At 46.5% G+C, this 502,737-nt stretch overlaps 1 protein-coding gene across 2 annotated transcripts; it reads left to right on the top strand.

Annotated features, from left to right (window-relative positions):
- The first annotated feature begins 32,125 nt into the window (after positions 1-32,125).
- Positions 32,126-482,434, top strand: MMEL1 (membrane metalloendopeptidase like 1). 2 transcript variants are annotated; one of them, XM_075329400.1, is made up of 23 exons: positions 32,126-32,490; positions 208,401-208,564; positions 348,590-348,625; positions 348,839-349,000; positions 350,657-350,737; positions 361,523-361,618; positions 362,014-362,132; positions 372,257-372,322; positions 392,534-392,668; positions 392,754-392,843; positions 401,007-401,143; positions 411,188-411,281; positions 414,458-414,586; positions 438,978-439,076; positions 452,018-452,101; positions 453,666-453,769; positions 458,770-458,828; positions 465,813-465,932; positions 468,205-468,338; positions 470,002-470,067; positions 470,613-470,708; positions 474,942-475,018; positions 481,924-482,434. In XM_075329400.1, the coding sequence occupies exons 2-23, from the start codon at positions 208,411-208,413 to the stop codon at positions 482,021-482,023; spliced, it is 2,238 nt and encodes a 745-aa protein (XP_075185515.1). In that variant the 5' UTR covers positions 32,126-32,490; positions 208,401-208,410; the 3' UTR covers positions 482,024-482,434. The 2 variants fall into 2 exon arrangements, with proteins under 2 accessions (XP_075185515.1, XP_075185514.1); XM_075329399.1 differs by lacking the exon at positions 32,126-32,490 and adding an exon at positions 207,648-208,126.
- The last annotated feature ends 20,303 nt before the right edge of the window (positions 482,435-502,737 follow it).

Below are 502,737 nucleotides of genomic sequence, written 5' to 3'. Positions count from 1 at the left end.
TCTCCCCCCTCTCTCTCTCTTCTCCCCCCCTCTCTCTCTTCTCCCCCCTCTCTCTCTTATCCCCCCTCTCTCTCTTATCCCCCCTCTCTCTTCTCCCCCCCCTCTCTCTCTTCTCCCCCCCTCTCTCTCTTCTCCCCCCCTCTCTCTCTTCTTCCCCCCTCTCTCTCTTCTCCCCCCCCTCTCTCTCTTCTCCCCCCCTCTCTTTTTCTTCCCCCCTCTCTCTCTTCTCCCCCCTCTCTCTTCTCCCCCCCTCTCTCTTCTCCCCCCTCTCTCTCTTCTCCCCCCCTCTCTCTCTCTTCTACCCCCCTCTCTCTCTTCCCCCCCCTCTCTCTTCTCCCCCCCTCTCTCTTCTCCCCCCTCTCTCTCTTCTCCCCCCCTCGCTCTCTTCTCCCCCCTCGCTCTCTTCTCCCCCCCTCGCTCTATTATCCCCCCCTCGCTCTCTCCCCCCCTCTCTCTTCTCCCCCCCTCTCTCTCTTCTCCCCCCCCCTCTCTCTCTTCTCCCCCCTCGCTCTCTTCTCCCCCCCCTCTCTCTCTTCTCCCCCCCTCTCTCTCTTCTCCCCCCCTCTCTCTTCTCCCCCCCTCGCTCTCTTCCCCCCCTCTCTCTATTCTCTCCCCCTCTCTCTATTCTCTCCCCCTCGCTCTCTTCTCCCCCCTCGCTCTCTTCTCCCCCCCTCTCTCTCTTCTCCCCCCCTTGCTCTCTTCTCCCCCCCTCTCTCTCTTCTCCCCCCCTCGCTCTCTTCTCCCCCCCTCGCTCTCTTCTCCCCCCCTCGCTCTCTTCTCCCCCCCTCGCTCTCTTCTCCCCCCCTCGCTCTCTTCTCCCCCCCTCTCTCTCTTCCCCCCCTCTCTCTCTTCTCCCTCCCTCTCTCTTCTCCCCCTCTCTCTCTTCTCCCCCCCTCTCTCTCTTCTCCCCCCCTCTCTCTCTTCTCCCCCCTCTCTCTCTTCTCCCCCCCTCTCTCTCTTCTCCCCCCTCTCTCTCTTCTCCCCCCCTCTCTTTCTTCTCCCCCCTCTCTCTCTTCTCCCCCCCTCTCTCTCTTCTCCCCCCCTCTCTCTCTTCCCCCTCCTCTCTCTCTCTCCCCCCCTCTCTCTCTTCTCCCTCCCCTCTCTCTCTTCTCCCCCCTCTCTCTCTTCTCCACCCCTCTCTCTCTTCCCCCCCTCTCTCTCTTCTCCCCCCTCTCTCTTTCCCCCCTCTCTCTCCCCCCCTCGCTCTCTTCTCCCCTCCTCTCTCTCTTCTCCCCCCCCTCTCTCTCTTCTCCCCCCTCTCTCTCTTCTTCCCCCCTCTCTCTCTTCTCCCCCCCTCTCTCTCTTCTCCCCCCCTCGCTCTCTTCTCCCCCCCTCGCTCTCTTCTCCCCCCCTCGCTCTCTCTTCTCCCCCCCTCTCTCTCTTCTCCCCCCCTCTCTCTTCTCCCCCTCTCTCTCTTCTCCCCCTCTCTCTCTTCTCCCCCTCTCTCTCTCTTCTCCCCCTCTCTCTCTCTTCTCCCCCCCTCTCTCTCTTCTCCCTTCCTCTCTCTTTCTTCTCCCCCCTCTCTTTCTTCTCCCCCCTCTCTCTCTTCTCCCCCCTCTCTCTCTTCTCCCCCCTCTCTCTCTTCTCCCCCCCTCTCTCTCTTCCCCCCCTCTCTCTCTTCCCCCCCTCTCTCTCTTCCCCCCTCTCTCTCCCCCCCTCTCTCTCTTCTCACCCCCCTCTCTCTCTCTTCTCACCCCCCCTCTCTCTCTTCTCCCCCCCTCTCTTCTCCCCCCCGCTCGCTCTCTTCTCCCCCTCCGCTCGCTCTCTTCTCCCCCTCCGCTCGCTCTCTTTTCCTCGCTCTCTCCTGGCATGGTCAGTACAGAAATCTCTCCATCGTGGAGGGGTGAGAGGGAGTAATAAACATGGAGTCCCTACTGTGTCTGTGTATTTATTTCTAATAAAGTATTTTTCTCTGTGTGATGTCTTTTTTTTTTTTTTAAACCCTTTGTTGGAGATTCTTAATGGCCAGGTTAAACTTGGCCTGACATTAAGAATCTCGGGCTTTATACCAGCTGGTAAAACATAGCTGGTATTAACCCCTTATTACCCAGCGTGCCACCTGCCACCAGGGCCACTGGAAGAGTTGGATACAGCGCCTGAAGATGGCGCTTCTATGAAAGCGCCATTTTCTGGGGCAGCTGTGGACTGCAATTCGCAGTGGGGGGCCCAGAAAGTTTGGGCACCCTGCACTGTGGATTCCAATCCCCAGCTGCCTAGTTGTACCTCGCTGGACTCAAAAATTTGGTGAAGCCCACATCATTTTTTTTTTAATTATTTCATGAAATTCATGAAAAAAAAGGGCTTCTCTATATTTTTGGTTCCCAGCCGGGTACAACTAGGCAGCTGGGGGTTGGGGGCAGCCCGTAGCTGCCTGCTGTACCTGGCTAACATACAAAAATATGGCGAAGCCCACGTCATTTTCTTAAAAACGTTTTCAGGGAAAAACCTTTATAAAAAAAAAAATGCTTCCCTGCATTTCTATTGCCAGTGAAAGTAACACCAAGCAGCGGGGGCTAGCAGCCAGTAGCTGCTTTGGTTACCCTTAGCAATAGAAAATGCAGCGGGAGCTCACAAACAATGTGATTTTTTTGTTTTTTTATTTTTAATGAATTTTTTTTTAAAAAAAATCGGCATGGGCTTCGCCCATCGAGCACCAGAGCATTTTACTGCTCAATTCATCCCAAGTAATCAGATGACTCCAGTGTCGGCCGATTACTTGTTCTGTGTCCCCCTGCATCCATCGCAGCGTGTACGGGTTGTGAGGTCAGCGGAGTGGAGACAGTGACATGCTCTGCTCTGACACATAGTGTGCTGCATGTCACTATCTTTCTCCACTCTGGTACTTTTTGTGCAGGTGACCGGATGCTACATGTCACTAACTGTCTCCACTATGGGACTTGTTGTGCAGGTGAGAGTGTATACAGTTGGTACTATGCAGCAGAAATCACAGAGTGGGGCAGTTAGTGACATGTATCATCCGGTCACCTGCACAACAAGTCCCAGAGTGGATACAGTGACATGCAGCACACTATGTGTCAGAGCAGAGCATGTCACCAACTTGCTCTGCTCTGTCACCTGCGGTGCTGCATGTCACGTTTTTGCCGCGATTTGGTGCCTTTTTTGCTGCGTTTTTGCTCACTGCGTTTTTAATCAGTGCACAATGCCATTAAAGATTGTTGATGAAAAAAAAAAAAGGTCTGATGTCATTTCCTTATTCAAAATGTTCATTGTATGCAGGAGAGCAGACAGCAGCTGCAGAACTACAAGGCTCAGCATCCTCCATTCACTAGTGTATGCAGGAGAGCAGACAGCAGCTGCAGAACTACAAGGCTCAGCATCCTCCATCCAGGACTGTATGCAGTTGTTTACCCAAAAAGAAAAAAAAAAATGACATGGGCTTCGCCATATTTTTGTATGCTAGCCGGGTACAGCAGGCAGGTACGGGCTGCCCCCAACCCCCAGCTGCCTATTTGTACCCAGCTGGGAACCAAAAATATAGAGAAGCTCTTTTTTTTTTAATTATTTCATGAATTTCATGAAATAATTTAAAAAAAAAATGACGTGAGCTCCGCCTAATTTTAGTGTCCAGCCGGGTACAACTAGGCAGCTGGGGATTGGAATCCACAGTGAAGGGTGCCCAAGCTTTCTGGGCACCTCCACTGCGAATTGCAGTCCGCAGCCACCCCAGAAAATGGCGCTTTCATAGAAGCGCCATCTTCTGGAGCTGTATCCAACTCTTCCAGCTGCCCTGATGCCGGGTGGCTAGCTGGGTAATAATGGAGTTAGGGCTAGCTGTATATTATCAGCTAGCCCTAAGCCCGAAATTCATGGTGTCATGCCAATATTAGACATGGCCACCATGAATTTCTAGTAATGATAAAAAAAAAACACAACACACAGAAAAATATTTTTATTAGAAATAAAACACAACACAATTAGTGACTCCATCTTTATTGAAATAAACCCCCCTCCGCAGTAATCCTGGGTTAGGGTCCCGCGCCGTCCAATCAGGATCCAATATCATCTGATCGGTTTGCTGGAAGGCAAAGCGATCAGATGATGTGTCAGGTTAAACTACGTGAATCACATCACACATCAGCTGATTGTATAAAAGCCGATTATACAATCAGCTGAAGCATCAGTGCAAAAAAAAAAAAAATAAATAAATACTCACGTCTGTGCTGATTACCGGTAGCTCCTGCAGCGATCGGATGAGAGTCTGATCCTGGCCCATCACTGCAGGAGCTGCCGGTAATCAGCTGATGAAGTCCCCTGACAGCAGGATCAGCTGATAGCCGGCCGGGCGCGAAAAAGCCGGCGACACCACGAGAATCGATCAGCTGATGCGTCAGGTGACTGCATCAGGTGATCCACCGCCAGGTCCTGCAAGCTTCGTACGTGCCCCGGGGAGACTGCACACAGCCAGAGCGGCGGTACCGAGACAGGGGCTGGAAGCAGGCATGGCACCCGGACCCTGCAGACAGGTGAGTATGACATACACACACACATACACACTGTATATATACACACACACACTGTATATATGCACACACACTGTATATACACACACACTGTATATACGCGCACACACTGTATATACACACTGTATATACGCACACACACTGTATATACGCACACACACTGTATATACGCACACACACTGTATATACACACATACACTGTATATACGCGCACACACACTTTCTTCCCCTGGCTGTGTAGAGCTGCTGCTGTCTGTGTGATTGATCTCAGTGCATCCACAGGGAAGAGGCAGGGAGGAGGGTTTGGGTGGGAGCAGAGTGGGTGTATTAGACACAATGGGTGTGTTAGATAAGCCAGACACCGCCCTAGAGCCACAAAGAATTCTGGGACTTGTAGGAACTGAACACAGGAAGTCAGAGGAGAGATTAACCCCATCAGAGCTGGAGCCAGCAATGAGCATGTGCTGCTAGTGCACAATAAAAGGTAATTTTGCTGAAAAAACATAATAGATGTGTTGAGGGGCACATATTAGCAAGATTTATCAGAAAAAAAAAATCAGTTTTGATAACTGGACAACTTCTTTAATATAATAACCAGACAAGCACAAGTGCAGAGGAATCCTGGACAGGTCAGTAACACATTAATGTGCTCTAACAAAGGAATGAATCCAGATGTGTCTATTGAATGACTCATGACCTAAGAGTATATACCATAATATTTTTCTACACAAGAGTATTAAATTAATTATATAATTGTACACAAGGGGGAATTCTTATATTGGTTATTTTATTTCTTATACATGTGTAGAGTGGTCCGGCATGGTAGTTATGGACGAGGGATTGACTCTGGATGTCCCACCATGCTACATGAATTAGCTGACTTTGTCTGGGTCTGTGAACTTCTATCATGTTGGCTGTGAACCTGTGCAGGCTGCATTCTCCTGCTGACGCCGGCTGGCCGGAGGATGACTCTTTTTCATCAGACCAACAATCCTTATCAGCTACAACTCCACACATCAGGTAACGGGCACTTATCTTTCAGCACGTTTCAATTATTCAAGACATGTTTAGACACAGTCTCAGTTCCCACTGGGTTCTTCCACATATTACTGGTCCTGTGAGTCTCAGCACAACCCAGCCAAACACTACAGTATAGTTCATGATGGTCACCGTCCCTTCCAGTAGCTCCTCATCCAGTCTCCTTCTGGGTCCTATCATGGCTGGAGTAAAACCTTGTGCTCCTGGATGCTTAAAGGAAACTGCTTAGGTAGTCAACTGCGTTCACACCACCAGTAAGTATAACCCATTACCTTGATAGTTAAGGGGCCTGGCCACTAGAGTCTTGTACTTCAGCTCCTATTGCCTTGGTCTTCTCCGTTTGAGGATCAGTCTTTTACTTTAGCACTGTCTTCACGCAGTGTCTGTTATGCGCAATTGGACAGACTCGAGGTCAGAGTTGTGCAGTCCCTAAAGGCCCCTGCTCAAATTGAAACAACCCTAACTGGATGACTCAGATGACCACTCGAAGCATTGCATCTTAAGCAGTCATCGAGGGTTCCACGTAACTCCTTTAGAATCTGGGGGAAGGTGCAAAGTAAAATAAGGTAATCCAAAAGTTATAATCTGTGGAGAGAAACACAAGACAAACAGGCTGTAGTTCCAAGCAGAGTCAACGTCAGACATATCACCAGCGGAAAATGGAAGCTCGGGGAAGCTTTAAGTACATAGTTACACCCATCAGGTGATAGGGCAGACTAAATTATCGTACAGGAAAAACACAGAGACTGTGACTCCATGGAGAGGGAAGCAGCCGACAGCACAGGAGACTACCGAATCAAAGCCAAGGCATGACAGAGTCTCAGTCAACTCTCAAGGTTCATGATATCTCATCTACAGTCTAATTTTTTTCCTTTGCTGCCACAAGCTACCCACTGTATGTGACCTTCACGACCGACTAACTATATGTTCGTCACTTTCGCTCACTAGATCTTCACTCTTCTCAACTGGATGTTCGGATTGTCTGGGTTTGGCCAGACCTTAGTTGAAAGTTTATCAGACACCTCCATTACTGAACCGTAAGGTATAGACTCAAAACACACACACAAAGGTTATTTGATTAAACACTATCTCACACTGCCTCATTCACCAATTTATTAATTATTTTTAAATCCTGGAAGTTCAGATGTAACCCAATGGTCCAAAGGAATACATCGGTGGCGTGGGACATTACTCCATTGCATTACATCAAAACTTCCAGATTTACCTTTTAATTTATAAACTGGTGAATGAGGGAGTATGGGGGAAGTCTTTATTCATCAATTGGATTATGTCGGAACGTTAAGGATTTTTTATTGAAATAAATTGGTGAACAAGGGCGTGTGGGAGAGTGTTAATTCAAATACATGTCCTTGTGTATGTATTTTTTAACTCTATATTTGCCGGGTTAGTAATGGGGGTGTCTGATAATCACTTGTCCATTACAAACTCTTTAGCTTGATGTCAGCTGTCAATTCACAGCTGACATCAACCCCAAAAGTATTACCGCAATTGCCACTGCACCAGGGCAATTGGTAAGAGCAGGCAAAGCACCAGAATTCTCGCATCTCATAAATGTGCCACTTTTAGGGCAGCAGCAGGCTGATATTTTTAGGCAGGAAAGGGCTAAATAGCCATGGATTTTCCCAGCCTGATAATAACAGCCCCTAGCTGTCTGCTTTACCTTGGCTGATTATAAAAATAGGGAGGACCCCATACCATTTTTTAACATTTTGTATTTATTTTTAATTAAATAAATAATTTAAAAAAATGGCAGGAGATTCCCTCTATTTTTGATAACCAGCCAATGTAGAGCTGACAGCTGAACAGCTAAGCATTGCAGCTCCCAGCAGTCTATTTTACCTGTGTTGGTTATTATAAATAGATGGGAGTCCAAGTAATTTTTTAAAAAAAAACAAAACCTTTTTGTTCACAGCCGCGTACAGTGAACGTCCACATGCAATAAACGTTGTTGATTGGCTACACTGCATCATTTCAACAAACTTTCTTAATATATGAACAATACTCAAACTCTGGCTTTTTTTTAAGTCCGTGTTCAAGTCTGAGACCCGGGCACCTGCTATCCGGTGCGAACCCCTGATCTTTATAGTTCTGGTTGAGCAAACCCGAACAGTAGATTTCAGTGTTCATACGAACACAGACTTTATAAAAAATCAGTACTGGAGTTTGGGTGCTTTACACATGTATCAGTATCAGTGTGTTCTGGTACACTTGGTGCTCGACCCAGTCCGATCTGCAGGCAGTGTTTGAATGGCTTGCACTGGGGGTAAAATCATCATTATTGGATGTAGTGTGTACAAAAAAAGAAAAAAATCTCCACCATCCCTACCCCAGGAGTGATCTGTTTATGATGGGCTCTATGTGGGTGGAAAGCCGAACTGCCCAATCAATGACTTCCAATAGGGTTCAGGTCAAGTCCAGGTCCTGAACAGAACTTCATCTAAAGTGGTTGTACCCGTCAAACCCAAACTTCAACAAGTCCATTCATCTCTAATTCTAGTATGTAGTAGAAGGAAAATAGTAGTTATATATGGGACACTATTATAATAGCTAAATTCTTATACAAAGGGGACAGTATTATAGTAGTTATATTCTGATACCTGAGGAGCAATATTATAGTAGTTATATTCTTATACATAGGGAGCAGCATGGTAGTAGTTATATTCTTGTACATAGGGGCAGTATTATAGAAGTTATAGTCTTGTACATAGAGGCAGTATTATAGTAGTTATATTCTTGTACATAGGGAGCAGTATTAAATGGTAGTAATTATATTCTTGTACATAGGAGCAGTATTATAGTAGTTATATTCTCGTACATAGGGGCAGTATTATAGTAGTTATAGTCTTGTACATAGAGGCAGTATTATAGTAGTTATATTCTTGTACATAGAGGCAGTATTATAGTAGTTATATTCTTGTACATAGGGAGCAGTATTAAATGGTAGTAGTTATATTCTTGTACATAGGGGCAGTATTATAGTAGTTATATTCTCGTACATAGGGGCAGTATTATAGTAGTTATAGTCTTGTACATAGAGGCAGTATTATAGTAGTTATATTCTTGTACATAGAGGCAGTATTATAGTAGTTATATTCTTGTACATCGGGACAGTATTATAGTAGTTATATTCTCGTACATAGGAGGCAGTATTATAGTATTATATTCCTGTTCATAGGGGCAGTATTATAGTAGTTATATTCTCGTACATAGGAGGCAGTATTATCTATATATATATAATTGCCTTATTCTGTCTGTCTGTCTGTCTGTCTTGCTCCAAAATTGTGTCGTTACAGTGACAGTGTCGTTACAGTGACAACTGTCGGATTGGCCACTGGGCTCGGCCTGGCGCCGCCCCCCACGGATCGGCCGCTCGCCTCGGCCTGGCCTTGCACCCCGCATGAATTGGCCGCTCGCCCGCTCCAGCGTACACCAGCTCCCGGTACACATGTGCAGGGAGCCGGCATACGCCGACGCCTCGCCCGCTCGGCCCCGCCCCTGGCACACGTTGGCACGCTTGGCCCCACCCCCGGCGGACATAACTTTGCAATGCTGGGATCGTGACGGAGCCGCTGTACGCTGGTAACATGATACACATCGGGTAACTATAGGAAGCGCTTCCCTTAGTTACCCGATGTGTATCATGGTTACCAGCGTACACCGGCTCCCGGTACATATGTGCAGGGAGCCGGCATATGCTGACGCCTTGCCCGCTCGGCCCTGCCCCGGCACACGTTGGCACGCTCGGCTCCGCCTCCGGCGGACATAACCTTGCGATGCTGGGATCGTGATGGAGCCGGTGTACGCTCGTAACCATGATACACATCGGGTAACTATAGGAAGCGCTTCCCTTAGTTACCTGATGAGTATCATGGTTACCAGCGTACACCAGCTCCCGGTACACATGTGCAGGGAGCCTGCATACACTGACGCCTCGCCCGCTCGGCCCCACCTCGGCACACGTTGGCACGCTCCCGGCGGCCCCAGTATAGGGGATGGAGCACGATGGGGGGTGTGCAGCATGGAGGATGGAGCACGATGGGGGGTGCGCAGCATGGCAGATGGAGCACGATGGGGGGTGCGCAGCATGGGGGATGGAGCACGATGGGGGGTGCACAGCATGGGGGATGGAGCCCAATGGGGGGGTGCGCAGCATGGAGGATGGAGCTCGATGGGGGTGTGCAGCATGGAGGATGGAGCACGATGGGGGTGTGCAGCATGGCGAATGGAGCACGATGGGGGGTGCGCAGCATGTCGGATGGAGCACGATGGGGGGGTGCGCAGCATGGCGGATGGAGCACGATGGGGGGTGCACAGCATGGGGGATGGAGCACGATGGGGAGTGTGCAGCATGGGGGATGGAGCACGATGGGGGGTGCGCAGCATGGTGGATGGAGCATGATGGGGGTGCGCAGCATGGGGGATGGAGCATGATGGGGGGTGTGCAGGATGGGGGATGGAGCACAATGGGTGGTGCGCAGCATGGGGGATGGAGCACGATTGGGGGTGCGCAGCATGAGGGAGGGAGCACGATGGGGGGGGTGCGCAGCATGGGGGATGGAGCAAGATGGGGGTGCGCAGCATGGGGGATGGAGCACGATGGAGGGTGCGCAGCGTGGGGGATGGAACATGATGGGAGGTGCTCAGCATGGGGGATGGAACACGATGGGGGGTGCGCAGCATGGGGGATGGAGCACGATGGGGGTGCACACCTCCCCCCAAAACACACACACCGCCACACGCGCACCGCACAACACACCACACACACACTGGGAACCACAAACACTGCCCTACACAGACACCCACACACACACAGACAACGCCGCACACACACAACACCCAACACACAAACACCGCTGCATACACAAATATACGCACATACCACGTGTCACGCTCCCCGGGTCCCCTGCACTGCCCTCCGGCTCACCTGTCACGCTCCCCCGGCTCCCCTGCCTCGCTTCCCGGTTCCTCGGTCCGGTCACCGCCGCTCCCCCGCTCTCCAGCATCCATTGCCGGCGCGTCCCCGGCGTCCTGGTCCCCGCTCCCGGCGCCCGTCGGCTTCTCAGCCCCAGCCCGGCCCTGCTGCTTCCTCCTCGCAGCTTCCTGCTCTGGCTTCTGGCACTCGGGGCCGCGCGCATGCGCATTAGGGCGCGCGCGCGGTCATTGACCCTTTCTTAAAGGGCCAGCGTCCATTAACAGGAAATGATGCAAACAGGTACAGGGTATAAAGGGGTTTAATGTCCAAGGGGGCGGGGCCTGATCTTCGTGTTTCTTAAGCTAGGAGTCAGGTCTCCTTGTGTCTCTGTGATATACTCACATATTTCTCTTGTAGAGCCGTGCCTGCCTCGCCATCCGGTCCTGCCGAATCCCGAACCCCGAACGCTGTCCATCTGCCATCCTGACAGTCCGTACCGTCTCGGATCCCTGCGGTGACCCGTCATCTCGCTCCAAAGGTTCCGGACCCCGCCTGACATCTTCTCGGCTTCCGAACCTGAGCTGCGTCACCCGGACTACCATCAGTGACTCCGTGGTCCCAGGGACTTCTCCGTTATACTCGTGTGCACGGACTGTTCTGCTGCCTATAGTGCTCCAGCTACCGGACCCCTTACCACCATCTAGGAGTTCGGCCCAGTGGATCCACCTCCTGGGTCTGCCCGTCCACCTGGCCCTAACAGTAAGATCAGGCCATGGATCCCGCTGCAGCACTAGCAGCCGTACAGGAGGAACTCCAACGCTAGCGTGAGACTCAGACCCGCATGCTGCAATTCATGTCTTCTGTGGACGCCCGCCTGAACACGCTACAAGTGGCAGTTACGTCTTCAACATCCCGGGCTTCCACTAGTCAATCCACGGCTCCAGCTCCCGTGGCGACTTCTTCAGATACTTCCAGACTTCGTTTGGCCTCACCACCCCGGTACGCCGGAGACCCCAAGACCTGCAGGGGATTCTTAAACCAATGCTCCCTCCATTTCACGCAGCTGCCGCATTTGTTTGCCTCCGACCAAGCCAAGGTCGCCTTCATCATGTCCCATCTAGAGGGTGAGGCACTGGCGTGGATGAACCCCTTGTGGGAGAAGGGGGATCCTGTGACCACGAACATCCAGGAGTTCCTGCAGGCATTCCGTGGCACCTTTGATGAGCCCGGATGCGCCTCCGCGTCTGCTTCGTCTCTTCTCCGGTTACGTCAGGGGACTCTGACGGTGGGTCAATACGCAATCCGGTTTCGTACCTTGGCTTCGGAACTCGGGTGGAACAACGAGGCCCTAACCGCCGCCTTCTGGGAAGGACTCTCGGGGCGAATTAAAGATGAGCTGGCGGGTCGTGACGTACCGACCACCCTGGATGCCTTGATTGCCCTAGCGACTCGAGTGGACATTCGCTTTCAGGAGCGATCCAAGGAAGTGTCCCGTGAGAGACGTCCGGTACGGCATTCCTCTCCTCCGCAGAAGCCCTCCGTACTTCAGTCATCGACAGCTGGGGCCCCCGTCCACGAGCCCATGCAGATCGACCGAGTGCGGCAGTCTGAACAACGTCGAGCAGAGCGGCTCGCCAAGGGTCTCTGCTTTTACTGCGGGGAGGGCACACACCTGCTACGCTCCTGTCCAGAGAGGCCGGGAAACTCCAAAGCCTAGGGTTGGTAGGAGAGGCCACCCTAGGTGCTGGGACTCTCTCAGACCCGGTTACGTGGACTGTGCAAGTGACAACGGGAGAGACGCGGTTCACGGCTGAGGCATACCTCGATTCCGGGGCAGCAGGCAATTTCATCCAGCAGGCCACGGTGGACAAGTACCAGGTGCCTGTTACTCCACTCGACAAGCCCCTAGTGATTGCCTCTGTGGATGGGAGACCCCTCTCTGACACCATCTCGTGGATTACCAGGCCGGTCGAACTGCGTATCGGTGCCCTGCACACCGAGAACATCGCTCTCTACGTCCTCCCACACATGTCCCATCAAATCCTGCTGGGACTTCCCTGGTTGCGGGCACACAAACCATCAGTCAGCTGGGGCACTGGCGAAATCACCCGATGGGGCTCTTCGTGCCATGAGAAGTGTCTGAAGACCATACAACCCATCCGACGACCTCCGGTTCCAGAGAACCTACCGGACTGCCCTCGGCCTATTGGTCCTTCACAGACGTCTTTGATAAAAAGGAATCTGAGGTACTTCCGCCACATCGTCCTTACGATTGTGCCATCGACCTGCTCCCAGGAACAACACCACCTCGAGGACGGATATATCCATTGTCTCCAGCCGAAACAAGGGCCATGTCTACTTACATCACAGAGAGCCTGGCAAGGGGATTCATTCGGAGATCCTCCTCTCCTGCTGGAGCAGGCTTCCTCTTCGTCAAGAAGAAAGAGGGCGACTTACGCCCATGCATAGACTACCGGGGATTGAATCAAATCACCGTAAAAAACAAGTACCCTCTGCCGCTCATCCCCGAATTGTTTGACCGGCTTAGAGGAGCTCGTGTGTTCACCAAGCTGGATCTTCGGGGTGCTTACAATCTGGTACGCATCCGCTCTGGGGACGAATGGAAGACCACGTTCAATACTCGCGATGGGCACTATGAATACTGCGTGATGCCCTTCGGCCTGTGTAACGCCCCAGCCGTCTTTCAAGAACTGGTGAACGACGTTTTCCGGGACCTTCTCTACGTCTGTGTGGTAGTGTATCTGGATGACATCCTTGTCTTCTCTCCGGACCTCCAGACCCACAGAGAGAACGTACAGCTGGTTCTACCAAGACTGAGAGAGAATCGTCTGTACGCCAAGTACGAGAAGTGTGTCTTTGAGCAGTCTTCTCTCCCCTTCCTGGGGTACATCATCTCCGATACCGGACTGCAGATGGATCCAAAGAAGGTCTCCTCCATTCTCAACTGGCCTCCTCCTTCTGGACTGAAGGCAATCCAACGCTTCCTGGGATTCGCCAACTACTACCGCCAGTTCATCCCTCACTTCTCTGCTCTGACTGCTCCTCTCTCTGCTTTGACCAAGAAGGAGGCTAATCCAAAGGACTGGTCACCTGCGGCCGACGCCGCGTTTGGCTCTCTGAAGCGGGCATTTGCCTCCTCTCCTGTACTCCACCGTCCGGAGTTAAACCGCCAGTTCACCTTGGAGGTGGATGCCTCCTCCTCGGGAGCCGGAGCAGTGCTCATGCAGAAGTCCTCCTCCGGGAAGATGGTGACTTGCGGATTCTTCTCCAAGAGCTTCTCAGCGCCTGAACGCAACTACAACCATCGGTGACCGAGAGCTATTGGCAGTCAAACTGGCTCTGGAGGAATGGCGCTACCTTCTGGAAGGAGCAGTGTACCCCGTGATTATTTACACGGACCACAAGAACCTGGAATACCTGCGGTCCGCTCAGCGATTGAACCCACGGCAAGCCAGGTGGTCCTTATTGTTTGCCAGGTTTGATTTCCAGCTCCATTTCCAACCCGCGGACAAGAATGTACGCGCTGATGCCTTGTCCAGGTCTTTCATGCCCATGGAGCAGGAGGAGGAGACTACCCAACCCATCATCTGTCCTAGCAAGATCATTCCGGTGGCCCCTGTCACCCTGGCCCAGATACCGCCCGGGAAGACCTATGTCTCTGAGAACGACAGGCAAAAAGTGTTACACTGGGGTCATGCCTCGAAAACAGCCGGTCATGCTGGTCAGAAGAGAACATGGGGAGCGATTGTACGTCATTACTGGTAGCCATCCCTTCGCACGGACGTCGCTGCTTTTGTCTCTGCCTGCTCCTCTTGTGCCAGGAACAAGACGCCCAAACACCTGCCATATGGCCGTCTTCTGCCTCTGCCGATACCCTCAGTTCCGTGGCAACACATAGCGATGGACTTTATTACGGACTTGCCATTGTCCTCCGGACACACAGTCATATGGGTCGTGGTGGATCGGTTCTCTAAAATGGCTCATTTCGTCCCTATGGCGGGACTGCCCTCTGCTCAGGAACTCGCGGACGCCTATATACATCACATCTTCCGCTTGCATGGCTTTCCATCACACATCGTATCCGACAGAGGAACTCAGTTCACCTCCCGCTTCTGGAGGGCTCTCTGCAAACATCTGGGAGTGACTCTGGACTTTTCTTCTGCCTACCATCCTCAGTCTAATGGCCAAGTGGAGAGGGTCAATCAAATGTTGACCTCCTTCTTACGTCACTATGTCAACGCCCATCACGACGACTGGTCCACGCTTCTTCCTTGGGCTGAATTCTCCCATAACCACCACATCAGTGAGTCGTCCTCCAGCTCTCCCTTCCATGTCGTTTACGGACTTCAGCCCTCCGTCCCATTGCCTGTATCCCCTTCTTCGGATGTCCCTGCTGCTGATACTGTAGCCCGTGACTTTGCAACCATTTGGGACTCTGTCAAGGCGTCCCTTGGGCGTGCTTCCCTGCGGATGAAGAGACACGCAGACAAGAGACGTCTGGACCCTCCGTGTTTCTCTCCTGGAGATCTAGTCTGGCTTGCTTCCAAGTACGTCCGATTGAAGATACCATCCTACAAGCTGGGTCCTCGCTACATCGGGCCGTTTAAAGTCCTCAACAAGATCAATGAGGTCTCCTACAAGCTACAGCTCCCGGCCACGATGAGGATACCCAACTCATTCCACGTCTCCCTGCTCAAGCCGGTTGTCCTTGGTCCCTTCTCCGCTGCTGCCAGTTCGTCTCCTCCTCCTATTGCCGATGACGACATCTATGCGGTAAGGGATATCGTGGCCATGAAGACCGTACGGGGTCGACAGTTCTTCCTGGTGGACTGGGCTGGGTATGGTCCTGAGGATAGGTCCTGGGAGCCCCGGGAGAATGTGGGTACTCCGCTGATCCGTGCCTTCCTGTCCCGCAAGGGGCGTGGGGGGGGGGTACTGTCACGCTCCCCGGGTCCCCTGCGCTGCCCTCCGGCTCACCTGTCACGCTCCCCAGCTCCCCTGCCTCACTTCCCGGTTCCTCGGTCCGGTCACCGCCGCTCCCCGCTCTCCAGCATCCATTGCCGGCGCGTCCCCGGCATCCTGGTCCCCGCTCCCGGCGCCCGTCGGCTTCTCAGCCCCAGCCCGGCCCTGCTGCTTCCTCCTCGCAGCTTCCTGCTCTGGCTTCTGGCACTCGGGCCGCGCGCATGCGCATTAGGGCGCGCGCGCGGTCATTGACCCTTTCTTAAAGGGCCAGCGTCCATTAACAGGAAATGATGCAAACAGGTACAGGGTATAAAGGGGTTTAATGTCCAAGGGGGCGGGGCCTGATCTTCGTGTTTCTTAAGCTAGGAGTCAGGTCTCCTTGTGTCTCTGTGATATACTCACATATCTCTCTTGTAGAGCCGTGCCTGCCTCGCCATCCGGTCCTGCCGAATCCCGAACCCCGAACGCTGTCCATCTGCCATCCTGACAGTCCGTACCGTCTCGGATCCCTGCGGTGACCCGTCATCTCGCTCCAAAGGTTCCGGACCCCGCCTGACATCTTCTCGGCTTCCGAACCTGAGCTGCGTCACCCGGACTACCATCAGTGACTCCGTGGTCCCAGGGACTTCTCCGTTATACTCGTGTGCACGGACTGTTCTGCTGCCTATAGTGCTCCAGCTACCGGACCCCTTACCACCATCTAGGAGTTCGGCCCAGTGGATCCACCTCCTGGGTCTGCCCGTCCACCTGGCCCTAACACCACGCAACACACACACATTGCACAAAACATACCTCCCCCCAAAACACACACACGCACCCCACAGCTACACCCACACAAACCGCGCAACACACACAGCACCACACACACACAATGCTGCAGACACACAGCGCTCCACAAACAACGCAACACATAAACAACACCCCTCTCACACACACCCCACCCAGACAACCCCCAGAACATTTACAGTGCCCTACACAAACACATGGCAACTACACACAACAACATCCATATATATAACAAAAATCATACATTAACTACACAATACGTAAATTCTAGAATACCCGATGTGTTAGAATCGGGCCACCTTCTAGTAGTAGTTATATTCTTGTACATAAGAGCAGTATTATAGTAGTTATATTCTTGTACATAGGGGCAGTATTATAGTAGTTATATTCTTGTACATCAGGGCAGTATTATAGTAGTTATATTCTTGTACATAGAGGCAGTATTATAGTAGTTATATTCTTGTACATAGGGGCAGTATTATAGTAGTTATAGTCTTGTACATAGAGGCAGTATTATAGTAGTTATATTCTTGTACATAGAAGTAGGTATTATTATTATGATCATACTCTTGTACACAGAATTGTATTGGGAAATTATAATACACAGGTGGCAGTAATGTGTAATATATAAAGCTGAGTGTACCTGTGTATGTACAAGTACATCTCAGTAAATTAGAATATCATCAAAAAGTTAATTTATTTCACTTATTGAATACAATAAGTGAAACACATATTATATAGTCATTACACACAGAGTGATCTATTCCTATATATTATATAGAGTCATTACACACAGAGGGATCTATTTCAAGTGTTTATTTCTGTTAATGTTGATGATTATGGCTTACAGCCAATGAAAACCCAAAAGTCATTATCTCACAAAATTAGAATATTATATAAGACCAACTCAAAAAATGATTTTAACTCACAAAAGTTGGTGCCTACTGAAAAGTCTATACAGTAAATGCTTCAATACTTGGTCAGGGTTTTATTTTGCGTGCCATCAATGCGGAGTGGCATGGAGGCGATCAGCCTGTGGCACTGCTGAGGTGTTATGGAAGACCAGGTTGATTTGATAGCAGCCTTCAGCGCATCTGCATTGTTGGGTCTGGTGTCTCTCATCTTCCTCTTGACAATACCCCATAGATTCTCTATGGGGTTTAGGTCAGGTGAGTTTGCTGGCCAATCAAGTACAGTGATACTGTGGTTAGTAAGCCAGGTATTGGTACTTTTGGCAGTGTGGACAGGTGCCAAGTCCTGCTGGAAAATGAAATTTCCATTTCCAAAAAGCTTGTTGGCAGAGGGAAGCATGAAGTGATAAAACACAGTGGAGCTACACCAGCAGATGACATGGCTCCCCAAACCATCACTGATTGTGGAAACTTCACACTAGACCTTAAGCAGCTTGGATTGTGGCCTCTCCACTCTTCCTCCAGACTCTGGGACCTGGATTTACAAATGAAATGCAAAATTTAATCTGAAAACAACACCTTGGACCACTGAGCAACAGTCCAGTTCTTTTTCTCCCTGGCCCAGGTAAGACACTTAGAGGCACTTTGCACACTACGACATCGCAGGTGCGATGTCAGTGGGGTCAAATTGAAAGTGACGCACATCCAGCGTCACAGGCGATATCGTAGTGTGTAAAGCCTTTTTGATACGATTAACGAGCGCAAAATCGGCGTAATCGTATCATCGGTGTAGCGTCAGTCATTTCCATAATTTGGAAATGACCGATGTTACGATGTTGTTCCTCGTTCCAGCGGCATCACACATTGCTATGCATGAAGCCGCAGGAGCGAGGAACATCTCCTACCTGCGTCCTGCGGCTCACGCCAGCTATGCGGAAGGAAGGAGGTGGGCGGGATGTTTACGTCTCGCTCATCTCCACCCCTCCACTTCTATTGGCGCCTGCCGTGTGACGTCGCTATGATGCCGCACGACCCGCCCCCTTAATAAGGAGGCGGTTCGCTGGCCAGAGCAACGTCGCAGGGCAGGTGAGTGCATGTGAAGCTGCCATAGCGATAATGTTCGCTACAGCAGCTATCACCATAATATCGCAGCTGCGACGGCAGCGGGGACTATCGCGCTCGGCATCGCAAGCATCGGCTTGCGATGTCGTAGTGTGCAAATTGCCCCTTACAGTTGTAGCCCATGTCCTGGATACATCTATGTGTGGTTGCTCTTGAAGCACTGACTCTAGCAGCAGTCCACTCCTTGTAAATCTCCACCAAATTTTTGAATGGCCTTTTTTTAATAATCCTATCAAGGCTGTGGTTATCCCGGTTGCTTGTGCACCTTTTTCTACCACACCTTTTCCTTCCACTCAAGTTTCCATTAATATGCTTGGATACAGAACTCTGTGAACAGCCAGCTTCTTTAGCAATGACCTTTTGCGGCTAACCCTCCTTATGGAGGGTGTCAATGACTGCCTTTTAACTGAATAGGATAACTGAAGTGAGCACTAATATATATATTATGAGTGCAAGCCAAAAAATACATACCGTATAAGGATAAGGCTGCACATCAAACTTAGATAATAGTATAATGCCTCAAGCATATGGAAAAATAATAGAAAATACAATGAAAAATGCTACTTGCTAACTTGAACATGTGAATAATGAATTGCATACCTGCCATGAATATTAGGAAAAAGGAGATATTTAGCAATCGCATTGATCAATGTAACTAAGCCCCAAAACCTTGTCAAGGTATATCTCTATATTGGGGTCCCTAGCTCTGTGACCCTAACTGTGTGTCATCTCATTGCAATTAAAAAATGCTGTGGGTGGAGAGGGGTAACTAAGGACTGTCTTATATAGGAGATGGAAAAAAACATGGCCGAAAGGGGCGGAGCTGTGTTTGTCGCGGGCGGGGAGGAGGGTGTCAGCACACTACGCTCACCCCTTCTGCTCGGGTCCGGCGGCTGCTGCTCAGTGGTGGCTCGAGCTGTGGGCCGGATCCCGGGGGTTCTCGAGCGGCACTCATCACCCGTGAGTGAAAGGGGGGTTGTTGGGTGTGGGAATAGTTTATTGTCCGTGACGCCACCCACGGTTGTGGTGATTTCACCACCGCTGCTCAATATGGGGATCCCGGGGATGGTGATGCGGAGCAGCCAGGTGTTGTGTTGCCCCTCCGTGGGTAGGGGTTGGTGATCCCGGGGCCCGGTGATGGAGAGGGAGGTGCAGGGCCTGGTGGGCGCAGGGACGCGGGGGCAGCGCTGTGCCTTGCGGCACTGTGGTACTCACTCAGCCTGAGACGTTGACACAGTTTTACGGTAAACCACACGGCTGGAAAGACGGTTCCCACGGACGGCTGCACTTGCTCTCCCAGTAGGTGACGGTGATGTCCCTCTGACCTGCACCTGATGTTTCTAAGTTGGTAGCGATGGATCCCCACCGGTAACCCGCTCCCCGGCTTCAAGCTGGACCGGAGGAGCTCTACTTTGCCCGCAGACGCTGGCCCTGAGAAACTGGTGCCTTGGCGGTGGCGGTGTTCCTCCTTACTGGTTGGACTGTTGCCTTCAATCGGGACTTGGTTGTTGGGGGATCTACGTCCCCTTCACTGACGGATTCGGCAAATTATGGCGACTCCTAGCCTTGCCGGGGTCCGAGAGGCCCCTGCCCTGGTGCTGACTGTCCTTTGCACGCTGCTCCAGACCGCCGGGTCACTACCCGTCCGCGGTCCTACCAGGAACTCCCGAACAGTCACCCATCTGGACAGTCACCGTCGTTGCTGACCTTGCTGACCCTGTCCTGCACACAGCTGGTTTACTTCAGGCTTTCTTTCTGTCACCACTCTTACTTTCCTCCTTTACCACTTTACTTCCTTCACTTCTACTTGTTTACTCGTCACTCAGCCCTGCCTGGGCTAAACTCCGTTGTTTACTCCTTCATGTCCCTCACTGGACTGCCTGGTTTCTCCCGCCTCCAGAGCTGTGTCCTCCTCGGTGGGCGGAGCCAACCGCCTGGCCCACCCCCTGGTGTGAACATCAGCCTCTGGAGGAAGGCAACAAGGATTTCTGGTTAGCTTTGGTGTTCCTAACTGGGATGTAGGGTGTGGTGGTGTGATGACCTGTGACCCCTGGCTTGCCCAGGGCGTCACATTCCCCCTTAGCAAAATGCAGACCATCCGCGGGCTGCCCGTCCAACACCGGTTTTATTTTTCTGCAAAATATAACATGGTAAACGATAACATATATACATTTTTAATGAATCTTCCCATAACGGGAGGCACATTTCTTTAACGTTGCATAACGGTTTACGGTTACGGTTTCCACTCTCTCCCACCCAAGCAACCTGGCCCTGATGCTGCCCCTAAAGCCCAGGCAGCACCCCTTGACCCACAGTCCAGCACACGGTACCCGAGCAAGACCTGTCCTTCCCCTCCAGAGGTTAGCCACCGGTTCCTTTGGTGGCTGGGCCCCAGCCTGCTCTGCTGAGGGCCCTCCCTCCAACCTGCCTCTCCGGAGGCGGCATTGCGGAAAACGGTAACGGTAAACAACTTATTTACAAGCCACTAACGTTTGTGGTTGCCCTGCAAGTTCACGGGCTTGTCCATGGATAGTTCCCATGCAAACTAACTTTTTAAACGGTCCCCACTGGGACAACGGTGCCGGCTCCGGCCGGTTGCAAATCAAGCAGACAATCGGGTGAAGTACACGGTAATCATTTTCATCATTTTTCAAAACTTTCAAACAAAAACACAACAACTCACACAGACTTCCTGACCCCCCCCCCTCCTTAAAGGACAGTCTCCCTGTACCTAAGTGGGGGGTCTACCTAGGTTGGGACGGGTAGACCTTCGGGGACCGGTGTCAGTGGGGCTATGCAATGGGGCAGAGGGAACAACCGGTTCCCCCTCCCTTCTATCGTGTGGGACAGGCGGAGGCATAGGGGAGCTGGGTACAGGTTCATCCCTGGGCACTGGCAATGGTTCTGGCTCACGGTCGATCGCTTCCACCACTTCTTCATCCACAGGTTGTGGGAACAGTATCACTGGAAGAATCACCGCGCCGTTCTGTGTAGGCCAGTCTACTGGGAAGTCACCCATCACAGTGCGGATCACCTCTTTTGCCTTCTCCGCTGGTGGAGGAACTGGTACTTCAGCCGTTGTCCTCAATGCTGGTGGGCACCTTTTCAGATGGTCTCGGGAAACTGTGGCCAAAGTGCCCCCTTGGTCACGACTGATCTGGTAGGCCTTCCCATCTTCCCACCCTGTGGGTTGTATGACGTATGGGATTGGTTCCCATTGATCATCCAGCTTGTGGGTTTTCCTCTTCCGTTTTAACACCACATCTCCTGGCTGGAAAGGGCCCGCAGACGCTTTCTGATTGAATCGCTGCTCCTGCTGTTCTCGGCTTCGACTTAGATTCTTCTCCACATACTCCTGAATCTGCCGGTATTGTGCTCTCCGCCGAGTTTCCCATTAAGCTGTTGAAGGGAGTGCTTCTGGGGACTCCAACCCGATTTCTAGGTCCACCGGCAGACGGCCGGGACGAGCCCTCATCAGGTATGCTGGGGTGCACTTTGTCGAGCTGGACGGGATATTGTTGTACATATCGACCAAGTCAGGTAGCTTCTCCGGCCACAGGTTCCGCTCTTCCAGCGGTAACGTCTTGAGGAGTCCCAGGACCAAGTGGTTCATCTTCTCACACATGCCGTTGGTCTGGGCATGGTAAGGGGTGGTCCGGATCTTCTTACAGCCGTACAACTGGCAAAACTCATGGAACACCTCCGCTTCAAAAGCCGGGCCTTGGTCAGTAAGCACTTTTTCTGGATATCCGTGCGGACGGCAGAAATAAGCTTGGAACGCTCGAGCAGCAGTTCGGCCAGTTAGATCCTTGACGGGGACAACCACCATGAATCTTGAATAGTGGTCTACGATGGTCAATGCGTAGGCGTACCCACTCCTGCTGGGGGTGAGCTTGACATGGTCTAGAGCGACCAGCTCCAGCGGTTGATGTGTGATGATTGGGTGTAGGGGCGCCCTCTGGCTGGTCTCGTCCTTCCTTCTCAGCGTGCAAGGACCACACTCTTGGCACCAGGCTTCTACCGACTCCCGCATCCCACTCCAGTAGAACCGCTCCCTCAACAGCATCTCCAGCTTCTTCCACCCGAAGTGTCCGGCACCATCATGGTATGCCCGCAGAACAGTAGCCACATCAGCTTGGGGAATAACCAACTGGCAGATTTTCTCATGGGTCTTCGGGTTGATCAGCTCACGGTACAGCTTCCCTTGATGTAGATAGAGCCGTTTCCGTTCTTTCCACAAGCGCTGGGCTTCAGCTGGAGCGGCAGGGTCTATTCCAACCGCACCTTGTTCCACCAGGGTCTTGACGAGGCGGACAGCCGGCGCCTGGTTTTGGGCTTCCTGCCATTCCTGACTGGGCCGTGGGTCCAGATCCACCCGTTGTTGGTATATTTGTACCTTCTCAGTTGGTGGCTGGTGAAATGCAGGCAGCTCAATCTCCTCGAGGTCATCATCCTCACCCCCTTCTTCTGATAAATGGGGCATTCGGGAGAGTGCATCAGCGTTAATGTTGACACGACCAGCTCGGTACTTGATGGTGAAATCGTAGTTGGCTAGCCGGGCCACCCATCGCTGCTCCAAGGCGCCCAGCTTAGCTGTGTCCAGGTGGGTCAACGGATTGTTGTCCGTGAAAGCGGTGAATTTGGCGGCAGCCAAGTAGTGGCGGAACCGCTCGGTGATAGCCCATACCAAGGCCAGGAGCTCGAGCTTGAAGGAGCTGTAGTTCTCGGGGTTCCTTTCAGTTGGCCTAAGCTTCCGGCTAGCATAAGCTATCACTTTCTCCTTCCCATCCTGGACCTGGGACAGGACTGCTCCCAGTCCCACATTGCTGGCGTCCGTATAAAGGATGAATGGGCAGCCATAGTCAGGATATGCTAAGACTTCTTCCCCAGTCAAGGCCGCCTTCAGCTGGCAGAAAGATTCTTCATGCTTTTCCTCCCACACCAGTGGAGCCCCTAGGGGTCTACCACCTTTGGTCTGTCCCACGAGGAGATCTTGCATGGGAGCAGCCATCTTCGTGTAACCTTTGATAAAGCGCCGGTAGTACTCCACCAGACCCAGAAACTGCCTTACTTCCCTCACTGTGGCTGGTCTCGGCCAGCCCTGGATGGCAGTGATCTTCTCAGGGTTGGGGGCGACACCTTCTGCACTTACCACGTGCCCCAGGTATTGCACCCTGGGTTTCAGCAGGTGACACTTAGAAGGCTTCAATTTCATCCCGTATTTGGCAAGGGACGCGAACACCTCGGCCAGGTGCTCCAGATGAGCTTCATACGTCTGGGAGTAAACAATCACGTCATCCAAATACAATAGGACGATCTCGAAATTTAGGTGTCCCAGACAGCACTCCATCAGCCGTTGGAAGGTTCCCGGGGCGTTGCACAGCCCGAACGGCATACTATTGAATTTACAGAGCCCCATCGGAGTGGTGAAGGCGGTTTTCTCCCGGTCCTCCGGTGCCACTGCCACTTGCCAATATCCGCTGGTGAGGTCAAGGGTAGAAAAGTAATTTGCAGTCCTCAGTGCGGCCAAAGACTCTTCAATACGAGGCAGTGGGTAGGCATCCTTATGGGTTATCTGATTAATCTTCCGGTAGTCCACACACATCCGCATGGTACCATCCTTCTTTTTAACCAGTACCAACGGAGCGGCCCAGGGACTACAGCTGTCCCAAATAACCCCTGCCTCCTTCATATTCCTCAACATGTCTTTGGCACACTGGTAATGCGCAGGGGGAATAGGCCTGTACCTCTCTTTGATAGGGGGGTGTTCGCCGGTGGGGATGTGGTGTTGGACCCCTTTGATCCGCCCAAAGTCTAGTGGATGTTTACTGAAAACCTGTTCATACTCCTGCACCACCCTGTACACCCCTGCTTTGTGATGTGTAGGAGTATCGTCAGTACCCACGTGTAGCTGTTGGTGCCACTCCTTTACCACCCCTTGAGGCGGGGAAGTGTTGGTGTTAGGTGGGGAGACTGAGGGACTGGCTTCGTGGATGGTGTGGGGATCCAGGGTAAGCAGCTTGGCAATAGTGGCATACCGGGGAAGCCTGACTTCTTCCTCCCCACAGTTCAACACCCTCACAGGCACTCTCCCCTTCTTTACATCCACCACCACTCTGGCGGCCATTACAGTGGGCCAGTGCTCGGAGGGCATGGGCACCATCATAGCAGGGTAGTCACGCCCCTGAGGCCCTACTGCTGCCCTACACCAAATCATCATTTTGCTCCTAGGGGGCACAGTCAATGGAGCAACATCCATCACTCTCACTCCACCAATCTCCCCTCCTGTTGAGCTTACATGCTGGCGGTACATCAGAGCTCGGATCTCACGCTGCACAACTCTCTGCCGGCTCCCTGCCGCTGTGGCGGCTAGCTGTTGCAATAGGGTCAACACATCAGCCATGCAGTGCTCCATCACATTGGTTCCCAGCACTATCTTTGGATTATGATCACTGGGTTCATTCATGATCACAATCATACCCTGGTGTTGCAGTTCAGCTTGCCCCACTGTCATAGCCACTTGTTTATACCGCACCTGGGTCAATGGAAGTCCATTAGCGGCAATTAGCGTTATACTATTATCTGGGGGTGCCAGCTCGTCTATTGACCAATACCGCTGATACAACGTGTACGGGATGGTGGTTACCTGTGATCCAGTGTCCAAGAGAGCCATCACTGGTATGCCGTCCACAGCCACGGGGATGATGGGGCGGGCCCCGATATATCGGTCCCGCCAGTCCGGGGGGCCACGATGTTCTACTCCTGAGGATTGGCCCGGGGCCCCAGGGGTTGCTCGTTTAACAGGCACTGTCGGAAGTAATTACCCGGCTTACGGCACTTGTAGCAGGTTGGGGGTCTGCTCCTCGGGTTATTAGCACTTCTCCGCTGCATCCAAGGAACATCCTCGGGGCTGTCAGCAAGCTGTATCTGTGCTGGAGGCTGAGATCTGGTCAGAGGTTGCAGTGCAGCAAGGATCTTGGCGAGGTCTCCGTCCATGCGACGGACCTGGGCTGCCAGTTCTTCCACTGTGCTGCTTGGGGCTGTAGGTATTGGAGAGGTTGATAAGGCAGGGGCCGCCACAACGGGGGCCGTCTCGACGGGCCACGGGGCAGGTTCCCGAACTTCTGCAGCTGGGGGCTGTAGTGCTTTAATGGCCCGTTCCTTTAACACAGCAAAGTCCACATCAGGGTGTTCCAGGGCCCACAGCCGGAGTTGTTTACGATCCTCAGGGGACCTCATTCCCTGTGCAAATTGCTCTACTAACATCTTGTTGCTATCCGCCTCATTAATAGGATTCATCCGCTTTAGCGTGCGGAGGGCGGTTTGCAGACGTAAAGCATAGTCCCGAATGCTATCCCCAGCCCGTTGCCGGCACTGGTAAAACTGCATCCTCAGCTCAGCTTCAGTCCGGGTCTCGAAGGCAGTCTGTAGCTTCTCAAAGATGGTGGCTACAGAGAGCCGGTCCCCCTCGGCCCAGGTCTCCGCTTCCTGCTCAGCCGCACCGGTTAACTGGCCTAGCACTATCGCTGCACATTGCTTATCAGTCAGGGGGTACAGCTCTAGCAACGGGCTAAGCTTTTTCCGGAAGGCCTGTAAGGCATCCGGTTTCCCGTCATACTGCGGTAGCCAGGCAGCTCCGGGCGCATAGGGCAAGGAGAACGGCATGACCTGAGCGAGCGCGGGGGCCGCGACACCTCCCGCCGGTACGGCCGGGACCTGGGCAGGCCCATTCCCATCCGCGGGTGCCGCTGCGGCTGCGACCACCGCTCCTCCAGCGGCTCCGTCGGGCGCAGACATCTTGTTTCCGTCCCCCTTAGCTCTTTCCGGCCCCTCCTCTCTCGGGGCGGGGTTTTGGCCTTCGCGCCTCTGCTACTCGAGAAGACGCTCGAGCGGGAACTTTTCGCGCCAAAGATGGCGAGCTCTGAAATTTTTCAGCCGGATACCTCCGGCGATAACAAGGCGCACCTCTACCAAACGGCAGAGCGGTAAGATCCTGTTCGTGACATCAAGTTGTCGCGGGCGGGGAGGAGGGTGTCAGCACACTACGCTCACCCCTTCTGCTCGGGTCCGGCGGCTGCTGCTCAGTGGTGGCTCGAGCTGTGGGCCGGATCCCGGGGATTCTCGAGCGGCACTCCTCGCCCGTGAGTGAAAGGGGGGTTGTTGGGTGTGGGAATAGTTTATTGTCCGTGACGCCACCCACGGTTGTGGTGATTTCACCACCGCTGCTCAATATGGGGATCCCGGGGATGGTGATGCGGAGCAGCCAGGTGTTGTGCTGCCCCTCCGTGGGTAGGGGTTGGTGATCCCGGGGCCCGGTGATGGAGAGGGAGGTGCAGGGCCTGGTGGGCGCAGGGACGCGGGGGCAGCGCTGTGCCTTGTGGCACTGTGGTACTCACTCAGCCTGAGACGTTGACACAGTTTTATGGTAAACCACACGGCTGGAAAGACGGTTCCCACGGACGGCTGCACTTGCTCTCCCAGTAGGTGACGGTGATGTCCCTCTGACCTGCACCTGATGTTTCTAAGTTGGTAGCGATGGATCCCCACCGGTAACCCGCTCCCCGGCTTCAAGCTGGACCGGAGGAGCTCTACTTTGCCCGCAGACGCTGGCACTGAGAAACTGGTGCCTTGGCGGTGGCGGTGTTCCTCCTTACTGGTTGGACTGTTGCCTTCAATCGGGACTTGGTTGTTGGGGGATCTACGTCCCCTTCACTGACGGATTCGGCAAATTATGGCGACTCCTAGCCTTGCCGGGGTCCGAGAGGCCCCTGCCCTGGTGCTGACTGTCCTTTGCACGCTGCTCCAGACCGCCGGGTCACTACCCGTCCGCGGTCCTTCCAGGAACTCCCGAACAGTCACCCCTCTGGACAGTCACCGTCGTTGCTGACCTTGCTGACCCTGTCCTGCACACAGCTGGACTACTTCAGGCTTTCTTTCTGTCACCACTCTTACTTTCCTCCTTTACCACTTTACTTCCTTCACTTCTACTTGTTTACTCGTCACTCAGCCCTGCCTGGGCTAAACTCCGTTGTTTACTCCTTCATGTCCCTCACTGGACTGCCTGGTTTCTCCCGCATCCAGAGCTGTGTCCTCCTCGGTGGGCGGAGCCAACCGCCTGGCCCACCCCCTGGTGTGAACATCAGCCTCTGGAGGAAGGCAACAAGGATTTCTGGTTAGCTTTGGTGTTCCTAACTGGGATGTAGGGTGTGGTGGTGTGATGACCTGTGACCCCTGGCTTGCCCAGGGCGTCACATGTTCACATTCAGAAAAAAAAACAACTATGCAATTCATTATTCACATGTTCAAGTTAGCAAGTAGCATTTTTCATTGTATTTTCCAATATTTTTCCATATGCTTGAGGCATTATACTATTATCTAAGTTTGATGTGCAGCCTTATCCTTATATAGTATGTATTTTTTGGCTTGCACTCAGAATATATATATTAGTGCTCACTTCAGTTATCCTATTCAGTTATATGTAGTTTTTTTTTCTGAATGTGAACACAGCTCCGCCCCTTTCGGCCATGTTTTTTTCCATCTCCTATATAAGAAAGTCCTTGGTTACCCCTCTCCACCCACAGCAGTTTTTAATTGCAATGAGATGACACACAGTTAGGGTCACAGAGCTAGGGACCCCAATATAGAGATATACCTTGACGAGGTTTTGGGGCTCAGTTACATTGATCAATGCGATTGCTAAATATCTCCTTTTTCCTAATATTCATGGCAGGTATGCAATTCATTATTCACATGTTCAAGTTAGCAAGTAGCATTTTTCATTGTATTTTCCAATATTTTTCCATATGCTTGAGGCATTATACTATTATCTAAGTTTGATGTGCAGCCTTAATGACTGCCTTTTAGACATCTGACAAGTCAGCAGTCTTTCCCATGATTATGTGGCCTACTGAACCAGACTAATGGACCATTTAAACACTTAGGAAGCCATTGCAGATGTTTTGTGGTAATTATTCTAATTTTCTGAGATATTGCAAACCTGGAGAGGAGTTTAGAGCTCACTGAGTGGCTCTGGCTGGGGCCAGTGATATGGAGGCAGGTGGAGGTGGGGAAGGTCAGGACCCAGAGGTAGGTAGCTGGGTACAGTTAGAAGACAAGGTAGCAGGAAAAGTGTCAGGGAGCCTAATCAAAATCTGGCACAACTTTGTAAATATGCCTGCTTGGCTGATATTATTAATGCAGGCCCAGGACTAGGATAACCACAGCAGGACGTTGCTCCTAGCAATCAGAAAACAACTGCTGTAGGAAGGAGGGAAATAGGACTGCAGCAAAGGACAGACAGATGTTGGTGGTAGGGGACTCTATAATTAGGTGGACAGATAGGGTCATCTGTCACCGAGACCGTGAATGCTTAACAATGTGTTGTCTGCCCGGTGCTCGGGTTCACAATATTGTGGATTTGATAGAGCAATTGCTGGGTGGGGCTGGGGAAAACCAAGCAGTAATGGTGCACATTGGTACTAATGACAAAGTTAGAGGCAGGAGGAAGGTCCTTAAAAATGATTACAGGGAACTAGGAGAGAAGCTGAAGTCCAGGACCGCCAACATGGTGTTTTCAGAAATACTACTGGTGCCACGAGCGTCACTAGAAAGACAGCGGGAGCTTAGGGAGATAAATATGTTGCTTAGAAATTGATGCAGGAAGGAAGGGTTTGGGTTCATGGAGAACTGGGATGACTTCTCAGTCGGCTACAGGCTCTATGGTAGGGACGGGCTACACCTCAGTGGGGAGGATGCAGACGGATGGAGGAGCTTTTAAACTAGGAACTGGGGAGGGAGGCTAGTGGCACAAATACGAGGATAGATAGAGCAGGTAGAGACAGGGAGATGGTAGGGGTCAATGAAGATTTAGAGGGATAGGGACATGCAAGGAAAGTAAGGTGTCAAGGAGTAAGGAATGTGGAAATAGTATTAAATGTCTACTGGCAAGTGCAAGAAGTCTTCCAAACAAAATGAATGAATTAGAGACTGTTATGTCAACCATGGATTATGATGTGGTGGGCATTACGGAAACCTGGGTGGATGAGAGCCATGACTGAGTGACAAATGTAGAGGGTTATACTACATTCAGGAATGACAGGAAAGACAAAAAAAAGGAGGGAAGGTGTGTATATTTATTAAATCTAACTTAAAATCTGTGTTTAAAGATGACATTGGGGGAGCTGCAACAATGTAGAGACAGTATGGGTAAATATACATGGGGAGGGAATAACGGAAAACTGCTAATTGGAGTTTGGTATAAGCCTCTTAACATCCCTGAACAGGTAGAGGGTGGAATGCTGCAACAAATTGAAAAGGCAGCTAATAATAATAATCAGGTCCTTATTATGGGGAATAACAACTATCCAGACATTTAGTGGAACATAGAATCTTCGGGATCTGCTAAAAGATGCAAGTTCTTATCTACAATTCAAGACAATTACCTTTCCCAGATGGTAGATGAACCAACAAGGGGAAATAATTTGCTAGATCTGGTCCTGTCAAATAGACCGGATACAATTTCAGATGTAGACATACAGAAAGAGACAGAAAGATACACATACACAAAAAGAGACACACACAGAAAGATACACATACACTGAAAGAGACACACACAAACAGATACACACATAGAGACACACACCGAAAGTGACACACACACCGTAAGAGACATACACACCAAAAAAGACACACACACAGAAAGAAACAGTTTAAAAAATTCAAGCAAATCCAAGTGGACAAAAAAGTTTTTTCTTACAAAAAATTCTAAATTTTATTTGTTAATTTGATTAAAAAGCAAGGTAAAAAACTAACAGGGTATCCCACACTGTATTTCATCGATATGCTACACCTTTATCATGGTGTGTATCTGCTAGTGTTCTACCAGCCATTCTACCATCCATTTAAATGTAGTGCTTTTTAATCAAATTAACAAATATAATTTTTAATTTTTTTATAAGAAAAAACTTTTTTGTCCACTTGGATTTGCTGGACTTTTTTTTTAAACTGTTTGACTATTTTGTCCTGGAAGGGTATCCACTCTGCTACATGCGGTTCCACAGGACATAAACGCTACATGAGGGATCTCTACTACTGGTAAGCTGGCCCTTTTTCTTTTTCTACACAGTAAGAGACACACAGACAGAAAGAGACACATACACCACAAGAAACACACACACAGAGGGACACACACAGAGAGAGACACACACAAAGACACACACCGAAAGAGACACACACCAAAAGAGACACACACACAGAAAATGACACACCGAAAGAGACACACACAGAAAGAGACACACCGCAAGAAACACACACAGAGACACAGAGAGAGAGACACACACACAAAGCCACACACCCACACACACACCGAAAGAGACACACATACAGAAAAGGACACACACCCCGAAAGAGACACACACAGAAAGAGACACAAAGAAAGAAACACACAGAAAGAGACCCATACACAGAAAGAGACACACAGAAAGGAACACACACAGAAATAGACACATACAGAAAGAGACATATAAATATACCTGATGAACGCAACAGTGGATTGCTGAAACGCGTAGTGTTAACAGGAGCCCGACGTTAAAGTTTATTCATATAAACCCCTGGCAGCCGCTTTATTAGCGCTCTAAAAGACCAAAGCTTTCTATTTCATATACAGAGAAAGAGACACACACACAGACATTTTTGGGATGTTTGAGGTAATATATTCGCTGTTTTCACAGTTACTCTGGATATTTTTCAGGCGGCCTATAACAACCAATCACTGCTCTGCTTCTATTTTGCTACAGCTCATTAATAGGAGCTCTGATTGGTTGCTGTAGGCAACAAAGGACATTCTTAGTATATGACAGCTTATGTGTGAGTTAATATGATTTTAGTGGAGAGAGGGATAAAGAGATGGACAGAGAGAGATAGACAGAGAGACAGACAGAGATAGGGACAAACAGAGAGAGGCAGAAAAAGAGACAGAGAGACAGACAGAGGGAGAGAGAGAGATAGACAGAGATACAAAAAGAGAGACAGATAGAGACACAGAAAGAGACAGAAAAAGAGACAGAAAGACAGAGCTAGAGAGGGAAACAGAGAGGGGGAGACAAAGAGAGACAGACATGGAAAGAGACAGACCGAGAGGGAGACAGAGAGAGGGAGACAGAGAGAGGGAGACAGACAGAGAGGGAGGGAGGGAGAGGGGGCGAGTGGGAGAGTGCAAGAATGGGAGAGTGCAAGACAGAGAGAGACACTTAGTTACTATCCTGGGTAGCGCCAGGTCCTACAGCTAGTAGTATTATATAAGCTATATTTGTTCCTAGGAATGTAGCTATAAATATGAGTTGCATTCAAACCCTGGTGTCTGACAAGACTGAAAAGCCCTTAGGAAGACAGCTACATTATGGCACATGTTGGGCGAAGGGCTCTGTTTTCACTTTTGTACTAGGGACCAGGAACTTTGAGTTTTCTCCTTGCCTATTTCTACACCTATGATATCACCCCACAATACCTACCGTATATAGACCATAGCGAGGAGAAATTGTTTGGCATAGTCACATGAACACCTAACTGTAGAATGAGTCTGATCTCAGCACCTACTTGTCCTTTTTTAATGACGATCATATGTAACAATGTGGCTAAGGTTAGTTTCCATGGTCTTTTTTGTCCTATATAGAGACAACCAGTTTAGATTTGAAAATATGTGTCGAGAGGTTGTCACTTCCCTTTCCCCACTCAAAAAGCACAGGAGGACTCCCCTTTAAGGGTAAAGGGATTATGAAAACTGTGCCCCATCCTGCGGCATGACGGGAAAGATGTTAATTAATAATCCATACAGCAAATCCTGTCTTGTTGCCAGCAGCAGAGCTACTCTGGATCTGATACAGCCTAGGTATATAACGGCAGGCAATGGTGAGAGCTGTATTGGATCAGCGGGAGTTAATGTAACGATAACCTTGGTTGTGTATTACCAGTGCTGACGATTCATTGGGTGATCGCAGACACCTGAGTGTGATGAGATTGCAAGACCAAGAACGGACAAAAAAATCTAGAGAGTGAATAGGAAGGTTTATAGTCTGAGCACTTTGTGGAAAATCATCTTGCTGGGTAAAGCAATTTCTCATAAGCTGCTGTACAGATCAGCCATTGGTTCCAGCAGAACATGTAAAGATCACAGGTGAATTTTTGCACATCCGCTCAGTACTTGCCGGTGACTGCAGAGAAATTCTTCACATTTATACAGGTGAGATGGGAATAATTAGAACATCATGCTGAGATTGTATATTCATCGGAGGGTGCATATGAGGGTCTGCGTAAAGAACGGACTTAACAGTGTTTTTCCTTTTTATTTTATTTTATAATTTTTGTACATATATTTTCTTTTTTATTTAATCATTTCTCTATACATATTTTTGCTTTTTTTTAATCAGTTATATATAATATATACACATATATGTATGTATATATATATATATATATATATATATATATATATATATATATATATATATATATATATATATATAATATATATAGATATATATATATTTATTTATTTTTTTTATTTTATTTAACAATTTCTGTACATGTATTTTCATTTTTATTTTATTTAACCATTCCTCTATCTACATTTTTATTTTTTAATCATTTATATATATATATATATATATATATATATATATATATATATAATTAAAAAAGAAAAATGTAGATAGAGGAATAGTTAAAATAAAAATGACAATACTTGTACAGAAGTTGTCAAATAAAATAAAAAAGAAAAAATATATATAATTTTTGTACATATATATTTTTCCTTGTTACCTTGTTACTTTATTTAACATTTTATATATATATATATATATATATATATATATATATATATATTTTCTTTTTCATTTTATTCAATCATTTCTGCATATATTTTTCTACTTTTTAAGTTATTTAATCATTTCTGTGTCTATATATATATATATATATATATATGTATATATATATTTGTATGTATTTATTTTAATGTAATTATATTTTTATTTACAAAATAACATTTTTAATTTCCATTACATTCTTATATTAAGATTTCATTGATTTGTAGATATTTTATTTTTTTATAGCATGTTGTAATTAAAAAGTGCAAACATTTTTTTATTTACTTTTTTACAGTTTAGAGTATAAAAAAAACAACTAAATTATTTATTTGTCCACATGCTTCATTTTGTGATTGTTTTTATGACCCATTTAAAGTTTTCATGAATTTTAACTTTGCAGCTGGGTAATTGTGAGGCTTAAAAGTAGTAAAATTGTGATTATGCAGATGTTACAATGGATTAAGGCATTCTTATTAAAAATGTATGTACTTAACAATTTGATTGCATTATATATACATTTCCTTTCTAAGTTGCTGTCAAATAAGAATATTGTAGGAAAGAACATTTTATCATAATTCTGTAAATGTTTATTAATAGTACATAAATTCATTTTGTATTTAATTATGTATTTTCTCCAGACATCTTATTATATGTGTTGCTACAGTTTTTCAGATACATCTGATTGTGAATACTAGAATCCACCTCTCCTTAGGTTTTCATCAATCAAGGTATATACAGTTGAACCAGAAGTTTCCCTCCACTCTCTATAAAGACACATCTGCAGGGTTTTCTCACTATCTGACATGAAATTAGAATAATCCTTTCTAGATCAATTAGAAACCAAAACTTATTTCTATTTGCCAAATACCAGAGTAATGAGAGAGAGAATGTTTTAAGGCATTTCCATTAGTGAAAAAGTCAAAAGTTTACATACATTTCATTAGTATTTGGTGCCATTGCCCTTACACTGTATGACTTGGATGAAATGTTTTAGATTTCCTTTCACAAGCTTCTCACAATAGCTGGTAGAAATTTGGGCCCATTCCTCGTGACAGAACTGGTGTAACTGAGACATGTTTACAAGTCGCCTTGCTCGCATTGGCCTTTTCAGCTTTGCCCATACATTTTCAATAGGATTCAGATCAGGGCTATGTGATGGCCACTCCAAAACATTGACTTTGTTATTCTTAAGCCACTTTGTAACCAGTTTGGCAGTATGCTTTGGGTCATTGTCTATTTGGAAGACCCATTTCCCCCTCAAGCTTTAAATTTCTGGCTGATGTCTTGAGATGTTGCTTCAGTATTGCCACATAATCTTCTTTCCTCATGATGCCATCTATTCTGTGAAGTGCCCCAGTCCCTCCTGCAGCGAAACAGCCACACAACATGATGCTGCCACCCCCGTGTTTCACAGTTGGAATGATGTTCTTAGGCTTCAAAGCTTCTCCCTTTTTCCTCCAAACATAACAATGGTCATTACGGCCAAACAGTTCAATTTTAGTTTTGTCAGACCTCAGGGTATGTCTCCAAAAATTAAGGTCTTTATTCGTGTGTGCACTTTTAAACATTACTCTGGCTTTTAATGTTTCTTTTGGAGTAGGGGCTTCTTTCTGGCAGAGTGGCCTTTCAGCCCATGATGAGACAGTACTCGTTTATTTGTGGATAATGACACAATTCTACCAGCTTCCACCAGCATCTTCACAAGGTTTTTGCTTTTGTTCTTGGGTTGATATGCACATGTCTGAACAAAGCACAATCATCGCTGGTATACAGAACCCATCTGCTTCCTGAGCGGTATAATGGCTGGACACTCCCATCTTGTATGTACTTATGTATAATTATTTGTACAGACAAACAAGGCAACTTCAGGTATCTAGAAATTGCACCCAAGAATGAACCAGATTTGTGCAAGTCCACAAGTCTCTTCCTGAGATCTTGGCTGATTTCTTTTGACTTTCCCATGATGCTACGCAAAGAAGCAGTGTGTTTCAGGTGTGCATTAAAATACATCTACAGGTGTGTCTCTAATTAACTCAGATGTTGCCAATAAACCTATTGTAACTTTCCAAAGACATGACATCATCATATGGGCTGTCCCATATTCTTTAAAGGTATAGTACTAAGTGTATGTAAACTTTTGACTCTACAGAAAGTAATAAAGATGCCTTAAAACATTATCTCTCTTTAATTATTCTGAGATTTGGCAAATATAAATAATTTTTGTTCCTAATTGACCTAAAACGGGTAAGGTTTATTCTGATTTCATGTCAGATTGTGAGAAAAACATGCAGATGTGTCTTTTTAGATAATGTATGTAAACTTCTGGTTTCCACTGTATATCTGTGTTATGTGGCATTTGTTATAAGCATGACCATAAAATATATATTTTTTAATATTTAAATAATAAAAAAAATGCAGCAAGAATTAAACACAAAATGATTGATCTGTAAGAATCAAAAGGTTGGTAATTTTTCAGGTGTCCTAAAACAGAATCCACTTGTTGCAGTAATTTACATAAGAACTTAAGAAACTTTTCAAATACTGAGGGGGAAGAGAATTTAATAAGAGTTATACCTGAAAAGAAATAAGCATGTCTAATTTATGGAAATGTCACTTTTTTTGTAATAATAACAGTTCTCACTATTTTTCTGAAAAGTGGTTGGGGCTTAAAGGGAACTTGTCATGTTGTACAGTTAGGTCCAGAAATATTTGGACAGTGACACAATTTTCGCGAGTTGGGCTCTGCATGCCACCACATTGGATTTGAAATGAAACCTCTACAACAGAATTCAAGTGCAGATTGTAACATTTAATTTGAAGGTTTGAACAAAAATATCTGATAGAAATTGTAGGAATTGTACACATTTCTTTACAAACACTCCACATTTTAGGAGGTCAAAAGTAATTGGACAAATAAACCAAACCCAAACAAAATATTTTTATTTTCAATATTTTGTTGCGAATCCTTTGGAGGCAATCACTGCCTTAAGTCTGGAACCCATGGACATCACCAAACGCTGGGTTTCCTCCTTCTTAATGCTTTGCCAGGCCTTTACAGCCGCAGCCTTCAGGTCTTGCTTGTTTGTGGGTCTTTCCGTCTTAAGTCTGGATTTGAGCAAGTGAAATGCATGCTCAATTGGGTTAAGATCTGGTGATTGACTTGGCCATTGCAGAATGTTCCACTTTTTTGCACTCATGAACTCCTGGGTAGCTTTGGCTGCATGCTTGGGGTCATTGTCCATCTGTACTATGAAGCGCCGTCCGATCAACTTTGCGGCATTTGGCTGAATCTGGGCTGAAAGTATATCCCGGTACACTTCAGAATTCATCCGGCTACTCTTGTCTGCTGTTATGTCATCAATAAACACAAGTGACCCAGTGCCATTGAAAGCCATGCATGCCCATGCCATCACGTTGCCTCCACCATGTTTTACAGAGGATGTGGTGTGCCTTGGATCATGTGCCGTTCCCTTTCTTCTCCAAACTTTTTTCTTCCCATCATTCTGGTACAGGTTGATCTTTGTCTCATCTGTCCATAGAATACTTTTCCAGAACTGAGCTGGCTTCATGAGGTGTTTTTCAGCAAATTTAACTCTGGCCTGTCTATTTTTGGAATTGATGAATGGTTTGCATCTAGATGTGAACCCTTTGTATTTACTTTCATGGAGTCTTCTCTTTACTGTTGACTTAGAGACAGATACACCTACTTCACTGAGAGTGTTCTGGACATCAGTTGATGTTGTGAACAGGTTCTTCTTCACCAAAGAAAGTATGCGTCGATCATCCACCACTGTTGTCATCCGTGGACGCCCAGGCCTTTTTGAGTTCCCAAGCTCACCAGTCAATTCCTTTTTTCTCAGAATGTACCCGACTGTTGATTTTGCTACTCCAAGCATGTCTGCTATCTCTCTGATGGATTTTTTCTTTTTTTTCAGCCTCAGGATGTTCTGCTTCACCTCAATTGAGAGTTCCTTAGACCGCATGTTGTCTGGTCACAGCAACAGCTTCCAAATGCAAAACCACACACCTGTAATCAACCCCAGACCTTTTAACTACTTCATTAATTACAGGTTAATGAGGGAGACGCCTTCAGAGTTAATTGCAGCCCTTAGAGTCCCTTGTCCAATTACTTTTGGTCCCTTGAAAAAGAGGAGGCTATGCATTACAGAGCTATGATTCCTAAACCCTTTCTCCGATTTGGATGTGAAAACTCTCATATTGCAGCTGGGAGTGTGCACTTTCAGCCCATATTATATATATAATTGTATTTCTGAACATGTTTTTGTAAACAGCTAAAATAACAAAACTTGTGTCACTGTCCAAATATTTCTGGACCTAATTGTATATACAGTCTGATATGTGGACAGCACAGTATAGAGGAGAAGCTGAGCAGAATTATATGTAGGTTTGTTGGAAAAGATTCAATATAACTTGTATGTTATTCATGTATGAGTCCAGTGGGCGGTCCTACTAGTGACTGACAGCTCTCTCTCCATGCACAGTGATACAGGGAAGATTCTCAATCACTGACTATGACCACCTACTGAACTCAAATACATGCAAACACCAGGGATTTCACTTAATAAAATGCAAGATTTACTCAATCATATCCTATAAATATAATCTATTAATGTGATCAGCTTCTTGTGCTCAATAACACCCTGCCAGTAGATTAGATACCATTTTAACAGCATTTTCCTTTCAATTGAAAGGGGCCTGAAAAATGTAGCATAATTTATGCCAGGCCACAGTTAACTTATATTTGACTTTCTGTAGCACATCTATTGTAGTATACCTAGAGATTAGAGATGAGTGGATCCAAACAGTAAAGTTCAGGGTTCGTAACGAACACAGACTTTGCAAACAAGTCAGTGTTTGAGTTTGGCGTTCTGGTGCTTTACATAGGCCAACCACTCAAGCGAGCATCGCTGTGCCATGGTACGCTCAAGGCTTGGCCCAGTGCAAGCCACATGTAGCATTTGAATAAATCGCATGGCGGGGGGAGTAAGCCATCGTTATCGAATGTAGTATGTTAGAAAGAAAATGAAAAAACCCTGCCCTCCCTCTCCCAAAAGTGCTCTGTGTTTGGCAGGCTGTATCTGGGCGGAGAGCCAAACTGCCTAATCAGTAACTTCCTTGTGGTTCAGGTCAAGTCCGGGTCCAGAATACAACTTTATCTAAAGTCTGGCTGGACCAAACTTTCATGGGTCCGCTCATCTCTACTAGAGATGGGCAAACCCAAGTGTTCCTCACCTGCTTGCCGCCACACACTCTTGACACTATCCGAACCAAATAAGTTTATTTTGGTCTTAGCAGCTGACAGGACATGATTCCAGTAATCCATGTTGCTAGCCTTCAGCACACTGTTTGTGAGTTTTCTTGTGCATCATCTTTATAAGAGGCTTCCTTTTGGGGTGACAGCCATGCAGACTAATTTGATGCAGTTTGCAGTGTATGGTCTAACAGGCTGATTCCCTCTGACCCTTTTAACAAGTGTGGCAGGCGGGGAGGACGCCGTCGCTGCTGCGCTCTCGCTAACGCTCGGGTCCGGCGCTGCTGCGGCTGCTGCTGCTGCTCGGTGGCTCGAGCGGTGGGCCAGATCCGGGGACTCGAGCGGCGCTCCTCGCCCGTGAGTGAAAGGGGGGGTTGGTTTGGGGAATTTAGTCCGTGAAGCCACCCACGGGTCGTGGTGAAGATAGGCACCACCGCTGCTGATGACGGGGATCCCGGGAGCGATGGTAAGGAGCAGCTGGGATGTTGTTTTCCCCCTCCGTGGGTAGGGGTTGGTGGTCCCAGGGCCCGGTGATGTTGTGACAGGGAGGCAGGGTCGGTGAGGTGAGGTGCAGGGTTGCAGGGATAGCGCGGCGCAGTGCCAGATGGCACAGGTGTACTCACTCAGCAAGAAAGGTACAAAGTCCTCGGTAAACCAAACGGCTGGATGGACGGGTCCCGCAGCGGGCTGCAGTGCTTCTCCTCGGACAGGTGATGGCGGCTGTCTTTCCCTGCACCTTGATGATCTCTTTCTGACTACTATGGATTCCAATGGTAGTCCGCTCCCCTGTGTATGGGTACCGGAGGAGCCCGTTTGCCCGCAGACGCTGGCCCTAGCCTTAGGCGGTAGCTGGATACCCTCACGGTGTGGGCTGTTGCCTTCAATCGGGACGTGTGCTGTTGTGAAACCCCTGGGGTTCCACTTACAATTCAGATCTGACTATTGTCGGCGGCTCCAAGCCTGGTCGGGGTCCGATGGCCCTGCCTGTGTATGCTGGCTTCACTTCGCTCCCCGGTCGGTACCGGCAGGCCGTCGCCCATCCCCGGTCCTACGGTTCCGCGTTGCTCCACCACTCCTGCAGACGGCCACCACCGTCTGCCAACCTTGCTGTCAGTGCCTGGGCCACAAACCCAGACACCCAAGTGCTTGCTCCTCACTCTTCAAACTCCTACACTGTTCTGTCACTTTTCCCGCCTCCAGGCCTGTGAACTCCTCGGTGGGTGGGGCCAACTGCTTGACTCCGCCCCACCTGGTGTGGACATCAGACACTAGAGGGAGGCAACAAGGATTTTATGTTTGGCTGGTGTCCCTGTCTAATGGGGGTGGGGGTGTTTGAGTGTTATCTCTGACGGCCTGGCTAGGCCAGGGCGCCACACAAGCAATGCTGGCAGCACTCATACATCTATTTTGAAAAGACAACCTCTGGATATGACACTGAGCACGTGCACTCAACTTCTTTGGTCAACCATGGTGAGGCCTGTTCTGAGTGGATCCTGTCTTGTTAAATTCCTGTATGGTCTTGGCTACTGTGCTGCAGCTCAGTTTTGGGGTATTAACAATCTTCTTACAGCATAGGCCATATTTATGTGGAACAACAATTCTTCTTTTCAGCTCCTCGGAGAATTCTTTGCCATGAGGAGCCATGTTGAACTTCCAGTGACAAGTATGAGGATTGTGTGAGTGATGACACCAAATGTAACACCCCTGCTCCCCATGTTCACACCTGAGACCTTTTAAGACTAATGAGTCACTTGACATCGGTGAGGGAAAATGGCTGATTGAGCACAATTTGGCCATTTTCACTTAAGGGTGTACTCACATTTGTTGCCAGCAATTTTGACATCAATGGCTGTTTCTTGAGTCATTTAGAGGGCATCAAATTGACACTGTTATACAAGCTGCACACTGACACTGTACATTGTATCCCTGTGTCATATTTTTAGTATTGTCCAATTAAAATATTTACAAAAATGTGAGGGTTGTACTAACTTTTGTGATTATATTGTATGTTTATACACATAGCGCGCACACACACACATACACACAAACACACACACACAGTACTTAGATACAGACATGTATACAGGGAGCATATACAGTACGTATACAAATGTATTGCGAGACTCATGTGGGATTAGTGGATGAGGGCAAGTATATCTCGCCCCGGTATCGGTCTTATGTGACCTAGCCTGGTCACTGGCTACTAATGGATTAATGGGAGGTGAAGAACGGATGTAAAAGGAAGCTGGGAAGTTGGTGGGGGGTCTCCGTCTGCCAACACAGAAAACTTGTCTGTGTAGGAGACACTTGTGAGTGGAGCAGTGCTCGATGTTTGTATGGTTTAGCTGGAAGGGAGAAGCCCTCCAGTCTGTAGTTAGGATATCATCCTGTATAGTTAGCACCGGACAGGCAAGGATTTATATTGTTGTGTTGTTTTATTGTTTGTCACTGCAATAAATATGACCAAGCGTCAGTTACACCTGGGATGCGGCTGTCTGCCTAAGGTGAGTACCGAACTTACGTGCCCTTTGAACCCAGCAAAGGCAATCCCCAAGCGTCTTATCACAGTATACACTGAGCAAGTACACAAACATATGTATACACAGAGCACACACACCTATGTTTTCCACAGCACATACAAAGACAGTAAAAATAAGAAAATACATTCAAGTGGAATTGAGTAATATTTGAATATTACAAAAATTCACATTTGTCAAATTGCAGATTTTTTTTAAATTCCCTTTTGCATGGATTCAGCAAAATACATAAATTAGATACAGTAAAAGTCGTAAACTGAACCGTGAAAGGCCATCAAAATGTTGAAGTAGAAAAAATCCTCATACTCTCTTCATGGCTAACCTCTGTAGCCCTTCTGCTTTTTACATCACCCGTCCGGGCCTCGCCACTTCTTCACATCGTTGCCACTTGCGCTGAAAACCCCTGGCCCCTCATGCTGGGGCCAGAGTTCTGGTTTTCATTAGATGGTCCTGCGCATGCTCTTGTAAAGGTCATGATGCCGTGACGGGAAAAGTCCCAGCATCATTACATAGCGGTGTGCGCTATGACTTTTGTGAGCGCATGCGGGGAAAAACCTTTGGCCTAGTAAGACACAGAAGGCTAGGCTTAACATGAGTGGTGGCGATGTGAAGATGCAACGACAACTGGACGGGTGATGGCTAGAAATGTAGGGGTTGGAGAGGTGGGTGGTGAGTTTAGGTTATTTTCTGGATATTTTTGAGGCTCTGGGGTCTGAAGAGAACCTCAGCCATAATTCAATTCAAGGAAAATAACTTTTCTGCAAATCGAAAAACTCGGGAACACCTGCTCAAAGAGGCAAATTTAAAATTTTGCTTCATCAGCTTAGCTGAGCTCTAATACACACATGTATACATGGGCACAAATACAGTGCCTACAAGTAGTATTCAATCCCCTGCAGATTTAGCAGGTTTGATAAGATGCAAATAAGTTAGAGCGTGGCTGGAGAATTTACAGTCTCACCTCAATAGACAGTGAGCTGTGCCTGTGAAGGAACCACCAGAGGACCCGCTGAGGATGAGGGTTGTAGTCGTGTGTCCTCTGGCTGGTCCAATTCATGAAAAGGGGAAAAGACTGTGGGAATGGTAGTGGAATGCTGACTTTTTTCCTTGTCTTCACATTCACTCTCAGCAACAGAGAGACAGACTCCAGTTTCTCTTTAAACCTCTTTGCTTTATTCTCTTTTGACATATCTTCTGTTTCTAAGGCAGGGCACTGTTCCTTTTCCTACCATATCAGTTTACTTGCTACTCTCACTATTCCGACTGCCAGAGCTTTCCATCAGCCCCCTGGTTTACCTCTCTCCCTGCCAATACGGGTGTTCTGGCCATGCTGACCTCCATTTTCCAGGGGAACCTCAACAACATACTTCTTGCCAGTCCTTAAACAACAGGGCCACCTTCACTCCTTCAGGACCCGACTACTCTCCACTCTGTGTTACTCTGCAGCCTCCTACTTCCTTGTCTCCTTCACTACTCTCTGATCTCCTTCCTTCTCTCAAACTAACTAGTGCCCTCCCCACTCTGCTAAACTCTGCCTTCCCCCTCCTACAAACAACTATGGGAACCCTGTGCCCTCTAGTGGTGAACCACACAAACTACACCCAACCTACCCTTTTATCTAGTCTAGCTCCTGTCACCCCCTTACACCTGTAACCATGCCCTTGCCCCTGTCAGTCAGTGCCGGATTGTGGTTACAGCCATCACTCAATATGCACTGAGCAGTGACTGAAGATTTACTAGTCATGCCTTGATCACTGAAAACCAGAGGCCTCCCAGAGGAATGAAGTTAATTTCCTCATGGTAACCGGGCTTTCTTTGTGCCAGACGGGCAGTTTTACGATGTTTTAACATCAGAGGTTCCCTTTAACATATTGTGTGACTGGTTTTACAACAGCAGTTTGGTTTTCCTCTTACTCTCAAGCCCTTTTATCAGGGCCGCCATTACAATGGTGCAACCTGTGCGGCTAAAAAGGTAATTGGCCCATTTCCACCTCCAAAGCAGGTGGAATTGTGCATTGTGATAAGCTATTGGACTGTTCAGGGCCGATATATTGTTCTTGCACAGGGCCCCTTTTCGGTCTGTGTCCGCCCCTGCCTATAATAGTTGGAATAGCTGCTTTATGGGTGATACACAGCACCACCAACAAATTAACAGCTAAAAACCTAATACTTCATCTGAGAAGGTATTATAGAACTCTACATAAGCTGATATAAATTTGGAATAATTAATTTGAAAAGTAGTGGTTGGAATTAAATGGAAATGCGAAAACATGAACTATTTCTTCAGAAATTCTTAATACATTTTAATATAATCTAAGTAAGGCAAGGCTATTATCAGATTAGGGTTTTCTGCCATCAATCTGCCATGGAATAAGACGAATGTGAAAGGTGTGATTACGTAATTCACACGACTATTATTTTTCTATTGGTGTGATCACGGAGGTGGCAAGAAATGACAAGGTTGTATATGACAGATTTGTAAAATGTGTCGAATATGTAGCAAAAAGGAACATAAAGAAATGGTATCTCTATATAAAATACCCTCATGGTCAAAGGTATAGGAGTGTGTGCACACAGCAACTTTTTCAGGTGGGTGCGCTTCGAAACCCAATTGAAGAAGTGCCAAAAAATGTTCAAAAGAATGATCATAAGCATCTCTATGTAAAAATGATCTGCTGTTCACATTTCCAAAGATGTCAAGTCCAAAGAATTGAGAGGCCCACTCTTCAGGCGTCTTCTACTCTTTACTCTAAAGACTTTCTACACTTTATTATACAAGACAATGGAATGGCTCAAAAACGTCAATGGCCCAAAAAATGATAAAGTGCTCAAGAAGCGACAAAATACCCCAAGAGAAGATACTTAAAGGTCCCACCTTGAATAAACCCTCATGTGCATATGCTTTAACAATGGAGCAGGGCCCCATATATAAGATGATTGTTATGAGGCAGTGCCTTGTAGTCAGAGATAGGGTTAATCGGGGTCTATCAGCAAATTTCTTTTTGAGACTTAGAATTTTACAGTAAAAAAAACTTTATTCTTTATGCAAATTAGCTTGGCAAATAGACATTCCAAAACTAGGCAAGTGCTCTGGCTCTCAACACTTATATCCTGCCCAACTCGTATGCTTTGTTAACGTGTCCAACAAACGTGCAGCACTGAAATTCCTTACGTGTCGCTTGCATTCTGGGGGAAGCGTGGGCATGCTGATTTCCCCTTCTGTTGGCAATGGACTTGCACCACCTCTGGAGTGCACGCTGCAACTGCAAGATTTCAGTGCTGCACACTGGACACTGGAGCCAGTCAACACTGGCATTCATTGAAGATTCGGGAGCCCAGGGCAAAAATCTCCAATAGGCTCTTGGGCCCCATATGCTCCAGGGCCTGGGAGCTGCTGAAACCCCTGCACTCATTATAGTTACTACCCTGCCAGTCCACCCCAAAGAGGAGGGTTTGGACTTGGTTTAATGACACGAGCTAAAGCACTTCCCGGGCATGGTAACACTTACAACCTAATATGCAAAACCATAAAAGTAAAGTTTCTCAACCATTCTAAATACTTCAGCCATATATATTTAACTTTGAAATGCTGTGGCGTCGAGGACCGAGCCGCACAGGATCGAAGCCGGATAGGGATCCACCTGTCTGAATAGTTTTCTGTGCAGCTGGGTTACCACTATTCAGCTATATTTTTCTCTAAAACACCATAACATTCCAGAATGAAACATATATGTCTGAATTCATACAGTCAGTGTCTAAGGATGAGTTCACATGTCCTGTAATCATCAGTTAGATCGAATCTTGTAGAGATCCATTGGCAAAGTGACTTCTGCCAGATCCTGTTATGATTCAGGGACCGAGGAGGATAAAAAAAATGTGGAATCCAAAAAAGGTGACAGAGTGGCTGGAAACTTAACGGACTGCAGACCTAATTCTGACACACAACTAACAGTAGCCGTGAGGCGTGCCTACGATGACCTGGATGCCTCGACACAGCCAGAGAACTAAATATTCTCACAGATAGAAATATAAGAAAGCTAATCTGCCTCGGAGTAGTCCCCAAAGACAGATAAATAGCCCCCCACATATAAAGGCTACGGTGATATAGAAAAATACAATACAAAGCCAGAAAAGACAGATTCAGCAAAGGTCAGTCCCAAACTATCTTTATAGGAAAGGATAGGAAAGAGCAACTGTCTGAAGCCGTAAAAACACTAATATATACCAGCACTTCTGATATGGAAAAATCCTGAGGTCACACAACCTCTTCCCCACTGTACCAGCACTCAGATGTTACTCTGATCCAAAAACACTAATACAGATGAGAGACTGAATTAATACCAAGCTTGATAAACACAAACGTTTCAGAATCATGGAGCTAAGTATACAGACACTCGCAGTAGGGAATGATCCCATTCCACCACAAACTGCACACAGACAAAATAGGAATAATGGATTAGTATCAAAGCAGAGAAAGCAACAAGAAAGTGGAAAACAAACAGCAAAGGTACAGAAACCACTTATCTGAGAGGAGTTCTGGAAGTGAGCAGAGCTGGTTACAGAATGTCCTTAACACACAGGAGCAATTGACCACCGGCAAGTAACCAGAGAAAACTACTCAGTTAAATAGCCCAATCTGACCCTGATTGACAGTCCTCCACAGGTGTGTGGCTTTTGCTCCACACATCAACAGGACCACCAGCCCTGACCACAAGAGGGAGCCCCAAACTGGAAAACATATTCACAACAGGATCCATTTTTTAACATGGGATGTTATGGAGAATGGATCCGTTAACAGCTTTCTATTTATCTTCCATTTGAAACGGATCCTGTAAGAAAAAAAACAGAGCCATTACAAATGCAAGAAAAACAGATGACTAAATAGCAATTTGTTAACGGATCCTTTCTCCATAGACTTCAATGCTAAAAAAAGGACAAAAAAGTTGTTTGAAGAACTTTTTTCTCAACAGATCTCTGCAGAATCCGTTCTAGCAGATGATTACTTGATATGTAAACTCAGCCTTGTACATGCTGCTCATTGTACCAACAACATGCATCAGCTGTGAGGTTCCCTTTAAGGGACCGTGGTATACGCTAAATTGAGTTTCTAGTAATGAGAAGTATAAATTGATTTTCTTCCTGGATGTCTGTGGTGTATATTTTCCTTGCACTCCCTGGTGTTAACAATACACTCCTCAACATTGAGATTACACCATTCAGAAGGACAAGGTGTAAAGCCTGCTTTACACGAGACGACCGATTGTGCGATAGCATGATCGATCGTACCCGCCCCCGTCGTTTTTGCGTCACAGGCAATTAGTTGGCCGTGGCGCACAAACTCGTTTAACCCCTGTCACATGTACTTACCTTCCAGATGACCTCGCTGTGGGCGACGAACGTCCACTTCCTGGAGTAGGAGGGACGTTCGGCGTCACAGCGACGTCACACAGCAGCCAGCCAATAGAAGCGGAGGGGCGGAGATGAGCGGGATGTAAACATGGTGTTACACGGAGCAACGTGTGATGCCACGGAAACGATGAACAACCGCCACCATTTTAATTAAACTATTTTATGAAACCTAGAGACGAGTACACGACTCACGATTTGTGAGCGATACTGCGTCGCTAAGAGGTGTTAGACGAGACGCCATCGTGTACGATGCCAGATGTGCGTCACAAAAACCGTGACCCCGATGATGCATCGCGCGATCAGTCATCTCATGTAAAGCCCGCTTAAGAGTATGCAAATTGAGAAAGTAGTGCATGTTGTGTTAAGATCTGCAAATGGTCAAATTTTCAAGCACCTAGCTCCAATCTCTGGCATGTATGAGAGGCAAAAAAACCTGGTTAAGGGTATGTTCACACTAGTAATGATTCTCTTATGTGAGTCTCATTCATTGTGCTTTGATTCTCTTGTATGTGAGAATTGGGGACCAGGTGTGGTCAAGATGAAGAACTTAATTTCTTCATCTTCTTTCCATAGCCCATGTTTGTGGTAATCGGACTGCACTTGGATGACATCCGAGTGCAGTCTGATGTTTCACATGCACCTATAGATCTGTATGGGTGTGCATGATCCAAACATTGAAGCCACTCGCAGCATAGTGCCATTACTTTTATATTAGTGATGAGCGAGCACTACAATGCTCGGGTGCTCGGTAAATGTAACAAGCAATTGGACGCTTGGACGGGCTAGACTCACATACCAAGCATAATGTAAGTCAATAGGCAACTCAAGCATTTTTCCAGAAGAATGCTAATGTATCTGTAAAAACCAGATGACATATTTATGATCCATTTGCCGTACGTTTTCTTTTTCGCACCCATTGACTTGCATTAGTGAGTCTCAGACATTTTACACAACCATACGCAGCATGATGCGATTTTGTCCTCAGGCCAAAAACGGCTAAGGAAAAAAATCTGAGATCGGCACCGCCTTATTGTTTAACATTGGCTTGAGTGCAACCAATTTCTTATCGGATTGCACTCGGCGTATTTATACGCAGATGTGAGCGAACCCTTTAGGTGAAAATCACCCTTTTGTTGTCTTGTTCTATAACGCCGAGGATCACAAACATTACTAAACCTATTACAGAAAGAGCAGTCACTACACAGCAGTTTTTCATCTACACAGCTCGTATAACCCCTTAATACTACAATGAAAATAACACACAATCTATGAACGCAGTCTCAATCTCTCTCACAAGAGCCATAGATACATAAAAGAGAGATGTCTGCCCGCTCTATTCAGTATCTGTCAGTAAGGTTACCTATCTGCCCTGAGAATAAGCAGAGATGGAAGATGAAAAGAGCTTTGTGTCCGTACACAATGGTGTATTATGCGCTGCTACATATGATACTAGCTGAAGAATATACCAGGTAAAACACCACAATGAGTTCTGCCCCGCAGAACACCCCGCTCCATGCTGCCATTACCTGTCCCTAAACCTTTCACCTTACCCCAAGTCTGAACTCGTGTTTTCTACATTGGATTAGGAGAAAGCCAAAAATGTTTTGTTGGGTATCACCCCATTTCTAGCGCAAGAAGGGGGGAGCATGTAAAAAGTGTTATGATAGCAAAATTGATTTGACTACTGCTGGTTCCCTGGTGAATATAGCTGTATGTTACAATGTTGTACACATGTTGTACTATTGTGTACTGTCCTTATTGAAGTGAATCATGGAGCGTTTTTTGGGTCTCCTAGCATTCGTCCATAAAAAGGGAGAGTTCTTTTGTATCTTGGCTGCGTGGCTCTTTAACACCCTTAGCATTCTCGTATCTAATTGGGTTTTGTGGAGCCGGCTAGCTCAGCTTGGTTTGTTTGTAATTACTGGTTGCTGGTATGGGGCTGGGACAACTGGACTGGGACACCTAGGCTGACCCTCAGACTGGGGACCCTGTGCTGTCCCTTAGCTCAGACGTACACTTGATGGTAGCAAGGTCTGAGTCGCCAGCGTGTCCCTAACTCCTGTCCAAGCCCAGATGTAACTTCCCTCCCCCACCTCCACCTAAAGGAAGAGTCGGGACCATACACACAAACCTCCCAACTACACAAGGACAGGGGAAAAACAAAAGCTCGTGCACACAGCAATCACACAAAAAGGAGCGACTAAATTTGCACAGGGGAAACAACATAAAAGTCAGGAACTAAACAGAAAACTGGGAAACTTCCACACTGCACAATAAGCACAAAAGTGGACTGCTGCAGTCAGCCTCAATACTGCAGCCAACACAGCAAGTAGCAGAGAGGGCTCCTCCAGCTGTTTTCACCTCCAGGCCAAGCTTCCAACAGAATGAGAATAACCAGCACCCTCTGCTGGGGGCAGAAGGTATATATAGGGACTGGGAGTGGTCCCAAACTGGGAACACCTGAGGAGGTTATGAAATGCTTGCTGGCAAGGAATGCAGATATTAACCCTCTCCTTACCAAAGGAAAATGAGTACATTAATATGCAGAGTCTCAAAGCAAAGAGACTCTGGCCCAGCACCTGTTACTAGTCTCTAAAACAGAGAGATGACCGTAACAGTTACAGACCACTTCTAGTGCAGTAGTACCGATGACTAGGGAAAATGTCAACATCCCTGTAAGTGTAAGAGGGTGGCCAAAAGAAGGTACTCATGTTCAATGCTCCATGCCATTTGTAAACCAACATCACTATCTACCGGAGGACCAGGGTCACCAGGAACCAATTTTTAAGAAGCATGTTTCCTCGAGGGAAAAGTTAGAAGGGGTTATCGAGTCAGGTGATAACAGTGGCGCAGTTACAAAATAGAAAAGGCTAGGTCAGCAGCGAGAAGGTGGAGTTGGCGCCAAGATTACCAAGGGAATTTAAAACTATAAATACTAGAAAAAAATGCAATAGGGTCTTACCTACGAAGGATAGGTGGGTGTAATTAATCAGGGTGCTCAACATGTGTGGTTGTGAGAGTCACAACTACTATAATAGCACACAACAGCTGCAGCAGCCCCTCGGGTATGGCCGTCTGAAGAAACGAGGCAATAGGGGTTAATCTGTGCTGCCATAGCAGAAGTCCTGGATCGTGATATAAGTCAACGCATTCCAGAGAATTGATATCTTCTTCATCAGGACAAAATCAATGTAATGTGATTTTGACCTGATGAAGGAGATATCCAATGCGTTCACTTAATAAATCATGATCCAGAACTTTGGTTACTTTGTCATTGCTTTCATGGCAGCATGGATTAGCCCCTTTTTTCCTCATTTTTTAAGATTACCATTGGAGCAGACGAGTGCACAGCTGTGCAGCAGGGATGGCCCTTGTGGTCTTACAAGGAATCAACTAAAAGTGTACGGAGCCCAGAGGAACCCGAAGACCAAATATGGTCGCCAGAGGTACCTGAAGCCTGAATACCATCACCAGAGAAACCCGAAACCCAAATAATGTCACCAGAAGAACTGAAAAACCGAATACCATTGCCAGAGGAACCTGAAGACCGAATACCGTAGCCAGAGGAACCCGAAGACTGAATACCATTGCCAGAGTAACCCGAAGTCTGAATATTGTCACAAGAGGAACCCAAAGTATGAATACCGTTGCCAGAAGAGGACCAGACTACTTGGTCAAACACCTAAGATTGAACATTGAGAACCAGAGACCGAGAAACAATAATTTGTTTAGGAGCAGCATCCAAGTGAGCTGGACCATTACTTCCTGGATTGCAATATGATACTCAGGGGTACTTTGGATGCTGCGACATCGCTAGCCGATGATAGCGATGCCGAGCGCGATAGCCCCCGTCCCCGTCGCACATGCGATATGTAGTGCGAGCTGCTGTAGCGAACATTATCTCTACGGCAGCTTCACACGCACATACCTGGTCGGCGACGTCGCTGTGACTGCCGAAGAATCCCTCCTCCAAGGAGGCGGTGCATTCGGCATCACAGAGACGTCACCACGACGCCACTAAGCGACCGGCCAATAGAAGCGGAGGGGCGGAGATGAGCGGGACGTAAACATCCCGCCCACCTTCTCCCTTCTGCATTGCCGGTGGACGGTGGGCACAGGTAAGCAGATGTTTGTCGGTCCTGCAGCTTCATACACAGCGATGTGTGGAGCTGCAGAAACGACAAACAACATCGTACCTGCGGACGCACCGACATTATGAAAATGAACAATGTGACACAGATCAGCCCTTTTTGACTGTTTCACGCTCCTTCATCTTCTCTCCTAGGCTTTACACGTTGTGACATGGTTACCGGTGCCGGATGTGCGTCACTTTCGATTTGACCCCAACGATAGTATTTTAACAAAACCACCCCGTTTAGTGAACCGTTACCGTAGATAGATTTATGACAGTCAGTTACAAAATATAAAAGGCTGGGCCAGCAGTGAGAAGGCTGAGTTGGTACCAAGATTACCATAAGAGCAAACGTGTTCGCAGCTGCGCAGAAGGACAGGCCTTTGTTGTCTGTGGGGAAATCATCTTGAAGTATGCTGAGTCCAGAGGAACAAGAAGACCAAATACCACCGCCAGGGGGGCCAGAAGTCCAAATATCATCACCAAAGGAACCCGAAGCCCAATACCATCGCGAGAGGAACCCAAAGACTAAATATCATTGCCAGGGGAACCCAAAGACCGAAAACCATCACCAAAGAAACTTGGAGACCCAACAATGAAAACTGTTGAAAGAAGAGGACCAGTCTACGTGGTCAAACACCAAAGATTGAACAGTAAGAACCAAAAACTGAGAAAAAAAACATGTGTTCCAGAGCAGCATCCAAGTGAGCAGGGCTATTACTTCCCGCCTTGACGTACAGTACTAAGAGAAATAGATAATTACTGAAGTTAACTTTTGTGTAGTGTATTGTAACATAACTGGGCCACATTTAGTGAATCGCTACCGTAAATAGATTATGAAAGTCTAAGTTTAGTTGCTTATTATGACACTCCCCTGACGGAAGGACCAGGGTTTAGTTATTGTTAAGAGAACTTGTTTATAATAACTTGCAGTGATTGCATTTACCTAATCAGTGGAGTGTAACTATGAATTGTGCTAACTGTAATTTGATTTATTTGCTTTGAACTTCTATATTGCCCTTTGCTTATCCTTCCCTTCTCCATCTTACCATTCCTGCCTAATAAAAATCTGTTGTTGTCACAACTGAGTCGTCCTGGCTGCGTATTGCATATCTGGCTCGAGGTTTACGTAAACACACATGACTAAAAGTTTGACCTGAGCTCGCAGTGTGCTAATTTGAGTTACTTTGCATTTGTAAATTCTAAGCCTCTGTACCACATATTATAACCATCAAGTCAAGTGCCATGGTTTGTAACCAATAAACTTTGTACATTATCCAGAGTAAAGTTAAAGGAGGGAAACCATTGTTCCCTCTTCATGTCAAAAACGCGCTAAATTTATTTATGCAAAAATATTGTGCCTTTTTGCATAGGCCCGTCACTTTTCTAAAAAATTGGCTGAGTCAGCAAAAATGAGCATAGTCAACCACTGCACAACAGCTTTACAACAATGCCTGCCAGAAAACTCGTAAAAATTAAGCTTGGGACCTATGACTGCAATTTCACAATCTACTACATGGACAGTTCAGGGATATGCAAAATTTGTTAAGAGGGGTGTCTTAATACATTTGGTACACCTTACTCGAACTAACTTTAATTTTAAGACCAGTGCATGAAATGTCAATTGTGATAAATGTTCCCTTAAAGGGAATCTGTTAGCAGGTTTTTCCTATGTAATCTGAACACTGCATGCTGTAGGGGTTAACACACAGATTTCAGTGGTGTGTATCTTACCCCTCTGTGTGCAGTTGTTTGCCTGCAATGTTTTTTTTAGCTTCAGGAGATTATCATTGCTAGTCTAGGTTAGCTAGTCTGACACTCCCCTTCCTGTGATTAGCAACTCACTATCTATAGAAATGTACATGCAGAGCTTGGTGTAGATGTGGGAAGTTTTCTCAGCTCTGTTTCATTGCTAAATCTAAAATCTGATTGTGTAACAATGGCTGCACCTAGTAAACTAAGTGATACATCGTTGAATTCAGGATCTCAGATGAGGTAGCACAAAACTGCTGACAAATTTTGCTTAAATAGTTTATGCCTGAATTGAGTCCATCTGGGTCATTGCTCCATCCTTGTGCAGAGTGCAGACTACTGTGAGACTGTGAGACCTGACATGACTTCAGGCGTGACCATGCAGGCTTTCCCATTATTCCTTGCAGCTATCACATGGTATATTATCGTGAGATACTTCCATAACCTGAATAAAAGCCTAGAAAAAGAATGCAGCATCTATTTTAGGATGATTTGGAATATTACTCCCTTAAGACATATGACAGACTATGCTTGCATGCCTGTCCTGCATCTTTCCCGGCAGATGATGGCTCAAATATTCAGCCATCATCTGCCTCTAACAATGAAGCTCTGTCCATGGCTTTTAACCTGTTAAATGCCCTTGTCAATCTATGTTTTTAATTTTATTAAAAATACAAGTAAGGCGTACTAAACGTGTATTAATAATTAAAATCAAAGAAAATACCTAAAATATTAAAAAACAGTATGTGGGACATCCATTGTCAAAATAATACAAACAAGCACATAATGGCAGTTAAAATGGGAGCTCTGTTTGAGGCATAGAAATCCTAAAAAAAACACTGCAGAGGGGATAATTATTGACACCAACTATCTAGAGCAGAAAGTCAATGGATTTTCAAATTAGACTGTCTCAAAGCACTGGGTTTTAACAGTGAAATTGATCTGCTTGCATTTGATAGGTAATTAATAGGGATGAGCGAATATGTGAGAATACAGTATATTTTTGTATGTGCTTTCTCTCACTGTGAGAATACAATATATATTTTTCTATATGCTTATTCTATAACTAAGTTTTTTCTATATAAGTAACAAGAGACTGTAAGCTTGTGTACACCAAGGTCAGCAGCTGATATAATGAAACAAGGGAACAGAATGAAAATATTGATAAAAATGGCTGGCTGTATCTGGTACATGACAAAGAGTTTGCAAACTATGGAGTTGGAACACAGGAGGGGCTGGAGAGGAAGTCCCAAAAAATGGATAAACATCACTGGCTTTCTGCATATGCTTTTAATATCACCAATGGCATACTTAGGAATTTTACGAAGAGATTAACCCATTACTGTTCTCTATAAAAGGCTTGTAAAAATAAAGCACGTCACTTGTGCACCTGCTCTTACTAAGAGGGGTTTACTGTGTGGTCTGAATTCCTTTGCACTCAGTGACTATTAATCAGAGATTATATCAGACATTCACTGTTAAGAAGAAGATTTCCCGAAAGCTATGGAATTTTTCCTTAACAAATATACTCGGCACTATTTGTTACTCGCACGAATATTAAGGTATTTTCGATATCTATTACTCGTCAGGTACTTTGGTATTTGCCTCGTGAGTTTCTAGGCCCCTCTTTGGGTTTGGCATCTGATTTTCAGCCACTAAACATGCTGGGATTGCTTGTCAATCATAGTAATGCCATAGCCATCTTTGCTACCTGCATTACTGTGATTAAAACAGGAAAATGACACTTACCGAGTTTTCCTTGACTGTCACACTACTTCCTGGTCTGCTCATTAACCCTTATGAATATGCACTGCTTTCCCACCCACCCTCTGTGCCAGCATCTATGATTGATTGCAGTCCTACTTCCCCTACCCACAGTGTGGTAACGTCTGTTATTGGTCGCCCCCACACTATCTGTCTGGGTCAGAAAGTGGAGTGTAAAAATAAATAAATAAATAATTGGAAAATATGATGTAACGTCCCCCTTTATATTGATTCCCAGAGCAGATAAGGCAGATGGTTACAGTTGTGTATGTTATCTTGGCTGTGTATCAAAATATGAGGAACCGCATGCATTTTTTTAAAAATTATTTAAATAAATCATTTTTAAAAATGGCCTACAGTCCCCCCCCCCCCAATTTTGACACCCAGCCAAAATAAATCAGACAGCTGAGGGCTGGTATTCTCAGGCTGGGAGGCCCATGCTAATTAGGTCCTCCCCAGCCTACAAATATTAGCTTGCAGCCATTCCACAGTTGGTGCATACATTACATGCACCAATTGTGGCACTTTACCCAGCTCATCTCGATTGCCCTGATGTAGTGGCAATCGAGGTAATATAAGAAGTTAAAGACAGCATTGATTTGTCAAAAATCACAGCTGCCATCAAGCCATGGGTTGGTAATGGAGAGGTATTTATGAGACCCCCCATTAGCAACCCTATAAGTAAAAAAAAAACTCCACAGACATATAAAAATCCTTTGTTCTAAATAATAAAAAATACCCATACAATCTTTCACCAGTTTATTAACCCCCAAAACACCATCAGAGGTCCGACGCAATGCTCACATTATCTCGGCTCTGCTACATATAGAAGCTGCAGTGATGCAAAACATGACCACTCGCTGCACTCGTTCCACTTTCACTGAGGGCAGCGGGGAGCTCCCAGTGTGACCTCCGGTGAACTGGCTGATGAATTGTCAGATTGGAGCACATAGTGGCACAGCAGTCCGGCAATCTGACAGTCAGATCATCTGCGTTCGCATTCCAGGCTCTCCACTGCCCTCAGTTAAAATTGAACCCGCTGCTCTCACTGAAAGTCGAATCCATTGCTGGATTGCCAAACTGTTGGATAGCGAGACATGGCCGCATGGCAATCTGGCAGCGGGTTCCATTTTTTCACTAAGAGCAATGGATTCAACTTTCAACTAAAGTCACATGTGGTCTCTCATGTTTTGATGCATATCCAAGATAACACACACAGCTGGGAGCTGCAGCCTGTAGTCATCTACTTTACAAGAACTAGATATCAATATATGGGGGACCCCACACCATTTTTTCCAATTATTTCTTTTTACACTCCATTTCGGGGACCCAGACAGCTACTGTGAGGGCACTCAATCACAGATGCCAGCTCAGAGGGCAGGAAGGGGAAGCTGTGAATATTCATGAGATCTAATGAGCGGACCTGGAAGTAGTGTGACAGCTGCAAGGAAACTCAGTAAGTGTAATTTTCGTGCTTTAATCCCAGTAAAACTCTGACAATATTATTGCCAGAAACCAAATGTGAGCTAGAAATGCATGCAGGCATCTTCTCCATGCCGTTCCCATTCAGTTTCAGCACTTTTCCATCTATTTCAGCATTTTTACGGCCCTCCAACTTCCAAGGTTCTCCTGAAAAGAGTACCCACACACTTTTTTTTTTCTGAGTACCCCAACAGAGCCTGGTGCAGAGTGCTCAAACAGATCCTATTTCAGCGTACCCCAACAGAGCCTGGTGCAGAGTACTCACACAGATCCTTTTTCAGAGTCCCCCTCATAGAGCCTGGTGCAGAGTGCCCACACAGATCCTTTTTTCAGAGTACTCTCACATAGCCTGGCGCAGAGTGACGGCACAGAGCCTGTTTTATGAGTATACAGAGAGAGGATTAAGTTGAGTAACTTAGGGTACCTTCACACTTAGCGATGCAGCAGCGATCCGACCAGCGATCTGACCTGGTCAGGATCGCTGCTGCATCGCTACATGGTCGCTGGTGAGCTGTCAAACAGGCAGATCTCACCAGCGACCAGTGAACAGCCCCCAGCCAGCAGCGACGTGCAAGCGACGCTGCGCTTGCACGGAGCTGCCGTCTGGAAGCTGCGGAGACTGGTAACTAAGGTAAACATCGGGTATGGTTACCCGATGTTTACATTAGTTACCAGCGCACAGCTGTGTGTGCAGGGAGCAGGGAGCCGCGCACACTGAGCGCTGGCTCCTTGCTCTCCTACCATAGCTACAGTACACATCGGGTTAATTAACCCGATGTGTAATGCAGCTACATGTGCAGAGAGCAGGGAGCCGCGCACACTGCTTAGCGCTGGCTCCTTGCTCTCCTAGCTGCTGTACACATCGGGTTAATTAACCCGATGTGTACAGCAGCTACATGTGCAGAGAGCCGGAGCCGGCAGCACAGGCAGCGTGAGAGCTGCAGATGCTGGTAACTAAGGTAAATATCGGGTAACCACCTTGGTTACCCGATGTTTATCTTGGATACAGCTTACCTCAGCTGTCAGATGCCGGCTCCTGCTCCCCTGCTCGCTTCATTTGTCGCTCTCTTGCTGTCACACACAGCGATCTGCGTGTCACAGCAGGAGAGCGGCTTTGAAGAAAACGAACCAGGGCTGTGTGTAACGAGCAGCGATCTCGCAGCAGGGGCCAGATCGCTGCTCAGTGTCACACACAGCGAGATTGCTAATGAGGTCACTGCTGCGTCACAAAAACCGTGACTCAGCAGCGATCTCGGCAGCGAGCTCGCTGTGTGTGAAGCACCCCTTAACACTGTCCCTCACTCGAGCAGCGTCCTGTCCCTATGCTAGCCACAACAAAATGGCAGTGCCACCCGTGATCTGGCGATTATACAGGCTGAGTCACGTGGTGCGCCAGCCAATCACACCCATGGAAATTCTCAGCATGGTTGTGATTCCTGCAGACGTCCCCACAGCTAAAAAACTTGTTGATTGGCAGCATCCTTTAAACAAACTTTATTCATCATCCGATCTTCATCCAAACTCAACCATGGACTTCTGGCAGAAGTTCATGTTCGGAGTTGAGCACCTGTCCGGTATGAACCTCGAACTTTACAGTTCAGTTTTTGCTCATTCTTTTTTACGGCTCTCAGAAAGTGGCGACACAAGCAAAGATTTAATTTTTTTTCTACAAACTTCTGATTTTTTTCACCATTTCTATAAAACAAAAACTATGCATATTTGATATCTCCATAATCGTACTGGGCTGGAAGATCATACTGTCAGAATTTTTTTTTTAGAGTACAATGAATATAGTATATAAAAAAAACAAAAAACAATTGCAGATTTGCACTTTTTTTGCTCTTTCACCACACTTATAAATACATTTTAAAACTTGCCCCTCTTTTAATTTATACATCAGACATGTACTCTTTTTTTGTCGGGGCTGGGGCTTGTAATAGTGATTTGTATTGTCAACGGCCTTTATATTTTTTTGTGCCTTTTATTTAATTACTTAATTAATTTACTTTTCAATTTTTTCATACATTATGGACCCTATATAGTCATAAAAGAACTTTAGGAGGCATTTCAAACTTGAAGTAATTCTTTGATTCCCCTGTAAAGAGGGTTGGTATATTAGATCCAGTTACAAGGGAAATATATCCTCCAGCCTGTATAGCAGAGTCTAGGAGCCATCAGCTCCTGCTCCCTATATATACAGAATTCTTTCCATGCTATGTATACAACGATCGGAAAGGCAGTGATGATAATAAACCAGCCAGCTCCTCGCGCCTTCACCTGTACCATCTCAAGCAGCTGTTTTGCTATTCAGTGATATTTTCCAACATCCCTGCACAGTACAATACGGAGTGCTCAAAAGTTTAAAGCCTATAGAAAGTTTGGAAGTAATAAATGCACTAAAAATTGGACATATGAACTTTTGTTTCAGTCATTGACTTTTTTTAATCTTCGTTTTTTTTTTGCCTTGGGGCAGCACAGTAAAAAATAATGATCCGGCACACTCGTCCGTGTAAGTACTATGTGTAGATGCACATTCAGACCTCCAGAGATCTTAAGAGGAGCTTAGAAAGCTTAGAAAGCTTTTCAGTAGATGAAAACTGCCATCCATACAAACATTGCTTATGGTAGAAAATATGGAACAACCTAAAAATGTATTTGAGGGTACTTGTAAAGACATACGGAGGACTGGGGGGGAATTTGACAATGTTTCTTTTCTAGATTTCTGTCCAGCGTTTTTAGAAAAGACAGCAGTCCAACCGCATTAAAAAGGGTCAGCATTACCAATCAATTTGTTCTTTTTTTTCTCTAGACCATAAGTTGAAAGATAAAACACAACCAATAACTTTTTTTAAAGAAATGTTGGAAAACAATAATGAATCAGAAATATCATATATGTCCTATAGCTCAGAATAGGGACATAACGACATTAGCTGCATTTACTACCTGTAATGTATTCATAATAAAAGCCATGATAAACTGCACCAGATTCTCCATCTCTCAAAAAATGACCCAATAAAATAATTTAGTTTTATAAGTACTGGAAAAAGTGACATGTTTTTACTGACTGTCCAGGAATTTACAGATCCCGTTATGCTAATATTTGCTAGCAACGAAAATAAGAATAATTGTCACATGGAGGTCTTTATAATATCTTTATGGAAAAATAGTAAAAACACATAAGAATTGTCTCATGATAGGAAAAACCCCCAGGGGGACATTCCTGGATAAAGCATTCTTAATGCGAAATGCGCGTTGGGTATGCAGGGAAACAGTAGTTCTACTCTTTTGCTGACTCCCCTATGTAGGTAAAGATAGCAATATTTTGTTAATTTTGGGACCTTCTCCATGTCTATCATTTTGGCTATAGATGTTATTGTTTAATATGAATATGACAGACTCGTGTCCTCTATAAGATGTTATATGTATTATGGGATTGACACATGTTCAAACTATTATGTCTTTTTTGAAATAACATCTATTTACAAGCATTGTGATTTACTATATTCGTCCAAAGTTACTATTTTTTCTTACAGACTGTATAGGAGGTTTGGCCAGGTGTTCCCAATACTTACCATCTACCCCCTGGGGGGGTTTCCAATGAGACAATTTTCATGTGTTTTACTATTTTTCAATAAAGATAATATATTTTTTATACAGTTGCATAAGTGTGTGTTTTTTGGTGTTACAAGGCTTTTTTCATTATGTGTCCCCTATATTGAGATTGTGGTTTAGGTGTTTTACATGGAGGTCTTTGAAAGCATCGCCGACTGTCATGGCGGTGTCAGGACCAGGTGAAATTTCAGATTCCTGCACACTCATGGCCCCCTGAGGAGGCCTTACTCAAAACGCGCTTCGGGGCCCATGGTTGACCTTCTCTCTCCCCACTAAGCAGGACAGAATGGGTGAGTGACTTTGTGCTCATTTACTGAGCATTTTTTATATCAGCATTATACAGTGGAACCTTGGTTTATGAGAACAATCCATTTTGGGAGTGTCGTCTAGCAAAGCAAAATTTCCCATAGGAAATAATTGAAACTCAGACAATTTGTTCCAAAACATATGCAATTTGCCATCCTGGTCCCCTATTTTGCCATTCCACGCACGCACAAAAACACACAAACGCACACATATTATGCTCACCTTACCCTCCGTTCCCTTGGCGGCCTCCTGGTTCTTGTAGTCCGCAGGTATGTGTATCCAGAAACCATTGCAATGATACAGGAGCTTCCGCTGTCAGCGTCAACGTCATACGCAGGAGCCGCTTGCCTATGATTGGCCAGCACGCTGACGTCATAGGCATGAGACGCTTGCCTCTGATAGGTCAGCGCGCTGCCTTTGAAATGCACTGACCGGATACACATACTGTACCTGCGGGCTACAAGAAACAGGAGGCCGCCGAGGAAAGGGAGGGTAAGGTGAGCATAATATGTGTGTGTGTTTGTGTGTGTTTGTGCGTGTTTGTGCGGACTGCAAGAGCGAGTCAGAGTGCGGTGAAAGTACGGAACCGGAGTATGTGCAGTGAGTATTTGCTTGTACAGCAAAGATTGCTCGTAAACTGAGTTACAAATTTACAGGAAGCTTTGCTCGTATACCGAAATACTTGGACACCAAGTTACTCATAAACCGAAGTTCCACTGTGCCTGTGTATCATACAGAGTATTTACTTTGGTATATACTAGTGGGGAGTTTTATACTATCTGCTGAGCACTTAACTGGGACACAATTATCTATTTGATTATATGTTGTACCCGGGCCAGCTCATGCTACAGGGTATACCCACATGGATATATATTTCACACTAACTTTAGTTTGACACTTAGTTATTATCTATATGCTATACTGATGTTATGTCACATATATCCAAGTCTTACCTATGCGGTGATGGGGGATGTTTTCTGATGTGCTATTCATCTCGTCTGCACCTGGTACTCTCTCCATACTTTTAATTCTATGTATTTGTATTTTGTATTGTTCAATAAAAATTTGTATTTTTTGAAGATATTTCTATTTCTGTACTCTCTTACTCCATCATTTCTTATCCGATCTATAGATTCCTGTGTGATGCCCTAGACTAGTCAGGTCATCACATGGTACTGCGGAATCTTTATCTCCCAGTGCAGGACTCAACCCCCCATGGTTCTGGGTTCCCATCTTGCAGTACTGCCTCCACCAGCATCTTCAAATCCTAGTCACACCTTGCACCGCACCCTGTAAGGCACACCAGCTGCTAAGCTGGAATAGGGCCGCCCACCTAGGGGTCAGGCAGGGCGGTGGAGGTGACAAGTCAGAACAGTGGTAGCCCTCGAGCAGTGAGGAGCTCGAGGAAGCTGGGAGTTGGAGCTCCCAGGGGAAAAGCAGATTAGGACGCAGACGGTGGTCTGGACCCGGAGGAGTCAGAGACCCGGTCGCGGGAGATTGGGACTGGGTGCCTGGCTAGTCTTGGAGGATAACCAGCAGCCGCAGTTCAAAAGCCGGGCTGGGACAGAAGGCATGTCAGGGTACATGGACCCTATTTCGGAGAGAAGCTTCAAGCAACCCGGCAATTAGCATGCGGAGGACAGGGCCTACATGGATTGTTCCCACGAAGCTCAAAGATTGGGGGCACTAGCGCCACGAGAGGGATAGGGCTTTCCGGGCAAAGCAGCCCACTGAAATCTTAAGTGTGAGCTCCTGAGAGCAAGCTCCACAGCTACTCTTAGTAGGGAGAGGGGCCCGGAAAGCTCCAAGCTGACGGGCCACTTGGACATTCTAAAATACTGTGCCCGGAGGCAGGCCACAGACCATCAGGCAGTGCTGCAGGGGAAGGGACCCGGACAAGCTCCCCCAAGAGGGCAGCGGCACCCAGAGACTTGGTTTACCACGTTGTCAGCGTCTGCTTTCTTTCTGACTGAGTACATTGATCAGCCCCTGCAACCAGCAAGCCTGTGCTCCCCCTGCACTCCATACCACCATCCGCAGTCCCGGGGCCTTTCTTTACCTGTGGAGGATAACATCATCTAGCTGCCCCACTCTATCACCCTGGGTACTCCCAACGGCATCGGTGGTACTCCCTATTACCGCACACCACGAGTGGCGTCACAAATTACCTCCCTTGTAAATAATCCCCCATCATGTTTCGGCGTGACCCTGAGCCCCCAGGTCCGGAGACCCTCAAGCCACGAGTAGTGACACCCAGATCCGAGCGGTTCGACTGCTTCTGTGCCTGCTAACTTCTCTGACGTCTGTGATCAGTGCAGGGTGACTTGGGTGTTGACTCACAGAACTGTAGTTCATAGGCAGGCTAGCAAGAGTTAATATCTGCTGGACTGCTTGTTTATCTTCCTTAGTCACATGCTATGGGAGAGCCAGTCATATTTACTCACCTAATATATATGCTGGCTGGATTCTTGCATTAGTGCCAGCTACAGCTTGACTATGCTGGCTTGGAGAGGTTGAATTATCCAGGCTTACTGGTGCTTGTTGTATTTTTGTTGTGGGTGGTTGTGGTGCTAACCCTCGCTGTCCTTTTGTTGCTGCATTACTTCTCTTGCTTTTCTCTTTGGTTTCTTACTGTTTATTCCTGAAAGTATTCATGTGACTGAGTTTCTGTTATCCCTGTCTGTCTTATCTATGTTTCCAATCAGGAGATTAAGGCTGTGGAAAAGTAGCACAATAGGTTCTTACCAGATATAACAACAAGAAGAATAAAATAGGTAGACTCACCTATAGGGGTTGTGTCAGTCACAACTCCTATAATTGTGTAGTAAAGAGGTGAAGTAGCTGCAGCCCGGAACGATTCAAGTGGATATGTATAAAGGAAACCGGGTGTCTCACCACGCTATCACCAATCAGATGGATTAGATAAAATTATTCCATGTCTTTATTAGATGACCTGAACCTTGCAATCTAATAAAGATATGGAATAATTGTATCTAATCCGTCTGATTGGTGATAGTGCGGCGAGACACCAGGTTTCCTTTATACATATATGCTTATCTATGTTTCCATCACACTCCTGCCACTTTCTTTCCTGGGAGGAGGGGGAACAGATTATCTTTACTCAGGAAAATAGTAAGGCATGGGACTGTGGCATCTCCACCATTAGGGTTAATCCACTGGACAAGGATAATTTAGGGTCCCCTAGCGTGAGGGACAGCATAGGAGCCCCTTGCCCTTGCTATCCCACAGTCACGTCATGACACTAATATTTTTCAGTCATATATTTATGTTTGGGCAATTTGTGTTTTTGGAACATATATAAATAAAAACAGAGCAGAAGTCTCCATTCTTCTAGCCCATGGCTTACATAAGGCTTTCTTAGGCCAAGTATTTATAGCCTGGCTTTGTATCTTCATCTCTTTATCTATGGAGAACGATTACACAACTGATTTTTGGAGCCCATTTCTAATTGCATATCTGAAATCCTATCTCCTGAGCATTTTCATACTTGTTTGCTTTGTGTTGACGGAAGCAAGATCAAACTTGTTCAGTTCCATTGTAAGGCGTAATGTTCTCATTTTATAAGTCAACAAAAAAATCAGAACAAAAAGAATACAGTAACGAGTTTACTAAAGGATTTGGAGCTTTACCTAAGAACTAATATATTTATCATTATGAAGAATCATAGAGTCAAAGAGACAAGGCCTTTGTTTTTGAGAGTCATTAGTTTGGCTCTAGAGAATGACTGGTGGTTGGGTTGAATACAAGTTGCTCTTTACTATGGGAAATATCCATCTCTGTCCACACCTAAAAACTGAGGGACCAATGCAATCAATCAGTCATCAGTCATGATGATATAACCCCGTATTAGATGGCGGTTGTCCAAACGTTGGTTTGGTCAGTCGTTTAGCCAACAGCTGACTCCTCAAACTCTCCCAAATACTGGAGTGCTCACTATGAGAAAGCCACTGCCAAACATCTCTGACGGCAGCTTTTCTCAGGGTGATCAAAAGGAATGACAGTCCAAAATCAGACATGCGGAATCCTAAACTCCCCGGACATTCGTCTACTTCTCACCTCATTGGTTGCTAACAATATATGGAGCCTGGATATAGAGTTGGGGAAAAAAGTATTTAGTCAGCCACTAATTCTGTAAGTTCTCCCACTTAAAAAGATGAGAGAGGCCTGTAATTGACATCATAGGTAGACCACAACTATGAGAGACAAAATGAGAAAACAAATCCAGAAAATCACCTGGTCTGATTTGGCAAGATTTTTTATGAAAATTATGGTGGAAAATAAGTATTTGGTCAATAACAAAAGTTCATCTCACTATTTTGTTTATATCCTTTGTTGGCAATGACAGAGGTCAAACGTTTTCTGTAAGTCTTGACAAGTTTGGCACACATTGTTGGTGGTATGTTGGCCCATTCCTCCATGCAGATCTCCTCTAGAGCAGTGATGTCTTGGGGCTGTTGCTGGGCAATACGGACTTTCAACTCCCTCCAAAGGTTTTCAATGGGTTTGAGATCTCGAGACTAGCTAGGTCACTCCAGGACCTTCATATGCATCTTACAAAGCCACTGGTGGTGCCCTGGTGGTGTGCTTGGTATCATTATCATGCTGAAAGACCCATCCACGTTTCATCTGCAATGCCCTTGCTGATGGAAGGAGGTTTGCACTCAAAATCTCACGATACATGGCCCCATTCATTCTTTCATGTACACGGATCAGTGAAATTGGTCCCTTTGCAGAGAAACAGCCCCAAAGCATGATATTGCCACCCCCATGCTTCACAGTAGGTATGGTGTTCTTTGGATGTAACTCAGCATTCTGTCTCCTCCAAACACGATGAGTTGTGCTTCTACCAAACAGTTCTACTTTGGTTTAATCAGATCATATGGCATTCTCTCAATACTTTTCTGGGTAATCCAAATGCTCTCTAGCAAACTTCAGACGGGCCTGGACATGTAATGTCTTAAGCAGAGAAACATGTCTGGCACTTCAGTATCTGAGTCCCCGGCGGCGTAGTTTGTTATTGATAGTAGCCTTTGTTACAGTGATCCCAGCTCTATGCAGGTCATTCACTAGGTCCCCCGTGTGGTTCAGGGATTTTTGCTCTGTGTTCTTGTGATAATTTTGAGCCCAGGGGGTGAGATCTTGCGTGAAGCCCCAGATCAGTGGAGATTATCAGTGGTCTTGTATGTCTTCCATTTTCTTTTTATTGCTCCCTTTTGATTTCATCACACCAAGCTGCTTGCCTATTGCAGATTCAGTCTTCCCAGCCTGGTGCAGGGCTACAATTTTGTTTCTGGTGTCCTTCGACAGCTCTTTGGTCTTTACCATAGTGGAGTTTGGAGTGTGACTGTTTGAGGTTGTGGACAGGTGTCTTTTATACTGATAACAAGTTCAAACAGGGGCCATTACTACAGGTAATGAGTGGAGGACAGAGGAGCCTCTTAAAGAAGAAGTTACAGGTCTGTGAGAGCCAGAAATCTTGCATGTTTTTAGGTAACTAAATACTTATTTTCCACCATAATTTGCAAAAAAATCTTGCCAAATCAGACAAGGTGATTCTCTGGATTTGTTTTCTCATTTTGTCTCTTATAGTTGTGGCCTACCTATCATGTCAATTACAGGCCTCTCTCATCTGTTTAAGTGGTAGAACTTGCACAAATACTTTTACCCCCCACTGTATATATATATATATATATATATATATATATATATATATATATATATATATATATATATATATATATAAATATATATATATATATATATATATACAGTTAGGTCCAGAAATATTTGGACAGTGACACAATTTTCGCGAGTTGGGCTCTGCATGCCACCACATTGGATTTGAAATGAAACCTCTACAACAGAATTCAAGTGCAGATTGTAATGTTTAATTTGAAGGTTTGAACAAAAATATCTGATAGAAATTGTAGGAATTGTACATATTTCTTTACAAACACTCCACATTTTAGGAGGTCAAAAGTAATTGGACAAATACACCAAACCCAAACAAAATATTTTTATTTTCAATATTTTGTTGCGAATCCTTTGGAGGCAATCACTGCCTTAAGTCTGGAACCCATGGACATCACCAAACGCTGGGTTTCCTCCTTCTTAATACTTTGCCAGGCCTTTACAGCCGCAGCCTTCAGGTCTTGCTTGTTTGTGGGGCTTTCTGTCTTAAGTCTGGATTTGAGCAAGTGAAATGCATGCTCAATTGGGTTAAGATCTGGTGATTGACTTGGCCATTGCAGAATGTTCCACTTTTTTGCACTCATGAACTCCTGGGTAGCTTTGGCTGTATGCTTGGGGTCATTGTCCATCTGTACTATGAAGCGCCGTCCGATCAACTTTGCGGCATTTGGCTGAATCTGGGCTGAAAGTATATCCCGGTACACTTCAGAATTCATCCGGCTACTCTTGTCTGCTGTTATGTCATCAATAAACACAAGTGACCCAGTGCCATTGAAAGCCATGCATGCTCATGCCATCACGTTGCCTCCACCATGTTTTACAGAGGATGTGGTGTGCCTTGGATCATGTGCCGTTCCCTTTCTTCTCCAAACTTTTTTCTTACCATCATTCTGGTGCAGGTTGATCTTTGTCTCATCTGTCCATAGAATACTTTTCCAGAACTGAGCTGGTTTCATGAGGTGTTTTTCAGCAAATTTAACTCTGGCCTGTCTAGTTTTGGAATTGATGAATGGTTTGCATCTAGATGTGAACCCTTTGTATTTACTTTCATGGAGTCTTCTCTTTACTGTTGACTTAGAGACAGATACACCTACTTCACTGAGAGTGTTCTGGACTTCAGTTGATGTTGTGAACGGGTTCTTCTTCACCAAAGAAAGTATGCGGCGATCATCCACCACTGTTGTCATCCGTGGACGCCCAGGCCTTTTTGAGTTCCCAAGCTCACCAGTCAATTCCTTTTTTCTCAGAATGTACCCGACTGTTGATTTTGCTACTCCAAGCATGTCTGCTATCTCTCTGATTGATTTTTTCTTTTTTTTCAGCCTCAGGATGTTCTGCTTCACCTCAATTGAGAGTTCCTTAGACCGCATGTTGTCTGGTCACAGCAACAGCTTCCAAATGCAAAACCACACACCTGTAATCAACCCCAGACCTTTTAACTACTTCATTGATTACAGGTTAATGAGGGAGACACCTTCAGAGTTAATTGCAGCCCTTAGAGTCACTTGTCCAATTACTTTTGGTCCCTTGAAAAAGAGGAGGCTATGCATTACAGAGCTATGATTCCTAAACCCTTTCTCCGATTTGGATGTGAAAACTCTCATATTGCAGCTGGGAGTGTGCACTTTCAGCCCATATTATATATATAATTGTATTTCTGAACATGTTTTTGTAAACAGCTAAAATAACAAAACTTGTGTCACTGTCCAAATATTTCTGGACCTAACTGTATATAGATAGCCTGAGGCATTGTGACCCTTTTTTCATTATCACGAAGCCGGCTGTATATATAAACTCTACATATTAATATTCTATCTCCATCACCCTATGTTTGGCAGACTATTGGTCATACATTCCCATCATACCAGTAAGACGAACACTTACCATAAGGGCGGTAATGCTAGTAGAATAGACAGGTTGTATATAGGGAAATGAGATCCTCTCAGTACAGGATTAGCCCCCTGAAGTACTCTGACAAGTGACACTTGATCTGGTCCACGCTGTGGTCTGTAGTCAAGAGTACTGGAAGGTGTGGAAGGTGAACAGCTCTGTGATAAAGAATCTGGGATTTAGAGGGGCCTTCACCATCTTCTACAATGAGCAAGAGGACCACCCAGTGTATGTGTGATGACTTTGCTGAGTGGTGGGAGATAATGAGAAGTGACCTCAAGCAGTTTATTATATGTGCAGCCAGGAGATGTAGTAATATGGAGTATATGAGGTATTCCGAGCTGAGACAGGTCCTAAGCCGGCTATAGAGCAGGATGAATGGTGCAGAGGAGGTGGATGGCCGGAGAGTCAGCCAGATAAAGCAGCGGATGAGAGAGCTGCAGTACGATTCCCTCAATTCTCAAGGCAGGGCAGTTTTATAGGGGGGGCGTCCATACTCCAAACTGCTTTATTGCCTGTAAGAATAGAGTCAGTAAGAAGCTAAAGATTGGCTTCTTAGGTGAGAATGGGGTGGAGCAGTCAGAGCAGGAGAAAGTCCATAAGATCATTGTTGATTATTATACAGATCTGTATAAAAGGGCTCAGATCAGTAATGATGACATTAAAGCCTATCTGAAGAGTGTGGCTCTGCCGACGTTAGACTCAGTGCAGGCAGATAAAATGGTTGGACCCTTAACTGAGGAGGAAGTGAAGAGGAGCATCAACTCCTTAAAGATCAACAAGAGCACGGGGATGAATGGCCTGACCAGCGAGTTCAATAGAGAATTCAACGACTTATTAGTGCCAGACCTAGTGTAGGTCTTTAATGATTGCCTCTCTGCCGGGAAGCTCATGGAGTCCCAGAATCAATCTATTCTGGTTCTCATGGCAAAGAATGGAAATCTAAAAGATATAAAGAACTGGTATCCATTGTCTTTGCTAAACACAAATTATAAAATCCTGGCCAAGATCTTATATTATCGGCTGAACGAGGTGGCAGGTGAGCTCTTTATCATCAACCAGATGTAAGGTGTGAAGGGTCAGACTATAGAGAACTCATTGCTGCTGGAGAGAAGCTGTGACGTATATTAAGCAGCACAAGTGGATGTGTGCTGCCCCAGGGCTCTGGGGTACTCGGTCCCGGGCCTGGTTTCGCTGGGGAAGTGTCATGGGTGTTATGGCCGGTGCCCGGTTCCGTGACAATGGGGGTCGCTTTAAAAAGGGGGTTATTTACAGGGGAATAATGAGAAAATATTTGGCATGACGTCACTTGCGAGTAGCGGCTATTGAAGTGGAACCACCGCTGCACAGTTCTCACTACTGGGGCTGTTGTTGGTGGCAGCCTGGATGTTGGGCCCTCTGCAAGTAGGACCAGGCCCAAGGGAGTAGGTGTTGGAGTTAAGCACAGTAAGAACGTAGGCCACACAAGGGATTGCAGTGTAACTCGTTTCTTTACTCACAGCGCTGTTATGGCTAGTAACCTGAAGAAGGCTGGTCCTCACCACTGGTTCCCTTAGTCCAAGTGCCGGTGTGGTAACCTGGTGGCTTCTTTCCCCTGCACCTGTCTCTGGTTGGTGTGTTCCCGTGGCTTGGAGCTTCTGGGGTCCCCTCCTGGTTGTCTTTCAGTCTTAGTCCATATGACAGGTAACTTGACCCTGTGGGGTCGGTTCCTCTGGTCCTGTTCCCCAGTTCTCCCGTTGCTACTGCGCCCCGAACTTTACGGTCGGTGAGGTTCTGGATGGTCCCCTCACGTGCAGATTTTATCAGATCTGCCTGGAGCGTTTTCCTGACCAAGGGCTCAGTACTCAGTCGGTGCTATGATTCCAGGAGTACTCCACCGTACTCCACTGGCAACCACACGCCTGGGCCATCAGGTCACCGTTACACTCTGCTGTCAGTCCGGATACGTCAATCTCCTCACTTCCACTTACTGACTCTCTGACTGACTGATTGTCTGCCCCCTTCCCCCCCCGTTGTCGTCTAGTGGACTGTATCGGTTCCACCTCTAGGTGGCCATCCATTGAGTCCAACCCTAGCCTGTATAACAAAGAAAATCCAGCGCGATCCTCAGGGTAGAATAAAAGTCCAAAAATTTGAAAATTTCCATTTAAAATACAGCGGATTGGCAGATAGATAGGATAAGAATATACCTTATAGAACTACGCGTTTCGACACATAGTCTTAGTCTTGACTAAGACTATGTGTCGAAATGCGTAGTTCTATGAGGTATATTCTATGGTTGAGGTGTCACCTGCAGAGTAAAGCAGAGAATGTAAAGTTCTGCGCCTAAGCAGATGAAGCGTCGGTTTGGGTATCTTCCAGAGATGACTGTGTGGCTCTACAGCAGGAGATCGCACCTTCCCCATGTGTGTAACGCATCTGTGAACATTGAGAAGAGCGAGGTGTTGTGGTTGGAGGTGACCAGGATGTTTTCTCTATGCCCTTCAGAAAAGTTAAGGGTCAGATAAAGATTTTGGAGTTCTGCTTGATGCTGTAGATGATGATAAGGTGAACTGGGAGGAGAAGTGGCGGTGTGTGATGATGGGAAGGTGAACTGGGAGGAGAAGCTGGCAGTGTATGAGCAGGACGTGAAGAGGTGGATGCACTGGAGGTTGACATATCAGAAAATCCACCTGCTGAAGACCTTGCTGCTCCCAGTGTCATGTTCACAATGCCACATACATTACTATACAAACTTACCAATGTCTTCTTCCACTTCTTGTGGGGTAGCAGAGTGAATGTGGTAAGGAGAAACATTGTACATCTCCCCTATGAGGGCAACCTCTACGTGCCCAGCCCAGACCTCTTCTTTAATCTTTTGTTTTTTATGAAAAATGTTTCATTCTGTAAGAATTTGGAGAATATGCCATGGTCTTGTTTGTTTAAGAGTCACATCCAGGAGTTTGTGTGGTTCAGTAGGGTACCCCATAAAGTGGATCTCAGGGGGTATAAAGAAAAATGTTTCATGGTACGGTGTTCATGTGATAAGTAAGAGTGTCGCGGGCGGGGAGGGTGCTGCGCTCACCACGCTCGGGTCCGGCGCTGCTGCAATGGCTGCTCGGTGGCTCGAGCGGTGGGCCGGATCCGGGGACTCGAGCGGTGCTCCTCGCCCGTGAGTGAAAGGGGGAAATTTGGTTTGGGGATTTGGTCCGTGACGCCACTCACGGGTTGTGGTGAGGTTGGACACCACTGCTGCTGTTGACGGGGATCCCGGGAGCGATGGCAGGGAGCAGCTGGGATGTTGTTTCCCCCTCCGTGGGTAGGGGTTGGTGGTCCCGGGGCCCGGTGAGGTGACGGGGAGGCAGGGTCGGGCAAGGTGCAGGGGGCGCTTGAACTGCGCAGCGCGGTGCCGGATGGCACGGTAGTACTCACTCAGCCACAAATGGATGCAAGTCTCTGGTAAAACAAACGGCGGGAAGGACGGGTCCCGCAGGCGGCTGCTGTGGTTTCTCCCGGACAGTTGGTTGTGGCTGCCTTTCCCTGCACCTTTTGTGTATCTTCGGTCCCGATGGCTTCCCACCGGTAACCCGCTCCCCAGCATGGATATGTGCCGGAGGAGCCCTTTTGCCCGCAGGCTCTGGCCCTGGGAACTCTAGCTGTGGCGGCAGCTGTATTTCCCTTTTGCTGTTTGGACGGTTGCCTTCAATCGGGTCTTGGCTGTTTAGAATCCCCTGGTATTCCGATCACTAACGGATTTGACCTTATTAACGGCGACTCCAAGCCTGGTCGGGGTCCGCAGGCCCTGCCGGTTTGTGCTGGCTCACTTCGCTCCCCGATTCGGTACCGGCGGGCCACCGCCCGTCCCCGGTCCTACGGTTCCGCGTTGATCTGCCTCTCCTGCAGATGGCCACCACCGTCTGCCAACCTTGCTCTTGGTGCCCGGGCCACTTACCCGGACACAGTCAGTTTGCTCCTCTACTACCACTTTACTCCTCACTCTTTGACCTCCCTAACTCATCTGACTTCCTTTCCCGCCTCCAGGACTGTGAACTCCTCAGTGGGTGGGGCCAACCGCCTGGCTCCACCCCACCTGGTGTGGACATCAGCCCCTGGAGGGAGGCAACAAGGATTTTGTGTCTGACTGATGTGCCTATCTCGGGGTGGGGGTGTTGTGTTGGCGAGCTGGCTAGTCCAGGGCGCCACATTCCCCCTTGGTTAAATGCAGACCGTCTGCGGGCTGCCCGTCCATCACCGGTTTTATTTTTCACTGAAAAGGGTAGAAAAACATATGAAAAACATGCAACAAAGCATTTTTATGGATCTTCCCTTAACGAGAGGCACTGTACTTCAACGTTACAAACGGTAGACATTTTTATTAAAACGGACGGCTTCCGCTCTCCCACCCAAACAACCTGGCCTTGATGCTGCCCCTAAGAAGTGGTCAGCACCCCTTGACCCCAGTCCAGATCCAGGCTACCCGAGCGGGAACGGGTACGGTGTTTCGCACCCTACGGTCACTTCAGGGGACCCCACGTCCATGGGGGACCCCTGACCCCCGGAGGATTGCCACCGGTTACGATAGTGGCAGGCCTGGGCAATCTCTTTCCTCCAGGCCCATCCTCCAAATCAGCCTCTCCGGAGGCGGCAACAGAAACATGCCCAACATATTTACAATTCCACTAGTTTGTGGTTGCCCTGCTAGTTCTCAGGCATGTCCATAAGCAGATTCTTATGCATGGTACAAAGGGTCCCTACGGGGACTACTTGCCGGCAACGGCCGGTTCAATCACAGTCGATAATCAGGTAACATCTTCGGTTGATTACTTTCATCATTCAACAGGTAACGGTACTGGTGGTCCCAACGGGGACAATGGTGCAACGGAGGGACCGCTGCCTTCAATTTAGATCCACAACGCAGGCCGGATGAGGGGGCTGGGCCGGTTCTTGGGCCTCCTGGCCTCCTCTCAACTTGGCATCCAGGGAAAACCAGCCCCTCTCTCCACAGTGCCGTGTGTATGGGACTAAGTCACCTGGGAGCAGGTTGCGGCCCGGGTGGCCCTCTGGTAGATGAGCATTAACGTCCCGGCGGGCCACAAACACCTCGGCCTCCAGGCCCGGCTCAAAAATGAATCCATATCCCTGACGGATATCAAACCTTCTTACTTGCCCCTCGTGGATCGGGCCCCGTACCCGGAAGGTGGCTCTGCGGAGGCTCTCCTTTTCCTGTATGGTGCGGGCTATCAGCTCAGCCTTCCGCTTTTCCCTCTCCGCAATTTCTCGGCCCAGCGGGGTTGATTCCCTGTCCCAGTAAGGGGCTGCTGCTTGCCCCTGCGCGCGGGTCGGGCCCCGCGGGATTTCCACTACACTGCCCACTACGGGCGCCCTCAGTGGAAGATCCCGCGGTGACATGGCCTGGGGCGCTGCCTCACAGCAACGACCCAGCACAGCCTCAGCCGAGGCGTGGGGGATGGGTACAGGGGTCCTCTCCCGCTTGACCTCCGCCTCCTTCTGCACGGGACGGATCACCGGAGTCGAAACGGGACTAGCACGGTTACTTCTGGTGCCACTGGTACGTCTTCACCGACGGGTGATGTCTTCGGGAGCTTCCAGGGAAGCGGCTCGGGGCGGCTACGGGCTTCAGCTGCAGGCTGGTCCGCTTGGGCGGACAGGCAGGGTTCCGCTACCGGTTGCGAGGGTAGCGGGCCTAGTGGCGGGGCAGCAGCAGCCAACATGGGTAGCGGGGGAGGCAGCAGGGCGAGCGGGCCCAGACCGGGCCCCTCAGCCGCAATGATCGATCCCGTAGGAACACAGGGGCGTGGGTCGCTTACCCGCTCTTCCAATTCTTCCTCCACCTCGCATCTACGTATGGCCGCCACCACGTCCGCCATGTCGGCCTCCCACTCCTCCCGGAGGAGCTGCATTCGGACCTGCAGGCGGCTGCTCAGCTGAACGGTCCGGATCTCCACCCACGCTGCGGTACCAGGCGCGGGTGCGGGGACTGCGGGGTTACAGGACGGACGGTGCATACTGGCAGCGGTATCTTCCAGGAACCAAATATGGCCGCAGAGTCCTGGCGTCCCTGCTTTTATAGCCGTGGTTTACATGCGCCCGGACGCCATCCGTCCCCCCTTGGTCTTTTTTCAGCACCTCCTCTTCAAGGGCGGAGCTTCCGCTTTCGCGCCTCCACTGCTCGAGAAGACGCTCGAGCGGGAAAATCTTCGCGCCCAAGATGGAGGCTTCTGAAATTTTTCGGCCGGACACCGCCGGCGGGACACAAGGCGCACCTCTACCAGCCGGTAGAACAGTAAGATCCTGTTCGTGACTCCAAGTTGTCGCGGGCGGGGAGGGCGCTGCGCTCACCACGCTCGGGTCTGGCGCTGCTGCGATGGCTGCTCGGTGGCTCGACCGGTGGGCCGGATCCGGGGACTCGAGCGGCGCTCCTCGCCCGTGAGTGAAAGGGGGTAGTTTGATTTGGGGATTTGGTCCGTGACGCCATCCACGGGTTGTGGTGAGGTTGGACACCACCGCTGCTGGTGACGGGGATCCCGTGATCGATGACAGGGAGCAGCTGGGATGTTGTTTCCCCGTCCGTGGGTAGGGGTTGGTGGTCCCGGGGCCCGGTGAGGTGACGGGGAGGCAGGGTCGGGCAAGGTGCAGGGGGCGCTTGAACTGCACAGCGCAGTGCCGGACAGCACGGTAGTACTCACTCAGCCACAAATGGATGCAAGTCTCTGGTAAAACAAACGGCTGGATGGACGGGTCCCGCAGCCGGCTGCTGTGGTTTCTCCCGGACGGTTGGTGGTGGCTGCCTTTCCCTGCACCTTTTGTGTATCTTCGGTTCCGATGGCTTCCCACCAGTAACCCGCTCCCCACCGTGGATATGTGCTGGAGGAGCCATTTTGCCCGCAGGCTCTGGCCCTGGGAACTCTAACTGTGGCGGCAGCTGTATTTCCCTTTTGCTGTTTGGACGGTTGCCTTCAATCGGGTCTTGGCTGTTTGGAAACCCCTGGGGTTCCGGTCACTAACGGATTTGACCTTATTAACGGCGACTCCAAGCCTGGTCGGGGTCCGCAGGCCCTGCCGGTTTGTGCTGGCTTCACTTCGCTCCCCGATTCGGTACCGGCGGGCCACCGCCCATCCCCGGTCCTACGGTTCTGTGTTGATCTGCCTCTCTTGCAGACGGCCACCACCGTCTGCCAACCTTGCTCTTGGTGCCCGGGCCACGTACCCGGACACAGTCAGTTTGCTCCTCTACTACCACTTTACTCCTCACTCTTTGACCTCCCTAACTCATCTGACTTCCTTTCCCACCTCCAGGACTATGAACTCCTCAGTGGGTGGGGCCAACAGCCTGGCTCCACCCCACCTGGTGTGGACATCAGCCCCTGGAGGGAGGCAACAAGGATTTTGTGTCTGACTGATGTGCCTATCTCGGGGTGGGGGTGTTGTGTTGTAGTACCTGTGACGACCTGGCTAGTCCAGGGCGCCACAAGAGCATTAGATGGAGGATCCTGTATGATGATGTTACACAGCTTGTCATGTCACCTCAGTGTCCGTGTACAACTCAGGATTGTCCCAAGTGTAGATGTGAAACAGGCTGCAAAAACCTTGCTAGAACCCAGAGTTAATCCTCATATGAGGGACTTGACGTGGCTGGGGCTCTATTCCTGTTCTGCTGTGATCCTGCTTCACTCAGCTACAATAGTCCCGATCACTTCCATGGGAGTGATACCAGGTGTCTACTGGCAGTCAAGCCAAACCACAGCAATAAAGGCACTGGTGAACACTCGGTAGAAGTTAGTTAAGTTCCTCACATAACAGGGTAAGCCTATGGTCAAGTGGGTGTATACATATGTGACGCCCTGGCCTATCAGGTCGTCTCAAGGGTGCCGTGCAATCTGCCCTTCTGCATGGTACCCGCTCCTCCTTGGTTACGGGTCTTGTCCCTTTGGTGTTGTTAAGATCAGATTTACACAAATCCTGAGGAACACACTGAACCACACCCACCAAACACCCATTGGGCGGCCTGAGGGGAATAGGGCCACCCAGATGGGAGATGATAGAAGGAGGGCCAGAAGTGTGAGAGTAGTCAGAGAGTGTCAGTGAACCATGAGAGGACAAGGTCACGCTGCGGAGCTGGGCTCCTGTACCCGTCCCAGGTGCCAGACGTTGGCCTGGCCTGGAAGGAGCTGGAACCCCAATCGCAGGGAATAGTGACAGGGGGCACGGTACTGCCACGGAGGGCAGACCGGCGGCCTTGTGCTACAACCGGGCAGGGACCAGGGCACGACGGGGTACGCGGATCCTAGGCTGGGAAGGAGCTTTATGCAGCCCATTAATTCACACAACGAGGACGAAATCTTCACGAACCGTTTTCCACCCGCTCCAAAATTGGGGTACTAGCGCAACGAGGGGGATAGAACTTCCCAAATCCGTTCAGAAAATCCCAAGCGTGAACCCTGAGAGCAAGCTCACCTTGCTAGCCATGCAGGTGAGCGGGACCCGAGTAGTTTCAGGCGAAAGGGATCCACACAGAGGAAAACACAGTGCCAAGGGACAAGGCTTCAGACCAACCAGCAACGACAAAGGGCCACGGACCCAGCGTGCTCACCCAAAGGTTGCAAGACATTCAGGACTTTTGTTTACCCGGTGTCAGTGTCAGCATCTCTGGACTGTGTGAGTACATTGTGCCAATCTTATTCAATCAGGCACTGCAGATCAGTGTTTATTTTCTCAACTGTATTCGGCATAATAGAAAACAAATTGCAGCATGCTGCGACTTGACTGAAATCAGTACAGTGGAAGAAAAAAATTTCATGCCATATTGCCCATCAGTGTGACATCAGATTTTGACAAATACAATACAATTCCTTAAGATAGGAAAATGTAAATGGTCCTGTAAAAGATTAATAACTGCTCTGTTAAAAAAAACAGATTGCACACGGACTGCACCATGATGACAAGTGAGAAAAAATCATCACACATTTCTGGATGAGAATGGGACCACATTTTTATATGCTCGTGGGACCCCAGCCTTATAGTAGTTATATTGTTGTACACAGGTGGCAATATTATAGAAGTTATAATCTTGTACATAGGAGCAGTATTATAGTAGTTATATTCTTGTACGTGGTGGCAGTATTATAGTAGCTATATTCTTGTACATAGGGGCAGTATTATAGTAGTTATATTCTTGTACATAGGGAGCAGTATTATAGTAGTTATATTCTTGTACGTGGTGGCAGTATTATAGTAGCTATATTCTTGTACATAGAAGCAGTATTATAGTAGCTATATTCTTGTATATAGGAGCAGTATTATAGCAGTTATTTTCTTGTTCTAAGGGAGCAGTGTTATAGCGCTAGTAAAAGGGAAAGGGGACACCTTCTCCACTTACCTGCAACTGTAACCTGCACTCCAAGCTAGTCCCTATACAGGTTTCTCACCTGTTGCTGAAAATGAACCTGAAACCCTAAGAGCCCTGGCTAGTGAGTGGACTGGTAAGGGACGCTAGCCCCACCGCTGCACTAAAACAACAAACAACGGAAAGAAAGACAGGGGGAAACACACCAACAGACAGCTGCAGTCAGCACCAAGACTACATCCTACTCAGCAACTTGAAGAGAGGGTTTCACCAGCTCCTTCCAACTCCAGGCCAAGCATCCAAATGACAGTGAATAACCGACACTCTCTACTGGGAGTAAAGGGTATATATAGGGACTGGATGTGGTCCAAACCAGAAACACCTTGAATGGTAATGAGAATGCTTGCTGGCAAAGAATACTGACATTAACCCTCTCCTCTCCAAAGGAAAGGAAACTACATTTAACTACAAGGGTGAACATAGCAATGGCTTTCTGGTCTCAAAAGCAAAGAAACAGCTGTGACACATAGTCACTTATACCCAAGGTCCTGTGACTCGCCCACCCCAGGGCTATGGGACACCCGGTGCCGGGCCGGACTAGTCTGGTGGTAGTCAGTGGTGGCTGGGCCCGGCTCCGTGGCCCTGGTGGGTGTCAGTAGCATATGTGGCTTGATGAATAAAGTTGTGTTCGTGACGCCACCTGTGGTCTGCGGCTATTAAGCCGCCGCTGCTGTGTGAGGCCTCCGGGGTGATGATATAGCAGCAATGGTGGTACTGCTCCCCACAGGTGGAGCGGAGCCCCGGGGACACTGTTAGTGCTTGTGAATGTCTATGCAGCTGAAATAACAGAGACCACTTCAAGGGTGCAGTTCAAGTTCTTTACTCACAGTTCTTGTCACAGCTGTAGGGACCCTTGGACTGCTGGGACCACTGTCAGGGACCTCCGCCGTTTCTGGGTGATTCTGAGAGTGAAAGCCGGTACCCTTCTCTTAGTGTCTCTTTCTTCTGCTGTCTTCCTTAGCCTTGCCTTTGTTAGGATGGACCTGGCTTGGCCTCCACTACAGCCTCCAGGCTGGGGGGTCACCTGTCGGCTGATTACCCCTTTTCTGGAAGTCTGCTATGGGTTCTGGCCCTGGGAGTTTACAACGTTCCCTGGGCCTCGGTTTTTACTGTTTGGAGATCATTTTGCACTCCTCCAGTCTCTAGGGACCGTCCCCTGTTGCAGCTTGATCCCTCCACCGATGCTATTGTGGAACAGGCCACCGTAGCCTACAACTACCCGTGGCGCCTCTAGAACCTCTCCGTGGTACCTCTAGGACTGCCCGTGGTACCTCCAGGACTACCCGTGGCCCTGCGACTCCTTCTGTCTCCTACGTGGTGTCACCTGGACCTCTGGGTCCCAGGATCTTCACCAGGAAGCGTCTCCTTCTGTTTCTCTGCTCCTGTCTGACTTGGAGCTTTCTTTCCTTCTTTCTTGTCTTTCTTTTCTCCTCCTGGCCTGCCTCCAGCAGGCCTCCTCCTCCCTTCCTTTCTCTCGTTCTTCTTCTCCAACTACATGCTCACTCTCTCACTCTCTGAGGTAGACTGACTAAACTTGACCTTCCTCTCTTTGTCTGCTCTCAGATGGCTCCTCCCACCTCCCCAGTTGCTAAGCTGTACCCTATAGGAGCAGGGATGGGTCTTACGGCCCCTCCCAGCCTGCAGCATGGGGGGGTAACTGACACTTTCCCTGGTCCCAGTATGTACCTAACAATGGGTGTAGTGTGGATTTACCAGGGGACCGGAGTTCACTCTCTTCCTCTCCCAGAATGGGGCATCACACCGCTGGATGGGGTGCAATGACCTGTGGCGACGGAAGCCTCAGGGGCGCCACACTCCCCCACAGCAAATCCCAGCACGTCCTTGGGCTGAAAAACAACAAAAACATGTGGAGAAACTGCAAAATTTTTGTTATGCAAAGCAATAAAACAATTAACATTTCTTCCCTTTATGGGAGGCACAAATACTTTAACGCTGCAAACTTCTTATAAAGAAACTATGTGTGCACTTTCAGTTCATTGCACAGTTTGGGCACTTCCCCCATAATTCTGGTAGGGGGCACAATGGGTGCAACTATATACATTTTCGGCTACAACAAGTCCAGTAGCCTGGCAGTTCGTTTCCTTTCAAACAACAATGGGACATAATCAACCAGCCACTAAGTCCAATGGCCTGGTTACATAAGACACATAAGACATCACATTCACCGGGGCCCACATTCCAGTTCAGTGGCCCGGTACACATAAACATGGGGGGTGACATCTTCAAAAAGCACAAGGGGCAGTAAGGCAGGAAAGGGTGTCATCTTCGAAAAGAACATTAGGGCAGAACACAAGGGACATCTTCAAAAAGAATGAGGGGCAGACAGGGGCTATTTACAGTTCAGCATCTCTTCATCTTTACTCACGAGGGTAGATGCGAGGGTCCCACTCCGGCATTGCTCCTGGCAGCAGGTACGCCGACGATATCATCGTCTGGGTCCCCTGGGCGCTGGTCCCTGACCTTCTGCGCTGTTCTGCAGCCTGGATTGGAGTGGGACTGCTTGCAGGTATTGCACGGCGCTGCTGCAGAGGGCTGCTTGTCTGCAGGGGGCTGTTGCTGTGGTCTCTAGGGCCCTGCTTTGGCCGGGCTCCCTGCATCACACACGCCATGGAGATCCTGGTCTGCGTCTCCTGAGTGGCTGTCGCAGGACCTCTGCTCAGTTCTGTGGCCTGGGTCTGCCTTGAGGTGGTGCTGCTGCTAGGGGAGATGCTGCGCTCTTGCACTGTGCGGCGCCACTCTGGCTCTTCTGGGGCCGCTTCTTCCCGCAGGATATGTACATGCAGCGCGTACCAGCCACGGTTCCCCATCAGCCGTGTGTACTCTACGACATCACCCAGCTTTGCATCTCTCCCTGGGTGGCCTCTGGGCAGGTGCTCCTCGATGTCTCTTCGGGCTACAAACACGTCCTTGCCCAGGCCGGGCTCCCTGATGAAGCCCCAGCCACCAGCTTGTCGGAAGTCCACTACTAGGCCCCGTCGCACTGGGCCCTCGGATCCCTTCAGGGCCTTCCTGACCTCTTCTTTGGAGGCCAGATTAGCGGCTTCTCTAGCCCTCCGTTTCTCCTCCCGGAGTTCCCGCTCCCTCTGGTACTCTACCACCAGCCTCCGGCACGTCAGTTCGTTGGCCAGGGGAGTCTCTTTGGGGAGCAGCGGCCGCTGCAGTCCCCCGCTTTCAATGGGCGCTGCGTCCCAATTCACTCCCGGGGATGCCATTCCCAGGAGGCTCACAGGGGGACTCGGCAGGGGGCCCACTAGTTGTTCAGGGTTCACCCCTCCCCAGGCTCCGTCTGGGGGGGTCTCAGGCAGGCCTCCGGTGCCCCACCGGGCGTCCGCGGGGTAGGCTGGGAAGGCCAGGGGGTCAGTGAAGGGGCTAAGCGGGGGCGCGTGGCGGGGCCCTGGGTCCGGACTGGACGGGGTTTCTGGTTGCTCACCCTGCTTCCGCTCCGCGGCATCCATCCACCACTCCAGATCCTCTGGCACCCTCGGCGTTTCTTTCTGCCGGTCCGCTTCCACTTCCACACTACTCAGCCTCCGGGCCAGGACTCGCATTTCCTCTCTCAGCATGTCCAGCTCGGGATCCACTCTTCCGGTCCCTGGTGCACCTTGCTGCAGCTCCTCCGCCATGCTACCGACCTGGGGAATGCTGCCTGGAACACTGCTCGGGTGCTCGACCACGCCACTCGGCTGCTCCCTTTCCCTTCTCGGAGGCGGGGCCAGAGGCTGCACTAGCAACTGGCGCCAGACTGGCGCCCAGCCCATCACGACCGGCATCACTCCGTTTGCGATAAGGTACATTTTCTTTATCTGCTGGTCTGGCATTTAGACTCTCTCTGCCAGCCGGCCAGCTTATCTGGTCGCCATTTCTTCTTCTTCCGCCTTCTATGGCGGGCACCACTTCGCGCTCTTTTCTTGGACAAGGGGGCGGGGCTTCTCTTTGCGCCCTTTCTTCTTGCACGCCCCCCTTCTTCCCGCGCTCAGTGACTTCAATGGCGGCAGTTTCTCACAGTACACACAGGCTATTTCACGATTCTTCAGGCGCACAGTACCCGGTGTGACCGGGCACGAAATCCTGTTCGTGACGCCAAAGTTGACTCGCCCACCCCAGGGCTATGGGACACCCGGTGCCGGGCCGGACTAGTCCGGTGGTAGTCAGTGGTGGCTGGGCCCGGCTCCGTGGCCCTGGTGGGTGTCAGTAGCATATGTGGCTTGATGAATAAAGTTGTGTTCGTGACGCCACCTGTGGTCTGCGGCTATTAAGCCGCCGCTGCTGTGTGAGGCCTCCGGGGTGATGATATAGCAGCAATGGTGGTACTGCTCCCCACAGGTGGAGCGGAGCCCCGGGGACACTGTTAGTGCTTGTGAATGTCTATGCAGCTGAAATAACACAGACCACTTCAAGGGTGCAGTTCAAGTTCTTTACTCACAGTTCTTGTCACAGCTGTAGGGACCCTTGGACTGCTGGGACCACTGTCAGGGACCTCCGCCGTTTCTGGGTGATTCTGAGAGTGAAAGCCGGTACCCTTCTCTTAGTGTCTCTTTCTTCTGCTGTCTTCCTTAGCCTTGCCTTTGTTAGGATGGACCTGGCTTGGCCTCCACTACAGCCTCCAGGCTGGGGGGTCACCTGTCGGCTGATTACCCCTTTTCTGGAAGTCTGCTATGGGTTCTGACCCTGGGAGTTTACAACGTTCCCTGTGCCTCGGTTTTTACTGTTTGGAGATGATTTTGCACTCCTCCAGTCTCTAGGGACCGTCCCCTGTTGCAGCTTGATCCCTCCACCGATGTTATTGTGGAGCAGGCCACCGTAGCCTACAACTACCCGTGGTGCCTCTAGGACCTCTCCGTGGTACCTCTAGGACTGCCCGTGGTACCTCCAGGACTACCCGTGGCCCTGCGACTCCTTCTGTCTCCTACGTGGTGTCACCTGGACCTCTGGGTCCCAGGATCTTCACCAGGAAGCGTCTCCTTCTGTTTCTCTGCTCCTGTCTGACTTGGAGCTTTCTTTCCTTCTTTCTTGTCTTTCTTTTCTCCTCCTGGCCTGCCTCCAGCAGGCCTCCTCCTCCCTTCCTTTCTCTCGTTCTTCTTCTCCAACTACATGCTCACTCTCTCACTCTCTGAGGTAGACTGACTAAACTTGACCTTCCTCTCTTTGTCTGCTCTCAGATGGCTCCTCCCACCTCCCCAGTTGCTAAGCTGTACCCTATAGCAGCAGGGATGGGTCTTACGGCCCCTCCCAGCCTGCAGCATGGGGGGGTAACTGCCACTTTCCCTGGTCCCAGTATGTACCTAACAATGGGTGTAGTGTGGATTTACCAGGGGACCGGAGTTCACTCTCTTCCTCTCCCAGAATGGGGCATCACACCGCTGGATGGGGTGCAATGACCTGTGGCGACGGAAGCCTCAGGGGCGCCACACTTGCAATGCCCTGCACTTGAGGTAAGCAACACAGTGAATCAGAACACTACATTTATAATTGGATGTATTGGCTAATATTCTTATTATTACACCTACTACATATTGGGACAGAATCTTGGAGATGGGAATAATCCTTTAAGTCTAGTGTGGGTAAAGGCCCCTGTAACTTATTACAAACTTTGCACACAGCTTCATAAATTATGGCAAAACACGTATAGCCTATTAGTCTCAATTGCAAAGGAGCTAACCTAGATAAAATCCGCTAAGCAAAAACTTTTCTGGTAAGGGGTTAATTTTCCTATTAATCTAAGCAATAACTTTGCAAAAATCATAACTGTTAAGTGACATAACCAAATCTCCATCTCCATCAGTGAACCACTTAATGTATACATCTGGTAATTGGCAGTAATTGCTGCAGATGTCTAGGGAAAATCACTGGGGTTTCAACAAGATAAGCAGCTAAAGCGCAGTAAAAGCATAAAAGAGGGGGGGCGCTTCACTTCTGATAAACAGCGTGAGAGGCCGGGGTATAGCACAGTGCCAGCAGAACTGAGAAAGCACAAGGTCGTGCTACACAGCTATTCTTCAAATGAAAAGCAGAAATTGACTGAAGACAAATCTTCTCCGCTGGAGAACTGTCTACATGACAAATTATCCTATTTCCCTTGACCATATGAATGTTGCATAGGAGCTAAAGGATTGATGGCGCCTGATGATCGGTACCTGAATTACTGCATGGCCAGTGAATATAGAAAATGCACATCTCAGAAAATAAAGCCCTTTAATGTGACCATCGCGGACCTCATGCAACGTTTTTATGAAGAGATATTGTTTTAAGGGGAAACCATTTTTCTATTGAAATTAGCCATGTTGGAGCACGTTCACACTATTGTCTGGGCTGTATGCAGCTGCAGTGGATTGAGATAACAGGTCTGAAAGTCTTCAGCCTCAATAAGCTAAAAGACAGGAGTGAGCGGTCACCATTTTCCTACTTTTAGTATCTGTGGTGGAATCCTTTCTATCGAGTCTCCTGCAGTGCATTGTTCGGGAGCAGATTCTGCCCATACTTAAGGGTGCTTTACACGGAGCGGCATCGCTAGCGATATCGCTAGCGATGGTGTACCGCCCTGAGAGGGGCCCGGCCACTTCCTCCGCTTGCTCGGGCCGAGCCGCTCGAGGTCCGGGCTCGGGTTGTCGGTGGCACGAGCGCCTCTGGACCGGGGGCCCCGTTGGTCTGTTAGAAGGGAGAGGTAGCGGGGTGGTGGTGGTGGTGTGGGATGAGGCGCGCAGCCGGGGAGGGCCGCGCTGTCGTCCAACGGGTCGTGACGCCTCCCACGGGTCGTGGTGACGGGATGCACCACCGCTGCGGCTGGAGTGAAGGCGGGCCCGTCCGGGATCGGTGTTGCAGCAGCAGCCTAGATGTTAGCCCCTCCGTGGGCAGGGGCGGTGTGTCCCGGGGCCCCGGTACGGTTGGGGACTGGAGCGCTGATGTTGTTGTCGGGGTGCAGGGTGCCGTGCCGCGGTGTAGTGTCGTGCCCTTATAGCACTGGTGTACTCACGATTGATTCACACTCTGAGTCACTGGTAAACCAAACTTCGGATGTGGTCGGTTCCCGCGGCCGGCTGCAGGTGTCCCCTGTGGGGTTGATGGTGGCCCCTTTTCCCGTGCACCTCTGAATGTTGTGTTTCGGCTCCCCTGCCTGAGCAGTGGTAGCCCACTCCCCGGCGTTGAGCTGCCAGAGGAGCCCTCGGTTACCCGCAGGCGCTGTCCCGTCGGGTGTTTGGCCCTTGACGGTGGCACTCACCCGGAATCGGTGGGCTTTTGCCTTCTTTCGGGACTTTGGGTGTGGATGAACCCGTGAGGTCCAGCCAGCAATCAGTCAATTTGCCTATACTCAGTGGCTTCTAAGCTAGGACGGGGTCTGAGTACCCGGTTTCTGGTGCTCCGGTACACGGTTGACTCCCCAGTTCAGGACCGACGGGCTCCAACCCAGGCCCGGTGCGTACGGTTCTGCTGGTTGCTGTACCGGTACTCCTGCAGACGGCCACCACCGTCTGCCTGCCTGACGTTTACAAGGAACCTGCATTACTGCCATGAATATATGAATAAAGAGAAATTTAGCTACTGAATTGATCAATGCAATAGAGCCCCAACACTACGCCAAAGTATTTCTCTACGTTGGGGTCCCAAGCTTGTGTGTGTCCTCTCATGCAGTTAAAAAACTTACCGTGTATGGGAAGCTGAGACCCAGGCTATATATACGATGTGGATTAGCAATAGGTGTGTATGGGGAGGGTTCACAAACGAAAAACTACTAACAAATAAGAAATAACGTTTGGAACTCCATTCTATGTCTGAACTGGGTGCAAAAACCTAAAAAAACATCACTATGGGGAGATAAGGTATGCACACCAGTGACTATGTAAGGGGAATACATGTAATAGCAGAAACTGCTGTGTGAATACTGACATGAAAAATCCAATAGCTATATGCAAGAATGAAATGTGAAAAATGGAACCTGCATTACTGCCATGAATATATGAATAAAGAGAAATTTAGCTACTGAATTGATCAATGCAATACAGCCCCAACACTACGCCAAAGTATTTCTCTACGTTGGGGTCCCTAGCTTGTATATGTCCTCTCATGCAGTTAAAAAACTTACCGTGTATGGGAAGCGGAGACCCAGGCTATATATACGATGTGGATTGGCAATAGGTGTGTATGGGGAGGGTTCACAAACGAAAAACTACTAACATTAAGGAATAACGTTTGGAACTCCATTCTATGTCTGAACTGGGTGCAAAAAACCTAAAAAACATCACTATGGGGAGATAAGGTATGCACACCAGTGACTATGGAAGGGGAATACATGTAATAGCAGAAACTGCTGTGTGAATACTGACATGAAAAATTCAATAGCTATTTGTAAGAATGAAATGTGAAAAATGGAACCTGCATTACTGCCATGAATATATGAATAAAGAGAAATTTAGCTACTGAATTGATCAATGCAATAGAGCCCCAACACTACGCCAAAGTATTTCTCTACGTTGGGGTCCCTAGCTTGTGTGTGTCCTCTCATGCAGTTAAAAAACTTACCGTGTATGGGAAGCTGAGACCCAGGCTATATATACGATGTGGATTGGCAATAGGTGTGGTTGGGGAGGGTTCACAAACGAAAAACTACTAACAAATAAGAAATAACGTTTGGAACTCCATTCTATGTCTGAACTTATTCATATATTCATGGCAGTAATGCAGGTTCCATTTTTCACATTTCATTCTTACATATAGCTATTGGATTTTTCATGTCAGTATTCACACAGCAGTTTCTGCTATTCCATGTATTCCCCTTACATAGTCACTGGTGTGCATACCTTATCTCCCCATAGTGATGTTTTTTTAGGTTTTTGCACCCAGTTCAGACATAGAATGGTGTTCCAAACGTTATTTCTTATTTGTTAGTAGTTTTTCGTTTGTGAACCCTCCCCATACACACCTATTGCCAATCCACATCGTATATATAGCCTGGGTCTCAGCTTCCCATACACGGTAAGTTTTTTAACTGCATGAGAGGACACACACAAGCTAGGGACCCCAACGTAGAGAAATACTTTGGCGTAGTGTTGGGGCTCTATTGCATTGATCAATTCAGTAGCTAAATTTCTCTTTATTCATATATTCATGGCAGTAATGCAGGTTCCATTTTTCACATTTCATTCTTACATATAGCTATTGGATTTTTCATGTCAGTATTCACACAGCAGTTTCTGCTATTCCATGTATTCCCCTTACATAGTCACTGGTGTGCATACCTTATCTCCCCATAGTTATGTTTTTTTTAGGTTTTTGCACCCAGTTCAGACATAGAATGGAGTTCCAAACGTTATTTCTTATTTGTTAGTAGTTTTTCATTTGTGAACCCTCCCCATACACACCTATTGCCAATCCACATCGTATATATAGCCTGGGTCTCAGCTTCCCATACACGGTAAGTTTTTTAACTGCATGAGAGGACACACACAAGCTAGGGACCCCAACGTAGAGAAATACTTTGGCGTAGTGTTGGGGCTCTATTGCATTGATCAATTCAGTAGCTAAATTTCTCTTGATTCATATGTTCATGGCAGTAATGCAGGTTCCATTTTTCACATCTCATTCTTACATATAGCTATTGGATTTTTCATGTCAGTATTCACACAGCAGTTTCTGCTATTTCATGTATTCCCCTTACATAGTCACTGGTGTGCATACCTTATCTCCCCATAGTGATGTTTTTTTAGGTGTTTGCACCCAGTTCAGACATAGAATGGAGTTCCAAACGTTATTTCTTATTTGACGTTTACAAGGGGCCCAGGCTCCTACCCGGGTCCCAGACAGCTTCTTCACTACCACTCACTGTCAACTCAAAACTTATCTGTTTGAACTTTCTGCCCCAGGACAGTAGTCTCCTCGGTAGGCGTGCCTTTTTGCCTGACTCCGCCCACCTGGTGTGCTCTAGTAGCCCTGAGGGAGGCATCAGGTCTCCCTTTCGGGTGACATGTGTGTGACCTCACGGGGGATGGGGTGTGTGTGTATGTGGTTGATGTAATTACCTGTGACCCCTGGGGTCCAGGGCGTCGCAATGGCACCTGCCCCCGTCATTTGTGCACCATGGGCAAATCGCTGCCCGTGGCGCACAATATCGCTTGTCCGTGTCACACGTACAGCCCTCCCTAACGACGTCACTGTGGGCGGTGAACAAGACTCAGGACACAATAGAGAAGACCTCCCGATTCCCTGATGGACCCTAACCCAGGGCTTGTGCACACCTCAGGAACCTTTCTGCAGAACTAACTCTCTTTCTGGCCTGTCTAACTATCTAACCCTCTGCTCTCTGACACTCCTCCCATCCTGACTCTCAAATCCTCAGAAACCAGGAAGTATCTACATTTTGTGCACTAGTGATGGGCAGTCCTGCTCTTTTTGGTGATCTGGTTCCCATGGCTCCGCTCACCATAAAGAGCCATGTCTTCAGATCATTCATTATGATTCATTACGCCAGGTGAACACATATTTAATATCATATTATTGATGCCTAAACCCTGCCCATCCATGGCTAAACCCCGCCCACTTACAATGGGCAAATTAAATTGTTGAGTGGGTAGGGTTTTGTTCAGGTGGGCGGGGTTTTATCCACTGAACACCAGACTTTTATGCCAAGTGAGAGCCATTAAGCAAATTTAGTGACTCTCACTGGTGTGCCGTCTCCTGTCAGTCCCAGCAGGGAGCCAAATCTTTGTGTTGGATCATTCATGACCGACACATCACTATTTTTCATACTAAAACCTTCTTTTACTCTAATATCTATCAGCTAACATTCCTACTTAGCATTCTTACATTATACGGTTATACATTAGTCATATTTGATATACACATTATATACTAAAATACAGTAAAATACAATATGCAATAAAATGCTTAAAACTGTTGGTCACTAGAGCGCGCCGATCGCTTTGTCTCTGCTACATCTCCGGCCGTACATATTAACAGCAGCAATAAAACATCGGCTTTAATATACATTATATGTACATCGTAGGAGTGGGGAGATCTGACCACCTCGTACAGCTGCTCTTATCCATGTTTGATCCTAAGCATTTGACAGAATTGGTGTAGGAATGTCAAACACCGCAAAATATGGGGGAAACTATGTGGAGTGCAAAAAAGTTTCACTAACTACTAATGACAGTTAGTTAGTTACGACCACTAATAACTAACTGTCAGTATACGCGTGGTGGTAACCATGGGTACCTAAGTTCCTGTAATGCCCTGTACATTAGGTAAGTGATATAGTTAATCAGAAGAACTATACTACATCTCTAATTGGAGGTATTTTCTAATATTATTATTATGTGCCGCCTCCGTGCCAGAAGGCGGCGCTGCTCGGGTACGGGCCTTCAGGGGTGGTGGCTTGAGGGTCTCTGGAATAAATGGGGGGACGTGGCTGTACAGGCCAGGCCGTAGTAAGTTCGTGACACTGACTCGCCCACCCCAGGGCTATGGGACACCCGGTGCCAGGCCGGACTAGTCCGGTGGTAGTCAGTGGTGGCTGGGCCCGGCTCCGTGGCCCTGGTGGGTGTCAGTAGAATATGTGGCTTGAATTAAAGTTTGTGTTTGTGACGCCACCTGTGGTATGCGGCTAATAAGCTGCCGCTGCTGTAGGAGGCCTCCGGGGGATGATATGGCAGCAGTGGTGGTACTACTCCCCACAGGTGGAGCAATGCCCCGGGGCACAGTTGGTGCTTGTGAGTGTCTATGCAGATGAAATAACAGAGGCAACTTCAAGGGTACAGTTTCAAGTTCTTTACTCACAATTCTTGTCACAGTCCTGCAGGGACCCTTGGACTGCTGGGACCACTGTCAGGGACCTCCGCCGTTTCTGGGTGATTCTGAGAGTAAAAGCCGGTACCCTTCTCTTAAGTGTCTCTGCCTTCAGCTGTCTTCCTTAGCCTTGCCTTGGTAGGTTGAACCTGGCTTGGCCTCCACAACAGCCTCCAGGCTGGGGAGTCACCTGTCGGCTGATTATCCCTTTTCTAGAGGTACTGCTGTGGGCTGTGGCCCGGGGAGTTTACAACATTCCCTGGGCCTCGGTTTTTACTGTCTGGAGATGATTTTGCACTCCTCCGGTTTCTAGGGACCGTCCCCTGTTGCAGCTTGATCCCTCCACCGATGTTCTTGTGGAACAGGCCACCGCAGCTCTACAGCTACCCGTGGCCCTGGGACCCCTTCTGTTCTCTGCTTGGTGTCACCTGGACCCTCTGAGTCCCAGGATCTTCACCAGGAAGTGTCTCTTTCTTTTCTTAGCTCCTGACTGACTTGGAGCTCTTTTTCCTTTCTCTTCTCCTCCTTGCCTGCCTCCGGCAGGCCTCCTCCTCCTTCCCCACTCTCTCTCTAACTCCTTCTGACTAAACTAGACCTTCCTCTCTGTGTCTGCACTCTTGTGGCTCCTCCCACCTCCCCAGTTGCTCTGTTCTACCCTATAGGAGCAGGTATGGGTCTTACGACCCTTCCCAGCATGCAGCATGGGAGGGTTTTCTGCCACTTTCCCTGGTCCCAGTGTGTTCCTAGCAATGGGTGTAGTGTGGATTTACCAGGGGACCGGAGTTCACTCCCTTCCTCTCCCAGAATGGGGCATCACACCACTGGATGGGGTGCAATGACCTGTGGCGACGGAAGCCTCAGGGGCGCCACACTCCCCCACAGCAAATCCCAGCACGTCCTCGGGCTGAAAAATAACAGAAAATGTGGAGAAACTGCAAAAACATTTTTACACGTTTTTAGAAAGAAAAACAATAAAACATTTCTTCCCTTTATGGGAGGCACATATAAGTAAACGTTGCGAACTTCTTATAAAGAAAACTCTAAGTGTGCACTTCCAGTCCATTGCACGGTTCGGGCACATCCCCCATAATTCTGGTAGGGGGCACAACGGGTGCAACTAATTACATTTTTGGCTACTACAAGTCCAGTAGCCTGGCAGTTGATTTCTCTCAATCAACGAAGTGGTAAATAAAACCAGCCACTAAGTCCAGTGGCCTGGTTACACAGGACACTTTACACATCACATTTACCAGGGACCACATTCCAGTCTAGTGGCCCGGTACACATACACAGGGGGGGTGACTTCTTCAAAAAGTACAAGGGGCAGTAAGGCAGGAAAGGGTGTCATCTTCAAAAAGAACATTAGGGCAGCACAAAAGGGGCATCTTGGCCTAAGGAGCCGTGCCCGCAGACGCTGGCCCATGGGATCTATGGGCCCTGGCGGTGACCTCTTATCCCTAATCGGTGGGCTGTTGTCTTCTATGAGGGACTTTGGGTGTGACAGGACCTCTAGTCCTGGCCTCAATCGGTGAATTAACTAGTCCACTTGGTTCCGGTTTCTGGCTTCAGGGTCCGAGTACCCCCCTTTGTGCTACGGTTTCCGGGTCGGTTCCCCGTGTCGGTAGCGGCGGGCTACAACCCTGTCCCGGTCCACCTCGGTTCCACCGAGCCACCATCTGCCTCCTAGCCAGTGTCACCAGGGCTCCTACCCTGGTACCGTTTGACTTGAACTTCACTGCTGGAGCTACACTTAGCTCCAGCCCACACTCCTCTCCACTCTGAACTTCAAAACCGAACTCAACAACTGTCTATTTCCCGCCTCAGGCTGTCTGGACCCCTGGGTGGGCGTGTCCCAACCGCCTGGTCACGCACACTGATGTGTCTATCTTTCCCTAAAGGGGGTGACTAGGGTTTCTGGTTGACTGTGTGTTGCCTAATAAGGGAACGGTGTAATGCGGGGGCCTAACTGTGACTACCTGGTTTTTGCCAGGGCATCACAATTACACCTGCTACATATAGGAATAGGATCTTGAAGATGGGAATAACCCTTTAAAAACTGTGTTTTAACAAAATGAGAGCATTTATCCATCTTCATCATCACAGCATGTTCTTTACTAGGTGATGGAAACATGGCATATTTTTAAGGTCCAATCCCTTTAAGTATCCCGCCACGTCCTGAATTTACCTTACAAATATGTTATATAACCCCCATAAACCAACAGCATAATAAATACGGCGTGTACTGTGAAAATTCAGAACCTGGCGCTCTACCTAAAAACAGCTCGGAGTATAATTTCCCCAGCTGGAGCCGGTGCAGAGCTCTAAGTCTCTCTACTGGCAGAAATTACTACTTATAGTGTTCGTACAGTACAAGACGTGGCGTAACATCAGCAACATTTGTCAGGAAGAAAGAATCTGTGAACTTGAGAAATTACAATATTAAAGAAATGAATTGGAGAAACAGTAGGAGAAGTTGATGAATTTTCTAAAAATATTTATTACTGTGGTTTTTGGGAGCTGCATTATTTGAGACACTGTAGGAATAACCACTGATCAAGGCATTTAATGACATTCTTAGGAAATATATAGAATTTTTAAAAGAGCTTCACCTTTATGGTAAAATACTATCTGTCAAGTAAATGTAGGTTATTCAGTACATATTATACATACAGGGGGAAATGGTATTGTAAAATTGATGTTCTTTGCATCAGAAAATGACATATCCATAGAAAAATAATTGTGAAATTTATTGCAGTTTTTACATTGGTTGTAGGAGCACGCACATTTGTCTGACATGTCCTACTTTATGCAGCTCCGTTTTTAGCCTTGTGTTGTGTAGACTTAGGGGTACTTTGCACGCTGTGACATCGCTACTGCGATATCGTCAGGGTCAAATCGAAAGTGACGCACATCCGGCGCCGGTAACGACATCACAACGTGTAAAGGCTAGATGCGCCGATAAACGATCGCAAAAGCGTCGAAAATAGGTGATCTGTGTAGCGTCGGTCATTTTCATAATGTCGCATCAATAGGAGATACGATGTTGTTCCTCGTTCCTGCGGCAGCACACATCTCTGTTTGTGAAGCCGCAGGAGCCAGGAACATCTCCTTACCTGCCTCCACCGGCTATGCGGAAGGAAGGAGGTGGGCGGGATGTTAACGGCCCGTTCATCTCCGCCCCTCTGCTTCTATTGGACGCCTGCCGTGTGACGTCACTGTGACGCCGCACGACCCGCCCCCTTAGGAAGGAGGCGGGTTGCCGGCCAGAGCGACGTCGCAGGGCAGGTAAGTGCATGTGAAGCTGCCAAAGCGATAATGTTCGCTACGGCAGCTATCACAAGATATCACATGTGCGACGGGGGCGGGCACTATCGCGCTCGGCATCGCTAGCATCGGCGAGCGATGTTGCAACGTGCAAAGTACCCCTAACAAAGAAGAAACAATCATTTCATTATAATTATTGGGTAGGGTCCGTAGAGTCATCTCATTATCATTAGTGGTCAAAGTCAGCAGTCATCTTATCATTAATAGCCAATCATTTATTATCATTAGTGGGCAGGATCAGTAGAGTCATCTGATTATCATTAAAGGGAAAATTGATTATCATTATCAGGCAGAGTCAGCAGAGTGATTTCTATAATATTAAGTGTCGCGGGCGGAGGAGGGGACGCTGCGCTCACCCACTGCTCGGGTCCAGCTGCTGCTGCTGCTCGGTGGTGGCTCGAGCGGTGGGCCGGATCCCGGGGACTCGAGCGGCGTTCCTCACCCGTGAGTGAAAGGGGGGTGGTGTGTGGTTTGGGGATATTGTCCGTGACGCCACCCACGGTTGTGGTGAAGTTGTGACACCACCGTTGCTCTGGACGGGGATCCCGGGAGCGATGACAGGGAGCAGCTTGGATGTTGGTTCTCCCCTCCGTGGGTAGGGGGGTTGGTTGTCCCGGGGCCCGAGTGAGGGTTGGGGATGACAGGCGGGTTACGGGGCGTGGTGAGGTGCAGGGTCGTGGGGGCAGCGCTGTGCCACTCAGCCAGTAATTTACACGGAGTCTCTAGTCAAACAAACGGCTGGATGGACGGGTCCCACAGACGGCTGCGGTGTTTTTCCCCTGACCCCAGGTTGGTACTGTAAGTCCTTTCCTGCACCTTCCGTACGCTCCTCCTGCGCTCCGGTTTCCAGCTGTCTCCCCGGTTCGGTACCGGTGGGCCACCGCCCAGCCCCGGCTACCTACGGTTCCACCAGACTGTCTTCCCGGCTCTCGCAGACGGCCACTACCATCTGCCTGACTGCTGCACGAGGGCCCTAGGCTCCAACCTAGGCCCCAGTCTGCGTCTGCCTCTCTGCACACCTCCTCTCTCTTCCTCTGCCTGGACTTGTCTGAACTTGCTTTCTGCCTCAGGCTAGCTAAACTCCTCTGTGGGCGTGCCCATCTGCCTGACTCCGCCCACCTGGTGTGTCTGTCTGAACCCGAGGAAGAAATCAGGTCTCACTGGGGATGACTGCTGTGAACTGCTGGGGGTGGGGGTGTGTGTGTGTTGTTACCTGTGGCCCCTGGCTTGTCTAGGGCGCCACATTCCCCCTTAGTAAAATGCAGACCGTCCGCGGGCTGCCCGTCCATCACCGGTTTTATTTTTCACGAACTGAAAAAGAATAAAACATTTTTTTAAACATTTTCACACATGCATTTTTTTTTTTTTTTCATACAACTTCCCTTACGGGAGGCATAACACTTCAACCGTTGCAACAGCAATGAAACACTTTTAATAATGGCAACGGAACGGGTCCTTCAGTCACCCACCCAAATAACCTGGCCCTGATGCTGTCCCTAAGAAGTGGGCAGCACCCCTTGACCCCAGTCCAGGAACGGGCCCAGATTCCCTAATGGGATGGGTGCTTCGCTGCCGTTGCGGCCGGGCGGACTGCCGGAGCCGTCGTCATCAGCGGTGCCGGACGGACGGGACATCTCGCGCAGCGGTGTTCCAGGAACCAAATACTTGCAGAGTCCTGGCGTCCCTGCTTCCACAGCCGCGGTTCACATGCGGCCGGACGCCATCCGCCCCCCCCTTAGTGTCTCTCTGGCACCTCCTCTACAGGGGCGGGGTTTCGGCTTTCGCGCCTCCACTGCTCGAGGAGACGCTCGAGTGGGGACTTTTCGCGCCCAAGATGGTGGCTTCTCAAATTTTTCGGCCGGGCACCTCCGGCGGTCACAAGGCGCACCTCTACCAGACGGCAGAGCGGTAAGATCCTGTTTGTGACGCCAAGTTGTCGCGGGCGGAGGAGGGGACGCTGCGCTCTCCCACTGCTCGGGTCCGGCTGCTGCTACTGCTCAGTGGTGGCGCGAGCGGTGGGCCGGATCCCGGGGACTTGAGCGGCGTTCCTCGCCCGTGAGTGAAAAGGGGGAATTGATTGTGGGGATTTGATATTGTCCGTGACGCCACCCACGGTTGTGGTGAGATTGGTGACACCACCGCTGCTCTGGACGGGGATCCCGGGAGCGATGACAGGGAGCAGCCTGGATGTTAGTTCTCCCCTCCGTGGGTAGGGGGTTGGTTGTCCCGGGGCCCGGTGATGGGGTAGGGATGGATGGCAGATGGGTTACGGGGCCTGGCGAGGTGCAGGGTCGTGGGGGCAGCACTGTGCCGCACGGCACGGTGGTACTCACTCAGCCAGTAATTCACACAGAGTCTCTGGTCAAACAAACGGCTGGATGGACGGGTCCCACAGACGGCTGCGGTGTTTTTCCCCTGACCCCAGGTTGGTACTGTAAGTCCTTTCCTGCACCTTCCGTACGCTCCTCCTGCGCTCCGGTTTCCAGCTGGCTCCCCGGTTCGTTACCGGTGGGCCACCGCCCAGCCCCGGCTACCTACGGTTCCACCAGACTGTCTTCCCGGCTCTCGCAGACGGCCACTACCGTCTGCCTGACTGCTGCACGAGGGCCCCAGGCTCCAACCTAGGCCCCAGTCTGCGTCTGCCTCTCTGCAGACCTCCTCTCTCTTCCTCTGCCTGGACTTGTCTGAACTTGCTTCCTGCCTCAGGCCAGCTAAACTCCTCGGTGGGCGTGCCCATCTGCCTGACTCCGCCCACCTGGTGTGTCTGTCTGAACCCGAGGAAGAAATCAGGTCTCACTGGGGATGAGTGCTGTGAACTGCAGGGGGTTTGGGTGTGTGTGTGTTGTTACCTGTGGCCCCTGGCTTGTCCAGGGCGCCACATAACTGGTTCCTTTACTCACAGCAAGGTCAAAACTGATCACCCGAGAAAGGCTGGTCTTGACCGCTGGTCCCCTTAATCCCAGTGCCGGTTTAGTGACCTGGTGGCTTTTTTCCCCTGCACCTCTCTTTGGTTGGTGGGTCCCCGTGGCTTGGAGCGGCTGGGGGTCTCCTCCTGGTAGTATCTTAATGGTAGTCCGTATGACGGTAGCGTGAACCATGTGAGGTCGGAGTCTCTGGTCCTGTTCCCCATTTCTCCCATTGCTACTGAGTCCCAAACTTCAAGATCAGTGAGGTACTTGATGGTTCCCTCACTGTACAGATTTTATCAGGTCTGCTTGGAGTGTTTGCCTGACCTAGGATTCTGTACCCCATTGGTGCTGTAGTTCCGGGAGTACTCCACCATCAACCAACCTCCTGGGCCCTCAGGTCACTGTCACACTCCTGTCAGTGCATCCGCTCACTTCCTCTCTATGTCACCGACTCCTCAGACTCACTGTCTGACTGTCCACTATCTGCCCCTCCCACCTGGTTGTCTAGTGGACTGGATCAGCTTCACCTCTAAGTGGCTATTCATTGGTCCAACCCTAGTCTGTACCAGTCTATGGGGAATTTGGCGGGTAAAAAACAGGGATTAACAGGAATGTTTTAGTTGTTACCGGACGGCACTGCTCGTCTGGGTCCCTGGGGGTAGGCCCTGCATCCTGGTGGGGATGCAGTACATTGTAGCTCCCTGATGGCTTCAAGGCTGCTACATTTGCAGTCATGTATATACTTATATTTTCTATACTTATATAGCACTATTAATTCCACAGTGCTTTACAGAGGTGATCATCACTATCCCTATTGGAGCTCACAGCCTAAATTCCCTATCAGTATGTATTTGGAGTGTGGGAGGAAACCGGAGAACTCGATGGAACCTACACAAACATGGGCAGAACATACAAACTCCTTGGTGTGATTTGAACCCAGGACCCCAGAGCTGCAAGACTGCAATGCTAACCACTGAGCCAACGTGCCACCCAAATATTCATTACAAAATCGTGCTGAAAGGTTCTCTTCAATTGTTAATTTTTTCTCAATAGAAACGTTGGTAAGTGTGTATAAGATAATCTTTTTCTATGTATAGTCTAGAGCAAAATGGCCATTGATATTACTTGCCTTTTCAGATAATGCCAACCTCTCACTTTTGGGTATAATGAACCCTCACCAGGTAACGTTGTCTCCTCTATGACATAACCAGGCGGGTCCTGACAACTCGCTTTTGTCCGAGCGTTCTTCTTGATATCTACGCTCATATTGTATCTTGCGGTATCTCATCTGTTCTTATCCACTGATGTGTATCAAGTGTATTATAGTAGACCACAAAACGAGAGGCCTTTTTCGAACCAACCTGTGGTGTAACGGATTTGGCCACTAGATGTCAGAACATGTCAAAAATGTCATACTTCATAATTAGCTTCTACATCCATAACAATGACAAAATAAACACTACCAAATACTATAAACACTTTCTGATAAACAACATTGAAAAGATTGAAGACTGGGTCACTTTAAAGAAGTTACAGGAGATATTTCCAGAATGGCTTCTATGGAAAACCACAGACTCGTGATTGCATTACGTGTTTTATGGTTGTCAGGCTTTTTTTTATTGAATTCAATGAGTACATTAAAACAAATAAACAAAATTAAACAAAGAGGAAGTTTAGAATCCTGCAATCCCTTTAGCTACACTGTAGTATAAGTAGTAAAGTGGTTAAAATATTTGGTAAAATCACACATGTAGATGTAAAGGTCATTATCATCACACCCAGATTGAGTTATAACAAGCTCATGTATGATGCAAGCTGAAACAACTAATTACAATAAAACAAAAAAGTATATAGATAATATTGTGGATGGATGAACTGTTCAGATGTTTTTTTAACAGTCCCCAATTAGTGACAGAAAATGTTAAATAATCAAAACACATACACTACAGTTCAAAAGTTTGGGGTCACCCAGACAATTTTGTCTTTTCCATGAAAAATCCTACTTTTATTTATCAAATGAGTTGTATAATGAATAGAAAATATCGTCCAGACAGTGACGAGGTGAGAAATAATGATTTTTACTTGAATTAATAATTTTCTCCTTCACACTTTGCTTTCAGCACAGAATGCTCCTTTGCAGCAATTCCGGCTTTGCAGACTTTGGCATTCTAGCTGTTAATTTGCTGCGGTATTCTGGAGATATTTCACCCCATGCTTCCCCCCTCCCACAAGTTGTATTGACTTGATGGGCATTTTTTGCATCCCATACGGTTAAGCTGCTCCCACAACAGCTCAATAGGGTTGAGATCTGGAGACTGGGCTGGCCACTCCATTACAGATAGAATACCAGCTGCCTGCTTCTTCCTTATATAGTTCATGCATAATTTGGAGGTGTGCTTTTTGTCATTGTCCTGTTGTAGGATGTAATTGGCTCCAATCAAGCGCTGTCCACAGGGTATGGCATGGCGTTTGAAAATGCAGTGATAGCCTTCCTTATTTAAAATCCCTTTACATTGTACAAATCTCCCACTTTACCAGCACCAAAGCAAAACCAGACCATCACATTACCTCCACCATGCTTGACAGATGGCGTCAGGCACTCTTCCAGCAACTTTTCTGTAGTTCTACGTCTCACAAATGTTCTTATGTGTGATCCAAATACTTCAAACTTCGATTCGTCTGTCTATAACACTTTTTTCCAATCTTCCTCTGTCCAATGTCTGTGTTCTTTTGCCCATATTATTTTTTTCCTTTTATTAGCCGTCTCAGATATGGCTTTTTTTTTGCTACTCTGCCCTGAAGGCCAGTATCCCGTAGTCACCTCTTCACTGTAGATGTTGACACTGGCGTTTTGCGGGTACTATTTAATGAAGCTGCCAGTTGAGGACCTGTGAGGCGTCGATTTCTCAAACTAGAATCTCTAATGTACTTGTCTTGTTGCTCAGTTGTGCAACGGGACCTCCCACTTCTCTCTCTACTCTGGTTAGAGCCTGTTTGTGCTCTCCTCTGAAAGGAGTAGTACACACCGATGTAGGAAATGTTCCGTTTCTTGGCAATTTCTCACATGGAATATCCTTCATTTATAAGAACAAGAATACACTGTTGAGTTTCACATGAAAGTTCTCTTTTTCTGGCCATTTTGACAGTTTAATGGAACCTACAAGTGTAATGCTCCACATTCTCAACTAGCTCAAAGGAAGGTCAGTTTTATAGTTTCTCTAATCAGCAAAACTGTTTTCAGCTGTGCTAACATACTTGCACAAAGGTTTTTAAGGGATTTCTAAACATCCATTAGCCTTCTAACACAGTTAGCAAACACAATGTACCATTAGAAAACTGGAGTGGTGGTTGTTGGAAATGGGCCTCTATACACCTATGTAGATATTACATTAAAAACCAGATGTTTGCAGCTAGAATAGTCATTTACCACATTAACAATGTATAGAGTGGATTTCTGTTTAATTTAATGTTAGCTTCATTGAATAAAAATGTGCTTTTATTTCAAAAATAAGGAAGTATCTAAGTGATCCTAAACTTTTGAACTGTAGTGTATATGTTTAATAACAGTTGGGACCTAATACATCTCACGGATGAGGGCTGGTTACGATTGTATTCAATCTACTCTAGACAATCTTCTGTGAGTTACACACAAAAAGCACAAATCTCACTCCTGTCTTTTTTGCTGGCCATACACATGAAATTGTTGTTGGCTGACCATCACTGCTGTTTCTTCTGACTCATCTCAGCCCTTCATTCATGTGTTTTATTGGGGAGAAAGCTGCAACCAGAGAGCTTTGACTGCAACTGATCTCAGAAAACTAAAGGAGTCGGATGTTGACGTTCCAACAGCCGGATCCATCAGTCTCCAAAATTATCTGTTGGGCAGAGTCGGGAGCCCCTGTACACATCACAAAATCAGATGATCAAACTCAGATGGTTTAGATGAATTTCATGTCTGAGGACCTAAAACTCTCCATATATAAGTGCTAAAAGGATATTTTTATACTTGGCAATTATGAGATCCTTATCTGCATACCACACTGGGATCTTCCCTAAGTTTAGTGACACCCATATGTTAATTTAAAAAAACAAACAAGAGATGTAAAAATAATAGAAGTCACATTAGTGGATATCATGAAAAATACAATTTTATTAACACTTGAAAGCCAAACATAGAGAAATGTCACAAATAGTTTAAAACCCTTGAAGAAGCACCATTGAGCTACACACGGAAATCACAGTGGTTCAGTATGATAGGTGACCCCAATAATCCTACACCTCCTGTGAAAAAAGGACCCTGATTTTGCAAAAAATATCAGTACCATATAGCATAAAGTGCAATTATGTAGTGTAACAAAGTACAGTGCCTACAAGTAGTATTCAACCCCCTGCAGATTTAGCAGGTTTACACATTCGGAATTAACTTGGCATTGTGACATTTGGACTGTAGATCAGCCTGGAAGTGTGAAATGCACTGCAGCAAAAAAGAATGTTATTTCTTTTTTTATTTTTTTTTAAACTGTGAAAAGTTTATTCAGAGGGTCATTTATTATTCAACCCCTCAATCCACCAGAATTCTGTTTGGTTCCCCTAAAGTAATAGTATTTCAGGCACAAAGAACAATGAGCTTCACATGTTTGGATTAATTATCTCTTTTTCCAGCCTTTTCTGACTAATTAAGACCCTCCCCAAACTTGTGAACAGCATTCATACTTGGTCAACATGGGAAAGACAAAGGAGCATTCCAAGGCCATCAGAGACAAGATCGTGGAGGGTCACAAGGCTGGTAAGGGGTACAAAACCCTTTCCAAGGAGTTGGGCCTACCTGTCTCCACTGTTGGGAGCATCATCCGGAAGTGGAAGGCTTATGGAACTACTGTTAGCCTTCCACGGCCTGGACAGCCTTTGAAAGTTTCCACCCGTGCCGAGGCCAGGCTTGTCCGAAGAGTCAAGGTTAACCCAAGGACAACAAGGAAGGAGCTCCGGGAAGATCTCATGGCAGTGGGGACATTGGTTTCAGTCAATACCATAAGTAACGTACTCCACCGCAATGGTCTCCGTTCCAGACGAGCCCGTAAGGTACCTTTACTTTCAAAGTGTCATGTCAAGGCTCGTCTACAGTTTGCTCATGATCACTTGGAGGACTCTGAGACAGACTGGTTCAAGGTTCTCTGGTCTGATGAGACCAAGATCGAGATCTTTGGTGCCAACCACACACATGACGTTTGGAGACTGGATGGCACTGCATACGACCCCAAGAATACCATCCCTACAGTCAAGCATGGTGGTGGCAGCATCATGCTGTGGGGCTGTTTCTCAGCCAAGGGGCCTGGCCATCTGGTCCGCATCCATGGGAAGATGGATAGCACGGCCTACCTGGAGATTTTGGCCAAGAACCTTCGCTCCTCCATCAAGGATCTTAAGATGGGTCATCATTTCATCTTCAAACAAGACAACGACCCAAAGCACACAGCCAAGAAAACCAAGGCCTGGTTCAAGAGGGAAAAAAATCAAGGTGTTACAGTGACCTAGTCAGTCTCCTGACCTTAACCCAATTGAAAACTTGTGGAAGGAGCTCAAGATTAAAGTCCACATGAGAAACCCAAAGAACCTAGATAACTTGGAGAAGATCTGCATGGAGGAGTGGGCCAAGATAACTCCAGAGACCTGTGCCGGCCTGATCAGGTCTTATAAAAGACGATTATTAGCTGTAATTGCAAACAAGGGTTATTCCACAAAATATTAAACCTAGGGGTTGAATAATAATTGACCCACACTTTTATGTTGAAAATTTATTAAAATTTAACTGAGCAACATAACTTGTTGGTTTGTAAGATTTATGCAGCTGTTAATAAATCCTGCTCTTGTTTGAAGTTTGCAGGCTCTAACTTATTTGCATCTTATCAAACCTGCTAAATCTGCAGGGGGTTGAATACTACTTGTAGGCACTGTATATGCCAGAGGACTATATACCGTATTTTTCGGACTATAAGACGCACCGGACTATAAGACGCACCCTAGTTTTAGAGGAGGAAAATAGGAAAATAAAATTTTAAGCAAAAAATGTGGTCATGACACATTGTTATGGGGCGAGGATCTGCTGCTGACACTGTTATGGGGGTAATGTCCCCAAATTCTCTACTAAGGTGCCGCATCCTGGTAATGATCCTCCCTGCCTGGTATATACAGTATATGTCCCTCATCCTGCTATATACCGTAATCCTGCCATATGGCCGCATCCTGCTATATACTGGCATGTGGCCGCATCCTGCTATATAACCCATCATGGCATATGGCCCCATCTGGCTCATAATATGCCCCCATCTGGTTCATAATATGCCCCCATCTGGCTCATAATATGCCCCCATCCTGCTCATAATATGCCCCCATCCTACTCATAATATGCCCCCATCCGGCTCATAATATGCCCCCATCCGGGTCATAATATGCCCCCATCCAGCTCATAATATGCCCCCATCCGGGTCATAATATGCCCCCATCCGGCTCATAATATGCCCCCATCCGGCTCATAATATGCCCCCATCTGGCTCATAATATGCCCCCATCTGGCTCATAATATGCCCCCATCTGGCTCATAATATGCCCCCATCCGGCTCATAATATGCCCCCATCCGGCTCATAATATGCCCCCATCCGGCTCATAATATGCCCCCATCCGGCTCATAATATGCCCCCATCCTGGTGTATGGCCGCATCCTGTGGCACATAAAAAAAATAAACGTTCATACTCACCTCACTTTACCTCACTCCCTGCAGCATCGCTCGTCCTCCCGTCTGTGTCAGCGGCAGCGCCGCTGATTGGAGCCGTCCCCATTGCCCTGCTGGATCGCGATCATCTCCTGTGTCTGTGCCAGTGTCCCGGCGGCTGCGTGTGGACACATGCGCACAGCGATGACGTCATCGCTATGCGCGCCGCTAGTCTCCACTCAGCCGCCGGCACAAACACAGGAGATGATCGCGATCCAGCAGGGCAATGGGGACGGCTCCAATCAGCGGCGCTGCCGCTGACACAGACGGGAGGACGAGCGATGCTGCAGGGGAACGGTGAGTACTGTACACTGATTCACTGCTCCCCGCGCTGATGATGATGCACGGGGGGCAGTGAATACAGCCGCACATGATCACTCCAGGCCATAGTTGCCAGGGGTGATCATGCGAGCCGGCTGTTTATCCCCCGCCCATCATCCCGCCCACCTGTCAGCACCGGCTTCAGCACTGAGGGATGATGGGCGGGGGATGGGCGTGCATATTAAATGAGCGGGTCCACGTGGTCACGGCAGGCTGCTACAGCCTGCTCCAGCCTGCTCGTGCCCCCGATGACCCGCTGTACTGCAGCACCCTCATTCCCCGCAGCCACATTCAGACCATAAGACGCACCCCCCACTTTCCCCCAACATTTGGGGGGAAAAAAGTGCGTCTTATGGTCCGAAAAATACGGTATTCTTATCTCCTGTGAACACCCCAGCGCTCAGCTGACCCCCAGCTAGCATGACAACCCATCGGCTTTCCATGATCATGTCACGAGGCCACCGATAAAGGCAGGGAATGTGTCAAAATGATCAGGAAGAGCAGGGAACAGGGCCTTCTACACTGGTGTTCAGACTAGGGGAACCCTAGCTATCCCTTATCTCAGAGTTACCTCTGAAGGTGAGGCTGTCTGTGCCACCTTCCTGACCCTGCTCCTATACCCCCTACCCAAAGGGAGGGCCGGAACAGAACTATGATAAAACCATTAGAGATAGACAAACAGGGGAAACCAAAACTCTATTTCACAGCATGCTCACACAAAGTTATAAAACAATAAGAGGAAAGGAGGAAAATAAGAGCAGGTTGGAAACAACAAGATGACTAGATAATTCCACAAGATTTCCCAGCACCACACAATATAATCACCAGCGGGACTGGAACACACCAGCACACCAATCAACACAGCAATAAACTATAGTCAACATGGGAAGAAAGATTCCACCATCCTAAAAAGGAGGGGTGTATATGTGATAGGTTTCCAACAACATGTGATCCCAGAGGTAACTAGCAGGATAGCAGACCATTAATAAGCACACAGCTGGTCGATGCCCTAACCTGCCTGTGTGACTCAGACACACCAGAGAAACCATAGTGTGGTGTGTCAGAATCTGTGGTGTGAACAGAGTCTGATGTCGATATGACACTCAGCGAGATTTGAGCAAACCTCCATGTGACAGAATGACACGCTTCCCACCGGCGCTCGTTAAGTCCCACTGTCAGAGATTGACAGTGGGATTTAGCTGGTTGACAGGTGCGGGTGGATCTCTGCTAGCTGCACATGTCGGCTAATCATATCAGCCAACATGTGCGGGTAAACATGCGGGCTCGCAGTGCCTTTGATATACCCGTATGTCATAGGAGATAAACAGATTAAAGCTGATATACCAATAATGTAATATCCAATATCAAGAAATAGTGTTTTAGTGCAAGAAATAAATACTCTATAAGGGAAATAAACCCAAAACAAAGTATAGGATCTGTCTATCCTCACGCGTATCACCACGTGATATATGGCTTCCTCAGGGGGTCTATTTGTCAATTTGTGACTGTTGCAGCCTTCATAGAGTTCTCAAAAGCCTCCAAATCACGTCTTCACAATTCTTTCTGTATTACTTATAGGTTTTAGCAGCTAGTGGTCAGGATCTTTATAGATTCTAACAAAAAATAGTTTAATAGTATGTATTATTAAACCCAGTAGTCCTGGTATTTGAGGATCCCAGAGGTTCAATCCCCACCAATCAGGCACTAGGCGCATAAACAAGTTCTAAATGGTTAAAATGGAAGAACCTTAAAACTGATGCTACTATGAATACAAAAAATAGTGTTCTCATTCACTGACAGCAAGAACATTTGATGTAAAAAGTATATTAGGAAGCTCCATAACATGCAAACATTAAACAGTCGGCTTGGCTCCAATAACCCCTGGCTGTCCTGATACTCAGTGATTGCCTTCTGGCCGGAGTCCAGGGAGGATTTTTGCAATCAAACAATAAGAGCGGACAATGGTCTGTAAACACCATAATGATGATCCCGCTCCGGCACAACGTACAGTCACATTGTGAGGATGTCTGAGCGGAGACCCTGAATGCGCTCATTGTTCTCGGAGAATATTGCCAAAACTTACAGAAAGCAATCACACGCCCGTCGTGTTTACATGATCACAAAGCCGATAAAATACGCAAATTATTACACACAAACAAAAAACAAATTCAAGTCAAATGCATCCTCCCCCGCCACAGGGAAGAGCCCTCTGTCAAAAACCTTATTCAGATTCCTTTGTACTTCAATTTCTAGGAAAGCTGGGTGACAACCAAAATGCCGTCTTTATCGCTACCATGCAGGCATCCCCTAGTGATCTCTGACATATAAAATGCAAATTTGGCCATTTTTGCAGTTACTGCTCGATCCTGCACCCCTAGAAAACTGGGTGACAACACCTCACGGAGGGGTAATATCAACCATATTGATATGTAATGACAACCAAACACAACTGTTAAAACATTAATGCTCTCACAAATATCACCATCCAATATACTAAATCTGCTTAAAGTGACTCTATCAGCAATGGTGTAACTAGCGTATATTGGTCAGGCGTATGGGCCCTTGTAGCATCCTAGATCCTATAAACACATGCGTTTTCACCCCCCTGTAATAATATCATCCATCCTGGGCCCCTTCCAGTAATAATGCCCCCTATGCTAGGGTCCATCCTATAGCAAAGTTCCTTTTCTTAGGCCCCATTCTGGTATAATATCCCTTATCATGTGTTATGTTTGCGGGGCGAGTGTCGCGGGCGGAGGGGACGCGCTCGCCACGCTCGGGTCCAGGGCTGCTGCTGCTCGGTGGCTCGAGCGGTGGGCTGGACCCGGGGACTCGAGCAGCGCTCCTCGTCCACGAGTGAAAAGGGGGTGGTTTGTTTTGGGAGATAGTTCGTGACGACACCCACGGGTTGTGGTGATAAAGGGCACCACCGCTGCTGGTGACGGGGATCCCGGGAGCGATGGTAAGGAGCAGCTAGGATGTTGTCCCCTCCGTGGGTAGGGGTTGGTGATCTCGGGGCCCGATGGTGTAGCGGGGAGGCTGGATGGCTGGGATGCAGGGTTGCAGGGGCAGCGCGGCGCAGTGCCGGATTGTACTGGTGTACTCACTCAGATAGTCAATGACAGAGTCTCTGGTAAACCAAACGGCTGGATGGACGGGTCCCGCAGCCGGCTGCAGTGTTTGTGCACTCCCCAGACAGGGTGATGGTGGCTGTCTTTCCCTGCACCTTGTAGAATGTTCTGACCCCTGTGGTTGCCCACCGGTAGTCCGCTCCCCGGCGTATAGGTGCCGGAGGAGCCCGTTTGCCCGCAGGCGCTGGCCCTTGGATCTCTAGCCTATGGCGGTGGCTGTATATCCGCACTGGGTGGACGGTTGCCTTCTGTCGGGTCTTGGTTGTTAGGAAACCCCTGGGGTTCCGGTCACACTCGGATTTGACCGTTGTCGGCGGCTCCAAGCCTAGTCGGGGTCCAATGGCCCTGCCTTTGTGCTTAGCTTCACTCCACTCCCCGGTTCGGTACTGGCGGGCCGCCGCCCGTCCCCGGTCCTATGGTTCTGCAGAGGTCCACTAACTCCTGTAGATGGCCACCACCATCTGCCGACCTTGCTGTCAGTGCCTGGCCTCCAACCTAGACACTTGCAGTTTTTCTTGCTGTCAATTCTCAACTCCAAACTTAACTAACTACTTTTCCCGCCTCCAGACTTGTGAACTCCTCGGTGGGTGGGGCCAACCGCCTGGCTCCGCCCCACCTGGTGTGGACATCAGACCCTGGAGGGAGGCAACAAGGGTTTTTGTTTGACTGGTGTTACTGTCCAGGGGAGGGGGTGTGTATGGTGTTATGTCTGTGACTACCTGGCTAGTCCAGGGCGTCACACGAGCACAGTATTATTGGGTCCACTGGACCAAAAGTACCGTTCACTTGTCTGGGGGAGTGACCTGGACCGACCATCAAGTCTTCACTACTGCCACTGGAGGTGGCAACAGGTACACATGCTGATAAGCATCCATCAGACCTGAGAAGCACTTCCGGGTCAGGGTGAGCTGGTCTTTTAAGAAAAGGGCCGTGGACGCAGGCGCATCCTATGAGTATTCCCAGGAGGCCTGTGAGGTATGTGTAAGCCCTGGGAGAGAGGAGCATTATCCGAGCATGGGGCAGACACCACAGGTGAGAGAACCAACGTCCTTGCCGGCGGAGGGGGTTAGGACAGAGTGGCGATGGCAGTCTGGGCATTACAGTATGTTTTAATGTTCCCTTGTCCTGGTCCCTTTATTTAATAATGTCCCGCATCCTGGGCCCATTCCTATAATAATGTCTTCCATCTTGGACCCCTTCCAGTAATAATGTTCACATCTTGGCACCTTCCAGTAATAATGACCCCCATTCAGGCCCCCATACTAAAATAATGTCCCCCATCCTGGGTCCCTTCTTGATATAATGTCTGATAACCTGGTATAATAGCCTCCATCTTGGACCTCTTTCTGATATGTCCCCCATCCAGGGCCCATTCCTGGCATAACGTATACTATTCTGGTACAATGCCTCCCATTGTGGACCCCTTCATGGTATAATGCCCTCCATCCTGGTCCCCTTCCAGTAATAACATCCTCAATTCTTCTGCAGCACATTTAAAAAAAGAAACAAACGATTATTCTTATATTCCACGCTCCCAGGATATGTGGTGTCCAGAAGGCAGCAGCGTGTCAGTACGGTCAGTCTATCACAACAGAGGCTACACAAGGATGCAGATCCAGGTGAAATAGGTGCTGGCATTGGCGAGCCCCCTTCCCACACGAGCCCGGTTGCGATTGCACCCTCTGCAACTGCGACCATTATACCCTTTTCTGTCAGCATAGAATGACTGTTCAAACCAAGAGAAGATGCTCAATGCATCATGGCAGAGCCAAACAGTTCACTGCACCTTCCCACCTGCTTGTTTTCTCTCCATCTCTATCTCTACCATCTCTTTTTTGGTAGACAGCTCTGGCTTTATAGAGGCAGAAAAAGGCAGAGATAGATAGACAACAAGCCAAAGCAAAGGTAAACTTATATGATTTGCCCTGCCATGATGCTCGAGCGGCTGTACTTGGTTTGTACAGTCATTCTGTGCTGACAAGGTCTCTTTATTTATCAAGCTCTATACTGCTGACTGTCTCAGCTTTCCCAGAAGCTTTGTTTCATTTCTCAGGGTCCTGCGTACCCCTGTGTTCACCCAGCATTCCTGTTGCCAATAGGGACCTGCTCACAGGGGGACCGGTCTGACCTTGGCCAAACTCACACACTCCTCTTCAGGCAGTTATCTTCTTCACTCCAACTTTTCTCTGTCTCTGGGACTTGTTTCCCAAACTCCTCCCAGGGACTAAACCTCTTCTTTAACCCCTTCAGCCCCCAGCCTGTTTTCACCTTAAAGACCCGGCCATTTTTTGCAATTTTGACCAGTGTCACTTTGACAGGTTATAACTCTGGAACACTTCAACGGATCCTGGCGATTCTGAGATTGTTTTTTCGTGACATATTGTACTTCATGTCAGTGGTAAATTTAGGCCGATATGTTTTGCGTTTATTTGTGAAAATTTCGGAAATTTAGCGAAAATTTTGAAAATTTTGCAATTTTCAAAATTTGAAATTTTATGCCCATAAATCTGAGAGATATGTCACACAAAAAAGTTACTAAATAACATTTCCCACATGTCTACTTTACACCAGCGCAATTTTTGAAAAAAAAAAAATTTCCGTTAGGAAGTTAGAAGGGTTCAAAGTTCATCACCAATTTCTCATTTTTCCAACAAAATTTACAAAAAAAAATTGTTTAGGTACCACATCACATTTGGAGTGATTTGAGAAACCTAGGCAACAGAAAATACCCAAAAGTGACCCAATTCTAAAATCTGCACCCCTCACTCTGCTCAAAACCACATCCAAGAAGTTTATTAACCCTTTAGGAGCTTCACAGCAACCAAAGCAATGTAGACGAAAAAATGAAAATTTTACTTTTTTAACACAAAAATGTTACTTTAGCCATAAAAATTAGTATTTTCACAAGGGTATCAGGAAAAATGCATCATAAAATGTATCGTGCATTTTCTCCTGAGTACGCAGATACCCCATATGTGGTGGTAATCAAATGTTTGGGCACACAGCAGGACTCGGAAGGCAAGGAGCGCCATTTGAATTTTTGAGTGCAAAATTAGCTGCACTCATTAGCGGACGCCATGTCGGGTTTGAAGACCCCCTGAGGTGCCTAAACAATGGAGCTCCCCCACAAATGACCCCATTTTGGAAACTAGAGCCCTCAAATATTTTTTCTAGATGTTTGATGTGCACTTTGAACCCCTGGGGGCTTCACAGAAGTTTATAACGTTGAGCCGTGAAAAGAAAAAAAAATTTTTTTACCACAAAACTGTTGCTTCAACCAGGTAGCTTTTTTTATCACAAGGGTATCAGGAAAAAATGCACTATAAAATTTATGGTGCATTTTCTCCTGAGTACGCAGATACCCCATATGTGGTGGAAATCAAATGTTTGGGCGCACGGCAGGACTCGGAAGGCAAGGAGCGCCATTTCACAGCAAAATTGGTTGGAATTATTAGCGGACGCCATGTTTCATTTGGAGACCCCCCTGAAGTGCCTAAACAATGGAGCTCCCCCACAATTGACCCCATTTTGGAAACTAGACCCCTCATGGAATTTATCTAGCTGTTTAGTGAGCACTTTGAACCCCTGGAGGCTTCACAAACGTTTGTAATGTTCAGCCGTGAAAATATTTTATTCTTTTTTTTACCACAAAATTGTTTTTTCAAACAGGTAGCTTTTTTTTCCACAAGGGTATCAGGAAAAAATGCACCATAAAATGTATTGTGCAATTTCTCCTGAGTACGACGATACCTCATATGTGGTGGAAATCAATTGTTTGGGCGTACGGCGGGGCTCAGAAGAGAAGGAGCGCCATTTCACAGTAAAATTGATTGGAATTATTAGCAGACGCCATGTTTCATTTGGAGACCCCCCTGAGGTGCCTAAACAATGGAGCTCCCCCACATGTGATCCCATTTTGGAAACTAGACCCCCCCCCCATACAAAAAAAATTAGTTTGGCGAAATAAAAAATACAGACATCAGTAAAAAAAAAAAAAAAAAAAAAAAAAAAAAAAGGGCGCCTGCCACTAAGACCAGTGCCAAACGTGAGAGCAATGCACGAGTCTCGCATCGCATCATCCACTGCAGTCTGGAAGCGAGCAACTGCGCTGGATAATGCGATGCGAGAGGGCGGGGCGGCAGATGAGAAAGGGCGCAGCGGATGGAAGATGGGAAAGGGCGCAGCGGGTGGAGGAGCGGCAGAGGATGGGAAAGGGCGCAGCGGATGGATGATGGGAAATGGCGCAGCGGATGGATGGGAAATGGCGCAGCGGATGGATGGGAAATGGCGCAGCGGATGGAGAAGCGGCAGAGGATGGGGGGGGGGAAGGCGAGATGGGGATACCTACCTTACAGGATGGATCTAGGCAGCAGGATCACAGCAGACAGAAGAGGCAGCAGATGAAGGAGGGCAACAGATCGAGGAGGGTGAGAGGGGGCAGTAGATGGAAAATGGGAGAGAGCAGGCAGCAGATCGGGGAGGGGGCAGAGTCTGATGCGAGAGAGAGATGGCACATGTAGGGGAAGGGAGGGGGGGCTTGCAGCACATGTAGGGGGAGGGAGGGGGGCTTGCAGCACATGTAGGGGGGAGGGAGGGGGGGCTTGCAGCACATGTAGGGGGGAGGGAGGGGGGCTTGCAGCACATGTAGGGGGAGGGTGGCTGGCTTGCAGCACATGTAGGGGGGAGGGTGGCTTGCAGCACATGTGCTGCAAGCCAGCCACCCTCCCCCCACATGTGCTGCAAGCCAGCCACCCTCCCCCCACGTGGGGGGGAGGGTGGCTTGCAGCACATGGAGGGATAGGTGGTGTGGCGATGGAGAAGGGGCAGCCGATGACGGCGGCGGCGGCCGCCGCCGATCGGGGGGCAGCAGCGGCTGAAAAAGGTGGGTGCGACGACGGCGGGGACAGTGGCGAGCATGGCGGCGGGGACGGCGGTGGATCGGGAGCGGCGGCGGGGACAGCGGTGGAGCGGGAGCATGGCGGCGGGGACGGCGGTGGATCGGGAGCGGCGGCGGGGACAGCGGTGGAGCGGGAGCATGGCGGCGGAGACAGCGGTGCAGCGGGAGCATGGCGGCGGGGACGGCGGTGGATCGGGAGCGGCGGCGGAGACAGCGGTGCAGCGGGAGCATGGCGGCGGGGACGGCGGTGGATCGGGAGCGGCGGCGGGGACAGCGGTGCAGCGGGAGCATGGCGGCGGAGACAGCGGTGCAGCGGGAGCATGGCGGCGGGGACGCCGGTGGATCGGGAGCGGCGGCGGGGACAGCGGTGGAGCGGGGAGCATGGCGGCGGAGACAGCGGTGCAGCGGGAGCATGGCGGCGGGGACGGCGGTGGATCGGGAGCGGCGGCGGGGACAGCGGTGCAGCGGGAGCATGGCGGCGGAGACAGCGGTGCAGCGGGAGCATGGCGGCGGGGGACGGCGGTGGTTCGGGAGCGGCGGCGGGGACAGCGGTGCAGCGGGAGCATGGCGGCGGAGACAGCGGGAGCATGGCGGCGGGGACGGCGGTGGATCGGGAGCGGCGACGGGGACAGCAGTGGAGCGGGAGCATGGCGGCGGAGACAGCGGTGCAGCGGGAGCATGGCGGCGGGGACGGCGGTCGATCGGGAGCGGCGGCGGGGACAGCGGTGCAGCGGGAGCATGGCGGCGGGGACAGCGGTGCATCGGGAGCATGGCGGCGGGGACAGCGGTGAAGCGGCAGCAGCGGCGGGGCGATCGGAGACAGCGGCGGTGAAGCGGGAGCAGCGGCGGGGCGATCGGAGATAGCGGCGGTGAAGCGGGAGCAGCGGCGGGGACAGCGGTGAAGCGGGAGCAGCGGCGGGGCGATCGGGGACAGGGGCGAGCGGCGGGGGCGATCGGGGACAGGGGCGGGGCGGCGGGGGACAACAACTTACCGCTCTCCTCGGCTTCTAGGGACGATCACAGGCCGCAGATCCACATTGATTGGAGAGAGCGGTCACAAGACCGGTCTCTCCAATCAGAGCTGGGGGCGGGTGAAGCATCGATCACCCAGCTCCAGCCAATGGCCAGTGCTACAGTAGCACTGATCAGGGCTGGATTTCAATGTTCCAGCCATTTTCAATGGCTTGAACATTACAGTGGCTGTAATTGGCTGAGCGGCGTTCGTCAGCCAATCACAGCCTCTGTAGGTTCGGGGAGGAGGCACCACCCCTCCTGACGTCAGGCAGAGGTCCCCTCCTTCCGGAATCCACCGTTTAAGTAAATAAATTTCACTCCCCGGGGCTCCGGGACCGCGATTTCGCCAGGACGTACTGAGTACGTCATGGGTCGTTTAGCACCATGTCACCATGACGTACTCAGTACGTCCAAGGTCGTTAAGGGGTTAACCCCTGGTGCCCTTGCTGTGGGATGCGGCCAAGGTACCCGGCTCTTACATCCTAACCAGCAGATTCTGTTACTACCACTTATCAACCTCCTGTTCACCTGTCCATACGTTGCACTAACTCTTGTCTACAACATTCTTATACTGTTCTTACACTTTACACAACATACATTGCTCTAAAGCACACATTATCAATAAACTTAGGGTTCAATAAAACACCATACCCTATCAGCCTCTAGATGGCGTCGGCCACACTTACAACATAACCAGCATTAAATATCGTAAAACATTTTGGTCGAGTTCTTCAGGGGGGAATTTCTTCATACACCAACCACCTCCTTACACCTTCATGGAAGAAAAGCTTCAGCTCATGAACGGTCTTACGATGCTTTACTGTTTGCAGACATAGGACTAATGGTAGTGCTCATCTGTTCTTCTCTAGACAATCATTATTCCAGATATCTCAAACAGTCTGATAAGGGCTTCATTAGACAAAATGCACTTGTACCGCCCCGCTCGCAGCAGCCGAGCTGCTCAGATCCGGTCCTTCTGTGGGTGGCTCGAGGGTCTCCGGACCCGGGGGTCTCGCGGTCACTCCGATCAAACAGGGGGGTCATTGTAGTGGTGGATCTAGGACGTATATGTACAGGCTGAGCCATGTTAAGTTCGTGACGCCACCCACGGTATGTGGTGAGGTTGGACACCACCGCTGCACTTACGGGGCACCCGGTGGAGATGTTATGCAGCAAGTTGTTAACCCCTCCGTGGGCAGGCATGGTGGTCCCGGGACCCCTTTTGGGTTTTAGGTGCAGGGAGATGGGCGACCGCAGGGTGCTGGTGTACTCAGTATTGAAAGAAACACACGAGTCTCTGGTAAGCCAAGGTGATGGTAGTCAGTGCCCGCAGCCGGCTGCGTTCTGGTCCCCCCACCTGGCTGGTAGTCTCTGTCTTTCTCCTGCACCCTTGTAAGATGGTGGACTGCCTGTGCTTGCAACTTCAGGAGTCCGCTCCCGGCTGGATGTGGCCTAAGGAGTCCTTGCCCGCAGATGCTGGCCCGTGGGATCTCTGAGCCTTGGCGGTGGCCTTCTATCCCCCTCGGTGGGCTGTTGTCTTCTAATCGGGACTTTGGGTGGGACAGGACCTCTAGTCCTGGCCTCAATCGGTAAATTAACCGGTTCCAGTCGCTTCTGGTCCCAGCTTCAGGGTCCGAGTACCCCCCGTGTGCTCCGGTTTCCAAGTCGGTTGCCCGGGTCGGTACCGGCGGGCCACTACCCTGTCCCGGTCCACCTCGGTTCCACCGAGCCATCTTCCCGGCTCCTGCAGACGGAGACCACCGTCCGCCTCCTAGCCAAAGGCACCAGGGCTCCTACCCTGATACCTGTCAGTTTACTTCAGGCCTGACACACAGGCCTGACCTCAACTTTCCTTGAACTCTAAAACTGAACTGAACTGTCTACTTTCCCCACCCCGGGCTGTCTAGACTCCTTGGTGGGAGTCTTCCAACCGCCTGGTTCCGCCCCCTGGTGTGTCTATCTAGCCCTGAGGGGTTGACTAGGGTTTTAAAGGTTGGCTGATGTCACCTGTGAGGGAACGGTGTAGTGCAGGGGCCTGTCTGTGACTACCTGGTCCGGCCAGGGCGTCACACACTGATATTTGTACTTCAGTAACCATAGAAAATATCTCACTAAAAACGCTAAAAAACTGAAGTAACTAAGTCAGCGAAAACCCAAATTTGTGTCAGTCTCAAAATGTTTGGCCACAACTCTACATTACTTATCCTGCAGTGACCCTGAGTTTTGTACTTTCTTATAATCCTACAATAGTTTGCGCTATATTATATAAACACATATTGAGGAATACTTCAAATTACTTGCAATCTTTTTGCGTGTATTATATTTCGGAGCTGTGCTCAGAGAACCTTTCCCCAATTTTTCATATTGAACTCGACACCATATAATAGGCTGCAGAGCAGAATAAAACTTGTTTTTCTATTATTTTGCCTCTCTGTTGCAGACGTATTAGAAGATCAAAGTATTTGGCACCTAATGAGTTAACTAAATGGGTATTATTAGATACTTTTCACTGGGAGTGGATTAGATACTTCTCTTTTTACTTTTACTAACAGGTCCCTCTTGTCTCTTCCACCCGAGATCTCGCACATGTGCCGACAGTCCCTGAGGAATGAACAGAATATCATTCTATTAGCATAATCGCATATTATTAGCATATGTATATCTACTATACCCAAAGCTACAAATATATTTATATAAATAGACAGTCATAAAACTAATAATAACTAAGGCTACGTTCACACATCCGGTTTGAGCAGTGCGGCTCAATCCGGCTGTGAAACCTATGCAACGGATGCGGCGAAAACACCGCATCCTTTGTATAAGTTTTTACATGCGGCCCGTCCGTTTTTTCCCGGTTGTGGCACGCTACTGAGCATGCGCAGTGGAAAAAAACGCATGCGGCGGCCGGATGCGTTTTTTTCAGCATCGCGCCGCATCTGGCGTCCATAGGCATGCATTGAAAAATGCGCTGCAGCGGCAGAATGCGGCGCGATGCGGTTTTTTTGCCGGACAAAAAAACGTTGCAAAATACGTTGCCTTCGGCCGCCACTTTCATTAATTTTGCCGCATCCGGAAAAAAATGGATGCAACGCAAAGCCATCAGGCACAATCCGGTAACAATGCAAATCTATGGGGATAAAACGGATGCGGTACCGGATCCGTTTTACCCATTTTTTTCCAGATTGTGCCTGATAGAAAAAACCTGATGTGTGAAAATGGCCTAACTGAAAGGAAATACAATCTAATTCTGGTCATTACCAAAGTATCAAAAATAATAACCCAAAAATAAAAAACAACCTATCCAGCAAAGATATACACAAAGACTCACATATCCCTTTTTTCCACTTAGTATATAAACACACGCACATACAGTTAGGTCCAGAAATATTTGGACAGTGACACAATTTTCGCGAGTTGGGCTCTGCATGCCACCACATTGGATTTGAAATGAAACCTCTACAACAGAATTCAAGTGCAGATTGTAACGTTTAATTTCAAGGTTTGAACAAAAATATCTGATAGAAATTGTAGGAATTGTACACATTTCTTTACAAACACTCCACATTTTAGGAGGTCAAAAGTAATTGGACAAATAAACCAAACCCAAACAAAATATTTTTATTTTCAATATTTTGTTGCGAATCATTTGGAGGCAATCACTGTCTTAAGTCTGGAACCCATGGACATCACCAAACGCTGGGTTTCCTCCTTCTTAATGCTTTGCCAGGCCTTTACAGCCGCAGCCTTCAGGTCTTGCTTGTTTGTGGGTCTTTCCATCTTAAGTCTGGATTTGAGCAAGTGAAATTCATGCTCAATTGGGTTAAGATCTGGTGATTGACTTGGCCATTGCAGAATGTTCCACTTTTTTTGCACTCATGAACTCCTGGGTAGCTTTGGCTGTATGCTTGGGGTCATTGTCCATCTGTACTATGAAGCGCCGTCCGATCAACTTTGCGGCATTTGGCTGAATCTGGGCTGAAAGTATATCCCGGTACACTTCAGAATTCATCCGGCTACTCTTGTCTGCTGTTATGTCATCAATAAACACAAGTGACCCAGTGCCATTGAAAGCCAAGCATGCCCATGCCATCACGTTGCCTCCACCATGTTTTACAGAGGATGTGGTGGGCCTTGGATCATGTGCCGTTCCCTTTCTTCTCCAAACTTTTTTCTTCCCATCATTCTGGTACAGGTTGATCTTTGTCTCATCTGTCCATAGAATACTTTTCCAGAACTGAGCTGGCTTCATGAGGTGTTTTTCAGCAAATTTAACTCTGGCCTGTCTATTTTTGGAATTGATGAATGGTTTGCATCTAGATGTGAACCCTTTGTATTTACTTTCATGGAGTCTTCTCTTTACTGTTGACTTAGAGACAGATACACCTACTTCACTGAGAGTGTTCTGGACTTCAGTTGATGTTGTGAACGGGTTCTTCTTCACCAAAGAAAGTATGCGGCGATCATCCACCACTGTTGTCATCCGTGGACGCCCAGGCCTTTTTGAGTTCCCAAGCTCACCAGTCAATTCCTTTTTTCTCAGAATGTACCCGACTGTTGATTTTGCTACTCCAAGCATGTCTCCTATCTCTCTGATGGATTTTTTCTTTTTTTTCAGCCTCAGGATGTTCTGCTTCACCTCAATTGAGAGTTCCTTAGACCGCATGTTGTCTGGTCACAGCAACAGCTTCCAAATGCAAAACCACACACCTGTAATCAACCCCAGACCTTTTAACTACTTCATTGATTACAGGTTAATGAGGGAGACGCCTTCAGAGTTAATTGCAGCCCTTAGAGTCCCTTGTCCAATTACTTTTGGTCCCTTGAAAAAGAGGAGGCTATGCATTACAGAGCTATGATTCCTAAACCCTTTCTCCGATTTGGATGTGAAAACTCTCATATTGCAGCTGGGAGTGTGCACTTTCAGCCCATATTATATATATAATTGTATTTCTGAACATGTTTTTGTAAACAGCTAAAATAACATAACTTGTGTCACTGTCCAAATATTTCTGGACCTAACTGTATATTCAAGTCCCATTCTAAACTGTTAACTCGCCAAATCCCCAACCCCTGCACTGACCCGAGAGCTTGTGAATAGTCTCAGGCCTCAGTCTACACTGGAGATCAAAATTAGAGAACAATGTACGATCACTTGCTTTTTTCAGAAATAATGTAATCTGCATTGATGAACATTTGAAAGTTTTTTGTAAGGGGTACACCATGCCACTAAAACAGTGTTTTACAAAATATTCAAAGTTTATCAATATAAAACTTTATTTTGCCCAAACATGTGAGGATCATAATTAGAGAACAGCAATGACTGTAGAACAGAGAAAGATTACAACTAAATATCTGAAGGTAACAACAGTCACCAATCAGTAGGACGAGTACAGGCCTTTGATGTGAATGACTTCAGCACATCAGCAGCCACAGGGCATCACTAGTCTATCACACTGCTCTGGTGTGATTTTTGTCCACTCTTCTTCCTGTCTCTTCCACAGTTCTTTGACTGTTATTTGTTTCTTGGCCATAAATTTGTCACCAAGGATTTTCCAGAAGATTTCTATTGGGTTTAGATCAGGACTCTGGGGTGGCCATTTCATTGTTTCAATGTTTTCTGTTTCAAGGAACTGCTTTACCTGTTTTGCTGTGTGACAGCGGACATTGGGACATTGTCCTGCATGAAAATGGCTGGCTGATTGAGTGATAAATACAAGTAAGGAACCACGTGTTGTGAATAAGGTTCTGATACACACTTGTATTCACTCTGCCAGGTAGCTGTACGAGAGGCACAACTCCTGCTGCAGGAATCATCACCCAAACCATAACACTTCCTCCATCACTTTTCACTGACTTCATAACACACTTTGAGTTTAGTCTTTATCCAGGTTGTTACAGAACATAATGTTTCCCATCTGACCCAAATAAATTAAACCACTTCTCCTCTGTCCACACAACATGCTCCTCACCAAAGGTGACTCTAGCCTTTTGATTCTTTTTCCTAATAAAACTTTTGGTCATTGCAGAGTGGTTTTTCAGTCCAAATGCTTTTAAATGTTGTGACACTGTATGAGACAGATCCTTTCACTGTTCAGTGCTGAACTGGCGAACAATTTCAGCTGCAGTGTTGAAACGATTACCCATGAAGGTACTCCGCATTATCCTGTCCTTTCTTGCATTTGTCTTTTGAGGGCAACCAGCCTTCTTGGGGGACTTGAAAGAGTTTGTGTAAAGATGCAATATTCTTGAAATCACATACTTGGAACGACAAACTTCTCTTGTTATGTCTGACAAGGTCACCCCTTTGGCCTTCATATGAACAATCTGCTGCCGGAGGGTTTCAATCACTTTGGAACGGCACACCACTGTTGCAAATTCAGTGCAAACTGGAAATTTAGGCTGACAGTTACATAGAGTTTGTCAGATAATTAAAGGGAACCAATCACCAGGATTTTCGTATATAACCTAAAGCCGGTGCTATACTGGAACTATCAGGCTGATTCTATACATACCTTTAGTGGTCAGCTCAGATGTTTAGATTTTGAAACTCAAGAAAGTAAAGTTTATAAAATCATCAACTTCTTGAGTAACAACAGCTGAGGATCAGATAATATCTGGGGAGGGGGGAATATTCATAGTTATCCCCTCCCCCTGTTATAATTAGCATAAGTATTATACCATCAATTTACTTTCCCTTGCAGGACCTGTGTGAGGTCATACCCATGTGACCAGAAAGGGCGGGGCCTCAGGCAACAAAGCTGATACCAGCTGGGTATGACCTCACCACAGGTCCTGCAAATAAAAGTAAATTGATTGTATAATACTTATGCTAATTCTAACAGAGGGAGGGGATAACTATGAATACCCCCCAGATATTATCTGATCCTCAGCTGCTGTCACTCAAGAAGCTGATGATTTTATAAACTTTACTTTCTTTGGTCTCAAAACCTATACATTCGAGCTGATCACTAAAGATATGTATAGAATCTGCCTGATTAGTGCCAGTGTAGCACTGGCTTTAGGTTTTATGCAAAAATCCTTTTAGATAATTTAGGAAATTAGCACCAGGTGCCAGATTATCACCAATAACTTGCAGTTATCTGAAAATGTTCTCTAAATTTGCTCAATGTTTGTTTTTATTTATCTCATTTACATTTTTATTATGTGCTTTTGAAAAAAAACAATTTATAAAATAAGCTTAAAATACTGCAAGTTTACTCATGTTAGAATATAATCACATAGAACTACACATGACTTTAACATTTAGGAAATTGTGTTATTAAACCAAACAGAAGTGAATATCTAAATGCAGCTAACAAAAAATGTGCACACAATTGTATGCATCTAACAGAGATCAAAAACTGACCAGAAAGACCCATTGTATAGTACAAAATAGTCATTTTATCATAGTCAGAAAAGATCCCAAACAAATTGCCTTACAAACGAGTACACATAGTACCGGGGTGCTCGGATCCGGGGTGGTCGTGGCTTGAGGGGTCCGGACCCAGGCTCGGCACTCACTCCGATCCTTGAAAGGGGATTATTTAAAGGGGAGAAGTTTGTGACGCCACCTGCGGGTTGCGGTAATGGGGGTACCGCCGCTGCTGGAGGGAGTACCGGGACATATGGTGTGGAGCAGCAAGGTGTCAGTCCCTCCGCAGGTAGGGAAGATCCCAGCTTCTGGGGTTTTTGATGGATTATTTGGGAGCACAGGGTGCAGGGGACCAGGGTACTCACTGTGGGTACTCATGGTGCTGGATGAGGATTATAAAGCAAACACTCACACTGAAGATAAACCAAAGTCTCTGTGCATCACAGTAACTACGGGGAGCCTGTCCAGGTGTCCGTTCCCACCGGTGTCACTTGGTAATCTAGAGCCACCTCCATGCACAAGTTAGTTCTCTGTTGTGGCCCCTCGGCTTGAAGCTGTTAGGGCCCCATTCACTATATTTAGTGTAGCTGTGCTCTTGATGGCTGGCACTTGGGATTTTACAGGGCCACTTTATTGGAAAGCCCTATCCCCCGCAGTGTGCTATCGCCTTCAGTCACTGAGCTCTTAGGGAAGTTCACAAAGAGACTCTCCCTCCCAGGTTAATTATCAGGCCGTTGAATCGGCTCCTGACCTAAGGTCCTGTACCTCATCGTGCTCGGTACCGGTCAGTTCTTTTGGGGTTCTGATTCCGACAGTCCTCCTAGACCAGGGGTCTCAAACACGCGGCCCACGGGCCGCATGCAGCCCCTCAGGCTGCTTTGTGCGGCCCCCAGGCCCGTGCCCCTGTTCACTATCACGACCGGTGCAGGGGCCGCAGCCACTGTCTGCGCTTTATGTCAGATGAATGTGTTGCAGGCGCAGCACTCTCGCGCCGGAAACACAATCATGTGACATAAATCACTGACAGTGACAATGCACCTGCCACGATAGTCAACGGGGACACGGGCCTGGGGGCTGCACGAAGCAGAGATGAGGCAGCCGAGGGAACGTGGGACAGGAGAGAAGAATGGTGTTTTTTTTTTATTGTGTGTGTGTGTGTCTGTATGTGTGTGTGTGTGTATGTGAAGCATGGCACATTAACCCCTTAGCGACCTATGACATACTGGGTATGTTATGGCTCCCTGGTACTTAAGGACCCATGACATACCCAGTATGTCATGGCGAAATCGCAGCCCCGGTGGCTGCGATCGCTTTGCAAATACAGTATCTTAGATTCGGGGAGGAGGGGACCTCTGCCTGACCTCAGGAGGGGTGGTGTCTCCTCCCCGGACCTATGGAAGCTGTGATTGGCTGAGCGGCGTTTGTCAGCCACTCACAATCACAGCCAATCACAGCCACTGTAAAGTTTCAGCCATTGAAAATGGCTGAAACATTGAAATCCAGCCATGGTCAGTGCAGCTGTAGCACGGATCATTGGCTGGATCTGGGTGACCTCAGTTTCACCCCCCCAGCTCTGATTGGAGAGACCGGCCTTGTGACCGATCTGTCCAATCACTGTTGATCTGGGGCCAAAGACCGCCCCCTCAGCTTCACTCCGGAGTCTGTGGAAGGTGAGGGGAGTGATCGGTAAGTTATAGCCACTGCCCCCCCCATTACTATAGGATGGGGACAAAGTGCGCACATTACTATGGGATGGGGATACGGCTGGGGACATTACTATAGGATGGGGACATTACTATACAGTAGGATGGGGACATTACTATAGGATGGGGACATTACTATAGGAATGGGACATTACAAGGATGGGCAGTTGGGCACAATACTATTGGATGGTGACATTATTACTATAGAATGGGGACAAGGCTGGGGACATTACTATAGGATGGGGACAAGGTGAGCACATTACTATAGGATAGGCACATTACTATAGGATGGGGACTAGGATGGGCACAGTACTATAGGATAGGGACATTACTACAAGGGGACAAGGATGGGAAACATTACTATAGAATATGGAAAATGCTGGGACATTACTATAGGGTGGGGACAAGGTTGGCACATTACTATATGAAGGGCACATTACTATAGAATGGGGACATTACTATAGGATGGGACAGTACTATAGGATGGGGACATTGCTACAAGGGGACAAGGATGGGGAACATTACTATAAGATGGGGGACAAGGATGGACACATTACTATAGATTGGGGACATTACTATAGGATGGAGACAAGGATGAACACATTAGTACAGGATGGGCACATTACTATAGGATGGGGACAAGGTTGGCACATTACTATAGGATGGGCACATTACTATAGAATGGGGACATTCCTATAGAATGGGGACATTACTATAGGATGGGACAGTACTATAGGATGGGGACATTGCTACAAGGGGGCAAGGATGGGGAACATTACTATAGATTGGGTACATTACTATAGGATGGGGAAAAGGATGAACACATTAGTACAGGGTGGGCACATTATGATAAGATGGGGAAAAGGCTGGGGACATTACTATAGGATGGGGATAAGGATGGGCACATTACTATAACATGGGGACAAGGATGAGGCACATTACTACAAGATGGGGATAAGGATGGGGAACATTACTTTAGGATGGGGACAAGTATGAGCACATTACTGTGGGATGGGGACTAGGATGGGGCACAATACTACAAGGGGACAAGGATGGGCACGTTACAACAAGATGGGCAATATTACTAAAAGATGTTGGTCAAAATTTATATATAGTGCTAATTGTAAGACTATTAGTTACAAGAAAGGAATAAAATTTAAACAAAAATATATATATTTTTTTATATTTAAACAAAGAATGTGCACATTTGCTATAATAAACAAGTGAAAATATTCAAAATCAGTGATCCAAAGGTGTGTAAAAAAAAATAAATTATTATATATGGTACCAATCAAAATGTCACTTTGTCCTGCAAAGAATGCGGCCCCCCAAATTATTTTATTCCTCTGTGCGGCCCATACACCCAGCCGAGTTTGAGACCCCTGTACTATACTATGTCCATCGCACCATTTTTAATGTCACTGCCACCGGTCCCCGACTCCTCGGGTCCCGGACCACCGTCTGCGACCCAACCTCGGTCTAGCTCCCCAGGAGCTACCACTCCAGCTCCTCACTCTTTGAGGGCTCTCACTCGACTGCCTACCTCCTCCCTCTCACCAGTTTACCTGACCTCTAGGTGGGTGGCCCTATTCCGCTTAACTAGCCCAAGACAGGTCATGATGTGAGGTGTGATTAGGATTTAGGATTTGTGGTGCTGATGGTAGTGACACCGGTTTCTTAGGAACCTGGAACCTTGGGGGGTGGATAGGCCCTGCACCCTGGGTAAAGATTGCAGTACCCTGTGGCACCCTGATATACTCAGGGGCGCCACACAGACATTTGTGTACACATTTTTTGTTAGCTGTATTTAAATACTCACTTCTGTTTGGTTTAAAATGATCTCGAGTGGCAGCATGGTTTAATATGGGTCTCATGTTTTTCTAAAGTTTGTATGGTTTAGGAAACTGTGTGTTGATCTCTAATTTTGCTCTCCAGTGTATATCCAATGCCTGCAATCCAGCATCAGTAGGTCACCCAAAGTCAAACAACAAAAACCCATATCCCACCTTTTCTCACAGCTACATCTCACACCTACATCTTTATAGAAATAATGTGTAAATACTAGTGATGAGCGAGCATGCTTGTTACTACTCGGTACTCGCACGAGTATCACTGTACTCGGGCTACTCGGCGGGGACCGAGTAATCTCGCGATACTCGTGCTGTACTCGTGGTCTTCATCCCTGCATGTTGGCGCTCTTTTGAGAGCCAGCCCTCATGCAGGGATTGGCTGGCAGACCACTGCAATGCCACAGCCCTGTTAGTTGTGGAATTGCAGTGATTGGCCGGCCTGCACAGCGTGACCGAGCCTTTATACCGGCGGGCGCGCTGTGCTCTGCTCACAGCTATCCAGACAGTCAGTGCAGGGAGAGGGTCGCTGCTTCAGGGAAAGGTTTGCGGCCCTTTATAGCTATTTCCATAGCAGGGCTGCAAACAGTGTGACCAAAAGTCCTTCTCAGGACTATTTTAGTTGTATACAGGCAGGCAGGGTATAGCCAGGTCGGAGTACAGTAGCAGAGTCCTTCTCAGGACTATTGTTGCTGTATACAGGCAGGGTATAGCCAGGTCGGAATACAGGCTAGTGACCAAAAGAGTCCTTGTCAGGACTATTGTAGCAGTATACAGGCAGGCAGGCAGGCAGGGTATATAGCCATTCCTAGTGGTGACCGTATACCAGCCTTCATCATATCTGGCGCTGGTGTACACAGTCTAAAACAGTCCACATAGTGTCAGAGTTCTCGTCATTAATTTTTGCTCCTAAAACCTGTTAGGTTCTTAGTGCGTCCGTGCTTGCATTTAAAAACCGCACGTGTGTGCCTGTCGGTGGCAGCGTACAGGTGCACTTGTGTGCGTTTCTCCCAAACTATTATATAACGCACAAGTGTAGTGTATAATACACGTCAGTCAGCAGTGGCTGATAGTGTCAGAGTTCTCGTCATTAATGTTTGCTCCTAAAACCTGTTAGGTTCTTAGTGCGTCCGTGCTTGCATTTAAAAACCGCACGTGTGTGCCTGTCGGTGGCAGCGTACAGGTGCACGATTTGAACAAACTTTGATATAACGCCCAAGTCTAGTGAATACACGTCAGCACAGCATTGCAAAATGCGCAAGGGCGTTGGCAAGGAACAAGGAAGTGGACGTGATGGTGGTGCAGGCAGAGGCCGAGGTCGTGGGCAAGCTCTAATTTTTTTTTTTTTTACTAGCAGTCCTACCTTCATTAAGTATTTAAAACATCAATATTTATTAAATTAATTTAAAAGTACAAAATAATCCCACACCGTGAGTGAATACACGCAACAAAAACAAAACAAAAAATCGGACACAATGAGGCCACAAGTGGGGACCCCCTTTTATATACGGAGTTTTTGTGGAAATCTCGGTACTGTTTATCTAGATTAGGGCAACAGGTTTAAATGCACCCTAAATCTGTCTGTCCGCTACCTGTCAATGGAGATATAACTTATGTTACACGCACCCTAAAGTTAAAGAGGTGCCCCCATTCCACGACGGCTAGCCCTTAGTAGCTGCCCCTAAGCTCCCTCACTAGTACAGATACAGGTAGCTTAGATGTTCAAATAATTAGTTCAATAGAGAGGTCACTTATCTTAAATACTCTCGCGGCAGCTTAATACATGAGCACAGTCCGAAAAAGACCTAATGAGGCCACAATTGGAGACCTCCACATTTATAGAACTATCAGTACTGTCTATTCAGATTAAGGTAACGGAGTCTAAATGCCCCCTACCTCAAACTGTCCGCTACCTGTCAATGGAGATATAACTTTCGTTACACGCACCCTAAAGTTAAATAGGTGCCCCCATTCCACGGCGGCTAGCCCTTGGAAGCTGTCCCTAAACTCCCTCACCAATTCAGGTATAGGCAGTTTATAAATATAGATAATTATCCAAGATGGTCACTTATCTTATCTTATGTTCTCATGGCAGCCTTTCCACATAAAGATACAGTCCGCAATATGTCCAAAGAGAACTCGACGCGTTTCCCCCCACTAATATATATTGGGGTTCATCAGGAGTTTCAAGGCACAATCGCCTGTGGAATAAATAGTTCAGTTAAAAGTCTTGTCCAAAAGATACCACTGCGCAGATGGAGGTTCCCCATGCTTTAGTACATACCATTCTGATGTCCAGCTGCATGTATGGCAGCAAATGTCCCTCAAAAGACGGTGCTTGTGGCAGAGCAAGCTGCATCACAGACCAGAGCTCTTAAATACATTCCCTAAAGGCAAGATATGATCCACCTGGGTCCGACCCACCCACTTACCATGGAAACCTGGTTTGTTTATCTGTCAGAAAACCCTGTTCCACCAAAGTTTCAAACTGGGCGCCGATCGGGTGGTGTCACATGATCAGACATGTAGACGCTCGGCCCCGCCCCCTTACGTCATCTGCCACAGTGATGTTATGTCTGGGGTTTTATTATGTTGGCACTCAGCCTAAAAACTTGTAAAGGACCCCCTTTCCTAGCGCTCCATCCACACTTATATTTTATTTTGTCCTAGTGGAGCGCTCTGTATTTAGAAGGAGGAGGCCGGCCGGGTGATGTCACACGGCCAAACACGTGACTACTCAGTCCCGCCTCCCCGTGTCATTCACCATAACCGTACTGTGTTATAAGATGTTTTATACTGGCGTTAAGGCATATGCTGAGTATTATTCACCTCCTCCATTAGCGCTATACTTTTAGTCATATTCTATAAAGCGCTATGTATTTTCACGGAGGGGGCCGGTCGGGTGCTGACATGTGACCAAACATGTGACTGTCCGGTCACGCCCCACTATGTAATCCACCGTAGTTATAATGTGTGATACGTTATTTCACACTGGCGTTAAGCCTAAGCTGAATGCTGTTAAGATCCTCTATTGTCGCTATATCTAAGATCGTGTTTTTTGTTACCATATCATATTAAATACATTATAGCGCTATGAACCGGCCGAGTGATGTCACCTGCCCGGACACGTGACTCCCCCAGTCCCGCCCCATTATGTCATCCATCGTGGATATATTAAATTGTGAGTTGTTTTTTTATTGGCGTTAAGCTCGAACACTGTGCCATTAACCTCCTCCAACTGCACTATATATGTAGTCATCATTATACTATCATAGTGGTGTGCTGTGAGGTTTTATGGGGGAGGCCAGCAAATAATGTACCAGTCCCACCCCATGGGAGGAAGGGGGGGAAAGAGAGGGGGAGGGGGGAAGGAGTTAGGGGAGGGTAGATATTCCAATTTTTTGGGGGGATAAAGGCATCTGGTATTAAAGTTGTTATATAATAGCTTCCCTATCACTTTTTTTGCCCATGTTGTCCCGATTGAAACAAAAAATTATACCACACCATAGTCAATCTCATCTCAAATATTTGATCCATCGGGGCATAAAAAATCGGCATGTCCAGAATAAGGTAAGGGGGAGGGGGGGGGGGGGAAACCGAATAGACAAAGAATCTCCATCTCAAAATTCATTTTACAGAGCAAAGGTATTCCCTGGAACAAGACTTAATCCAAAGAAAATAAGTAGTAAGAGAGTGAATGGATATATCACCCCTATATCATTACTGAGGCCTATCCCTTCACGGGACTATCCTGGCCAGGCGGGTATTATTTTAATGCTATAAGCAGAAAAGGCTATTTCTAAAAAAGGCTTCCTGTACCTACAAAAAGCAGCCAAATGTAAGTTGCTCATTCAGTCCCCTTGGTTGTACACATTCAAATCTATAGATCCATCTGCTTTCTCTTTGTAAGAGCAGCTGGTTCCAATTTCCTTTCCTTTCTGGTTCAGGAACAACCTCAAGGACCCTGAATGCAATAGACTTGTTGTCCCCCCCATGGATTTGTCGAATGTGCCTTGATACCGAGGTGTCTCTGTTGTTTCTTACATCTCCCAGATGTTCTCCCACGCGTTTTCGCAGCTCTCTTTTAGTTTTGCCGACATAATCCAGGGGGCATGTGCAAGTTGCAACATATATGACCCCTTCTGTGCCGCAGTTAGCAAAGTCACGGCTCTCATACCTCAGTCCTGTGGTAGAGCAGACGGTCTGTTTTCCTTGTGATATCCACTTACAAAACTTACAGTGGCCACACTTAAAGGTACCGTCAATTTTTCTGTCCAACCAGGTACCTCCCTGGCTGGGTGCCTTATAGAAGCTGTGAACCAGTCTATCTTGCAAGGATCTCCCTTTCCTGTATGTGATTGTGGGGCGATTACCAATGAAATCCCTCAAATTGGGGTCTGCTCTTAGAATGCCCCAGTGTCTCTCCAAGATCTTATAGATCTCACGATTATGATTGTCAAAGGTGCCTTAACGCCAGTATAAAACATCTTATAACACAGTACGGTTATGGTGAATGACACGGGGAGGCGGGACTGAGTAGTCACGTGTTTGGCCGTGTGACATCACCCGGCCGGCCTCCTCCTTCTAAATACAGAGCGCTCCACTAGGACAAAATAAAATATAAGTGTGGATGGAGCGCTAGGAAAGGGGGTCCTTTACAAGTTTTTAGGCTGAGTGCCAACATAATAAAACCCCAGACATAACATCACTGTGGCAGATGACGTAAGGGGGCGGGGCCGAGCGTCTACATGTCTGATCATGTGACACCACCCGATCGGCGCCCAGTTTGAAACTTTGGTGGAACAGGGTTTTCTGACAGATAAACAAACCAGGTTTCCATGGTAAGTGGGTGGGTCGGACCCAGGTGGATCATATCTTGCCTTTAGGGAATGTATTTAAGAGCTCTGGTCTGTGATGCAGCTTGCTCTGCCACAAGCACCGTCTTTTGAGGGACATTTGCTGCCATACATGCAGCTGGACATCAGAATGGTATGTACTAAAGCATGGGGAACCTCCATCTGCGCAGTGGTATCTTTTGGACAAGACTTTTAACTGAACTATTTATTCCACAGGCGATTGTGCCTTGAAACTCCTGATGAACCCCAATATATATTAGTGGGGGGAAACGCGTCGAGTTCTCTTTGGACATATTGCGGACTGTATCTTTATGTGGAAAGGCTGCCATGAGAACATAAGATAAGATAAGTGACCATCTTGGATAATTATCTATATTTATAAACTGCCTATACCTGAATTGGTGAGGGAGTTTAGGGACAGCTTCCAAGGGCTAGCCGCCGTGGAATGGGGGCACCTATTTAACTTTAGGGTGCGTGTAACGAAAGTTATATCTCCATTGACAGGTAGCGGACAGTTTGAGGTAGGGGGCATTTAGACTCCGTTACCTTAATCTGAATAGACAGTACTGATAGTTCTATAAATGTGGAGGTCTCCAATTGTGGCCTCATTAGGTCTTTTTCGGACTGTGCTCATGTATTAAGCTGCCGCGAGAGTATTTAAGATAAGTGACCTCTCTATTGAACTAATTATTTGAACATCTAAGCTACCTGTATCTGTACTAGTGAGGGAGCTTAGGGGCAGCTACTAAGGGCTAGCCGTCGTGGAATGGGGGCACCTCTTTAACTTTAGGGTGCGTGTAACATAAGTTATATCTCCATTGACAGGTAGCGGACAGACAGATTTAGGGTGCATTTAAACCTGTTGCCCTAATCTAGATAAACAGTACCGAGATTTCCACAAAAACTCCGTATATAAAAGGGGGTCCCCACTTGTGGCCTCATTGTGTCCGATTTTTTGTTTTGTTTTTGTTGCGTGTATTCACTCACGGTGTGGGATTATTTTGTACTTTTAAATTAATTTAATAAATATTGATGTTTTAAATACTTAATGAAGGTAGGACTGCTAGTAAAAATTTGATATACTGCCTCCAAACAAAAAAAAAAAAAATTTTCTAGTTAAAAAAGCTCTAATTTTGCCACAACAAAGGGCCACATCTAGTCGCTCGCACGTCCTGTCCCAAATTCTTGGGGACCGCAGCAGTACACCGCTCTTGAACCAAGACCAGTGTCAACAGGTTGTTAGTTGGATAGCGGATAATGCTTCCAGTCAGATTGGCACCACCACAAACACTCTGTCTTCCACACGGTCAAGTGTCAGTAGCCGTGATACTGCACCGCACATTTCAGAACCTGATCCTCCTTCCTACCACAAGGCTGAGTACACGTCCTCGGACATTAATGATCCCACACTTGGACACTCGGAAGAGCTGTTCCCGTTTCCATTCGCACATTCTGGCCTCTCGCCAGCTCATGTTGAAGTGGGTCATGAGGAGATCGTATGTACAGATGGCCAAATATTTGAGCAGCCACGTTCTCACGAAGTTGGCAACGTGTCTCAACAAGGGGTGGACGATGATGAGACACAATTGTCAGGAAGTCAGGAGGAGGAGCAGGGTGCGGAAGAGGAAGACGACGTGGTGGATGATCCAGTAACTGACCCAACCTGGCAGGAGGATATGCAGAGCGAGGACAGCAGTGCACAGGGGGAGGGAGGCGTAGCATCCCAACAGGCAGTAAGAAGCAGGGTGGTGGCTCCAGGCAGAAGTCAGGCAACCGTTCCCCGGAACAACAACACGACACAAGGTGCCTGTACAAATGTTAGGTCTTCCCGAGTCTGGCAGTTTTTTAAGTTGGCTCCAGATGATTCAAAAAAGGCCATTTGCAACACCTGCCGTGCCAGCATCAGCAGGGGTACCAAAACTAGCAGCCTGACCACCACCAGCATGATCAGGCACATGTCAGCCAAGCACCCGACTTTGTGGGAAGTACAACAGAGTCGAGGAGCAGTGCTTGCTAATGTCACTGCTACGTCTTCGCTGGTTGTGCATGCGAGCCAATCCCCTGTCCATGCTGCCTGCGAACAAGCCTCCTCCGGTCCTGCACCTGCAGTTGCCTACGCAGAAATAACACCATCATCAAGCACGTCCTTGTCCCAGCGTAGCGTTCAGTTATCCATTCAGCAAACCTTTGAACGCAGGCGCAAATACACTGCCAACGCCCCACATGCCACAGTTCTAAATGCTAACATTTCGCGACTGCTTGCGCTGGAAATGTTGCCTTTTAGGCTGGTGGAGACAGAAGCATTCCGCGACCTGATGGCGGCAGCTGTCCCACGTTACTCGGTCCCCAGCCGCCACTATTTCTCCCGGTGTGCCGTCCCCGCGTTGCATAACCACGTGTCACAAAACATCACACGTGCCCTGAACAACGCTGTTTCACCCAAAGTCCACCTATCCACAGACACGTGGACAAGTGCTTGTGGGCAAGGCCGCTACATCTCGTTGACGGCACACTGGGTTAATATTGTGGAAGCTGGGACCCAGTCTGAGCGAGGGACGGAACACGTCCTTCCCACACCAAGGTTTGCAGGCCCTACCTCAGTCAGTGTTTCACCCACACTCTACAGCTCCGGAATGTCATGCTCTTCAGCCTCCTCCTCCTCCTGCGCATCCTCATCCACTGTACCCTCCACACCAGTCCCAAGCTGGAAGCACTGCAGCACTGCCTCGGCGAAGCGGCAACAGGCTGTGCTGAAGCTAATCTGCATAGGTGACAAACCCCACAATGCAGAAGAGCTGTGGACAGCTCTGAAACAGCAGGCAGATCACTGGCTCACACCTCTGAACCTAAAGCCAGGAAAGGTCGTGTGTGACAATGGCCGGAACCTGGTGGCGGCTTTGAGGCGAGGCCAGCTGACACATGTTCCATGCGTGGCCCATGTGCTCAACCTCGTGGTTCAGCGGTTTCTAAAGTCATACCCAGAGCTGTCTGATCTGCTGGTAAAAGTTCGCCGCCTGTCTACACATTTTCTAAAGTCACCTACTGCTTCAGCCGGCCTTGCCGGCTTTCAGCGCAGTTTGAATCTTCCGGCTCACAGACTGGTGTGTGATGTCCCCACGCGTTGGAATTCAACTCTGCACATGTTGGTCAGGATATGTGAGCAGAAGAGGGCAGTTGTTGAGTACCTGCATCACCTAAGCCGTCGGGAAATGGGTCAAACTCCACACATAACACCTGAGGAGGGAGATGGATGTCCGACCTATGTACCATCCCTCAAAACTTTGAGGACTCCACCAAGATGGTGAGTGGTGATGACGCCATTATTAGCGTCACCATACCGCTACTCTGCCTTCTAAAACGGTCTCTGCTCAAAACCAAACATGATGCATTGCAGGCGGAGCGCGATGAGTTGCAGCAAGAAACAGTAGTGGGTGTGGTGATAACACACAGCCCAGCCTCGTCTCATCACAACGTGCAGTGGAGGACTATGACGAGGAGGAGGATGAAGACATGGAGCAAATCTCCGGCCAAATTGAGGATATGACATGCACACCAGTCATATCCTCGGTTCAGCGTGGCTGGCCAGAGGACAGGGTAGATGAGGAGGAGGAGGAGGAGGAGGACAGCATGTTCAGTCAACGTGTTGGTCAGGCTACTGAAGTCCTGGCTGTTAAGAGTCTGGCGCACATGGCTGACTTTATGGTAAGCTGCCTGTCTCGTGACCCTCGCGTTAAGAACATCTTGGCCGACAATCATTACTGGTTGGTAACACTGTTAGACCCACGCTACAAGGAGAACTTTATGTCTCTTATTCCCGAGGCGGAGAGGTCAACCAAAATGCAGCAGTTCCGGAAGGCCATAGTCACGGAAGTAGGCAAAGCATTCCCCTCACAAAACGCTAGCGGCATAGGTCAGGAATCAGTGGACAACCAAGGCGTACAGCCGAGAGAGGCACAAGTCCAATCCGCCAGAGGTAGGGGAACAGTCTTTAAGATGTGGGACAGTTTTCTCAGCCCCTCACGTACCACAGCCCCTGAGGTGCGGGGTAGTGCCACAAGAAATCCTAAGTTTGCCCAGATGCTCAAGGAGTACCTTGCAGATCGAACAACTGTACTCCGACATTCCTCTGTGCCTTACAATTATTGGGTATCCAAGGTGGACACGTGGCATGAATTGGCTCTCTACGCCTTGGAAGTCCTGGCCTGCCCTGCCGCTAGCGTTTTGTCAGAGCGTGTTTTTAGTGCCGCAGGTGGAATCATTACAGATAAACGCACCCGCCTGTCAACTGAAAATGCTGATAGGCTGACTCTGATCAAGATGAACAAGGGTTGGATTGGGCCAGACTTCACCACACCACCAGCAAATGAGAGCGGAATTTAAAGTTTGTAACGGGAATTTGCCATGTACCTCCAGTCACCCATGGGTACACACTTCTGGACTTTGAATAATCGCTGGACTGCTCCTCCTTCTCCTCATGCGCCACCATGATGACCGTTACAAGAGTTAGGCCTTTGTTTCAGGTATACCCCCAGTGGTAAATTTTTTCGCCCATTCTTTGCAGAATGGACATTACAACGACAGGAGACCCGCTCCTTTGCAATGGGAACAATGTTTTGAGGCCCTCATGCACGTCTCTATGCAGGGACAACGTGGAGCCTCACAATGTTTGGCTGCCCTGCCTAAGGGCTATACTATAATACACCCACTTCCTGACAATGGACACTTAATGTTTTGAGGCCCTCATGCACGTCTCTATCCAGGGACAACGTGGAGCCTCCCAATTTTTGGCTGCCCTGCCTAAGGGCTATACTATAATACACCCACTTCCTGACAATGGACACTTAATGTTTTGAGGCCCTCATGCACGTCTCTATGCAGGGACAACGTGGAGCCTCCCAATTTTTGGCTGCCCTGCCAAAGGGCTATACTATAATACACCCACTTCCTGACAATGGACACTTAATGTTTTGAGGCCCTCATGCACGTCTCTATGCAGGGACAACGTGGAGCCTCCCAATTTTTGGCTGCCCTGCCTAAGGGCTATACTACAATAGACCCACTTCCTTACAATGGGCACTTCAGGTTTACAGGCCATCATGCACGTCTGTATGCAGGGGCATTGGTGAACCTCACAATTTTGGACTGCCCTGGCAAAGGAAAATACTACAAAGACTCAGTTTCTCAAAATGGGCACATTAGACTCAGAGGCCTTTATGTACGTCTCTTCTCAGGGACATCGGAGTGCCACACAATGTTTTACGTAAAATCTTTCATGTATTGATCTCAAAAAGTAACATACATTAGCTCTATCTCACTATTGGGTATGTGCCCTTAACATTTCCGCCATGAAAAATCATTTTGGTGTCATTTTGGAAGGTTTTCTGGTGAGTCCGTAAAAATGGCGTAAAACGCGGACAAAATTGTTCACAGCTGTGACTTTTGAGTGATAAATGCTTCAAGGGGTCTTCCCCATGCTGTTGCCATGTCATTTGAGCACTCTTCTGAGACTTTTGTGCCATTTTTAGGGTTTCTACATGCTGCCGGTGGTCATTTCACAAAAATACTCGGGTCTCCCATAGGATAACATTGGGCTCGTTGCTCGGGCCGAGTACATGAGTATCTTGGGAGGCTCGGCCCGAGCTTCGAGCACCCGAGCTTTTTAGTACTCGCTCATCACTAGTAAATACACAACATAAATCAGAAGAGTACCCACATATAAACATACAATAACTATGCCCAACAAAGCTAAAGTTCAGTACCATGCAAATCCTGTATGGATCCATACTGACCAAAACAAAGAAGTATGGTGTCAGCCACAGTCCACCATAAGGAAAAGAAATTACTGTGGTACACTAATAGAAATGCTGTTCTAGGGAAGATAGGCCCTACATGTGCCCAGTGTCTCCATTTCTGCTGTGTCGATTAAAAGCAGTGTGAGTTCCATGTGTGGTACTCAACCACTAGGATAGCTAGAAAAAAGTATTGATCACACTAACTGAAGTTTATTTAATACTTCATACAAAAGCCTTCATGATGAAAGCTTCAAGATGCCTCCTGTGTGGAGAAACTAGTCGCATGCCTTGTTCAGGTGTGATTTTGGCCCATTCTTCCACACAAACACTCTGAAGGTCCCATGACTTAGTGACATGTTCAATAGTTTACATATATATATATATATATAAAGCAGTCTGAGTATATCCTATATGGTGTATACAGTAGTCTCTGTATCTCCTATGTGATGTAAACTGCAGTCTAAATGTATCCTCTGAGATATATACTGCAGTCTCAGGGTATTGTTTCTGATGGATACAGCAGGCATAGTGAATCATATGTGATATATACAGGAATTTTAACGTCTCGTATAAAATATACATACAGCACTCTCAGTGTCTCCTATGTAAGGTATATGAAGTGGTTTCAGTGTATTTTATGTCATGTATACAGCAGTCTGAGTATATCTTGTGTATTGTATATGATGTGTACCGCCCTGCGGGCTTGGCTGTGACCACTGAGCCGCTCGGATCCGTGCTCATACTGCGGGTGGTGGCTTGAGCCTCTCACGGACCCGGGGGTCACGTCGCTCTGCAAGGGAGTTGGCGCTACACGCGGGGACTTGGGTGAGGAGTTCCACGGCCGGAGCCGCGGTGGTTTGGTTTGGATTGTAAGTTCGTGACGCCATCCCCGGGTTGTGGTGAATAGATGGACACCACCGCTGCCGTTAACTAGGCCTCCTGGGGACGGTGTTGCGCAGCTTGGTGTTGACCCCTCCGTGGGTAGGGGAGCGATGGTCCCGGGGGCCCGAGGGAGGTGCTGAGGCGGGGGAGCCGATGATGCGTGCTGGATGCTGGTGCGGTGCAGTGCGCGGCCCGAAGGCACTGGTGTACTCACTCTGACACAACACACTGGAGTCTCTGGTAAACCAAACGGAGTGATGAACGGGGCCCGCAGCCGGCTGCAGCTTCTCCCAGAATAGGTTGGTGGTTTCCGCCTTTCTCCTGCACCTCTGTGTGTAAATATTTGACTCCTATGCCTAGACACCGGTAGTCCGCTCCCCGACTTGTATATGCCGTAGGAGCCCATTTGCCCGCAGACGCTGGCCCTTTGGGTCTCTATGCCTTGGCGATGGCTTTACCCTGTATGGTTGCCTGTTGTCTTCTAACGGGTCTTGTGTGGGATAGGTCCTTAAGTCCACTCCGCAATCAGTTGATTTGACTCGGCCTTGTCGGTTCGGGGCTTCGTCTGGGTCTGTGTACCCCTCCTGGTGCTCCAGTTTCTAATCGATTCCCCGGTTCGGTACTGGCGAGCCACCGCCCGACCCCAGTCCCTACAGTTCCACCGGCTGTAATCCCAGCTCCTGCAGGCGGCCACCACAGTCTGCCTCCTTGCCAATGGTGACTGGGCTCCGACCCAGCCACCTGGTAGTCTCTTGGCAGGCCTGGACACAGGACTGCCCGTGAACTTGACTGCTCTCCACCTCCTCCAGACTACTCTGCACTGTCCACTTAAACTTGTGTCTGTGTTTTCCCGCCTCCAGGCCTGTAAACTCCTCGGTGGGTGGAGCCAACCACCTGGCTCCACCCCCCTGGTGTGGACATCAAACCTGGAGGGTGGTGACAAGGTTTTTAGTTTGACTGATGTCACCTAGTTGGGAGAGGGTGTGGTGTTGTGTGTGACTACCTGGGACGACCTGACTAGTCCAGGGCATCACAGTACCGCCCCCGTGGAAGCAGCCGAGCTGCTTGGATCCGGGTTCGCTGTGGCTTGAGGGTCTCTGGATCCGGGGGTCGTGCGGCCACTCAAATGAAAAGGGGGGTATTTACAGGGGAGTTATAGTTTGTGACGCCACCCGTGGTGTGTGGTAATTAGGAGTACCACCGCTGCTGTTGGGAGTACCCGGGGATGATGGAACGGGGCAGCAAAGTGTTGGAACCCTCCACGGGTAGGAGGATGCCCCGGGACTCCGGTGAAAGGTGGGAAGTGCTGTGGGGATGAAGGGGTCACTCTCATACTCACTCAGTTCATAATCAGACACCGACAACCGGGCAAACCAAGTCTCTGGGCACCGCTGCCGCTGAGGGGAGCTCGTCTGGGTCCCGTCCCCAAGTGGTGCTGCCTGGTGGTCCGTGACCTGCCTCCTGGCACTTAGTTTAGACTTTAATTTGATGGCCCGGTAGCTTGGAACTAGCCGAACCCCACTCCCCACTATGGCTAAGGGAGGGAGCTTGCTCTCAGGGCTCACACTTGGGATTTTCTGGACCGTTTTTGGTTGGAAAGTCCTATCCCCCTCATTGCGCTAATGCCCCGATTTTGGAGCGGGTGGGAATGGATCATGAAGGCTCCGTTCTCCTCAGGTGAATTGTCGGGTTGCCTGAAGCTACTCCCCGACCTAGACTCCGTGTACCCCGTTGTGCCTTCGACCCGGACCAGTGATAGGGCCAGGCTGCTGGCTATCCTCCTCGACGAGCCCGAGTTCCTTGCCACGATCCCCTGCGACTGGGGGTCCGACTCCTTCTAGGCCCAGACCACCGTCTGTAACCTAGTCCGTTACTTGGGGAATCCCACTCCCTACCTCCTCTGAGCTTCTCTCAGCTTGAGGGCTACTTTTTACTCTTCTCTACTCACTGACTCTCCTCAACTCAACTGACTACACTTCCTCACCTCCCCTCCCCAACCCCCCAGGTGGGCGACTCTATTCCTCTCAAGCCGTCCACTGGTGTGTTAGGTGGGTGTGGTGCAGGGTGTCTCTAGGGTTTTGATTCGCTGATGAAGGCAACACCACTTAAGTAGGGACCCAGAACCAAGAGGGAGGCGGAATACTGCACAGGAGGGCAGTTTGTGTGGTACCCTGTGATGACCTGATAGTCCAGGGGCGTCACATTTACACAGTAGTTTCAGTTTATCCTATGTGATGTTTATTCAGAAGCATGTCAGTGTATAACATTTCACGTATATACAGCAGTTTTAGTGTATCCTATATGACGATTACAGCAATCTCAGTGTATTGTGTGTGGTATACACAACAGTCTTAGTGTATATTATGTGATGTATGTCATGGACAGTGGGGGAGGGTCACATGGACATCCCACCGCTGACACCAATTTGTCAGAAACCAGCTGGGGGGGTCACGCAGACATCCCTATGCTCGTTAGTGGACATGTTCATTTCTGTGACGAAACCACACCTCGCAGCCCCACCCTGACATCTCTACTATGTTAGAGCCACGTGATACAACCTCGTCAATTTCGCCAACATGCAATGTTCTGCGCCCCCAAGTGGTACCGTGTTTCCCCGAAAATAAGACGTCCCCCGAAAATAAGACATAGCAGGAGTTTTCAGGGATGCTTTAATATTAGACATCCCCTGAAAATAAGACATAGCTGCGGTCATTAATGAAGTGTCATGCAGCGGTGAAAAAGTTAAAGACACTGCAGGACACTTCATTATAGACAGACCCACTAAAGAAAGAAGAGAGAAGACGCCCCGATCATACTCACCAGACGCCGACCGGGAGCAGGTGAGCGCATCATGGTCCTGCAGCGGAACACACACACACACACACACACACATCAGATCTCTCACACACAGACACACAGACACACAAACACACACACACACACACACACACTACAGATCGCATACACACACTCACCCCATCCAGTGATATTGCTTGCTTCTTGGCGGCGATATTGTGTTGTGATCTTCCAGGACCTTGATCACATGGCCGGAAGCATGTAACATCTCCGGATGTTGTGAGTGTGTGCGCGCGCGATTGCAGTGGTATGTGCGATATCGTGAGTGTGTGTGAGTGTATGCGATCGGATGTGTGCGTGTATGCGATCGGATGTGTGAGTGTCGGCAGGAGGAAGCGTGCAGCACAGCTGCTGTGAGCGCTCCCAGGAGAGCACAGGGAGGAATGATTTGAAAGGGATGTGTGTGTGTGTGTGTATGCTGTCTGATGTGAGTGTCGGCCGGACGCAGGAGAGCACAGCTACTGGGAGATCACCAGGAGCAATGATTTGAAAGGGGTGTGTGTGTGTGTGTGTGTGTGTCTAAATGAGTGTATGCTATCTGATATATGTGTGTGTGTTTGTGTGATCTGAAGCATGTGTGTCGGCCAGACGCAGGGGAGGCATGCAGTACACCTGCTGGGAGATCACAGGAAGATCTGGGAGCCATACAGACGCCTGGGGCTGGTAAGTATGATGATCCTGGGAAGGGGGGTCTGCTTATTGTGGGGGGTAAACTTACCCCAACCATGTCTCCTCAAGAATAAGACACCCCCTGAAAATAAGACATAGTGCTTTTTTCAAGGCAAAAAAAATATAAGACAGTGTCTTATTTTCAGGGAAACAGGGTATGTAAGGTCTTCATGGTGCTGTGTACACTGACACCTGCTGTCCAAGCAGGTACAGGAAGGCATGGTGAGGGAGACTGAGCAGGCCACGCAACCTCTGCCACGTCACCTCACTCGCTCACAACCTCGCAGGCCAAGAGATCCTTTTCACTAGCCCTACTGAAACAGGATTCTGACTGTCCAGTAGTCTACCACCAGTTCCTTGTTAGACATAGGCCATTAGCAGGACTATATTGGCTCCAAAAACCAGTCCAAGCAGCATATAATGTTAAACCAAGCTCACTGACATGGGATTCGGGAATCAAGATAAAAGAACAACCCAGGATTAAAATATATATTTAATCACCTTAAGGGCACATAAGATAATACACTATATACAGTCAGAAATACAGTTATGAGTAAGTTATGGTTGCAAGCAGATACACTGATGGATCAGTTACTTTGTTCCTTAAATTAGACCTGGTGCTGGGTTGGCAATGGGGTGGAGTGTGGAGCCACTGGTTTCCTTGGGCCTTTCCGACACATTACATGACGTGAGCCCTCAGAGAAAAGACACCCTGTAAAAGCAAGCCACCCACTAAGCAGGATCCTTAGGTACCCTGAAACCCTTTAACCCCTATACAAGGATTTGGAAATAATAAAGGGTCCAGGGGTTCACTGCCTAAGATAGGCTGCAGTCCAGAAACAGGGATAGGCGCCAGGCAAAGTCAAAATCAGAACGTCAGCAAGGTACAAAATAGGAAGGCAGGGGGAATGTCCAGAAAAACAGGCCGAGGTCAAACCGAGATGTCAAGCGAGGTACTAAAGAGCAGGCAGGAGGAATGTTGGGAAAACAGGCCAAGGTCAAAACTGGGATGTCAGGCGAGGTACAAAACAGCAGGCAGGAGGGACATCAATAAACAAAGCTGAGTTCATACGAGATATAAAGCAAGATGCACAGTACCAGGAACGATGTGGCTCACAGCAACACAAGACTATAGCTGGCAAAAATCCAAGAATACTGAAGGATATAAAAAGGTTGTTGTGCCTTCCCATAGGCTGGAATAGGAGCTGATACTAGCTGGAAGGCACACACCGCTATAGTCAGCCAGAAGTACTGCAAGTTCCAGCCCAACCAAGCCTGGTGAATGTGCAGCAACTCTGCCCACCAGAGCCACTGGAACTGAATTCTCCCCTATCACCAGCACTGCCTGTAGTGTGAGCAGAGCAGCGCCTGGTGACTGGGGCAGACATCACCGGAGCAGGCCCTGGAGGAGATGTGACACTCCGCCCACCAGAGCCATTGGAACTGGCTTCTCCCCTATCGCCAGTACTGCCTGCAGTATGAGCAGAGCAGCGCCTGGTGACTGGGGCAGATGTCACAAGAGCAGGCCCTGGTGGAGACGTGACACACCCTCAAAATGTTTGCCCTGATTTTTATGAACCTCTGTACCTCCCATGTACCACCCTCTTCTGACCTATGACTAGAATGGACATGGGCTGTACCTTCAGTTTCCATAAAGTTATGAATTGGCACTCAGTTTTCCCAGTATCTCTGCCTCTGCGCTTCCCATGTGGAAGACATGACCATCATCTTTCTAGCTATGATTTGATCTATCCATATCTATGAAACATGATGGGTCTGTTGACTTCCCTCGGAATAATTTTGGGCTGATACATGCCATTATTAATAAAAAAATATGTGTGACAAGTATCTCGCCGCAATGAAGCCAGAAATATGCCTTACCTATCTGTGGGAGCTAAGCGCTCCCCAGTATTGTAACTTTTTTCCCTGTAGCCAGACTGACTGCAAAATGACTTTGAAGCTGTCCTGAATCTTGCAGTTGCCTATCTACTTCAGTAGTTTAATCACTTAGTCAGCAGGGGGCTTGCTCTGGTTAGAGCTTCTTCCTTAGTGTTAATTGGCTTTTGTCACCTGCCATTTGGTCCCCATCCCCAGATCTGGGTGATTTCTTCTTGCTACAGGGCAGCATTTGTGTAAATATGAAAAGTGGCAGTTGATTGTCATGTTTGAATGCCAAATTCCTCACAATATTCCTCACAATGTATATAGAAAGGTCTCAGTGTACCATATGTGTTGTTCACTGATGAGCAAAAGTGTAACAATGTTTTGAAGTTTTGACTTTCAGGCTCCATATCTCACCATCCACTACAGCTTTGAGCATGAGATGAGCTTAATTTCATAGACAATCATCTTGGCTATCTCATACATAAATTTGACTTGCAGCTATTTAGCATATAATTAGTTATGCAGATTCTTGTCATGTCACTCACTGTTACTGTTTCACTCCTAAAAAAATCTAAATGTACATTTTTATTAATTTGTTAGTTTTTTTGTAAATTCACCTTTGGCTTTCATAACTGCCTGAATCCTTCTGGGCTTGCTATCGATCATATTCAAGCATGTATCTACTGAAATCTTATCCCAGGCCTCTTCCACACGTTCCCAATGTTAGTGCATACTGGTTGACTCACTTGGGCATGTATACAGTATTTTCTTCAACTCTACCTACAAGTGTTCGACCGTGTTGAGGTTTGGGCACTGCGTAGCCAATACAGCACCTCTACTTCATTGCCATTGAACCATTTCTTTGTCAATCTTGACGTACATGTCAGGTCATTACCCTGCTTGAACACTATGTTTTCCTTTTCACACCCATAGTACTCCACTGTCCGAAGTACCTCGTCTTGTAGGATACTCACATATAGCTCAGCATTGAGGTCACGATCGATCCTGGTTAAGTATCCAATGCCTTTGGCTGTGAAACATCCCCAAATCAGCAAGCTAATGCCACCAAACTTGACAGTTTCTTCAAATTCTTGATCCATTAGCCCCTTTTTCCTTTGTTTCTTCCGCAGCCACTTACATCCATTAGAGCCTAGTTTACTGATCATCTCATCACTCGAAATCACCTGTTTCCAGTTTTCCACTGTCCACATTTTGTACTGTTTTGCAAACTGTAGCCAATGCTTCTTATGACAATATTGACGTTGAGCCTTCTTCACTAGGGATGAGAGAACCCGAAATGTAAAGTTCGGAGTTTGTTCAGGGCAGGGCTCAAATATGAACACAGGCTTTTATCAAAAAGTCTCTTTCTGAGTTCGTAGTCCAGATGCTGTTCATATGCTAATAAAGTTTGTTAAAATACTGCAATACAGCCAAACAACAAGTTTTATTACATGTGAAAATGTCTGCTGCTGTGAGCAATGAAAAAAAACCCAAAAAAACGTTGCCTCCTGCTTGATTTTGATAACCAGCTTAGGTAAATATCAAACAGTTGGGAGTTGCAACTCTCAGCTGTCGGCTTTACCTTGACTGGTTGTCAAAAATAGAGGGGCCTCACACCATTTTTTTTAAATTATTTAAATAAATAATTTGTAAAAAAAAAAAAAAGTGGTATCTCCTCTATTTTTGATAACCAGCCAAGGTAAAGCAGACAGCTGGGGACTGGTATTTTCAGACTGGCAAGGCCCATGGTTATTTAGCCTTCCAGTCTTTTTGCTTGACCTTGGCTGGTTATCATAAATAGGAGGGATCCTATACCGTTTTTAAAAATGATTTCAATATATAATTTTTTAATAAAGCGGCATGGGATCCCCTCTATTTTTGATAACCAGCCAAGGTAAAGCAGAATGCTGAGGACTGCAGCCGACAGCTCTCTGTTTTAACTGTGCTTGTTATCAAAAATAGGGGGACCCCAGGACCTTTACTGTCTTCTCTACAGAGCTGTGCTCACAAATTTTCTGGTGAAGTCACAGCCTGACTACATTATATTACTCATCTCTAACAAATGATATACCCTAAATGGATGGCGCGAAATTGTAATAATTATAAAATGTTTTTAGAATTATATATAATTTCCAACTATGGAAAACTATGTGGCACTGCTTATAGAAAACAAAAAAACATGTTTGTTATCTTATCCAACTCTTATAAGCTAGCATAAAGATATTTTAATTTGCAGGGATGTTTGTGCAAAATGAATTATTTTAGTTCAACAAGTAAAAAATCATAAAAAAAATTGGCATTAACTGATAATTGGATGTCATTTTCCATCTTACAATAATAGTGATAATGTGATTTTAAATTAAGTTCTTGTCAGAATCATCAATAGAAGATGCGAATCTGTGAAATCAGATTGTCCAAATAACATCGGTAAATCACTTGTCTGGTTAGCTTTCTACAGAAAGGTCACAGAAAATAACTATTTCCATCAGACTTTTCTACTTTATTTTTCTATCAATTTCCAACTTATCCACAACACTTTTTAATTCAACTTTGGATATTTTTTAATAAGCTTCTGTATCTTTCTATTTTGAACATACTCTAGAATATTAAAGGCCACTTTACACGCAACGACATCGCTAATGAGATGTCGTTGGGGTCACGGAATTCATGACGCACATCCAGCCTCGTTAGCGACGTTGTTGCGTGTGAAACGCACGAACGACGGTTAACGATCAAAATTACTTACCTTATCATTGACACGTTGTTCAAATTCCAATTATCATTGCTGTTGCAGGACCCAGGTTGTTCGTCGTGCCTGTGGCAGCACACATCGCTATGTGTGACACCGCAGGAACGAGGAACATCACGGTACCTGCGGCCGCCGGCAATGAGGAAGGAAGAAGGTGGGCGGGATGTTCCGCCCGCTCATCTCCGCCCCTCCGCTTCTATTGGGAGGCCACTTAGTGACGTCACTGTGACGCCGCACGAACCACCCCCTTAGAAAGGAGGCGGTTCGCCGGTCACAGTGACTGCGCCAGGCAGGTAAGTACGTGTGACAGTTCCTAGCGATGTTGTGTGCCACGGTCAACGATTTTCCCGTGACGCACAACTGACGGGGTCAGGTGCTTTCACCAGTGACATCGCTAGCGTTATCGCTGTGTGTAAAGTGTCCTTTAGAAATGACAACTCTGGTTTCCCCCCAAAAAATTTGGATGCTGTGTAAAATGTAAAAAAAACTAAAATGTAATGTTTTGGCAATATGTTATAGATATATTTAATTCACAACAGAAAATAGATCACAGATCAGAATGTGACTATTAGACATTTTGCATTTCATTTAAAAAAAAATAACTAATTTAGAAATCGATGGCAGCAACACGTCACAAAAACTTTGGGAATGGGTTAACAAGAGGCTGGAAAAGTCAGGGGTACTTATGAAAAACTGCTGGACGATTAATTTTCTACTAAGTCACATGATTGCATAAAAAGAGCACGTAAAGGCTGCTTTACATGTTACAATTAATTGTGCGATCGCATTTGCGATCGCACCCGCCCCCATCGTTTGTGCGACATGGGCAATTTGTTGCCCGTGTCGCACAATGTTGTAACCCCCGTCACACGTACTTACCTTCCAAATGACCTCGCTGTTGGAGGCAAACATCCTCTTCCTGAAGGGGTAGGGACATTCGGCGTCACCGCGACGTCACACAGCGGCCGGCCAATCGAAGCAGAGGGGCGGAGATGAGCAGGACATAAACATCCCGCCCACCTCCTTCCTTCCGCATTAGCGGCGGGACGCAGGTAAGCTGTGTTCATCGTTCCTGGGGTGTCACACGGAGCGATGTGTGCTGCCTCGGGAACAATGAACAACCGAACGTTCGATTTTTAGAAAATGAGCGACGTGTCAATGAGCAACGATAAGGTGAGTATTATTGCTCGATCACAGTCGCTGGTACGGTAGCTGTAACATGCTACGATATATCAAACGATGCCGGATGTGCGTCACTTACGATGTGACCCTGGCGACATATTGTTAGATATATCATAGCGTGTAAAGCCCGCTTTAGAGAGGCAGAGTCTCAGAAGCAAAGATAGTCAGAGATTCACCAATCTGATAAGCTGTGTGTAAAATTTGTGGAAGAGTTTCAGAAATATGTTCCTCATTGTAAAATTGTAAATGTTTTGAAAATCCCACCATTAACAGTGAATAATATAATCAAAAGATTCAGAGATTCTGGAGGAATCGATGCCCAAAATGTATAAAGCTAACAGTCAGTATTACATGTTTGTGATCTATGGGCCTACACATGGCGTTGTACTAAAATCAGGCGTGGTTTGGTGGAAATCACTGCATAGGCTCAGAAATCTCCCAGAAATAATGTTCTGTGAGTAAAATTCACCGTACAATCCACAAACACAGTTTAAAGGTTTATCATGCAAAGAAGAAGCCATATATCAACAAAATCCAGAAACACTGCTGTCACACTGTACAAGGGGTACAGTGTGACAGCGTATTCCCCACTAGGTGGTAGCAGAGTAGTGAAGGAGAGACAAAGTAACACTGTAACAGAAAGTCAGCTGAAGTACAGCAGATCAACTTCAGCAGGCAGTTAACAGGCGAACTGTGCCGCCCCGTCGCTGCTCGGGCCCGGACCTTCAGGGGTGGTGGCTCGAGGGTCTCCAGGATCCGGGGGTCTCGCGGACATGCCGAATAAAATGGGGGGATGTAGATGTACAGGCAAGGCCGTAGTAAGTTCGTGACGCCACCCACGGTGTGTGGTGAGGTGGGATACCACCTCTGCTGTTACGGGGCACCCAGGGGAGATGTTGTGCAGCAAGTTGTTAACCCCTCCGTGGGCAGGGATGGTGGCCCCGGGACCCGGTGGCTCTGGTGCAGGGGAGATGACGACCGCAGGGGGTGCTGCTGTACTCACTGTTAGTAAAACACACAAATCTCTAGTAAACCAAGGTGGTGGTGGCCGGTGCCGCGACCGGTTGTGTTCGGGATCCCCCACCCGGCTGGTGGTCTCTATTCTTTTCCTGCACCGTTGTGTAAGGTGGACTTTCCCAGTATAAAACTCAGGAGTCCGCTCCTGGCTGGATGTAGCCTAAGGAGCCGTACCCGCAGACGCTGGCCCGTGGGATCGATGGGCCTTAGCGGTGACCTCTTATCCCTAATCGGTGGGCTGTTGTCTTCTATGAGGGACTTTGGGTCGGACAGGACCTCTAGTCCTGGCCTCAATCGGTTAATTAACCAGTTACACTTGTTTCTGGTTACTGGCTTCAGGGTCCGAGTACCCCCCTTTGTGCTACGGTTTCCGGGTCGTTTCCCCGTGTCGGTACCAGCAGGCTACAACCCTGGCCCGGTCACCTCGGCTCCGCCGAGCCGTCTTCCCATCTCCTGCTGACGGAGATCACCGTCTGCCTCCTAGCCAGTGGCACCAGGGCTCCTACCATGGCACCGCTCAACTTGGACTTGACTGCTGAAGCTACCCCTTGCTCCAGCCTACACTCCTCTCCAAACGGAACTCTAAGGCAAACTGACTTATTTTCCCGCCCCCGGGCTGTCTGGACCCCTGGGTGGGCGTGTCCCAACCACCTGGTCACGCCCACTGGTGTGTCTGTTTGCCCCTAAGGGGGGGTGACTAGGGTTTACTGGTTGGCTGTGTGTTTCCTAATGAGGGAAGGTGTTATGCAGGGGCCTATTTGTGACTACCTGGTTTTGCCAGGGTGTCACAGAACCACCAGGGGCAATACAGTAGTCAAGTAGTCAGGGTCTAGCCAGGAAAGTCAAGTCACAGCAAAGAGAGGATCAAAATCAGGTCAGAAAACAGAACCGAGTTGGAAGCTAGGAGGTCAGCTATGCAGAGGGAAACACAAACAACAGACAGGAGCGGAAGTCAGGGACTTGGACAGATGGACAAAGTGGGGTTGGTGCAGGTCAGGGCATGGTAACAAGGAGTCAGATCAAACAGGAATTCTCACCAGAGCCAGTCACAGGCTGCAGAGCAAAACTATAACCAGTATCAGGATGCAATTGCAGAGACTATATATAGTGTCTCCTGAAACCAGAACGAGGCTGATGGGAGTTAACCCCTGACATGACCAGGCCGGGTCTGGGAAACTCTGGAGCAGAGAATCCTGGTCCTGAATCATGACAGGTGCCATCCTCTCTAGGCCAAAGTTTATTTAAAATGGATGAAGGCTAAATGGAAAACTATTTTGTGATCAACTCAATAAAAAACAAGATTTTTTATGGAACCCACGAATACCATATCTACCAGACTTAAGAGGAAAGGGATTATCCATACCTACATGTCTGACACTATGGGGTTTCATTAGAGCCAATAGCATGGGCAATTAGCACATCTTGAAAGGCGCTATCAATGTTGAGCAAATATAGAAGTTTAAGAATAATGCGGGCTTCACACGGTACGATCTATCGTGTGATTGCACGAGCGATCGTACCCGCCCCCGTCGTTTGTGCGTCACGGGCAATTAGTTGCCCGTGGCGCACAAATTTGTTAAACCCCCGTCACATGTACTTACCTGCTGAGCGACCTCGCTGTGGTCAGCGAACATCCACTTCCTGAAGGGTGAGGGACGTTCGGCGTCACAGCGACGTCACACAGCGGCCGGCCAATAGAAGCGGAGAGGCGGAGATGAGCGGGACGTAAACATCCCGCCCACCTCCTTCCTTCCACATAGCTGACGGGAGCCGCGAGACGCAGGTAAGCTGTGTTCATCATTCCCGGGATGTCACACGGAGCAATGTATGCTGCCCCGGGTACGATGAACAACCGGCGCCATTAATAATAAACAATTTTTTAAAAATAAGCGACGTGTACACGACTCACGATTTGTGAGCGATTCTGCATCGCTCGGAGGTGTCACACGAGATGACGTCGCAAGCGATGGCGGATGTGCGTCACGAAAACCGTGACCCCGACGATGCATCGCGCGATAGCTTGTCTCGTGTGACGCACGCATAACATATTCTCCTATCCAGACAATGGACCCAACTCATCAAAGCTTTAATGTCAGAGTTCTGGCGTAAAAAGCTTTGAAATGTCTTAAAATTTTGTAGCCACTGTAAGCAACTTTAAAATGTTGCAACTTTTTCCATTCTCATGCTATTTTTGCGCAGCTCCAATGAAGTGGACAAATCTTTTACCCATAGAAAACATTTGACACATTTTGAAAAGAGCCAGGACTATTGAGCAGCTAAAATCCAACATCAGACATGAATGGGACAATATTCCTCTTCCTAGCCTCCTGCAATTATTCTTGTCACTTCCCAGACATGTAAAGACTGTTGTAAAAATAAGAAGGGATGCTAGATATGACCCTGGTCCAACTTTTTTGACATGTGTGGCTGACATCAATTTCTAAATGAGTTGTTTCAAATGAAATTCAAACATGTCTAATGTTCAACTTCTGATCTGTGATCTGTGCTCTGTTGTGAATAAAATATGTCTATATGAGATTTTTGAATGTTTGCTGTCTTAAGTTATTTTACATATTACACAGCATTCCAACATTTTTGGAATTTTGGATATACAGTTTGATCCAGAAATATTTGGACAGTGAAATAAGATTTAGCATTTTTTCTGTTAACCAAAACATATTCAAGATACAGTTATATAACCAATATGGGCTTAAAGTGTAGACTCAGCTTTAATTTGAAAGTATTCACATACTAGTTAGGGGTACTTCTCACATAGTGAGATCGCTAGCGAGATCGCTGCTGAGTCACAAGTTTTGTGACGTACCAGTGACCTCATCAGCGATCTCGCTGTGTGTGACACTAAGCAGCGACCTGACCCCTGCTGTGAAATCGCTGATCTTTACATACTGCTCTGGTTCATTTTTTGCTTGTTGCTGTCCCGCTGTGAAGCACATATCGCTGTGTTTGACAGCAGGAGATAACGATCTGAATGTGCAGGGAGCAGGGAGCCGGCTTCTGGCAGATGCAGACGCTGGTAACCAAGGTACATATTGGGTATCCAAGCAAAGCACTTTGCTTAGTAACCCGATGTGTACCATGGTTACCAAACACAGCGTCGTTACACAGGTCGCTGGTGGCTAGTGGCTGATCTCTGATCGCTATGGAGATCTGCCTGATTGACAGCTCACCAGCGACCATGTCTCGACGCTCTAGCGATCCCTGCCAGGTCAGATCGCTGGTGGGATCGCTGGAGCGTCGCTTAAGTATGACAGTACCCTAATGGTCATGTCACACTCAACAACAGCGACGACGACATCACTGCTAAGTCACGATTTTCTGTGACGTAGCAGCGACCTTGCTAGCGATGTCGCTGTGTGTGACATCCAGCAACGACCTGGCCCCTGCTGTGAGGTTGCCGGTTTTGCTAAATGTCCTGGACCATTTTTTGGTCGTTGCTCTCCCGTTGTGAAGCAGACATCGCTGTGTGTGACAGCGAGAGAGCAACAAACTGAATGTGCAGGGAGCAGGGAGCCGGCTTCTGCGGATGCTGGTACACATCGGGTAGCTATAAGCAAAGCGGTTTGCTTATTAACCCGATGTGTACTCTAGCTACGAGTGCAGGGAGCCAGCGCTAAGCGGTGTTTGCTGGTAACCAAGGTAAATATCGGGTAACCAAGCGAAGCACTTTGCTTGGTTACCCAATATTTACCTTAGTTACCAAGCGCAGCATCGCTTCCACACGTCGCTGCTAGCTGGGGGCTGGTCACTGGTGAGATCTGCCTGTTTGACAGCTCACCAGCAACCATGTAATGACGCAGCAGCGATTCTGATAAGGTCAGATCGTTGTCGTGATTGCTGCTGCGTCGCTACGTGTGACCTAGGCTTTAGAGTAAGAGTTTAGGAATTACAGCTCTTTATATTTAGCTGCCTCTTTTTCAGTGGATAAAAAGTAATTAACAGTTGTCTCAAAAACCCTTAAATGGGCTGCATGAGGAATTCACTCTTAATCTATCAATCAATTAAGCAGGTAAAAGGTCTGGAGCTGATACCAGGTTTGGCATTTGAATTTGTTGTAAGCTGAAGCTATAAACCCACAACATGTGGTCAAAGACGCCCTCAATGGAAGAGAAACATCTTCATTAAGTTGAAAAAAAAGAAGCAACCCATCAAAAAGATAGCAGAGAAGTTAGAAGAGAACAAGTCAACAGTTTGTTACATTTTGCAAAAAACAGAGCGCACTGGTGAGCTTGGGAATTAAAAAGACCTGGACGCCCTCGGAAGACAACATTGCTGGATGATCGCTGAAACCTTTCCATGGTGAAAAAAAACCCCTTCTGAACATCCACCCAAGTGAATAACACTGTCCAGGAATTAGGTGTTTCAGTATCTAAGTCTACCATAAAGAGAAGATTTCATGACAATAAATACAACATAATACATCTAAAGAAGCCAGCCCAGTTTTGGAACAGCATTGTTTGGACAGGTGAGCATTGGATCAACAGAATGATGGAAGAAGAACGTATATAGAACTTGGCTCGGAGTGGTGGCCATTGGCAAGTGCTGCATTTTCTGTGCCCCAACACGTTACAGAAAATTGGGATTGCTGTGTCTCTGTGATGTGTTACTACTGTAGATACCTTTGGGCCTGATGCCCTTTGTCCAGCATCCCTCATCTTAAATCCCTGATTGAGGAACAGACAAGTTGGTAAAAACAGAGTTGTCTTTAATTGGCAATAAGCTCAGTTACACAGGGCAGCAGGCGTTGTACTTTAAGGACAATTCTGCATGATACAGAGGTACGTTCATCACGGTTACAGGCGTTGGCACTTTACTAGTTAATGGTATACAGGCAGAACAGATAAGGTGAACTTCTATCTTTGCAGTTCAGGGCCACACTGGTCAATGTGTTTCTCTGAACCTTCAACCTAGACTAATGACTGTGATCCCTGAAAAGGGCCGCTCCTAGTTCTGCTACCCTCTTCACGTGTCCACTGTGGGGCAGATCCTTTCCTCTCTAAAACCCCCCATCTGGCAGACACGAGACTCACTTCCCTTCCAAGTCTCTCTTTAGCAGGTTTCACCCACCCGCCTGTGCGCGGGATTTCTGTTGCCACTTATGGTTTCTTTTTCCTGCTCTTGCTGCCTAGCACTTGTCTGCTCTTTAACGGTATGTGCACACACTGCAGAAGATTTCTGCACATTTCTGCACCTAAAAATTGCACCTTGTGGCTGAAAAATGCAACAAAAATGTATTCATTTTTTGGTGTATTTTGATGCATACTTTCTTTAGTGCGTTTTTGTGCCATGCGTTTTTTAGTTTATTCAATAGCTGGAAGAGCTAAAAAAACACACAATACTGGGTCATTAGTCTTTATTGATGAAGTAACTGAAGACAGAAGCAGTTGGATGAATTCTGAAGTGTACAGGGTGATGGTTTCTGCTCAAATTCAACTAAATGTTCCAGAAAATGAAGTATTTCTCTCAGAAAATTATTGCAATTACACGTTTTATCATACAGTTGTTTGTTTCCTTTGTATCTATTGGAACAACACAAAATAGGCATAGCAGACACAATTTCACACAAAACTTCAAGAATGGCTCTGAAAGACCACAAGCAGAATAATGGCTGCTGTTTATGGAAGCTTGTATTCTATATATTTATTTCACCCTTAAAAGTGTAGCAATTAAAATGACAAGATGTTTAAAATCCATATTGCAATATTATTTCTAGATTGTAATTGTAATATTTGGCTGGTATCTCCATGACACCTTTTTTATTCTTAAAAAAATTGTTATATGTATGGTAATTAACTTTTGCTACATTGGTGTCACTGTCATGTGCACTCAGTCATGCAAAAGCTAAGCTCCATCCAGAAGAGAAAATATATACTGTGTGTGACGACATGGACTCTCATGGGTTAAAATTTTTTAAAATTCAGCCAGACAGGATGATAGATTGTTTATAGACGGGGGATAAAGGGTGCTTTACACGGTAGCGATATCGCTAGCAATTTCTAGCGATAGCAAGCGTGTAAGTACCCGCCCCCGTCGCGCATGCGATTGTTTGTGATCGCTGCCGTAGCGAACATTATCGCTACGCAGCGTCACACATACTTACCTGGTCGGCGGCGTCGCTGTGACTGCCGAACAATCCCTCCTTCAAGGGGAGGGACGTTCGGCATCACAGCGACGTCACCGCAACGTCACTAAGTGGCCGGCCAATGAAAGCGGAGGGGCGGAGCTGAGCGTGATGTAAACATCCCACCCACCTCTTCCTTCTGCATTGCGGCCGGCGGAAGGTAAGGAGACGGTCCTCGCTCATGCGGTGTCACACATAGCGATGTGCGCTGCCACATGAGCGATGAACCACAACGCTAAACAACCCTTACTGATTTTTGAGTTTGGGACGACCTCTCCATGGTGAACGATTTTCACGATTTTTGAGGTCGCCTAAGGTCGCTGGTAAGTATTACACGCTGCAATATTGTTAATGACGCCGGATGTGCGTCACTAACATTGTGACCTCGACGATAAAACATTAACGATATCGTAGCGTGTAAAGCCCCCTTAAGTCCCTCATTGTTTTTACAAGACTCTTGTTGACTCATGTAATTGTGTTGGCCACTGAAAGCCAGACGTATTGTTTCTCCAGACTCTTCCAGTAATCATTGTATTGTAGTTGTGTATTGCTAATGTAATTACCTTAGTAGCCATTATCTAGTCGGTGACTTCCAGACTACATGTATACCCTCAGTTTTTCTGTAGACATCATTTGGATGAACATTGTCCATGCAGCTTGAGATTCATCCAATGGGAGAGGCGATCTTGTCCAACCAATCGATGAGGACGCAGTGTATCCAAGTGGAAGGCTGTGGCTATAAAAGGGATTTCTTTAAGCCACCAGGTTGATGAAGGTTGTTGATGGATGCTGATGGATCCAGTCTAAGCTCTTAGGAGCTGACTAGAGGATCAGGATACCCTGTGGCTTCAATCTAGGGACTCCGGTTCCGAATGGAGACCATATCCACAGCCTAGGGATTTCGACCCCGGCTGCCAGGATTGTATCATCATACCAGGACTACCTAAGGAGGACACTCAGGTTGGGACAGTTCAGTCACCTGTTACAGACTTTGCAGACCTCAGACAGCTTCCTAAATCTGGCATTATTCCTTTCTCGGTGGGTGCCCGCCAAAAGCGGGGTGCTGCTGGATTGGAGTAAATAGCCCTGGAACCTCTGAGGCATTGACATTCTAAATCCCTGGTGAGCCAGCGGAAGGGTGAGACTCTGTTGCCTGTTACATTTGTGTTTTGCTGGTTATGTGTTATGTGCAGTTAATTGTTTGGGGATCCAATAAAGTCTAATTATTGTGGTTCCCTCACCCTGTGTTGTCTAAGTAGTGTTACGCCCACGGTTAAGGAGGCCGACGTTCAGTTAGGATGAGCCCTGGGCCACGCTGTCTTTCTAAAGGCGGCGGGTTTTAGTGGACGAGAGCACCCACTGAGCCCCGTGTCTCCACACTGTTTTTTTCCAAAAGTAAGACACTGTCATACTTTTTTTGGCCCTGAAAAAAGCGCTGGAGCTTATTTTGTGGTAGGGCTTAATCTTGGGGAAACACGGTTGGGTGTAAGTTTAACCCCCAAAAGAAGACCCCCCTTCCCAGGAGAATCATTCTTACCAAACCCCGAACGTCTGAGTGAGTCCCAGGTCCCTTTGTGATCTTCGGCGGGTCCTCTCAGCAGGTATGCTCCACACAATCCTCCTCTGCTTCTTGCAGATACACTCACATATATAAGATCACACAAACACACACACACACTAATACACATACACACACTAATACACATACACACATCAGATCACACACAAACACACATCAGATTGCACACACAATCACACATCAGATCGTACACACATTCACTCACCACATGTGGTGATAACGATTGCTTTTAGCCAGCGGAGAAAAATGGGATGCGGTGCAGCGGAGTGCGGGGACCTGCAGTGGAAGGCATCAATGCGTTCCACTGCTGAGTCCTCCATGCGTTCCACCGCAGGTCCTAGCACTTCACTGCACTGCATCCCAGGTTCCCCTGCCGGCCAGAAGCAATCGGTATTGCTGGATGTCATGAGTGTGTGTGTGATCTGATGTGTGTGATTTGATGTGTGTGCGATCTGATGTGTGTGGATGTGCGTTCCACTGCAGGTCCTTGATGCGTTCCACTGCAGGTCCTCCCATTCGCTGAGTATGATTGCAGGGTCTTCTATCTTCTCTCTTCTTTCTTTTGGGGCATCTTCTTTCTATAATGACATGTCCTGTGTATTCTTTAACTTTTTTATCTGCATAGACACTTCATTATTGAACTGTGACTAGGTCTTATTTTTGGGGTAGGGCTTATATTTAAGCCTTACGCTGATAATGCTGAAAATTCCTGCTAGGCCTTTTTTTTGGGAAAAACAGAGTATCAAATGATAGCCAAAATCAATGCATTATTGTAATGCAAAGCTCCAGGGCAACAGTGCAAAATCTGTAGCCCCCCGTCTACCATGTGACAATAATAATAATAATAATGGCAGCCTTCTTATATGACAGAAGATGCTTCAGTTGCTTCTACCAAAATGTAAGTGGAATATTTTAATACTATTTTCATGGCGTTTTTTTAAGAGAAAAAAATAAATAAAATAGCTTCCTTCTAGGAGCACCTCTGTCATTAAAAATAGAGATACAAGATGGAGTGAAGGAAGGTGCAGTAACGCTGATTACATTATACATTTTCGATCATTCCATGTTGTGTTTGGTTAGATAATTGCAGCCTGTGTTTGCTGCCAGACCTTACACAGTAAGTTATGTTGTTTTTACCTCCCTGACAGTGAGGAAATATAATAAAATTACAGGAATAAGTGACCACACTTGCAATGCTTAATCATGGTGTTATAGATTTGACAACACTCATCTCGGTATTGCAATAGGGTATGGAAACCATTTGTCTTAGCGTTGTGTAGACGTGGAAGAAGTCTTGATTTTTTTTTTACTCACAAGTAGCTATGACTTTTAGTGGCTACGACCCATACAAGTTGCAAAACTTAGCAGTTTTATACATACCAGCAGTGGTGTCCATTCTACAGGTATAGGGGTCAGTTGGTGGATGGTGGACCCTCTGCATTGAGTCTGTAAAGCTCACAGTGTGGTAGTGTAGCACCCAGGGATATGGGGTACTCAGTTCCCGGCAGTGTCTTGGGAATGTCACGGTGATGGCCGTGTTCCGTGCCCTGGGCCCTTTTTGTAATGGGGATATTTACAGGGGATTTGTGAATAAACTTATTTGTGACGTCACTTGCAGTATTGCGGCTAAGTGTAGGGAGCCGCCGCTGCAGGTTTTGCTGGGGCTGATGGAATGTACAGTTCTGATGACTTGGGTCCTCCGCAAGTAGCGTATTACCCCAGCAGACGTATGGTGCTGTGGACGTCGGAAGAAAGAGTCCAGACACGTATTCAGTGCAACTGGTTTACTCACTTTTTGGGTGTTAACTGGTTGCCCGAGGCCGGCTGGTTTTGCCTCCAGGTCCCCGTCGTCCCAGTGCCAGTCTGGCTCTTTGGTACCGTCTTCCCCTGCACCTGTCTCTGGTAAATTAATCCCCATGGTATGGAACACTGGGGGTCCCCGGTTTTTGGTTTGTCCACCTCTGTCCGCCTGACGGTAGCGTGAAGCCTATAGGCTTGGAGTCTCTGGTCCTGTCCCTGGCTCTCTCTTTGCTACTCAGTCTTTGGATTCTTTAGTGTCAGCAAGGTCATTGATGGTCTCCTTTGCTATGCAGGTGTTAAAAGCCTGAAGCACTTTCCTGTCCTAGGGTCTTGTATCCCGTTGGTACGTAGTTCCGGGAGTACTCCACCGTACTCCACCGGCAACTACCTCTCCTGGGTACTAGGTCACCGTCAACTTGAGTAAGAGAGTCACTTCACTTTCAACTTCACACTTCCAGTCACTACTCAACTGACTACTCTCCACAGTCTGACTCTCCCATCTGGTCAATTAGTGGACTGGAGTGGCTCCACCTCTAGGTGGCCATGCATGGTCCCACCCTAGCTAGGTATCATTGTATGGGGGATTGTTGGGTAAAACTGGGATTACCTGGGTTTTTGTTGGCACCGGCACTGGGAATTCTGGGTCCCTAAGGGGGTAGGTCCTGCATCCTGGTGGGGATGCAGAATCTTGTAGCACCTTGATGGTCTCAGAGGCACTACAGTAGAGTCTCAGAATGTAAAAAACATTCTCTATCAATGTCAGTTGCTCCTGAGTCACACCAGAGACTCTTTTACCTTGTTATTGGGGCAAGGGTCTTGATTGATGGCAACTCCACATATCCCCACAGATCCTATTGGCGTCTCCTTGCATCTTTTCTTCATTGCATTGTCATCATCTCCTCATCTTTTGCTTCTTGAGTCAGTCGAGATCCCCAATATTAGAGTTTGTTCCCCCTTCTGCATCCCCTGAAGACTTTTTCTATTTGACTCCGGTGAGACGACATTTTGGATGTGTCTAGTTAAAGAGAGGAACTGCCACCAGATCAAGAGTGGCCAGATTTTGCTCCAGATTTCTTAATGCTACTTCCTTGATTAATCTGTTTTCTTTTTTCTTTAAATCCACCATACGGTTACAGAGATATGGGCCTTTTTATTTGTAGCTCATTGTTATCAAGGAGGCGTGGCTCACAAGTTAATAATGCAAAGCAGAATAATGACACGCCCCCTGAGAACCTATGAGCAACACTCTCTTGGAAAGCCCATATAAGTTAGCAGAAAACAAAAAGACCTATATCTCTGGAACCGTATGGCAAATTTTAAAAATACAAATACCGAATTGCTTAAGGAAGCAGTGGGAATATCATAAGAGCAAAAATTGGCCACTTTTAACCCAGTGCTAAATCCTCTTTAAAGTCTCAACCAATAGAGATACTGTTGAAATGGATCTGAAGTAATGAGTTCATGTAGGAAAATCTTTTGTGTCTGAATTGATGGAGGTGCAGTGGAAAATTGTATCCTCTATAGGGACTAGAATTTTCCTTTCAAGAAGAACCTATCGAAGGTGGTCTTCCAATTTTGCAAATACTAAAAAGTTGTTTACTGAAAAAACTCCAGCAACTGTCTAATATGCTGTGCATTTCAAGTAATCTTAGCATTCAAGGTCTGTTTCCTGTTAGTACAGACCTGATACTTCTCATAAATTAGCAATAGCGGCTCCATGCTGTGGCAAACTTTTAGGGAAAGAAAGAAATTGCAGAGGATTGTCTTGATTTAACCCACAAATTTAATAAGTATTTAACCTGATATGGGCATTTGGCTGTTTTTTCCCTAAACTAACCGATACAACTAGAGATGAGTGAACCGGAGGTTCGGTGTTTGGTGTTCATACAAAGCACAGAGTTTACAAAAGGAGATCAGGTGCTTTACGTTTGCAAACCACTCCCACGAGCATTGCTTTGCTTAGGTACCCTCAGTGCTCAGCCAGTCTCTCTACAAAGAGGTAGGGGTGTTAGCTTATGATAATGGAACAGCACAAATTACTACAAAGAAAACAGATGAATACACAGTAGTAGATACACAAGATAATAATGCAACATTTGTACACTTGGTTTCTTTTAAGACTAAAGAACAGATCTAACATTAACTGAGCCCCAGTCTCTCTTTTGGGGACGCGTCAATGTCACCCCCAAGTTTTGTCAGGACTCCTATCAACCCACAGACTCTAATGAGGCTGTGGTACAACCCACTAAAGCACAAGTCTAATTTTAATGGGCACCTCCCCTCACTGAGTACTCACTCTAATCTTCTTCAAGAAATTATGTCCAGTCCTTGGTGTTCGGTATTCGGTCTTTGATCTTCAGTATTCTGTGTTCAGTATAACCTGGGTCTTCTCCACGGCCAGGTCTCTCAGAGGTATAAATCGAAGGTATCCTCAGCTCACCTGCTACCCGGGCTGCTGGTCCTTGCGGGTGCCTGGGATCCACCGGTGGGTCCCAACCGGTTAAAGGTAATGGAAAGAAGAGAAAAAAGATCCGGCACAACCTCCTCTGAATAAAACGTCCAAGCTTTATTAGCCTAAATAAATTTATTAGGCTAATAAAGCTTGGACGTTTTATTCAGAGGAGGTTGTGCCGGATCTTTTTTCTCTTCTTTCCATTATCTCTCAGAGGTATGCCTACCGTGATAACAGTTATAGGGCTACTCTACTCCTCACACCTCTGCTACTTTACAAGTCTTGGTATCAACTCCTCCCCTCCTTGGCCGAGTTTTTATATTAAACAACTGCACCACAACTGTCACATGTCCCAGCATCTCTTCCAATTTCTTCCATCAAGTAAACACACACTCTATTCCTTAGTTCCAATTTGCCCCTTTCAACCAACAGATGGCGATATTTACTTGCAGATATTTCAAGATGTTAATGGAGTGCATCTTTCATTTCCCACCCTCTTACATATGTGACATTGATAACACTAGTTAACACTTTTGCTCCCCTCAAAACTCAAGGTCTTAGTGCGCCTTTTACCCCACATGACTAATAGTTACCCTACTGGCCGACACTTTGCCCCTCCTTATTTACCATTGTATTTCTTACCTGGATTCAGTGGTTGGGTGTAATAACATCACAGACATGAATTTACTGGCAGGATCGTTGTGACGATGAAAATGTTCTAATGGGATCAGACAGTCTGTTGGAAAATTGAATTTCTTTATGTAAGTTCTGTCTCTTGTCAAAACAAGTTAGCAGAGATCCGATCACTGGAGAGAGGAATTTTTAAATTTTATTTTTAAATCTTATTAGAATTGGAAATTTTGGAGACAGAGCAGTAATTATGGGGAACTTATTTTTCATGTGGCTTTGACTTCCTGTGTAATACTTCCACCAGAGTAAAGCCTTCAACAGCAAAGACAGACAATGGCATCTATTCATCTACAGTATGTGGATATACAGGAACACATTCATTTATGTATGATACTATCCTGCAGGGCAATGCCCAGGGGGTTAGCCACGGCATTGCTTAAAAAATAGTTTGTGATAAAGAACAATAAAAAACATAAAACCTCATTAAAAACAGTTTTGAAATACTCCTTTAATACATTTATTAGTTACATGTACCATATGGACAAAAGTATTGGGACATGTCTTAAATATTGACCTCAGGGGTTTCAGTCGTATAGCAACAAGTGTATAACTTCTGCCCCGTCACCATGTCATCTGCTTTTATGCACAAGTCAAATAACGTCTCGTTCTCCTACAATCACAGACACCAGGGCGGTCCTGTAATAGAAGCCACCAGTGCAACAAGTCCGTTCATGACATTTCTTCCCTCCGAAATCTTCCCCAACACCTCTGAGTGATATTATTGAGAAGTGGAAGAAATCGCAGTAACTCTTCCATGAAATAGACACCACATAACACCACAGAGCAGGGGCCGAGTGCTGAAGGGGTTGTTGGAAGGCCCTGCTCTGTTGCCCATGACTGTACCCAGTGCAAAAAGTCCATACAGATAGGGTTGGTGTGAGAACCCGGGGGGTTACTCCCAGGCTACAGTGGGTCACAGACTAGGAACGAGACCAGACAGGGACTGAGTATGGACTCTTTTTCTTTATAAATGATTAGGGTGTGGGAGATACAACATGATATGACGGTCAGAATTTACCACAAACAAATATACATACACCTGGCACTGGAAACCAGGATCAATGTGCTGGTTCAGCAAAAACTTTCCAATGTCTCATGAACTAATGGAACAATTTACCTGACAGAAAACCTAAACAATGCTTGCACAAAACCTCTAAACTAGTAAGGACTGTAAATCACTGAGTGTACAGCAAGACCTGTCTCTAGACCAGCACAATTATTAACAAACTTAAATATTTCACTATTCCCCCTCGCTCTTTTTCACATGTGCTAAGTAACAGGCAACCCTTGGCCAAATACTTTGTTTACAGCAATGCTGCAGTAGCTCAAGTTCAGTTCTGTGTAACTGGCTGCAGCGTATCTCAACCAATTTGTCGCCAAAACTACTGAGTGTGTACACACTTCCCACAAAAATAGAAAAAAGTATGTGCTGGACCTAAGCTCAGGACTTACGGTACTGAAAGATGGGTCCAGGGGTATCGGATCCAGAGAAGTCCTGGCAGGTTTCAGTACCGCAGAGAGTTCATAAGCGACCGACAGTCACCGGGAAAGATCATCTCAGGAATGGAACAGCAGTCAGGTGGCAGGCCGGTGTTACCCAAAAGGTTGCTCTGGTTACAGTTCTCTCTTTGGTAACTGTCTTTTCTCCATATAGTGTATATTATATATTTTTTTTAAATGTAGCTTCCATAGACATTTTCACAGAGGATTTGTTATACCATAGAGGCAGACCATACTGCTTAGAAGCTGAGGGCCAATTCATGATTGCTTCCATCCTGCAGAAACATATGATCAGACATGTTGAAAGCCAATATGCCTTATCCTTTTCTTCCCCAAGTCAATGAGTTTCTCTTGAGTGTCTTTTTTAGCATTTAAAACATAGCAGTGGAAATAGTCATAAATAAGTATGAATAAGACATAAAATGAAAACAAACAAAAATGATCTGAAAATTAATACAAAATAAAAAATAAGCTTTATAAATATTTTTTAGATCCATAAAAACTGAAATACCAATTTAGGCTTCCAGCCTTCAAAGTCCTTTGGGTACAAGCACACATTCTGTAATTGCAGCAGAAAAATATGGCCTGAAATGTTGGCAAGAAAAAAATCTGCATAAAACAAGAATATTTTTGCCACTTTTTATGTGTTTTTTTTTTTATTCCTTTTTTCCACTAATCATTAGAATGGATAAAAAACACTGCAGAACAGTGGAAAATACTGACATACTAGAGATATGAAACTGCTTAACAGGCGACTATAGTTTACATTTCATTTATTAAATCTCGGGTGTGATCTGAGACCAAGAGAGGGAAAGCTTTAGGCTGGAGTCAGACTTGTGAGTGACTCACGTGTAATACGTGTGTGGCGTCCTGGACAAGCCAGGTCGTCACAGGTACTACACCAACACACCCCACACCCCGGTTAGGCACACCGAAGCCAAACACAAAATCCTTGTTGCCTCCCTCCAGGGGCTGATGTCCACACCAGGGGGTGGGCCAGGCGGTTGGTCCCGCCCACCGAGGAGTTCACAGTCCTGGAGGCGGGAAAAGGAGTCAGTCAGAGTGGCGTTTTGAAGTTAGAGGGAGTGAAGTGGTAGAGGAGCAGTCTGACAGCGTCCGGGTGTGAGGCCTGGACGGAACAGACGGTGGTGACCGTCTGCAGGAGAGGCTGATTGAAGCAAACCGTATGGACCGTGGATGGGCGGTAGCCCGGCAGTACCGGATCGGAGAGTAAAGAGAAGCCAGCACCATCCGGCAGGGCTTACGGACCCCGACCAGGCTAGGAGTCGCCGTAAAACTGGTCAAATCCGTTAGCGAAGGGAACCTCCGGGGTTTCCCAGCAGTCAAGACCGGATTGAAGGCGACAGCTCAAATTGTAAAGGGAAACACAGTCACCGCCAAGGCTACAGTTCCCAGGGCCAGAGCCTGCGGGCAAAAGGGGCTCCTTCAGCACCCATCCAAGCTGGGGAGCGGGTTACCAGTGGGAACCCATTGGAATCGTAAACACAACACAGGTGCAGGGAAAGGCAGTCACCATCAACCTGTCGGGAGGAGAACAACAGCAGCCGTCTGTGGGACACGTCCATCCAGCCGTTTGTTTTACCGGAGACTTTGTATTCGTCATTGGCTGAGTGAGTACCACCGTGCCGTGCGGCACAGTGCTGCCCCCGCGACACTGCACCTCACCAGGCCCCGTAACCCGCCTGCCCTACCTCCATACCCCTCACTGGGCCCCGGGACAATCAACCCCCCTACCTACGGAGGGAAGAACCAACATCCAAGCTGCTCCCTGTTATCGCTCCCGGGATCCCCGTCCAGAGCAGCGGTGGTGTCACAACCTCACCACAACCGTGGGTGGCGTCACGGACAATATCCCTAAACCCAAACCAACCCCTTTTCACTCAAAGGCGAGGAACGCCGCTCGAGTCCCCGGGATCTGGCCCACCGCTCGAGCCACCGACCGAGCGAGCAGCAGCCGGACCCGAGCAGTGGGTGAGCGCAGCGTCCCCTCCTCCGCCCGCGACACGTGCAAGTCTCACATTGCATCACCCAATATAGCTGCACTCTCCGGACAGGAGCAGGTTGGCTGCATGTATTTCTATGCAGCTGAGATGCTCCTGCCCCGAGAGCAGCAGGCTGTGTCGGGTGAAGCAATGCGAGACTCGCGCGTATTACACGTGAGTCACTCGCAAGCATGACTCCAGCCTTAGTCAGATTTTCCGGCTGACCACTCTGACCAGCACTAAAGGGGGCTTTACACGCAGCGATATTGCTAGTGATGCCACTGGTGAAAGCACACCCGCCCCGTCGTTTGTGCGTCAATGGCAAATCGCTGCCCGTGGCACACAATATCGTTAGGAGCCGTCACACGGACTTGTCTAGCGATGTCGCTGTGGCCAGCGAACTGCCTCCTTTCTAAGGGGGCGGTTCGTGCGGCGTCACAGCGGTGTCACTAAGCGGCCGCGCAATAGAAGATGAGGGGCGGAGATGAGCGGCCGTAACATCCCGCCCATCTCCTTCCTTCTTCATTGCCGGCGGCTCCAGGTAAGCAGTAGTTCGTCGTTCCCGAGGTGTCACACATAGCGATGTGTGCTGCCTCAGGAACGACGAACAACCTGCGTCCTCAACAATCAACGATTTTTTTGAATATGAATGACGTGTCAACGATGGACGATATGGTGAGTATTTTCCATTGTTAACGGCTGCTCGGTGTCACACGCAATGACATCGCTAACGATGCTGGATGTGCGTCACGGATTCCGTGACCCAGCGATATATCGTTAGATACGTCGCTGCGTGTAATGGGGCCTTAAAGCGGGCTTTTCATGCTGCGGCATCGCTAGTCGATGCTAGCGATGGCGAGCGTGATAGCACCCGCCCCTATCGTTATACCGATATGTGAAGTTCGCTGCCGTAGCGAACATTATCGCTACAGCAGCGTCACACGTACTTACCTGCTCGGCAACGTCGCTGTGACCGGCGAACCGCCTCCTTTCTAAGGGGGCGGCTCGCTCGGCGTCACAGCGACGTCACTAAGCAGCCGCCCAATCAAAGCGGAGGGGCGGAGATGAGCGGGACGAACATCCTGCCCACCTTCTTCCTTCCTCATTGCTGGTGTGTGGCAGGTAAGGACAGGTTCCTCGTTCCTGCGGCGTCACACGTAGCGATGTGTGCTGCCGCAGGGACGAGGATCAACTTCGCCCAAGCGACAGCAGCGATAATTGGGAGAGGACCCCATGTCAACGAGGAGCGATTTTAGACATTTTTGCAACGATCCAAAATCGCTCCTAGGAGTCACACACAACGAGATCGATACAGCGGCCGGATGTGCGTCACAAAATCCGTGACCCCAACGAGATCGCTGTAGTGATCTCGTAGCGTGTAAAGCCACCCTAAGTCAAGAAGCTCCTCTGATTCTTCAGACAGTAAGTAACTTTATAAACACTTTGCTTGTTTTTTAATGGCTTGCAGGGACTTGATGTTTTTCTTTTCTTCTCAACATCCAACTTTAAACCAGGGAAAAGTGCACTTTGGGAGCTCAGATGACACAGTAAATTGGCTGTTTGGTCACATGTCTGACAAGTCTGAGGTGGAGCTAAGCCATGGTTTACCTTTATGGGCAAACAGCTAATTTTTCAAAATGGTCATGGATATCAATGGAGATAAAAAAAATTATTGAGAGGGAACCTGTCATGTCCTCAAACTCAATTAACCTGCAGATATAGGGTTAGTCTGCAGATTAATAGCATTACAATGTTGTCCTGTCAGCTTACGGAAAGCATGATTACCTGAAGGAAATGATCTTTATTCCTCCCTGATGCCGCCGGCTTACAGTCATAGAAGTGCAGCCGATGCAGGTACAGTTGCTTACATTTACTACTCAAGTATAGTGAGCAATGACTTTAGCGGGTCCTGGCTTACATGCTTCTATGACTGAAAGTCAGCGGCTCCCTGGAAGAATAAAGTTCATTTTCTCCTAGCAGCTGCGTTTTCAGTAAGGCAGCAGGAAAACATTGTAATGCTACTAACATGCAGACTAATCCTACAACTGCAGGTAAACAGCATTTTGGGACATGACAGGTCCCCTTTAACCTCTTTACGACTAGGGGCATTCTGGTACGTCCTTGGTCACCTCCCTTCGGTTACCGCGGGCTCTGGCAGCGAGCATACAGTAACACCTGCGCATGTCTGCTAATCAGATCAGCAGACATGTGTGGCTAACAGATCCACCTATGACTGTTAACCCCTTAGATTGTGCTGTCAAACTATGACAGCGTGATATAAAGGGCCACCGCGGTGATTGCTCTGTTCAATGATGCCATTGGCAGCCCCGTGACACAATTATGGAGCGCCAATGTGTTGCCATGACAGTGTGGTGTCAGATGATGACCCCTGATGCTGTCATGACATAATTCTTGTCAGCGGCGACAGAGATTCAGCACTTACAGGGACACAGCATTTCTGCTGAGCAGAGCGATGCTGCAAAATCACTCTGATCAGGACAAGTGATCAGATAAAGCAGGCATAAAGTCTATTAAAATCAATAAAAAATGTAAGAAAAAGTTTTAAAAAATATGAAAAAATAAAAAAAAAATAAAAGTTTAATCACCCACTTTTCCCCATTGAAAATAAAACAATTAAACAAAAAAGATATGGTACATATGTTTTGGTTTGCCAAGTTCAGAAATGCCTGATCTATCAATATGTAAAATCAATTAATCTGATCAGTAAATGGCGTAGCAAGAAAAAGCTTCCGAACGCCAAAATTATGTTTTTTTTGGTTGCTGCAGCATTGTATTAAAATGTAATAACAGGTGATCAAAACATCGCATCTACACAAAAATGATATAATTACAAATGTGAGCTCAAGATGAAAAAATAAGCCAGCACTGAGCCCCAGATCCTGAAAAATGGGAACGCTACAGCTCTCGGAAAATGGCGATAAATGCACTCTTTTTTTTTTTTACAAATTTCGGAATTTTTTTCCACCACTTAGATAAAAGTAAAACTATACATGTTTGGTATCTATGAACTCGCACTGACCTGGGGAATCATAATGCCAGGTCAGTGTTACCCTATTGTGAACATGTTGAATAAAAAAAACAAAAAAAAAACATTATGGAATTTAACTTTTTCACTATTTCTTCATATATGGATTTTTTTTCCCCATTTTCCGGTACACTATATGGTAAAATTAATGGTGTCATTCAAAAGTACAATTCAGCCCACAAAAAAATAAGCCCTCATATGGCAAGATTGCTGGAAAAAAACTAAAATTAAAAATGGAAAATCGCCCGGGGGTGAAGAGCTTAAACGATGTATGAAAGCTCTACATTTGCAGAGTCCTGTAGGCAGAAGGTAACTGTTTGCAAAGTGTTGACTGATTTCAAGCAACAGGCAGCTGAATTCTGAATGTAGCTCTGGATCTGGTAATGAAAAATTGGTGCAAGATTGGCTTCACCTTTACATGTGGAATTCAATGAGGGTTCCTCAGAGACATGGAATAATCTGTGATTTTGGCAGCACAACAATGATGCTTACATGACTCCATTAGAATAGATAGTGCTGTTGTGTGTGATGATGACAAGAGAAATAATCTACAATTATCTCCAGACTGAGAACATGTAATCTAAACATTAGGATCTTCTTGAGTCTGCGGGAAATAAAATGTGAGAAGAAATAGCTTCAGGGGCACAGAACCGATGTCATATGACTTGATATTATTGACGACTGTGGAACTTGAAAAATTCAGATAATGCCAGTATCAGCAAACTGCGTAGTTTTCCCCAGCTGCCAGACCCCGCCTGACAAGGCCGCATTTTTTGCCGTCAGCAGTAAATCCCACAATTCTTTTTGACTTTTATCACAAATGCAAGCTTGCAGGAAACCTCCGCCTGCTGAGCTGATGTGAATTTTTATTGGTGCAGACTATGAATCAGATCAAATGTTGTGTCAGGATTTAAGGCTCCCACACACATCAAATTAAGGCCTCGTGCACACAGCGAGTATTTGGTGAGTTTTTACCTCAGTATTTGTAGCCAAAACCAGGAGTGGGTAATAAATAAAGAAGTGGTTTCCGTGTTTCTATTATACAGTGGAACCTTGGTTAACGAGAACAATCCGTTTTGGCAGTGTGCTTGTTAACCAAGTTACTCATCTAGCCAAGCAAGATTTCCCATAGGAAATCATTGCAATGCAGACAATTCGTTCCACAACTTGTGCAATCTCCCATTCTGGTCCCCTATTGTGCCATTCCACACATGCACAAACACACACAAACACGCACACACACACATTATGCTCACCTTACCTTCCGTTCCATCACCGGCATCCTGGTTCTTGCAGTTTGCCAGTACAGGATGTGTATTGGGTAACCATCGCGACCGATGCCGGAACGTCCGCTGCCAGAGTGCTGACGTCAAAGGTATGAGCCACCTGCCTCTAATTGGTCAGTGCGCTGCTTTAGAGTAGCGGCTGACAGCGGAAGTTCCTCCCTCGTCGCGATGGTTACCCGATACACATCCTGTAGCGGCGAACTACAAGAACCAGGAGGCCAGCGATGGAACGGAAGGTAAGGTGAGCATAATATGTGTGTGTGCGTGTTTGTGCAGACTGCAAGAGCGGGTTAGAGCGCGGTGGAAGTGCGGAATCGGAAGTGTGTGTAGTGAGTATTTGCTCGTATGGCAAAGCTTGCTCATAAACTGAGTTACAAATTTACAGCAAGCTTTGCTTGTTAAGCGAAATACTCGTGTAACGCCCTGGCCTATCAGATCGTCACAGGGTAATGTGCAATCTGCCCTTATGTGCAATATCCACCTCCTCCTTGGTTATGGGTCCCCAACTAATGGTGTTGCCAACAGCAAAGTCCTAGGTACACTCTGCACCACACCCACCAGACACACCAGTGGACGGCCTGAGTGGAATAGGGTCACCCACTTGGGGGGTTGGTTAAGGGGAGGTCAGGAGTGTCAGAAGTAGGCAGTTCAAGTTAGGGAGTTGAAGGAGGAGGTTGAAGTCAGGAGCCGGGCTCCTTGGAGAAACTAGGTGACAGACGGTGGTCTGGACCTAGTAGGAACAGGACCCCCGGTCGTAGAAGATCGTGGCAAGGGGCATGGAACTGTCGAGGAGGACAGACAGCGGCCTTGCACCCTCACCGGGCTGGGTCCAGGGCACGACAGGGTACGTGGACCCTAGGTCAGGGAGTAGCATCAGGCAACCTGACAATTGACCCGACGAGAACGGAGCCTTCAAGATCCATTCTCCACCAGCCCCAAAATTGGAGTACTAGCACAACGAGGGGGACAGGACTTTCCACATAAACGGCCCAGAGAATCCCAAGCGTGAACCCTGAGAGCAAGCTCCCACAGTTAGCCATACTGGGTAGCGGGACCCTGCTAGTTCCACACTACCGGACCCTGCTAGTTCCACACTACCGGGACCAACTGAGAAGTAACTTAGTTCCAGGAGGAAGGTCATGGATCACCAGGCAACACCATCGGGGACGGGACCCGAACGAGCTCCCCTCAGCGGCAGCGGTGTCCAGAACTTTGGTTTATCCAGTTGTCAGTGTCAGCTTTATGGACTGAGTGAGTACGAAAGTGGCCCCTGCACTCCTCATGGCATTCCGCCAACACTATCTCCAAGTCCCAGGGCATTCCCCCTCCCCGTAGAGGGGCCTAACACCTGGCTGCACCTTTCTATCGCCCCCGGGTACTCCCAACTGCAGCGGTCGTACACAGTTGTGCACTCCTATACTCCCAGACTAGCTGCACTTTAATCTAGTGCAGCGAGAGGAGGGCGAGCCGACGTTGAGCGTGGGCGCCTCAACGCAACCCAGGGTGCCAACCTCTGCAGCAAGGTAGGGAAAAGTGTGAGGGTGTTTGACCAATCCCGCTCTGCACTTCAGCACCTTTTCCTTTTATGTATTATATATTTGTGTGTGATGTTTGTCATATGGGATATCTAATTTTAATCTAATTTAAATAAATGTTCTTTTAAGGGTTTTTTCTACGGTATCGTTGCTCACACCTAGCCAGAATCCTACTCTACACTGATGAGGGGCAATACCCCGAAACAGCTCTCTGTGGATGGATACCTGACCTTGGTATTTCCCTTGACTGGGTCCTTCTCGGAGGGATATCTTACTATTTTCCGTGTCAAGACTCCTAACTAGAGTTGAGCGCGGTTCGTGGTTCGTGGTTCTCCAGTTCTAGGCTCGAGTGATTTTGGGGCATGTTCTAGATCGAACTAGAACTCGAGCTTTTTGCAAAAGCTCGATAGTTCTAGAAACGTTCGAGAACGGTTCTAGCAGCAAAAAAACAGCTAAATCCTAGCTTGGTTTCTGCTGTAATAGTGTAAGTCACTCTGTGAATCACACTATTATGACATTTCAGTGTATAGTGTGCGTGAACAGCGCCTTCAGATCACTGCTGTTTCTATAATGGCGATCGCCATTTTTTTTTTTTTTTTCTTGTCTTCCTTCCCTAAGCGCGCGCGTCTTGTGGGGCGGGCCAGCATGTCAGCCAATCCCAGACACACACGCAGCTAAGTGGACTTTGAGCCAGAGAAGCAACGGCATGTGTGATAGGATGTCCATGTCACATGTCCCTGCATTATAAAACCGGACATTTTCCTCCAGCACGCCATTATCTGCCTTCTGCGTCCTTGGTGTCAGACATCACTGTCGCAGCTCCATCCTCCTGAGTCCTATCGCCGATACAGTTGTATGCGCTGCATACACAGCGTTAGACAGCTTAGGGAGAGCACTTTATAGCAGTCCTTTTAAGGGCTCAAACCGGCAGGGTCAGAGCCATAGGTGACAGGTCCCGAAAACAGCGCCAGCGTCTGTGTAGCCAAGGTCAGGGATTTCCTCCCTGCATTTCACCATTAGGAGGGAATAGAAAGGCAGGCTTCCTTTCCTCTACCCAGAGCCCCACAATCCTGCCACTGTACCCTCCTGTCCTCTGCACACTCCAACTCATTATAACTAAGCCATTATACAAGCAAACACTCAGTGTACCTAGTGGCATCCTAAACGTGGCTATTGGACTTTGCTATAGTCCCACTAGTGCAAAGACATTTGCAGAGCACGTCTGCCTGCATTGCACACTCCAACTTTTTTAAACTAAGCAATTTTACTAGCAAACACTCAGTGTACCTAGTGGCATCCTATACGTGGCTATTGGACTTTGCTATAGTCCCACTAGTGCAAAGACATTTGCAGAGCACGTCTGCCTGCATTGCACACTCCAACTTTTTTAAACTAAGCAATTTTACTAGCAAACACTCAGTGTACCTAGTGGCATCCTATACGTGGCTATTGGACTTTGCTATAGTCCCACTAGTGCAAAGACATTTGCAGAGCACGTCTGCCTGCATTGCACACTCCAACTTTTTTAAACTAAGCCATTATACTAGCAAACACTCAGTGTACCTAGTGGCATCCTAAACGTGGCTATTGGACTTTGCTATAGTCCCACTAGTGCAAAGACATTTGCAGAGCACGTCTGCCTGCATTGCACACTCCAACTTTTTTAAACTAAGCCATTATACTAGCAAACACTCAGTGTACCTAGTGGCATCCTAAACGTGGCTATTGGACTTTGCTATAGTCCCACTAGTGCAAAGACATTTGCAGAGCACGTCTGCCTGCATTGCACACTCCAACTCTTTTTAACTAAGCCATTATACTAGCAAACAGTCAGTGTACCTAGTGGCATCCTAAACGTGGCTATTGGACTTTGCTATAGTCCCACTAGTGCAAAGACATTTGCAGAGCACGTCTGCCTGCATTGCACACTCAAACTTTTTGTAAACTCAGCCATTATACTAGCAAACACTCAGTGTACCTAGTGGCATCCTAAACGTGGCTATTGTACTTTTGTCTATTCACACTATTGGAACGATATTTGCAGCACGTCTGCCTGCATTGCACACTCAAACTTTTTGTAAACTCAGCCATTATACTAGCAAACACTCAGTGTACCTACTGGCATCCTAAACGTGGCTATTGTACTTTTGTCTATTCACACTATTGGAACGATATTTGCAGCACGTCTGCCTGCATTGCACACTCAAACTTTTTTAAACTCAGCCATTATACTAGCAAACACTCAGTGTACCTACTGGCATCCTAAACGTGGCTATTGTACTTTTGTCTATTCACACTATTGGAACGATATTTGCAGCACGTCTGCCTGCATTGCACACTCAAACTTTTTTAAACTCAGCCATTATACTAGCAAACACTCAGTGTACCTAGTGGCATCCTAAACGTGGCTATTGTACTTTTGTCTATTCACACTATTGGAACGATATTTGCAGCACGTCTGCCTGCATTGCACACTCAAACTTTTTTAAACTCAGCCATTGTACTAGCAAACACTCAGTGTACCTAGTGGCATCCTAAACGTGGCTATTGGACTTTTGTCTATTCACACTACTGCAAATCTATGTGCAGCACCTCTGCATGACAACCTCCTGCTCTGTTTTTAATAAGCTATAATGATAGCACAAAATACTGCCATTTAGTGGCATCATAGAACTGGCTGTTGTATTCCATTAGTGCCCCACTGGTGACAAGCTATTTCTAGCACCTCTACATCACACCTGTGAAGCCCCGCATGTGCAGTGTCGATGCATTACCTTCAGGGACTCCACTTGGATGGAACAGTCTGGTCACAGGTAGGAGATCTTCTTTCAGGATTGTCGTGACGCCACTCTCAGAATTGCGGTCAGTGGGGACCGCCACTGCAGATTAAGGGAGGCCTGGGGCTGATGGTGGGTGCAGTCGGTTGTAGTAGCCTCCTGAGAGTGAGGCAAGCCCCAGGGCCCTGTGTAGGTGTGTAGAACCACAAGGCGCAGAATAACTCCACACAAGCAGATTGTCTTTCAGGGGTTTTACTCACAGAAGGTGGCAGAGTGAGTAACCCGGGCGTAGCTGGGATGAACCAGGCTGGAACCAGGTGTCCTTCGGGCTGACTGATGAGGGTGACTACCGACTCGCCTTCCTTAGCCCTTTGCGTTTTGGGGTAACCCCGACTTTTAGTCCCTATGGGGGTCACCCAGGGAAGTTGCTGAAGCCTCTCTCCCCTTCGTTTTGTCCGTTTGCTTGTAGCCTGGACCAGGACACTCCGGCTGCTTGCCTCCTGTGAACTATGGGCCCTAACTGTGGCGACGTGGCTGCGGACTTTTTAGTGTGTTCTTGGGGGTGTAAAGTACCCCCTCAAGCAGGTTTGGCAAGGAAAGGTGGATCTATCCCTGCACTGGGACCTACTACCCGTTTGGGCCTGGTAACTCCCTAGCAGTCTCCTTACTTCCCACTCCGTTGCTCTCTCTTTAGCTGAAGATGGATTTCGGGTAGCACTACTAGGTGACCGTTCTCCCCCGTCGGTAGCCACTGCGCGGACGCTGTCAGACTGCAACAGCCCCAGGGGTCTGCTCCTGACGTCTGCTCCCCCTGAACTGCACACTGAACCGGCTCACTGCTCCTCCTCTCCTGTTCTTGCCTACGCCACCTAGCAACCAGGCTCTCCACCACACCCCTTGAGTGGAGATGGAGGCGTTTTACCCCCTCCACTATTCCAGTGGAGGTGAAGGCTTTGCCCCCTCCTGGGATCCCCAGGGGTCCTCCCAAAGGTACATGTGTGAGACCTGATCACTATGCGCCTGTGTAGTCACACCTCGGTCAGCCTTCTGGATTACCTGTATTGTACTGTCCCCAGCATGGGTGCAGTACTCAGTGGTGCCTGACCAGGTCAGGGGCGCCACATTCCCCCTTAGTTATCACCAGCACGTCCTCGGGCTGCAAGACAACATTTTAAAATGCATAAAACATTAAAACATGGTAAAACATTTAAAACCACCAGGTACCATACATCACCACCCTCCACCCACAAGTCCGTTAACCCACCCAAACCCTTTCAGGAGGCAGGTCACCGGTCCTTTTGGTAACCAGATCTGGGCCATCTACTTCCCCAGACCTTTCCTCCAATCTGCCTCTCCCGTTGGCCGCGCCTTCAGCCACTTCTGGCAGGATGTAGAGGCGGCTTTCAGGGTCTGGTGGTTTCAGGGTATACCTGGCCTGGTGGATCCGCGCCTTCAGCCTCTTCTGGCAGGATGTAGAGGCGGCCTCCACAGTTGGTGCTGACCAGGTACCCTCTTTGTGGTGGAGAGCCAGGCCCCATAAACAGGCATGCTCTCTGGTTGCAGGTAAGCCAAGGCCCCATAATGGACGTGCTCCCTGGTTGCAGACGAGCCAAGCCCCTAAACAGGCTGACTCTGGTGGTGGTACCCTCTGGTGTAACTATTTACACTGCGAGAGTTTGTGGCTATAGCCAGTTCATAGCCTTAAGGTTCATTTCTCACATTAGTTTATGTGGGCACATCTCTTAAACAGTAACGTTGCAAAACTTCAAACTGGTCAAACAGTAACTTCTCTTCTTACTTTACTTTCCTCTACTCCTCCATACCAGGGCTTGGGCCTGTAGGGCTGCGGCACCTGTTGGTTTCTCGATCTCTTTCATCGTCCGTAGTGGTCTCATCAGTGGGTTCTTTGTCTGTTCTTTCTCTATCTCTGTCTTTTCTTTCTTCCTCTGTGTCTGTTTCTTTTTCTTTAGGACATGGCGTAACATCTAGTGCATACCAGCCTCTTTCTCCTTGATGCATTGTAAATTGCACTGTGTCTCCCATCCTTAGGTTTCTTCCAGGATGTCCTCTGGGCAAATGGGCTCTCACGTCTCTTCTATTGACAAAGATGCCGACCTTCATACCAGGTGCAACTATAAAGCCGTATCCTGATTTTAGGCTGAAATCTTCTACTACTCCTCGACAAAGGGGTCCTCTGACCTGGGCTTTGGCCCTTCTCAGGAACCGCTTCTCCTCTAAGTCTCTGGCCGTTATTTCATCTTTCTGTTCTGGAGACGGTGGTGCAGGGGTGAACTTGGATCTGCTACGGCGCCGTGTCTTGCGGACTGGATTCTGCGGGGTACAGCTTACAAGCTCCCAGGTGAGGCTTTTGGGCAGATCTTCTTCAGCGGAGGGTATCGGGTCTTCCTCGTCCCAGCGGGAGTATGGCAACATCTCTGGCTCGGGGTATGAATCCACTGCTGATGGCTCCGGAGTCAGCTCCTCAGCCTTCTGGCCTCCCCTCCCCCTTAGTTCTTCTGAACACTCCTGTCGTGGCAGTGCTGGGGATGGACTTTCATCAGCAGGCCCGGGCGGGGGACTCTTTGGCGTGGCCGCTGCAGGAGTCGCCTTGGGGGTATGCGGAGGGAGCAGATACCGGTCCACCATCTCCTGTGGGAACTTGGCCTCCAGGTCAGCCTTCAGTCTCCAGTATTCGGGGTCCGCACCTATCAGGGACTTCCTAGCAGGGACTTCTTTAGACTGGGGAGCGGTGTCTGCTCTGGCCTTGCAGGCCGGGGCAAACAATGGTACGTCTGTCTTGTCTTGGCGGGCCGCGCCCTGTATGGCGGCGGCCTGGTCTTGGCGGGCCGCGCCCGGCATGGCGGCGGCCTGGTCTTGGCGGGCCGCGCCCTGCATGGCGGCGGCCTGGTCTTGGCGGGCCGCGCCCTGCATGGCGGCGGCCTGAATTGGCGTCGCAGCTGCGATGGGATCTGTGCAGGCTGGGCTGGGCGTCGCTGCAGCGACCGGAGCTTGGCGGGCCGCACCTGGCGTGGCTGCGGCCTGGTTCAGCACCTCGCCTGCGGCGTGGATGAGCGTCGCTGCTGCAGTGGGGTCTTGGCGGGCCGGGCCTAGCAAGGCGGCGGCCTGGGTCAGCGTCACACCCGCGGCATGGATGAGGGTCGCGGTGGCAGCCGGATCTTTGCGGGCCGGACTGGGCGTTGCTGCAGGGACCGGGTCTCGGTGGGCCGAGCAGGGCATCGCTGCGGCGGCCTGGGCTTGGCGGGCTGCACCTGGCGTGGCTGCGGCCTGCTTCAGCGTCGCCGCGCCGAACGCCTCTTCAGGGACCGCGGGCATGGCAGCAGGGATCGGGGCACTCGCGCTGGCAGGGGCAACACTGGACTCACCCATCGTTGGCAGCATCGGGGTCTGAGTCGTCACCGCCCGGTCTGGCACTCGGCGCGCGGCTCTCCCCTCATAGGCCCGAACCGCCGCGGTCATTTCCAGAAACTCCGCACGTCCCTCTCTGATCTGCCTTCCGACCCTGGCCTCCAGTTGATCGCAGAACTCGGCAAGCTCCCGACACCACCAGGCAGTGGAGCCTGGCTCTGGGTCTCTGTGTTCAGACGCCATCTCCTCTAACAGCAGGCTTCTGGCTCCCTTTCTGTCCCGACGTCTCTGAACGCTTCCGCTCTCTTCACTGGCGAGGTCAGGACTCTGCAGGGGATCTCTGGGTAGCCACACCTCTTCGTGGGCGGTAACTTCTCCCAGCGCGGGCTGCTGTTGTTTTTCAGCGCGCTTTTCATGGTGGCAATATGGCGGCGCTTCCAATTTTTCAAGCGGACCGCCCAGGCACATGGTCACCTGTCTGAACAGGTCTAGTCCTTATCCTGTTCGTGACGTCAGATGTGAAGCCCCGCATGTGCAGTGTCGATGCATTACCTTCAGGGACTCCACTTGGATGGAACAGTCTGGTCACAGGTAGGAGATCTTCTTTCAGGATTGTCGTGACGCCACTCTCAGAATTGCGGTCAGTGGGGACCGCCACTGCAGATTAAGGGAGGCCTGGGGCTGATGGTGGGTGCAGTCGGTTGTAGTAGCCTCCTGAGAGTGAGGCAAGCCCCAGGGCCCTGTGTAGGTGTGTAGAACCACAAGGCGCAGAATAACTCCACACAAGCAGATTGTCTTTCAGGGGTTTTACTCACAGAAGGTGGCAGAGTGAGTAACCCGGGCGTAGCTGGGATGAACCAGGCTGGAACCAGGTGTCCTTCGGGCTGACTGATGAGGGTGACTACCGACTCGCCTTCCTTAGCCCTTTGCGTTTTGGGGTAACCCCGACTTTTAGTCCCTATGGGGGTCACCCAGGGAAGTTGCTGAAGCCTCTCTCCCCTTCGTTTTGTCCGTTTGCTTGTAGCCTGGACCAGGACACTCCGGCTGCTTGCCTCCTGTGAACTATGGGCCCTAACTGTGGCGACGTGGCTGCGGACTTTTTAGTGTGTTCTTGGGGGTGTAAAGTACCCCCTCAAGCAGGTTTGGCAAGGAAAGGTGGATCTATCCCTGCACTGGGACCTACTACCCGTTTGGGCCTGGTAACTCCCTAGCAGTCTCCTTACTTCCCACTCCGTGGCTCTCTCTTTAGCTGAAGATGGATTTCGGGTAGCACTACTAGGTGACCGTTCTCCCCCGTCAGTAGCCACTGCGCGGACGCTGTCAGACTGCAACAGCCCCAGGGGTCTGCTCCTGACGTCTGCTCCCCCTGAACTGCACACTGAACCGGCTCACTGCTCCTCCTCTCCTGTTCTTGCCTACGCCACCTAGCAACCAGGCTCTCCACCACACCCCTTGAGTGGAGATGGAGGCGTTTTACCCCCTCCACTATTCCAGTGGAGGTGAAGGCTTTGCCCCCTCCTGGGATCCCCAGGGGTCCTCCCAAAGGTACATGTGTGAGACCTGATCACTATGCGCCTGTGTAGTCACACCTCGGTCAGCCTTCTGGATTACCTGTATTGTACTGTCCCCAGCATGGGTGCAGTACTCAGTGGTGCCTGACCAGGTCAGGGGCGCCACACACCCTCATGCACATTTTGCTACGCTAATGTTATAGCAAACTCATGGAATTCATTGCTGCATTTCATAATTCGGAGGGATAGAAAGTCAGGCTTCCTTTAGATTCACTCTGTGCAGCACTGGTGTTTAGTGGAAAAGTAGATCTAAGATTGCGTACCACATTCTGCAGATACTCCTGTATACGTGCGTCCATTTCTATGGCAGGAATTAGTTCGCCAAATTTTGTCTTGGGGATCTAACAGTGTGGCAACCCAGTATTCAGGATTACTTCAAATTCATACAATCCGAGGGTCATGTAGGTAGTGCAGCAAGAAGGCGCTCATGTGTCTTGTGCATCCAGGAGGACCAAGTCCTTGGTGTGTTGGTGGCAGAGAGGTGAGAATCGTGTATCCTTCCTCTGCCCTCTCCCCACAACCTCGCACAACCGAAATGTGAGCAAGCTCTCACTCATCTGCTGAGTCTTCCATGCCCATCGCCAGTTCGTCCTCCATTTCTTCATGGGCTCCTGCACTTTCATCAACACTTTTTGCTGATACTATGCGCCCTTGTTAATCCCTCTCCCTCACCATGACTGCCGCATAGGTGCCGCTGACCATCTGGACCTCGTAGATCTTGTTATCCCTTCCGCATATGACTCCTCCTGTACTTCCTCCCCTTCCTCTTGTCCCAACACCTGACTCCGAATAATAATTACAGTGTGCTCCATCATGTAGATGACCAGAATTGTCACGCTGAGAATGACATTGCCAGTGCAAAACATCTTCGTCGACATTTGTGAACTGTGTAGCAGGGTGCATAGGTCCTTGATCTGACACCACTCCAGCAGCGTGATCTGCACCACCTCTTGATCAAGTTATCCCAGGATATATGTCATACCGTATTTCAGCAGGGCTCTGCGGTGCTGCCACACACGCTGCAACATGTGCAGATTCCAATTCGTGCGTGTCGGAACATCGCATTTCCGGCGTTTAACAGCCAGACCCTAAGACTTCCGGAGTGATGAAAGTTGTTGAGCTGCTGTGTGCGCACGATGGAAGTGAGCACATAGCGAGCGTGCCCGCTACACAAGGCCATGTAGGCCGTGATGGTGTTTTAAAAATTGCTGGAGAATTCGGTTCAACACGTGAGCCATACAAGGCACGTGTCACATTGCCCTGAGGATGGCCCGCAGCCAGGTTTGCATCATTGCCGCACATGGCTGTTAAGTCACCAACGGAGTCCGCTCCGTCAATTTGTACTCCGGTCGCCAGGTGACAACGTGTTCCTTTCATGAATAGTGCTGATGATGGGAGAGTAGTCGATGCCAGCGGCGCAGGTGGACGCAGGTTATGCTCACCCACTGGGCTGCATTACCTTGACAGATGCAGAATCTCTGGCTGAATGTAGCTGGTGGGTATCTCACAGATGAAATACCATCATTCAGCTACAACCAATGGGAAGACACCACACCCTTTTTTATGCCCATCCTGTCTGCAGACCACTGCCAGACATAGCTATGAACCTCTGGTTAATTTTACCCCCAGTTCAGTTTTAGGATTTTGTGTGCTTGTTACCTGACTACTTTTCCTGCTTGCTGTTTATGTACCTTGTTGGCCGATCCGCATTTCACCTCTGCTTGTTTTCTGATTAAGTCCTGGCCGTCCCATTGTGTTCCTGTTCCTCAATTAATGTTTTGACCCTGCCTGACTACTATTCTCTGGAATAGCGGTGTGACTCACATTTCCCATACATTTCAAAGTAAAACTTTGACCGCCTGATGGCATTGAGCTCTGCTGCCAGCATAGTAAGGAGGTGTGTGGTAGTCCTTGTGCGCAGTTGCAAGGAAGGGTGGCCTGACCACACAGGGTTTGCGCCAAGGTGGAGGACCCACACGAGGTTGAAGAGGCAGAAGCAGTGTATTAACTTCTACATACAGAAGAAGGATTGAAACAACTCGTGGGGACGGCAAGACTTGTACAGCAGACCCTTCTCCATCTCTCACCATAGTTTGCCAGTGCCCAGTCAGTGACATGTAATGACCCTGTCTATGCTTACTGGTCCAAGTATCTGTGTTGAAATGCACCCTGTCGCACACAGATTTTCTCAAGGAAGTGGTGATGTTGTGTGCGACATGCTGGTGTAGCGCGGGCATGCTTTTCTTGGAGAAGCAGTGGTGATTGGGCATCTGGTACTGGGGCACAGCGACAGACATAAGGTCTGTAAAATCCTGTGTGTCCACTAGGCGTAAAGGCAGCATTTCGGTAGCCAACAGCTTACAGAGGGATAGAGTCAACCACTTAGCTTTGTCATGGGTCGCAGTAAGTGGCCTTTTATTTGACCACATCTGAGGGACAGAGATCTGGCTGCTGTCTGTAGACGGTGTTGAGTAGGGTGTCCCTGGAAAAATGCAGGTTTGTGAGGAAAGTGCAGGCGGAGACATGATGTTGCCTTCATCTTGCCTTCAGATCTGTTCATCTTGTATCATTTTTAAAAAACACAGCAAGCAAGGGTTACTCCAAGCGGAGTCTACCTTTTTTCCAAAAATTGGGCACACAGACACCCCATCAGTGGCAGCACTTGTGCCCTAGTTGCAAACAGGATGTTTTGATTTGCATCAAGCACATTCAAAAATACGCCATAATTAACCGTCCCCAGCATGACACCGGGGTAGGTAGATAAAGTCTTTGCTGAACCATGACTTGGTCATCTTGGCTCCTTTTAAAAACAATGTAAGCAAGGGTTACTCAAAGCGGAGCCTCCCTTTTTTCCAAAAATTGGGCCCCACACACACCCACCCATTCAGTGGCAGCAGTTGTGCCATAGTTGTACACTTCACAGCTAGATTTGCATCAAGCACATTCCAAATCCACAAGCATTTACTCTCCCCAGGATGACACAGGGGTTGTAAATTCCTTCTGGATCCATGACTTGTTAATTTGGATGAACGTCAGTCTGTCCACATTGTCACTGGACAGACGCGTGCGCTTATCTGTCAGCACACACCCAGCAGCACTGAAGACACGTTCAGAGACAACGCTGGCAGCTGTACACGACAAAATCTCCAAGGCGTAACTGGATAGCTCTGGCCATTTTTCTAGATTTGAAGCCCAAAATGAGCAAGGCTCTATTTGCAAAGTCATGGCATCGATGTTCATTTGTAGATACTCCTGTATCATCCTCTCCAGCCGTTGACTATGTGTCAGACTTGTTGTCTCTGGTGGCCTTGCAAAGGAGGGTCTAAAAAAATTATGAAAAGATTCCATTAAATTGCTGTTACCAGCACCAGATACGGTCCTACTGGTACGTGTAGACTGTTGAAGATGACGAGACCGTCCCATGTTTGTCAAGTTACAACTGGGAGATTCCCTCCCTGCACCTGCACGGTTGTTTGGTGGAAAAGCCGATCTAAGATCGAGTAACAGCTTCTGCTGATACTCCTGCATAAGTGCGTACCTTTCTATGGCTGGAATTATGTCACAAAATTTGGACTTGTACCGGGGATCTAATAGTGTGGCAAGCCAGTAGTCATCATCACTTCTAATTTTGACAATACGAGGGTCATGTTGGAGGTAGTGCAACAAGAAGGCACTCATGTGTCTTGCGCAGCCATGCGGACCAAGTCCACGCTGTGTTTGTGGCATAGAGGTGCTAACCGTTCTTTCTTCCTCTGACATCTCCCCCCAACCTCTTTCAACTGAAATTTGACCAAGGTCCCCCTCATCTGCTGAGTCTTCCATGTCCATGGACAGTTTGTCCTCCATATCTTCATGTCCTCCTGCACCTTCCTCAACATCTCGCCTGCTACCATGCGCCCTTGTTGATCCCTGTCCCCCATGGTCCCATGCCTGCCGCGTTGGTGATGATGAACGTCTGGAACTTGGTGATGTTGTTGTGTCTTGCGCATATGAATCCTCCTGTAGTTCCTCCCCTTCCTGTTGTCCCACCCCCTGACTCCGAATAGTGTTTAGCGTGTGCTCCAGCATGTAAATGACTGGAATCGTCATGCTGATAATGGCATTGTCAGCGCTAAACATATTCGTCGCCATATCGAAACTGTGCAGAAGGGTGCATAGGTCCTTGATCTGAGACCACTCCATCAGGGTGATCTGCCCCACCTCTGCATCTCGTTGGCCCAGGCTATACGTCATGACGTATTGCACCAGGGCTCTGCGGTGCTGCCACAGTCGCTGTAACATGTGGAGAGTTGAATTCCAGCGTGTCGCCACATCGCATTTCAGGCGATGAACCGCCAGGCCGAAAGACTTCTGGAGCGATGCAAGTCGCTCAGCTGCGGCGCTTGAACGGAGGAAGTGAGCATACAGTTTTCGTGCCCTGTTCAGAAGGCCATCTAGGCCGGGATAGTGTGTTAAAAATTGCTGGACGACAAGGTTCAACACGTGAGCCATACAAGGTACGTGTGTCACCTTGCCCAGGCGAAGGGCCGCACCCAGGTTTGCAGCATTGTCGCACACGGCCTTACCAGGCTGCAGGTTGAGTGGAGACAACCATTTATTAAACTCGGACCGCAGAGCTGACCACAACTCCTCAGCTGTGTGACTCTTATTCCCAAGACATGTCAAGCTAAAGACCGCCTGATGCCGTTGCGCTCTGCTGCCAGCATAGTAATGAGGGGTGCGTGATTCCTTCTGCGCAGTGAGAACGCTGGTGGCCTGACCAGGCAGGCTTGGGGCGGAGGTGGAGGACCCAGATGAGGTGGAGGATGCAGAAGCAGTGGTGGAACTTGGACAGACAGAGGATTGACACACAAGTCGTGGGGACGGCAAGACTTGTGCAGCAGACCCTTCACCATCAATCACCATAGTTACCCAGTGGCCAGTCAGCGACATGTAACGTCCCTGTCCATGCTTACTGGTCCAAGTATCGGTGGTGAAATGCACCCGTTCACACACAGAGTTTCTCAAGGAAGCGGTGATGTTGTGTGTGACATGCTGGTGTAGCGCGGGCACACCTTTCTTAGAGAAGTAGTGGCGACTAGGCATCTGGTACTGGGGCACAGCGACAGACATAAGGTCTCTAAAATCCTGTGTGTCCACTAGGCGGAAAGGCAGCATTTCGGTAGCCAACAGCTTACAGAGGGATAGAGTCAACCTCTTAGCTTTGTCATGGGTCGCAGGAAGTGGCCTTTTATTTGACCACATCTGAGGGACAGAGATCTGGCTGCTGTGTGTAGACGGTGTTGAGTAGGGTGCCCCTTGAAAAATGCAGGTTTGTGAGGAAAGTGCAGGCGGAGACATGATGTTGCCTTCATCCAACGTTGGTGCTATCGATGTTTGAGAGAGCTGTACACAATCACTTGTTTCCCCTTCCAAACCAACTGACGATCTACCAAGCAAACTGCCTGTTGCGGTTACAGTGGTGGAAGTTGTGGGTGGAAAAACAGGTGTGACAGCTGTCCCTACAGTCCTAACAGTCCTAGAAGATGACGAGTGCGCGGATGCACTGGAAGGGGCAGGCGGTGGATGGTTGGCTCCGCTAGGCCGCATTGCAGCACGGTGAGCTTCCCACCAGGCCATATGATGTTTATTCATGTGACGATTCATGGAAGAAGTTGTCAAACTGCTGAGGTTTTGACCTCTAGTAAGATAACCATGCCAAATGTTACAGATCACATAATTTGGGCGATCTTTTTTTATGTCAAAAAAGGACCAGGCTAGGCAAGGCTTAGAGGCCATGCGACCTGTTGATCCACCCCGAATAATGCTCAGAGGCAGAGTGGTGGCTGAGGATGCAGTTGTAGACGTGCTACCAGTGCTCCGACTGTGTCCAGGAAGGCGCAAGGTTACTTCGACGTCGGTTGCATCCTCCTCCACCGCCTCTGTTGACCTCCTCGAGTGTCTGACTGTGGGTTGACAGTAGGTGGGATCTAGAACTTCATCATTAATTGTTGTGTTTGCACTCCCCTCCCCCTCAGACTGAGCATCTTCTTGCCCTGACCGAATATTTAAGTTGTCATCCCAATCGGGTATCTGCGTCTCATCTTCATCAGTATGTTCCTCATTGTCTATAACCACAGTTGTTGGAAAGGCAGCATTTTGGTAGCCAACAGTTTGCAGATGATGAAAGTCAACCTCCAAGCCATGTCATGACCTTCTAAAAGCATGTAAAACACAGCGAGGGGACTCCAACCACAGTCTCCCTCATTGCCACTAACTGGGCCACACACACCCCACTTGACTGGCATCGGTTGACCCCCCCTTTTGAAAAAGAAAAAGATGCTTTGCATGAAGCACTCTCAAAAATACGCGTGCCTTTCCCGTCCCCTGGCTGACCCAGGGGAAGAAAAGTCTTCTGAGAGCCATGACTTGTTCATCTTGGCTCTTTTTTCAAAAGCAAGGGGACTCCAACCACAGTCTCCCTCGTTGCCACTAAGTGGGCCACACACACCCCACTTGACTGGCATCGGTTGACCCCCCCTTTTGAAAAAGAAAAAGATGCTTTGCATGAAGCACTCTCAAAAATACGCGTGCCTTTCCCGTCCCCTGGCTGACCCAGGGGAAGAAAAGTCCTCTGAGAGCCATGACTTGTTCATCTTGGTTCTTTTAGAGACACAGCGAGGGGACTCCAACCACAGTCTCCCTCGTTGCCACTAACTGGGCCACACACACCCCACTTGACTGGCATCGGTTGACCCCCCCTTTTGAAAAAGAAAAAGATGCTTTGCATGAAGCACTCTCAAAAATACGCGTGCCTTTCCCGTCCCCTGGCTGACCCAGGGGAAGAAAAGTCCTCTGAGAGCCATGACTTGTTCATCTTGGTTCTTTTAGAGACACAGCGAGGGGACTCCAACCACAGTCTCCCTCGTTTCCACTAACTGGGCCACACACACCCCACTTGACTGGCATCGGTTGACCCCCCCTTTTGAAAAAGAAAAAGATGCTTTGCATGAAGCACTCTCAAAAATACGCGTGCCTTTCCCGTCCCCTGGCTGACCCAGGGGAAGAAAAGTCCTCTGAGAGCCATGACTTGTTCATCTTGGTTCTTTTAGAGACACAGCGAGGGGACTCCAACCACAGTCTCCCTCGTTGCCACTAACTGGGCCACACACACCCCACTTGACTGGCATCGGTTGACCCCCCCTTTTGAAAAAGAAAAAGATGCTTTGCATGAAGCACTCTCAAAAATACGCGTGCCTTTCCCGTCCCCTGGCTGACCCAGGGGAAGAAAAGTCTTCTGAGAGCCATGACTTGTTCATCTTGGCTCTTTTTTCAAAAGCGAGGGGACGCCAACCACAGTCTCCCTCGTTGCCACTAAGTGGGCCACACACACCCCACTTGACTGGCATCGGTTGACCCCCCCTTTTGAAAAAGAAAAAGATGCTTTGCATGAAGCACTCTCAAAAATACGCGTGCCTTTCCCGTCCCCTGGCTGACCCAGGGGAAGAAAAGTCCTCTGAGAGCCATGACTTGTTCATCTTGGTTATTTTAGAGACACAGCGAGGGGACTCCAACCACAGTCTCCCTCGTTGCCACTAACTGGGCCACACACACCCCACTTGACTGGCATCGGTTGACCCCCCCTTTTGAAAAAGAAAAAGATGCTTTGCATGAAGCACTCTCAAAAATACGCGTGCCTTTCCCGTCCCCTGGCTGACCCAGGGGAAGAAAAGTCTTCTGAGAGCCATGACTTGTTCATCTTGGCTCTTTTTTCAAAAGCGAGGGGACTCCAACCACAGTCTCCCTCGTTGCCACTAAGTGGGCCACACACACCCCACTTGACTGGCATCGGTTGACCCCCCCTTTTGAAAAAGAAAAAGATGCTTTGCATGAAGCACTCTCAAAAATACGCGTGCCTTTCCCGTCCCCTGGCTGACCCAGGGGAAGAAAAGTCTTCTGAGAGCCATGACTTGTTCATCTTGGCTCTTTTTTCAAAAGCAAGGGGACTCCAACCACAGTCTCCCTCGTTGCCACTAAGTGGGCCACACACACCCCACTTGACTGGCATCGGTTGACCCCCCCTTTTGAAAAAGAAAAAGATGCTTTGCATGAAGCACTCTCAAAAATACGCGTGCCTTTCCCGTCCCCTGGCTGACCCAGGGGAAGAAAAGTCCTCTGAGAGCCGTGACTTGTTCATCTTGGTTCTTTTAGAGACACAGCAAGGGGACTCCAACCACAGTCTCCCTCGTTGCCACTAACTGGGCCACACACACCCCACTTGACTGGCATCGGTTGACCCCCCCTTTTGAAAAAGAAAAAGATGCTTTGCATGAAGCACTCTCAAAAATACGCGTGCCTTTCCCGTCCCCTGGCTGACCCAGGGGAAGAAAAGTCCTCTGAGAGCCATGACTTGTTCATCTTGGTTCTTTTAGCGACACAGCGAGGGGACTCCAACCACAGTCTCCCTCGTTTCCACTAACTGGGCCACACACACCCCACTTGACTGGCATCGGTTGAGCCCCCCTTTTGAAAAAGAAAAAGATGCTTTGCATGAAGCACTCTCAAAAATACGCGTGCCTTTCCCGTCCCCTGGCTGACCCAGGGGAAGAAAAGTCTTCTGAGAGCCATGACTTGTTCATCTTGGCTCTTTTTTCAAAAGCGAGGGGACTCCAACCACAGTCTCCCTCGTTGCCACTAAGTGGGCCACACACACCCCACTTGACTGGCATCGGTTGACCCCCCCTTTTGAAAAAGAAAAAGATGCTTTGCATGAAGCACGCTCAAAAATACGCGTGCCTTTCCCGTCCCCTGGCTGACCCAGGGGAAGAAAAGTCCTCTGAGAGCCATGACTTGTTCATCTTGGTTCTTTTAGAGACACAGCGAGGGGACTCCAACCACAGTCTCCCTCGTTTCCACTAACTGGGCCACACACACCCCACTTGACTGGCATCGGTTGACCCCCCCTTTTGAAAAAGAAAAAGATGCTTTGCATGAAGCACTCTCAAAAATACGCGTGCCTTTCCCGTCCCCTGGCTGACCCAGGGGAAGAAAAGTCTTCTGAGAGCCATGACTTGTTCATCTTGGCTCTTTTTTCAAAAGCGAGGGGACTCCAACCACAGTCTCCCTCGTTGCCACTAAGTGGGCCACACACACCCCACTTGACTGGCATCGGTTGACCCCCCCTTTTGAAAAAGAAAAAGATGCTTTGCATGAAGCACTCTCAAAAATACGCGTGCCTTTCCCGTCCCCTGGCTGACCCAGGGGAAGAAAAGTCCTCTGAGAGCCATGACTTGTTCATCTTGGTTCTTTTAGAGACACAGCGAGGGGACTCCAACCACAGTCTCCCTCGTTTCCACTAACTGGGCCACACACACCCCACTTGACTGGCATCGGTTGACCCCCCCTTTTGAAAAAGAAAAAGATGCTTTGCATGAAGCACTCTCAAAAATACGCATGCCTTTCCCGTCCCCTGGCTGACGCAGGGGAAGAAAAGTCCTCTGAGAGCCATGTCCACATTGTCAGTGGACAGACATGTGTGCTTATCTGCCAGCAGACCCCCAGCAGCACTGAAGACAGGTTCCGAGAGAACGCTGGCTGCAGGACACGACAAGATCCCCAAGGCGTACGTGGCGAGCTCAGGCAATTTATCAAGATTGGAAGCCTAAAATGAGCAGGGCTCAAGTTGCACAATAATGGAATCGATGTTTCCTTGCATATACTCATATATCTGTGTGTCCTCCTCTTTTTCCTTGTCCTGCTCTTTTGTTTTCACATGAGTATATGTCCTTGTCACTTTCCCATGTGTTGTGAGTTGTTTGTCACCTTTTGGACACCTTTGAGGGTGTTTTCTAGGTGTTTTTCTGTGTTTGTGATTGCCTGCCATTGTTTCCTATGCAGTTCGAGTTCGGTTCGTCGAACGTTCGACGAGCCGAACTCGAACGGGACCTCCGTTCGGCGAACCGACCTCGAGCCGAACCGGGACCGGTTCGCTCATCTCTACTCCTAACAGAGTCTCCACGGACCTTTTTGATTAAACTGTGTATGACATAATACAGACCAGCACTGATATGTAATAATGTTACAATAAACATAACCTTCTATTAACATATAACATAGGGATTTCATAGACTGTGAAGGAAAGACAGGCACATAGGGTCTTAACTGATAAAAACAATTGTGAAAATTACAAGTTGCACTCACCTATAGATGTTGTGAAAGTCACAACACCTAATGACGCATAATCGCTGGTGGAGACAGCTGCGGACCCGCAATAGTGGAAAAGGCTCTTTATAGGAAACCGGGGATCACCGCCGCGTTTTTCACCAATGACACTTAGTAGAAGATATCTTTGAAGCAGCGCTTTACAACTCAGAGTAAGAAAGAATTTAAGAGTGCTTTATAAAATTAGTTATTTTAATGGTTAATGTTAATGGTTTATTTTTATCAATTAACAAAATGCAAAGTAAATTAACAAAAGGGATATTAAAATCACAATCAATACTTTATACGACCACAATTTGCCTTCAAAACTGCATAAAAGCATTAGTTCTCCCTACATTTGCATATACATTTTTAAGGAATTCAGCAAGATGGTTGGTTAAAATTTCTTGGAGAACTAACCACAGATCTTGTGTATGAGGCTTGTGCTGATCCTTCTGTCTCTTCATTCCAGACAGCCTGGATGATGTGAGATCAGGGATCTATGGGGTCATATCATCACTTCCAGGACTCCTTGTTCTTCTTTGCGCTGAGGTTATTTCTTTATGGCTTTATGTTTGGAGTTGTTTTCCTGCTGCAGAATAAATTTGTAGTCAATCAGACGCCTCCCTTATGGTATTGCATGATGGATAAGTAGCTGTAATATAATACATTCAAGTGGAATTGGATTCCACTCAAATTTACAAAAATCTACATTTATCTACATTTACCAAAATGTGGATTTTGTGTAATTTGCTTGTGCTTAGATTCAGCAAACTGGAGGGCATTTTCAGAAGAGTTAAGGGTACTTTACACGCTGCGATATTGGTACCAATATTGCTAGCGAGCGTACCTGCCCCCGTCGGTTGTGCGTCACGGGCAAATGGCTGCCCGTGGCGCACAACATTGCTTACACCCGTCACACGGACTTACCTTCCCTACGACGTCACTCTGGCCGGTAATCTGCCTCCTTTCTAAGGGGGCGATTCGTGCGGCGTCACAGCGACGTCACACGGCAGCCGTCCAATCGCAGAGGAGGGGCGGAGATGAGCGGCCGTAACATGCCGCCCACCTCCTTCCTCCCTCATTGCCAGTGGACGCAGGTAAGGAGATGTTCGTCGTTCCTGCGGTGTCACACGTAGCAATGTGTTCTGCCGCAGGAACAACTAACAACATCGTACCTGCAGCAGCAACGATATTTGGAAAAAGAGGGACCTATCAACGAGCAACGATTTTTCACGTTTTTGCGTTCGTTGATTGTTGCTCCTTGGTGTCACACGCTGCGATGTCGGTAACGGCGCCGGATGTGCATCACTAACGACGTGAATCCGACGATATATAGTTAGAGATGTCGCAGCGTGTAAAGCACCCTTAAGGCCTCTGCCACACTCACGTGTCTCTGGAACGTGTGTGCCTTTTTTTCCACGTACCGGAGACACGTGCACACGGGGACCTAGGTAATCATAATGATTAGGACACACGTAAGTATTTCGGAACGGAACGTGTGTCCGTTCCGTACTTACGTGTGTCCATTTTTTCAAAACGGCAGCATGTCAGTTTTTTTCCGGGACCACGGGTGTCACACGGCCCGCACCCGTACCACTCGGATGTAGTGTGGATGCGGGTCAGTGTGACACGCGCCGGAGAAAGTCACGTGACATGTTAAAAATTAAATAAACACATACTCACCTCCACGAGTCCTGCTGTCTCTGCCGCGGCTGTCCCCTGCATCCGTCCCCCAGTGAATTTGAACAGCGCTTCTCCTTCACTGGGGGCCGGAAGTAGCGTCAGCGGGGCATGGCCTGGGGCGGAGACTGACATTCAGCACCGCAGACAGCACCGGAAGAAGTAGGTAAGTCGGGGCTTTCCGTTCTCCGTGTGTTATTACGTATAACACACGGAGAACACGTGCGTGCCACAAACACGGCACACACGGATCAAACCACCCCTTTAACACGTACGTGACAAAAATGGTACGTTTTGTCACGTAAGTGTGGCAGAGGCCTAAGGCTGTGTGCCCATGTTGCGTTTTTGCTGTGTGTTTTTTCATGCAGATTTTAATCAATACTGCAAGGAAAAATGCATTCCACCAAAGTCTATGAGAATCCTGACTTGCTGTGCACATGTTGCAAATTTCCATGTCAATGCTTTCTGTATTTTTTTTCTGCAGATATAATCCACTGCAGTGCTCGTGCTCGATCACTACAATGGATTATTGTATATCTGTCAGTGCTGCACTCGCAGTACTAACACTTCGCCTCACACACCATGCATTCGGCATGGTCTGTGAGGCTTTCTGTAGCTCAGTAACCCAGGGTCATCATGGTGATAACCCAGGGTTGCCATGGCAGAGATCGGATACCTGTGATCGCATTACAGGGACCTGGTAGCCAATGAGAGGTAATTGATCCCTCTCCCTGCCTCCTGAATGCTGTGATTGCTCCAGGCAATGAGAACTGGGTCCCGGCTGTAACATCAGTCGAAGACCCGACGGAACTGTTCAAAAACCCCCACGATTGCCATGACTAAAAAAATATGAAAGAAACGCATGGAAAAAAACACGCAAACTCGAAAATCTGCACACAAATCTGCAATGTGGGTGCATACCCTAAAGGTTCATCAAAAAGTTACAACATAAAAAAGTTCCTTATACTTTCTGTACCGCTCACTTCTCCAACCCCTCTGTTAGGCTGAAGTAACACTTGTGTCGCGGGCGGGAGGGTGCGCTGCTCGACCGCGCTTGCGGCTTGGGTCTGGCTGCGGATGCTGCTGCTCGGTGGCTCGAGCGGTGGGCCGGATCCGGGGACTCAAGCGGCGCTCCTCGCCCGTGAGTGAAAGGGGTGGTCTGTTGGGGTTTGAGATGTCGGTTTGTGACGCCACCCACGGTGTGTGGTGAGGTTGGGGCACCACCGCTGCTCTGTACGGGGATCCCGGGAGCGATGACAGGGAGCAGCTGGGATGTTTTCTCTCCCCTCCGTGGGTAGGGGGATTTTGGTAGTCCAGGGGCCCGGAGTTGTTGGCTGTAAGGTGGATTGCGGGGCTTGGCCGGGTGCAGGGTCGCGGGGGCAGCGCAGTGACAGATGGCACGGTGGTGCTTACTCCGCCAGTAACGTACACGGAGTCTCTGGTAAAACAAACGGCTGGATGGACGAGTCCCACAGACGGCTGCGGCGGTCACTCCCGGTAGGTTGGCGGTGACTGTCTCTCCCTGCACCGGTGTTGTGTTCTCGGCCCCGATGGCTTCCCACCGGTAACCCGCTCCCCAGCGGTATATTTGCCGGAGGAGCCCCTTTTGCCCGCAGGCGCAGGCCCTGGGAACTCTAGCTGTGGCGGTAGCTGTATTTCCCTTCACGGTTGACCGGTTGCCTTTAGTCGGGTCTTTACTGCTGTGAAACCCCGGAGGTTCCCGTCGCTGATGGATTTGACGGTGACTCCAAGCCTGGTCGGGGTCCGCAGGCCCTACCGAATGGTGCTGGCCTCTCTTCGCTCCCCGGTCCGGTACCGGCAGGCCACCGCCCGTCCCCGGTCCTTACGGTTGTGCGTCAATCAGCCTCGCCTGCAGACAGTCACCACCGTCTGCCAACCTTGCTGTTTCTGTGCCCGGGCCACGTACCCGGACACGGCCAGTCAGCTCCTCCACTACCACTTCCTCTACTCTCCAAACCAAACTGAACTGAACCCTTTTCCCGCCTCCAGGACTGTGAACTCCTCGGTGGGAGGAGCCAACCGCCTGGCTCCACCCCACCTGGTGTGGACATCAGCCCCTGGAGGGAGGCAACAAGGAATTGTGTCTGACTTTGGTGTTCCTAACCGGGGTGTGGGGTGTGTTGTTGCAGTACCTGTGACGTCCTGGCTTGTCCAGGGCGCCACACTTGTGTATCACTCGCCCGAGTTCAATGTGAGAAAATCTCACACTAGCCTTGAACCAATGTTAATCAATGAGGCAGCTCTGATCTGCGTTTTTTTCTCAGCTCCAATTGGACTGAAGAAAAAAATCACTGTATGCTACGATTGCGCGAGACTCGCCAGTGCAAGTCTATGAATGCAAGAAAAAAAGACAGATTGCACACAGATCACTCATCATACATCTGTGTGCTGTGCAAGCATAAGGAGAGCCTGTGGACGGAAGGGTGCAATAGAGTCTTACCTGGTAGATAGGAGGAGAGGAGGTGAAGGAATGTACTCACCTGTAGGGGTTGTGAAAGGTCACAACACCTATAAGAACATGTAATGCTGGAGATAGCTGCAGCACCAGAGAATCAGGCAGATAGGAACATCAAGGGAGACCAGAGACGGAAATTAAATCATCCAAGTCTTTATTGAGACCGCTAACTATCCTTGTCAGTACTATTTTTGTCCTGAAGAAGGGTGCTGTGACCCCAGAAACACATTGACTTGTACTTAGCGTTCTCAATAAGACTTGGATGTTTTAATTTCCGTCTCTGGCGTGGTGACAAGCGCGGCAAGAAAAAACGGTCTCCTTGATGTTCCTATCTGCTGTGCAAGAAAAACGCATCGAAATACACCCCCCCCAGGAAATTACATCAGATGCCACAGGAAGTGTTGCTTGGAATTGTGTGTGCTGCCAAAAAAATTCATGAGCACACCTACCACGGACTCCAGGCTCATCGTGGCACGGCATATTAATGAGATGCTGATTATGACGCTGCATCGCCTCCTCGTAGTAGCATCTTGGTAGGTCTTGCCAGGATAAAACCCAGTGCAGCAGTACACGCTCAGTAGTGTTCAAAGTCAAATGTGATCACGTTTGGAACGAACAGACAAACTTAACAAAATAGATTTGCAAAGCATGTAGTTGGCGAAACACATCCCAAATGGCTTTACTCCCATTAAGGAGCGTGGGGGACAGCACTTGAATAGTTTTCTTACACGTGGCTTCAAATAAACTATGATTTGCCTTTAAATTGAGGTGAGAAAATCACATCACATACGAATTGTTCACGGACAACATTTTTCCCAAAAAACTGCAGACTCGGATTGCACTCGCATTGCAAATGGATTACCACTCGGACAGCACTTGTACAACTCTTGGCATGAGAATCAAACCAATTTGTCATACACAAATGTGACTCCAGACTTATTCACCGTCCCACGTCCGGTCTTCGTCAGATCATCTGATCCCCACCATGGGCACTGAAACTCCCATGCTTCTTATTCTGAGCCAGGACTTCCAGCTGTAATGGGGTCCAGGAAAGTTCTGCAAATGCCAGTACAAAGTCAGAGTACATGTGAAGGCGTTGTTTCCTTTCGCATGCTTGCCCAGAACCTCAGAAGTTTTGTATCACACAGGTAGAAGACCGGGTTTATGCCGCGCTAAAAACCACTGATGCATGTAAATTAAAATTTAATTAATAAATTTTAATTTACACGCATCAGTGGTTTTTAGCGCGGCATTAACCCGGTCTTCTCTTCTACCTGTGTCATACAAAATTCCTCTCCCAGGGCTGCAGCTAAACCACCAGGCACTCACAGGCTATCATAAGGGGTTGTGACTGGCACAACCTCACCAGGTGAGTGCTTCTCTGTCTTGTCTGTCTACCCTCATACCGGGTAAGACCCTATTGCGCTTTTTACCCCCCTACAGTTTTACAAGAACCTCAGAAGTGGAAGTCCTAGCTTAGTTTGAGAAGCCCCGTGATTTTAGCACTTGCCGGGTGTATCAGAGGATGCAACGAGGACCAGACAGTATTTTCTACATATAACATGCTTTGGGGTCTGGAGAGCCATCATCCAGTCTGTCTGGGATTAGATGATGAGACAGGAAGATTTGTACAAGCCTCATATGTGGCGCCCTTGACAAGTCAGGTCGTCACAGGTACTTCAACAACACACCCCACACCCCGATATAGGCACACCAGTCACACACGGATCCTTGTTGCCTCCCTCCAGGGGCTTGTGTCCACACCGGGTGGGGTGGAGCCAGGCGGTTGGCCCCACCCACTGAGGAGTTCACAGTCCTGGAGGCGGGTAAGGAGGTCAGAACAGAGTAGTTAGGGAAAGTGAAGGAGAAGGAAGTAGTGGTTGAGGAGCAGACTGACCGTGTCCGGGTACGTGGACCGGGCACAGAGAGCAAGGTTGGCAGACGGTGGTGGCCATCTGCAGGAGAGGCCGATCGACGCGGAACCGTAGGACCGGGGACGGGCGGTGACCCGCCGGTACCGAACCAGGGAGCGAAGAGAAGCCAGCACAAACCGGCAGGGCCTGCGGACCCCGACCAGGCTTGGAGTCGCCGGTAAACCGGTCAAATCCGCTAGCGACCGGAACCTCCGGGGTTTCCTAGCAACAAAGACCCGACTGAAGGCCACCGTCCAAACCGAGAAAGGGAAACACAACTACCGCCACAGTTAGAATTCCCAGGGCCAGAGCCTGCGGGCAAAAGGGGCTCCTCCGGCCCATATCCAAGCTGGGGAGCGGGTAACCGGTGGGAAGCCATCGGGACCGAAGATACACAACAGGTGCAGGGAAAGGCAGCCACCACCAACCTACCGGGAGTAACCACAGCAGCCGGCTGCGGGACCCGTCCATCCAGCCGTTTGTTTACCGGAAACTCTGTATCCATCATTGGCTGAGTGAGTACCACCGTGCCGCGCTGCCCCCCGCGACCCTGCACCTCACCAACCCTGCCTCCCCTGTCACCTCACCGGGCCCCGGGACCACCAAATCCCCCTACCCACGGAGGGGAAAGAAACATCTCGGCTGCTCCCTGTCATCACTCCCGGGATCCCCGTCCAGAGCAGCGGTGGTGCCCCAACCTCACCACAAACCGTGGGTGACGTCATGGACCAACTCCCCAAACCCCAAACCACCCCTTTTCACTCACGGGCGAGGAGCGCCGCTCGAGTCCCCGGATCCGGCCCACCACTCGAGCCACCGAGCAGCAGCCGCAGCAGCGCCGGACCCGAGCACCAGCGAGAGCGCATCAGCGGCGGCCTCCTCCCCGCCCGCGACATAACTTGGTGTCTCGAACAGGATCTTACCGTTCTGCCGGCTGGCAGAAGTGCGCCTTGTGTCCCGCCGGTGGTGTCCGGCAGAAAAATTTCAGAAGCCGCCATCTTGGGCGCGAAGATTTTCCCGCTCGAGCGTCTTCTCGAGCAGTGGAGGCGCGAAAGCTGAAGCTCCGCCCCTGAAGAGGAGGTGCTGAGAAAAGACCAAGGGGGGAGGATGGCGTCCGGCCGCATGTAAGCCGTGGCTTTAAAAGCAGGGATGCCAGGACTCTGCGGCCATATTTTGGTTCCTGGAAGACACCGCTGCCAGTATGCACCGTCCGTCCGGTAACACCGCAGTCCCCGCGCCTGCGTCTGGTACTGCGGCGTGGGTGGAAGCCCGGACCGTCCAGCTGAGCAGCCGCCTGCAGGTCCGAATGCAACTCCTTCTGGAGGAGTGGGAAGCCGACATGGCGGATGTGGTGGCGGCTGTACGGAGACGCGAGGAGGAGGAAGATTTGGAGGAGCGGGTAAGCGACCCATGCCCCTGTATTCCTAAGGGATCGGCCGCTGCGGCTGAAGGGCCCGGCCTGCGCTCGCTCACCCTGCTGTCTTCCCTGCTACCTGTGTTAGTCGCTACCGCCCCATCACTAGGCCCGCTACCCGCACAACCGGTAGCGGCACCCTGCCTGTCCGCCCAAGTGGACCGACCTGCAGCCGAAGCCCGTAGCCGCTCTGAACCGCTTCCCTGGAAGTTGCCGAAGCCGTGGCCCGCCGATGAAGATGTACCGGTGGCACTTGCAGTGACCGTGCCTAGTTCCGTTCCGGCACCGGCGGTCCGTTCCGTGCAGGAGGAGGCGGAGGTCAAGCGGGAGAGGACCCCTGTACCCATCCCCCACGCCTCGGCTGAGGCTGCACCGGGTCGTTGCTGTGAGGCAGCACCCAAGGCCATGACACCGCGGGATCTTCCACGGAGGGTGCCAGTAGTGGGCAGTGTGGTGGAAGTCCCGCGGGGCCCGACCCGCGCGCAGGGGCAAGCAGTAGCCCCTTACTGGGACAGGGAACCGACCCCGCTGGGCCGAGAGAGGGAAAAGCTGAAGGCTGAACTGATCACCTGCACCATCAGAGAAAAAGAGAGCCTCCGCAGAGCCACCTTCCGGGTACGGGGCCCGATCCACGAGGGGCAAGTGAGAAGGTTCGATGTCCGTCGGGGGTACGGTTTCATCTACGAGCCGGGCCTGGAGGCCGAAGTCTTTGTGGCCTGATGGGACGTCAATGCTCACCTGCCGGAGGACCACCCGGGCCGTAACCTGCTCCCAGGAGATCTGGTTAATACACGCGGCATTGTGGAGAGAGGGGCTGGTTTGCCCTGGACACCAAACTGAGAGGAGGCCAGGAGGCCCAAGCACCAGCCCAGCCCCCTCCTCCGGCCTGCGTTGTGGATTTGAAGTGAGTCAGCAGTCCCTCCGTTGCACAGTTGTCCCCGTTGGGACCACCAGTTCCGTTAAATGAGTAAATGAATGAAACAACAGAAGTTCACCAGTGATTGAACCGGCCGTTGACGGCAAATTTGTCCCCGTAGGGACCCTTTGCACCGTGCGTAAGGAACTGCTGACGGACAAGCCCGAGAACTTGCAGGGCAACCACAAACTTGTGGAATGTAAATATGTTGGCATAATTCCGTTGCCGCCTCCGAAGCGGAGTAGGCTGGGACCCGGTCACCACCTGGACCGGTGGCCATCCTCCGGGGGTCAGGGGTTCCCCATGGACGTGGGTCCCCTGAAAAGACCGTAGGGTATGAAATACCGTACCCGTACCCGCTCGGCCAGCCTGGATATGGACTGGGGTCAAGGGGTGCTGCCCACTTCTTAGGGGCAGCATCAGGGCCAGGTTGTTTGGGCGGGAGAGAGTGGAAGCAGTATGTTTTAATAAAAATGACTACCGTTAGTAACGTTTAAGTACCATGCCTCCCGTTAAGGGAAGATATATAAAAATATGCTTGTGTTTACATGTTGTTTTTACCTTTTTCAGTTATGAAAATAAAACCAGTGATGGACGGGCAGCCCGCGGACGGTCTGCATTTAACCAAGGGGGAATGTGGCGCCCTGGACAAGCCAGGTCGTCACAGGTACTGCAACAACACACCCCACACCCCGAGATAGGCACACCAGTCACACACGGATCCTTGTTGCCTCCCTCCAGGGGCTGGTGTCCACGCCGGGTGGGGTGGAGCCAGGCGGTTAGCCCCACCCACTGAGGAGTTCACAGTCCTGGAGGCGGGAAAGGAAGTCAGAACAGAGTAGTTAGGGAGAGTGAAGGAGAAGGAAGTAGTGGTTGAGGAGCAGACTGACCGTGTCCGGGTACGTGGACCGGGCACCGAGAGCAAGGTTGGCAGACGATGGTGGCCGTCTGCAGGAGAGGCCGATCGACGCGGAACCGTAGGACCGGGGACGGGCGGTGACCCGTCGGTACCGAACCGGGGAGCGAAGAGAAGCCAGCACAAACCGGCAGGGCCTGCGGACCCCGACCAGGCTTGGAGTCGCCGTTAAACCGGTAAAATCCGCTAGCAACCGGAACCTCCGGGGTTTCCTAGCAACAAAGACCCGACTGAAGGCAACCGTCCAAACCGAGAAAGGGAAACACAACTACTGCCACAGTTAGAATTCCCAGGGCCAGAGCCTGCAGGTAAAAGGGGCTCCTCCGGCCCATATCCAAGCTGGGGAGCGGGTAACCGGTGGGAAGCCATCGGGACCGAAGATACACAACAGGTGCAGGGAAAGGCAGCCACCACCAACCTACCGGGAGTAACCACAGCAGCCGGCTGCGGGACCCGTCCATCCAGCCGTTTGTTTACCGGAGACTCTGTATCCATCATTGGCTGAGTGAGTACCACCGTGCCGTTCGGCACCGCGCTGCCCCCCGCCTGACCCTGCACCTCACCAACCCTGACTCCCCTGTCACCTCACCGGGCCCCGGGACCACCAAATCCCCCTACCCACGGAAGAGAAAGAAACATCTCGGCTGCTCCCTGTCATCACTCCCGGGATCCCCGTCCAGAGCAGCGGTTGTGCCCCAACCTCACCAAAAACCGTTGGTGGCGTCACGGACCAACTCCCCAAACCCCAAACCACCCCTTTTCACTCATGGGCGAGGAGCGCCGCTCGAGTCCCCGGATCCGGCCCACCGCTCGAGCCACCAAGCAGCAGCAGCGCCGGACCCGAGCGCCAGCGAGAGCGCAGCGGCGGCGGCCTCCTCCCCGCCCACGATACATACACAGAAGAACTGTGGTTAGTTCTCCAAGATATTTCAAACAATTTCTCTGTTTCTTCAAAATCTGTGTTCAAATGTAAAAAAAATGTTCGTTTGAAGCTGTTTTGAAGGTGAAGTACACCTTCTCATTTTTTCCATATTTTAATATAACTTTTCATGGGACAACACTGGAGTTATGACCCTGTGATACAATGTACAGTGGTCAGTGTACAGCTAGTATAACAGTGTAATTTTGGTGCACTCTAAATAACTCAACACACAGCTATTAATGTCAAAATCCATGGCAACAAAAGTGGGTACAACTCTAGGTAAAAATCACTAAATTGTACCAACATTGTCAATATTTTGTGTGGCCACCATTATTTTCAAGCACTGCCTTAACTCTCTTCGGCATGGAGTTCACTAGTGCTTCACAGGAGCCATTGGCTCCTCTTCCATCCTCCATGACAACATCACGGAACTGTTGGATGTTAGAGACCTTGCGCCCCTCCACCCCTCATTTGAGCATGCCCCAAAGATACTCAATAAGCTTTAGGTCTAGTGACATGCTTGGCCAGTCCAGCATCATTACCATCAGTTTCTTTAGCAAGGTAGTGGTCGTCTTGGAGGTGTGTTTGGGGTTGTTATGTTGGAATACTGCACTGCGGCCTAGTTTCTGACGGGAGAGGATCATGCCCTGCTTCAGTATGTAATTGTATATGTTAGCATTAGTGATGAGCGAGTACTAAAAAGCTCGGGTGCTCGAGGCTCGGGCCGAGCATCCCAAGATACTCGTGTACTCGGCCCGAGCAACGAGCCCAATGTTATCCTATGGGAGACCCGAGTATTTTTGTGAAATGACCCCCCGGCAGCATGTAGAAACCCTAAAAATGTCACAAAAGTCTCAGAAGAGTGCTCAAATGACATGGCAACAGCATGGGGAAGACCCCTTGAAGCATTTATCACTCAAAAGTCACAGCTGTGAACAATTTTGTCCGCGTTTTACGCCATTTTTACGGACTCACCAGAAAACCTTGCAAAATGATTCCAAAATGATTTTTCATGGCGGAAATGTTAAGGGCACATACCCAATAGTGAGATAGAGCTGGTGTATGTTACTTTTTGAGATTAATACATGAAAGATTTTACATAAACATTGTGTGGCACTCCGATGTCCAAAACGCACGTTTTGTGCTTTTTACAAGCGATGTCGGTCATTTTTTTTTTCATTCTATCTCCCGTCGGTCGGTCTCGCTCTGTCGGTCTCTCTCTGTCTTGTCTGTCCCCCTCTCACAGTCTGTCGGTCATTCTCCCCCCTCTCTCTTACTCACCGTTCGCCGATCACTGCTGCGGCACTGCACGGCATTCACACTGCTCCTGCGGCTTTTCTTCTTTTGAAAAAGCCGGCCGCTCATTAATCAATCTCGTATTCTCTGCTTTCCTGCTTTTCGGCGCTTATGATTGGTTGCAGTGAGACACGCCCCCACTCTGAGTGACAGGTGTCACACTGCACCCAATCACAGCAGCCGGTGTGTGTGTGTATACTGTGCAGTGAAATAAATAATTAAATAATTAAAAAAAACGGCGTGCGGTCCCCCCCAATTTTAATACCAGCCAGATAAAGCCATACGGCTGAAGGCTGGTATTCTCAGGATGGGGAGCGCCACGTTATGGGGAGCCCCCCACCCTAACAATATCAGTCAACAGCCGCCCAGAATTGCCGCATACATTATATGCGACAGTTCTGGGGCTGTACCCGGCTCTTCCCGATTTACCCTGGTGCGTTGGCAAATCGGGGTAATAAGGAGTTATTGGCAGCCCATAGCTGCCAATAAGTCCTAGATTAATCATGTCAGGCGTCTATGAGACACCCTCCATGATTAATCTGTAAATTACAGTTAAAAAACACACACACACGAAAAATCCTTTATTAGAAATAAAAAACAATAACAAAGTCCCTCATTACCAATTTATTAACCCCGACAAACCCTCCATGTCCGGTGTAATCCACGGTCCTCCAGCGTCGCGTCCAGCTCTGCTGCATGGAAGTGACAGGAGCTGCAGAATACACCGCCGCTCCGGTCACCTCCACGCAGCTAATGAGGTGAGTATAGCGATCAGCTGAGCTGTCACTGAGGTTACCTGGATGCAGCGGTGGCCGCGGGTAACCTCAGTGACAGCAGCTGATCGCGCTACTCACTGCCGCTCCGGTCAGCTCCATGCACCAACTGAGGTGAGAAGCGCGATCAGCTGCTGTCACTGAGGTTAATCGCGGCCACCGCTGGATCCAGCGGTGGCCGGGAGTTACCTGACTGACAGCAGCTGATCGCGCTTCTCACCTCAGTTGCTGTGTGAAGCTGACCGGAGCGGCAGTGAGTAGCGTGATCAGCTGCTGTCACTGAGGTTACCCGCGGCCACCGCTGGATCCAGGTAACCTCAGTGACAGCTCAGCTGATCGCTATACTCACCTCATTAGCTGCGTGGAGGTGACCGGAGCAGCGGTGTATTCTGCAGCTCCTGTCACTTCCATGCAGCAGAGCTGGACGCGACGCTGGAGGACCGTGGATTACACCGGACATGGAGGGTTTTGTTGTGGGTAATAAATTGGTGATGAGGGACTTTGTTATTGTTTTTTATTTCTAATAAAGGATTTTTCGGGTGTGTGTGTTTATTTACTGTAATTTACAGATTAATCATGGAGGGTGTCTCATAGACGCCTGACATGATTAATCTAGGACTTATTGGCAGCTATGGGCTGCCAATAACTCCTTATTACCCCGATTTGCCAACGCACCAGGGTAAATCGGGAAGAGCCGGGTACAGTCCCAGAACTGTCGCATATAATGTATGCGGCAATTCTGGGCGGCTGCTGACTGTTATTGTTAGGGTGGGGGGCTCCCCATAACGTGGCGCTCCCCATCCTGAGAATACCAGCCTTCAGCCGTATGGCTTTATCTGGCTGGTATTAAAATTGGGGTGACCGCACGCCGGTTTTTTTAATTATTTATTTATTTATTTTACTGCACAGTATAGACACGCCCACCGGCTGCTGTGATTGGGTGCAGTGTGACACCTGTCACTCAGCGTGGGGGCGTGTCTCACTGCAACCAATCATAGGCGCCTGTGGGCGTGGAAAGCAGGGAATATGAGATGGCTGTGTACAGAGCACAGCGCGCCGGCCGGTATAAAGGCTCGGTCACGCTGTGCAGGCCGGCCAATCACTGCAATTCCACAACTAACAGGGCTGTGGCATTGCAGTGGTCTGCCAGCCAATCCCTGCATGAGGGCTGGCTCTCAAAAGAGCGCCAACATGCAGAAATGAAGACCACGAGTAAAGCACGAGTATCGCGAAATTACTCGGTACCCCGCCGAGTAGCCCGAGTACAGTGATACTCGTGCGAGTACCGAGTAGTAACAAGCATACTCGCTCATCACTAGTTAGCATTCATGAGTTCCCCACAGAACCAACATTTTAAGAGTGCTGCCACAGAGCCTGTTTTCAGAGTTCCCTACTTAGCCAACATTTTAAGAGAGCAGCCGCAAAGCCTTATTGTCAGCACATTGCCTAAAGAAATGCCATGCCAGAGAGCTCCTTCAAGCTGCCTTTGGTCTGCTCAGTGCATCGGTGTGGTAGTCAGTAGCAGCCGACATACTGGCTAGAGGTTGACTGCTATGTTTTTGCGTCCTACTCCTTCTTTTACTGAGCAGCTGGGGCAGCGTGACCACTACCTCTTCCTCCCAACTGCACATGTCACTTGGATGGCCTTCACTACATGTGGGATCTAGGACCTCATCATCCCTCGCATCATCTTCCACTAACTCCTCAACCCTACCCTCCTTGTCAATCTGCACACTGCAAAAAAACGCAGCAATTGGCATCTGTGTTTCATCGTCATCGTCATCAGATATGTGCTTTGGTGGTCCACTGAGCATGTGCACTACACCACCCACATCCTCATTTTCATACAGAAGTGGTGTGTAATGATGAGCAAGCGTGCTTGCCATTGCTCATTACTTGATAGAACATCAAGTTTCTCTAACATGACTGAAGTACCTAGTATAATGTAAGTCAAAACTTGAGCATTCTCAAACTCAGATGCTCAATACTCAATTGAGTAATGAGCCATGGCAAGCATGCTTGTTCATCACTAGTGGTGGAGCATCAGTGCACTCAATCTCTGCCACTTCTGGGCCAGGTGGATGGCACAGGAAACCCAGCAGAATTGATTGCTGCATGATTTGGGGCTCATACAGTTTGGCTCATTTGCTAGGGTAGAAGCCAGATGCCCATGGGCCGCAGGTGCCAACTCTCTGGTTTCAGCAGGGGACTGGGAGTAGGAGAACACAAAGGAACCAGAGGCACTCTCAGCCATCCTATTTAAAACTGCCTCTACTTGTTCTGGCCTCACCATTTGTCCAGTGGTACTCAGGCCTAATGAATTACGCAGAACATCCTGTTGTGTGCGTGTGTAACGTAGCCAGGGGCGGAAGTCATGGGCGAGGGCTACAGTCTTCAACCTGTCCCGGCACGCTACAGACATGGGGAATTGAGTGTATGGTAGAGTGGATGTGGTGGTGGTCCCGGCCATCAGTCGTCCTTTCTGGATTTTGTTCACACTATGCAATGTCACATTCAGAATTACCAGAGATGAGTCTACAATGGTTCAAAAGCTTCAAATGCTTTACTGAGCACACATTTTAAACATTTTTTCATGTTGCTGACAACAGGCTTTGTACTGCACTTCTCAACAGGTATTAAACTTGTAGCACAACCCGGTTCTTCCATTACATCTACCAATGAGGGTGGGGGTGGGCGCTTCATTTCTCCCCTTGCTTTCCAACCATCTGACTCTATGGTAGACTAACTGGCACGGCTCTGTAGAAATGAGACGACTCCTAAAGCCTTGGTCCCGCAGTGTCAGTGGCCCTGTCGGTCAACACTGGCTGCGCCATCTGTCCGCACTACTAAGAGCAGCCTGTTTTGCAAGAGGGTGCTCTCTGGTCTCTCTATTCACCTCACTGAAGCTGTGGAGCTGTAGTCCATTCCGGTCACCTTGACTTCATCCTGCACACTCTTGGCCTATTTTCCTCGACACCACACTCTCCCCTCGTCTACATCTGCTCCTTGCACTTCTCTGTTACTCTTTACACACTCCCTAAAACCAGGAAATACTCAACATTATAAATCTCTCTGTGCCACCACTGCAGCGGTCGAACCGCTCGGATCCGGGAGTGATTACTCGTGGCTCAAGGATCTCCGGACCCAGGGGCTTGGGGCCACTCTTAAATGTAAAAAGGGGGATTTATTTACAGGGGGAGTTAGATAGTTTGTGACGCCACCCGTGGTGTGCGGTAATAGACAATACCGCCCCTGGCGATGGGAGTACCGGGGTTGATGGAATGGGGGCAGCTAGATGATGTTTTCCCTCCATGGATAGGGAAGGCCCCGGGACTCTGGATGAAGGAATGGGGTGCAGAGGTAGCGCAGGCTTGATGGTTGCAGGGGTTAATCAGGTACTCACTCAGCACAGAAGCAGATGCTGACAATGTGGTAAACCAAGTCTCTGGATGCCGCTGCCCTCTTGGGGAGCTCGTCCGGGTCCCGTTCCCTGCAGCAGTGCCTGGTGGTCTGTGGCCTGCCTCCTGGCACAAAATTTTAGAGTGTTCAGGTGGCCTGTCAGCTTGGAGCATTCCGGGCCCCGCTCCCTACTAGGAGAAGCAGAGGAGCTTGCTCTTAGGAGCTCATGCATGGGATTTCAGTGGGCTGCTTTGCTTGGAAAGCCCTATCCCCCTCATTGCGCTAGTGCCCACGATCTCTGAGCTTCATGGGAACAGTCCACATAGGCCCTGTCCTCCGCAGGTTAATTTCCGGGTTGCTTGAAGCTTCTCCCCGACCTAGGGTCCATGTACCCCGACATGCCTTCGGCTCAGCCCGGCTATTGAACTGCGGCTGCTGGCTATCCTCCAAGACTAGCCAAGCACCCAGTCCCAATCTCCCGCGACCAAGTCTTCGACTCCTCCGGGTCCAGACCACCGTCTGCAACCTAGGCTGTTTCTGCCCTGGGAGCTCCAACTCCCAACTTCCACACACTTCGCTCTCCTGGAGCAGACTGACTTGTCAGCTCCCACCTCCCTGCCTGACCACTAGGTGGGCGGCCCTATTCCAGCTTAGCAGTCCACAGGTGTGCCTGACAGGGTGTGGTGCGAGGTATCACTAGGATTTGTAGATGCTGGTGGAGGCAGTACTGCAGATGGGAACCCAGAACCATGGGGGGGTTAAGTCCTGCACTAAGAGTAAATAGCGTGCAGTACCCTGTGACGAGCTGACTAGTCCATTGGTTTCACATTCCCCCTTGGTTAAACGTAGCTCGTCCCCGAGCTACAGGACATCCAGAGGTTTATTTTGTTAACTAGAAAAAGAGAAAGATAACAAGTTTAATAAACAATTTCTCTTCCTTCACAGGGGAGGCATATTACTTAAATGTTACATTTAAACTCTTAGGGGTACTTTGCACACTACGACATCGCAGCTGCGATGTCGGTGGGGTCAAATCGAAAGTGACGCACATCCGGCGTCGCTGTCGATATCGGAGTGTATAAATCGTTTTTGATACGATTAACGAGCGCAAAAGCGTCAAAATCGTATCATCGGTGTAGTGTCGGTCATTTCCATAATTTCGGAAGGACCGATGTTACGATGTTGTTCCTCGTTCCTGCGGCAGCACACATCGCTGTGTGTGAAGCCGCAGGAGCGAGGAACATCTCCTACCTGCGTCCTGTGGCTCACGCCGGCTATGCGGAAGGAAGGAGGTGGGCTGGATGTTTACGTCCCGCTCATCTCCGCCCCTCCGCTTCTATTGGCCGCCTGCCGTGTGACATCGCTGTGACGCCGCACGACCCGCCTCCTTAGTAAGGAGGCGGGTTGCCGGCCATAGTGACGTCGCAGGGCAGGTAAGTCCGTGTGAAGCTGCCGTAGTGATAATGTTCGTTACGGCAGCTATAACACAATATCGTATGTGCGACGGGGGCGGGGATTATCGCGCTCGGCATCGCAAGCATCGGCTTGCGATGTCGTAGTGTGCAAAGTACCCCTTAGAGTTCATTTTTATTGAAGAACCCTGGGAATGCTACCGCTTGTGGTGGTAGTCGGTGGCTCAGCCTACTCCATTGCAGCACCTTCCTACGACAGTCCATTCCCAATGTCCCTCTCCCTTCAACCCGCCACCCAAACAACCTGAAGCCCGCCACTTCCTACTTGGTTCCGTGACAGGATTGAAGTCCTGGAGGCATAAAAGACGACTCTAGTGGGCGCACTGGGCGCAACTATATACAAAAAGCACAAGTTCGTACTGGCCGCTGCCAGTCCCGCAGCCATGGTCCATATTTAACTTTAAATAATTTGGCAGAAAATCAGGTGACTTTCCAGGATGATCAACACTTTCATTCAACATTAGCATTTTCAAAACTTTACTTATCATTTTTCAAGAAAATAACAAACTAAGAAAAACAATAAATAAACCCCACAGAATTAACACTTTAGATAGCTGGGTACCGCTATCATCAGTGTCGGTAATCCACAGTGGAAGCTGGCATGACCTTTTCATCAATCATGACAAGCCTTTTCACATCCAGGAAATACCAGCCCCGCTCTCCACAATGCCGGGTATAAGACACCATGTCTCTCGGTTCCAGATTCCGCCCATGGTGCCCCCTGGGAAGGTGCTCTGCCACATCTCGTTGGGACACAAACACCCCAGCCGTGAGGCCCGCTTCTCGGATGAACCCCCATCCCTGGTTGGGGTCAAACCGCTCTACAAGACCACGGTACCGCGGCCCTCTAACTCGGAAGGTGGCATTCCTCAGACGTTCTTTCTCTTGTTTGGTGCGGGTAGCAATCTCCCGTTGTCGCTGTTCTCGGGTTGTCATTTCCAGGTGCAGCTTTTCATGTTGTCATTCCCAGTAGGGGGCGTCAGCGTCCGGCCTCGCCTCCCTTACTGGTATGGGTCGTAAGTGCACTTCTGCGGCCCCAGCAGTCACCGGGATGCCGTGCGGCGGCGGAGCTGGTATCTCCACAGGCTCCGCCTCCACCTTTTTAGATGAAGAAACCGACTGCTCTGCAGCCGGGGATGTAGAGTCTGGGTGCTCCATATCGGGGTACGGGCCCGGTGATGTGCCCGAGTCTGGTCAGGCCGGTGCTGGGATCACTGGTCAGACCGGTGCTGGGATCACCGCTGTCATGACCTGGTCAGATGGTAGGTTCAGGGGCTCTGCAACTTGCTTTTCACACATGGGGACCGGAGGTTCCATTGCGGTTTGCAGCTAGGCATTCGCCGAGGACGAGGGTGACAGTGGCTGAATGCTTGCAGCGGGCGAGGACAGACCGGATCCCTCAACCGTATAGGCCGGGTCAACCGGGACTGGGTAGCTGCTTACCAGCTCCTCACGTGGCACTTCTATCTCATGGGCTCGCACCGCCATTGCCAGGCTCCTCATCTCTTCCCTCCAATGATCCATAATGAAGAGGAATTGCGTCCGCATCCTCCTGCAGAGTTGCTCTGTTTCCTGTTCTATCCGGGCCGCGGTCCCAGGAGCAGCGCGCTCGGGTGACCAGTCTCGTGCTGCCACCATCTTGCCTCTGCGGTACCCAGGAACGTTATGGCAGAGTCCTGGCGTCCCTGCTTCACTTCCGCAGTTACACCCCATCACGCCCCCTTGGTTTTCGCCAGCCACTGATTTTCGAGCGGGGCACTCTGGAAATTTCCGGTTCCAGACACACTCTCAGGACGAAGAGCGGGGCTTCAACTTTGCGCGCTTTTGGTCTGGAAGATGGCGTTTTGGTGCCAAAGATGGCGGAAACTGTCGGGAATGGAATTTTGACACCGCAGCTTGAATTCTAAGGCGCATGTCACCCAGGTTAGTGGGTCCTATCCGAATCCTGTTCGTGACGTCAAGTTTTTAAGAGATGTGCTGCCCCTGCAGCGGTCAAACCACTCGGATCCGGGGGTGATTACTCGTGGCTCGAGGGTCTCTGGACCCGGGGGTTTGGGGCCACTCTTAAATGTAAAAAGGGGGGTTTATTTACAGGGGGAGTTAGATAGTTTGTGATGCCACCCGTGGTGTGCGGTAACAGAGAGCACCGCCGCTGCCGATGGGAGTACCGGGGTTGATGGAATGGGAGCAGCTAGATGACGTTTTCCCTACATGGGTAGGGAAGATCCCGGGACTCTGGATGGTGGAATGGGGTGCAGGGGGAGCACAGGCTTGCTGGTTGAAGGGGTTAATCAGGTACTAACTCAGCATAGAAGCAGACGCTGATAATGTGGTAAATCAAGTCTTTGGATGCTGCTGCCCTCTTGGGCAGCTCGTCCGGCTTCCGTCCCCTGCAGCAGTGCCTGGTGGTCTGTGGCCTGCCTCCTGGCACAAAATTTTAGAGTGTTCAGGTGGCCCGTCAGCTTGGAGCATTTCGGGCCCCGCTCCCTATTAGGAGTAGCAGAGGAGCTTGCTCTCAGGAGCTCACGCTTGGGATTTCAGTGGGCTGCTTTGATTGGAAAGCCCTCTCCCCCTTGTTGCGCTAGTGCCCCCGATCTCTGAGCTTCGTGGGAACAGTCCATATAGGCCCTGTCCTCCGCAGGTTAATTGCAGAGTTGCTTGAAGCTTCTCTCTGACTAAAGGGTGTTTTACACGAGACGATCTATCATGCGATAGATCGTCGGGGTCACGTTTTTTGTGACGCACATCCAGCATTACTTGCGACGTCGGGATGTGTGACACCTCTGTGCCATGCAGTATCGCTCACAAATCAAAAATCATAAAATGGCGCCGGTTGCTCATCGTTCCCAGTGTAGCACATGCCTCTCCGTGTGACACTCCGGGAATGATGAACAGCAGCTTACCTCCGTCCCGCAGCACCCGCCGGCTATGTGGAAGGAAGGAGGTGGGCAGGATGTTTACATCCCGCTTATCTCCGCCCCTCCGCTTCTATTGGCCGGCTGCTGTGTGACGTCGCTTTGACGCCAAACGTCCCTCCCCCTTCAGGAAGAGGATATTCGCCGCCCACAGCGACGTCACACAGCAGGTAAGTGTATGTGACGGGGGTTAAGGACTTTGTGCGCCACGGGCAACTAATTGCCTATGACGCACAAACGACAGGGGCGGGTATGATCGATCGTGAAATTGCACGATAAATCGTACCGTGTAAAGCAGGCTTAAGGGTCCATGTAGCCCCACGTGCCTTCGGTCCCAGCCCGGCTATTGAACTGCGGCTGCTGGCTATCCTCCAAGACTAGCCAAGCACCCAGTCCCAATCTCCCGCGACTGGGTTTCGACCCCTCCGGGTCCAGACCACCGTCTGCGACCAAGGCTGTTTCTGCCCTGGGAGCTCCAACTCCCAGCTTCCACACACTTCGCTCCCCTGGAGCCGACTGACTTGTCACCTCCCACCTCCCTGCCTGACCACTAGGTGGGCGGCCCTATTGCAGCTTAGCAGCCCACTGGTGTGCCTGACAGGGTGTGGTGCGAGGTGTCACTAGGATTTGTAGATGTTGGTGGAGGCAGTACTGCAGATGGGAACCCAGAACCATGGGGGATTGAGTCCTGCACTAAGAGTAAAAAGCATGCAGTACCCTATCACGAGCTGACTAGTCCAGGGGTGTCACATCTCAACGGGGGCTAATTTCTTCGTTAACCCTGTCAGCTCTGTCACTACCTCAGACCTAAGCTTTCCTCTCCAGCTATGTAGTTCTGGACTAGTGACATCTAGTGGCATCTGGTAGCAGGACACCGCAAATACACACATGAAATCTACATGTCTTACCACTACCACACATATAAATACACATTGTATAATCTTATGCACACAAGGATGTCTTCAGGTGGTGGCAGGTCACGATCCACTCACCTACACATGCACCAAAGGAAGGTGCTTCATTTGGTCGTGTAGCAGGCAGACATAGACCTGTCCTCTCCCTGCAGCAGCTACACTAACACCAGCACCACAGCCATGTGCACTTTCCCTATTTGATTCTCTCCTCATTCTTTTCACCCCAATAAAGTGCACAGTAGAGAAGAGAAAGAGGGAAAAAGCTGATTATTACACTACCTGTATGCAGAGTGCCCCCAAAGAGCCTTTTGTAAAAGTACCCCAGATTCTGGTGCAGATTGGACACACAAAGCCTTTTTAATAGGACCCCCCACAAACCCCTTTTTTTCTTCAGAGTGGACACACAGAACATTTTTTAAGAGTACCCCCACTATGACCTAACACTGTCCCACTCTCAAACAGCATCCTGTCCCTAATGTAGTCAGAGCAAAATGGCAGTGCCACCCGTGACCTGGCATTTATACAGGCCGGGTCACATGGTGCACAGGCCAATCACAGCCATGCCAATACTTTACAAATAAATTAAACTTGCTTTCATCACTAAAATGAACTGTGGGCTACTTCTTCTCTGTCAACACAACATGCTCCTCACAAAAGGTGAGTCTACGCTTTTGATTCTTTCTGCTAATGAGAGGTTTGGTCACTGCAGACTGGGCTTTCAGTCCAAATGCTCTTAAACATTGTGACACTGTATGACGAGACAGATCCTTACCATGTTCAGTGCTGAACTGGTGAGCAATTCCAGCTGCAGTGTTGAAACGATTACCCATGCAGATTCTCTGCATTATCCTGTCCTCTCTTGCATTTATCTTTCAAGGGCGACCAGCCATCTTGGGGGACTTGAAAGAGTTTGTGATGTTGTAAAGATGCAATATTCTCGAAATCACAGACCTGGAACAACCAACTTCTATTGCTATGGCTGATAGGGTTCACACCTTTGCCCTTCATCAGGACAACCTGCTGCCGGAGGGTTTCAGTCACTTTGGAACGGCACACCATTTTTGCAAAGTCAGTGCAAACTGGAAAGTTAGGCTGCCGGTTACATAGGGTTTGTCAGATAATTAAAGGGAACCAATCACCAGGATTTTCGTATATAACCTAAGGCAAGTGCTGTACTAGCACTATCAGGCGGATTCTCTATATACCTTTAGTGGTCAGCTCAGATGTTTAGCTTTTGAAACCCAAGAAAGTAAAGTTTATAAAATCATCAGTTTCTTGAGTGACAGCAGCTGAGGATCAGATAATATCTGGGGAGGGGGGAATATTCATAGTTATCCCCTCCCTCTGTTATAATTAGCATAAGTATTATACAATCAATTTACTTTTACTTGCAGGACCTGTGGGAGGTCATACCCATGTGACCAGAAAGGGTGGGTCCTCAGCCAACAAAGCTGATACCAGCTGATCACATGGGTATGATCTCACCACAGGTCCTGCATATAAAAGTAAATTGATTGTATAATACTTATGCTAATTCTAACAGGGGGAGGGGATAACTATGAATATTCCCCAGATATTATCTGGTCTTCAGCTGCTGTCACTCAAGAAGATAATGATTTTATAAACTCTACTTTCTTAGATTTCAAAACCTATACATCTGAGCTGACCACTAAAGATATGTATAGAATCAGCCTGATAGTGCCAGTGTAGCATTGGCTTTATGTTATATGCGAAAATCCTTTTAGATAATTTAGGAAATTAGCACCAGGTGCCAGATTATCACCAATAACTTGCAGGTATCTGAAAGTGTTCTCTAATTTTGATTCGTGCTCTTTTTCACTTATCTCATTTACATTTTTATTATAGAAGTTTAAAATACTGTGAGTTTTCTCAGGTTAGGATATAATCACATAGGATGACACAATGAACGCAACATTAAGCAAGCTGTGTGTTGTTCTCTAATTTTAATCTCCAGTGTGTGTGTATATATATATATATACATATATATATATATATATATGTGCTGCCCCATGCCAGCGCTGCTCGGATCCGGACCCGCTGTGTGGCTCGAGGGATCCTCCGGACCCGGGGGTCACGCGGACACACCAAATGAAAAGGGGGACGTAGTTGTACGGCCTTGGCCGTATTCGGTTCGTGACGCCACCCACGGTGTGTGGTGAGGTGGGACACCACTACTGCTGTTGTGGGATACCCAGGGGAAGATATAATGGCAGCCGGATGTTAACCCCTCTGCGCGTAGGGATGGTTGCCCCGGGGCCCAGTTTCTCTGTGCAGGGTTTGGCGATGGCAGGGGCTTGTGCGCCCGGATGGACCAGGGGATGTTTGGTTACTCACAAGTAAATGAATCACATGAGTCCTTTGGTAAACCAAAGTGCTGGTGGCCGGCCGCCGCGGCCGGTTGCACTCTGGTCCCCCACCCGGGCTGATGGTCGCCGTCTTCTCCTCTGCACTAGTTGTGGTTGTGTTCTAGACTTCCCGGTATGGAACACGGGAGTCTGCTCCCGGCTTTCTGTGTGCCTGAGGAGCCGTGCCCGCTGACACTGACCCGTGGGATCTATGGGCCCTGGCGGTTGCCCTATCCCTCTCTGTGGTTGGTTGTCTACTTTTGGGACTTTGGTTGGGACAAGACCTATAATCCTGCCCTCAATCGGTTGATTAGCTAGGCCGTTGGTTCCGGTCCTGGCTTCAGAGTCCGAGTACCCCCTCTGTGCATGGTTTCCGGTCGGGTCTCAAACCCTGTCCCAGTCCACCTCGGTTCTGCCGAGCCGTCTTCCCGTCTCCTGCTGACGGAGACCACCGTCTGCCACCTAGCAAAGGTACCCGGCTCTGACCCTGGCACTGTTCAACTTGAACTTTTCCTCCGCTGGAGCTACACCTAGCTCCAGCCTCACTCCTCTCAACTTGAACTTCAAATTTAATCTGTCTGTTTTCCTGCCCCAGACTGTCTAGACCCTCAGGTGGGCGTTTCCTAACTGCCTGGTCCCGCCCACTGGTGTGCCTGTCTTGCCCTGAGGGGGTTGACTAGGGTTTCAGGTCGGCTGAGTGTAACCTAGGTGAGGGATGGTGTTATGCGGGGGCCTATTGTGTGACTAACTGGTTCTGCCAGGGCGTCACACAAATATATATATATATATATATATATATATACTATATATACTATATATATATACACGCATATATATATAGTATATATATATATATATATATATATATATATATATATATATTGGTGTCAAGCCAAATTTGAAGTTGTCTGTGCCCTCCCTCCTGCTTTTTTTCCTGTGTTTTTAACGTCCCTTCCCACCCACTGTAGATGATATAGTTACTCCGAGCCCTGCAGCCGCTCATTGGAACACAGAAGTTTTTCTGAGGAGTTAGCAGGGAGTGAGGAGGGGACCCTTGGCTGTAGCAGCACCAGGGAGACACCATAACATCCTATTGTGACAGAAGACACTGTGGAGCAGGCAGCATGGATCCTGAGTGAAGGGGACAGGATTGCAATGACTATCATTTCCCATACACTAAGCAGATCCCATGGCTATTATTATCATTATAGGGGTCAGTAGATCCCCCCTGCAGAGTCAATGAGGTCTCACGAGGAAGGGCAATCTCTTTGCATGGATATAATCTACAAGCTGCACCAACAACTCCAGCTATAGTATCCAATCCCTGGACTCTGCAATACAAACCAAAGGATAAAAAAGGAAGAAAACAAAACAAAAAAAAAGAATAATAAAAAAATTCTAAAAATTTTCCATTGACTTGGGGGAAATGGAAAATGAAGCATCCAAAACGGTGGACAATCAGATGGAGAAATACATGTAATTATGGGGTGATTGGCACGATGCAGTCGGTGTTGTCGTACGTCTTCATTGTTAACCCTTTCCCCCCCGCTGTGCATTATTCTCTGCTTGCTGTCATTTGGTTGCCTCCCTGCCTCCAGTGTTAATATCTCTGCAGTTCCCTGTGTCTCTCCCTGTTTCTTCCTTCTCTCTTTCCTATGAGCTGCTCAGGCTGTAAACATCAGATTATAAGCTCCGCCGCTTTAATATCTTTTATTTATTTTTTTCTTGATCTTTTTTTTTTTTTTTGAAGTGTTACAATTATGGGGAAATCCGAGAGTCAAATGGACATAGTAGAAAAATCCAATAAATCTGTGAAAAAGTCTTGGAGTGTCGTAGAAATTGGCCTCTCTGTGCTGCTCTTCTTGATGACTTGTGGTCTCATTGCTGTCCTGGTGGTATACACAACTAATAAAGGTAAGAAGATTCCTACTTAATCTCATGTCGTGCTGTGTGATCTGGCAACTCAATGGTTAATGGATTGATATGTTATGTAGCAGAGCCGAACTGGTCACCAGAAGGCTCTGAGGTTAGAGGTTTGCTATCATCCTACGGAGAATCACATCATGGTATCATACTACCACATTCACCATATGTATATATATATATATATATATTTATAAATATTTACTGCATTTACTGCATCACTCAGGCATGATACTATGTATTAAAATAATGTTGACAGTTCACCTGCAGTCCTAAGCAAAAATCCCATAGAGCACCATGAGTGGCAGCAGTACAGCAACCACCACCACTTCACAATATAGCAGCGTTTATTTGGTTTTATAACTCTATTGTACGGTATTTTTTTACTTCTCTTAGAAGAATTTAGGTTTACTTGCAGACCTATGTAAAACTACAGATCGTACATAATGAAGTCAATCTCTTTAAATTGTGATATTCAGCTATATTTACCAATCCTAGCACTGCTACATCTGCCCTCTCAGCTCTGCTACATCAGGCTTTTAAAGCGCAAAGCAAAAGCTAAAAATGTCTTACGATCCATATAGAGATCTAGTAATCCTAACACTGCTACCGAGATTGAAATTGAGGTCTAGATCTGTTAACTCTAGCAATCTTGTCTCTGGAATCTTTGGCAACTTCTTTGGCAATTTCGGCTTCACTATACCTAGCAGCCTTGACGCTCCTAAATGTGACAATCTTAGCTCTGCTACATTTGACAAACTCAGCTCACTTATATTTAAGGTTTTCATATCTGCTACATTTGGCAATCTCAGCTCTGCTACATTTGACTTGACAAACTCAGCTCAGTTATATTTTGCAATTTCAGTTCTGCTATATTTGGCAATCTTAGCTCTGCTATTTTGACAAACTCAGCTTTTTAAATTTCAGTTCTGCTAAATTTGGCAGTCTCAGCTCTGCTACATTTGACAACCTCAGCTCAGTTACATTTAAGTTTTCAGATCTGCTACATTTGGCAGTCTCAGCTCTGCTACATTTGACAAACTCAGCTCAGTTCCATTTAACATTTTCAGATCTGCTACATTTGACAATCTTAGCTCTGCTACATTTGAATAACTTAGTTATATTTAGGATTTTCAGCTCTGCTACATTTGACAAACTCAGCTCAGTTACATTTAAGTTTTCAGATCTGCAACATTTGGCAATCTTAGCTCTGCTACATTTGACAAACTCAGCTCAGTTCTATTAGCAATTTCAGTTCTACTACATTTTGCAGTCTCAGCTCTGCTACATTTGACAAACTTAGCTCAGTTATATTAGCAGTTTCAGTTCTGCTACAATTGGCAATCTTAGCTCGGCTATATTTGACAAACACAGCTCAGTTATATTAGCAATTTCAGTTCTGCTACATTTTGCAGTCTCAGCTCTGCTACATCTGTATATATAGTACCGACATTTTACATTCTATCCCAGTGAAGGTATTATTTGCCCGGACATAGCTCACATTTCCAGCCCTAACATCAATAACCCGCTGCAATTATCGTCAATTCATTAAATCGATACAGTTGGGTTATTGTTCTGAACCGGTCGGGCACTCTCTCCGGAGGCGAAACCGCAGAAGCAATGGGTTAACGGCGGCCTGTCATGCATGATTACCCCGTTAAGAGAGGAGACAGATTGCTTTCTATACAAATCTATAAACCCTGGAATATGTCTTTGCGCTGTGTGAGCAGCAGCCAAGGAAGCGGTATTGATTTCTGAGTGCTGGGGCAATCCGCCATAATAGAAGTGATTATTATTATTAAACCAGCGCTGGTCGCTGGCAGACGCCCTCCATATCTCTACAGGTAGAGCAGAGCTTAGAGCCAGTGTAGTAAAATGATTTGTAAGCTGCGTAACATCCAAAATGAGTTTGTCATATGGCACATGGTGGTATTATGATAAAGGCATCTGTAGTGTCCCACTGATAAAGCTACTATATAATCTCAGCTTGCTGAGCTGCCATGGAGGTGAAAAAACACCACTGTACCATCTACATTTTAAAGTCGGCTCTGCTACATCTGTATATTCTGTATATTCATACTGATGCTATTCACAAATGAACTTGCAGGTAAATACTGTACTCATCTGCAGAACGATCTTACTTAGTTCAATGGCCCCGATTCATCATTGCATGTTTTTGTGAAGTTTTGTATGTTTTGCGCCTTTTTTTTGTTTGCACCTAATTTTTTTGTCTATTTGTGCGGTTTTTTACATCTATTTTATGTGCTCACCTACTGTTTTGGTTTTTTTTTTTGCTCTGTGCACGGAATCTGATCAATTGCAACTTTTTTTAAAAAAAATGTGCAAACTTTGTGTGAACTCCACTCCAGTTCTCTCCCGCCTCTGTTGTTCTTTCGAAAATTACCTTGGCATAGTGTTTGCAACTTTTATCATCAACGTGGGAATTTTGGAGCCAAAAGTAGCAAAACAGTTCAAGACAGCAGAATGTCTGTGCCTGCCTGTAGCTACTCCCTCCTTTCTTCAGTAGAACTTGCAGCAGAATGACTGATTCTGCCTTTAGCTCCTTCATCCTATCTTCAGTAGAACTTGCAGCAGAATGACTGTGTCTGCCTTTAGCTCCTACATCTTTTCTTCAGTAGAACTTTTAGCAGAATGACTGATTCTGCCTTTAGCTCCTCCCTCCTCATTTCAGTAGCTTTTTCAGCAGAATGTCTATGTCTGCCTCTCGCTCCTCTCTCCTTCCTTCAGTAGAACTTGCAGCAGAATGACTTTGTCTGCTTTTAGTTCCTCCATCTTTTCTTCAGTAGAACTTGCAGCAGAATGTCTGTGTCTGCCTCTAGCTCTTCCCTCCTTTCTTCAGTAGAACTTGCAGCAGAATGTATGTCTGCCCCTAGCTCCTGTCTTCATATTTCAGTAGAATTTGCAGCAGAATGAGTGTCTGCCTTTAGCTCCTCCATCTTTTCTTAAGTAGAACTTGCAGCAAAATGACTGTCTGCCTTTAGCTCCTCCCTCCTTTCTTCAGTAGAACTTGCAGCAGAATGTCTGTGTCTGCCTCTAGCTCTTTCCTCCTTTCTTCAGTAAAACTTGCAACAAAATGCAAGTTTGCCTCTAGCTCCTCCCTCCTCATTTCAGAAAAGTTTTCAGCAGAATGTGTCTGCCTCTAGCTTCTCCCTTCTCATTTCAGTAGCTTTTGCAGCAGAATGTCTGTGTCTGCCTCTCGCTCCTATCTCCTTTCTTCAGTAGAACTTGCAGCAGAATGTCTGTCTGCCACTAGCTAGTCCCTTCAAATTTCAGTAGAATTTGCAGAAAAATTTCTGTGTCTTCTAGCTCCTCCCTCCTTATTTCAGAAGAACTTGCAGCAGAATGTCTGTGTCTTCCTTTAGCTCCTCCTCATTTCAGTAGAACTATCAGCAGATTGTCTGTGTCTGCCTCTAGTTCCTCCCTCCTCATTTCAGAAGAACTTGTAGCAGAATGTCTGTGTCTGCCTCTAGCTCCTCCTCATTTCCAAAGAACTTGCAGCAGATTGTCTGTCTCTAGCTCCTCTCTCCTCTTTTCAGTAGAACTTGCAGCAGAATATCTATGTCTGCCTCTAGCTCCTCCCTCCTTATTTCAGAGGAATTTGCAGCAGAAAGTCCATGTCTGCCTCTAGCTCCACCCTCCTTATTTCAGTAACATTTGCAGTAGAATGTCTGTCTACCTTTAGCTCCTCCTTCTTCACTTCAGTAGAACTTTGAGCAGAATGTCCGTCTGCCTATAGCACTTTTCTCCTTATTTCAGTAGCATTTGCAGCAGAATGTCTGTGTCTGCCAGTAGCTCCTCCCTCCTCATTTCAAGAAACCTTGCTGCAAAATGTCTGTCTGCCTATAGCTCCTCCTTTCCCCTCCCCTCTTTAAAGAATCTTATGAGCACCAACTGTCATCTCCTATCTCATTTATGGGAGAATCTGTATTCACCGAATACAGATTGTCCAGATTTTATCCATGAAGTTAGAGTGAAAAATCAATCAGGAGGAGAAAAGATGAAAATTTCTCTGATAAGATGGTTTACAACATTTCTTATTTTCATGTGTACTATTGATTTATGAAATACAAATTAATTAAAAGGTTACTATTTAATATGTGCTGAAATCCATTAGGAATATTTTGCACCCATGGGAGTCTTACATATTTGATCTGTAGGTGTCAGTAGTGAGATTTGTAAGACTTGTGCACGCTCCGAAAAGCATGATGATTTAAAGTGTTATTGATAGTGTCATCCAATAAAATATTTTGTAAAACTTAATTAAACTTAAATTAAACTTAACTTAAATTAACTTGATATAAATTCTGCTTTCTTTAGAGAAAGCATTATATTATGGATCAGACTAAGAAAAGTTAAACTCCCATAGAGGGACTAAGTAAAAAATAAAAGTTCAAAAAAATGTAAATATGTAAAAAAAAATCACAAAATAAAGAACACAAAATAAAAAAAAGATATATATTTATATGAAAACAAAAATAAACAAAAATACACGTTTGATATCGCCATGTCCAGAACGTCCCCATCTATAACTCTATCACACTATTTAACCCCTTCAATAAACAGCTTAAAAAATTAAATAAAAAAAGTGGCAAAACACTGGTTTGTCATCAATACCGTGTAATAAAACGTGATAAAAAAAATTGAACATAAATAAAAATGGTATTGCTGAAAATGTCATCTTGTTCCACAAAAAACAAGCCACCATACAGCTATGTCAGCAGAAAAATAAAAGTTATAGCTCTGAGAATAAGAGGAAGCAAAAACAATTCTTTTTGCAAAAAAATACCGTATTTTTCGCTTTATAAGACGCACCTGATTATAAGATGCACCCCCAAATTTGGTGAAGGAATAGAGAATTTTTTAATAAATGGGGTCCGTCTTATAATGCCAGTGTCCGTCTAACAAATAATATAGGGTATATGTCCCTCATCCTAAAATTAGCCACCTTAATCTGGATATGGCCACCTTATATTGAACACGTCCCCCAGTAAGGCCCACAGGCCCACTGTGGCAGGCCCACAGGCCCACTGTGGTCAGGCCCACTGTGGCCAGGCCTACAGGCCCACTGTGGCCAGGCCCACAGGCCCACTGTGGCAGGCCCAGAGGCCCACTGTTTGCACGCACACAGGCCCACTGTTTGCAGGCACACAGGCCCACTGTTTGCAGGCACACAGGCCCACTGTTTGCAGGCACACAGGCCCGCAGTTTGCAGGCACACAGGCCCACTGTATACAGGCACACAGGCCCACTGTATGCAGGCACACAGGCCCACTGTTTGCAGGCACACAGGCCCACTGTTAGATATCGCCCCAATGTTGCTGCTTTTAGTAAAATAAACTCCTTACCTTCTGCAGCAGTGTCCTGTCTGGTGTCACCCTCCTCGGGGTTGAGCTCCTCCAGTGTCTCCTGCACTTCCTACTTCCTGGTTCTAGTGCAGGTCATGTGATCGGGACAGCAGAGAGAGATATCTCTGCGTGCAAGATCACAGCAGCAGGAGGGAGACCGGGCAGACGCTGGAGGAGGTGAGTAAAGAGTTTATTATTTTACTATGGGCAGCAGCATGGGGGCCATAGCTAACACAGGGGGAGGGGGCATGTGCGATCAAAGGCAAGCAGATAATATGCGCAGCTCCCCCAGCCCATCGCTGCGGTGCAGTTTCAGCACCATGGTGGTGGACAGCGGCTGTGCATATTATAAGAGTGGGTGCAGGAGATCAAAGGCTGCCGCCCGCAGCTTCACAAGCCTCCACCAACCCCCCCCAGCCCCCCCAGCACAGCTCCAGAGCGGCCTCCACCTCCCCTGGACCCTGCAGTATATAATCTGTATATTCGGTTTATAAGACGCACCCCCTACTTTCCCCCAAAATTTGGGGGAACAAAAGTGTGTCTTATAAAGCGAAAAATACGGTAGTTTTTCTAGTGTAAACGCTTTAAAACATAAAAAAAGAGATATAAATGTGGTATTGCTGTAATTGTACTGACCCAAAGAGTAAAGCTGTCATTACTTTTACCAAACAGTGAAAGGTGTAAAAAAAAATTCCCAAAAAACAATTCCTGAATTGCTGTTTCATGTTTATTCTGCCCAAAAATTGGAATCAGCACCGATCCAAAAATGTTATGTGCCTGATAATGGCACCAATAGAAACATCAACTTGTCCCACAAAAAACAGCCCTCAGATAACTCTGCAGAAATCTAAAAAAAATAGCTCACAATATACAGTGCCTACAAGTAGTATTCAACCCCCTGCAGATTTAGCAGGTTTGATAAGATGCAAATAAGTTAGAGCCTGCAAACTTTAAACAAGAGCAGGATTTATTAACAGATGCATAAATCTTACAAACCAACAAGTTATGTTGCTCAGTTAAATTTTAATACATTTTCAACATAAAAGTGTGGGTCAATTATTATTCAACCCCTAGGTTTAATATTATGTGGAATAACCCTTGTTTGCAATTACAGCTAATAATCGTCTTTTATAAGACCTGATCAGGCCGGCACAGGTCTCTGGAGTTATCTTGACCCACTCCTCCATGCAGATCTTCTCCAAGTTATCTAGGTTCTTTGGGTGTCTCATGTGGACTTTAATCTTGAGCTCCTTCCACAAGTTTTCAATTGGGTTAAGGTCAGGAGACTGACTAGGCCACTGCAACACCTTGATTTTTTCCCTCTTGAACCAGGCCTTGGTTTTCTTGGCTGTGTGCTTTGGGTCGTTGTCTTGTTGGAAGATGAAATGACGACCCATCTTAAGATCCTTGATGGAGGAGCGGAGGTTCTTGGCCAAAATCTCCAGGTTGGCCGTGCTATCCATCTTCCCATGGATGCGGATCAGATGGCCAGGCCCCTTGGCTGAGAAACAGCCCCACAGCATGATGCTGCCACCACCATGCTTGACTGTAGGGATGGTATTCTTGGGGTCGTATGCAGTGCCATCCAGTGTCCAAACGTCACGTGTGTGGTTGGCACCAAAGATCTCGATCTTGGTCTCATCAGACCAGAGAACCTTGAACCAGTCTGTCTCAGAGTCCTCCAAGTGATCATGAGCAAACTGTAGACGAGCCTTGACATGACGCTTTGAAAGTAAAGGTACCTTACGGGCTCGTCTGGAACGGAGACCATTGCGGTGGAGTACGTTACTTATTTTATTGACTGAAACCAATGTCCCCACTGCCATGAGATCTTCCCGGAGCTCCTTCCTTGTTGTCCTTGGGTTAGCCTTGACTCTTCGGACAAGCCTGGCCTCGGCACGGGTGGAAACTTTCAAAGGCTGTCCAGGCCGTGGAAGGCTAACAGTAGTTCCATAAGCCTTACACTTCCGGATGATGCTCCCAACAGTGGATACAGGTAGGGCCAACTCCTTGGAAAGGGTTTTGTACCCCTTGCCAGCCTTGTGACCCTCCACGATCTTGTCTCTGATGGCCTTTCAATGCTCCTTTGTCTTTCCCATGTTGACCAAGTATGAGTGCTGTTCACAAGTTTGGGGGAGGGTCTTAATTAGTCAGAAAAGGCTGGAAAAAGAGATAATTAATCCAAACATGTGAAGCTCATTGTTCTTTGTGCCTGAAATACTTCTTAATACTTTAGGGGAACCAAACAGAATTCTTGTGGTTTGAGGGGTTGAATAATAAATGACCCTCTGAATAAACTTTTCACAATTTAAAAAAAAAAAATCAAAAAAGAAATAACATTCTTTTTTGCTGCAGTGCATTTCACACTTCCAGGCTGATCTACAGTCCAAATGTCACAATGCCAAGTTAATTCCGAATGTGTAAACCTGCTAAATCTGCAGGGGGTTGAATACTACTTGTAGGCACTGTATGTTGATGCAAAAAGGTTTTTTTTGTAAAGAAAAAAAGCATTTCTTTGTCGCTCCATTGGGAGACCCAGACAATTGGGTGTATAGCTTCTGCCTCCGGAGACCACACAAAGTATTACACTTTAAAAAGTGTAACCCCTCCCCTCTGCTATACACCCTCCCGTGCATCACGGGCTCCTCAGTTTTTATGCTTTGTGCGAAAGAGGCACACATGCACGCATAGCTCCACATCTTAGTCAGCAGCAGCTGCTGACTAGGTCGGATGGAAGAAAAGAGGGCCCATAACAGGGCCCCCAGCATGCTCCCTTCTCACCCCACTCTGGTCGGCGGTGCGGTTAAGGTTGAGGTACCCATTGCGGGTACACAGGCAGGAGCCACATGCTGTTTTCCTTCCCCATCCCTTAATGGGCTCTGGGTGAAGTGGGATCCTAATCGGCCTCCAGGCACTGGGGCCGTGCTCCCTCCGCAGCCCCTGGGGAATCTGCTGGACAGGAGCTGGGTATCGTCAGGGACAAGGCCCTGCTACTGTGAGGTACTCTGTGTCCCCCTGGGGGACCGCGCATGGAGCGCTTGTGCCATACACACCGCAGCACTGCTGGGTGTGTTAGTGCGCCGGGGACTACTGCGCCGGCCGCGCTTATTTGCCGGCCGCGCTTATAACTTTAGTCCCCGGCTTTTGCGGCCTAGTATCGCATACTCCCGCCCCCAGGCCTGCCAGTCAGGGGAAGGGCGGGACGCTGCACAGGACGTCAGCGCTGAGGGCTGGAGCATACTGTGTATCCTCCTCCCCCCTCATTCAGCACAGTGGGGCATCAGATTCCCGCACTTTCTGGGGCACGCCCACGGCCCCCTCCTCCCCACAGAACGCCGGCAGCCATTCCTGTCAGCACCTCTGACGCTGGAGAGGAGAGACAACACGGTTCTGGGAGGCCCAGGCAGGGAATCTGGTGATCACACAACCACTTTGAGCGGTCGGTAAGCAGCACCTGGGTGCTGGCCCCACTGAGTGCCGAAGTGTACATATATATATATATGCTTATATGCTGTACATTTACACTGTACGGTCGCACTGTTGATTTTTGGCTATATACCCTCCTGCATTGTACTCAGAGGAGACAACAGCATGTCGTCCGCAAAAAGCAAGGGTGCCAAGGCACAGGCTTACTTTGCAACCTGTACCTCATGTGCGGCTATACTACCGGCAGGTTCCACCGATCCTCATTGTGTGCAATGCTCGGCCCCTGTGGCACTTACTCAGCCGGAGCCTCTGCCACTGGTGGCCCAGGTGGAACCACCTATTACCACTGTCCAGGTGACAGGGACGGAGTTTGCAGTATTTGCTGACAAACTGTCTGAGAGTATGGATAAATGGTCTGCTAAGATACTAGAAGCCTTACAGTCCAGACCGGTGACTCAGGCCACGGGCACTGTTGAATCATTGACCCCAAGCCCCCCTCAGTTGGAGCAGCAAAGTGCTCCTGGGGTGACCCATAGGTCCCAGGGTGAGGTCTCTGACACGGACCGCAGTCCCAGGCCGCCTAAGCGGGCTCGCTGGGAAATTCCCTCGACTTCATCACACTGTTCGGGGTCTCAGCAAGAAGACTCTCTGGATGGTAAAGCGGAGGTGGCAGATCAGGATTCTGATCCTGAGGCCGCTCTCAACCTAGATACACCGGAAGGTGACGCCATAGTGAATGACCTTATAGCGACCATCAATCAGGTGTTGGAGCTTTCTCCCCCAGCTCCTCCAATTGAGGAGTCAGCTTCTCAGCAGGAGAAATTCCGTTTCAGGTTTCCCAAGCGTACAATGAGTACGTTTCTGGATCACTCCGACTTCAGAGAGGCAATCCAGAAACACCGAGCTTGTCCAGATAAACGCTTTTCCAAGCACCTTAAAGATACACGTTATCCCTTCCCCCCTGACGTTGTCAAGGGCTGGGCTCAGTGTCCCAAGGTGGATCCTCCAGTCTCCAGACTGGCGGCTAGATCCATAGTTGCAGTGGAAGATGGGGCTTCACTCAAAGATGCCACTGACAGACAGATGGAGCTCTGGTTGAAATCCATCTATGAGGCTATCTGCGCGTCTTTTGCTCCAGCATTTGCAGCCGTATGGGCGCTCCAAGCTATCTCAGCTTGTCACTCGCAGATTAATGCAGTCACACGTACGTCTGCTCCGCAAGTGGTGTCCTTAACCTCTCAGGCGTCGGCGTTTGCGTCCTACGCCATTAATGCTGTCCTGGACTCTGCGAGCCGTACGGCGGTAGCATCCGCCAATTCGGTGGCAGTCTGCAGGGCCATGTGGCTACGTGAATGGAAGGCAGACTCTGCTTCCAAAAAAGTTCTTAACCGGTTTGCCATTTTCTGGCGACCGTCTGTTTGGTGAGCGATTGGATGAAATCATTAAACAATCCAAGGGAAAGGACTCATCCTTACCCCAGTCCAAACCAAACAGACCTCAACCACGGAAGGTACAATCGAGGTTTCGGTCCTTTCGGTCCGCGGGCAGGTCTCAATTCTCCTCGTCCAAAAGGCCTCAGAAGGATCAGAGGAACTCCGATTCATGGCGGTCTAAGTCACGTCCTCAAAAGACCGCCGGAGGAACCGCTTCCAAAGCGGCCTCCTCATGACTTTCGGCCTCCTCACACCGCATCCTCGGTCGGTGGCAGGCTTTCCCGCTTTTGCGACGCCTGGCTGCCACAGGTAAAAGACCGTTGGGTGAGAGACATTCTGTCTCACGGTTACAGGATAGAGTTCAGCTCTCGTCCTCCGACTCGGTTCTTCAGAACATCTCCGCCCCCCGAGCGAGCCGATGCTCTTCTTCAGGCGGTGTGCACTCTGAAGGCAGAAGGAGTGGTCATCCCTGTTCCTTTTCAGCAACAGGGTCACGGTTTTTACTCCAACTTGTTCGTGGTGCCAAAAAAGGACGGACCCTTCCGTCCTGTTCTGGACCTAAAACTGCTCAACAAACATGTAAAAACCAGGCGGTTCCGGATGGAATAGCTCCGCTCCGTCATCGCCTCAATGTCCCAAGGAGATTTCCTAGCATCAATCGACATCAAAGATGCTTATCTCCACGTACCGATTGCTCCAGAGCATCAGCGCTTCCTGCGTTTCGCCATAGGGGACGAACACCTTCAGTTCGTGGCACTGCCTTTCGGCCTGGCGACAGCCCCACGGGTCTTCACCAAGGTCATGGCAACAGTAGTAGCAGTTCTGCACTCTCAGGGACACTCGGTGATCCCTTACTTAGACGATCTGCTTGTCAAGGCACCCTCTCAAGTGGCATGCCAACACAGCCTGAACATTACTCTGGAGACTCTCCAGAGTTTCGGGTGGATCATCAATTTTCCAAAGTCAAATCTGACACCGGCCCAATCACTGACATATCTTGGCATGGATTTTCATACTCTCTCAGCGATAGTGAAGCTTCCGCTGGACAAACAGCGTTCACTACAGACAGGGGTGCAATCTCTCCTTCTAGGCCAGTCACACCCCTTGCGGCGCCTCATGCACTTCCTAGGGAAGATGGTAGCAGCAATGGAGGCAGTTCCTTTTGCGCAGTTTCATCTGCGTCCACTTCAATGGGACATTCTCCGCAAATGGGACAGGAAGTCGACGTCCCTCGACAGGAACGTCTCTCTTTCTTGGGCAGCCAAGGATTCTCTTCAGTGGTGGCTTCTTCCCACTTCGCTGTCGAAGGGGAAATCCTTCCTGCCCCCATCCTGGGCGGTGGTCACGACGGACGCGAGCCTGTCAGGGTGGGGAGCGGTCTTTCTCCACCACAGGGCTCAGGGTACTTGGACTCAGCCAGAGTCCTCCCTTCAGATCGATGTTCTGGAGATAAGGGCAGTGTATCTTGCCCTAAAGGCGTTCCAGCCGTGGCTGGAAGGCAAGCAGTTCCGAATTCAGTCGGACAACTCCACAGCGGTGGCATACATCAACCACCAAAGCGGAACACGCAGTCGGCAAGCCTTCCAGGAAGTCCGGCGGATTCTGCTATGGGTGGAAGCCACAGCCTCCACCATATCCGCAGTTCACATCCCGGGCGTAGAAAACTGGGAAGCAGACTTTCTCAGTCGCCAGGGCATGGACGCAGGGGAATGGTCCCTTCACCCGGACGTGTTTCAGGAGATCTGTTGCCGCTGGGGGATGCCGGACGTCGACCTAATGGCGTCCCGGCACAACCACAAGGTCCCGACATTCATGGCACGGTCTCAAGATCACAGAGCTCTGGCGGCAGACGCTTTAGTTCAGGTTTGGTCGCAGTTTCAACTCCCTTATGGGTTTCCTCCTCTGGCACTGTTGCCCAGAGTGTTACGCAAGATCAGGTCAGACTGTCGCCGCGCCATCCTCGTTGCTCCAGACTGGCCGAGGTGATCGTGGTACCCGGATCTGTGGCACCTCACGGTGGGTCAACCGTGGACTCTCCCACACCGACCAGACTTGCTGCCTTACGGGCCATATGTCCTTCTGAATTCTACGGCTCTAATCCTCACTGTGTGGTGGCTCCTAGCGTCATCAGGGATATCTCCAGATGTCATTGCCACCATGAGACAGGCCAGGAAACCAACGTCCGCCAAGATCTATCACAGGACTTGGAGGATCTTCTTATCCTGGTGCTCTGATCAGGGTTTTACTCCCTGGCCGTTTGCCTTGCCCACTTTCTTTCGCAAAGGGTGGCCTTCCTAGTGGCAGTCACATCACTCAGAAGAGTATCTCAGCTGGCAGCGCTGTCATGCAAAGCCCCCTTCCTGGTGTTTCACCAGGATAGGGTGGTTCTACGTCCGGTCCCGGACTTTCTCCCTAAGGTATCCCCGTTTCGTCTTACCCTCTTTGAGTCCGCATCCAGTTCACCAATGTGAAAAGGATTTGCATTTATTAGATCTGGTGAGAGCACTCCGGCTCTACATTTCTCGCACGGCGCCCTGCGCCGGTCTGATGCGCTCTTGTCCTTATCACGGACCAGAGTAAGGGATTTCAGGTTTTCAAGTCAAACTTGGCTCGGTGAATCAAGGAACCGATTCTTGAAGCCTACCGTTCTTTTGGGCTTCCGATTCCTGCAGGGCTGAAGGCCCATTCTACCAGAGCCGTCGGTGTCCTGGGCATTGCGACACCGGGCTACGGCTCGGCAGGTGCGTCAGGCGGCTACCTGGTCGAGTCTGTACACTCTCACGAAACACTATCAGGTGCATGCCGATGATTCAGCAGACGCCAACCTAGGTAGGCGAGTCCTTCAGGCGGCAGTTGCCCACCTGTAAGAGGGGGCCGTTTTTCGGCTCTTTTTATCGAGGTATTCTTTTACCCACCCAGGGATTGCTTTTGGACATCCCAATTGTCTGGGTCTCCCAATGGAGCGACAAAGAAGAAGGGAATTTTGTTTACTTACCGTAAATTCCTTTTCTTCTAGCTCCTATTGGGAGACCCAGCACCCGCCCCTGTTCCCTTCGGGCTGTTGTTCTTTTGTGTACACATGTTGTTCATGTTGAATTGTTCTTTTGGTTCATGGTTTCAGTTCTCCGAACATCCTTCGGATTGAATTTACCTTAGACCAATTTATAAGTTTCCTCCTTCTTGCTTTTGCACCAAAACTGAGGAGCCCGTGATGCACGGGAGGGTGTATAGCAGAGGGGAGGGGTTACACTTTTTAAAGTGTAATACTTTGTGTGGCCTCCGGAGGCAGAAGCTATACACCCAATTGTCTGGGTCTCCCAATAGGAGCTAGAAGAAAAGGAATTTACGGTAAGTAAACAAAATTCCCTTCTTTTAGCACGTCATCTGAGCCAAGCATAAAAAACTATATAAATCTCGCATCGCTGTAATCGCACCACCTTGAAGAATAAAACCATCTAATCACTTATATTGCAAGATGAACAGTGTAGAAAATAAATAAAAGCAATTCTTGACCTGCTGTTGATTTATTTGTTCTTCCCCCCAAAGATTGCTGTGAGTCTCAGCTCACATTTATCCTGCGCTCTATGTTGAGCTCTGGATGCTCTTATACCAGGGATTATATGAAAATCTTTGATATAAAAGATTCAGATGAAACCCCTGATGGAACATTTCCTATATTGAGGCAGAGGGTGTCATTTTAGACTGTGTCGTTCTATGATCCGGCAGTGTCCATCTTTTCAGTGGTGCATAAAAGTGCGGTCAACCAGTTTTGTGCCCTTCTGAAAAGGACACCACTAAATAGAGGCCAGATGGAATCCAAAGTAACTCTGCTGCCTCACAGTGAATGGATTCCTCGGGGGGTATCATTTAAATCATGTTATTGAGAGATTTAGGCGGGCTTTGCACGCTGCGACATCGGTAACAATGTGTTACCGATACTGCAGCGATAGTCCCACCCCCGTCGCACGTGCAATATCTAGTGAAAGCTGCCGTAGCGATTATTATCGCTACGGCAGTTTCACACGCACATACCTGCCGTGCGACGTCCCTCTGGCCGGCGACCCGCCTCCTTCCTAAGGGGGCGGGTCGTGTGGCGTCACAGCGACGTCACACGGCAGGCGGCCAATTGAAGTGGAGGGGCGGAGATGAGCAGGATGTAAACATCCCGCCCACCTCCGTCCTTCTCATTGCAGCCGGGACGCAGGTAGGAGATGTTCCTCGCTCCTGCGGCTTCATACACAGCGATGTGTGCTGCCGCAGGAGCGAGGAACAACATCGCACCTGTCGCTGCACCGGCATTATGGAAATGTCGGAGGCTGCAGCGATGATACGATAACGACGCTTTTGCGCTCGTTCATCGTATCAAAACGGATTTACACGTTGCGATATCGACTGCGACGCCGGATGTGCGTCACTTTCGATTTGACCCCATCGACATCGCACGTGCAATGTCGCAACGTGCAAAGCCGCCCTTAGGTGGAACACCCAATGAAAGTGCTCAGCGTAGAGTGTTGGATAAATGTGATCATAAATTCTATGTAAAATGTTCCCAATAAAAGCTTTAACTCAATCTACAGAAAAAAAACAAGTTCCCACTCTGGTCCATCATTTGTCAATGGAAATATAAGGTTTTTCACGTTATTGGTAACACAAAGGCTCTGAAAAGGCACTATGGCTCCCCTCAAAAGATATCTTCCAATACCTGAGCTCCAAAATCCAAATGCCCCTCTCCTTCTGATCCCCACAGTATGCCTAAACCACATTTAGAGTCCATGTTTGACATTACTGTAGTGAGAAGAGCCCACTTAATTTACAGGGTGAGTGTCTCCAGAAGCATGAGCTGGGCACAATGTACGGGTACTACAATAAAAACAATAAAATGGGCACTACCATGGCAGATTTGTAATTTTTAATTAGCAACTTCCACTTCATGTTTTTTTCTGGAGAACACCCATGGAGCCAAAATCATCACACACATGGGTGCAGTTTACAAAATTAGGTCACTTGAGTGGGATTCTGCTCTTCTAGCAATGAGGGGTTCTGTATATTGTGTCTGAAATCTATTCTAGTAAAAGATGTCCTCCAAGAGTCGAATAGCACTTATGACGTCCTAGTTTCATCATATTGCTAAGCAGTACTATACTGCCACATGTGGGGTATTGCCACATTTACCAAAAATTGTGTGACACATTTTAGCACCACTGTTACCCATTTCCCCAAGTAAAAATGTCAAATCTTGGTCTTAAACTAAATTTTGTAGTAGAAATGTAATCAGATTTTCTTCACTGCCCAATGGTATAAGATTCTCTGACACACCTATGGTATCAATATGATTACTGTATGCCCAGAAGAATTAATTAAGAGGTGCAGTTTGCAAAATGGGGTCATTGTAGAGGTAATGCTGTTCTGGCACCTCAGGGGCTCTGTCAATGTGACATGGCACCGGAAACCACTACACCAAAATCTGCGGTATAATATGAAGCTTCTTTTCTGCTGCTGCCTCTGATTGGCCGTCAGCTGATCATTGCAGTAGCTGTACACAGAGCTCGGCCCTGTGCAGTGCCCGGGAATCTGTCCTCTGATATAAAGTGCTGCAGCACAGGCAGCGATCAGCAAGGCTGCAAGCAGCATCAGGGGCCGCATGTGTGCCATCCCAGCAGCAGTCAAACTGCTCGGATCCGGGGTTGCTGTGGCTCGTGGGTCTCCGGACCTGGGCTTGCGGCCACTCAAAATGTAAGGGGGGTATGTACAGGGGATGAATGTTCGTGACGCCACCCGTGGTTCGCGGTAAGGGTAGTACCGCCACTGCCGATGGGAGTACCCGGGAGAGATGGAGTGGTGCAGCCAGATGGTGTTCTCTCCACGGTTAGGGGAGACCCCGGGACTCTGAAGATATAGGTTCATTAGCACTGTTGAGGCTATGCGGGCAGGCAGGACGCAGGGAGAGCAGTGTACTCACTCAGGCTGTGCGGAGGTTGGTGCAATCATTAAGCAGACTCTGACACAGGGGTAAACCAAGTCTCTGGGTGCCGCTGCCACTCTGGGGAGCTCGCCCGGGTATCCGTCCCCACTGGTATTGCTTAGTGGTCCGGAGCCTGCCTCCTTACACAATTGTGTAGATGTTCCTGTGTGACCCTTCGGCCTGAAGCTGTCAGGGTCCCGCTCCCTATATTTAAATGGTGGAGCTGTGCTCTCGATGGCTGACACTTGGGATCTTTGCAGGCTGCATAAGCTTGAAAGCCCTATCCTCCTCGTTGTGTTGGCGCCTTCGATCTCTGAGCTCTTGGGGAAAGTTCATAAAGAGACAATCCTCTATAGGTCAATTACCAGGTTGCATGAAGCTACTCCCTGATCTAGGGTCCTGTACCCCGCCATGCTCGATACTGGTCTGGTTACTGGACTTTTCGGTGCCGACCGTTCTCCAAAACGAAATTGGTACACCCTCTTCCAATACCCTGCGACTGGGTCTCCGACTCCTCCGGTCCCAGACCACCGTCTGCGACCCAACCAAGGTCACACAGGGAGCTCCAACTCCCTCAGCTCCTCACTCTCTGAGGGCTACTACTCAACTTCCTCTCACTTTGAGAGCTGACTCTAAACTGACTTCCTCCCTCCCACCAGTCTGCCTGACCCCTAGGAGGGTGGCCCTTTTCCAGCTAGACCACCCACTGGTGTGCCTGACAGGGTGTGGTGTGAGGGGTGGTTAGGATTTGAGTGCTGATGGAAGCAATACCAGTAGTTAGGATCCCAGAACCATGGAGGGTGCGTTCTGCACCATAAAAGACAGGGGTGCAGTTCCCTGTGACATCCTGATAGAGTTAGGGGCGTCACACATGCAGCCTACCAGCAGCGTCTTTGTCACCAATGCTCAGTCATTCAAGCCTACATGTCCGTGAAAAAATCAGACTGCACTCGGATGACACGGGCTGACAGAATGGAGAAAATGGAGAACTTTTTTCTTGTTATTCTCCGCCTCTGTGAAAACAATCCCACTCTGATCAAACTCTGATCAGCATAATCAGATTGTTCTTCTCAAGTGGAGAAACCAGCCTATTATTATTTTTACTCCAAACCATAACAGAGTTCTGCCTTTTTATATTTTGTCTTTTAGATTGAATCATTGATTACATTTTTTATTCCTACCATTATTACTATTATTTATGTATTTTTCCTATTCATTTTCTCATTTTCTTTTTTTTTAATTTAATTTGTATGTTTCTAATAATATCAGCAAAACCCCCAGTGCATTATTAGCAATGGTTAATCCGTGGCTGCACAACATTTGTATTATTTTAGCTTGTTGGAGGGATCATCGGTTCAGCTCCAGCTCCACAGTCATCGCCAGTAACTAAACCTTCTGCATAATAAATAAACCCTGCCAGTCTCTGTTTGTATTACAGAGCATCTTTTAGTGAATTATTAACACCCCAAGGCCTGAATGTTTGGAAAATTATTTTAATTCATTTTCAAAAAAGCCAAAGTTCCAACTAGTAACATAAGAAAAGCCATGAAAAATGAATCACTTTGTAGAAGTCGTCTCTCCCGGCGTGTAACACGACTTAATTATTTATCGCTGCTCTCATAAATATATTATCAGATATTTATATCACAGGACGTTATCACTGATGCAAAGTTTAACCGACATGTGTCTTAAAGGGATTGTCCAGGATCAGAGTTGAGGGCCTAATATTTTTACAGTAACCAGTGCTCATCCTATTCATGGTATATATCTCACACTGCAGTACCAGACTTGGACTATACTCTATGATTGGCACTATTTCTGGAAAAAAAATCTAAAATTTCTTTCAAATCTTAAAAACCCATAACATTTCCCCAAGGCGGGGTCGCGCAGACGCTCAAATGAAAAAGGGGGTATTTACATGAGGTGTATAAAATAAAATAAAGTTCATGACGCCACCCACGGGTCGTGGTAATCTGGCATACCATCGCTTCTGCATTTGGGGAAGCACCCGGGAGCGATGGGATGGCAGCTAATGATGTTAACCCCTCCGTGGGCAGAGGGAAGGTGTCCCTGAGCTTGGTAGTGGAAGGATGGGGACCCGATGGGAGGAGAGGGGCACCACGTACTCACACAGTCCAGGAATTCTGACACTGACAACGGGTAAACCAGTCTTAAATGTCCTGCAGTTTTTGTTGGAGCATGCTGGGTCCGTGCCCTTTTGGCGTTGCTGGTTGGTCTGAAGCCTTGTCCCTTGGCACTGTGTTTACTATTTGTGGATCCCTTTTGCCTGAAACTACTCGAGTCCCGCTCACCCGTGTGGCTAGCGGTGTGAGCATGCTCTCAGGGTTCACGCTTGGGACTTTCTGGACGGTTTTGGGAAGTCCTATCTAGAGATGAGCGAGCCTCTGAAGGCTCGAGTTAGGTTCGGTTTGTCGAACAGAGGCCCCGTTTGAGTTCGGCTCGACGAACCGTTCGACGAACCTCTTGAGCCCCATTGAAAACATTGGGAGGCAAACACAAACACATAAAAACACATTATACATGTACACATACAGTTAATAAACATTGCCATAAGACTTACAGGTCCCCGCCATGCGTCCTGCACTCTGTCTCCCGCCGTTTTTCCTTCCGATAATCGCTGCGTCCTCCCGGTAACCAGCACTGTTGATAGGACCTATCGTGATGTCAAAATAGCATGTGACCAGTCACATGTCTATTATCTCATTGGCTACAGACTGGTCACATGGCTAGACGTCATTGCTAGGTCCTGTCAGTGCATTTCTCCGGTACGCGGTGCTCCTTTGTGCATGTCCGTGTACCGGCGAGATGCTCTGGCACATGGTCGACTCCCCGTTGCTGCATGGGGCGCTCTTTACAGAGTCAGCCCACATGCAAGGACTGGCTGTCACAGCCGGTGAATAGTGGCACCAGGAATCACATGATCGGAGCACCGTTGCTATGGTAACCTGTCTGTCTGCGGTGACGTCACCGCTTACAGCACGCAGCTGCTGTTCACTCACTGAGTGAATAGACTGCTTGGGGCAGCAGCGTCTTCCCCCATGCAGTGCTGTCTGATGTAGCAGAGCTGCATGGGTTGAAGGAGAAAGAAGACAGAAGAGCGGGATGGTGGAGGGCTGACAGGGAGTAATAAACATGGAGTCTCTAATGTGTCTGTGTATTTATTTCTATTAAAGTATTTTTTCTCTCTGTGGTGTCTTTTTTTAACCCTTTATTGGAGATTCTTAATGGCTGGGTCAAACTTGCCTGACATTAAGAATCTCTGGCTTAATACGAGCTAGTAAAACAAAGCTAGTATTAACTCATTATTACCCAGCAAGCCGGCTTCAGGGCAGCTGGAAGAGTTGGATACAGCGCCAGATGATGTCGCTTCTATGAAAGCACCATTTTCTGGGGCGGCTGCGGGCTGCAATTCGCAGCAGATGGGCCCAGAAACCTTGGGCCAACCTGTGCGGCGGATTCCAATCCCCAGCTGCCTAGTTTGTACCTGGCTGGACACAAAAATGGGGTGATGCCTATGTCGATTTTTTTTTAATTATTTCATGAAATTCATGAAATAATTAAAAAAAGGGCTTCCCTATTTTTTTTGTTCCCAGCCGGGTACAAATAGGCAGCTGGGGGTTGGGGGAAGCCGTACCTGCCTTGTGTACCTGGCTAGCATACAAAAATATGGCGAAGCCCACGTCATTTATGCTGAGTATGCTGAGCCTTGTAGTTCTGCAGCTGCTGTCTGCTCTTCTGCATACACTAGTATGTGACATTCAGCCTGGTTCCAGCGTGGTCCACATCGCTCCTGCCTTTCATTACGTCATTTGGATGGACTTTGTCCCTATTTCACCTTAGCAAGTTTTCTGTGAATTATCGCATTTTTTGGTGGCTTACATTCTTAGATAAAACTAACTTTGATGAAAGCACGTTGTTGCTGAAACATCAGTTTGAAGTTTTTTTGAATGTACCACAATAAAACACGATTTTTCTTGGAAAATTCCTTTTGTCTTTTGACTCTGGCGTGTACAGGATTTTCTCTTATTCATCGTGGGGACGTGTCTGACTGCAACCAATCATGGGCACCGGTAGGTGGGGAAAGCACGGAATAACTGATTTTCAAAAGAGGAAAAGACGCCGCAGATTTGTGACAGCTGTGCAGTGAGGCGCCCGTGATAGGTGAGTAGGAAAGAGAGAGGGATTGTGCTGGGGATGCAGGACGCATGCAGACAGCAACGTGTGCACATAGCCTTCCTGTGAAAAGCCACATTTTTGGTGCTCAAACCGTTCTCGAACGTTACTTGAACTGTCGAGCTTTTAGCAAAAGGCTCGAGTTTGTCGAACGTCTCGAACACCCCCCAAAATCACTCGAACATGAAATTGGTGAACCTCGAGCCTCGAACATCACTCATCTCTAGTCCTATCCCCCTCGTTGCGCTAGTACCCCGATTTTGGAGCGGGTGGAGAACGGCTCAGTAAATTACTGGACTGCGTGAAGCTACTTCCCAGCCTAGGGTCTGCGTACCCCGTCGTGCCCTGGCCCCTGCCCAGTTGTACCACAAGGCCGCCAAACTGCCCTCCGTGGCAGTACCATGCCCCTTACCACTACCCCCTGTGACCAGGGTTCCAGCTCTTTCCAGGCCAGGCAGTCGGTTTTTCAGTTTACAGCAACAGGAGTGGGACCCTCAAGTCCACCAGTTCCACTACCGTGTGGCATCCCGACGGCTGTTGTGGCCGCACGAGTCCAGTTAAAGCCAGAACCAGTTAGGGAGCTGAGGCTGGACGCCGACGCCCCCTACTGGGAGCGACACAGCCAAGAGTTACAGCAGGAGATTGTAACCAGAGATCGGCGACAGTGGGAGCTTGCCACCCACAACAGAGCTGAGAAGGAGCAGGTGAGGAGCGCTGCTTCATGGGTCAGAGGGCCACGGTGCCGTGCTCTTGTGGATCGTTTTGACCCCGAGCAAGGATGGGGTTTCATCCGTGAAGCAGGCCTCACAGCGGGGGTATTTGTGTCCCGGTGGGACGTATCCCGCACCTTCCTTGGAAGCACCCTGCACGTAATTTGGAGCCCGAAGAAATGGTCACTTATACCCGACACTGCGGGGAGCGGGGCTGGTATGCCCTGGAGGTGACAAAGCATGTGATGTTTGAGGAAGGGTATGTTTCGGCAGAGGTAGCACGCAGCCGCAAAGAGGCGTGGCTACGGGACACGGCCGTCTACTATTAAAAATGTTGATACTGCAAAAGTTAATGATGCCATAGAATTGTTAGGTATCGGTGCCTTCTTTTGTTGTTTTTCATAGTTTGTTGTTTTCCATATAGAAACTGTTAGAAAATGAGTGCCTTAATGAACCAGTGTTAAATTGAATGGAAAAGTAACCTGATTTTCCTCTAGACTTGCTACAAGTGTACACCCGGGACATGGACTTTGTTATTTTAATAGTTAAGTAAAAATGGACCATGGTCACAGGACTGGCGTGACCAACACAAACTTGTGTCTTGTACATAGTTGCACCTCCTGTGCCCACTAGAGTCATCTGACACATCCTGGGACCTTAACCCGGTCACGGACTCACCTTAGGTTTCCAGGGGGGAACAGGTTGTTTGGGTGGTGGGTTGTTGGAACCGGGACTTTGGGACTGGACTGTCGCAGGAAGGGACTGCAACGGAGCAGGTTGGGTCTCCGCTGCCATCAAAACCGGTAGCGTCCCCCTGTTGGCAGATGAACTCTAGCCTTTGCAATGTTTAAGTGAAAATGCCTCCCCTATGTGGGATAAACCTGTTAATAAATGTTATTTATGTGAACCCCTTTTTCTACAGTTAATAAATACTTGGTGTCCTGTAGCTCGCGGATGACCTACGTTTAACCAAGGGGGAATGTGACACCCTGGCCTATCAGGTCGTCACAAGGGTGCCGTGCAATCTGCCCTTCAGCATGGTACCCGTTCTTCCTTGGTTACGGGTCCTGTCCCTTTGGTGTTGCTAAGAACAGGTATACACAAATCCTGAGGAACACTCTGCACCACACCCACCAGACACCCATTGGGCAGCCTGAGGGGAATAGGGCCGCCCAGATGGAGGGATGGTAGAAGGAACCAGCCGGGTTTGCAGGGTCCGGGTGCTCCGCCTCTGATGACGGGCCCGGTCTGGTCTGGCCGGGGTCCGGGTGACCGCTGACATGACTGGGATGAGGGTGGACATCGGGGCTGCTGCTGGAGCTTCATATCAGAATACTGCAGATTCCGCTGCTGGGATGGACAATGACAGCTCAGCGTCCGTCGAGGACGGGGTAGGTGACGGTGGAGTGGTTGCCGCGAGCGGGGGCGGACCAGATCCCTCAGCCGCCATGGCCGGATTAGGGTAATCAACAGGGACTGGGTAACCACTTACCCTCTCTTCACGTGGGATTTCAATCTCACGGGCTCGCACCGCCATCGCCAGGCTCCTTCATCTCTTCCCTCCAGTGGTTCAGGATTTGTGTATATCTGTTCTTAGCAACACCAAAGGGACAGGACATGTAACCAAGGAGGGGCGAGTACCATGCATAAGGGCAGACTGCACAGTACCCTTGTGACGACCTGATAGGCCAGGGCGTCACAATTTCAAATTACTGTTTCTCCACTCTCCTTTTTGGCAACATGCAAGCAGTGTAAGATCGATTTTACTATCTTTTAGGGAACATACAGAAATTATGACTCCCCTAAATCATTATGGGGTGGTTCCCTACTCTGCAATAGTGGTCACATCCCTTTAAAAGTGATAGGGAAGGCTTTTTCTAAATACCTTGTTCAGTCAATTCTGCCTCTATTGCGGTCCACTGATGTCCATGAAGTGACCCCCCCCCCCCCTCCCCGGTCTAAATGCCCTCTGAGATCCGGTGATGTCAAGACAACTTCCAGTTGACCCAATATTACCGTGGCTGGCCCCAGTCTCAGTGAGTGACAGGACTATTGGCGGTGTTACACAGCTTATCACAGCCCAGTGTCACAGCCTAGCATCTCACGCGCTCTTCTTCACTTCAGAGCGCCACAAGCAGAAGTCATGCTGATCTGTGACGAGCAGTGAAACACTGCCCACAGTCCTGTCACTCATGGAGACTGGTGCTGGGCTCGGTGATGTCAGGTCACCTAGAAGTTGACAGGACATCACCGGATCTCAGAGGTCACAGAGCCCGGGGGTCACTTCATGAGGATGTGCAATAGCACCGCTCAGAGGAAGAATTGGCTGAACAAGGTAATTAGAATGAGCCTTCACTCTCAGTTTTACAGAAATGTGGCCACTAATGGTGAGTAGTGAACTACCCCTTTAATATGAATGTGTAGACCTTTAAAAGATCAGCAAGTTGATTCCTTTATGTCACCAAACTGATGCCTAAGCAGCGAGAAATCTTGTTTTGCAGCTTGTGTTTGGAAGTGCATTAGGATGTGACAATGCACTTACAGCTCCTCAGCCTATGGTGTATTTTTTTCTAACAACACTCTCTTCTGGCTGATTGACAGTTCAGTGATCTTGTACCAGTGTAATGACCTGTCAGTCAAGCAAGTGTGGATGCTGTTAAGTAAGAAATACAGCGGAGCCTGAGAAGTTGTAAGTGCATCACTCCCCAATGCACTTCAATACACAACTTCAAACTGTGATTTCTCACTGCTGAAGCTGCGCTTTGGGATCATATAGACTAGCTCATCTTTTAAAGGGCTACCCAGTCGTATAAATGATTTGGAGAAGTTAAGGTTTTGTCACAACATGGACTTGGGGAAAGTCCGGTGTGAGGCCAAACACACAACTAAACAGGAGTATCACCACGACAAACAAGGGGTACACTAGGGACACTTTAACAACGGTGGTCCCTAGTGCCAGTAAAAGGTAAAATGGACACCTCCTTCACTTACCTCCCACTGTACCCTGCACTTATAGGCAGTCCCTATACAAATTCCTCACCTGTTACTGAGCAGGAACCTAAAGCCCTGAGTGACTCTACAATAGTCCTAGCTAAGGAGTTGGTAGGTAAAGATCACAAGTCCCACTGCTGCACTGAAACAACACACCAGGAAAGGAAGACAGACAGACAACACAACAGCCTGCTGCAGTCAGCATCAAGACTGCAGCCACCACAGCAACTATAACAGAGGGTTTCAGCAGCTTCTTCCAACTCCAAGACCAGCATCCAAATTGCAAAGAGAATAACTAGCACCCTCTGTTGGTAGCAGAGAGTATATAAAGGGACTGGGAGTGGTCCCAAACTGGAAACACTTGACTCATAAGAAGCTGCTGGAAAGCAAACTGACATTAACCCTATAACTGCCAAAGGAAAGGAAAAGATGTTTAATATTGAGAATCAAGAACGGAAATGACTCTCAAGTCCTGGATCTGTCACAAGTCTCACATAGCAGAGAGAGGACTGTGACAAGTTTCGGAAAAATAATCACTTTAATGGTGGTGTAAGAAAGTTATTCCTTGTAATGATTCATGTATTTCTCACTGTCAGGTGCAATTATAAAGTGATTAGAAGTTATAGATAAGCTAATCTGCACAAATTACGCAATTCTGTTCCTTTTCTATGAACGCTTGTGAAACCTACATAGGTGCCAAAGCAACAAGCAATATTTTCTGTACCGTGACTATGACGCAGCAGTTATGGTTAATTTTCATTATGCAATTGTGGTTGTTAAACCATCGCTAATCAGCTACATGTTTGCCAATTGGTGTTCGTTTCATAGCCTGTGTAATCAGGCCAACCGCACTTCCCATGTGCGCAGAATGATCATTCTATGCCCATAGAATATTCTTGTTCTTGACAGTACATGTCCTGTTTATACAATGATGTTTATACAAGCCTGTTCACAATGCCCGATTTTTAAGAAACTGTTTAGGCTGGCCATCAATTGCTGAACAATCTTTAGTAGCAGTGCTCATTCCCGATTATCAGTTCATTAAACGGGTGGTCCAGAGGCTGAAAACCTTTTAATCTAAATCCCTTTATATTTATTGCACCAATCTAAACTAATTTCTAATATGGCTGTATTAAAATTGTCCTGTCCTTCCCTGACTACACTAATGGCTATTGATTTTTTTTCCCCTACTTTCTCTCTGATGACGCATCATTTGAGAATCCCAGTGTGTGCTGGGATACTCAAAAGACGCATCATCAGAGATCCCAGTGTGTGCTGGTATACTCAAAAGAAGCATCATCAGAGAAGGGGGCAGAAGCTGCTGTCACTGTCACAGCCTCTGCCTCCCCCCTTAAACAAAACATCATTAGTGACTCTCATTTCAGGGACTGCTGTGTTCTACCCTGTTCACTATGCACTATCCAAGCTGCAAAATGACAGTGTTCACTGTGTTCCTAGGTCAGATCAGTAGAGTCGCACAGCAAGGCGTGAGGGAGAGACCATGGTCACAGCAAGGGAAAGAGCAGGCCCTGAAACGAGTGTCACTGATGATGCTTCATTTTAGGGAGGGAGCATGTGACTGCAGCATCTGCCCCTGCTCTGATGACACTTTGTTTGAGTATTAATAGCAAAAAAAAGGAATTTTCCAGTATGAAATGAATCATGACAACTATTAAAAGATTTTTTCAACTTTATTAAATACACTTATTAAAAACAGCATGTACAAAAATGATCCCAGCAACAATTACTAAAATTGGTTGATAAGCAGCCATTTGAACCCCATTAATGTAAAATGCACATATCACATGTAGAAGTAATGAATGTAAATGTGTATATATTGCTATACCAAATATAACACATGCATCATATATATATATATATATATATATATATATATATATATATATATATATATATATATATATATATATATATATATATATATATATATATATATATATATATATATATATATATATATATATATATATAAAAGTAGTGAAAATACATATGCATCAGTGTTCACTAGTATGACTCACGGATAATGACCATGAATAAAGAGTAATACTAAGCTCACCCACCAAACACCCGGCACACATTTCACAAATTCTTCTGTTCCTGACTCTGACCAACAGAAAAAACTGTGATTTTTTTATTTTATATGTTCATTATATGCACATGCTTTTTACAGGCTGAAATGTGCAATGCAAACAGTAGAGAAGGCTAAATGCCCCTATAGACATTACACTATATGTTCAAGAGATGTTGATTTGGACATGTTAGATTTCAGACTGGAGATAAGCCATGAAAGTGTCAGATGGTGGCTTTCACATATTGTAGAGAACACAGGAGCGCTCTGCCGAGTGAGTACTGCTGTGTATGGGAGAGACGGCTGACATGGCTGTCAGACGAATGAACGACCAAAACATTGTTCCGGCAAACAGCCATTTAATGTGTATGGATGGCTTCAGCTAATAATTAGGTGGAGCCTGTTACTCTGACCAAATAGCGGCTGAGTGTGAGTTTTTCCTCATGTGATCTACGCCAGACCCGCTGGTATTTCTCTACCTTGTGCTCCCAACTCTTTTGTCCCTGTGCTAAAAGGGGCACCCCCAATCATGAGCTTGAGGCTGCAGAGCAGAGGTGTAATAATCACCGTTGCAGAGGGGTCGACTGAGGCCAAATCTCTGCAGGAAGAGGGTTCAACTAAGGCTGAATCTGTGCGGGAAGGGGGCCCATTGATGCCAGCACGTATTTCAGCTGGATGTCTTCCAAGGATGCACATTCAACTGAAATGTATGGTTATGTAGAGAATAGCCAACTCCCTGCACTCCAATGCATGCCACTGGCCAATCAGAGGCCAGGAATTGACAACGGCATGCCCATCACAGGCGGCGCATGACAGATCAAACCAAAGTCAGCTGCCGGCCTATGCGCTGGGTAAGGAACAGGACACCATACTTCGTGGGAGCTGAGGAAGGTCAGAAGTGTCATTTATTTCTTTTTAAGTGTGCTAGAAAAGAGCGGCAGAATGGAAAACATTACACCAAGAAGGGGCCTAGAGTGGAGGACATTATTAAATAAAAGGACCAGGATGGAGGCCATTATTATAGGAACAGGCCCAGGAAGGAAGACATTATTAAATAAAAGGGACAGGATGGAGGACATTTATTATAGGAAGGGACCCAGAATAGAGGACATTCTTAAATAAAAGGGGCTAGGATGGAGGACATTATTACTAAAGGGCCAGGATGGAGGACATTAATATAGGAAGGGGCCAAGGATGGAGAACATTTTTACTAGAAGGGTTATAGGATTGGGGAAATTTTTACTCATAGGGGCCCGAGATGGGGAGCAATATTACTGGAAGAGGCCAAGGATGGGAGACACTATTAAATAAAAAGGCAAAGACATTATACCTGAGGAGAAGACATAATTACATAAAGGGGCCCATGATAAGGGACATTATTACAGAAAGGAGACAGTGTGGAGGACATTATTACAGGAAGAGGCCAGGATGAGGGGCATTATTATAGGAATGGGCCAGCATGGGGAACATAATTATGGGACTGGGTCAGGATGGGGGACATTATTACAGGAAGGGGCCAGCATGGGGAACATTATTATGGGAATGGGCCAGGATGAGGGACATTATTACAGGAAGGGGCCAGTGCAGAGGACATTATTATAGGAAGAGGCCAGGATGAGGGACATTATTACAGGAAGGGGCCAGTGCAGAGGACATTATTACAGGAAGAAGCCAGTATGAGGGACATTATTACAGGAAGAGGCCATCATGGGGATCATTATTATGGGAATGGGCCAGGATTAGGGACATTATTATAGGAAGGGGCCAGGATGGATTGAGTAAATTATTACATGAAGGTGCAAGGATGGATGAGATTAATATAGTGGGGCAAACACATTTGTCTTTATAGAATCTAGAGCGCTACCAAGGCCCATACATCTGACTAACATGCATATGGGGGCCCAAATCTAAATTTTGCCTCAGACTCTAGTTATGCCATTGCTGCAATGTGTGCTTCACTGTGAACCATCAGATTCCTTGGTTAATAAAAACCCTGTGAGTTTGTTAGCATAGCTTATGGTAGAATATTCTGTGAACCAAAGTTGTATATTTACAGGTGGGAGGTGGAGATTACTTCACTGCACACATCATGGATAATTATATTTTAAAACTTTTTTTGATAAAGACAGCGGTTAGTGGATGGAGTCATCATTTAAACCTTCTCCTTAGGCAGCGGAAAATGTAGAACTGGCCCTGAGATAACATGTCACTGTATGCAGACAAAACAATAGTGTGAACAATCACTTTGTTCCCATCAGTACTTGTTGACCTATGTAAAAATGTCAAAAATGATCAATTTGTATACATAGGCAATAGTTTTTTAATGTGGAGAAATCAGAACCTGAATTCACCCATAGGGCCCATTTAAATAGACTGAATCATACAGGAGCTGAGAAAAGGATTCTGTACTAGGTGATCTCTAAATGGGCAAACTTTGATCTCAGTAGGAGGTTAATGAACTATGGAATTGCAGATTTATTCTAAATAATGAATGAAAGTCTGTAATTGCTGGAGCTGGGTAGTGTTGGATGCGACTTGGTATTTGACCACTTTTGATAAAAGCCTCTGCCATGTGAGTGCAGCCTGAACAGCAGGACATAGTATATAGTATGTGCAGTGTAGAGGTTTAAAGTGAAAGGACTGTAATGCAAAATTTGGAACAGGTCCCCACCTACAGTACCAAATTTTGAGATACAGACTCTTTGAGCCCTTCAAATACAAGAGCTGAGTGCAACTGCTACCTCTGGACCCAATACATCTGATCCATGTTCTTAGTCAAGCTTCCAGGTTAAAATACGTGCAATGTATGTCAGCCAAATTTTTTTTTTTCTTACTCTGACTGATTTAGGAGACATTTTGAGCTTTATATTGGGTAAAGCCTCATAAATATGTCAGTTTTATAAGATTCACAATTGACTTGGGCAAATCTAGAGGCACAGAACTTTGACTAGTTTGGATGGTGGTATCTTAAGACAGTGCTAGGTTAGGGACCTCCAAGTTCTTCAGTGTAATGCACTATTCTGCAGAGCCATTAGTGTCTAAACCACTGGCAACAAATGTGAGTACACCCTTATTGTTCCCAATGATCCATTTTATCTCCCCGATGTCATGTGACTCATTAGTGTTACAAGATGTCAGGTGTGAATGGGGGGCAGGGGTGTTACATTTGGTGTTATCGCTCACACACTCTCTCATACTGGTCACTGGAAGTTCAACACGGCTCCTCATGGCAAAGAATTCTCTGAGGAGGTAAAAAAAGAATTGTTGCTGTATATAAAGAGGCTATAAGAAGATTGCCAATAACCCAAAATTGAATTGCAGCATGGTGGCCAAGACTATACAGCAGTTTAACAAGACAGGATCTACTCAGAACAGACCTCACCATGGTCGACCACAGAAGTTGAGTGCACGTGCTCAGTGTCATATCCAGAGGTTGTCTTTTCAAAATAGATGTATGAGTGCTGCCAGCATTGCTGTAGAGATTACAGTGGTATGGAGTCTTCCTGTCAATGCTCAGACCATACGCCCCACACTGCATGAAACTGGTCTGGATGGCTGTCGTCCTCGAAGGAAGTCTCTTATAATGATGATGCACAATAAAGCACATAGACAGTTTGAGGAAGACAAGCAGACTAAGGACATGGGTTACTAGAGCCATTTACTGTGGGCTGATGAGACCAAGATAAACCTATTTACTTCAGACAGGGTCAGCGTGTTTGGCAACAACCAAGTGAGGAGTGCAAAGTCAAGTTGGTCTTGCCTACAGGAATCATGGTTTGGGGCTGCATGATTGTTGCAGGCTGTGTGAAGCTGCAGTTAATTGAGGGAACCATGAATATTAACATGTACTGTGTTACGGTTGCTGTGGCACTGGAGTCTATGTCCAGATTTCTTGCTACTGCACATGTGCAAGCTCTGGAGACTAAGACCTATCTTGGAGCCATTGCACATGTGCGGGTGACATCATCGCTGACACGAGGTCACATGTCTCTGACACCTTCTATGCCGACTGGCCGCTGGTCATGTGCTTGTGACACGTGGTCACATGTCTCTGACACCTTCTATGCCGATTGGTCGCTGGTCATGTGCTTGTGACGCTTTGCTCGGTGATAGGCCAGCGTGACGTCATTCCTGTCGTTCTGGCAGCGGATTGGCTCTGGTGTCCTCCATCTTGGATGAGGCACAGAGTCTATATAAGACCCTGACGCACGCCGCACGGCGCTCAGTCCTCTTGATTCATGCATGAGAGTAGACGCTCTGTGCACGTTCCTCTAGGCATCTCTCTGTCTATGCTAGGTGAGCGCTACCGGCAGGGTAGCGTTCTTATACCTTACAGCTTTGGCTGCAGTCCGTATCCTTACCTCTTAGGGGAGCGGACATAGGCAGGTGCCTGAGGCACATGGTCCGGCTGGGCCTTGTGATTCTACTCGTAGGTGGACGTTGCCGTTAGGGTAACGTTCCTTATACTGCGTCTGGCAGTTGTTCGTATCCTCGCACACTAGGGGAGCGAACAGAGGTAGGAGCTTTGTGCGGATTATGCTGCTGTCCGTCTCTTTTGCACCACTAGAAGAGCGGACCTAGGCAGGTGCCATATCTAGTGGTTCGTGTCCTCGCACACTAGTGGAGCAAATGCAGGTAGGAGCTTTGTGCGGCTTACGCTGCTGTTCGTCTCTTTTGCACCACTAGAAGAGCGGACCTAGGCAGGTGCCATATCTAGTGGTTCATGTCCTCGCACACTAGTGGAGCGAACGCAGGTAGGAGCTTTGTGCGGCTTACGCTGCTGTCCGTCTCCTGGCACCACTAGAGGAACGGACCTAGGTAGGTGCCATTTCACACTCACTGCATTTGTCTCTGTGATTATTAACAGAGACCATTCCACACACCCTCTAAGTAAGGGAGGAATTGCCTTTTTTACTAATTATATTCCTCTGTGAGTTTAACAGAGGTATTGCACTCTGCCATAGTCTGCAGCAGAGTCTTTGCACGGTGGACCCTGACTGTCTGATACTCCTTTAGGTTTTATTATCAGACAGCCCCCCGTAACATTAGGACTGAGCCAAGGGTCTGGCAGTTATGGCAGAATATCAGCAGTTACACCGTTACATACAAGTACTTGAGTCACGGCTCAAGAGTATAGAGGAGAAACCTCAGACCATGGTGACATCTGCACATGATCCTCGACTTGCTCTGCCAAACAGATATTCTGGCGATGCCAGATCATGTCGTGGTTTCATTAGTCAGTGTCAGATACACCTAGAGGTCAACTCTTCTCGCTTCTCTACGGAGAGGTCCAGAGTAGGCTTTATCATCTCCTTACTTCAGGACAAAGCCTTAGAATGGGCGACTCCCCTATGGGAGCGCTCTGATGTGGTTACTCTGAGACATCAAGACTTTCTTGATGCTCTTAAGGCGGTATTCATGAGTCCGCAGGTTACCCATGATGCGGCCCTGAGACTGTTAGATCTATCTCAGGGTTCGTTATCCACCAGTTCTTATGCCATTGCTTTTAGAACTCTGGTGGCAGAACTAGATTGGCCAGAGAAGGTGTTGATTCCTATCTTCTGGAGAGGGTTGGCAGGCTATGTCAAGGATGCTCTTGCTACTCGTGAGGTCCCTGCTTCTCTGGAAGACTTGATCACAGTAGCAACGAGGATCGACGTACGCCATAGGGAACGTAGACTCGAGGTCTCTTCCTCACGCCCTAAGCATCGGGCTATTCCAGTTGTTGAGGGTCCACTACCATCTTCCTCAGCATCTGAAACATCTCCCACTCCTATGGAGTTAGGTCATACGTCCTCCAGACTACGCAAGTCTGGTCCTCCTATATGTTACGTATGTCGTCAGGCTGGGCACTATGCCAACAAGTGTCCTAGCCGTCAGGGAAACTCCCAGGCCTAGTAACCATTAGAGGGGGGTTACTAGAGACGTCTTCTGCACCCTCTAAGTGTTGTATCCCAGGTCAGCTCTCGTTATCTGAGAATACATGGCCTATTATGGCTTTTGTGGATTCCGGAGCTGATGGGACTTTTGTGTCCTCAGGATTTGTAAAGGGACACAATATTCCCTCTATCATGTTAGAGGCGCCTATTCCTATTCCTATTCCTATTCCTAATCCGTGTTGTTAATGGAACTATGTTGTCTGACTCCATTACATTGAGGACAGTTCCCTTGCGCCTTTCCCTGTCTCAGGGTCACATAGAGGAGATTTCTTTTCTTGTTTTGCCTGAGGGTATAGACGACGTCCTTCTGGGTCTCCCATGGCTTCGGACTCATGCTCCTCACATTGACTGGGAGTCCGACAGCATTATTAGTTGGGGTTTGAAATGTCAGTCCAGATGTCTTCCCTTACCACCTAAGGTCGTTGCGGTTTTATCAACTGATCTCTCTCCCATACCTACACCCTATTTGGATTTCGCTGACGTGTTCTCCAAACAGGGTGCTGAGGTTCTTCCACCCCATAGGCCGTATGACTGTGCCATAGACCTTATCCCAGGTTCGGTTCCACCTAAGGGCAGGGTTTACCCCCTGTCGATACCTGAGTCAGAGGCCATGTCGACCTATATAAGAGAGAGTTTAGAGAAGGGGTTCATTCGTAAGTCTGTCTCTCCCGCGGGAGCTGGGTTTTTCTTCATTCGGAAGAAAGAGGGTGATTTGCGTCCCTGCATAGATTACAGGGGTCTCAACACAATCACAATAAAGAACAAATACCCATTACCTTTAATTTCGGAGCTCTTTGACAGACTGAGGGGAGCTCAAGTTTTTACGAAGTTGGATCTGCGGGGTGCGTATAAATTGGTACGAATTCGAGAGGGTGACGAATGGAAGACCGCTTTTAACACCCGAGACGGTCACTATGAATACCTCGTCATGCCTTTTGGTTTATGTAATGCACCCGCAGTATTTCAGGACTTCGTAAACGATGTGTTCAGGGATTTACTGTTATCCTCTGTAGTGGTGTATCTGGACGACATCCTGATTTTTTTCTCCTGATCTGGAGACTCATTGTCAGGATGTCGTTCATGTCCTTTCCCATTTAAGGGAGCACTCATTGTTTGCTAAACTCGAAAAATGTGTATTCGAGCAGTCATCCTTGCCTTTTTTGGGCTACATTATCTCACAAGAGGGTCTGGCTATGGATCCTGCGAAGCTCTCTGCTGTCCTGGAATGGTCCGAACCTCATTCCTTGAAGGCGGTGCAACGCTTCTTAGGATTCATAAATTATTACAGGCAGTTCATACCCCATTTTTCTACTTTGGTGGCCCCTTTGGTGGCCTTGACTAAGAAAGGTGCTAACCCAAAGTCTGGTCTACTGAGACATCTCAGGCTTTTGAGGCAGTAAAAAGACACTTTTCAACTGCTCCCGTTCTTCAAAGACCCGATGAGAATTAGCCCTTCCTCTTGGAGGTTGATGCCTCTTCAGTGGGTGCTGGTGCGGTCTTGTATCAAAAGATTGGTGCAGGTAGAAAAAGGCCGTGTTTCTTCTTTGCTAAAACCTTTTCACCGGCAGAGAGAAACTATACCATTGGGGATAGGGAACTGCTCGCCCTGAGATTAGCCTTGGAGGAGTGGCGTCACTTGCTAGAAGGAGCGAAACATCCTTTCCAGGTCTATACAGACCATAAGAATCTGACGTACTTACAAACCGCTCAGTGTCTGAATCCTCGCCAAGCCCGCTGGTCCTTGTTTTTCTCCCGCTTTCACTTCTCCATCAACTATCTGTCTGGGAGTAAGAATAACAAGGCAGATGCCCTGTCTCGCTCTATGGTTTCTACCCAGGAAGAGATTGACGAACCTCATCTTATCCTTCCCTGCAGGGTTTTTCATACGCTCTCCCCTGTGACGTTAGACCAAATCCCACTGGGCAAGACCTTTGTTCCGCCTGATCGACAGAATGATATACTGTCGTGGGCCCACACCTCAAAGGTGGGTGGGCATTTTGGTATTAGGCGGACACGAGAGTTACTGGAGAGGTGGTATTGGTGGCCACATTTAGCCAGCCACGTCAAGAGATATGTCGGTTCCTGCTACTCGTGTGGTCGCAACCGTCCATTACGGCAGAGACCGGCTGGGCTCTTGCATCCTTTACCAGTGCCATATAGACCATGGGAGGTGGTAGGCATGGACTTTGTGGGTGATCTTCCATGTTCACAGGGACATAGATTTGTGTGGGTCATTACGGACCATTTCTCCCGGATGGTTCATCTCGTACCGTTATCGAGAATCCCATCTTCCAGGGTACTAGCCAAACTATTCCTCAAGCATGTCTTTAGGCTTCATGGGATGCCAGATCGTATCATTTGTGATAGAGGCCCGCAATTTGCTTCCCGTTTCTGGCGAGATCTTTGTAGCCTTCTGCAAATTGAGTTGAATCTCTCTTCGGAATACCATCCGGAGACCAATGGTTTGGTTGAGCGTACCAATCAATCCATGATTATATACCTTCGACACTTTGTTGCTGAGAACCACGATAACTGGTCCTCCCTCCTACCCTGGGCAGAATTTGCCCTTAACAATTCACTGGCTGAGGCCACTGGGCAGACACCGTTCGTACTCAATAATGGGCAACACCCTAGGGTACCAGTACCGTTTCCCGCTGCTGCACCTCCTCCTCTTGTGGCCGACTGGGCAACTAATGCCAGAGAGGTTTGGGATCGGACTCAAGAGTCGATCCAAGCAGCTAAGGACCGTATGAAGACGGTGTCCGATCGGTTTCGTCGCCCGGCTCTTGTTTTTTCTCCAGGGGACTTTGTGTGGCTCTCTGCAAAACACGTGAGACTTAGAGTGAGCTCTGTCAAATTTGCTCCTCGCTTCCTGGGTCCTTATGAGGTTCTTTGACAGGTAAATCCTGTAGTCTACCAATTGAAGTTACCCGTCCATCTTAGGATCCATGACAAATTCCATGTCTCACTGCTGAAGCCGGCTATTTTACCTCACGCTCATGAAGTGCACTCTCCTGCCTCTGATTCCTCTCGCTCTAGCTATGAGGTACGAGCCATAGTTGGTTCTAAGATGGTTAGAGGGCGCAGGTTCTTCTTGATAGATTGGGAGGGCTACGGCCCGGAACATCGCTCTTGGGAGCCTGAGGAGGCTGTCCATGCTCCCGACTTAGTTGCCGATTACTTGCGTCGCCGGGAGGGGGGCCCTTGAGGGGGAGGTACTGTTACGGTTGCTGTGGCACTGGAGTCTATGTCCAGATTTCTTGCTACTGCACATGTGCGAGCACTGGAGACTATGTCCAGATTTCTTGCTACTGCACATGTGCAAGCGCTGGAGACTAAGTCCTATCTTGGAGCCATTGCACATGTGCGGGTGACATCATCGCTGATACGAGGTCACATGTCTCTGACACCTTCTATGCCGACTGGCCGCTGGTCATGTGCTTGTGACACGTGGTCACATGTCTCTGACACCTTCTATGCCGATTGGTCACTGGTCATGTGCTTGTGACGCTTTGCTCGGTGATAGGCCAGCGTGACGTCATTCCTGTCGTTCTGGCAGCGGATTGGCTCTGGTGTCCTCCATCTTGGATGAGGCACAGAGTCTATATAAGACCCTGACGCACGCCGCACGGCGCTCAGTCCTCTTGGTTCATGCATGAGAGTAGACGCTCTGTGCACGTTCCTCTAGGCATCTCTCTGTCTATGCTAGGTGAGCGCTACCGGCAGGGTAGCGTTCTTATACCTTACAGCTTCGGCTGCAGTCCGTATCCTTACCTCTTAGGGGATCGGACATAAGCAGGTGCCTGAGGCACATGGTCCGGCTGGGCCTTGTGAGTCTACTCGTAGGTGGACGTTGCCGCTAGGGTAACGTTCCTTATACTGCGTCTGGCAGTTGTTCGTATCCTCGCACACTAGGGGAGCGAACAGAGGTAGGAGCTTTGTGCGGATTATGCTGCTGTCCGTCTCTTTTGCACCACTAGAAGAGCGGACCTAGGCAGGTGCCATATCTAGTGGTTCGTGTCCTCGCACACTAGTGGAGCGAACGCAGGTAGGAGCTTTGTGTTGCTTACGCTGCTGTCCGTCTCCTGGCACCACTAGAGGAACGGACCTAGGTAGGTGCCATTTCACACTCACTGCCTTTGTCTCTGTGATTATTAACAGAGACCATTCCACACACCCTCCAAGTAAGGGAGGAATTGCCTTTTTTACTAATTATATTCCTCTGTGAGTTTAACAGAGGTATTGCACTCTGCCATAGTCTGCAGCAGAGTCTTTGCACGGTGAACCCTGACTGTCTGATACTCCTTTAGGTTTTATTATCAGACAGCCCCCCGTAACATACTGTGACATACTGAAGTAGATCATGATCCCCGCCCTTCGTATTACAACATGATAATGACCCCAAACACACATCCAAATGATCACTGCCTTCCAAAAGAAACTGAGCGTAAAGGTGCAGGACAGAGCAAACATGTCTCCATGTCTCCAGAACTAAACCCTATTGAGCATCTGTGGGGTCTCCCCAAATGAAACATAGAGAAGTGCAAGATCTCTAACATCCACCAGCTCCATGATGTTGTCATAGAGGATGGAAGAGGATCCAGTGGGTCCCGTGAAGCTCCAGAGAACTCCATGCACAGTTTATCTGCTATGAAAAAGCGCAAGCATTTAAACAAGTGGATGACAAATTCAGGCATGATAAAAATCCAGCATATTTCGTACTGTGCACTATGGAGTGGCTCTTTGCAACAAATGCTTTATCTGTATAGGAGCGCAGAGGAGCATCAGACTTGTTAGGAATCACAATTCCTCTAATCTGTCCTACTTGGCCATATCTTTAGAGCAATTTTTTCATTATGTAGATGTCTTAAAGTTATATAATCACTGTGTTGTATTTTTAATATATTTTTCTTTTAAGAATTTGTCCTTCTTTCATCATCCCTGAAGGGTTGTTAGCTATGATGTTGTGATTTATGCTGTACATAATCATAGGTCTCGTTCCCAGGGACTGTATTATCTATAAATGATAGTGTACAGCTTAGCGGTCCTCACCACCACCGGTCCTCCCAGCTGTGCAATCTGCTGATACAGTTCACTGTTGGGCTCTGCTTTTCCAGCACAAGCAGCACAGTTATTTGATACAGTCGGTACTGTTCCTGCACATGCAGAGCCTAATCCATGCTGGCTGTTACCTGAATAGGGACCTATTGTTTTGCTCCTGCTCTATTTTTGTCAGTCACATGTTTAAAAGATATAGTTGATATACTGGCTCTATTATTGCCGAGGGGATTGTAGTATTAAAAAGGTCAAAAGAAGGTCCACTGTTTTTCTTCTAGATGCATTTTAAAGGGAACCTGTCATCAGATTTGGCAACTAGAAATTGTGGCCACCACCAGTGAGCCCTTAAATACAGCATTCCAGAATACTGTATATAAGAGTACAGGCTGCGCTGTAGACCATAAAAAACACTTTTATAACACTCACCTGGGGAGTGGTAGGGTATGATCGGTGTAACTGCTCTCTGGTTCGTCACCTCCTCTCTGCAGCGATCGCCGTCCTCCTTCTACCCAGCCCAGTATGTATTACGCGTCCTACGTCATCCACACACTGTGATCCTGCGCAGGCACACTTTGATCTGCCCCACTCAGGGCAGATCAAAGTAATGTAGTGCGCAGGTGCAAGCAAATTTTGAAAAACGCTCGCACATGCACACTACAATACTTTGATATCTCCTCTGCCAGGCAGATCAAAGTGTGCCTATGCAGGACTGCAATACAGGCTTGTGTGAATGATGTAGGATACATCATCCATACTCAGCTGGGTAAAAGGAGGACAGCAATCGCAGCAGAGAGGAGGAGCCAGACCGAGACCAGCGGCACTCATTATTATAAAAGTGGTTTTTACGTTATACAGTGCAGTCTGTGCACTTATATACAGTATTCTGGAATGCTGTATATAAGGTGACAGGTTTCTTTTAAGACCTCCTTAGGTCTCTTTTTCAATAGTAATAATATAACCATACAGACATTAAAAAGAAGACCTGATTTTCTTAATGCTGGACAACCTCTTCAAAGAGAATCTGTCAGCAGGTTTTTGCTATGTAATCTGAAGACAGTACTAGATAGAGGCTGATACACAGAGCTCAACAATATGGAATTTATTACCCTGTGTGCTGTTGTTTACTTATAGTGAAAGTTTTATCATCTGGGATTATCATTGCCCAGACTACACTAGTCCAACCACACTCCTCCCCCTCTGATTAGTAACTTTCTGTCTACAAACTTTGTAGATACAGAGCCATGTGTGCGCTTGTTACCTTTCTCAGCTCTGCTGCATTGCTAAATCTAAAAACTCTGTGTCACAACTGCAGCACCCAGTAATCTAAGTGACACATTGTTAGATTCAGGATCTCTTTGCCAACACGATGCTGCTCTCAGATGAGGTAGCAAAAACCCGATGATAGATTCCTTTTAGGGTTACATATCTAATAAAGTAATGAAATGAACACTTGGAACTTTTTTTGTTTTTCCCATAAATTGTGGTTACAGACCTTATAAATCACTTTCCACCATGGCCAATTTTCATTCTTTACGTCATATGATTATGGTGATACCAAACTTGTCGAGTTTGTTTTTTTTAGTAGTGAAAAAATATTTAAGTGCTGGAACCAGATGTTGACAGCATCATTTAAGGGGTTAATAAACCCACAGCAGGCATACGCCATACATGTATAATAAATATCAGATAAGATGGTAAATGTGCACACGGTGATGAATCACAAATGTGAGAACAGTTATTGCATAGGGAAAGTAGAAGAAGACATCAAAAAGTACAGAAACCTGAAGTTAATTTAGAGACGTAATACAAATAAAAAACCTTTAGATCTCATGTTATGGCCATAAAATGCCTCCATCTCAGCACAGTTATTTCTAAGACGAGCAGCTCTGTGGACTCAGGTTACCTTGTCTTCACCTGTTTGTTGTAAGTAATGGAGTTCTTTTCCCATTTGATAAATTACAATAAAACTAAATAGGAAGAATTGTTCTCCAGTGTCAAAGTTGCAACAAAGTAGCTATGTCTTGGAGTGTATTGGAGTCATTGAGTTGCAATTTCCCCATCAGTTGTAAAGTGAGCCCATGTTCAAGTTCTTCTTCAACCTCTTTCACATGTCTACCAGAAGGGTTACTATTAATTAAGGAAAAAGAAAATTGATGCTTTAAAGGGAACCTCTCAAGTGCAATATACACCAAGAACCACGAGCAGTTCTGGGTGCATATTGCTAATACCTGCCTAACTGTCCAAGCCTATAGCAGCATAGATAAAGAGATCTTTAGAAAAGGTATCTATAAAGATCCTTCATTATATTCTAATGAGGCTAGCGACTAGTCACAAGGGCGTTAGTTCTTGCACTCATTCCACCCTTTTAGCATGTTAGCATGACCACAGGGGAGTTCTAAGATGCTATTCAATGCCGACTACCCAACATCATCATCGGAAGTGACGTGTGTACCTGTGTCCATTGTGCCACCTTAGAACGGGTCAGTACACATGGTCATACGTCCCTGGCACTTCCAATCATGAGCACTATGAAGCCGGGTGTACACGTCCCAGCTTCAGAGAGGTCTAGTGCACATGACCAGAAGTGCCGGGGACTTCTGATCATGTGCACTGTCCGGTGTCTGATGCGGTGACAACGGTCACAGGAATATGTGTCACCACTGATGATGCTGGGCAGTGGAAATGAATAGCATGTTCGCATGCCCCTCTGGGTGTGCTTACATGCTAAGAGGGCGGAATGATTGCAGGAACTAGTCACTAATCTCATTAGCATATAATGAAGGATCTTTAGAAATACTTTTTATAAAGATCTCTTTAGCTATGCTAGTGTATACAGGGACTGTTAGGCAGGGATTAGCAATATGCACCTATCACTGCTCGTGGTCCTGGGTGTATATTGCACCTGACAGGTTCCCTTTAAACAACTTATTTTTGTTATCTAAAATAGTTACATTACATACGATGACTAAGGCGGGATCCCAAGCAGAATAATTTTTGGGGCTATCTAAATGAATTACCCATGCTAGAGCAACTAGGGAATATGTACCAAAACCACAAAAGGCCCGGTTCATTAAGACTGGTGTGGTATATGCTTGCCTTATTGAATGGGTGTAGTGGAGTACGATGCACCAGTCATTAAGAGGTGTATACCATTTAATGAATGAGGCGAATCTTACAAGTGCTGTACGCCTCTGCAAAAAAAAAAATGCTCCAGTCGTGGACATTTCTGAAGTAAAAATAGCTTAACTTTTCATGAAATTGACAGGTGGCTATAGCCACAACCCGAGTCCACCCATTTTGGCAGACTGGCTTGAAAATGGCAAAAGTTTCAAAATTCTGGTGTACGAATCTTAACATATGGGATAAGAAGTTTTAATTTCTTCAACAATTACCTTGGTTTAGTATTTCAGAAATACCCTGCATCAAATCAAGTCATATAGGCCCATGATAGGTCATTAAAGAAAACACAATTATTATCTCTCCTTCATCAAACTGTAATAAACTACCAGGAAGAGCTGGAGCTCCTGTGAGGAGTAATGCCTCTCAGTGTGATGAGGAGCTTACCCACTAGAGGTCACTACCATCTGTGTGGAGCCACAATAGAATTGTCAGACAAACCGCAAAGGTTTTCTCGAGATCGGTGGGGACCACAATGGTCGAACCCCCACCGATCAGAAAGTGTTCCCCTCTTTTGGATAGGAGATAACTTTCAAGCCTCAGAACACCCTATTAAGTTGAAATTGTTTATTAGTCAGAGGATAAATAAGAGCATTTGTATTAGAAAACCTTAAAAATGGAGAAAAATTGGACAATCATGGTAAATGGAACAATACCCAACAGATTTAAATTTGTTACATGGAAAACATATTGCACACTACATCATAATATAGTGCAGGGATCTCCAACCTGTGGCTCGGGAACCACATATAGCTTGCCGCTGTCTACCACCTTAGTGCATTAGCACCAGGTCTAGCAAACAGCTATGAAGAGAAGATGTCTAGATTGTGACTTTTGTGAATAGCCTGACAAGAGTAGATCTTGAACCACAGAGACTGGTATTGTGGTTGGAGAGACAAATTAAGTGCTAAGATAGACAAAGGATGGTACTGCCAAATAGAGGAGGTGCTTGAATCTAGATGTGATAGTGTGGTGGGAGTGATTTATGCAAGAATTGCAAATGAGGTGGGAACCCGTGGATGCAAGTACACTGCCTTGGTTTGATTTCTGTGAGAAAGTTTTGGCTGTCATTATTATTTTATTATATACTAGCTGTACTATCCGGCTTCGCCCGGGTTAATAACTGCTGTTAACAAAATAGAATGTATTAACAAAAATGTATTCTGCACACAAAAACCACAAAACAATAGATAGAAATGTAATTATTAAATTGTTGCCTATATTAACCAATCAGAGCTCAGATTAATTAACTGTAGCAAAATAGAAGCTAAGCTGTGATTGGTTGCTATTGGCAGCCTGATAAATCTCCAGGCAACAGAAAGCCCTCCCCCTGACAATATATATATTAGCTCACACATACACAATATAGACAGGTCATGTGACTGACAGCTGCCGTATTTCCTATGTGGTACATTTGTTGTTCTTGTAGTTTGGCTGCTTATTAATCCGATTTTTATTTTTGAAGGATAATACCAGACTTGTGTGTGTTTTAGGGCGATTATGTGGCGAGGTTGGTGTATGTGTGGTGAAATGTGTGCTGAGGGTGGTATATGTGTTCAAGTGCGTGGTAGTGTGTGGTGCATTTTGTGTGTGTGTTCATATCCCCGAGTGTGGTGAGTATCCCATGTCAGGGCCCCACCTTAGCAACTGTACGGTATATACTCTTTGGTGCCATCGCTCTCATTCTTTAAGTCCCCCTTGTTCACACCTGGCAGCTGTCAATTTGCCTCCAACACTTTTCGTTTCACTTTTTCCCCATTATGTAGATAGGGGCAAAATTGATTGGTAAATTGGAACGCGCAGGGTTAAAATTTCACCTCACAACATAGCACCCGGCGCTGCCCGGGATAGTAACAGTCTCTGTTTCTCTCCCATTCTCTGTCTGTCTCCCCCTCTGTATATATCTCTCTGTCTCTCTCTCTGTCTGTCTTTTTCCCTGACTGTCTCTGTCTCTTTCTCCATCTGTCTCAATCTCTTTCCCTGTCTGTTTATCTATCTCTTTCCCTGTCTGTCTATCTATCTCTGTCACTTTCCCTGTCTGTCTTTTTCCCTGTGTCTCTTTCCCTCTCTTTCCCTGTCTGTCTCTTTCCCTGTCAGTCTGTTTCTTTGTCTGTGTCTGTTTCTTTGTGTCTGTCTCTTACCCTGTCTATGTCTGTTTCTTACCCTGTCTGTGTCTGCCTCTTTCCCTGTCTGTGTCTGTCTCTTTCCCTGGCTGCATTGTGACACGCTAACATTCCATATAAGGGCGTGGCTCTGTCTGTCTCTTTCCCTGGCTGCATTGTGACACGCCAACATTCCATATAAGGGCGTGGCCGCGCATTCTTCTGAAGTTCTGGCTGCACTGTGGCTCCCAGCTCCATTCGCTTTAATGGAGGCAGGTTTTTTGTTGAATAACTGTAAAGAGCGGGGTTAAAATTTCCCCTCAAAACATAGCCTATGACGCTCTCTGGGTCCAGAAGTGTGAGTGTGCAAAATTTTGTGGCTGTAGCTGCGACGGTGTGGATGCCAATCCCGGACATACATACACACACACATTCAGCTTTATATATTAGATTACACCAATAACGGGGGTTCTGGGGTGTTACTACTCAGTGGAACCTCTTAGAGTCAGAATGGTGCTCTCTCTCCCTCTTGCACTTGTGTATTTTACGAGTAATTACAACCTTTCCAGTATTGAGATTTGCGCAAATTTTTTTCTCTGAGAATCAAATATTGGGGGAAAGTTCTGCATTAGGAATTTCAAACGATCTGTTCATCTCTTATTTTGAATATTAATGACTGTCATGACGTTCTGGAGTGTGGCCATTTAAAGGTCACTTCCCATTTAAAATCCCATCTATCATGATCACACTTTAATTTATTTCCTTTAATTTTCGTTCTCATATTTTTCCAATACCTTATTAAGCATATTCTGCAAAGGCTGTGCCTGTCTTTCTACAGAAGTAGCCAAGTTTAACTTGACAAGTACAGAACCATGTTGATAACTTGTCACAGAATGTTAAACACCTTAAGAGGATTAAAACTATTTAATATTGCACAATCTATTGATCCATTACAGCTTATGTGTCAAAATACAGTTTTTTGAGCTATCCAATTGATGAGTTATCTGTGTTAAGTAAACATGGCTACATCTATAGCTCAAAACTGAGCATTTAAAGGGCTGGTGCACTACTTAGGAGAACTGGCCATATCGATATATAGTCCAGAAACAAGGCTTCTCCACCCAATGGTATGAGATGTCAATGCTTAATGCACCCCTAGATTAATTCACTGAGGGATGCAGTTTCTAAAATGGGGTCACTTGTGAGGGATTTCTGCTCTTCTGGCACCTCTGGGGCTTAGCCAATGGGATCTGGCAAGCGCAAATCATTCCAGCTAAACTGCACTTGAGTTTAGCACTCCTTCCCTTCCGAGCTTTGCACTGTGCTTGAAAAGTAAGTTCTGATCACATATGGGAAAATGCCATACTCAGAAGAAATTGTGTTATAAATGTTGTGGTCTATTTCTTCCTGTTACCTTTGTAAAAATAAAAAAAAATCATTGATGGGTCTAGTTTCAAAAATTGGGGTCACTTGTTGGGGAGCTCCACTGTTTAGGAACATCAGGGGCTCTCCAAATGCGATGTGGAGTCCGCTAACTATTCCAGAAAATTTGAAATTCCAAAAGTCAACTGGTGCTTGTTCTCTTCCGAGCCCTGCCGTGCGCCCAAACAGAAGGGGGTATTGGTGTATTAGGGAGAAATTTCTCAACAAATTATATGGTTCATTTTTTCCTGTTACCCTTGTGAAAATGCAGAGTTTAGGGCTAAAGTAACATTTTTGAGGGAATAAGTACAATTTTCATTTTTTCCTTCACCATTGCTTTAGTTCCTGTGAAACACCTAAAAGGTTAATTAACTTGAATGTGGTTTTGAGCAGTTTGAGGAGTGCAGATTTTAGAATTATGTCACTTTGTGGTATTTTTTTGTCATATAAGCTCCTCAAAGTCACTTCAAATGTGATGTGGTCCCTAAAAATATGGTTTTGTAAATTTTGTTGGAAAAATGAGAAATTGCTGATAAACATTTAATTCTTCCAACTTTATAACAAAAAAAGTTGCTCCAAAAATGTAAAAAATGGTGCAGCTGTAAAGTATGTATAACCAAAAAAAAACCCCCATATAAAATATAATCTTTAATATTAATATAAGGTAAAAACAACTACAAAAGCAATATCCTCTTATAGTGTAGGGTAAATAATCAAAGGGACATGTAATCCATGATAGGTAATATACCAAAAAAGGGGATACAGGGCAGGGAAAAAGCTGACCCTAATGGGCCCTAAAGCCTGTCACTACCTAGCAATGGAGGGGATGACACCCTAGGGTTGTGGCATCCCCATTCATCAACGGGAAACCCTAACAGTCCCTAGTACACCCTACACTATACTAACAGTGCACCATAAAAAAAAAGTGAGAAAATATTAAAACCTGATTGGTAAATTACACCATAGACAATCAATTGTGACTCATCTGGTTAGAAGATCCATCAGTCAGGGTCCTCAGTGGGAAAAAGGTCGTCCCGATGCATTTCCCCCTGTGAGATACACAGGGTTCATCAGGGGACAGTCAGACCAATAGTCTGGGATGACGGATGTCACATCCCAGGAGCAGCCAGAGTCAGGGTGCTTGAGGAAAATACCTGGTATTTGTAGGGTGTACTAGGTGCTATTAGGGTTTCCCATTGGTAAATGGGGGCACCACAACCCCACGATGTCATACCCTTCATTGCTAGGAAAGAACAGGCTTTAGGGCCCATTAGTGTCAGCTTTTTACCTGCCCTGTATCCCTTTTTTGGTATATTATCTATCATGGATTACATGTCCCTTTATTTGCCCTACACTATAAGAGGATAATGCTTTACCTTTACCGTAGGTGTTGTTTTTACCTTATATTAATATTAAAGGTTATATTTTATATGGGGTTTGTTCTTTTTGGTTATACATAATTACTACCCCTTGTGTATTAGCTGCGGCTTTGATCTTTTTGCTTATGTAAAGAAGACTTGTGGCAAATGTTATATATTAACTATTTTTTGTAGTATAACTATCTGATTTTGGGGCATACAAATAAAAGTTTGAAAATTGTGAAATGTTAAATTTTTTTGCCAAATTCTTTATATTTTCATAAGTAAGCGCAAATATTATAGACCAAAATTTACCACTAACATGAAGTAAAACATTCTCAGTATCACTTGGAAATGTTGCAGCGTTCAAGAGTTATTACCTCATAAATTAATGCTGGTGAGATTTAAAACATGAGGCTTGGTCATTAACGTACAAAGTGGCTTGGGCCATAAGGGGCTAATCAGCTTCTCCATGCTTCCAGCCCAAGTGTGCAGTGCTTTCACCCAAGGCACAGAGATTCCTCACAGTAATCACCTGTGCTCCTTTTCATTTATGCCCGCATTCTCCACCAATTGTAAGGATTCACTTGCTTTCAGGTGGCAGCATTCACACAGGCACATGGTTTCTTGTGCAAACAAAAAGGTTTATTAGATGCCATAAACTTCCAACAGAAAATAAGATAGTCTTTTCTCCAGTATAAATATATAAAATAGCAATAAACAGTCCCAAAGAAGGTACAAACCCACATGTTTAAATCTCAGTCCTGCTATTTCATTCTCTGGAAGAGACTGAACAATATGTACCAGGTCTTTTCACTTCTCTCTGCTCAGTTTTGCTCAGCAACAAATTGATTCCACCCAACAGCACACTTCTTGCTTCTATATAAAACATAGCAGGTGCCTTCCAATCATGACCTGCAGAGCTAAGATTTAACCCTCCCCAGCCAGTATTTTGAGAGCTGCTTGCCTACTGTAACGCTAGTCATTTACTCATGATGGAGAGCGCTAGAGATGGGCGAACCTGCAGATATCCAGGTATTGTGGATCCGGCCGGGCTTTATAGTTACCGAGTTACTGTGCGGCTGTCACACTGTTTCCGACTCATTAAATCTCATGAATATTCACTACTTCACTCTCCCACCCTTTGTGATAGCGTTTGTGATTGGTTGCAGTCAGACTGCCGACATGTGATTGGTTGATCACACACTTGATGTCTGGGTCCCCTAAGTGGAGTGTAAAAATAAATAAAGAATGGTATAGGGTTCATCATATTTTGATACCCAGCACAGATAAAACAGACAGCGGGGGGCTGCAGACCCCAGCTGTGCGTGTTATCTTGGCTGTGTATCAAAATGCGAGGAATCCCATGCAGCTTTTTTTAAATTATTTAAATAAATAATTTAAAAACTGGAATTCAATCCCCCCAATTTGGATATTCAGCCAAGATAAAGTGTACAGCTGTGGGCTAGTATTCTCAGGCTGGGGAGGCCCATGGTTATTAGGCCCTCCCTAGCTTAAAAATAGCAGCACATAGCTGCCCCAGAATTGGTGTATCCATTAGCTGCAGAAATCCTGGCTCTTTACCCATCTCAAACCGATTGACCTTGAGTGCTATCAATCGGGTTAATATAATGGGTCAATGACAGTTGTGATTTGTCAAAAAATCAGAGCTGTAACCAAGCCCTAAGCTAGTAATAGGTATGAGTCTAAGAGACCCCCATTACTAATCATATATTTAAAAAGAAATAAAAAACACAGAGAAAAATACTTTATTTAAATAAAACCCTCTTTCTCCAGTTTATTGACCCCAAGAACACCCCTGCAGGTCCAACATAATCCACAGCAACGACGTCCCATGATGATCCCGACTCTGAGGTCACAGCTGCTGATTCCCATGATACCTCAGCTGTGAACTCAGTGAACTCATCTCAGGAGAACTCAATGAATTTATCTGAAATGAAATGAATGAACTCAATGCTGGATTACCTGCTTAGGATATGTGCACACATTGAGTATTTGGTTGTAGAAATTTTTGCACCAAATCTGCATATCCTGGCAGAAAAACACAGCATTTTTGGTGCATTTTTCTATCAGGAGATGCAAATCTGGTGCATATTTTTGCAACAAATTTCTATATCAAGTTTGTGTCTCCTGGCAGAAAAACACATCAAACCTACATATCGTTTTTGGTGCATTTTTCTGCTGGGAGATGCAGATTTTCTGCAACCAAATACTCAACGTGAGTACATAGCCTAAGTTGGTAATCAGGCATTGAGTTGACTGCAGCTGAGTTAATAGAGTTCACCTAAGGTGAGTTTACTGAGTTCATTAAGTTCACCTGAGGTGGGTTCACCTGAGGTCACAGCAGGGGTACTGTGGGAAACGCCGGCTGTGACCACAGATGAGCTCACTGTCATTACTACTCAACAGCTGTGACTCCATCAGTGTGTCCTGGATGACGCAGTGATGGGTCATACTTTATAATGTGACTGCGCATTGTGACCTCAGATGTAGCAAAGCCAGGATCTTTGTGGTACGTCATATCTGTAGATTACATCGGACCTGTAGGGGTGTTTTAGGGGTTAATAAATTGGAAAAAGAGGCGTTTTTTGTTTTAATAAAGGATTTTTCTCTGTTTCTTGCTTATTTATTTTTACTTACACGATTAGTAATGGGGGGGTCTCATAGACCTTTACCCATTACTAATTGAGGGTTTTGCGGTAGCTGAGATTTTTTAACAAATCCTAGCTGTCATTCATACCCTATATTACCCTGATTGCCACCGCACCAGAGCCATTGGGATGAGGCGGGTAAAGCGCCAGGATTGGCAAATCTAGTGGGTACTCCAATTCTTGGACATTTATGGGCTGTTTATTTTAGGCTGGGGAGGGCCTAATAACCACGGGCCTCCCCAGCTTGAGAATACCAGCCCCCAGCAGTCCGCTTTATCTTGGCTTGCTATCAAAATCAAGGGGGACCCCACGCCATTTTTTAATGACTTATTTAAATAATTAATAAAAAGGCCCATGTGGTCACTCGTATTTTAATGCACAACCCAGTTAATGCACACAGTTGGGGGCTGCAGCCTCCAGCTGTCTGTTTTATCTGCGCTGAATATAAAAATACGGGGACCCTACTCAATTTTTTCCAATTACTTATTTATTTTTATACTCCAATTCGGGACCCAGACAGCTAGTGTGCAGGCAACCAATCACAGATGCCTGCATGCTGGCAGTCTGACTGCAACCAATCACAGATGCTATCAGAGAGGGTGGGCAGAGGAAGAAGTGAATATTCATAAGCTTCAATGAGCGCACCCAGAAGTAGTGTTGTGACAGTTGCACAGAAACTTGGTAAGTATAATTGTCCTGCTTTAACCCCCATTTTGCTTCCTTTTACATTTTTTCATTTTTATCCACGTGCCCGAACCATAACAGTAATACGGACTTCCCAGAGAAGTCCATGTTTGGGTCCATACATGGACACTATGTGTCTGGTACAGTCTCCAAACTTTACAGTTCAGGTTCGCCGACCTGGAAACACCTGAATAACCCAGCACCTCCCAGATTCAGATTGGGTGACTAATCTGTCAGTAAACTCACAGACAGCTCTTCATGCCCATGATAAACGAAGTTTGGATGACTGAACTGTCACTCAACAAACTGACAGCTCCGCATTCCCTGATCCCACAGTTACAGCATACTGTCATTCTTTGTGTCCTAGATGCACCAAGTGGAGGAACCGTAACACCTTTACCATATGCCAAATAATTACTATATGAGTGGGTTTAACCCTCAATTTCTGTCTCTATGCTCTTTAGTTTATACCTCTTTGCACCAGTCTGCCAGTGATTTTTGCATTTCCCTTCAATGTATGAAGATTTAATAGAATTAATAATAATAGCACTGTAATCTGCACCCTCCACGCTACATGACCATCTTCCTTAATCCAACCCTTACATCTACATCTGTAAAAACAAGTGCCTTACAAATTCCTCGAAATTTGCTCTTGTCCAGTACGGTATTATTTATGGAGTAGAATTAGTTATGGTGTCATCACACTCCTGACTCCACAGACACAGATGTATGGACACTTGTGGGAAATACCGAATAACTAAGCTACAAGTAAGAGGCACTGAAACCTGTTGAGAAGACAAGTGTGTGGTCTGGAAGCAAAGACACCAATATGTGAATAACTACTGAGAAGGTCAGATGAACAGCGTGCTCTATTTCAACTGTTTATTTTGGTTTATTGAAGGTTAATGTCTTTAGGAAGATGGTATTCTTCAGAAGAATTCAGTAAGTGTTAGACTCTACCAGGTTCTTAAAAGAGAGCAAAATTTTGAAACCAGAGTATGTAAAAAGAAGCACGAAAATGCATTTAAGAAAATTGAGTGTTAACAACGGAGCTGAAACATTCACATTAAACTTTTAGTATCAGTCAAAACATTTCAAGGAGATATCCGGGCTTTATGCATCTCACCTTCAATGACTTACTAACTTCCATTTCTCTTGGTTGATTTTTTATTTATTTTTTTTAATCTTTTAAGAATAATATGCAATTACCATCTCTGGTGTCGCATATTTAGACAATCTGCCCAATAAAACTCCAACCAGTCCAAATTCCTTTCCGAGAACGGTTCCCAGAAAAGGTGAAATTATTAAGCCTCGCTAATAAAAATCTAATACTTATGAATATGTTCAGAAATTTGTTTTTGTAAAAATCGCATTCTCATCATGGCACAGATAATGTACTAAGGAGTCAAATAAATGCTACTATCATACCTGCCAAAATAAAATCAATATTATTAGGGCCAGACGGGGATTGAGTTCTTAGTGAAGACATCAGAAAGTATAGGCTCCTGGTAGGTGTGTATCAGTGAAGACATCAGAATTAGTGTTGAGCGAGTAGTTGACAATTCGTACTCGCTATGCTGTTAGCGAGTACTGTCCGCTACTCGCATATTCGTTATGCGTAGCGGGGGCAATGTAAGTCAATGAGAAATATTCGCTAAGTAACGAGTAACCCGTACTTTTTGTGTGAGTATCGAATAGTACAACTTTCAGGTTACTCACTACTTAGCAAGTATTTCCAATTGACTTACATTGCGCCCGCTACTCATAACAAATATGCAAGTAGAAAACAGTACTCGCTAACAGCATAGCGAGTACGAATAGTCAACTACTCATTCAACACTAATCAGAATATATAGGCTCCTGGTAGGTATGTATTAGTGAAGACCTCAGAAAGTATAGGCTCCTGGTAGGTATGTATTAGTGAAGACATCAGAATGTATAGGCTCCTGCTAGGTATGTATTAGTGAAGACATCAGAATGTATAGGCTCCTTGTAGTTATGTATTAGTGAAGACATAAGAATGTATAGGCTCCTTGTAGGTATGTATTAGTGAAGACATCAGAATGTATAGGCTCCTGGTAGGTATGTATTAGTGAAGACCTCAGAATGTATAGGCTCCTGGTAGGTATGTATTAGTGAGGATGTCAGAAAGTATAGGCTCCTGGTAGGTATGTATTAGCGAAGAACTCAGAATGTATAGGCTCCTGGTAGGTATGTATTAGTGAAGACCTCAGAAAGTATAGGTCCTGGTAGGTATGTATTAGTGAAGACATCAGAATGTATAGGCTCCTGGCAGGTATGTATTAATGAACACATCAGAATGTATAGGCTCCTGGTGGTATATATTAGTCAGGATATCATAATGTATAGGCTCCTGGCAGGTATGTATTAGTGAAGACATCAAAATGTATAGATTCCTTATAGGTATATCTTAGTGAAGACATCAGACAGTATAGGCTCCTGGTAGGTGTGCATTAGTGAAGACATCAGAATGTATAGGCTCCTAGTATGTATGGCATCAGCTCAAGTATTGGAACTGGGTGTTTGGGTTAATACAGGGGTGAGCGAGGGTGTTTTTTTTTACATTTTATTTCAAATAAAGGATTTTTTAAGTGTTTGAGTTTATTTGTTTTCACTTACAGATTATTAATGGGGGATCTCATAGACACCTCCCACTAGTAATCTTGGGCTTAGTGGCAGTTGTGAGCTGTTTTTAACCCCTTATTACCCAGATTGCCACCACACCAGAGCAATCGGTATGAGCCAGGTAAAGAGCAGAATTGTCACATCTAATGGATGCAACAATTCTGGGCGGCTGCAGGCTGCTATTGTTAGGCAGGAGGACCCAATAACCATGGCCCTCTCCAACCTGAGAATATCACCCTCAGCTGTCTGCTTTAGTGTGACTGGCTATCAAAATTGCAGGGGACCGCACACTATTTTTTAAAATTATTTATTTCAATAATTAAAGAAAAAAGCCTCATGGGGTGCCTCTTATTTTGATACAAAGCCAAGATAAGCACAAGGCTGTGGGCTGCAGCCTGTAGCCATAAGCTTTATCTGCGCCGGGTATCATAATATGGGGATTGTATGCCAATTATTTTATTTATTTATTTTTACACTACGATAGAGGCACACACAGTGCCTGTAATTCCAAACAGTCAGGCACATAGTCACATAAGGTGGGGGTGCTGTCTGACTGCAACCAGTCACAGATTCTGGGACTTCCGGTGGGTGGGGGAAACAGTACATATCCATGAGGGTATTGTGCAGCCCCTAAATTAGCATTACAGCCTTGCAGGAGACTTAATAAATATACTGTGCCTTCTCTAACCCCCCTAGCCCTTTCTACCACCATTTTAAAGCTCATGATTCATGTACCTATAGATTTATATGGGGATCGGCATCTGGCTAGGCATTCGGAATTAATTCCAGGCCCGAACCGGGTTTAATTTTTTTTAAAAATCTGATTGGACCCACCGATTCCAGATATCTGCAGATTCGCCCATCATTAGTTACACTGAGACTAAACTATACACAAGTGGACTCAATATTCTATTTAGGTGACTTCTAGTGTACCGCCCTAAGAGGGGCTCGGCTGCTCCCTTGCCGGGCCGAGCCGCTCGAGGTCTGGGCTCGGATTGTCGGTGTCTCGAGCGCCTCTGGACCGGGGGCCACATCGCTCTGTTAAGGGGAGGCAATGGGGTGGTGGTGTGGGACGAGGTTCGCAGCCAGGGGCCGCGTTGTCGTTGTACGGGTCGTGACGCCACCCATGGGTCGTGGTGACGGGATGCACCACCGCTGCGGCTGGAGTGAAGGGGACTCCCGGGATCGGTGTTGAAAGCGCAGCCTGGATGTTAGCCCCTCCGTGGGTAGGGGTGGTGTGTCCCGGGGCCCAGTGGGACGGGCGATTATGTCGGAGTGCAGGGCGCCGTGCTGCGGTGTGATGTCGTGACCGGATGGCACTGGTGTACTCACTATTAATTCACACTCAGACTCACTGGTAAACCAAAGTTCGGGTATGGTCGGGTTCCGCAGCCGGCTGCTTGTGTCCCTTGTGAGGCTGATGGTGGCCCCTTTCCCTTGCACCTCTTGTTTTGACTTTTGGCTCCCCTGCCTGGGCAGTGGTAGCCCTCTCCCTGGCGTTTAGCTGCCGGAAGAGCCCTCGGTTGCCCGCAGGCGCTGACCCGTCGGATGTTTGGCCCTTGGCGGTGGCTCTCACCCGGTATCGGTGGGCTGTTGCCTTCTTTCGGGACTTTGGGTGAGGATGAACCCGTGAGGTCCAGACTGCAATCAGTGAATTTGCCTAAACTCAGTGGCTTCTAAGCTAGGACGGGGGCTGAGTACCCGGTTACTGGTGCTCCGATTAGCTGTTGACTCCCCGGTTCAGGTCCGGCGGGCTCCAACCCTGGCCCGGTCCCTACGGTTCCGCCGGTTGCTATACCGGTACTCCTGCAGGCGGCCACCACCTTCTGCCTGCCTGACGTTACGGGGATTCCAGGCTCCAACCCGGGTCCCTGACAGCTTTTCTCCTCCACACCTCCTGTCAACTCCAACTCTCCAACTCCACTCTCTACTACTCTCTGACTAAAAACAAACTCCTTTTTTTTCCTACCTTAGGACAGTAGTCTCCTCTGTGGCCGTGCCTTTCCGCCTGACTCCACCCACCTGGTGTGCCCTACTGGCCCTGAGGGAGGCATCAGGTCTCCCTTTCGGGTGACGGGTGTGTCCTCACAAGGGATGGGGGTGTGTGTGTTGTGTGGTGGTTGTTGTTGCCTTTGACCCCTGGGGTCCAGGGCGTCACATTAGCATCACTTGGTCTCTCAGGATTAAATTTAAGGATAAGCAACTATGGGTGAATGAATACAAATGCACATCACATTTTCAAATTTATAGTTTTAAAAATATTTACAATACCATGTATCATTTCCTTTACACCCCACAAATACTTGATACTTTGTGTTGGTATATCCCATACAATTCCAATAAAGTATATGTAAGTTTGTGGATATAACGTGTCAAAATATGGAAAAGTTCACAGGGTATGAATGCAAGGCACTATACATGCTGTACACATTCTGCATGCACATACACATTTCACACTACAATACTGCCCACAGTACATGCTTTTTTTTGGTGGTATGACAATAGCAACCGCATAGTGGTAACCATTGGAACCACGATCCAGTTATACTCTGCTCATGCATTGTGGTAAGCCTTGCCCATTTATAATATGAAGCCTCCACCTCTAACCATGGGTATAAGTAAAATTATACAAAAACATTTCCTTATATGTTTACAGAAACTAGTGAGCAGTATCTACCCTCTGGCTGAGATGGACTCATTTTCACGCCGCAAGCTCCAGTCCATCTTCCTTCTCACCGCTTCCTCTGCACCTCTTGGGTTATCCTTTCTGCTCCATCCTTCTGTATCTTTGTATACAGCTGTCTCCGTTCTCTTCATTATTTTCTTACTTTTTACTGAGTTTTTCTCTGGCTCTGTGCCTGTCCTTTTCTTTTCCTCCCTCTGCACCTGCAAGGCTGAGGATCCTAGTCTTCAGATCTGAAGAAAGACCATAAAAATGATACAACGAGGAAAGGAAGTCCACCAGGGATAGGTAAAAACTGATATTTTATATCTTCAGTTTAAAAAATCCATAGCTTGTGCATCAGTCAGAAAAAACTCTAAAAACACTTTTGACTGTGTGGCAGGTTACAGATCAACATGTTTCAGCTAACAACAAGCCTTAATCACATTTTACCTATCCATGGTGGACTTTTTTCTCGCTGGACCATTTATGGTCTTTTTTCATGCTACATGTTTGCAAGTGAGACCCGTGCCAGTATTGGAAAGAAGGACGGAAAGAAAGGGTTCTAAAGGTGAGCTGACACTATTTGGTGTTTTTTTGAGTCTTGAGATACGTTCTCTGCTGGCACACCCTAGACCTTGACATTGGTAAGGGTATTGTCACAAAATAGGAAGAGAGGGGAGGGATGGAATTGTGATGGGATGTGTCGACCCATTCTTCTTAAATTTATAATGATCTTGTCTTGTGCCTTAGGCTAGAAATCATACACCAGTCCTAGGACTAATGATTTGTGGCAAAGGCGCACACCACTTTGCGCCTTGCCTTCTTCATTAAGAAGCGTGATGACTGAGAACTTTATGGTTTGGGGCTGTAGAGCATGATGTGCATTAGGACAGAGGAGTTGAGGTTCGGCAGTAGTGGTAGCCTCTTTTGCTCTTTTTGCCTAAGCTACAATACTCATTAGTTTCACAGGCAAATTGCTTCGAAGGTTGCATTTTTTGTGAAGCTGAAACTTGTGTTGCTCGTGAACACAAAAAAACATCCAAGAAGGCAACTCTTCCACCTGCCAAATGACAAATTTTGTTATTGTTTGCTTCATCCCAAAACATCTGGAGGTCCATGGGCGAAGCGAGGGAGTGACTTCACAGCTTGACCTCCTATGTGATGAAAGAGTCGGCATCTGTGTATCAGCAGGAGGGGACTCTCAAATCCACACACGTTCCACAACTAGGAACGGCACCCTGGAATACAATTGTAATGCAGTTATCCAATTTCCTACAAAAAATAATACATAAATCCCAGCAAATACTTCAGTAGTGCATTTCTGATAAGATCCTAGGTATATCTCTGTCTTGTAGAGAATCAATTAAGCTTCTTATATAATACCCAAAATGGCTGTCTACCAGCTTTCTCTATGCTCAGATTGACAAATGTGCCTAGTTTTTTAGGGAACAAAACATGGTAAAATAAATATATGGCATATTTCTAGGATACCCCATTTTTTTTGATTGGTGGGGTCTTACCTCTGTAGAACCAATCTGCAACAATTTGACAGGACTTTTTTTATCAACATATTTATGTACAGTGGAAAACACCTTTCGAGTTGGATACAGACCAGTTGACTAAATATCCATCTGTCACCTTCATCAGGAGACATGCCATCATCCTGCGCCGTACCGACAGAAGGAAACATTTTCTTCTCTCCTTTAGCTTTTCATAGTTTTTAGGTTTTATTCATGTTTGAAACAATTATTTGTTTCATAAACTTGGCTGATGGAAAAATTACTTAATGTTTATTATTTTAATAATGAGAACTAAACAGACGAAGGCTGAGCCAAAGAATGTCTGTAAATTTAATGGAACAGCAGCTCTTGGCAGAGTTTCCACTTCACTTGACTTTTTATGATTGTGATATTAACTGTGGCATGAAGAGTAGGAATTAGGGAAGAACGTAGACAAAATTCACCAAAGACCCCCTTTTGAATTAAATAAATTAACGCCATTACGTACTGGATTGTGAAATATTTTGGTTTATCGCACTGTTATATTATAATGGAGATCAGGTGTCATGAGTGGGCTAGGATTGCAGGGGGGACCTGAACTGGCCCTCAGTCTGGGATCCTTGTGCTGACCCTTATCCCAAAAGTACACTTAAGGGTAGTGAGGTCTGGGCCCCCAGCATGTCCCTGTCTCCTCACCAGGCGCTGACCTAATTGCTCCACACCCTCTCAACCCGGAGAGGGCAGGATATCTCGAAATAACCCCTCTCTCCTAAAAGACACGGTAAAACAGAAACTCACTCATTCAGCAAACAACCACAAGGGAAGACAGTAAAGGTGATGCACCACAGGGCTTTAGGGTACTCGGTCCCGGGTTGTAATTTACTGGGATAGTTCACTGGGTGGCCATTGCCCGGTTCCGTGACCCTGGGGGTCGCTTAAAAGGGGGCTTTGGACAAGGAAAAAATAAAAATAAAGAGTTTTTCATGACGCCACTTGCTGTATGCGGCTATATGGAGAAAGCCGCTGCTGCAAAGTCTCTCACTGCTGGGGCTGGTGGTATTGGGCAGGTTAGGTATGATGGCTCTCCGCAAGTAGAGCTAGGCCCCAGGGGAGGATGATGGTGGTTGTAGTCTATGGGTGCAGAGATCAATATAGCAAATAATTCTGCAAAACACTGTAGATGTTGCTCAAAGCCTCATATGATATATATAAACCAATAAGCAAAAGGATAGGGGACTGAAAGGATTATTAAAACATAACCTTTAATACTTCTATTAAAAATATCAATTAGCACCAATTACAAAGTACTCCAGTGCTCATATGTGCTCAATATTAAAATAAGAATGGGAATCCACCAATCATGTCTCATCCAAATAAGGACAATCGATAGTAAAGTATAGAGGATGAGACAAAATAGTTTACACCCCCACTTCCTTCCAATATAGGGGATCACAGTAGTTGTTGGCAATCACACCACTCATATACATCTAAAGACGGATATGTCATAGATTGCGCTATATAACAATTTACCCGTATAATTCAACTAGATTTGGTGGGACAAAAAGAAGCCTATGATATAAATATATGGGCAGAGGCTCATATTCCATAAGATATTATTAGGCACATAAGGAACTCGCAATAATCTAGTAACATGAGATGTATATGATCAATTAAAACAATATCAGAGTGGTGGTGTATAGTAAAGAACGGTCCCACCCATCTGTAGATGTGCCGTCACTAGGGATCAGCCGTTTAATGTGTCCAGGCCTCCAGCGATTCCATAATGGGATCCTCAGTCCTACATCTATCGCTGAGTGCTATGACCCCAACTTCTGCCCTAACAAGGGCAGGCCACAACTGTCTCTAAACTGGTTATACCCTTCCTTAATCCCATAGACCTCTGGATGCGTTTCGTCTGTATCAGACTCTTCAGGGGATTCTTGTAAATAGGATTAGGGGCATGAATGCAAGTACTAACGCCTGCTACAAAAATCAATCAGTCTAGCCTCTATAGGTCCAGAGGTGTAGGAAGTATTCAGACAACACAGGGGCTGCGGTTTAACTTGTGGTTTACTCACTGGTTTAGAGTTTCTGCTACCCGGTTTGTGCTGGTCTTTACCAATCCGGTATTCCCTTTGTTCAGTGCCAGTGTAGTGAACTGGTGACTTTACTTTACTTCCATGCACCCTGTAGTAGTTGGTGGGTACCCGTGGCTTGGAGCGTTTTTGGGGTCCCTCTCCTGCTGTCTCCATCCTGGTCCATATGGCAGGTAGCTTGAACCTCTCTTGGATCGGACCTCTGTCCCCGTTCCCAGGTTCCCTCTCTGCTGCTGTGCCCTGGACACTAACGTCGGTAAAGTCCTTAATGGTCCCCTAACCGGGCAGATTGTTATCAGGTGAGCCTAAAGTGTCTTCCTGAACTAGGGCTCTGTACCCGGTTGGTGCTCGGTCCAGTGAGCACTCATGCCGTACTCTCCCTGGCAACCGTTCTCCTTTTTACTCCGCAGTCACTTCACACTACTTTCTGTCAGCATGTTAACTTCTGACCGACTATCTGTGTGACTTTTCACTAACTCTCAAAATGTCCATCGTCCGTCCACTTCACTGACTAGCCCCTTCTCTTCCCAGGTTTCTGACTAGTGGATTGGATGCGTCCCAGCCTATAGGTGACCTCCCGTCAAGTTTATGTTTAGCCTGTTACCCAGTCTGGGAATAAGGGTGTGGTTTTGTGTGTGTGTTGTGGTGTTTACCAGCACTGGTCTTCCAGGAATCCGGGGTTAGATGTAGTACCCTGTGGCACCTGACACTCAGGGGCACCACAAAGGCACAGGAGGAAATCAAATTAAAGGGAGGAAGTAAGACACACCAGGGGACACTTCCATACCACATTAGCAACAGATCGCAGGTCACCAAAAGAGGATCGTCTAGGGCACTGGATTTTCGCAAGAACAGATGCTATCTTCGGCGATCTCCTTACAAGAACCCCAACCTTAAATAGAGAGATACCAGCTGAGGATGGTAATCAGCAACCTGACTCTCAGAAAAGCTGCACACTGCTTCAAAAGGATTAACTCTTGCACGGCTGGGAGCAGAAGAAACAACTCAGTCGAGGCCTGGGAGACCTGAGCAATTTAAGAGAAACCAGGTTGCTTGTCGGACTCTGTAATGTGAACAGGGTCTGACACCATTGCTGTAATCACCGAGTAATTACACCTTTTGGTATCTATGATATTCACTACACTGATTTCCAGAATTATAGGTTTTAAAGGAATCTTGGGTTACTTTGGAAGGTTAAGAAATGCTGCTGGGAATCTGATAATATTTTAAGCCTATAGTCATTTATAAAAGTGGTCCATGGCTGGAACAGGGCAATTAAAAGGGATTATAACTTCAGTATCTTACTACAAAGGTTTTTTGTAGTCTAACTATGGAAGTACCAGGAGTTGGTTAGTTAAAGTGGTAAAATCATTTTTTAACAAAAATGTTTCTAAATTATATTATTTATTTAGTTTCAATGCAATGCAGTTATAAATGAACAAAAGTTTGTATACGTTTACTTTAAGATATAAGAAAGTACAGAAAACTGTAGTTCTGATCCCTTCATCAAGTTGAGCATTTGTTTAACGGATCATAATGACTTTTATAATCCCTCCTATGACACGGTCTGGTCTGATGGGCATCACTGGTCTTGCTTGGTGCCTTCTCTATCAACATAATCGCCCATCCTGCTTCCCTGGTTCATGTTTCGTATGTCATCCACGCAGCGCCCACAATCTGGCTCCTGCCCATTTGTTCTTCATTCAATGGCAGAGCAATGTCTTGAAATGGGCATGTGCTGGGAGAGGACAAAGTGGACCAATGACCCGGAGGTAGAAGTGAGAATGGGGGTGCTGTGTGGATAATGTAGGATGTGTAAAAACTGTTGAAGGAAAGAGACATCCCTCCATTTCCAGTTGCTTAAATGCTGACAGCATAAGGGGTTAAAGGGAACCAATCACCAGGATTTTCATATATAACGTAAAGCCAGTGCTATACTGGCACTATCAGGCTGATTCCATACATACCTATAGTGGTCAGCTTGGCTTTCAAATTTAGGCTTTCAAATCCAAGAAAGTAAACCTTAAAAAAAATCAGCAGCTTTTTGATTGGCATTTGCAACTGAGCAGATAATATATGGGTGGGTATTCAGATGGATCCCCCTGCCTGTTGTTGCTCCCTCTCTGTTCACTATGGTATTATACAAACAAATCACTTTGCTTAAGGACCTGTGGTGAGGTCATTCCCATGTGACCAGAAGGGGCAGGGCCTCAGCCAACAAAGCTGGATACCAGGTCACATGGGTATGACCTCCCACAGGTCCTTTAACAAAGTGAGTCGTTTGTATAATACCATAGTGAACAGAGAGGGAGGAACAACAGGCAGGGGGCCGGGAATCCATCTGAATACCCACCCATATATTATCTGTTCAGTTGCAAATGACAATCAAGAAGCTGCTGATTTTTTAAAGTTTACTTTCTTGGATTTGAAAGCTTAAACATCCGAGCTGACCACTAATAGTATGTATAGAATCAGCTTGATAGCGCCAGTATTGCACTGGCTTTAGGTTATATCCGAAAATCCTGGTGATTGGTTCCCTTTAAGCTGAGATAAGAGCTAGATAGTTTAAGGCTATGTTGACGTGTTTCTTCAGCTTTTTTTTCAGCAGCCAAAACCTGCTCTCCCAGCAGTGAAAATGCTTTGTTCAAAATGCCCTATTTTTTGGGTGGCACGGTGGCTCAGTGGTTAGCACTGCTGTCTTGCAGCGCTGGGGTTCTGGGTTCGAATCCCACCAAGGACACCATCTGCGAGGAGTTTGTATGTTCTCCCCGTGTTTGCGTGGGTTTCCTCCAGGCTCTATGGTTCCCTCCCACACTCCAAAGACATACAGATAGCGACTTTAGATTGTGAGCCCCAATGGGGATAGTGTTCCTGATGTATGTAAAGCGCTGCGGAATATGTTAGCGCTATATAAAAATAAAGATTTATTTATTTTTCAGTGGCTTTGGGGTGTTTTTTAATTGTTTTTTTTTTTGCTAAATTTTTTGCATCAGATTACGTCTTTGATTTGTCCCCAGTACATTAAATAACATTAGTTTTAGGTTGTGTTAACACAGTACATTTTTATCGCTTTTTTTATGTGTTTTTAGCGCAGTTTTGTCATGAAACAGTAAGCAGATCCTTATGCCACCAAAGTAAATGAGAATCCTGAAGTTGAGTTTTTTTCTTGCTGATTTGGTGTAGAAAATAATCTGCTGCTTGTCAATCCTTTCTGCGTTTTTCACCATTCAAAACAATGAAAAAATGCATGTAAAAATTAATGAAAAATGCATCAAAAACATGTCAAAAACATCCATTTTTGATCTGCCTTTTCCCTGCCAAGAAATCTTGAAATATATGCAACCAAATACAGTGGAACCTTGGTTAACGAGTAACCACGTTTGCGAGTATTTCGCTATATGAGCAAAGCTTGCTGTAAATTTGAAAATCAGTTTACGAGCAAGCTTTGCTGTATGAGCGAATACTCACTGCACACACTTCCGGTTCCGTACTTCCACCGTGCTCTAACCCGCTCTTGCAGTCCACACAAACACACGCAAGCACATACAAACACACATATTATGCTCACCGTACCTTCCGTTCCATTGCCGGCCTCCCGGTTCTTGTAGTTCACCGCTGCAGGATGTGTATCGTGTAACCATCGCGACGATGGAGGACCTTCGGCTGTCAGCCGCTACTCAAAGGCAGCGCACTGACCAATCAGAGGAAACCGGCTTCTGCCTTTGACGTCAGCGCTCTGGCAGCGGAAGTTCCTCCCTCGTCGCGATGGTTACCCGATACACATCCTGTATCGGCAAACTACAAGAACCAGGAGGCCGGCGATGGAACGGAAGGTAAGGTGAGCAAATATATATGTGTTTGTGCATGTTTCTGTGCATTTGTGCATGTGTGGCATGGCACAATAGGGGACCAGGATGGGAGATTGAACAAGTTGTGGAACGAATTGTCTGCATTCCAATGATTTCCTATGGGAAATCTTGCTTTACTAGACGAGTAACTTGGTTTACAAGCACACTCCCAGAACGGATTGTTCTCATTAACCAAGGTTCTACTGCACTCAACCTGGGCACATTACCTAGTTCAGCAAAAAAAAAATTTCCCTCAGAGTTTTTGCATTTTCTCGTTACTTGCTTTGGTTAAAAAATGCCAGAAAACGGCTACAAAAATACTGCAAAATCATTGAAAGAATTCACATACTGCAGATTTAAAAAAATGTGTCAGTTTTCAAATTCAGTCTGAAAAGAAAAAACAAGCGTGGGCATGAGATTTATGGAATCTCATAGCTTTTGCAGTTACTGTAAAAACAGCTTTTCATTTGCATAAAAAAAGCTGAAAAAATGCAGCAAAAAATGCAACGTGAGAATATAACTCATTAATAATTTACTAATTTACTCCTTGTTTATTTCCTAATTTTTTTGCTCAACATTCTGGTTCTGGCTATCAGAGACACCTAAAACAAGCCTTGTAGCACGGAAAGGAAGTCAATTGTATAGGATAAAGAACTTCCTGCAGAGAAATAGACATTAATCCTGCGCAAATATATAGCAGTGTGCGCATATAGCTACTATTTGGAGTTTGCCGTTGATATGACTAGTTTGGAATCATAGATCCAGTTATACAGTAGTTTATACTAAGGCATTGTACTGTATATTTATAGCTCCCATTTTTTGTATATTCCAAAGTTGGAGTCCTGGAGCAGAACTGATGACGTCACCGGTGGAAAACAAAACAATTTGTGAAACCCACAGAAATCCTTACTTGCAAATTAATGTTGTTTGTCACAAATGTCATCGTTGTTACATCATCACATTGTAGAATTTATGTTGTTTTAATTGCAACAATGTTTCATCCATAATACTTAGAAACATAGTTTAAATAAACGCTCCAGTGAATAATGTTCTGCTATTTCAGGTGCCCTCGGGTATTTCATGACATTTTCCTTGTTTTATGTGGTTTGCTTAAATAGCACTTCCCGTAGATACACCGATTAGCCACTGCTCCCATCTTGGATCCTTTCTTCTTTGCTCCTACACTTGGAGGAAATCTTCTTCACTGGCTGAGCCGTGTCCTTAAAAAACAGCCGATAAGCAGCAGAAAAACCATTCGGCAGTGGTTTAAAGGGAATCTGCCACCAGGTTTTTGCCACCTAATCTGAGTGCAGCATAACATATGGGCAGAGATCCTGATTCCAGCGATGTGTCACTTACTGTGCTACATTGGGTAGTTAGTATAAAATCACAATTTTATCAGCAGCAGATTATCATTAACTTAAAAGGAATATATCTCACCAGGTTTTTTTCTACAGCATCTGAGAGCAGCATGCTGTAGGGGCAGAGATCCTGATTCCAGCGGTGTGTCACTTACTGGGCTGCTCAGTGTAGTTTTGATAAAATCACTGTTTAATCAGCAGTAGATTATCATTACAGGACTACTTGGCCTTGTGCTAGGTAGTCCAGCATATGCATGAGTTCTGTATAACTGCTAGGTCTGCAGCAGAGGAAACATTGATTTTATCAAAATCACAGCAAACAGCTCAGTAAGTGACACATCGCTGCAATCAGGGTCTCTGCCTGTATGTTATGCTGCACTCAGATTAGGTGGCAAAAACCTGGTGACAGATTCCCTTTAAACCACTGCCGAAAGTTTTTTCTGCTTCTTATCAGCTGTTTTTTTACGGACCCGGCTCAGCCAGTGAAGAAGATTTCCTCCAAGTGTAGGAGCAAAGAAGAAAGGATCCAAGATGGGAGCAGTGGCTAATCGGTGTCTCTATGCTGCTCTCAGATGGGTGAGCAAAAACCTGTTGACAGATTCCCTTTAATAGCCTATGTAGACAGGGTGACCACACATCCCATCACATAGACTGTCATTGTTTTTGGCAACACGTGTCTTGTTTACACAATTGTGCTGCCAAGAACAATGATTTTTAATAAGCTTAAATATCATTTCACTCAAAGAATGAACAATAAGGATCATTATGTCATTTTTCTGATAAAAGCCACTATTGTGTGCAGGTACTGTGTCTTTGAAACGTACCGGAAGTTTCAGATCACTTTTCAGAATTACCTGTCGTGTGTCTGCACATTCTGTATAAATCTTTCTGGCCATTATAAGAGTTGTTTTTTGTGGGGGGTTTTAACCACTTTGCCTTCTGCTAACGGCACTTATTATTTACCATAGTCCCAACATAGAGACTTGCAGAGATCTGTATCCTCAACAAACAGCAGGACTATAATATTCCCGGGACATTCACATGTTCCTCTTTCAGTGTGATGTACCTAATCCTGTGCACTATATGTCTTTATTGGGGGTCTCTATGTTGGAGAAACAGGACAAAAACTGAGAGCAAGGAAGAGGTCTCTTCGCCATATCATTACAGACAAAAAATCATTTACAGTCATATGAAAAAGTTTGGGCACCCCTATTAATGTTAACCTTTTTTCTTTATAACAATTTGGGTTTTTGCAACAGCTATTTCAGTTTCATATATCTAATAACTGATGGACTGAGTAATATTTCTGGATTGAAATGAGGTTTATTGCACTAACAGAAAATGTGCAATCCGCATTTAAACAAAATTTGACCGGTGCAAAAGTATGGGCACCTCAACATAAAAGTGACATTAATATTTTGTAGATCCTCCTTTTGCAAAAATAACAGCCTCTAGTCGCTTCCTGTAGCTTTTAATGAGTTCCTGGATCCTGGATGAAGGTATATTTGACCATTCCTGTTTACAAAACAATTCCAGTTCAGTTAAGTTTGATGGTCGCTGAGCATGGACAGCACGCTTCAAATCATCCCACAGATTTTCAATGATATTCAGGTCTGGGGACTGGGATGGCCTTCCAGAACCTTGTAATTGTTCCTCTGCATGAATGCCTGAGTAGATTTGGAGCGGTGTTTTGGATCATTGTCTTGCTGAAATATCCATCCCCTGCGTAACTTCCACTTCGTCACTGATTCTTGCACATTATTGTCAAGAATCTGCTGATACTGAGATGAATCCATGCGACCCTCAACTTTAACAAGATTCCCGGTACCAGCATTGGCCACACAGCCCCAAAGCATGATGGAACCTCCACCAAATTTTACTGTGGGTAGCAAGTGCTTTTCTTGGAATGCCGTATTTTTTTGCCTCCATGCATAACGCCTTTTTGTATGACCAAACAACTCAATCTTTGTTTCATCAGTCCACAGGACCTTCTTCCAAAATGTAACTGGCTTGTCCAAATGTGCTTTTGCATACCTCAAGCGACTCTGTTTGTGGCATGCTTGTAGAGACGGCTTCTTTCGCATCACTCTCCCATACAGCTTCTCCTTGTGCAACGTGCGCTGTATTGTTGACCAATGCACATTGACACCATCTGCAGCAAGATGATGTTGCAGGTCTTTGGAGATGGTCTGTGGATTGTCCTTAACTGTTCTCACCATTCTTCTTCTCTGCCTTTCTGATATTTTTCTTGGCCTGCCACTTCTGGGCTTAACAAGAACTGTATCTGTGTTCTTCCATTTCCTTACTATGTTCCTTACAGTGGAAACTGACAGTTTAAATCTCTGAGACAACTTTTTGTATTCTTCCCCTGAACAACTATGTTGAATAATCTTTGTTTTTAGATCATTTGAGAGTTGTTTTGAGGAGCTCATGATGCCACTCTTCATAGGAGATTCAAATAGGAGAACAACTGGCAAGTGGCCACCTTAAATACCTTTTCTCATGATTGGATACACCTGCCTATGAAGTTCAAAGCTCAATGAGGTTACAAAACCAATTTAGTGCTTAGGTAAGTCAGTAAAAAGTAGTTAGGAGGGTTCAAATCAAGAAATTGATAAGGGTGCCCATACTTTTGCAGCGGTCAAATTTTGTTTAAATGCGGATTGCACATTTTCTGTTAGTACAATAAACCTCATTTCAATCCAGAAATATTACTCAGTCCATCAGTTATTAGATTTATGAAACTGAAATGGCTGTTGCAAAAACCCAAATTGTTATAAAGAAAAAAGGTTAACATTAATAGGGGTGCCCAAACTTTTTTATATGACTGTATGTACTTATTTATGTTGGTGTTATGTACGGTTGTCTTTTTTGATCTATCTTGGTATTTAAATATTCAATCAAGTATAATATGGGTGCTCGATATGCTCAATTACTCGGCATATTTTTTTCTATGTCATTTTTCCGGAAGCCCCCAACAGAAGGGAGATTTTGTCCCCTGCCCTCCTGAGATGATCTTCCGGAAAATTGCTTGAGTATCCCATTGACTTCCATTATATTCGTACTCAAGTCAAGCCCGTCCGAGCGTCCAACCTGCTCGATTAGAGTACCGAGCACAAGAGCATTTTAGAGCTCACTTATCACTACTTACTACAAAATCTGAGGAGTCTGCTCCTGAGACAGTGAGGGCACCAGGGCTCTGATCTTACAAAGATATTGCAATAATTCAGGACTGGACATGAACCCAAACATGAGCCCGGACGCCGAACCCCATAAAAGTTTGAGGGCCTGAACATTGTGCTGTAAAATGGTGTTAGTAAGGGCTAGGGGGCTGCAAAGCATGAAAATTTTACTTACCGAGTCTCCCACATGGCTGTCACACAGCTTCTCAGTCCACTCATTATCCCTCATGCATATTCACTGCTTCCCCTGCCCACCCTCAATGACAGTATCTGTGGTTAGTTGCAGTCAGACTGCTGGCATGCTGATCTCTGTGATTAGTTGTGGAGTGTAAAAATAATCTAATTGGAAAAAATAGCATAGGGTCCCCCTTATTTTGATACCCAGGACAGATAAAATAAATGGCTACTGGGTGCAGCCCACATTTGTGCCTGTTATGTTGGCTGTGTATCAAAATATGAAGGACCCCATGCGGCTTTTTTAAAATGATTTAAATAAATAATTTTAAAAGCCGGCATGGGGTTCCCCTTAATTTTGATACTCAGCTGAGATAAACCGGAGAGCTGGGGGCTGTTATTCTCAGGCAGGGGAGGCCCATTGTTATTGGCCCCCCAGCCTAAACATAGCAGCCAGCAACCATGCGAGTGGAAGTAAAATGATTCCAGCAGCTAAATAGGAAAGGGGTCTTTACAGTTAGATCAGCCAGACTGTGGAATGCCGACCACAAGAGGTAGTAATGACATACTATAACAGCTTTTAAAAAAGGGCTGGATGATTTCCTCACTGCACACAACATTTTTGGTTATAAATGACTTAGGCTGCTTTCACACCTCCGGTTTTTCCTGTGCGGCACAATCCGGCACTTTGCAGAAAAAACGCAACCATTTTTTTTGCTGCCGGTTGCGTTTTTTTTGCGTAGACTAACATTAGTGCCGCATTGTGCCGCATGGGCTTGCGTTCCGTCCATTTTTTGCCGCATGCGGCAGATTTAGCCGATGCAACGGCTGGATGGAACATTGCCTGGCACGTTTTTTTGTGCGGCAAAAAAAACCGCATTGCGCCGCATCCAGCCGATGCGGCGCGATGTGGCAAAAACCGCATCCGGCCGCCGCATGCAGTTTTCGCCATTGTGCATGTTCAGTAGCCTGCCGGAAGCGGCAAAAAACGGACGGGCCGCAAGTAAAAAACGTATGCAAAGGTTGCGGTGTTTTCGCCGCATCCGTTGCATAGGTTTCACAGCCGGATTGAGCCGCACTGCTAAAACCGGAGGTGTGAAAGCAGCCTTAGTGACAAAATATATAATTGGTGGAGGAAGGTTGAACTAGATGGACCTAGGTCTTTTTTCAAACTATGTAACTATGTAATCATCCTGGAATTGTTGCATCAATTAAATGCGACAATTCCAGTACTTTACCTGACTTTTCCCAATTTCCCTGGTGCAGTGGCAATCGGGGTAATATAATGGGCTAATAACAGCAGTGATTGGTCAAAACATCACAGCTGCCATCAAGCCCGAGGTTAGTAATGTTGAGGGGTCTATTACATCCCCAATTACTAACCCTGTAAGTCAAAAGAAATAAACATAAAACACAGAGAAATCCTTTATTTAAGACAAAACAAAAAAACCCACTATCTTTCTTTAATTTATTAATCCCCAAAACACCCTGCAGGTGCGACGTAATCTACACTAGGTCTCACGTTGATGCCAGCTCTGTACAACTGTGGCTACAAGACACAGTTACATTATAAGACGTGACCGCTCACTGTGGGCATCAGAGACCCACTGACTAAGCCACAGCTGTGGGTGGTGACATCAGTGAGTTCAGCTGACATCACAACTGGGGTTCCCACGATACCCCAAGTGCTACTTCAGGTGAACTAATCTGAGTTGAACTCAGTGACCTCACCTCAGGTGAAGTCATTGAATTCAATGCCAGATTACCGGATTAAGCAATGTGTGCACATTGAATATTTGGGTGCAGACATTTCTACACCAAATCTGCATGTGTTTTGATGCGATTTTTGTGTGTTTATGAATAATTGCCTCAACAGTTGTTGCCTTCTCACCAAGCTGCTTGCCTATTGTCCTGTAACCCATCCCAGCCTTGTGCAGGTCTACAATTCTGTCATCGGTGTCTTAGACAGCTCTTTTTTCTTGGCCATGGTAGAGAGGTTGGAGTGTGATTTATTGAGCACGTGGACAGGTGTCTTTCATACTGGTAATCAGTTCAAACATGTGCAATTAGTACAGGTAATGAGGGCAGAGTAGGAGCTTCTTAAAGAAAAAATAACAGGTCTGTCAGAGCCAGAATACTTGCTGGTTGATCAGTGATCAAATACTTATTTCATACAATAAAATTAAAAATAATTATTTAAAAATCATACAATGTGATTTTCTGGATTTTTTTTATTGAATTCTGTCTGTCACAATTGAAGTGTACCTATGAGAAAAATACAGACCTCTCCATTCTTTGTAGGTGGGAAACTTCCAAAATTAGTAGTGTATTAAATTCTTATTTTCCTCACTGTAGCTCAGCATTGAGACCACCATCAATCCTGGTCAAAGATCCAAAACCTTTGGTTGTGAAACAACCCCGTATCATCAGGTTTCCTCCATCAACTTGATGATTTCTTCAATTTCTCCATCCTTTATCCCCCTTTTTCCTTGTTTCTTCCAGACGCATGTGCATTTGTCAGAGCCCTAGTCTATTTACTTTCAGCTCTGAGATAGCCATGTATTTGGTTATTTTTAAGAAGCGAAACGTACGTTAGGTTTCCTGTCTTCTTTTGCTCTGGATAACCTTTTTATTCTGACTACCCAACACTGTGAGTATATGGGTGATGTATATATGATCATGGTCAACTATTTCTTGTACACTGCAACATATTTATACCTAATTAGTTAGCATGCACAGGGGTCTCTGCATTTAATTGGTCATATTTGAATAATGATTGATGGTTATTTGGTCATATTGTCCGTTTGGTTGACCTCCATGATGCTAGTTAAGGTTCGCTGCTGTAATGTTTTGGTATACCTACAATAATTTTCTGAGCTTTGATCAGATTATCCCCCTTTTACTCTCTACGTGGGGTATTAAGTCATTACCTTCGGATTGTATTTCTGGTCCGTTTATTTTATTGGCATCCTGTGACTTATCTATGTATTGCTATATATGGATCACTTACTGTTAAATATGGACTTTGGTTGTTCTAAGGTTGTGGATGCTCATTTTAATATTGTTATTAATAACATTTGTAATTTTCTATTGAACATTGTTTACTGATGTGCATTTTTTACTCCATTTTCTCCTGCATTTCATTAAGTGTTCTGGAGTTATGCTCTGTATATATCATCTTAATTATTTTGCATGGCACTTACCATAGCCATGCTTGTTTCGAATTTTGTTTTGAATCTTTGACAGGATGCAGTTCCCTTTAGCTCCTGATGGCTTGAGGGGCACTACACAAGCCCCCTCTAATGTTGTGTTTGTCTCACAATAACTGATAAACCTAGTGATGAGCCGACTTGTTGAATCCAATATTTTGCCTGGACGTCACCTCTTGGCTTTTAAATAGATAGATGGACTTTAGTTCATATTCTTCCGACTGTCGTGGCCTCATATGATGCAGTTTGGCAATTTTCTTGGCTGAGAGACCGCTATTGATGAGCTGGATTTCTCTTTTCTTAGGAAATCTTCTTCATGGCTGCCTTTCGCTTATGAATCAACCTAAACTGAGCTATTAGGGAATGTGAGAATAGATTGTAATTTGTAGTATACAGAAAGAAAAAGATTTTTCCACCAACGGAGCAAAACTGTAACAATGTAGTGACATGATAAGAATCTGCATAACTAACTGTATGCTAAATAGCTGCAAATCAAATTTATGTATGAGATGGCCAAGATGATTGCCTATAAAATGAAGATAGTGTACTGGAGTCAATGTACCACTGCTAGGCACAGTTTAATTATGGTCCAGGAGGCGAGGGTGCAGAAACAAGGGAACTGCTTCATTAACGGACAGGAAATATTTGCCTAAGTCAATGGTGAAGAGTAATATGGCAACAGTATAACAAACACTGCAGATTCTAGCTTGGTCACACCAATACTTTGTTGCCCCAGCTATTACAATTATCAATACAACAGAAAAGTTTACAAGAAGAATTTAGTTATGACTACACTACACTATCAACCTAACTGGCCTCTGCTAATCGGACCTCACAGCTACTGCGCCCTTGCTACTGAGGCCTACGCTAAACCCTATCGGGTGCGCACATCGGTAAAGCACTCACAGTACTGTTGAGGGGGAACAAGTCCACTCCTGGGAGCTTGATGCTGTGATACTCAAATGGTTTGTCGGTGCGTACTTTCCCTCTGGGACAGGTGGGAACTTCTCCTCTTCCACAAGCCCGGGGTTCCTTGACTCTTGCAGGTAGTGTCGCGCCCAAGGATATGAGGTACTCGGTCCCGGGCAGTATATGTCTTGTGAATGTTACTGTGCTGGCCGATGCCCGGTTTCGTGTCCTGGGCCTTTTTTGTAATGGGGTGTATTTACAGGGGATTATGTGAGTGTTCATATGTGATGCCACTTGCGGTTTTGCGGCTATAGGTATGGAGCCGCCGCTGCAGAATGTCACTACTGGGGCTGGTGTTAATTGCAGACTGGATGGTAGGCCCTCCACAAGCAGGGCCGGGCCTCAGAGGATGGGTGATGTGACGGCTGTCGGAAGAAGGTAGTCCACAGAGAGGTATAGTGCAACTGGTTTTTACTCACTGCTGGTTGGTGGTAGCTGGTTACCCGAGGCCGGCTGGTTTCACCTTCAGGTCCTCTTCGTCCCAGTGCCAGTTTTGTACTCTGGTACCTTCTTCCCCTGCACCTGTCTCTTGTAAAATGGGTCCCTGTGGCATAGAGAAACTGGGGGTCCCCGTCTGCTGGTTTGTCAACTTCGGTCCGCCTGACGGTAGCGTGAACCCTGGGTTGAACCCTGGGTTGAAGTCTCTGGTCCTGTCCCCGGTTCTCCCCTTGCTACAGAGTCTTCAGATTCTTAGGGTCAGCGACGTCCTTGATGGTCCCCTCGCTGTGCAGGTGTTACAGGTCGGCTTGGAGCTTTTTCATGTCCTAGGGTCCTTTACCCCGTTGGTGCATAGTTCCGGGAGTACTCCACGGTACTCCACCGGTAACTACTCTCCTGGGTACCAGGTTACCGTTAACCTGGGTCAAAACATCTCCTCACGTCCACCTTCACTCCTTGACCCTCTCAGAATTTCTCTGACTACTCTCCTCATTCTGCCTCTGCCACCTGGTCAACTAGTGGACTGGATTGGCTCCACCTCTAGGCGGGCGACCATCCATGGTCCGACCCTAGCTATGTACCATCGTATGGGGGATTGTTGGAGAAAAACTGGGACTGCCTGGGTTTTTGGTGTTACCGGCACTGGTCTCCCGGGGCCCTAGGGGCCCTGCATCCTTGTGGGGATGCAGAACCTCGCAGCACCCTGATGGCTTCAGGGGTGCTACATTCCCCCTTGGTTAATTTCAGCACGTCCTCAGGCTGCAAGTGAAACTGGTTACACTTTTATTGTCAACATATACATTAACAGGTCTTCCCACGCAGGGGAGGTTCATCATTACTTTAACATTTATTTCAACTGGACTACTCCTCCCTGCACCCACCATCCAAAGATCCTGGTCCCAGGACCCTCTCAGGAGGCAGGTCACCTGTTCCGTTAGTGACCAGGTCCGGACCATCTCTGTCCCAGACCTTTCCTGCACCCAGCCTCTCCTTGGTGGGGTGCTTAAACAGGGTCCACTGGTGGCACTCTGGTGATGCACAACTGGTGCAACTTTTTACCGGTTAAGAGTTTTTGGCTGCTGCCAGTCCTGCAGTCTGGGATCCATTTTTATCAAAACACTAGCTGTACTACCCGGCTTCGCCCGGGTTAATAACTGTTGTTAAGAAAATAGAATGTATTAACAAAAATGTATTGTGCACACAACAACCACAAAACAAATAGATAGAAATGTAATTATAAAAAAGCCAAAAAATAAGCTAACAGAAGCATTTCACAACATATATTTCAACACCACAGATATTCCACACAGATTTAACTAAATTGGCCAAGTAATATTCTCTGTCTGTCTCTTTCCAGGTCTGTCTCTTTCCCAGGTCTGTCTCCCCGTCTTTTTGTGTCTTTTCCTGTCTGTCTCTTTCCCTGTCTGCCTGTCTCTGTCTGTCTCTTTCCTTGTCTGTCTCTATTTCTCTGTCTCTTTCCCCGTCTGTCTCTATCAAGGTCTGTGTCTTTCCCCATCTATCTCTGTCTGCATGTCTGTCTGTCTCTTTCCCCGTCTGTCTCTTTCCCTGTCTGTCTCTTTCCCCGTCTGTCTCTTTCCAGGTCTGTCTCTTTCCAGGTCTGTCTCTGTCTGTCTCTTTTCAGGTCAGTCTTTCCAGGTCTGTTACTGTCTGTCTCTTTCCAGGTCAGTCTCTTTCTAGGTCTGTCTCTGTCTGTCTCTTTCCAGGTCAGTCTCTTTCCAGGTCTGTCTCTTTCCCTGTCTGTCTCTGTCTGTCTCTTTCCCTGTTTGTCTCTATCTCTCTGTCTCTTTCCCTGTCTGTCTCTCTGCCTGTCTCTGTTTGTCTCTCTCTGTCTGTCTCTCTATCCGTCTCCGCACCGACATCTTATTACCTGACATATAGGCTTCTTATACTATGAATGTCTTTTGTTCCTATAGCAACCCATCACAGCTCCTACTAATAACCTGTAGATCCAGGCTCCATTTACTTTAATGGAGGCATGTTTTTTGGAGAGTAACTGTAAAGCGCAGGGTTAACTTTTCCTGTCAAAACATAGTCTACGACATTACCTGGGTCACATGAGGTGTCTGTGCAAAATTTCGTGATTGTAAATGCGACTGTGCGGCTACACTTTTTGTTTCACTTTTTCCCCATTATGTAGATAGAGGGAAAATTGATTGGTACATTGGAACGTGCGGGGTTAAAATTTCGCCTCACAACATAGCCTATGATGCTCTCGGGGTCCAGACTTGTGAGTGTGCAACATTTTGTGGCTGTAGTTGCGATGGTGCAGATGCCAATCCCGGACACACACACACACACACACATACATACATACATACATACATACACACACACATTCAGCTTTATGTATTAGATTAACTGGTAAACTTTTTCCATTTTTCAGCACTAGTAAATCAGGAACATAAGTGAAAGTTCAGGTCACCGAGTTGCTGTGGTCCGCTGTATGTCTGGATCCGCGCACGGAAGGTTAGGCTGCCAGGTTCATATACAAAATGAAAGAAAATCCAGCGCAGTCCTCAAGGTGTAGTTAAAATGTTTTTCCATTTATTTGATAAATCCATTAAAAATGAAGAGTGCACAAAGCGGTCAGCTAGGAAAGTATAGGGGACATAGAAAAAAACCCAAAGAACTACGCGTTTCGACACATAGTCTTAATCATGTTCTTAAGAATTCTTAAGAACATGATTAAGACTATGTGTCGAAACGTGTAGTTCTGTGGGGTTTTTTCTCTATGTCCCTTATACTTTCCTAGCTGACCGCTTTGTACACTCTTCATTTTTAATGGATTTATCAAATAAATGGAAAAAAAATTTAACTACACCTTGAGGACTGCGCTGGATTTTATTTCATTTAGTAAATCAGGAACAGTTCAACAGTAAACAAAACAATCAAACTGGTAGCATAGCAGGTAACAGCTACCAGGGTGCTAGATAGGGGCCATCTTGTTCACTTGGCCTTCTGGGATCAGCACTTAGAGGTACTTTGCACATTACGACATCGCAAGCCGATGCTTGCGATGCCGAGCGCGATAGTCCCCGCCCCCGTCGCACATACGATATTGTGTTATAGCTGCCGTAGCGAACATTATCGCTACGGCAGCTTCACAGGGACTTACCTGCCCTGCGACGTCGCTCTGGCCGGCGAACTGCCTCCTTACTAAGGGGGTAGGTCGTGCGGCGTCACAGTGATGTCATACGGCAGGCAGCCAATAGAAGCGGAGAGGCGGAGATGAGCGGGACGTAAACATCCCGCCCACCTCCTTCCTTCCGCATAGCTGGTGGAGGCAGGTAAGGAGATGTTTCTCGCTCCTGCGGCTTCACACACAGCGATGTGTGCTGCCGCAGAAGCGAGGAACAATATCGTAACATCGGTCCTTCCGAAATTATGGAAATGACCGACGCTACACCGATGATACGATTTAGACGCTTTTGCGCTTGTTAATCGTATAAAAAACGATTTACACACTCCGATAGCGACAGCGATGCCGGATGTGCGTCACTTTCAATTTGACCCCACCGACATCGCACTTGCGATGTCGTAGTGTGCAAAGTACCCCTTAGAGTCTGTGTGCACTGGTCCCATGCACTTGCACTGCCTCCTGGTGGCACCTTGGGGACTGGTGCTGAAGTGGGAGCGGGGGCTGGTTTTTCAGCAAGAACTTCCACATTAAGGGCGTACCAGCCCCGCTCTCCATAGTGCTGGGTGTATGCCACTTTGCCACCCACATGCAGATCCCGGTCAGGGTGTCCTCTGGGGAGATGGGGTCTTATATCCTGGCGCGAGATGAAGACTCCATCCTTCAGGCCGGGCTCCGCAATGAAGCCCCATCCCCTTTTAATGCTCTACAACACCCTGGTACATCAGGCCCTGGGCATGGTAGGTGGCGGGCCACAGGCGCTGCTTCTCCTGGAAGTCTCTGGCCTCCCGCTGCTCCTGCTCCCTGGCCAACTGGGTAATCATAGCCTGGCAGCCTCCACGGGTGTCCTCCTTGACCCATGCCCGCTCCCAGGTGACAGTTGCTGACTTCCCGCTACCTGGTTGAGGGTAGCTAACTGCTGGGTCCCTGACAGCGATTGGGTACAGTACCTGGGGGCAGTCTTCAGCACTGGCGGAGGCCTCCTCCGTGGCTCCCAATGATGTCATCGCCTGGGCTGCTGTCACTGGATCAGAGGGTGCTAGCTCCTTCTCCAGCGGAGGTGATGCAACCGCTTCTGGTCTTGCAGGGGAAGCTGGTGCCACTTTGCCATTCTCCAGTGGAGAAGGTGATGCGAATGCATCTGGTCTCGCTGGCTCTGGCGGTGATGCGGCCTGGTCAAGGACTGATCTCGGTAGCTGGATTGGTGCAGCCTGGTCAAGCGGCGTTCCACTTTCTTGAGCCCGCATAGCTGCCACCACCTCCATCATGTCCGCCTTCCACTCCTCGACTCACTGTCGGTGTTCCGTTTGCAGAGTCCAGCACAGCCACTGGGCCCCCATCTCTAGCCTCTCTGCGGTCCAGGTCCCTGAGTGACCTGGTGCACTGGCATGATTCCCTGGAGCAGACATGTTGCTGGATACAGTCCTGGAGGTATTCTGGTGCAGGGCCTCCAGGCTCCCTGCTTCCGGTTTTGTTTTACATTCCAGATACCCCCAGCGGGCAGGGCTTTCTTTCCGTGACTTTTTCTCTGCTGTGGTGCAGTTATTTTTCACAGCAAAATGGCGGTGGTTATTTAAACAATAAAGTACAGTACATAAAATACAGTCTTTAAGGCACACGTCACCCGGTTTGACCGGGTCCAGTTCAATCCTGTTCACAGCGCCAGAAAAAAGGGTTGTCGCGCCCAGGGATATGGGGTCCCGGGCAGTGTATGTCTTGGGAATGTCATTGGGGTGGCTGTTACCCAGTTCCGTGCCCTGGGCCCATTTTGTAATGGGGGTGTATTTACATGAGATTAGGTTAGTGTTCATACGTGACGCCACTTGCGGTGTTGCAGCTATAGGTATGGAGCCGCTGCTGCAGAATGTCACTACTGGGGCTGGTGTTAATTGCAGCCTGGATGGTAGGCCCTCCGCATGCAGGGCCGGGCCCCAGAGAATGGGTGATGTGACTGACGGCTGTCGGAAGAAGGTAGTCCATACAGAGGTATAGTGCAGTGCTGGTTGGTCGTAACTGGTTACCCGAGGCCGGCTGGTTTCACCTCCAAGTCTCCTTCGTCCCAGTGCTAGTTTAGTACTCTGGTACCTTCTTCCCCTGCACCTGTCTCTGGTAAAATGGGTCCCCGTGGCGTAGAGCAACTGGGGGTCCCCATGAGGTGGTTTGTCCACTTCTGTCAGCCTGACAGTAGCATGAGACCTTTGGGGTTGGAGTCTCTGGTCCTGTCCCCAGTTCTCCCTTTGCTACTGAGTCTTCGGATTCTTAGGGTCAGCAAGGTCCTTGATGGTCCCCTCGTTGTGCAGGTGTTAACAGGTCAGCATGGAGCTCTTTCCTGTCCTAGGGTCCTGTACCTCATAGGTGCATAGTTTCGGGAGTGCTCCACCGTACTCCACCGGCAACTACTCTCCTGGGCTACCAGGTTACCGTTAACCCGGGTCAGAAAGTCTCCTCACATGCATCTTCACTCCTCGATCCTCTCAGAGTTTCTCTGACTACTCTCCTCAGTCTGTCCCTCCCACATGGTCAACTAGTGCACTGGATTCGCTCCACCTCTAGGTGGCCATCCATGGTCCGACCATAGCTATGTACCATTGTATGGGGTATTGTTGGGGAAAAACTGGGATTACCTGGGTTCTTTTCTTGTTACCGGCACTGGTCTCCCGGGGCCCTAGGTTGTAGGCCCTGCATCCTTGTGGGGATGCAGAACCTTGTAGCACCCTGATACCTTCAGGCGCTACAGTAACATCTCTTCTCATCTCTGGCATCGCTGACCTCAGGAGCTTACCAATCCAGTACTGGCTCGATGGCTACTAGTGCTCTGCCACGGTCCAGCTCGCAATTTCTCTCTTGCAGCCCGCCACCACACTTCTCTCCCATCTGCCTTTCTGATACACTTCTCAAACAGATGTCTCCTCTCTCACTCTCTCAGGCAACCAGACTTCTCCTGTTCTTGCCCTAAGCTCTCCTGCTCTTTTTCCTATTCCCACACTTTTTGGGCAGGGTTCGTCCAACTACACAGTTCAGAGGGGAACGTCCACACTGCCGGCTAGTCCACAAAACACAGAACATGAGGGCGCACTGTCTCTTAAAATAACAATCTGCTTATCTGTTCCTAGTGGTGACACTCCTACAGTAGTCTCACACTCAAAGCTGTAGTGGATGGTGAGATAAGGAGCCTGAAATTCAAAAGTTGCTCATCAATGTAGTCCTCTAAACAGTATAATGGACCCCATTAAGCCCTCCAGACAGTATAATGGGCCCCACACAGCCCTGCAAATGATATAGTGGTTCCCACATTGTCCTCCAAATAGTATAATGGCCCTCCAAATAGCATGATGGTCCCTCAAACATCCCTCCAATTAGCATGATAACTATCCAAATAATATGATGGCTCCACAAATAGCCCTCCAAATAGTATAATGGCTTCCACATATCCCTCCAAAATAGTATGATGGCCCTCACTTAGCCCTGAAAACTGTATTATGACCCCCACATAGCACTCCAGATATTAAGATGGCTTTCCACATAGCACTGCTCGTTCCTCCACTGCTCCGGTTTCTGCAATGTGTGATTTGAAGATCTGCACTGCTTGGCAAAGCGGTCAGAACATAGTGATGTCACCGCGCCTGCTGTGCTGAGACGTCAGATGTGGAGGAGGAATGATGGAGGACATCTCACTATTCCATCATTGCTTCCAACTGTGTATGTATCCGAGGTGGTACCGGGCCCCCCTTATTCACGGGCCTCGTTGTGGCCGCATAGACTGTCACTATTAGCGGTATGCCACTGCATGGGATGCTCCTCTGGAAAATTAAATTTGCAAATTATATTTTTGAGGAAGAGGACAGGAACTTCAGTGCCACCTATAGGAAGTATCAATCCTACAAGTCAACATTGACCCAGAGCCTTAATTTAGCATAAAATAAAAACAAGACACAGAGATGTGACTATGGTAAGTCCTGATCTAAGGAGGCACGGTGGGGGGTAAGAGCCTTTCAGAAGAACAGAACATCTCAGGAGATGAAACTAGTCGCACAATTAAAGGGAACTTGTCATCTTATTCATGCTACCCAAATCGTGAGTTGAAGTCTGGCTACACGATTGCAGCCAAGCCAGGTATAGTTTTCTTCAAAACACTCGTGTTTCAGAGGAAATATACTTGAAAAAATCAATCTGGGGACCAAAGACAGAGACCAGACTAGTCATAGCTAGCTTACCTTACCATTGCTAGATGTGATTGACTGGTCTCTCCCTATAGTAAAAACCTGCAGATGTGCTGGGAAGAGTTGGCCAGAGACAAAGCTGGATTAGTCTCATCTCTGACTATGGTCTTTGACCAGATATTTAACCCCTCCACCACCCAGCAATTTTCCCTTTTTCGTATTAGTTTTTTCCTCCTTTTCTTCCAAGAGCCAAACCTTTTCTGTCAATATAGCTGTATGAGGGCTTGTTTTTTGCAGGACAGTTTTCCCTTTTGAAATACACCATCCATTCTGCCCCATATTGTACTGGAATACACGAAAAAGAAATTCCAAGTGCAGTTAAATTGAAAAATAAAAATACAATTTCACAATTGTTTTTTTTTTTTTTATTTACCATGTTCACTATATGGTAAAACTGACCTATCAGTGTGATTCTCCAGGTCAGTACGAGTTTGTCGATACCATACATGTATAGTTTTACTTTTTTCTACATGGTGAAAAAAAAATGTAGAAAATTGTCAAAAAAGAATTGCACGTTTGTCGCCATTTTCTAGGAAATGTAGCATTCTCATTTTCTAAGCTCTAGGTCTCAGTGATGGCTTATTTTTTGAGTCATGAGCTGATGTTTTTAATTATACCATTTTTGAGTAGATGTGATGTTTTAATCGCCTGTTAATGCATTTTATTGCAATATTGCAGTGACCAAAAAAATCGTAATTCTGGCGTTTTATTTATTTCTTGCTACGCGCTTTACCAATCCGATTAATTTATTTTATATTTTGATAGGTCGGGCATTTATGATGTCATGTCCCCACCGGAGTCCACTCCTGCGACTTCTGCTCCGATCGACAGGCAACGCCATGTTCTCACATTGGATAGTGCCGGTGATGGGAGAGGAGTCGGTGCCCGTGGCTCTGCTGAGCACAGGCTCCGCTCATCCACTAGGCTGGGTTTGCCTGGAACCTGTAGTACCACTGGCTGACTGTAGGTGGCGTGTGTCTTCCAGCTGAAGTTGCCAACATTCACCTGCAGCCAATGGGAAGACACCACACCCTTCTTATTCCCCCTTCTGTCATATGACCACTGCCAGAGATAGTTCTGTACTCCTGGCTCATGTGCTGTTTGTATGTTGATTTCTGTGCGCTGACCTCTGCTTGTTTTTTGACTACCCTCTTGCCTGTCATTTTTGTACCTTGCTGCCAGTTCCGGATTTGACCTCTGCTTTGTCTTCTCACTACACCCTTTCCTGCCGATTCTGTTCCTGTTTAGCATTTCCTGGTTTTTGACCCTGCCTGACGACCACGGACTACAGCCTGCCACAGGTAGTGATCTCTGGGGCTCTGTGTAATTCCAAATCCCTGTATAGGGGTTAAAGGGCATAGAGGTCTTGGGGTCCTGCTTTGTGAGCGGCTTTTCTCTAGCCTCCCTTTATAGCCAGTCTGAGTCTGTGGCTCCAGGCAGGTGTTACATCTGAATGCAGCAATACCAAATATGTAGGGAGGCTTGTTTTTGTTTTTATTGTTTTATTTTTAATAAGGCAAAAGGGGGTGATTTGGACCTTTTTTTATTATTATTTTTTTAAAACTTTTTTTCACTTTTTATTGATTTTACTGGTTCCTTACTTGAAGCCTGCACTGTCTGATAACTTCTTCTATTCAGAGTGATGGTACAGCAGAAATGAGGAAATCCTATGAATGTCGGCACTCAGCCAGCCTTCACAGGACCTTTGTCATGATAGCAACAGGGGTCATCAGCTGACCCTTGGCTGTCAAGACAAGTGGCCGTAGAAGGCAGGGAATGTCACGATCCCTTCTGAAGTGGGTTAAATCTTGGCAGCCTCATTTAACTAGTTATCAGGTGCGGGTGGATCTCCGATCTCCTATCCAGCCGCACCTGTTAGCTGCACCTGTTGGCTGATCAGATCACCCACGGGAGCCTGCATTAAAGGGAAAGCCACAGCCTTGGACGTACAGGTGCTTCCAAGGTGCTTTCCCCCGCACCTGTTAGCTGCACATGGCGGCTGATCAGCTCCGCCGTGCGGGACCCGCATTAAAAGCACAGCCACGGCCTTGAACTTCCAAGGTTCCAAGGTGCTTCACCCTGCACCTGATAGCTGCACATGTCAGCTGATCAAATCCACTGTGTGATCACGCATTAAAGGGACAGCCTTGGCATTAGGCATACTGCTACGTACAAGGTTGTTAAGGGGTTAAAGTATATTTTCACTGAAATGTTCTGGTTGCGTGTATACCAGGCTGCAATCATGCATTCTGTCTCTGATAGTTGCTGCCCATGGTTTTGACGGCATGAATCAGATGACATGACCCCCGTAAGTTAGTGAGGACAAGGCTCCTTATGACAAGTAACTGACTAACTGGGAGGTCACACACTGATAATGGAAGGAGCCCTACCAGCATTACTAATTCCATACATTTTACAACCAACTTGCCTTTTACTTACACCATCCTGCTCGACAGATGTGATCTTTCTGAGTGAATATATTATCCCCCAGTGAATTTAATGTATTACTCCACTATAAAGCTGTAATCTCAGCGGTGCCTCCACTGAACCCTCTGGTCCATTTCTCCAGTGTTATCTTTCATATCCACCTTGTCTAACAATTCTTCCAATATTGGTGATCATAAAAGACATGGCCCCCCGTTATTATACCCAAAGGGCCAAAAGAGAGTAGCTGCGCAAATAAAAAGTTACATTTCAAAGACTTTCTGCCTCATTTGCTGCATTTGTCTCTGTCATAGAAAGAAATAATTAGTTTCTTTCATGGCAGACTGAATGTTTAATTAGATAAAGATTATGCAAATGAGCGCATTTAGTGAGTGTTTTCAATTTAAAGGGACTAACTGATTTCAGTGAATACAACTACAAATTAAGTGCTTCAGCTCCGAGATCAGCGCACTCTCCGGATAAGTCTGTGATAGGCACAGGTAACGCTGGCTCTGATGACCTTGTCTTTATGGAACACAAGTTTCTCATCATGGGGAAAAAAGAAAGAAAGGATGAAAAAGAGCAAGTGGAGAAGTTTATAGTGTAACAAAAAAAAACATTTAAAAAACACCTTAAAGTGGTTTGTCCAATATGGAGAACTTCATTTTAAAATAGTAGAATCGCTGACCGGTCAACTAATCATGAGTAATCGGAAACAATTCATGGCCAAAAATCAGGTGTGGTTCCTCTTATGTAGTAATGAAGGAAAAGATTCTAAAAGATAATAGACTGACGTTTTTTGGGCTCCTATTTTCTCCCAAGAAACAAGATCTTTAGAACCCTAGACCTCTGCGAAAGAAACTATTAACCCCTTCACAACCAGAGACAATTACAAATATTAACATAAACTACTCTACTACCCAACCATTAAGTCAGTTGAAGTCTCCAATTTGTGATATCTTCATTAAATCCTTCTCTACTCTAGTCAACAAAGGAAGTCAAACATCTTTGGTGCTAGTTGTTGGCAGCTGGAACTGGAGCTTTAAGGCCCCGTCACACTAAGCAACATCGCTAGCAACATCGCTGCTAACGAACAACTTTTGTGACGTTGCTAGCGATGTTGCTGTGTGTGACATCCAGCAACAACCTGGCCCCTGCTGTGAGGTCGTTTGTTGTTGCTGAATGTCCTGGGCCATTTTTTAGTTGTTGCTGTCCTGCTGTGAAGCACAGATCGCTGTGTGTGACAGCGAGACAGCAACAACTAAATGTGCAGGCAGCAGGAGCCGGCTTCTGCGGAGGCTGGTAACCAATGTAAACATCGGGTAACCAAGAAGCCCTGTCCTTGGTTACCCGATATTTACCTTTGTTACCAGCCTCCAGCACTCTCACTGTCAGTGCCGGCTCCTGCTCTGTGCACATTTAGCTGCAGCACACATCGGGTTAATTAACCCGATGTGTGCTGTAACTAGGAGAGCAAGGAGCCAGCGCTAAGCATTGTGCGCTGCTCCCTGCTCTGTGCACATTTAGCTGCAGCACACATCGGGTTAATTAACCCGATGTGTGCTGTAACTAGGAGAGCAAGGAGCCAGCGCTAAGCATTGTGCGCTGCTCCCTGCTCTGTGCACATTTAGCTGCAGCACACATCGGGTTAATTAACCCGATGTGTGCTGTAACTAGGAGAGCAAGGAGCCAGCGCTAAGCATTGTGCGCTGCTCCCTGCTCTGTGCACATTTAGCTGCAGCACACATCGGGTTAATTAACCCGATGTGTGCTGTAACTAGGAGAGCAAGGAGCCAGCGCTAAGCATTGTGCGCTGCTCCCTGCTCTGTGCACATTTAGCTGCAGCACACATCGGGTTAATTAACCTGATGTGTGCTGTAACTAGGAGAGCAGGAAGCCAGCGCTCAGTGTGCGCTGCTCCCTGCTCTCTGCACTGTAGCTCCGTGCGGTGGGGGCTTGTCACTGGTTGCTGGTGAGCTCACCAGCAACTTGTGTAGCCACGCTCCAGCGATCCCTGCCAGGTCAGGTTGCTGGTGGGATCGCTGGAGCGTCGCAGTGTGACATCTCACCAGCAACCTCCTAGCAACTTACCAGCGATCCCTATCGTTGTTGGGATCGCTGGTAAGTTGCTTAGTGTGACTGGACCTTTAGTCAAGGTGGAGGAAATTACGAACCGTTTCAGATATCACTGTTGCATCAAAACCTTCAGGCCTCTGCTAAAAAGCTGAAGAGGAATTAGGGGTACTTTACACGCTGCGACTTCGATAGCATTTGCTGGCAATGTCGAGCGCGATAGCACCCACCCCTGTTGTACGGCCGATATGTGGTGATCGCTGCCGTAGCGAACATTATCGGGAGATGTTCGTCGCTCCCGCAGTGTCACACATAGCGATGTGTGCTGCCGTAGGAACAACGAACAACATCGTACCGGTGGCAGCAGCGATATTAAGGAGATGAACGACGTGTCAACGATCACCGTTTTGGAACGATTTTGCGATCGTTGATCGTTGCTCATTAGTGTTACACACTGCGATGTCGCTACCGGCGCCGGATGTGCATCACTAACGACGTGACCCTGACGATATATCGGCAGCGATGTCGCAGCGTGTAAAGTACCCCTTACACCTTTCAACACGACAATGATAGCATATGTCTAAATCAACAAAAAATGACTTCACCAAAAGATGATCAAAGTTTTGGAGTGGCCCAACCAGAGCCAAGACCTAAATTCAATTAAAAATCTGTGGTGACCTGAAGAGGGCGCTGTACAGAGGAGATGTCCTCACAATCTGACAGATTTGGAGCTACTGCAAGGAAGAGTGGGCAAAGAGTGTCAGTTCTAGAAGCTACGATGTGACTGCTGGTGTCACACTTGGTCATGGGAGGACTCCCAGGAAGCGGTGTGACACAGAGGGTACACATTCATAGCTTCACGCCAGGGGAGGGGAGAACCCCTGGTGAACAATGCAACACACCGGATACACCAGGAAACCAATAGAATGTTAGACCCTCACACTAGGGAGAAGGGAGCGGGATCTCCTCCTAGCACTCACCTGAGGCTGAACTCTACACTCCCTAACGTCCCTAGACTGGTCCTTCTCTCTGTGTACCCTAAACTCACCCTAGCTAGTGAGGGCCAGAGAGATGCTAGTCTCGCTACTACAATAAGACAATACGAGGTAAGAAAGACAAACGGCTGGGGACAGACACAACCAAAAGCACTCCAAGGGAAGGCTATGTGCACACGCTGCGGAAAATGCGCGGATTTTGCCGCGGATTTCTCGCAGAAAAGCCGCGGATTTTCCAGAAATCTGCAGCACAGCTACTCCCCAGCCATTTCTATGGCATTTGGGAAATGCTGTGCCCATGCTGCAGATTTTTCCGCAGTGGAAATTGTGCGGATTTTCGTGCGGAAAAATCTGCAGCATGTCAATTATTGTTGTGGATTTTCGTACGGATTTTGCCTATTCAATTGAATTAAAAAAAATCGCAAAATCCGCGTCAAATCTGCGTCAAATTCGCATCAAATCCGCACCTATGAAAAGGTGCGGATTCCGGGGGAAAGCTGCGGATTTTGATGCAGAAAAATCCACAGATACAGAGTCCCGTGGGCACATAGCCTAAGGATTTTCACAGCTGCAATACAAAACAAAAAACAATACCACAGTTATACAGTGATGAGCTCTTTCAAAATGGTCAGCATAAGTTTGAGCTATTGCATAGGAAAGGGTGAGGAGTGGATATGTGCCGCCCCCACATCAGCAGCCGGGCTGCTCGGATCCGGATCCGCGGTGGCTCGAGGGGCGTCCGGACCCGAGGGTCGTGCGGCCACTCAAATAAAGGGGGTATTTACAGGGGATTGTATATTTAAAGTTCGTGATGCCACCCGTGGTTTGTGGTAAGGTGGAGTACCACTGCTGCCATTGGGGAGTAACCGGGGTGATGATGGGGTGCAGCCAGGTGTTTTGACCCTCCACGGGTAGCGGGTATGCCTCAGGACTCGGTGATGGAGTTAGGAAGTGCCGTTGGGGTGGAAAGGGTCAATTGTGTACTCAATCAGTTCATAAAGCTGACACCGACAACTTGGTAAACCAAAGTTCTGGACACCGCTGCCGCCGAGGGAGGAGAGCTAGTTTGGGTCCCATTCTCACTGGTGTTGCCTGATGATCTCTGACCTTTTCCTTGGCACTGAGTTCTCTTGCTAGTTGGCCCCTGTAGTGTAAAACTAGTCGGGTCCCGCTCCCCAGTGTGGCTAACTGTGGGAGCTTGCTCTCAGGGTTCACACTTGGGATTTCCTAGACCATTTTTGTGGAAAGTCCTCCTTGTTGCGCTAGTACCCCGATTTTGGAGCGGGTGGAGAGCGGATCTTGAAGGCTCTGTTCTCGTCGGGTGAATTGTCAGGTTGCCTGAAGCTACTCCCTGACCTAGGGTCCACGTACCCCGCCATGCCCTGGTCCCAGCCCGGTGATGGTACAAGGCCGCAGGCTGTCCTCCTCGACAGTTCCGTGCCCCTTGTCACGATCCCCTGCGGCCGAGGTCCAGCTCCCACTAGGCCCAGACCACCGTCTGCCACCTAGTTACTTCCAAGGAGCCCGGCTCCTGACCTCCTCTCTCCTTCACCTCCAACACTACACTTTCCTTCTCCTGACACTCCTGACCTCCCCTTAACCAACCCCCCAAGTGGGCGACCCTATTCCACTCAGGCCGTCCACTGGTGTGTCTGGTGGGTGTGGTGCAGAGTGTTCCTAGGATTTTGATTGGCTGGTATCAGCAACACCATAAGTTGGGGACCCGTAACCAAGGAGGAGAGGAGGAGGTGGATAGTGCACAGAAGGGCAAATTGCACAATACCCTGTGACGACCTGATAGGCCATGGCGTCACAGATATTTATAGCAGAAGGGAGTGGGTGCAGCTGAGGTTATAACTACTTGTTAGATCACTGCAGGATAGACATTAACCTTTAACCCATTCAGTACTAGATGGAATAAAATATGCTCCAACTCAAGGTAAATGGAGAGCAGTCACTAAAGCGGATCTGTGATTCACAATGCACAGTGACCTTCTGATCCCAGTTCCCCGAAGATCATATTAGGCCGTGCCATACTTGTGACACTAGATGTGTCACGCTCATAGACTTCAACCCAAAAGACTGAATGCTTAAATAAAGTATTAGTTTAAGGGTGTGCATATTTATGTAACCACATTATTTTAATTTATTTTTCCTTTTCCTTCTGAAAAGATTTCAGTTATTTTTCAATGGATTTCTACAGGTTATGGGTAACATTAAAGGGGGAAAAAGATCTGAAATTATTCTTCATGGTAAGATTTTTTTTACATGAAAAAAACCTGACATATTAACAGGGGTGTGTAGACTGTGTCTTTAGACGTGATGTCCCAAATTGAAGCTTCAGAAAGGGAAACCATAGACACAAGTGTAGAACATAGGTGGCAAAACACAAGAAACTTTTTAACCTTTTACTTGTTTCAAATCGCTGGTGGTGTTATTGCCGCCAAGATTCCTGGCATCAGACAATGATGCTTCATAGAATCGAAAAGAAACATTTAAAATCTGTTCTGAAGCAATTGTCTTTTTAATGCCTTTCAAAGACATTACATTAAAATGAGAGCAGTGGAGCAGGTTTGTTCAAGTGATAGGATAATAGAATCCTGTTCTTATTCAGAGGTTTTCGAGGCAATTGCAGGGCCTTAACCACATGTTTCCGAGCTTCCGATTCTGCTCCTGAATAGATTAACAAAAACGCCTGCCGTATAATTGCATTGTTATTGTACAGAGATTGCGCTAGCACAAGAAAGAATAAAAAAAATCTACTAATTACTCACTGAAAAAAATCCTCATAATGGAAGATCATGATATTAACATCACCATCCTTATTCCTAACTATGGGGCATATACAGACATATCATTGGTGCAACCTGTGCAGCCGCAAAGTGGACCATGAGGTGCGGGGGCACTTCCAAAGCAGGTGGAATCGAGCATTATGGGGAAAAAAGTATGTTATGTTAATGCTTAATGTTTGGAGTGTCCTTAAGCCCCTGTATACATTAGTTAGTTGGTTCCGTCAAAATTAGCAGGTTGCACTGATTGTTATCAAATGTGAATGGTTGGCTTGTAGACTGTACACCAGGATGGGCTCTCCAGGATACACCGAAACTGTGAGCAAGGAAAATGGCCAAATACTAAACTTATCAAAAGAAATATTTACTGAAGAACTTGGATAAAACGCTTTACCAATAGTAAAGTGAAGAACCCAAATGCCTAGTCAGTGCTGACCAAGACCACTGTGCTGCACAACTCAATAGGGGCGAATATAGCCAATACATTGCTATAATTTACCTATTTCTAAACCCGCCTAGTCATGGTGACTGAGAAATGAATCTAGTATAAAATAATAATCAAATGGATGTGAAGGCTGGCCCAAAATTGGTGTAGTACAGCAGTTCACAAACTTAACAAAAACTCTAAACCTCCCTTTCCTCCAAATACATAGGTAATTGATTAAGAAATGATCGATATGATGTTGAGTACACTTTTCTTTAGCTGTAGTCCCTTTTAGATACTCAGTGTCACGCTAGGTACGAGGAAGTACCAAGCAAAAAGGAAGGCAAACCCTGTGTCTAGTGAAGGGGAAGACGGTGACCGATGACCAAACCTACTGCTGGTCCCTGGGGTCCCTCACCGCCCTTGATAGGTTCGACATCTTTGCGCCAAGCCGGAAACCTGACCCTAAGTATCCCTAGTGCTGGGTCCTAAATAGGGAACAGATGGGATGAGCTCTTCGTCAACCCCACTAAACACTATAGAAGACACAATTGGGACACACAGGGGGGAAAAGGCATGAACTACTTATCCACAAATGACACAGGTAATAGTTCAGCAAAGTTTTCAGCAACGATACCACAGAAGAGAACAAGGCACCTGCTTGCACCCAGGGCTTGAATGAACTGAATAATATCACCAGCACCAATCCAGGATAGAAGGGAATATTTAAGTGTAACACCCTGGGGTCGAGGGGTTTTTACCCAACATGTCGCCGTGTCGGGGGTGCAGATCGTTTCGTGACCCCGAGACGTACAGGAGGGAGGGAAGGCGGTGGACGGGAGAAAGGATGGAGAATGGGGGATGGTAGTGACGGTTAGGAAAGTCTTTTTAGGTCGTGACGCCACCTGTGGTCCGTGGTCAGGGATGGGCCGCCGCTGCTGCTCCCCGGGGTTGATGGTGAGGGATGGTATCGCTCCCCACAGACAGAGCGGGGTTACCCCCAGGAAGGATCATGGAGGCCGGACGGGGGTGGTAGTAGTCCCCGTTGATGCCGCAGAACTGGGTGCCGGCAAATGAGAGGCAGAGGCAGGGGCTGCGGTTCCTGTGTCTTTTGCTCACAGGTAGTTCAGGCGCTGCCCCAGGGTACCGATCTCTGTCACAATGTGTTCCAGCCAATCCCGGATAGTCGGCGGTCACGCCGGTGCCCGTGATAGTTTTTCTAGTGAAGTGTCCCTCGGTTGCTATTCGGAACCTGGGCCGAGCCTCCAGCTCCAAGCCACAGGCCCAAGAAGTGAGAGAAACGCTCAACTCCAGTTGTCTGTGTCTGATGTTATCCCAAGCTGTGCCCGGGAAGGTCTGCTATAGCGCCTACTTCTTACCCCAAGTGGTGCCCGTCCCCAGTGGTTGTCCTAACGACTGGGGAAGTCCCATACTTCATGAAAACTAACTACCCTGTCTGCCCTAGTCCACCCCTTTGTAGTAAAGCACCTTACTGTTGTATGTGTGTGTTTTGTGGAGGCACCAGCAGTTAACCTCCTCCTAACCCGGGAGGGTCTCCAGACGCGGGGGCTTGCAGCCACTCAAATGTAAAGGTGGTATTTACAGGAGATAATAGTTCGTGACGCCACCCGTGGTTCACGGTAAGGGGAGTACCGCCGCTGCTGGTGTTTGTACACGGGGGAGATGGAGTAGGGCAGCCAAATGACATTCCCTCCACGGGTAGGGTAGGCCCCGGGACTCTGGATGGTGAGATGCTGGTATAGGGGAGCGCAGGGCTGGTTGGAAGCAGGGGAGGACCATGCACTCACTCAGGCAGTATTAGTGATGATGCGATCGCAAAGCAGACTCTGACAACAAGGTAAACCAAGTCTCTGGGTGCCGCTGCCCTCTTGGGGGAGCCCGTCCGGGTATCCGTCCCCTATAGTACTGCCAGGTGGTCAAGAGCCTGCCTCCGTGCACAAATTAAAAGTGTTCTTGTGGCCTGTTGACGTGAAGCTGTCCGGGCCCCGCTCCTTACTTGTTGTTAGCAAGCGAAGAGAAACACACGACCAAAATCCAAGGTGCAAAAGTGAGATCTTTATTAACATAGGGGTAGGTGCAGGGCGGCACAGTGCAAGTGAGGGCATGGACAATCAAACAATGACCATAATATACAGACAATTAGTCAAGTAAATAATATATCCATATTGGAGATCACATAACCTCAGTCATTATGCATATAAGAGACCAATTGAAGATTTGTACTACATAAATAGAGAGATACAAATGTCAACAGAGAACAATGCATCACCAAAAGAGAGTGAAAATTTACCCACATATCCCATGCGTCAGGGTACCCAATTGATTACGGTATATTAATTCCAAAAGCCGTAGTTACAAAAACATTTTTGAATTTCAAGGGAACCCCAAAAAATGCATGTTAATGATGAAATCTTACGATGCACATAGCCTGTATTGACACCAATCTGTAAACTGACACAGTAAGCATTATTGACAGATTGTGGTCATAACTAATGGTCATATAATGCACATAAAAGAGTAAATGGACATATGTATACAACATCAACCAGGGAAGGCTATACCATTATATATGCTAGAGGAAAAACCTTTTCTTCATGTTTTATCAGTGTGGGTCCCCGCTAATATAGCTGTAATACCTATGTGCAAGGGGAAACTTCCACAAACCGTAATAGTTGTCTGATATAGCACTATACCTGGAAGAGTATTGCTTACTTGTTGTTAGTAGAGCTGTGCTCTTAAGGGCTCACGCTTGGGATTTCTGTGGGCTGCGTGGGTTGGAAAGCCCTATCCCCCTCGTTGCGCTAGTGCCCCATATCTCTGAGCTTCTTGGGGACAGTCCATAAAGTCACTATCCTCCGCAGGTTAATTGCCGGGTTGCCTGAAGCTACTCCCCGACCTAGGGTCCTGTACCCCGGCGTGCTTTCGGTCCCAGATCGGTTATTAGACTCGAGCTGCTGACCGTCCTCCAAGACCAGGTCTAGGCACCCAGCCTCAATACCCTGCACGGGTCTCCGACTCTTCCGGGCCCAGACCACCATCTACGACCCAACCTCTAACTTCCAGGGAGCCACATACTCCCCCAGCTCCTCACTACTCGAGAGCTATCACTGTTCTTTTTCTACTTCCCTCCCACCAGTCTGCCTGACCCCTAGGTGAGCGGCCCTATTCCAGCTAGGCAGCCCACTGGTGTGTCTGATAGTGTTTGGTGTGAGGTGTGATTGGGATTTGGATGCGGATGGAGGCAGTACCATAGATTAGGAACCTAGAACCATGGGGGGTTGAGCCCTGCACTAAAGAGCAGCAAGTGCAGTACCCTGTGACGCCCCCTGACCAGTCCAGGGGCGTCACAGTCCCCATGCGAGAAAAGAGCAGTGCGTGACTCAATGTTGGAAACTAGGGGAGGTATACTATGAAAAGGAGGAAAATAACAAAAACGAAAGTGGAGATGACATTTTTCATGAGCATTGCATGTTCTATCCACATTTATAGGAGGTATAATAATATTAATAATAATATTTGCATATACAGTACCTTCAATTAGAAATGTAGTATAGTTCTCCTGATTCGCTATGTCACTTATCTCATGTGCAGGGCATTGCAGTAGCTTTGCTATCCATGGTTACGACTAGAGATGAGTGAACTCGAGGTTCATTGTTCGGTTTTTGGCTGAACACTAAAGCGGGCTTTACACGCTACGATATCATTAATGAATTATCGTCGGGGTCATTGTGTTTGTGACGCACATCCGGCTTCATTAATGAGATCGCAGTGTGTGACACTTATCAGCAACCTTAAAAATCGGTCAAAATTGTTTGCCGTGGAGAGGTTGTTCTGAAACAAAAAATCGTTCTCTGCTTATTAGCGATGTTGTTCCTCGTTCCTGCGGTAGCACACATCGCTGTGTGTGACACCGCAGGAGTGAGGAACATCTCCTTACCTGCCTCTACCGGCAATGCGGAAGGAAGGAGGTGGGCGAGATGTTACGTCCAGCTCATCTCCGCCCCTCCGCTTCTATTGGACACCTGCTGTGTGACGTCGCTGTGACACCGCACGAACCGCCCCCTTAGAAAGGAGGCAGTTCGCCGGCCAGAACGACGTCGCAGAGCAGGTATGTGTGTGTGACGCTGCCGTAGCGATAATGTTTGCTATGGGAGTGATCACACAATATCGCACGTACGACGGGGGCGGGTACTATTGAGCTCGACATCGCTAGCCGATGATAGCGATGTCGCAGCATGTAAAGACCGCTTAACTTTTCAAAAAGAAACAGAGTTCGGGTTTCTGATTTTGGGGGCTTTATCATGTATGACCTTCACTTATGCGAGCATTGTTGTGCTTCGGTACGCTCGGTGCTCAGTCCAGTGCGAGCCGCTTGCAGTGTTTGAACGGCCCGCACTGGGGGTAATAACAGCGTTATCAGATGTAGTATGCAACACCCCCCCCCGAAAAAATAAATGGGAAAACCCCGCTCATGCGTCCCTGGAAGTGATCTGCTTATTGTTGGCTGCATGTGGGTGGAGGAGACCCAAACTGCCAATCTGTGACTTCCATTGTGGTTCGGCAAAGCCCAAACCTGTGGAGTTATGGTTTGTCTGCAATCTCCTAACTGAACTTCCACAGGTTTGCTTATCTCTAGTTACGACCACTAGCAACTAACTATCAGTATATGAGTGGCCGTAACTATGGATACCTAAGAGGCGATGCCCTGCACATAAAGTAAGTGATATAGCTAATCAGGAGATCTTTACTACATTTGTAAGTGGAGGTATTTGCTAATATTATTACACCTACAACATATTGGGATAGGATCTTGAAGATGGGAATAACGCTTTTATTGCTGTTAAAGATGGTTATGGTGGAGTAGGGCTTATGGCTGTGCAGCTGCTGGAAAGGCATGTTTATGCGCTGAAGTATCATGTTTCGGGTAACCAGGATGTGTGCAATAGAGAAAAAACAGTTCTCTAACATCTTGGTCAAGTCCAAAACCTAAAAGAAAGCTTGGTTATTGGGGTGGAGGAGGAATAGCAGAAGACTCCACTCCATTGAGGACAGTCCAGAGGAAAGACTATCTGGTAAGTATCTTTATGCACCACCTTTTGGGGCTTCTAGGAGGATAATGGGTGTATCTGATCCCACACCCGGGATGGTAGTCAAAGTCTCTCTCCTCTGCACTCGGTGTGTTGTAGATAGGACTTTCCAGTGTGAAACACGGGAGTCCGCTCCCGGTCCTTTGGTTGGGAGCCGTGCCCGTCTGACGCTGACCTTTGGGATCTACGGGCCCTGGCGGTTGCCCTATCCCTCTCGGTGGGTGGCTGTCTACTTTTCGGGACTTAGGTTGGGACAGGACCTAAAATCCTGCCCTCAATTGTTTAATTATCTAGGCCGTCGGTGCCGGTCCAGGCTTCAGGGTCCAAGTACCCCCTCTGTGCACACGGTTTCCGGGTTGGTTCTCCGGTGTCGGTACAGGCGGGCTCCAACCCTTTCCCGATCCACCTCGGATCTCCGGCAGCTATCTTCCCGTCTCCTGCAGACTTTGGCTACTATCTGCCACCTAGCCAAGGTGTCAGGGCTCTGACCCTGGCAAATGTCAGCTTCACTCCACTCCAAACTCCACTCAACTCTAACTCTTTTCTTAACTGACTGTTTTCTTGCCCCGGGCTCTCTACACCCCTAGGTGGGCGTTTCCTAACCGCCTAGTCCTGCCTACTGGTGTGTCTGTCCTTCCCAGAGGGGGGGTGACTAGGGTTTCAGGTCGGCTGGTTTAACCCTCTGTGGGATAGGTGTTATGCGGGGGCCTCTGTGCACATCTACCTGGTTTTCTAGGGTGCCACATAAACCCATTGAATTCAGTAGAAGTGGCTGTTTCACTGACTGGAGTAACAATTCTGGCAAGGCTCATGGATGGTGGAAGGTACACTGTTTGTGAAGCATAGTAGTGACCATACGGCCTAGGATTTTTATATGTACTTGATTTTCTATGTATAAGAAAATAGCTAAGGAAGGGTTAGTATTAAAGGAAAAACATTGTCATTTTAAGAGTTTGGTGTGTGACCATCTTTCCAAAAAGTAAGGGATCCCAAGAGTCTACTTACCTCAAGTTCTCACATTCTAACCATAATTGAATGAAGTCTTCTCTTTTCTTCCTCCATTCCAACCACTGGGTCCTATTTTGTGATTTACAAGACAAAACAATCACTGATCTCGGGGAGACCAGCTAGAGAAAACACTGCCAGCAGCCAACAAGGGCGCTCAAGACAGTGAAATCCTAGGTGCATTGCCCCCTGGAAAATATGCAAATCAAAAAAGTCCGTGGAGCCTCTGTTAGGAGTCTCAACACAGAAACTAGCCAGATATCCCTCCAGGAAGGACCTAGCCAAGGAATGGCTCTTTTTAGGAAACCACCATAACCACCATATTAAGTGGCCATTTTAGCTAATATCCAACTCTTTGACAAGTTTAAAGATATGACAAGGGAAATACCAAGGCCAGGTATCCATCCACAGACAGCTGTTTTGGGGTATTGCCCCTCATCAGTGTGGAGTAGGATTCTGGCCAGGTGGGAGCAATGCCTAGTAGACCAACAAGACAAAACAATCACTGATCTCGGGGAGACCAGCCAGAGAAAACACTGCCAGCAGCATGGCTAGGTCCTTCCCGGAGGGATATCTGGCTAGTTTCTGTGTTGAGACTCCTAACAGAGGCTCCACAGACTTTATTGATTTGCTATTTTGTGATTTAGTCTCAGCCCAAATCGTGGGGATTTGCCTCTTTCTGTTCTTCACATATCTGATTGCATGAAATATGTCACTAATGTAGTAATCCAACTGCACTGAGAGGAGGAGCCGGGACAAGAGCTGTGAACAGCTGGACTGCGGGAGGGAGCCCTCAAACCGGGACAGTCCCTCTGAATCCGGGATGCTTGGGAGGTATGAATTAAGTCTTCTCTCTTCTTCCTCCATTCCAACCACTAGGTCCTATTTTGTGATTTAGTCTCAGCTCAAATCTCAGAGATTTGTCTCTCCAATTCAGACATCTTGATCGCATGAAATATGTCACTAATGTAGTAATCCAACTGCACTGAGAGGAGAAGCCGGGACAAGAGCTGTGAATAGCGGGACTGAGGGAGGCACCCCTAAAACCGGGACAGTCCTGCTGAATCCAGGACAGTTGGGAGGTATGAGTGAAGTCTTCTTTCTTCTTCCTTCATTCCAACCACTAGGTCCTATTTTGTGATTTACTCTCAGCCCAAATCTCAGAGATTTGCCTTCTTTCTCCACTTCACATATTCTGATTGTATGAAATATGTTACTAATGTAGTAATCCAACTGCAATGAGAGGAGAAGCCGGGACATGAGCTGTGAACATCGGGACTGCGGGAGGCAGCCCTCAAACCGGGACAGTCCCACTCAATCTGGGAAGGTTGGGAGGTATGAATGAAGTCTTCTCTCATCTTACTGCATTCCAACCACTAGGTCCTATTTTATGATTTGGTCTCAGCCCAAATCTCAGAAATGTGTCTCTTTCTCCACTCCACATATTCTGAGTGCATGAAATATGTCACTCATGTCGTAATCCAACAGCCGCACAGTCACAGGTCGTTCCCTAGTCCTGGTATGTGGGGACCTGGATTGCCTAGCCTGCTAGAGCTGCTGTGCTGAGACACAAAGATAATAGATGAATCTTTGCTTGTCTTTAATTCTGATTAGTCTATTAATTTATATATTTTTTTAGTGATAGATAAAACTGTGCTTCCAAGAAGTGTAATGCATTGTCATAAATCTTATGCTACTCCCATCTCTTGTGTCACAAGGACAAATGTGGAATTTTTAAGATAAACAGTTACAGTCACTTACCTAATTAGAACCGGCGCCTGTCAAAACCTTGTTAGCAATTCATTCTGAGGTCTTAAGTTTAATTTCACACTGTCATGCATGTGTCGGGATAATTTAGAAATTTATCAGCAATTCTGAAAGATTTGGCAATGCTTTACTCCTCTTACAAAGCTCATTTGTATTTGGCAGTCACAGCAATGTTTCTCTGTATCTGTGGCCAGGCTGGTGACTTGCTTGCGTATATGGACAAGTTCTTAAAGGCTAAGGCCTTCTTTGACATGAAAAAAAATATGTTTCAGTCCGCAATCTTCATTTTTTCATTCATTTTCAGACACCCAAATGTGCAGTTTGCAACCTGATCCAAATATCAGAATTTTCTTTTTATGGGAGTTTCTCTCCCTGTAATATAGGCTGGATGTGAGCTCTATGTGTATTCAGGGTGCTGTTATTTTTATTCACCATATATAAGTATACTGTATTTTTCAGATTATAAATCACACTTTTCCTCCCATAAATTTGAGAGGAAAATAAGGGGTGTGACGTATAATCTGAATGTAGCTTACCGACAGGTGGTGGAGGGGTTTTTGCTGGAGGCAGGGGCAATGCTGCGGGCTGCAGAGGCAATGCTGTGGGCACCGTGCTGTGGGCCACTGTACTGAGGGCTGCGGGCCGCTGTGCTGGTGCTTGCTGCGGGCGGAGAAGCAGGGGCCATCCTGGAAATGTCGGCGGTGCAGGCTTCAAATATTTGTGCCTGGAGTTGGCACATGCGCAGGTGGAGCTGTCAGCTCAAGATCTAATGTGTGCATGTGCCGCCTCCAGCCCACTGATGTTCCAGCAGCGGACTTAAGTAAATTGGCGCCCGAAGGTGGTGAGTGCGCAGATCAGATCTTGGCTTGTCATTGAGCCAGTAGCTCAATCTGTGCACGCGCCGACTCGGGGCAACATTTTTTTAAGGCTGTACCACCGACAGCTTCTGGATGTTGCATGGCTCACAGCGCCTGAAGCAAGGATCTGGGACACCAGCAGCACTGCCTGCAGTATTGCCCTACTCCACCACCACCCCTGCCTCCTGTGACCCTGCTCCACCACTGCTACCACCCCCCCAGGTAATACACCACCAGATCATAAGACGAACCCCATTTTTTTTCTTACTTTCTTTTCTGTATATTTGGGGTGCATCTTATAATCCAATGCGTCTTATAAACTGAAAAATACGGTAATCTATATCTTACACTTATTTTGCCTCCATGTCCTTTCCTCCTAGTTACATCCACTTCTATACCCATTCCCCCTCTTTATGTTTATGTCACCATGATGCACTTATGAGCACTGCTGAATGACAGTGCAGCCAGCAGTTTGGGCTACTATTCTAAGCATAGTGGCACCATTCAGACTGCAAGACTGGGTTTTAAAACCCAAACTGTTTTATCTAAATTGTTCCTTTCTGTGAGCCCTTGGTGGGGCTCACACTATTTATGTCCCGTATTTCCCACCACTGGTTGCCAGTTATAGGCTCTGCTAGACCTGGTTTCACGTGATCTTCAGTCTACGCTGCTTAGTTTATTCCTGTTCATTGACCTTTTCTTATATTTCAACAACCCTTTCAATGACATTTCTGCTCTGGACCTCCTGGTATTGAAGCAAATTCCCAACCATCCTCTTCCTGCCCACTCCCCTGACTACTATTCTGCGGATGGAAGCTCTTCTATGAATTGTCATGCTACCACGCACAAAACCTCCAAGACAGTATAACTGGACCTAAAATATAATGGAATTAATCCAAGTTGGTTTCGGTCAAATGTAGGGCCTGACCTAGGATCTTACATTTTCGATCCAACATTATGTAGCTGCCCAAACCCAAGTACTGCAGTACTCCTAATTACGTTTACTCCTAAAGTGAACGTGTCAGAACATTTTTCTTGTGATCATAACATTTTTTTCACCTTTAAGGAAAGTTCTCAGCTGTTTTTCAAACTCCACCCACAATCATCTGGTATTGAGAGCCAGTTTGTGGGACTGATTTGACCTGCGGTGGATGACCACCAGGAATGGGTCTTCCATTACCCTCTAATTCTCCAGAACTCTCCTCAATTGACTCATTCTTTGAAGCCTTTGGGGGTCCTGTATGATGACCCTCACCAAATTTGGGGGTCCTGTATGATGACCCTCTCCATCAATAGAAATCTTCAAGTGGAAACTGGATAAACATATAGCTAAGATGATTTAGGAAAGCCTGCACTCGCAGGCGGTTGGACCCAATGGCCCTTGAGGTCCTTTCCAACTCTACCATTCTATGATTCTATGATTAAATTTGTTTGTAAAAAGTAAATAAAAATTCCTACACCAAGAGCGACATACTGCTGAAGATACTGTACTATATTTCAGCACTAGGCCATAGATTCACAATGGAATGACCAGGATCTTCACCATAGATTTTGTACTGGACTTTCTGACCAAGCCAGGACATATTAATACAGCCCTTGACTCAGACATGTCTGTTGTGATCTGTCTTATTAGCTGGTTGCACCAGTGCAGTTTGTAGCACACTACTGACTCTGCGACTCCACCTAAGACTTATGTACTGTACTTACTAGACTTACTGAGGAGCCGATCTAGGCTGCCAACCGTCCAGAAATTCCAGGAAAGTCTGTAAAAAGAGGAAACTTTTTTCCCCTCTGTGTAAAAAAAAAAAAAAGTAGGGTTTCGTGATTTTTTTTGATGCTGAAGAAAGTTATAGAAATTATTTTGACCTCAATTATCATCATTTTACAGTTTATAGTGAATGGAGCTGATGTCTGCATATCAGAATTAAGGGCTGTAGACATGGATCACTAATAATGATTATTATTATTGGTTTCCAATGTGTCTGTAAATAATATTGTCTGTCCATGATTTTTTAATAAGCTGTCCAGAAAAATAAAGCGCCAAGTTGGCAACCGTGGAGCCAAAGCAGATCCAGGTGACTCACTCCCATTAACAATAAAGGGTCTAGTAACTAAAGCTGAATCTATATAGCTATTGTGTAGAACCTGCCCAAGATAACTTCTGCCTCAGAAACATCAGATGGGTCTTGGGATGCCCACCTAGATGCACAGGTATTTCCCTGAGATTCTGCAAAATGATTGCTCCCTGTTTGTTTATGTCAAGAAATCTGTGTGGCTTACGGCTTTTTTTGATGGCGGCTCTACAATAAATGTTGTTGATGCCAAAGTGGAAAAAGGTCTTGGTTTACCTTTGTTAAAATTATGTTCTCTTATAAAAAAAAAAACACTAACACAGAGTGCGGAGAAGTATGTAACTAATGAGGTGTCGCTGCTTTGGCATGCCTTGGTTAGGCAACATAACTCGGTCACTGACTAACACCAGGGTGATGTTGTATTCTGGAATACTGAGTGTCAGAACAAATGTGTGTTATTGTCTGTGAACTTGTCTAATGCTATACCCAGTGGCAGGGCTGGAGAAAGACTGAAATATAGCCCCGGCAATTGAATATAAAGCCATTATTACTAATAATACCACTATATTCAAAGGAAGTAGGAGGTGAAGGGGTTAACCATTGTGCTACCGTATGATGTATCAGACTGGAAACTTCTTTGAACAATTTAATGCTCTCTTTCTACGCATTTCAGAGTAATAGCTCCTTCTTCAGGATGGTACACTTGTACTTCTGGTACGTATGTGCTAGTATTTATACGTACCAGATTTACTGACATGTGCAGACCCATTATAATCAATGGGACTGTGCACACATCAGTGATTTCTCACTGACCGTGTGTCTGTGTGGCGTACACGCGTGTCCGTGATTGCCGCACGGAGACATGTCTGTTTATTTCTGGCATCACTGATATCCCATAGATCACACTATGGTGTGGTCTGTGAAACACATACCAGAAAAACACAGACATTGAAAATAAAAAGCATTTTCAACTCCCCTTCTCCAGCAACGCTGTGTTCAGCAGCTGCTCTCTGCTTCTTCCTGGCTGGCTCATTATGGCATGCATATTCATGGATGCAGCCAGAGCCGACCCAGAAGTTGCTGCAGAGGTCAGACCGCAGTAGCCAGATGCTGCATTGTGGGACTCTTCAGCACCACAGACAGCAGGAGCGGGACAAGTGAGTTTATTGCCATGTGCAATCACGGAGTACGGATCACGGATTGCACATGGATAACGCACGTGTGCTGTGAATCACGGCACACGGAGGGACATAGGCGTTTTTAACACGTCAGTGAAAAACGTCTGTTTTTCACTGACATGTGAAACAGGCCTAAGACACAGAATGACCTAACTCTAATTTTCACAGACTTGAGAAAATAGAGAAAGTTACCTGAGCTCCACATTGAAGACGCAGCGTGATAGTGCAAGTCACATGCCACCGCAGCTGATCAGATCTGCGTAGGAAATGGTAGAAGTCGGAGAATTATAATGGAGTTAATAGTGCACTGTTATTTGCCTAGCTTATATGGATGAGCGAACCAGAACAGTAAAGTTCGGGATTTGTACCGGGGCTCATACTTGAACACGGACTTTTAAAAAAAGTCTAAGTTCGGTGTTCAGGTACTGATCATCTATTAGTAAAGTTTGTTGAAAGTCTGCAGCACAGCTAATCATCAATCTTTACTGCATGTGGCAGATGACTGTACACTGCTGTAAACAATAAAGATAAAAAAAAGAAAAGTCATGAGGGGCTCTCCAGAAATTTTGTGATACCCAGCGCAGGTACAGCCGACAGCTACAAGTTGCAACCCTCAGCTGTCTGCTTTACCTTGGCTGGTTAACAAAAATACAGGGGATTCCACTCCATTTTTAAATCATTTATTTAAATTTTTTTTTTTTTTAAATGGCAAGGGTTCCTTACTATTTTTCATAACCAGCCAAGATAAAGCAGATAGCTAGGTTCTGGTATCAGGCTAGGAAGGCCCAGTGTTAGTTGGTGCATCCCAGCCTAAAAATACCAGCCCGCAAATTGACAGCTGGCATTATGCCCAGGGGTTAATAGATAGGCATCTACAGTATCAGACACCTCCATTATTAACGGGGAAAGTGTAGAGCTAAAAAAAACAAACAGGAAAAAAAATGTATTTGATTAAAAAAATGTATTAATTAAAAAGAAATCCTGGAGGTTCCAACTTAATCTAGTCGAGTAATGTCCCCCAACAGGCATCGATTCCTATGGAGCTTTGTTCTGAGAACGTTATCAGAATGAGGCTCTGTAGATCACTCTTGGTCAGCGGTAGGTACGGAATTTTTCACGAGCATGACCTACTGTAACGTATGGAGAGTTCTGAGAAAGCTCTCAAAATTAAGCTTCATAGGAATCAATGGCTGTTGGGGAACATTACTCCACTGGATTAAGTTGGAACCTCCAGGATTTCTTTTGAATTAATAAATTGGTGAACAATGGTGTGTGGGAGTCTTTATTCACCAACTGGAATACGTCGGAACTTAGTGGATTTTTTAAAATGAATAAATAGGTGATTGAGGGAGAGTAGATTTTCAAATAAACATTTTTCTTTACAGTGTGTGTGTTTTTTAACACTACACTTGCCGGGTTAGTAATGGAGGTATCTGATAGACCCCAAAAGTATTACCCTGATTGCCACAGCTCCAGGGCAATCGGGAAGAGCCAGGCAAAGTGCCAGAATTGAATTCTAATGGATGCCCCACTTCTGGGGTGGCTGCAGTTTGCTAATTTTAGGCTGGGAAGAGCCAAATAACAATGGGCCTTCCCAGCTGTTTAACACCAGCCGCCAGCTGTCTTCATTACCTCGATTGTATATTAAAAATAAAAATTTTTGTTGTTTTTTTTAATTATTTAAAGAAATAATTTAAAAAAATGGCTTGGGATTCCCTCTAATGAAAATGAAGAAAACAATCCAGCTGAGTGACCAGGTGATTTATTCAGTGCAGTTCAGACAAGGCATATGGTCGTGGTTAACGCGTTTCTGGCTTAACGCCCTTAATTATTTAGCTCACCAGTGCGCGCAAGGGCAGCTATGTTTTCTGCTCTGCCCGCGACATGACAGGGCAAACTGCGCCTGTGCAAGCCGACATAACTGCACAGGCGCGAGATTTGAAAATGCAACAAGGATGATGACGGAGGCGTCATCGTGGCAATCAGCGGCAGGAGGGGGGACAGGAGCAAAAAATGAGCCCACCCATCTGAGCCACACAGGTCATTGGCATACGTAACAATCATGTTTTATAAAGTTATTTTTGAGGTCTGGAAGGGGAGTTAGGGCACAAGGTACACCTTCATAGAATGCAGCCCAGGAGCTTCAGAAGGTTCCCTTTAATCCCTGTAGAGCACTTAATGGGTTAATAAAGTTGTGGTTTTGAGCAGTTTGTGGGGTGAAGTTTTTAGAATGTTGTCACTTTGGGGGTATCTTCTGTGATATAAGCCTCTTAAAGTCACTTCAAATGTGATATGATGTCCCTAAAAAACTGGTTTTGTAAATTCTGTTGGAAAAATGAAAAATTGCTAATGAACTATGAACCCTTCTAGCTTCCTAGCAAGAAAAATTATGTCTCAAAAATTCTGCTGATGTAAGGTACAGATGTGGGAAATGTTATTTATGAACTATTTTGTGTGACAGAACTCTCTGGTTTAAAGGCATAAAGTTTATAATTTTAAAAATTGCAAACTTTTCTAAATTGTTGCCAAAATTTGATATTTTTACATATAAACATAAAAAAATTCTACCTAAATTTACCATTATCATGAAGTACAATGTGTCACGTGAAACAGGATTTGGCGGTAAGGGTCAAACGAAGTGTCATCAAGGGACAGATTCTGCAGTGAGTGTCACAGCCTCTGCCCCCTCCCTGGAACAAAGTGTGTCTGCAGTATGAGGCGAATCAGATTATGTCAGGGGCATGCTGGTGCTTGTAGTACTGTCCTGTCTGCAGCATATTGAGGGTCAGATAATATCAGATACATCCAGAGCAGGGCTGAGTCCTCTCACTCAGTAATATAATCCTTGCTTCTCTGTATTATGGTTCCTCCTCCCCCACCTCTCCAGAGACAGGTGCTGGTCGGACCCTCCACCAGTGACATCGCCGCTCCGGAGCTCCATACACTGCAGCAGGCAGGGGCTGACAGGAGGCAGTAGGCAGGGGGTGACAGGAGGCTTTGGGCATGGCTGGCAGGAGGCACCAGGCAGGGGCTGACAGGAGGCTTTGGGTATGGCTGGCAGGAGGCAGCTGGCAGGGGCTGACAGGAGGCTGTAGGCACGGCTGGCAGGAGGCACCAGGCAGGGGCTGAAAGGAGGCAGCTGGCAGGAGGCTGTAGGCACAGCTGGTAGGAGGCACATCACCTTTGTGTAATAGTGTGTCAGCACCATTTTTGCTCAAATATAGCTGGAAAGAAAAATTGCGCAAATTGGGTCTCATCCAACTTATAAACTGTAAAGAATGTCTGAGAGAGGCCCACCTTCTGTGATTGTGAGAATCACAACCACCATAAACACCTGTAGGCCGCCACAGAACCCACGTGGAGACGGACATATAGCCCTCAAGGTTACAGGTTTATCCTAACTGGAATGTGACTAAGGCTATGTGCGCACTTTGCGTCCTGACCAGTGCGGAAAAGAACGCACCCTCTGGCAGACGTGACACTGCGTGTTGACAAAAAGAATGCATCCAAAACGATGTATTTTGGAAGCATTTTACATGCGTTTTGGATGCATTTTTGTCAGTGCGTTCCCCCGGCAATTCAGGTCTGCTACATGTCCGCTGACAGCAGACACAGACAGAGTCGGGCGATGAGAATGAACTCGAATGAACTTCACCCGACTTCATTGTTATCCCGCGGCTCTGTCTCTGTGTGCTGTCATGAACTCAGATGAACCTCCGAGGTTAGTGCGAGAACACAGGAGTCCGCAGCAGTGACTTCAGAGCTTCACCCGATTTCACTGACATCGCGTGTCTCTCTCTGTGTGGCAGCCTGATTTGCGGTCACACGTGAAGGACTCACATGTGATATGAAATCCCCTGAGTGACTGCAGTGAGCCGCGCGATCAGCTGTGCTTTTACTCAGGTTACTCGGGGCCACAGCAGCAGTTCTCCACCTGAGACCGGTGGCAGCGAGTAACCTCAGTGACGGCACAGCTGATCGCGCGACTCACTTCAGTTGCTGCCTAGATGTAGCAGATCTGGAAGCATGTAGCAGATCTGGAAGCACCGTGGGACCTTGCGTGGATTACGTCGGACCTGGAGTTGTTTTTGAGGGGTTAATAAAGTGGTGAAAGAGGGTGTTTTTTTGTCTTTCATTCCAAATAAAGGATTTTTTGGATGTGTGCGTTTATTTTGTTTAACTTACAGGTTAATCATGGAAGGTATCTTGGGGAGACGCCTGCCATGATTAACCTAGGACTTAGTGGCAGCTATGGGCTGCTGCCATTAACTCCTTATTACCCCATTTGCCACCGCATCAGGGCAATTCAGGATTAGCCGGGTAAAGTCCCGGGACTATTGCATCTAATGGATGTGGCAGTTCCGGGCGGCTGCTGGCTGATATTGTTAGGCTGGGGGGCTCCCCATAAAGTGGAGCTCCCCATCCTCAGAAAACCAGCCTTCAGCCGTGTGGCTTTACCCTGGCTGGTATCCAAATTAGGGGACTGCACATTGTTTATCTTTCAATTATTTATTTTGTCTACTGCTCGATATAGACACGCCCACCGGTGGCTGTGATTGGTTGCAGTGAGACAGCTGTCACTCAGCGTGGGGGAGTGTCTGACTGCAACCAATCATAGGCGCTGGTGCAGCAGCGGACTGGAGTACCTGGGGCCCACCAGGAAAAATCAATCTTGGGGCCCACCAGCACCATGCAGTTACCGTACTGTATATAGCAGGGGTGGGATTCAAATTTTTAACAGGTTCTCTGTAAACCCCGCCCATTTGAAAACCACATCCATTCTGTTAGCCACACCCATTTTCACGCAATTACTTCAACCAAAAAATACAAGTAATTTAAAGTAAAATTTCCTTCCTCTCCAATACCTGCACTCTCCTGTCCAGCACCAGTTGTTCCAGTCACTGTCACTCTTATTGTATTAAATGATTTTTCTACAGTTTTTAAAAATTATTACTAAAGGAGCCCTGCTAAAATAGGAATGGACGACCTTCCCCATACAGATCCCATCCCATTATGGCCTCTTTCCCCTGCAGATCCCATCCCATTATGGCCTCTTTTCCCCTACACATCCCATCCCATTATGGCCTCTTTCCCCATACAGATCCCATCCCATTATGGCCTCTTTTCCCCTGCAGATCTCATCCCATTATGGCCTCTTTCCCTTGCAGATCCCATCCCATTATGGCCTCTTTCCCCTGCAGATCCCATCCCATTATGGCCTCTTTCCCCTGCAGATCCCATCCCATTATGTCCTCTTTCCCCAGCAGATCCCATCCCATTATGGCCTCTTTCCCCAGCAGATGTGGCCCCTCTCCCTATATAGCCACATATAGCTGCCATCTTAATGTGGCCCCTCTCCCCATATAACCACATATAGCTGCCATCTTAATGTGGCCCCTCTCCCCATATAGCCACATATAGCTCCCATCTTATGTGGCCTCTCCCCATATAGCCACATATAGCTGCCATCTTAATGTGGCCCCTCTCCCCATATAGCCACATATAGCTCCCATCTTATGTGGCCTCTCCCCATAGTCACATATAGCTGCCATCTTAATGTGGCCCCTCTCCCTGCATCTTCGGCTCACTGAGCGCTTACCTGCTCCAAGCACCGGTGGCCTCTCCTCTGTCTTCCATCCTCTGCGGCTCTCTGCACACTAAGGGTATGTGCGCACTAGGTGTTTTTTGTGCGTTTTTGGCCGCAGAAAAATGCACAAAAATGCACCCGCGGTAAAAACGCAATGCGTTTTTACCACGTTTTTGGCTGCGTTTTTGCTCACTGCTTTTTTATGCGTTTTTTATCAGTGAACAATGCCATTAAAGATTGTTGAAAAAAAAGATCTGATGTCATTTCCTTCTTCAATATGTTCTTCATTCTCCACTAGTGTATGCAGGAGAGCAGACAGCTGCAGAACTACAAGGCTCAGCATGCTCCATCCAGGACTGTATGCAGGAGTTTTTTGCCCTCCAAAAAAATGACGTGGGCTTCGCCATATTTTTGTATGCTAGCCAGGTACAGCAGGCAGCTATGGGCTGCCCCCAACCCCCAGCTGCCTATTTGTACCCGACCGTGAACCAAAAATATAGGGAAGCCCTTTTTTTTATTTCTTGAATTTCATTAAATAATTTAAAAAAAAATGACGTGGGCTTCGCCATATTTTTGAGTCCAGCCAGCTACAACTAGGCGGCTGGGGATTGGAATCCGCAGTGCAGGGTGCCCAAGCTTTCTGGGCACCCCCTCTGCAAATTGCAGTCCGCAGCCACCCCAGAAAATGGCGCTTTCATAGAAGCGCCATCTTCTGGCGCTGTATCCAACTCTTCCAGCTGCCCTGATGTCGGGTGGCTCGCTGGGTAATAATGGGGTTAGAGCTAGCTGTATATTATCAGCTGGCCCTAAGCCCGAAATTCATGGTGTCACACCAATATTAGACATGGCCACCATGAATTTCTAGTAAAGATAAAAAAAGAACACAACACACAGAAAAATATTTTTATTAGAAATAAAACACAACACAATTAGTGACTCCATCTTTATTGAAATAAAGAACCCCCCTCCGCAGTAATCCTGGGTCAAGGCCCCGCGCCGTCCAATCCAGATCCAATATCATCTGATCGTTTGCTGGAAGGCAGAGCGATCAGATGATGTGTCAGGATCAAGGATGTGAATTCCATGACACAGCAGCTGATCGTATAAAAGCCGTTTATACAATCAGCTGATGCATCAGTGCAAAAAAAAAAGAAAAAAACCCCACACACTTCTGTGCAGACTCCTGTCAGACCGATCAATGCAGGACCCGGCGGTAATCAGCTGATAAAGTCTCCTGACGGCATCAGCTGATAGTTTAGCTGGCCGGGTAGTAAAAAGCCGGTGTCACCGCTGTCACTATCACTGTCAGCTGATTCCATCAGGTGACAGCATCAGGTGATCAGCGCCAGGTCCTGCAGCTGTCGGAGGTGTCCCGGCCGTCTGCACACAGCCGGAGCCGCGGTACTGGGAGCGGACATGGCACCGGGAGGCTGCAGACAGGTGAGTATGAGGGGCCCCTGCTCACTCCCCGGGACCCCGCACCCCCCCTCCGGGCCCCCGTACACCCTTCCTGGGCCCCTGCACTCCCCCCCAGGGGCCCCTGCTTGCTCTCTGGGCCCCCGCACCCCCCCGGGGCCCCTGCTTGCTCCCCGGGCCCCCGCCTTCTATACTCACGTGCTGCTGCAGCCAGTGGGGTGATGCCGGTCCGTCCTCCGCAGCGCGCAGTGCAATGCTGCCAGCACCTGCACAGGAGGGAAGCAGTCATCCCTCTGAGACTGCCTCCTCCTGCAGTGTCGCTGCGCAGATGAGTCACAGCCGCGCGGCACTGACAGTGACAGGAGGGAGAGCGGGGAGATCGCTCTCCCTGCTTGCTGCTCCAGAGGGAATGGGATTGTCACTAATCATATCGGCAATGTGCCGATATGATTAGTGAAATTACCGGCCGGGGGGGGGCTCTCACACACATCCATAGGGGCCCAGGGGGGTAGGGGGGCGGGGCATAGGGGGCGTGGCCATCAATAGCAGGGGCCCACCGGGGGTTCTCCCGACCTCCTGGTGGGCCAGTCCGCCCCTGCGCTGGTGGACAGGGAAAGCAGGGAATATGTGATGGATTAATGAGCGGCCGGCATTTTCAAAATAGGAGAAGCCGTCACAGTGTGAACGCCGTGCAGCGCCGCGTCGGTGATCATGGATCGGTGAGTATGAGAGAGGGGGTAAGAGGGAGAGACTGACATGGACAGAGAGAAAGATAGAGACATAGAGAGAGAGAGAGACCGACCCGACTGACCGACCGACATAGAGAAAGACTGATAGCAGAAAGTAATAGAGATGGATTTTCAGCACCGCGCCAATGACCAAAGATGGCTTGATTATATGATTAATGTTGCTTTATTTTCATGCACAGGTCAACGCGTTTCAGGAGTCTCAGCTCCCTTCATCAGGACAAACAGGCAAAATAAATAAATAAATAAGAGAGAGAAAGACGAAGGACCTGCCTTTGTTATGTTAAAAAAAAACATGTGAATCGCAACAATAATGCAAACGCACTGCTTAACATTTTGGCAGTGTTTTTCTACAACTCATTGATTTCATTAGGTGGAGAATCCTGCCAAAATAGCAAAAACAATTGACATGTTGCTTCTTCAAACGCAGGGATTTTGACAAATTTTATGCACCTAAAACGCTGCGTTTTTAAAAGCATCGTGCGCGCAAGAAGGCCCTAATTTCCATAGACTATGCCTGGAAATCAAAACGAATGCAATTTGGCATGAAAACGCTGCAGCTCAAAAACGCTGCGGAAACGCAGGAAAAAACGCAACGTGCGTACACAGCCTAAGTCAGTTTATCAGAGCAGATTCTCCCCAAGTGTCTGAGACTACAAGGCTCTACTCTGACAAAGCTGAAGAGACCATTGATCCATTCCTCACCACTATAAGAAGACTAGACATATAGCTGCTGCAAGGGAAGTGACCATCAGTTGAATTCTAATTCTATGTTCACACATTGCATTTTTGCTGCAGAAAAAGCTGCTCTCTTGGCAGTGAAAAAGCTGCATTTTTTTTTCTTTTTTGCTGTGTTTTTTTGGTGTGGCATTCGTCTACAGTACTTTTTTAACAAAAACGCAGCAAAACACACAGGCTGAGCTGGAACTCACTGGATCAGTAATATCTGAGGCAACCCAGTGGGAATTAGGACTGTGTCTGATTATGCCTTGTAGAACTGTAATGTGCTGGTAGATATGTGCCGCTATCTGAAGTGTAAAGTTCATGCAGAGAATGAACCATTGAGTAAGGTGCTGTTTGGAACAAAGTGTTCTCCTTGAGAGTACGAGTCGTCATTGGGTCCTGGCCAGCCGATGTCAGCAGCAGTATGCGGCCTACACGGATTCACAGTGCATGACACAAGTCCACACACCGAGCCAGGACCAGTAATGATAGTTTTCACTGGACTTCCTCATAGTAATAGTTCCCCCTTTGTGCCTACTTATACATTACCCTATATAAATAATGTTCCCCTGTGCCTCCTTTATCCCCCTTTGAACCCTAATTAAAATGACTGCATACCTCCTTATAATAATAAAAATTAGCACTGTGCTTTCTTGGAATAATAATGCCTACTGTGCTTCCCCTATAATAATGATAATTATGTCTCCTTATAATAATGTCCCCACCATTGTGCCTCCTTATAATACTGACACCCCCAGTGCCTCTTTATTGTAGTAAAGCCCCTGAGCAAGAGCATACAAAGATTACATGGGCTATACTGAACAAAAATATATACGCAACCCTTTTGGTTTTTCTCCCATTTTTCATGAGCTGAACTCAAAGATGTAAGGCTTTCCCTATGTTCACAAAAAGACCCCACCACCAGGACTGTAACGCCTCTGGAGAGCTTGGTTGGAGGAAGGGCCTGCGGTGGAGTCGGCCGAGGCCTAGTCGCTAATAAAACTGTGGCTAACCTCCAGGCCAAGGGTTCCGGACCGTGGAACTCTTGGGGTGGACTGGTGGGTAAGGGACTTTTACCGGGACACTATGGACACCCACAGGAATTCGGGACGGTGTGACACCTGTGTTAGCGGTGGCACCGAGGGTGGGTTCAGGTGTTTTGGGTGGCGGGTGAAAGGGAAGAAGGAGATAATGTTTTGCAACATTTAAGAGATGTGCCTCCCTAATGGGATGAAAAGTTTTGAAATGTTTTAAATGTTTTTATATGTTACACTTTTTCCAATTGCGGAAGCTGAAAAATAAACGTCAGTAGCCGGACAGCCTGAGGACGGGCTGTATTCAACCAAGAGGGAGTGTGACGCCCTGGAAAAACCAGGTAGTCACAGAGGTTGTACCAAAACTCCACCCTCCTTGGCATACCAACACAGAACCCACACCCAGGTACAACACACAGCCATTAAAGCTTAGTCACCCCCTTGTGACAATAGGGACACACCAGTGGGCGGGACCAGGCGGATGGGAGCGCCCACCTAGGGGTCCTGATGTGTTCTGGGAGGGAACAAGTCATTTGAGCTGAGAGGAGAGTTGAGTAGAGTCGAGTTTTATTGAGAGTTGAGAGAGGAGCTGAGTTGAGTTGAGAGGAGAAGTCAAGTAGTCGAGTCATGTATTGGGGCCCCTGGACTACCGGACTAGGTGGCAGACGGCAAGCAGGACCACAGACGACGGAGATCCGATCGCGGGAGACCTTAAGTGGACCGAGGCAGGGTTGTAGCCTGCCGGTGCCTACAGCGGGAATCCGGTCCGGAGGCCGTGCACAGACGGGGTGTCTGGACCCTAGGATGAGGAAGGTTGCATGCCCCTTGTTGCTTGACCAGCCGAGGACAACGTTTCAGGCCTTGTTCTTTAGAAGCCCAGAGAGCGAAACGGAAGCCCAATGCGGGGGATAGGGTGTCCATAAAAACCCACAGAGATCCCAAGGGTCAGATTTCTCGGGCCACAGCTCCCAACATACACCGTACTGGGAGTGGACTTCACCGTTACAAGTGGAGTGGTCCCACAGAAGACACAAACACTGAGTGCAGGAGGAAGGGACCCCTATTTGCTACACTCGGGTGTGGGAACTGAATACACCCCGCCGGAGGCGACCGGTCACTGGCGATTTGGTTTACCACTGGACTTTGTGTGCAATTCTTGTGAGCTTTGAGTACACCATTTACCCCCGGTCCAACCCTGCACGTCACCTTCAACAGCCATTACTCCCGTACACCCGGGCCATGGGACTACACCTCCCCTACCCGTGGAGGGGATTCCATCCTGCTGCCCTGCTCCATCAGCCCCGGACGTCCCATCACCAGGCAGCGGCAGTGTCACCATCACCACAACCCACAGGTGGCATCACCGACAAATCAATCCCCTGTAAATACTCCCTTTCTACGGTTGTGAGGACGGACGGCTGTACGAGCCCGGGTTTGGCCACCACTCGAGCCGCAGTAACGAACCCGGATCCGAGCATTCCCCCTTCAGCGGCCCGGCCCCCATTCGCAACAATAGTATTCCAAAATTTGTCTAAATCTGTGTGTAGTTTGCACTTCTCCTTTGCGGAGATAATCCATCCATCTCACAGGTGTGGCATATTAAGATTCTGAATAGATAGCATGATTATTGCACAGGTGTGCCTTAGGCTGGCTACAATAAAAAGACTCTCAAAAATGTGCAGTTTTACAGTATTGTGGGGTCAGAAAACCAGTATAGTATCTGGTGTGACCACCATTTGCCAGTCTGCTGTCTTTCCTGTACAGTAAAAACTGGGATTCATCTGTAAGGGGTAGTCGGACCCCTGGTAGTGAAGGAGCGGTTTTTCCTCCCCTGAAGACGCCACAGTAGTATGGTGGCAAATTGTAAATGTTGATGGTAAAATGTTACCTGTCATAAACTGTTTCCCCACTAGGTGCCAGTGTAGACCAGTGGTTCCCCTGGTAACAGTGGCAGGGAAGGAAGGGGCAGGGCAGCCTAGGTGGGGAAGGAAGGGTTCTGAATGCAGAGTCCAGTGTGCAGTGAGATGTGAGAGGCGAGCAAGCTCGGTCTGAGGTGACGGGGCAGAGTGTGGGAGTGAGACGAGGCAGTCAGCCTGAGTGAGTACTCTTGGCTAGAAAGCAGAGGAAACCCATGAGAAACGGTGGAAGACTTGGGACTAGTCCGGAGCCGGTGGTGTGTACTAGAGTGGAGTGCAGCTATCAGGGGGATAACAAGTGGCCCCTGCAGGCGAAGGTTAGTGCCCTGACAAAGAAGTGGAGAGGTGAGAACTTATCCAGAGCCGGTAGTGTGTGCTGGATCTGCCCTACAGTAAATCCGGGTTAGAGCGCAGCTACTAGGGGGTTAACGTATGTCCCCTGCAAGCAAAGGAAAGTGCCCGTAGAGAAAAAGGAAACTGTTTTTGTAGAAAAGGACCTGTAACTTATAACGTACTAAAGTAAACCTGCTGCAAACAAAAAGATGGAAGCTTTGTTTAATAAATCGGTGTTTGGTTTATCTGCTGCCTGCAATTGTCTCTTTCCTGAAAGAGAAGAAGGAGCTGGAGAGCACAGAAAGAACGCTATCATGAATGGGCCCCATGCATCCACACTCTGCCCCAACAACACACCTGTTTTGCAAGTAACGGCCGGGCCGGGGTTCAGCCTGCGGTCCACAAGGCGAGGGGACCCGACTACACCCCCTGAGACGCCCCCTGCCCCCGTTACATTTTGGCGTAGTCGGCAGGATCAAGCCCGCAGAAGAGAAACCCCGAGCAGAGACCAAGTGGTGCCTGATGTACTGAACAGGCCACAAGATGGCGGCAAGATGGCGGCCGTCCTCATGGATTTAGTGAAGGCGCGAAAAGTGGGCGCCAAACGAAAAGCGCTGGGCTGGCCTGTAAGGAAGAAGCCCGGAGTGCACCGCCCAAAGAGGGGAGTTGCTTGCCCCGAGATACTGCAGAGGTCTAGAGACGTGGGCGGCGCCGCAAGAAAGAAGAGGCGTCGCAAACGCTGTGCCGACCTGGTGGGTGAGGCCGGGGGCGGAGTATGGGCAGAAGCGGGAAAAGAAGAACCGCCTCCACCTTCCCCGGCGCGATTGCAACCCCGGCAGTGGAAGAAGAAGCAAACTCCAATACCTGGACCAAGCAGAATGGAGAACACAGCGTGGCGCGCTCAGCATAAGCAAGCGCTCGCTGAAGCCTGTGGGCTGAAGAGTACCCCGACGGTCGCGCCAAAAGCGGCCGCCGAACCTACGGCTGGAGACAAGTCAAGAGAAGCATCGGCATTACTGGTGATACATCAGAGTATGGTGTCGCACCCGGCAGTTGTTGTCGGCAGCCCACTGCGGTCCCGTCCAGCTACCCCCTCACCCCCGCAGGAGGCTGAAGGGCCTGAACCGGAGAAGGAAGTACCGGAGCCACTGGGTTATGAGCCGTTTCGTAGGCTACCCCGCTTACCTGGACAGTCCCTCTCCGACCATGTGAGGGCCCAGCGGGCCGAATGGCTGCGTGCATACCACCCAGCGTGAAGAGGTGGTCATCCGGAAGAGACGTCTGTTTGTTGTTGGGAGCCGGTGCTGTTAGGAGCCAGCGAATGTTACAGCTCAAGCAACGTTAAAAGTACTGCACCCGGGAGGAACTTAATGCAGAACTGTGCGTGGACTCCTTCCGTGACTGTTAAGAAGGAATCTTGTTGTCCTGTTGTTTTCTGCCCACCCAAAGACCAGGAGCGCTTGGAAATAGCCTCCGGGCAGATGTGCGACTAAGACTGGGAGCACCTGAGGAGGGCCTCCGGGCAGATGTGCGACTAAGACCGGGAGCTTCCCTGGAGGGACTCCGGGCACCAAACTTGTGTGCCAGTCTGTGTGTTTTAAGTATTGTGTTTTCCTACATGTGTTGTTTTGCAGGTACGAACCTCGCCAGGAGGCTGAGGTTAAAGAGGGGAGGAATGTAAGGGGTAGTCGGACCCCTGGTAGTGAAGGAGCGTTTTTTCCCCCCCAGAAGACGCCACAGTAGTATGGTGGCAAATTGTAAATGTTGATGGTAAAATGTTACCTGTCATAAACTGTTTCCCCACTAGGTGCCAGTGTAGAGCAGTGGTTCCCCTGGTAACAGTGGCAGGGAAGGAAGGGGCAGGGCAGCCTAGGTGGGGAAGGAAGGGTTCTGAATGCAGAGTCCAGTGTGCAGTGAGATGTGAGAGGCGAGCAAGCTCGGTCTGAGGTGACGGGGCAGAGTGTGGGAGTGAGACGAGGCAGTCAGCCTGAGTGAGTACTCTTGGCTAGAAAGCAGAGGAAACCCATGAGAAATGGTGGAAGAGTTGGGACTAGTCCGGAGCCGGTGGTGTGTACTAGAGTGGAGTGCAGCTATCAGGGGGATAACAAGTGGCCCCTGCAGGCGAAGGTTAGTGCCCTGACAAAGAAGTGGAGAGGTGAGAACTTATCCAGAGCCGGTAGTGTGTGCTGGATCTGCCCTACAGTAAATCCGGGTTAGAGCGCAGCTACTAGGGGGTTAACGTATGTCCCCTGCAGGCAAAGGAAAGTGCCCGTAGAGAAAAAGGAAACTGTTTTTGTAGAAAAGGACCTGTAACTTGTAACGTACTAAAGTAAACCTGCTGCAAACAAAAAGATGGAAGCTTTGTTTAATAAATCGGTGTTTGGTTTATCCGCTGCCTGCAATTGTCTCTTTCCTGAAAGTGAAGAAGGAGCTGGAGAGCACAGAAAGAACGCTGTCATGAATGGGCCCCATGCATCCACACTCTACCCCAACAACACACCTGTTTTGCAAGTAACGGCCGGGCCGGGGTTCAGCCTGTGGCCCACAAGGCGAGGGGACCCGACTACACCCCCTGAGGCGCCCCCTGCCCCCGTTACACATCCATGAAAAAAACATCTCTCAACATGCCATACACTATTGAATCTGAGCATTTGCCCACTCAAGTCGGTTACAATGACGAACTGTAGACAGGTGGAGACCAAGATGAGGATGACGAGCAGACGATGAGCTTCACTGAGACAGTCTCTGACAGTTTGTGCAGAAATGTTTTGGTTATGTAAACCAATTATTACAGCAGCTGTCTGGGTGGCCGATCTCTGATGATCTTGGAGGTGAAGATGCTGGATGTAGAGGTCCTGAGCTGGCGTGGTTAAATATGATCTGCGGTTGTGAGGCCAGTTGGATGTACGGCCAAATTCTCTGAAACTCCTTTGAAGACGGCTTATGGTAGAGAACTAAACATTCACAGGCAACCGCTCTGGTGGACATTCCTGCAGCCAGCAAAGCAATTGCACGCTCCTCATACCTGCCCCACACACAGTATGATGTCTGAACAGTCACATACACAGCATGATGGCCATTACTTCTCCCAATACACAGTATAATGACCACTACTGCCCCTATATACAACATGATGACTCCCACTGACATCCATATTCACTATACTGTCATCTACAGCCCCCCAAACATGGTATGATGTAACACACAGCCCCACATACACAATATGATGTCCCCTACAACTACCTATGTACATTGACTCTTTCTCTATATAGTGCCACACCAAAGATCAAGGTTCACCCCTCCTGATATCAGATATGCTATAGGGGTTTGTTCACACTTCACATTTTTGCTGAGGATAATTCTGCATTTTACCATCCCAGCAAAGTGAATGACAGTTCTGAAGTCTCATGCAGATGCTACTTATTTTTCCTTGCAGATTTAAAGCAGTTTCAGATCAGTAGCAGGTCAATTCTTTAAAAGGAATCTGTCAGCAGGTTTTTGCTACCTTATCTAAGAGCAGCATGATGTAGGCAAAGAGATCCTGAGTTCAATGATGTATTACATAGATAGTGGCTGAAGCTGTTCTGACACAGTGAAAGATGATTTGAGATTTTGCATGTAGCAGAGCTCTGAGAGCTGTCCCCGCCCACACCAGGCTTTCAGTGTACATTTCCATAGTCACAGAAGGGGCGGAGTCGGACTAGAGCAGCTGAGACCCACTAATGATAAAGATAGGAGGCTTAAGCTAACATTGCAGGTAAACAAAAACAGACTGTGAGATAAGAGACTCAGGGCTGAATGTTCTGAATGTTAATTGCAAAAATCTGCTGACGGAGCTCCTTTAAGCATTTTTTCAGTGTTTTTCACACATTCAAATTAATGTGAAAAAAAATTAACCCAAAGTGTGCATAATTTTTGCATCATTTTTCCTGCCAATAGACACGTTTTTAATGCAGAAATGTCCTCAGCAAATACTTAATGTGTGCCCATACCCTAAGGGTCTCAAATCGGAATATCCCTGTAAGAATTCACTCATGGCAAAACTGATGCATCACGTTATGCCTTGTGTCAACCCCATGGGGGGCAATGTTTGGCAGAGATTAGCCATAGATTGACCCACACTAGTTCCAGTTATATGTCACTGGCTCTCCCTTTAGCTATGTCCTTGGTTATATTTATAGAATTTATTTTTTTGGCAAGAGTCAGTCATTCACAGCTCACAAAATATATTTCCAGCCCATCCCAACCTGCCAAGCCCAAGCTCCATAGACAACACTCTGGACAAGCTACTGGAACAATTCAGGTCACTTTTAATGGCGCACTATTCTACATTTATTTATTTTTTTTTACCTGATCAAAATATGAGGAATATTAATTTCCCTGAATCTAAAATACAAGATATTCTTTTGACGTTTGGAAGATCTATTTTACGATTTCTCCGCATGTTTATCAACCAAGTTATCTGTCAAACTCCAGCAATGCTGTATACTTATATTTGTTGGAAATGCAGAACACAGTTGGAGAGCTTTTTTTAGAAAGTTGTGTTACAAGTATGATTTATGTTGCAATTAAAAGGAACCTGTCACCAGATGTACATAATACTTACCTAATGGTTGGTGCAGAGCAGACTGGTCGGATGGGTGTCTCCGTTCTCCAGATCCCACTCCTCCTTTTTCGGCCATCTTTGTCCTCCTTCTGAAGATAGTGTGGATGGCACATTTTACGTCCTGCTCGGCAGATCAAAGTGCGCCTACGCAGGACCTCACTTTCGGCTAGTGTGGATGACATAGAATGCGTCATCCACACTCGCTTCAGAATTAGGACAAAGATGGCCGAGAGAGGAGGCGCCGACCTGGAGAATGGAGATGCCTATCCGACCAGTCTGCTCCGCACCAACCGTTAGATAAGTATTATTAACATCCGGTGACAGGTTCCTGTTAACCTGGTTATAGATAGTTGTAAGGAACTTGTGAGCTTGAAAATTATATCCGGTATATGGATAGTAAGATAAAAAGCTAATGAAGCTGAATAGATTTTCATGGTAAAAGATTCAGTTTAACTGAATGTTTGGTATTAGGAGTCTAGTGGGAGGTGCTAATCAATGATTGACCACTTATTCTGTATATGTGTGCATACAGAAATAGCTTTAATCACTGATTAGTATTCTTCATGTAACTACTTAGTTCTATTTTCTATGAATTAAAGAGATTGTCCACTACTTTTATATTGATTGTCTATCCATATGATAGGTCATCCATGTCTAATCGGCTGGGGCACTCCCTCAAATCAGCTGTTCCCGGTCCCGGGGCAGCAACCTGTGGCCGGAAATGCTAAGTTTCGGAGCTGCAAGACACCAAGTGAAGTGCTGATGAAAAACAGCTGAAAGGGCTAGGAACTCCACAGGGTCCTAAAGGGAAAAGGATAAAGACCAAGCAGAGGAGATACCAAATACACCAAGCAGGAATAATAGAATGTTAGGGAGCAGTTTGCACAGCCAAATGCTGTGACCTTCTAAAACCAGACACCACAGGACTGTCTGTCACCTGTGACACACCTATGACATGGAGTTCTTGTTAGGGTATGGTCACAGAGACCAAACTGTTAATGTTACGTTTTGGGTTATGTTTAGGGGTAAAGGGAGTGGCACTGACTCTCAATTTTTTTTTCAATTTAAATCAGATCTGAAATGTGTATATTTAGCTATGCTTGCTCCTGCTCAATACCACAGACATAGCTTGGCCCTATCTATAGGCCCCTATCGATTTGTTTTGGGATGATCATTATATCTTGGAAAATTACCTTAATATTATGGAAACTTAGGGGAATGAATGATGCTAGTAAAAGGAAAGCAGTTTTCAATAGTATGAAAAAATATCAGACCCTAATATTGTCTTCAGGAGAGGCATACGAAAATATAGAATATGCACTTGTTAACCCCTGCATGGGCGGGTTTGTGGTACCATGCAACATTCTCCACTTATTCACGTGGAGTTAGCGTTTTATTCCACAGGTCAATTCCCTTTCAATGCATAGACAATTAAATAGATAAAGAAGGACGTTGGGGAATTGTAACAACTTAATTCTTCTTGTAGCAGTCTACATTCCCCAACCCTATACTGGAATAGTCCTCCAATAAATCCTGTCATTCGCTAGTAGGGCTCCTGGATGTCCCCTAACGTTAATGGAAGATTTTAATAACATGGTACACTACTCGCTATATAGATTTTCTGCAAGTGTAACCGGGACACGAGAGGAACTTAACTTGGAGGATGTAACACTCTGGCAAATGTGACACCCCAATGAAAACATTTTTTCATGTTACTAAGCCATAGTTGGCTCATTGTCTCATATATTTGGTAATAGGTAACTTGCAGGAATAATTGGACAGGTAGAATACTTACCTTGGAACCTCTCTGACCATTCTTCACTCATGGTGGAGTTGACTCTTCTTGACCATGGAAGCTCTGTACATCAATTCTGGAGGTTTAACCCCTTTAAGTTGAACATCCTTCCCCCTGATTATTGAATTTCAAAAATTGCCTTATGGTTAACATGGGTCGACCTCACTACTTTTAGGAGGCTATGAAAGCTTTTATATATTTATTCATTAAGTCAGTGGTGTCAAAAAGTCCTCTAAAGCAATTGAGAGAATTCTTGTAGAGCGGGTCGAGATCCAATACATACAATGCTCCTTTGATTCCTCTAATAAGAGGCTACAGAACTCCCAGAGTCAACTAAAACAGTAAGAGGGGGAAAGTGCGGGCCATATGCTAGTTTTGATGACTAGGGCATAGTGAACAACAAAAAACATTAAATGTTAACACTATAAAAATCTTACCTGGAGATGTATTGACCTCACCCCCAGATATACTCAGAGTGTTCAAAGAGTGTGCTCCTTTATACACCTGTGAGTGAAGAACTTGATGATTTTCTCCCCCCCTCTCTCTCTCTCTCTCCCCATATTGTCACAAATAGAATCCCGGTATGTAGTTGACCCTCTTTCATTGGAGGAGATGGAGGAAGCCATGGGTTCCTTATCAAATAACAAAACCCTATTAGAAGATAGGCTTTCGCACCCCAGGGCCTTGGGGTATTCGATCCCGGGCCTTGAATCACAGTGACGTTTCACGGGTGGCCGGTGACCAGTTCCGTGACCCTGGGGGTCGCTTAAAAGGGGGAAAATAAAAAGAGAAATGTTCTTTCGTGACGCCATTTGTGGTATGCGGCTATGTGGGGAAAGCCGCCGCTGCAAAGTCTCTCACTGCTGGGGCTGGTGGTATTAAGCAGCTTGGATGTTAGGGCTCTCCGCAAGTAGAGCTAGGCCCCAGGGGAGGATGATGGTGGTCATAGTATGGTGATGCAGAGGTGAAGGAAGAATTCAGGCAACACGGGGGCTAAGGTTTAATTTGTGTTTTACTCACTGGTTTGGAGTGGCTGCAACCCGGCTGGTGCTGGTCTCTACCAATCCAGGCCTCAGGTGATTCAGTATTCCCTTAATCCCAGTGCCGTGTAGTGATCTGGTGAACTTTACTTCCATGCACACGTCTGCAGTTGGCGGGTCCCTGTGGCCTGAAGCGTTTTGGAGTCCCCTCCTGTTGTCACAGTCCTGGCCCATATGGAAGGCAGCTTGAACCTCTCTTGGGTCAGACCTCTGTCCCCGTTCCTGGGTTCCCTCTTTGCTGCTGTGTCCGGACACTAACGTTGCTGAGGAACCCTGATGATTCCCTCACCGGACAGATTTATCAGGTGAGCTTGAAGAGTCTTCTGTTGGGAATACATTTTCCAGTTTGGGGCTCCCTCTTGTGCTCAGTACTGGTGGTGCAGTTGATGTGTGGAATGAAAGCGACACACCTGCAAAGGACTGGCAATCAGGGTCAGATTGGGCTATTTAACTTAGTAGCTTTCTCTTGTTACTTGCCGGTGGTCAATTGCTCCTGTGTGTTAAGGACATTCTTAACCAACTCTGCTCACTTCCAGAACTACTCTCAGATAAGTGGTCTTTGTACCTCTGATGTTTGTTTTCCACTTTCTTGTTGCTTTTTCTGCTTTGATACTAATACATGATTCCCATTTTGTCTGTGTGGAGTTCATGGTGGAATGGGATCATTCCCTGCTGGGAGTGTCTGTATACTTAGCTCCATGACTCTGCAAGGTTTGTGTTTGTCATGCTTGGTATTAATTCAGTACCTCATCTGTATTAGTGTTTTTGGTTACCAGTAACATCTGAGTGCTGGTACAGTGGGGGAGAGGTTGTGTGACCTCAGAATTCCTCCATATCAGTAGTGCTAATATATATTAGGGTTTGTACGGCTCCAGACAGTTGCTCTTTCATATCCTTTCCTATAAAGATAGATTGGGCCTCACCTTTGCTGAAACTGTCTTTTCTGGCTTTGCATTGTATTTTTCTATATCACTGTAGCCTTTACATGTGGGGGGCTATCTATCTATCTTTGGGGATTACTCTGAGGCAGATTAGCTTTCTTATATTTCTATCTGTGAGATTATTTAGTTCTCCGGCTTTGTCGAGGCGTCCAGGTCATCGTAGGCACGCCCCACGGCAACTGTTAGTTGTGTGTCAGGATTAGGTCTGCAGTCCGTTAAGTTTCCAGCCACTCTGTTACCTTTTTGGGATTCCGCATTTTTTGATCCTCCTCGGTCCCTGAATCATAACAGTCTTCCTGAATTAAGCCTCTGCACCCCGCCGGTGCTCGGTCCAGTGAATACTCATACCATACTCTCCCTGGCAACCGTACTTCTTTAGCCCAATAAGTCACTTTACACTCTCTGACTGAGCGTTGACTTCTGACTGACTTGATGTCTCACTGACTGGTCGTCTTCCCACTTACTGTCTGACAAGATGTCTGTCTCCCGTCCACTGCACTGACTATCCCCTCCTCCTCCCGGGTTTCTGACTAGTGGATTGAATGAGTCCCGACCAATAGGTGGTCATCCATCATATCCGTCTCTAGCCTGCTACTCAGTCTGGGGAAAAGTGCGTGGATGTGTGTGTTTGGATGTTATTTACCAGCACTGGTCTTCCAGGAATCCTGGGTTAGATGCAGTACCCTGTGGCACCTGACACTCAGAGGAGCCACAGTACCATAAGTAGAAATCTTCAAAAAATATAGTGCACTCCTCCTCCAAAAATTGTTAGAGGTTTTTAATAATGCATTACAAGATGGTAGACTACAGGCCACTTTACACACAGCGACATCCCTAGCAATGTTCCTGCCGATCGCACCCGCCCCCTTCGTTTGTGCGTCACGGGCAAATCACTGCCCGTGGTGCACAATATCGTTAGGCCCCATCACACATACTTACCTTCCCTGCGACGTCGCTGTGGCCGGTGAAGGGGGCGGTTTGTGCTGCGTCACAGCGACGTCACACGGCAGGCGGCCAATAGAAGTGGAGGGGTGGAGAGCAGCCGAAGGAAAGACAAGCTCACCTCGTTGCCGGAGGACACAGGTACGGTGTTGTTCGTCGTTCCTGGGGTGTCACACGTAGCGACGTGTGCCGCCTCAGGAACGACGAATAACCTGCATGCAAAAGCAGCAACGATAATCGGGATTACAACGACCAGACAACCATCAACGATAAGGTGAGTGATTTTGATCGTTAGCGGTCGTTCGTACGTTTCACACGCAACGACGTCGCTAACGAGGCCGGATGTGCATCACGAATTCTGTGACCCCAACAACATCTCGTTAGCGATGTCGCTGCGTGTAAACCCCGCTTACCGCCGTCAGTGAATGAAGTAACCATTGTAGTATTTCCAAAAGAAGGGAAGGATCAGCTACTTCAGGAATCTTATCACCCTATTTATTGTTTACAGTTTACATTAAGATCCTAGAAAAACTACTAGCTAACGGACTCAATAAGGTGTCAAGATTAGGCTGTTTTTATCCCAAACATGTCAACGGTGGTTCATAATCTTAAGCTATTTCGAAATCTCCAACTTCCTTCAAGAGACAACAATATAAGGCAATAGCATCACTTGATGCAGCCAAAACTCTTGATAGAATCAAATAGGCCTTTCTATGGCAAACATTATTTCATATGGGGTTTGGAGAGAAATTTATTTCATGGACTAAGCTCCTGTTTTCTGCCCCTATGGTCAGGATCTAGGTTAATGACCTTAAGTCAGATTTTTTTGGTAGCTGCAGAATAAGCTAAAGTTGTTCACTCATTTAAATACTTAGGATTTGTGATCGAAAACATTTCGGACCACAAATCTCACAACATTGACCCCCTCCTAACAAAATTTCAGGTTAAAATAATGCCCTGATGTAAATTACCTCTATCAGTCATAGGGAGGGCAAATTTAATTAAGATGATCTTTATGCACAAATTCTTTATTGCATGATGCACCAATATGGCTTTATATGTTTTTTTTTATAAGATAACGAGTATTTTAAGGACCTGATTTGGACTAAGGTAGCTCCAAGAATACGACTTGAGACTCTTCAGAGGACCAAAGTGGATGGAGACCTTGCTGTCCCAGATCCTACGATGTATTTCCTTGACTCACAATTGTAGCACCTAAGGCTCTAGGACAGCCTGGAGCGTCCTTCCTATTCTGCTAGGATGATACAACATGTTTTGAGGGTATGAAACATAGCAAATGCCCTGGAGGGGAGTAGTTTTATTGTAATTCCTCATGTGGTACCATTGGCCGAATTCATAAAATTTGGTGTAAGGCCAAAGCGACAATTGGAAAAATGGGGCACTCATGCTACTTGTCCATATGAAATCATTCTAATTACCTAGAATTTGATAAACTGGAAAGTTTTAGATACTGGCTAAATAAAGGACTCTGTTGGAATTCACAACTGATTCAGGATAGACCGTTTAGAGCTTTGAAAAAATTTCAGAATGAGATGAGCATTTTGAGTAAGAGATTTTACCAGTACCTACAATTGAGACACTGCAGAACAGACAAACCCTATTTATTCCAGGTAAAGAGATTTTGGTCTTAGATAATACAGGCAGAGAGGGTTCAACAAGAAGTATAATTTTGCTTCATTACAAATGTCTGAGGGAGCAGGTCCTTAGAAGTAAAAGCTGTACCCTTAAAATCGAATGGGAAAAGGATGTAGGTCCAGTTAGTGATGATATATCGGATGATATCCTTCAAATGGTCCCTAACATATCAATGAGCGAAGCACAGCAACCTTCTCAATATTACTTGATTCAGGGGTGTGGCCTGCATGCTGAAGGCAATGGCTGCTTAAGAGTGAAGCTCTGTGCTGTGGCTGTACAAACTGGCTCAAACCTGCTTCAAATCGCTGAGAACTCTCCTCTGAAACAGTGAGGAATCCCCCCTGCACAGTATGCCAAAGGGTAGACCCCGGAAATCTGGCCCCCGGCAAAGCTTACTGACTTTTATCCCAGGGATAGGGGATCCCCCTCTCCTCAGAAGATGTCTCCCTTACACCAGGAAGAGACAGGGTTGGGAAGCAGTGTCACAGGCACTCCTCTCACAGACGAAAGGCTGCAAGCCATGCTCAGTTCTCTGAGGTCATCACTGCAGGAGGATTTCAGGGATCTTAAGAACATGATTAAAGAAGTTAAAGAGGAAATCAAATCACTGGGGGACCGTACAGACCATGTGGAGTCTAAAATGGCCGAACTTGCTCAGTCACACAATGATCTGATTGATGCTAACACAGCACTAGAGGAGGAGGTGGGAATACTGAAAAACAAGCTTGGGGATCTGGAAGACAGATCCAGAAGGAACAATCTTAAAATTAGGGGCATTCCTGTGTCAGTAGCTGATAAAGAGCTGCCAGATTTCTTTCACAAGTTTCTCCAACTACTGCTCCCAGAACACACAGAAAGAGATCTCATAGTGGATAGAATTCATAGAATCCCTAAACCTAAAGGTATCGACCCCACTCTGCCCAGGGACACGCTGGCACGACTGCATTTTTATAAAACAAAGGAAGCAGTGCTCCAGATACTGAGGGATAACCCTATCTTCCCAGATGAATTTAATGATTTAAAGGTATTCCCGAACCTGTCTGCTGCAACTCTGGCAAAAAGAAGAGAATTTTCCCAGTTCTCCAGAATCCTGAGGGAGCATGACATACACTACAAATGGGGATTCCCGGTGAAATTGATTATCTTCAGGGATTCTAAAACACATGTATGCCAGTCCCCTCCTCAACTGAGCAAACTACTTGAGTCCTGGGGATTACCCCTTACAGACTCGAGCCAGGATCAGGGGGATGCTCAGAAGAAAAAGATCAATCCTGAGTGGGAACCAGCTTGAGGGAGTCTCGCCAGCCGCAGGCGTGTGTAGCTGTCATGTGACCTGTGATGTCACTTAAGCCCTCTGTTGTTCTCGCCTATGGCGAGCAAGTACTTCCCAGCTGTCCGGTAAGGATGAAGCTGAAGTATTCTTTTTTTTTGTTGTTGTTGTTTTTTCCCTCCACCTGTGCACCGTCCCTAACTGGTCCTCCTTGCCTGCCTCTGCCTGCCCTATGCCTCTCAGTCGGCCTGCCTGGAAACATCGTCCTTTCTGGAATCCGCCATGAGTATTAAGTTTCTGTCTCTCAATGTGAAGGGTCTCAATTCTCCTGCAAAAAGATCCATGCTGTGGAGAGAAGTTATAGCATCCAAATGTGATATAGCATGTATTCAAGAAACTCACCTTCTTACTGATGACAATAAAAGGCTACTACATCCAAGATCTCCACATATGTTCTTTGCAAATGACTCTAAAAAAAAAAGGAGGAGTGGCTATCTTGATTAAAAACTCTGTGGCTTTCAAAATGATTGATGTAACCTATGGTGCTGACGGGAGATATATTATTCTAAAGTGCCTCCTGAATGGGCTTTTGTATACCTTGGCATCGATTTACGCTCCAAACTCATCTCGACTAACTTTTGCCCGGAAATTTTTCCAGATGTTTAGGAGCACCGCACAGGGGTCAGAGATAATCTGCGGGGACTTTAACACTCCAGTTCTTCGATCTATGGACTGCTCGGCGAGGTCCACTAAGTCAGGAAAGGAACTGAAACAGTTGGTCGCGGAGTTTCATCTACATGACATATGGAGATACCTTCATGCATCGGAAAGGGACTATACTTTCTTTTCCCCAAGGCATCGGTCGTACAGCAGGATCGACTTTTTCCTGACGGATAGTAAGACTGTTCACAAGTGTACGGGTGCTGAAGTGGGTCTGGTAACATGGTCGGATCATGCTCCGATAACTTTGGTTGTACACGACTCTACTAGTGGATTTATGGTGCCTCAGTGGAGACTTAATACTAGTTTACTGAACCAAAAGAATGTTCAGGAGGAGGTTGTGGCAGGCCTGTTGGAATACTTTGGGCATAATGACAATGGGGAGGTCTCTGACGAGACCTTATGGGCTGCACACAAATCAGTTATTAGAGGGCAGTTTTTAAAAACTGCATCACTCTTGAAAAAGCAAAGAGAAGCAGAAATTAAAGAAATTATAGCCCATATTCAACACTTAGAAACTATTAACAAGGCCTCCCCGTCGTTTACACTGTCCAGGGAAATTCTTACTTGCAGGTTTCAACTGCGATCCCTCCTGTTGTATAGATATGAACATATTCTTAAAAAGAGTAAATCAACTTTTTATGCAATGGGGGATAGAGCCAGCACCTTACTAGCTAGAAGAACACAAAAACGGGAAATTAAATCTAGAATTGAATTTTTGAAGGGCCCAGACGGAGCACTTATAAGGCACCCTAATGGGATAGCAGACGCCTTTGCCAAGTATTATGCTGCCCTGTACAATTTAAGGGATGACCCACAAACCCCTCAGCCAACACCGGAAAAAATTCAGGAGTTTTTGGACGGTCTGGAATTGCCTCGGGTCTCAGACCGGCAATTAGAATCTTTAAATCTTCCCTTCACTATACAGGAAATTTTGGACACCATTAGAGCTTCTAAACAAAACTCAGCCCCAGGCCCGGATGGGCTTCCCTATGAATATTATCAGCAATTTGCCGCTATTCTAGCCCCTTTTTTACTAAAGACCTTTAATTTGTGGCAAACGACCGGGACTATTTCCTCAGAGAACCTAGAAGCAGTCATCACTACACTACCCAAACCGGGGAAAACGGCGGATACCCCTGGGAATTTAAGACCAATTTCATTGCTCAACTGTGATTTAAAAATTTACTCAAAAATGGTAGCCACCAGACTCCATAAAATAATCCCGTCCTTGGTAGCCCCGGATCAGGTGGGTTTTGTGGTGGGCAGGCAATCCAAAGATGGCACCAGGCGGATGCTGGATTTAATTGGGGTGATGGAGCAGTCGGGTGTCCCTGGTGTATTCTTGTCACTCGACGCCGAAAAGGCCTTTGATAGGGTGCACTGGGGATATCTGGAAAGAGTGCTCACGAAATTTGGTTTTGAAGGAAGAATTAAGTCATCTGTTTTGGCCTTGTACTCTCACCCAAATGCTTCAGTTCTAGCCTCGGGTTTTCGCTCATTAAAATTTTCTATAACTAATGGCACCTGCCAGGGGTGCCCCGCTGTCCCCTATTGTTTTTGCTCTGGTGGTGGAACCTCTGGCGGAGGCGATTAGGGTGAACCCAAACATAACTGGTATAAGGGTAGGGGAGCATGAACATAAATTGGGTCTATATGCGGATGATGTAATAATATCATGCACTAACCTTGAATATTCCTTTCCAGCAGTGATGTCCACCCTGTCGACCTTTGCTGAGGTGTCATATTACAAATTGAATGCCACTAAGTCCTTAGTACTACCATTTAATGTACCCGCAAGGTCCAGAAGGATTTTGGAGGCAGCCTTTCCTTTCCAGTGGTGCGAAGACAATATCCCTTATCTAGATATCCGTTTGACACCAACCCATTCCCTAATAGATCCAATCTCGATCACCTACTCAAAAACTTGGGTCAGGATCTAGGCAGGTATGAGAAGTTGTCGCTATCTTGGATGGCGAGAATTCAATCCTTTAAGATGACGTTCCTTCCTAAACTGCTGTACATGTTTAGGTGTCTCCCTCTTAAAATTCCATATAGATATTTGATCAAACTGCAGTCGATGACCAATAAGTTTATTTGGGGTAATAGAAGAGCTAGAGTTGCTAGTAAGATTATGCATCTGCCATATGGAATGGGAGGTCTGGGTACGCCTAATGTCATGGCCTATTATAAAGCTTCTCTTCTAGAATCACTCAAAGAATGGTGGAACACGGAGAGCTCCCATAGGTGGGTTCAACTTGAGAACTCTCTGACAGACCAGGGTTCGACGAGGAAACTGATGGAGGTGGAATTTCTAAAACGTTCTAGGTCCACCCTGTGTCTCTCTACTATGACAGCATCGATAGCCATATGGCGCAGTGAGATGATCCCTAAGATCCAGGTCCCGCTGTCAGAAATTTCGCTCAGAGCAATAGAATCCCACATTCCACATACAAATTTGAGTAGATGGGAAGCAGCGGGTTTTGGAGTTTTGGCGGACTATTACGATGGTGCAGAGATTAGGCCCTTCAACGATATACTTCGGGAGCACCCCTCCCTAAAGGGGTGTTTTTATCAACACCTGCAGATTCGCCATTTTCTAAGCACAAAATTCCCCCCGGGATCAAACCCGACCTTACCCACTGTTAAGGCGCTATTGTTTAAAAAACTATTGAGGCAACCGGGAATCTCTTTAACCTACAAATGGTTGAACAACCCCTCTGACGAGCAAAAGCTCCCATACATGACTAAATGGGAATCAGATTTAGGCATTAACACCTCCCCCTCGGCGTGGCATACTGCGACACAGTGGGTGCAAAGATCCTCAAAATGCATTAACCATTTGGAACAGCTGAAAAAGGTGCATCTACGTTGGTACCTTACGCCGGCAATATTGGTGCATTACATTCCCAACTACTCACCGCTCTGTTGGAAGGGCTGCCTCCAGAGGGGATCACTGGGACACTGTTAGTGGCACTGTCCGAGGGTCCAACCTTTTTGGATAGCAGTTTTCACACTCATTAGCGAAATGACAGGTGTGCACACCAACCCCAACCCAGGGCTGGCAGTTCTGAATTTGGGCATAGACTCGTACCCGCAGAATTTTAAGGGACTGATTGTGCAAATTCTAATAGCTGCCAGACAGTGTCTGAGTCATTCATGGAAGGCCACTGAAGCTCCCTCTGGAGCCGAGTTATATAGTAGGATCGACCAACAATGCCAATATGAATACTGCCTTGCCCACTCCCTAAAACAAAAAACTAGAATTCTTACAATATGGGAACCCTGGCTGTCATCCAGCCATGCAACACCTATTACACAACTATTCCCCGGGCAAAGAGCACCTAGTTGAGATAGAGCTGATGGAATTATAGCCCTGGCTCGGCTAGCCAGGGGGCTAAAGCATTGAGACCCTGACTGAGGCAGCAGATTATGAGAAATCTAGGAGGAGTTGATGGCCCCGGCTGGTGGACTGGGGTTGTTAATGCAGGCAGGCATCTAACCCTCTACCCCTACTAACCCCCCCCCACTTCCCCCCCAACCCTACCTTCTTCCCCTCCCCCTGTGTTCTTGTTCCCCCTTACTTGAATGAAGTCCCCATCTTTCCTCCCCTCCCCTCCCTCCCCATGTTGTTGTGTGGTTAAAGTGTAAGGCATGATTTTGTATCTGCCGTGTTTTCAATAAAGACTAATTGGATTAAAAAAAAAATATTACTTGATTCACACAGTATATAAACCACCTTTCGACTACATAACATGGGATATGAAGCAGACCTGTGTTATAGATGTAAACCTCCTAATGACGACTTATGTCTTGTAATGTGGAATTTCCCTAAACTTAACCAATTTTGGATGACAGTGTTGGATCTTATTTCCTATGTATTTGGAAGTACAGTCCCCTTGGACACAATTGTTTGCTTATTGTGTATGTTGGTAGCTTGCAAGTTGAGGAGACTCTCCAACTATCTATTCTATCGTTGCTTTATCAGGTCAGAAATCTAATTGCTTTTCAGATCTCCTTACTATACAAGAATACATTCCCAAACTTAATTGTCTACTTCGGCTTTAGAGGTTTGTGGTTTAAAAGAGAGGAACGCCATTTAAATTTGAAAAACTATGTGCCCCGTGGTTAGACTCTTCAGGTGCAACCCCTTTAACATTGACGTGCCAAGAATATTAGTGGTCAGTCACTTCTTGTAATTAACTAGCTTGCGATACTAATAGTTCATGTTGACAATAACCTTAGACAATATATCATAGGCTTAAAATGTGATTGGAATCAGACAAGAGCGTTAGATTTGGTGTTTGATAGCTAGGTCATAATAATAATAATAGAGAATTATTTGGTTTTAAAAAGAAATGTTGGTTGGTTAAAAAATGTCACGGCTGTCTCTCTGCATTATGAAACTGTTGATAGATTCAGGCCTTGAGAGTCATTTCTATTCTTGACTCTCAATATTAAACGTGCTTTCCTTTCCTTTGGCAGTCGTAAGGTTAATGTCAGTATCCCTTGCCAGCAAGCAGTCTCATTACTATCTCAGGTGTTTCCAGTTTGGGACCATTACCAGTCCCTTTATATACCCTCTGCTACTAGCAGAGGGTGTCAGATATTCTCTTTGCCATTTGGTTGCTTGGCCTCGAGGTGGAAGGAGCTGCTGAAACCCTCTGTTGAAGTTTCTGTGGTGGCTGCCGTCTTGGTGCTGATTCCAGCAGTCTTTTGTAGTGTTTTCCTCCTGTCTGTCTTCCTTCCTGGTGTGTTTTTCTAGTGCAGCAGTAGGTGTAGCATCCCTCACCTGCCCACTCACTAGCTAGGGACTATTGTAGAGTCACTCAGGGCTTTAGGTTCATACTCTGTGATAGGTGATCAACCTGTATAGGGACTGGCTAGGAGTGAAGGGTACAGCAGCAGATAAGTGGAGTAGGTGTCCATCTTCCCTCCCACTAGTTCTAGAGCCTTCCGTTGTTAAGGTGTCCCCAGTGTAACTCCTGTTGTTGTGTGTTTTGGCTCATGCCTGACCATCCCTAGTCCACGTTGTGACAACAAATTAATTAATCTTTATTCCAATATGTTAAAAATAGTTAAAAAAAACCAACAGCAACTCCATTTAAAAAAGAGAGGACATCCAGTAAAAACACTACTGACGCATTTCATTCCTAATCAAAGCAGAAGTAATGGTTACCGTTTAGAGATGGTAGAGTCAATTTGCAGTTTGTCCATTTGCCAGATCATTTAATCTGTGACCGCTGGTCAAGAGCTCTGCGAATTTCTTCTTATCTCCTGGTATTCTTTTCTGTTGCCTAGCCAGTCTGGCGCAACATCATCATTACGACGTGATGCACACACAATGTCACACCAGCCCAGCTAATTAAAAGAAGAATTGGGAATTCCAGGGGTAAGAAGGATTTGCAAAGCTCGCATGCAGCCCAAATTGCTGACTAGTTGGATGAATTTGAGTCCCACAAATTGATTCTCCCATCTCTAAACCATTACCTTTACTTATGCTTTCATTAGGTTTGAAATGCGTCAGAAGCATTTTTTTCTTTTGCAGAATGTCTTATTGTTTTTAAGTAGATTTGCTCTTTTTTCACACCTTTTATTAACATCTTAATAAAGATTAAATTATTTTTTAACTATTGTCCATGGCTGAGTATGGGATCCTGTTTGTTATTGAGGATTCCTATGCATATGTACACCATGAAGTATACTTAGATCACCTTCAGTCTGAGACATCACAAAATGTTAAAAAGGAAGTGGGGACACCTAGTATGTATCTAATAAAGGACCAAAGTGGAAGCCTAGCACATAATTAGTAAGGATGTGACCATAATATACAAAACAATGTGGTGAAAGCATTTTAGTTATAAGATGTATGTATGTGGGCCACCTCAAGAGATCTATGGCACAGCGAGAAGGAGTAAGCCACAAAAAGGGGAACCCACGCACTTATAAGGGACAGAAAACAATGAAGACAAACACAAGTAAACCAGACTGTAAAAAGATAAATTCCCAACTGGCAAGTGCTAGACAAGAGCAATTCGCATGCAATGGGACCCTGGTCATACACTTGTCATTGTTCACTCTGTATGTGTGTGGGTTCTCTTGAGTGGCTTACCCCTACTCACCATAGAGGTGGCCCACATACATGAATTTTATAGCTAAAATACTTTATCCATATTGTTTTATATATTATGGTTGTAACCTTACTAATAAATAAGATTCAATTAAATCTGTAGATAATTACCTACAAACAGAGATGTAATTTTAAAGAGATTCTGTCACTGAGGCTTTTGCTACCCCATTTGCTGGGCTGCTTTCTATAGTTTTGGTGACATAACTGTTTCATCTGCTTCAGACCTACTAGTTCTCTGAATGCTGAGCTCTGTATAACCACACCCACACCACTGATTGGCAGCTTTCTGTGTACACTATGCATAGGCAGAATGCAGCCAACAAGTGGTGAGAGCAGGGTTATACAGAGCTCATGAATGCCACAACACTGATTGGCAGCTTTCTATGTACACTGTGCACAGGTAGAATGCAGCCGATCAGTGGTGGGGGCGGGGTTATACAGAGCTCATGTATATAGAGGACTACTGGGCAGCAGGTTTAATAGTCCTCTAGTGATAATCTCCTGCTGATAAAACAATGATTTTATGATAACTACAGCAAGGTGCCCAGTAAGTGACACATCGCTGGAATCAGGGTTTATGTCTCTACATTATGCTGCTCTCAGATTAGTTGGCCAAAATCTGTTGACAGATTCCCTTTAAACTCTTTGTCCTTAATGAGAAATCTGTTTAAGGACACTTAATTTTCTATATAACATCTGACTGAGTTTTTAGCCTATACAAGCCTACTGTCAGATGACGTTTTCCACAAATTATACTGACTATCATAGCGGCGTTGGGCGCTGTTCAGATTGCAGAATCTGACACTATGGCAGATGGTTTCTCTGGTGTCTGAGATCAAGAAAGGCAGACTCAGGAGTCGACCTGCTGTGTGCTGATTCATAGGCAGGCTTGCAAGAGTTAATCTCTGCTTGTCTGTTTGCTCCTTTGGTCACATGTTGTGGGGAAACCTATTACATCTGCTCCCTTCCTATTTATGCTGGTTGAAATCTTCTACCCATGCCAGCTGTAGTTTATTCTATGTTGGTCTGTGAGGTGTGGTGTCCCAGACTTACTGGTGAAAGTTGTGCTCATTGCTTGGTGCGGTTGTGGAGCTTACCCCTGATTTTTTTTTAGCTTCCTTCTTGATCTTGTGTTTACGTCTGATCCTCTTGTTGTCTTTACCTTTGTGTATGCATGCTGTGTGACAGAGTTTTGTTTTTTCCCTTGTCTTTCTTTTTCTGTAGGTTTCGTCACACTCCTGTCCTGTCCTTCCAGGGGGGGAATCAGGACAGAACTGGTCAGAAGCAGGGCCAAGAAGGAGACTCGGGCCTCTCCACCCTCAGGAGTATCCCTGAGATTAGGGAGAGCATAAGACAGAGGGCTTATCTTTAGGGACATCTTAGAAGCCCCAATTTCGTGCTATCCCATAGTCATCATGATGACACCTACACTCACTGCACTCTATGATTGTGCCACTGCAAAGACATTAAAAACTTCAGTCAATCATATGTATATTGTGAATAAGTTCCCAATAGTCTAATGAATAAAGGACTATACACATTTTTATAGCATAAACCAAACTCAGTCATATTTAATCTTCTATAACATAAATCCTCCATAGCACAACTGAAAAAATGAATGTAGAGATAAATGTTCCACCCGAATTCTAAAAGGAACCATAAAAGATTTAATGCTGGTAAAATTATTTCTATTAATAAAAGTTCATGAAGTAGCAAAAAAATTGGCAACGACCACCAAGATAGTTATGGAATGCTACATAGTATATTGCACTATTTGTGTTGGAGAGAAGCGACATGTCTCTAAAGCTGAGGGACTCACGTTACTGGTGAAGAAGAGATGTTATTTTTACTAGACCGTTTTTGCCTGAGCGATTTGTGTTTTGGATGTGGACGCAGAACGTGCAGATTCTACTTTGGCCTTTAAAGGAGGAATTGTGTATGGAAAATAATTCCAGCTATAATATTACAAAAGATTTCAATGAAGGTCATTTGTGGTTATGTTTTTTTCTCTGTCCATCGATAGTGAAGTTCTAAAGATGAAAATAATATCAAACAGATTGTAGAAAATGCATTCGGAACCAGATGTGGTTTGGTTGTAACTGACAGGAGAACTGTTTCATGTTTGTGGTCAGGCTTAGGGGCAGCTCCATTCAATCCTAATAATAAGAAAATAAGAGAGAACCTGGCGGTGATTCTCACAACCTGACGAACGTGAGCCTACAGACTGCTGGAACGGTGACGGCACGGGAGATGGGTATATGCTTTTTTATTTTACCTGAGGAATGTGGACTCAGAAGGAGTTGTCCTAGTCGGAGACAAGCCCATTAATACTAAAGGCGTGCAGGTCTTAATTTTTTATTTTCTATTTTTTTTTTCAGGATTTATGGCATTACTACAGGATGGGGGACATTATTAAAAGACGGATGACATTACTGTAGGATGGTATACATTATTACAGGTTAGGGGCCCGAACAGGGGACATTATTATAAGATGACATACATTACTACAAGAGGGGGGGCATTATTACAAGATGGGGACATTATTACTGGATAGGTCCCTGGTGGGGCACAATATTACATGATTGGGGACAGGACAGGGGACATTATTACAGGCTGTTGCCCAGAATGGGGGACGTTATTATAGGATAGTGCACATTACTACAGGAAGAGGTCAGGATGGGAGACATTATGACAGGATGGGGACATTATTTCAGGATGTTGCACAGTATGAGGGATATTATTAAAGGATGGGGGACATTACTACAGAAGAAAGGAGTCAGGATGGGAGACATTATGACAGGATGGGGACATTATTTCAGGATGTTGCACAGTATGAGGAATATTATTAAAGGATGGGGACATTACTACAGAAGAAAGGGGTCAGGATGGAGTACATTATTACAGGATGGGGAACATTATTTCAGGACAGGAGATACAACTTCTGGATGGGGTACATTATTTCAGGATGGGGGACATTATTTCAGGATGGGAACATTATTTCAGGATGGGAACATTAATACAGGATGGGGGACATTAATTCAGGACAGGAAATATAACTTGTGGATGGGGTACATTATTTCAGGATGGGTGACAGTATTTCAGGATGGGGAACATTATTTCAGGATGGAGGACTTTACTACAGGATGGGTGACATTATTACAGGATGGAGGACAATATTTCCGGATGGGGACATTATTTCAGGATGGGGGATATTCTTACATCATTACAGGAATTTTCTCATTTGCTGAACCCGCACCATATCCAGCATATGTTAAAAAAAAAAAATATATATATATATATATATATATTGTGGCATTTCAGTCCCTTCCGAATACACACCCCTTTCAGAACACAATTGTGGGATGTCAATCGGTTGTATTTAAAGCCTGTAGCCTGCCAAACATTCCTAAGGCTGCAATGTTGGCACTTTAGTTGTATTGCAGTATATAGAAGATTATATGATCGCAAGTTAGTGTCCTTTAAGGCAAAAAAATAAAAAAGGCTTTAAAAAAACATTTTAAAAAATAACATTTTTCTCCATTAAAATCAAAGATATAAAAAAAAATCTTTGGTATACATTTTAACCTGTATATTAAAAGCAGGGAAAAAAATGAAATGCCAGAATTGATTATTTTTGGTCTCCATAACCCACCCCAAACATTCAATAAAAAATGATTAAAACATTGTATGTAAACCAAAACAGTATCAATAAAAATGTCAGTTCTCTTTGCTAAAACTAACTCTCCTAATGACCCATTGACAGAAAAATAAAAAAGTTACGAGAAAATGGCGACACCTTTTTTTTATACAAATTTGTATATTTTTTTCACTATTGACATAAACAAAATTGCCATAGTTATACTGATCTGAAGAATCCTAGTACTTGCTTATTTTTTATCACACAATAAATTCTGTAAATGTGTACAAATCTCTGACTCTTCAGATTTTGTGTTATACCACGCCTGATGAAGAGACCTGAGTAGTCTTGAAAGCTGCTATTTACTTCCATCTTTTCAGTTAGCCATTAAAAGGCATAAGCCACTGAGGATTCTCAGTTCTTTTATACAATTTTTTACTGTAAAGTCAAAACCTTCTGAAAATGTAACATTTTGTGGGAGGTTAACCGCATTTGACATTGTTTTTCCCATTACCCTTTATATGGTAAAATCTGTGATGCTATTCAAAACTACAAGTCATCCTGCAAAAAAAACCAAGCCTCATATAGCTATGTGAACAAAAAACTAAAAAGCTATGGCTCTTGTAAAAAAGGGAATGAAAAAAAAAATAAAGAAATTGGCCACAGTAGGAAGGAGTTGATGTCTACAATTTGGAAATCTGACATATCTAAAGGTCTGAGCTTCCTTGATTAAGGAAATCAGTGAAGGTCCAAGATAACAGACTTTACCGTTTCCAAAAGTGAATCAACACATTTCAGGTCTGAACTGATTTCTTTCTATGAAACAACCTGAAAGAAACTGACTTCAAACAAGGCTGCTCCCTACAATGTTTTCCTATTGTTTTTGGAAACAAAGCTTATCTCGAATATCTATAGAGAAATACTTCAAGAAGGTCACTTCAAATTCCCATCGTGCCTTAACGCGCTTTGTTAAGCTGATTTATTTGATTTTTGTGCTTAAGAAACAATCCGTTAAATATCTCAAATGACCCATTGTGTAATTGGAAGATACAATTTAATTACGTGTATGGAAAAATGATGTTTCCCTTGGTGCTTTTGGCTGAACGTTGATAACTTGTATCACAAAAGTCCTCTGGGAAGAAAAGTTGTCAAGGTTATTATATCAGAAACAACTCGTCAATTGGAATCTCGTAAAAACTTTTTGGCTCAGTCGGCCATGAGGTACGCTGATAACATTGTTTATGTGGGTGGAGGGAAGAGCAATGGGAACTATTCAAGCATAATATACATATATTTTTTCTCTTGGTTTTAGAGATTATAGTTCGTCCCATGCCAAATTTTGGTTCATACTGCCTATTTAAATATTCAATGTGCTATCATGGAAGTATATAAAAGAAAGAGAAGAGCCCAAATAAGACTCACATTATAGGACAGATATGCATTAGTTCTCCTCTTTAAACCCTTTACATGACCATTGAGCCAATTTTCTACCCAATTATTCACTATTGATGCAGTTATTTTGGAGAGAGAACAGCACAAGTTTTTAATACCAAAGGAGATAGGACCAGAAATCTGGGCTCCTTGAGCCAAATGCAATGTTGAAGTCTATCTCTATAGTATGTGCACCCTTGTATGATATCCTAAAACTAAATCATAAAGGGGTTCTTTAGTTTAGGGACCATCTGATGAATTTAAAAGGAACCTGCCACCAGGTTTACCCAATATAAACTAAAGCCACCAACCTGCTCTCTTATTGCAAATCCATCGACCTATATCTAAAACCCCAACTTTCCCTACATATGCCAAACAAATACCTTATATGCTTCTGGTATATGGCCCAAACTGGTCCGATGAGCAGCTTATTTTTTTCTCAGCGCTTTCTCAATTCCTGTCGCTCCCATCCTGGCTTGATTGATGTGGATCATGCGTCCAACGTCATCTACAAATTGTCACAAATCTTGTACCTGCTCGGTTTAAAGGGAACCAGTTGTGACGACATGGACACCCAATGCCTCTCATGGGTTAAAGTTTCTTAACATTCAGTCAGACGTATTGTTCTACTGTGTGGTAACTCATGTTTGCTTAACTATTGTTTGGGACCAGACCCTTCGGAGCATTCATTGTAATGTAGTTGTGTATTGCTAATCTAATGTAAATTACCTTAGTAGCCATTGTCGAGTCTGTGACTTGCAGACTCAATGTAGATATCTTCAGTCTTTCTATGCACATCATTTGGATGAACATTGTCCATGCAGCTTGAGATTCATCCAATGGGAGAGGCGATCTTGTCCAACCAATCGATGAAAACGCAGTGTATCCAAGTGGAAGGCTGTGGCTATAAAAGGGATTTCTTTAAGCCACCAGGTGGTTGTTGATGGATGCTGATAGATCCAGTCTATGCTCTTAGGAGCTGACTAGAGGATCAGGATTCCTTATGGCTTCAATCTAGGGACTCCGGTTCCGGTTGGAGACCATATCCACAGCCTAGGGATTTCGACTCCGGCTGCCAGGATTGTATCATCATACCAGGACTACCTAAGGAGGACACTCAGGTTGGGACAGTTCAGTCACCTGTTACAGACTTTGCAGACCTCAGACAGCTTCCTAAATCTAGCGTTATTCCTTTCTCGGTGGGTGCCCGCCAAAAGCGGGGTGCTGCTGGATTGGAGTAAATAGCCCTGGAAGCTCTGAGGCATGGACATTCTAAATCCCTGGTGAGCCAGCGGACGGGTGAGACTCTGTTGCCTGTTACATTTGTGTGTTTTGCTGGTTATGTGTTATGTGCCGTTAATTGTTTGGGGATCCAATAAAGTCTAATTATTGTGGTTCCCTCACCCTGTGTTGTCTGAGTAGTGTTACGCCCACAGTTAAGGAGGCCGGCATTCAGTTGGGATGAGCCCTGAGCCACGCTGTCTTTCTAAAGGCGGCGGGTTTTAGTGGACGAGAGCACCCACTGAGCCCCGTGTCTCCACACCAGTCATCTGTAAAAATGCTTTTAACCTGCAGATATGGGGCTAATCTACAGGTTAATAGCATTTAAATTCTACCGGGCACCTGCACATTGAACCCACTGCCGGGAGGAAATTAACTTTAATCCTCCCGGCAGTGCTCGAATTTATGCCCCGGTTTCGGGAGGAAATTAAAGGGAACCTGTCAGGTCCAATATGCACCCAGAATCATGAGCAGTTCTTGGTGCATATTGCAATCTATGCCTAACCGTAACTGTATACACTAACATAGATAAAGAGATCTTTATAAAAAGTATTTCTAAAGATCTTATATTGTATGTTAATGAGCGAGGGGATTAGTCCCCTGGGCGTTAGTTCCCCTGGCTAGTCGGCTCCATTAGCATATTAGTATGCCCCTGTGGGTATGCTAACATGCTAATGAATGTGCAGCATCAGAGGATGATCTCCCTCAACTCTACACTGCCATTGCATCCGACATTGGATTTCGGCTCAGTGCGCATGACCCCGGAGTTTCAGTCATGCACACTCTGAAGCCCAGTGTACGTGTCCTGGCTTCAAATTGAAGTACTGCGTATGATCGAAACTCCGGGGTCATGTGCACTAAGCCGAAATCCAGCGTCGGACGTGATGGCAACGGAGAGGTGAGTGAGATCATCCTCTGATGCTGCACCTTCATTGCATGTTAGCACACCCACAGGGGCGTAGTAACATGCTAATGGAGCTGACTAGCCAGGGGAACTAATGCCTAGGGGACTAGTCCTTTTGCTCATTAGCATACGATAAAAGATCTTTAGAAATACTTTTCTAAAGATCTCTTTATCAATGCTAGTGTATACATGTGAGCAAGGATGGTTGACCTTAGGGAGATCAACATCCACCACTGCGGAGACACCATCACGTGTTTCTCAACGCAGTGATTCTAGAGCAATGCCCCCTGGGAAATATTCAAAGCAAGAAGGCCTGCGGAGACACCATCACATGTTTCTCAACGCTGGCAGGAAACTAGCCAGGTCTTTCACCGGGAAGGAACAACCACGGGAAGGGCAGTCTCCAGTCAAGGAGACCACCTATGCCAAACATGGTATCCATCCACAGACAGCCGTTTCGGGGTATTTGCCCCTCATCAGTGTGGAGTAGGAAGATTAGCCAGTAGCCAGATTGCTCTAGAATCACTGCGTTGAGAAACACGTGATGGTGTCTCCGCAGTGGTGGATGTTGATCTCCCTAAGGTCAACCATCCTTGCTCACATAGTCTTTTACTAGGCAATGTCCCACTAGCCAGATTCCTACTCCACACTGATGAGGGGCAAATACCCTGAAACGGCTGTCTGTGGATGGATACCATGTTTGGCATAGGTGGTCTCCTTGACTGGAGACTGCCCTTCCCGTGGTTGTTCCTTCCCGGTGAAAGACCTGGCTAGTTTCCTGCCAGCGTTGAGAAACATGTGATGGTGTCTCCGCAGGCCTTCTTGCTTTGAATATTTCCCAGGGGGCATTGCTCTAGAATCACTGCGTTGAGAAACACGTGATGGTGTCTCCGCAGTGGTGGATGTTGATCTCCCTAAGGTCAACCATCCTTGCTCACATAGTCTTTTACTAGGCAATGTCCCACTAGCCAGATTCCTACTCCACACTGATGAGGGGCAAATACCCCGAAACGGCTGTCTGTGGATGGATACCATGTTTGGCATAGGTGGTCTCCTTGACTGGAGACTGCCCTTCCCGTGGTTGTTCCTTCCCGGTGAAAGACCTGGCTAGTTTCCTGCCAGCGGTGAGAAACATGTGATGGTGTCTCCGCAGGCCTTCTTGCTTTGAATATTTCCCAGGGGGCATTGCTCTAGAATCACTGCGTTGAGAAACACGTGATGGTGTCTCCACAGTGCTGGATGTTGATCTCCCTAAGGTCAACCATCCTTGCTCACATAGTCTTTTACTAGGCAATGTCCCACTAGCCAGATTCCTACTCCACACTGATGAGGGGCAAATACCCCGAAACGGCTGTCTGTGGATGGATACCATGTTTGGCATAGGTGGTCTCCTTGACTGGAGACTGCCCTTCCCGTGGTTGTTCCTTCCCGGTGAAAGACCTAGCTAGTTTCCTGCCAGCGTTGAGAAACATGTGATGGTGTCTCCGCAGGCCTTCTTGCTTTGCTAGTGTATACAGGGACCGTTAGGCAGGGATTAGCAATATGAATCCAGAACTGCTCGTGGTTCTGGGTGCATATTGGACCTGACAGGGTCCCTTTAATTTTAATCCTCCTGGCAGCGCTCGGATTTCAGTCCTGGTGTCAGGAGGAAATTAACTTTAATCCTCCCGGCAGTGCTTGGATTTCAGTCCCGGCGTCAGGAGGAAATTAACTTTAATACTCTTGGCAGTGTTCAGATTTCAGTCATGGGGGTGGTCTTGATACGAGTTCAGTCACTGCTCTGTGTATGGAGGGGGCAGCTGTAACCCCTACCCCCGCATTGACTGACAGCAAGTTCTGATGAGCTGCTGTCAGTCAGTGCGGGGGGCGTGAAATTACAGCCGCCGCTCTCCATGCACAGAGCAGTGACTGAACCTGGGCTGGCACCGCCCCGTGACTGAAACACAAATGCTACCGGGAGGAGTAAAGTTAATTTCCTCCCTGCACCAGGGTTCAATTTGTAGGTGTTGGGCAGGATTTATATGCTTTTAACCTGCAGATTAACCCTATATCTGTAGGTTAAAAGCGTTTTTACACTTGAGAAGGTCCCTTTAAACTCAAGCTCACACAAGCACTCTCTGTCTGCTCCAATAAGGGAGAAACAAAGTACCTACTATGCATGTTCCCGCACCAACTTCACTTCTGGGGAACAATATAGGAGAGTACTCTGCCCCTAGGAGGCAGAGCAGAGATGCCTGCAGAGACCTGCACTTCAACAGCGTAGATACAAAATTTGCAGTGATCTGTGTATGATGTACAGTAGGATGCATCATCCACATCACTCAATCCAGGAGGACAGCAGCTGCAGGACATGAGGAGGTACAGAGAAAAGAAAATAGACACCTATCAGACCGGACAACCCCATTTGACAGAATTATAAAAGTTATTTTTTTGGTGTATGCATGGATAGTTGGGGGCTTAGATATTTGTCGATGGATTGCGGTAATAGAGCAGTTAAAGTTGGTGGCTTTATCTTTAATTGGGATAACCTGGTGACAGGTTCCCTTTAATTAAGGTAGAGTCTCTACACCAATGCCAGTCTTTGCATTCAGTCAACATTAAAATTTGTTATACTTGTGCTGTAATTTGAGCACTTTCACATGTTTCATTATCGTTATTGACTTAGGAGGAAGATATATTAAGAGGAAGTGTCTATAGCTGAAAATAAATAAATATGCTCTAAAGGAAATCTATCACTGCTACCTCATCTGAGAACAGAATAATGTAGGAGCAAAGACAATAAATCCCGCGATGTGTCACTTACTGTTCTGTTTGCTGCAGTTTTGATAAATTTAGTTTTCTCTGCTGCAGATCTACTAGTTCTCTGACTGCTGAGCTCTGTATAACCCCACCCACACCACTGATTGGCTGCTTTCTGTCTCCACTGTGCATAGGCAGAATACAACATGCTAAAAAACCTCTATTTTAGATCTGATCTTTTCATTGAAAGTTTTGCTGATATTTACATTTTTTATAGTAATCTTTTGTTCTTTGTGCTACCTGCTCAATGTGAAAGATCCACGAGCCACGTGGTTGCTCTTCTTGAATGGTAAAATCTTCTCTTGTGAATTTTCGGTCTATAAGTCTTTTCAAAATTGTACTGAAATGTTTTATTTCTTCTTTCATTCAGAGACCGTATGCACGACGACAGGATGTGTTACCGCAGGTATGGCGAAAGATTTCATAATTAACCCTTTCATTACTTGATAATTAGTTTATTTTCTCATACAAAGTCATTAAGGGCAAAATTGATCTTCTTTGTTCTTTCTACAATACAAACACCTCAGGGTGGATGCCTTTGTTAATCGAATAAGTTTCGATGATGAAACCTATTATTTTTTTATTATTTTTCTTTTTATTTTATTCATTTTTTTTTAAGCTGCAAGAATTATCCAGAATATGGACCCAACTATAGAACCTTGCACTGATTTCTACCAATATGCCTGTGGTGGTTGGTTAAATAAGCATGTAATACCGGAGACCAGCTCCCGCTATAGCATCTTCGATATTCTTCGGGATGAAATGGAAATTATATTGAAGGGTAAGAGAATTGGATTCATACATTTATGGATTGGGAAAAATGGCATCTGGTCCTTTAAATCAGCGCTTTGTTTAAGGTATGAAATATGGTGGCATATAAGGGCACCACATGGAGGCCCATGACATGACCATGGCTCTTTAGGTTAGATCCATGGGGACACTGTCTAGTGCCGTACAGGCTCAGCCATGTGCATACTCCCTTAGATGTACAGTGTATCACAAATGAAGGTAAGACCTACAGTCACTGAAAATGCTGACCTGTGGCACTAAAGCCTGACACTCTACATAAGAAGTGGGCAGTTAATTTTCCCAAGGGGGCATATGATAAACTCAGACTGTTGTGTAGGTTGAACTATTTATTAGTCATCTGTTAGCCAGAGACTCTTGGCTGGAACAGTGGAAAGTAAGTAACTGCTTAGTTCATTATTTTAAAGTACAAAATTCATTGGAAAGAATAAAATGTATTTATGAAAAGCTCATAATGGTACCGGGCAATGCCTTTAAATGCCCCCAGATTGCAGCATTTATGTTTTCTTATAGTTTTTCTGGATTTTAATTGTCTGTACTAGGTAAAAATCATAAAATCAGATGTTAGTTACACTCCCATGCCATCTCTCCACAGCTGATCTAGTCTTTGTGGCTTCAGCAGTGATATTACGACTAGAGATGAGCAAACCCACAGGTGGTTGGGTTCGCTCGGTCCAGCCAGACTTACAAAAAAGTCCAGTTCCTTACCGGATTTGACCCAAACTTGACCTCGGACTCCAAAACCTATATAAGTCTAGGGGACCCAAACTTAAGTGTTATAAAATGGTGTTAGTAAGGGCTAGGGGGCTGTAAAAGGAAGAAAAATGGGGATTAAAGCAGGGCACTTATACTTACTGAGTTTCCGTGAGGCTGTCAAACTGCTTTCGGGCTGCTCATTAGATCTCATGAATATTCACTGCTTCCCCTGCCCACCCTCTGTTACAGTGTCTGTGATTGGTGGCAGTCAGACTGCTGGTGTGCCTAGACTAGCTGTCAGACTAGCTGTCTGTCTCCCCGAAGTGGAGTGTAAAAATAAATAAATAATTGCAAAAAATGGCATGGGGTGCCCCATATTTCAATACCCAGCTGCAGCCCCCAGCTGTGTTTTATCTTAGCTGTGTATCAAAATACGAGGTAACCCATGCAGCTTTTTATAAAATTATTTTAATAAATAATTTAAAAAACGACATGAGGTTCCTTCCAGTTTTGATGCCCAGCCAAGATAAAGCAGACAGCTGGGGGCTGGTATTCTCAGGCTGGGGAGACCCATGGTTATTGAGCCCTCTGCAGCCTAAAAATAGCAGCCGGCAACTGCCTCATAATTGGTACATCCATTAGATAGACATCAGCCATGGCGTTATACCCAACTCATCCCGATTACCCTGGTTTGATGGCATTTGGGGTAATTTAAGGTGGTTAATGACAGCTGGGATTTGTCAAAAATGCACCTGACCTGTATTTCTCCACAGTGCCCCCCGTCACTGCCAGAACATAACAAAAACTATAGATTGACAATCTATAGTTTGGTTGTACCTGTCAACCAAAAAGTTGAATCCCTCTCTTGCCCATGTTTACTTTGCAATTTTGTTTCCATAATCCCCAACAATACTTTGATATTTTTGTTGTTAAGGTTTACTGGAAGATTCTGACCAAGACGACCGTGATGCCTTTAAAAAAGCCAAAATTTTGTATAAATCCTGCATGAATGAAAGTAAGTAATGCATAATTATAAGATATCTTACAAATCGATGGACTTGGGAGTTTATCATGTTCACACATTTTATATTATTGACTGGAAATAGATTCATTATGCTGATAGGGATATTTACTTTTGGCTTCCATAGATTTTCTTACAGAATAATGAAGGTATCCTTCAGAGTAACTTTTACAGGCGTGCCAACCCATTGCTTAGGAATAGCTGTTATATACAGTAATGTGAGCATTACAGTTTGTGCAAATCATACCTGGTTCATCGGTCATTTCAATAATCTGTGGCTAATGCACAGAATTGACTCATAGCTGACGGAGGTGGCGTCATCACCTCCTTTTTTGTTTCATCAATGTTGTTGAGGCATGACGCACATGTCATATTCCACCAGGCTGGCTAATCAAAAGAAGAGGTAAGAGACGATTAACAGGGGTCCTGAGCAGCAACCACAGATTAGTGATGTCGTCAATGGACTGGGTCCTTAGAATCGATTGTCACTAACGCTAGTCCCCATCAATGTCAACTTTTACTGCACATTGAACAGGCTAAATTTGCAGTTTTTGCTTACATTGAATTTCCAAATGTGTTTCACTTTCTTCATATTCATCTTTTCCTTCTCATCCCTTATACATACTACACTCTCCTAATTTGCTCCTCAGCTTCCTCTTTCTTCCAGGCCTATGGCCATTCACAGTCATCTTTATCTTATATATTCCAGAAACACTCACGATACAACTTTCCAAACAGAATATGTTTTTATCCTCACAGTTCAGTTGCAGCTGGTTACATTAAAGTTGTCAAAGTTCCATTGGATCGGGCAGCATTCCATCCACTGGAGACTATAACACAACACAGATGGCCCATTGGGGTCCACTTTACAGGTGCAGCCATTACTGATTTTAAATTATTAGCATAGAGAAAACATCCAGCTTCCCAACCGCAAAAGGACGGCATATTTTAAGTTGAAAAAAGAATGTTGAAGCATATGTTCCCTATTTTAGAGTCTATATGTAGAATAAATCTACATAAAACATTGAGTAACTTTGAACAAACTTGGCCCTACTTTTTCTTTATTATATTCCAGAGCTGCACTCACTGTTCTGCCAGTGCAGTCGCTGTGTACAAGCATTACATTACCTATCCTGTACTAATCCCAAGTTATAGACAGTATTAGACTACATGCGCACACTGCGTTGTTTGCTGCGTTTTTGTTGCGTTTTTTGGTGCAGTTTTTTTGTCAGCAAGTTCTGACTTTTGACTTCCCAGCAAAGTCTATGAGAATTCAGATTGCTGTACACACGTTGCAGTTCTTTTGTCTGCAGTTTATTTGTCAAAACCTTTTGAAAAAAAAGGAGCATGTTCGTTCTTTTTGTGTTTTTGTCACGTTTTGTCACCCATTGAAATCAATGAGGGGATGAAAAATGCAAGGAAAAATGCATGCTCTCAAGTTTGTGCGTTTTGCATATGTTTTACTTGGATTTTTGTCACAAAAAAAGCAGATCACCCACATTGTTCCAGGATAAATTCATTCTCTCTGTCTCTCTTTCCAAGTGCTTCATACTTACCGATCACCGGCGCTACTGTCACACTGCTCCCGTGGCCTCTCATTCTTTTTCTAGAGCCGCTCATTAGGCTCATACATATTCACTTCTTCTCCCGGCCACCGATGTCTGTAATTGGTTGCTCTCAGACCCACCCACACGCTGAGTGACAGCTGTCTGACGCCAACCAATCACAGCCGACGGTGGGCGGGTCTATATCATACAGTAAAATAAATAAATAAATAATTTAAAAAAAAAATAACATGCAGTTCCCCCAATTTTGATACCTAGCCAAAATAAAGCCCCCAGCTGGGGGCTGGTATTCTCAGACTGGGGAGGACTATGGTTATTAAGTTCTCCCCAACCTAAAAATATCAGCCAGCAGCAGCCCGAAATTACCGCATCGATTAGATGCGACAGTCCCAGCACTTTACCCAGCTATTCCCAATTACTCTGGTGCTGTAGCAATCAGGTTACTAAGGAGTTAATAACAGCCCATAGCTGCCACTAAGTCCTAGATTAGTGATGGTAGGCGTCTATGAAACACTCCCTCATCACTAATCTGTAAGTGAAAGTAAATAAACACGAACACCCCAAAAATCCTTTATTTGAAATAAAAGACAAAAAAGCACCCTCTTTCACCACTTTATTAACCGCAATAACACTCCTGCAGGTCTGAAGTAATCCACACGAGGTCCTATGACGGTTCCAGCACTGCTACATCTGAAGCTCACAGCAAGCACCTTAGAACATGAATTCTGCTGTGAGCTTCATGCAGCAACTGAAATGAGCCACGTGGTCAGCGGTGACGTCACTCAGGTTAGCCGTGGTTACAGCTGAGGTCCTCCACCTGTGACCACAAATCAGGCCGTGACTGAAGTGAGCCGAGGGTGGAGGACTCACCTGAGTGACATGATCACTGATCGTGCAGCTCACTTCACTTGCAGCCTGAACCTCACAGCAGTGAACCCGTGATGTCACTTCCACGACACTCACCATACTGCAGGACCTGCAGCTGTGATGTGAGGGGTTCACCAGAGTTCATTCTGATCACACGGCTCTGTCTGCACTAACAGCTGGCAGTTATGCTCTATGACGCTCGCTATGACACGACAGGGATGTAGCAGAGCTGAATTTCCATGGGATCTCGTGTGGATTACTTCGGACGTGCAGGAGTGTTAGGGGGTTAATATACTGGTAAAAGAGGGTGATTTTTGTATTTTATTCCACATAAAGGAGTTTTGGGGTTTTGTGTTTATTTACTTTAACTTACAGGTTAGTGATCAGGGCAGGTTCTCATAGATGAGTACCATAACTAATCTAGGACTTAGTGACAGCTGTGAGCTGCCATTAACTCCTTATTACCCTGAATGCCACCGCACAAGGGCAATGGGAACAGATGCGCCACTTATGGGGCGGCTATGAGCTACTATTGTTAGTTTGGAAAGGGTCAAATCTTTTATAAAGGGTTAAATAACGATGGCTCTTCTCACCCTAATAATATCAGCACCCAGTTGTCTGCTGCACCTTGGCTGGTTTTAAAATAATTTACAAAAAAGCCGTGGGATCCCTGGCCGGGATCGAGCTGAAGGCAGTTAAAAAAAACGTGCCCAGGTATAAATGAAAAACAACAAATAGAGTATCTTTTATATATATATATTTATATATATATATATATATATATATATATATATATATATATATATATACACAGTACAGACCAAAAGTTTGGACACACCTTCTCATTCAAAGAGTTTTTTTTATTTTCATGACTGAAAATTGTAGATTCACATTGAAAGCATCAAAACTATGAATTAACACAGGTGTAGTGAATTACTTAACAAAAAAGTGTGAGTCAACTGATAATATGTCTTATATTCTAGGTTCTTCAAAGTAGCCACCTTTTGCTTTGATTACTGCTTGGCACATTCTTGGCATTCTCTTGATGAGCTTCAAGAGGTAGTCACCGGAAATGGTCTTCCAACAGTCTTGAAGGAGTTCCCAGAGATGCTTAGCACTTATTGGCCCTTTTGCCTTCACTGTGCGGTCCAGCTCACCCCCAAACCATCTTGATTGGGTTCAGGTCTGGTGACTGTGGAGGCCAGGTTATCTGGTGTAGCACCCCATCACTCTCCTTCTTAGTGAAATAGCCCTTACACAGCCTGGAGGTGTGTTTGGAGTCATTGTCCTGTTGAAAAAGAAATGATGGTCCAACTAAACACAAACCGGATGGAATAGCACGCCGCTGGAAGATGCTGTGGTAGTCATGCTGGTTCAGTATGCCTTCAATTTTGAATAAATTCCCAACAGTGTCACCAGCAAAGCACCCCCACACCATCACACCTCCTCCTCCATGCTTCACGGTGGGAACCAGGCATGTAGAGTCCATCCAGAAAAAACAAAAAGCCAGCACTAAATGTGCACTTCAGCACTAAACATTCCAAACTGTACTTATTATAAAAACAATTTGAGATTTTTGGCAAAAAATTGCAATTTCTTGAGCTGCCTCGCCACGTCACGGCAAATCTCATTTGAGGCAGTCCTACACTAAAATATTTTTATAAAATGTGCCATACGGCCTCACATATGAATAGTAGAACTGCTCTTAGCAGCACTCACCTGGTCTATTTCAATCCCGTACCCATGACTGAGTCATGGCTGTGGGCGGGACAGGTCCAAGCAAATGCTGCATGAAGTAAATAGCCTGTGGACAAGGCCTGATGACTTAATGTGAACAGTCACCAACCGCCAAAATCTAGACAGATGGAATACATCCCAAATTGGGGTGCATAGCAAGGTGGAGGTCAACCACCGACCAATTCAATGAAGAAAAAACTAAAAGCCAGCACTAAATGTGCACTTCAGCACTAAACATTCCAAACTGTACTTATTATAAAAAAAATTTGAGATTTTTGGCAAAAAATTGCAATTTCTTGAGCTGCCTCGCCACGTCACGGCAAATCTCATTTGAGGCAGTCCTACACTAAAATATTTTTATAAAATGTGCCATACGGCCTCACATATGAATAGTAGAACTGCTCTTAGCAGCACTCACCTGGTCTATTTCAATCCCGTACCCATGACTGAGTCATGGCTGTGGGCGGGACAAGTCCAAGCAAATGCTGCATGAAGTAAATAGCCTGTGGACAAGGCCTAATGACTTAATGTGAACAGTCACCAACCGCCAAAATCTAGACAGATGGAATACATCCCAAATTGGGGTGCATAGCAAGGTGGAGGTCAACCACTGACCAATTCAATGAAGAAAAAACTAAAAGCTAGCACTAAATGTGCACTTCAGCACTAAACATTCCAAACTGTACTTATTATAAAAAATTTTTGAGATTTTTGGCAAAAATGTAGAGTCCATCCGTTCACCTTTTCTGCGTCTCACAAAGACACGGTGGTTGGATCCAAATTACTCAAATTTGGACTTATCAGACCAAAGCACAGATTTCCACTGGTCTAATGTCAATTCCTTGTGTTCTTTAGCCCAAACAAGTCTCTTCTACTTCTTGCCTGTCCTTAGCAGTGGTTTCCTAACAGAAATTTTACCATGAAGGCCTGCTGCACAAAGTCTCCGCTTAACAGTTGTTCCAGAGATGTGTCTGCTGCTAGAACTCTGTGTGGCATTGACCTGGTCTCTAATCTGAGCTACTGTTAACCTGCGAGTTCTGAGGCTGGTGACTTGGATAAACTTATCCTCCGCAGCAGAGGTGACTCTTGGTCTACCTTTTCTGGGGCAGTCCTCATGTGAGCCAGTTTCTTTGTAGCGTTTGATGGTTTTTGTCACTGCACTTGGGGACACTTTCAAAGTCTTCCCAATTTTTTGGACTGACTGACCTTCATTTCTTGAAGTAATGATGGCCACTCGTTTTTCTTTACTTAGAATTTGTATTATGGCAAGAAAAATATCAGCTAACAGTCTATTCAGTAGGACTATCAGCTGTGTATCCACCAGACTTCTGCACAACACAACTGATGGTCCCAACCCCATTTATAAGGCAAGAAATCCCACTTATTAAACCTGACAGGGCACACCTGTGATGTGAAAACTATTTCCAGTGACTACCTCTTGAAGCTCATCAAGAGAATGGCAAGAGTGTGCAAAGCAGTAATTAAAGCAAAAGGTGGCTACTTTGAAGAACCTACAAAATAAGACATATTTTCAGTTGTTTTATACTTTTTTGTTAAGTATCTCATTCCACGTGTGTTAATTCATAGTTTTGATGCATTCAATATGAATCTACAATTTTCAGAGTCATGAAAATAAAAAAACCTCTTTAAGTGAGAAGGTGTGTCCAAACTTTTGTTCTGTAATATATATATATATATATATATATATACCCGATACACATCCTGTACCAGCGAACTAGAAGAACCATGAGGCCAGCGATGGAACAGGAGGTAAGGTGGGCTTAATATGTGTTTGTGCATGTTTATGCGTGTTTCTGTGTGTTTCTGTGTGTTTGTGCACACTGCAAAAGTGGGTCAGAGCACGGTGAGAGAACGGAACCGGAAGTGTGTGCACTGAGTATTTGCTTGTACAGCAAAGCTTGCTTGTAAGCTGAGTTACAAATTTACAGCAAGCTTTGCTCGTATAACAAAATACTCGCACACTGGGTTACTCGTAAACAGAGGTTCCACTGTATATATATAGAAGTCATATAGAAGTCAATCATGAAAAATAAAGTGCAAACATAAGTCCATGGCGTGTGTACAATAGTACGAGATAAGCATACAAACTGCACAGCACAATTTTAAAATCTGTGGAACACGCAAATGAATATTACATACCTATAAAAGCTCACAGGTCCTAGTATTGGCATCAGCCCCAATACAAATTTTGGCACTGTCTTTTTCTGATAGATTCACAATGTACATTCATCACATTACCTATCTTTTACCGATCCTGAGTTAAGCCTGCTTTACACGTTGCAATTTCACATACAATATCGTATGCGATTTGCAACGCCCCCATCGTATGTGCGGCACGTTCAATTTGTTGAACGTGCCGCACAAACGATTAACCCCTGTCACACGTACTTACCCGTCCATATGACCTCGATGTGGGCGGCGAACGTCCACTTTCTGGAGTGGGAGGGATGTTCGGCGTCACATCGACGTCACTCGGCAGTCGGCCAATAGAAGCGGAGGGGCGGAGCTGAGCGGCACGTAAACATCCCGCCCACCTCCTTCCTTCCGCATCATCGGCGGGAGCCGCAGGACGTAGGTAAGATCTGTTCATCGTTCCCGGGGTGTCACACACTGCGATGTGCGCTGCCCGGGTACGATGAACAATCTGACGTGCAATTCTAGAGAAAGGTACGATGTGTATGCGATGAACGTTTTAACGTTCAATCGCAATCGCACGTACCTGTCACACACTGCAATGTAACTTACGATGCCGGATGTGCGTCACTTACGACGTGACCCCGCCGACACATTGTAAGATACATTGCAGCATGTAAAGCGGGCTTTAGAGCCTTTGTTATATCCCAGAGCTGCATTTACTATTCTGCTGGTTGTTAAAGGGAATCTGTCACCCTTTTGAGTTATTTTAGTTATTAATATGGGCATACAGGTGGCATAGAGTTTAAATTAGTGATACCTGTATGCCTCCTGGATGATGGGTCATTTGGCAAAAATCCTCTTTTATATCTTCTATCTTCCAGGCGCTGCCTGGAAGATACAAGTGCATCTCAATAAATTAGAATATCAACAAAAAGTTCATTTATTTGAGTAATTCAATACAAAAAGGGAAACACAAATATTACATAGAGTCATTACACAGATACAGTATATTATATAGAGTCATTACACACAGAGTGATCTATTCCTATATATTATATAGAGTCATTACACACAAAGTGATCTATTTCAAGTGTTTATTTCTGTTAATGTTGATGATTATGGCTTACAGCCAATGAAAACCCACAAGTCATTATCTCACAAAATTAGAATATTATATAAGACCAACTCAAAAAATGATTTTAACTCACAAAAGTTGATGCCTACTGAAATGTCTGTACACTGCTGAGGTATTATGGAAGACCAGGTTGATTTGATAGCAGCCTTCAGCTCGTCTGCATTGTTGGTCTGGTGTCGCTCATCTTCCTCTTGACAATACCCCATAGATTCTCTATGGGGTTTAGGTCAGGCGAGTTTGCTGGCCAATCAAGCACAGTGATACTGTGGTTAGTAAGCCAGGTATTGATACTTTTGGCAGTGTGGACAGGTGCCAAATCCTGCTGGAAAATGAAATTTCCATCTCGAAAAAGCTTGTCGGCAGAGGGAAGCATGAAGTGCTCTAAAATGTCTTAGTAGACGGCTGCGCTGACTTTGGTCTTGATAAAACACAGTGGACCTACACCAGAAGATCACATGGCTCCCCAAACCATCACTGATTGTGGAAACTTCAAACTAGAGCTCAAGCAGCTTGGATTGTGGCCTCTCCACTCTTCCTCCAGACTCTGGGACCTTGATTTTCAAATGAAATGCAAAATTTACTTTCATCTGAAAACGCCACCTTGGACCAAGGAGCAACAGTCCAGTTCTTTTTCTCCTTGGCCCAGGTAAGATGCTTCTGTTGCTGTGTATTGGTCATGACTCATGAGTGGCTTGACACAAGGAATGTGACACTTGTAGCCCACGTCACAGATACGTCTGTGTGTGGTGGCTCTTGAAGCTCTGGCTCCAATCTCCCCCAAATTTTTGAATGACCTTTTCTTAACAATCCTATCAAGGCTGCAATAGCTTTTTCTACCACACTTTTTCCTTCCATTCAATTATCCATTAATATGCTTGGATACAGCACTCTGTGAACAGACAGCTTCCTTAGCAATGACCTTTTGTGGCTTACCCTCCTTGTGGAATGTGTCAATGACTGCCTTCTGGACATCTGTCAAGTCAGCAGTCTTCCCCATGATTGTGTAGCCTACTGAACCAAACTAAGGGACAATTTTAAACGTTTAGGAAGACTTTACAGGTGTTTTGTGGTAATTATTCTAATTTTCTGAGATAATGACTTTTTGGGATTTCATTGGCTGTAAGCCATAATCATCAACATTAACATAAATAAACACTTGAAATAGATCCCTCTGTTCGTAATGACTCTTTATAACGTATGCGTTTTCCTTTTTGTATTGAATTACTGAAATGAATGAACTTTTCGATGATATTCTAATTTATTAATGCACTTGGAAGCCTGCCTCCAATCTTCAATATACAGGATTCCATCTCCCCCTCTCTTCTCTGGTGTCCCTGTGACATTAGGTGCGCAGCTGATAATCTTGCGCCTGTACATTATGCCTGACGTCTCTACCTTGCACTGTTCCACCCTTCTGTGGGCACAGGTTTCAATTTTGCTGTGCGCAGGCGCCGGGAGTCACTGCTGCTTCACAGTGCGGGAGAGAGGTGGCAGGCAGAAGGCGTGGGATTTCTTGACGTCTCAGGGACTCTGAAGAGAAGAGGATGAGTAATTCTGTGTAATAAAGACGAAAGGTAGGCTTATCTTCTGAGCAGCGCACACCCCATAGCCTGGAAGATAAAAGATATAAAAGAGGATTTTTGCCCAATGACCCCTCATCCAGGAGGCATACAGGAATAGCTAATTTAACCTTTATGCCACCTGTATGCCCACATAATAACTAAAAAAACCTCAAAAGGGTGACAGATTCCCTTTAATGAAAACTGTTAACAAATCTGTTCTAGAAATTATAGATCTAAAAATTGCACACTACTAATCCTGATCGTGGCCATGGGCATTATGATTTTGAGCTTTTGAGGAGGTTTTATAGAATTTCTGCTCTTTTTCTCCTCTAAGACACATTATGTATCATTTATATCTGTATTGTAATATCCTGCATGAGGTTTAATTTTCAAAGTAAAATGTTAAGCCAGGGGCTGGCAATTAATTTTCTCGAGGGGCGACATAAGCGACTGCGTCTGTTGCAGAAGGCCAAAGCAATATGATAAAATTATTTCTGTTCAGATATTAATATTAAAGGAGTTGTCCACTACTAGGACAACCCTTTCTGATTTCACTTGTTTCCCCCAGCTAAAATAAAAGACCCTGCACTCACCTCTCATTCTGGCACCGTATCAGCATTGTCAGTAATCGCAGTTCGAGACTCACGTGACATTGTGACGTCACGCAAGCCCTGCGTCCAATCACTGCTGACTTCTCTCTCCACGCCTTCGGACCAAATGAGCAATCAACAGGAAGTGAGTGGCAGCTGCAGCGCTCACTTCCTGTTGATTAACTCATTTGGTCTAAAGGCGGGAAGAGAGAAGCCGGCGCTCATTGGACGCGAGGCTCGCGTGACGTCACAATGTCATGTGAGGCACAAATCACGATTTCCAACAACACTGCAATGGCCCCAGAACAGGAGGTGACTACAGGCTCTTATATTTTAACTGGTGTAATCAGAAGGGGTTATCTTAGCGGTAGACAACCTCTTTAACATATTATTATTTTATATTAAAATTAATTCACTTGCTTATTATTGAGCAGATCAAAAACATAATTTACTGCTTTTTAGAAAAACATAAATAGCAGTAAATTATACAGCTCATGTTATTCAGCTTTTTGACTATGATCAATATCTTCACTCCTTGCCAGTCACTGTTTCCAGCCCTTGTACTGTTCCAGTTCATGTGCCAAAAAGGAAGAGCCAAAGGGCCGGATGGGGCCTGTGGACCATAGTTTACTTATGCATGCTATAAGCAAATGTTATGCACAAGCTCCAAAATCATATTTGCATCATATAGCAGACCCAAACATCTTTAGTACCGTTAATTATGAAAGAAAGAAAAACTGTACATGACCTGATTGACGCAAACAATTTGAGTGACACGTTGGTGTAGAGGGGGGGTGCCTCTACTCAGTGGAGTATAATTTCAGTTATTGAACAGAAATATTTTTTAATGCCCCATAAGAGCGTAATGGAAAGTTAGGACGGCCATTTTGAATCCTTATCTGGTTATTCTAGATGTTGTTCTTAAATTGAAACCATATGAAGTGTGCTACATTATCATCTTCTTGTACAATGAGTTGGATCATAAGAAGGCGGTCTATTCTTCCTTTGGGATTTCTTCATAGTTTTCTGGCCCATATTAGTAGACTTTTTCTACTTTTGGCCATCCAATGCTTTTTTTAATCTTTAATCTGAGGTAGCTTACAAAAAAATTGAGATGACGTTAGTGTATAATGTTTCCATACTGATTGGTGTGTCTTTATATCCAGGTTTGATTGAACAGAGAGACTCATTACCTCTTTTAGAACTTTTAAGTCTTGTTGGAGAGTGGCCAGTGGCTTATACAGATTGGAACCTCACCAAAGGTAACACTTAGCGCATTGCTTATTCCAAACAGCAAGAATTTCATGTAAATACTATTTATCATGACCTAAATGGGTTGATCCAAATTAAAAGATGTGTCTTTAGAGACCAGAACATAAGGGCTTTGCACCTCATAAAATTAAAAAAACAACTTTACTACCTTATTTTTCTGCTAAATAACATTCTGTTACATGCTACGAATTACCAAATGTTGAGTAACATGCTGTTTGGTAGTGAGTTTTACTAATAAACTGGTTTGCTAACAGTTATTACAGGACTCAGTTAATGTTTTGTTTTTTTTTAGCTACTGTATTGTTTTTGTATTTTGCTTCTTTAGTTTTGTGCCTTTTTTCACTTTTATGTTTTGTTTTGTTTTACGGTGTCTTTCTTTTGGCAGAGTCCAGTTGGAGTTTAGAAGAAAAATTGTCGCTTTTGAACCAGAGATTCAACAAAAGAGTTCTAGTTGACCTGTTTGTCTGGAATGATGACCGGGAGTCAAGCAAGCACATCATTTATGTATGGAAATGACTTACAGTTAGGTCCAGAAATATTTGGACAGTGACACAAGTTTTGTTATTTTAGCTGTTTACAAAAACATGTTCAGAAATACAATTATATATATAATATGGGCTGAAAGTGCACACTCCCAGCTGCAATATGAGAGTTTTCACATCCAAATCGGAGAAAGGGTTTAGGAATCATAGCTCTGTAATGCATAGCCTCCTCTTTTTCAAGGGACCAAAAGTAATTGGACAAGGGACTCTAAGGGCTGCAATTAACTCTGAAGGCATCTCCCTCGTTAACCTGTAATCAATGAAGTAGTTAAAAGGTCTGGGGTTGATTACAGGTGTGTGGTTTTGCATTTGAAAGCTGTTGCTGTGACCAGACAACATGCGGTCTAAGGAACTCTCAATTGAGGTGAAGCAGAACATCCTGAGGCTGAAAAAAAAGAAAAAATCCATCAGAGAGATAGCAGACATGCTTGGAGTAGCAAAATCAACAGTCGGGTACATTCTGAGAAAAAAGGAATTGACTGGTGAGCTTGGGAACTCAAAAAGGCCTGGGCGCCCACAGATGACAACAGTGGTGGATGATCGCCGCATACTTTCTTTGGTGAAGAAGAACCCGTTCACAACATCAACTGAAGTCCAGAACACTCTCAGTGAAGTAGGTGTATCTGTCTCTAAGTCAACAGTAAAGAGAAGACTCCATTAAAGTAAATACAAAGGGTTCACATCTAGATGCAAACCATTCATCAATTCCAAAAATAGACAGGCCAGAGTTAAATTTGCTGAAAAACACCTCATGAAGCCAGCTCAGTTCTGGAAAAGTATTCTATGGACAGATGAGACCAAGATCAACCTGTACCAGAATGATGGGAAGAAAAAAGTTTGGAGAAGAAAGGGAACGGCACATGATCCAAGACACACCACATCCTCTGTAAAACATGGTGGAGGCAACGTGATGGCATGGGCATGCATGGCTTTCAATGGCACTGGGTCACTTGTGTTTATTGATGACATAACAGCAGACAAGAGTAGCCGGATGAATTCTGAAGTGTACCGGGATATACTTTCAGCCCAGATTTAGCCAAATGCCGCAAAGTTGATTGGATGGCGCTTCATAGTACAGATGGACAATGACCCCAAGCATACAGCCAAAGCTACCCAGGAGTTCATGAGTGCAAAAAAGTGGAACATTCTGCAATGGCCAAGTCAATCACCAGATCTTAACCCAATTGAGCATGCATTTCACTTGCTCAAATCCAGACTTAAGAGGGAAAGACCCACAAACAAGCAAGACCTGAAGGCTGTGGCTGTAAAGGCCTGGCAAAGCATTAAGAAGGAGGAAACCCAGCGTTTGGTGATGTCCATGGGTTCCAGACTTAAGGCAGTGATTGCCTCCAAAGGATTCGCAACAAAATATTGAAAATAAAAATATTTTGTTTGGGTTTGGTTTATTTGTCCAATTACTTTTGACCTCCTAAAATGTGGAGTGTTTGTAAAGAAATGTGTACAATTCCTACAATTTCTATCAGATATTTTTGTTCAAACCTTCAAATTAAACGTTACAATCTGCACTTGAATTCTGTTGTAGAGGTTTCATTTCAAATCCAATGTGGTGGTATGCAGAGCCCAACTCGCGAAAATTGTGTCACTGTCCAAATATTTCTGGACCTAACTGTATGATGTTGTAATTCTTACTATCGCTTCCTGTGCTAAAATAGTTTTCCTACAACTTATCAAATAATGGCTCCAAATCAGTTCCATTTTACAATGTTATTTGTTTTGAGTCTTCGGTATGCCTTCATATAATAAGATAAACTTGTAGCTGTTTAAAAAAAATTATGTCTTGTGTTGTTGTATATAAATGCATGGAAGGACTGTCTGTAAGGGCCTTTGCACACTGCGTTATTACCTACATCCACTGATCTCATCGGAGATTCAGTCCGAACCCCCCCCCGCAATATGGTTTTGGACGCATTTGCCGACAGGGCCATTGACTGTAATAGAGGAGATGGAAACACCATGTGCTCTGCTCTGTCTTGCACCATTTTTGGGCGTATACGCTTTCTGCAGGCGGACACCCAGACGCAGTCTACTACATCTGGGTGTCTGCCTGTAGAAAGCATATATGCCCGAAAATGGTGCAGGACAGAGTACACGGTGATTCTATCTACACTATTGTAGTCAATGGCTCCGTCGGCGCATGTGTCTGAAACACGTTTTGCGGGGGGTTCAGACGGAAGCTCCGACGGGACCAGTGAACATAGGTTATAGTGCAGTGTAAAAGCAGCCTAAGGGTAACTTTATTCTTCCCCTAGCTATTGGCCAGATTGGTTTTCATTCAGAGAATACTTTGTTACTTTGTATACTGTACTATATGAAACCTAAACATCACTGAAAGCTATATGTTATTCAACTAGAACAGAGCACTCTGTCTGAAGACTTTTGAATCCTCACAGTGCACAAACCGCACGTTGCCAGGATTCTCTGGTGTCAGCACTTGAGAGTGGAAGGTCACAAAACCACATGGTTACATGCCAACTAGACATGCCTAGTTTTGGGCAATACGAAACAGGTCATGTCTAGTCAGAATGTGGCTGGCAGAATGCAAATCACTTTCTTGCAGTGCGCATGTTGTGCGAATTCAGAGGTCTGCAGTCATCTAGAGTGATTGCAAACTTTCATCACAAGCCTGGACAAGCCCTTTACTGATAAAATTAAGCATTGTAACATGCCAAATCTTAACATTGTCTAATATACCCACTGTAAGGATTCAGCTCTGCTTGCTGGTTCCAGCAGTCATCACATGAACACTCCACTCACATGAGATAGCCATACCTATTGCAAAGTCATGTGTGCCATACCTATTGCCATACAGATTGCACGGTAGCTCAGTGGTTAACACTGCTGTCTTGCATCGCTAGGCTCCTAGGTTCAAATCCCACCAAGGACAACATCCGCAAGGAGATTTTATGTTCTCCTATGTCTGCGTGCGTTTCACTTTAATGACATACTGATAGGGAATTTAGCTTGTGATACCCCATGTGGACAGTATTGCTAATGTATGTAAAAGTGCTAGAGAATATATTGGCACTATATATAGATTATTATCATTATTATAATTTACAGTCACGTGACATCTAGCTGTTCTGCCTGCTTCTCTTTATGAAGCAGAAGCTGTAGTTTTCACCGCATATTGAGAGAATTATGAAGAACAGCTCAATGGTACGTGACTGTACGTATGCAAATCGCATATGAATGCCACGTGCTGACTACTCAACCCACTTGTGGGGAGGGGGGCGCCAAACTGAATTCTTGCCCCGGGTGCTGGAAAACTTAGATTCGCCTCTGGCTAGCATTACTAGAAAGTTTCCAAACAATCATCAGGGTAATCCAGAAATTCTCTTGAATTGTTTTCTGGTGTTTTATCCAATTTTTAAGCAATATGGATGAAAGGAGTCATTAGGCCAAAAAGAAATATAATTGTTGGGTTACATTAGATTTTTTTTACGAGGAGTCACAAGCACCATTGAATTTAAACTTCAGATCTGACCTAATGTATCTATATTGAATGGGTCAAGTTAGATATAATCATGTTATGAAATGTACAATCTATCAGTTCATCATTTTTCCCTCTTTTTTTAGATCTGTTCTCCTTTTCTATTTTCTCTATTTCCCTTGACCTTTTCACTATTTCCTCTCTGATAAGGAATGATATAAAAGCAGTTGGCTACTAAATGGCATTAGGTTACTATTAAGAACCCTTGGAGTTATAAAACACAATACCAGATCTTGACCCCCCCCCCTCCCGTCGCCCCGCCATATTTTAGCACTTTGATGGTTTTTCACAATGGATTTTATCTATTTGTACACACCAAATGTATGCTTTTATTAACCATTCTTGGGTTAGAAGAATAACAAATTATCAACAGGATGATTTATTTTCAGAGCATCCCATTAGAGAGATTAATTGCATCCATGAGTCTAGGAGACCTTACGTGAGCTAAAAAGTTGGTCCCATTTTTTGATATTGTTAGCCAGTCATCTATGATTTTACTCCAACCATACATTTCAGATCTTTATTAAAAAAGTATTCTATGCCAGTTTAACAAAAATGCAACTTTTTTTAATTTGATATTTTCTAAGGAATCTTCCATCATAAAAACAATTCACTCAGTAAAAGCCTCACGGAGGAATTCTCATAAGACTAAAAAACCCTTTGAAGATTTTTAATGGCCATAGAAAATATGAGTTTAACTGTCCCATGATGTTTTCCACGGAGGGACGCACCTTCTCCTAATTGGCTTGTTGTGTAGTTGACAGGTTTATAGTTTTTGAGGCCTCGATATAGAACTCATCCCCAACAAGTTAATGCGCATCTACCCAGCCTTAGCACATACTTCTGCACCAGGTCATGACAAAAATGGAACGGGGCTTATGGATCCTGTAATACTTTCCTGCTGCAATAAACAGCACTAGAACTTTTTAAACATTGCCATATGCAATGAGAAATATTTTTATTTAAGACAATGTACCAAGTCTAACAGCAAACTGGAGGAAAATATAATTTGCAACGTGAATTCTGGAAACCAAGAAAGTTTAACATCACTGGTTGCAAAAGTAAAAAAAAAACTTTCATTTTATAAGTTCAACATACTTAAAAAAAAATCCAAAGGCAAAGCATTTTGTAGAAACGTGCATAAGGGTAAGACGAAAATGACCGCAAAACAGCTGCTCTACCAGATGTTCTTTATTCAAGTTTCAGTGCAGGATAAAACAGCGGCGGCAGGAGACACGGATACCGGCCCCTCACAAAGGACGACGGCCGTTTCGCCTGCAATCAGGCTTCTACGGGTTCACAGGCAAATGATTTGAAACATAGACTGCAGGACCGGGCTTATCCCAATGCGGTCATTGATTCAGCATGGAAGAGAGCCATAAATGATGAGCCTGATATCTGTCCACGAAGCGATGTTAGGGGTAGTAATGGGAATAATAATGATAAAAATAGAGAAAAAAGAGATGCTAACAAAAGATTCATGTTTAGTTTTAAATTTGGCCCTATGCATGATGTAATAAAGAAGATTTTGAGAAAGAATTGGCATGTTTTGGAGAAGGACACAGACTTAGTAAGCATGACTAACTCTAGACCCTTAGTCACATACAGGAGATGTCACAATCTGAGGGACTTGCTAGTAAGGAACAGGCTGATGAGTCCGAGATCCTGGTTGGACACACAGTCCCCAGTAGGAAATTATCGATGCGGACAGTGCAGATTTTGCAGCCTGCACCTTACTGGCAAGTCCGTGCAGATTGGTTTATATACGCATAAAGTAAAACAATTTATATCATGTAAAACAAAATACGTGGTTTATGCCGTGACATGCCCGCGTGGAAGGTTTTATATTGGAAAAACCCCATTAGGTGTTTGTTTGTATATCCATTTTAAAGAACACTATAATTCAATCCAAATGGGCAAAGGTTCTCCCAGATTAATAGAACACGTACGTGAGACTCATGCCAGCTGTCCTGACGTTCTGCGATTCGCAGGCTTAGTGAGAACGACCTTACCCCCACAGGGTGGGGATCTCCACAAAATTTTGCTACAAACGGAGGCTAAATTAATAATAAAATATGGAGCACAAGGTGGTTTGGGTCTTAATGACCGGAACGATCTGGCAGTATTTTTGTGAGGTACAAGGATTGGGTATTGATGAATTACGTTATTTGTATAAAGGGTATATACATGCTTAAATCATGGCGGGATATGTTGTCTTTTTGAATTATTTAATCGGTAGGTAAAAAGTGATGATAATTATCATGAATAGACATGTAGTTTTAGAGAATGGTTTATTGCATTTTTATAATGATCACCCCTCTTTGTTGATCCTGAGAGGTTGTAAAGGATCTATGCACATGATGATTGTCATGGTGGGCTCAATTAATATGAAAAGAATTATAGTAGTCGTTATGGACATTGGTAGAGAGGGTTTTCTTATATTGTATTATGACCAATTCTTTTTCCAGCCTAAAAGAACAGAACTTGTGGGCAACCTGTATGTACCAACATAAAACTTGCAAAAATTAGTAGTAAAAAATCTGTATAAATCTGCAATGTTTTTGAAAAAAAGTTGCAAAAAATCTGTATAAAGTTGTAAATTCTGTAAAACTCTGATCCATCCAAAGTATTGGTTTTAACTTCAGCAGTGATTGCTGACACATGGTTTTTTTAACTGTTTGTATGTTTTCACAAAAATCACTTGACATTCCTGATTTGTTTGTATGTGCGGCTGGGCACCTGGATACACTCCCCTATTTAAGGAGAGCCATGCTGCACTTAGACGTGGACCCGTAGAAGCCTGATTGCAGGCGAAACGGCCGTCGTCCTTTGTGAGGGGCCGGTATCCGTGTCTCCTGCCGCCGCTGTTTTATCCTGCACTGAAACTTGAATAAAGAACATCCGGTAGAAGAAAAAAAAAAAGTGGACCCGTAGAAGCCTGATTGCAGGCGAAACGGCCGTCGTCCTTTGTGAGGGGCCGGTATCCGTGTCTGCTGCCGCCGCTGTTTTATCCTGCACTGAAACTTGAATAAAGAACATCCGGTAGAGCAGCTGTTTTGCGGTCATTTTCATCTTACCCTTATGCTCGGAATTTATCTTTATACCTGACCAGCACGCTGTGACCGGAGCGATTGATATACTGGTGCTGCAAGCTCCTACAAGTGAGAATTTATCATCTCGGTAACGGAGGTTCACGAGTGGTGCAGGACTCATCTTTCCTTTGCACATTTTGTAGAAACGTTCTTTTTCATTAATTGAGGGAAAAAGGTGGTTCAAAACCCATTGACCCACATGGAGATGTTTTTAAAGAGGACCAACCACCAGGATTTTGCTATGTGAGGTAAAGGCAGTGCCATACAGGCAGAAAGATACTGAATCCAGACATAGAAAGATGTAATGCTTGGTTGCAGAAATATCTTTAATCAAAATTGCAGAAATGCACTGTACTTTGACAGGTGCAACGAGAGTGGGCCTTTGTGGGTCAGGTCCTTGCTGTAAAGTCCTCCTCCAAATTTCTCTATGGCATGCCTCCTTTTCTTTTTTTGAATCTCGCGCTGCGCCATCAATACTGCTGTTGGCGGCGCATGTGCATTGTCACAGTAATTCTGTCTTCATTAAAATGGAACTGCGGTCTCCGGCGCCATTTTAATGAAGACACTATGGTGAAGAGTATGAGCGGCAGAGGTGAGTGCGCAGATGTAAAAAAAAATCTCTACACACGCCGATGCTTCTCGTAGTCCTCACCGTAGTGTCTTCAATAAAATGGTACCAGAGCTGCGGTTCATGCATGTGCGGACTCCGGCGCCATTTTAATAAAGATAGAATCACTGTGTCAATGTGCACGCATCAACAGCAGCAGCAATGGCGGCACGTACAGAAGATTTAAATAAAGAAAAGGGGGCACATCATAAAGGAAGCTGAAGGAGAACTTTACAACGTGCACCTGACTCACAAAGGTCTGCTCTCTTTGCACACATCAATCAAGGTGCAGGGAATTTCTGCAACTTTGATTAAAGATATTTCTGCTACCAAGCATCAGATCTTTCTGCAACAGGTATGCCAGGAATCAGCGTCTTACTGCCTGTATGGCACTACATTTAGTTCATATCACAAAATCCTGATGGTTGGTCCTCTTTAAGTATGTGGTACCAATAAAATAAAGGGATTATTTTTTTCATTTTCACAAACAATAATGCTGTTCTCACTCTATTACCATTACGTTTGGCAACTGTGCACACGGAGAAACTTAGAATGCAGTCGTGGTGAGCCGACCTTTTTTCTATTTTCATATCATGAATTCTGTAATGTCTAAAGGACCCGGTTACACGCAACGACGTATCTAACGACATATCGCCAGGGTCACGGATTCCGTGACGCACATCCGGCATCGTTAGCAACGTTGTTGTATGTAACAGTTCTGAGCGAGTGTTAGCGATCAAAAATACTCACCTTATCGTTGATTGTTGACACGTCATTCATTTTGATAAAATCGTTGCTGTTGCAGGACGCTGGTTGTTCGTCGTTCCTGCGGCAGCACACATCGCTTTGTGTGACACCGCAGGAACGAGGAACATCACCGTACCTGCGGCCGCCCAGAATGAGGAAGGAAGGAGGTGGGCGGGATGTTACGCCCGCTCATCTCCACCCCTCTGCTTCTATTGGGCAGCCGCTTAGTGACGTCGCTGTGACGACGCATGAACCGCCCCCTTAGAAAGGAGGTGGTTTGCCGAAGACAGCGATGTCGCTAGGCAGGTAAGTATGTGTGACGGCTCCTAACCATATTGTGCGCCACGGGCAGCAATTTGCCCGTGATGCATAAACGACGGAGGCGGGTGCTTTAACCAGCGATATCGCTAGCGATATCGCTGCGTGTAAAGCCCCCTTAAGAACATAATTTTCATCCAAAAATTCTGCAATGTGAGACACAAAACCCAGTGCACATATGTGCATAATATGGCAGAGAAAAAGGTTCCACGTATACACAGAGAATAATAACTAAAGATGAGCGGATCCACTGACATTCGGGATCGGCGGGTTCAGCCGGACTTTAGATAGAATTCACTTTGGGACCTGGACTTAAACCAAACCTCATTGGAATTGACTGACTGGGCAGTTTGGGTCTCCCACATGCAGCCAGCCATAAACAGATCACTTCTGGGGGTGTGTAGGTGTTTTTTTTTCTTTTCTTTTTTTTGTACACACTACATCCAATAATGCTGTTGCTACCCCCAGTGTGAGCCGATCAAACACTGCAAGTGGCTCACACTGTGTTGAGTACTGAGCGTACCCGAGCACAGCGATGCTCACTCGAGTGGTCAGCATGCGTAAAGTACCCAAACGCCAACACAGATTTTTCTGTAAAGTCCCTTGTTTGGAACGAACACACAACTTTACTGTTCAAATTCGCCCATTTCAAATAATAAGTCATCATGGGGCCTTCTTAACCTTTGATAAATCATCCACAAATCTGCTAAAAATGTTTATGAGCATTAGGGCCTTTATTGTGCCCCCGGTGACTTCTTTCTTCCCTTACTCATTCCGTCAGCTATCTGAGGATACCATTTACAATAAGGAGGGAGTATTTAACTCCTAGCCTACTCAGCTGGATATTCCCATTGGGAGAATGCAGCCTAGTGTATCCATTCATAGGATTACATCACGTTAAAGATTTCTCACTTACAATTTCTAGGCAACAAAACTATTGGGAACGTAACCAAAAAGTGGGAGTTAAAATGAAAATTGCACAAGTCGAGTTACATGGAGGTTAAATCATGAAAACAGAATCACAAGAAAAGCCCATAAAAAATAAGTTCATATCAAACTTAAATATTGAAGAATCATTACAAAATAATTCTGTTTTAGAAGTTTCAAGATACAGTCTTCAGTTGACCCCATGGCGGTCCTGTTGTATTAGAGGCTCATTTGTATATCTGAGCCTCAAACTACCTGAGAATCCACTGGTACTTTGGTGGGCTATCCTAATTCTGGAAGACAAATATTAAAAACTTATGAAGGCGTATTTGTACACCGAAACGTGTTGTCGCATCCATAACAGCACAACTGTACCGTCAGTATTTATGGTGTGGCCAATTTTATATTTAGGAATAAAAGTTATATTTTAAAGAACACTGGATTCAAGAGTATTTCAGCTGGATGCCATTCCTCTGTCTTTCAAATATTAAAATTGTTGACTAAAAATTTAAGAAATTTGGTTTATTCTTAACTAGAGGTGTGCAACCTGCAACCAAGGGGCTATTACAACTGCCATAGTCTTCAATCGAGAGTGTGCAGGGTCTCCCCCTCTCTAGAGTATTGATTGGAGGAAAAGACTATCCCGCTTGTCCAGTTTTGTGGGCATCCTGGTAATGGAACTTTCATCCTTTTAGACATTTACAACATATATTTTTGAGTTAAGATTTATTTTAGCCCTTAAAAGTTATAAAATCTGACAATGTGGCCCTCGGAGCAGAAACGATTGTGCATCCCTGCTGTAAATGCTGAGTAACAATAGGATGGCTGAGACTTCTAGGTTATTATATTATGTACTGATGACATTTTCCTTTCCCTTGTTTTAGATCGACCAGCCCAGTCTAGGAATGCCTTCCAGAGATTATTATTTTAACAGTGGAAATTACCAGCGGGTGAGTGGAAAACTTAGATTTATAAAAACTATTATATCTGTATTATTATTGCCCATTCGACCAATCTGCTCCGCACCAACCGTTAGGTAAGTATTATGAACATCCGGTGACAGGCTCCCTTTAACTAGCTGTAGTACTCAGCGTTGCCCGGGACAGTACATAAGTCTTTCTCTCTCTTTCTCTCTCTCTGTCTCTCTCTCATTCTCCTTCTTTCCCACTTTACCTCTTTTCCACTCTCTCACTCTCCCTCTCTCCCACTATCCCTATGTCCCACTCGCCCTCTCTCCCTCCCTCCCACTCTACTACTCTCCCTCTCTCCTACTCTCCCTCTCCCCTCTCTCCCTCTCCCATTTCACCTCTCACCCACTCTTCCTCTCACTACTGAAATCATATTAACTGACACATAAGCTGTTTTATACTAAGGCGAACTTTATACGTTGCGACATCGCTACCGATATATCGTTGGGGTCACGTCGTTAGTGACGCACATCTGGCGCCGGTAGCGACATCGCAATGTGTAAATCCTAGGTGCGATGATGAACGAGCGCAAAAGTGACAAAAATCGCTGATTTGTGTCACGTCGTTCATTTTCATAATGTCACTCCTGCTGCTGATACTATGTTGTTTGTCGTTCCTGCGGCAGCATACATCGCTGTGTGTGAAACCGCAGGAGCGACAAACATCTCCTTACCTGCGTCCACCAGCAATGTGGAAGGAAGAAGGTGGGCGGGATGTTATGTCCCGCTCATCTCCGCCCCTCCGCTGCTATTGGCTGGCCGTTTGGTGACATCGCTGTGACGCCGAACGCACCTCCCCTTTGAAGCAGGGATAGTTCGGCAGTCACAGCGACGTTGCCGACCAGGTATGTGCATGTTACGCTGCTGTAGCGATAATGTTCGCTACGGCAGCATACACCATATATCGCATGTACAATGGGGGCGGGTGCTATCGCGCTCGACATCGCTAGCCGATGCTAGCGATGTTGCAGCGTGTAAAGCCCGCCTAAGAATGTCCTTCGTAGCCTATAGCAACCAATTCTAGTAATGACCTGTAGCAAAATAAAAGCAGAGCTGTGATTGGTTGCTATAGGCCACCTGATATATATCTAAGGTGTCAAAATCACCAATATATTATCTCACACATCCAAACAGTAAGTGTTGGGGTGTTTTTGCGAATATGTTAAAATGTCCACTCAAAACATATCCTATGACGTTTCCTGAGTCAAATGAGGCGTTTGTGCAAAATTTTGTGATTGTAAATATGAGGCAGATTCCTTTAGCGGATATACACACATACACTCAGCTTTATATATTGCATTATACAAAGTCCCCTGATTGACCGGTAGCCACTCTTCCAGTTCAAAGACCTGACAACTTTACTTACTTTCCTGTGTTAGGCCCTGTGCGCACTTGCCGGTTTTTGCCGCGGATTTCCTGCGGATTTGCTGCATGTTTCGCTGCAGAAAATGTTCATAACATCTCTGCAGTGATTCACCAGCAAAACCTATGGGAACAAAAAAGCTGTGCGCACTATGCGGATTTTGACAGCTGCATGTTTTGCTGCGGGATCCCCGCAGCAAAATAATTGCATGTCACTTCTTTTCCGCACGTCGCTGCGGGATTTCACTCCAGTTTTCCTGCGTTATTCCCTCAGGTATTTTGCGGTTTACCTGCGGTAATGTTCATCGCTGCCTGCGGTTTGCAGGGAAGTGATGTCATTATGACAGGAAGAGGAAGCGGAGCAGAGTAAACACACACATCACACACACAGACATACAATACACACAGATCGCACTCACACACAGACATACAGTGCCTACAAGTAGTATTCAACCCCCTGCAGATTTAGCAGGTTTACACATTCGGAATTAACTTGGCATTGTGACATTTGGACTGTAGATCAGCCTGGAAGTGTGAAGTGCACTGCAGCAAAAAAGAATGTTATTTCTTTTTTTTTTTTTTTTTTTTTTTTTAAATTGTGAAAAGTTTATTCAGAGGGTCATTTATTATTCAACCCCTCAAACCACCAGAATTCTGTTTGGTTCCCCTAAAGTATTAAGAAGTATTTCAGGCACAAAGAACAATGAACTTCACATGTTTGGATTAATTATCTCTTTTTCCAGCCTTTTCTGACTAATTAAGACCCTCCCCAAACTTGTGAACAGCACTCATACGTGGTCAACATGGGAAAGACAAAGGAGCATTCCAAGGCCATCAGAGACAAGATTGTGGAGGGTCACAAGGCTGGCAAGGGGTAAAAAACCCTTTCCAAGGAGTTGGGCCTACCTTTATCCACTGTTGGGAGCATCATCCGGAAGTGGAAGGCTTATGGAACTACTGTTAGCCTTCCACGGCCTGGACAGCCTTTGAAAGTTTCCACCCGTGCCGAGGCCAGGCTTGTCCGAAGAGTCAAGGCTAACCCAAGGACAACAAGGAAGGAGCTCCGGGAAGATCTCATGGCAGTGGGGACAGTGGGGACATTGGTTTCAGTCAATACCATAAGTAACGTACTCCACCGCAATGGTCTCCGTTCCAGACGAGCCCGTAAGGTACCTTTACTTTCAAAGCGTCATGTCAAGGCTCGTCTACAGTTTGCTCATGATCACTTGGAGGACTCTGAGACAGACTGGTTTAGGTTCTCTGGTCTGATGAGACCAAGATCGAGATCTGTGGTGCCAACCACACACGTGACGTTTGGAGACTGGATGGCACTGCATACGACCCCAAGAATACCATCCCTACAGTCAAGCATGGTGGTGGCAGCATCATGCTGTGGGGCTGTTTCTCAGCCAAGGGGCCTGGCCATCTGGTCCGCATCCATGGGAAGATGGATAGCACGGCCTACCTGGAGATTTTGGCCAAGAACCTCCGCTCCTCCATCAAGGATCTTAAAATGGGTCGTCATTTCATCTTCCAACAAGACAACGACCCAAAGCACACAGCCAAGAAAACCAAGGCCTGGTTCAAGAGGGAAAGAATCAAGGTGTTGCAGTGGCCTAGTCAATCTCCTGACCTTAACCCAATTGAAAACTTGTGGAAGGAGCTCAAGATTAAAGTCCACATGAGACACCCAAAGAACCTAGATAACTTGGAGAAGATCTGCATGGAGGAGTGGGCCAAGATAACTCCAGAGACCTGTGCCAGCCTGATCAGGTCTTATAAAAGACGATTATTAACTGTAATTGCAAACAAGGGTTATTCCACAAAATATTAAACGTAGGGGTTGAATAATAATTGACCCACACTTTTATGTTGAAAATTTATTAAAATTTAATTGAGCAACATAACTTGTTGGTTTGTAAGATTTATGCATCTGTTAATAAATCCTGCTCTTGTTTGAAGTTTGCAGGCTCTAACTTATTTGCATCTTATCAAACCTGCTAAATCTGCAGGGGGTTGAATACTACTTGTAGGCACTGTATAGAATACACATAGAAATCAAACGGAAATATAGAAAAAAAAACACGTGGGCTCCGCTGTATTTTTACCGTCCAGCCGAGGTAAGCACACAGCGGCGGCCCGCGGCGGCCCGGCTGGTAATGCGAACAACACATTACCGCTCGGGAGAAATGTAGTGTGTGCTCACAGGGACTCTATCTATCCCTCTCTCTATCCCTCTATCTATTCCTCTATCTATTCTTCTATCTATTTGTCTATTTATCTATCTATCTACTATCTATCTCAGAAGGAAATTATTTTTTTTTTCAATGTGCTTTATTGCATTGAATGCAATAAAACACATGTACCAACCCGCACGCGGCAAAACCGCGGCAATACCGCAAACAATACCGCGGTAAAACCGCAGCAAACCGCATGCGGTTTTCGGGTGCAGTTTGCCGCGTTTTTTTACCGCTGGCGCGGTAATCCTTCAGACCCTGTGGAATTTTCTTAAGAAAATTCCGTTTTCCAGTGTGCACAGGGCCTTACACGCAGGATTACGTTTCCTGTGTTGGCACATTGTGAGACCTGTGTGTGGGTAGCAAGCTGGTTAGCTGCCTATATTATTAGCTAAATCTGCCCCTGTCACAGCTGATACATGTACAGATATGTCAGTCTACCTGTCACACACAATTCTGAATCGAGCACATAACCAGATGTAAAGCTGCAGGTTCTCAGGACTGGAGCAGCTGCCGGAGGATAGAGGAGGAGATTTAAATTGAATGATACTACATCAGAGTGCTGTATAACATACTGTTTCAAGTTTATTTATGTTTTTTGGTGGTAGGACAACCCCTCTAAAAGAAATTTGTCACCAGGTTTTTGTCCTCAATTCTGTTGGCATGATGTAGACTCAAAGACCCTGATTCCTGCAATGTGTCACTTATTCGGCTGCTTGCTGTAGTTTTGATGAAATAACTGTTATATCAGCAGGATATTATCACTAGAGAAGTAGTAAACCTTTTACCATTTAGTCCTTTATATTTGTGAGATCTGTATAACCCGGCTCTCACCACTGATTGGCAGCTTTCTGCCTATGCACAGTTTACTCACAAAGCTGCTAATCAGTGGTGTGGGTGGGGCTATACAGAGCTCAGCATTTAGGGATCTTTTAGATCTGCAGCAGAGAAATCAGGGATATTATCAAAACTCCAGGCAGTAAGCAGCACAGTGACACATCACTGGATTCAGGGACTAAGCCCTTTATAATGCAGTAGTGTCATACTGAGGTGGGGCAGCAGTGGTGGAGCAGAGTCTCATGAGGCAGGAGCGGTGGTGGAGTAGGGCAATGCTGTAGGCGGTGCGGCGGGTGTCCCAGATCCTTGCTGCAGGCGCTGTGAGGCAGGAACATCCAGAAACTTTCTGCAGTGCGGGCTTCAAAGAAATGGTGCCCAGAGCAGGCGTGTGCACAGATTGTGCTATCGGCTCAATGACAAGCCGAGATCTCATCTGCACAAGCGCCAACTCCGGGCACCATTTTCCTTATGTTGCTGCTAAAACATCTATGGGCCAGAGACGGAGCATGCGCAGATGAGATCTTGAGCTAAAAGCTCCCTCTGTGCACGCGCGAATTCTGGGTGTCACTATTTAAAGCCCACACTGCAGAATTTCAGGATGGCCCCTGCCTCACCACCCACAGTGAACACCAGCACCGCCCGCAGCATTGCCCCTGCCTCCTATGACCATTTTCCACCACCCCCCAGTAAGCTACATTCAGTTTATAAGACACACCTCCTACATTTTTGGAGAAGAAAAGTGTGTCTTATAATCCGAAAAATACGGTAACTAGCTGTGACTATATGTGTGGTCGTAACCATGGGTATTTATGGTCCTGCAATGACCTGAAAATGAAGTAAGTGACATAGTGAACCAGGAGAACTATACTACATTTCTAATTAGAGGTATTGGCTAATATTATTATTATTACACCTACTACATATTAGGATATGATCTTGGAGATGGGAATAATCCTTTTAGATACATCTGTAGCGCCCCTGAAGCCATCAGTGTGCTACAAGGTTCTGCATCAGGATGCAGGGCCTACCCCCTTAGGTAACCCAGAACCCCAGTTCCGGTAACACCAAAAACCCAGGTAATCCCAGTTTTCCCCAACAATCCCCCATACAATGGTACCCAGCTAGGGTGGGACCATGGATTGCCGCCTAGAGGTGGAGCCAGTCCAGTCCACTAGTTGACAAGGTGGGAGGGGAATACTGTGGAGAGTAGTCGGGAAGACAGGAAGTCAGTAGGAGAACTGTAATGACAGCAGAGTGTAAAAGTAGAAGTGAATCGACTCCCTGACTCGGGTTGACGGTGACCTGGTACGCAGGAGAGGTAGTTGCCGGTGGAGTACGGGGAGTACTCCCAGAACTACGCACTGAGGGGGTACAGGACCCTAGGACAGGAAAGAGCTTCAAGCCGACCTGTAACACCTGCACAGCAAGGGAAGCATCAAGGACCTTGCTGGCCCCAAAGAATCCGAAGACTCAGTAGCAAAGGGAGAACCGGGGACAGGACCAGAGACTCCATCCCCACAGGGTTCACGCTACCGTCAGACAGACAGAGGTGGACAAACCACAGACCGGGGACCCCCAGTGTTCCATACCACAGGGACCCACTTACCAGAGCCAGGTGCAGGGAAAGAAGGTACCAGAGAACCAAACTGGCACTGGTACGAAGGGGACCTGGAGACGAAACCAGCCGACCTCGGGCAACCAGTTAACACCCGAAAAGTGAGTAAACCAGTTGCACTGAATACGTGTCTGGACTCCTTCTTCCGATGTTTACTGCACCATACACCTGCTGGGGTAGTACCCTATTTGTGGAGGGCTCAAGTCATCAGAGCTGCACATTACATCAGCCCCAGCAAAACCTGCAGCGGCGGCTCCCTACACTTAGCCGGATCACAAATAACTTTATTCACAAATCCCCTGAAAATATCCCCCAGTACAAAAAGGGCCCAGGGTACGGAACTGGGATTGGCAACCACTGTGACACTCTCAATAGAGACACTGCCCGGAACCGAGTATCACATATCCCTGGGTGCTACACATCCATTAGACCACTGGACACAGCCATAGTAGGAGAGGGATACCCTCTAAGTGAGCCCTTTTTACCTACTCAGTGGCCTTCCCGATGACACCATTTTACTGCGAGGGGCTCCCAGTTGGTCGTGAAAGGAACTCTTTGATTAAAGAGTTTGACTTTTCTTGCCATAGTATGGAATAGTGCTAGGGTATCATACTGCTTAATGCCTGGTGGGGGTCACCCATTGCACCTTCTAGAATAATGGGCCCATGGCTCTTAGAAAGCACAGTGCGCCCTGTTTTTTATTGTAGTATTCCATTCCTGGTGACCATATGAATCCTCCTTTGAGTAGATATAATTTACTGGTTCAGCTCCTCATCCACTGGAGGTTACATTTTAATCATCCTTTCCTCAGACACACAAATGCACTTACTAAATTCTCCTCATTGGGATCCAAGGAGTGCTTGCCGATATGAAATCCACATGTTCTTTACGTGACTTATACTATCCACTAAAGCAAAGGGTAGGAATCCTATGAATTGTCCAGTTTTAATCTCGGCCCATTCTTGTAGTAGCTCATTTTAGTGTTACATTTCAGTCTGCTTGTAGGTATAAAGTAGTGGGAATCACAAGATCCTGTGGATAATAACATCTTTACCCAGTGGGGCTTCCTGTCTGGTGCTATAAATTACTTAATGAGCGGAGCAGGCTCCTGATAAAAGCCATATGCACCGTAGTACAGGGAAACTGCTCTTGGAGGGGATTGAACTTTTTCCTCTCAAACAAAATGTGCACATTATAGCTAGAAATTGCATAAAACATCAGCTCAATTTACTAATTTGTATTATATTTAAATAACATGGAGATATACACTGACAAGCAAAAGGGTAACAATGTTTTGACCTTTTGACTTTCAGACTCCAAATCTCGCTTTCCACTACAGTTTTGAGCATGAGATTTTATAGACAATCATCTTGGCTATCTCTTACATAAATTTGACTTGTACCTAGACTGGGGGAAATAATTTTTTGATCCCTTGCCAATTTGTAAGTTTGCCCACTGACAAAGACATGAACAATCTATAATTTTAAGGCGGGCTTTGCACGTTGCGACATCGCAAGCCGATGCTGCGATGTCACACGCTATAGTCCCCGCCCCCATCGCAGCAGCGATATCTTACGATTCCTGGCGTAGCGAACATTATCGCTACGCCAGCTTCACATGCACTCACCTGTCCTGCGACGTCGCTCTGGCCGGCGTCCCACCTCCTTCCTAAAAGGGCGGGTCGTGCAGCGTCAGAGCGACGTCACATGGCAGTCGGCCAATCAAAGCGGAGGGGCAGAGATGAGCAGGATGTAAACATCCCGCCCACCTTCTTCCTTCCGTATAGCCGGCGGCGGCAGGTAAGGTGATGTTCCTCGCTCCTGCGGCTTCACACACAGCGATGTGTACTGCCGCAGGAACGAGGAACAACATCGTACCTGTCGCGGCCCCGGCATTATGGAAATGTCGGAGAATACACCGATGATACGATAACGACGCTTTTGCGCTCGTTAATCGTATCATCTAGGATTTACACACTACAATGTCGAAAGTGACGCCGGATGTGCGTCACTTTCGATTTGACCCCACCGACATCGCACGTGCGATGTTGCAACGTGCAAAGCCGCCGTAAGGGTAGGTTTATTTTAACAGTGAGAGATAGAATATCCAAAATAAAATCCAGAAAATCACATTGTATAAATTCTATAAATTTATTTACATTTTGCAGAGAGAAATAAGTATTTGATCCCTCTTGCAAACAAGACTTAATATTTGGTGGCAAAACCCTTGTTGGCAAGTACAGCAGTCAGACATTTTTTCTAGTTGATGATGAGGTTTGCGCACATGTCAGGAGGAATTTTGCTCCACTCCTCTTTGCAGATCATCTCTAAATTATTAGATTTTGAGGCTGTCGCTCGGAGTTTATTTTGGATATTCTATCTCTCACTGTTAAAACTATCCCGCACTGTATTTAGGATATGATTAGTTATGCAGATTCTTGTTATGTCACTGCATTGTTACTGTTTTGCTCCTGGTGGCTGTGTAATTTGTATAGTACAAATTACAACCTCGTTCTCACATTCCCTAATAGCACGGTGTGTTATTAGGTTGATTCCTAATTGAAAAGTCACTGGTTTGAATCGGGGAGCAGCCATGAAGACATTGATCGCAATCTCTCAGCTGAGAAAATTGACAAACTGCATCATGTGAGTGTCATGACAGTTGGAAGAATATGAAAAAAGTCCGACCATCCATTCAAAAGTCCAGGCAAAATATTGGAGTGAACAAGTCGACTCATCACAAGGTCTATCGGTTGTGGCGTAACAAACATGGCAGTGGAGGCGGCTCATATGCTTCGTAATAGTGACATCACAGATGTCCATGCAAGCACCGTGTGAAGCACATTACAAAAGTCTGTAATGGTGGACCAAAAAAAGGTGAAAAAGCCTTGACTTCAATATCGTCATAACAAATATTGGCTCGAGTTTTCAAAAAAGTATGAATAGTGGACAATAGAAGATTGGACACAGGTGATTTAGAGCAAGGAAATGAAAGTCAATAGACTATGCTCTGATGAATGCAAATAGGTCTGGAAGAAACAATTGAAATAGGGGCTAACAGATTGAGAAATTGAACGAACTATCAAGTTTGATGGAGGAACCCTGATGAAATGGGGTTGTTTCACAGCCAAAGGTGTGAGATACTTCACCAAGATCGCTGGTGAGCGATCTCAATGGTGAGCTATATGTGAGTATGCTACAAGAGGAGTTACTTTGTACACTTGAGTACTAGAGGTATAAAAAAGACGACATAGTGTTCCAGCACGACAACGACCCGAAGCATACCTAGAGATTGCTGAAGAAATAGTTCAATGACAATGAAGTAGAGGTGCTGGATTGGCCTCAACAGTCCCCAGACTTCAACCTAATTGAACACTTGTGGGTAGAGTTGAAAAAAAAGCTGTATACATACCCAAATGAGTCAAAAAGTGTGCACTAATATTGAGATCATGTAGAAGAGTCCTAGGTTCAGATTTCAGTCAACACATGCTTGAATCTGATAGAGAGCATTATCAGAAGGATTCAGGCAGTGCTAAAAGCCAAAGGTGGATTTACAAAATACTAACAATATAATGAAAATTAAAATTTACATTTTTAGGAGTAAAACAGTAACAATGCAAAGACATGACAAGAATACGTACCTTGGAAAGCTTTAAAAAGAACCTGAAGACCCACCTCTTCCGACAAGCCTACAACCTGCAGTAACCCTCAGTCCTCCATAGCACCACATGACCATCTCTACCCTCACCTATTGTATCCTCATCCATCCTATGTAGACTGTGAGCCCTCACGAGGAGGGTCCTCTCTCCTCCTGTACACTGTGTTCCCTCGCGGGCAGAGTCCTCTGTCCTTCTGTACCAGACTATGTCTTGTATTGTTCATGATTATTGTACTTGTCCCTATTATGTGTATCCCTCTTCACAAGTACAGCACTATGGAATAAATGGCACTATAATAATTATAATATGAATAACTGATCATATGCTAAATAGTTGCAAGTCAAATCTATGTATGAGATAGCCAAAATAATTGTCTATAAAATGAAGGTGGTCTCATGTTCAAAGCAGTAGTGGATGGTGAGATATGGAGCCTGAAAACCAAAAGTTCAAAACATTGTTACCCTTTTGCTTGTCAGTGTATATGTTAGGAAGCTTAAGCTGAAATGCGTTGTAATTAGTGATGAGCGAGTACTAAAAAGCTCGGGTGCTCGAGGCTCGGGCCGAGCATCCCAAGATACTCGTGTACTCGGCCCGAGCACCGAGCCCAATGTTATCCTATGGGAGACCCGAGTATTTTTGTGAAATGACCACCGGCAGCATGTAGAAACCCTAAAAATGGCACAAAAGTCTCAGAAGAGTGCTCAAATGACATGGCAACAGCATGGGGAAGAACCCTTGAAGCATTTATCACTCAAAAGTCACAGCTGTGAACAATTTTGTCCGCGTTTTACGCCATTTTTACGGACTCACCAGAAAACCTTCCAAAATGACACCAAAATGAATTTTCATGGCGGAAATGTTAAGGGCACATACCCAATAGTGAGATAGAGCTAATGTATGTTACTTTTTGAGATTAATACATGAAAGATTTTACGTATACATTGTGTGGCACTCCGATGTCCCTGAGAAGAGACGTACATAAAGGCCTCTGAGTCTAATGTGCCCATTTTGAGGAAGTGAGTCTTTGTAGTATTTTCCTTTGCCAGGGCAGTCCAAAATTGGGAGGTTCACCAATGCCCCTGCATACAGACGTGCATGAGGGCCTCAAAACATTAAGTGTCCATTGTCAGGAAGTGGGTGTATTATAGTATAGCCCTTAGGCAGGGCAGCCAAAAATTGGGAGGCTCCACGTTGTCCCTGGATAGAGACGTGCATGATGGCCTGTAAACCTGAAGTGCCCATTGTCAGGAAGTGGGTGTATTATAGTATAGCCCTTAGGCAGGGCAGCCAAGAATTGGGAGGCTCCACGTTGTCCCTGGATAGAGACGTGCATGATGGCCTGTAAACCTGAAGTGCCCATTGTCAGGAAGTGGGTGTATTATAGTATAGCCCTTAGGCAGGGCAGCCAAAAATTGGGAGGCACCACGTTGTCCCTGTGGATAGAGACGTGCATGAGGGCCTGTAAACCTGAAGTGCCCATTGTAAGGAAGTGGGTCTATTGTAGTATAGCCCTTTGGCAGGGCAGCCAAAAATTGGGAGGCTCCCCGTTGTCCCTGGATAGAGACGTGCATGATGGCCTGTAAACCTGAAGTGCCTATTGTAAGGAAGTGGGTCTATTGTAGTATAGCCCTTTGGCAGGGCAGCCAAAAATTGGGAGGCTCCACGTTGTCCCTGGATAGAGACCTGTTAGGTTCTTAGTGCCTCCGTGCTTGCATTTAAAAACCGCATATGTGTGCCTGTTGGTGGCAGCTTTCCGCTGCACTTGTGTGCGTTTTGCAAAAACTTGGATTTAACGCACAAGTCTAGTGAATACACATCAGCACAGCATTGCAAAATGCGCAAGGGCGTTGTCAACGAACAAGGAAGTGGACGTGATGGTGGTGCAGGCAGAGACCGAGGTCGTGTGCAAGCTCTAATTTCGCCACAACAAAGGGCCACATCTACTCGCTCGCACGTCCTGTCCCAAATTCTTGGGGACCGCAGCAGTACATCGCTCTTGAACCAAGACCAGTGTCAACAGGTTGTTAGTTGGATAGCGGATAATGCTTCCAGTCAGATTGGCACCACCACAAACACTCTGTCTTCCACACGGTCAAGTGTCAGTAGCCGTGATACTGCACCGCACATTTCAGAACCTGATCCTCCTTCCTACCACAAGGCCGAGTACACGTCCACGGACATTACTGATCCCACACTTGGACACTCGGAAGAGCTGTTCGTTCACGTTTCCATTCACACATTCTGGCCTCTCGCCAGCTCCTGTTGAAGTGGGCCATGACGAGATTGTATGTACAGATGCCCAAATATTTGAGCAGCCACGTTCTCACGAAGTTGGCAACGTGTCTCAACAAGGGGTGGACGATGATGAGACACAATTGTCAGGAAGTCAGGAGGAGGAGCAGGGTGCGGAAGAGGAAGATGACGTGGTGGATGATCCAGTAACTGACCCAACCTGGCAGGAGGCTATGCAGAGCGAGGACAGCAGTGCACAGGGGGAGGGAGGCGTAGCATCCCAACAGGCAGTAAGAAGCAGGGTGGTGGCCCCAGGCAGACGTCAGGCAACTGTTCCCCGGAACAACACGACACAAGGTGCCTGTATAAATGTTAGGTCTTCCCGAGTCTGGCAGTTTTTTAAGTTGGCTCCAGATGATTCTAAAAAGGCCATTTGCAACACCTGCCGTGCCAGCATCAGCAGGGGTACCAAAACTAGCAGCCTGACCACCACCAGCATGATCAGGCACATGTCAGCCAAGCACCCGACTTTGTGGGATGTACAACAGAGTCGAGGAGCAGTGCTTGCTGATGTCACTGCTACGTCTTCGCTTGTTGTGCATGCGAGCCAATCCCCTGTCCATGCTGCCCGCGAACAAGCCTCCTCCGGCCCTGCACCTGCAGTTGCCCACGCAGAAATAGCACCATCATCAAGCACGTCCTTGTCCCAGCGCAGCGTTCAGTTATCCATTCAGCAAACCTTTGAACGCAGGCGCAAATACACTGCCAACGCCCCACATGCCACACTTCTAAATGCTAACATTTCGCGACTGCTTGCGCTGGAAATGTTGCCTTTTAGGCTGGTTGAGACAGAAGCATTCCGCGACCTGATGGTGGCAGCTGTCCCACATTACTCGGTCCCCAGCCGCCACTATTTCTCCCGGTGTGCCGTCCCCGCATTGCATAACCACGTGTCACAAAACATCACACGTGCCCTGAACAACGCTGTTTCAGCCAAAGTCCACCTAACCACAGACACGTGGACAAGTGCATGTGGGCAAGGCCGCTACATCTCGTTGACGTCACACTGGGTTAATATTGTGGAAGCTGGGACCCAGTCTGAGCGAGGGACGGAACACGTCCTTCACACACCAAGTTTTGCAGGCCCTACCTCAGTCAGGGTTTCACCCACACTCTACAGCTCCGGAATGTCATGCTCCTCAGCCTCCTCCTGCGCATCCTCATCCACTTTACCCTACACACCAGTCCCAAGCTGGAAGTGTCGCGGGCGGAGGAGGGGACGCTGCGCTCTCCCACTGCTCGGGTCCGGCTGCCGCTGCTCTACGGCTGCTGCTGTTCGGTGGCTCGAGCGATGGCCGGATCCCGGGGACTCGAGCGGCGCTCATCGCCCGTGAGTGAAAAGGGGTCGTTTGGGTTTTGGGGATATTGTCCGTGACGCCACCCACGGTTGTGGTGATTGTGTGGACACCACCGCTGCTCTGGACGGGGATCCCGGGAGCCTGTGACAGGGAGCAGCTTTGTTGTTATTTCTCCCCTCCGTGGGAAGAGGGGTTGGTTGTCCCAGGGCCCGGTGATGGGGTAGAGATGGATGACAGGCGGGTTGCGGGGCCTGATGAGGTGCAGGGTCGCAGGGGCAGCGCTGTGCCGCACGGCACGGAGGTACTCACTCAGCCCAATGATGATGACACAGTTCACGGTAAAACAAGTGGCTGGATGGACGGGTCCCTCGGACGGCTGCGGTTGTTCCTCCCTGCAGGTTAGTGATGACTGTCTCTCCCTGCACCTAAGTTCAGTGTTGGTAGTGATGGTTTCCCACCGGTAACCCGCTCCCCGACCTGGATATGGGCCGGAGGAGCCCCTTTTGCCCACAGGCGCTGGCCCTGGGAGACGGTTGCCCTTGGCGGTGGCGGTGTCTCCCCTTCACGGTTGGACGGTTGCCTTCTATCATGACTTGGCTGTTTGGAAACCCTGAGGTCCCCTTCACTAACGGATTTGGCAAATTCACGGCGACACCAAGCCTTGCCAGGATCCGAAAGGCCCCTGCCAATGGTGCTGGCTTCTCTTTGTATACCGGTCCGGTACGGCCGGGTCACCACCCGTCCACGGTCCTTACGGCAGACTCCAATCGGCCTCCACTGCAGACGGTCACCACATCCTGCCAACCTTGCTGTCCTGTCCGGGCCACACACCCGGACCAACTTCAGGCTCTTTGCTGTCACTTTTCTCCTCTCTACTACTTTCCTCCTTCCACTTCCTTAGCTTAACTCTCACTGCCTGTGTTTTCCCTCCTCCTTGGTGGGTGGAGTCCAACCGCCTGGCTCCACCCCCTGGTGTGGACAACAGCCCCTGGGGAAGGCAACAAGGATTTTGTGTTTTGACTATGATATGCCTGCAGGGAGTGTGGGGTGTGTAAGTGTTGTGCTCTGTGGCCCCTGGCTTGTCCAGGGCGACACAGAAGCACTGCAGCACTGCCTCGGCGAAGCGGCAACAGGCTGTGCTGAAGCTAATCTGCATAGGTGACAAACCCTACAATGCAGAAGAGGTGTGGACAGCTCTGAAACAGCAGGCAGATCACTGGCTCACACCTCTGAACCTAAAGCCAGGAAAGGTCGTGTGTGACAATGGCCGGAACCTGGTGGCGGCTTTGAGGCGAGGCCAGCTGACACATGTTCCATGCGTGGCCCATGTGCTCAACCTCGTGGTTCAGCGGTTTCTAAAGTCATACCCAGAGCTGTCTGATCTGCTGGTAAACGTTCAATGCCTGTCTGCACATCTTCGAAAGTCACCTACTGCTTCAGCCGGCCTTGCCGGCTTTCAGCGCCATTTGCATCTTCCGGCTCACAGACTGGTGTGTGATGTCCCCACGCATTGGAATTCAACTCTGCACATGTTGGTCAGGATATGTGAGCAGAAGAGGGCAGTTGTTGAGTACCTGCATCACCTAAGCCGTCAGGAAATGGGTCAAACTCCACACATAACACCTGAGGAGTGGAGATGGATGTCCGACCTATGTACCATCCACCAAAACTTTGAGGACTCCACCAAGATGGTGAGCGGCGATGACGACATTATTAGCGTCACCATACCGCTTCTCTGCCTTCTAAAATGGTCTCTGCTCAAAAAACAACCATGATGCATTGCAGGCGGAGCGCGATGAGTTTGAGCAAGAAACAGTAGTGGGTGTGGGTGATAACACACAGCCCAGCCTCGTCTCATCACAACGTGCAGTGGAGGACTATGACGAGGAGGAGGATGAAGACATGTAGCAACTCTCTGGCCAAATTGAGGATATGACATGCAGTCATATCGTCGGTTCAGCGTGGCTGGCCAGAGGACAGGGTAGATGATGATGAGGAGGAGGAGGAGGAGGAGGACAGCATGTTCAGTCATCGTGTTGGTCAGGATACTGAAGTGATGGCTGTTAAGAGTCTGGCACACATGGCTGACTTTATGGTAAGCTGCCTGTCTCATGACCCTCGCGTTAAGAACATCTTGGCCGACAATCATTACTGGTTGGTAACACTGTTAGACCCACGCTAAAAGGAGAACTTTATGTCTCTTATTCCCGAGGCGGAGAGGTCAGGAAAAATGCAGCAGTTCCAGAAGGCCATAGTCACGGAAGTAGGCAAAGCATTCCCCTCACAAAACGCTAGCGGCATAGGTCAGGAATCAGGGGACAATCAAGGCGTACAGCCGAGAGGGGCACAAGTCCAATCCGCCAGAGGTAGGGGAACAGTCTTTAAGATGTGGGACAGTTTTCTCAGCCCCTCACATACCACAGCCCCTGAGGTGCAGGGTAGTGCCACAAGAAATCCTAAGTTTGCCCAGATGCTCAAGGAGTACCTTGCAGATCAAACAACTGTACTCCGACATTCCTCTGTGCCTTACAATTAATGGGTATCCAAGCTGGACACGTGGCATGAATTGGCTCTCTACGTTTTGGAAATCCTGGCCTGCCCTGCCGCTAGCGTTTTGTCAGAGCGTGTTTTTAGTGCCGCAGGTGGAATCATTACAGATAAACGCACCCGCCTGTCAACTGTAAATGCTGACAGGCTGACTCTGATCAAGATGAACAAGGGTTGGATTGGGCCAGACTTCACCACACCACCAGCAAATGACAGCGGAATTTAAAGTTTGTAACGGGATTTTGCCATGTACCTCCACTCACCCATGGTAACACACTTCTGGACTTTGGCTAATCGCTGGACTGCTCCTCCTTCTCCTCATGCGCCATCATGGTGACCGTTACAATAGTTAGGCCGTTGTTTTAGGTATACCCCAGTGGTAAATTTTTTCGCCCATTCTTTCAGAATGGGCATTACGACAGGAGACCCGCTCCTTTGCAATGGGAACAATGTTTTGAGGCCCTCATGCACATCTCTATCCAGGGACAATATGGAGCCTGACGCTGCCACCGACAGGCACACACATGCGGTTTTTAAATGCAAGCACGGACGCAATAAGAAGCTAACAGGTTTTTAGGAGCGACAATTACTGAGAAGTCTGACACTATCAGCCACTGCTGACTGACGTGTATTATTCACTAGACTTGTGCGTTATATAATAGTTTGTGAAAAACGTGCACCTGTACGCTGCCACCGACAGGCACACACGTGCGGTTTTTAAATGCAAGCACGGACGCAATAAGAACCTAACAGGTTTTAGGAGCGACAATTACTGAGAAGTCTGACACTATCAGCCACTGCTGACTGACGTGTATTATTCACTTGACTTGTGCGTTATATAATAGTTTGTGAAAAACGTGCACCTGTACGCTGCCACCGACAGGCACACACGTGCGGTTTTTAAATGCAAGCACGGACGCAATAAGAACCTAACAGGTTTTAGGAGCGACAATTACTGAGAAGTCTGACACTATCAGCCACTGCTGACTGACGTGTATTATTCACTTGACTTGTGCGTTATATAATAGTTTGTGAAAAACGTGCACCTGTACGCTGCCACCGACAGGCACACACGTGCGGTTTTTAAATGCAAGCACGGACGCAATAAGAAGCTAACAGGTTTTTAGGAGCGACAATTACTGAGAAGTCTGACACTATCAGACACTGCTGACTGACGTGTATTATTCACTAGACTTGTGCGTTATATAATAGTTTGTGAAAAACGTGCACCTGTACGCTGCCACCGACAGGCACACACGTGCGGTTTTTAAATGCAAGCACGGACGCAATAAGAACCTAACAGGTTTTTAGGAGCAACAATTACTGAGAAGTCTGACACTATCTGGACTGTTTTAGGCCCCCTTCACACGTCCGTTAAAATCACGCACGTGTTTCACGGTCCGTTTTTCATGTCCGTTGTCCGTTTTTTCATCCGTATTCTTGTTCCGTGTAACATCCGTGTTGTCTCCGTATGTCCGTATGATTCATCCGTTTGTCCGTTTTTAGAGTCCGTGTGTGATCCGTGTCACTAGCGTTTGCCATCCGTTTTTCAAGAACGTTTTTCTGTGGATTGTCATCACATTAATGATTCAATGTGTTGATGCTGGTGTTAATTAACATTTTCCAACTTAATGAGCCACTAATCCGGATTTGGTTTTTTTGGTGTGCTTCCATACTGGGTCTTGTTGAGTTTTTCAAGCACTAAACCAAAAACAAGCTAAACAAACGCTCAAATGAAGCCTCACACTCCTTCCTTAATGCCTGCAGGCTGCAAAATGACATTAAATACAGCTCAAAGTAAATTGAAGACACCTGGCAATAAAGAGATACATTAATTACAAGCAAAGTTGAAAAAACGGACACGGACCACACGTAGATGCATCCGTGTCACGTACGTGTTTTCACGCACCCATAGACTATCATTGGATGCGCGTGTGCGTGTTCCGTGCCAAAAACGGACAAGCATCCGTGAGGCACGGATACACATACGTGTCACGCACACGGACATACGGAGCGTATGGAAAAACGTACGTGTATACACAGACATTGAATAACAATGGTCCACGTTTGTCCGTGTCTCTGGTACATACGGACACGGACCAAACACGCACGTGTTTCACGGACGTGTGAAGGGGGCCTTAGACTGTGTACACCAGCCCCAGATATGATGAAGGCTGGTATACGGTCACCACTAGGAATGGCTATATACCCTGCCTGCCTGCCTGTATACTGCTACAATAGTCCTGACAAGGACTCTTCTGGTCACCAGCCTGTATTCCGACCTGGCTATACCCTGCCTGTATACAGCAACAATAGTCCTGAGAAGGACTCTGCTACTGTACTCCGACCTGGCTATACCCTGCCTGCCTGTATACAACTACAATAGTCCTGAGAAGGACTTTTGGTCACACTGTTTGCAGCCCTGCTACGGAAATAGCTATAAAGGGCCGCAAACCTTTCCCTGAAGCAGCGACACTCTCCCTGCACTGACTGTCTGGATGGCTGTGAGCAGAGCACAGCGCGCCGGCCGGTATAAAGGCTCGGTCACGCTGTGCAGGCCGGCCAATCACTGCAATTCCACAACTAACAGGGCTGTGGCATTGCAGTGGTCTGCCAGCCAATCCCTGCATGAGGGCTGGCTCTCAAAAGAGCGCCAACATGCAGAAATGAAGACCACGAGTACAGCACGAGTATCGCGAGATTACTCGGTCCCCGCCGAGTAGCCCGAGTACAGTGATACTCGTGCGAGTACCGAGTAGTAACAAGCATGCTCGCTCATCACTAGTTGTAATTATACCTGTTCAATTAAAAATTCATCCTATGTGTTTCAAACATAAGAACACAGTGGATATATGCCTTTTTACAGAATGTATACTTTAACCATTGCGCCTAAGGCTAGTTTCACACTTGCGTTGGACGGGATCCGTTGCTATCCGCAGCCTTGAGGAATTACGGTAACCGTTACAGGAAACCGTTATATTCCTCATAGACTTCTATTAGCTATGGATAGCAACGGATGGTCTTGAATTGCATCCGCCCCGCAGCGCATCAGTTGTTTTGACGCTGACCGTCAGTGAGCGTTGGGCGGATGGAACGCTGCATGTAACGTTTTTTTGAGCAGCGGAAACCTTTATTTTTCACTGCGCATGCTCTTTTTTTTTTTTTTATCACAAACTTTATTTTATTTCTCGGTGGCCAAACGTTGAGCTGAGCGCTCGGCCGCCGGCATGTCAGGGAGCTCAGCTAATCTGCCGGCATGTCAGGGCACTCAGCTGAGCGCTCGGCTGCTGGCATGTCAGGGCACTCAGCTGAGCGCTCGGCCGCTGGCATGTCAGGGCACCCAGCTGAGCGCTCGGCCGCCGGCATGTCTGTGCGCCCAGCTGAGCGCTCGGCCGCCGGCATGTCAGGGCGCTCAGCTGATCCGCCGGCATGTTAGGGCACTCAGCTGAGCGTTTGGCCGCCGGCATGTCAGGGCACTCAGCTGAGCACTTGGCCGCCGGCATGTCAGGGCGCCCAGCTGAGCGCTCGGCCGCCGGCATGTCTATGCGCCCAGCTGAGCGCTCGGCCGCTGGCATGTCAGGGCGCTCAGCTGATCCGCCGGCATGTCAGGGCGCCCAGCTGAACGCTCGGCCGCCGGCATGTCTGTGCGCTTAGCTGAGCGCTCAGCCGCTGGCATGTCAGGGCGCTCAGCTGATCCGCCGGCATGTCAGGGCACTCAGCTGAGCGCTCGGCCGCCGGCATGTCAGGGTGCTCAGCTGATCCGCCGGCATGTCAGGGCACTCAGCTGAGCGCTCGGCCGCCGGCATGTCAGGGCACTCAGCTGAGCGATCGGCCGCTGGCATGTCAGGGCACTTAGCTGAGCGCTCGGCCGCCGGCATGTGAGAGCGCTCGGCCGCCGGCTATTAAGAGCGATCAGCTGATTGTTCACAATAGTCGGCTGCAGGTAAACTGTAAGAAGAAAAAAAAAAAAAAAAAAGCTTTCCGTTATTTTGTACGATCCGTAGCATTGCGTTGTGCCACTATATGCAACGCATCCGTTGCATGCGTCACACAACGCAATGCTACTGATCCCGTCCAACGCAAGTGGGAAACTAGCCTAACCAAACTGTTACATATGACCCTTCTGTGGTAGGAAGCTCAACTTTTGAGATGATTTCCTACAGTGAGGCCATATTGATATATAGTAGCGATCGAAATCTGCAGAATTTTGCATCTGGACAGGATGGCTAACTGAATGCCTGGTAAACACTATGATGACATCTTTAAGCTTCTGTCCACCAAGTGATAAAGTAATTAGATTCCGCAAAGTTTTGTTTCCAAAAAATATGACACCTGTTTTTCTCCCCAGATTAGAGAAGCCTACCTCCAGTTTATGGTCACCATTGCTAAAATGGTACGAGAAGACAAGAACCTCACAAAAGATGACAATTACGTGCAGGAAGAAATGGCTCGTGTCATGGATTTAGAGTCTGATATTGCAAAGGTGAAGATTCTTCAGCCACCATTCACTGACTTAAGGGTTCATCATGCAAATTGAAGGAACTATCACAGTTCTTTGTGTCTTTTAGGCAACGGCACCATCTGAGGAACGGAACGATGTGACCTTATTATATAACAAAATGACCCTCACTGAGTTCCAACAGAAGTTCTCAACAGATGTAAATTTCAGTCTATTACCATCCATGCTTTTAGTTATGGTCAAAATGTCTTCATTCAGTCAATTGTGATTCTCTTTATATGGCAACATGTCTATTCTGTGGAGCAGACGTTTAGAAGCCAGGAGACATATGCTTGTCCAAAGGGAAACAATAAGAACTGGACAAGTAAAGTCCAATGTCTCTGATCAAATTTTACACAACATAAGCCAGTGGGTAATGGTGTCCAATGACAGGCTGCTTCTAGCGTGGCATCATTCAAGTGAACAGGACTCAGTATATAGACAACAGTGGCTGTGAGCCTTAGGCCCTGTGCGCACGCTCCGGATTTACAGCGGATTTTGCCACGGATTTGAAGCAGAATATGTGTCTAACATTGCTGCAGTCATTGCCCAGCAAATCCTATAGGTTTTAAAAAATGCTGTGCGCACACTGCGTTTTTTTATACCCGCGGATTTACCAGCAGATTTCCGCTGTGGAATTAATGAGCATGTCACTTCTTTTCCGCAGGTACCTGCGGTTTTTGCCATAGATAATGGTAAAAATCAGCATGGATTAACTTGCGGAAAATCTGCGGTAAATCCGCTGCAAATCCGCAAAACAAACCGCACCAAAACGCAACCAACCACGGCAAAAACGCATGCGGATTTTGTAGCGGTTTTGGTGCGTTTTTTTCCGCGGGTGCGGGATTCTTTAAGAAAAAAGCACTTTCCAGTGCGCACATGGCCTTAGGCCTCTTTCACACATCCGTGAAAAATGTTTGTGTTTTGCACGGCCGTGTTGAAGGTATGTATGTCCCATCCGTGTGCCGTGATTTTGGCACATTAGTGCATTAGTGTTCACCATGTGCTATCCGTAATAGCACAAGGAGAGAAGAAAGTTTATACTCACCTGTCCCCGACGCTGCTGTCCCCAGTGCTGATGTCTCTGGTGCTGCTGCTTTAGGGTCCGCGCTGCAGTGAATATTTTAAGCATAATGAGCAGGCCCGAAAGCAAGTGACAGCAGCACCAAAGACAGCAGGGCTGGAGACAGGTGAGTATGAAAAATAATTTTATTTCAAAGACCCGTCTTTTCACCGGCACGTGTCACATTGAAGTCACACGGATCACATCAGTGTGTGGTCCGTGGGACATCAGCGCTGCTGGAGAAAAACGGACATGTCTCCATGCGGAACACATAGACACGCGTGTGCTCCACATGGACACACCATCTTTGCAAAAACACTGATGTGTGCGTAGACCCATTGATTTTAATGGGTCTGTGTATGTCCGTGTCTCCTGTATGAAAATGGACGTCATAGGTACCGGAATCAGGGGCCTTCTTAGAAAGGAATATTTCCTCAAATAATGCAAACTTATCAGAGAATATAGTTTTTTTGAAAGATTATTCCAAGAAAAAAAAAGAAACAAACAAAGCTATATTTAAAAGAATTACTTTATTAGGATAATAAAAAAGAAACACGGAACAAACAATCAAGGGAATATTATCCACCCTACCAGTGTCAATAGGTTTAACTCAAAAAGGGATTATGTAGAGACAAATTAAGTGGTGACACACAGCCACAGTCAGGCTGTGTTCACAAATTGCGTTTTTGCTGCTTTTTTTTAATTTCAAATTAAAAGCTGTTATTTTACAATACTAGCAAAAGCTTTATAATTTCATAAATCTTATGCAAGAATTGTTTTTTGTTTTTTTTCTTTTGCCTAAATGAATTAGAAAATGGCTGCATTTTTTAGATCTGCAGCATGTCAGTTATCTCTGTGTTTTTGCAATGGTTTTTCACCATAGAAAGCAATGAAGAAGTGGAAAAAAATTGCAACCATGCATTTTTGCAGCATTTTTGGTGAATAAAACTGTATTAAACATGCGCTGTAGACAAATGAAAAGTATAATCTGCACCAAAAATCGAAACAAAAATGCACCAAAAAAAGCAGCAAAACAGAGAAAAGACCTGCTTTTTGTAAGCAGCTTCTTTACTTCCAAGAGAGCAGGTTTTGCCTGCAGAAAAGAAGCAGGAAAAAAGCAATGTCTGAACAAAAGCCTAACCATCTATAGCGTGGAGAGGAACATGCTCGGCCTCTGCTCCAATCATTGTCAATGGAAAAAGCTGAGTACAGCATTCAGCTCTCCCCGTCAGTCCATAACCAATGAATACAGTTTATATCCACTTCATTTTAAAATTAAGATCGGGCTATTGAGCCTCGTAGCCTGATTTTGATGGTTCCATAAACCCGATCTCAGGATCGCTGGGAGAATCAGCAATCAGCATTTTCCCTAATTTGATATTTTCTGGGGGGACAACCCCTTAATGGATTTACCACTACTTGTACAAGCCCTTCTCAATAAGTATATTCCCCATGTACAATAAAAACAGCCTGTACTTCCAGCACCATACCAGTGACCTCGTTACTGGGTCTTTCAAGGCATGGGATGTTATTATGTTGGCAGCCAATCAGTGGATCACTCTCACTTTCTTGAGACATGACTGGTATCCAGAAGACACGAGAGCTGCTGCTGCTCTCTGACGTTCTCCAAATCTCAACTACCTCAGAAGAAAGTTAGCAGACTTCATGAGCCCCAGGAGACCAGGCTCTAACATCCCTGGAACAGTGTTGGCACCAAAGGTGAGTACAGGCTGTTTTTATTTCACATGGGGAATATACTACATTAGAAGGTGTTGTGAACAACCCCTTAAGCCCATAAATATGCAATTAAAATAAACAAAGTCCTTCTACCTATAAAGGGTTTAGGACACATTTGTGAGGACCCTTGTGGCACCTGTAATGGTTCCATATCAGCTGTTATTCAGTTCTACAAAGGTCTAAAAAGAATTCTAATATCTTGATAAGAGACAATGAGAAAAGACCAAAGCCGCAGCTAATACACAAGGGGTACTAATTATGTATAACCAAAAAGAACAAACCCCCTATAAAATATCACTTTTAATATTAATATAAGGTAAAAACAACACCAAAAGCAAAAGTGATATCCTCTTATAGAGTAGGGTAAATAATCAAAGGGACATGTAATCCATGATAGGTAATATAATAAAAAAGGGGACACAGGGCAGGGAAAAAGCTAACCCTAATGGGCCCTAAAGCCTGTCCCTACCTAGCAATGGAGGGTATGACGCCCTAGGGTTGTGGCATCCCCATTCACCAAAGGAAACCCTAATAGTCCTTAGTACACCCTACACTATACTAACAGTGCACCACAAAACAAAAGTGAGACAATATTAAAACCTGATAGGTAAATTACAACATAGATAATCAATTGTGACTCATCTGGTTAGTGTGGCGCCTTTGAGGCTTCCGTCGCCACAGGACATTGCACCCCATCCAGCAGTGTGATGCCCCATTCTGGGTGAGGAAAGGAGTGAACACCGGTCCCCTGGTAAATCTACACAACACCCATTGTTAGGTACACACTGGGACCAGGGACAGTGGCAGTACCCTCCCATGCTGCATGCTGGGAGGAGCCGTAAGACCCATCCCTGCTCCTATAGGGTACAGCTTAGCAACTGGGGAGGTGGGAGGAGCCACCAGAGAGCAGACAAGGAAAGGAAGGTCAGAGTTTCAGTTTACCTCAGAGAGTGAGAGAGTGAGAAAACAGCATGTAGCTGTGAAAGAGAAAGGAGCTCTGTGAGCTCAGATTGTCCGCACAGAGAAAGCAACAGAAGTCTGAGAGAGAGTGGGGAAGGAGGAGGAGGTCTGCAGGAGGCAGACGAGAAGGAGAGAAGGAAAGACAGCTCTAGTCAGACAGGAGCTAAGAAGAAGAAAGAGACACTTCCTGGTGAAGAACCTGGGTCTCAGAGGGTCCAGGTGACACCAAGCAGAGGAAGAGAAGGGATTCCAGGGCCACGGATAGCTGTAGAGCTGTGGTGGCCTGTTCCACAGGAACATCGGTGGAGGGATCAAGCTGCAACAGGGGAGGGTCCCTAGAAACCGGAGGAGTGCAAAATCATCTCCAAACAGTAAAAACCGAGGCCCAGGGAAAGTTGTAAACTCCCCAGGCCACAGCCCACAGCAGAACCTCTAGAAAGGGGAGAATCATCCGACAGGTGACCCCCCAGCCTGGAGGCTGTAGTGGAGGCCGAGCAGGTACATCCTAAAAGAGCTAGGCTTAGGAAGACAGCTGAAGACAGAGACACCTTAGAGAGAAGGGTACCGGGTTTTACTCCAGGAATCACCCAGAAACGGCGGAGGTCCCTGACAGTGGGTTCCAGTCGTCTGAGGGCACCAGTGAGCTCCTACCAGGACGTGTGAGTAAAGAACTTGAAACTGCACCCTTGGTGTGGCCTCTGTTATTCCGTCTGCATAGACTTCCACTACACCATAGACTCTCACGAGCACCAACTGTGCCCCGGGGCATTGCTCCACCTGTGGGGAGCAGTACCATCATTGCTGCCATAAAATCACCCCGGAGGCCTTACACAGCAGCGGCGGCTTAATAGCCGCATACCACAGGTGGCGTCACGAACACAAACTTTATTCAAACCCCAAGTCACCAGCCATATTTAAACTGACACCCACCAGGGCCACGGAGCCGGGCCCCGCCACCACTGACTACCTCCGGACTAGTCCGGCCCGGCACCGGGTGTCCCATAGCCCTGGGGTGGGCGAGTCAATTTTGGCGTCACGAACAGGATTTCGTGCCCGGTCCCACCGGGTACTGTGCGCCTGAAGAATTGTGCTTAAAAGACTGTGTTATAGTGAGAAACTGCCGCCATTGAAGCCACTGAGCGCGGGAAGAAGGGGGGCATGCCTGCAGAAAGAGCGCGAAAAGAAGCTCCGCCCCCTTGTCTAAGAAAAGAGCGCGAAGCGGTGCCCGCGATGCAGAGTGGAGGAAGGCAAAATGGCGCGCTAAGAAACTGACTGGCAGTTAATGCTGCTGTCTGGAGGAAGAAAGAAAATGGCTCCTGTAAGCGGAGGCCAGGGGGAGCTCACCTGGATCAGGCCTGTGACTGCCGCTGAGCTGAAGGCTGAGGTCGGGAGGATGGCTGACGGGATGAAGGAGCAGAGCCGACGGGAGACAGCCGTGTGGGGGAAGGAGATGGTGCTGGCCATGAGGAGTCTGCAGATGTCAGTGCAGCGAGGCCTGTGTGGAGGTGCCGCCCACGACCATCCGGAGCCCACACCAGCGATGGCGATCCTGCTGCAGAACATCTCCAGCCTAGACCTGGGTGAGTCCTATACTGCCCCTGCCCGATCGGGTGTGCTGACCTCGCCGGCGTTACTACCAGAGGCCGCTGCGATGCCCGCCGCGATCCCCGCTGCGATCCCGAGTGCGATCCCTGCTGCAATCCCCAGTGCGATCCCGAGTGCGATCCCTGCTGCGATCCTGAATGCAATCCCTGCTGTGATCCCGACGGGTCTCTGCTGCGATGCCCATTGAAGTCTCTGCTCCGATGCCCATTGAGGTCCATGCTGCGACCCTGACTGAAGTCCCTGCTGAGACGTCCGGCGCAGAAACACCCTATCCGGCCAGATCAGACCAGGCCGCAATGCCGTCTATCCCAGCAACTGTTGTGGCTAAAGAGCAGACCCCTGAACATCCAGAGGAGGACGCAGCTCTGATACCATCACCCCGCAGCAGCCCCACAATAGCTGGAGAACAGGACCAAGGGACCCAGACCAACCTGGCTGCAGCTTCCATGTCACCGGGAGCTGAGCCAGAAGAGGACCTCTGCAATTAAAAGAAAGAAGAAGATGCCGAACTGTAAATAGCCCCTGTATGTCTGTCCAATGTTCAATTTGAAGACGACACCCTACCCTGCCTTACTGCCCCTTGTACTTTTCGAAGATGTCACCCCCCTTGATTATGTGTACCGGGCCACGGAACTGGAATGTGGTCCCCGGTGAATGTGAATGTAATGTGTCCTGTGTAACCAGGCCACTGGACTTAGTGGCTGGTTTTGTCTTTGCCCTTTGTAGCTTAAGAAAGCTGAATGAACTGCCAGGCTACTGGACTTGTTGTAGCCAAGATGTATATAGTTGCACCTGTTGTGCCCCCTACCACAATTATGGGGGATGTGCCCAAACCGTGCAATGGACTGGAAGTGCACATATAGAGTTTCTTTATAAGAAAGGGTTTTTTTGCAACGTTTAAGTACCTGTGCCTCCCATAAAGGGAAGAAAAGTTTTATTGTTTTTGTTACATGCATGTAAAAATGTTTTTGCAGTTTCTTTCCACATTTTCTGTTGTTTTTCAGCCCGAGGACGTGCTAGGATTCGCTGTGGGGGAGTGTGGCGCCCCTGAGGCTTCCGTCGCCACAGGACATTGCACCTCATCCAGCGGTGTGATGCCCCATTCTGGGTGAGGAAAGGAGTGAACACCGGTCCCCTGGTAAATCTACACAACACCCATTGTTAGGTACACACTGGGACCAGGGACAGTGGCAGTACGCTCCCATGCTGCATGCTGGGAGGGGCCGTAAGACCCATCCCTGCTCCTATAGGGTACAGCTGAGCAACTGGGGAGGTGGGAGGAGCCACCAGAGAGCAGACAAGGAAAGGAAGGTCAGAGTTTCAGTTTACCTCAGAGAGTGAGAGAGTGAGGAGACAGCATGTAGCTGTGAAAGAGAAAGGAGCTCTGTGAGCTTAGAGTGTCCGCACAGAGAAAGCAACAGAAGTCTGAGAGAGAGTGGGGAAGGAGGAGGAGGTCTGCAGGAGGCAGACGAGAAGGAGAGAAGGAAAGACAGCTCTAGTCAGACAGGAGCTAAGAAGAAGAAAGAGACACTTCCTGGTGAAGAACCTGGGTCTCAGAGGGTCCAGGTGACACCAAGCAGAGGAAGAGAAGGGATTCCAGGGCCACGGATAGCTGTAGAGCTGTGGTGGCCTGTTTCACAGGAACATCGGTGGAGGGATCAAGCTGCAACAGGGGACGGTCCCTAGAAACCGGAGGAGTGCAAAATCATCTCCAAACAGTAAAAACCGAGGCCCAGGGAAAGTTGTAAACTCCCCGGGCCACAGCCCACAGCAGAACCTCTAGAAAGGGGAGAATCATCCGACAGGTGACCCCCCAGCCTGGAGGCTGTAGTGGAGGCCGAGCAGGTACATCCTAAAAGAGCTAGGCTTAGGAAGACAGCTGAAGACAGAGACACCTTAGAGAGAAGGGTACCGGTTTTTACTCCAGGAATCACCCAGAAACGGCGGAGGTCCCTGACAGTGGGTTCCAGTCATCTGAGGGCACCAGTGAGCTTCTACCAGGACGTGTGAGTAAAGAACTTGAAACTGCACCCTTGGTGTGGCCTCTGTTATTCCGTCTGCATAGACTTCCACTACACCATAGACTCTCACGAGCACCAACTGTGCCCCGGGGCATTGCTCCACCTGTGGGGAGCAGTACCATCATTGCTGCCATATCATCACCCCGGAGGCCTTACACAGCAGCGGCGGCTTAATAGCCGCATACCACAGGTGGCGTCACGAACACAAACTTTATTCAAACCCCAAGTCACCAGCCATATTTAAACTGACACCCACCAGGGCCACGGAGCCAGGCCCCGACACCACTGACTACCTCCGGACTAGTCCGGCCCGGCACCGGGTGTCCCATAGCCCTGGGGTGGGCGAGTCATTAGAAGATCCATCAATCAAGATCTTCAGTGGGAAAAAGGTCGTCCTGACGCGTTTTCCCCTGTAAGGTCCCCCTAGGCCGGGATGACGGATGTCATATCCCAGGAGCAGCCAGAGTCAGATGAGTCACAATTGATTATCTATGGTGTAATTTACCTATCAGGTTTTAATATTTTCTCACTTATGTTTTGTGGTGCACTATTGGGCTTTTCCGTCTGTGAATGGGGGTGCCACAACCCTAGGGCGTCATACCCTCCATTGCTAGGTAAGGACAGGCTTTAGGGCCCATTAGAGTCAGCTTTCCCCCTGCCATTTGTCCCCTTTTTATTATACTACCTATCATGGATTTCATGTCCCTTTGATTATTTACCCTACACTATAAGAGGACATTGCTTTTGCTTTTGGTGTTGTTTTTACCTTATATTAATATTAAAGGTTCTATTTTATATGGGGTTTGTTGTTTTTGGTTATACATAAGAGACAATGGATCAATTTCTCATTGGGGTAGTTTTGAAGGAGGGTGTACTATATTATACTGTGATATTAAAACAAATAATTACTCTACACATTATTCATTCTTCATATTAGGAGTTTAATTGGACAAATTTCATCCAAGAAGTAATGACATCCGTGAGCATTCAGCTTCATCCCGAAGAGGAAGTTGTGGTCTATGGCGTTCCTTATCTACAACAGCTTAAGTTGATTCTCTCCAATTATTCCGCCAGGTAATTACTCTTAGAATATTTAGCATAATTAATAGTATTTATGTTTAGTGACAATATTTAGCTTAGTTGCTCTCATGATGTCGTATGTAGACTCACTGTAATCAATAGGTATCTTCTAATGACCAACTAATGTTCTTGAAGCATTTGATGGTTGACTGCAAAACTGTGTATACGGTATATGTGTATTTATATAATGTGAATGTTTCGTAGCAGTTCATTTCCATTGTGTGCTTGAATCGAGCGTATTTACTTATTTAGAGATGATAGGACTCCCCCATTCTTAAGGCCCCTTTACACACTGCAAAATCGCTAGCGATATCGCTGTATCGTCACCGGTTTTGTGACGTAATAGCGACCTCCCTAAAGTCTCTAAACAGTCGCTGGTGAGCTGTCATACAGGCAGATCTGGCCAACGACGCAGTAGCGATATGGACCTGAAGAACGACCTCGCTGGTCGTTGGGGACGTGTCACACAGCAGCTCTTTGATGACTCACACCTATGTTAGGGGCATGGTGTTTGGCGCTGAAGCCACCTGGGTGTCCTTTTTACACGCCCCCTCAGCTCCGATTGGTGATCGCTAGTGCGTTCTTATTGGCGACCCCGAGCTTGGAAAGATTGTCAAAAGTCGTGCTTGTATATCCTTTGTTTCTGAGCATTTGTTGCTTAGCGAATCTTTTTAGAGTTCTCTGTAAGGCTAAGTTGCCTTCTTTTCAGTGAAAGCCGCCCAATCAGAATGCAACAGTGACCACCAATCAGAGGTAAGGGGGCGGGAAAGGAAACGCTATAGCACGCCTATGGGCTGGGTTCTAAGTCGCTAATGATGTCGTTGTAACAGTGTCAAACACACCGATGCATGCTGCGCAGCGGGAAGCAAAGGACCAAAAAATGTTCCTGAAGCGATCAGCAACCTCCCAGCGGGGGCCAGGTCGCTGATGCGTGTCACACACTGCAATGTCGCTGGGGAGGTCGTTATTACGTCACAAAACCGGTGACGTTACAGCGATATCGCTAACGATGTTCCAGTGTGTAAAGGGGCCTTTAGACATAAGTCTGACAAAGCAAATGACAAAGAAGCTCAATTAGTTGTACTAAATAATAAGCTCGAGGCAAGAATTTCTAAGATACTTCTAACATAAGAAATGAAGCAACTTTTCTTGGTTATAAATCTTCAGATATTTTGCGTATACAACTTCTATACAAATCTATGTGTGTCCATAGATAGACTATAAAAACAAACCTTGTGAAAACCTTATGCAATTCCCTGCTGCAGTCGTTTCTTGCTGTTGTCCACTGTCGAGTTAAAGGGATTGTCCGAGACTTTCACATTGATGACTTAATTTTAGGATTGGTCATCAATGTCTGATCGGTGGGGGAGCTTGATTCAATGGGGCAGATATACAGTATCCAGCTGCGACTAATATATAACTGACAGAGATGTGCTGTGCAACTCCGTAGCTGAGCAGTTCCGTCTGTGCATGGTATCGGGAGGAGATCATTGTTGGGGGTACAAAGTGTTGCACCCCCACCGATCAGAGATTGATGACCTATTGTCATGGAGTGTACTGAAGTAACTTGGAACCTGGGCACCTACATTGGCCCTAAGCCTTGGGTGGCACTAGGTTTCCCTGTTCCCAAAATTACATCTAATGGTGTTGGTGTCTGGGCTGTCTTCCTAACCCTAGCTCCTGAATATCCCTGGTCTATACCCCATCTCCCCCAACCCCGGGGATGGTCGTGATAGGAGTGCTTTTATCCACATAAATAGACAGACATGGAAAATCAAAACTCAAACTCCCTGCGCACACACAAAGGTAAGACAATACATGCTCAGGAGGAAATAAAGAGTATGGAGGAAATAAACAGACAACAGGATTATTTCCACAACACACCAAATAATATACAGAAGATCACCAGAACAAGAGCACCACAGTAGCATGACCGGTATCGCAAATTTAGCTATAATTTGGGTGGAGGAAAAGACTCCACCATCTTTTAACCCCTTCACGACCCATGACGGATCTATCCGTCGTGGATCGTGAGAGGTTAATCCCCGCCCCCTGCCGTGGGCAGGTTGCGGCGGTCCGCGCACATATCAGCTGTTTTCAACAGCTGACATGTGTGCCTGCATGTTACGAGTGAAATCGCTTCCACTCGAAACATTTAACCCCTTACATCTCGCTGCCAAAGTCTGGCAGTGAGACGTATATGCGCGCGGCCATGATTTTCACTTACCGCTGCCCCCACCGGAAGTCACGTGCGTGATCACGTGACTTTCGGTGGTTGCCATGGTAGCACAGGGTCATATGATGACGCCTGTAGCTATCATGAATCACTTTCGGTTTCACTCGGCCCGGAGCCGAGTGAATCAGGAAGTGATCATATCTGTTGTTTACAGCTGTATTGCTGATCGCTATAGCCCCCTAGAGAGACTAGTAAAATAAAAAAAAAAGTAAAAAAAAAGTTTAAAAAAAACTAAAAGTTCAAATCACCCCCCTTTCACACCATTGAAAATTAAAAGGTTAAAAAAATAACTATACACATATTTGGTATCGCCGCGTTCAGAAATGCCCGATCTATCAAAATATAAAATTAATTATTCTGATTAGTAAACGGCGTAGCGGCAAAAAAATTCCAAACTCCAAAATTACGTTTTTTGGTCGCCGCAAGTTTTACGCAAAATGCAATAACAGGCGATCAAAACGTAGCATCTGCGCAAAAATGGTACCATTAGAAACGACAGCTCGAGACGCAAGAAATAAGCCATCACTGAGCCATAGATCCTAAAAAATGAGAACACTACGGGTTTTGTAAAATGGCGCAAAATGTACGCCACTTTTATTGGACAAGCTTGTGAATTTTTTTTAACCCCTTAGATACAAGTAAACTTATACATGTTTGGTGTCCACAAACTCACACCGACCTCAGGCATCACACCCACAGATCAGTTTTACCATATAGTGAACGGTCAATAAAATATCCCAAAAACTATTGTCCGATCACACTTTTTTTGCAGTTTTTCCACACTTGGATTTTTTTTGCTGTTTCCAGTACACTATATGGTAAAACTTATGGATTCATTTAAAAGTACAACTCGTCCCGCAAAAAACAAGCCCTAATATGGCAAGATTGACAGAAAACTAAAAAAGTTACGGCTCTCGGAAGAAGGGGAGCAAAAAACAAAAACGCAAAAACGGAAAGCACCCGGGGGCTGAAGGGATTAAAGGGCAGGGAGTAGCTGTGATAGTTCTCCTGTAACCTGTGACTCCAGCAGAAATCCACAGGCTAGCAAAAATGAACTCCAGCTAGACTGATCTTCAGTAAGCACACAACTGGCCGATGCCCAAGTCTGACTGTACAATTCCAAAGCATCAGGGAAACCATAGTGTGACGTCTCAGACTCTGCAGTGAAAAGGGCCAGAAGTCGCTATGACACTTGGTGAGTTTACAGCTGAACACCATGTGACACTTATCCTAAATAAAGGTCATCAATGTTAAAGTCCCAGACAACTTCTGACAACCCCTTTAACATTATGGGAGCAACACAACAGATGGAGCTGCCTATACACAAGTTTACTTTGTAGTCTGTTATCATGGAAATCATAAGAGATTTTTTTTAATCAAAACTTTTTTTCATACTTATACGAAAGTCTTAGTTTTATAGTCTCACACCTATGACTCTCCAGCTGTGGTAAAGTTATAACTCCCTTCATATCCCAATGGGAGAGTCTTAAGCGGGCTTTACACGCTACGATATCGTTAATGAATTATCGTCGGGGTCACGTTTTGTGACTCACATCCGGCGTCATTAACGATATCGCAGTGTGTGACACTTATGTGCGACCTAAAACGATCGCAAGAACGGCAAAAATCGTTTAACGCGGAGAGGTCGTCCTAAAACAAAAAATCGTTTTCTTCTAATTAGCGATGTTGTTCCTCGTTCCTGCGGCAGCACACATCACTATGTGTGACACCGCAGAAGCGACGAACATCTCCTTACCTGCCTTCACCGCCAATGCGGAAGGAAGGAGGTGGGCTGGATGTTTATGTCCTGCTCATCTCCACCCCTCCGCTTCTATTGGACGGCTGCCGTGTGACATCGCTGTGATGCCACACGACCCGCCCCCTTAGAAAGGAGGCGGTTCGCCAGCCAGAGCAACGTCACAGGACAGGTAAGTCCGTGTGACGGTGGTAAGCGAGGTTGTGTGCGACGGGCAGTGATTTGCTCGTGTCGCACAACCGATGGGGGCGGGTACAATCGCTTGTGATCTCGCTAGCGAGATCGCAGCGTGTATAGGGCGGCATCACACGCTACGATATATCAGGCGATATGTCGTCAGGGTCAAGGATTCCGTGACATACATCCGGCATTGTTAGAGATATCGTAGCGTGTGACAGCTATGAACGACAGTGAACGAGCAAAAATACTCACCTTATCGTTGCTCGTTGACATGTCGTTCATTTTCATAAAGTCGTTCCTCCTTCTGCGCGCCGGGTGTTCGTCATTCCCATGGCAGCACACATCGCTCCGTGTGACACCCTGGGAATGACAAACACACCTTACCTGCGACCGCCTGCAATGTGGAAAGAAGGAGGTGGGCGGGATGTTACGTCCCGCTCATCTCCACCCCTCCGCTTCTATTGGGCGGCCGCTGTGTGACGTCGCTGTGATGCCGAACGTCCCTCCCCCTTCAGGAAGAGGATGTTCGCCGCCCACAGCGAGGTCGTTCGAGAGGTAAGTACGTGTGACAGGGGTTTAACGACTTTGTGCGCCACGGGCAACAAATTGCCCGTGACGCACTAACGACGGGGGCGGGTGCGATCGCTCATGTGATGTCCCGTGTGACACCGGCCTTAGGAGACCTCTGCTCTTCATATCATCAGAGAAATAACTTGAGCTGGAATGTAAAATATGTAATAGGGCCCTTGCCTACCGTGTATTGATGACTTACTATTCGCAAAGGGCCATTTGGGTTCTCTTAGGTACCAAGGATCTTTTGGAATTTTTTACTCTACCTTGGTATGATATACATTATAAATCTTACAAATGATTCAAATGACCAAATGGATAAAAAAAACTTCAATGCTCACCGAGCATATTGTTCCTTGGGTTTTTAGTACTGGTTGCTTATGTCTAAATGTCACACAGTAAGTTGAAACCTGATAAAACTGATTATCCTGGCAACTCAATCTGTAATTATAGCCAGGCAGATTGATTAGTATTCCACAGCTTTATTCCAACACTCTTCATGGAGTAACTCAGGGTTAACACTATGTGTCATACTGACCTGTAACAGTTAATTTTCCTAGTATTGGACATTTGTGAATAAGCCATGGTTCATATGAAGTTTCCAGTGATAATTTATTATTTTTGCTCCCCTTGTGGATCATGCTTTTATTTTTCTCTTCTGTAGCTAATTATCAACCTAATAACTTCTCCTCACTTCTAATCTACTCTTCTTTCAACACTCTGTGCCTAATGGATTATTCACTTATTATATATAATATAACATTGGGCCTCCATGTAACTTAAGCCTCTACTAGGGGGTCTTCACGTCCTCAGAGACATGAATTGAATTGCATCATTCCCACCAATGCAGAGGCCGTATATTAAAAACAAGTTCCAAAATCACATTTGACAAATTCTACTAATAAAGACCCATTTAGGTCAAAATAATCATGTTTATTATTGAAAAAAATAAGTATTTAGTGGAGCTAAATGGCACGGGGCAGGAGTGAGATGACAAACAGATAAGGATAGACAAGGGAAAACCAAAACATTGACACACTGTCATAGACAAAGAGAGACTCAGAAGAAATACAAGAGCAAGAGAGTAGCAACAAAAAGGCAACAAGAGTAAACTCTAGAACCTCACACATCAACAGGTATCACACCAAATACTCTGGATCACCACACCTCCCCAGACCAACTAAAATAAACTATAGCTGGCAATGATGGAAGTGTCCAACCAACATATATAGGAGGAGAGCAGATGTGATTGGCTCCTCCACAACACGTGATCAAAGATGACTCACAAGCAGACCAGAAGAGGTTCAGTCTTGCTAACCTGCCTATATAATATTACTCTGTTGGTCGATGCCTGAGTCTGCCTGTGCTGATCACAGACATCAGAGAAGTTATCAGGCTGAGTGTCACAATCAGTAGCCTGAAATGAACCCGGCACTACCATGACAGTCAGTGAAGTTTGTGAAAATCTCCATGTGGCAATGTGAAATGAAATCTTATACATTTTACATTTATAGCAATGGACTGATCATGTAATGTACAAATAATGCTGCATTCTTTCCTTTTCTTGCAAAAATTGTCCCATTACAACATAACTAATATGGCAGTAATCATAACATACTCTTAATCTAATATATAAAGCTCAGTGTATGTATGTGTGTATGTGTGTATGTATCTGTGTGTATTTCCCCTAATGGACTCCGCACCGTCGCATTTACAATCACGAAATTTTGCACAGACACCCCTTGTGACTCAGGGAACATCATAGACTATGTTTTGACGGGAAAATTTAACCCCGCGCTTTACAGTTACTCTCCAAAATCCTGCCTCCATTAAACTGAACGGAGGTGGGAGCTACAGGCTGTTAATAGCAACTGTCAGTGGTTGCTATAGAAACTAAATAAACTGTTAGTATAAGAAACTTATGGGTGAGCTAATAAGATGTCGGTGGAAAGACAGAAAGAGACAGAGAGAGAGAGAGACACAGACAGAGACAGACGGGGAAAGAGACAGACGGGGAAAGAGACAGATGGGGAAAGAGACAGATGGGGAAAGAGACAGACGGAAAAAGAGACAGACGGGGAAAGAGACAGACCTGGAAAGAGACAGCCTGGAAAGAGACAGACGGGCAAAGAGACATACCCGGAAAGAGACAGATGGGCAAAGAGACAGATGGGGAAAGGGACAGACTGGGAAAGGGACAGACGGGGAAAGAGACAGATGGGAAAGCGAGCCCTGGAAAGAGACAGACGGGAAAGAGACAGCCCTGGAAAGAGACAGCCGGGCAAAGAAACAGCCAGGCAAAGAAACAGCCGGGCAAAGAGACAGCTGGGCAAAGAGACAGCCGGGCAAAGAGACAGATGGATAAAGAGACAGACAGGAAAAGAGACAGCGCTGGAAAGAGACAGCCCTAGAAAGAGACAGACCTGGCAAGAGACAGACCTGGAAAGAGACAGACGGGTAAAGAGACAGACGAGCAAAGAGACAGACCTGGAAAGAGACAGTCAGGCAAAAAGACAGACCTGAAAGAGACAGACGGGAAAAGAGACAGCCCTGAAAAGAGACAGCCCTGGAAAGAGACAGACCTGGAAAGAGACTGCCCTGGAAAGAGACAGCCGGGCAAAAAGACAGCCAGGCAAAGAGACAGACGGGCAAAGAGACATCCCTGGAAAGAGACAGCCCTGGAAAGAGACAGCCCTGGAAAGAGACAGCCCTGGAAAGAGACAGCCCTGGAAAGAGACAGGCGGGCAAAGAGACAGGCGGGCAAAGAGACAGACAGGCAAAGAGACAGACGGGCAAAGAGACAGATGGGCAAAGAGACAGACGGGCAAAGAGACAGCCCTGGAAAGAGACAGACGGGCAAAGAGACAGACCTGGAAAGAGACAGACCTGGAAAGAGACAGGCCTGGAAAGAGACAGACAGGGAAAGAGACAAACCTGGAATAAGACAGCCCTGGATAGAGACAGACAAAGACAGACAGGGAAAGAGACACACACATATTGAGACAGACACAGAGATAGAGAGAGACAGACAGACACAGAGATGGAGAGAGACAGACTGATACAAATAAAGACAGAGATAGAAACAGACAGACAAAGACACAGACAGAGAGACAGACAGACAGCGACACAGAGACAGAGACTGGGAGAGAGACAGAGAGACAGTTACTATCCCGGACAATGCCCGGGTACTACAGCTGGTACTGTATATAGTTTTTTCTAGATCATTGCATCTGTCTCCTTCGAGTTTGTCATACACTATATTGAGGAAAAGAAAAAAGAAAAATCAGCTCACCCAGGTCTATGGAGACTCCAATGAGAGACAGGTGCAAGGATAGAGGCCGGCCACGCCAGGAAATTCCACAAAAAGCAAAAATATCCAGCATCCACGTCCAGGTAAAATATAAAAGTTGTATCTTTATTCAGAATCCATTAAAAACATTGGGTGATGAACATCACATCCCCAACAAATATAAAAGTCCTCTTGGACCCCTCATACAGATGGTACGCGTTTCGAGCTCCTCGCTCTTAGTCTGAGTCCTTGCCTCATACAGATGGTACGCGTTTCGAGCTCCTCGCTCTTAGTCTGAGTCCAAGGACTCAGACTAAGAGCGAGGAGCTCGAAACGCGTACCATCTGTATGAGGGGTCCAAGAGGACTTTTATATTTGTTGGGGATGTGATGTTCATCACCCTATGTTTTTAATGGATTCTGAATAAAGATACAACTTTTATATTTTACCTGGACGTGGATGATGGATATTTTTGCTTTTTGTGTTACTATATTGAGGAAAGTATGGGGACCCTTACACATTCCTCATAATATCTCAGTTTGAATATATAAGCATACCATGCAGATGGTTCACCACCATTTGCTACAATTCATCCAGGAAGGCCTTCTACATGATTCTGGAGGGGGTCTGTGGTAATTGATACTCATTCATCTAGAAGAACATTTATGATGTTGTAAGAGAGGGCCGGGCTCACAATCTTCGTTCTTGTTCATCCCAAAGGTGATGGATGGGGTTGAGACCAGTAACATTCTTCGACAACAAACTTAAGGGGGCTTTACACGCAACGTTAGATATGTCGTCGGGGTCACGGAATTCGTGACGCATATCCGGCGTCGTTAGTGACGTTGTTGCATGTAACAGCTCCGAGCGAGTGTTAACGAGATCAAACCTACTCACCTAATCGTTGATCGTTGACATGTCGTTCTTTTTCAAAATCTCGTTGGTCGTTGTGGACTCAGGTTGTTTTTCGTTTCTGAGGCAGCACACATCGCTACGTGTGACACCCCGGGAACGATGAACAACAGCTTACCTGCGTCCTCTGGGACCGAGGTGGGAGTGTCGTTAATGCGGCTGGTAACCGCCCCTCCGCTATTGGTCGGCAGCTGTGTGATGTCGCTGTGACAGTGCACGAACCTCCCCCTTAACGAAGAGGTTGTTTGCTCCCACAGCGACGTCACTAGGAAGGTAAGTACTTGTGACGGGTGTTAGCGATATTGTGCGCCTCGGGCAGCGATTTGCCCGTGACCCACAAACAACGGGGGCGGGTGCTTTCACAAGCGACATCGCTAGCGATGTCGCTGAGTGTAAAGCAGCCTTTATTGAACCATGTCGTCAAGGACCTTGCTTTGTGCACTGGGTTAGACTCATCCATTAGACTTTCAGAAAGAAAAACTTGATTGATCACTCCACAGAATGTTTTCCTTGCAGGCTCCAGAGCCCAGTGTTGGCTGTTTTACAACACTCCATCTGACGCGTAGTTTTGTGCTTGGTGATGTAAGGCTGCATGCAGCTGTTCTGCCATGAACCGTCTGACGGACAATTTTTGTTCTGATCTTCATGCTAGAGTAGGTTTGGGACTTTTATGCTTTATCACTTAGTGGCAAAGGTGCTGTGGATCCTAAAAGCTTCCAATTTTTTATAATTCTGCTTACAGTAAACATATCATTTAGGGGGTGAGATATGTCACAAACTGATTAGTCACAACAGTGATATCCTACTATACGACACGCTGGTATCAGTGAGCTACTTACAATCACCTGTTCCTTCACAAGTGTTAGTAAAGAAAGATGGCATGGCCAGGAGCTGGATTTTATACATTTGTGGCAATGAATGAAGATGTGATGAAGATGTGTTCCAAAAGTTTCTGGAGATAAAAACTATAAGAAATTGGATCTTGTTGTATTCTTTGTATTATTGTAAAATGCAGACTAAATGGTAGTCATGAGTAAATTTTATTTTGCAATTTTTTTTAATACTTTAATCTATACCTTCTTTCATTCCCTCCAGCACATTGCAAAACTACGTAATTTGGCGACTGGTAATTGATCGAGTTAGCAGCTTAAGTCGACGCTACAAAGATGCGAGGGCCAACTACAGAAAGGTAAATTACATATTCATTTGCAGTAGCATTGGTTCCCATATGTACAAAGCAACATGGGTAATATACTGGAAACGGGAGTAAGTTCAGCATCACGGTGCACATATTATTCCGTCTTTTTAATCTTTGGGTTCCAAGAGAATATTTATAGTGAATGTAAAAATTCTACACACCTCTTAATCACAGATTTTTGTTATGTAAAAATGCAATTTCAACAAGAATAATTTTAGAACTGTTTTTTCACCTATAATTAGAGAATATGGATTTTTTGTAATCCAGATTTACTCATAGAAAAATCCCCAATTGTGAAAATAATTTGATTTTATTCAAGTAGAAAAATTACACCAATATGTGCACATCAATAATACATCAATTGTCTTGCGCCAACTCAATGGCAACCCCTGATCTTGAATATCAAGACCAGGGTTTACAATGAACAAAGAAAGACAAATTGATACAATTTAAAATACATAACCAAGCGCAGGTTCACAGCAGGACAATACATGTAATAGGCCAAACTTAACTTGGTATCTCCTAATAAGACTATGCTGGCACTCCGTGCAGATTCTGTAGTCACAGTCAATGATATTCATCCAGGAGTATCCACATAATGTTTGGAAGATTAGTCCTTTAAGCAATATTGTGAACCGCCAACTATATCATATATAAGACGTCTCCACCTCGACGCGTTTCCCCACGCAGACACGTGGTTCATCAGGAGGTTGTCAGATAGTATAGTTTGGGGTATGCAGGTCCATGGCGCCAAGCAACAGATCAGCAGCACTGCAGTAAATACTGCCTTGATAACATGCTCCCGTCCTCCAGGCGTCATGGAGTAACTCAGCAAAATGACAGACAGTGGTGTCCGCCGTATTGTTGAACAGTAAAGAACCTGACAAAAGGATAAGAAAAACACCAAACCATACATCACTATAAACCAGCATTTATGACCTCGAGCAGGCCCTGAAATTCACTGCGCGTGCGTCAACATCTACTTGCATCTGACAGTCCCGTCCTAGAATGAACATTGGACTGTGACTTCTGGCCACAGCCCATGAAAATCCTATTACTTGTGCTGTGATTTCCAGAGCTGGTTCACACCGGAAAGCCCTGGCCTGGAGTGAACCTTGGACTGTGACTTAGGTCACAGACCCTGGAGATCCCAGTACCTGTGCAGTGTGCACCATAGCTTTATCACGATCGAAAGCACCGGCCTAGACTGAACATTGGACTGTGACTTTTGCCTGCAGGCCATGGAGGCCTCAGCATATGGAGCTTGTTCCCACCTGAAAGCTTCGGCCTAGAGTGAACATTGGACTGTGAATTAGGTAACAGACCCTGGAGGTCCCAGTACCTGTGCAGTGAGCAACGTAGCTTTCTCACGCACGAAAGCCCCGGCCTAGACGGGACATTGGACTGTGACTTCTGCCTGCAGGCCATGGAGGCCTCAGCATTTGGAGCTTGTTCCCACCTGAAAGCTCCGGCTAGAGTGAAAATTGGACTGTGACTTCTGGCCACAGCCCATGGAGGTCCCAGTACATGTCCGGTGATTGCCAGAGTTTACTCACACCTGAAAGCCTAGGCCGAGAGTGAGCATTGGACTGTGACTTCTGGCTGCAGGTCATTGAGGTCTCAGTATATACGCATTGATCTCTAGTACTTACAACCAAAAGCTAAGGCCTAGACTAAACAGTGAGTTTCAGATACAACACTATAACATTAAAATTGTGTCAGATCTGCTCATCTCTATGTACAAGGTGGTCCATAAGTATGGATACACCCTGATAAAATGCATGGGAGGGGCAAAACATTTGAGGTCGGGTGACGCCCATGGCGGCCATCTGCAAAGCCGCCATTTTGAATTCAGCTTTACTCTTATTTATCAGGGTGTCTCCATACTTATGGCCCATCCAGGGTGTATCCATACCTATGGTCCACCCTGTATAGTCTGTACAATTAAATTATAAAACAAATTGAAATCTGTGGAATAAGAAAAATAAAGAATTAAAATAATGCGGTTGCCTAAATAGGCACACCCTTAAACTAAAACATTGTTGAAGTACTCTGTGAATTTATGACAGTAATCATTCTTTTGGGATAGGAGTCTATCAGCATGGCACATCTAAAATTGGAAATCTTTGCCCACTTTTCCTTGTAGTAGCTCCAAATTTATCAGATGGTGCATCTCCTGTGTACAGTGTCATCTTCTTCAGATCATCGCAACAATTTTCAATTGGAATCAGGTCTGGGTCCTACCTGGGCCATTCCAAAACTTTGATAATTTTCTGGTAAAACCATTTTTCATTGATTTGGGGGCATGCGCTTAATTTAAGGTTGTTGTCCTGCTGAAAGGTGAAAATCCTCTTCATCTTCAGTTTTTTAGCAGAGGCCTGAAAGTTTTATTGTAAAATTTACTGATATTTTGAACTGTTTGTTATTCCCTGCACCTTGACTAAAACCCCAGTTTCAAAACCGCTACAATGTATAATGTTGCTCCTCCCACCAATGCTTCACTGTGGGTATAGTGTTCTTTTGGTAATGCACAATGTTGATTTTGCTCAAATATACTTTTTGTAATCATGGCCCAAAAATTCAACCTTGGTCTCATCAACCATTACACATTTTCCCACATGCTTTCAGCAGACTTGATGTAGGATTTGGCCAAACAGAGCCTGGCTTAGATGTTTTTCTTTATAAACAAAGGCTTCCATCCTGCCATCCTACCACACTGTCCAGACAAAGAACATAAGTGTTACCAATAACGTGTAGGATTTTGGAGTCAAATTTTCTACAATCTTTCTTATTTGGTCAGTTCACGTGGCATTGAGTCATCATTGAGTTTATTAGGAAACAGCAGAATCTACCGTAGTTCAATAATTGTAGCTCAACAACTCTTTCACTTAGAGTAAACAAATAGGGCAGAGAAAGAATTGTACATGATAAACCCATGAGGATTTCATGAGAATTCCAAGATCAATTCCATTAGAACCTTAGTATGTTTTTTAGAGTGTATGTGAAAATCAAAGTAGCCCAGGGACCCATGTGAACAATAGGGAGATGTGTAGATGTTGCCCATGATCAAATACCGACCAGTGCCCAGTGTGCAATTTTTTGACTGTACAAAAAAGCTGAATTCTGGTGATTATATAAGGATTGAAGTGGTCATGTTTTCTGTCTAGGCTCTGTATGGCACCACATTAGAAGAAGCTCGATGGAGGGAGTGTGTCAGTTATGTCAACAGCAACATGGAGAACTCTGTTGGAGCCATGTATGTCAAGAAAACATTTGCTGGTGAGAGCAAAAAGATGGTATGTAACGTTTACACTACCATGATATCCATCTATAACCAGTATGCTCCAAAAATAATGTCACTGATGATCCGAGAGGATAATAGTGGTCCTTCACCATTTTTGGGAAACATGCACAAATTGTTGAGTTTGTATTTGATTTTCATTACATTCAACAAGAATATTTGTTATTACTTGTAAACCAAAGGTAAAAAATGGTAGAAAGTACCAACAGCCTGTAAAACTGATTTAGGGAAAATAAAGAATGAATTATGGTCTGGTGAGTTCCTCCGCTTTGTCTTTCTTGCCAAATAATTAATTAGTATCCAGTGAAGTCACTGGCCCGTCTATGTAATGCCATGTCGAGTACACTTGAGCGAGCTATACTGTTTATCGGAATTAGAATATTTAAACATGATTTTCCTAAATCACACAATCCCATGTAGGCTAAATTGAGATGTCAATCTCATTATAAAGAACAATGTATTGATATCGACAACTTCTTCCTCATGATTGAATATGCCCATGGTGTGATTTTAATGCAAGACAAAATAGTATAAGACAGTATAAGTTAAGATGTTATTGAACTTAGGTAAAGACAAAAGATGCAAAGTTCACCTTCTCCACATGGCTCACTAATCATCTCACTAAATGGCCTCTGCACACTGGTAGGTACAGGCATCGTAGGAGGAGTTGAGGATCATCCAGCGGTAAGGTTACATTTCCACTCTTTATTTCCATATTCAATGAAAACCTCCATAGGGAAACAAGTGCAGCGCACTAAACTCCTACTGATGCATTTCAAACTCTAAAGTTATTTAGCTGATCTATTACTATAAGTGAGGCCCTTAAGACTGCAAATGATCTCTTCAGGGAGGAAGTAGACAAACTCTAGTGTCACCTATTAGAGGCATCAATCCTAAAAGTCAAAAGTAAACCTTTAACGAGCCTTGTCATATGACTTAAGGCTGCTTTACACATGTCGATATGTCGTACGATCGCATTTGCGATCGCACCCGCCCCAATCGTTTGTGCAGCACGGGCAATTTGTTACCCGTGTCGCACAAAGTCGTAAACCCTCGTCACACGTACTTACCTTCCAAATGACCTCGCTGTGGGTGGCAAACATCCTCTTCTTGAAGGGGGACGGACGTTCGGTGTCACAGCAACGTCACACAGCGGCCGTCCAATAGAAGCGGAGGGGCGGAGATGAGCGGGACGTAAACATCCCACCCACCTCCTTCCTTCCGCATTGCCGGTGGGACGCAGGTAAGCTGCAGTTCATCGTTCCCGGGGTGTCACACGGAGCGATGTGTGCTGCCTCAGGAACGATGAACAACCAGAGCACAGAAGAATGTTCGATTTTTTAAAAATGAGCGACGTGTCAACAAGCAACGATAAGGTGAGTATTTTTCATTGTTCACAGTCGCTCATTTGTGTTACACGCTACGAAATGTCAAACAAGGCCAGATGTGCGTCACTAATGACGTGACCCCGACGACATATCGTTTGATATATCGTAGCGTGTAAAGCCCGCTTTAGGAATTATTCCAGATCAGAACATTAATTTGCAGACATGGTGTTTCGTGGTGATTGCCCATCATCTGTTCAAAGTAGGAGATCTGATCTGGCTGTATGAGAGGCTAAGACAGGGTCTAAGGGAAAAACTTTTCTCCATGCGGAGAGTAACACACCAATCCAGCATGCCAGTAGGAAAGAGACTTATAGCTGCAATATTTCTCTTAAGACTGATCACATTCTAGGGAGGAAGGATTCCATGAACAGGCTACTTTGCCCCGTATTAAACAATGCTAAATACCAGTGAGTAATATTATTCTTCACCGATGGGGGCGTGGCCTGGACCTCATGTAGAGAGGAAGCAGCATGGGTGAGCTCCTGCGTGGATCCTGAATCATCCTGCACACCGGCCTTGCTGACAGGCACTACCGACTATGGAGGGCTGCAACACTACTTATAACACCCGGGGAAGCGAGCAAAGCCAGGATATGCCGACCCGCAGCAGCAATAAAAGGGACAGAGACGCGCAGGAGCGTGCCTCTGAAGAATCCAATATGGCGCCGCCGGCATCCACACCATCCCGAGCTGGAGCAGTGGGAGTAGCAAGCAGGTTGGAGCGGTTTGCCAGAGTGGCCCCTGGCACAGAGCCTACCTACAACGAGGCACCCGATGGCAGCGCTGAACGGGCCCTGGAGCAGGGAGAAAACATACCCGACGGTGAGACTGTGAGTACCCTGGGCCCTGCATGTTCAGCAGCACAAGATATGGAGACACAGAGGCCTGCGCTGGCAGAGGGAGGAGGGGGAGATGTGGAGCAAACAACACCTGTTTTCACTGAGGCCATACTGAGAGACATTCTGGCAGCAATTAACTCTTGCAATACCACATTGGCCACTCTAAGCAGCCAGATTGGAACTGTCACCTCAGATATGGCCTGTATTAAACGTGAGCTGCAAGGGGTGGCTGTCAGAATGGGGGAGCTGGAGGAAAGAGTGAGTACAACAGAGGATAAATTATCACCAATGTCACGAGAACTGGGAAAGGCCACGCAAAATATCTCCACACTGCTAAACAAGGTGGATGATTTAGAAAACCGCTCCCGCAGAAGTAATTTGAGACTGGTGGGGGTCCCAGAGAGGATGGAGGGCAATGACCCATTGAATTTCTTTGAGAAATGGCTTAAAAACACCATGGGAAAAGACATACTATCCTCTTTTTTCACCATTGAAAGAGCGCACAGGGTCCCTGCGCGTGCCCCACAGCCGGGAGCACCCCCACGTCCTATTCTGATTAAACTACTGCACTATAAAGATAGGGACACTATCCTGCGCAGAGCCAGAGATATCAGAGAACTTGCAATTGATGGGAGGAAGATATCAATATTTCCTGATTTCTCCATGGAAGTGCAACGTAAAAGAGCGCAATTTATTGAGATCAAAAAATGATTGCGCAACCTACAAGTGCCATATTCCATGATGTACCCTGCTAAACTGCGGATTGCTGCGAACGGAGAGACTCATTTTTTTGATACGGCTGGGGCGGCATTGTCTTGGCTGGATATCAATGAGAGATCCCTGAGGAGGAAGAATACCTGAGATTTCCCTTTCTGCCGCCAGGCGTTGTTTTTGTTTGGGACGCTATGCTGGTGAGCTCATTACAGTTAAATTCATCTAGGATCCAGGATGGGAGACGGCCGGTTCATTGTGGACACACGCTGCACTAGCGAGTTGTGGACCCCCCTCCCTGCATGGACTTGGGGCGTGTTTTTAGCCCTGATTCTCTCTATTTGGGAGAAATGTGTAAGATATATGTGTGAGATATATCTCTCTCCTTTTTTTTCTTGTATATTGTTGTATGATGCAATCTGTTTGGGAAGTGTGGTGTGCCTCAGTCGTGTCGCTCAACCTAATGTTTTTGAGAATCGGTGGAGAACGCCTCTCTCCTCCAGGTATGAAGTATCCGTTCGGATCATATCTTAGTCTACGCTTATGGCGACATCTTTAAATATTGTAGCGTGGAATGTTAGAGGGCTCGGAGATGCGAACAAAAGATGTGCTATATTTACTCACCTACAGAAACTTTTACCGGCTATTTTATGTCTCTCCGAGACCCATATGGTCAGGGATAATGTTCATTGGCTGAGGAAGGGATGGATCGCGCATGAATATCATTCCACATACTCGACCCATGCACGGGGTGGGAGTGTGTTGGTGCACAAATCCATCCCGTTCTCATGTACCAAATCAGTGATTGACCCGGGGGGCAGATTTGTATGTTTGCTTTGCACGCTGTATGGTATACAATTTATTCTGGTTGCGATATATATCCCTCCACCATATTCAGTCGAACCGGTAAAAAGGATATTGTCTATTTTAGATTCCCTTTCATCTGTGCCGATGCTTTTGATATGGGGATTTTAATAATTATTTACATCCCTATCTAGATAAATTACACTCGGGAAACATATCGGAGAAAGCCGCCCCGACTTCATTTGCTAGAATGCTAACAGAGCTGGGTTTTGTAGATCTTTGGCGTGCCCAACACCCCACAACCAAACAATTCTCCTGTTACTCTAGCTCCCACCACACCATGTCATGGATAGACCTGGCTATTGGAAACGCACTTATTGCCTCATATACACAAAAGGTGGCCTACCTACCTAGAAGTGTATCTGATCACTCACCATTAGATGTTACGCTTGCATGGGGAAACCCCCTCACTCTGCCCAGGCCTATCTGGAAACTTAATCCCTTCTGGATCCAGCTTATTGGGGGATCTTTATATGATAACATTCTGGAATACTTTCATCTTAATGAGTGCTCTGCACCGCCACACATAGTTTGGGACTCTATGAAAGCTGTGGTAAGGGGCATATATCTTAGAGAAATATGCATACGCAAAAATCAAACCAAATGTTACACCCAGAGTCTGATTCAGAAGGTATCTGATGCGGAGGCTGCGGTGGTGCTCAACCCGACCGTAGAAACTAAAAACACTCTAGAGAAGGCACAGATGTCACTCAAAGAAAATCTCATGTCGGTGGCAGAAAATAAACGCTATTTCCTTAAACAAAATTATTTTATGGCAGGGGAGGGCGTGGGGCACCTACTGGCCACAGTCATTAGAGCACAGGAAGGATCTTCTTATATAAACAGGTTAAAGACGGAATCAGGTGACTTTGTAACAGCAAGCGAGGATATAATAAGAGAAATAAAGAGGTATTATATGCGGCTATACACATCAGACTGTGACCTCACGGGGACTGAGATTGAGCAGTATTTGGATGCTCTTTCTCTTCCTACACTGAGTGATGCAAGCAGGGAATTGCTGGACCGGGACATCTCATTGGAAGAACTGGAGGAAGCGCTTGGCCAGACACAAAATGAAAAAGATCCGGGAACGGATGGCCTGCCTGGAGAGTTTTATAAAACGTATGCACCCTTACTGCTACCCAAACTACTTAAGGTATTTGAAGAATCTGAAAGGCAGAGGGTCCTCCCGCCCTCTATGAGGGAAGCCTTAATAGTCTTAATATTAAAACCTGGAAAAGATCCAGAGATCCCGGATTCGTATCGCCCAATCTCTCTCCTACAAACAGACATTAAATTGCTGGCCAAGGTGCTCGCCAATAGGATGTCCCGAGTCATCTCATCTATAGTGCAGAATAATCAGACAGAATTCATTCCATGCAGAGCCACATCTATGAATCTCAGGAAATTATATTTGGGAATTCAACATAGTTCTGAGGTACCGGGGGAAAGGGCAATTTTGTCCTTAGACGCCGCTAAGGCGTTCGATAGCCTTGAATGGGAATATATGTGGGCTGTACTTCGGAAAATGGGCTTTGGACCTAGATTCATAAATTGGGTAAAACTGCTATATGACTCACCGGTGGCGAAGGTTAGGGTTAATGGCAGGGTCTCCGAGTCTTTTCCTCTTGGAAGAGGTACTAGACAGGGGTGCCCGCTTTCACCCTTGCTATTCGCGACTGCAGTGGAGCCGTTGGCAGTGGCAATATGGAAATCCAGGGAGGTAGAGGGATTTCGGTGTGGAGCCGTGGAACAAAAGATATCATTATACGCAGACGATCTACTCTTATATTTAGACAGGGTACGTTCCTCGATTTTGCCGGCAATGAATATCATTCGGGAATTTGGACAGAGGTCTGGTCTACGAATCAACTGGTCCAAGTCGGCTTTAATGCCGTTGGACCCCCTTCCGGGGGACTTTTCGGACTTACAGATTCCAGTTCCTGTGGTCCGGGAGTTTAAATATCTGGGAGTAATTGTCAGCCCAATCCCGAAGGATTTCCAGGCCCTAAATGTGGAACCCCTGTTACAGCGATTCAGAGCAAAAGTGCATACCTGGTGCCGTTTGCCGCTATCAAATATTGGCAGATCCAATTTAATTAAAATGGTAATGATGTCACAATTACTATACCTTATACATAATTCTCCAGTATGGATATGTAGGGAATTTTTTGTAAAAATTAATACAATATTCCGGGAACTTATTTGGAAGAAAAAGCAAGCTAGGATTCGACTGGAAGTGCTACAGCGGGGAAAGGAGGAGGGAGGACTGGCGGTACCAAACCCATATATATACTATATAGCCTAGCCTCCCAGATGCAACATCTGAGGGGTTGGGGGAAAGAAGGAGGGTATGATACCAGTGGTGATATAGTGAGAGAGGGATCAGTATGGAAGTACCCAGGTTGCCGGTTGGATGTGGGACAAAGACAGATAAATGGGGCACGATATCCCACACTGGCTATGATATTCCGGGTGTGGGACAGGGGTAAGTCTCTTTTGGGGATAAGCGGACCTACAGAGCTCTGGCCACTGTGGCAGAACCCCGACTTGCCAGAAATTAAAAAATTAGGGTTCAGAGGATGGGAGGATAAAGGGATCCATTTAGTGTCACAAGTGCTACAAAATAATACTCTTAAAAGCTTTGAACAACTGAGAACGGAGTTTCACCTTCCGCATGTCTTCTTTTATCAGTATTTGAAGCTGAGACACGCACTGGAAAGACAGGGGAGGACAAACCCGGTAACAGTGACACATAATCAAACATTACATAGGCTGCTTACATCTGAGTCCTCTAAGGGTCTTATTTCGGAACTATATAAAAAATTACTACCTGCCCATCTGGAAACACATCCATTGATTGTTAAAAGTAAATGGGAACGAGACGTCGGTCCCCTGACGGAAGGCCAGTGGTCTGATATATTGGAACAAGTTCCTAAACTGGCGGTATCGGAGTGCCAAAAGCTGTCTCAAATATATCTCATCCACAGGGTATATAAAACTCCCAGTCTACTATTTAAGATGGGACTCAGACCAAACACACAGTGTGTTAGGTGTGGACAGGATGATGTCCATTTGATGCATGTTATGTGGGAATGTGGACACATTGGTGATTTCTGGAACCAAACCCTGGGACTTATAGATCAAATATATCATATCACAATACAACCGTCGCCCCGCCTGTGCCTGTTGAGTCTGTGGGAAGGAGAAGTGGATCCGGATTCTCCAACAGCCCTGGGAATAGCACGTATCTTGTACCAAGCAAGAAAGCTACTTGCATATCACTGGTTAGACCCTCTACCACCAACATTACCAGAGCTCAAAAACAAATTAAATAACATCATAAGATTGGAAAGGGGAGTTTATTTAAAAAGAAAAACATTGAAAAAGTTTTACAGCATTTGGCGGCCATGGATGGAGTTGCCGGGCCTACCCTCTAGTGCACTGGTTCGGGATGCAATGCTAGACCGGTTACTGTTGTGCCTGCAGTGATGGCATGTGTGAGGAAGGGAATTAAAACTAGTTTTTTCTGTGACGAAGTGGACTTTGAATGAAGAGGTGAGAGAGGACTGGAACGGTTTCATGGATGACTGCACGGAGAGGGAGGGGCGGGAGAGTATAGCAATACGATGTGGAGCGACACGGCTGATGGAGGAGGTGTTCCTGTTAGTCTGAGGCATTATTGCATAATTTAAGTTTTGTTTATTTGTAGAGCCACGAGGTTTGTAGGCTCAAGTTATATAATATAATTATGATTTGAGAACTCTATTATTATATTTACATACATTCAGAGAAAGAACCTGATTTATAAATCACATGTGTTTATCTGTTTATTGTTATCAGTTATCTGAAAAGTGAAATACTCTCTGTATCGATCCCTAATGATTTAATAAAAAAAGATCTGATTCAAAAAAAAAAATATTATTCTTCACCAACTTAAAAAATTTAAAGACAAAAACAAGCATCAAAAATATGTAAAAGCAAAAATTAGATAAAGGATAAAAGCATGCACAAAATCAATACAAAAATGCAGAAATGACCAATATACCAACAAATTGCCCAAAAACCAAACATAAGAATGCAAGTTTACTTTGTAAAAGAAAAGGCCTTGTACATTATAAATATATACCATTGCCTACGCTGCTTCTCATCTACAATCGCAATTTTCCGGGTGTTGTATCCTTCCGCAAAGAGAAAAGTTAGTGTCAAGCATGTCACTTGATTCTGCAGTTCAGCTTTCTGTCCCCCTACAGAAACCCAGCGGGGGACGTGGCACAGAGTGTGTGACTGTTGCTCCAAAAGTCACTGCAGTATTGTTTACCAGAGAAGCTAGGTCCCCGACTCCCAGAGAATTATTATCTATTATTAATAGTACAGCTACTAAGTCGTGCTGCCTGCACAATGTCATTTAGGACTGGAGTAAGAGTATGAAAAATTCATGTGAAATTCCATTAACCAATTACTGGCTACACAGAAGGTAACTGATTAAGTGTATATCAACTCGATATCACACCTCAAATAAGTAACTTAAAACAGTTTTCCGGTCTCAGAAGAAAAGTCTGCATTCACTCTATTTGATTGTAGACAGCCAAATTGGGAAATGATGAAGTAGAAAGTGGTTCCTCTGCGCTGCCCGTATAGCCAAAAAATGAGTTAGATGAAATTTACCATGTTTTATTTAGCTACGCGTTTGAAGACGATCTGAAACTCATAGATAAAACCTGTTTAATTTCATCTGACTCATAGTTTGGCTATACGGGCCATAGAGGAACCACTTTCTACCTCATCATATTCCAGTTTGGTGTCTGTACACTTGTGGGTCTCCATCAGCCTTTATTTCTTCATAGCGGCTATGTCTCTGAGCGCTGAACACCTTGTACTTCTGTGTCTTGTTCAGTGGTTGTTGGTTTCAACCTCCTCACCTCAGCCATGTCTCTGATTACTGAACAGCTTGAACTACTGTGTCTTGCTCATGGTGGTTGGTTTCAGCCTCCTCCCCTCGGCAGTGTCCCTGAGCACTGAACACCTTGTACTTCTGTGTCTTGCTCATGGTGGTTGGTTTCAGCCTCCTCCCCTCGGCAGTGTCCCTGAGTACTGAACACCTTGTACTTCTGTGTCTTGCTCATGGTGGTTGGTTTCAGCCTCCTCCCCTCGGCAGTGTCCCTGAGTACTGAACACCTTGTACTTCTGTGTCTTGCTCAATGGTGGTTGCGTTTCAGCCTCCCTTACCCTGGCCGTGTCCTCAGTCCGCACCTCCCTCATTAAAAATGCACATCACCTGATCTGCTTCATCCAAAAAACATTCAGTTTTATATAACTTGGCGTTAGAAAATCTAGAGTTTTAATAACTTGCCTCTTCAGAATTCCTCATACGTGTTCGGTTGGATTCAGATCAGGAGACACTTGGCCACTGAATCACTTTCACTCTGTTCTTCAGAAATGTAATATACAAGTGCATCTCAATAAATTAGAATATCATCAAAAAGTTAATTTATTTCTAATAATTCAATGCAAAAAGGAAACACATATAATATATAGAGTCATTACACACAGAGGGATCGATTTCTACATATTATATAGAGTCATTACACACAGAGTGACCTATTCCTATATATTATATAGAGTCATTACACACAGAGGGATCTATTCCTATATATTATATAGAGTCATTACACACAGAGGGATCTATTTCTATATATTATATAGAGTCATTACACACAGAGGTATCTATTTCAAGTGTTTATTTCTGTTAATGTTGATGATTATGGCTTACAGCAAATGAAAACCCAAGAGTCATTATCTCCGAAAATTAGAATATTATATAAAATCTAACTGAAAAAATGATTATAAACTCAGAAATGTTGGTGCCTACTGAAAAGGCTGTACAGTAAATGCCTCAATACTTGGTCGGGGCTCCTTTTGCATGAGTTACTGCATCAATGTGGCGTGGCATGGAGGCGATCAGCCTGTGGCACTGCTGAGGTGTTATGAAAGCCCAGGTTGCTAATAGCAGCCTTCAGCTCATCTGCATTGTTGGTTCTAGTGTCTCTCATCTTCCTCTTGACAATACCCCATAGATTCTCTATGGGGTTTAGGTCAGGCGAGTTGATTTTAATCAATAGATCTTGGAATAATATTATTGTTTTCCACAATTGGATGTGATTAAAAAAATGTTCCTCTGCTGAGATAGTTATATATATACTAGAAGGTGGCCCGATTCTACGCATCGGGTATTCTAGAATTTACGTATTGTGTAGTTCATGTATGATTTTTGTTATATATATATATATATATATATATATATATATATATATATATATATAGATGTTGTTGTGTGTAGTTACCAAGTGTTTGTGTAGGGCGCTGTACATGGTCTGGGTGTTGTCTGGGTGTGGCAGGGGGTGAGAGCGGTGTTGTTTGTGTGTTGCGTTGTTTGTTGAGCGCTGTGTGTCCGTAGCATTGTGTGTGTGTGTTGCGCGGTTTGTGTGTGTGTGGTGTGTTTTGGGGGAGGTATGTTTTGTGCAATGTGTGTGTTGTGCGGTATGTGCGTATATTTGTGTGTGCAGCGTTGTCTGTGTGTGGGTGTCTGTGTAGGGCAGTTGTTTGTGGTTCCCAGTGTGTGTGTGTGTGTGGTGTGTTGTGCAGTGCGCGCGCGCGTGTGTGTGTGTTGGGGGGAGGTGTGCACTCCCCATCGTGCTCCATCTCCTATGCTGCGCACCCCCCATCGTGCTACATCTCCCATCCTGCGCACTCCCAAACGTGCTCCATCCGCCATGCTGCGCACTCCCAAATGTGCTCCATCCGCCATGCTGCGCACTCCCCATCGTGCTCCATCCCCCATGCTGCGCACTCCCAAACGTGCTCCATCCGCCACGCTGCGCACTCCCCATCGTGCTCCATCTCCCATGCTGCGCACTCCCAAACGTGCTCCATCCGCCATGCTGCGCACTCCCAAACGTGCTCCATCCACCATGCTGCGCACTCCCAAACATGCTCCATCCGCCATACTCCGCACTCCCCATCGTGCTCCATCCCCCATGCAGCGCACTCCCCATCGTGCTCTATCCCCTATGCTGGGCACCCCCCATCGTGCTCCATCTCCCATGCTGCGCACTCCCAAACGTGCTCCATCCGCCATGCTGCGCACTCCCAAACGTGGTCCATCCGCCATGCTGCGCACTCCCAAACGTGCTCCATCCGCCATACTCCGCACTCCCCAACGTGCTGCATCCCCCATGCTGCACACTCCCAAACGTGCTCCATCCGCCATGCTCCGCACTCCCAAACGTGCTCCATCCGCCATGCTGCGTACTTCCAAACGTGCTCCATCCGCTATGCTGCGCACTCCCCATCGTGCTCCATCCCCCATGCTGTGCACTCCCAAACGTGCTCCATCCGCCATGCTGCGCGCTCCCCATCGTGCTCCATCTCCCATGCTGCGCACTCCCAAACGTGCTCCATCCGCCATGCTGCGCACTCCCAAACGTGCTCCATCCGCCATGCTACGCACACCCAAACGTGCTCCATCCGCCATACTCCGCACTCCCCATCGTGCTGCATCCCCCATGCTGCGCACTCCCAAACGTGCTCCATCCGCCATGCTGCGCACTCCCAAACGTGCTCCATCCGCCATGCTGCGCACTCCCAAACGTGCTCCATCCGCCATGCTGCGCACTCCCAAACGTGCTCCATCCGCCATGCTGCGCACTCCCAAACGTGCTCCATCCGCCATGCTGCGCCAGCATCAGCCTCTCTACCCGCAGCATCAGCCTCTCTGCCCGCAGCATCAGCCTCTCTCCTCCCAGCATCAGCCTCTCTCCCCGCAGCATCAGCCTCTCTGTCCCCAGCATCAGCCTCTCTGTCCCCAGCATCAGCCTCTCTGTCCCCAGCATCAGCCTCTCTCATCCCAGCATCAGCCTCTCTGTCCCCAGCATCAGCCCCTCTGTCCCCAGCATCAGCCTCTCTGTCCCCAGCATCAGCCTCTCTGTCCCCAGCATCAGCCTCTCTGTCCCCAGCATCAGCCTCTCTCATCCCAGCATCAGCCTCTCTGTCCCCAGCATCAGCCTCTCTGTCCCCAGCATCAGCCTCTCTGTCCCCAGCATCAGCCTCTCTCATCCCAGCATCAGACTCTCTGTCCCCAGCATCAGCCTCTCCATCCCAGCCTTCCCCAGGATCAGCCTCTCTCCTCCCAGCCTCCTCCAGCACGCCATGCTCCTCTGCCGACACTCACACACCCGATCGCATACACTCACACACACCCACACACACCCGATCGCATACACTCACACACACCCACACACACCCGATCGCATACACTCACGCACACACACATTGACGATATTGCACATACGCGCTCATACTCACAACATCCGGAGATACCACATGCTTCTGGCCATGTGATCCTCCGACAGGTCCTGGAAGGTCACAACAGCACAGTATCGAGGCCGAGAAGCAAGCGATATCGCCGGATGCTGTGAGTGTGTGGATGCGATGTGATGTGTGTGTGATGTGTGTGTGAGAGTGAGTGTGAGCCGGTGTACACTGGTAACTATGATACACATCGGGTAACCAAGGGACTTTAGTTACCCGATGTGTATAATGGTTAACAGCATTCACGGGCTCCGTGAAGATCCCAGCATCGCAAGGTTATGTCTGGCGCTGCTGGGATCGTGACGGAGCCGGTGTAGAAGCAAGCGATATCCCAGGATGTTGTGAGTGTGTGGATGTGATGTGTGAGGTGTGTGTGAGAGTGAGTGTGATCTGATGTGTGTGTGTGTACTCACCTGGGAGTCGGAGATACGTGTCAGTTGGGCAAGAGCGAGCGTGGATTGTGTGAGGGGGGCGGGGCCTGCAGAGAGCCGGGGCGAGAGGCCAATCCGTGTGGGGGGGCGGAGCCATGGCGAGCCCAGCGGCCAATCAGCTTTGTGTCACCGTAAGGACACAATTTTGGAGCATGACAGACAGACAGACAGACAGACAGAATAAGGCAATTATATATATAGATGACACTGCTATATACTGTGTAATGGCCGTGTCTGACCGTACAGAGACATGGTCTGATCATATCACAGCTCCTTGAAAGTAAGAATGTACAGACATTATAGCACAGGATCATAGCTAATTCTTTGTGTGAGGTAAAACATTTCACTACCTGTTTTTTAAAAAATGTTAAACCTCAAAGAAAGAATTATCTGAGATCCCATGCTGTAATGTCTATATACATTTTTGTTTACTCCCCGGCCCAGGAGATGTGGTATGATCAGACAATGTCTCTGTACGGTCAGACACAGCAATTACACAGCACATAGCAGGCGCATATACAGTGCATTGCAAAAGTATTCGACCCCCATGATTTTTTCAACCTTTTCCCACATTTCAGGCTTCAAACATAAAGTTAAAAATTTAAATGTTATGGTGAAGAATGAACAACAAATGGGACACAATTGTGAAGTTAAATGAAATGTATTGCTTATTTTAAACTTTTTTAAAAGATAATTAACTGAAAATTGGGGTGTGCAATATTATTCGGCCCCTTTAAGTTAATACTTTGTAGCGCCACCTTTTGCTGCGATTACAGCACAAGTCGCTTGGGGTATGTCTCTATCAGTTTTGCACATCGAGAGACTCAAACTCTTGCCCATTCTTCCTTTGCAAATAGCTGGAGCTGAGTGAGGTTGGATGGAGAGCGTTTGTGAACAGCAGTTTTCAGCTCTTTCCACAGATTCTCAATTGGATTCAGGTCTGGACTTTGACTTGGCCATTCTAACACCTGGATACGTTTATTTGTGAACCATTCCATTGTAGATTTTGCTTTATGTTTGGGATCATTGTCTTCTCCATCCCAGTCTCAGGTATTTTGCAGACTCCAACAGGTATTCTTCAAGAATGGTCCTGTATTTGGCTCCATCTATCTTCCCATCAATTTTAACCATCTTCCTTCTCCCTGCTGAAGAAAAGCAGGCCCAATTCATGATGCTGCCACCACCATGTTTGACAGTGGGGATGGTGTGTTCAGGGTGATGAGCTGTGTTGCTTTTACGCCAAACATATCATTTGGCATTGTGCCCAAATAGTTCGATTTTGGTTTCATTTGACTAAAGCACCTTCTTCCACATGTTTGGTGTGTCTCCCAGGTGGCTTGGTACAAACTTTAAATTACACTTTTTATGGATATCTTTGAGAAATGGCTTTCTTCTTGCCACTTTTCCATAAATGCCAGATTTGTGCAACAGATTGTTGTCCTATGGACAGACTCTCCCAACTCAGCTGTAGATCTCTGCAGTTCATCCAGAGTGATCATGGGCCTCTTGACTGCATCTCTGATCAATCTTCTCCTTGTTTGAGATGAAAGTTTTTGAGGGACGGCTGGGTCTTGGTAGATTTGTAGTGGTATAATACTCTTTCAATTTCACTATGATCGCTTGCACAGTGCTTCTTGGGATGTTAAAGTTTTGGAAATCTTTTTGTAACCAAATCCGGCTTTAAATTTCTCCACAACAGTATCACGGACTTGCCTGTTGTGTTCCTTGGTCTTCATGATGCTCTATGTGCTTTAAACAGAACACTGAGACTATCACAGAGCAGGTGCATTTATACGGAGACTTGATTACACACAGGTGGCTTATATTTATCATCATCAGTCATTTAGGACAACATTGGATCAATCAGAGATCCTCAATGAGCTTCTGGAGTGAGTTTGCTGCACTGAAAGTAAAGGGGCTGAATAATATTGCACGCCCAAATTTTCAGTTATTTATTTTTTAAAAAAAGTTTAAAATAAGCAATATATTTTGTTCAACTTCACAAGATTATGATTATCTCAGCCCAGGAACATTTTTTTTAAACACATCCAATTGTTTAAATTATTATTATTATTCCAAGATCTATTGATTAAAATGAAATTTGTTGATGAGACAACCCCTTTAAGGCCAATGGTAAGGTGTAAGTTTAGATGAAAGATACTGAAAACCTTTCTATTAAGGAAAATCTGTTTCATGTCATCTGCCAAGAAGACTTTGTGATCTTTTATATACCTGAACTGTTAAAAGCACTTGTGTTACCAAAATATACAGTAATAAAATATTCACAAGTATTTAAAGTATGTACCCCCCCCCCAGATTATTAACACTCTTTAGTTGTTTTAAGTCTTCTTGTTGTACGCTCATTTTCATAGACCACATGATCCATAATACAATTACTGTATTCCTTGGTAGGTAAGAATGGGGATTTTATTCATCAGAAGCAGTATAAGAATAAGTCATACAAAGATGCGACCCACACCTATAAAAACCTTTATGTTTAAGCCAGGAAGTTTTTTTCTTTGTATATTTAAAAAGATTAGGAAACATCATGTTGGCCGATGTCAGATTTCTTCTAGATACAACTTTTCATCCATTATTTAAGACTTGGCTTAGTTTTGGATCCTCAGACAAGATGGACAGGTTTTTCTGTAACAGATGTTCGATGGAGGAGAACTGAGGGCTATATTGTAATACCAAAGTAGGTTTGAACTCAGGCTTGATCCTTCGCCAGTTAGTAAATCCTTTGTGGTTTTTAGATTTGCCCACAGTCTTGGCTAGTTCCAAGGTCCACTATGGATGCCCAGTACAGATCCAATTTGATTCCTGTGAGAAACTATCAGGGTTACTGTTATTTCTTTTGGCTGTGTTGAACTGACCCACAGAAGTAGACTTAAAGGGTTATTACCACAAGCACATTATATTTCACAAATCACTGTAAATGCATACCTATTGTTAAAATACAGACTAATCCCAACATAACATTTATCTTGTACCTTTCTGTCTTTTTTAATCCTGTCTACCCATCTGTGCATCCAGATTCACATAGTTAAATGGCCACTTCTATTCTTTAGGCCACTTTACACACTGCGACATCGCTAGCAATATCGCTAGTGATCGCACCCGCCCCCGTCGGTTGTGCGTCACAGGCAAATCGCTGCCCGTGGCGAATAATATGCTGGTAAGCGTCACACATACTTACCTTCCTAACAACGTCGCTGTGGGCGGCGAACAACCTCTTTTTTAAGGGGGCGGTTCATGTGGCGTCACAGAGACGTCAATCAGCGGGCCACCAATAGAAGCGGAGGGGCGGAGAACAGCCGCATTCACGTCACTCCCACCTCGTTGCCGGAGGACGCAGGAACGCTGTTGTTCGTCATTATTGAGGTGTCACACATAGCGATGTGTGCTGCCTCAGGAACGACGAACAACCTGCGTCTAAAATGAGCAATGATATTTGGGAAAGGAACGACGTGTCAACAATCAACAATTTGATGAGTATTTCTGATCGTTAGCGATCACTCGTAGGTGTCACACGCAACAACGTCGCTAACAACGCCGGATGTGCGTCACGAATTCCGTGACCTCAACGATATCTCGTTAGCGATGTTGGTGCGTGTAAAGCGGCCTTTAGAACTACATTTCCCAGTAGCACCTTGCTTCTCAGTGTTGTAGGTCATGCATTCCCACTTTTCTGCTCCTGACTAGCCACAGCTTTCTAAGGTATCATCAAGCTCACCTAAGTGTAAAAATCTACTTATGCATCTGAGCACTCTTTGATCTTGTATAGTACCCAGTCTGACCAATTTCATCTTCTGCAATTCTAAATTATTATTTATTATTATTATAGCGACATTTATTCCATGGCACTTTACATGTGGAAGGGTGAAAGGGGTATACATATTAGGGACATGTACAATAATCATAAACAATACAAGGCACAGTCTGGTACAAGAGGAGAGAGGTCCCTGCCCGCGAGGACTCACAGTCTACAAGGGATGGGTGAGGATACAGTAGGTTAGGGTAGAGCTGTTCATGCGGCGCTATATCAGACTGAGGGTTACGGCAGGTTGTAGGCTATCATCAAGCTGCAGTGCGGTTTGGCATCATTGGTTGGTTCTAGCAGAGTTCAATTATTTTACACTCCACAATGGTAAAGCTGTGTTTGTTGCCTGCTGCTGAAACATCAGAGATGTGAAGCTGCAAATGCTGCTCTATTGATGCATATAGCAGAAGACAATCCTTAGTCATATGCATCAACAGAGCAACATTTCATATCACTAGTCTCTAAGAAGCAGACAGCAAACACAGGTCAACTAACAAAACCTAAAATAGAATCAAAATAAGCACATACTCTGCAGTAAGTAAATAGGAATAGTACATATAAATAAATAGAGTACTTAGTAAACATTATTTTTAATTAAAAAAAGCGTAAAAGCCATCACACCGAGACAAGGTGTACCCCAGTCTGGATGGTTCTTTCCTTTAGCATTCCAACATCAGCTTTTCTCAGAAGACCTCAGTGTATACTGATCAAAAATATAAACGCAACCCTTTTTTTCTCCTACTTTTTATGAGCTGACCTGAAAGATTTAAGACTTTTTCTATGCACACTAAAGTCATTTTTTCTCTCAAATGTTGTTCACAAATTTGCTTAAATCTGTGTTAGTGAGTAGAGATGAACAAACCTGTGGAAGTTTGTTTCGATAGGTTCACCCTAACTTTAGATAAAGTTCGGTTTAGGACCCGGACTTGACGTGAACCCCAATGGAAGTGACTAATTGGGCAGTTCAGGTGTTTGCCTACACACAGCCAGCCATAAACAGATCACTTCCAGGGGAGGGTGGGCAGGAGTTTTCCATTTTCTTTTATTTGGTGCACACTACATCCAATCACGCTCTTGTTATTCCCAGTGTGAACCTTTCAAACACTCCAACCACCAAGTGGCTCACACTAAGCCTAGCATACCCAAACATTTGTCCACTCAAGTCGATTACAACTACAAACTGCTGTCAGGTGGTGACCCCAATGAGGACGACGAGCAGCAGATGAGCTTCCCTGAGACTGTTTCTGAAAGTTTGTGCAGAATTTCTTTGGTTATGCAAAGCGATTGTTGCAACAGCTGTTCGGGTGGTTGATCTCAGATGATCTTGGAGGTGAAGATGCTGAATGTGGAGGTCCAGGGCTGCTGTGGTTACACATGGTTGCCGGTTGGATATACTGCTGAATTGTCTGAAACGCCTTTGGAGATGGCTTATGGTAAAGAAATGAACATCAACTTCATGGGCAACAGCTCTGGTGACACTCCTGCAGTCAACATGCCAGTTGCACACTCCCTCAACACTTGCGACATCTGTGGCATTGTGCTGTGTGATAAAACTGCACATTTTAGATTGGCCTCTTATTGTGGCCAGCCTAAAGCTGGGTTCACACATAGCGACAATGACGTCGCTGTTACGTCACCATTTTCTACCTTGTATGTCGCTGTTATGATCGCTGCTTAGCTGTCAAACACAGCGACGCAGCAGCGATCATAACGTCGCTACATGTGCAGGGAGCCGCGCACACTGCTTAGCGCTGGCTCCCTGCTCTCCTAGCTACAGTACACATTGGGTTAATTACCCGATGTGTACTGCAGCTACATGTGCAGAGAGCAGGGAGCCGCGCACACTGCTTAGCGCTGGCTCCCTGCACTCCAAGCTACAGTACACATTGGGTTAATTACCCGATGTGTACTGCAGCTACATGTGCAGGGAGCCGCGCACACTGCTTAGCGCTGGCTCCCTGCTCTCCTAGCTACAGTACACATTGGGTTAATTACCCGATGTGTACTGCAGCTACATGTGCAGAGAGCAGGGAGCCGCGCACACTGCTTAGCGCTGGCTCCCTTCACTCCAAGCTACAGTACACATTGGGTTAATTACCCGATGTGTACTGCAGCTACATGTGCAGAGAGCAGGTGCCGGTAGCACAGGCAGCGTGAGAGCGGCGGAGGCTGGTAACGAAGGTAAATATCGGGTAACCACCTTGGTTACCCGATGTTTACCCTGGTTACAGCTTACCGCAGCTGCCAGATGCCGGCTCCTGCTCTCTGCTCGCTTCATTTCGTCGCTCTCTCGCTGTCACACAGCGATGTGTGCTTATCAGTGGGAGAGCAACAATAAAAAAATGAACCAGGGCTGTGTGTAACGAGCAGCGATCTCACAGCAGGGGCCAGATCGCTGCTCGGTGTCACACACAGCGAGATCACTAATGAGGTCACTGCTGCGTCACAAAAAACGTGACTCAGCAGCGATCTCAGCAGCGATCTCGCTGTGTGTGAAGCACCCCTAAGGCACACCAGTGCAATAATCATGCTGTCTAATCAGCATCTTGATATGCCACACCTGTGAGGTGGTTCGGAAAAAGTGCAGTCCTCACTAGCACAGATTTAGACAATATTGTGAACAATATTTCACAGAAAGAGGCCTTTTGTGTACATAGAAAAAGTCTTAGATCTTTGAGTTCAGTTCATGAAAAATGGGAGCAAAAACAAATATGTCGCGTTTATATTTTTGCTTAGTACAGATGTGGGCAGAGCAAGACTGGGGCTGACAGTGTGAATACCTGCCCATAGGAAGCTATATAAACAAAATGCCTAGCTCAAAGAAGAGTGGGGGTACACCTCTGTTTATACAAAGTACTGGAAACTACCGCAAAATCAAAGAAATGAGCCGGAGCTTAAGTTGGTATATGTGCAACATATAATAGCATGTTCACACTGTGGCCATTTAGCAGACAAAACCTAAGATAGAATTTCAGGCCCTGTATATAGCCCTGTAAGGGGGTGTAAGGCTCAGCCGCCCCAGACCTGCGTGTCTACTGTGTGTAGAATATAATGTTTACAGTTTATGTTATGGTGTAATGTGTATAAGCGGCCACTAGGTGACCACAGTGTGTAAGCTGCTTCACTGGTACTCTCAGGCTAGAAGAAGTTAGTTAAGGGGAGGGGCTTAGTTTGAAAAAGAGCAGTTAAAAAGTCAGTTGGTGAGGAGAGTCCTTGAGGGAGAGTGGCAGACTGCGTCTGTGAGGGAAATGGTGGATAAATAGAAAAGCTGTGGAAAATAAAGCGCAATAGGGACTTACCCTAATATGTATAGGGTAGGGAAGGTAGGAGCAATACTACTCACCAAATGTAGTTGTGGCAGTCACAACCACTATAATCGCATGTAGAAATTGACCAAGGCAGCAGCAACCCAAAACGGCAGATAACAGAGAACAGGTAGAAGACAGGTTTGTAATGCCGCGCCAATGATCACCAGTCAGAGGATCAGATTCATGTATCTTGTATCATGTATCAGTGATGTGGTCTTATTTCTGACAGTCCTGAGGAAGGGAGCAGAGCTCCTGAAACGCGTAGACCTATGCAACAATAAAGATACATGAATCTGATCCTCTGACTGGTGATCATTGGCGCGGCGTTACAAACCCGTCTTCTACCTGTTAACTGTTAAGGGACGTGGTGGAAAAAAAAACAAATTACTTTTATTTGGCATGACCTTCTGCGTTAAATCCAGGTGCCGGACACACAGTGCGGCCCAGGTAGTGGCTATTCCGTGGTGGAGACCTAACAAATCCCCTCAGTCAGCAAAAGGTCAGTGGGCCCCTGAGAGAGAAGTAGGTCCTGACTTACTGGAAAGACGATTGAGTCTGCCATGGATAGTGAAGCTGAAGGGGAGGAAAAAGAGCTTAGGGACTCCAACGGGAGCCTAAGTACCAGGGAACAAGATTGTGCCCGCCTCAGGAGAGATAAGAAACTGTATTTGATGTTGACACGTAAAGATGTTTGGTTGAAAGAACCTGTGGCAGTGTCAGTGCATGTGACGCATGAAGAAAAGGTATGCGTATTTCTGTATTGCACTAAAGTGGGCTGCGCAGCAGTCAAACAGCAGGCTCTGCCATGACTATAATGGCCCCCGACCACCCCTTTAACATTATATTTTACACACAGTAAATATATCTAATATATAAAGCTGAGTGTATGTGTGTGTGCATGTGTGTATATGTCCGCTAAAGGAATCCGCACCGTTGCATTCACAATCACGAAATTTTGCACAGACGCCTCATGTGACCCAGGGAATGTCATAGACTATGTTTGGGTGGCAAAATTTAACTCCGCGCTTTACAATTACTCGCCAAAAATCCTGCCGCCATTAAAGTGAATTGAGGTGGGAGCTATAGCTATTAATAGCAACTGTCAGTGGTTGCTATAGGAACAAAATATACTGTTGGTATAAAAAGCATGTGGGAGAAAGAGACAGAAAAAGACAGAGACAGACGGGGAAAAGGACAGAGATAGAGACAGACAGAGACAGCCGGGAAAAGAGACAGCCCTGGAAAGAGACAGCCGGGAAAAGAGACAGCCGGGAAAAGAGACAGCCCTGGAAAGAGACAGCCCTGGAAAGAGACAGCCGGGAAAAGAGACAGCCCTGGAAAGAGACAGCCGGGAAAAGAGACAGCCCTGGAAAGAGACAGCCGAGCAAAGAGACAGCCCTGGGAAGAGACAGACGGGCAAAGTGACAGACGGGCAAAGTGACAGACGGGCAAAGAGACAGACGGGCAAAGAGAGAGACGGGCAAAGAGACAGCTGAGCAAAGAGCCGAGCAAACAGACAGCCCTGGAAAGAGACAGCCCTGGAAAGAGACAGCCGGGCAAAGAGACAGCCGGGCAAAGAGACAGCCGGGCACAGTGACAGATGGGCAAAGTGACAGACTGGCAAAGAGACAGACGGGCAAAGAGACAGACGGACAAAGAGACATACTGGCAAAGAGACAGACCTAGAAAGAGACAGATGGGCAAAGAGACTGACGGCCAAAGAGACAGCCCTGGAAAGAGACAGCCCTGGAAAGAGACAGACGGGGAAAGAGACAGACAGGGAAAAAGACAGAAAGGAAAAGAGACAGACGGGGAAAGAGAGACGGGAAAGAGACAGACGGGGAAAGGGACAGCTGGACAAAGACACAGCCCTGCAAAGAGACAGCCCTGGAAAGAGACCGACAGGCAAAGAGACAGCCGGGCAAAAAGACAGCCCTGGAAAGAGACAGCCGGGCAAAGAGACAGCCGGACAAAGAGACAGCCCTGGAAAGAGACAGCCGGGCACAGAGACAGACGGGCAAAGAGACAGATGGGCAAATAGAGAGACGGGCAAAGAGACAGACCTAGAAAGAAACAGACCTAGGAAGAGACAAATGGGCAAAGAGATCGACGGTCAAAAAGACAGCCCTGGAAAGAGACAGCCCTGGAAAGAGACAGCCCTGGAAAGAGACAGATGGAGAAAGAGACAGCCCGGGAAAGAGACAGACGGGGAAAGAGACAGACGGGGAAAGAGACAGACCTGGAAAGAGACAGCCCTGGAAAGAGACAGACAGGCAAAGAGAACACTGAGTAACTCCGCAAGGAAATTACTAGAATGCCACAATGTCATAAAACAACAATTTTTTATTAATACACTTTTCTTTAAAAAAATGACAATTTTTACTTTCGGCACAATAGGACAGTATAAACCACAAGTGAGTCCCTCCTAACATGGGAGGGGTAGGTGCGGACGCAATCAGACCATCGGTACAAGTCAAATACTATACAGAGTAACCATATATGTTATATTTATGTGGCCTACCATGTGGTCCATGGAGCCCCATGGACCAAACTCATATACCCATAGAACATTCCTGAAACACTCTCATATGGCACAATCACAAGTGCAAAAGTAAAATAGCACGTGATCGGCCAGTGTAAGTGTATTCAGGAAAGTACTATACTATCAGTTGGTAAATCAGAGGATTAATTAATAGCTAGAATTTATAACATTCCCTTCAGTGGCAGATTCTGCCACCAAAACATGGATCAAACTGAGGCTGTGAGGGAGGGCATCGCCGCTACAATAAATCAGAAAACATTTTGCCCAAATAGCATCACAGCGGCGATATCCAACCTCACCACTCGCCTACCAGTTCTATGACCAGCAAGGTCCAACCTGGATCCGGACCGCCGAATCACATGGAGGCCAAAACAAGTATACAGACCTGACCAATGGGCTGAAAGTGTACCCGCAACCACCACGCCTCGACGCGTTTCACTGCTGCTTCTTCGGGAGGCAGGTGTACTATAGGGAAAGAGGATGTACCAGGGAGTCCCTGTTGTATCCCAACCATTCTGTGCCTAGACCTCAAAAAGAAAATGAAGTACGATTAATTACAACATATAATAATCGTTGGAGGGATATAGGAGGGATACTTAAGAAACATTGGGACATTCTTAAGACCGACCCTATTCTGAGTAGAAGCTTATCATCGTTTCCCCCTTATGACTGCACGCAGGGCAAGTCTGGATTATCTTTGACTTCTACTATTTTTAAACATCTTCCTCATGTTTTCCTTTTATATTTTCAATGAATCATTAATATATCCATGATGTGATATTTATACAATTGCCACTGTTCCACTTGCAATATAGCAGCGATATTGTGAGCCAGAGAATTGGCACATAACAAATAAAAGTAGGAGTAGTGATTATTACAGTATATGCATCATTAGTAAGTACATGGGTCTATAAGGAGTTTAGATGAAGTTAAGCAATTCTATCTCCTGTTTAGGGTTAGGAAACTCTGAAAAGAGTAAGAAATTCCTAGGTAAGGTTAGTTATCCTAAGCATGTGGTTAATTAAAGATGACCTTTAGAATTACTAAATTGATAGTTTGCTATATTAATAGTCCAACTATTTCTATTGAGTTTGATTCGGATTTACAGCACACCGGGAGATGCCCTAATTGAAGGCACACTGAGAATGGTACTGAGCTGAATTACCAGATTCAGAGATGACCAAAAGAACTGTAGCACCGGCATCCCTGCAGGGATGCCGACTTACTTGCCTCAGCCATTTTGCCTCCTCCCCCGCTGCCCTGAAGCCATCCACATGTGCCCCTGCTTCCTCTCTCCTCCTGCTTCCTCTTGTGAGTGTGCTTACACTTACATATGCACACACACCTGCCCTCCTCTTAAAATATCGGCACGCCATTCCCCAGAAATACTATCACTAGAAGCACTAGGTGTTTAAGGCACCAAGGCACCCTTCTATTGGAGGAGGTGCCTGCGCAATGCCTATAGTTGGTCAGTTTTTAGTGTGTCAGCTAGTTGTAAGGTCCTGTGCTTCTGTCCTGACTCTGCCTTCCCACACCTATCTGTCCCTGCCATGCCCACCATACCTGTCCATACCTTCTCTCCTGTCCTCCTTAGCCATACCGACTGTACCTGCCTTCACCTGTGTCCATACCTGAACCTGTCTCCTGTCCTGGAGGTCAGCTGCCACAGTCCAGGTCAATGCCCTGGGAGTGGGACCTGGTGTCCGCCTTGCAGCACGCATAGAGTTAAGTCCTTCACACTAAAGGGTAAGCCTGAGTTCCCCCTGTGGTCCAGTGGGTCCAGTCCCACTCGCCGCCTCAGCAACAACAGCAGTGAGCGTTACATGTACAGAGTTGCATCTGATATATAATTAGCTAACCAGTACTGAGAGTCAGAACGCCATCAATTTCATATTCATGGTCTATCCTAAGGATGTCATCACTTTAGTAGTTCCAAAAAAAACTTTAAAATTTGAGTAAGGTTATGAAACTCTTGGTAGTATTAGATAACTTCTGACGAGTAGCAACACTATTCTGTTCTGTTTTTTTGACAAAGACGTCAGATTTATATATTTATATCAACCTTTGTGGATATGCATTCATTTATACTGGATCTTTTCGCAACGTTCTAGATTAGCGATCTCATAAATAAAGTCCGTGAAGTTTTTATTGAGACTTTGGATGAATTACAGTGGATGGATGGGACGTCAAAAGAAAAAGCAAGAGAAAAGGTCAGTAACCTCAAAATCATCACATATAAAATATGACAGAAGCTTCAATCAACCCTCAATAATATGGTCTACATGGTTATTTTCATGAGCACTCTTGTTTTTTTCTACCAGGTTCCTATTAATCCTTAATGGTGTGTTCTGTCTTGTGATAGACCTATTATATGATACCGTAGCCACTGGCAAGTTATTGGTCATTAATGGCCAAATGGCCTTCTTCTAATTTGGTTCAGTAATGTAGGAATCCTAGATGAGTGGTTCTAACATGACCACACAACACACAACCATTAATAATTATCCTCCTAATGTCCATACAATTATTGTTATCTTTTTTTATTATAATCTAAGTTTATTATCTTGGTCTTTTAACTAAAATCTGATGTTCCTTTAGTCAGAATCAAGATTTACATTTACGGTTCTGAAGGACTCCTTGGGCAACTGATCGAAATCAGGAAACTGACCACACTCCATGTAGATAATGAAAAATACAGAGGGTAAAGTGGTATTGTAATTTTAAAATATTATTTTTTCCATAGGATTGTAGATCTATAAAATAAACAGAGCTGTTTATCACCCTTCCCGGGTCCAGAGATGTCTTCTCCGGTCTTTGTTGATAGGCTTCACAGATGTTGTCATGTCTACAGCTCCATATGTTATTTTATACCTCTGGAACCCTATAGGAAAAATACAATTTTAAAATGGAGAGCCCCTTTAAAAAATAACTTTAAAGTCTTAATTAGACTATTCATTGAGTCTTCTATCAAGAATTCCAATGTTTAATAAATGAGACAGTGATGGACGAGCTCATTCTGCTTCTCCTGCTGTGTGGTCTTCTCCTGGCTTGTTCTGCTTCAGCTTCGAGACAGGTCTTGGTTTGGAAATTCTCGTAAACTGACAATATCAAAACAAGAAAAGAAAACAACTCCTCGTGTAGAACATTTACATTCCTACAACAATGATGAATCTTGGGGAATGATAATAATGACGGATATCTCCTCTGATTTGCCCTTTAAGTGAATATCAAGCTTTTAACATCCTGTCCTCATTACGTCTAACATTCTACACCAATTTATTTCTTTACACATCTTCATAGCTTGTTTTTTTTTCTAATACAAAGCTCCAAACACGCTAAAATTAAAATATTAAGATTGATAAAACATCATCAACTTCAACCTATAACCTGTTATGTTGATCTAAAGGAAGGCAGATGCTAAACGGTCCATTCTTGAAAAATTCCTTATCGGCCCAACCTGTGGCAATCAGACTAGTTCCCTATCATAGAATCTAGTGCCGTTAACCTGTAATATTATATGTATCAAAAAAGGCATCCATGTCTTTCCAGAACTTGTTTAGGGAATCAGCCAATTACAACATCATGGGGCAGAGAGTTCCATAATCTCACTGCTTTTACAGTAAAGAATCTGCGTCTGTGGTTTTGATTAAAACTTATTTTCTCTAGATTTAGAGGATGCCCCCTTGTCACTATTGAAGACATAGGTGTAGGTGTAAAAAGATTATTAGGAAGATCTTTACTGTCTTATCATGTACTGTATATTGTTATAAGATCACCCTCTTATTCATACCATTTAAGGGTACATGCAATGTTTTGACCATTTTTTATTGCATTGTCTTTCTATGGTGCGGTACCCAGAAAATTGGCAGAGCTCGTGAAAAGTCTAAAGCCTGCTTTACACCTTACAATCCAGCATACGATATTGTATGCGATCATAACCGCCCCCATCGTATGTGCAGCACGTTCAATTTTGTTGAATGTGCCGCACAAACGATTAACCCCCGTCACACGTACTTACCCGTCCATATGACCTCGAAGTGGGCGGCGAACATCCACTTCCTGGAGTGGGAGGGACATTCGGCGTCACATCAATGTCACACGGCAGCCGGCCAATAGAAGCGGAGGGACGGAGATGAGCGGGACGTAAACATCCTGCCCACCTCCTTCCTTCTGCATTACTGGCCGGGAGCCGCAGGACGCAGGTAAGATCTGTTCACCGTTCCCGGGGTGTCACACACTGCGATGAGCAACCTGACGTTCAATTTATGAGAAATGAACGACGTTTTACCGTTCAATCGCAATCGCACGTAGCTGTTACATGCTACAATGTACCTTACGATGCCCGATGTGCGTCACTTACGACGTGACCCCGCCGACACATTGTAAGATATATTGTAGTGTGTAAAGCGGGATTTAGAGACAGGAGTGAGAGGTTTGGATTGTTGAGGATTTTAGACTTAGATTATTAAAATGGAGGGCGATAGACAGAGATAAGGGAGGAGATGTAGGGCGGTAAAGAACTGTGGAGTGCTTTGTGGTTGAGAGAGAGAAGTTTATATTGCACTCTGTAGCAGATGATCAACCAGTGCAGTGACTGGCACAGGACAGAGCAGGGGTCAGGAACTTTTTTGGCTGAGAGCCATGAACACCACATATTTTAAAATGTAATTCCGTGAGAGCCATACTCACGAAGAGGAGAGGCAGTGGTGGAGCATCTCAGAAGGTCCCATGAGGCAGGGTAGGCGATGTTGTGAGCACAGAGGAGAGGGTGTCTCAGCTCAAGAGGGTCAGTGTACAGAGGGTTGGCGATACTTCTGTGGGCTTGTGGGGTGTCGCAGCGGTGAGCCCGCAGTAGCCGGCAGACTTTGGGCTGCTTTGAATCTCCCGTAGTTGACAAGGTCAACTTCAATAAAATGGCTGCAGCGCATGCGCAGATCGGCGCAATGGACTTTAAGAATATGGCCGCGGCGTTCTATCGGCGCACTCGCCACCTCCGCGGCAATTTTCTTAAAGTTGATCTCGTCAACTGCAGGAGATTCAAAGCAGCCCGCAGTCCGCCGGCTACTGCGGGCTCGCTGCCGTGACACCCCACGAGCCCGCAGTATTGCCGACCCTGCGCCACCACTGCCACCCCGGTAAGCCATATGCAATTTGTAAGACACATCCCCATTTTTCCCCCAGTTTTGGGAGAGAAAAAGTGAATCTTATAAACTGGAAAATACTGTATTTTTTTTTTATTAAAGATTTGTCTGTGAGCCAGATGCAGCCATCAAAAGAGCCACATCTGGCTCGCGAGCCATAGGTTCCCGACTCCTGGGATACAGGCACCTGTGTAGCGGTTGGAGAGGAATATGATCCTGGCTGCTGCATTTAGGATGGATTGGAGAGGTGAGAGTTTAGTAAGAGGGGGACCGATAAGTAGATAATTGTAATAGTTCAAATGAGAATAAAAAAGAGCGACATTAAGAGTTTTTGAAAAGTCAAAGACAGGAAAAGGTCAAACTCTACAGATGTTTTTGAGGTGTAGGTGACATGAGTGAGAGAGTTTTCGGATGTGGGGAGTGTGAAGGAAAGTTCTAAGTCAAATATTACCCAAGACAGCGTGCGTCCTGCTTGAGACTAATGGTAGAACCACATATGGAAAAGGTAATACAGTATTGGGTTTATGAAGGTTAGTAGAGGACGGAAATACAAGAAATTCCGTTTCTGACAAATTTAGTTTTTGATAGATGGAGGACATGGTGCTAGAGACAGGAGACAGACTATCCCTGATATTTTGTATTAAGGTGGGGTGATGTCAGGAGAAGAGAGGTATAATTAGGTGTCATCAACATAGAGATAATACTGGAAACCAAATCTGCTGATGGTTTGTCCAATGGGGTGGTGTACAGAGAGAAGAGGAGGGGGCCTAGGACAGAGCCATGAGGACCCTGATAATAAGGGGAAGAAGAGCTGGCAAAAAGTACAGTAAAGGAGCTGTCAGAGAGATAGTAGAAACAGGAGATAGCAGTGTCATTGAGCCCAATAGAGGGGAGCATAGTGAGGAGCATCTTGTGATCCACAATGTTGAATGCAGCAGAGAGATCCTGGAGAATCAACAGGGAGTAGTGACCATTAGATTTAGCTTAGATCGTTAGAGATGTTAGTAAGGGTAGTTTCAGTAGAGTGTAAGAAGCTGAAACTGGATTGTAGATGGCCAAAAAGATAGTTATCTGAGAGGTAGCGAATTAGATGGGAGTTGACCAAACTTTCCAAAAGTTTAGAGATGAAGGGGCAATTAGATATGTCTGTAACTAGCAGTGCAGTTTTGGGCAAGGGATGATTTTTTTTTAAGTAATTTTTTTAAGTAATGACTTTGTGCTAGCATGTTTGAAGGAGGAGAGAAAGATACCAGATGAGAAAAAGATGAAATATTTTAGTTAGGTGAGTGGTGACAGCTGGGGAAAGGGATTGAAGGAGACATGAAGGAATAGGGTGACTGGTGCAGGTAGTATGCTAGAAGATGCAAGGAGCCTGGTGACTTCTTCTCCTGTGACTGTTTCAAAGACAGAAAATGAGCTAGATGAAGTACAGGAGGGAAAAAATGTCTGATATTGGGGGATTTGGAGAAAATTTCTTGTGGGACATGCTCCTTTTTGTTCTTTGAAGTAATTTGCCAGATTGTCAACGCTGAACTTGGTGGTTGGGATCTGCACTCGTGGACTGGGGAGGGAATGAAAAGTTTCAAAGAGGATATTGGATAATGAGGTGATGAGGATGTTAAAGTAAGCTTGCTTGGAGAGGTGAAGTTCAGCGTTGTAGGTTTTAAGCACAATCTTATAATGGATCAAAACTCTGGTCAAATTGGAGTTTCTTCACAGACGTTCGATGCACCTGGAGCACCACTGGAGAAAACGTGTTCGCACCATGTAACAGGGTTTCCATCTTCTATGCCAAGTTATTCTATGTGTAGGAGGTGCAGCTTCATCCAGGGCACTTCCAGTATTTCATTAAAATGTTTCAGAGCAGTCAGGGCATAATGAGGTGATTGGGGCCAATGTTGACTGCAAATTTTTCTTAAGTTTATGAGTATCAATGACACGTATATTCCTATAACTGTGGTAAATGGGGGTGTCCTGAGCTGGGTGGCAGTTCTTTACAGAGAATTAAGTTTATATATTTATCTATGTTAAACTTCAATTGCCATTTCTATGCCCAAGCCTTCACCTTCCCATATTCCACTTTAAAAATAAATGATCCTTCTCTACTTTGATTTCCATGGAAAGCTTAGTATCATCTTCAAATCTTGAAATTTTAGTCTATGTCCTCTACATGGTCATTAATAAATATTTTAAAAAGAGGACCCAATACTGACCCCTGGGTTCCCCACTGGTAGCTATAACCAATCAGAGTGTTTCCATTAGTAACCCTCTGTTTCTTCTCACTGAGTCAGTTGTAACATGTTTCCTCATAGTCCCATTGTTCTTATTTATGTACCAACCTTGATCAGTTTGTTGGTTCAATTCTTCATAAACACATGTTGATGTTGAGTTATGAGATGATTTTTATGGAGAAACTCCCACATGAAGTCTCTTACAAAACCCTCAAAAACTTGCCCACAATAATGGTTGAACTTAACGCCCTATTTTTTCTGGAGGTGGGGTGGTTGCCATCTGGATCGAAGTAGCTGTCAGACCACTAGTGTTAAACGAGCACTGATTGACTACATGTCAGCTGATCTGTTGACATGTAATGACCTGTTTAGATAGGTCAACTGCCCTTCCATGCTCAAAGAATGATAATTAATATAATTGTTCTGTGATAAACTGCCGAGCTTAAAAATCATTTCATCCGACAAACAAGCATTTTGTTCTTTGAAGTAATTTGCCAGATCGTCAACGCTGAAGTTGGTGGTTGGGATCTGCACTTGTGGACGGAGGAGGGAATGAAACGTTTCAAAGAGGATGTTGGATAATGAGGTGATGAGGATGTTCAAGTAAGCTTGCTTGGAGGAGTGAAGTTCAGCGTTACAGGTTTTAAGCAACCATACTGCCAAGCTTAAAAATCATTTCACCCGACAAACAAGCATTTTGTTATGTGTAAACAGGGCAATATTTGGGAAACAAGTGTTCCTAGGACTGCTCGTTCATGAATATGGCTCTGCTTAAATAATCTGACAGGCACAGTTGTTTTGTTCACATCTTTTATTGAGTACATTCAATAAACCTCTACAGTGCAAATTAAATTAAAAAATAGTAAAAAAAAAAATAATTAAACTAAAACTAAGTTTTTAAGCAAACTGAAAGATTATTTCACCCAACAAAAATCGTAGGCTACATGCGCACGCTGCGTTTTTTGCTGCGTTTTTGCTGCGTTTTTGGCTGCAGTTTTGTTGTCAGAACTTTCTGACATTTGACTTCCCAGCAAAGTCTATGAGAAGTCAGATTTTCTATGCGCATATTGCAGTTTGTCAGTGTTTTATTTGTCAAAAGTTTGTGACAAAAAAATTCAGCATGTTCATTCTTCCTGCGTTTTTGTCAACATTTGTCACAAAAATGCAGCAAAAACGCATGTTGTGAAAAACGCAGCAAAAACGTACCGAAAACGCAGCAAAAATGCACCTTCAATTACAAGCATTTTTTGTGACATTTCCAGGCTCTCTCTTGACAAGGTGCAGTTTTGGCTGCAGTTTGTGAACACAAAAAGATGCAGCGTGCGCATGTAGCCTAAAGGCTGCTTTACACGCTGCGATATCGTTACTGATATCGCTAGCGTGGGTACCCTCCCCCATCGGTTGTGCGACACAGGCAAATCGCTGCCCGTGGCGCACAACATCGCTCACACCCGTCACACTACTTACATGCCTAGCGACGTCGCTGTGACCGGCGAACCGCCTCCTTTCTAAGGGGGTGGTTCGTTCGGCGTCACAGCGACGTCACTAAGCGACCGCCCAATCAAAATTGAGGGGCGGAGATGAGCGTCCGGAACATCCCGCCCACCTCCTTCCTTCCTCATTGCGGGCGGGACGCAGGTAAGGAGAGGTTCCTCGTTCCTGCGGTGTCACACGTAGCGATGTGTGCTGCCGCAGGAACGACGAACAACATCGTACCTGCAGTAGCAACGATAATTGGGAATAGGGGGGTATGTCAGCGATGAGGGATTTTGAACGATTTTGTGACCCTTTCAGATCGCACGTTGGTTTCACACGCAACGACATCGCTAACGATGCCGGATGTGCGTCACAATTTCCGTGACCCCCAACGACAACGCTTTAGCGATGTTGCTGCGTGTAAAGCGGCCTTAAGGCTACGTTCACACACAGTGGTCATTCTGTGGCTTTTAACCATATCAGCCCAGTGCCACTGTGGTCTTTTCACTGTTCCCTGCACAATCACTTAATCTTGCAGGGAAACACCTGTTTCACCTGCAAGACTGTGCGGACGATCATGATGATGGCAGGTAAAGTAGCATGACCACTGCAGTCTCAGTCAATACACCATTAGTGACTTTTCCAAGAAGTAATTGGCAAAGGAGTTTCAATTAATGAGATACAATTCAAAATGTACAAACTGAAAAACCTTTGTTTATATTTCAAGTAGTAACAAAACAATGAAAAAGAATGGTGTTCATGGAAGGACATCTCAAAGACAGAACATGCTGTCCCAAAGAACCCCAAAACATTGTAGCCGTTCAAAAGTTTGCCGCAGGCCACCTGCATGTTCCACAATGCTTCTGGGGAAAAGTTTTATAGACAGATGAGATAAAAGAACATCTCGTCATAAATGAACTTTGTTTGGAGGAAAAGGAACACTACGCACCAGCGCCAAAACTTTATCTTAACTGTGAAGAATGGTGAAGGGAGCATCATGGATTGGGGTTCCTTTTTTGCCTCAAGGCCATGAGCTGAAAAGAGCTGTGCATCCAAAATATCCTAAAAGTACTGACATTTGGTGAAGGTTATTTCTGGGAAAGAGAAAAGGTTTTAAATTGAAGGGTAGACATTATTTTTTCCTTCTGAGTTGTGGATGATAACTCATCCTGCTCAGGAAGACATGAACAATACAGCACGTAGTGTGTAATTAGTTGTGTTAGATTGTGTCAATAATCGTTACTTAAGCCTGCTTTACACGCTGCAATGTATCTTACGATGTGTCGGCGGGGTCACGTCGTAAGTGACGCACATCCGGCATCGTAAGGTACATTGTAGTGTGTGACAGCTACGTGCGATTGCGATTGATCGGTAAAACGTTCATCGCACGCACGTCGTTCATTCCTCATGAATTGAACGTCAGATTGTTCATCGTACCCGGGGTAGCACACATCACAGTGTGTGACATCCCGGGAACGATGAACAAATCTTATACCTGCGTCCTGCAGCTCCCACCGGCAATGCGGAATGAAGGAGGTGGGCGGGATGTTTACGTCCCGCTCATCTACGCCCCTCCGCTTCTATTGGCCGGCTGCCGCGTGACGTCGATGTGACGCCGAACGTCCCTCCCACTCCAGGAAGTGGACGTTCGCCGCCCACATCAAGGTCATATGGATGGGTAAGTACGTGTGACGGGGGTTAATCGTTTGTGCGGCACGTTCAACAAAATTGAACATGTCGCACATACGATGGGGGCGGTTACGATCGCATACGATATCGTATGCAGAATCGTAATGTGTAAAGCAGGCTTTAGCTAACATCACATTTTATTAGTAATCAAAGCAGAAATCAAGGTAACTCCTAAGAGCTCAAATAAAGGGAATCTACCACCAGGTGTTTGCCACCTAATCTGAGAGCAGCATAACATAAGGGCAGAGATCCTGATTCCAGCGATGTGTCACTTACTGGGCTGCTTAGTGTAGTTTTGATAAAATCACTGATTAATCAGCAGTAGATTATCATTACAGGACTACTTGGCGTGCTGCAGGTAGTCCAGCATATTCATGTGCTCTGTGTAACTTTTAGATCTGCAGCAGAGAAAACATTGATTTTATCAGAATGACAGCAAACAGCTCAGAAAGTGGCACATCGCTGGAATCAGGGTCTCTGCCCGTACATTATACTACTCCCAGATGGGCGAGCAAAAACCTGATGACAGATTCCTCTTAATTATTCTTACCTGTAGAGCTAAATTACTCAAACATAGCCACTAGTGATGAGCGAGTATGCTTGTCACTACTCGGTACTCGCATGAGTATCACTGTACTCGGGCTACTCGGCGGGGACCGAGTAATCTCGCGATACTCGTGCTGTACTCGTGGTCTTCATCCCTGCATGTTGGCACTCTTTTGAGAGCCAGCCCTCATGCAGGGATTGGCTGGCAGACCACTGCAATGCCACAACCCTGTTAGTTGTGGAATTGCAGTGATTGGCCGGCCTGCACAGCGTGACCGAGCCTTTATACCGGTGGGCGCGCTGTGCTCTGCACACAGCCATCCAGACATTCAGTGTAGGGAGAGTGTTGCTGCTTCAGGGAAAGGTTTGCGGCCCTTTATAGTTAGTTCCGGAGCAGGGCTGCAAACAGTGTGACCAGAAGTCCTTCTCAGGACTATTCTAGTTGTATACAGACAGGCAGGGTATAGCCAGGTCGGAGTACAGGAGCAGAGTCCTTCTCAGGACTATTGTTGCTGTATACAGGCAGGGCAGGCAGGGTATAGCCAGGTCGGAATACAGGCTAGTGACCAGAAGAGTCCTTGTCAGGACTATTGTAGCAGTATACAGGCAGGCAGGCAGGGTATATAGCCATTCCTAGTGGTGACCGTATTCCAGCCTTCATCACCATATCTGGGGCTGGTGTACACAGTCTAAAACAGTCCAGATAGTGTCAGACTTCTCAGTAATTGTCGCTCCTAAAAAGCTGTTAGGTTCTTAGTGCGTCCGTGCGTGCATTTAAAAACCGCACGTGTGTGCCTGTCGGTGGCAGCGTACAGGTGCACTTGTGTGCGTTTTGCACAAACTAGTATATAACGCACAAGTGTAGTGTATAATACACGTCAGTCAGCAGTGTCTGATAGTGTCAAACTTCTCAGTAATTGTCGCTCCTAAAAACCTGTTAGGTTCTTATTGCGTCCGTGCTTGCATTTAAAAACAAGCTGTGAACAATTTTGTCTGCGTTTTACGCCATTTTTACGGACTCACCAGAAAACTTTCAAAAATGACACCAAAATGAATTTTCATGGCGGAAATGTTAAGGGCACATACCCAATAGTGAGATAGAGCTGGTGTATGTTACTTTTGGAGATTACATGAAAGATTTTACGTGAAAACATTGTGTGGCACTCCGATGTCCCTGAGAAGAGACGTACATGAAGGCCTCTTGAGTCTAATGTGCCCATTTTGAGGAAGTGAGTCTTTGTAGTATTTTCCTTTGCCAGGGCAGTCCTAAATTGTGAGGTTCACCAATGCCCCTGCATACAGACGTGCATGAGGGCCTGTAAACCTGAAGTGCCCATTGTAAGGAAGTGAGTCTATTGTAGTATAGCCCTTTGGCAGGGCAGCCAAAAATTGGGAGGCTCCACATTGTCCCTGGATAGAGACGTGCATGATGGCCTGTAAACCTGAAGTGCCCATTCTAAGGAAGTGGGTCTATTGTAGCTGCATTTACAACGACAGGAGACCCGCTCCTTTGCAATGGGAACAATGTTTTGAGGCCCTCATGCACATCTCTATCCAGGGACAATGTGGAGCCTCCCAATTTTTGGCTGCCCTGCCAAAGGGCTATACTACAATAGACCCACTTCCTTACAATGGGCACTTCAGGTTTACAGGCCCTCTTGCACGTCTCTATCCAGGGACAATGTGGAGCCTCCCAATTTTTGGCTGCCCTGCCAAAGGGCTATACTACAATAGACCCACTTCCTTACAATGGGCACTTCAGGTTTACAGGCCATCATGCACGTCTCTATCCAGGGACAATGTGGAGCCTCCCAATTTTTGGCTGCCCTGCCTAAGGGCTATACTACAATAGACCCACTTCCTTACAATGGGCACTTCAGGTTTACAGGCCCTCATGCACGTCTGTATGCAGGGGCATTGGTGAACCTCACAATTTTGGACTGCCCTGGCAAAGGAAAATACTACAAAGACTCACTTCCTCAAAATGGGCACATTAGACTCAAGAGGCCTTCATGTACGTCTCTTCTCAGGGACATCGGAGTGCCACACAATGTTTTCACGTAAAATCTTTCATGTAATCTCCAAAAGTAACATACACCAGCTCTATCTCACTATTGGGTATGTGCCCTTAACATTTCCGCCATGAAAATTCATTTTGGTGTCATTTTTGAAAGTTTTCTGGTGAGTCCGTAAAAATGGCGTAAAACGCGGACAAAATTGTTCACAGCTGTGACTTTTGAGTGATAAATGCTTCAAGGGGTCTTCCCCATGCTGTTGCCATGTCATTTGAGCACTCTTCTGAGACGTTTGTGACATTTTTAGGGTTTCTACATGCTGCCGGGGGGTCATTTCATAAAAATACTCGGGTCTCCCATAGGATAACATTGGGCTCGGTGCTCGGGCCGAGTACACGAGTATCTTGGGATGCTCGGCCCGAGCCTCGAGCACCCGAGCTTTTTAGTACTCGCTCATCACTAATAGCCACGTGTCTGTCTGTGTGTGTGTCTGTCTCTGTTTGTGTCTCTGTGTGTGTCTCTGTGAGTTTGTCTCTGTGTCTGTGTGTGTCTGTCTGTCTCTGTCTGTCCATGTCTGTCTGTCTCTGTCTGTCTCTATCTATGTGTGTCTCTATCTCTATCCATGTCTGTGTCTATCTCTCTGTCTGTCTGTCTATCTTGCTTTTTGTCACTTTGTCTGTCTCTCTCTCTATCTCTGTGTCTGTCTGTATCTCTCTATCTCTGTGTTTCTTTGTCAGTCTCTTTCCCCATCTGTCTCTTTCCCCGTCTGTCTCTTTCCCCGTCTGTCTCATTCCAGGATTACAGGTCTGTCTCATTCTAGGTCTATCTCTTTCCCTGTCTGTCTCTGCCTGTCTTTGTCTGTCTCTGTCTCTTTCTTTCTTTAATGGAGGCAGGTTTTTTGGAGAGTAACTGTAGAGCGCGGGGTTAAATTTTCCTGTCAAAACATAGCTATGACATTCCCTGAGTCACATGAGGCGTCTGCAAAATTTTATGATTGTAAATGCGATGGTGCGGATTCCTTTAGCGGGCCTACAAACACATATACATACACACATACATACAGTACATGCATACATACACACACACACACATACACTCAGCTTTATATATTACATTTAACCTCAGTTTAATAGTGTTGATCAGTCGGATCCTGAGTTCAGAGATCCCCAACAATTGCTTAAGCCAGTGTGAAGAAGTGCTTATTTAAGCTCGAACACAAGTAGAGCTGTTTACAGACTAGTAGACTTTTTATTTAGCATATGTACACCACTCTGCTTGCTGTAACAGATAAGTTGTGTATTTCGTCCCATTTTGGGCCTGGGCAGATGACCGTATTTTAGGTCTAAGTGCAATCAGACAAAACATTGCATCACACTCAGACCAATGTTAGGCTACGAGGCTATGATCATGTCAGAGAAAATCGCCACAAGGTTAAGTTTCATACAATATTCAGATCGCACTCGCCATGCAAGTCAATGAATATGTGGAAATCATCAGACCGCACTCGGATGACATCTGAATGCAGTCTGATTTCTGCACACTGATACAATGAAGAAGGTGGAGAAACTTTGTTCTCCATCTTCTTCTCACACAATCTGATCATGCTGTGTTGATACTTGGAGTGTCGTCCTGATTCTCTCGGATGATAGAATCTGTGGCTGTCTGCCCCTGCCCTTACTATGAGTTTATAAGTTTAGTTACCTGGAAAATACCATGTATGAAAAGTAGATAGTAATCTCTATCATTAATTTCTCCATGCCACATATTTAGAGCTCTGTGTCACATAAATCATACTCTATTTTTCTACAAAGAATACTGGAGTCATTATTGTCTTGTTGCACTTGTACTAAACCTATCTACAGTGACAACTTTATGTCAGGTCTAACTACCATGGAAAAAGCACTTTTCTTAGAGAAATTATTATTACACCTGGCTTTCTCTACATGTGACATTTGCAGAGTGTAACGTAATGAGCAGTGGGAACCGGTGAGTTCAGAACCGCTGCGTACATGAATGGCATCCTCACAATGTTATTGCCCTTACTGTTTTATAGGCACTGTCAATCAAGGAGCAAATTGGTTATCCAGACTATATTCTGGAAGATCAAAATGATAAATTGGACCATGAATCAGCTTCAGTAAGTACCAAAACAGCAAGTAATTGGGTTTGTCTTCTTACTCTTCTAAGATGTAACAATGGTGGCAAACAACAAGACTGGGTAGTGGGTGGAAATTAGTGCCAGTATACATGTGGCCTGGAGGAACGTGAGACTGTCGAAGAACATCCTCTCTTTTCTGCCAATTTGATGGAATGAAATGTTTCTGTCACAGGGTATGTAATGACAGGACAGGGGCCCCTATGCTGGCCATCAGACTTGGGACCTTGCGCTGTCTCTTATCTCGGAGATGGTAGGCTTGAGGGTAGCGAAGTCTGAGCCCACAGCGTGACCCTAACTCCTGTCTGAGCCCTGATTTTACTCCCCCACTTCCTCTCCCTTGGGGCGGGCCGGAAAACACAATGATACAAACCCACAACGGACAAGGGAGAACTGAAATTCGTACACACTGCACTCAAAACACATGAGAGACAATATGTGTATTGGAAAACAACAGAAGAGGGGAGGAAGGTACAACAGGGGAACGCTCACACCACTCAAAAGGACAACATGGATCACCATAAACAGAATAACCACCAAGACCGAAATAACTGAACATATGCTGAAGCTATCAGGAAGAAAGACGGGCTTTAAATAGGGAGGAGACAGCTGCATGTGACAATTAGCAACCTGATTCTGCAGCAGTTAACTCCTGCAGGGTTGAAGACCAGAGAACCTGAATCAGCCGATGTCCGGCTCTGGCTGAACAATCCACCAGCCTCAGGTTGCTTGTTCCACCAGGTGCGTGCAGAGCTGAACATCACATGACAGTATCCTAGCCCTCGAGATTGCATAAGGGCAGTACCTGCTAATAAACTGAACACCAATATATATGGTGCCACAAACCACTGGACAATATGGACCACAAACAATTAGATTGTAGAGTCAGGGGTGCAATACCTTTGGACACTGGGTGCAGGAACACGAGCTAAATTGCAACGAGGATTGGTTTTACAAAACATGTTTAAAGGATTATCGTTCTGTTTTCTAAATATGAAGGTCACACGATTATGAAAGAGAACTGAGATGACTCAGTGTTGGGGTCACAGCTGGGCCCCTAATGCAGTTTGTGCCGCTGTTCTTACGCCTCCCCGGTAGATAATGACAGCTTTAGTTCTGTGTGTGCTTGTTACCATGTTCTCCCCAATTTCTGTTTTTCCTTTGGATGAAAGGTTGAAATCATTTTTAATTGTGACATAACGACTCAAGATAGAAAGACAGCTCTTCACCGCCGCGCATTTTAAAATAACTCTAAGTGTCATTGGTTTTGACTCCTGCGGCTCAAGTCATCTTCTCCAGGTCACAGACATCTGGCAGGAGTTCCTTTGATTTGCAGTAACTTGAACAGTACTTGTGACAGCTCTGAGCGCTTTCATAAAATGCTTATACGGGAGAGGGAAGGTCAGCATAATTGCAATGCTTTCACAGGCTGAATAGTATTGAAAGTCAGCCTGACAAATATAATGGCCTCATAAAAAACACAGTTCAAGCTGGATACATCTAATGCATGAAACGCAGATTTTTTTTCTTCTTCTTTTCTCCGCAGTTGAACTTTAGTGAAGAGAAATACTTTGAGAACATACTGGAAATCTTAAAAGCAACAGCACAAAAGAGTCTAAAAAAGCTAAGAGAGCCGGTCGACCCTGATGCGTATGTATTAAGTACTAAAATGTTTTGATACATTTAAAAGGGAACCCAACAGGCAATGCGGAAGGTCTCGGTACATTGGTATTGTCACGTTCTCAGAGCCTAATATTGGGCTCCTGTAACAAAGTGGACAATCCAATGTTGGTAGAAGCTGAGAACATGGTGCCCATTTTTCGTGAGCCCATTTTCTGTTGTAGTGTGTTAGGGAACCATATGGCAAGTGTTTATAGGGGCTGTCCACTATTAGACAACCCCAGCTTAGGCTCCTTTCACACATCAGTTTTTTGCCATCAGTCGCAATCCGTCGAACTGTGAAAAAAACGGATCCAGCGCTGGATCTGTTTTTTTCTCATTGGCTTGTATTAGCGACGGATTGCAACAGATGGTCTAACGTTTCATCTGTCGTATGACGGATCCATCAAAAATTGTCTGTGCAGCCGACGGAAGCAACGTCCACAGCAACGTTTTTTGTGAATGTCGAAAAAACAGATCCGTCACCGTCCATCTTTTTTTAGGATGGAAGCCTATGTGCACAGGATCCTTCGCAATCCGTCAAATGACGCATTCCGGCGACGGACTCCGTTTTTTGTATCTGAGCATGCCCAGAATGGGTAAAAACCACTGTTAGGCTATGTGCGCACTTACCGGATTTTTCGCGGATTTTGCCGCGGATTTGCTGCATGTTTCGCTGCAGAAAATGTTCATAACATCTCTGCAGTGAATCACCAGCAAATCCTATGGAGAAAAAAAATCCTGTGCGCACTGGGCGGAATTTGACAGCTGCGTGTTTTGCTGCGGGAATCCCGCAGCAAAAACAAGTGCATGTCACTTCTTTTCCGCACAGCGCTGCGGGATTTCACTCCATTGACTCAATGTTAATCAAGAAATCCCGCAGGGAATAACGCAGGCAGCAAATTCTGTGCGGTTCACTGCGTTTTCCTGCGTTATTCCCTGCGGTATTTTGCGGTTTACCTCCGGTAATGTGCATCACTTGCTTGCGGTTTTGCAGGGAAGTGATGTCATTACAGGAAGAGGAAGCCGTGCAGAGTAAACACACACAGATCACACACACAGACATCACAGACATAGATCACATAGACACAGACACATAGAACACACATAGAAAGAAACAGAAATATAGAAAAAAAAGAACGTGGGCTCCGCTGCATATTCACCGTCCAGCCGAGGTAAGCACACAGCGGCGGCCCGGTATTCTCAGGCTGGGGAGGGAGAGGGGCAGGGGTAATGTCCCCTGCCTCACTCCCCCTCCGGCAGCCGAGAATATCAGCCGCAGCTGCCCCGGGACTGTCGCATGCAATATGCGGCACTGCCGGAGTGTCCTCGGCTCTTCTTGCCACCGTGTAGCAGTGGTGGCAAGGTAATACAAGGGGTTAATGATGGTGGGGGACCACCGCCATTAACCCCAGGCTTGATCATGGCAGCGTCTATGTGACAGCTGACATGATCAACCCGTAAGTAAAGTGAAAAAAACAGACACCGAAAAATCCTTTATTTTAAATAAAACAAACAAGCCTCGTTCACCATTTTATTAACCCCTCCCGCACCAAAGCTCCGGCGTAATCCAGGTCCGACGTCCAGCGCTGCTTCCATCCAGCCGCGACTGTCACAGACACAGCGCTGAATGAAAGCAGCAGAGGTAATTACCGGTCATTTCCCACGGCCGGTAATGTGAACTCACTGCCGACCGTGGGAAATGCAGCGATCTGTCATCTATCTCTCTATCTATCTATCTATCCCTCTGTCTATCTACCTATCTATCTATCTATCTATCCCTCTATCTATTCTTCTGTCTATCTACTATCAGAATTAAATGACTTTTTTTTTTTTTTTTTCTTCAATGTGCTTTATTGCATTGAATGCAATAAAGCACATCCCAACCCGCACGCGGCAAAACCGCGGCAATACCGCGAATAATACCGCGGTAAAACCGCAGCAAACCGCGGCAAACCGCATGCGGTTTTCGGGTGCGGTTTCCCGCGGTTTTTTACCGCGGGTGCGGTAATCTTTGAGGGCATGCGGAATTTTCTCAAGAAAATTCCACTTCCCAGTGCGCACAGAGCCTTAGGCTGGTACGACGGATCAGTTTTTTTTTTACAAGATCTGTCGCATCAGTTACAAAACGGATTTTGACTGATGGAAAAAAACTGATGTGTGAAAGAGGCCTTAGTCGCTTCAGGACCCCAAATACAATAAAAAGAGTGGTGCTGTTCCAGTGGTGTTAGTGCCACAGTTCCCAGAGATTGAGATGGTTTGTTTTGTCTTGTGCTGGCTACAGCCAAGAGCAGCCGCTGTTATGCTGCAGCTCATCAGTCTTCCGTCAAGACAGATATCCGGTCTAAAAAACTGGTGAAGGCTGCAGTTGATGAGTGAGTGGCTGCTAATTAGCTGCAGCCAGCACATGGCACTCTCCGGGAACTGAATATACTGTAGAATGTTTTTCTTTTGATTGGGGTCCTGAAATGAATAACTGGAGTTGTCCAGTAGTGGGCAATTCCTTTATCTTTATCTGCAGCATCATCACAGAGAAAATATAATGTTTTACATGTTGTCCCTATTGACATCAATGGTCTGCCTTTGTGCTAGGTCTTCTAGCTCTTTTGTACCTGCTCTTTGTTTGGTAAATAGAAGAGAATCCTGAACTTCAACCACCCTCCAATGACTGAAAATGTCCTAAGAGAGGACACTGAAAACGAAAAACAAAACCTTTAAAGGGAACCTGTCAGGTGCAAAATGCACCCAGAACCAAGAGCAGTTCTACAGTAGGTGTATATTGCTAATCAGTGCCTAACTGTCCCAGGCTATAGCAGCATAGATAAAGAGATCTTTAGAAAAACTATTTCTAAAGATTCTTTATGATATGCTAATAAGCGCAGAAACTAGTCGCAATGACGTTAGTTCCCCTGACTAGTCTGCCCTCTTAGAATGTTAGCACGCCCACAGGGACATGCTAACATACTATTCAATGCCCATTGCCCAGTGTCTTCGGCTGTCATGGGCATAATTGTGTCCATTTTCACCCCCTCAGACACTGAGTTTAGGGTCAGTGTGCATGATCAGGTGTATGCGTCCTTACTTCTGAGAGGTCTATTTCACATGACCAGAAGTGCCAGGGACTTCTGACCCTAATCTCGGCATCTGAGGCGGTAAGAACAGACACAGGTATGCGCATCACCGCCGATGATGCAGGGCATTGAATAGCACGTTAGCACGCCCCATGCAAAGAGGGCGCACTAGTTGGGGGGGACTAGCGTATTGCGACTAGTCTCTGCGCTTATTAGCATATGTGATGCCCTGGACTAGCCAGGTAGTCACAGACCCCCGCACTACACCTGTCCCCCAATAAGGTGTCATCAGCCAACCATTAAAACCTAGTCACCTCCCTCAGTGCTTGATGGACACACCAGGGGCGGAGCCAGGCGGTTGGCCATGCCCACCGAGGAGTTCAGGGGGCCTGAGGCAGGAAACACAGGCAGATCAGTTTTAGAATTGAGCAGTGGAGGAGGTCAGGCCTGTAGGACAGGCCTGTGACAGTCTGACAGGTGCCGGGGTTGGAGCCCGGGCACCTTTGGCTAGGAGGCAAACGGTGGCCTCAGCCTGCAGGAGCCAGGAAGACGGCTCGGTGGAACTGTGGTGGACCAGGACAGGGTAGTGGCCCGCCGGTACTGACCCGGGGAACCGACTCAGAAACCGGAGCACACAGGGGGGTACTCAGACCCTGAAACGAGGTCCAAAATCTACTGGACTGAGTTAATTAACTGATTGCGATCTGGACTATAGGTCCTTTCCCACCCAAGTCCTGACTGAAGACAACAGCCCACCGAGGGGGATAGAAAACCAACGCACAGGCAGAGAGATCCCATGGGCCAGCGTCTGCGGGCAAAAGGGCTCTCCCGACATTCACAAAGCCGGGGAGTGGACTCCCGTCGCTGAAGCGCAGGCAGTCCACAGATACACAACACGGTGCAGGAGAAAGGCCAAGACCACTGAACCGGGTGGGGGACCAGACGCAGCCGGCTGCAGGCACCGACCACCATCAACTTGGTTTACCAGAGACTTGTGTGTGTCAATAACCGTGAGTACAACAGTGCCATCCGGCCACGCACCGCCCTGCACCGCCCAGTTATCCCCAACGGTTCCCGGGGCCATCACCCCTACCCACGGAGGGGTTAACATCTTGCTGCACCACCATCTCCCCCGGGTGCCCAGTAATCGCAGCGGTGGTGTCCAACTTCACCATGACCCGTGGGTGGCGTCACGAACTCAAGCGCGGCTCCGGCCATGCACCTACCCAACCTCCACCAAAAAGCGCCAGCACCCCCTTTCAGAGCGAAGTGACCCCGGGTCCGGAGGCACTCGAGCCACCCACCAACAAGCCTGGATCCGAGCGGCTCGACTGCAGCCGAGCGCGGGGCGGTACACATATAATGAAGGATCTTTAGAAATACATTTTCTAAAGATCTCTTCATCTATGCTACAAGATACAGAGACAGTTAGGCTGGAATTAGACATATGCACCCAGAATGCTCATGGTTCTGGGTGCATATTGCACATATCTCTTTAATATTGGGTAAACACAAAAAGAACCAAGAGAAAAAAAATTCTACCAAGACTCATCGGGATCATTAAAAAATGTAATCAAAATCAACAAGGTCAACTACAGCCAAAGCTGTATATGTATAAAGGTCAACTACCACCAAGGGCACATTTACAGATATGTCAACAATTGACTTTTCTGGGCCTCGGTACCTTTGGGGTCTCAATGGCCTTCTTTTCTATATGAAACATCAGTATTATGAATGACACGTTAGGTTGGTAGAGCTGTGACAAAATCTGTATTGGGTCCTGGAGTCTAAGTTATGCATCTGGTTGACTCAAAATATATTTATTTTACACTATTTTCCATCTGAATGTACAGAAATAAATAAAATACAGAGCACTGGAGATGTTATTGTAATCACTGTCCATGTGTTACTCTGTTTTAGTTGGATAATTGGTGCAGCAGTGGCTGATGCCTTCTATTCCCCTAATCGGAATCAGATTGGTGAGTTACTAAAAAAAGGGTCTTAATTGGTGTTGACTAGAGATGGGCAAACCTGCAGTTGTCCGACTGGACTTAAAAAAAGAAGAAGAAAAAAAAGCCGTATTGGGGCCAGACTTGAGCCCAAACCCCGAACCCCATATAAGTCTATGGGAACCTTAACTTGAGGGCTGTAAAATGGTGTTAGTAAGGGCGAGGTATCTGCAAAAGGAAGCAAAAGGAAGATTAAAGCTGAACTATTTTACCTACTGAGTCTTTGCATGACTGTCACACTGCTTCCGGGACCGCTCATTGTTCGTTCACTGCTTCCACCGCCCACCCTCTGTGACAGCAGCATCTGTGAGTGGTTGCAGTCAGACTGCCAGTGTGCTGGGGTGCTGGTGTATGTGATTGGTTGCCCCCACAGTAGCTGTCTAAGTCCCCCAAGTGGAGTGTAAAAATAAATAATTTGAAATAATGGTGTAGGGTCCCCCGTATTTTCATACCCAGCGCAGATAAAGAAGAAAGCTACAGGCTGCAGCCCCCAGCTATGTGCGTTATCTTGGCTGTGTATCAAAATATGATGTAGCCCATGCGGCTTTTTAAAAATTATTTTAATAATAATAATTTTGATACATAGCCAAGATAAAGCAGACAGCTGGGGGAGAGTATTCTCATGGTTATTGGGCTATTCCCAGCCTAAAAATAGCAGCCCGCAGCCGCTCCATAATTGTGCCAATTATGGCTTTTTACCAGACTTATCCTGAATGCCCTGCAGTGATCCACGAAGCCCTGGATCAGTAGTGGATAGGGGCAGGGGTGGGATTCAGCCAGTTCTATCCGGTTCTGGAGAACCGGTTGTTAAAATAGCAGCCGGTTCCCAGAACCGGCAAGAAAGAGATGCGGCGATCCAGTTCCCTGCATTCATTTGTATTAGTGTCTCTTTAAGACACTAGCACAAATGAATGCCCGCACCTCCGCGTCGCACTTCTGGGTTCAGTGGAGCCTGTCAGCTCCCTGACCGGGCGTGCAGAGACGCGCTGACGCTGCAGAGATGGCACGGCAGCGTGGGGAGGTCGCTCCTCCCACTGCCGTCTGTCAGCGTCAGTGTGTGCAGAGTGCCGCGGAGGATGGAAGGCAGAGGAGAAGCCTGCTGGTGCTTGGAGCAGGTAAGCGCTCAGAGCCAAAGATACAGGGGAGCAGGGAGAGGAGCCGCATTAAGAGGGGAACTCTATGGGGAGAGGGGCCATATGGGACAAGATCTGCAAGGGAGAAGGAGCATATGGGATGAGATTTGCAGGGGAGAAGGAGCATATGAGATGAGATCTGCAGGGGAGAAGGAGCATATGGGACAGGATCTGCAAGGGAGAAGGAGCATATGGGATGAGATCTGCAGGGGAGAAGGAGCATATGGGATGAGATCTGCAGGGGAGAAGGAGCATATGGGATGGTATCTGCAGGGGAGAAGGAGCATATGGGACGAGATCTGCAGGGGAGAAGGAGCATATGGGATGAGAACTGCAGGGGAGAAGGAGCATATGGGATGGTATCTGCAGGGGAGAAGGAGCATATGGGATGGGATCTGCAGGGGAGAAGGAGCATATGAGATGAGATCTGCAGGGGAGAAGGAGCATATGGGACAGGATCTGCAAGGGAGAAGGAGCATATGGGATGAGATCTGCAGGGGAGAAGGAGCATATGGGATGAGATCTGCAGGGGAGAAGGAGCATAAGGGATGAGATCTGCAGGGGAGAAGGAGCATATGGGATGGGATCTGCAGGGGAAAAGAGGCCATAATGGGATGAGATCTGCAGGGGAAAAGAGGCCATAATGGGATGGGATCTGCAGGGGAAAAGAGGCCATAATGGGATGGGATCTGCAGGGGAAAAGAGGCCATAATGGGATGGGATCTGCAGGGGAAAAGAGGCCATAATGGGATGGGATCTGCAGGGGAAAAGAGACCATAATGGGATGGGATCTGCAGGGGAAAAGAGGCCATAATGGGATGGGATCTACAGGGGAAAAGAGGCCATAATGGGATGAGATCTGTATGGGGAAGGTCGCCCATTCCAATTTTAGCAGGGCTCCTTTAGTAATAATTTTTAAAAACTGTAGAAAAATCATTTAATACAATATGACTGACAGTGACTGGAACAACTGATGCTGGACAGGAGAGTGACGGTATAGTAGGGAGAGGAGATTTTACTTTAAATTACTTGTATTTTTTAGTTGAGGAAAGTGTGTGAAAATGGGTGTGGCTAACAAAATGGGTGTGGTTACAGAATGGGTGTGGTTTTCAAATGGGCGGAGTTTACAGAGAACCTGTTGTTACAAATTTGAATCCCACCCCTGGATAGGGGTCTATGAAACCCCCCAAGAAGTAAACACAAAACAACAAAAAACACCCTCTTTCTTCAATTTATTAACCCCTAAAACACCCCTGCAGGATCAACATTATCCACAGACATGACGTCCCACGATGATCCCAGCTCTGTTACATCTGAGGTCGAAGTGCACCATCAGATTAGAAAGCGTGACGAATAACTTTGTCCAGCAGAACACATTGACAGAGCCACAGCTGGGAGAGCGGTGACATCAGTGAGTTCCCCTGTGGTCACAGCTGGCAGGTCCACGGTATGGCAGCTGTGACCTCAGGCGAACTCAATGAACTCAGTGAACTCACCTAAGGTAAAGTCTATGAAATGATCTGAGGTGAACTTAATTAATTCAATGTCGACTTACCAGTTTAGGCCCGTTTCACACGTCAGTGAAAAACACAGACGTTTTTCACTGGCGTGTAAAACACGCACATGTCCCTGCGTGTGCCGAAAATCACGGCACACGTGGGTTGTCTAAGTGCAATCCGGGCGCCGTTCTCCATGGCCCGTGATTGCACTTAGAGATTCACTCACCTGCACCCGCTCCCGCTGTCCGTGGTGCTGAATCCTCCCGCGACGCAGCATCCGGCCGGCGGTGACCCCTGCAGGAGCTGCTTCCGGGTCGGCTGTGTCGCGCATAATGAATATGCGCGACAGTAATCAGCCGGCACAGAAGGAGCAGGGAGAACGGGCTGCAGAGGACATCGCTGGACGCCGGGTGAGTTAAAATGTTTATTATTTTAAAAGCACGTTTTTTTCTGGCATGTGTTTCACGGACCACACCACTGCGTGGTCCGTGGAACATCAGTGATGCCAGAAAAAAATGGACATGTCTCCGTGCAGCAATCACGCACACGTGGGTACGCTGCACGGAGACACGTGCAGTGACAAATCACTGACGTGTGAGCAGACCCATTCATTAGAATGGGTCTGCGTATGTCAGTGATTCTGGTATGTTTAAAAAAAAGCACAAACGTCCCAGAATAACTGACGTGTGAAAGGGGCCTTAGACTGTGTGTGCACATTGAATATTTTTTAGCAGAAAATCTGCATTTCCTGGCAGAAATGCACCAAAAACTCAATGCGGTTTTGATGCATTTTTCTTCCAATTGATGCAGAATTAGTGAAGAATTTTTTGCAGAAATCTGTACCAAATCTGCATCTCATGAAAGAAAAATGCTCCAAAACACCCAATGCGGTTTTGATGACTTTTTCTGCCAGGAGATGCGGTTTTGTTGTAGAAATTTGTTCCTAAAAAATGGGATCTGGTTTTGACTCCGTTTTGTTGCAGAAATTTGCTGCACCAAATCTGCATCTCCTGGCAGAAAAATGCACCAAATCACATAACGAGGTTTTGATGCAGTTTTTACCTGTTTTTCTGCCATTAGATGCTGATTTGGTGCAGGAATGTGTTTCAGAAATTTGCACCAAATCTGCATCTGTGGCGCCCCTGAATATATCGGGGTGCTACAGAGAACTGCATCCTGTCACCCAGGGTGCAGTGCCTACCCCCCATGGTTCCAGGTTCCTAAGAAACCAGTGTCACTACCATCAGCACCACAAACCCAATCAACACCTCACATCATGACCTGTCAGACACACCAGTGGGTTGGTCAAGCTGGAATAGGGCCACCCACCTAGGGGTCAGGCAGACTGGTGGGAGGGAGGAAGGAGGAGAGTAGTGAGAGCCCTCAAAGAGTGAGGAGCTGGGGACAGTGAGCTCCTGGGGAGCTAGACCGAGGTTTGGTCGCAGACGGTGGCCCGGGACCAGAGGAGTTGGGGACCGGTGGCAGCGACATTGGAAAAGGGTGCGACGGACATAGTCTAGGAGGACTGTCGGCATCAGAAATCCAAAAGAACTGACCGGTACCGAGCATAACGGGGTACAGGACCCTAGGTCAGGAGCCGATTCAACGCCATGATAATTAACCTGGGAGGGAGAGTATCTTTATCAACTTCCCTAAGACCTCAGAGATTGAAAGCGACAGCACACCGCGCGGGATAGGGCTTTCCAGTAAAACAGCCCACAAAAATCCCAAGTGCCAGCCATCAAGAGCACAGCTACACTAAATATAGTGAGCGAGGCCCCAACAGCTTCAATCGAAGGGGCCACAACAGACAACTAAAATTGTACACGGAGGCGGCTCCGGATTGCCAAGTGACACCGGTGGGAGCAGACACCTGGATGGGGTCCCCGTAGTCACTGTGATGCACAGAGACTTTGGTTTATCTTCAGTGTGAGTGTCTGCTTTATAATCCTCATCCAGCACCACGACTACCCACAATGAGTACCCTGGTTCCCCTGCACCTTGTGCTCCCAAATATCCACCAAATACCCCAGAGGCCGGGGCCTTCCCTACCTGCGGAGGGACTGAGACCTTGCTGCTCTACACCATCTGCCCGGTATTCCTTCCAGCAATGGCGGTACTCCCGTTACCGCAACTCGCAGTGGCATCACGAACTTCTCCCTTGTAAGTAATCCCCTTTCAAGGATCGGAGTGTTTGCCGAGCCCAGGTCCAGAACCCTCGAGCCACGACCACCCCGGATCCGAGCACCCCGGTCTGCGCCGGGGCGGCACACATCTCCTTGTAGGAAAATGCACCAAAAAACATGATGCAGCTTTCCCTTGTTTTTCTGCCAGGAGATGCAAATTTGGTGCAACAAATTTCTGCACCACACCGCATGACCTAGCAGAAAACCGCGTCAAAAATAGATTGCATTTTTCTGCCAGGAGATGCAGATTTGGTGCAGAAAAAAGTATTGTGGTTTTGATGCGTTTTTCTTCCAGGAGATACAGATTTCTGCAACCAATTTGTGCACCAAACCTGCATCTCCTGGCAAAAAAAATGCACCAAAACCGCAGAGCGCTTTTTGGTGCGTTTTGTCTTTCAGCAGATGCAGATTTCTGCAACAAACTTGTACACCAAATCTGCCTCTCCTGGAAGAAAAACACACCAAAAAAACACAATGCAGTTTTGATGCATTTTTTTTGCCAGGAAATGAAGGGTTCGTGCACAAATTTGTTGCAGAATCTGTATCTCCTGGAAGAAAAACACATCAAAACCACATTATTTTTTTCTGCCAGGAGATGCAGATTTTATGCAACCAAATATTCAATGTGTGGACATAGCCTAAGCCGGTAATCCGGTGTTGAATTCACTTCAAGTGAGTTCATTGAGTTCATAGAGTTTACTGAGGTGAGTTCACTGAGCTCGCCTGAGGTCACAACTAGGGTACTGTGGAAACTACCAGCTATGAGCTCATTTGAACTCACTGATATCACCGTTCTCAAAGCTGCGGCTCTGTTAGTTTGTCCCTAACACCGCAGTGCTCGGTCGCTTTTTCTAATGTGACTGTGCACTGCGACCTCAAGATGTAGCATAGCGGGGATCGTCGTGGGACATTGTATCTGTGGATTATGTCATATTTTCATTTTTACATGTAGCTATTGTATTTTTCATGTCAGTATTCATATAGCAGTTTCTGCTTTACATTTATTGTCCTTGCACGGTCACTGGTGTGCAGCCCTTCTATTTATATAGTGAAGATTTTTTAGGGTTTTTCACCTAGTTCAGACTTAGCATGGTGTTCCAAACGTTATTTCTTATGTGGATTACGTCAAACCTACAGGGGTGTTTTGGGGGGTTAATAAATTGGAGAAAGAGGGTGTGTTTTTTTTAAATAAAGAGTTTCTCTCTGTGTTTTGTGTTTATTTCTTTTTAATTACACGATTAGTAATGGGGAGTCTCATAGACCCCTCCTCATTACTAACCTCGGGCTTGATGGCAACTGTGGGTTTTTTTTAAAAAAATCACAGCTGTCATTATATCACCCCGATTGCCACCGCCCAGGGCAATCGGATGAGCCTAATGGATGTGACAGTTCTGGGGAGGCTACGGGCTGCTGTTTTTAGGGTGGGGGGCCCAATAACCATGGGCCTCACCAGTCTGAGAATCACTGCCTCAGCAGTCTGCTTTATCTTGGCTGAGTATCAAAATTGTAGGGAACCTATGCTGTTTTTTTCCTTTAATTAATAAAAGCCGCATGGGGTCCCTTTTATTTTGACACAAAGCCAAGATAACGCACACAGCAGGGTGTTGCTGCCTCCAGCTGTCTGCTTTATCTGCGCCGGGTATCAAAATGCAGGGGACCCTATGCAATTTTTTTCCATTATTTATTTACTTCTCCACTCCACTATGGGACCAAGACAGCTAGTGTGAGGGCAACCAATCAAAGACGCTGGCAGTCTGACTGCAACCAATCACAGACACTCTCACAGAAGGTGGGCGGGGGAAACAGTGCATAATTCATAAAGTTTAATGAGCGGACCCGAAAGCAGTGTGAAAAGCGACGTGGAGACTCAGTAAGTATTAATGTCCTGCTTAAATCCCCATTTTGTTTCCTTTTTTATTTATCCAAGTAGCTGAACCCAAACAGTAACACAGACTTCCCTGAGAAGTCCGTGTTCCAGGTCCATGCACAGACACTCGAGTTAACATATAGTTTTGGTTAGTTTACCATAGTGTCATTTATGACTAACCTAATTTTAATGTCCCATTCCCTAACTTGCTTATATCATTAGATCAAATACAACTAATAATAACAACTATAATATAATGTTTTTTACAGTATTTCCTGCTGGAATCCTTCAGCCTCCATTTTTCAGTAAACAACAACCACAAGCATTGAACTTTGGTGGAATTGGTATGGTCATTGGTCACGAAATCACTCACGGATTTGATGATAATGGTAATGATGAAATGTAACTGGCCTTAGTCATTGAGATAACAGAGGTGTATGGCATAAGCAACTGATGTGCTGCATGATGGACACACTAAACTGTTACGGGGGGACCTCCTGGTATAGGAATAGATGAAGATACACTACTACCAGTGGTCAGGGTCCACCGTGCTGTGATGGCAGAACTGCAGCTGGTGGCACAAGGCTCTACTGAAACCCAACAGTAACCCGGTAACTAAGGTACTCTATGTTACAGGTCACACAGAGGTACCAACAGATGTAAAGAGACTCTGTCCCATCACAGAGGATCTATGTATGCAGTATGCAGTTCTAAGACACACGATACTGCAGCATACATTCAGTATACTGAACTCTATTAAATAACAGAATCAGATAAGGAAATAATATTATAGTAAATAAACAGAACTCTGTTAACTCACAAAGTCTATATGGCGCATTACACTTCTGTTCCTTCACGGAAGGTAATATATATGTAGCATACACGGTATATATAGGGGCGGACAAGCAGAACACTAGCCGTATCCTGCTAGCAGGGCTCAGGGTATATGCAGTGGTGAGTGTACAGGGTACTGCTCCTATATCGGCTTGCTATATGGTACGGCCGGTTAGCCACCGGTCCCATAGCCGCCCAAGCCCGATATCACTGGAGCCTAGCTTCGCCAGTTACTGACCCTAACTCGGTCAATGGATATGACCGCAACACCTCACTCTAACCTGCCTCCTGACCCTCAATCAGTTCGGTGGGACTTCGCCGCCTAACCCTATCTAAGATGTGTACAGCAGTATGCACAAAGACGAGTGCGCACCTCCATGTGGGCGTCAGGGCTATTTATGACCTCTGTACCGCCCACATGTTGGAAGAATCACATGTAGCCAGCCCCTTTGGCCAATGGGAGCCCTACGCATCACTGATGATGTTATGGTGGCCAATAAGAATGTGCACATCACTGATAACGTCACCGGCCAATAGGAATGTGCCACATCACCGATGATGTCACGGCGGCCAATGGGGACGTGCCACATCACTGATGATGTCACGGCGGCCAATGGGAACTTATGACATCACCGATGATGTCACTGTGGCCAATAGGAAAATGCCACATCACTGACATGCTCAGATAGTGGCAGAACACCCATAGGAATCCCGCACATGCTCAGTAGGCTCTTTTTGACACAGTGTCCGAAAGCCAAAAAGTCCTGGTCAGCATCCGTGGCTCAGAAGACCGGACCGAGCGACTTCGGGTACGGGGAGGAACTGCTCCAGAAGGCAAACAAGGAGCCCCCGTGCCCCGGTTCGTGACACTAAACATTTAGGTCATTTGATTCATGGGTACACTATCTGGTCTACCTTTATAATCTTGGTATCGTGGTTGTCCAGCAGTAAGATGGGGATATTTAGGAGCTTTACTCTTTCGTATTGCTCCTCAAAATTAGTGCACATTCAGACATCAGTATTTCACATACGAGTACTATCTATGTTTTTCAAAGATAGAACTGATACCTCTTATATTCTATGGAACTGTTCACATGTCTGTGTATTTGTAAGGATTGAATGGTCTGCACAAAAACACAGCGTCATATATCAAACTCGCTAATGCAAATCTATGGGTCCATGAAATAGCTGGACAGGACTCAGATGCCACCCATGTGCTCTCCATTTTTCACTGACAGTCTGATAAGAGAAGTCTCTATATAACCTCCAAAAACTGATGGTATAAAAACTGACACTGATGAAAATCTAATCAAAATCACTGATGAAACTCAAACCATATTTTGTATTCAAGAAAAAAAGCAGTGACGTGTGAACGAGCCGTAATAATTATAACCGGTCAAGCTCAGGATCTTGTAAGTTATCTGTAAGGCTATGTGCGCACGTAGCGTTCTGCCCTGCAGAAATTTCTGCAGCGATTTGAACAGCACACGTGCACTTCAAATCGCTGCAGAAAGAGTCCGTAATGAAAAAAAAAGCCGATTCCATGCGCTCTGAGTGCAGCCCCTCCCATAGACAGAGCGGGACCTGCATGCAGAGCGCACGGAATAAAGTGACATGTCACTTCTTAGAACACGCACTTCGGGCAGCAGCCGAAATGCTGCGCTCTAATACGCCACGTGCGCACGGCCCCTGCACAATCTCCATAGATTGTGCTGGGGATGCAGGACGCTTCAGTTACGCTGCGGTGCAGATCGCAGCGTAACTGCATGCAAATACGCAACGTGCGCACATAGCCTCAGAATCTCAGTGTTGGTTGTTCTCTAACAGGAAGGAATTTTGACAAGGACGGAAATATGTTTGATTGGTGGAGCAACTTCTCTGCGATGCACTTCAAAGAGCAGTCCCGATGCATGGTCTACCAGTATGGCAATTACACCTGGGACTTGGCCGGGGGACAAAATGTGAGTACGTTGTTCTCTTTTGCCAAATATGCCATCATTTTTTAACCAAAGGTAGCTAATTCACCCGACTGTTGTGTGTAGCTTGGTCTAGTAATAACTGCACATCTTAGGTATACCAATCTAGGTTTACATCTCTCTTTCACTGGCCAACTATTGTTTTCTCAGGACTAGTAATTGGTTTGATATATAAACAAGTAATTTTTTAAAGAAATGTGATTAAAAATAAAATTTTTATTCCAAATTTTGACCCATTCACATCATATGACCTCCCTTCCCTTCCTCCCTTCCCTCTCTTCCCTAACTCCATCCCTCTCTGGAATTTTTTTTAAAAAAGTTTCAATATTACAGAAAAAAAGTCTAAAAAATAATTCTTGGCCCCCTGAGGAGATAATCATTAAGAACCCTGACAAACCCATGATGCATCTAACATGTTTTGTTCATTTGTTAAAGGTACTGTCCCCATTAAAGCAATTTTTGCCCCAACTGTACTTGCTTTTCTCGGGTTCCCTGATCAGTCTCCGCCACTGTGCCTGATATCTGGCATTGGCTGTGGTAATGAAGTAATGTCCACAGCACGGCAGTCAATCAGTATCATGGTGTGTGATGGGATAACCAGGGACCAGGGCTCCAAATCTGGCCCTCTGACTTGGGGGGCCCTAATTGTCTCTAATATTAGAGATACGTCTAATGGTGACGATGTCTGGGACGCTTTTCTTACCCTGCTCCTGAATTGTCTAATACCCCTCCCTCAAACTCACCCAGGAGTGGTAGAACCCACAGATTAGAACAAACAGGGGAAACCAATATCGTTCACATAGCACACTTACACACAGGTATTAGACAACAAGTGATAATGAGGAAAATAAGAGCAGGGAGGAAACAATGAGACAACAAGAGTGCGCCACAAAACCATGCACAGAGCAATACAATCACCAGCAGTACTGGGATACAACAGCACACAGACCGATGTAGCTAAAGCTATAGTCGGCATGGGAAGACAGGCTCCTCCATCTTAAAGAGGTATGGAGTGACTGTGATAGGTCTCCCACAACATGTGATCCAAAAGGTAACCAGCAGGCTAGCAGAAATTAAGTCCTGCAAGCCTGATTACTAATGAGAACACAGTTGGTCAATGGCCGAGCCTGCCTGTGCAACTCAGAAGCACAAAAGGAGGCATAGTGTGGAGTGTCAGACTCTGCAGTATGAACAGTGTCAGATGGTGCCATGACAATTGGTGAATTTAGAGCCAAACACTGTGTGACAAGTAGTGGATTCAGTGGCTCTGAAGGGGGCGGTCTCTCTACACACGCAGAGTTGCTGAGCTCACTGATTGGCTGCCATGATGTCAGTGCCACAGACAATGACAGACACTGGATGCAGTGGCAGAGAATCGCTGATGGACCTGGCGAAAAGGACTATAGTGCGGGTTATGTTTTAACAAACTGAAATTATCTAAAAGGGGACAACCCCTTTAATTGATGGTGGGACCAAGTAGCTCAAGTAGGTCCATTTGAGGTGTCATCTCTGATTTATCTGCTTACTGATTCATTGACCAGAAACTTTTTATTATAGCATCCATATAACTTGTGACTGTAGATAGAGAAGACAAGTCTTTTTTGTAGACAGCATACATTATCTGAAATCATGATTTTTCATTTTTTAGGTAAGTGGTATCATTACCCTAGGAGAAAATATTGCAGATAATGGCGGAGTCCGACAGGCTTACAAGGTAGACTATGATGAGATTTTTTTTCAACCCTGTTATTGCCGGTGGAAGTGGATGGAGGTAGACAAAGTTCTGACATTGAAATGTCACAATAATTAATGTTCTTCACGGTGTTTAGCAAGCGACACACTATTTAATGTGGTCAAATCTGCAATCTTTCATGACGAGTTAGTTACAGCATCAGCCTAATTGTGCAGCCGCCGAGCTCGGCTCTCTCTTTATCCCGGTCTTTTTCATTATTTTAATTTAATTTTATCAGCAGTTGGGTCTCCTGCGAGAGTCTTCTCTCTCCTTTGTATATTAAAGACTTATTATATAGGGCAAAGGTATTACGTGAAGCTCTTAGGCCCCAGTACAAAACAAGCTGTCCCCCACACACAGGCAATGCTCATCTATAACACCGGCATGTGGAAAAAGGGAGGTCAAGTCCATCCACTGCCCCCCGAAAGCTAACAAATGTCTACTGATGGCCATTGATACATAAAATGCTGATTCCTGAGTCCTGAGATTTGATAATAATGGTTTAGTTGTCTTTTGGTGACTTATAGGCATATCTGAAATGGGTGGAGAGACACGGCAAAGAGCCCAGGCTCCCTGGACTGGACCTGACGCACAAGCAGCTCTTTTTCCTGAATTTTGCACAGGTGAACTCTACGTAGACGTTTTGTTGAACTTTTAGAATGCAGAGTAAAGATATTTTTCATATAGTGAAGAAGAATTAGCACAGCATTAACTAGAGATACTTATACCAAATTACTAGAGAGTGCTGTTAGTATAATACTGATGTCTGTTCTATATTTACAGATAGTACTGGTACTAGAATATGAATACTTGTTCTATATTACCACCCAGTACTGTTGGTATAACATAGGGTATTGTCACTTATTCCATATTACCAGGCAGTAGTGTTTCTATATATGGGCTACTTTTAATTATTCTATATTACCAGGCAGTACTGCTGGTATAACATGGGTTATTTTTACTTATTCCATATTACTAGACCCAAACTTTAGTGCTATAAAATGGTGTTAGTAAGGGCTAGGTGGCTACAAAAGGAAGCAAAATGGGGATTAGAGCAGGACAGTTAAACTTACCGAGTCTCCCGCGTGGCTGTCACACTGCTTCCAGGACTGCTCATTAACTCTAATGAATATACACTGCTTTCCCCGCCCACCCTCTTTAACTGATTGCAGTCAGACTGCCGGCATGTCGGCATCTGTGATTAACAAGAAAAAACAATCACAGATCTTGGGGAGACCAGCCAGAGAGAACACTGCCAGCAGCCAACAAGGGCGCACAAGACAGTGAAATCCTAGGTGCATTGCCCCAAGGGAAATATGCAAATCAAAAAAGTCAGTGGAGCCTCTGTTAGGAGTCTCAACACAGAAAACTAGCGAGATATCCCTCCGGGAAGGACCTAGCCAAGGAATGGCTCTTTTCAGGAAACCACCATAACCACCATATTAAGTGGCCCTTTTAGTCAATATCCAACTCTTTGACGAGTTTAAAGATATGACAAGGGAATTACCAAGGCCAGATATCCATCCACAGACAGCTGTTTCAGGGTATTGCCCCTCATCAGTGTGGAGTAGGATCTGTGATTGGTTGTGGAGTGTAAAGTAAATAATTGGAAAAAATGGTGTAGCTGCCCCAGCTATAAGTGTTATCTTGGCTGTGTATCAAAATATTTGGGACCCCACGCGTCTTTTTTTTTAGTTATTGAAATAAAAGATTTAAAATTCCAGCTTGCGGAACATCACTCCCCCCGATTTTGATATCAGCAAAGATAAAGCAGACAGCTGGGGGCTGGTACTCTCAGGCTGGGGAGGCCCCTGGATAATGGGCCCTCCTCAGCCTAAAAATAGCAATCCGGGTGAGCTGAGAAAAGTGCCAGGATTGGCACATCTAATTAATGTGATAATTCTTGAGTGGCTCTGGGCAGCTATTTTTAGGCTGGGGAGGGCCCAATAACCATTGTCCTCCCCAGCCTGAGAATACTAGCCACTTTGTCTTGGCTGGGTATCAAAATTGGGGGGACTGCATGCCGTTTTTTTAAATTTTTTAAGTAATTAAAAAAAGCTGCATGGGGTCGCTCATACTTTGATACACAGCTAAGATAACACACATAGCTTGGGGCTGCAGCCTCTAGCCATCTTCTTTATCTACCCTGGGTATCAATATACGGAGGACCCTACACCATTTTAATTATTTATTTATTTGTACACTCAACCAATCACAGACACCAACTTGCTGGCAGTCTGACTGGAATCAATCTCTGACGCTGTCACAGAGCATGAGCGGAAAAGAAGTGCATATTAATGAGAGTTAATCAGCAGACCCGGAAGCAGTGTGAACTTTACAGGTTTGCCCTTCTCTACTAGGCAGTACTTCTGGTATAATATGGGTTACTTTTACCTATTGTATATTACTAGGCAGTGCTGTTGTTATGATATACATTATCTCTTCTTATTCCACATTACTACGCAGTACTGTTGTTACAATAATTGAGTATTGTTACCTTTTCCTTATTACTAGGTAGTACTGTTGGTATAATTTCATGTGAAATTGCCCAGTTTGCTCTCCCTTCCCCCTAATGCCAATCCTGCATACCAGCCTGTCTCCTGTTCAGTTCTTTTATACTCCTGCAATTAAAAGACCTTTGGTTAGCTCATGGTCACATGACTGTGAAGTCACCAAAGCTTCTTATTCATCTTAACCTTGGAATACAACTGCTGGGGTCCATAACAGAGTGGGGGACCTGAGAAATTGTGCAGTTTACCATCCCCCTACACCGTCCCTTACTGTAACTATGGCTTATTTTTGGATTAGGGTTTATATATCTCAAGCATACTCCAAAAATCCTGTAAAATCATTCTTGGGCTTATTTTCAGGGTAGGTCTTATTTTCATGACAACACAGTATGGGTTATTTTTACTTATCCATATTACTAGGCAGTACTGTTAGTATAATATGGGGTATTGCTACTTATTCCATATTACTAGGCAGTACTGTTAGTATAATATAGGATATTGCTACGTATTCCATATTACTAGGCAGTACTGTTAGTATAATATGGGGTATTGCTACTTATTCCATATTACTAGGCAGTACTGTTAGTATAATATAGGATATTGCTACGTATTCCATATTACTAGGCAGTACTGTTAGTATAATATAGGATATTGCTACGTATTCTATATTACTAGGCAGTACTGTTAGAATAATATAGGATATTGCTACGTATTCCATATTAATAGGCAGTACTGTTAGTATAATATGGGATATTGCTACTTATTCCATATTACTAGGCAGTACTGTTAGTATAATATAGGATATTGCTACGTATTCCATATTACTAGGCAGTACTGTTAGTATAATATAGGATATTGCTACGTATTCCATATTACTAGGCAGTACTGTTAGTATAATATAGGATATTGCTACGTATTCCATATTACAAGGCAGTACTGTTAGTATAATATAGGATATTGCTACGTATTCCATATTACTAGGCAGTACTGTTAGTATAATATGGGATATTGCTACTTATTCCATATTACTAGGCAGTACTGTTAGTATAATATAGGATATTGCTACGTATTCCATATTACTAGGCAGTACTGTTAGTATAATATAGGATATTGTTACATATTACTTGGAAATACTTATATAACTATATGTGACTCACAAAATAGAACTAATCAATAACTACATAACCCCTAAATTTTATATATAAATAAAGAAACTTTATTGAACAAGTTTTATTATTTGCACGTCTGAAGACAAAATAAAACAAACCCTATTAAAAACAACAAAAAGCAATGGGGTCAATGGCGTGTCACCTTATGGCATAAAATATGCATTAAAACAAATATACATAATAATCACATAAGTGGTAGTAAAACAATGGGGGTTACAGTGCTTGCAAAACTAAACAATTCATATGATTGTACGGACAGAAACCCACAAAGTCAATAATAGCCAATATAACACTGTTCAAATGGTAACAATTATAGCAATGGCATAGGGATTGTAGAGATACGGCTCAGATGGCAGTGTTTGAGGTAGACATGGGTGGTGACTTTAAACAAAAATTAAGATTCCATAAAGTGAGCCATGAAACAGAGAAATAAACAGACTTTCTTTTCATGACAACAGAATACACAGTTCTAACCAAGGCACTACTCTAAGTTCAACAAACAAGTGCAAAAATGGAGACATTTCACAAGAGGTCTTCTTACCTCAAAACACAGACCGACTAATAAACCCACCTGGACTTTCTTATGTCCACTATACCACTCCACGAGTTGGGGATATGTGAGCAGCCAGTCCCAACCATCTCTCTAACTGCTCGTAAACCTGGCCCTTGTCACCCCTATTAACCCTCTCAGTATTTTACGTACTGGAGCTAGCTTCCATGCTTATATCACAGAGAAAAAACACCTCTGTGATACATATCTCCCCAACATGTCGTGTCAAGTGCCCATAGTATTCTAATACAAAAGATGACAAACAGAAACCAGCAAATCCAACATTTAATATATGAAATAAAGTGCCAAAGTTCAATACCAGAATTATCCACCAGGGTACGCCATAATAAATATGACCTAGTAACTTAGAGCACACTGCCTACTGCCCCGACGTATGTTTTGCCTACAGCTGCTTCAGGAGGTTTTTTTGTTGGGACTTTGGTAGAATATGATACCTATTAGCAGAAAGGGCTTTTATGTCCAATTTTAATTATTTACTTAGAAATATTTTTGGCATAATGGGTTTGTAATATGTATTCCACATTACTAGGCAGTGTAGTAATTTAGTAACTGTACTGTAGTAAACGGAAAGAGCTTGGCCTCCTATAAAATGTCTTGTACATGCAGGTATGGTGTGGATCTTATCGACCAGAGTACGCCAGGCACTCAATAAAGACCGATGTGCACAGTCCATTTAAGTACAGGTGAGCTGTATTTCCTAATACCCTTACTCATTATAAAATTGTTAGGTATGTGACTAAAGGCTGCTTTACACGGTACGACCGATTGTGCAATTTCACAATCGATCGTACCCGCCCCCGTCCTTTTTGCGTCATGGGCAAATCGCTGCCCGTGGCGCACAAAGTCGGTAGCCCCCGTCACACATACTTACCTCTCGTGCGACCTCGCTGTGGGCGGCGAACGTCCACTTCCTGGAATGGGAGGGACGTTTGGCGTCACAGCGACGTCACACGGCCGCCGGCCAATGGAAGCGGAGGGGCGGAGATGAGCGGGACGTAAATATCCCGCCCACCTCCTTCCTTCTCATAGCCGGCGGCGGCCGCGTGACGCAGGTGAGCTGCTGTTCATCGTTCCCGGGGTGTCACACGGAGCGGCGTGTGCTACCCCGGAAACGATGAACTACTAAATTAAACGATATTATGGAACCTAGCGAGCAGTACATGACTCACGATTTGTGAGCGATACTGCGTCGCTAGGAGGTGTCACACAGGCCGGCATCGCCAGCGATGCCGGATGTGCGTCACAAAAACCGTGACCCCGACGATCTATCGCACAATAGATTGTCTGGTGTAAAGCAGCCTTAAGTGTGTGCCAGTCAGGTGTTTTATTCCTCCTTCCTTCTTTATGTGATCTGTCTGTTGTTTCTTGATGCTTTTTGTTACTTGATCCTTTTTGTTTCCTTCTATTCTTCTTTCTTTTCACCCTTCTTTTCTTCTTTTAGTGATTCTTTGTGGTCTTTCTTGTATTCTATATTTCTCTGTCTTTCTGTCTTCTCCTTCTTCTCTTTCTTTGCCTCTTCTTCTTTTGTTTATATTTCTTTGCTTTTACTTTCTCTTTTTTATTCTACTTAGTCTTAAGACCACTTTACACGCAACGACATCGCTAACGAGATGTCGTTGGGGTCACGGAATTCGTGACGCACATCCGGCCTCGTTAGCGACGTCGTTACTTGTGAAACGCACGAACATCCATTAAGAATCACAAAATACTCACCATGTCGTTGATCATTGACATGTCGTTCTAATCTCAAACATCGTTGCTGCTGCAGGTATGATGTTGTTCGTCGTTCCTGTGGCAGCACACATCGCTATGTGTGACACCCAAAAAACACAAAAACCTGAGCTGAAACAATGTTCAGTAAACATGCAACATTAAGCATGTGAATTGCAGCCTTAAGAATAGAAAAAACCAAGGAGAAAAATTGTATGAAAAATACCCTGAATATAAATAAATAAATTGCAAGTGCTTAATAACAGGGTACTTAGTGTATACATTTTTGCAAAAAGGTAATGATAATGTTTTTAACTTCAGTAGGTTAGGGACTGTCTCAGATGGGTACACCGTGACGAGGTGAGACAGCTTTTTACCTTTTTGCAAAAATGTATACACTAAGTACCCTGTTATTAAGCACTTGCAATTTATTTATTTATATTCAGGGTATTTTTCATACAATTTTTCTCCTTGGTTTTTTCTATGTGTGACACCGCCGGAACGAGGAACATAACCGTACCTGCGGCCGCCGGCAATGAGAAAGGAAGGAGGTGGGCGGGATGTTACGGTCGCTCATCTCCGCCCCTCCACTTCAATTGGGCGGCCGCTTAGTGACACCGCTGTGACGTCGCATGGACCGCCCCTTTAGAAAGGAGGCGGTTTGTCGGCAAGAATGATGTCGCTAGGAAGGCAAGTACGTGTGACCGTTCCTAGCGATGTTGTGCGCCACGGGCAGCGATTTGCCCGTGACGCACAACTGACAGGGGTGGGTACGCTAGCTAGCGGTATCGCTAGCGATGTCGCTGTGTGTAAAGTCCCCTTTAATCTTTTGTGTCTTTTCCATATAGTCTCTGCTTAACCTTTTATACTCTTGCCTTGTTTACATATTTTTTCTTTGCTAATGTTTGTATTAAATACTATTTTTCATTTTAATCCTACTTATCCATCTCTTCCTTCTAATTCCTCTACTTTTCTTTTTTTTTCTCTACCCTTAATTATTGTTCTTTACTTTTTTCATCAATCTCTATTCTACTATTTGTTTTCTTCTTGCTTCCTTTCCAACTAATTGAGTTTTTCCTTTCTTCGTTCACATTTTCCTCTATCTTTTATCTACTTAATTCGTCATCCTTAGGCTATGTGCGCACAGTGCGTTTTTCGCGGCGTTTTTGCGCGTTTTTCGGGTGCGTTTTTGGCCTCAAAACTGCAGGACTTTGCTTCCCCAGCAAAGTGTAGGAGTTTTCATTTTTGCTGTCCGCATACATCTGGTTTTTTTACCTGCGTTTGTGAGTAAAAAAAAAAAAATGGACCTGTCAGTCCTTTCCTGCGTTTTCTGCGTTTTCCGCCCATGCAATGCATTTGACGCAGCAAAACGCAGAGATCAAAAATGCAGCAAAACGCAGCCAAAAACGCACCAAATTGCGGCAAAAACGCATGCGTTTTTTGATGCGTTTTTTCGACGCAGGTGCGTTTTTGTGCGTTTTTAGCAGCCAAAAACGCACAAAAACGCAGCGTCAAAAAGACGCAGTGTGCGAACCTAGCCTTATGAGGAAAAAAACAGCAAATCAAGCGAATTTAAGGCTATGTGTGCACAGTGCGTTTTTCGCGGCGTTTTTGCGCGTTTTTCGGGTGCGTTTTTGGCCTCAAAACTGCAGGACTTTGCTTCCCCAGCAAAGTCTATGAGTTTTCATTTTTGCTGTCCGCACACATCTGTTTTTTTTACTGCAGGACTTTGCTTCCCCAGCAAAGTGTAGGAGTTTTCATTTTTGCTGTCCGCATACATCTGGTTTTTTTTACCTGCGTTTTTGAGTTAAAAAAAAAAAATGGACATGTCAGTTCTTTCCTGCGTTTTTCTGCGTTTTCCCCCCATGCAATGCATTGGAAAAACGCAGCAAAACGCAGAGATCAAAAACGCAGCAAAACGCAGCCAAAAACGCAGCCAAAAACGCACCAAATCGCGGCAAAAACGCATGCGTTTTTTTATGCGTTTTTTCGACGCAGGTGCGTTTTTGTGCGTTTTTAGTGGCCAAAAACGCAGCGTCAAAAAGACGCAGTGTGCGAACCTAGCCTTAGAAGTTTTAACAGGGAAATTTGATTGCATCAAAGTTATTCAATGCAAAGTTATTATTTTGCTCTGAGGTCTCTTCTTGAAGAACCACTCCAGCTTTTGTTTGACTTTCCAGTGGTGTGGTGATACTAATCTAAAGTCCGTGCTACTAGTAATAATCTTGTCCGCTGCCATCTTCACCTTTTATCGGCGGCGCTCTGGTCCCGTCGTGCCATCTTCAGCCACAACTTCTGACGGTGAAGACGGCAGCGGGTAAGTATAACACTAGGGTCAGGGACCTTTGTTAGAAACACCACTTCAGCAATGCACTAAAAATCTCTGGAGTGGTGATTTAACGTAAAATGTAAAAAAATTATAATAATACTCATCTCACCTCTTACCTGTTTTGCCGCTCCCGCAGCCCATTTGGTCCATTGTGCCTCTTCTTTCTGCTCTCCCCATCTCCTCTTTGGCCTTCTTCACTTTATGTCAGGTCTCCAGCACTGACTAGGCCTCTGACAACAATAGTGATATTAAGGTGCATGTTAAACAATCTGTATATCCCCTTAGTTCCTGACAATGTTGTAAGGGGTGGGCAGACCCCTTACAAAGAGGTTACAGTTATCCCGGAATGTTAATGTCATTTAATAAAAATGTTTTATTGATTATACACTGTGTTTAGTAGGTGGTTCCCCTAGTGGCCGGGTGGGACGGCTGTCACCACAGAAACAGAGCAGAAAGGGGAGGGAGGAGAAAAGTTGTTAGAAAAAGGTGGGGGCCAGGGAGAGCAGTTGTGTTCAGGACGGGAGAGAAAGCAGAAGGGGCAGAGTGTGGGAGCTGGGTGAATAGGAAAGCCGGAGAGAAAAGGAGAAGACGGAACCTCAAGTGCGAAGCAGTACCGGTGTGGGTCCGGTCTGTGTGTAACCGTTAGTGGGAGCCAGGTGAAGTGGATTAGCCGGGCACATCCCCACTGGAGGAGACGTCAGGACAGGTTTTCCCCCTAGCAAGAAGAAGTGTAAAGTCATCTACTACTGCCGGTGTTGTTTTATTGTGGAGAAGTTGGAATCAATAAAATGCCTTCTGTTTTCACTGGAACATGCCTGAAGAGTGTTTGTACAGCCAACAACATATGCACCACCACACTCTGCCCCACCACACCATCTCCCGGTCCAATAGTGACGGCGGAGCCAGGGGTAAGTCCGACCAAGCAAGGGGCCACGACTACATCCCCCGAGACCCCCCTGGCACCCCGTTACATGTGGCGTAGTCGGCAGGATCCAGATCGTATGCAAGGGGCCCCGATCCAAGAAGATGGAGACCAAGTGGTGCCTAGGGCACAGGATCCGGACTATATGCGAATGTTCCCGATCCCTTGGTGGGAAGAAGTAGTGCCTGAGGCGTTGGACCGGGCACAAGATGGCGGCAAGATGGCCGTCGTCTTCAAGGACGTAGAAAGCGCGGGAAGAATTGGCGCCAAAAGAAGAGCCTGGGGCTGGCCGGTGCCGAAAAAGAAGTTCGGAGTACTCCGCCCAAAGAGGGGAGGTGCTGGTCCCAGGGCGAAAAAGAAGAAGATATGTGAAGTGGGCGGTGTTTTGACGAAAAAGAAGAACCGCCGCGGAGGGGTCGATCTGATGTGTGAGACTGGGGGTGGAGTATACCCAAGAGCGGGAAAAGTAGGCCCGCCTCCACTTCCTCCAGCATCTCCACTGACCCCGCCGCCATTATCAGAGACGCTGACTGAAGACGAGATGGAGAACTCGAGAAAACAGCATGCTACAGGGGGCGCGCTGGTAGAAATCAGCCGGGGGAGAGGACGGCCGAAGCAGACTGCGGCCGCAGAAGGACTTACCCTTACTCTACCGGCTGTGCCAGGAGGACCGGAGCGGCCCACGAAAGTAACCTGGGTCACTACCTGGGATGCCGCGACCGGTGAGACCTCGACCGAAGTCCGAGGCACCTACAAGGCACAGCTGCCGTCGGGAGACAGACCCCTGGGTACCCCATACCCGTGCCCGGAGATACCCCCGCCAGCCGCGGTGGGATCTTCAACCCACGTACCAGTTCCGGCCCCGGAAGAACCATACGCCCGGGAGCTAGAAAAGGACGAGTGGGGTTTCTTTTGGGACCCAGTGCAGCCGTCGCCTCAGCTTCAACGGAAGTCTCCATCACCAGAACCTGACCCGGTACAGGAGAGGTTGCTGCCCGAGACCGTGGCCCGCGAAATGATGGCTGGTCCCCGGAGCGAGGCATTCGAATGGCAGCGTGCCTATCACCCTGAGTGAACTGTCGAGACCGGGAAAAGAGTGGACCTGTTTATGTTGAATACCGGCATTGTTCAGAGCCGGAAAAGTTTTCCTGTTTGCAACCGGTTCAAGATGCTAAGCCCGGAAGGAGCCTGATGCTGGACTGAGCCAGAGGTTCCCTCCGTGTGGTTACAAGAAACTTTGTTAGTTTGTGCTTCTGCCGTCTAAGACCGGGAGTGCTGCAAAAGCCTCCGGGCAGAAAATCTACAAAGACCGGGAGTGCTTACTGTAAGCCTCCGGGCACGTTACCGACTAAGACCGGGAGCTCCCAGGAGGGACTCCGGGCGCTGGACTGGTGTGCCCCTTGCGGGTGCCCTAAGGTGAACATGTTTGAAGTTTTATTAAAATGACTTTGTTTGTTTTAAATGGGGTTTTAGATTTATGCCTTGCCGGGAGGCTTAGGCTTAAAGAGGGGAGGTATGTAAGGGGTGGGCAGACCCCTTACAAAGAGGTTACAGTTATCCCGGAATGTTAATGTCATTTAATAAAAATGTTTTATTGATTATACACTGTGCTTAGTAGGTGGTTCCCCTAGTGGCCGGGTGGGACGGCTGTCACCACAGAAACAGAGCAGAAAGGGGAGGGAGGAGAAAAGTTGTTAGAAAAAGGTGGGGGCCAGGGAGAGCAGTTGTGTTCAGGACGGGAGAGAAAGCAGAAGGGGCAGAGTGTGGGAGCTGGGTGAATAGGAAAGCCGGAGAGAAAAGGAGAAGACGGAACCTCAAGTGTGAAGCAGTACCGGTGTGGGTCCGGTCTGTGTGTAACCGTTAGTGGGAGCCAGGTGAAGTGGATTAGCCGGGCACATCCCCACTGGAGGAGACGTCAGGACAGGTTTTCCCCCTAGCAAGAAGAAGTGTAAAGTCATCTACTACTGCCGGTGTTGTTTTATTGTGGAGAAGTTGGAATCAATAAAATGCCTTCTGTTTTCACTGGAACATGTCTGAAGAGTGTTTGTACAGCCAACGACATATGCACCACCACACTCTGCCCCACCACACCATCTCCCGGTCCAATAGTGACGGCGGAGCCAGGGGTAAGTCCGACCAAGCAAGGGGCCACGACTACATCCCCCGAGACCCCCCTGGCACCCGTTACAATGTCATGATTTCACAACGTATGTCAAGATGGCACAGTAGGCAGTGACATCAGATGTCCAGTCAGTGATGCAAGCCATGGCATAGAGTAAAGTAGGCTGAAGATGATGCTTGCGATGGGGAAAGGTGAAAAGAAGAGGTGTGGAGGACATCGGGCTGTAGATGAGGGAAATATTATTTTATTTTTTACTCTTTTGCCCTACCTAATAGGGTTTATCAAAATGGCAGTTGCAAAACAAATTCTAAAGAAATTCTGAAAAAAAATTAGGAGTAGGGGGTGGAATTTGAAGAGTAATCAATTCCAGTAGAATACATTTTCTCATCTCTAGCAGTGAGTACCGTTTTGTTTTGGTGTGTTTTTTAGCCCATGTTGATCATGGCCCTCAGGATTGAACAATTCCTTAATCCATTCTCATTTGTAATTCATGTTCTCATTCCAGGGTGATGGGATCCCTACAAAACTTTGAAGCTTTCTCCGAAGAATTTAACTGCAAGAAAGGCACCACAATGCACCCTGTAGAACGATGCCGAGTTTGGTAGTCTGAAGATCTTTCAAAACGCAACCTAAAAATGTTTACTGGGCTGGCTTATACATTTTGCCAATGATGTGCTTGGTATTTCCCTCTGATTAGGTCGGAGCCATGGTGTGTGTAGCAAGTCAGGGACAAGCGAGGCGGCAGGCATACTGGTTTAGGGTTTCCATAACACAAACTCAAGTGTAGAGTTTTATGCCATGTGTCGCATGGAGAAAGTTATGATAGAAAAGACTGTTTTATTGGCTTGACTGTTATAAAAAAAATAATTCTGCTGTCAGGTTTCAAAGACTAGTTCCAAGAAGATGTATTTTTTTTCTCAAGTTAACTTGGCTTTTGATATTATGTTGTATGTCTGTGCTGCTCTCATTTCACTTTTTCAAAAACATTAAAAAAAAAAAAAAAAAGAAATTAATAAGGCAAAATTAACTTTGATCAACTCCCCATGTGTAAGATCGTCCCCCAAAAATATTAATGGGAAAATTACAACGGCAAAATGAACTGTTTTCCCAACTCCCCATGTGTAAGGTTGTCCCTTAGTATATGAAACACATAATTTAAGCTACTTCCTGGTATTGTCATCATACCCTTCTGTGGCCTATAGGTAGCGTATTTTATTCTATCACTGCATAGCTGTTTTTCAATAAAATTTTTCATAACTATTACTATTTTTTTATTAGAAACAATGTCAAATCACGCAAACCCCAATTGTAACTTTTTTTGTAAAAATCGGCACAAAGCGCATAAGCTTTGCAAACGCGTTTCTATACCATAGCGGAAACTGAAAATGGAGTCCATGCTAAAAAAGTCTGGAATTATAGAATTAGGAATATTTCCTTCAGCATTGACTCACGTTAGATTTTTGCTGGAGAACAGTAATGTTATATGAACCCCAAATCACTGGACATTTCCAAACTATTCTATAGGGACCCAAATAAAACAGAAATACCCAGTTTTACTGCAAATTACCATTTACCCCCATTTATTACACAATTTTTAAGGCGTGTTGGCAAGTATGTTTAATGCGGATCGTCAATGAACACATAGATGACATGATATAAATATATATATATAGACTAAATAATGGCGTCAGCCAGCCAAGTGTTATCTAAAAATCTACGCAAAGCTCATTATTTTTTTACAGAAACTATTAAAAATTCAGAACTTGTCATTTTCACACATCAGATGGTTGCTTGAAAGTGATTAGTTTTAGAGAACTATATACAGAGGCTATGTAATTTTGTTAAAGAAAAAAATAAAAGTATATATATATAAATATATATATAAATTTAAATCTACATAATTGTGCTACGTGTCGTCTCAGGCTTTCTGTAGGAGAGAAATAATTATACTGTAATGTATGTTCTTTTCAGATTGCTATGATGTCATGTTTTGATGGTATATGGTGTCATTCTTGTGTGTCGATAATTATTTTTGATTAAAATGACATATTAATGGCATTTACGGCCTCTCATTGTCAGTTTGCTCATGGCTGGAACACAATAGGAATTGTTGTTATGGAGTAACTAGAAAAGGCTGGGTAAACTTTTAAATGCCTTCCCTACAATTATCCGCTCAACCATTGTGAAAGTTAAAGGGAACATGTCACCAGGTTTTTCCCCGTAAGCTGCGGCCACCACCAGTGAGCTCTTATATACAGCATTCTAGAATACAGTATATAAGAGCCCAGGCCAATCTGTAGAACATAAAAAACACCTTTATAATACTCATCAGTCCGGTCACGCAGTCCGGTCTGATGGGTGTTGCTGCTCTCGGTCCAGCACTACCTCCATTTTGTGCAGTTTCCGTCCTCCTGCCCAGCCCCATGTGCATGACGTGTCCTGCGTCATTCACAGAGAGGGCTCCATTGCATTGCACATTTTGATCTGCCCTGCTGAGGTAAGAGCAAAGTACTGTAATGCGCAGGAGCGAAAAAAGGTCAAAGACTGCCGGCGCATGCGCACTACAGTAGTTTGAGCTACCCTCAGATGAAAGTGCGCGTGGAGGCCTCTCTGTAAGTGATGCAGGATGGGTCAAGCACACGGGCTGGGCTGGAGAATGGTGATCGCACAAGATGGAGGAGGCACAGGACCAAGAGCAGTGACACCCATCGACCCGGACCACCCCCTAGGTGAGTATTATAGAGGTGTTTTTTACATTATGCAGAGTGGCCTGGGCTCTTACATACAATATTCTTGAATGCTGTATATAAGAGCTCACTGGTGGTGGCCGCAGCTCATAAGGAAACAACCTGGTGACAGGCTCCCTTTAAAGGCGAGTTAAAGAAGACATCATCACATCAAAAGTTTCACATTTTTGCTCTTATTTTATTCCTTCTGCTACCAAGTATCCTGTTTATTTTTGTAATTTTTCATAAATTTCCTAAGATATAGGACCTTATATTTAATTCTTATGATCTTTACCAAGGGGGCATGGCTTACAGGATCCTCTGAGGATTGTCTTTAGGCTGCTCTGCATTATAGTCCTGAGAAGTGCTTTTTTTGTAAAAAATATTTGCTGGTATGCATCTCTGAGACGAGGAGCGGGGGGGCTGTTAGGCGCCAAGATTGAGGAGGGGGGTGGGATCTGTTAGCCGGTGGCCGAGTTTGAGGAGTGGGAAGGAGTGCTGTCATTGCTGTCGTGCTGCCGGGAGATCCTGTGCACAGTTTACTACATACTACATACGGTATTGTATGCTGGAGAGAGAGGCAGGGGGTGCAGAACTACAAAGCTCAGCATACTCCATCCACTAGTGTATGCAGGAGAGGCAGGGGGAGCATAACTACAAGGCTCAGCATACTCCATCCACTAGTGTATGCAGGAGAGAGAGGCAGGGGGAGCAGAACTACAAGGCTCAGCATACTCCATCCACTAGTGTATGCAGGAGAGCAGACAGCAGCTGCCGAACTACAAGGCTCAGCATCCTTCAGCCAAGACTGTATGCAGGAGTTTTTTGCCCAAAAACGTAAAATGTAAAAAAAAAATGACGGGGCTTTGCCATATTTTTGTATGCTAGCCAGGTAGAGCAGGTAGATACGGGCTGCCCCCAACCCCCAGCTGCCTATTTGTACCCGGCTGAGAACCAAAAATATAGGGAAGCCCTTTTTTTAATTATTTCATGAAGTTCATGAAATAATTTAAGAAAAAAAAATTACGTGGGCTTCGTACAAATTTTGTGTCCAGCCAGGTACAACTAGGCAGCTGGGGATTGGAATCTGCAGCGCAGAGTGCCCAAGCTTTCTAGGCACCCCTGCTGCGAATTGCAGTCCGCAGCCTCCCCAGAAAATGGCGCTTTCATAAAAGCGCCATATTCTGGTGCTGTATCCAACTCTTCCAGTGGCCCTGCTGACGGGTGGCTCGCTGGTTAATAAGGGGTTAGGACCAGCTGTATATTATCAACTGGCCCTAAGCCTGAAATTCATGGTGTCACGCCAATATTAGACATGGCCACCATGAATTTCTTGTAAAGATAAAAAAAACACAAGACAAAACACAACACAATTAGTGACTCCATCTTTATTGAAATAAAGAACCCCCCTCCGCAGTAATCCTGGGTCAAGGGTCCCGCGCCGTCCAATCCAGATCCATTATCATCTGATCGGTTTGCTGGAAGGCAAAGCGATCAGATGATGTCAGGTTAAAGGACATGAATCACATGACACATCAGCTGATTGTATAAAAGCCGTTTATACAATCAGCTGATGCATCAGTGCAAAAAAAAAACTACTCACCTGTCTGCAAAATCCCGGGACACGACTGATCGCTCCAGGAGCCGCCGGTAATCAGCTGCTGCAGTCACCTCAGAGCATCACCTGATCGCTTAAACCAGCTGGGCAGTAAAAAGCCGGCCCCACCGCTGGATTTAGACTGTCAGCTGATGCCGTAGCGTGACTGCATCAGCTGATTACCGACAGGTCCTGAAGCCGATCAGATGTGTCCCGGGATGCTGCAGACTGGTAAGTGTGAGATTTTTTTTTCTAGTGTTCCTGTTTAGCAGCTGGGAGCGGACATGGCGCTGGTGGTAGCAGGGGGGGGGGGGAGCACTGGGGGATGGGGGGTGAGCACTGGGGGCCGGGGGGGGCAAGTAGGAGCAGCACGGTGATTACATGATTACAGGGCAGGTGGGAATGAGCGGAGGTCGGTGGGGGGGTTGAATCGGACGACGGGGGGCCACAGAGGTCGGGGGGGAGTGGAAGACAGCAGAGGGGACCAAATACCTTACCGGATGGCAGCAGATTGGGGTGACCGGCCGTGACATCGATCTTCAGCGTCCATGAACATCTTGAAGAAGGCGGGCACCCACCGCCCCTCCACATCTGATTGGAGGGATAGCGTCACATGGATGCTAGCTCCAATCAGATTGGAGGGGGGGGAGACACAGAGGTCATTCTGCTCCAGCCAATGGCTGATGATATAGCAAATTTACAAATTAGCCATGTGGACAGAGCCAGAGGTGCTTATCCTCAGCGCTCTTCAGATTTTCCGGTACGCCGTACCGGTGCGTACCACCGCAAAAAAAGCACTGGTCCTGAGAGCAGCACCTGTTTTGTAAAGGCTATGAAAAGTAGTGCAAAATAAAAATGCCCATATCCCTGGAACTATATGGTGAATTAAAAAAAAAATATATGGGGGCATCAGGAGTAAAATAAGAGCAAACACTGATCACTTTTGACCTGTGACAGGACCCCATAATTTAGATCCTCCCAGCTGTAAATGTATAGTGTAACCTGGAGTATATCATATTTAGTGTAACCTGCAGTAAACTATGTGCTGCATAGTGTAATCTGCCGCGGATAACAAAGTAAGGAGTGTGGCCTGCAGTAGAAGATATGCTGCATTCTGTGAGCTGTAGTAAATTATACACTGAGTAGTGTGACCTGTAAAACATGATGTGCTGTATATTGTGACCAACAGCAGATGATGTGCTGCATATTGTGATCTGCAGTAGATGATGTGCCACATGGTGTAATCTCCAGTGGATAACGGGATGAGGAGTGTCATCTGCAGTAGATGATGTGCTGAGTAGTGTGACCTACACGCTATGCAGTGGAGATAGATAGCATGTGGAAGAAGGTGCATATTGTGATCTGCAGTAGATGATGTGCCACATGGTGTAATCTCCAGTGGATAACGGGATGAGGAGTGTCATCTGCAGTAGATGATGTGCTGAGTAGTGTGACCTACACGCTATGCAGTGGAGATAGATAGCATGTGGAAGAAGGTGCTCTGGTCAGATAAGACCAAAGTAGAACTTTTTGAGCTAAATGTAAAACACAATATATTGTGGGAAAAATAACACTAATCATCACCTTGCAAACCACATCCCTACTGTCAGACATGGTGGTGGCAGCATCAAGCTGTGGGGAAGCTTTTTTTTAAGCAGGAACAGGGAGGCTGGTCAGAGTTGACAGGAAGATTGATGGAGCTAAATACAGAGCAATCCTGGAGGAACACTAGTTAGAAGCTGCAAAATATTTGAGACTGGGGCATAGGTTCACCTTCCATCACGACAACAACCCTAAACATGCTGCCAGGGCTATAATGGAATGATTTAGATCAGAGCCTATTCATGTTCATGAATGGCCCAGTCACAGACCAAATGTAAATCCCATCTGTGAAAAGGCTTGAAAATTGCTATTCATTGACGCCTCCATCCAATCTCACTGAGCTAGAGCTGTTTTGCAATGTGAATAGCGATTACTGTGGATAGACAAGCGCAATAAGGTCTTACCTAATAAAACAGAGATATCAAGAGGGCTGGTGGCTAACCCTATTTGGTTGTGTGACACACAACCAATAATACAGGCATAGTGCAGATGCCACAGAATCCATGTGCCCTAAAGGCCACTTTACACGCAGAGATAAATCTTTGGTAGATCTGTGGTTGCAGTGAAATTGAGGACAATCAGTGCCAGGTTTGTGACTGTGTACAAATGGAACAATATGTTCATGATTTCACTGCAACCACAGATCTGCCAAAGATTTATCCTTGCGTGTAAAGTGGCCTTAAGGCCAAACGTGAAGTTCTGGAACCAGAATAAAACCATGGAAGAAAAACCTACCGCAGAGAGGTGGTTCATTTCTATGCATTTCAAAGTGAAACCCTACTACTTTTTCAGAAAATCCAGTGATTAACAAAGTAACACCAATGGTATAACTTATATAGAACAGTATTTTTAAAAAAGAGCACCAACAGAATACATGACAAACAAATGACACATATTTGGTATCACCGCATCCGTTATAACCCAATCTATAAGACTGTCATGCTAGTTATTCTCTTCAGAGAACACCATGGAAAAAAATAGCAAAAACTATGTCTTTTCATCATACAGCTGACAAAAAAAGTGGAATAAAAAGCGATCAAAAAATCATATATAAATAAAAATGGTATAGCTGAAAACATCATCTAGTTCCTCAAAAAACAAGCCACCATAGAGTTCCATCATTGAAAAAATAAAAAAAACTATAGCTCTCAGAATACAGCAATGTAAAAATTGATTCTCACAAAAGCAGAATAGAAAGCGATCAAAAAATATTATGTGGCCCAAATTGGTACCAAAAAACACTCCAACTCATGCCGCAAAAAAAACAAAAAAACAAAGCCTTCAAAATTCAGTGATGCAAAAAAACCATTATTTGATAAAAAGCATTTTTTAGTGTGATAGTAGCTACAACTAAAAAAATTATATTAAGCAGGTATCAATGTAATCATTCTGACCCAAGGAATAAAAACACCCTATCACTTATACCGCAAGGTGAATGGTGTAGAAAATTAAGATAATTTTTCAAATGCTGTTGATTTGTTTATTCTGCCTCCCAAAGATCGTCAGTATGGCGTAACTCATATTTATCCTGCACTCTACGCTGAGCACTTACATTGGGGATTATGTGTGAAAAACATGATTCAGACAAAATTCCCAGGGGATAGTTCACTATAATAAGGCAGAGGGAGTGACTTTGACCTCTCATCTGCCCTGTGGCTTGGCAGCGTCCATCTTTTTATGTGTCTTTTTAGATATGCACAAAAGTGCGGTCATGAACAGTATTGCTCAACTTTGAAAAGATAATTACCGTTGAACAGAGGCCAAACAAAGTCCAGAGTAACTCTGCATCAATATAGTGAATGGATCCATCTGGGGTTTCACCTAAATCACGCATTTCGGAGATGTAGATGGAGACCCTGTTGTAAGTGCTCAGCATAGAGCACATGATAAATGTGAACTGATCTGTGCCCAAATTGTAACCAAAATAATGTTCAACTCAACCCACAAAAACACAAGATCTGACTCAGGTCTGTCATCTGTTAACGGAAATATAGGGGGCTTACACATTACTGGTAACAAAGCCTCTGGAAAAACTCTATGGCTCCCCACCTCAAAAAAGAAATCCAGCAAAATCTGCAGTCTAAAATCCAAATGCCCTCCTCCATTCTGAGCCCCACAATGTGCCTATACTACAGTTAGCTTCTACATGTTTAGCATTGTTGTAGTGAGAAAGCCTGCTTAATTTATGGGGTGCAGGTTTCCAGAAGCACGAGCTGGGTTCAATGTATGGGCACTACAATTTACTGTGCATGACTAAAGCTTATTTGCAATTTTTAATTCTGCAACAGTCATTGCGTTTGACACCATGGTTGTTTTCAAGAGACTAAATCGTCACTACACCCATAGGTAAATTCCAAAAGGGGTGTAATTTCCAAAATTTGATCACTTGAGGGGGTTTTTGTTCTGGCACTTAGAGGCTCTGCAAATAGAGTCCACAAACTATTCTAAGAAAATCTGTGCTGCAAAAATCAAATGGCACTCCTCTTCTGAGCCCTGTGGTGCAAGCTAAGCAGTACTATGCAATCACATGTAGAGTATTGCCACTTTCAGGAAAATTTGTGTAACACGTTATGGGGCCTTTTTTTTTACCTATTCCCCTTGTGAAAATCTGAAATCTGGGTTTAAAAAAAAAACAAAAAACATTTTAGTGATAAAACTGTAATTATTTTTCGTTCACCACCCAATAGTATAACATTTTTTGACACACCTGTAGCGTCAATATGCTCACAAGACCCCTGGATGAATTCATTGAGGGGGGGTAGTTTGTAAAATTGGGTCACTTGTGGGGGTTTCTGCTATTCTGGCACCTTAGGGGCTCTGCCAATATGACATGGCACCTACAAACCATTCCTTCTATATCTGAACTCAAATTGGCGCTCATTCCCTTCTTCACTTTGCACTGTGCCTCAAAAATAGTTTTCAACCACATGCAGGTTATTGTTGTACTCAGGAGCAATCGCACAACAAATTGTATGGTTCATTATCTCCTGTTACCCCAGTGAATTTGAAAAATTTGTGGTTAAAGCAACATTTTTGTGGTTAAAAATGTATTTTTTCATTTTCACGGCTCAACATTATAAAATTCTGTGAAGTACCTGGTGGTTCAAGGTGCTTACCAAATATCTAGATAAATTCCATGAGGGGTCTAGTTTCCAAAATGGGGTCACTTGGGGGTGAGCTTCACTGTTCAGGCAACTCAGGGGTCTCCAAACATGACATGGTGTCCGCTATCTATTCTGGACAATTTTGTGCTCTAAAATTCGAATATCATTTTATTAGTGATGAGCGAGTACAAAAAAGCTCGGGTGCTCGAGGCTTGGGCCGAGCATCCCAAAATACTCGTGTACTCGGCCCGAGCACCGAGCCCAATGTTATCCTATGGGAGACCCGAGTATTTTTATGAAATGACCCCCGGCAGCATGTAGAAACCCTAAAAATGTCACAAAAGTCTCAGAAGAGTGCTCAAATGACATGGCAACAGCATGGGGAAGACCCCTTGAAGCATTTATCACTCAAAAGTCACAGCTGTGAACAATTTTGTCCGCGTTTTACGCCACTTTTACGGACTCACCAGAAAACCTTCAAAAATGACACCAAAATGAATTTTCATGGCGGAAATGTTAAGGGCACATACCCAATAGTGAGATAGAGCTGGTGTATGTTACTTTTGTTTTTGTAGATTACATGAAAGATTTTACGTGAAAACATTGGGTGGCACTCCGATGTCCCTGAGAAGAGACGTACATGAAGGCCTCTTGAGTCTAATGTGCCCATTTTGAGGAAGTGAGTCTTTGTAGTATTTTCCTTTGCCAGGGCAGTCCAAAATTGTGAGGTTCACCAATGCCCCTGCATACAGACGTGCATGAGGGCCTGTAAACCAGAAGTGCCCACTGTAAGGAAGTGGGTCTATTGTAGTATAGCCCTTTGGCAGGGCAGCCAAAAATTGGGAGGCTCCACATTGTCCCTGGATAGAGACGTGCATGAGGGCCTGTAAACCAGAAGTGCCCATTGTAAGGAAGTGGGTCTATTGTAGTATAGCCCTTTGGCAGGGCAGCCAAAAATTGGGAGGCTCCACATTGTCCCTGGATAGAGACGTGCATGATGGCCTGTAAACCAGAAGTGCCCATTGTAAGGAAGTGGGTCTATTGTAGTATAGCCCTTTGGCAGGGCAGCCAAAAATTGGGAGGCTCCACATTGTCCCTGGATAGAGACGTGCATGAGGGCCTGTAAACCAGAAGTGCCCATTGTAAGGAAGTGGGTCTATTGTAGTATAGCCCTTTGGCAGGGCAGCCAAAAATTGGGAGGCTCCACATTGTCCCTGGATAGAGACGTGCATGAGGGCCTGTAAACCAGAAGTGCCCATTGTAAGGAAGTGGGTCTATTGTAGTATAGCCCTTAGGCAGGGCAGCCAAAAATTGGGAGGCTCCACATTGTCCCTGGATAGAGACGTGCATGAGGGCCTGTAAACCTGAAGTGCCCATTGTAAGGAAGTGGGTCTATTGTAGTATAGCCCTTTGACAGGGCAGCCAAAAATTGGGAGGCTCCACATTGTCCCTGGATAGAGACGTGCATGAGGGCCTCAAAACATTGTTCCCATTGCAAAGGAGCGGGTCTCCTGTCGTTGTAATGTCCATTCTAAAAGAATGGGCGAAAAAATTTACCACTGGGGGTATACCTGAAACAAAGGCCTAACTATTGTAACGGTCATCATGGTGGCGCATGAGGAGAAGGAGGAGCAGTCCAGCGATTATCCAAAGTCCAGAAGTGTGTACCCATGGGTGAGTGGAGGTACATGGCAAATTCCCGTTACAAACTTTAAATTCCGCTCTCATTTGCTGGTGGTGTGGTGCAGTCTGGCCCAATCCAACCCTTGTTCATCTTGATCAGAGTCAGCCTGTCAGCATTTTCAGTTGACAGGCGGGTGCGTTTATCTGTAATGATTCCACCTGCGGCACTAAAAACACGCTCTGACAAAACGCTAGCTGCAGGGCAGGCCAGGACTTCCAAGGCGTAGAGAGCCAATTCATGCCACGTATCCACCTTGGATACCCAATAATTGTAAGGCACAGAGGAATGTCGGAGTACAGTTGTTCGATCTGCAAGGTACTCCTTGAGCATCTGGGCAAACTTAGGATTTCTTGTGGCACTACCCCACACCTCAGGGGCTGTGGTACGTGAGGGGCTGAGAAAACTGTCCCACATCTTAAAGACTGTTCCCCTACCTCTGGCGGATTGGACTTGTGCCCCTCTCGGCTGTACGCCTTGGTTGTCCACTGATTCCTGACCCATGCCGCTAGCGTTTTGTGAGGGGAATGCTTTGCCTACTTCCGTGACTATGGCCTTCCGGAACTGCTGCATTTTGGCTGACCTCTCCGCCTCGGGAATAAGAGACATAAAGTTCTCCTTGTAGCGTGGGTCTAACAGTGTTATCAACCAGTAATGATTGTCGGCCAAGATGTTCTTAACGCGAGGGTCACGAGACAGGCAGCTTACCATAAAGTCAGCCATGTGCGCCAGACTCTTAACAGCCAGTACTTCAGTATCCTGACCAACATGATGACTGAACATGCTGTCCTCCTCCTCCTCCTCATCTACCCTGTCCTCTGGCCAGCCACGCTGAACCGAGGCTATAACTGGTGTGCATGTCATATCCTCAATTTGGCCGGAGAGTTGCTCCATGTCTACATCCTCCTCCTCGTCATAGTCCTCCACTGCACGTTGTGATGAGACGAGGCTGGGCTGTGTGTTATCACCCACACCCACTACTGTTTCTTGCTCCAACTCATCGCGCTCCGCCTGCAATGCATCATGTTTGTTTTTGAGCAGGGACCGTTTTAGAAGGCAGAGAAGCGGTATGGTGACGCTAATAATGGCGTCATCACCACTCACCATCTTGGTGGAGTCCTCAAAGTTTTGGAGGATGGTACATAGGTCGGACATCCATCTCCACTCCTCAGGTGTTATGTGTGGAGTTTGACCCATTTCCCGACGGCTTAGGTGATGCAGGTACTCAACAACTGCCCTCTTCTGCTCACATATCCTGACCAACATGTGCAGAGTTGAATTTCAATGCGTGGGGACATCACACACCAGTCTGTGAGCCGGAAGATGCAAACGGCGCTGAAAGCCGGCAAGGCCGGCTGAAGCAGTAGGTGACTTTCGAAAATGTGCAGACAGGCGGCGAACTTTTACCAGCAGATCAGACAGCTCTGGGTATGACTTTAGAAACCGCTGAACCACGAGGTTGAGCACATGGGCCACGCATGGAACATGTGTCAGCTGGCCTCGCCTCAAAGCCGCCACCAGGTTCCGGCCATTGTCACACACGACCTTTCCTGGCTTTAGGTTCAGAGGTGTGAGCCAGTGATCTGCCTGCTGTTTCAGAGCTGTCCACACCTCTTCTGCATTGTGGGGTTTGTCACCTATGCAGATTAGCTTCAGCACAGCCTGTTGCCGCTTCGCCGAGGCAGTGCTGCAGTGCTTCCAGCTTGGGACTGGTGTGGAGGGTAAAGTGGATGAGGATGCGCAGGAGGAGGAGGAGGCTGAAGAGCATGACATTCCGGAGCTGTAGAGTGTGGGTGAAACCCTGACTGAGGTAGGGCCTGCAAACCTTGGTGTGGGAAGGACGTGTTCCGTCCCTCGCTCAGACTGGGTCCAAGCTTCCACAATATTAACCCAGTGTGCCGTCAACGAGATGTAGCGGCCTTGCCCACAAGCACTTGTCCACGTGTCTGTGGTTAGGTGGACTTTGGGTGAAACAGCGTTGTTCAGGGCACGTGTGATGTTTTGTGACACGTGGTTATGCAATGCGGGGACGGCACACCGGGAGAAATAGTGGCGGCTGGGGACCGAGTAACGTGGGACAGCTGCCGCCATCAGGTCGCGGAATGCTTCTGTCTCCACCAGCCTAAAAGGCAACATTTCCAGCGCAAGCAGTCGCAAAATGTTAGCATTTAGAACAGTGGCATGTGGGGCGTTGGCAGTGTATTTGCGCCTGCGTTCAAAGGTTTGCTGAATGGATAACTGAACGCTGCGCTGGGACAAGGACGTGCTTGATGATGGTGTTATTTCTGCGTAGGCAACTGCAGGTGCAGGGCCGGAGGAGGCTTGTTCGCAGGCAGCATGGACAGGGGATTGGCTCGCATGCACAACAAGCGAAGACGTAGCAGTGACATCAGCAAGCACTGCTCCTCGACTCTGTTGTACTTCCCACAAAGTCGGGTGCTTGGCTGACATGTGCCTGATCATGCTGGTGGTGGTCAGGCTGCTAGTTTTGGTACCCCTGCTGATGCTGGCACGGCAGGTGTTGCAAATGGCCTTTTTAGAATCATCTGGAGCCAACTTAAAAAACTGCCAGACTCGGGAAGACCTAACATTTGTACAGGCACCTTGTGTCGTGTTGTTCTTCCGGGGAACGGTTGCCTGACTTCTGCCTGGAGCCACCACCCTGCTTCTTACTGCCTGTTGGGATGCTACGCCTCCCTCCCCCTGTGCACTGCTGTCCTCGCTCTGCATATCCTCCTGCCAGGTTGGGTCAGTTACATGATCATCCACCACGTCGTCTTCCTCTTCCGCACCCTGCTCCTCCTCCTGACTTCCTGACAATTGTGTCTCATCATCGTCCACCCCTTGTTGAGACACGTTGCCAACTTCGTGAGAACGTGACTGCTCAAATATTTGGGCATCTGTACATACGATCTCCTCATGACCCACTTCAACAGGAGCTGGCGAGAGACCAGAATGTGCGAATGGAAACGTGAACAGCTCTTCCGAGTGTCCAAGTGTGGGATCAGTAATGTCCGAGGACGTGTACTCAGCCTTGTGGTAGGAAGGAGGATCAGGTTCTGAAATGTGCGGTGCAGTATCACGGCTACTGACACTTGACCGTGTGGAAGACAGAGTGTTTGTGGTGGTGCCAATCTGACTGGAAGCATTATCCGCTATCCAACTAACAACCTGTTGACACTGGTCTTGGTTCAAGAGCGGTGTACTGCTGCGGTCCCCAAGAATTTGGGACAGGACGTGCGAGCGAGTAGATGTGGCCCTTTGTTGTGGCGAAATTAGAGCTTGCCCACGACCTCGGCCTCTGCCTGCACCACCATCACGTCCACTTCCTTGTTCGTTGCCAACGCCCTTGCGCATTTTGCAATGCTGTGCTGACGTGTATTCACTAGACTTGTGCGTTATATCCAAGTTTGTGCAAAACGCACACAAGTGCACCTGTACGCTGCCACCGACAGGCACACACGTGCGGTTTTTAAATGCAAGCACGGACGCACTAAGAACCTAACAGGTTTTTAGGAGTGACAATTACTGAGAAGTTTGACACTATCAGACACTGCTGACTGACGTGTATTATTCACTAGACTTGTGCGTTATATACTAGTTTGTGCAAAACGTGCACCTGTACGCTGCCACCGACAGGCACACACGTGCGGTTTTTAAATGCAAGCACGGACGCACTAAGAACCTAACAGGTTTTTAGGAGCGACAATTACTGAGAAGTCTGACACTATCAGACACTGCTGACTGACGTGTATTATTCACTAGACTTGTGCGTTATATAATAGTTTGTGCAAAACGTGCACCTGTACGCTGCCACCGACAGGCACACACGTGCGGTTTTTAAATGCAAGCACGGACGCACTAAGAACCTAACAGGTTTTTAGGAGCGACAATTACTGAGAAGTCTGACACTATCAGACACTGCTGACTGACGTGTATTATTCACTAGACTTGTGCGTTATATACTAGTTTGTGCAAAACGTGCACCTGTACGCTGCCACCGACAGGCACACACGTGCGGTTTTTAAATGCAAGCACGGACGCACTAAGAACCTAACAGGTTTTTAGGAGCGACAATTACTGAGAAGTCTGACACTATCAGACACTGCTGACTGACGTGTATTATTCACTAGACTTGTGCGTTATATAATAGTTTGTGCAAAACGTGCACCTGTACGCTGCCACCGACAGGCACACACGTGCGGTTTTTAAATGCAAGCACGGACGCACTAAGAACCTAACAGGTTTTTAGGAGCGACAATTACTGAGAAGTCTGACACTATCAGACACTGCTGACTGACGTGTATTATTCACTAGACTTGTGCGTTATACACTAGTTTGTGCAAAACGTGCACCTGTACGCCGCCACTGACAGGCACACACGTGCGGTTTTTAAATGCAAACACGGACGCACTAAGAACCTAACAGGTTTTTAGGAGCGACAATTACTGAGAAGTCTGACACTATCTGGACTGTTTTAGACTGTGTACACCAGCCCCAGATATGATGAAGGCTGGTATATGGTCACCACTAGGAATGGCTATATACCCTGCCTGCCTGCCTGTATACAGCTACAATAGTCCTGAGAAGGGAATATGAGATGGCTGTGTGCAGAGCACAGCGCGCCCGCCGGTATAAAGGCTCGGTCACGCTGTGCAGGCCGGCCAATCACTTCAATTCCACAACTAACAGGGCTGTGGCATTGCAGTGGTCTGCCAGCCAATCCCTGCATGAGGGCTGGCTCTCAAAAGAGCGCCAACATGCAGGGATGAAGACCACGAGTACAGCACGAGTATCGCGAGATTACTCGGTCCCCGCCGAGTAGCCCGAGTACAGTGATACTCATGCAAGTACCGAGTAGTGACAAGCATACTCGCTCAACACTACATTTTATCCCTTCCCAGCCCTGCTGTGTGCCCATACAGTAGATTTCCACAACATATGAGGTATCGGCGAACTCAGAGGAAATTGTACAACAAATTGTATGATATATTTTTTTCCAGTTACCCTTGTAAAAGTGAAAGATTTAGGTAACATTTTTGTGCTAAAAAAAGTATTTTTTTTATTTTCACGGCTCAACGTTAGGAAACTCTGTGAAGTACCTGGGTGTTCAAGGTGCTCACCAAACATCAAGATAAATTCCTTGAGGGGTTCAGTTTCCAAAATGGGGTATTTGTGGGAAAGCTCCACTATTTAGGTAATCAGAGGCTCAACATGGCGTCGGCTATCTATTTTAAATAATTATGCGCTCTAACATTTAAATGGCATGCCTTCCTTTCCGAAGCCCTGCCGTGCGCCCAAACAGTAGATTTCCACCACATGTGGGGTATTGGTGTTCTCAGGAGAAATTGCACAACAAACTGTATAGTAAATTCTCTCTTCTTACCTTTGTGAAAATGCTAAAGTAACATTTTTGTCAGAAAAGGTAAAATTTTCATTTTTTCCTTCCACATTTGCTTTCGTTCCTGTGAAGCACGTAAAGGGTTAAAAAACTTCTTGGTTGTCATTTTAAGCACTTAGAGGGGTGAAGGTTTTAGTATTGTGTCACTTTTGGGTATAATCTGTCACCTAGGCCTCTCAAAGTCACTTCAAATGTTATGTGGTCCCTAAAATAATGGTTTTATAAATTTTGTTGTAAAAATGATAAATTGCTGATGAAACCTTCTAACTTCCTAACAAAAAAACAATGGATATTGTGGTTTGTAAATTTAGGAAGCTAAAGAAGGCAGTGAAGAAACAAAGGAGAGACAATACCATAATAATCTAAACCTTTGCATTTAATAAATCTCTGTACTGCTGATTTTCCTAGGAGTTAGTGAGGTGATAATCCTAAATATAATAAAATGGCTTGTCAAAGAAAAATAAGCCTAACAGCAATCTTACCTATAACAAATACTTGTAAAAAGAAAAAAGGACAAGAAAGCTGGATGTAATTAGTATGAAGAAGGGTACCTAGGTTAATGGCATTCACCCAACTATTCTTAGGGAACTTAGCTCAGTTTTGGCCAGACAATATTTTTGATCTTCAAAGACTTTGTTTCCTCAGGCTCAATGTCTATCAATCAAAATGATATTTTTTGCCAATGTTTTATAAATCCATAAGAAATATTTCTACTGGCATATGATTCGACAACATTCAGTTGTCCAAAACACCTAGAGTCTCACAATAATGATTACAGGGAATTCCTCACTTGTAAAACGATGTCATGTTCAGATCCAAACATTCTTAGTCAATTAATTCTACAATATTTTCCTTTACAAGTTGATCTGATAAAGAGGTCTAAATCCACTGCGAAGACTGAAAAATGCCATAGGGAGAAGTTTAGGAGCTGACATCATACTGATCCATCACTGCAGAATAATATTAGATGAAACTTGGGAAAAAGTGAGATGGTTGTTGCCATTCTGTAATCTAGGATAGACCTGCTATAAATAAAGGATTTTAAATGTCACAGGTGAGGGACACAAGTTTCTTCACATTATTACGCCAGAATTAATATTGGTATTACAACTGCACGTAAGAAGACTGTGATGACGAGAACCTGGGTGAAATAAGACACCAAACCACTAGGTGTCGCCAGGCACACTAGTGGAGTGGATCTGCTGGGTTTGTACACTAGGTGTCATTAGATACACCTAGTGAGGGGCAGGGGTCAAAAGTCAGGAGACAACGTAAATGACAAAAGGAGTGAGCAGATTCGGAATCAGGGGACGAGCTGGGGTTGGTAAAAAGACAGGTCACGTAAGTACAAGGGAGTGAGCAGAGCTGGAGTCAGGGGACGAGCCAGAGTCAGTAAACAGAGAGGTCACGTAAGTACAAGGGAGTGAGCAGAGCTGAAGTCAGGGGATGAGCCGAGGTCAGAGAGTCAGGGAATAAAGTCAGTAGATAAGGAGACAAAAGTGACCCAATAGCTGTGCCAATCATTTCCACGTGGTTGAACTTATTTATTATTGATGCTTAAGAAACTGCTGCGCTAGTAGGAATGGCCTGTGATTACAAAAAGAGCTAAATAGGATAAATAAATTGAATGAGATAAATGGTTAGTACCTACAGGTCCTGGAAATAGGTTGTGTGTATTCTCTGCAGAGGTGACGTAGATCTGAAGAGGCACAAATGGGATGCACAATGAGTTTAACCCCTTTATGACCAAGGACATAACTTTACGTCCTTGGTCGCCCATCTCCCGTTAATGCAGGCTCCGGAGGCGAGCCCGCGGCAATCCCTGCACATGTCTGCTGATCTGATCAGCAGACATGTGTACCTTAAAGCCCCGTTACGCGCAGTGCCATCACTAACGAGATATCGCTGGGGTCACGGAATTCGTGACGCACATCCGGCGTCGTTAGCAATGTCGTTGCATGTGACATTTACCAGCGACCTCTAACAATCCGAAATACTCACCAAATCATTGGTTGTTGAGACGTTGTTCGTTTCCAAAAAATCGTTGCTCGTTTGGTCCACAGGTTTTTCGTCGTTTCTGAGGCAACACACATCGCTACATGTGACACCCCGGGAGCGACAAACAATAGCATACCTGCGTCCTCCGGCAACAAGGTGGGAGTGACGTTAATACGGCTGCTCTCCACCCCTCCGCTTCCATTGGTAGCTCGCTGTGTGACGTCACTGTGACGCCGCATGAACCGCCACCTTAAAAAAGAGTTTGTTCGGGGGCCACAGTGACGTTGTTAGGAAGGTAAGTTGGTGTGAATCGTACCGGTAATATTGTTCGGCACAGGCAGCAATTGCCCGTGATGCACAAATGATGGGGGCGGGTGCGATCGCTAGTGACATCGCTAGCAATGTCGCTGCATGTAAAGCAGCCTTTACAGGAACAGGTGCATTGGAGATCTGCCTGCATCGGCTAACCCTTTAGATCGCGCTGTCAAACACTGACATCCATTGCGATTTAAATGGCCGCGGCGGGGATCGCGCTAATCCTCACTGCCATTGGCAGTTATGTGATGCGATCACGGGGTGCCAATGTGTTGCCATGGTAGTGCGGTGTGAGCTGATGACCCCTGATGCTGCCATGGCTCACTTCCTGTGACAGCCGACAAAGCGCCGGGACTCACAGGAATGCTGCATTTCTGCTGATCAGAGCAATGGTGCTCTGATCAGCAGAAATTAACACGTGATCAGTAGTGATGAGTGAGTATGCTTGTCACTACTCGGTACTCGCACAAGTATCACTGTACTCGGGCTACTCGGTGGGTACCGAGTAATTTCGCGATACTCGTGCTGTACTCGTGGTCTTCATCCCTGCATGTTGGCGCTCTTTTGAGAGCCAGCCCTCATGCAGGGATTGGCTAGCAGACCACTGCAATGCCACAGCCCTGTTAGTTGTGGAATTGCAGTGATTGGCCGGCCCGCACAGCGTGACCGAGCCTTTATACCGGCGGGCGCGCTGTGCTCTGCACACAGCCATCTCATATTCCCTGCTTTCCCCGCCCACAGGCGCCTATGATTGGTTGCAGTGAGACACGCCCCCACGCTGAGTGACAGGTGTCTCACTGCACCCAATCACAGCAGCCGGTGGGCGTGTCTATACTGTGCAGTAAAATAAATAAATAAATAATTAAAAAAACCGGCGTGCGGTCCCCCCAATTTTAATACCAGCCAGATAAAGCCATACAGCTGAAGGCTGGTATTCTCAGGATGGGGAGCCCCACGTTATGGGGAGCCCCCCAGCCTAACAATATCAGTCAGCAGCCGCCCAGAATTGCCGCATACATTAGATGCGACAGTTCTGGGACTGTACCCGGCTCTTCCCGATTTACCCTAGTGTGTTGGCAAATCGGGGTAATAAGGAGTTAATGGCAGCCCATAGCTGCCACTAAATCCTAGATTAATCATGTCAGGCGTCTCCCCGAGATACCTTCCATGATTAATCTGTAAATTACAGTTAAAAAACACACACACCCGAAAAATCCTTTATTAGAAATAAAAAACAATAACAAAGTCCCTCATCACCAATTTATTAACCTCAACAAAGCCCTCCATGTCCGGCGTAATCCACGGACCTCCAGCGTCGCGTCCAGCTCTGCTGCATGCAGGTGACAGGAGCTGCAGAATACACAGCCGCTCCTGTCAGCTTCACACAGCAACTGAGGTGAGTAGCGCGATCAGCTGCTGTCAGTTAGGTAACTCACGGCCACCGCTGGATCCAGCGGTGGCCGCGATTAACCTCAGTGACAGCTCAGCTGATCGTGATACTCACCTCAGTTGCTGCGTGGAGCTGACCGGTGCGGCGGTGAGTAGCGCGATCAGCTGAGCTGTCACTGAGGTTACCCGCGGCCACCGCTGCATCCACCGCTGGATCCAGGTAACCTCAGTGACAGCTCAGCTGATCGCGCGGCTGTCTTCAGTTGCTGTGTGAAGCTGACAGGAGCGGCTGTGTATTCTGCAGCTCCTGTCACCTTCATGCAGCACAGCTGGATGCGACGCTGGAAGACTGTGGATTACGTCGGACATGGAGGGTTTGTCGGGGTTAATAAATTGGTGATGAGGGACTTTGTTAGTGTTTTTTATTTCTAATAAAGGATTTTTCGGGTGTGTGTGTTTTTTAACTGTAATTTACAGATTAATCATGGAAGGAATCTCGGGGAGACGCTAACATGATTAATCTAGGATTTAGTGGCAGCTATGGGCTGCCATTTACTCATTACCCCGATTTGCCAACGCACTAGGGTAAATCGGGAAGAGCCGGGTACAGTCCCAGAACTGTCGCATATAATGTATGCGGCAATTCTGGGCGGCTGCTGACTGATATTGTTAGGCTGGGGGCTCCCCATAACATGGAGCTCCCCATCCTGAGAATACCAGCCTTCAGCCGTATGGCTTTATCTGGCTGGTATTAAAATTGGGGGGACCGCACGCCGGTTTTTTTAATTATTTAATTATTTATTTCACTGCACAGTATACACACACCCACCAGCTGCTGTGTTTGGGTGCAGTGAGACACCTGTCACTCAGCGTGGGGGCGTGTCTCACTGCAACCAATCATAGGTGCCGAAAAGCGGGAAAGCAGGGAATACGAGATTGATTAATGAGCAGCCGGCTTTTTCAAAAGAGGAAAAGCCGCCGGAGTTTAGTGAACAGCTGTGCAGCGCCGCGGCACTGATCGGGGAACGGTAAGTATGAGAGAGGGGGGAGACTGACCGACAGACTGTGAGAGGGGGACAGACAAGACAGAGAGAGACCGACAGAGCGAGACCGACCGACGGGAGATAGAATGAAAAAAAAAATGACCGACATCGCTAGTAAAAAGCACATAACGTGCGTTTTGGACATCGGAGTGCCACACAATGTTTTTACGTAAAATCTTTCATGTAATCATCTCAAAAAGTAACATACACCAGCTCTATCTCACTATTGGGTATGTGCCCTTAACATTTCTGCCATGAAAATTAATTTTGGTGTCATTTTGGAAGGTTTTCTGGTGAGTCCGTAAAAATGGCGTAAAACTCAGACAAAATTGTTCACAGCTGTGACTTTTGAGTGATAAATGCTTCAAGGGGTCTTCCCCATGCTGTTGCCATGTCATTTGAGCACTCTTCTGAGACTTTTGTGACATTTTTAGGGTTTCTACATGCTGCCGGGGGTCATTTC

The sequence above is a fragment of the Anomaloglossus baeobatrachus genome, chromosome 11, assembly GCF_048569485.1.
Source record: "Anomaloglossus baeobatrachus isolate aAnoBae1 chromosome 11, aAnoBae1.hap1, whole genome shotgun sequence".
NCBI classification, from domain to species: Eukaryota; Metazoa; Chordata; class Amphibia; order Anura; family Aromobatidae; genus Anomaloglossus; species Anomaloglossus baeobatrachus.
The sequence above is the reverse complement of the archived record's forward strand: the minus strand, read 5'-3'. Positions and strand labels throughout refer to the sequence as shown.

Coding starts and splice junctions, on each gene's coding strand:
- MMEL1 (XM_075329399.1), top strand. CDS start 208,077: ATGGAAAATGAAGCATCCAAAACGGTGGACAATCAGATGGAGAAATAC. Junction 350,738..361,522: donor TAAATCCTGCATGAATGAAA/GTAAGTAATGCA, acceptor CTTTATATCCAG/GTTTGATTGAACAGAGAGAC. Junction 361,619..362,013: donor AGATTGGAACCTCACCAAAG/GTAACACTTAGC, acceptor TTCTTTTGGCAG/AGTCCAGTTGGAGTTTAGAA.